The sequence below is a fragment of the Perca fluviatilis genome, chromosome 24, assembly GCF_010015445.1.
Source record: "Perca fluviatilis chromosome 24, GENO_Pfluv_1.0, whole genome shotgun sequence".
Taxonomy (NCBI): Eukaryota; Metazoa; Chordata; class Actinopteri; order Perciformes; family Percidae; genus Perca; species Perca fluviatilis.
In genome coordinates this window covers 6,976,215-7,552,930 of record NC_053135.1, presented here as the reverse complement: position 1 = coordinate 7,552,930, position 576,716 = coordinate 6,976,215, and the positions used below count along the sequence as shown (strand labels likewise).

At 39.7% G+C, this 576,716-nt stretch overlaps 1 protein-coding gene and 2 long non-coding RNA genes across 3 annotated transcripts; 2 read left to right on the top strand and 1 right to left on the bottom strand.

Moving 5' to 3' along the window:
- Window positions 1–110,348: 110,348 nt before the first annotated feature.
- slitrk6 (SLIT and NTRK-like family, member 6) lies at window positions 110,349–127,196 on the top strand. Its single transcript, XM_039793654.1, has 2 exons — window positions 110,349–110,935; window positions 123,189–127,196. Exon 2 carries the CDS (start codon window positions 123,204–123,206, stop codon window positions 125,739–125,741), a length of 2,538 nt encoding a protein of 845 aa, XP_039649588.1. The 5' UTR covers window positions 110,349–110,935; window positions 123,189–123,203; the 3' UTR covers window positions 125,742–127,196.
- Window positions 127,197–262,204: 135,008 nt separating this feature from the next.
- On the top strand, window positions 262,205–546,867 carry LOC120554339. The gene is made up of 3 exons (XR_005638372.1): window positions 262,205–263,007; window positions 500,133–500,231; window positions 546,806–546,867. It is a non-coding gene; the product is annotated as an uncharacterized LOC120554339 (long non-coding RNA).
- LOC120554337 lies at window positions 434,877–436,027 on the bottom strand. The gene is made up of 3 exons (XR_005638371.1): window positions 435,704–436,027; window positions 435,418–435,611; window positions 434,877–435,286 (listed from the first exon to the last, which is right to left on the bottom strand). It is a non-coding gene; the product is annotated as an uncharacterized LOC120554337 (long non-coding RNA).
- Window positions 546,868–576,716: the final 29,849 nt, after the last annotated feature.

Sequence of the window (576,716 nt, the reverse complement as noted above, 5' to 3'; positions counted from 1 at the left end):
ACAGTAGCTATTGGCTGGAAAAAAAAAATTATGAATATTTTAGAAACAGTTGAATAAGTAAGCAGAAAAGATGAATACTTTAGCAAATACAGCTAACTGTGAAGGTTAGTAGATAATGACGTGAAATGCTCCTTTTGAAAACACCATATTCATTTCCAGTTTGGAAAATGTGTTTAATTGCTCAAGTTATCAATTCCAAAACACTCCCTATCAGCTGTCGGCAGAGACACCTTGCATTTACCCGAAGAAATCCTCGTTTCAGCTCTGATTTCTAGAGAGGCTTTAAGCTGCCAGAGATTTGAAAAGCTCACAGGTGTAATTGTGCTGTGTTCAAGGCTTGCTCCTCACTCGAGCGAAGGAGACAAAGCGAGTGGCTCCTGGCACGCACACACCTTCCCACTCAGAGTGCCCTCCAAGGCTTTTCCGGTTAGCACATTCAGGCCTCACCATTCCCTACCTGTATTGGCCCCTGTGTGCGAGTGAGAACAATAGCTGTCTGGGAATAGTGCCCCCCATCCACCCCATCACATAATTTCCTGGGCTCCATGCTGACGGCAACAATGTCCATGTCATCTTTGCATGGCTGCAGGTAGCAGTGGTAATGGCTGGGCTGGAGCAACTGGTCTCTCACTGGTTGATAGGATACATTATCCACACCTGCCTTTTGCAATGATCGGATTAACATCAGGCATGAATGGAGGTTTTGGAAACCAGTTGTGGTTATTCTTGGCTTGAAAATGTTGCTATTCCTCTGGATTGTTTAAAGGTTAGTGGCTAAGGATGTAAACACAGCAACTACTTCCAGATCAACTGCATAGATAATGAGTGTGCTTATCGCCCTTTAAAGAACTGTGGCTCTAAAGCTTTCATACAAAGTCCATCCGTGGAATAATGTGAAATATACTTCTTTTGCTTTGCACCACTTGGGATTTGGAGTTTATTTTGGATTAAATTAAAAAATTAATCAGTACCATGCAAATGAACTGGGCAAGGTTTCCCTCATAAGTAATGCAACGTTGTTTCTACTGCTTCAGCACAACACTTTTAAAAAATCTGCAAAGACCCTGTAAAATCAGTAGTTAATAAATCAAAATGTAAGGAGGTGTCAAGCAAATGCACTCTGCAGGATTTAGAAATAAGTGCCTCTCTGTTGCTTTTGTATTTTAGAGTAAAACTAGAATAACATGTGTCTATGTCCTACATTACTCTCAGTTATTGGAGGAGCTAGACAATGTAGTAAGGGACTGTAATAGTGTTGTTTGTAATACAACCATAGTCTTAATATATAATGATGTGCAGCATTGTTGGAATTTATTATATAGTTTATTTGAAGTCCTGCAGACAGGTCTATATTGTTCCTTCTGACCACAAATGTTTTAATCTGACTTGGAAAGATGTATGAAGCAGTGGAAATTGACATATGACTGAATAGAAAAAGTGTTCACCGTTATTTTCCAATCTGAAAGCTCTAAAGGCAGTTCCTATTATTAAATAGCATTAGTATGTCAGAGCAATGTCATTGTAACTGTGCGAAAAACTGGCTTGTGCCCCCATGGGATATTATGACAACCCACACTATATCAATTAGGTTGGCTTGACAACAATAAAGTTGTCTTGCATAAAATGTGATTAGATGATGATTTCAGGAGATGAACTATTCACTGATTAAGTGAATTTGTGCTTTGTATCATCACTTTTTAGTGCAAACACATTCTGTTGTTGAAAACACACTTTTGACAAACTTTCTAAAACTGTTTCCATGACAACTCTACAATGATGACAATGTATCTCAAAGAACTAGCTGAGGTGGATATTAGAGTATAGTTAGGGGCAAGGTGGACCCTTAAACATAAAGCGGACCTGAAAGCTCTCTGGGCTAGATTTACTAACACTAGCGCAGTTTGCGCTGCGTCCGTTTATGCGAGTTCGGTAATAGCGCACGCTATGCTTCCACAGTTTGCGTAGTATTTATCAACCCTGACACCCATCAGGCAATCAGCGTCTTTCTCCGCCCACTATACCGTAAATTGCGCTGTAGCAAAGCGGTACTTGTGCTATGATATGGCTGAGTGCAGACTGCGATATTCCCACTGCTGATGCTAGGACTGTTTGAAATGATCCTGATGCCAATATTTGTAATGTAGCGAGGAGTTTAACAACTGGTGGAATGGGATGTGAACGCTGAGAGGGAGATTCAATTTCATCTTTGATTTCTTCCAGTAACTCTAATATTGCATGTCTGCTTGATCTGTAACGCTAAATTATGTTGTGTTCACTGACAAAGTGTGATTCTTCTGTTAAAAATATTTTCAGCCCTCGCTATGTCTTCGCCTTGCTCCAAATTACTGTTGCCATTTCACCAGCGGCATAAAGGTCTACGAGGAAACTCGGATTGCGGCTGGTTTAAAGAGGCGGAGAATTTCCCCCGCAGAATAGAGGCACGCTTTACTGACAGTCTTTGTAAATACCACGGAATATATAATTAGGTGCACTTTGCGCTTATCCTCCCACCTTTTTGGGTGGAACTCCCACTTTCCCCACGACCCTCCCACGAACGCATATTGAAAGCGCAACTTGTCTCTTCTCGCTCATGTGGCAGACAATCTGCGATTTTACCCAAGTGCGCCCTGTTTGTAAATAGCACGCATCGGTTACGTCCGTCTTTGCGACCAATTAGCGCCTGGAAACAGGCGCAAACGGCTTGATAAATCTAGCCCTCTGTTTTGTATCATCTCTGTTCAGGTTTTACATCAAGGTGAAATTACACAATCTGTGTCCCAGGGCTCTTCTTTTCTGAACCTCTTTTGTGCTTTTTATGGCAAACTTTCTCAGCAAATTTTTGTACCCTTAAGGTTAGCCATGAGCAAAGTGGCTTTGCTTGATGTGAAGTATTCTGCCTCCTGGAAATATACCAGAGTGTTGGCAAAGGGTAATTTTAGATGCTTGGGATATGTAAAAGGGAAGAATATAATACGATAAGGGCCCCAAATGTCGGCTGAAATGTTACAAGAAGGTTTTCTATCAGCTACATGTGGTTTCTTTGCAACCATTTATACTTTTATGGTTTATTTGAACTTCAGCGGCATAACTCTACAAATTAGACACACACCAAATTATCCCTGAGCAAAACTCTGCACTCTTTCATATTTTGTCATTATCTTAATAGACTCTGGTGCAATCAAAATGGTTAAATTAAAATGCAATCTCGTCCTCCATCTTGGAGTTTCCTTTGAATTTGATTTCTGAACATTTACTATCCCATCTTATCTTTCCACCATCCCCGTGCTTGACTTCAAGAACGTGTCAGAAATACATCAACACCGCTGTTAAAAAAAAACACTTTACTTGAAGGTATCTACATAAGGGTGACATGACCGTGTCATGACAGTCAAAACACATGAACCCTAACTCTAACCCTAACTTGTCATGACAAAAACCAAATGAGACTTACTAAAAGAAGCGTTATGTCATAAACGTTTATGACTTGTTTATAATGTTTATGACACGTTCATGAAAGTATCATGTCACTATTATGAAGATACCTTCAAGTAAAGTGTAACCAAATGTTTAATCTTGGGGGTTATTTGACAAATGTTTCTTTTTTTCATCTACAGTATGGTGAAGTTATGGTGATGCGTGGTCAGTCACCGAGATAAGTAGATTTTTGCTGCCTTTTCACTCCCTGTAAAGATATCTGGAACATCTGTTTGAACACACGTCCCCATTAGTACCACAACTACATCTCATAGATAAGTTATACTGTGTGTGTGTGTGTGTGTGTGTGTGTGTGAGAGAACGTTCAGGCTGTGATAAAATACAAACCCCAATTCCAATGAAGTTGCGACGTTGTGTAAAACGTAAATAAAACCAGAATACAATGATTTGCAAATTATTTTCATCCCATATTCAATTGAATACACTACAAAGACAATATATTTAATGTTCAAACTGATTTCAACTGACTTCATTGTTTTTTGGAAAATATTCATTCATTTTAAATTTGATGCCTGCAACACATTCCAAAAAAGCTGGGACAGGGGCAACAAAAGACTGGAAAAGTTGAGGAATGCTCAAAAAACACCTGTTTGGAACATTCCACAGGTGAACAGGTTCATTGGAAACAGGTGAGTGTCATGATTGGTTATAAGGAGCATCCCCAAAAGGCTCAGTTCACAAGAAAGGATGTGGCGAGGTTCACCACTTTGTGAACAACTGCGTGAGCAAATAGTCCAACAGTTTAAGAAAAACGTTTCTCAACGTACAATTGCAAGGAATTCATCTGAGATGGACTGACGCAAAGTGTGTGTGCTGTGGTCTGACGAGTCCACATTTAAAATAGTTTTTGGAAATCATGGATGTCATGTCCTCTGGACAAAAGAGTAAAAGGACTATCCAGATTGTTATCAGCACAAAGTTCAAAAGCCAGCATCTGTGATGGTATGGGGGAGGGTTAGTGCCCATGGGCAACATATGCTGCCATCCAAGCAATGTATTTTCAGGGATGTTCCTGCTTATTAAGCAAGACAATGCCAAGCCACATTCTGCATGTGTTACAATAGCGTGGCTTCATAGTAAAAGAGTGTGGGTACTAGACTGGCCTGCCTGCAGTCCAGACTTGTCTCCCATTGATGTGTGGCCAGTATGAAGCGCAAAATTTGACAACAGAGACCCCAGACTGTAAAGCAACCGAAGCCGTACATCTAGCAAGAATGGGAAAGAATTCCACCTACAAAGCTTTAACAATTAGTATCCTCAGTTCCCAACCTCTTATTGAGTGTTGTCAAAAGGAAAGGTGATGTAACACACTGGTAAACATGCCCTTGTCCCAGCGTTTTTGGAATATGTTGCAGGCATCAAATTCAAAATGAGTGAATATTTGCAAAAACGTTTATCAGTTTCAACATTAAATATCTCGTCTTTGTAGTATATTCAATTGGATATAGGTTGAAAAGGATTTGCAAATCACTGTATTCTGATTTTATTTACGTTTTACACGTAACGTCCCAACTTCATTGGAATTGGGGTTTGTAATATCAAGAAAAACAGGCTGCCCAAAAACTTCCACTGAAGTTTATGTTAACAGTAATAAAAGACTCAAATACACTCAGCAAGCACAGCATTACCATGATGCCTGAGCCCCAGAATTGGGGCTGTCATTGGACCAAAACATGGGAATAATAGCTGACATTTAAGAGGTGATGTTGTTTCTAAAGACGGAACTTATTCTGGGTCGCTGATCAAATCAAATACTCCTACTGCAAGTGTTTTATTGCTGTTATTATTCCAGCCAGTGGTTTTGCTGAGCATGCTGTTTTGGCTTAAGATTCAGTCTTTTGGCCTTCATGGCTGAAATATCTTGCACATGCTGGTAGTTCCCTCACCATCGCTGCATGAATTGTCCAAGTTACAGTGGGTGGACAGGTTTGCCTCAGAAGAGTGAGTCGTTAAAGACAGAAACCGCAGCACCTTGCAAAGTAATTTCTGAGTGACTGGTAGTGATCAATAGCTGTATCAACCATGCTATTATTTTGTGCAAAAGAGTGCTGCAGGAATGTTGCACATCCGATTTGCTTATCTCGATCTCAATGAGATGTTGATTGGTTCTTGGTAAGATGTCTCAAATAAGGTCTGCGATTAACACATTTAAGAGATTTTCACGTTTTGTGCCAGGACATGAAATGCATCACTAAAAGACCCCACTCGTGAATTTGTATCATGAAACATTTTGTTGCTAAGTGGCTAAATGAGACTACAGAGGATGTCAGGGACATTAAACATCATCACATCAAACAAGCAAAATCATCTACATCAAGCTGGTGACATTGTAGTCATGCAACTGATGTGTAGATGTTTGTATAGCCTATAACGTTTTTACTTCTGGCGATGCATTTAGACTTAAACATTTATAAAAGTGGTGTTAATTTGAGAAGATTATCTTGCTGAACAAAACGTGTAAGTATCAAACTTTTGTTTGCCACAGAGCTTAATATCTGCAAAAATCCAAGCTTTAAGAGTATTGATTTTCAATCTGCAGTTTTGTGACAATTTATGAACTACCTCATATGTATGTAATACGTGATAATGGCTTGACAAGTGCTTTGACATCCCAAACGCTCTTTCAGATGAGAAATGTAGCCTGAACAGGAGACCACTGACCCTGGATATTTAGCAATTCATTATAAGCCGGTCATGTGATTGTGCATTCAACATGTAAAGTCAGGGGATATCACATGAGCACTTCATATTTACCATGTGTCTCTTGGGTTCAGGTGCAGATCTACAGAGACACACCAACAATGGTGTTAGCCACTTGCATAGGCTAAGGCTTAGGCTCCGCGTAGTGCCTACATACAACTTTAAATCAGCCTTTAGTCTTGTAATCTCTATGAGGCTACATCCTGTCTTTTGAATGAGGTGAAGGTGCAGGCCAAATGTATACCAAAACAGACCGGGACACATGCAAGGGCAGTGCAAAAAGTTCTGTTTATCCTACATTGGGTGTCATTTTCACACATGGTCATGGTTTTGGCATACATGTGGACAGACTGCAAGGATCTTAGTGCACATGGGCAGATGACAAATTGCCATCACACAAACTCTCACAGCCATGTAGATGCAGTATCACTTCTGCTTTAGCCTACTAAATAAACAAATGTATAGAGTGTTCTAGACCTACTCTATCTGTAAAGTGTCTCGAGATAACTCTTGTTATGATTTGATACTATAAATAAAATTGAATTGAATTGAATACTAGGCTTCAGAGGGCTACTGTTTCGTAGGCCAAACCTTCCAAGATGTTAGGTCTGTGAGGTCCCTGAATTGGGGTACAGCTTGCAAGTTATTCTTTTGGGAACCATTTAGTAGGTCATTTTCAACATGGCTGCAGAAGACAGCTTATTCTCTCTGAGAAGACTGACAGTGGCATGATTAGAAGACATGTAGAAACAATTACTAATGAATGCACAGGCTGATAATGCAAGTGTATGCTGATTATTTGGTTCGGAAGCTGTGCCTGTGTGGTTTGCAAATTGGAGGGATTTTGTGCATGCATTATGAACATTGACTGCTTGTGCACAGTTCAGATTGCAGATGAAATGAGATTTGTTGTGTTTATGTATCTGTATCTGTGTGTGTGTGTGTGTGTGTGTGTGTGTGTGTGTGTGTGTGTGTGTGTGTGTGTGTGTGTGTGTGTGTGTGTGTAAGAGAGAGTGTGAACCATGAGTAATTCCCTGAATAAAATTACCCCGGGAATTCCTGGGTAAAATTTATCTCACAAATTACACATGGCAGTAATGCATTTCCAGGACTTGCGTCTAACAGCTTTTTTTTTTTCTTTTGTAAATGTTGAAATTATGGATCAAAATGAGTTGAATCTGTGATGTAGTGCCCTATTACGGTTTAGCAAAATATCATCTTGGTAAGTCCAGGCTGAGTCAAAACATTATTGGCTTCATATTATCATTTATCCTTTTATTTATCCCCGGAAGGTTAAATTACCAAAATATCTAATATGTTCAATTGAAAACAATGTCAGTTTAATGTCAGTTTTGTTTCCCTGTTGTCACCTTCGGTGTGGTTTTTTGGACCAGCATGTGGGCAAGTCCTGTATACAAAAAGTAGCGGTGCTCTTCAAGCTATTAACTGTGCTTGAGATGTGAAATCAGTGTGACCCTGTTCGTTTCACTCCAAACAGCTATCACATCTCACTAAAACCTACAATTTATTATCCGTTAAATCCTACAGAAAGAGAGAGACGGTAACACACATCCTAATAACAACGTTAACTGAAGTATTGCCTTCTAACCTTTGGTCATTTAACATGTTTAACTTATTTTAGTGAGTTTGTCAGATTGCCTTTGTCCCTAGGCTAATCAAACTTCAAACTTTTGACATACATTTTTTGTCTATTAATACAGTATTAATTGGTAGGCTGGTATATTGTCACATAAAGTAAAAAATATATTCAAATATGATTTCTAGAAGTTATGGAGATATAAAGCCTTTGTCTAGTATATACAACTGTCTTATGGTATTAAAGTTTAACCTGCATGTTGAATGGAATTCAAAAATATTATACTATGTAAAATATGAAGGAATTCATTTATTAAACAGCAACACTGTTGGATGTGTGATATGACACAATTAGTAATTTAAGAAGTGTTTATACTGCAGTATCATAGTCGCTTCCCGAATCTCAAAAGTTCCATACAGTGTACAGTATGTTTGTGCGTGTGGGTATACTGTATGTGTGTGTTCATGTATGCATGCCTGAGTGTGTTCCTCACAAAAGTGGTCATGAAAGCAGGCAAACAAACTGAATGTGTCAATCAAGTAAATGCCTTTTCAACTCCGATCCCTCTCCCCCGCTGAGCAATTCAAACAGGTCACAATGGAATGTACATGGCTGCATTATATAGGCAGCAAATGCTGTTTAAATGTAACCGGAGGTGCTTTGAAAGCATTCTGTGCCATGAAAATGTTTCTTAAATGGAGCTATTGTGACTGGAAAACCCATTGTTGACACTCGTCACCTCTTTCAGAGAAGCAGATAGGAGAATTAATGAATTAATTCCTTTACATAAAGATGCAAGATAAAGGCAAGGCCACTCTTTATATAACACTTCACAAATAAGATATACTGCATGAGCGTTAAAACCCTCTCTAAAAAGGGCAGAAATAATTGTAAAGATCAAAAAGATTTAACCAAGATTTAGAGGTTGACCGGCCAAGTAATTCCAATGGCTGCAGAAGAAAGTGAACTTCTGTCTGAGCAATACAGATTTTTCAACTTGATTAACATAATTCAATACATTCATAAGATGGAGTATACTGTACATGTTCCAGTTTTTAATTAAGAAAAGATGCAGTACATATATTTTATAGTGTAAAAATAATGTAAAAATGAATTCAATTGTAAATAACTAAATGTAGGGGAGGAAAGAAGAAAAAAATGTCTAAATCATATAATTTTATGGATATAGGATTTGGCTCATAAATGAATCAAGTAATTGATGTAAATTGTATGAGTACTGCAGAGAGATGGGGATTGTTAAATAATGAGTAATATAGCCTAGCCTCAATCTTTGCTAGTATATCTTTTTCAACCTTTTTTGAAAGGTTCTTCTGTAAATCAAACTAAAAAGAAGTAGCATGAAAACAATCTACAAACACAATAGTTTGCCCTTCACAATCACAAAAGGAATGCAAGTTATGCACGATTAAACTTTTAAAAAGGACAGTTGATTGTGTATTTGCTTGCAAAACAACTGCTCAATCAATCTCGCATCGTTTGCAGCAATTTTCATTGGAGTAATACAATTTTAAGACTAGATTGAAGCTTTTGTTTTATTAGGGATATTTGTTTTGCTAGTATAAGATAAGAAAGAAACAACAAACAATGCAGGTTATGAGCCCATAGTGTCCCATATTGGAATTGGAAATTGATTTATTTGAAACAGGGACAGTGCACAAATAAACATTAAACTTGTTAAACAAGAGAATATGGCCAGGTTATAGCAACAATTGTTAATTTCCACCTGTAGTCCCTGAGCAGGTATGACAAATTTAAAACAAAACAAAACAATTTACAATTTTAAATAGAAATATCACAAAACTATATATAAATGACATGATGTGCATAGTAATTAAGAACAAACAGTTTAGTCCATCAGCCCACTCACTCTCGCTTTCTCTCCCCTCCCAGCACACACACTGAAAGAGTTCAGCAGCAGCTTAGGCACATTAGAGTACATGCAACAAATATGAGGTATTCACCTTACTCCACTAAAGGTGGTAATGTTTTCCCAGTCTATCAAACCTTGCATGCATCCATTGCCAGTGGATGCATTCTTATGCGAGCAACACACACACACACACGCACACACCGATGGGTAGGTCAGGCATAAGCTAAGCAAGCAATAGGATGAAGTTACGGTTCTTACACAGCCCTTGGCCCTGTGCCTGGTCAAAGCGATTGTCCCTGAAATTGTGCATTTGTGAACACTTGTGTGTGTCTATATAAGAGAGATAGTTTGTGAGAGGGAGTCAGAGAAAAGAGGGAGCGTTTCACCCGCATTGTATATCAAGTAAATTAATTATTTTTTCCATGGAGGAGAGGAAAAGGAAATGCTGAAATTAATCTGAGGAGCCAGGTGTCTTTGTACCCTGTGCACTTTGCTGATGATGTATTCTACTGTCTGAAAGAGGATGAGATGAGTAAGTGAGAGTCTCAATCCTAACGTTAGCCACACAAAATGATTTGCAGTGAGGAGCCTTGTTTGGATAGGTAGACGATCAAATCACTTCACTTACCTCAGATAACTATGTTCGAATTAAAAAGGACTGTATTTGTTTGTGATAGTATAGCAGCAAAATTCCTTTTTTGCAGCATCACTTTAATATTGAATTCAAAGTGCAGGATGTATTGGGGAAATAATATTTTGCCAATGGAACACTTTTCATTTTTTTAAAACATAAAAAATGCAAGAATTTCAGTGGATAGCTGATGATACTGTGGTGGCAAATTTTATTTTAACCGTTTGTTTAATGATGTTAACCATTAGTTTAAAGATTGTTTGCAAGCCTCCACAGAATCCTGTTCCTTCCTGTGGACTTCTAAAGTCTCAGAGGGGAAACAGCTGCAGCCCTCAACTATGGCATAGTAAAAGATATGTGGGTTTAACCAGCCTGAAGCTTCCTCACGTTGTTATCTATGTTCTTAGATAATGAGTGAGGAAGGCCGAAGACTGCTGACGACTAAGCTAAAACTAAGGTTTCTTCCTGGCTCCCAGGAAAGAGGTGTTTTGGCTAAAAGGTAGAACAATAGCAAGGGGGGTTGTAAACTAACTTAGAATTGTTTATGGTATGTGACTGAGTGACAGCACAATGGATGAAGGAGGGAGGATGATTCTGCGATGTTCCTTTTCATTCCTATATAATGTGATGATATTGTGACTAGAAGTCAGAAATGCTCATTCAGTCGTGCTGCGTGTACTTGTGAATCTGTATTTCTCTATTTTGCAAAATATAATAAATGCTCAAAGACCAGACTTTGGTTTAATTCTCAAAACAGTCTTTATTCGTTTTCATTTTGATCATTGATATTTACTAAACTCTGCTGCTTAGAGAAAAACTTCCACCACAATACTTAATCATAATACTAATTATTCAATATTATGTGTACGTGCCAGCAAATAAATTTAAAGCCAGAACTCCACCCCCAAGCTTGACATGTCCAGCAGTCAACTTTAAAAAGTACTGTAGTAACAGTATTTCAAATGTGCCTGCATCACTGTGCTGACTGAGTTTTCTGAATGGTGATTTTTCCTTATTTAAGTATTTAGACTTTTTTCATATTCAGTATTTAGTATATCATAAGCGATCTTAAGAATCTTAAAAAACTTGGAATACTTGAATGTATCTTCCTGTAGTTGCCCATAGATTTATAACTTTTTAAAACAAACTCTCATTTATCATTCCTCTTTTCTGAATTCCACTATTAACTGACAGCACAAAAACAGCCAGGTCTGGCGAACTAACTGGCAGGGGGTTTGGTCCGGAGGCATTTTTCTGCTCGTTGTCTTCCAGAATACTTATTTATGGCTACCTGGAGTTTCAGCCGGAGCGTAAAGTGATTGGTGTGAATACAAAACAAGTTATGCTTTATAAATCTTCTGTAATCAAATGTGCATTATTTCATACTAACAATCTGCTTAATAAAAAAAAGGACAGGTTAAAATGTGTTAGCTATCCAGTCTTTGAGCTCCTGCTGCTTTGTCAATTCCCTCAATTAGCTCTTTGGTATGTCTACCAGCCTTTTTGGCTTCATCCTGATTCGTAGATGTCTTTGTGTGATTAAGTCTATTTAGGGCTTTGCCAGAAACCCAATGTCCACACTTGGGGACTTATGGACTTTGAGACACATTCCCTGTAAGTCCGCGAGGGCTTAGGGCTGTACCACTGTCAAATTGTCAAGTGCAACTGACTGTATTAATTACCCAAACACAAGCACAGCGTTACCTAGGGAAGCCCAGAAGCTTAAAAAATAAATAAATGAAAAGGTGAACAAGGAGGACTTGCACATGGCTGTTCAGCTTGGCATATTAAAACACTATAACAAGGATTTAAATTGGTCATACAAATGACATGCAATCAGAGGAATGCAAGCATCCGTAGGCCATATTACAAACCTTGCTTATTCATCAATCATTTCTTTTGATTTTGCTTAAGGATGATTTTTTGCCAAAAACAAGTAAATTGATAATTTAACAATTATCTCTTGTCCAATCTGTGAGGCAAGTGACTAGAAGATGTTCAAATTGGGCCCTAAAGTGCCTTGGCCGTGAATGAAAAAACTTAAAATAAAAAGTCCAAACCCACAATTTTACAGAACATGTTTGGGCATTTTCAAGGTAATGTGAAATATCACCGTAAAGTGCTGTACCATTCATATTTTAATAACACTTGAGCCATTGCAGCCTCTCACTCTCAAGCACTTGCCATGCCTGAGGAGGAACATTGGGATTGGGCCTTAAGGAGTTGACACACCAACCCAATTATTGGCCGTTATTCAGTCTGGCGAGGTTGGTGACCTGAGTCTGTTTGGTGTGTTCCGTGCCATCGTCAGTCGGAGGATCCGTCGGCATTCATTTGGGCCGATTTGACTTGTTGAATCGGCTGATGGGCAGTCGGACTCAATGACCAATTACCGGAAATGACGAGCAGGATGAGCCTCTCAAAATCTTTGTCGATCTGAAATGCAGACAGATTCAGCAACTGCATGTCCTATTTCTTGCTTAAAATGTTTTCAGAAACACGTTTCGGTGAACTATTTTCGTAAAATACGAGATCGTATTCCTAACAAGCCGCCATTATGGTCAGTTTTGAAATTCGGGAGAAGCCAGACCCATGTGACGCGTTCTTCCCATCAGCTGCCGGTTTTCATTTTTTGGGCGACAATACAGATTAGCGCCGCCTGCTGTTATGGAGACGTATTACGTCTCACGCATGCGCAGAACGTACACTCAAGTCGACATCGCTTCGTTGTGTTCCGAGGCCCTTTTTTGACCAACTCGGGGAGACTGATCAGTCCGACTGCCTTTTCTGCCTTTTTTTTTATTCTACCTGCTCTGTATACATCCACGCTACAGTGATCCTTTTTATTCTACCTGCTCAGTGTACCTCCACACTACACATCATGTCCCCCTTTATCGTTGATGATCCTCACTTTTAGCATGTCCGTTAGATCTTAGTCTTGTTTTTATGTGTGGCAGACTTGCTAGGTTTTTGTTATCCCCAACCGTAGCAAGCATATGATTATGCTAGGTCCATCAATTTGAGTCCCAGCTTTGACATGTCCACTCAAAAGATTACCCTGAGCCACAATGCAGCCCGAAATAACTCGTTTTATGTACATGCCAGGAGGAAGTACTGTTAACTGTGCTATCTAAATTAATTTCCTGGGGACATTTAAATACTTGACAGGTAAAATCCCACACAGCTCAATTACAGCTATATTCTATGTACTTTAATCTAGTTTTATTTACCCTAAAGACACACATTGCTCAGGCTGCGGTGTAGCAAATACATGGAAATAATCATGACAGATATGGTTCCTGTTTCCATGGTGGTGTCACACTGAATACCAAATACTTTGTTTTGAACAATTTGGTCTCTCCCTCATCATGCATCTGATATTATCTGTCTAACTCATCCAAATGGCCAAAGTCTTTATTGAATGAATTACTTTTTAATTTAATTCTGAGACACCAATAATAATCTAGAATATGTGCTTGCAATCAGAGCAATTAACTCTTGTATTAAACTGCATGTGTATTTTATGAAGTAGGTGCAGCAGTATTTGCGCACATACGTGTATTACTACCCCGTACCACAAGCACAATACATTATAATGTTCTGCAATAATGACCAGCCCTCGTCTCAAGCGGATGATTTTTAATCTTGGAGCTCTATTTTCGCTCCACTAGGTCCATTTGAATGGTAAATTAGAACAGGAAAGTAGTAGTACTTCTCTATTGTACTCCTTGAAAAGTGATCATTTTATATGCGTCACAGGCCTGAGTACTATAATTTGAGGGGAAATGCAAGGGTGTGCTTTTTTACTATTTTGAAAAGAATAGCCCCATTTTTAAACGCCTGCCCCATTCCCATTGAATTAAGTACCTAACCTCGCAATTTTGATTCTTGACATTTAGAAGCTGTCCAATTTTTTTAGCAACATTATATATTTCGAGTAACGTCGGTTATATCTGAGACTCCTCGTGTGGCTATACCAGTGTTGCATATGTTGCTTTAATCCCAACCTCTTTGTAGATCAATAAATCCAATTTACAACATTGAAATGATTTCAACCTTAACATGTAGTATGCAATTAGGCATTGCTGTGATATAAGGTGGTCTCTTAAATACGCTTGATTTAGGGGCCGTCCACACGGAAACTTTTTTTGTGCAAACGCACGTTTTGCATCGTTTGGGCCGACCGTCCAGACGAATCCTGCAAACGCACTGCCTGAAAACGAACTTTTTTGAAACCAGGTCTCAGGGTGAAAAAATCCGAAAACTGCTCTCGTTTTGCCTCGTATGGATGGTAAATACGGATCCGTATCGATGATGTCATCGCCACACTCCTCTTTTACACCCTCTCCCACGGCCGCTGACGCACACAACTGCGGTGAAGCTAAGCGAGCATGTCCCATCTCCATGGTCAAACCAGGTCACTTCATCTAAATACTGAGTCTCTGCTCCCTGACCCTTCCCTCTGGATTCTACATAAGATATATTGCTGACGTTGTGTAGCCAACGTTAAACATCGCTAAAGTAGCTGACCGCTCCAGCAGCGAAGTAACGTTAACGTTAGCTGCTATGGCTATCTGTTTATAAAGTGGAAGTAGATAACTTATCAACTAGCTAGCTAATCTGTCTGCTTATCAACTCCTTGAACGGATTATAGTAACTTTTACCACGGCTTATTGTAGAAAGGCTACTGCAAGAAAAACGTATAGATTATTAAAAAGACATCATTCATGGATCATTGATGTTTGTTTGACTGCTGATGTTAGAGCTAGCGAACGTTAGCGCGCTAACGTTAGCTCGCTGCTAGCGCGCTGCAATCATGCAAAATAAAAAGCAATCCAACAGCACATTATACAACGTAAACAAAGACACATTTTCTTGCGCCGGCCTTTATAAAATGAGCAGTGGTGAAAGTTATTATAGTCCACGGATGTATTAAGAGAAAATGATAATCTAGCTAGCCATGTTATGATGGGAAGTGGAAGTGACTATGCTCTTCTTCTCCGTTTTTTGGTGAATTTCTGTAGCAGAAACAGCGCCGCATATAGGCCTGGCATATGAAGTAGCATATTGAGTCATTTACAAGTGGATTCGTTTGGACGCAACTATTCTTGAAACAAATCCAGGGAAGACGGGTAAAAAAAAGATCATTTTGGTACGTGTGGACGGGGCCTTAGAGCCGACTGTCCCTTTAAAGGTCTGTAGCTCATTTGCATTGACCTGTTCCTCTGTGAGGGCGCTCAGTGGGGAGTCGGCAGGAAGCAGAGATGAGCCAAAGGAGGCAGTCAATTTGAACTGCTGCATGAAATTAGTCAGGTGTTGGCACTGCATGGGGCATATCAATAGCAGCCCCCCTCCCCCTGTCCCTCCAACCCAACCTTCCTCACTCCAGTAACGTGAAGGAAACAAATGCGTCTCACTAAAGACTCATTCCACCCAGATGATGTTTGTTGAATGCCTAATGACTGTGTCTGTGAGCGCATGCGCAATTGTGTGTGTCTGTGTCAAATTCAACCTGTCTAAATTTAGTTTGCTCCTTACAAAACCTTCTATGTGCTGCGCTAAACACAGTGCAGGCTCTTTTCCACATCCTCCCAGGCACATTTCAACCCATTATCTACACTCTTCAAAAAAATCATTTAAATAGCAATATTGGCACCTTCATCAATTCTATATTTTCTCTCTGTATGTGAAGCCATTAATATCATGATCCTTTTTTGAAGTGGAAATCTTTTATTCACACGTTTAAAAACACGTGTATGACCATGACCCCTTAATGCATGTCCGCAAAGAATCTGTGCTGACCTTTAATTAGTCAGCGTTTGTCAGATTTATATATAGTAACATTGAAGTATGTTTTCACTTCTGTTGCCCTGATCTTATTTGCTCTCTGAGTAATAGTTAATCCAGTTGAATGGATTTTCTAAGATGTTTGATCAATTGTGTTCTTAGAAGATGAGAGAATCACATCACACTTATTTTAGAGCCTTTTTAAAATTTCCACAAACTTGATTATTGTTATCAGTAAAAACAAGGAGGCCAGTATATAGACATATTTAAAGAGATGTTTGCGTGTTTGCGACTAAAGCACTTAACAAGTGTTAAGTGTTTTCTGGGAATGGCCCTCCTCTTGGTTCCTCTCTAAGTACCAGTTGTTCCAGTTGAATGCAAGTTGTCTTGTAGAAGGTGGTGTTCTGAACGGCACTATTATCTAAGATGTTTGATGGATTTTCTCATGAGATGAGAAAACCACATCACACTCATTTAAGAGCCTTTTTTAAATGTCCATGAACACGCATATTGTTCTCAGGAAAAGGTTGCCAGTATGAACATATTTGTGACTAAACCTCTTACCATAGAACATCAAGCGTTTTCTGGGAGTGCATTAGCACATCCATCAGACCTGGGAAAGTGTCCTCTCTGAGCCCAACCTTGAATTGAAAAGCCAGCATTAGCATTTACGTTTACCTGACCAAGGACTATCAATTGGCTTTTATCTATCAGGAATGAAGGTAGACAAAGTCTGACTTACCATTTCCTTTAAATCCAAGCTATAATATTTTTCAACTTTAACCAAGTAGTTTTTGTGCATACAACCAAATATGAAACATTGCTGTGTCTGTCATTTTAAACTGACAAACTACTTAATGCATTTGGTTGGGCATCAGATTAGTATACAGTCATCAAAATGGAGTCATATTTTCTTTAATTTGCAACACTGTTGTGTACAATATGCAGGCTGTGGTACACCGCTTCACTTAATATATAAAGAGAACAAACAGGGTGTTTTAAAAGGATGAAAATATTGAGTGAAATAGATTCTAGAAAGACAGAAAATAGGAGATGGGAGGATTATTGACAACAGCTGGCAGACAACAATGCATCTCCTGAAAGTCTTCGTCTCAAGGTTAATGGATGATGGCAAAAGATGTAGGGGATCTGTGCAGCAGCCTTTCTCCATTTTTATCTCCACCATAAGAAAACCCATTTTCTTCACACTTCTGCATTTGTTGGTTCACGCAACAGCGAGCACATTCTTCAGTTCACCTATAGGCACCTAAAATGCCATTTAAAATTTTACATTTATCCAATGGCTTTATTGGAAACTTTGATGAGAATATATTCAGGAAACCCTACTGAGCTACCTTATCAGTCATGGAAACCATCACAAACCATAACAAACCATTTCAACTCAAAAGGCAGACAATACACACCATCACAAAGTTTTACAATCCAACCCATAATGGCAACATGATGAAACATCACATCAGATTTATAAAAACACACACTAATTTTATATATATATATATATATATATATATATATATATATATATATACACGACTGAAAAGTAATAAAAAACAAAGACAATGGACATTGGTCATTGACCTTTTATAAAGAAGCCTCTGTAGAGTGTATTTAGTATTACACTGCTACTGTAAAACATAAATGATATGAAACAACAGTGTCAAAAATTAATCGAGAGTCCACGACTTATGACGCTTTCCAGGGTGTGTCCGCATATGCAAAGATTTTTGATGTGTGTGAAAACCATAGCGCATACAGCATTTTTTTAAAACCCATTGCATTTGAATCAGCAGGGTTGTCAAAAGTTGCTTTCTGTAATAATCATTCTGTCATAATTTGAGTGAATGATGGAGAGCAGCCTTGAGAACTCATCTAAAAATATAGCAGTCTGTTTGGGGGGGGGGGTAACTGCTTGCACACTGGGTTTTCATCTCAATAAAACAGCAGGGTATTTCAAGGATGGAAATTCACCAAATGGGTAAGAGGATATGCTGGTAATTCCTCTCTGATTTTGACAATCTCTACTTATAATAATATATAGCACTTTTTAAAAAGATTTAAAGGGGTTAACAGCGTAGTAATGTAGGTAGGCCCAGGGCCAATTAGAGCTTTAAAATAACCAATAAAATGTGTAAATCAATTCGAAAGGCAATCTATAACCACTGTAGGAATGACTGTGTCCTATACTTACTGTAGATGTTCCTGAGCTGACGAAAGTAAACCTCCACTACTGATTTAAAGTATAATTCTGGTGTTATTCTATGTTTTTAATTGTCACTATATCCCAGGAAAAGAACAAAACCAGCCATAGCAACCACAGCTATCGTTGGTTTTGTGGGAAATATATATTTTTTCAACAAGATTGAAATCATTCTTATTAGAGATTCCAACTGAACTGTTTACATGGATGCTAAATAAACTGATCCGATAAGATGTGCCTTTACATGCCCCTAAAGCATTTACATAACACCAAAGTGGTTCCGTCCACTGTGAAGTGCCTAATCTGCTGGAAATATAACATGAATGGAAAGTTTTGTTTCAAAGATGTTTTAAGCAGCAATGTCACCAGAGAGAAACGTTTGGATTAAGCGTTTACATTGTTATTAGGTGCTAATGTTTTCCTATTGAACAAATTATCAAAAGTTTACACCGCCCCTTTCAACCTGTTGGAAAATTCCTTCTGTTCGGGCCTGATTGGGACAATCTTTATTATCATTATTACTGGAATAGTAAGCTCCATGTAAGCGCAGCTAGTGTGTGTATGTCTCTCAGTACTTTATACCTTCCCCAGCCTTCCTTTTTTTAACTTTCAGTAAGTACACCATGTATTCAAAACAATTGAAGAAGTTGATAATTTGATTTCATGTCACAAAAGCGGTGCATAAATAGAAAATGAAATTGGACTAAGCACTGAACATTGAGTGGCTGATCTGGTGTATCCAATACCTACAAAGCCAGCGCTATGTTGAGTTTTGCAGTGTCATGCTCAAGCTGTATAATTCTAAAGAGAATGAATATGAATCACATTTAAATCTTTCGCTACGTGGGTTGGGTAACAAAGAACTGAACAAGTGAACAAGCAGAAACCAGCTTGAATTTGCAGGGTGCAGTTGGAACAGCTAGTGAGATACACAGTGGCTCCCAGCCTAGTAAAGGAGGGGGAGGCTGTTCGGGGGAAGTAGTGAGACAGAGGCAGAGACCCTGAGGGAATCAATAATCACAGTGGACAGTGGCAGACTGTGCAGTGAGCCTGTTCTTGTCAGTTATTCTGGCATGGCTGTTGGACAGTAGGAGTGATGTGCAGCTTAAAAGAAATAAGTTATCTATCTCACCCTCCTTCTTTCTCGTTCTTTAATTAGGAACAACCTTGGTCAATAAATAAATGGCTCATTGACCTTTGCTGTCATCAAGGTGCTTTTAAGTATGAAGTCAGTGTTTGCCTCACTGCTTTGTGTGTTGTGTCATACTGTAGTAAGATGGACCCTTTCATGGCAGGGGATGTGTAATGGTGAGTGATTGAGCCACTACTGGCATTATATTAGGCCAAGTGGAGCTGTATTATGTCACTGCAGTTAAGGGCTTACTGGGTTCACCATAGAATTAATCTGAAGTCTCCACAGTTTTCCATTTTCTTCTCCATCTATGGTCCCATGTTAAATGTTTAAGTTGCTTTTTTGTTTACCCAGACTTGTTAATTTATGTGATAGAAATGGTTTTGATGCATTGGTTGTGCTACGATAGACTTAAAGCTGACATTTTTTAAATGTTTTGTTTATTTTCTAAGGCTTTGAGGAACACACACGTGTGGTTGCCATGTGCATTGGATCTGTGTGTTTTCAGAGTTCTAACGGTGGAATATAGTTTACTTAAGCTGCTCTCTTGTGGATGTGGTGTTCTTGCTGAAATTGTCTATGTGAAAGGCAGTTATTTTATGTGAACTTAGTTTAGAGTAGTGGAGGCATTTCTTGCTAAATAATTACACACAACTCAACTGATTCAGAAGACCCTTCCTAATTGCAGTGCTAATTGCATTATAAGTTATATACTTCTATTTCTTTTTCTCAGACATACAAGTTAAATGTTTTTTTAATCCTTTTTTTACCACCCTGAAGGATAAAGTGTATTACCTTTTCAAAATTCTCCTATGTTTTGACAAAATATATATATATATATATATATATATACACACACACACACACACACACACACACTCACCTTTAAGATTATTAGGAACACCTGTAAGATTTCTTTTAATGCAATTATCTTATCAACCAATCACATGGCAGCTTCTTCAATGCATTCAGGGGTGTGGTCCAGGTCTAGACAATCTCCTGAACTCCAGACTGAATGTCAGAATGGGAAAGAAAGTTGATCTAAGCAACTTTGAGCGCGGCATGGTTGTTAGTGCCAGACGGGCTGGTTTTAGTATTTCCCAATCTGCTCAGTTACTGGGATTTTCACGCACAACCATTTCTAGGGTTTACAAAGAATGGTCTGAAAAGGGAAAAACATTCAGTATGCTGCAGTCCTCTGGGCGAAAATGCCTTGTTGATGCTAGAGGTCAGAGGAGAATGGGCCGACTGATTCCAGCTGATAGAAGATCAACTTTGACTCAAATAACCACTCGTTACAACCGAGGTATGCAGCAAAGCATTTGTGAAACCACAACACACACAACCTTGAGGCAGATGGGCTACACCAGCAGAAGACCCCACCGGGTACCACTCATCTCCACTAAAAATGGGAAAATGAGGCTACAATTTGCACAAGCTCACCAAAATTGGACAGTTGAAGACTGTAAAAATGTTGCCTGGTCTGATGAGTCTCGATTTCTGTTGAGACATTCAGATGGTAGAGTCAGAATTTGGCGTAAACAGAATGAGAACATGGATCCGCCATGCCTTGTTGCCATTGTGCAGGCTGCTGGTGGTGGTGTAATGGTGTGGGGGATGTTTTCTTGGCACACTTTAGGCCCCTTACTACCAATTGGGCATTGTTTAAATGCCACAACCTACCTGAGCATAGTTTCTGACCATGTCCATCCCTTTATGACCACCATGTACCCATCCTCTGATGGCTACTTCCAGCAGGATAATGCACCATGTCACAAAGCTCGAATTATTTCAAATTGGTTTCTTGAACAGGACAATGAGTTCACTGTACTAAAATGGCCCCCACAGTCACCAGATCTCAACCCAATAGAACATCTTTGGGATGTGGTGGAATGGGAGCTTCGTGCCCTGGATGTGCATCCCACAAATCTCCATCAACTGCAAGATGCTATCCTCTCAATATGGGCCAACATTTCTAAAGAATGCTTCCAGCACCTTGTTGAATCAATGCCACGGAGAATTAAGGCAGTTCTGGAGGCGAAAGGGGGTCAGGGTTAGGTCTTAGTAGGGTGTTCCTATTAATCCTTTAGGTGTGTGTGTGTGTGTGTGTGTGTGTATATGTATATGTGTATATATATATATATATATATATATATATATATATATATATATATATATATATATATATATATATATATATATATATATATATCTCTATCCTCTCAGGTATACATCGATGTCTTAACCAAATTCAATGACAATACATACAATAGTTGAGATATTTCAGTCTGGTTCAAAGTGGTGGACCAACAGAATGTGATTGGCTTCCCTTGAGCCACACTGCTTGCATTACTAAAAACTATACAACATAGTTAGCATAGCAAAGATAAACATCAATTCTTGCATCATGAAAAGTCCTTTACTGTCTTATCTCTAATATATTTTCATATCATGTCGGTTTCAGAATATCTTTTGATACAATATCTTGTTGTATACCTCACCTAGAGCTTAAGTCATGTAAATTTTGTTTTTCAAATCATTTTTACCCAGAACAAGCATTTTTCTTCCAAGTTCCCCCCAAAACATGGTGGTAACAAGCAACAAAGTTTAATGCAATAAAACCCTGGTCATGTTACAAGAAGTATTCAATGCACCACGTGTGATAGTCTTGACCTGTGCTGGACTAATGAGGTCTTGACTCCTCTCATTGGCTCCCTACCAGTCTTGTCTGCAGGCCTCAGAAGGCTTAGAGTCTACTGTTGTCCTCTTTGTCCCCAACTCTCCTCCACTGTGCTTGTAATTACCTCTCCACCCTGATCCCTTAATACCTCCAAGTGGGCAAAGACCCCTCCAGGGTGTGTGTGAGTGTGTGTTCATGTGCCTGCCCATTACCGTGTGAGTTGAGCTGTGTGTTTGTGCGTGTATACGTATACATTTGTGTCTATGTGTTGGAATCCTCCAGGGCTTTTTGTGCGCTAGATAAATAATGATGTATTACAGATTGATTACCCAGGAGTGAAAGCTCTGGCATTAAACGTATTATGAAAGAGTGCAACCTGTGAGCTGTGTGTGTGTGTGTGTGTGTGTGTGTGTGTGTGTGTGTGTGTGCGCGTGTGTATGTATGCGTGCGTGCGTGTGTTTGTGTGCACACAGGAGAATGCCCCTTAGCTCTTGCTTTGCTCATAATTAAGGGAGTAATATTTCTGGGTCATAAACATAAGGATTGGCAGCATGGGTTTTTAAACTATATTGATTGGATGTAGTTTGTGTGCTCAGGGCTAGGCAGCAGTTTTACAGAGCGTCAGTATTTTACCTGTATACTTCACATAGACACATTGAGTAGTTGGTCGAATTGATTTAGCTTTTACAGCCCTTGCACAGTAATAACTTTGGTTGTCCTGCGTTTTGCAAAATGAGAAATGTGTTGTTTTTATGTTTAGACAGATTGGTGAATTGCACAATGGAGCTCTCAAGAGTCTTTTGAAAGAAACACGCTGATGAGTTTGAGTAAAAGAGGCGATTCATGAGAAATGCCCTCCCTGACTGCATGCTCCTATGGCTGCCACAGTTCTGTACTGACTGGCGTATGCTGATTGCTAGCTGTTGCACCAATCTGGGCCTTTATTCTTGGTGCAGAGATCAATGACTTTCTTTTCCAACTTTTCACAACTAATGCCGCGTTCACTCTATGGGATGGATGCTAGAAATGGGAAAGATGCCCATATTAAAAACTTGCAAGTGTTGTTGTCAGCAAGACTGTTGTGTGATTACAGAGTTGGTCATGTGAGGATTAAAAAACTCAGCATTGACAATGTAAGACCATATCAATGAAATTTGGGTCTGTCTTTCGTTAATGAATTGTAATAGGCAGCATGTGAATATCTCACATTCAGAGTTTGAAATACTGATTACTTTTCTGCCATGGAAAACCAATGCAAAATAAAATTGTTGGCATAGAGTTTTTTCCCTCAAGTGAGACATACGCAGGTTTTGTTTTAAAGTGAGGGGTAAGACGGACCACGAGACTGACTGGTATGCAGTGATGTGAGCACTGTATTGGACTGTCCCATTGAGGAATATCTGAGCCTAAAAGTGAAGTTCTTCTTCTTCAATCTATGTTCGTCACCTGTGGTCATGAGTTCCCAAATTAAGTTTCCTTCACAGGGTGTCCAGGGTCACCTTTAATATCTGGTTAGGATCTCTGTAAACTGGAAGGAAGTCAAAGAAGTACAACCATTACTCTTTCATGTTGAAAGAAGGCAAATCAGGTGATTTGGGTATCTGATTAGGATGTCTCCCAGACACCTCCCTATGGGGGGTATTATTTGAACTTTCAACTAGCAGAAGACCCCTGAGCCAACCCAGAACACTGGATGGATTACATGTCCTATCTGGGCTGCGAAAACCTTAGGATCCCCCAGGACGAGCTGGAGGACGGGGCTGGGGAGGAGGACTTTGCCTCGCCTGCTGCCAGTGCTGATAAAGATGGATGGACGGATAAAACCAGTCTCTCTTTTAGCTGCCTCTGAACTTTGTCCAGGAGGCTGTTTTGGATCTGATGGTCTCTTGTAAGATTAAACTGTGTTTTTTTTTATTAGACAGTTCCAAGCAATCACTTTAATGTGCACTATTAAGCAGTCAGTTGTTTGGTATTTTATTTCTCACTCGTTTGAATGAATGACTGTTTTTGTGCTGCAATAGTTGTGCAGTATGGGTGTCCCATCCCCTGTGGTACATTATGCTGTCAACATTTTTGTAAAATGCATTATATAACGTCTGGCAAGAGCTGTTTTTTTAATTCATTATATTTAAGTAGTTTTCCTTTGAGTAAGTGCAACTGCCTAAGAAGTTTTCTCTACATGCAACATATTTCCAGGACTTCTACTGGGCAAAGAGATTTATCACAGTTCAGTGTTGTGCTTCTCCCATTTAGCCCTCTCCTGCTCCCCAATTTTTTATTATATTTCATCAGTCTTAACACATCCATTCATTACTCCTAATTATTTATTTACTTTAAGAAGAAAAGACACAACAGGAATTTAAAGTTAGGTCTTATAAATGTTTAATGATATTTAGATCTGTCTATTGAGAAATGCATGTGGCTAATGATTTCACTATGCTATTTTAAACTTTGTATGTTCATTCCTCCAATTGGCTCCATCTGCTGTCAGTCATGGGGGCACTATTGGAACATGTGGGAAACAGTGTTTGCACCATAGGGAGCGAATGCTGTAAAATGGCCTCGTCTTTCTCGCGGCGTAATATGATCACGCAGAGCAATCATCAGGCTGCATGGCTTCCTGGAAAGGCAGTTCACATATTACAGATTCACCATCACTGTGGGTTAAAGAGATCCTTAGACTATCTAAAAATAAACACATCTTGCTGGCTCATTTAAAACCTCTGTTGTGAAGAACTTCTGGATTTGTGCTTATCACTCCAGGATACATACCTCTTATCCAACTGTATCTTGGATACAAGTGGTTTTCACATATGGCAGCTTTATAAACATCTGTTTTTAAGACTTAGACAGTGAGAGAAGTGTTGCATAAAGTCAGATTATTTTGCCTCTGCAATATGTGCTATTTAGTAACTATGACATTAATGTTTTTCTGTCCCTGGGTGCACTTTGGCACATAACACCTTGCGAACAATTTGTTCATGCTTTGCATATGTTTAATTTTTTGTTCCGTTACTCTTGCCAAATCAAACAATTGGCAGTTTGTGTGGCCACAGCACCTGTAAATTAAGCCTTGTGGCCTCAGTGAAACTCTTGCTTCCTCATGTTGCTTTGAAAAGTGACATTAAAGAAGTTTATATGAAAACCTCTTTTAATCAAACCCATGCTGCTGACTGGCATTCAAATTATGACTCTCCTGTGCATTTGGAATAGTGGTTTACCTACTTCAAAGTTACAAATCCCCTCATGTGTCATTTCCTTAGTTTTGTCCACTTCTTGCACACCAAGCACTTGGTGTGTGGGTGTGTGTTTGTGGGCGTGTGAATGTGTTACATTTATGCCCCTTGTGCTCAATAAGGCAAAAAGTCAATTTTCTTCAATAAATGCTGTTATTCACTGAAGCCAACTATTTCCTTGTTTTATAGGACAGTGGGCAGTCCAGCCTCCCTCAAGCGTGTTTTTTTTTTTCTTCATATAAACAGTACAAATGACACTTGAAACGTTGATGGAGAAATATAAAACTGAGGCAAGAGGCAATATCTTCCATGAACAGAATGATGCACAGGGTTGTATTGTAGATACCTCAGGGCCCACGCTGATAAAAGACCAAAGACCCATGGGAACCTTACAAACTCCCTGGGACTTCATGATCACCACCACTATGATGTTGTCTGTGATTATATTTTAACTTAGTGCAATGATTGATAGCTCTAATGAAAACAGAATATATTTTAAGACTGTTAAGGATGTTCTTATCTGTAATACCCCACTTATAGGTTCTCTAAAATGTATACACTCAGATTGACCCTATTACAACAGATTTACTTATATTGCATTTTCCTAAAACTTTTACAAAGTTCTTAACAGTAAAACCGAGTAAACAGTGAACATGCAGTTCTAAAGCTGAGCAGTGTTGGTCATCTTACTTTAAAAAAGTAATTATTTACAGTTACAAATTACTTCTCCCAAAAAGTAATTGAGTTAGTAACTCAGTTACCACATTGTAAAAGTAATTAGTTACTCAGCAAAGTAACTGTGATGTTATTTTTTTATGTTCTATAATGCTATTACGTTCTATAACATTTTTAACATCAAAGATGTTTATATTAACTGATTCAAGAATAAAAACACTATATACAGTATTTTAGAACATTTGGTATTTATTTGAACTCAATAGACTGCAGCCTATATGATATGCATAGAAATAAAATTCAAGTGCAAAATTAAGATACAAATGTAAACTTGGGTAAAAAGAAATGAAGGAAAATCTGGCCATTAAGTGGTGGAAATCTCTGTAACTGTATATTAGGCCTACTGCACAATAAACAGAACACTATCCAACTCTTTTAACAGAGTGGCTCTGTCTCCTTCCTGGAGCTCACGCTAGCTGTATTTGGGCTTGGGTTTGGGTTAGCAGCAGCAACAAGTGTCGTGTTAGCATGTGTTGATGTGAGGTGCTTCATAAGATTTGAGTTGCTTGAGGCAGACGTGGATAAAGTCTTTTTTTCCTGTGCATAGCGTGCATGTTACATAAACATTCTTGCCTTTAATTTCAATGAGCGAGAAGTAGTGCCGGTACTTCCAGTTTGAGAACGCTACCTTTGAATTTACTTGGCTCGTCGCCATTGTCGCTGTCTTGTGTTTAGTGGTAGTCAGAGCGTGCAGTGAGACAGCGTGAGCAGGGCATCCGCCCACCCAGTCAATCATCATCGCATTTGCAACGGTGTCATCACCCCCACCCCCCCTGCTCTCTCCAGGCAGCTGGTGTGTAACGATAACGGCGTTGCAACGATGGGAAAAGTAATTAATTAGATTACTCTGTTACTGAAAAAATAACGCCGTTAGTAACGCCGTTATACTTAAACGCCGTTATACTTAAACGCCGTTACTCCCAACACTGAAGCTGAGGGGCATGGACTGAACAGTTCCAAACCCCTCGAATAACAAAGTGAGTCATTGGAACGCCTACCCAACGATCTCAGGGCATTTTCTCAGAAGTTGTAGCTGACCTTAAAGATTGTGATAAATCAAGATTGATTCTGCGCAGGCCTAAAACAAACAACAAACAAATTTAATCTGGCCCATACCCAAATGAATCCGACTCTATTTAACCCAAAGCTATGTTTTAGCATTATCTAGCTTCATCTTTATCTATTAGCAGTTGTTAGCTCACCAGGCTAAAGCATTGACTAAACCCTAGTATCGCATTGCCAGACCTTCCTCCACAGTGCTGCGGAAGAGGGTCTGGGTAGTCTACACAGCATTCCAGGATGGGAGAAAAACATGCTCTGGTTTATTGGCATTTCTTTAAACTAATAATCGTCTTTGGCAGCGCTAAGCGCTGGATGGAGCCAAGGTGCCTCTGCAAAATAGCCTCAGGAAGGAACTTGTTTTGGTGGAATGTGTACGTTCAAAAGTTGTTTTGGTCGTGAAACAAACAACTCCGATTGGACAGATAGTCTAGCTAGCTGTCTGGATTTACCCTAGCCTGACAGGTCATACTCAGATTCTAGTCAGAATGTGAGTCTGAAACCACTCCATTGGGCTGTGATTATGGGGCGTGTTCCAACCGAACCAGGAAAAAAAATGCTTCTGCATTCATTGGATATACCTACAACCAATCAGAGCAACGGAACTCAACTCAACTGTCAACAGAACCTTATATACTGTCTATGAACAGAACTCAACACTGTGTATCGTCTCCATAGCAACCACTCTTTGCACAATGCATTCATTCTACTTCCGACTTTTAGACTTTTTTGAAGCTGGATATATCATTTGTTGCGTGTAAATATAAATGTGGATAACGTTAGTGATAGTGACATGCTTGCTACAGTTGCATTTCTAGAGATGAATCGGCGAAAACACGTTTTATTTCTCTGATTCACGGCTTTGTTCTAGCACCGCTGGGCTCTCTTTCTCTAGTGTCTCTCTATCTCTCTCCACCATATAACGCTACCGTGCTTTGTTCTAACGCCACTGGGCCTCCCTCTCTCCAGTCTCTCTCTATCTCGCTCCACCATATAACGCTACCGTGCTTTCGGGCAGTTGTTGAGGCTCCTCCGCTGAGGATTTTAAAATGAATGCGCTGTCTATCTTCTGTAACAGACGCGATGGTGGAATCTACACATCTCAATTCTCCAGCGGCAGCCACCTGTTGTAAACAAATTCAACCCAAGCGTTCTTTTGGTGACGTAGTTGATATCTGAGGGACAAACTGTCCCTCAGATAGTATCCCCTCTCGTTTGATTAGAGAAGTCTTTGATACCGTTGGACCGTGTATTTTGTTATTGATAAATACTTGTCTTGTCTCGGGTCAGGTTCCGTCCGCCTTTAAACATGCTTTTGTGCAACCGCTGCTAAAAAAGGAAAATCTTAATCCCGCTGTTCTTTCTAATTTCAGGCCCATTTCAAAACTGTCTCTTCCTATCTAAAGTCTTGGAGAAAGTAGTTTCGTACGCGCTGCAAACTTTTTTAATTAGTAATAATATTTATGAAAAGTTTCAGTCCGGCTTTAGATCCCGTCATAGCACTGAAACTGCGTATTGTAAGAGTTTTTAATGATTTGATTTTAACTGTCGATTCAGGAGCCTCTGCTGTCTTAGTGCTTTTAGACCTTACTGCGGCCTTTGACACTGTGGACCACTCAATTCTCCTGGCACGTTTGGAGAGTTGTGTGGGAATCAAAGGTACTGCACTAAGGTGGTTTGAATCTTATCTAACTGACAGGAGCTTCTCTGTCCAACTCGGGGGTTTTTTATCTGAAAAGGCTCCATTTACCTGCGGTGTGCCCCAAGGTTCCGTCTTAGGCCCCATTTTATTTTCTTTGTATATGCGCCCCTGGCCTCCATTTTTGAAAGGCCGCGAGGTCTCCTTTCACTGTTATGCAGACGACATTCATATTTATATGCCCCTGAACGTAAAAAATCTCCAGCCCCTGTTTGATTGTATGAAAGACATTAAAACATGGATGAATTTAAACTTTCTAAATTTAAATGGAGAAAACAGACAGAGCTCATAGTATTTGGAAACCCTAAACCTCTTGATTTAAATTATCTTGGCCTTGGTTGAAACAGTCGTTCAACTGTGAGGAGTCTTGGTGTTGTTTTAGATAGTGCATTTAAGCTTGATAAACAAATATCCGCCACTGTCAGATCATGTTTTTCCAGTTGAGAACTATAGCCAAGGTAAAGGCATATCTCCATCCTAAAGATCTGGAAAGGGTGATAAATGCCCTTATAACCTCTCGCCTTGACTACTGTAACTCGTTGTACGTGGGCTTAGATAAGTCATCGCTTCAGCGTTTGCAGTTAGTCCAAAATGCGGCTGCACGTCTCTTGACAGGAAAGAGGAAGAGGGACCATATCACACCTGTGTTGCGTCACCTCCACTGGCTCCCTGTTCATTATAGGATCGATTTTAAAATTTTACTACTGACTTTTAAATGCTTAAATGGCCTGGCTCCATTATATTTAACAGAGCTTCTGCACGCTCCTATCCCGGCTAGAGTGCTAAGATCCGCGTATCCTCCTCCTCTTAGATGTACCGAGAAGCAGACTAAAAACCAGAGGTGATCGAGCCTTCAGTGTAGCTGCCCCTAACTTGTGGAATAACTTGCCAGTCCATATCAGAACCTGCCAAACTCTGGAATGCTTTAAATCATTGTTAAAAACTCATTACTTTTCTTTGGCTTTTCCTTCGAGTTAGGTTTGTTATTTCCTGGTAATTTTAAGTTTATTTTAATTTCACTATACCTCGTATACTGTATATTACACATGTTTTATTGTTGTATAAAATGTATGAGCAGTAATTTGTTGTTGTTGTTTTAACCTGTGAAGCACCTTGGTCAACCATGGTTGTTTTTAAGCGTGCTATATATAAATAAATTGATTGATTGATTGATTGATTGATTCTGTTACTGTTGATCATCTGTCCGACAATCTGATTGGTCCGAACAGATCCTGTTCAGGCAATAATTGCTCCTCAACGGAACAAGTCCAGACCGAACTTCCCGACATCAAATGTTGTGGGCGGGGCCAGGGGCGGATCTAGAAAAATATTTCTGGGGTGGCGAGAGGGGGGCAGGAATTTTTGAGGGGTGGCAACATATGTCAGACGTATATTTACTTAATTTAATCAGTTATCACAGTTTGAGAAATAGTATGTACACACTACAAAAGGGCACAGGCTGCCATTTACAAACTCATACAGACAAACTTAATCTCATGCAATCAATGTCCTGCATTTGGGGTTTCATTTGAAACAGTTCATATTAGGAATAAGTGACCATACAATGTGATCTCACTTAATAGGAGATATAGAAGTATGATAGAAGTAAGGGGCTTTATCACAGGAAAGGCATTAAGTTAAGACACAGGTGATGAGAGGCAGATGTGTCAGTGTGAGAGGGGAAGCAAACTGTTTTGGACTGTGTCAGAGAGGAAGCGTTGCAGGCAGCATTTGTACAAGATTAGGAACTGTCATTGATTAGTTCTAACCATCAGACTGTGTTAACACACACTAACATTTTAGCCTGGGAGAGTATTTTTAGGTTAATTTGTTTATTTTTTGTTTTATTTATTTATATATATTTTTTATTTTTTATATTTAATCTGAGCAATAGATCTAAAATACATTCTATACAAAATATAAAAACTCATCTCCCCATCTCATCAAACTTTCACACTGACAACTTTCCCTAATTATTCATATTTAAGCTTTGTCATTTGTTGTTCTTATTCATATCTAACTTAGTATACTATGCATCAACAATTTCCATACCGTGTGGACCAGCTTGACTGGAGATGGTTGGTGATGGCCCAGGCACTCTGCTTTCCCTTTCACTGTCTGAGCCCTGCACGTTATCTTGTCTCTCGCTTTCTCCCTCCTCCTCTTGGTGATGCTCTCCCTCCATATCTTCACCGCTGTGGTCTTCTCCCACCTCCTCCTGTCCCTGGTCGCCTTGGCCTTGTATTCTGTCTGTCGCGTTTCTGTTGCCCTTTTCTCTCTCCTTCCACCTCTTTTCTCTCTCCTTCCACCTCTTCTCTCTCTCCTTCCACCACATCTTCTCTATCTACCTTGCTCACTTGTTCATTTTCTATTTCTCTCGCCTTTCTCTTTGGAGACAAAAACTGAATATGCTACCTTTCCTCTTCATTTCTGTAAGAATTAAAGTAACAATGTTTTCCTTGACAGACGTTGAATCAATATTAGCTTTTGTAGCCTACTTTACACAGAACAAACGTCAGACCCTAAGTAACATTGTATAGTTGGCGAAATAACGTTCTTCAACCTGATTTTTATCATCTCAAAATCAGCATTGCAACTATGCTAGCACTGTGCTTTCGTTATAATTGCATTTCTTGATAGATAGTTAATCCGTTTTGACCTCTTTCCTCCTGTGTCTCCATTCATTGCGACTCCTGGCTCCCTCGCTTAGCGCCACTCAGTTTTCCAAACAAAACAGGCTCTCTCCGCTCTAGCGTCATCTTATGCTGCATTCACTGTAGTCGGACATTGGAGACGCACGCTCGTAAATTGTCAAATTGGCCATAACTTTTACCGTAATTCGTTGCTGCCAACTGGGGTGGCATCAGGGGTGGCAAGGCTTTCTTTTAGGGTGGCAGTTGCCACCCTATGCCACCCCGGTAGATCCGCCCTGGGCGGGGCTAAGTTCGGCTGGCATCCAGGCTAGATTTACCCTGCAGTGATCTGAGGAGCAGTTTACCATAGTCCTCATTAATAGAAAGATAGAGACTAGCTATACCCTGACTCCAGTCCAGAGCTTTAGGCAACAAAATTCTACTCAACTGTCCATTATGTAGTGCAGTTGATTGACTAAAGTGAGACTTGCTATGTTTTCTCAATTTAGATTTTTTTGTTATTTGTTATTCTTTTAATATGGCATATATCACATTCCAGTGGGAACTGGTCACTGTCTTAAACTGACCCACATGCGCAAAAGAACAAAAACAAAGACGTCACATCCAGCACGGTGTCCTACAGAAATATACATGGAGGCCACTGAAGTGAGCGTTTCTGGATTCCTTTATAAGTTGATGTGCAGAGAAAGACAGCGAATTTGTGAGCAGATGATAACGAGGAAGAGAATGCGGAGAAAGAGAGCCAAATCTTTAATTCATGGTGTTTGTGGAGGTGTGTGTGGATGCGGAGTCAGAGCCAGGAGTGGTGGGATTGGGACGTGAATGGCTTCACTGAAACAGATTACATCCAAAATTTCAGGATGTCAAGGGATACTTTGAACTATCAGTCAGCGTCTCTCCACAAGACTCTCGTGGCAAGACACTCAGTTCAAGCGACCCATCTCCTTGAGAAAGCACGTAGGAGTTGGGTTGTATTGGCTGGTTGAGTGAGTGACAGAAAAGCCACATACATTCTGATGACTGTTCAGACTGAGGTCGCATTGCAAAAAATTCAGATGTGTATCTGATTTAGGACTACATATGAAAGTGGCCCAAACATGTGCTGTTTACACTGTTATGAAAAAAAAAGGTATTTGCAAAACAATTAGATTTGGGAAACGTTTGCCTGCAGTGTGAATGTAGCCTTACTGTTTGGGTGCCAATGAATTGCAAAAACAGTGAGGCTGGCTGGCTGCTCCGCCAGACCAGAGTAAAGAGGGGTGACAGATCATCGTGCCTGACACTGTGCTCGCTTGCTAGCACTGTACCTTCTGACTGTGTGCGGTGACCACTGAGAGCTCCTGTTAGGCTCCTTCAGTGATGGTTGAACTTTATGTTATTTTTAGCCTGCCACACTTGCTGCATGTCATCTAAATAAGAGAGCTGTCTAGAATGTTCAGGCAAAGGGAAGCAAGCACTAATGTTAGTTACTAAGTAAGACAAACAATGAATAACACATGAAGACTAAGTAATGGAATGGAATTATTAATTTACACATTTAATGCGTACAACACTAGTGTGCTCTAACAGCACAATCAATAGCCTTATTTTGTCTGTATTTAATTGTAAATTAAGTAAATTAATGAATTTAATCAAGCGTTTTCTTTATGTCAATTAAGGTGCTCTAAGACAGCAAGCAGAGTGCTCTGCTGCTCCCATGGCATTCAATCCAGCTACGATCATCTCATCACCTTAATTAATAGCTTAAAATTGGGGAAATAGTAATATGACATGATTAAGAATGTTACGCTAACTGATGTCATACGAATAATTGATCGACCCACACCAGATAATTAAACTTTGAACCTTGATGTTTCTTCATCTCGCGGAACTAAGACACCTGTACAATAACTTTCTCCATTGTTGTTCCAGTGTTGTTGCCATGGTGAGCCATGGTAGAATCTTAGAGGGTAGTGGCCAATAACCATGCACATTCGCGTTGACACTGCAAACAATGGAGGCAGCAGCAACAACTCGCTGTCTGAAAATACTTTTTATAGCTGATATTGTGGAATGTTTGCTAGACTGGCTGTTTCCCAACATTGGTTGAACCATTTCTTCTCCCTACCCTTACTTTGGCACTCAGTCGCAAGCTCATTCCGTCTTACTGTTGGAAAGTAGGTACATTTACTCAAAAACGGTACCTTTTGAGGTACGGTTACTTAACCTAAGTAATTGTCTGCATGTTCTACTAATTTATACTACTCTACTACTACATTTCAGAGGGATATATTATTATTTTTACTCCACAAAAATGTTCTGATAGCTATAGCTACTGTTCAGATTAATATTTAAAATGAAAATGTATATCCTAAACTTATGAAATACAATGCATTGCTGAAGATCAAACCAGTGCCTCCTAAGCTTTTTGGCTCGTGAGCCCTGTACACAGAACCAGTGTGTGGTTGGGGCTCATTGTCACGTGTCAGATGTCTATGAGTTGTTAGCAGTTCCACCAAAGAGACATTTCCTCTCTACACTTCTCATATGGTTTTATTTGGGCACAGTACTTTTTACAGTATTGTTTTACATTGTTGTATTAAAAGAATCTGAGTAATTATTCCACCATGCATATTTAAACAGAACCATCTGTTTTTCAGACACACATCTTTAAATACGGCTCACAAATATATAGTTTCATTTGTAAAACCAGGGCTAAAATATATCCAGAAAGCCTTGTTTTCTGTGACTCTTATTGTTTTTCTGTACCAGTGTGTCCCATCCCAGCTGTATAAGCTAACATTTAGATTATTGTGTTCTATATGTGTATGAGAATGTGTCAGTATGTATTTTGTATTGTTCTGGTGTGTTTGTAACGACTTAACCTGCTGGTAATTGGCTTCCATGTGTGTTCAATTAAGCCCTAGATGATTGATGAGGTGCACCTGTAGAGTAACCATATATAGAGTGACTCATGCACTAATCTGAATCTCTTTTCTTTTTTTGGGGTTCTCTTTGTGCAAATCCTCCCTTCATACACTATACTTGTTTTAGAAGAAAACAACACTTTTGAAGTTTTATTTGTTTTTTGTGCAACAATGGAGGTGAATGACAATGAGAACATTGTAGAATATTGCCAGCCATATTCTTTTAAGCTCAAGTTTATCCAAACCTCCCCTTAATTGGTAAATGTTTCACTAAGGAGGGCACTACCCCTGTTTGCAGACTACAGACAAAAGGATTTACGTCAGTGACTAAAATGTCAAGTCAGTGCCGTATGATTTGAGTGCAGAAACCATGACACCGAGGGAAGAATCAAGTTTATTATTTAGGCAGAAAACAAATTCCCCATGTCAGTCTGTTTCCACATTCAGATTGAGAGGCTTAGATCCTGCCAACTCTATATTTGTGCCATCTGAACAGGAACATATCACTGTTGGCTTTTTATCATAATGATTGCAAACAACAGATCGTTTAGAACTCTCCTCCCTTAGATATACTTATTTTTTAATTTTTTTTACCCCTGAATACATGTTTACAGCTCACTGGATAATTTAACTTTCATTGTTAATTTGGAACTCGGTTCAGACTGGCTTGGCTGCAATGTTTTGTATTAGTCATTAGTCAGTTATGCTAATGTCTCCCCCCCCCCCCTTTGGCGCTCATTTTTGCTTAGACTATCAGCCAAAAAAGACCATTTAATTTAATTAATTGGAGGAAAAAGAATATTGCAGTGCACTGTAGAGCAAGAGTTAGAATAGTGAGAGTTTTGACCAACAGCCTCACTCTGATGCCTCTCTGATGATAGACTAAAAAAGCAAGCTGGAATTCACATTTGAAATTGTTGCTGCTTTCCGTGGCGAAAAATACACACATTCCCGCAGATGTCACTCTCTCACACATACACACACTGTCGCATGACTCAATCCCCAGGGACACATCCACTGCCTTGAAGTCTGCTGCACCACCAATCTCAATTTTCCAAGGTTTCGAGAACAGAACGACTGCACGCTGCTGTTATCTAAATATCACTGCCACTGTGTGTGTGTGTGTGTGTGTGTGTGTGTGTTTAGGTGTGTGCGTCTCAGTCACATAAATCCTGCCTCAAAGTGGTGCTGACGAATGAATGATTATTTTCCCTGCATTTATTTTTGATTGGTTCTTCTTATTAACATCACTGACGACATCACAGATAAAGCAAACTAGCTGCAGCACTAGAGACAAGCACGTAGATCTATTTACACCACGTGCTCATATATATAACTGCAATGAGGCTCTCTGACAGCATATCCCATGATAGGATCAAAACACAAGAGATTCTTGTTACACAGGATGAGAGATGTGACAGAATGAAAGAAATCAAAAGGGGGAAGTGAAAAAAGACTAGAGACAGACAAAATAAGAGGGAGTGGAAGAAGAGAGATGAAACACAGAGAGGAGGAAAAGAGAGAGTGGGACAGAGGGAGGCTGATAGGGGGGAAAGAAGCAGTCTGACTAAGCAAGACGAGCCTGTTATGAAACCGCAATAGGCTGCATACCAACTGGCTTTTCAGATTGATTTATAAATGTGAGCTGACAGCTGAAGACGAGTGAAAACAAACTTTCTGGTTTCGCTGCCAACAGTCGTCAGAGGCTTGCAGGCATATTATTCACTGTCATATGATGCAAGTTGTAACAGTGATTCTGGCTCCCATAGGATTTGTCTAAACAAAATGTCATAAAAAAAGGGTTATTGGATGGCAGTCTTGATCTTTTTTTTTTAATACATTTTCTTTTCATTTTTATTCAGTAAAAGGCGTTTGGAAATCCTTTTAGGATATGATATAAAGGTCCTTCTTAGTGATGTGAATTTGTTTAAATTATGCTGGAAATACAGCAAACATGGCAGATTAGATTAGCTATAGGTTCCTGCAACTGTAACATAAAATGACAGCTTTTATAAATGAATTAAACTTTTACAAGTATGTAAATCTAAGCAATCCACTTATATTCATATATCCATTTATATTTATGAATATACAGTAGGCTCTATGGTTGTTATTCACATTTATGACGTGGCTTTAAAAAATGCACATAAAACTGAGGCCTGAACCCTTAATATCAAAGCTGAACAAAGGGAGGAATGGGTCCCACTCATTGCCTCTATAGTTTCTTGAAATCCTTTAGTGTGCTGCCAGCCAGGAGCAAAATGCCATTGAATTCACAAGTTATGGGTGATAACTCACACACTTATTGTTGTAAGGCAAAGCTCGAAATGTCTCTGTTTGTAACTGAACTGTCATGGATGGCTTAATAGAAAAAAAGATGTAAGAAAGACATTTGTGAATGCCAGCCTCAACTTATACCAGTATCTTTAAGACCCCAAAATAACTAAACAAGTCCTATATTTTACAACTGAATATATCTCCATTTTTTGGAAAATGTCACAGAAAACAAAAAAGACTGCATGCAGACAATACAAATGCCAGACTCAAAAACAGAAATTATCCATTTAAGTATTTGTAGTATTGATGACATAACCAATCAACAAAGACAAACTTGCGCTATGTAGACATTTCACCCACTTCAGGCAAGTCCTATTACTTAGTGTGCATGCTTTGCCAGAAAAATATCAACTGCCTTTACTAACCCCTGCAGCCTACACACACACTCACTCACTCTTTCTCCTACTCTCCCTCACGCTCTCCCCCCTTCTCTCTCTCTCCTCGGGAGACTGATGCAGTGGCTGATTGTGTGGGAAGTTCCTCTGTCATCGTTAGGGGGGGTTGGAGGTACTTGTCAGAGGCCACATTAGGAGTTTCCTATAAACTCCCCTTTGCCTCGCCAGTCACACAGAAACACAGTGAGGTGTCCTCTCATTGAAGGAATATGCAAATTAAGGTCCCAAATAACCCTATACCAGGAAGCTGAGATTAGTCATTTTCACAATGCATGTGACACATTTGCATGTCCTTTATAAGGACATTAAGCAATGTACTGTATACAATCAATCTCAGCGTGATGACACGACAAGCAGGGTTAAAGTTCAACGATAAAAACAGGTCAAATAAGATGTGCCACTGCTTTGAATCAAGCAGCATAACAGGCGACCAATCAGCAGCCTGGTACCAAGCCATTTCTTTTCTTGAAACTGAAAAGTGGCAAGTCATCAGGGGTGAAGTTTAACAGGCTAAATTAATCAGCGAGGATAAAAAATGTTGCTCTCTGAAAAATGGTAACAGTTTGTGCGGTGGGTGTGCCTTATTGATTTATCCACCGAAGGCCTCTTTTATTGGTATTTGACTTTTGCTGGCGACTAGTTTTAGACTGTGCACAGAGGGGTTTTACTATGATGTGAGCTTTTAATCCATTTTTTTTCCTAATACTGTAAAAGCAGGGAATGAGTAACTCTCTTTGAACAGCAACCACTAAGATGCCCTTGAGCAAGGCAACGTGCATTCAGCTGCACGAGAGGCCTGTAGCCGCATCGTGCTGCTGTAAGCAATGCATGCAAATCAGCGGGGCTGCTGAACCAGCAACAATATGACCAGACTGTGCAGAGCAGTGTTAAACTTCAGAGGATGCTGAGAAGAAAAGGCACAAAAACCCGCTGAAGAGATATTATATCAAGATCTGATCGTGAACTCCGTGCACTTGTCTGATCCTCAGATCAGAGCAGACCTCACACAGAGAAAACGAGAAAGCATCAGCACAAACATCACCTATCTATACAGCTCAGCCATTTTGAGCTGTCATCATTATGCAGAATGAAACCAGAGACACCTAAAAGTGTGCATGAAATGAAAAACCTTATTTACCCACTGAAAGGCATACATCACATGGCAACCGAAGATTAAAAAGCTCTTGACAACAGTATGACAACAGTAACCATATACTTTGATATTTGATCATGTGACACTGGGCTTTTTTATTTTTTATGGTGAAGAAATGAGATGCGTACACACGGTCACACACACCGCATATGCCCTGCTTCTATATTGAGATAAATCTTCCCTGCTTAACATATTGGAAAGAAATATACAGAAATATAAAGGGCTCTGGCAGACTCATCTTATTGAGCTTGTAGTAGCAGTCGACTGTGAAGGTCAAAACGAAAAAGGAAAACAGCTGTCGATGGCGTCGTGTCATCTTAAAGTTGTTTTTATCATTGTATGCAACAGGTGTACATGATATTAGCTCATCATAAACATGAGACCATGAGAAGCACATCAATCACAAGAATCGCAGGGGGAGGCAGTAGCTCAGACCATAGGGAGTTGTCCCAGTACGGACCAAAGTACAGAGTGTGGATTGGTAGCTGGAGAAATGCCAGTTCACCTCCTGGGCACTGCCAGGTGCTCTTGAGCAAGGCACCGTACCCCCCCCCCAACCGCTCAGGGCGCTGGTCCAGCACTGGCAGCCCACTCACTCTGACATCTCTCTATTCATGCACTTAAATAGGAATTGCAGAATCATTTCTGTTAACATATTCTCCCTTTTTTGGACTATAGCCTAAATTATTAGTTACAACAATCATCACCATGTCAGATTGGCAGATCTATATTTGGCAAATAAAGCGATTTTTATGCTGAGATTTATAAATCTTGCTGTTACTATTTCAGCAACCATTATTACTTCTTTTTTATTAGGTATTGATATTCATTACTGTTAAACTATATTGTATTTAGGAAGACGTCTGCACTTATTGTTTTTAGAGGTTTGGTGACTATATAAAGTTGAAATGGCAGATGAAGTTACAAGGCACTTATACTGAGAAGGGCTTTCTGACGGGAAAGAGTTTTTCAGGACAGGTCGGACCCTTTGGCTTTCCACAACGACCATCTGTATGAGCGATACAGATTTTGTGCAGATGGCATACGCTATCTGTGCAGACTGCTGGGTCCCAAGATTCAGCACCGCACATCTCGGAGCCATTCCCTCACCATCCCACAGATGGTGTGTAAAGGGCTACGTTTTTTTGCAGGTGGCATGTTTTTATATGCAGTTGGAGATGCAGAAAATCTGAGCAAAGCCACAATTTGCCGTACGATTAGAGACGTGTATTTAGCACTAAAAGGAATCATGAACATCTTCATTACCTTTCCCGGACACAAAAGAACATGCTACATTAAAGAGGAATTCTACAAAATTGCAGGTGGGCCTAACATGAATTGCAGATTACAGAACTCTGTTACTGTCACAAATAGGCCATTACTCATTATTTTGTGTTAGAGGTTTCCCTAATGTTATAGCTGCACTGGACTGCACTCATATTAGAATAAAACACCCCTCAGGTGCTCATGAAGGGGATTTTTTGGAATAGAAAATCCTTCCACAGTATCAATGTTCAGGTAAGGACTCATGGTTGTCTGTCAACAGCATCGGCCTAAAGTAATTCTGTGCATTAAATTACCTTAACACAACGTATTGTTTCAGATGATCTGTGATGCTGACTGCATTTTCAGCAATGTAGAGGTGAAGTGGCCTGGCTCGGTCCATGACTCCAGAGTCTTAGGACCTCTACAATTTCCCAGCGACTTTCACAAGGCAAGCCACAGGCATTTTATTGATAAGCACCTTGAACATCATGATAGTGTCAACAGTTTAACTATACTATTCATTTTCTAACTATTACATTTTGTGTTGTCAGGGGAATTCTCTGTTTTTTTTTGCTTGGAGTCAGCCGTTTCTTCTGACTCAGTTTGCAGACCCCCAGACACCAGCACAGCACTCTCATAATCTTGCCCATGCAAGATCAAGGACCCGAATTGAGATGGCATTTGGCCTTTTCAAGTCCCGTTTTCAGTGCCTTCGCTACCTAAGAGTCACCCCAGAGAGGGCCTGTGACATCGTTGTTGCCTGCACTGTCCTGCACAACATTGCCTGTCTGAGAAAGGAAAGGGCTCCCAGCGTAGCCTTGGACATGGACTGGGACAATGCAGCAATATTTCCAGACAGTGTCAACAGCACGCTGGTCAGAGACCAATACGTTGCCAATTATTTTTGATTCATGAATTGTGTTTGGAAGCACACGTTTGTTTTTGGTTTCTTAATTGTATAGAGTAGGACTATATAGCAAGGAAAAGCAACCACAATGTTTTTGGACCTTTTATTTTGTGGGAGATGTCTCACTTGTCTGCTGCGAGCTTGGGAGAAAAAAAAAAAAAGATTAATACATTGTGTTACTGTTATTTAAATGATCATTTACGCTCTCCAGTGTCTTTATTTCCAAATCCAGTTTCTGCAAGGATTTTCATTTGATTTGCATTTCAACATCCATGTCCTACAGTTTGTTTAATTTAATTTTGATCTCTGCCAAATCTATATGTTTCTTGAGGTGTGCGGTGTGTAGGGACCTGACCGTTTGGGAACTCTGTAAAACACATATCAGTTATGACTTGTCTGCTGTGAGACTGGTCAGAGACCAATAGTTTCTTAAATACAGCAGGAATTCTGCATGGTGTGAATTTGTTCTTCAGGCTAATACTTAATATGTTGGCAGGCTGGGTATCTGGCTGCACAGAGTCTGGGTCCTATTAAAAATATATTTGCTATGAGCAACACATCACTATTATCCATTATTTACTAAATAAGTATTTCCACAAGATTGACATGATACTGTAAGCCTTCTTGAGTACACTGAAATTGTTTCCTCATCATCATGTGCAGCAGATGTGCCTTCACCCTTTACCAGATTCAAGAGAATTGTATTGACAAAGGTTTGACAGGGGCCAGGCCTTGGGCCATTAAGAATTAATACTCACCAGATCTAGGTCATCATAAAGGGGCTCCAGAAGACTGATTGTGTTGCCAGACAACGCAAGACTATGTCAGACAGTCCACATGATATGATATAGGGTAGATGGTTTATCGTGTTTCATATTCAGGCTACTACAGTATAGGAATAATGTAGCCTACCTTGTATGAAGTGGGCGATTTCTGTGGGTAAGTCCCACCCTGTATCCCTTCAATAACAGCCCTCCCTTTATAGGTTTAGGTCAAGGGCTAACTCCTCTTCTGGGGTTAATTCTGGGGTAGCAGGGCCACGCCCCCGTGCCAGACCTATGTGCCTTTTTTCTTTTTCCTTTTTTTTACTGCAATTTTTTTACTAAAATCTGTAAAGATAATATTAAATATGAGCAGGCACCTTCTGAGTAATTTATACACCTCATTAGTAGTACATTGTTTCAATAACAATGTATCTAAAATATTTACCAGTCTGCAAAATGTTCTTGTACTTGATTTGGACTTGCTGCATTACTTTAAAGCTGCTCAAATCCATTGTGAATGTAAAAATACACTTTTAGCTTCTTTCCGTTCATGGTTTTGGTTTTAAGGTCTACAACTTTAATACGCCAATTTCCTGTTAACAGATTGTTGCGCTGCCCACAATAAGGCAACACCAACTCACTTAATGTAGATTCAAGTTTACATGTTGGAATCAAATACGTACCAACATAGAAAAGGTCTGACAGAATCGCCTGACGTTAAAGGGTGAGCAATTTCATTTATTTATGAATATAAAGTAAAATGATGAAATATGGAGATATAAGGTTTCTGCCCGACAGTGCTTCGTTGTAGCATTACAACACTGGTTTTATTGGTGTTTTGGTATTTTACAGTACAAAGGTTGTGTTAACGAGAAATTTATACTTTTCCGATATTGTACTTACACTCAAATTAATTTGTGTATGGTTATTTTGATATTATAGTCATTTGAGGCGTTATATGGAAAGTGTATTTTGTTTTACCTCTATGCGATATATCCCCTTTTCAGGGTTAGGGTGAGTGTGTGTATGGAAATTTCCTGTTTGCATGATGTGTGCACTGTACATTTATTACGACTATTTTTTGTGTGAAATGTTTGCACAGGTGCATTTTGTAATATATGTGTGTGTGTGCATGCAAACTCCTAATGTGGTTTCTGAGAGTATAGCTTTAGATAGATAAAGGTCCTCCGTATGGGGGAAGTGAGTGTTTTAAAGCCAAAGCTCGGCACGTCAAGGAGATTAATGCGCTACTATTGTCTCCGGCTCTCATCAGAACACTTTTATCTGCAGAAAATGACAGAGCTTGCACTTTTCATTATGTACGTTAGCTAGCGAGCTGCACTCCACGCCCCTCTCAGCCCCCCACTTTCCCTTTCAAAAAAGGATTGCTTTTGGGGATGAATGCAAGTGTGTGTGTGTGTGTGTGTGTGTGTGTGTGTGTGTGTGTGTGTGTGTGTGTGTGTGTGTGTGTGTGTGTGGGCGTGCGTGCGTGCGTGTGTGCGCGAGGATGGTGCGTTTGTGTGTCAGAGGCAAAGGATGAGGAGGGAGAATTTGAGAGAGCTTGTGTGTGTTTGGAGTACAGTTTGTGCATGACCCTGTGTGAGTGTGTTTCTGTGTGCATGCATGTGTGTGTAGCCAGGCCTCATTTGTATGCCCTACTTGTCATTCTTGACTTCTGAATAAAATTTGACACCATAATTGATGTTTTATGTCTTGCAAACACAGATATGGCGAATATGGATTACTCTGGAGACGGCATTGATTGTTTAAAGTGTCTCTGAAAAATGGGATGACAACTACAGATCCAGTGTGTGTGCATGTGTCTTTCTCCTTCCCTCCGAAGTCCCTCAAGCCGAGTGGCTATAAGTGTGTGTGTGTGTGTGTGTGTGTGTGTGTGTGTGTGTGTGTGTGTGTGTGTGTGTGTGTGTGTGTGTGTGTGTAAAATTACTGGAATATAACACTCCGGGCTGTGTTCACCCAATCAAAGGATGAAAGTGCTGAAAAAGCTTGTACACATCCAACTTCTACAATAGAGTAGGAGCTAGTAGCTTTTGCTCCTATTTGAAAGTATAATTAGGTTGTGACTATCAGTGCTTTTTTACTCCTAAGTCCATTATTCAAACTCTGAAATGTCTACTCCTTTGGTTTGTTTGGAGAGATGAAAACAGTCTAAAAGAACACCTTATGAACCAAATGTAATCAAGCATCTGATGGTAATATTTTTAGAATCCTGGTAGCCAGACTATTATGAAGCAACTGTGACTACAAAAGAAGGTAAATTACACCATTGTACTACATTCTCCCCTTACACATAACAATTACCTACAGTATGATTAAAGTGTTTTTATTGAGGGGGCAGTTTTAGCCCTAATTAGGTAGCGTACATTAAAGAGATGACTGCAAACTTTCACAAAACTTTTTTTTCTTCACAATTTGTTTTCATCGTCGTTGGCCAAACGTTATATAATAATCTTTAAGCATGTTGTAATATAAGTGGTCTAAGAAAAAACTACACTTCTGCTTCTCCCCTTGGCTCTGTTTTTAGGCTTTAGAAAATCAACCCCTGATGGGAGAATTTGGCCAATCACAGGTCATTTCAGAAAGAGAGAGCATTACTATTGGCCGTTCTGTGCATGCATATGTCATATGCGAGAGGAGAGAGCTGCAGGAATAGGTCTGACACTACTTTAAATCTTGCAGGTTTTTTTTCCTTTCTACCCACTGCAACTTTAACTTTACTTTAAAGTAATTTTAATTTGCTAAAACGTTTATTATAGGGGCAGCACATCAGAAAAAGTTCATATTAGTAATTTTTTAATGGTCTTGAAGGTTGGTTTGAGAAAAGCTCAAAATAACTTGTTGAATTTCCAATACGGTTCAACTATTACAACTTAACCATTAAAGCTTTTTCAAATGTTTTGCTTTTATTTTGTTGTTATACCACAGTAAATTATATATTTTGGGTTTTTCCAACTGTTGGATAAAATGGATGATTAACAAGTCCTCTTGGGCTCTGGGAAATTGACAGGCAATTTTATTTTAGATATTTCATCGGCTAAAAAATGAATATAACTGTTGGTTACAGCTCTATGAAAACAAACAAGACCAAGCTGATACCGACAAATATATTGGACAAATCATCTTGGCCATCTTTACCCCAAAACAACAAACCATCATTTTTATATTGCAATGTTAAAAAGTAAAAATGTTTAAGGTCCAAGCAAGCCTTGAGCCATTCCATGTTTGATTGTCAGGGGCCACCATGATGTTGAGCATCAAAGCATACTTCTTTTCATACCCTCAGCATAAATCTGAAAGTAGTAAATAAAGCAACAACAAAAAACTGTAATTCACATTCACTGTCAGACTTGTTAAAGCTAAAAGAAAGTCCAAAAATGCCTTTTTCTTTTGGGCTGCAGAGGCTTCTGTGACTGATACCAAGGCAATAAAGAAATATGTGTGCTTCGTTGTTAGTCGAAAATAAGATCAAGAAGCCACAGTGACGTGAACAAGCAAGCAGTCAGTCTTGACATCTATTTGATCAAAGGTTTGAGATTTAATAGAAGAAAACTTTGATGCTGCTACACCAATTACAACAGTGATCGTCGTGCTTCATTTTGGGCCAGAGCACTTTTGAAGGCATTTTTTAGAAGTGTGCAATTTTTCATTTAGTATGAAAACATAAAAAAACAGTTTTAAGTGTATAATCGGGTAGCCTCACCACATTGCTTATCTCAAGAGAGGATCTAGTGTGTCTGCTTTAGACCGAAGAAATCCTTTTCTATGCTGCCCTTCGAGCATTATACCTGCAGTGGAATGCATCACTTTGCCATAGAGACTGACATTTCGGTTAATGCTGTGCTGAGGCCAGGCCAGTAATAGATTCATTCAAGTAATTATTTAGAAATGGAGATGGAGAGGGAGGCATAGCATAGAAGTAGACAAGCAGGACTGGACTTAGGATCTGTTGATAAGTAGATGTTGCTCTAAAATCCTTAAGAAATGCAATAGACGGCTATCATGGCTGGAATGGGGGAATGAGCGAGACAGATCGGCATCATTATGAGGACAATTCACCATCCACGGTGTAGAAAAACTTGTGGCAGAGAGACTGCATATCACCTACATTAGGAGTCTCGACACTGACGCAAACAGCGCCATTACGGCCGTTTTGAATACCAGCAACCGTAACAGGTACCGAGCCCCAGACTAGATTAGATTTCATACTGACAGTGCATATATCTTCCTCCTGCCCCTTCGGAGTGACTTCAGAGAGCGTAGAAATTGAATTGGGCATAGAAGCGCACTAAACCGTGTTGTTATCGACAGTGGGAGGGTCTGGATGGGAGACACTTAATTTTTATTGAAGCGTACAGTTAACATGTACATTGTAATGTTTGCACTGATTGTATTGTGTTCAGTATCCACCATAATGTGGATTCAAACTAAATAAAAATGAAGAAAATCTGTATTTAGCCCTTTTCTTGTAGATGTAGATCAGATCATGAAGAACGCTAAAAAGTATGTGAAAGCACTTGTATCATGTCTTTTGTGGCTGTGTAGGAGCTTTGACAAGTCTAAGAATATAACCCTGATGATGTCATCAGAGTTATATCGGCTTGAGCGCAGAGACAGAAAGCCTGTGTTACAAAATAGGGCTGTGGAAATTGAATGAGGCGAGCGTTTACCAGGCTTGGGTGGTCTCATAAATGACTACTGAGTTGCATTATGGGAAATGCAGTATGCCCTGTTTTGGGATCTGAGGACTAAAAGTCAGGATGCTGTATCGATCCTATGCTTTATAGTCCCTGGAGTACCCCTTTCAATGCGTCTTAATTTTCAGTTAGCATTAAAATATGAACTAAAATGTAAAAAATGAAAGTCAGCTTCCATTAAAAAAAAAAATGTGCCAGGCTTATTGTTACTTTACTTGGATGTTTGGCCTTCACTGTGCATAATTATGCCTGAATGTTGCAGAGTTTGACACTAGAAGACTATTTGAAATTCACTTTTGAAATGAGTAAAATAAGGATAAAAATCACCTGTCCCCGCATGAACATTTGACACCCAGTCATTGTCTGAAAGAGGGACTATTTTTCAGCACAGAACAACTGCTGAGAGGTTTGCTGTTATTTTCTGACAGATGGTTTAATGGCAGACACTTGGATACTTGGCATCTCTGTGTGCATGCTGACACCTCGAGTCCCTTTAACTGTTAGACATACCTCAGTGTTTACTTCCAAACATATGTAGTTAACTTCCCAATCGTGTTGCTGAGCACTGGATGAGTGCAGTGGGAAGACGAATACAGCAGGCAGTGTGTACCACATAGGCAAATGAATCCGTCTTAGCTTATTACACAACTGAACTGGGACATGCAATGTCAGCCAGTCATTTAATTCAAATTTTCCATGGCCTGTCATGGGTTATATAATAATTAATCATCCGTGCCAATTAGTCTAAACAAACTGCTGAGTAGAAGCAATGAATAAATGCATTGCATTGTGTTGACTTTATATCTGAGTGCATCCTATTTACCAGCAAAGTGCGGCATTTTCAGTTTTCACTTTTATTTACACATGGCGAGGCTGTGATTGGATGCAGCCCACTGGCACAGCACTGTAATCCGAGCGTTGAGGTTGATCAGCCTCATGGACACTGCGAGGCTCCTCGTGCAGCATGGACTGGCTAATCAGGAGGACAGGGAGGGATCCCAGCGGGCCGGTTGGACCAGTCTGGATAGAACAGATTCATAAAGTGACCAGGTTGACTTGCTGTGTGAGACCACTGCAGGTGGTCCATATGGCAGACTGTCATTTTCTCTGTGTGTCCGGCTGGCGTACAAACAGCCACCTGGACACATACGCTGCTGCTGCCACGGCCTTCAGGATCAGACAGGTTTGTTCTGCAGTGTAGTACGGAAAGTGGAAAATTTAAATACACTGAGCTGATACGGCATGACGTTAAAAACAAAAAAAGGTGCCAAATGGACTGACGTTACTTCCTGCCAGCTGCCAGCTTATTTGCGCAATAATAATGCAGATGATGAAGCTGAGTCATCTAAGCCATCTAAGCCATCTAAAATAACCGATTTAATGTTAGACAGAGTTCCAAATTGGACTTTTTTCACATATTTCTTATAGTTGGGTCCAAGGCAGTGCACTCCAGCCCTGTCCTAACATCAATACACAGTAATTATCTTTTTAAAGACTGTCTTTAACAAGGTGTTGTATAATATTTACTTTGTTATATTTGATGTATGTCATTTTAGATAAGGGGTTAAATATTGATGCTGGCACATTCTTTTGTTTGCACTGCATCATTTTGGCAATTTGTCAACTTGGCAACCTTGCTGTAGCTTCACCAAGGTAACAGGCTTTTTGATCAGTGTAACTTTGCTGTTATCTTTTCTACAAGCTCAAATACGAATGCATTGAGTGCAGCTTGCAAAATGTAAGCTTTGTGTTTGATTCGGCCGTGCACAAGGTCATCTTTTTACACTGTAAACATAAGCCACACACCAAAAAAAGGTACACAAAGTCATCTGTAGCCACATTAATTGCCCCCTATGCTTTGATCGACCCAAACACTGGTTTTAATACATTTTGTCTAAAAAGAGAAGAAAAAAAAACAGTTGCATGCAGAGCAGTAATGTCAGTAATTGAAAATAGGGAAATTGATTGAATAGACAAGCTTTACAAGGGCATGTGTTTCACGGCTGCCCAGATATGCAGCTTCGGAAGAGCCATTGAACCCTGAAATGGGATTTCGCTACAGAACATTTCAGATACTTGTTCGACAATGTTCACATGCTGGATGCTAAATGCAGAAATGCATTCAAATTAAATGCAAATAAGGCACTTCAGCAATGTGCATAGCCACAACATAAATTCATATTTCTGACGCTGTTTTGTAGCAGAGAAAATCCCACCTTGTCCCTTTTAGATGGTCAAAACTGTGTATTCATTTCAATATAATGGCCGTTTAAAAACAATTCCTTGCCAATCGAAAACCGCATTTGCAGCACATTTCTTTCCTGCAGATGTACTGCACAGCACATGTGGCTCGCCTCGGCCTGATACTGAATAGTTGTATCAACTGGCTCAATCAAAGACAGTTTGCGTTGAACAAGTGTATCTAATCCCCAAAGCGAATTGGAACCACTTGAAGATACAAGGCCAGCTAGTCAAAGCACATTACGCTCCAGCCACCCCGGTGTATATTTCCATGGAGGAAAGATAGAGAACTGGCCAAATTAAGATTCAGCATGTTACCAACTGTCCCTTATTGAAGGAGGGAGCTCAGCCTGGGTCTCTGGGGAGGTAACTGGATCACAGCCTCACTAGTCTTTTCCGAGGTGCCATCGGATTCTTGGCAACCGCAGGGAACTCCATTTAAGGAAAACCATTCAGGGCAGTGCTTGTGAGATTGAGAGACTAAGGGAACAGAAAGGAACATTGGAGGACGAATCATACATGGTTAGATTGCAGAGAGTTTGAGGCCAGGGAGAAGAAAAGTTCCAGGAAAAAACTTTCATAACGATAGGCGGATAAAAGAATGTCCCCGGAAGGAGGAAAGGCCATGTTGTGGATCACACCTGAGCAAAAATGGCAGTTGAACACATTTTGAATATGTTTTTAGGCAGAAAAAAGCTTATGCAGGCAACATTCATTTTCACTCAGTGCCCTTTTTCTCAGTGGCGCAAAATATCCTTGTTAAGCACATCTTTGTTTTAGAAATGTTTTTGTCAAGGGCAATTATGAATGCTTACAGGGGCTGTGTATTGAAGATAAATAACACGCATAGGTCTTTCTCTCCCAGCTTATGAGAAGGTATGCCTGCTAGTTACAATATAAGATGCCAAGAAAGGTAAACAGAGCACTGCAGCTCTTTTGTAATGCATAATACAGTACATAATCTGATCTGCCTCATTTCTTTCAATGCTATTTCTATCATTTTTGATCAGAGCTGCTCAGTTTATAAAGATGAGCGCGCACAGAAGCAATTTGGCAAGAATGACACACTGGTACAGACAGTTCTGGATGAAAGGGATTTTTTTGAATATTCAAGCAAACATCTAAATGAAAGAAAGAAGGCTCAAGCAGGTTCGTTAATGATAAATCCTTTTTGATGTTTTTGATAAGAATAGGCAGGGAGCCCTGCCCGGGGCAGGACACAGCGGGCGTAACCGTGTTGCGATGAGGGGAGAAATAAGATGGAAAAATGTATGAGTCTTGGCTGCTTTTGTGTCTTGCTTTGGAATTATTCACAGACGATTAATGTAGTGTGATCAGATAGTATACTCCATTTTGGAACATGTTTCAGGGTAAACTAAATTAAACTCAGCATGTGATTGTGCTTTAAGCACCAAATAATTCTTTAGTTACTTTCAGAAAAAGTAGTGCCGGGGGCAAGGAGGGGCACATTTTTAGTCTGAAATTTTGAACACTCATATGTGATTGAATGTAAAGTATAGTACATGAAAACCAAACTTCTACATGACAAAATGACATGGATTTATGGCTTTGTGGAACAAAAACCAGTTTGTCACATTCACTGTAAAATCTTAGCTGGATTATTATAGTGAGTACTGGTGTCAGTGTAAAACCAGTTGCATAATGCAAACCAAAAGTATATCTGTCTTTGTGTGTGCATCACGTGGCGGCTGAGCTACACACCTGTGGCTTATTTTTGTCTGGGACTCGGGTCAAAAATCTCTGGATAATTAGACAGAAGTAATTAAGAATTGTTTGCACAGGCAGAGAGCAATTGTTTGCTCAGATGGAGAGCTCATGCCTCCCAAATTGTTACCTGCGTGGCGTCACACCACATGCTTAGAAATTCCATCACAAATTAAATCTCCGTTTTAGTTTGTGATATCTCATCCCTTCGACTCATCTCATCTCGTGTTCCCACTTAAGAAGTTGCCTCAGAGTGGCGATAAGAAGCAGAGGGAGAGGAACGCTACGATCCTGCTTCTGAAAGATTAATTCATGGGGGGGGGGGGTTGTCTTTCTGCTAACTTAGTAGCTAGGCATGTGATAATGTCTGTATAAGTGGCAAAAAAGAGAGATAGAAATGTGCCACAGGCAATTGACTTGTACATGTACTTGCTGGATGTGCTAAAATGGAACAAAAGCAAAAGACATCTGACAAATGGAAAAATGGAAAAGTGATGGCTGAATATGTCACATATATAATATCTTGAATGGAATCATTCGTGTTTTAAAGATAAGATCACACAGCAAAAGAGTAGGCAGTCCACAGACTTCTGTTTTAGCAGTTTGAAAATATGTGTTTAGGATACAAAATGTGGTTTATTCAAATCTGATGACCTCAGTGGTTGCAGCTCAGCAAAATCTTCATCATTTTTAACTGCCCGACCATACTCCATCCTTGATGATGGTACAGAATTGGTACAGAATTAATTGGTAAAACACTCAAAGTGCTACTAGAAAACAGATCATTTGAAAGAAGAAAAAGAAATGCTTTGTTTTTGATTACTTCTGATAGCGATAGAAAGTTTTTTTTAAAGGGGCACAACTGTACACAGCTGTGAAAACGGTTGCATAATGTTTTCTATGTATCTGGTAGGGCTTTGTCAAGTATACAAAAATGATGGGAATGTGGGAAGTGTAGGACCCAGTTTTTGGGGAGCTTGACTCACACAAGGGACTAAAAGTAGTAATATTTCGACCTCTGCTGCTTCGATTTTGGTCTTTGATTTATTACCTAATGGTAGATTTTAACAATTCAACGTTTGTGTAAAGAACAACCTCATTCTACAAAGTATAACTCTAACTTACTGTTTCTGCAGTGAATCCTCATCTCTCTATCTCTCTCTTTCTCTGCCCACCATCCAGATATTATTGAGCTTTGGGTAACTCCTGTTTCTATGGCAACATGAGTCAAGTCATCCTGTGGACGGTGGGGGGATGGCATAAGCGAACCAGCGGCTAAGTGTCTTGAGTGTGCAGGCAGTTCGAAGAGTTCACTTTTTGTCTTTCCAAAACTGTCAAGTCTCCACTTAACTTCCCCCTTCTTTATTTTCTAATTTCCTTTTAATAACCCTGACAAGATTAAGGGCCCTATTTTAACGATGTGAAACGCAAGTAGCTTTGTGGGCGGATCTCGGGCGCTGTTGCTATTATCCCGGCGGGATAAATGACTCTTGCGCCCGACGCAAATCTAAAATGGGTTTGTCTTAAGTAGCTAGGTGTGGTTTGGGCGTAACATGAAAATAACCAATCAGAGCGTCATCTCACATTCCCTTTAAGAGCAGGCGCGCTTGTTCCATGGCGGATTGCTATTATAACGGCGGATTTGCCTGGCGCACGCCAGTGGGAGCTGTCCGGGATGCGGCAAAGTAATAAATGCCCGTCTTGGCCGGGTGGCGATGTTGCTGCGGCCTCTCGGGCGCATCTCCACAGTCTTCAGAGGATTGCTGCAGCCATGGAGCGTGGGCCTCCAAACGCACCACCTGCACCTGTTGTGCCCCTTCCTCCTCCCCCAACTCCATCTCCGTCCACCCGCTCCATCAGTAGCACATGGAGTGTCCAATCCCGCCGTAGTTCAACATCACGTCTCCTTAAGTCCTCTAATATTTCCTCATTTATATCATCAACACATCCATGATTCATGGAAATGTGTAAATCACAACAAGCCACAAAGAATGCTGCGACTTTTTGAGGACTGTACTGTAAAGTGCCTCCTGACCTATCCAAACACCTGAAGCGCATTTTCAGTAATATTTTTCGTTTTCACGCTGCATTATGGCCAAGCATGCGTCCCTAAAATAGCATCTGAATAACGCGCCACTGACTTTAGACTAGCGCCACTGACTTTAGACCAGGTTTTTCCTGGTCAGTGGCGGAATTGTTTTCTGAAACTGCAAAATAGCACCAGGGAACGTTTGCGCCGGAACACGCCTCCTCTTTTCGCTGAAACGCCCCCAGGAGCGCAAATACATTCCCTAATTAACTGACGTGCGTCTGTGGAGGGAAAAGTCTGCTGTGCGTCGGGTGCAAAATAGGAATGCATCGGTGTACAAAGGCAATTACGCTGAGTGCAAGATAGGGCCCTAAGTGTCTCAATAACAATAATAACCTGCTTGGAGTAAAATGACAACTTGATTTTTTTTTTAGCACTGCATTGCAAGTGCGAGAATCCTCTTCTAAGATAATTATTCAATTAAAGAAAAAAAGACAATTTATCAATTAACAGCTGGTTCCCTGATGTTTTATGGCATACCAAATATGACCTAAAAACTTTTTTGTAATGCGCTGATTCGGCTCCAAAAAGTGGGGCAGGAGGAAGAAAGAAGCTATCCCCCAGTCAAACAAAAGCCACAAGGCATTTAAGGCTTAAAAAGTTAGTCGTTGGCTCTATCACATCTGTCTTGCAAACAATCTGGACAGTACAGTACACACAGTATTTTTCACCAAGTGCTGATGTTAGAGCACAAAAAGCTTGTGGCGGCGTGTGTTTTTGCTTTCTTCCTCTCCTCAAATAACATGACACACTTACACATGCCTCCATGAGCTCAACTGTCCCCAAGATTTTGGCAGCGCACACTGCTAGTTCCTTCTAAAGGGAATAATTCATAATCAAGTTTCATTCTCCTGAGTGGTGGAGTGGGATGGGGGTGCACACGTGATGTTTCATGGAAATAATCATGCATTCAGGTTCATATAAGAGCTGATGTCGAATTCCACATGGCGACGTACAACAATAATAATATTAATGCCATGAGAAGTCCAGTCAACTCTAATAAGCAACAACCATGACATTTGAAAACCAGTGACTCAGATCCACATCATGAAGTTACAGACAACTTAAAATGCACATATTTGCAAATGCTGTATCATATCAGATTCAGAACCTTTCATGACTACTTTGATCAGTGAGTGCCATGGCCTGAGTGCCAAAGATGTACCCAACATGTGCAGTACCTTTTTAAAGTAGCAGAGTAGTAATGCAAATTCAAAGTAAGAGGTGTTTTATGAAATCCTTGAAAACTGAATTTCTGGTGAAACAAGGTGTTTTTCCTCTGACAGTGCTGAATGCATTTGCCTGAGCGTGAAGAGCGACAAAAGCACTACAACAATGCTAATGCTGGTTGATAACACATCAGTGTGTAATGGTTGCCCAGTGACTTTTAAGAAACTTACTGGTAACAGTCTGATTATATATATTATATTGTAACATATTGGTTACATTTTTTGATTGATTTGCTTCAGTTGTACATCAGATATATCAAGTTATTGGCTAAAATGTAATAAATGAGGCTATACCTTCTCAGTCACTACCCAAACTGCTTAAAGTAAGGTAAACTTTGGCACAGTACTCAGTAGGGCAAAATGAGATTTTAAGATTTTTCTTCCCCTTTATTTAGAACAGCTGAAGAGAGACAGGAAATGGGAGAGAGAGAGAGGGGGGGGGATGACAAGCAGCAAAGGGCCTCTGGTTGGACTTGAACCCTGGCCGCTGACAAGGAGTGAGCATACACGGGGCGCATGCTCTACCAGGTGAGCTAGAGGCCGCCCCCTATCTATACTTTCTATTAACATGTAATCTGTATCTGGATAATGACATCCGATCCATGGTCCTTTGCCTTTACCCTTAGTCATAAGCAGCCCTGTCTTCTAAAAATGATGTTCCTATACAAATGAACTGCATTCTCAATTATGTTTTTCGTATATTTTGTCCCGGATTACATTTGTTTTTCACAAATACGCTTCCAATCTAAGGCAAGGCAAGGCAATTTTATTTGTATAGCACATTTCAGCAGCGGTGCAACTCAATGTGCTTTACATAAAACATTAAAACACAGTTAGAAATTAATAAAAATGAATACAACATTAAAACTAGTTAATACAAAATTAAAACAATTCATACAAAATTAAAACAGTTAATTAAAAATAGATTAAATACTGAAATAAAAGAATAAAATTCCCAATACAGTGCAGTGCAAAGAATTAAACATAGGCAGTATCAAAAAGAAAGGTCTTCAGCCGTGATTTAAAAGAGCTGAGCGTGGGTGCCGATCTACAGTTTACTGGAAGTTTGTTCCAGATACGTGCTGCACAGAATCTGAACGCTGCTTCCCCCTTTTTTGTTCTGATTCTGGGGATGGCAAGCAAACCTGTCCCTGATGATCTTAGAGTAGATCCAAAAGGTAATTTGGCCCTAAACCATTTAGCGACTTATAAACCAGCAGAAGAATTTTGAAATCTATTCTTTGGGGCATAGGAAGCCAGTGTAGAGACTTTAAAATTGGAGTGATCCGCTTTCCTTGTGTTAGTGTGTAAAAAAGTCTGCGTTTAACTATTTTAACATAAATAAACTTAGGTGACACTTAAAGGTACAATATGTAACATTTCTGCTTTAAAATGTCTAAAAATGAACATACCTATGTTATATATTTTTATGAGTTGTGTTCTTACACTATCCCAAATGTTTCCACCAAATGTCAAACCCAGAGAAATCGGTTATTTTATTTTCAGACACGGCACGTTTCCTTTAGTCGCCCGTCAGTGGCGTCATATAACCTTTCACCCTCCAGTTACTCTAACTTCCGTCAGAACACTGGCACCAAGATGATACGTTCAAGAGTAATTGTAAATCATACAATATCGCAGAAAAAAGATTGTAACGTATGTGTAATACTGCTTTTTTGCCATTCAGCATCATTTTGTGATTAATTACATCCCACTTTTCATCACAGTAATACAACAGAGATCTTATCTATTTTGAAAGTTCAATATCGATACCAGCGGACGTTACTACAATGTGCTAATGTTGATGCTAAAGCTGTGGGTAACATTATGAGGTTACAACATCGTTCAACACACTAATACAGTTATTTTTAGTATCCGCTTTACGACCACAGCTAACAGGACTGAGCTAACCCACAAATAACTTCACTAGTAACGAACGTAAACGTTAGCTGTAGATAGACGATTAATCTAATGCTAATTTAGCCAAAGTAGCACACCCGGTCTGTCTGCCTCACTCCCCAAGCGCAGAGAGATTCAGTCGGGATGACGGCGCATAACAGCCCGGGACATATAGCTAGCTAGCTAGTTACCGTTAGCCCCCAGTCAGCTATCAGCCAGCTACTTTCATTACAGCAACCCCCCCGGCCAGAACTTATCTCCAGTGCCTGGTGCTTACGACGCTAACGGCAGTTTAATTAAACGTCGGGAAACAGACTATATCAGACCCAGCACCGAGTCACAACAACGGCAACATCCATAGCGGTAGCTAGCTACATCTCCGTAGCGCTACCGGTGTATGTGCCGAAAATCTCCTCCCTGCCGAATTTCTCCCCCCTTCGCGTTTAGCTGTCTTTACGGTTAGCTAAATTAACCCGACAAAAGGTGGGTTAAGCACCAAAACGAAAAGTTAAGATTACTGAAAAGGGAAGGGTAGATAATTCCGGGCAGCTGAGAGATGTTCTGCTGCTGCACAACAGGCATTGAACGTCCTGGCTCGCGATCGCGGAGATTCCCCCGACAATCCCCACCCACACCCGTCTCTCAGCCTCGTTTAGTAGCTAGCTAGCGTTACAACAAACCCCGTCCGCCCCGGTGTTGAAACCATCCAAAAGGTGACATTGATATGTGAAATATTTTGTGTTTTAGCTGCTGGCTACTGTTAGCTTGCTGGCTCACTAGCTAACTGGTCAGCTACAAATAAAAATCTAATCAAGAAAAACATAATTATGTTGGGGAAACTGCAGCTATTTTATTACAATAACATGAATAAACGTAACGTGAATAAACTTGAACGGGTAAACTCGTCCGTGAACTGATGCATTCTAACCGGCAGCGAAGGTGTTTAACACTAAAAACTCCCATAATTCCACGCAACTTCCCAACGTCATCAAAAGTCCAGTTTTATCGTCCATTGTTTTGGTTGAGAGACCCCTAGCGGCAGAAAGTTACATATTGTACGTTTAATTTACGTAACATTTAACTCGCGTACGTGACTCAAGTTACGTAACAAACTTTTTTTTACAGTAATCAGGATCTTTTCTTGAAGCTAACCAAGTAGTTTTGTTTTATCTCTGTCACTGGTGCAAAGTGGTGTAACCCCGTAGAAAATAGGTTTCCCTTCAAACGTAACTGAGGATGCAGTTTAGTTGTATGGGAATGTAATTTCTTCGGAGACAGGGTTATATTTAGTGTTAAATGTTAAATGTGCAACTATTTAATTCCCTTAAATAAGTTCACTATTTGCCATACGGCTTCCCAAATAGACACTGTTATTCTGCAACAGTTCGGAAGCTGCTGAAGTGTTCCTTACAATATGCTCTGCCATTTTTTTAACCTACAAATGTAGAAGAAGTGGTCATTTGGGAGTTGCGTGCACATGTGTCCGTGTTACTCAGGATGCTCACTGCAGCGTCATGGAGGTAATTTTACTCTTGGCAGATCTTTAGATAATGACCAAATTGGAAGCAGTTCCAGCCTTGCGAGACAGTGGGAAAGATGACGTTAATGGTGGCGCTAATGAACATAGATGATGCATACGATAAAGACCTTTTCTTTGTGTTTCCTTGGAGCCTGAACTGCGGACAACAAAGGACAGAACATGATTGAGAAAAAGAAATAAATGTTCCTCATTTATTATAATATTAGACGTGGCCCTCACCTTTTGCCCTCAATGCTGTCTCCGTTAATGATTGTGACGAGTCATGAGTTATTAAATGCATTGTTTGATTCCTCTAACAAGTGGCATTCACATCATTGTGCGCTTCATGTAATTCATCTACTTTGATTACTGACAAAAATGGTGCATCATTAATGCCATTTGAAAAGGCAATGGCAATGTTTTTGTCTGAGATTCCAAACAGCAGGGGTGAGTCAGGCTTAAAATCTTAAAATGTTAATCCACTTTCCTGCCAATTGTAGCAGCAGCTAATTCCCTAAGTAGTTTAAAATCTACCAGCTGGCCGTGACCAATGCTTCACACCGCAAAATGCTTAGTCACCATAAAAGAGACCCCTATTATTTAACTAAGATTAATCACGTTGTTTCGTAACAAGCATAACTTTTGCACAAGTCTGTGAGGAAGTAGGGAGTAAAATTAAAGAAGAGGGGTTATTCTTGACATACTGTGATAGCAACTGCAATGCATTCAGCATTAATCCCTGCATCTATGTGTTTCTCCTTTTATCCTCTTTCCCCCTCATCTCCCTTTTTCCTCATTGATATTATCCCTATCACCCCAGATCATCCACTCTTTACTTCCCTATTCATTCATAACTGTCTTGCCAACTTCTCTTCTTTATCTCTACTTCCTCCACCGTTTCTCTCCCATTTTCTTTCTATTTCTCGTCACCTTCTTCTTCCCTTCTTTCTTCAAGTAATAATCTGCCTCTCATATTTCTGGTATCTTTCTTGTATGCTTCTGTGCTGCGTTTGCACTTTGCTTCCCAAATATTGCATGTCTAGAGCAGTGTGAGTGACCTTATTCTTTCTGCGTGCCATGTTATTGCCAATCAGGTCCAGTGGTGTCACTTATCTTTTAAAGAGTCATGATGTGACACAGACTCAAGTTACCAGCCCTGAACCTGTTTATGAACATGCTGTATTGAATGATAACTGGCTACACCTGAGTGAAGCAATTGTGAGACCTACATCCACAGGGAATCCATCACACTCTCTACTGTAGGTGACCTTATTCGACTATCGTCTATTTCTGCTGCCAGCAAGTACATCACTTCCTGTTAGTCAGAAGGTGTTTCCAAGAACAAGGCTGGTCTGAAAAGTATATATCATGCACTATATTTACTGTCCATTTTATTTGAGTCTGAATTTCTGAGTGTGTAAATCCATCCAGTATAATAGTGCCCTCAACAATCCCACAATGCAAAGCTGTGTATGTTTACAGATGCGAACAGCGGTAACAGCTTTCAGTGACGGTGCAAATCAATGATAATTAGTAAGTGTCTGGAATGTCAATTTACTGCTCACTATAGAGTAAACTTTGAGTGTCTATTTCATAGGGAGGAGTGAATAATACATTTAAATAATAAGAGTGATTTCAGACACAGCCCAAGATATTGGGTGTTAAAAGCAGGCTTTACTGATTAAAGCTGACTTTAATTTTTCTCTCTCTTTATCTCATGAATGCTGTATTTATTCAAACCAACTGTCTATATAGGCCGCATAACTGGTCACGTTTTACTCGTGCTATACACATGGAACTATGACCTGAAGCGTCATTTTAGGCCTCAACTTAGGCTTTAAGTCTATTTTCTTCCATTTTAAAGATATGTATTAGGCTCTAAGTACTGCCAAATTGTGGTTAAAAAAAAAAAAAAATTCTATAAGAAACAAGAAAACAATTGTAAAGTCAATGTTGACTTATTTTAACTTACTTATGTTACGTAACTTAACGCCACGTACGTAAGTAATGTAACAAACATACTTATTTGGACCCAAATATTCCTAAACCCAACCAAGTATTTTGTTGCCTAAAAAGGTTTTGCAATGCAGGGGCTTGCGCAGGCGCACCGATCACTCGTGCTGCTGGATAATCGTAAGTTACTGCACGAAAAATTGTGCATGATGTTTTCGTAAGATATCATATGAACCATTTTATGAGGACGCGTTTAGTCGTGTCATTTGGTTGTGTGCTAATATCAAAACTGCAGGTTCAAGTGCAAATTCATCCCCCTCTTCTTCCTCCTTTAAACCCGCATGCCCCCACCAACATTTTCACCCCCACTCCGCCACTCTTTCTTCAAATGTGCAATAAGCAGAGGCGCTGTACCATCTTCACTCAGAACATCCTGTGTTTGATGAGCTGCCGTTGTACCCAAAATAGTTGTTGTTCTTCTCCTCAGCATCCGATTGTCAGGGCTTTGAATCATATCTCAGCTCCTCCAAAAAACAGAAGGCGCAGCAGCATCTTAAAGCATTTCCTCCCCCCTAACTCAAACATCATGCAGGCCGCATTGTCCTACATAAAAAAGAGAGGGAAAAAAGACGACATGAAAACCCTCACGGCCCCCCAGAGGAAAGAACAACAAGCAGAGGACGACGGACGATGCAGCAGGCAGACCCCGTATACACATACACACTGATGCACGCAGGCACGTGCAGACACTTAAACGCAAGCACACACACACACACACACACACACACACACACACACACACACACACACACACACACACACACACACAGCATTCCCCCTACAGGAGAGATTCTTATTTTGTTACTGTTAAAGCCCTCAGTCGTCATGATTCACAATGCGTGAGAGCGGGGGTGGCTGACGGGCCTACAATGAACCAGAACCAGTTAACACACACGCCAGAAAGAGACAAATATAAACACACACATTTGAAACCCACTATCACACACGCTGACTCAATCTCGTTTAATTAGGATTTTGCTGACATAACTGCCTCTTAAAAGAAATGGCACACCAGAGGTACAGTATGTGTCCACTCTTCAGCTACTAGATGTTGAAATTAAACTATATATATACTGTATATATATATATATATATATATATATATATATATATATATATATATATATATATATATATATATATAATCACATAGCTAGGTCCCTTTGCCAGACAAGTGTTTAATCTAAACCATTCAAGTCAATTAACTAAATGAATACTTTAAGTTTCAAGAGACAGATAGTGTGAGAAATAGTTATTTAATTGAAGTGCACATTGTATGTGCAAATCACTCAAATTGCAACCTGATAATGTATTCCAACACATATTTAATATTCTGATAATAAGAATAAAAAAAGATTATTTTAAAAATCTCTTGCTGTTAAGCCCTTGAAAGCAACCTTTTATTTTTATTTTTTCCAGCTTTGTGGTCTTAATAAAAAGAAATGGTCATATTAGACCACTATCTTTGATAGCATAAATGTACTTTACGGCTGCATCAGGGTCAACCTGAACCATAATGGTAAATCAATATTTCGTACCCACTTGAGTCGTGCTCTCTCACGTTTGTCTACTCAATGCTTTTTGTCTTTGTTATACAAACAAGTGATCTTTTAAATTCCAAAGTCAAACACAACTTCATTCTTATCTGGGAACACTGATAATCTTTAAAAGCACACACACACACACACACACACGAGCAGACAACAATATGATTGATACCGCACATGCGGCAATGCTCGTCTCCCGTAATGGAGACTTCAAATGAATCCGGTTGTTGCTGTCCAATAAATTCACTTGCAAGGGGGAGCTGGAAGAGTTGTGGTGTTGTGACATTATAGCGAGGATGAAAGGGAAATAAACTCTTTGATTTAATCAACTCTGTTCCTAAATGAGTATTGAGAATACAGGATTGATAAATGGGTGAATAAATGGAACACTATTCTTTTAAGTACAGATAAGTAAATAAAACTCTAACGATGTAGGCAAGAGCAGCAATTACAAGTAGCAGTAAAGTGCCAGAGTTTCATGCAAGAAGAATGTAATCTCTGGCAGCTACAATTTTAAACTGACACTCAAACTTGTTAAACCAATTAGCACATCCAGTTATGTCTGAAGAAAATGACAAGCCTGGACGACAGAGCCAGGGACAGAGAAGCACTAATGACCATTACTGTTCAAACAGTCCACGCCTCTTGGGTCAGTGCTCTCTGGGTACACGGAACACTAAAACAGGCAATTATCTGTTTCTATGGACAAACTGAGCAGGAATCAATCAAGTATTTTCTGAAAGTTAGCGTGTTCGTAGAAGAAACTTGCAGGATGTGATTAGCTCAGATCTCAGGTGATTGATTGCACAGTCCGTGCTTGAAAGCGGGATCCTCATCGCAGTTACTTCACTGATGTTTGATGAACTTTAACTGACTCCTCCAGCTCTGTCACAGGTTTTGAATAGCGCACAGTAATAGCGTGTATAAAACTCCTCCTTTGCGGTGCCTATTGATCCTGCATTACCACTGCAGGCATTATTTTTTATTTCTTTGAATGTTGCACAAATCGTCTAGCAGTCTCATTTCTTTCCTTAACTGCCGTTTTCTGACAGAATGAATAAACTTAGGAGTCTAAGACACCTACTGACAATAAACCTCACACATGAGCCCCTTTTAACACTGTAACCCTGAACTTATCTAGACATTACACAAATCAGCTTGTATGTGAGAACACAAATGTCCAAATCAGTTTGCCTGGACTTTACCCTGCCAGCTCCTAAGTACAAAATATGCGTAATGTCCGATTTATCCCATGTGTGAATACAGCAGGTCATCATGCGGCTGGCGTGAATCCAGAAGAAAACAAGCATCTGAGGTTGAAGAAGAATGGTGTTTTAGGCGAAGACACTAAAGAAAAAGTCTAATTGGAGAGACAACGAGATTCGAGAACTTCTGTCAATCAGGGCCAACGGTGAAATCATCAGACAAATTCAAGGACCATCAAGAGACTGGGTTGTTTCTGATCAAATTATGATATGGCTACACGGCCCTGGTGCAATCCACATCATGTCCTGCCTGCTGCACTCTCTACCCAGGTGCCACCCCTCGTCTAAACCAAACAGAGTAGTTTTAGTAGGTGAAAATGCATCTGCACAAACAATCTCCTTTTGTGTGCTACATGTGTATAAGGGCAACTCCGGACAATGTTCGGACCTGATTCGTATGAGCAAGCGGCTAAAGTAACAGAGCACATTGGGGGACATTTCTGAAACCTTTTCCATTTCCATCCAAGAGTCCAAAACCGATTATCTGAGCCCTCACTGGCTTCCCACCTTCAAGGAAGTAGCCACAGCTTTGCACTCTGAGTCATTGATTCATTTTTTTAGCTTGTTTTAACTTCCTGGGCCCCAAAAAGAAGCAAAGAAAATACTGTAGTTGGTCACTGAATGTGAGTAGGCCAATGGCAGGTTATTTAGAACAGTGACCAACATTACAACGTCATTACACGTTACACATTATTAGTATTATTTTTAATTTATGAATTATTATCAGACATCTTTCTCTCTCAAACCCCCGCAATCCACAGAAAAAATAACAAGGACATGACTTCAATGTCCTCAATGGACGAAGCAGCACTGGGGCAAGGAAATTGAAATTTGCAGGCAGTTTTGAGATTACCAGTGTCTCCAGCACATGGGTAATGTAAACTCGAAAAATCTAAAGACCCACATGAACAAGTTGTTGATCAAAGCTCCGAGAACAAAAAGCCCCCAGCAGTACAAACAGTATCTTTAGTAAATGAGCTCCTTGAATAAGCTCTCACTTATTATGGTTTCTTTAAAAAATTATTTGGCTCTTCTTCCTTGCTCTGTAAAGTGTTATTTGGAGGAATTAGATACACATCTAATGCTTGGAAAAGCAAAGAGAGGAAACAACTGGACCTTAAGTGATGTTACAACTGGCATGTGCCTGACTATCAGTTTTTTGGAGGTGAAACAACCTTGTTTTAAAAATCATGTTCAGTACTTACTTTGATACCATTGTTAACTTGTCCACGGTGTTCACAATAAATCCTCCAAAAATAGTTATCCATTTAGCCAGATGGAGACAGTAGTTACGCATCATCAAGTAGTCTCCAGGAGCGTCCATTAAAGAGCTGTCCAATTAGGCTTTACACTGGGATTCATCCAATATTGCACATCAGTACCATGAGCTGCTACTTACCACACATTTCCATTGGGCATTTCAAAGACAATCTTCATCTGCCGCATATGTGGTCATCATTGAGGCTAAGGACCATTTATTACATTCAATGAAGACTTGTTAATCTACTGGAGAATCAATTTCACCTATTCAGTAATGACTCATGAGATCGTCAAGAAGGCTTGACTAATTTTCCACCGGATAATAGATTTTATCCGTTTTATCCTCTCATTTTGGTGGTGTTCAGAGGTGTTCTCTGACAGAATGAAGGAGGGAAGGATAGAAGGAAGGAAGGAATCAGGTTATTATTCAATCAATCAGTCTTGGTGAAATCCCTTTACACAAAGCACAAATGTTGCCACTTTCAACATGCATGCTGTTTGATATTCACCCCCCTGCTTCTAATTAAGGGATAATAAAAAAAACGGCTCAAATGAGATACAATAAATGACAGTGTCTGACAGCCATTAATTTCAGAAACATTCATTTTGTGTCACACTTAGCATATTTAATTTGAACATCCAGCAGAACAAACAAGATGCAACAAACATTAGCGCTAATGAAGGATAGACACAGAATGATGTTTATCACTTCGTCTACCTGCCTCTGCCAACCTTCATCCACCTCTTATCATTCAGCATGCCTCTTCTTACCTTTTTTCTTTGTTCCATCACTCAGACTTTCAAGTGTCCACATGATTAATAACTAGATTATATCCATTTACCACTTGCGAGCTACAGTACCAACATAATCCATGAAGGGTAATTCGGGCCTCAAAAAATAGAAAGAAACTCCCCCTTTTCAACAACCCCCTGTCTTTCTCACTGTGTTCTCATTAATTATACCAAAGAGGCCTGTCAGCTGGGATAGTACATTATCCATTTGTCACCGCATCATACTCAGACAGCGCCATATATTGGCTAAAAGAAAAAGGTCAAACAACAAAATTTTGTGTTTGTAACCTAAAGTGTGCCACTCAGCATTTTAATTAACAAGCCAGGCCCAATGAAAAATGAATGAGCTGGGAGTAGTGAAAAAAAAGGCTTTGTAAAGCCTTGAGGAGTGCAGTGCAGAGACATAATGATAATGTACAAAGTCCCTGAGTACAATAAAATGGCTAGCAATGGATACCAAGCCAGAGTGGATAAATGGCACAGCAAACATTCTGTAAAAAAGCTTGGTAAATGGTATACCTTATTACTGCCTGATTTTGCTGTGCTGTCATTTAACATTGTGACAATTTTTCCCTTCCAAACATTTAAAATCTCAATTAGTCACAATACAGGCTCGGAAGCAAGTAATGATAAGAATGTTATTCATGTACACACAATGCATTGTGATGCCAAATGCATGTGTGATGAAACGGACTGAAAGGTTTCAGCACCATGGACAGCGCAACATGCTGTAATGCAGAAGCCAATGTAAGCCTACAATGGGAAAACTTTCTTTACATTTACCTTTTTGAAATGAAATCTACCTCAAAATAAGATAATTTCTCTGTCACAGTGTGTCTCACTCCATAAAATGTTTTTCATTTTCTAAGGTTTTCTACATACGTCATAAAGACCACATAGACATTTTCCACAACATTTGTAAACGTGCGTGATTTAGGTTTGTACCAATTCCAAATGCTCCACAAAGCATGAAAGATGCTTTGTTTCGATCCAACTGTATTGTGAATTTTACCGAAAGTTCGAGGAAATTGGCAAAAGAAAACATAAATTAATGTGTAAATCCAACCACTCATATTGGATGCATTGAGATCAACAGTTGGTGGCACAAATTCTTCATTTTGGGGGCTTTTAAATCAATGTAGATGGAAAGAGTGCAAGAAGGGTTCAAGCATTAATTTAAGGTCTTCCGATCAGTCCACACATCTGATGGTTTCATCTGCTGCCACTCTCTTTCAATTGCACTTTGTTGCATTTTGCTTTTATTGATAAATCAACTTTTCCGCATCAGCCAGGAGTAAAAACATTTTTGTGATATTTTGAATTTCCATGATTCCCTCTCATGTGCAAATTGATTGAATGTGCATAAAAACAGGTGGATGGAAACACCTACTAATCCAGCAATGCAAAATGCCCTCGTTAAAGATCTTTCTAGCACGTTCACACATCTGTTCCAAAGTCAAATCTCACATTGATGTCTGACATTTGGAGATTCCCATCCCATATCACTGCTGATGGCCAAAAACTGCTGTAAGCCTTTGCACCACCAGAAATGAAGAAATTGCTCTATAATTACAATATTCACAGAAGCTCCAAACACCTGCTGAATATATAATATTTCATATAGAAGAAGAAGACTTTTACATGAATGTTTTCACGTGCACAGACTGGCATACAAGCATACACAGTGAGATGTTGGCAAGAGTACTACATGTACATGAACACAAGGAGAAAGAGCCTATATGTCACCCAGAGAGTCAGGGCATGGCCTTTTTATTATGCTTATATTCATAGCTATAAGCAATTCTATGTGGAGGCTTTATTATCAGAAAAAGACATTCTGACTGCTCCTTCACAACTTTGTTCTTCAATGAAGACAGCTCGTTGTGGAGTGGGTGGAAGTGTCCATGATGGTACATAACATGGCCTGCCCCAGTGACACGTGGCACTATATAATATAACATAGTCAATGTTTTACTATTGCCATGCATACTCTTATAGAGAAGAGTTATCCTTTATCCATTTATTTGTTTCTTTGCCCACTTATTCATGTATGGGTCAGGGCTGGAGCCTTTCCCAGCATGCATTTTGCTCTTGGCAGACAGCAGGGAAACACCATGAAGAGTCATGGTTTACACAGATTTTATACAGACAGGTATTCCCATGTCTCCAACATACCTGACATGTCTTTACAATATCAGAGAAAGCCTTACACGCAGAGGGAGAAGCTGCAAACTCCACCGACGAGACTGGAAAATTGAACACTAGCATTCTTGTTGTAAGGTTGACGTGCTATACTGTATATACTGAACCACCAGACCAAATCAGGTGTTTAATACCATTTATTTGAAATAATGAAGAGAAAGGTAGATGATGGCCAATATGTTGACAATCCCAATTTAGAATTTGGCAATAATTACTGGCAACAATTATGTCGTAAAGGAGATCAGAAAATACTCAAAAAAAGCCTGGAAAAGAGCAAAATGCAACATTAAAGTGAAATTAGACGGACAATAGAATATAATGAAAAGTCAGAGGACTTTGGTGCAAATCCTCTCAGATTTGGATCAAGCGACCACTGGTCCTTTGACCTTCTGGCATTGCATCGCAGCACTTTATGGCATTTACCAACAAAAAAAACCCTGGGTTGTGTGTGCGAGGGATAGTTTGTTGAAATATTCCTGAAGAAGGTTCTGAAGACGGACCTGCTACAGGGAAAAATAAATTAATAATAAATAAATAAAAAATAAATTTGATAGCTTTGCTCAGAATCCGAGATAAATGTTAATAATGGAGAAACAGGTTTTTGACTGATTACAACACCATATGCTTTCGCGGCGGGGCACCCAGACAGAAATGCACTTACAGCTGACAAATTATCTGATGAGTGTTTCACTTCAAATAAGGAGTGACAAGGATCAAGATTGCACTGGAGTTGCAACAACCGCTTAAGATTTACTGTCCATGTGCATGCTGTAAATCTGAAGGAAGGCTCTGATGTTTGATGGAAAGCAATGCCCCACAGTTGGAGACATTCACACCAAGTAGCTAGAGCAATCAGATTTGAGGAGATGGCAATAAATTATATGTTTAGAATAAGGAACATTTCCATGCAAAGTGTACCATAATTTTTAATTTTTTAATTTTTTTATAATTCACTTATCATTTATTTCTATTCATGCTATTAATCGTTCACAGCCACCTAATGGCTGTTACACAGTGGTAGGAGACATATTCAGTAGCGAAAACACACTAGAATCTGTTGCACGTTGAAGTCCTGCATTCAAAATCTTGCTTACGTTAATGTATAGTAAAGTAAAGTATTACCAGCATAAATGTACTCAAAGTATCAACAGTAAAAGTAGTTGCTGTGCAGTAATCTCCTGGATTACCCCTTGTTCTGCATGTTTTAGCTCTCTCCCTGCACCAACACGGCTGATTTCAATGACCAGCTCGTTATGAACTCCTCGAGCTGCTTGCTAACGCGTGCATCATTTAAATCAGTTGTGTTGGAGCAGGGAGAGCGTTAAGACATGCAGGACAATGGGTACTCCAGGAGGGGCTTGGGAAACTGACATTATTGCAGTAGATTGTTAATGATGCATCAATGCATGAGCCATATTATACAGTTTGGCAGTTTAGAGCAGTGGAAATAAGACACAAATCACAAGTCACAAAATTAATCCTAGGGATCATGAGATGATAAGTACAAATGTAAAACAAAGCTAAAGTAACCAGTTGTCAAAGAACTGTAGTCGAGTACAAAGTAAAATATTTCCCTCAGAAATGAAGTGCAGTAAAAGTACCATCAAATGTAAAATAAAGTATGTTTTTACCTCAAACACAACACAACAACTGTAAATGTAATTAGTTATTTTCCACCACTGCTGTTACAAGATGTAATATTTTCTCTACACTGCACACTAAACCCAGATGAGTAATTTGTGACCTCTCTGAAATCCTTGTGCATCACCTCCATGACAGTGTGTGCCCTTATTTCCCCTAACACCTGAGGTCACAGCCAAGCTAACAGAAGTGTGGGTAAAAGGTTAAAGGCAGCAGTGTATTATCTTTGATCAATGAGAACAAAAATTGAATGACAATCTTTTTTTTTTTTTATTATTCCAGTTTTAGCCTTAAACATGCACATGCGCACAGATTTTCTGAAAGTAGGGCATAGTGAAGACCATATTCTTCGTGTCCCTTTAACTGTTTTGTTAATAGAGGTGAGGAAGCTCTGCTTGATATAGATCACTGCTTGTGGGATCAGTGCAGGCATAGGGCTAACTGGATATACTGTGGCCTTGCCATGTAAGGCAAGTGCTGTGGGAATCCATAAAAAATGTATGCGCTTATAGAGTTCTGCTTTCCTGAACTTGCTTTTCCGTGGACTATATTTGGCTACGTTTGCTGTTAACCTTTAGTCAATGATATAATTTGGGTAAGTGGTGTGTCTTTTAATTGCTAGCCTTAATTTTAGAATAGCACTCAGTAATTGAAGCCATAAAATGTCCTCAGGTGGCTCTGGACAGCCAAAAAGGCACAGCATGCACACAGCAACTGGAGGGCAACAGTTTTAGGACTGGATCCAGTTAGCAGCCAGTTTAGTTGGTGTCATCCACAGCTATTATATTTAATAACACAAAAGAAATGTATCCATTGGGAGAAAATGGTCCAAAAAAGGGGAAAAAAGCCACAGTTCAAAATAAATAAATAACTATATGAATCCCTTTGACACAGATGTGAAGAAATGCCACCGATTATTTACTTGCTGGCACTAGAGCTAACAGCTCAATAAGTGTCACTTAGGATAAACATGTATAAATGCAGCAGCATAATGATGCATATTATTATTCATGCTATTTATGATGTCTTCACATGGTGAAAGAAACATTTCTAATGGGTTTTGAATGTGCAAACATGACCCCAACAGTGGGTAGATGGGACCCAAAGAGCCACAATTTAGAGTTGTACCAATAATTGATGGTAAAAGTGGTTTTCCAATTATAGTTTGTTTGTAAAAAGGAACTAATATTCTATATTTCTGTTTTCACAGTCTCCAACTTTAAAAATGCCATGCTTTCACAAATAAAAAGACACGAAAAACATGTTTAAAAAATATTGGTCTTGGTAATAGAACCTTAAGAGGAGCACTTCTGGTCAGCATTACACCATCTCTGTTTTGCCCCAGGCTCTCTGAGATAGAGACACATAATAATTCATCTAACTGTTGCATAATTAAAAATTCTCACCCCATATGTCAAATGCCAAATCCACTTGCAGCATTTTATTACATAAAGTATGGCCCTCAGTGCAGGGCCTACACTGGTCTACACATGGAAAGTCTTGGACTGCTTATGTTGTTTGTTTTTCATCAGTACAGAGACTATTCGCTAGCTGGGTCCAGTTTCTGACCAAATATAACTTTTAACTCGTGTGGCTTCAAGTGACCATCATGGCTGCTAATGTAATGAAAGCCATGTATCACGGTATTAACAAATCAACTGCAGTTTATTAAACATCTGATATGTGAATGTTTTATGTTGCTGATGCTGCAACATCAAAGACTCAAATGCTATTTCACAGCCTTGGCTTTGTAGCACTTACCCTACAAATGCTGATATATAGTCTTTTTCAAAATCAATAGTTGACAATCTGCATTCCTTAAAGGCAGATTGTGCCAGTTCAGTGATACACTTATTTAAAATTATAGGATTTAAAAGATACAGATTAAGAAAGAATGGGCACATTCAACCCAGTAGAGGCAGATATATCTGACTTTAAGTTCTTAGTATGGGTCCAGCTCCAAAAACACAGGATCCTACAATTCCCAGTCTTTAACTTTGGTCCACACTCAAATATTTTAAGAAATATTGAGTAGATTGCTATAAGATTTTGTACAGATATTCATAGTCCCCAGAGGATGAATCCTACTGAGCTTCTTGAACTTCTGTTTTTACCTTTAGCACCATTAAGTTGATTTTTGGTTTTTAAGGAAATGTCTTAACAACTATTGGATGGATTGGCCAATGTACAGACATTCATGGTTCCCAGAGGATGAATCCTAATGATTGTGGAGCTAGCAGCAGGTCAAAATGTGTCCAACACTTTGGTTTAAGACCAAATATCTGCAAATCTAATTGCATTTTATTATCAGCCTCTGCTGTACGTTGTGTTTAGAGCTAATAAGCAAATGTTATCAGATGGACTAACATGGCTTGCAATATACCTGTTCACATCAGCATGTTAGCATTGTCACTGTGAGCATGCTGATGTGACCATTTAGCTCAAAGCCACACTGTGCCTTAGTACAGCATCAAAGAGCTGCGAGCATGAATGTAGACTCTTAGTAGTCTTGTTTCAGGCTTTTCAGGTTTTTCTTCTGAGTCACATTAAACAACTGCTTTCACAGGCTGAGTCCTTATGACAAGTAATCTGAATGTGTAAAATCCACAGTGTGCCACTTTGATGCTGAAATGGGCACACTAATGTTGATAAGATACGTACAGCTAATGAAGAGCCTGTCTTCGATTTTTAACTAGCGCTCCGTGATTGCGACGCACAGTTTAATCAAGCCCTTGTGCACAAATATTGTTACCCAGTCTGTAAATAAGAAAGGCAAGCAAATTGAACAGCACATGTCTACAGATCACACACTAAATTAATAACCATATTGCAAAAGGTTTAGTATGTTGTAATATATTTGGCAGGACCAGTAATTATAAAACTAGGCCATATTGCAATGGGAGATAATTAACGTTAGCTCGTCCCTGGGAGGTTTTTGTGGAGTGGGGGGAGGCTTTGACACAGCCTATTCAATTATGTCCTTCCCTGTGGGTCCGGAAAGCCAGAATATAGAATATCTAAATTAGGCACATGACGAATCTCTCACTGAGTCAGATGGAGCAGGTCACAGATGACAAGATGGCCAGCAAGTTGTGGGAGCAAATTGTGTTTGCAGTTAGGTGTAGGTAGATACCTAGTCATTAGAAGGTTGTTGACTTTTTAAAGTTTCATAAGATGAGAAATTCACCAACCTACCTTTTAAGGCATTTGTGCTTGAATAAAATAGTGAATTTACCTCTTTTTTTCCTTTCTTTTACAGTTAATATACCTTTATTATCATTTAGACCTCCCTAAATAATTGCAAGGCTGGGAAGCATTTATATCGTTTCTAATATTATCAGCTTTTATTACTGAGGACAAGGAAATACATGAAAATAGGAAGAAAGGAGCACCAGCATGCACCAGATCAATTAATGAGATGCTGGAAAATCCTTCAAAATTACCTATTGATTTTTGCACCGCACATGTAGAGCTAATTGCATTGGAAATCCCTACAATGTCATGATTATAATTTTGCTTGATGAAATTTGGAATGGCCTCCCAAATGACGCTCATGACTTGATGGGATTTAATAAGGCTGCAATTATAGACAAGATGCTAGCTGTGGCACTTATACCTGAGATGTTGGCGCTATAAAAGTTATGGCTGCAATTGGTTTCTAAATGGATACACAAGGTGCAGTAAAGTGCAAAGAAAAAAAGATTGTTACATGTGAACAGAAAGTTCATCAGGGCGATGCTTTCAGTAGCTAGTTATCTATTTATTAAAGTCAGTAAACATGAATCATTGTTATTACAGGCCTGATGAAAAAGTCGATTTTGATTTCCCCCCGATGTATCAAGCAATATCAATGGAAATCTAGCAATCACAGTGTAGGCAAGATTAAAACATCATACAGTACAATCTTGCAAGGGATCAGCTACAGTACACAATGTGTGCTCCCTGTACTGTTTCTAGCACATCATAGATGAAGAAATAGGTCACTTTTATCAACACGGGAATTCAAGACATAACATTTGACCATCTATGCGTAGCCCTTTCAACACCTGCACATTGGATATGTAGCTAAAAATAACACCCGTGCAACCAGAGAAGGAGCTGGGTGGGAGAGAGCTTCTACATTCGACGATTACAGGCAAAGATGCTAATGTAAACAGTAAAGTAGGTTAATGTAAATTTGGTACAACAAGTACAACACTTCCCATCAGCACTCTCAATGTCTTAATGATGTTCTGCAATCATGAATGTTTGATTGGGGATACCAGTAAAATCCAATTTTTGTCACCAACCACACAGAAAATACCCACAGATATAATCATAACCTTGTAAGGCTTATTTTAAAATAAGGCAACGTTTCCTAGTTGCATTTGAGAACAAAGTAGGGCAACATATTTGCTAGATGTGTCCAAAAAGTGAATTGATTTAAGTTGATGATCAGTTTTATCAGAAACTGCTCTGGTTTATTGGCATTTCTTTAAACCAATCACAATCGACTTGGGCGGCGCTAAGCACTGGATGGAGCAACGGTGCCTCTGCAAAATAGCCTCAGGAAGGAAATTGTTTTGGTGGAACGTGTACGTTCTAAAGTTGTTTTAGTCGTGCAAGAGAAAACAAAGATTGGACAGATAGTCTAGCTAGCTGTCTGGATTTACCCTGCAGAGATCTGAGGAGCCGTTAACCATAGTCTTCAGAAATCCACCAGAGTTTAGAATGCCAACACAAAGAAAGCAGAAGGTGAGGGACAGCCGATCGAAAATGAGGGACATCTAGCGGAACCTCCGGCAGCACCGGAAAAATCCCATGAATGAAACGTCGTCGATTTAGACTACAGCACATGTGATTGGATGTTTCTTGCCAAGAATGCACCTTGGTAGTTGTGCATTTTAGTCGTAGTTAACTACTAACCTTTAAGTTTTGTTCCTGATTTCTTAGAACCGGATATTTTATTTTATATTTTTTCTTTTGTACTGATGATTTAACAATGAGAGTTTGTGCTCCAACTGTGAGTCACATAAAAAAATTTATGGGAGAAGATGAATGGGACTGAACGTGATATCCAGGGAACTGCTGGGGCAGAAGTGGGTTGGTGTGATGCCCAAAAATGGTGTCCAGTGTGTCTAACCACTTTTTAGTTGATAGTTTTCTTCACTACTTTTTCTCAAGTTTCTCTGCATCGTTTTGTGTGGTATCCCCATTTCTGCCAGAAGCCAAGAAATCTGGTACATTTTTAAACTTGCTCTGAATGGCATCATCTCCCAAAATAAGCAAATAGGGCCTGGACATCTTCAAGTTTTAGTTTTTTTTTCATTTTTCTTCTTCTTTTTCACAGCATTCTAAGGCTACGTTCAGACTGCAGGCAAAAGTGAATAATTTTTTTTGCTCATATCTGATTTCTTTCATAAAGTCTAGACAGCCCAAGTAAAATGGCATCTGAGATTTTCTAGGTCTGATTTGGGCCACTTTCATATGTGGTCCAAATCTGTTACAGGTCAGAAATGCGAAATGCGACCTGAATCTGGACAGTCAATTCGGAAATCATGTGACTCTGACGTCACTCTACCATTGTTACAATTCTGTGCCGAGAACAGCAAGCCCCCAGAACAGCACCAGGCTTTGATACAAACATGGTCATATCAGCCAACGGTGGAATTGCAACATATTTGCCATAGACTTTACATGGCGAAAGACACGTCTATATATCAGTGAATAAATGTTTTTGAGGTAGATAAACTTACCTGTCCGAACACTTAAATAGTGAGCCGCCCTGCACTGCAGGCTCATATGTCGGCTCTCCCGAGTTCTTGTAGCTGTTATTATGGATATATGGCTGTAATTCATAATTTGTATTATCTTATAATACATCCAAGGGCTGTATGCTGTAAAGCCTGTAACGTGGATGTAATGTTATTAACTTATCTGTTCCCAAACTGCTGGCTATAGGCTAGTAGCACTACATAACATTAACATCTCCTTGGTTCTCTTAATACATCCATGGGTTTAATTTGATAAGCATTTAAACAGGGTGCTGCGTGTGACGTATGGTATTACTCGTTTGCGCATGCGGGTCACTTTAAGGCAGTGCCCAGTATTGGGTCTGATGCGGGCTAGATCGTAAATAAAATCGGATCTGGAAAAAATTTTGAATTGAGCATTAAAGCCTGCAATCTGAACGTAGGCTAAGTGACAAAGTACTCAGCTTGCAACAGTACATATTTAAGAGCTCTTCACGTTATCCTTGAACATCCAACTCAATAAATAAAGAATAGGATTTTTTGATTAATTAATAAAAAGTCAAGTGTCCTTTTCATCTCAGCCAGTATTGGCTGGTTAAACAATAATTGTGCCAGATGTCACAGAGTGCTTAAACTCTGTATATACTATGCAAGTCTCTCACCATGAAACAACATTTTTGCAACAGTTTTCTGGGCTCACAATATCTGTTTGACACAATTGTATCCAACTAGAACTGTCCAAACAGTTCCAAACTAGAAATAATGTACAATGTTCCCTGGACATACTGCAGTGTCCCGGCTGATGTCGCTGCCACTTTTTCTATTGTTTCTGAATAACTCCGAGGTCCTCTCAGATCTGACAATGCAAATTATGAGTTTGTCTCCACCGGCTAATGATGTGGCAGCAGATGATCATTTATATAGAGACCTGTTCAAAGACGCAGAAAGCGACACATCTCGCAGATAGAGCTGAATGATATTCCCTATCATCTAATCTTGCTGTGCTAAATTTAAATGGTTTCAAACAACCATCCAAAAAGGCAGTGGAGAAGTCTGGCCATTAGACATATGGCTGCATACCTTTACTTTGTATTCACGGGAAGCAAACATAAAAAGCAGCCCAGAAGTGCTACTTCAGCGTTGAAGTTATTGCTATTGTATATTTCTGTGGAGCATGACTGTTTTATTTTGGGTATTCGTCTTCTTACTTAAAAAAACATTATTTATGCCATTCCCCATTTTAAGTTAATCTCCTAAAGGGTGAGCTTTATACCTATGGAAGACAACCATTATCCACATGTCAATTAAGCAGAAAAGCAAATGGTGTATTTAATCTGTTTGACATTGAGCACTTGTCTCAGGCTCTGGGTACAAGCAGCCATATGTTAAAGAAATAGCTAATTCTCTTTTTTTTTAAGCCTTATTCTAAACGTTTGTCTGAGCTCAGACAGTTAAGTATCTATATGTCTACCCTTAAAGTGATAATCAAAACTTAATGTGCATGCCTAAGGTGCAAGTCCACCTCTGGGTAAAGCAATTTTATCCTCCACTGACAATGAAGGATGTAGGATGAACTGTGTCGACACTGTGGCAGCATCCTGGGTGATTTTCCACAGATAATGGCACATTTTCTGGTTCAGATCTTGTTCAGAACATGATGATATAAGGCTTATTTCAGTGCAAAGCTCAGAGCGGCTTTGTGTGATTCAACAGATCTGGTCTTCTATTCATCACCAACAGGGCAGCTTGCAGTCTTTATCTCTTGACATCAACCAGACGGAGGATCAGTCCTCTGCTGAGGACCCGACTGAACTCCCCTATAATATCTCACTTCTTTTTTTAGTGTATATTTACCAGGGTCAGATGACCACTGGGAAAAAAAATGACGCTCATGCAATCAAGAAGTTACCCTCCTTCTCATGTCTGCTCTTCTTTGCATTGCAACTCATAAAACCCTTTGCTTGTCAGCAACAACTTACCAACCCTTCATGCCACTTCAAAAGCTACTACTATCTTTTGAAGTTGCCGTGTGGCGGCATTTCGAAACCGAGGAGTTAGTCGTAAACTGCCACATCTGCAGCACAAGGGTGTTTGATTGAGCTAATGTCATTGATTATGACAACATGAAGCATTTTGATTCTTGCTGCGCCATGGGCTTTTAAGGCCTCATGTGGCTCATTTTTTAGCCTCAATCAGAAAGTCGAAAAATGAAGGGAGATCTCAGAGAATATGGGAGCCGATTGGTTCATGAGGACTTGTGTGTAGAGCCAACTGACAATATAGTAGAAGAGAAATAGGGTGAGAATGAGCTGTATTGTAAACATCAAGAATCGCCTTGCATTTGGTGACCGGCAGGTGGTGGGGTGGTTAGAAAACAAAGGGGAAAAGTCTGTCAGAACATTAGAACGCTGCTTTTTAAATCCTGCTGTGCCCTGGTCTTCTAAACCCAATGCGGTATAAATCAGACGGATGGAAAATGAATGAATGAGGTGACAGAAAACACGTGGGCAGGCCTGCAAGCACCGCCATCTCTGAGCTTGTGTGTGTGTGTGTGTGTGTGTGTGTGTGTGTGTGTGTGTGTGTGTGTGTGTGTCTTCTTTGCAAGAGGAAGGGGGGCGAGTGACTGTGGCTGCCTCCCCTCCTGTGACAGCTCTCATGTGAGCCATATTCTGCTCTGCTTCAGGGCACGGTGACACAAACACACATGTCCTCACGCACGCAATGCATTGTATCTCTTTCTCGACTGTACAATAGCACAGATACGCACAAATACGGCGGAGTGACTAAGACATCTCAGGGCCCCGACAGGAGTCACAGAGACGGTGTGCCAAGTCATAGCCTCTACTCTGTTCCACCCCAGCAGTATGCCTTGAGAGGGCGTCGGTGACACACTGCTCACTATGGATAAGATAATGTAGCTATGTGATACTAGCAAAAGTACAAAATGTTCATGTCAGCACAGCTGAGGATCACAGTGACGCCTTTAATCAACATGTGATATGAAATGAACACAAATGCACCACATGCATATAAATGCATGCGTGCATACACATACAAACCACCAGCACAAACAGTACCAGTCAAAAGTTGGACGTACTTTGTTGTTCATTTGAATGGGAAAGTGTGTCCAAACTTTTGACTGGTATTGTATACACACAAAAAATGCATTTGCATATGCAGCCTCCTCATGTATTTACATTGTTCTTGGCAGCATGTCTAATCGGGTTGGAGAAAAGGAGCAAACACCTGCATGTTTAAGGAAACACTGATATTTTAACTAAAATGCTTGTTTGTCCATAAACACACAATTGGAGTCAATTTTAAATTTTAACTGTGTTTAGCCAAGCCTAGCCGGCTACACATTGGATGCGTGGCGTGAGCGTTTCTGTTGCGTGGTGACTGCGTGGCGTTTTCTATGTCTTTGCACACCAGAAACGTGTCTGACGTGGCGCTGCTGCTGCTAGCCTTGTCTGGACACATGTAAGTTTCTCATTGATAAACTGCACTCAAGCAGTAGTATACTTCATGTTAAACATAAATATATACTGATTTGATTACAGCAAAGACGTCGGCAGTATTGACGGCAAAATAGGCTACAGAATATTTCGTTCTGTATTGACAGGTGCAATATTAGAAAATCGATAATTATTTATTTTTTTAAATTACATTTAATATCTGCATTTATGTCAAAACCTAGAGACTTTGAAACATCAAAATGTCATTTATTAATATGTATTTGTGTTAAAATTACATTTAAACATCTTTTCCTATTCTATTTTGAATGGAAACACTTCTAACATGCTTGCGTTGGTTCTATTTCTAGCAGGCACGGTTTTCAGCGCGGCTTGAGCTGCGCCTGAGAGGTGCGTGTCACGCGGGCAGTGTGTAAGCTCTAAGCTGTTAACATGGGAGCCGAAATAAAAACGGACACGCCACGCAGCTGACACGCTCACGCCACACATCCATTGTGTAGCCGGCCTTAATGTGTGTGCCCTCGCCCAGGAGTAGTTTCTGAATGATGCTAATCAAGTTGGTATTGAAAGAAGAAAAAAAAGCTTAAAAGCTGGGGGTAAATTATTATTATTTTTTTTTTTGTAATGTGTATGTAAAGTAGAAATGTGAGAATATTGTAGTTTCAGGAGCAGTTTGTAGGAGTTAAAGACATTATGTGTATGATGTTAATGTAATTATAGCATCTTTAAAAAATATATTCTCATGATATATGAAATAATGAGACAATCCTGTGTTAACACGATGATTTTTTAAGCTGCCACTGGGGGCACCAAAGTCAGACTTTAATGAAAAGTTCACTTTTTGGAGATGCATGGTTCTCACAGGTCAGCAAGAATGTTTAAATTCTACTAGGTTTTAATCTCTGTTGATGTATGATTGTGTTTCTGTCTGTAATGTAGAGGCAGGGCATCTACTCATTCAGTGATAATGAAAACATTCATGAAATCATTATGTCCTGTAAGCAGTGAGTGACTGTTCATAATTTGGGGCTTGTATCCCTCTTAAAGATTATTCCAATGATTATACTTAAAAGCTCACCCATACTTTTAGGTAAACTTTTGTATTCCAAATCTTATTTTGAGGCCTTAGTTTCCCGAAAGTATTTAAAGTGCTCATATTACGCTCATTTTCAGGTTCATAATTGTATTTAGAGGTTGTACCAGAATAGGTTTATGTGGTTTAATTTTCAGAAAACACCATATTTTTGTTGTACTGCACATTGCTGCAGCTCCTCTTTTCACCCTGTGTGTTGAGCACTCTGTTTTAGCTACAGAGTGAGGCATCTGACTTCTGTACCATCTTTGTTGGGAGTCGCACATGCACAGTAAGTACTGCTAGCTTGTCAGTTGCAGAGTATGAGGGAATGCCACACTAGCAGCTAGGCGAGCATTATAACGTGTTACAAAGTGACGCATGTTCGTCACGGAAGTAAATGCTGGACTACAACAGAGCTGTTTGGAGCAGTTTGTGAACAGTGTTTTCTCTGGAAGATGGTAAGTCCCTTTGGGGTGGACTTTGGGCTTTTTCACTTTGTAAACCTATAACATACACAAAAAGATACATAACACAATAAAGGAAAGGGGAAAAGCCAAAAAGCATAATATGAGCACTTTAACGTAAGAGTTGAATCTGGACTACTTTTTACCACTGTTTGAAATGGTTAAACCCAGTCCTGAAAATCCTAACCAAATAACATAAAGCCAACAATAAGGAAATTGAAAGTCTGACCCTGCTAGATTTAAATGACCCGCACACCAAATGTCTCTGAGCAATACCTAATACTCTTATTTTCACCGTTCCTGTTGTCCTGGTTCAAGAGCTCAGCCATATTGTTGAATTGAGAAGAGGCTTATGGGAAGAAGCTACTTTTTCTATTATGTGACTATCACTGTAGTCAGAACAACAACAGCTCTGTACTAAAATGTTTGAAAAAAAGAGAGAGAGAGAAAATATGTTGACATGTTTCTAACGCCTTAAGGACAAGGAAAGCTTTATGGTGATAAATGTTGAATGTAAATAAAGCCGAGTTTGTTTACAGTGGAACCTCCACAGGGCACGTTTAACACTACTATCTCATGCTGCCAATTCATTTTAATGTTTTAATCTTCAGACATTTAATCAGCCTTAATTAATCTGTTCTGTTTTACAAGGTTTACATTTACCGCCATCACCCCGAGTCCCACACATGCAATTTGTGGAGATTTTATTTTCATAAGGTTTTCATCAACAAAGGTTAGAGTTTAATTCACCATGTGTCTGTTCTTGTTTCTGAGTGAAAACAAATAGAAGGATGAGATAATTAAAAGACAAAATGGTATTTTATCTGCAACTTACTTAAAGGGATACTTTTTTCCTTTTTCAATCTAGCTCTGTGTCATCTTTATGTGGGCAGTGTGTTTAGATACAGTAAACGGTGTGTGGCCTCCGTCTGTGGCGTCAGTGTGCGGAGCAGCCGAGGTCCACTGAAATGAGGTCTGCCGGTCTGATTCATTCACATCGTTCATCTGCACATAACCAACATTATCGTGAGCCAGGGTTTGCAAGAAAGTAGGAAGTCCGATGACAAAGTATAAATAGCGACAAATTCTGCAAAGTCATGTACCTGTGAAAGCAAAAGTCAAAGTTTACTTAATTTAACTTCTGTTAGGTACTTAACTAACACCATGTATGTAAGTTTAACCCATGCAATTTCCCTGTTTCTGGTCTTCATATCCCTGCCTCTGCTGAATAATTTTTAGCCCCGGTGGGGACAAAATGTATCCCTCCCTCAAAGTGATCAATATTAGTTCACCAATAGACCATATATTATAAACCTAAAATAGAAGTATTTTAAAATAAGTAAAGCACTGTAACGTGAACACATAGGACCATAGAACGATAAAATTGCTGGTTGTATTTAGCCGCTATAGAGCTCCGGGACGCCGGCTACCAGCGGCAGTTGTTTAGCCGCCAATAGGTGACTGCGAGCCGGCTACAGGCACCGCGAGATGACAGTCCTTTCAAGGGCCATGGAAGTTGAGTTTAGTCAGAAAAAGTGAGCGTAATGCGGGGATAGTTTAGGAAAAAGATTGTGGTTAAAATGCTCCCGAGGAACGTACAGGGTTTCCTGGGTGAAAGTTTTTGTTTTGTTTTTTGCTGCGAAGTGAACTCCACTGTGTTGTATGTTGACACCACGTTGTCCTATATCATTTTGAGATTATTTTCCATTAGATATTGAAGTTCATGAATGAAGTGTTTTGGCATGGCTGGCTGAGTGACACTTTCAACTAGGCTGGTATTGAAAGGGGGATTTAATTCTTGCATGTTTTGTTTTGTTGTGCATGATCAAAAACATCCCTCCCCACTGTGCTTGTTTTACAAATCGCACCCTATAAATGCCTCACTTAGAAAAAATAGCCTTGTGCACAGGAGCCCCATTGATAGTTAGGGAGGTTAGTCAAATTATATATTGTTTTTAAAGGAATCTAACAAGTCTGTCTCACATTATGAGGACATTTTGTACACCTCCTTTTGGAAGTCATATCACTCATTAATCAGCAGGGAATTTAAAGGTACAATGTGCCTGTGTTCTAAGATTGTTGCTTCGATCTGTGTGAGTATTGCTGCAAACATCTGGGACCATTGTCTGGGGGCTGTTTTGCCCTTTTAGAAACACTCATCAGGGTCATTTGACTGAATCTAACTGTTCTGTCCCATTCATCAGTGCAGCCTCTTTGTCAGAATTTGTATTCCATCTCATCAGCTTGTTTTTCAGCCTCCTCTTTTGTGCATATTCATCTAATGTGACTAAACTGACTAATATGCAGAGGCTCTTGTTCAAGGGCATTGGGTGTAAAGAATGGCAAAAGCATTCAGTTTCCCTCCTAAAGAGGTGGTGACCAGGGTTCTGCCTACCTGTTTTTATTTTATTTTATGTTTGTCATGGCAATTTATGATGTAGCCATCAACAGAAGCTTCATGTGTCTATAATATGCATCAGCATGTAGAATTCAGAGTTTCAAATGTTTAATTGTAAATATTACCATTGTTACTCAAATCCCTGAGACGAATGGGTGATATGGGTATGGGATATTTATATTCATCATATTAAAGAAAATGTTTATTATTGATGAAATATCCAGAGACAATTATCTAGTCAAGCCTGACAAATCAGAGAATGATGTAGAAGCCATATGAAATAAAGTGTTGCTATGAACACAGTATAAAAATAAGTAAACATTTATATTGTCACACTTTATATTGTCACAGTATTTATCATCATGAGGACAATTTTAGTCCAGTGGCTGGACAAACATTCAATGTCCTACAGTGACACACAGGCATGGAGGATGTCATAACCCTCAAGAAGAGAAGAGGAAGAGGGGTCTTTATCAAGCATCTGAAATAGCCTTGCACCTATAGAGATGTACACTCCTCCATGCAATCAATAGATGGAGAATCTGCAGTTTTGTACTTCTGATTGTGACAACAATGACAACAACAATACAATGTATTTCTTGACTTCACCCAGCACAATCAATTCTGCTTCTTTTTTTTCTTCTCCCTGATGCTTGCTGCGCCATTTTTTTTTTTTTTTTAGTAACCAAAATGTAACAGTCACACACATTTTCATTTACTCTCCCAGTATTATAATTTGCTTTGCCGGTCCCAGTAAGTTGAGTATGTTATTTTTTTTCTCCGTCAAGTTGCATTAAAATCTGCATTAACTGATTTGGATTTTTTTCTAAAATAGGATTTAAAACAGATGACATCCTCTCAGTTGCGCTACATTCGCTTTAACCAATATTTATATGCCTGAAATTAAAATTATTCATGAATGCTAAATAAAGAAAATGGGAGACCCTATGAAAATGTTTTTGATATAGATTTTGAGCAAAGGCAGGACCATAGGCCAGACAGTGACAACTTCTTCTCATTATAATCTAACACCCACCCTGAGTCATCAAGTTGAAAAGCAGGGACTTTGAAGGCTGGCAACCAGAGCATCACTTTAACATGAAGGGAGTTCTTATGTCTGAAAGGTTTTTTTTTTTTTTTCTACATCAACCTAACAGTGATTCCCACCATCAGCAGTTCTCACACACATTTTCCAAGTAGACATTGCTAAGTTCATTTTAAACCTGTGTGTTTACAGTACGGCAGGTTTTTTACACGCTGATTTCAATGACAATGGCGTGAGCGTTGTGGTACAATGTGTAGGAGGACTACAAGAGTGGTCTGGCAGAAAATGGGATACCAGCATAAACACCAGAGAGAGATCAGGCTATTGTTTCTCCCTCTAAATATACAGAATTCAGCTTCCTGTTGCTGAACACAGACATACAGAGAGAGAGAGAGAGAGAGAGAGAGAGAGAAAGAGAGAGAGAGAGAGAGAGAGAGAGAGAGAGAGAGAGAGAATGACATAACAGCCCTTGGAGAGGCAGATTTTCTCCTGCTTGTGTGACAAGCTTGCAATGCCCTCTTGCTGTCAGTCAGTAAACTGCATGTTAAAATGGAGGCTGCTTTTGACTGTATTTGATGTGATAAATTATGTTAATATTTCAGGGCAGTAAATTAGTGGTTATACTGTAACCTTTAATCATGAAAGGTACATGTCCTGTGTATTTGTGGGTGCTCTAGTTTTCCGCCCACAGTTCCAAAAACATGCATGTTAGCTTGATTGGAAACTCGTAAATCTGCCTACAACCCTTTTTGTGTCACTGAAATGTTAACTAACCAGGAAGTCTCTTGTTGCAAATGGGTGGGGGGGGTTTAATAAATATAAATATGAGAGTAAGGTTGTTTCAAAAATCAATTCCTATTTGCTACTTGTTGACTATATTTACAGTAATTTCTGCCATTTGATTAGAGTGTCGAAATTCTAAGTGTAAAAAGTATTCAAACATTTAGTGCTCATTGAGAATAAAAAAATATATATAATATATAAAAATATCGTGCCCATAGCATACAGCAACACTACTTTTTCCTCCCACAGTGCTTCACCTATTGATAGATGTGAAAATAACAGCCAGGTGACACTGTACCTGTCAGCAATGGTGCAAAATAATGATGATTCATAAGTGTCTGAAATCTCAGTTTACCACTCCCAATAGAGTATAGTATAAAGTGCTTCTCCATCTTTGTTGGCTTTGTTACTCATGCCTATACCTGTGATGCTTTGTGCTCACTGCATGCTAGGAAAAGGCCCAGTTCCACTGAAGCTTAATGAAACAACACAAGCGTATTTGATGACACTGCAGCAAATTCATAGCTCAGCTTAAATATTGATTTAAATGTGTCACTATGTCTATGTAAAAAAAACACATTATTTCAGCTTTTAATCATGCCAGCAGTTTGTACAAAAATTGGTGTATGTGGCCGAGTACTAAATAGCAAATGTTAGCATGCTAACACACTAAGCTAAGATGGAGAACATCGTGTTCTGAACATGGTAAACATTACACAAGCTAACATGACCTGATCTCACAGAAATACGTGAAATAACCACAACCTAACACTGCATTACGTGGTGGTGGCACTTTGATGTTTTAAAATGATACAAAGATATTCAAAGATACAAAAGAAATTAAGTTAATATAAAAGCCTTTTTGGTTTCCTCAAGGCCCATAAGAAGTGACTCATAATGTCACATGGTCTGTTCTGCGATCCCAAAAGAAGAGTTTGAGTCACATGCCATCCCTGCTGACCATGTATTCAGACGTGAGATGTAATGTGCAGCCTCTCCGGAGACTGTCAGCGCGGTGTTGTGATCCCACTGTGATGAATTTGCACTTTAGACGCATAGTTTACTATTCGACAATGAATGTGACCGATTATTATTTCCCAGCTGCTGAAAATATCAAAGATTGTCCAAGAATGGCACTGTGACAGACAGGTTCTGTGTTCCAACAGACCTACAAATGGAAAAATAACGAGCTGCGGTGGCTACTGTTAGACTTAGAAATGCATGGGACATGAAAAGGAGGATTCAGCGATGGATAACACTGTACTGTGTTACCAAAGATTTAAAAATAACTTCCTGCCTAAACATATGTTCTTTCAGGCCTGGGGATTTAATGACTCACCGAAGACGAGGAGCAACAGATAAGATTTTTTTCTTCCTCTCACCAAAGCATAGGATCATTTACTTCACATTGCAGCACAGTGCTGAGGATTTTTCAATTTCCATGTTCCTCCTGGGTTTCTTGAAACATATTGAGACTTCTTCTCTGAGTAATGGCTTTTTCTGACTGTCAAGGTAGCCTATAGATACAATTTACAACCTCTGCTATCTTCAAAAAGCACTATGGAATACACAAGTGTCAACAGCTGTATCAAAATGGCCACAGGGACGGTCTGATTCCGTTTTTTTAAAAGCTGGGAAATCCTGCTTATACTCAGCACCAAACAAAACAGTTTAAGATATCACATATAGTGTAGTAAAGCTTGCTTTTTCTTGCTCTTTTGGAGACTTCACGTACAAAACAGGCTAAAATATTGATTGTACGATTCAAACTGAGCCCTCCTCCCACCACCCTGAACTCTGATCCTGTGCAGTTGCTGGCTTCAATAATATTTTACTGTATAATTTCCTACATAAATGACCTGCGGTGCTGCAGGTGTCATTAGAAACATACTTTTGCGGTATGTATTTTATTGCCACTGTTAATTTTATGAGGGCAGTTAAGTTAAGTGGAGGTGTATGCTGCCAGCTATCATGCTGCTTGAATCAGCAGTTTATTAATACCCCCCCCCCACATCCCAAAAACAAGAAAGAAGGAAAAGTAGATGAGGTTTCCTGCACATCCTGAGGCCTGAAAATGCCACTTGTGCCTTGCGAGACTCCGTTTAAAGGGGCAATGAGGGCAATGATTTATACCTGCCCATAACACAAAATGACCATAACATATCACCGGAGGAGTTATTGATCAATGCCTGTGACCCCCAAAAAATACTTGAGAAGGTGTTTGGAATTTCTGGCTTTCAAAAGTTACTGTCCAGCACACCCCTGGGATTTAAAACTGCATAGCATTGGAGGGCACTGACATGACTTACCATTTCTCAAGCACATACACTTTTATTATTGTAAGTTTGTAAGATCTGTTCATCACCATATCTCATTTGAAAATGTTTTGCCTTTTTAGCAGTTTCATGTCTAACCACGATCAGAGAGTGGAAAGTGATAATAGAGAAGGAACAGAAGTTCTAAAAGTGGTGTGTGTCGGTCACCTTGACAGGACAGTGAAGTTGCAAAATACTTACTAGCTTTTGAATTCATGGTGTTACTCCGAAAACAGACAATGCAGCATTTTGTTCCGACCAAGGACATGTACAGAGGTGCAAAAACAGTCTGTACTGCCCCCGATGCTTTTTGTCTGAGTGGGTGGAAACAGACAGAATAGGAACTATCTTTATCAACTGGACAAGCTGAATTAAAGTGATGAATTCAAATGGTATTAAAAATGAAGTAAACAAAAACTGGACTTTGTATGCTCCCAATTCAACCCATCTCCATATTCTTTGGAAGACCTTGTTCATTTTTCCCACTCCTTGCAGTATTCAAGCAAACAATTGGAGAATTTCTTGCACATTTCACCAATCACTTCCCTTTTCTGGTATTAAAATTAAACAAACCTTGATCCTAACAAACCAATTTCCTGATGTTGAAAGATGTTGAAGTCTGGGAGTTTTGTTCCAATGGAGGATGTTGGCTTCTCAGGCCAACGGTTTGCTCTCAGGTTGTGCATTATCCCTAACAAGATACCCAAATTGTAATCTCAGCAACATTTGACACATTATTACCTAATAATAGTTTCATTTGTGGAACGTTTTGGTAGTAGCCTAGGAACACTCTCTGTGGACTAATTCAGGGTCCATTCCTACTGCCAGTTCATCACATCTACCTAAAAAAAAATTTTGTTACTATTTATTTCTTTTAGAAATATTTGATTAGTTATTACTTCTTTAGACAACCTATACTTTTTCTAAAAAGAATACTAAACTTTTTGCCAAATGACAAAAACAATGTCTGAAATGTCATGTATTTCTACAGACATGCTGCTGCAATTGGCCATTTGGTCAGTATCTAAAAATATTTAGTTAGTTTGACTTTTAGTTATTTTTTTGATTATCTAAAAAAAGATGCAGTGATAGGAATATAGCATAATGTTTTGTTTGCTGTTGGGGAGAGCATTTCATTAATGAGAGTAAAGGGCGGATGGTCTCTGTCTTTGTGTACACGTAAGTGTTCCTTCAAATACATTATTGACCATAGAATTAAATTTCATATGCAGAAACATAATCCCATATTTCTCTAGATTTAAGTGCCTCTCCACAGTGACAGACAGCAGTCCTGTTCGGAGCACTCTTACACTCCAAGAGTCACTTTAGATGAAGGTGACACACAACATTTAACCCCTTCCTCTTGATTTAAGGATTAAACACGCTCATCCCTCGCCAAAGCCACTTTTTCATGGAGTGACTTTGGCCGCCGTCTGCCCTGAGCACTTGAAAGCGCTGAGCATTAACCCACGCCCCTGGCACATGATCAATAAAGCCTGGGAGATGCGTGCACACACACTCACAAACAGGAGTCATGCCTTCCATCATTGAAACTATTAACACCATGCCAAGATCGATCAGTCACCCTTGCCTCTCCTCCTCCACATCCCCCCACCCATCAAAGGCTATGTTTGTGTGCACGTGTGTGCTCATACAGTATATGCACAGGGTATTTGTGTGCTCTGCAGAAGCACCATACCTACTGTTTTTTGAATCCCTTTTTTTGTCTTGCCTGACAGCTGACATCACTTCCTATAAGTAGGAAACATTCCCAGCTGGGCGACTGTGCCAAATAGTTGATGAAATGCATGATAAAAATGTGCAGGAACTGGAGTAAAAAATATCTCCATATCTGAATAGTTGACGTTTTGCAGAGAGGAGGAGGTTTTTTCTGCAGCACTCAGATGGCAGGAATTCAACTGCAGGTTCACAGTGTAGTGCTCAGCAACTATCTCCTCCACCTGGGGTGCCATTAATAATGGGAGGCAATTTGCCTCACTGAGACGTGGGAAATGTAGTCATCTGTAGCGCAGTGGTGTGACCAGCTAAATGCTGCTAATTGATATGGACAGCAGGAGCTTCTCAGTGTGTGGGATTAGAAGGTGGCTGGGTGGAGAGAGCCTGACGGGTTTTCAGGCTGTGACAAGCCCGTCGAATATGGACCAAAGAGGGGACAAAATTAATTTCATCTTCTACATTTCTTTCACTCTTCCACATATTTATTTCCCTGTCAGACATACTGCAAATGCATCCAGAGTCAAGAGACACATCTGTATTCAACCAGGCCTATCTATTTTTACCCTTGATCCAATGATTGATGTATCCTTTCAGCATGTACACCATTGCTATCCACAGGGATGAATAAACCACAAATGAGCAGCAATCTGCAGGGAGTACACACACACACACACACACACACACACACACACACACACACACGCACAAGCACTTACAGTGGAAGTGTATACAGATGTCCACATACACAGATGCAAACACATGCTGTGGTGCAAATGTATATAAAGGAATGCACACATACAGTATGAAGACAAAACAGCACACAGCGATGTACAATACACACTGGAACACACATAATGCTCTCAAGCTTTGACTGTGCCTTTTAGTCCTTCCCATCATTCACTCTGTTGCATCTGTCATGGATGCTCACTTGTTTGGCAGCAGTGTGTTTTTTTCTTCCCGGGCCCACTCTGCTCTCATCTCCCCGCCCTGTGACTCGGGACAAGACAGGCCCCGCGTCTATTTATCCAGCATGCTTTGCAGAAGGCAAGAGATACGAGACAGACAACCATGACCGGCGAGATGCATGTCTATTCAGGCAGCGCTTGACAAGCTAATAGGGCCAGTTTGTGAGTGATAGGGGGAAAATTTGCCGACATTATGACCAGAGGTGAGTTATAGAGTTGGTGTGCCCCCTCTGTTGTAGGGTGAAAGACACAAAAAGGAAAAAATAAATGCACAGTGGCAAAAGGTACAGGGTTATGTGCTGGATGCAGTGCGTATGGAGTGACATAAGGTCTCAATCTTTTTCAGTCTCAATGACAGACCTAATTGTGATCTCTTTTTACTCACGGACAGGCAATTTATAGGATATTCACCTTGGGGGACTATTTATATATGAACAAGAGCCAGAGAATAGGCTATTTACTCCAGGGGGCATTGCAGTCTGATTGACTTGTCTGGATGCTTTGAAGTGAGTGTTTTGGAGAGCCACCAGTGCCCTCTTGTGTCCAACATCCATCCCAGATCTGGCTTCAAAATTATATTTATTTGGGGTTTTACTCAAGAGAGGGGAGCAAATTAAGTGAACACTGAAGAGTGAGCTTTTGAGCGAATCCGTCAAGTCTTAGGTTGTAGGCTATTAGATGGTTGCAGTGAAATCCATCACAAGTGGTCCGTTGACCCGAGGGAGTCAGTTTGCAAATCTGTAGCCACTGAACCAGACTCAGCAGAGCACCCTTCAGAATTATAGTGTGTGTGTGTGTGTGTGTGTCATTATTGCACAGAGTAAGCTTTCACACAGGGAGGAGGTGGCTGTAGATCAAGCTGGGTTAAAAGACAAATTATGGAATGGGGGCTTCTGTTGACTCAGCAAGAAGCAAATTGCATGCTCATAAATCCACAGGCTCAAATCAGATAAATTGACTTCCGTCTCATGTCAATCTCCTTTTCTTCTCTTTCTAATTTCTCACTTTAACATTCTTCTTTTGTGTTTGCAATGCAGCTTCACTCCTTGTAGCAGTTTCCTGGAAACAACTGTCTATCTTGAAGAAAAAGCACATGTATGCAGATACCTGGAGTAGATCAAGCAAATACCATTAGATTTCACTGTTCTTTTAGAAGAAGTGCAATTATTTCAGCCCAGACTAAGGGCAGATTTAGTTTGCCAGTTTGAAGAAAAACAGCTTCTTGCAATGTAGACTCTATTTAAGTGAAGTTATTGTTACTTGAGTTCATTTGACTGTCCAATAAAGTGGTTGTGCTTGCATGTCAAGCTGCCGCCACGGGATGTAATCAAGAGTTTGCATCTCATCTGTCTCATCTGGCCTGGACTGCTACTTTGATATTATGCAAACAAGACCACTAAATCCAGCTTCATGCAAGTCTTGCAAAGGGAACCATAAAGTGCTCAGCGTCATATTTAGGTCATCCCTCTTGCTTGTAGTGTTTGATCGCATAGCTGAGCTGTCTAACTACACTGGCTGGCAGACATGGATGTTGCATTACAGTGGAAAGAGTCAATCACCCAGTCAAACTTTGGATGAAGCTAAATACAATCATTCCCCTACATAGCACATTGCAACGTACATAGGGCTGGGTATCGGTACTTGATACCTTTTTAAAAGGTATCGACTAAAGTAACCAAGTATTGAGTAGTATCAAAAGTTCTTCAGTCAAACAATAACTGCATTCGGTCCTTTTTGTACCCAGATCTAGAAGAAAAATAATTGTATGGTTTTGCTCGCAGCCAATCACGGCAAGCGATCTTTGATTTAATGTGACGTGTGATTGGCCCACTACCACAGCAGCTATACAGACTGTGGTGTGGTGAAGTTGATTGTGGTGTAATTGACAGAGTTGGCTGTTCACCGTGCTGAAATACTTCCATTCACATGATTTGGTAGTGAATGAAATACTGTATTGGTACTCGTACTGTATTTTAGCCCTAGGCCTACAAATGGACTGTATTTATATAGCACTTTTTTAGTCTTAACGACTACAAAGTGCTTTTACATAGTACAGGAACCATTCACACACATTCACACACATTCATACACTGTGGCACAGCATCAGGACCAATTCAGGGTTCAGTTTCTTGCCCAAGGACACTTCGCCAGGGATCGAACCAACATCCTTCCAATTGGTAGGCAACCACTCTACCACCTGAGCCACAGCCGCCACTATACCTTTCTTGGATCTCCATTCCAACCATTGATCGCAACCCCTTATTCATCGATCTTGGACCCTTAAATTCTCTACCACCACATTCACCACATTTCAATAAAATAATTTGCATACATACATGTCATGGCGTTTGTTAGTAAAATGTTTCAAAAAATCACACAGTGGCCCTGAATGTTTGTATTGCAATATTACAAAAGATGTAACAAATCAAAAAAATAATAACCAAACACACCTGCAGTAATTATTTACATATTGCACTATATACAGTATATATAGTAGGAGTTCATTGTGGCAAAATTCCAAGTAATAATTATGTATGACATGAAACTGCGAGAGCAAAAAATCATGAAAACAAGACTCATCCCTGCCAATTATAACGTATTTGTCTCCCATTCTCCGTAATAGTACCCTGAGTCAAACCACATCCGGCGTCGGTGTTGACAGTCCAAGACTTCATTGCAGCATAATTAGCTTTGAGGTGGCGACTGAAAGTAAACAGATAAACTAATACAAAGATACACAGCAGCTATGAAGAGCTCGTCTCTGACTGATCTGGTCCATGGCAGGGGAAAAGCTGGTGATTCCAATGCTCTCCTCAAACAGAAGTTTCCCATAATGTTTCGCTTGCAGGGTAATTAGGAAACAGGTTTTCGTGTCTGAAGTGCCCGTGTGTGTTTGCACTGAGAGCACATGTGTCTCTGTGTGGATAGCCTTGTCTCGTGCGCATGTTTGTGCATGTGTTAAGCTCCGTGCTCATCTGTCAGCTTGCATGTACCTGCATGTGTTTAAATGTGTCTGTGTGTGTGTGTGTGTTTTTTTTTTTTTTAGCAAATCACCTTCATTATAAATGTGTCTCATTACAGTAATGAGACGATTTCATTATCACTTAAACAACCTTGTCCCTGGTGCTAAACAAGGCCGGCTGTTACAAACCCAGTGGGCTTCTTGAGTTGATTCGCAGCAAGGGGCCAAGCAGGTGGGTGGGTTGGCAGGTGTTGCCAACTGAAATTCGAATGGAGACATCTAATTGAAGTGCATAAGCGTGTGCATGCTTGATTGTTGGTGAGACTTAATGACATGAATGTTTAGTAGACTGGAGATTTACTCTTGTAAACATTATACAATCGCGTGTCACTTATAGGCTTCACAATTATGTGGATCCAGAGTGTTATTTAGGAGAGCAACTAAGAAAGAGCAGGCAGCAAACCCCCCATTGCGTCATCAATGCCGCCTCATTTACTTCAATGAGACTACTGCATTTGCACAGCAGGGGCTGGGATGCAGAGGGTTCTGGAAAAAGAAAAAGTTGAACTTGGCCCAATTGTTACAACAACCCAAAATAACATCATCTGCCAACACATTGCGTTCGCAAAATAGATATGTCCAAGTACACGTTTCTGGTAGATTAGCCTGGTACCGTACCTCTGAATCACCCCATGCATCTCCCTTTTGTTTAGCGATTCAAATAGGTGTGGTGTTGCACTCATGCTGCGTTCATACCTCGCGCACTACCATTTGGGAAAAAAACTAAACATAACAACCCTCCCCCTCCCAAACAGGTCAAACATGGATAGGATATCAGGGTGAGAGAATGAAGTGAAAATCCCCTGCGATTGGACATATTTAATGCTATGTTTGGTCTGAAAGCCCACTTAGTAGTGGGTCAAGACCAGTAAATTCAGTCAAGCGTATTTCCCCAGCATATGTCTCTCTATTTGTGCAACGACAAGAGCAAAGCAGTAGGTCTTGTGTTGTGTGACTTTGACTCGGAGGTTTTCCTGCAATATCAAGAGGTCGATTTTATTTTAAAGCCTGGGATCTTTTTTACACAGACTGCATACATACAGTAGATACATGTGCGCCCTCACACCCACTTTTTCTTTCCTGAGCTTTACCTGGCTGCCACTGAGATCGCCTCTCATCCTTGGTAAGCACTCAATCTGTTTGGTGAGTGACCTTTAGTCGTTGGAGAGCTTATCTTGTGCTTTTAAAGCACCCTGCACCCCTGCACTAATCCTTGGAGCCAAACACTGCCGCCCTAATCCCCGCTCCCCGGACTCCTTGTTCACTATTTGCTTTCACTCTAATTGTCTTCAAGGCACTTCAAAGCTCATGCAGGTTCATTTCCCTGTGTCTGTTTTATTTTGAATGAGTGACTTTAGTGATCTGTGCGCGTATGCATGCATCATCACCTCATCTGTGTATACAGTATATGGGGCATTAAAAGCTTGGTCCCAGTAAACCAGTGTGTGTGTGTGTGTGTGTGTGTGTGTGTGTGTGTACACATGTCTTTATACATTTGAGAGGCACAGTCGGGTAGGGACCAGTGACCACGCAGCCATCATGGTGCATTTAGGAGGATTGCCACTGTGTAGGAAGGGATCAGGACCAGAGTCAGAACCAAAGCTGCACAGGCAGAAGCCCAGAATCAGTATTCGGCAGGTTAGCTGTGTGTGCTTGTGTGTGTGTTTGTGTGTGTATGTGTGTGCGCCAGCCCCAAGGGTAACAGTTCCTGGTCACAGTCTGTGGATGAAAGTAATTGCCAGTGGAGGGCAACCTGCAGCTGAGACCCAGAGATGGTGTGTGTGCCAGGGTGTGTATGTGCATGAAATTCAGGGCTGCTGCTTTTGTCCAGTGAGCCAATACTCCAAACACACTGTGCATTTTTGCTTAGACACATGCACGAATATGTAGTCTTTGAAGTGGACTATTAAGAGATGTTTTCGTTTGTACTTACTATACAGCCAGTAACGAATGTAGGTGCATGTGTTTAGTTAGTTTAAGTATTGATCTAGATTGATTCCCCCTCCAGAAATATATTATGCTGCTTCAACATTATGCTGCTTCAACAGTCCAAGCTGCAATATGTGGCTCACTTTAGCTGCAGGATGACAGTTAGAATCTCGCCTCCAAAAGTCTTCTGTTAGTAAAAGGTTTGCCATCACAATACAGTACTGACAAGGAGACAGCAGATAGGGTCAATCTGATAGAATGGGTGTGGGCGGCTGACAAACTGTAAGGCACTTTTCATGGATGACTTCCTTTCGTTCACAGATGACCTGAAAAGTAAACCCATCTGAAATCACTTTAGTCATTTTTTTAAAGGAGTCCCATAAACCTTTTGGAGATTGATGGCGTTTTGCTTATTACTTAAGGCTGTTTAAAGGATAATGTTCTGTAGTCCTCTTAAAGTTTGAACATATTTAAAAAAAAAAAAGTCAGCATTTCCCCACCAGGTAAGAAAACTTTGGGACCTTGGAAATTAAAAAAAAGTCAGGACATTGAACAAATGACAACAAGAAATGTTATTATCAGCGAATATATTAGCTTATATGGAAATTGTGGTGCATATGTCCTTATATGCGCTGGTGGTTTAGCTATGGTTGAAAGAAAACTATCTTAATATTTTCAAAACATCTTCAGACCTAAACGATGGAATAGGTTGATTTCCAATAAATCTGTACGTTCTAAGAAAAACCATGATAAGGCGGCACGATGGCTATTTTAAAAATGTGACCGGAACACGTGACCGCGATGGAAGTTACAGTTCTATTTAAGCTAACGGTCACACAATGTGAAACAGACCTAGTTAAGTTTAGGCAACAAAAACACTTAGGGTTAGTAAAACGTCAGGGATAAAATGTGTAACATAAAACTACTAAAATATGGACGTAGCGTGACGTCACAGATGAAAGTCTGTATAACTCAGTTAATTTTTAAAAACAAAATGGCAGTTGTTTCACGTGAGACATGAACTGCACGTTCCTGAGTGAAAGTCCTGTATTTATGTTTGACCCATCCATCGCGCCAACCTGCCTGCTTATGTGTAATTTGCCGCTCTTATGCTTCACCTCATTTCCTGGTTTGCTCTTGCGAGAATTACTACAGCCACGAGAGGTTGCCGCCTAACAACAAAGGTAAATATGAATCATCATAAGCTGCTAGCACAATTGACCTATGGGGTCGTTTTCTGGGTGAGGACGGGTTGAATTTTTCTGACCTCGAAATTCACTTCTGAAAGTTCTATCTTTATTTGTTACGATGTTGTCGTCATGCGTCACTGTGATTGGCTCAGCTCTTTCAGAGCAATGTGATCAGTGAGAGATTGTTTATTAATCACCACACCCTCTGATCTATGTTCACTTTTCCAGCCCGTTTGTACTTTACACTGCTGCACATACATGGACTAAAGTAGTAGGTGTTCTTGGAAATGCCGTGCCCAAGACCACTGCTTTTTTTGTTAATTAAAATAGGGCCCTTAGAGAGGCAATATGTGCAGGCTGGGTATACACTGTCTCTCATCCAAAATGTGCTGGGATAGCAACATTGAAACGGGACAGAAAAGAAAAAGCAATTAGCTGCTTCTTTTAATCCATAAAGCATTTATAGAAAGCCCACTGCAGTTATAAATTAAAAGTTAGAATAGGACATTACTATTCATATATATTTTTAGTTTCATTTGATTTTGTATTATTTTTCCCTGCAAATGATCAGCCAGTATAAATGGAACAGTAGATGCAAAAAACTGTAAAGCTGCATGTGCTGTGGGCTGCAGGATATGCATGATGTACAGTACACTAATGGATACATCACATTTCTTCCCACATAAAACACATCGCCACAACAAGTTTACAGAGATAGTTACTGAGATAGTTATTGAAGCACTAGTTTTTTACTGTACATTGTAACATCTGTCTATTCTGTGCAACAAATAGCCTAGCTATTAAAGAAAGCAGAGTCTGTGTGAAAACACCTATCCAGTACACACTTGAGATCTCAGGGTTCCCTTGTGAGCAAACATTTAAAAAATGTGCCAACTCAACTATACTCTGTATGGAAAAGGTAATATGAGCACATTCATTCATTCAGAATCTAAATATTTAATATTTTCATCCATACTATTGTTTGTAGCCTGTTTCATGAATATATTTAATGAGACACTGATGAAATACTGTTTTATTTTGTATGTGCCCAATTAATTGAATGTAATTTAAATTATGCTTGAAAAAAATATATGTACTGCAGCAACAAGATTAACAACAATGGGGTTATTTTTTTAGTCAGTGTCTAATGTTGTCATGACAAATCGCCAGCAGAGGGCCACCAACACTAACAATTAACACCACACATTCCCCTCAAGACTGCAGTGGTTTGTGGACAAAAACAGTGAAATTTACATTTCTTCCCTGTATTCTTTTATGAATTATCAAGACAAAAAAAAGATGCACTTGTTAATTTGTGCCAACATATTACATTGCCCCAGTTCACCCTCAGAGCTTTATATGTTTAAAATGAAAGCAGGTATGGATGTTCTGAGTATACATTTTATATTAGGCCCACACATTGGGAATGCACGTGCATGGAAAATATTTGTGTGTGTGTGTGTGTGTGTGTGTGTGTGTTATAGCGATTAATGCACACTGCAGCTCACTTCTGTCCACCGCTGAGACTACTAAACCAAACAGGCCACCAATTGCAAAATGACCCAAACAGTCCGCATGTGGCTCCAACAAAATGTAGGCTAGAATGGAGAACAGAAGAGTGTGGGGGCAGACGTGCAGAGTGACGGGGACCGCGAGCGAAATAAAACCAAACTCAGAGAGCAATAGACCGAGGGACCATGTGGCGGAGGGCTCGCACCCTGGGGCCCTTCCGATCTCTCTCAAGCCACTTCATCAACGAAACAAGCTGCCCTTTTTCACCAGAATTTACGTCAGCCACACTTAGGTCAGGATGGGTTAGTCATTTGATGCATTACCTGGAAGTGGCTCATAGATCACCAGTCAATAAAGGAAGGCACAAATGCAAAAGGTGGCTCCGAGACTGCCTATATTAACAGCTGTTGCTTTGTTGAAAACACAAAAGCAGTGTTAGGTTATAATTAAAAGTTGTCCCAGGTGAACACTAGGCAGGATATTGCCCAGGTAGTCATCTTTTGTGTCAGTTTGCGAAGGGGTGTGGTACATGATGAGGCATCTCACATGAGGATGACTGAAACGGTGTCAAATGAACATATTTGGAGAGCTGACAGGTGTCCACAGGACGTAAAAATCACAAGGGCGACGTTATCAGGAGCATTCATATAGCACTTATGACTCACACAGGTTGAAAGAGGCATGATGCTGAGGGGAAGGGCACTGAATGACAAATGGGATTGGATTGCTAATAAGATTTTGGCTCAATAATAGATCAATGGGGTTCAGGCAGCATGAGTAATGCACGTGCAAGATAAGTTGGCTTGACTTCCACTGAAGGATAGAGGGCTTCCATGTGCAGTGTATTTTATGGTAAGGGTTTACTTTAGTTGATGTGATTTAAAATGGTTGAACATATCTAATAGTCTGATGTCAGGGTATGTTAGGATTGATCAGAGGTTAGCATTAATGCAGTTCTTATTGCATAAAGGTTAAAGTGATGGACAGTCAACAAAAAATACATTATATTTGGATCCATTTCCTTTGCCGAGGCTGTATGTGGCTAACTATAATTCGTCCCCTGCTGCTGTAATTCAGAATATCTACTAACAATCACATCATGTTAAAAAACTTTATATATTCATAGGAACCTGCAGCCATGGTAAAGAACCAAAATATATACCTAAGAAATACATTTTGGTATAAGCGTTTTGCCAAAATTTTAATGTACTATTTGTATGTGTTTGAAAGTTGTGTTTATTATAGATATTTTTGGTCTTATACATTTTTAATTAGTTGTCTAATCTTGATTGCCTGGTTGGTTTTTGTATCACTGCATGTTCATGTCTTGATTTATTGTATTTTTAAGGTATCCTAAGTTTTTGGAACTTTGGATCAAACAAACAAGTTGAACTGTATTTGCCATGTGCCCTTGCATGACTCTGCGCAGGTGCGCTCAGTTAGTTCCTATTTATAAGGTGCTGGATGCAGATGCAGCAAACATTTGCCGATTTTGTCAATGAATGTTTGTGGGACAGCTTGGCTGTGTGTTTGAATGCTTGCAATGGACCAAAATGTGCAGAATCTCTTTGTTTGTGTTTTACTCTTTTATGTGGAGATTTTCTCAATATGTGTATGTGGAACTATTAAGGGAATTGGAAAAGAGAGCACTTCAGGGCAAAAAATGTCGGGGAGCGCTTGCAGCACACTTTTTGGTTTAAATGCTCTTTCCTGCACCTTAAAGTACCTATAGAAAATAATGCAGCACTTGTGTTTTTCTGTCCTTTCCTGTCAGATCTTTGTACTCGGCCAGGTAGCCATTGGCACCTGTTTTCTTACACTCTGTCATACACTTGAAGTGCGTTGCCATGAGGGGAATGGGATCAAATCAGACACCTGCCATGTTCCCTGTCCTGCCATGCTTTTGCATCTGGCTGCCATGCGTTCACCTTTGCCGTCTTGTCACAATAACAGTGTAAATATGGAATTGAAAAAAAGCACCACCCATATTCAGAAAACAAAGCCTTGCCAGAATGAATGAAAACACTGTCTGAAATTCCTTGCTGAGCATGCCTGGAATGTGAGAACATTTTAAAGAATGATTGGAATTACATCTATGAAACTTCTGTGATAAGTTTCCAACGGTGACATTTTGCATAAAAGTATGCAATTTATTTATTTATTTATTCGGGACAGTGCACATTAATAAACAATCTAACATTTCTGTACATACTGTAAATGAGCCAGGTTATAGCATAAATTCTAATTTTCACCTGTAGTCCCGAGGCAGGAAAACAACAACAACGTAAAAATAATGCAAAACAAAAGAATATGATAATATACAATATTAAACAAGAAACACATTAGCACGCATTCAGACAGATTACATTACATCAGTAAAATTAGTCAAAATGATGACATAACTGGGAACTTTTAAGAAATAGTTTAAAGTGCTTTTTAAATGTGCAGTAAGTTAGACATTCTCTAATGTTTGTTGGGATGCTGTTCCAGAAATGACCTCCTCTGATAGACAGAACAGTTTGTCCAAAGGTGGGGGATCTCTATATCTCCTCTAAATGAAGCTCTGGTACAATAACCTCTGTCAGACCTTAGTTTAATGTATGTAGAAAGCGAAGGTGGAGCAAGTCCATGAAAAACTTTATAAATTAAACAACAATTTTTAAAATTGAACATGTTGTATTTTCCCAAAATATTACACTGATGGAATGATAGAGAAGTATTTTTTATAGATTTTTTGAATAACATTTTTATGGGTTTTAAATTTGTATTTCCAGTGAGTGACCAGGTTGTGATGCAGTAATCTATATGTGAAAATATCATTGAATGTAGGAACATTTTAGCAGAAGTAATTGTCATTGATGATCTGATTTGTTTAAAGTTTTGTAAATTGAATTTGATTCTATTCGCTGTAAGTTTGATGTGTTTTTTAAATGAAAATGTTGGGTCCAGTTTGACGCCGAGGTACTTGAACTCTTCAACAATGTCAAGTTCCATTCCCCCCAGGAACACATTGGACCGCTCCAGTTTTATGTTTTTTTTTTGTGAAAATCATAGCAACAGTTTTCTTTTTGTTCAATAACAGGCAGGATTCAAGCAGCCAATGCTGAATATTCTCCAGTGCTGATGTAAGGGTGGATGATGCTTCCTGTGTGCTTTTAGCAGATGTAAAAATAACCGCATCATCAGCATACATTTGAAAGTGGACTGTTTGACAAACATTTGGCAAATCATTTATATACACAGAGAACAATACTGGTCCCAAAATAGAGCCTTGTGGGACCCCTGCTGAACATTCAAGGTAAGACGAGTTAGTGCCACCAACACTCACAGATTGTCTTCTGTTGGACAAGTAAGATTGAAACCAAACTAACGCATTTTCTGCAAAGTTGAAGTGAGTCAGTTTAGACGGAAGGGCTCGATGATCTATTGTATCCAACGCCTTCTTTAAATTCAAAAAGGGTGCATCAACACAGGTGGTTTTATCAAGCAAGGATTTCACTGTTTCTATGAAGACAGAGTTTGCCGTCTCTGTGGAGTGGTACTGGAGAAACCCAAATTGCATGGAAAGCAGAAGAGGATGGCCGTTGTTAAGGTGTTTATTCAGCAGCTTGGCGATCCACTTTTGAAATGTTTGTTTTTTCTCCTGATTTAAAAATTGGTGAGACTATAGCCACCTTCCATCCTGATGGAACAACTGCCATTTTAATTGATAAATTTATCAGATGTGTTCGGGCATACCAGCACGTCTTTGTGTATTTTAAAAAAATGTGTATCAAAGCCATACGCATCTTTGGCCTTTGAGGGTTTCATAGACTTAATAATGTTAGCCACTTCCAGATCAGTTATTTGCTCTAACCTGAAAACTGGCTGTCCAGGATTAATAGGCTTACTGAGGGACTAAACATTGTTATTTCATTGACAGAATTAATTAAGAAATTATTGAATTCAGTTGCTAATTCTTTTGGATTATTTATCAGCTCGTTGTTAACTTATTTCCAATCTATAATTGTCCATTTTATTTTGCTTTCCAATTAGTTTATTAATATTTTGCCATATTAGTTTGCCATTTCCATTTGCACTTGTAATAACATCCAAGAAAAAATTTGCCTTGGCTTTACGTAAGGTTTGAGTTGTTTTATTTCTCATGGAAGTAAATCTTTGCCTATCAATGGTAAAACCAGATTTTAAAAACACTTTGAGTAAGATGTCTCTTTCTTTCATAAGTATTTTGCAGTGATTATTCAGCCAGGGTAAATGATTTCCCCTTTTTATTTACCATTTCCTCTTTTTATAAAAGGTTCCATAACATCTATAATTTTAGTGTTAAGTATCTGAGAATTGGTTTCAATATCATTATCAGAAAAAATTCAGACCAATTTACTTCATTTAGAATAATATAGATTTTGATGTAGATGTTTTGGAATAAAATTGTAATGGTTATTAAATGTAGATGAATTAAATCGCTTTTTACTTAATTTTCAGGAAACAAATACAATATTATGATCAGAAAGCCCTGTAATGAGATTGTATGTTTTACCAATCCTTTCAGCATGGTTTGTAAATAACAAATCTATTAGAGTTTCTGAGCGGTTTGTTATTCTGGTTGGTGTTTTTATCATTTGTGTTAAATTAAAATAGTCAGTAATTTGTTTAAGAGTTGTTCGTTCCCTCTTTACATTCCAGTTAATATTAAAATTACCCATTAAAATTTCCTTGGTTTTATCACAGTGATTAAGAAGAAGTTTAAGTTGTTCATAAAAATCCTTTTTTTGCAGTGGGCTTTCTATATATACACACTATAACAAAAGACATTGTTCCAGAAAGTGATATGTCAACACCTACACATTCCAACACAATGTCACTTGGCCATTTAATCATTGTGCACTTTAGAGTGTTTTTAACATACATTATTACTCCCCCACCCCTCCCATTATATCTGTCCCTTCTAAATACATTATACCCAGGCTTATTTACAATAGCCTCAGGGGAAGAATGGGTTAACCACATCTCTGAAAGTCCTAGAAAGTCAATATTGGAACTGCACAGCAAATGTTTCAGTTGTTCATGTTTTGGTTTCATACTGCGTATATCTAGGTGTCTGCCAAATAGTCCCTTTACTTTTGACAATGGATCCCAAACTATCCTTGCCTGATTTAATGTGCGAAATATTTTGTTAGTTCTGTGCCGTTTGAAGACTGGATTCCTATGTCTTATTCGAAGAGTCTGTTGATTAACATTGCAAAAGTCAGAAATAGTTGTTTGTGTTAGCGGAGTCACACGCTCACCAGCTTCAAAACAGAAGGAATGTGATAAAAGTATGAAAAAAGTAGGTAAGTTGCTTATTCCTGTTATGCTTAAAGTAGTTAAGTTCCAATGGCCTGCAGCACTGCTTTGGTTTTGTTTTTTGAGTAGTCACTAAAAGAAACACATATTCTAACATCTGCACACAGCAAAGTATCTCATTACAAACCATACATCATTGCTAAACACAGGGAAAACAAACCTGTTTTAGCATGAGTTAGGTTTTTAGAACATAACCCTACATGCTGACATGAAATTGCCTTAAATGATACCAAACTGTTTAAAACCTTATTTTTCCATGTAGCTTAAAATTAAGGACTTTTTCTGTGAACCATTGAACTGTCAATATGCTGCATCACTTTAAATGGCACATATATCTGTATTTTGCATTCACCTTTAAATTATGGATTTTGTCAATAAACCTTGTCTTCAAAAAAACGTTCAAACAAAATACTTAGATGGTAGAAATCAATGTTTCCAAGTTGATGGTGTATTTTCTAGTTTTTTAAATATGAAAAATGGTGTTCCACAAGGGTCCATATTGGGTCCCATCTTATTTACATTTTATAATAACTTGTGTCGCAATGTCATTGATAGAAAATTTCATTTTCAGAGCCCTACGGGATCGTACACGACGTCACACGGCACCTCTGATTTAATATTTAGATTATTAACTTTTATCGATCTTCTTACCGTTTTTTTCCAGCTAGAACCTAAGAAGCTAGCCGTCATGGGGGTGTCTTTGTTGTCTTCGTAGCCTTTCCAGAAGGTTTTCTATCCAGCCTGGAACTTGTGCCTCTTTTCGGAGTTGTTCAGCAATAAATCCAAACGCTTACATCCAAGATTTATCCACTCGATGTCCGAAATTTATCAATTTTCCATCATTTCTGCCGCTAGCTCTGTGCTACTGGCTGCTACAGTCTAGTATAAATCTCCCATGATGCTTTGCAAGACTGTTTTGACGTTTTTCAACCAATGGGAAGGCAGGTCCATCACACAAGAGTATATAGTCGAAAAGAGAGTTCACTCCAGGAAATAGGAGCGAGAACAAAGAGTAAAGTGAAAAAGAGAGATAACTACGGTCTATGACATGTTCTACAGAGAAGAATGGCGTGACTGTTTAGATATTTGGGATACATTTGGGCCTTTTTTTGAAGAAATGTAAATAGTTTGTCATTTATATGAGTTATAATGTTCATTATGTTTATTTTTGCACTGGATGACTCCAAATATATAGGATAACTGTTTTAGACAACACAAATGCTTGCTGTGTGTGTGATATCAATACATTTGAACATTATTATTTTGATTATTGGCAAAAGCGTCTGGACTGTTTTTGAAAATTTTTATATATTTTGTCAACTATATAAGTTATAATGTTTATTTCTTCACAGTTTGACACCCAAGACATATGGGAACTGATTTAGACAGGAGATTGGCTTAGCTTTTATTGTTCTGTGTGTGATATCAATAAATATCTGTGAGATTAATTTTCCGTTTTATTTATTTATTTGTTTTTAAGGTCATACAACCTTTTTTTACTTTCAATTGACCTCACTACAGCTCAAATATTCTAATAGCCCAGTTTTTCCTGAAAAATATACTAGACTATAGACAACAGGGTTGATGTTTTACAAACTTTTTTAGAAAATAAAACCAGACGGAAAAGGAATTGTAAAAATGGCCTTAGGTTCCTGGACGTTAATGAGGACAACACTAGTTTGTATAGCTCTGCCTCATCTTTAGCATATGCGATTGAGAAACTGGAATCTGCTTTTAATGTTGTTCAGAAGAATCTTTGTAAATTGACTTGTGCTTCATGTAGACAAAACCAAAATGATGTGCTTCTCGTGGTAAAAAAAAAAAAGACAGCTGATGTAGCGAATGGTGTATATCAGAGTGTTACTTTAAAGAATAAGTTTGTTGAAAGAGTCTCAACTTATTCCTTACTGTTTTGTTTTTTTTTCCTAGAAGATGATTTGTCTTTTAAACACCATATCAAGTGTTCAGGGTAAAGTTTCTGCACACATCATTGCAGTTTGTATGAGAAAGTTGGTTTGTTTTCTTTATACAACCATAGAATGGAGCAGTGGTATATTTTTCTTCATATGGCTGTATTGCATAAACTGCCTCCTAATTAGTTTTCTCTACCTAACAGTATTGTTAGCTGCAACCTTCAGTCACACGAAAAAAGTATGTACGTCATTCCTCAAATCCAAGTTAAGTTTTTGCACCGTCATCTTGGTGTCACCTACAGAGTCACTTTAAACTAGATTATTTTATTACCATGGAAAATTTTTAAAACGGGATTAGGGACTTCATGACCACTAAATGCATGTCCTGTTACTAAACTCTGATGTAATTTGCTGTTTGTTTTAAGTCTTTTTTTTTTTTTTATGTTGAAATTTTTTACGCTGCTGTCTTGGCCAGGACTCCCTGTAAAAGAAATGTTGAATCTTAGGGCGTTTTCACACCTATTCTTTGTTTGCTTTGGTCCGAATCAGTTGATGAGTTTGTAAACTCGGAGCGAACCTCTTGGTTCGGTTTCGTTTCACACCTGGAAAAATCCAAGCAGACCAAAATGTGTCATTACAAATCACGCAAGAACTTTTACCCTTATAACTGGTTGGATGTGTCTGGTGCAAGAAAGTAAATACAGGAATAAGTGAGTTTTGGATAGTGCATATTTCTTGCATCTTTCTTTCTCATTTAAATAATCAGACATTGTCAGCGAGACTTCGCTCTGCTGTGCCGGTGTATGTCTCCAACTTTAGCAGCGGCCGGTTTGACCACGGAATTGCAAGTGACGGCAAGCTTGACCGCAGTCTGTTTCTGTGAGAGAAACACTGCAAGATGCTACAGTTTGTATGTTCTGCCGCAGATGCAAAGCACAACTGACTACAGGAGGCATTTAGCTCAGATTTGCAGAGTACACGTTGTTGGTGCGGTTTGAGGTCAGATCATGTTCTCACCACAAACAAACCACTCCAGAGTTCGACTGAAAGCGTACCGAGACCACCTCTGCAAGGAGGTCTGGTCCGCTTGTTTGATCCACTTTTGGTGCGCACTTGAGTGCGATTGATGAACCGGTGTTCTCACCGGCCCAAATGAACCGCACCAAGGGGGAAAACAAACTCTTGTGCAATTCAACCAAACTAAATGAGGCAGGTGTGAAAGCCCCCTCAATTGGAGTATTCCTGGTAAAACAAAATTAAAAAATTCAACGATCAAAATGCTACACTGCTTCATGCCACACATCTCTGTATTTTACATTTAGCTTTGAATAAAAACATCAAACTTCTTTATTGCACAACACCACAAGGACAGGTTTGACTGCCACAGCTTACCGATCAAATATCTTACAAGCCTGGACCTGAGTCAACGAGGGAAATTAGCATGCGTCTCTCATCTCACACGTTTGTCAAAAAGGCAGGGTTCGAAAACCAGTCAATGCTAAGTCATTGTGCAAACAAAAGCAGCACCACTTGATGACGTGATGAAAGGGGCTTTCATCACAAGATTTAAGAGTTACCATGTGCACATGTTTGCTTCCACTCTTTCAGACAGACTTATCTTATTACAGCACATACTAAATGCAATTGGCATTCAAAGACAGCCAAAGTGAGATGATGTCTTGTAATTTATCTTACTTCTCTCTTTATATCCTCATCCAACAAGTCCAAACACACGGGAAGAGAACCATGAAAGGATGTCTTTTTAATAGTGAACAAGATTTTAAAGGACAGGTAATAAGAGTGTAGAAAGTCATCCATGTGTCCCAGATGATTTGCCGCTCCATCGTCTGGTGCTTCATGCTAACAATAACTGAGTGATAAGAGACGAGTAGCATTATGAGAAGTATCAAGACTGACCTTATTTCAGAAAACGAACCATCCAACTCCACTGTGTTACAGCTAGGTTCTCTTTCCATGAACAATACACTATGATTTAATACTTGAAATGTAATTGCTGAGAAACTTTCTTGATTACTTGATTATCTAGGAGTTAGGGTAGTGTTATTTTTTTACACTAAAATCACACCAGAACAGCATTTGTGCTAATCAAAAGGTTACTTGGTCCTGACAACAAGAGCCCTTGGGAAGTTACAGGCCAATTATTCCAGCTAATGGAACAATCAAGCTAACTAAAAGGCACTTGGGCCAACCAGAGGAGCACTTGGGGTGCAACTGGTTTGACAGGACGGGCACTGTGGGGCACTAAATTGTCCCTCTGGGGAAAAATGAAACAATAATGTGTCCCATGTAATCGTGTCCCATGTAATACGTCCATGTAATCTTAAAAACTCAGGCGGCTTCCAAACTAATACCTTTTAATGCATATGTTTAAAAAGGCATATCTTTTGTTACTTTTACGCCCCGCGTCAAGGCATTTCCGAGCTGCTGCTGACCACACTTAGTTCTAAAACTCTGGGGTTGTGTTGTAGTCGGGACGGGCAGAAACATGGACCTTTGGATATGTCCAGGTCAGTCAGTCCTATAGGTTAGATGGGCTTACATACCTTTCGCTAACAGTTTCACATCGTCGTCGATCTAGGTAAATGAATCCCGGGTCTTTTTTTTCCCATCATTGTTCTTTCTCGAAATTTTTGTGTTTTATTTAAATTATACATTCATATATTCAATTTATACATCCATGATTTTCAAACGCAGAGTAACATTAGACAATCTGCTTCCTGTTTACACCGGCAAGCGCATGCCAAGTATATGCGGATGGTCATGTGATATGCGTTGTCAAACGCAGGCGCGTTGCCAGCAATAGGCCTGGGTGGCACTGGCCCACCCACATTACTCACTGGCCCATCCAGCCAAGTTTGATCAAAATACATTTTGATATGAAAAGTATTCAAATGTATGTAAGAAAATAAATAAATATGAACTTGATATATTAACTTGTGTTTGTCTAATTTGTCTTTACACAAGTTGTTGGAAGCTTTGGTTTCTATGGTTCCGACAGGCAGACTTTCTGGGTTGCTTTCAGCCAGTTAGCTAGCGGTCTTTTCAGCTGATGTAATGTTACTGCCACAACAATGGCTAAAAAAAGTTCTTCAATTCCTTAGTTAAAGGAGGAGCTTTTCTTCAAAGTGGTATAGACAGCTTTCTTGGCTGGAATACAGTGTGCATAAGGACGTGCTTCACTGTTAAATGACGGCCCACCTGCGAGAGAGGAGTTTGACTGTGTTGTTCTTTCTTAATTCAAAGAAAATAAAAACTCCGGCACAGGTAAGTAATCTATTTCATAAGAAATCATGAACGCTGATGACAGCTTCTAGCTAAAACACCTTTGTTTTTTTGCCAACATTAAATAAGAACATTACTTATCTGTGAGTGCCAGAGTTTTTGTTTAGTTTCATCCTTGTCGCTGCCGTGCAGCCGATACACTGTCTAAGATTTGGAGCTGTGTGGGCTACTTTCCGTTATATGTTTCTTAATTCAAACAAGGCTTGACTGGGTGTTTTCATTCTTTGTTTTTTTACTAATCATTGTGTAAAAAAAAAAAACCTTTTTTTTTTTTGGTGAAAAAAAAAAAAATATGTGGTTTTTTTTTTTTTTGTTTTTTTTTTTTTTGTTTGTTTTTTTTTACAACCTTCTTTTTTTTGTTTTTTTAGTTGCCACTTTGTGCAATAACATGGTTAACTAACAGTGTCGTGCGCTGTAGAGCCGTTGCTAGTTCTGCCGGTGCAAACATATTTTAGCCAGAATAGATTATAATAGACAGGTTTTGTCTATACTGTTGGGTACAGCCTTTAGAATGTTTTGTTAGATGAGCTTGTTGTATAGACAGTTTATCTTGCGGTTATTGTCTTTGTAATGCAGAATGTTGCAAAGTAAAATTGTTGCAGTTTTTTCCATTTGTCTATTTGTTCTTTTTTTCTACTTCTAATTCTCTATAAATATTTTATTCTGGGAAAAGATGGCTCACTCACTTTTGTACTGGCCCACACAAAATACAATGTCTGTCAACGCCATTTAAAAAAGGAAAAGGTAGTAGTGTGTATGTAATGTGAGTGTTAGACATTTTTTATGACCAGCTTAACATTTTAGCTCCTGCTTCAGTCTGACAAAGGATGGCAATTGTCCGAAATTAAATTTTAGGGTGTGTCTGTCATTACTGTAAATATAATTAAAGCATGCCTGGCGTACAATACATTGAGTCTTGTTTTTTTTACATTTAGGTTAGCAGCGTAACATACACAATGGGATTCTAAAGTTTGAGTTGGATGGCCTGTTTCTGGTGGGTCTCCTTTTCGACAGGAGAACCAGCGAGACTAAATTTACCCAGTCCAGGTCCTGGCAAGATACATATTTTTTTTATAGGAATCCCTGATGCAGAGCATGTGAGACATCTCAGACTGCAGCACACAAATTGTGCAGAGTAGGACTGTGGGTGGGCTAGCTCCTTGGGCCAAGACAAAAAAAAAACACACTCACAAACACAAGTGGATCTTCCATTATTTGGGAAGAGAATCTCATTGCGGCATACGCAAAAGTTGCCCTGTCTTTTGAATGTCAACACGCAGCAGTGTTTTACTCCTTTGGCTTGTTGCATACCTTTGTGACGATGAAAGATGGTGACATCAGAGGTACTAAAAGTATGAGTATATGAATTTCCAAATCTGTATGGCTTCAGGTCCAAACAGAGCCAAGAAAACATCAACAAGTTTGTGTCTCCTAATATACAGCAGAGAATATGACCTTGGCAGAAAATAGACAAACAGCTGTGGAATGCATTGATGATAATTGTTCAAATTGTTAAAGATCCGTTATGCAAAATAGTATGTAAAAAAAAAACCTCTGTTTAGCAAAGAAACTTTCCTCAGAAGACACTCAACTTTCAGAAAATACAAGTTGCCTCAGAAAACTGCAGCTCAAGAGCTCTTAAATTATGCAGAGCAGTTGCAACTAAGAAACTAACAAAACCAAATACTCAATATATAACAGAATTGGGATAGCCTTGTTGTAAATTGAACATTCTACAAATGAAACATTTTTAGTGTTCAACAACAACTTATCAACCCACGTCCAACATGAGAATAGCCTTGCTATTGCAGTTGGCTAATTTCGCCCCCTGCATATTTCCAGGTACTCTTTCAGCGCAAATACTTACATCTGCTGCTCAGACGTGTGGGAGGCATGTGATTGTGTTGATATGACAGCCGCCGTATCCTTTTGAATTCATAGAGGTAACAGAGAGGTATATAACATCACACTCATTACTGATGGAGTATTAAAGCGCAGACGTGGGATCACATTGTGACTGCAGCAAAGCTATTTTGCTGTTGAGTATATGATGATTATAATAAAAATAGGACAGATGTGTTTGAACGGTTGCCAACAGACGGTTCCTTAGAGTGTCACCCTACTTTTCTATTCGCTTTTGGTATTAATGATGGTGTTCAGTGTACAAAATGTTAAACCCAGATGCATGCATTGCAGCCTAGGGCACTTGGCTCAGTTTCTTAAAGCCTTCCAACTACAGCAGGGAAATCTAAGGGTTCCCATAGTAACAAACAAACATAAAAAAAGCCAGCTATCATAAATAGAATGAATTCGACGTCAGCATCAGCACTGGCAGCCTTAACTAGAGCTACTGTACAACTAATTGCTTTCAATAGTTTGCTGCTTTAGTTGCTGCTGTGCAAACGCTGCAAGATTATGTGAAAGGGAAACTCTCAAAAATCATGACACATCCCAAAAGTAGGCACAGTTGTCACAATAGAAATTCAGCACTGCGCTGAGAGACACTTACAGGATATTTGCTTGCAACAGCTGCAAACTACATACACAACATACAGCTTTAATAAATAGCATCAGGCTGCATCAACAGTCATAAAACTCAAATATTGTGAGCTACACCATTAGTATTAACTGTTGTGCCATTATTGCAATGTAAGATGTTTCTCTTATTTTGTCCACCCTTTGTCTGTTCAACAACGTTCTGCTATTGAGTTGCAGTGGGAAATGTGTAACACAAAGTGTGACATGGAATTTGAATTGTAAACATAGTTTTGAATGAGAGTTTTGAATAAAGTTATTCTTGTTTTTCCAGCGTCGATAGCCACGTTATCTCTTCTCCATCTTCCACTGAAATGTAACATTGTTTATTTCACCCGACAAGGCTTTGCATGAAGCTCAGTGTCTATTGATGTCCCATCTGCCCGTGTCACGGGTAATATTTAATTTGTTTAGCACAAAAAGTCCCTCATTCTGAGATCAAACAACAGATCAGTAAACAAAGCAATACATAATTGAGATGACGGCTACAATTACACCCAGTTTGGGCCTAGCCCCAGTCCACAAAGGCAGATACAAAGCAATACAGATATGCATGTTATCTCCATGTTTTATTTGTTAAGTGTGATAAAGCACCTGGACTGCTTAGGAACAGCACATAAAGAACGTACTGACAAAGGTGCCTAATGGCTTTGTGGCTTTCATTAACAGGAAATCCACCGTAGAAAGTAGTTAAAGAGCATTATTTTTCAACAAGGCGCCACTGAAAGAATAGCGTGTGTTTTCTCTGAAAGAGAGCGAGACACGAGGGGGTTATTTGAAGAGTGACATTGCAAAACCATTTCAAATACACAGCGCTTGCTTTTAAAACAGTATCACCGCCATTAGTAGCATGCACTGTCAAATATCGATTTTGTCTCTAAATGCTTGAAATCTGCACACAAAACAGAGGATACCAGGTCGGGTAAATGAATGAGCAAGTGATACATTAACCAAGTTTTTTTTTTTTTGTCTGCAATAACTCCTAAGGGCTCCATTACAAGGTCTCAAGTATTTTCAAGGTTGCAATTTTTCACTTTTCCTTCCTCAATCCTCCGACAAACCTCCTTTGAGGAGCTCTATCTGGGTTGGGTCACTGCCTGGTGAGGGCTTCACCACTCTGATGTTCCAGATGGGAGGTGAATTTACTCTAATCCTGTGACAAACCCACTTGGCTTTACGCGGAGACACAAAACACCACACCATGAGGGAGACGTTCCCAGCCCATCTGAAAGTGATCAACCATTAGGCTCCAGAGAACGACAGCTGGGGTTCAGATGCAGATGAATCAGTTGCAACCCTGTCTTTTGATACATCCAATGGTTTGCCTTTTTAAACTCATCAAAAAGATGCATGAGCTAAAATAATTCCACACTTAATATCAGTTCCAGCGCCACAGGGAGGTCAGAGGTCAGGCTTAACCACAGTACAACTTAGCGGGAACTGTTCGTACTTCAGTGTCTTGTTCAAGGACACAGCTTGAACCCTAGTTTACTGCATAATGGAAGGTGTGTGTGTGTGTGTGTGTGTGTGTGTGTGTGTGTGTGTGTGTGTGTGTGTGTGTGTGTGTGTGTGTGTGTGTGTCCGTGCTGCTCCCCCACAAAGACAGTGAGTCTTTTTAGCCACTGGAATTTCTACAAACAAACTGCCTTATTTCCTCTCTCGTAAGGAATGATTCTATTGTATTCCAATTTTCGTGAATGGATCAATTTAGGAGAGTGTTTCTTGGCTAATTAGATAATGAATCTGTGTTTCGATGCATCAGAGCATGCCTATTATATATAATTAATTTCATCTTTTAGGCATGGTGCTGCAGCCAGGCTATTTAAAGCCCATCAATGCAAGTTTTCTTTTTCCTTGGAAGCTAAAGTAAGAACCTCCAAGAGGAGGAGCTCTGTATGACTGCTACAGAGCTTCCCCACAAGTATGAAGCATGGCCAGATATAGACATGGAAATACCGGAAATTGGGTGGTGTTCCCTTCTAAATAATATGTTTTACTTTAGTTTGTAATTTATTGATTTTTACAAAATGGTTAAATATGGAGTTAAATCATATACGTGGGTGTGTATCGTCTATAATGGCTTATGCTTATTTGGGGAATAGTGTGAAATAGGCCACCATAAGGATATAAAAAAAACAATCAATACATTGTCCGTTTAGCTCTAGGCTTTTCTTGTGAAAGGCACCGCCAGAACTCCTTATATGTATTGTGCCTGGCTTGACGCATCTTCCCGTGTCTGTAGTCCACCTCTACAGCATGCAAATTACGGAGCAACTCCAATATAGAGCACATTGGTTAACTACACAGAGCGCGCGGCGCGGCGCGAGAGCTGGACACGGTGAGCGCTTTCATCATTTAGAGTGGACTGGAAAAGAAGAAAAGAGAAGTATTCTCAATCACAACGGCGTTAGGGCTTTCGTTGTTCGAACCTGCAACTTAATAAGAATTAAGTGTGGGGAGGCTGGCTGGCTGGCTGGCTGTGGGAGGAGGAGGGAGGAGGAGGGCGACGCTCAATCATCCCGGGACCGGAGTCAAACCTCACCGCGCGAGCTCCTCGCGCAAGGGAATAATTAGTAGCCCGTGTGTGACAGCCTTGTCAGACTCCAGAAAGACTGTGGAGCTGAGAGGACAAGTGGGGACTGACGGACCGTGTGAAGTTTCTTCGTGTGTCAGCTTGTTTTTGTTTTTTTTAAAGCACCGGGGAGAAAGTATTGTGGAGGTCTGCCACTCTCCAATGCGTCGGTTCCCTGTATTAGGCTGCTGATGGACTGAGTACGGTGACATTTGGAATAGCCTTCCCCTGTTTCAATCAGTTTTAGACGGTAAGCCACGAATCAGAGTCACTTGTGATATTGTCATGTGTATCTATCTTAAAAAAAACGTTTCACTGTAATGCGCTTTTACTTTTTGGTGTCCAGGTGGGCTTTATGGAAGGTGTTATTCTGCTGTATTATGAAATAGCCTAGGTATAGGAAAGGAATCCAGGTGTCCATTATGGGCAGGTTCCAACTAGCTACAGTATGTTACACAGCATTGTTTTACCAAACGTGCATTAGCTCTGAAATGTACAGTACTGTATGTGGATACGGGTCAACAGAAAACATAGTTGTTTATCACTAGCATGGTTTTACAAGGAGAGAAGGTGCTGTAAAAAAAAAAAGTGCCTGTGCTTGACAGGAAGGTAACCGTGAGTTTTCCTGAGGGGGGGCTCTATTACCTCCAGCACACCTGGCTATTTGCCACATGCAGTTACTGTATCCTACGGCGCTGTGCAGTGTGCAGGCTCATGGTAATCAAGACTGGTGCCGTGCCTATGAACTGCTTTTCATTACCTACCTACCGAAAATCCATGGAGCTTTAAGTGGCTCTATTTTTCTTCGCGGCAATATACCTCTGCTTAAATACACAATATAAGGCCCAATAGTTCGTTATTATTTTACGGTTCTTCTTTTCTTTTTTTTTTATTTAGCCATAGCTAGTAGTTGTGGCGTATGGATATTTATAATTACTGTCAGTGGTCACACAGGTTTGTTAATGGGGACTGCATCACGACTTCTAACGGACCTCAGCCAATCAGAGAGGAGGGTTTATTAGAAACATATTTTGTCTGTTAATCTCATTTAAACTCATTAGGCGTTATACAACACTGTTAACGTGACGCATACATCCCTGGCCATATTGTAGATCATGACTGATTAAAGACATCTTTACTGCACTCAAGCCTAATTTAATCAGTATTTTTATGTGATGGTGAGGTTATACGTGCAAATTAATGAAGGGAATAAGTGACTACTTAGCTTTAAATTGTAAATTGCATAATTGAGTTTCGGTCCCAACTTTGTGCTTGGATAAATCAATGGTGTATAATGTAATGGCTTAGTTATAAGCGCCCATGACATGAACTGCTTAAGCCTAATGTTGTTTTCCCCAATATTCTGTTGTTAACAAGAAGTCTTTGGATTTTTTTGACTCAATGAAGAATTTCTCCTGCTTTTTAAAGGACCAATGGCTCAATAATACCAATAATCTACAATTGATTAGACCCCAGTTGAACAAATGGCTTGCAATGGAGGGAAACGCAAATGTGTGTTTGAATCGGCGTTGTGGTACTGTGTCAAACAGCCAAAGGAAATTGGTCTGACCAGTGAGAGTATAGTCTGCAGTTTTAAGAGAATCAGCTGAGGGGCTAGAGCAGGGAAAGGGGGGCATTGTGAAACTTTATTAAAGTATACTACTTTCAGTCAGAGTGAGCCTGCAGATATATTGGAGAACCTCTGCCTCTCCATGACACGGAGAGAGTAGGCAGCGCTAGCCCACAGAATATTGAATCAGTCAAAAAAATAAAAAAATAAATAAAAAGGAGCTGGAACAAGGGGCAAGGGAGTTGAACTATCCCTTACCTCTTGAGTGGGCGGATGTCATAATTATCATTTCTCCAGGATTGCGGTGGAGGGGCCGCGGGCGCTGGCAGAATCACTGCAGATATGTGGGTGTAGTGGTGGTGTCGACCCTGTAGGGCAAGCCACATCACTTCCAATACAGAAGAGAAAGGGACAAGTCCCACCATAATTGGTGCCTGAGAACACTGCAGGGCGCTCCGGGTGAAGTTGATGGACGGTCGGAGCTCGTACATAAACAAGGCAGGGGAGACGTGCACGAGCACAACAACACACACACGCCAAAGCAATAGAGCGTAGGGGGCTCTAATCTGCTATCCCATGTCAGGCTGAAATTAAACAACCCCTGGCTGGACGCAACAAGTCTCACTGTCTCGCATTTGCCGTCTTAGTCTCCCTCTCAGTCTCTGTTCCAGCCCCCAAGCAAAAGCAGCCTGACTAAGTATTAGGATGCACGCAACTGTTGGTTGGTGGTCTCCAAGTGAATATATATATATATGGGGATATATATAGGAGAAAAAAAAATGGGCTGCTCAGCCACTTCATTGGTATTGTCTGCTTAGTGAGTTGCAGGAAGGTGTGGCTTGTTTAAATTGGAGTAAATTAGCAGGTAGGACTCATTCTAAGAAAAACACTCCCTGTAAAGGTTTCCTGTGTGATTGTCAGACAAGGTATTTAGTGTTATTTAAAACTAGCTCTTGCCTGTTTGTGCTTACTCACTCCTTGAGGGTGTTATCTCAAAACACCTGGAAGAAAATCTCTCACTAAAATCCCTGCTACACCTCCCTGTTAATAGACATACAGTATATAGGAGGTGGAAGCTTCAGGCCAGTGGATCTCTTATTGGAGTCTGTCAAATAGATACTGTATAGTCCTTGCAGGGCTCCAGATTAGATTTTTCCACTAGGAGCACTGGTGCTCCTTACTTCCATATGTGAGGGGCCTCAGGCTAAATGTAGGAACAGCACTTAAAAATCGTTTTTTAACACAACAGATACATGATTTTTTTTAAAGTGTTACTGATCAATGTTTTTACATTTTACAGAAATAGCAATGCACAACGCAACTTGGTCGAAATCTTGAAAAGAAAAAGACATTCATGACAGGTGCTGAGCCTGTCCATCTGCCGTCTGTCTGTCTGTCTATCTTGCTGAATGTGATATTGGAAAAGCTGCTGTTTTGGAAAGTAGCACCTCGAATTTGATGGGCTGTGGTAAGCGTTCTGATGAAATGCTCAGTGAGCAGATTATTTAGGACAATAAACAGCCTGTGTTTGAAATGCAACACTCCCTTTTGTTGCGTCAATGTCACGTGTGATATGCACACATTGCTTACGCCAGACGTGTGATTTGTGCTGTGTTGTCTGTAAATGCTTTTAATCTTCAGTTTGTGTTGTGATTCTAAGCATTTTAAGGTGCCTGGCAGTAATCCATCCTAAATACAAATAGGGAATTATAAGGGTGTTGAGACGTTTTTTATAAATTGAACTTTGAAGCTTTTGTTCGTCTCAACAGGTTTAAACGGGAGCTTTTAGAATGCCGTCCAGCTTCTCTAACTGACCGCTGTGGCATTCCTGCTTAATTGGTCGTGAAAGGTCTTGTTTAGGGAGACGATGCAGGTCAGCTCAAGTCTCTGCCTTTGTCAAGTCATCAGACACTCAATTAACTCAGCCACTGTACCTGATCCTCAAAAAGAAAACAGGGCAGAAAAACAAGTTACCTTGAATTCAATCTGTGTTCAAGCTGTTCCTATATACTGTACTCTAATCAGTTATTAAACCTACATGTAAAAAAAATATACCTTTATTTACCGGGGGGGGGGGTAAGCTCAGATTCCCGAGGTTTGTCCTGAAACTCGCCTTTTTAACATCAGACATCAAGCTTTACGGTGCATGGTTTTATTTGTTACTGGTCAAATGGCCATCATTCAGAGTTGTTTTTAATCTCATGCTCCACACCCTGTTATGTGAAAGTAAAGTAGAGTACCTAAGGTTGTATGCACTACTTTGAATACAGACTTGTGCAGACTTGACATTAATCAATTCTTCCATCTTCTAACCAGCTTATCCTGCTGAGGGCCATAGAGCGGAGCTATGTCCCAGTCCTCTGTGAAATATTTTCTAACCATCAACCCAAACACTCCGTCTCTGGCTGCTAAAGTCTGCTCTTTCTGATACTGACAGTTCCTGCCAGTCTTGTTATTTCCATTTGTCATACATAGGCTGGATTTTTACAGGTTGTGCATCAGTCTGCTCAGGGTGTCATATGAGTGGAGGTTTGTTCCACTGTCGCTGCATCATAAAGCAACTTAAAATGATCCATTTAAGGCACAAGACTGAATTATAGAAAGTCTAGTGATTAAACAGGAAGAGGGCAGAGCTGACAGAGAATCACAATAGGTAATATAAACAATTTCAAACAGTGATTTTCAATCAGAGGTAAAGCTTGCCGGTGCAGGTTTCCCAAAGAGTAATAGGCCATGCTCATCGTCTGTCCTGTTATGACATTTTTTAAATTGTAAATTTTTCTTCTACACATTTTCAGCGCTTATTTCTACGTCCCATATTTTCTGACCTAAAACAAAAATTGAAAACGGGTCAATGTGACCCGAAGTCAACACAAGGGTTAAATATATCAACTCTATTAAAATTCCAAAATGTGCAGCCACTTGCCAAAATGTGCAGAATCACTTATGACAGTAATATTATCGATGAACAAATAATTTTACATAAGCCCTGCACAATTTTTCAAATATTCAAAGTATTTTTTATAGTAGGCTTCTTGACTAAAATTCAGCTTGTACTAATGACTACATCCACTGGCAGATGTGATCATAACAACAGCTTACTGTATGACTTTATAGTAGTTTTTAGTAATTAGTTTATAGTAATTAGTAAAGTCAGCAGGGTTCTGTTGAAAAACTTTAAGCACACAGTGTTTTACAGTTCAAACCAGTTATACATCTGCCAGTTAAGGATGCCACAAACACAAGAAATACACATAGTAGATGCATGGCAATGTAATCTGTCATAGAACAGACTATACTTGAGTCTTAGAGTATGTGTGAGAGTGTAGGTGCATAAGCGTCAACAGTAGACATTTTCAGATAGCCATTGGCTAATTTCCAGTTTGTAGTAACTATTGTATATAGCACAGCATTTTTATTTATTGGTTAGTTAACTAAATAGAGGAAAAAGGTCTGTTCACAAAATGACATACACAACATAAGCCATAGTTTAATTAACCTCTTAGTCCTGTTTTCCAGACACTACAAGATGTTCAAGGTGGTGCCCTTCATGTTGTTTATCCTCTGTAAGCAGGTCTGTCTACCTATAATGTGTGGCGCCTTTGAGTCTGAAGTTTGCGTATCAGACAGCAGATCTACACCTATTTCTGGAGTGAATCATAAGACTGTCATTACCGTTACCCTGCAGCCTTTTTTACAGAAGATGATTACTTATTTTAAATGGGCAATTCAAACGGATGAGAACAGATAAAGACAAAAACACTTTGGACGATTATGTAGGACACCCTAACTTAAAGTTGAATATGAAATCCAATCGATATTCCTCAACAGCTAATTAACTCAACTTTACACAATTAATAATCACTACCAAAATGATCTGACGGTGAACAATCAAGAGCAAAAATGTACGAGAATGTATACAGTACAGGCCAAAAGTTTGGACACACCTTCTCATTCAATGCATTTCCTTTTTATTTTCATGACTATTTACATTATAGATTCTCACTGAAGGCATCAAAACTATTTTTATTAATAAGGGAAAAAATTCCACTAATTAACCCTGACAAAGCACACCTTTGAAGTGAAAACCATTTCAGGGGACTACCTTATGAAGCTCATTGAGAGAACACCAAGGGTTTGCAGAGTTATCAAAAAAAGCAAAGGGTGGCTACTTCGAGCAATCTAAAATATAAGACATGTTTTCAGTTATTTCACACTTTTTTGTTAAGTACATAATTCCATATGTGTTCATTCATAATTTTGATGCCTTCAGGGAGAATCTACAATGTAAATAGTCATGAAAATAAAGAAACACATTGAATGAGAAGGTGTGTCCAAACTTTTGGCCTGTACTGTATATATTTGTTTTCACATATTTGCTTTGCTTGTGATATGCCACATTTTCCAGATACAGCTGCCTCTGGATTGAGTATTCTGAATGAATTTATCTACAATATAGTCCTGCCGGGCAGTGGTTAGTCACTGCTAAATACAATGTGTCCCTTTATAAAGGGACAATAATGTAAACAGAAAATGTACATCTGTTTGCTGCAGATGTCTTTCCTTACAAAATGTACCTTGATGCCACGATACACTGGTGTAATCTTCCTGCTCATTTCTGGAGAACTAATTACTGCGCATTAGTTAAACAGACCATTTGAAATGCAAGCCTGCTAAATCACGCTTGCCAGGGGAGCAGAGCCACCCCCGTCCCCTTCCTGTGCGGTCTTTGCGCTTCTATTATTAGTTCTATCATGCATATGTTCGCTATCAGAAATGAAGGCCCACCAGCTGTGAACAACAACAGAAGAGGATTTTCAGTAAACAACGTATTGGTTAATTTCACATTGATATATGAGGTTTCTATGTCTAAAGCAGTTCAGTATATGGGGCCCGGCTGCTTATATCTTGCCATATGATCCGCTGCCAGCTGTTAGAACTGCTGCATGACATGCAAAAGCACACAGCTGATGTAGCTTTTCAACAGGCCACTGATGATGTTTCTAAAGATGCAATCCTTGTAGCAGCGATCAGAGCACAGGGCCTGATTCTCGCCTCACTGGTCGAGACCGAGGCTGTGTCTGCAGCAGCACTGCCAAGAGATTCTTTGTTTCTGCATGATAGAGCAGTTGGTGGAGGAACTTTGGGTTGCTACAGCTAATAGTCTAAAGATCCACAAGTTTGGTCCAGTTGGTCTGCTGGATGTTATAGTATTATAAAGTAATATAGTAAAATAGAGTTTCCTTGAGCTGCAAATGGTGCTCAATATGTATTGAAACTGTGTATATCTCCACAATACCCCCGTGGTAAGAGTAGGGATGGGTATCGTTTAAAAATAATGTCAATACCAATGCCAGTACTCTTATAGTGATACCGATACTCAACTTCATTCAATACCCATCATGTGTATGGAAGCATTTATTTGCGTAAAATGCTGCCGTGATAGTGGGCCAATCACAGTTGGTATTAAATCAAAGAACGCTTGCGGTGATTGGCTGTGAGCAAAACCATACAAACTGTCATTGTTTTATAGATCTGGGTAAAAAAAGGATCAAAAGAATCTATTGTTTGACCAGAGAGGTTTCGATACTACTTGGTACTGAGTTATTTCAGTAGATACCGTAAAGGTATTGACTACAAATAGGTTGCTTCCTACAAAAGTTGCACTAATGATTCTAATAATAATAATAGTCAGTCGAAGAACAGTTTTCACCTGCTTGGAATTCACCACCATAGGGTTTGATCCATGTTACGGAGTACAGATTACATTAACATTTTAGACATGTAGATGATGCACCGGTATATTATATACTATGTATGTGGTTCTGCCATGGAACATCAGACTTTAGTGAATTAAAATGGACTCCTTTAACCTCCCTGTTGTCAAGATCCATAAATCACTATAACTGCAGGTAGCCTGGCAATGAGGAGGACTGAGGTCATAAAATGTTTTGAACTAAGGTGGCTGTGAAAACCAAGAAAATTCCAGAGTATCCAGATATCCACTCAGTATGTTTTAAAACACACGTATAGAGTGACTTTTATCATTCTTGATGGAGTTGGGAGAATGGCTCTATCTGTTGGGTGCCACAAGGGATAACAAGCTTTTCATACTTCACATCAAGTTGCCTCACGCTACAGAAAAAGGAATTAGGCTCCTGCCTTATGGGCTATTTGTGGCTCCAGCATGCTTTACTTACTTTGACAGTGACGAGGACAGAACATGACTACAGCAGTGTTCATATTATCTAAAAATAATGCCCTAAACTATCAACTGGATAGGGTGCACGGTGCATATCTAGGTTCATGTTGTGTTGTCACATACTGTGTCTGTATTGTGTCAATTCACTGCCAACTATGAAACATGTATGGAAGATGAAAACAAGTGTTACTGCAACACTCTGACCGTTTGGTGCATGAAGCGTGCAAAATCAATAAAAAGCAAGGGCACATGTGCTTTGTGCTTTTCAGTAAAGATGACATGCTCAGTGCGACCCCTGGTTTTCCAAGTGTATTGTGAATACCATTGTCTTCCAGGAATTGTGTCCAAGTCGGAATCTGAGCATTCATATTGAAAACAAGATAGACTGGATAGGAAAAGATATTTCAAGATATGTTTGTCAGCTTCAACATAATTGTGATTTTTAGTGAGAATATTAATGTTGCTGTGAGTTGGGCTCATCAGCAAAACCTATGGCAATATATGTAGCTCCATTGCTTATTCACATTACATAGACGGATAGTGCCAGGTAATCTAATGTCTCAAGCCTAATTATGGCAGTTGGTGGTACACTGATAGAGCGCCAAGAAAGACAATAAAGTAGAAAAGAATATTTAAGTTAGTTATGTAGTATGGTACGGCATCATGGAGCCAGGGTGGGGAACCTAACTTTCTTCCCTTTATGTTGGCAGCTTTACTGAAGTGTTCATGAGCAAAATCGTTACTGGCAACAGCTCTGCTGTCTTGTAGCCAATCCTTCCTGTGAAGGAGTTAAAAGACGAAAGAAAGGTCTCTTTAGGGATTAGTACAGTCTAAAACATGAACTTGAACATCATTGTGAGTGATGTGCACGGCATTGTTCCGCCATTGCATGTGATATTCATGTGAGTCTGTTGGCTGTTGATATCATCGCCTTAGCAACAGGGGTATATTATGTGCAAGAGATCATCTGTTAATATAATTAAACCTGATCATCATGAAAAAACAGCAGTGTCTTAGAGCATTCTGTGGCAATATAAACATGTGTATTTGTGACTTATCTGTGTGAGGGCTGCTAGAAACCCACAGAAAAAGCCTTTTGCTGTGACATGATTATTATTATTATTATTATACCCATGAGGAGGCATTGGACGTATATGATATTATGGAGCACTTCACTGCACTGGAACAATACCATGAGGAGGCATTGGATGTATATGATATTATGGAGCACTTCACTGCACTGGAACAATACCATGAGGAGGCATTGGATGTATATGATATTATGGAGCAAATCACTGCACTGGAACAATATAGCTGGCCCAAATAAAGTGTACACATGCTATTTATGGTTCTGTAAGTGACCATAGCCTTATGGTGTACGTTACAGTGCCTGTAGGAAGCCTCAATGTGTGATAAATATTCCATCAACAGATTTTTCTTCCCCACACTGTACTATTTTTTTTTTTTTCTTCTTTCTAACTCATCTCATTTGATGTCGATGATTTGGTGATGAGTTGGTTTCACACATGCATGAGGGGAGATCTCATAGGGCTTCAGTATATCTCTAATTGAATTGTCAGAACAGCAAGAGATGCACATTTGAATTTCGAAAAAGAGAGCGGCACCGGAAGAGCGTTTCATCTCTCGTGCCCGTCACGCTGAGTTCCATGCAACATTGATTATCTGGAAAATGGATCAGTTAGAGAAGTCTGTTTGAAATACAGAAGAAAGGGTGCACAATGCTAATGCCTTTCCGTATCTGCCCTCTACAGTGTTATCATGCAGTATGCGATAGCATCTTTTAATAGTCTGTTTCATTTCACATTGTCTTACGAGCCATCAGGGTCACAGAGGTGAGTGCTTTGGCTACCATGACCACCACCACCAGACTTCTGAACAAGGAAATACAGATAAGTAATGTAAATGAAAATGGCCAAAGCTATTCTTGGGTGCCAGGTTTTAGAGCCATTTTCTGAATGTTATCCCTGTCTAAATAATACATATTTAATATGTTTGACAAATTAGATTTGTGTGTTTCATTATATTTCACCATGTTATTTTCCATTGATAAACATGGGTAATTCGGAGCTCATAGACAATATCTCCCCATTTTTTTGCCTATTGGTTTAAGATGATTTCTTTCGTGATGTCAAAGAGGCTTCACAAATCAGGGAGATTTCAATGCCTGCAAGTTTTGGGCAACTGTGACTTCACGTTTTTAACATATTTTCCTGCATTTTATGTCGTAATTTGTCTAATATTTCCAAAAATGTTATAAGCAATAATATAACATTATAGCAGGTCAGAGTTGCCTCATTTCAAGGTATTTATGTTGAGTATCTGTAAAATGAATATCACTAACAAACTAACTGTAAGATATATGAAGATGACGTGAAAGGTTTACTACTACTGCTGGAAATCGGTTATAGTTGACATTATTAGGTGAAATACCTTTCACACTACTGTTTTATGTGCACATTTCCTGGTTTTCTAAATGACTTACAATGAGGTACTTGTCATTTTGAAAGATTTTTTTAAAGGCGGGTCTCCCTGTTATGGTACTGCTGTGCAGGCCGACTCAGAGCACTGGATATCCCTGGAGGCGGGAACATGCAACTAATTATCCTGTTGTTGTATTCTTTCTGATGTTGTGGTGATTCCCTGTAGAAATTAGTAAATGGGATTATTATTTATTAATTTAGTTTGTGAACTTTTATTTAAGCTGGTAGGTACATTGTTAGCTATATTTATAAAAATTTTTTTATTTATTTTCATTTGGGAAGGGGTGTGTTTAAAGTGTAGATCTGCTGTGGCTGAAAAGTTTAAGGTGACCTTGGGGTATATGTCTGAATACATCAAATATGTTGGAGATTGTGTTTTCATCAATAGTTTTGACTTCACCCAACAGCAGAAAAATGTATTGAGGCACTTTGAAATGGGCTAAAAAAAAAAGGTCAAAGAGAAAGAACAAGCAAGAGTGAAGTTAGAATTTAAGAGACAAATTCAAATTCAGCTTTTGTCTTTTGAGCTGTGTGTGTCGGGCTGGAAAAACTTTCATCTGAACTAACTACAATAATCTGATAAATCTTTAACGTTTGAAGTCAGGCTGTAGCAAGTATTTCAATTAATATATAGTGAGGTACAGAGGATAGATTTACTTTCTGTATGCGTTTTGCTGGAATACCTTAATCCACTGGCTGCTTTAGGACACAGGCAATTGCAAACACCACCAGGAATGTGCCCTACATGTCATTCACTGTCTGTTACAGGTGGGGGAAGTACTTTTTTAAACTTATGTCAAAAAAAAGTTGAGCACCATATATAGAAGGGTCATGAGTCAGATGTTTCAGTTTCTGACACAACTGCTCTGCACAGGTTGTATTGGCTGAGCTAGGCTTGCCTAGTCTTGTTAGAATGAAGCTTCCCATATGCTAATCAGATTTGTTAACAATAACGGCTGTCCCTTTCTGCCATCTTTCCATGTTTTATCTCTTTAAATAATTCTGTTAGGGAATGGTGGATAGGTATCCTTTATTATGGGGAAATGCCTATACTTGTCCACCAGTCCCCTGAGAGTGATCTAGCCTTTGATCCATTGTGATCTTAGTCAAATTAATGTGATAGATTTAGATGTGGTGCTGAGGCCTCTCATCATTAAAATCACATTTCACCTTTTCCATCGCCTCTTAAAATAAATCCTGCTTACAATGAAGTTTGAATTCTCTTCACAAGAGCTCGCTTGCAATTGTTCACTGCATGGAGAACAGTTTGGAACTGTGGAATAACACTCAATCAGAATAACAGTATCAGCAATCAGATTGATGAATCAGTGAATAGGTGTGGTTTGTGAATAGTTCACCTTTAGTCTAGTCGAGTGAGAGTTAATTGGTTAAACAATAAAGGCACGACTATTCATTTTTCAGTTCTTTATTTGGAATGGCTTTTATAAAATGTTGGTTTGACATGGACTGCATTGCCTTCGTATGACTCACTTTGTTTAAATGAGTCTGCATATAAAGGGCAGAAAAATCAGTCAAATGAGAAAGTCATTTCTTTAAATGTACCATTATCCCGTTGTGAGTCACTGGAAAGAGATGCTGTCTTACTGTCAATGCTCACCCTGTGAAATGCATTTAGTCATTGGTAACGCAGTGTCCGGGTAGATACTGTGTCATCAGATGATATTAATATGGAATATTAGGATTCTCATTAGCTGCTTCACTTGGTTAACTTCCATTCCTCAAGTCCACCCAGGACACAACATTGTTCAGTCGTATAAAGGCCACATACAGATAACTTTATGAAGATACATGAAGATAAAACTGAGTGTTATTTTTACAAAATTAAAAGAGTGTAGAATAGTGGGCATGTAGACACTGTTTGCCATTTTTCTTGCATTTTTACGATATAAAGACAATTCTACATTACTCTTTCATCCCCGATAAGTGTGACTCCCCTCATGCATATGATGCACCCATACATGTAAATTTACGCTGTTACACTTTGACACATACAACAACCAAAGGACATGTATTGTAACACATTAAACTTCTATGACATTTGGATCACAGGGACTGAATATCATTTAACAGTGTCATACATTTTAATATAATCATTATACAGAATACATTTAATCTGTGTCAAACTGCGTGACTTGTAAAACAATGTACACTTAATGATTTTTTTCCTCTCCCCACCCCTTCTGCCCATGCTTCTATCCTGTCTTTACAGATATCTCAGACCGAAATGCTGCCCTGCATCATTTTCCTCGGCTTGTTTCTCACCGCGGCCCGATCCCAAGACATCCATCCCTCGCAGGCATCATCCTCTATAAGTGAGTCTTGTGACTCCCTGTGCTTCTGCGAGGAAAAAGATGGCATTCTTCATCTCAACTGTGAGCAGAGAAACATCAGCAAAATCTCCCAAATCAAAGTCCCGTCAGGTGTGCCCTTCCATCTGAACCTTTACAAAAATGACTTGGTTGAGCTCCGCGCCGAGGAAATGGAAGGGCTTAAGAATGCCCTTTCGCTGCACATTGGGGGTAATAGCATTCAAGAGCTGGAACCAGGGGTCTTTAGCACTCTCGGTTCACTGAAAAAGCTACACATAAATAGCAATTTCCTCATCACTCTGAAAGAGGACACTTTTCAAGGCCTGGTGAATTTGGAGTTTCTCCAAGCTGACACAAATTTCATTCGGGTCATCGAGCCCGGGGCCTTCAACAAACTGATCCGCCTCAAGGTCCTCATCCTCAATGATAATTCCATCGAGTTTTTACCCAACAACATTTTCCGGTTCGTGCCCCTCACCCACCTGGACTTACGTGGCAACAAGCTCCAGACGCTGCCTTATGTCGGGTTTTTGGAGCACATCGGACGGATAATGGAACTTCTCCTGGAAGACAATGACTGGGTCTGTGACTGTGATATTTTGCATCTAAAAATCTGGATGGAGAACATGAGGGCCCAGTCAGCAATCGGGGATGTGGTCTGCAGCACACCACATCACCTTAAGGGGACTATTCTGGCTAAAGTCAAACGGGATGTTCTCTGCCCGTCCCATGCAGATATTAACCTGGAGGAGCCGTCAAAGTCACTGGATATGGTTGTTACTCCCTCATCCAAAGTGTCTCAGAGTCCCAAGTTGATCGACGCCAAAGATGATGCAAAGGTACCGACACCGTCTCACATTCCCGGCAGTCCTTGTGTGGAGCACTGTTCTTGTCACAATCACCCTGTGGCTGGGTTTTTGATGCATTGTCAAGACAGAGGAATTCAAAAAGTATCAGATATCGGAATACTCCAGCAAAGCCCTACTAAACTGGTCATGACAGGAAACATGATTCAGAAACTCTTGAAGTATGATTTTGTTACATATGATAGTTTAGAATTGCTCAACTTGGCGAACAACAGAATTGATTACATTGATAATGAAACTTTCCTCAGCTTGGGCAGTTTGAAAAAACTGTATTTGAATGGCAACAGAATTGAAAAACTGTTCTCCACAATGTTTGTGGGTCTCCACAACCTTGAATACCTGTATCTGGAATACAACCTTATCAAAGAGATTGCTCCAGGCACATTTAATCCCCTGCCAAACCTGAAGCTGTTGTCATTAAATAACAACTTGCTCAGCTCTCTTCCAGCGCAGATATTTCGCAATGTGCCCCTCACCAAATTAAACCTGAGGAAAAATCTACTTATGCACCTGCCAGTGAGCAACGTGCTTGATCAACTCGACTCGCTGGAGCAGATTTATTTAGAGGACAACCCCTGGGACTGCAGCTGTGACTTGCTCAGCCTCAAACAATGGGTGGAGAAACTCAGAAAGGACACAGTGGTGGGCTCCATTTTGTGTCACACCCCAAAGAAAGTGATGCAGGCTGAACTCAGAAGCCTCCATCATGAGATGCTCTGTGCCGGGTTAGGGACCTACCACCCTATGTCCCCAGGCGGGGAGGAGAGCGTGACAGCCACTCTTGGGCCTGACAGCCCTGGCAAAGGTTTGTTTAGCTCACTCACGGACACTGTTCCACTCTCTGTGCTCATCTTAAGCCTTCTTATGTTTGTCCTCATGATTATATTCTGCTCAGCCGGATTGGTGGTGTTTGTGGTGCACCGGCGGCGCAGAAGGGCAAAGAAAAAAGCAGCAGAGGAGCAGCCCAGAGAAAACAGCAGCAGTAGTCCCATTCACTTACATTACAGCATGTACGGGCAGAAAACCACACACCACACTCTGACACAAAGAACAGGGTCCGCCGCTCTGTACGAAGAGAGATCCCATAGTCCTATTGTGCAGATCTGTCGCAACCCCACCTACTGCTCCCAGCACAAGGAGCATGACACAGATTTGGATTATGGCCTCGACGAACCCGGCCCCAAGCATCACGTCTGCCGGAGCATCATGGAGAAGGAGAACACTTCTCCACTCACAGGAAACCCCGGCTCAAAGTTCCGACCCATGACTGGAGAGTGCCCCGCAGAGTTCGTCACTCTCGGGAACCCCAACTCCCTGTACAGGAACATTCTGGAGAGGGAGAAGGAGCTGCAGCAGCTTGGAATAACGGAGTACCTAAGGAAAAACATGCCCCAGCTTCAGTCTGCTGTAGACATGCAGGTCCCGGGACACCAGGAGGAGCTAAAGCTAATGGAGACAATAATGTACTCAAGACCACGCAAGGTCATGCTTGAGCAAACTCAGAACGAGTACTTTGAACTTAAGGCTAACTTGCATACTGAGCCAGACTACTTGGAGGTTCTGGAGCATCAAACTGCATTTAACTGAGCTTATGCAGAAGAAAAATAAAACAATATATATTATGTTTTCAACCAAGTGCCTTGTCCTGTTGGCCCTCCTGTACTTTCCACAGTGTGAAATATATATCATGGGCACATCACTTTAGGTTTAATTGTAGCACAGAATGTAACGTAAATGGTTTAGTTTGTGTTACCTTTGACAGCCATGTTATGTAGCTGGTAAAAGGTGGAGTCATTTTGGACAAATGTAACTTCAAGAAGCTATCGCAGTGTGTTGAGCGGGCCTGGGCTAAAACCCTCTTTTGAAATCCACTCAATCAGCTTTTGATGATTGATTAAATTTCCATGGCATACTGACACAAAATAAATTGATCCCCATTGCTCACACACCCCCATCTGACCTCCTGATAGGATAAAGCAGATGTCTGGAAGGAAGTGAGTGAATTTCAATCACCACTTGACCCAGAGTTGCTGTTTAATCAGTCTATTCTGACTCTGGGTATGACCTGATTACACCCTGTGTCAACATAAGCCAGCTGGAACGCTGTAACCATAATGCTCATAGTGCCGTAGAGTCAGCAAAATGCCAACTGTACATTGGAAATCAGTGATAGGAGCATGCTTCCGCTGCTACTTTCCTGTCAGTTATTTTGATCGATCCAATACACTGCACAGTCGCGGTCATAGGTCCTTTTATTTATTTTTATACAAACTGGTGACATTCACAGAAAGGATGATTTTATTTTGTCTCAATCAGTAAATACAGCACCTAAAGTACATTATATTTACCACAACTGTAATCTTGTAAAAATGCATTGCACTAATCAAATGCCATAAGATGGTGCATGACAATCAACGGAGTCCTGCTGAAACTTTTCTTTTTTTTTTCTTCATTTCTGCCAGAAACAAATGAGCCACAAATGTTTATGATCCTTCAGTGCACGTTTGTGTGCACGGGTGTATTTGAGATTGTGTTTCATTGTCATTACTGTATGTCTGACAATCCTCAAACAGCATTTAGGAGGAACTTTGCTCTTTCCTTAATGCCGATTGGCTGATTTGGAAGCGTTTTGAACTCAATAGAGGCGGGGCATATTAACCTGTTAGCACATGAATGGTTACTGACGGGCAACATTACCCAAAAGCTCGAGTTTTCCATGCAGACAACCTGCCGACGGACTTCAGCCAACTTCTCTTTGTTTTCTCAGCTCATATTAAAAGCAATGGACTGCTGGCGACTGACATTTGCAATGTGGACTTTGTCAGCATTTACACTCCATTCATACTCTTGAAAACATTCAACTTTGAAACGGTTCATGTAAGCACACACTCTGTAGCTTTTCTACTTAACTAGATTTAATTATTTATTCTGTATATTTTGTACATACTTATGTTCCATTATATCTTTAGTTTTTGTGTGCCTTCGGTGCTGTACAGAATATAAACAGAAGTGTAACTGATGAAATAAAGAGTTGCAATATTACATACATTTGGAACTGAATTTGTGGTTAGCCAAAGTATCCCATTCAGACACCATCTATAATGCTCCATTTTATAGATACTGTACAATGATGTGGAACTACTCTGCAGTGCACAGTCTGTTGACTAATTGGCCACCCTGAGCGCCACCCAAAAGAATTACATTCTCTCTCTTAATGTGTTATCAGTCCTCCGTGGTGCATGCGCAATGTGCATGCATGTACTTGTGTAAACACCGTTTGGTTGTTTTCCTGCTGCGTGAATAATTTAGCCCCCCACGATGGCTCAAACATAGTCCTTAATCACACTACAATGGCTGCAGGGTTTTTCACCAGCCTTGCTTTTCTGCATGACTTTCATTTCCTCCTCATCTCTAGGGGAAACAGTGGACCCTCTCTAATTCCTCCATTTCCCATCATAATTGATGTATCTGAAGCCCCTTTGCAAGAACACACACGTAACCTTGCCTGTTTGAAACACTCACACAGACACGAGTGCATTACTCACATACAAATACAGATACCCCACCAACATGAATAAATAAATGTTTATACGTTAGTATGCAGACACGCATCATTTAAGGTATGCAAACTCACAAAGGCAAAAAGACTGGTAGAGACACACACACACACACACACACAGCAGGGAAGATAAAGAATCCTCTGTAGCTTGATCCTGTGAGACTCATAAGCAATATGCCCCTCTAAAGGTGAGACATTAGCAAAGTGCATAACTGTGTTCAGAGATTCTTTACTTTAGGGACTGACTTCAAATAAATGGAATCACATCTGAACTACAGCTCACCAAGGCGCCCATCTTGTAACAGAGCTACACTGTTGAATACAAGATAAATATACAACCTCAACTCAAACAAAAGGTAATCAAGTATATAACAATTGTCAGAAACATGGCTCAGCTCTGGCAAAGAAAAAAAGTAATTGGAACAGAAAAATGTACTTTTATAATAGGTCTTTTGTAATTCATATTCACTTTAGTGTCAGAATGACCCAGCCTGTTAAATACACCTCCTAAACCTATCGATTTGATTCCACCCTGAGAATTATGTGAATTTTAAATTAAAGAAACCAAAAATACCAGAATAATAATTGGGCTTTGCATAGCATTTCGCACACTGTCTTTGTCTGAAACGTTTTTGTGAACATGGCGCGGTTTTGCTGCATGAATTTGCACAATGATGATGAAAAATGGTGGTACATTAGAGCTAAGTACCTCTTATTTGGTATAAGCTGTGGAGACCTCACTCTAATGACAATGGATGTTCATGTTTAGAGGCAGCTGCTGCAAAGTAACACTGATGTTCTTACTGTTATCACGTGCAATGCATTTATGCGGAAGCGTGAGCAATGGTGCTAATTGTAGGCCTCATGAAAGGTAACCAATGGTGAAATATACATAAAATACCTTGTTTATACACACATGCACACAAAGCACACAAGTTACAGAGACTCAAACAAAACACCAGTAACCATCTGACTATTTACAATTCATTTTGAACCCTGCCTGAATATGTTTTGCACCAGGCAACAATAACGTCGTGTTAATCGAAATCTTATTACAAAAACTCAACGGTAAAGTCTTTTTACACATGAGCACTCAGTAACGGCACACAAATAATGCTTTTGGCACGCCAAATAACACAGCATATTATTGCAATAATAGCATGTGTTGCCTCCATTAATACAGACTTATTGGAGTGTCCAAATGTGTCTCAGTGTACTGCAGATGATCTGTTAGCGTTGTTAGCCATATTTATTTCAAAGAACAGTCTGAAAAATCCATATGATCTCACCCTGTTATTATTTTATAAAATGGTCCTGTTGAAAATCAGGTGCATCGTCCCCCAACCACAAAAAAAAAAAAACAACAGAACATCTCTTCTGTGCAACATTATCGATCCCTCTTATGCATCCAAGACTTTCACCAGGTTCTTTTGTAGTAAGCTGCAGTCAATTAAAGCCTCACATATTGCATTATTCAAGCTTCACCTCTTCCTTGCTTTAATTCCTCCTGACATTTAATGAAAAAAAAAGGAAAAGTGAGTGTTAGAAATACAGAACAATAACACTGTTGGATATGATTGCTGGAGGACAAAAAGGGTTCAGTATGTGCAAGAGGTGAAAAGATGAAGGTCCAAAGGTGAAATGAGATACTATTTCTCGGAGGTGGAAGAAGTGTGTGTTAAAGTGGTTTAACAGTATTTCATGTTTTATAAGACGATCATACATTTAGCATTCAAAATCATTAGTAATCAGTAATTAGTGTCTTTGACAGAAATGAATGAAAAAACCCAAAACCAAAAACGGGGGTTATGTAAATATGAAAGGGAGAACAAAAATGAAGGCAGTAGAGGCTGAGATATTCTGACTTTTAGTCTTTAATATGAGTCAAGCGCCAAAAACATAATTTTATCCAACCTGTATATAGCTGCATTCCATTTTACGTAATGTGATTGATTCCGTTGGCTCAACTCTTCGTAGATAAAAAACTATTAATATTATATAAATACAATGCGTGGAGGTGGGCGTGGTCTGCAAACAGCTGCAGTGGAGAGAAGTGTAGGCATAGCTCGTTAGAGCAGTGGCAGGTGAGTTAATTGTCTCAGCTGATTCTTGTTGGACTAATTACACTCTCCCTTTATATGCAGTAGCGAGCTGGACATTTGGATGACTGCCAAACGCCACAGAGACAGGGTGCTGGTGCTCTCTGTTTCTTTGTTAGAAATTTGTGAGCAACGGGGCGCATGGTTTGTAAGGGTTGTAAATTTATGTTTTAAGTGTGTGAGCTGTCAAAATAAAGACTGTTTCTTGTAAATTGTCTGTCTTGGCTGTGCTTTGTGCCGAGGGTAGCCTAACCCACAGTGGCTGCCAGACGTGCTACACAATGAAACAACATTGTTTTAATGTTAAAAAAGGCAATCATTTAGTTTCACAATTAAACTTTCACGTAAAAAAAACAAGCATGGTGAATTTCACAGAATGTCACACTGAAGAACTAAGGGACTTTTTTTTTTTTCACTTCTCAACCAGGGTTTCTTATCTTATCCTCGGCTTTCCATGAACTGCTGCTTGAACTCAGTAGAGCATTACAAGTTGACTTGAGGCTCATTAAAATGCTCTCCTTGACATCATTCAATCCACCTACGGTCACTTTAATTGATGGAGAATTTACAATGAAATGCACATCCATCCATCAATCCCTCCATCCCATTTTCTATACCCACATCTTACGCAGCAGGGTCATGACAAGGGCTTGAGCCTATCCCAGCATGCACTAGGGCAATGGAGAGCAGACGTGCATGAAATGCACATGTTTATGTAAAGCGATACGGACGGTTGAGCATGTCGGTGCAGGAACATTTGCATTAAATCTATTAAAATGTCAATTGATGTTGTTATGGCAAATGTGTTGGCATGCATTCATTAGACACCATTGGCACAGAATACCTACTTAAACTCCTCACTTTGACAAAAAATATGACTGTTGACTTAAAAAAAATCAAGAAATCAAGCACATAAGAAAATCAAACTGCATGTATTCAAGGCACTGTAGCGACAGTAATCCATATCAAGTGTCCATAAGCTGTGTAGCGTATTCAGGAGCCCCCGACCATGAATAAAAAGAATTATGAGGGGTGACTTTGTCTGTCCGTACACCCCCACTTCCAGACTGAACTGTAGTCTGTTGTAGACTGAGCTTTTACCCTGGGGGTGATATCATATGATGCTGGCTTGCCAAGCAGAGCAGCTTGCTATGAAGCCATGGACATTGAACCTCTATCCTGTTGTTCGCTTGGCACAGAGTTTGAACAGCAAGCTGGTGACCCAGTTTTGTATCACAACATCAGAAGTATTTAGTCATGGGATGTACTGTGTTAAATCTGTTTTTCTGAGAGCAGCCTCTCAGGTATAGGGGATAAGAGCTGCTGTATTATAGGAAAAATCCTCCCTCACATCAAACATTAAAACCGTCCTCTGACAATATATTTTTACATTTTCTTCTTTGTTTGTTGTAGATATTGTTGCATTGCAACTGTGTCACTTCTGATGCCACTGTTTTGCACTGACCAGAAGCAGAAACGCTGGTTCCTCCACCACCCGTGAGCCTCAATAGACCAGAATGCAATGCAGCCTAGAGAGACAGAGTCTTTGGTTTATTCTGGACATGAAAAAAAAGTCTTACAAAGTTCTCCAAATGCAATTGGTATTAATTTCAGTACATGCACATGTCACAGCTGGAAGTTCAGGGTTGTACTCTGGAAAATGTAAGAAGTCACTGGACTAGAAATAAACAAGGGTACAGTGAGAGAAAGTAAATTGGAGTAGTTCATCACCAAATAAGTCCTGGAATGTCCCAGACTGATGATATATAACACTAAAAGTATCTAAGGGAGGATTCCTCCCTTTAATGGAGTGTGTGCAGCATTTTTGTCACATACAGTATACAGTGAAATGGAGGATGACGGGGGTTATGGAGAAAAGAGATTGTGAGGGAAATCATAACCAATCGATGGATTAAATGATGGGTAACATTGGAACAAGTAAAGAAACACATAGTATTAAGTTGTTCTGTTCTCTTGAAAAGACAATTCTTCTTAAATCAACTGGAGAACAATACCTCTTTCATGAAGTACAGAACATTATTATTGGTTAAACCGTCCTTATTGATCATAAAGTGGAAGTACAATGAATTAGACAGAGTATTAAGTTCTGTGACAACTCTACAAAAACCTTCATCACCTCATGCCCAATGAGTGGCTGGATATACTGTAGTTCCAATTTTAATTTATATGAATGTTCAGAGGTGTGACACTGAACGGAAAATGCAAACATTTAAAGATGAAAAGGAATTGGACATGACCTTTCTGATGTCTAGACATTGAAATGAGGCCAGAAATTGAGTTTCTGGACACATATGAGTTAAATGTAGCTCAACATCCGGATAGTAATGTTGCACTTAGGGCATACCAGATGCCAGGATTTGTAACTTTGATCAAAACCAAGACTTCAAAGGAATGTTGGTGGATGATATTATAATATTTTGATTGTATTACATGTTTCATTTAGAAAACCATGTGTTTAAACTTGATTTAAAATACAATGTTTTTTTGAAATACAATGTTTTTCTCATAGCACTAAATTAACACCATGAAAGTTAAAGTGGCTGCTCCCTCCCTGTTCAATTACTCCCTTCCATAACTTTAATCTTATGCCCTGTTTAAAAAATGCAGGAAATGACTGTTTTCTTGTTTGGTAGAGGCATTTTTTTACGAATGTATTTCCTTTTTGACTGCTTTACAATAAAAGCCACCGTGTGTTTTGCTAAATGTTTTTCATTTGAACTAGTAGCAGAAGGAAACTTAAAGTGATGGTTCGGAGTAATTCACCCTAGGGTCCTTTGCACCATGACCTCGAGCCAAACACCCCCCCAGAAGCTTTTTTCACCTGTCGAACATTGGGAGAGTTAGCTAGAGTAGCGTTATCAGCTGAATAGCTTAGCACAGGGGCTAATGGACCCACGTTCGTATCTTGTAAGTTACCCCACTAATAATGCCCGAAATGATACCAAACGTCTACAAGTAGTACAAATAGGTTATGCTCTCATAAAACGATGGATTGGAAAGTTTGTAAGTACACCAGAAGTTTATGAACACTTGCCTGCTCTCTTCAGCTCTCTGTTGCTGCTGCTGCTACCTGCAGTTAGACGAGTGCTTAGGGCCGTCTACAAATTACTACACCGAAAAGAGTTACAACAAAAATATTTATTAATTCAATGATTAAATAAGGTAATGTCTCCAAACTTACCTCAATTATTACTTGTCTCCTGCTAGTTATACTACAGCACTTACTTAAAAAAAAAGTTTAATTAATAAATATTTTTGTTGCATCTCTTTTCGGTGTTGTAATTTGTAGACGGCCCCAAGCACTCGTCTTACAGCAGCAACAACAACAACAGCAGAGAGCAGAAGCCAGCAGGCAAGTGTTATTAACATAAACTTCTGGTGTACTTACAAACGTTCCAATCCATCGTTTTATGAGAGCATAACCTATTTGTACTACTTGTAGACGTTTGGTATCATTTCGGGCATTATTAGTGGGGTAATTTACGAGATACAAACGTGGGTCCGTTAGCCCCTGCGCTAAGCTATTCAGCTGATAACGCTACTCTAGCTAACTCTTCCAATGTAAGACCCAGGTGAAAAAAGCTTCTGGGGGGGTGTTTGGCTCGAGGTCATGGTGCAAAGGACCCTAGGGTGAATTACTCCGAACCATCACTTTAACAGTAACACTTAGGGGTGGAACGGTACATGTATTCGTATTGAAACGGTACGGGCGTCACGGTTCGGTGCATGAATTTACACGGAGAATACATGGTATAAAAATAAAAATTTGCGTGCAAATTAATTAATGTAATGCGGAACTACTGTTAGATACGCAGGTTCTTTAGGGACACCTAATCTGTAGCCCCGCCTTAGCTCTAAAGCTCCCGTTCTTCTTTTCCTAAACCCAACTTTCCCGTTCTTCTTTTCCTAAACCCAACTTTCCCGTTCTTCTTTTCCTAAACCCAACTGTCCCGTTCTTCTTCTGAACTGGCGTGCCGCCTATGTAGCCGAGCTCCGCCTATGTATGCAGTTTTAGTGAGTCAGAGATAGCAGCACTAAGGACGAGTATGGCGAGTGGTCAGTTCCAGTAGTACAGGCGAGAGAGCGGTGGATAAGACTGCTGTTGTAGATTAGTGTTACGTTTCCAGCGCCGCGGCACCGAACCGTAACGTTAGTTGGGACAACGCCTTGTTTCTTTAGGCTAACTATATTAGCTTTAGCCAGGCAGGGAGCAGCTTTCTGTGGTGAAAAATGGCCGGGATAGACCTCGTTATAACGTTGCATTAATCAGGTAATTTAGCTTGTCTTTGCAGAGAACACAGATGCTGTATTTTCAGATTTATAGCTGATTGTCTTATTTTGTTTACAAGTTCCAGATGGAGTCTGGAGATGATGTGGGGTACTTATTGTTTACTGTTTACATCTTACTTTACACACTTCCACTACCTCCTATAACAACGATTATGTACTGACTGTCCACTGGCCCACTGTTTATTACTTACACTGTTTACTGGCTATATTAGCCCATATGCACAACCCCTCCCTCCCTCCCTCCTTCCCCCAGCATGGATTGAGGTCTAACTTAATATTTGAACAATGGCTGTAACCCTATTACTTCAAACCTCTAACATTGACTGTTGATTTGTGTCTATCCTACTGTCTACTTTATTCCCTTATAATGCCAATATTTAATGCTGTCTTTTTTTTAAACTTCCTTGCACTACTATACTTTTTATATTACTATGTTTACATTATTCTCTTATATTGTCCATATTTAATGCTGGTCTCTAGACTTTATCCTTGCACTATTGGACCTATTTTCAGTACCACCATGACACACACTCTCATAGAGCACCTTACCATACATACTGAATCACAGGGTCAGTCCCTGCCCTGTCACTGCAAGTGTCTCATGCTTATACATCCCTTAGTACATTCATGTGGGATTTTTTTTAATTTTATTTAGTATTTTTTCTTTTATTGTCCATGTCATGTGGATTTGCTTTTTTATCATCCTGTTTGTGATGTTTGTGAATGTTGTGTGTGATGTCTGTAAGCCACTGGGACCTTGAATTTCCCCTTGGGGATCAATAAAGTATCTATCTATCTATCTATCTATCTATCTATCTATCTATCTATCTATCTATCTATCTATCTATCTATCTTCAGGCTGTTGCAGCTAGCTCAGGGGAGAGACTGTATGACACTAGGTGGTACAGACTGAGACATGCACAATAAAAAAAGAAATTGCCTTCTGCATTTTTGTTTTGCTTTCCCTCCATTGTACTCGTACTTGTACCGAACCGTGACGTCTGAACCGAGGTATGAACCGAACCGTGACTTCTGTGTACCGTTCCACTCCTAGTAACATTGGATTATACATAATGTATCATTTCCTCAAGAGCATGAAGGCCACTAACAATTAAATGTAGTATATAGTGAGTTCATTATTGAATAATGATACACTGAATGGCTATTGCAGGACTTTCCTACCCTACATAGTATACAAAATTGGGTTTTATTTTATGTTAAAGGAGTGTGACTTTAAATTGAACACTTTGCTAATTTGTTTTGTGTATGGGCATTGTTTTAGTTGTTTTTATTTGATTTAACAGTAGCCTGGCAATGAAAGCAAAAAAAAAACTTAATATGTTAAGACATTGCCAAATTCTGATTGTTGCATGAAAGAATTTATGTTGATGTTAATCTTACTTTTTTTTAAGTTTTTTTTAAGTTTTTTTTTTTTTTTTTTTTTCAGGGCCTTTTAAAAAAAACGTTCACAGCCCCTCAGAAAGTATCATTTCATTTTGCTTCTCTCCTTTTTACCTTCAGGCAATCTGTGAAAATATATGCCTGAATTCGTTCTGAGTCTGCTTCAATCAATTACACAGCAGCTCTTTACTTTTTAGCTTGAGTTTTTTATTCCCACATGAGAGCATCAGTGGCAGACGCTGAAAGTCTGTGTTAGCCACCTCGCCGTGCATAACTGCGGCAACTTCCGCGTACAGTGAGGTCACATGCGTACCATTTTAAAACAAGAATGACTACTTTCTTGCACATTAGGCAGAGCGTGAACTCCACACATGACCTTGTTCATATATAAAGGTATTGCCTATACAATATTGAAGAAAAAAATAAATGAATAAACTAACCAAGCTCAATGAACCTCATCCCAGATGTGCCCTCTCTATGGATTTGTTGAATTTCACAAGCGAAAAAAAAAAAGCCCATTCATGCAAATTTAATATGAATGCTGCATGTACGCACGACCATAAGAGGAATACTCTTTGTTCGGTCTTGGAAACACAGTGCAGATCATGGAGCGAGGTCGCCTGTGACGTGCCCATCTGCAATGAGAATGAAGAGGAAGAGAGCAACACCCTCCAAGACAGGTCACACTTGTTCTCCCTTCATCAAGAACAAATATCCTCATGATCACACTGCAGAAATATGAGATGGTAGCCCAAAGTGTTTCTAATAATATTACAAGCTAATGACCCATTTTGAAAAGTGCCCGGCCCGACCCACTTGGAACATTGAACAGGATCACTGATGGGCTTTCATGGCTCGAGAATACATGCGGCACAAGCCATTTGTTTCTTGCTCCACTGAATGATGGTGCAATTAAATGTTTCATAGTGTGCCAACATCAGTTCTACCACTGCAGTAGATCCCAGCTACGTTCTTCCTCAAAGAGGTGTCATAGAAAGCACAAAGAGATGAGATGTAAGCCTATTTCCCTCCCTTTTCTTGTTTCATTATATTTTCTTGTGTTTGCCTCATTTTTTTTTTATTTGTCTAACTCTGTTTCTTTACCTCCGCACTCCAGCAGTACAGCTAAGTCATATCCATTAGAGAAGTACACTTTAAACCTTTTGCTCTCAAAATGATCTCTGTATGCACTGCACAAATGCATACACACCTTTCTCTCTTTGCTTCCTTCTCTCAGTTGTGTATTATATAAGGCGTAGAGACCAAAAGTGGAGAGAAACCAAATGCAGATTCAATCAGTACACTTCTTTTCATCACAGTGTGTTGCAAGACACTTCACAAATGGCAATTTTTTTTTTGCTAAAATGCAAGGTATCTACAGGAAAACAGATTGAGATTCTTTTCCTTTGTTCCTTCGAGAAATCCATAGATCACAGGTAGGACACAGTAGGACACTCATCAAAAGTAGAATGTACAAATGTGTTGGGATGTTGCTGACTAAACCAGACGGGTGTAAATGCAGAACACAATGCATGAAAAGATGAATCTTTGTACTGCATTTGCCTTGTACTGTGTGTGACATGTATGATGAAACACGCCGCCTTGAGCTGTTTGTGCTTTATAAACCCAACTATCATAATATATTCATGCACATAATTAACTCCTAAAAAAACTCCTAAATGAAGTGAACCACTGATATATTCTTTATGACAAGATATATATGTGTACAGTTCTTATCCATCATACTCGTATGTCATGTTATTAGTAAGTGACTTTGCTTTTTTGACATAAAACAACCACATACAACAGTGTGTTGTTTAGCCTGTGGCAGAATATTTGAAAAGTGATGCATTGAAATGTTCTGCAGGCTGTGAGTATTCTATGTAGATATGGAGGTCGAACGATTATTGCAACTCTGATGTTAGCTTGGCTTAAAAATGTATTCTCAGTTTCTCAAACTGTATGTTACTCAAACAGTAGCAGATGTTGGTTGAAAAAGTTCTGAAGTCAAAAGTGTTTTTGGCAGATGCAGAGTTGGAAATATACACATCAAAAGCGCTCTTTTTTAATTTTTTTATTTCAACCTAAAAAAGACTACCAGAGATAATAACTCAAATTTATTACGAAAGGATAGACAGTTTGACAAACCAATAGTATGTAGCAGTACTGTACATGGCTAATTCTTCTGGTTGAAGAGCAGCCTGAGGCAAGGTATGTGGCTGCTTTGGACCACGGGGCCATTGAATGGATCCCAGATGAATGAATCTAAATGTCTGTCGGTTCCTCTGTTCATGTTTTGTTATGTGTGTATTTATTTAAAACTATTGACTCAGGGAAGGCTTAATATTTTACGACACCTTGCCACAGGGTTATTTATATTATTTATTGTGATAAAAAGGAATAAAAACCCAACTAATTTCGAATGAATTACAGAAATGCCGTAAATAAATGTGTTAAATCAACTGTAAAATGATCTAGAAAATCCCCCCAAAAAAACGTCAACGTGCTGGAATAAAGCTGTATCTGCTTTAAGCTGCTGTCTACTTTGCAATTGCCCTAAAAAATGGCTGCTTGGTAGAAGACTTGGTTATGTTTTCAGCAAAGGTCTTAGTGACATATTTTAGGTTTCCCGGCACAAATCAACAGACATGTCCCAAAAGTCCATCCACACCATGAAACATGCGACTCAAAGGTCACATCCCCCAACTGTCTGGAGTCCCCCACTCTCTCAGTCTTAGTGACACACTTCCACTCGGTGTTTGGGGCTTAAGACCATCCCCTGGTGATATCACTAAGTCCCCAAAGTCTCTTATGTGGATTTCTGAAGCCTCTTATTTAGAATTATAGCCAGTCCTTAATCTTGTGGGTTCAAGAGGAAAGGATTACTTTCAAAGAAAAGGAAAATATTGTGCTTTACAGCAAAAAAAGAGACTTTTGTAAAACGGAACATTTAAAAAAAAAAAACTGGTGACGGTATTTATTCCTTTAAGTATGAAACATCTTGAAATTGCAAACCTGTGAGGTTACGGTTTAAGTCATTTGCAATTCATGGTTTTTATCTCCATAGTGATGTGCTCCAAGATTTCTGCTAGAACGGATGATGTTAAAGACAAAACCCAGCCCAGCTTTCACACGCCATCTTTAAACTTGAACTCCAATTTTAAGAGTGCGAATCTAGCATGTATTTACAGTGGATTGCAGAACTTGCCGTTTTTCTTTTTTTTTTTTTACTTCAGCAAACTTTAAATTCATGCAAACATATCTGAGCACCCTTGGCTCTGGGCCTCGTGTGTTCCTGTTGTACTCTTGACGTTCGAAGTCAAAACAATTAAGTCAGTCTTCAGCCATAGGCCTGTGTTGTATAGAGGCTGCAAGAGTTGAGAGAGTAGGCACATTTTATCACATATACTCCTTCACACGGAACAGACACAGGCACTTTTTTTCTTTCCTTTTTCAAAGATCTGGGACATATTAAATATTTATCCGTACTGTGGTTTTAAAACCCACGTTACAGACGGTAAAAAAAAATTCCTTATTAGCAGTAGTTTTAAGCAGAACCCCCTTTTAATATGACTGCACAAGTCGTTCCATTTGGATAGTTTGTTTGACAAGAACACACTCTGCATTTCTTTCCTTTTTCAATCCTCCAACAGGGTTCAGGATGTAATCAAGGACCGTTTTAAACTGTTTTTATTACTGTAGCTACACCTGTAATAAATAATGTCTTTTTTCAGAGCACAGTATATACTGGTGACACAGGAAGGGGACACGCACACACAATCAAGAACAAGAGGGGGTCATTGGTTTGGTTTATGTTGTTGCTGCTCTGCTGAAACTGAGACCCACATGCATCCTGTAGATTTGCATACCACCCACACACACACACACACACACACACACACACACACACACACACACACACACACACACACACACACGAGTCCCAGCTTGCTTTGGAATGATTGCTACGAATTGACGCTAAATGGCCCAGTACACATGGCTGCATATGGTGGGAGCATGGATGCTTGTGTGTGTATGTGCGCCCACCCGCCCCCAGAGCCATTTCCATGCTTATTTAAGCCAGCATGTGCTTTCCGATACCACCCACCCTAAATCTCGCAAACCCAGGCTAATTTGTTCTTGATGAAATCCCACACTCCTACATGCCCACAAACACACACACACTTTGTGAATCAGCAGGTCTCATCGCAATGTGGTTGTGCGTGTGTGGTAAATGTTTTCAGTCCAACTTAACGAGCAGATCAATATTTGGTGTAAATGCCGATCTCCTGCCTCCACAAAGGATCTGCCGGACACATGTGAGTTCAGCACACGTTGCATGCGGACCCCTGGCCCTCCCCAACGTTGCACACAGACAAATGTGAGTCTAACCGACATGGTGAATCATGCCCAAATCCCCTTGGAGCATTTTTTATTTTTTTGTTGAAGCAGGATATATAATGCGTTCCAGGGGTGAACAGGACACTGACAGGCTTTTGACACTGCATTGTCATCCACCCTGGTGCTAGTGGGCTGCGGCTCATTTCCGCTGTGAGCTGGGTCACACACACACACACACACACACACACACACACACACACACACACACACACACACACACACACACACACACACACACACATATCCAAAGGTGCACAAGCATAAGGGGATTTGTGTAACTGGATACACACACTTTTTCCCAGCGGGAGCTCCAGCCTGCTGTCAGTTTGGTGAAAGGAGGCTGCAAGCCCCTGGAGTTTGGTCTCTTCTCTTCTTATCTTCTGCCGGATTCTCCCCAACTCTTTTCACCTCTCCCTGTCTCTGTCCTTTACATACATACACACACACACACACACACACACACACACACACACACACACACACACACACACACACACACACACACACACACACACACACTCCATCCTGCTCCTGCCGTCACCATTCCCCATCGCTTTTTCCACTCACAGAACCTCTTCCTCATTCCGTCTTGCCCTTACATACACAAAACAAAATGCAGCGACATGCCACTATCTTTCCCATGCTCATCGAGTTTCAAGCGTTATCACATGCAGTCTCTTTTGCTCCATCACCCTCTGGGCTATTTATAGCTGCCTTGCAGCACCTACACAAATGAGCCACACAGCCTCCTCCAACTTAACTGGAATCTGATTATGCGGCACCCTTAGAAAGTTAAACGAGGAGAGGAGAAAATCTCCTAAGATCGAATCACTTTGATACACTGGGCTGGTGTTGCAGAACAGGTCCCTAAATCCTCAAGGAGATAACACAGATGTGACTGCAGTGCTTCTGTGTTCTACAGGTCTCTCAAGTACCTCTTCTTTGGTCACAGCTTGTTTTTATGTGTGCATGAAGATGCTGGAATCACTCAGGCATTTAAACTATGTCCTCTTTGCTCTTTCCTGTCAATCACTGTTAGAGTGTGTAAACCCAGAGGGCACATTTCACTTAAACCCTTTTTCTTATTTTGCAGTTTTTATTACAGGCATCTGGCTGTTTTTTAACATGCGTCGCAGGGGTGCCAGCACCGGAGGACATAAATGAGAGAATGACCTTTTGTTGCCGTCTCACTTTTATTTAATGTTGTTCCAGCTCTTCAGCATAATGTATTTTTGGATGCGCTCACCGCGTTCGCCTCGGAAAAAATATGAAAGAGGCGTACACGGCATTGACTTGCATAGGCTGACTTCACTGGTGGATTTAAATGAATGAATTCAGTGACCTAGAATCGCAAACACCAACAGAGTGCAAAAACAAACACAGGGGGGAAAAACCTGGACAAGAAGATGCTATATGGAGCTCAGCGTAAATTCTGGCAGGAGGACTTCTAAACTTAATCACATTTCTCTCTCTTCTAAAAGTGAACAGCTGTTAGAGGCGTTCACGTTTATCTAACCAATCACAAGCGGCCTTGGATTTCACGAGCCAATCACAGCATGACATCCCTGTTTTAAACCTGTCTCTCTCTGCTGGTCAGTTGTCATTTCAGGCTAAGAGCACAACCCTCCTCCTCCCCTTGCTCCTCCGGTCTTCATCTTGCACGGCTCCTCGTTCCTCCTCCAACGGGACTGCCGTCGGCTCCTCGGTTCGGTATTTGGGTTCCTCACGCCACCATCAGTGTCTAGACTCCATCGGGGGATCAGCTTCTGGCTTTCTAACCCCCTAAATATATATATCATTTCATTATGATGGAGTCTAATCTCCAAAGACTGTACATGTCGAAGTCTCTCCTGATTGAAATATGTTTAAGACATGTTGGTTAAGAGCAGTGACAGCATATCATGATGGTGGACACATTTCTTTTCTAAGGAAGGTTGAAGTCAAAAGTCTCAGCTTTGTGGGCCTGGTTCATTTTTCACAGGTGTTGCTCTAATCAATGGCAGCTGCCATTTTGGAGCCAATCAAAGATACTTTTCCTAAACGGAGGCCTCATACTCAGTTGCCTGGCCAGTAGTAGAAATTGTATGGAAATAACCGGTCAATAAAGAACTTGATGATTTTGGTGGTCCTACAGTCTCATTTTAAAATACAAACCTACACAGTTGACTCATATAAACTGTTAAGGGGAATTCTACTAATCTCAACATACAGAGTGGAAGTAAATAGCATTAACGAAGTAAATTTGGCATAAAAGCTATTCAGTCTGTAGCCTTCTTTTCTCATCCTTGCTTTATTTTTGAGTATTATTTCACAAAAAAAAAAAAAAAAATCACAAATGTAAAGCTTACTCCAAACTGAATAACTGCATTACTAGGAAACCCAAAGCTATGTCTATGAATCTCAGCATAAAGAACTGGGGGATATGGTTAGCATACAGTAACAGCTATTCAGTTTGTATTAGTAGCCTAAGCTTTACTATAGTGAGATTTATTTCACAATTTTTTTTTACTGTTACAAAGTCAATATCTATGCTAGCATACACTTAGCAACAAGAATGTTATTCATTTAATATGGACTGGATTAAACTCTCACAACTAGAAAGTCCATGTTAAATCTAAAACTAAATGAAACAATTAGAGGTTTTAGACTGGCATGGCTTATCTCATTAAGATACCAACGAACTTGAAATGATTCTTCAGCTCGCGAGCAAAATGCTTCTTTAAGCAGTTTGATTGTGGGCAAAAGTGATGGATGATCTCAAAAGCGGCCAGCATTACATCCAAATGACCAAGATCCCCCCCCCCTCCCAAGGGCTGCTTTACAGTGCTGTTCAGAACATGCAAAAACAACAAGCAAGCTTAGTTTCTACTTTTCTTTATCATGTTACTCTCAAGGACTTTGCAGGAGGGTGACATAAATTTGAATTTTATTATACATAACACAAGCGACAGGTATGCAGCAGTCACTGTGACTTTCGGTCAGCCTTGAACTAAATCATGGATAAAATATGAAATACAGTGACATTCCTTTATGTGAAGGACTGCAAGGTAATGCATAGGATTACAGCAAAGGAGTGGGATCCCCACATGAGGCTTTTTTAAGGTGACGCTCCGGTTTGTCTTTCAAGGGCTACAAAACTTGGTACCGGCGCTTGGAAATGTCAAATGTCAATTAAAGATAAATGGAAGAAATACTGATGGTACCAGGTTTCCTCACTGTGCGCTCAGTACACAGTTAGGAACTCAGATGAGGAGAGCCGGATGCCAGCTGCAATGTAATATACAATTAAGAGCTTCACTGTTCACTGCCAAAAGATGAAATGAAAGATTTAATGTGATTGCAAAGTGTGTGAGCCGTGGTGTCCTGAGTGGGGACTGTGAGCCTCTGAGTCGGCAGTTATTCCACGACTCAGCCACTCTTTTTAGCTGTCACCTGTTCGAACAGAAGCGCCGTTTCATTTACAAATGCGTCATAAATGGATTCTTACAGGCGTACGCAGCAGCTTAGTCATAGGTGCCTCGGTTTATTGTGTTTGTTAATTTTGTGTGTAAATGGGCCCACTGGCTACGTTTTTTCTTTTTAACAATTTAAAAATAAGAACTGAATCAAAAATTAAGTATAATTTACTCAATCCCTCCAACCATCCATACAGGTGTTTGAATGTACTGGAGATCAGCATAGCAGGCATAATCTTGTGTTGCCATGAAAATAAGTTATATTAACTTTTTGTGTTTTTATTCTTGTAGTCATGCTTCAGTTTTTTACCTTATTTGTGACACATGCTATTTACAGATGGTTTTATTTTTTACATTTTATGTATATCATCTTGGCAAATCCAAGTCCCATGTTGGATCAAATCTGAATATTTGGACATTACAGACAGAATCCCAAAAAATATTTTCCATACCTTTGGCATAACAAGGCGCTTATATGGTTAACTTTTAGACAATGTTCAACAAGAAAAAATAACCAAAGACCTAATTGAAAGGAATACAGATGTAAAAGTATACTTTGATTGGAATTAGCATCATGTTAATAGGCTGTAAACTCAGTCAGAGCATGTCTGAATATGAGGCAGAGACATGAAACGGTACGTGTTAATAGAAGAAGATAAGCACATATTGTGGCACTGCAGCAGCCAAATTAAACTTGATTATTCTTGTCAGCTAGTTACTCTACTGTACTCTTTGCAGCAAGTTGCCAATACGGATTTCGATGATTAATTACAATAGGTATTACATACACACACAGCTCCAAGGTAGCTGGCTAAAATAAATCAATAGTAAGTGCATGTGCATGAACAGAAAAACAAAAAAGATTTACATATTTTATATTTCAAATTTGTTACCTGCAACAATCAACAACTGCTGCTGAAAATGCCAGCTCAGTGGTACCCGAACCATTCCAAAATGTCAACTTTTGAACTGCCATATTATGCAAGATTTAGTCATTTCCTTCACAACGTGAGCACACATCTTTAAGGTGGTTACTGTTGCAGTTTACAGTTTGTCCCAAAATTACTGTGCAATACAATCCACATTCAACTAGCATATTTATATAAAGAAACATTTAAAGATAAAATGAAACTTCAAAAGAGACCCTTAATAGGAAAATGTGGATGTGACAAAGTTGGTGCCATGTCTTGAGGGACTCCCTGACAGAGACTTCCATATAAACCTTTCTGTGGGTGTCGATTGGCAGTAAGCAGAGTGTAAACTAATGCAGCACTGATGTGAAGACACTCTGTTGCACAATGCAATACCGAGTAAACAAACTCGGACAAAACCAAATTAAGGCTTCATGTTTACTATGATGGATAGTGGCAATTTTTGTCAAGTTGTTTCAAGTACAGAATTGAGTGGCAGCAAATAGCTTCTTCTGAAGGGATGAAAACAGGCCTCGAAAACGGTGTGTGTGTGTTGGGGGAATCCGTTAAGCCGCCAATCTCAATGATTGATTTTTCTTTTGCTTAATTTTGTGCATTGCACCTTAGAGAGGCTCTGTCCCACATTCACAGGGTAAGGATTATGGTTCAGAAGAACTTAAAGCAAAACGAGGCCACACGTATTGATCATTACTTCCTGATGAAGTCCTTAATGAGTCAACTAAAGTGAGAAGAGAGTAAACTGAAGAGAAGGCGATTACCATTTAAATAACCATTACTAAATGAAGATGCTTGCTGTCCAAGACGTGCAACACCCCTACTGCCACAAGAGGGACATTAGTCTCATTCTCCAGATTGATCTTAAAGGCCTGTGAAGAACCCAGCACGGTTTCTTTAAGGACACCTGATCAGCTGACAGATGATCTGGCTCACAGCCAGAGTAGTCCCGCGTGACTCCTGGAGGGCTTCCTTGACTTGAACAAGATGTGCTGATATTGAGGCTCAACATGGACCTGGAGCCCAGGGGCACATTTGGGCAGAAAATGGATGAAATCTTCTCACTGACGCACGATTAGCATGACCGACTTTGTCATCATGGGCGGCTGTTTCAGGTCCTGAAGTTCGCCTTTTAATCTTTCTTTTATTTAATTTTTTAATGAATTCATAAGCATAGCTCAAACTGGTACATTCTATCAACAATAAAGTCAATACTACAAGGTAAAATGTTCTAATATTTCAATAATTAAGTTGAAATATTTTTTAAAGTCCACATTTTACAACACAATTTTGGAATAAAGTCATACTATTTCAGAAATAAAGTTGTGCATTTATTCGAAAAACTCAGAATATTTGGAGAGAAAAAAGGGGCAATATTTCAAGAATAAAGATTATCTTTCTAAATTCAGAATATTTCGAACAAAAAAGTCAAACTATTTCAGTAACAGAGGTTTAAATTTTACGAGCTAAAGGTTTCATCAAGAACCCTTTTCTCCTGCATCCCTAAGATCATATTAATGACATATCATAGTATCATATTATATCTATTTGGTTTTATCTCTTACAGGGGCGTACATAGGGGACCATTTCAAGAACTTTTGAACTTGAGTATTTACTTTTGATACTTGTTGCTGACTAGTGCAATATACAGTGCATGTATTACCATTTCAACACATATCTCTAAAATGAAATTGGTTTCCATAAGAGAGATTAACAAGCTTGCTAAACAGCAGAAATGTGAATCAAACATGAAAACACAAAATGAGATGGAAATGTAGCTCCAAGAGCCTGAAAGGTCAGCACTAGCTGAGGTAAACATGTAGTGTAGGGATTGATCAGCCCTCACAGATGACTGTGTTCAGTGATTTTCCATCTGGCATAATGGCTAGAGGCCACTTGCCTGCTGCCTTAACAGGTTCTGAGGTTCTGGTTCAGTGTTAAACAAAGATTAAAGTTGTGTTTATCTGGATTGTCATCATGTACATTTAGTATGCTATGTATTGAGTTGGATGATTACTTCATTTGTTTCCCTCTTTTCCTGTGAAACACAGTCTTGCTTTGTTAAAGTGTTCATACCAAACTGGCCAGAAGGCAAACCACAAACAGATATGGTGGTTAAAGGTGCTGTAGGTAGGACTGGGAAGAGTCCCTCCCCCCTTTCTGCTAAGCCCAAAACGGTCTCCTAAGCCCCTTCCCCCACAAGGGAGAATGAATGCGTGTGCATGAGCAGTGATTGACATGCAGTTAGACATCTCCCCTGGCCCTGATTGGTGCATCTGAATAGGGAGCGGTGGATTTTTGCATTTTTTTAATTGCCTGCTTCATGCAGTTCTTCTCGAACATAGGGTCAGTTTCAGCAAATATGACAGAAAGTTAAGTTTTATAAGCCTTGTGTAGTGCATCTTTAATTTGATTGCATAGGGCAGAACAACTGGACTTACTAGTCCTTTTAAAAAAGTTACATGTGATGTGTTTAAAAAAAAAAAACAGAGCTCATTTAACATATGTGCACTTTTGTCCTCATAGCGAGGCAATACTTGTGAGTTAACAGTTCATACTGAGCGACGTTGGAAGAATGTGATCAGCAAACTTGGCACGCACGTGCAAACAATTTGCATGCTAGCACGCCGAGGATGTGTCACTTCCCAACAGAGATTTTCAAACATGGCCATCATCAGGGGGGAGAAATAAAGTGTGAATTGTTTAGACTAAGACCACGCAACGTTAACACGTGATTCACACTATCTGCTGTATAGTGCATTAGAGTAATACCCCCTCTGGGGAAAGGGAAGGCATGCGCGTGAGCAGGGCTGCCATACAGAGTTCATGTGCCTTTTTTGTTTAGAAGAAACAGCTTGTATTAGACCCCACTGTTGCTAAATCCATTGTGCAACACAATGCACTAATGTAATTTCATTCCTATGATCTTGGATAGTTTATTTATTTTCATCATAAACACGAAATAGCCAAGAATCTTAATGCGGTCTTGAATGCATACGATTAAGGGATATGTTGGATACCATGCGGTGGAAATGTTACTGACGACCATTCAGTTTGTTGAGTGTTAGCTTGTCAGAAACTGATGTATTCCAATACAGCATTAACATACACAAATCTTGCATCCTCAGTGTGTAATTTCCTTCATCGACAGCTGCAAACATTTACCATATGGATAGGGGGGAAAAAAACTGGTTCTCTAGCTAAACCCAAACACTGATGATGCAATGTAAACTATGACAAACTTCATTTGGTGCTGGCCTTGCTAAATTTCTGAAAAAAGGAAGTCAAAAATATATGCTTTTTATGGGACACTTGAGGTAAGCTACCTTAGAGTTTCATTTCCTGTGCTTTATTTTCCTTTGGAGCACATATATAGAGCACTAGTGGAAAAAATAGCCCTCTATCAGTAGGCCTCTTTCATGTAAATCAAAATGATCAGGCTGAACTGCCATGAACTATCAGTGCATTGGAGCCGGACTGCTAATGACTAAAGATCTCTGGCTTTGAAAAAAAAAAAAAAAAAACTCCAGCAGTGGTGAAAGAACTCTAAAAGAGCTCATTACTATCCGACAATCCTCAACCCTTCTACTGTACATTCAGCTACCATTAAGTCTGCATTTTGGATATAATGACCTTGTGTTGTTACATGGCTGCCATGGGTTATATCAGTAATGGTCCTCAAGCCACCGTCTCTCACTATTGCTACAAAGTGACAGAAGTTAAGGACACATGTGCACACACACACACACACACACAAACAAAGTTTGTGACAGTATTTTTCCCGGGCATCCCCGAAGGACCCGAGAGCCATTGGCCAAGTCTCGACACCTTGTCACAATCCTTGGTCTGAGTGGTCAGAATTATGTATGTGTGTGTGTGTGTGTGCGTGTGGCATCTCCTCAGATGTGTTCACATAGCGAGCCATATCGATGTGACATGGCAAAGTGCAAAGCTGATTGCGGGTGTATCGCTAACAGGGTGTTTTGACGGCGTCGAGCGTGCCATAAAGAAGGTCATTTACATCAACTTGTGCTTGATGTAAATTGGGCCATTTTCAATTGGCTATTAGATAACTAGGTTACATCACCGTTTCCGTGGGATCTATTTCCTGCTCCACTGATCAAGTGCGAGGAGAGGGATGAAGAGGAGAGAGCACAAACTAAGAGCAAGATGTAAAAAGATGAAACTGATGTCTTTTTTTTTTTTTTTTTAACTTCAAACAAATTTTGCCAAGGATCTCTTTGTAGAACCACAAGCGATGTGATGGTGAGGTCTAATATTCTAACTTTCTAAAAATCAAATAAGGATGATATCCAATGTTACAGCTCTGGAACTATAAAATAGTAACCAACAGAAAAAAAAATGATGTCAGTAGCTTTCTGTATTTCCTTTGATGTGGCCACTTGATCATGCAAGCGAGCAGCAACCAACTGTATTGCAAAAATACATTTTGGGTGACACATCTGTTTTGCCTGCTTAATGTGCCTCAGATCAAAGAAAGTACATAATTTTGTTTTTCCACTCAAACTTGAACCGCTGCAGGTCCACTGTGTAGAATTCATTTTAGGACGTACAGTATTCACACTGTGCACCTATCGGCTGAACAGCGGGTTACAGAGGTGGGAGGGAGCATTTGTCTTCCTCCACTGTTTCTTCCAGTTTAGTCACGACTGCTCGGGAAGGCCAACTAAAGCTCCTTGTCCTTTTCTATAACTCTGACGCGGGGAACAAAAGGAGAGATACATTTAATATTTTAGGTTGGTGTCTTGCGTCCTTATTTCTTCCTTACTTATGCACTATATGGCTCTGGGTATTGGACAAGTTCCAGAAATCTGAATAGTTAATGAAGGTAAATAGAATAGCCTGTATGTTTTGTTCGGGGAATTGTTTTATTCCATGTTGACTTGAAAATTCAGGCAGAAATGTTGACAACTAATCAGCAAGATAAGCATTAAACCTCAAAACCAGTTTTTGACCACCTCATGTATAACAACTAGTTTAAAGTTTGGGCTCAGTAACTCTCCTTTTTTCCCCCTCCTTGAATCGCCCTCGACAAGAACTCTATTAAGAACAAGATACTGTGTGTTTTTCGTCCCTTACAATAAAACTGATATCATCTGAGCAGCTTAATATGTATGTACAAAGATAAGATGGAACGTAATTAATTTTTAAATCCTCTTTCTTGCTTCCGCATGTGTTCGTGTGAAGCTCTTTTATATGACTTTCCAGAGCAGGCCATTACTTTCCTCAGGGACAAGATGCCCTGCTACACCAGTGTCATAACAGCTGTTCCTGCAGGGAGCTCAAAAACCACATTGTTATTTCGGTGTGTGCACATATATGCATGAATGCAAAAAGAAACAGGAAAAAAGAAAAAGCAAAAAAGTTATTAGAAAATCTTTACAAGCTGCACATTTAACTGTTGATTCATTTGTATAATACATATTTTACAAATATGTCTTCTCTCAGAGACCTCTACAGTATTTCCAAAAGTTAGAGAAGTGTAATATAAATACTTTGTGACATGCATTTACAGAAAGAAAGATTAGTTTGGGAGCAATGAAAGGAAGGCACTGATGGGTCCTCCAGCTCACAAATCCTGGAAGTCTGGAAGCTGTCTCTGTGATGTCCAGCCTTTCATAGAGAGATGTTTTAAAACAGCACCCAACAGAAAAAAATCATCGACAAAAGAATGTAAGGAGAGTGACAGAGACAAAAAAAAAAAAAAACACAAAAAATGATATGGCCATTAAGTCAGAATTTGAACATTTTCTGCTAGAAAAGATGATAGAAAAGACGCACAGACAAAGGTCCCTTTCACATATTCCATTCATCTTCCTTCGCATCCTAAATAGGAGAAAGGAAGAAAAAGACAGGGGATAAAATTGCCCTTAGTGTCCCCACTAACCATTGTCACAAAAATATTCTCATGCCAGCCCAGTATCCCAAGGAATTGATCCATATACTGTATATGCCAATGGTCAATGCCAATGCAAGAAGTAGTCTGTCCTATGTGTAGAGAGACAGAAAGCGTCCGACTTTCACGCAGGGGACTGGATTTTGTGTACCGCACAGACATACAATTCACAATACCTTATTAACCAGCCACAGTCTTTGCTTAACCTTAAGGAAGTCTGTAACTTGCAAATGTTGAATTCATAAGCAATGCATGTCATCCTTTCTTAGTTCAACACTTTACTGCTACAGTCGTACTTGGTCTGGTGTGACCAGTAGCTAATTGGTGGCTGATGATAGCTATCTGTAGCTAGATTTTACTGACATTACTGAAGCCAGTTTGTGACTCCATGAGTCTTCTCTATTTGTGTTACTGTAACCCTACATTTTGTTACTTGTAGCGATCTTTTCAAAACATTAACTGTATTAACTTCCCAATGTGCGAATAGTGTAGAATGTGAGAATTTAAATACACTGTCATTAGACGTCACGGAATGAAATCCTGAGTTTTTTAGAATTGTCCAATATTGACATTCTATCATTATCTTTTGCATATGTCAGAAATTGTCAGGTTGGCCGTTATTCAATCTCGTAACCCATTGGCTATCAGTTCTGAAGACTATTTAACCGGCCAATATTTCAGGGGTTCCGGTGTAGCCAGCGAATAGCTTGTCCAACCACTGGGTGCGATTAGCAACTTGAGATGCAATAATGGGGTTGGAGTTGGGAGACAACATCTTTAAAAACAGATATCTGCATATGTATGCAGACCAATACAAAAAAATAAAAATGCTCATAAAAAGCTGATGGGTTCCCAGATTTCATTTCTGCCTATTTTGGTCTTCACACAGACTGTTCACCTGCATGCAACCAAAGCCTGCTCAAATGTGATTGGTCAATACTACTCAGACTACAAACAGACTACAAACGGAAACCAGAATGCTTCCGATACCAAAATCTTGTCCTATTGCCTTCAGATTCATTGCATTCATAGGTAGATATCTGTTTATAGAGACTAGCCTTTATCAGACACTTTTCAATGAGAAGTTAAATGCATCTTTTAAGCCCATTTCTTTGTACAATAAATGTTTCTAGCCCTAACTAGGGTTCAGGTTCCTGGTAGGGGTTTGACAAAAACATCCTTGTGCACATAAAATGCAAGGATGACCGGCCACACTAAATTACAGCACAAACACAACAGCACTATCCAGAAAGAAGGAAAGCCAAGGAATACTATATAACTCAATAAACTGTCCCTATAGTAGTTTTGCTTTCTGCCGGGCATATGGCACTGTTGAGGCAATTTGGTATTCTTGACTGCCTGGGGGGGTTAATTCATATCTAACTGCCTAAAAGACTGCCCCTGTATGGCTTTACTTCCTGTCAAGCATCTGGTATTGTCTGGCAGCTACCTAGTCTCTGCTCTCTAGTCTTGGGAGGCTTAACATGGCATTCTGCTTCCTAACAGACTGCTTGTATGTTTAGCAGCCTGTATCTAGCATCACTTTGGTCCTACAGCCTTTAAGGCACTTGTTTTAAAATGCAGCCCCCAAGGCAAGTTCTACTTTTTAGAAGTCTTCGCCAAAATGCTTTGGCAGAATATCTCAGTATTGAAGTTACTGATACCACAATCACTGTTCCTAAGAGGAAATCTCTTAATGTATCAAGTATTCACGAAGATCTATTTTAGAAGCATTGTGCAAAGATAGAGTATGAGTAACAGCAGTTTTGTTGGATGCCAATATGTTTATTTTAATACTAAGAGGTCTAAGGTTCATATAAAAGCAGATGGAGGCGGGTTGGATAATAAAATGCAAACTACCTAGAACACCAAACAGTTCCACTGCCTATAAGCTCCTTGATGGAAGATATGATTGAGAAAGCTCTGACATTCTCACACAATTTGGCTTTTACACACTCTAATAGAAATCACAGTGGTAATTAGACTGCCCTTGATTACAGCTTTAATTAGAATTACAGGTCACAGTCCAGCCAATTGTGCTCATTACTTATAATTGGCTAATTGCAGAAAGAGTTGAGGCAAAAGTGGTATGTAGACTAGAATGCGTCAGCTAGATTCTTGTCCAGCTGCAGATGAATTTTCAAATCAGATGAATTAATCGGTTGCAGTAGTGTTGCTACGATAACAAAAATTCAATAATAAATTTAACAAACATTTCAGATAGTTTCAAAGGTGTTCAGCCAGTGGAATTTCACTTCCCAAAGGCACGCATGGACTGGGAGACTTGAAAGAAGACGGACTGGACTAGAAAGAGCTGCAGTCTGGCTCCTCGAGGTGGACTCCAGGCATCAGTGCACATTTTCAAGAAGGTAAGAAACTGGAAACATTGCAACAGCATTAAACAGTCCACCAAGTCTTGAACCCAATCCCAGTCCACCTGAGCCGTTAGACAAAACTGATGCCAGGAGGAAAAGGGTGGAACTTTTTCATTTGCAGAACTGACAAAGATGAACATTGAACCGATGTGTCAAAACCAAAAGTTGCCATTACAGTTTGCTTGTTTCCTGTACTATTGTACAGCATTATAATATAACTTCTACTTATTAAAGTCAGAGTTTTTACCAAAGTTTAACATTTCAAAGAAACTTCTTCAAATATAGGTCAATTTTTAGGGAGATTCAGGCGATTGTTCAAAAGAATCCACCTCATTTGCTGAACTCCATCAGAGGGTAAACCTGAAGTAATTTAAATTGAGCCAGGTTACATGCTTTAAGCACTGCTTCCAATGGGATTATGTGGAGCTCTTCAGATGGATTTGTTTGAGTGTGTGTCTGTGTGAAAGAATATTGAGCTCTCAGCAGCCAGATGTCTGCAGAGCAATCCCTCTGCACAATTACCTCCGGACATCTGGGACCTATAAACACAGCGAGTGAGCTCCAGCTCCAGCTCTCTCTTTTTTTTTGTCCCTTATTGTCTCTTCATCATTGTCTTCTCTCTGAAGTCTATTTCTTCCTCTTGCTCCCTTTTGGTCTGTATTGCTTTCATGTCTTGTTTTTACTTTTCTCTTTCTCACCACCCCCCCTGCATGGGTACATTCATTCCTCTATTTCTTTCTCTCTTCTCTCTTGCCTGAACACATGCCTTTCACCGTCTTTCGCCCTGTTCTGCCACCCCTGCATCTGCACATACATGCATACATAATAGTATACAATTTCTCTATCTCACGCTCCCAGCTGGTGGCCATAATCATTTCTCTCCCGTTCCCTTGTCTTCTTCTTCTTCTTCTTCTTCTTTCACTTGTCGCTCCTTTTGACTCTTGTCAAAACATCACCTCCTCCCTGGGCACCAACAACAGCAGGGTCTATTTGCTATTCAAATAGTTTTTTTCATAAGATCGTCACCTGGTGTGTGCATGTGTTGTGTGTATTGTGCGCCGCATGAATTAACATGCAAATGATTGTGTACATGGTGAACAGTGTTGAGTAAGTTACTTATAATATACTTTACACTTTTATATAGTACTTTCTTACTTTACTTTACATTACTTCTGTTACTCTAACTTGCCTTCCAACAACTCCGAGTCTGCTAAACCTCCATGTCACATCTTTTGTATTTAACTTGTGTAACGGAGCACAAGCAGCCAGTCCATGCTTTGAGGGTATTGTCTGACCATCAACAGCTAGCGTAGCCTGTCCTCACTGTGAAGCTGCAGAGTTCACACACCCTCCCAAGCTAGAAGACAGAACACGTTAGACAACTTTAAAGTCAAGGCATAACAAAGGTTTTACTGAAGTCCTGAGTCCTCATTCTCCAGTACAACCCCATTCTCCCTGACACATTTTTCACTAGCCACCAAAAAAGGCTGCACAGTGTTTCATGTTTTCTATATATTTCATAAACTGTCAAAATGAAGTTATTTTTTATATCTCACAATGGTCTAAATGCTGTTTTCAAAGCCTTCTCCACAATGCCAATGTTGAATATAATTCTGGTGGGAAAACAAAATATTTCATGAATTCATTTTTTTTTTTTTTGGGGATGCATAGAAACAGTGAAATCCCCAGAAATGGGAAACGGATTGGCGAACTGAGGGCAAATACACGTCAGTGTGAATTGACGCTCTATATGTTGGAGCTTGAGCGAAACATTACACTTATCCTGGGGCTTTTTTTTAAATTGACTGTTATTCCATAAACATACAGAGACGAGAGGGAAAAGGGGAGAGTGTAGACCGGTATAAAGTCTGAATTAATGCTACTGGATGTACATTATGTTCTTGTTGTCCATGAATATTTTGGTTGTTTATTTAAAGTGAATGATAGGCTATTATTTCCTACATCAGTACTTGGCAAAGGCCACTTATGTTAGCCCCACTGACTAAACTTTTAGCTAAAGGACCTCATGTCTTCACCCCTCTTCTCACACGAATGCATCCATATTGTAGTAAGACAGCAAACAAGCTGACCCAGCAAGTGTCAAAGTAATAGTGTTATTGTAATTAGTAAACACATTTAAATTGTAATCCCTTACACTATCACTGCCCAAATCACAGGACTCATCGTATGACTAATGCAGACATAGGAGAAATGTAATTATGTCAGCCCACTGTTGCCCTTTTGAGAGTTAAGTATAATGGCCTTATTGCAAAAGTGTTTATTTGACAGACGTAATCTCCCTACTTGGGTTTTATTATTGGTCAATAGCACACAGTAATTGCCTTTTCCACGACTTTAAACATTCACTTGAGCAATAATAATAACAAGGGCAAAGGGACATTTTGTCCCAGATGGGAGGCAAATCACACTGACTGTGTCTTAACAAAATACAAATTTAGCCTCAGGAAATGGGTTTACCTGAAAAACTGGTACTCGCACTAACGAAATCATAATTTCGTTAGTGCGAGTATTATCTAGCAGTCATGCAACAAACGGTATAATAAGATGAAAACAAGCATGTGTGATAGTGCAGAATCCAAATGTGCTTTGTTTGTAAAGCCTCAAATGAAAGAGAGAGGCGAGCATGTCCTGTTTGTACCCCAGCTCAGACAAGGATAAATAATGTTTCAATAGCAGGAGGCTACAGCCTGTTGTGATGATTATTGGAGCCAGAGAAGTAAACGAGGGCCCACAAAAGTTTACCATGGCCCAGATAACGCAGGTAGGCTGTCACAGCAATCTAAATATGACCAGCGAGGAAAAATGTCTGTGTGAGGTAACTGTTTTTGTCCAGAGGATAAACACTGGTGCACAGGAGGCTGATTTAAAGGGAATGAAGGTGGTTGGTTGCATGTGGTTGGAACAACTATCCTTCCCCTCTGCAATGTAAGGGACAATAACATTCTTCTAGTTTCAGTATGAAGATAATATTCCTATTTTCTGTATTACAGGTGTGACGGCTCCTACGCCTCAAGACCTATTAAGTCCTTTTGGTTGCTGGGATCTGGGTACTGGCTAATAAGGACTGATGATTGGCACCTGGATGAACTGATTGCCCCCATGTCCATAAATAGGAGTGCCTGGGCAGTCGCTCTTCCTCGCTCCCTCCTCAAGGTTGCTTGGTTTGTTTGGACTTTGGGTTGAGTTACTTTTGCGTACTAACATTGCTGCACCTACACACATCCATTCATTACAAACATTACTGATAAACTGATAGCACGGTTACCTTTGTTTAGTTAAATACATTTGATTTAATTGAGCAAACATGTGTGTTCTCCACATTTTGTCATACCTTTGAGCCAGGTCATGATGTGGGTTTTCTGAAAAGTTACCTTTTAAATATGTAAATGAGGCATTATCTTGCTGTGAATTTAGGAGAAATGTACAGGCGCAAATAGACAAAGTGTGGTAAAATAAACACCTAAATGGGTATTTTGGAAATAATATTCTGAAAGAAGACATGTTATGGAAGCAAAATAACTCAAAATTGAAAAAATTATGATTTTCCATGTATTGTGTCCCCTTGACACTTAAATGCATGATTAAAATAGGGTTTGCATTTTTGAGTATGTACATGTAAAGAAATCACTTCCCCCCTCAAACTCTTCCCCCTTCCTATAGTCCACAATTTTGTAGTGATAACGCAGCTTTCCATATGTCCATTCTTACTCTGTGTTTATATTTATAGCTAACTCGCAGTAACCTATAATATTGAGGTGCAAAAGGGCATCCAAGGACCAGAAGATGACAAACAAAGTCATAATAACACGAGTGAGAGAACCATGAAAGGTTTGGCGAGAGTCAATGACTCTCTTTAGTTTTCAGTAAAACATAAAAGGCCACGTTCTTTCCGAAAGCGCAGGGCTGTTTTCCCCTCAACATTATTGACCCAGCTGGTCCCTGATGGCTTTCTGAATATGGGACGAGGCTTTTCATTTACTCTCTGACGCCGTCGAGAGTCCTTGAACTACTTGTCCCTGTCATCTGCAGTTTCAGGTGGGACTGTTGACCTTGTTAAACAAGTCGAGCAAGGCTCTTATGTACATTTAGATCCCCACTCTGGGCCCCCTTGTCACAAACAGGAAAACGAATCCAGTATTTCTGGCAGGGTTTTGTCAAGGGAAAAAAAACTTTAAATAATTTCCCATTTAACTGATGGAAAGAAAATTCAGCTTATTATGTATACTGGCTATACAAGGTTTTCCAAAGGAAAAAAGTGAACATTAATATTTCAGGAATTGATATGGCAACACCCCCCCGTTACTGTGGTAACAGCAGGTGTGGGTTATAATATACGTCAAACAGTAATTGAGTGGCTAATGACAGAAATACAGCAGAAAGTCAACTGGTGTAATTGTTTACAGTGCAGCCAAACAAACTCACATGGTTTTAATAAAGAAGTCAATCTCTGAACACAATGTAGTTTTCCATACAATAGCAGAGCAATGTAACCGCAATGAAAAATAAAGTGTGTTTCCTGTGCCTGCTTCAGAATAAAAGCAGCAGCAGGGAAATTATCAGTTTGCATTAGTGGCAGCTTAATTCAACTGTTCTCTGGTGTAAAGACAGTTAATGCTGTTATCAGTGAAATACAGTTACAATGGATTGCAGGCTGCATCATGTAATCCAGCGTAGGCAATCTAAACCTAGAGTGGCGGACCCTGCCACCACTAATAACAACTACTCTCTAAAGAGTAAATTACTGAATGTAAATTCTTTACATGGCTATTGCAGAGAAAATGCTGAATACATTGTGTCAAAAATGGTGTTTAATTTCATGAAAATGGAACTTTAATAAAAATGTGTTATTTGACATTTCAGACTTCAATGTTAAAGGTCCAGTGTGTAACGTGTTTAGATGTTCATTATCAAAATCTGTGTTGCCCGTTCACAAACTTTCCTTTTTCATGAATGTTTACCGCCAACATCAATTCCAAGTATTCCTTTTGGCTTGAAATTTTACATAATTCGCATGAACTGGGGTAGACGCTCCATATTCATTCGCCATCTTGAAATCCAAAATCCAAATTTCTGGAACAGGAGTCTTCTTCTTCGCCCAGAAAAAAAAAAATTATATTGAAAAGAGCAAGAGACCGGCTTTTTGAAGCGTGAAGGCTACCGTAGCTGTAATCCGTACTTTGAACTGCATGGCGCGAGAGAGTTGATTGCGATATATGATCTCAATGCTAGATGGGAGAAATTCCTACACATTGGACCTTTAAGCTTAATTAGTGACAGCTCATCTTTGAACAGATAAAAAAGTTCTATAAATAATGACTATATTGTAATGCAATGATGAATAACTCCGACATACAGTGTTGCTTTTACAAATGAAACATTTGGCACACGGCCTATAGCCACCACTTTTCTTATCAATATTTAAACAAGCGTTTCTTTTTGCTGAATCCACACCCGTTGACATTCTTTAAAGACAGTCGGTCACGGCGCACCTTGAAACAGTTAATTATTGACAAGCGGCCACAGTGATGGACTTCAGCTCACGTTTTGGCTCCTGACAAGCTGGTTGCTTTTAACTCAAAAGCACAGCTGATAGGAACACATATTTGAGGATGACCACAGGGACGTGGCCCAGGTATCTCATTGCTGAAACAGGAGAGTGAAGCTGTCAAGGTGTGACATCTGAGCTAGTGACCTTTGGCTTTGGCAATGCATTAGAGTGGGGGTGCAGAAAGGTAAACCGCCATTCAAACAGCTTTGAATTGTTGTTCAAAAGACAGGAAAATGTGTTACCAACCATTTAACTTTGAACAGAGATGTACCTCTTATATGACCTCCTACTGACTTGGAAAAAAAACTTGACTCCACTAGATTAATATGGAGCTCCATCTTGACCAAATATTGTTTTCTACCCATGTTTATAATGTGTGCTTCTTTTCTTCACATAATCCCGCAAGGCATTAAGACGACAATTGCTTGTGAAATACTTTCACGTAATCCTATGGCCCACTTTTGCTCTTTGCGGGGGGGGGACTCATTGAATTCCTTTATACGGCTTTATCACAGGCCTCTCTAAAGAATACATTTCCATTGTTTAATGTAAATGTGAACTCTTGTGAGCTTTTTTTTTTATAGAAAAAGATGATTCTTATACTGCCACTAAGCATAACAATGACTCGCCTGGTGGGTGAGCAAAGCACGAAGCAGACCTAACCCTGTTTATTTTAACAAATGTAAATGCGGGCGTATTTTTGATGCTGGGGATTTGGATGTGAAGTTCCTTTCCAGGGCTTCTGTATCCTTAATAAAAAAATTGCAGGTATTGTGCTAGACTTTGGCATTTGGATCTGATTACCACAAGGCATTATCGTTTGAACCATGGGGTTAGTCAGGTATTGGGCCTGTTTTTAAGTGACAGTGACTACGTTTAGACACAAAACATAGGTCCGCTTTCAAAATAACTCAAAGATGCTTTACTAGACCAGCACTAGACCAGAATATGGAGATGAGAAGCTTAAAGTTTCCTCCTTTCTCACTTATTTTCTTACTGTGTTTAACTCGAGTGATTTATTTGGATTGGCTCAGTGAGTTTAAACTCAGTCAATGAGTGTATTTCCTCCACAAGAGCAGACAGCTTGTCCAACCTAAACTATCTGCAAATAAAAAGGCAGAGAAAAAAAATTATCACAACCTCCGGGATGGACAGATAAAAAAACTGGCAAACCATGAACTTCCTGGTCATGTAAACCTCTTCCATTTGAAGCCATCTGTCATGTTATAGGAAGGAAACGAAACAGTTTAGTTATCGGTCAGTCTGTTTATGCGGTGATGCACAAAATAGCAGAGCTGGTACAGTAAAACACCCGTTCTCTGCTTGTTTTTGCATTTAAACCACACGTCTGGATTCAGATGCTAAGACCGCCACGTCTTTACAGTTTGTATGCTAATAGGTCATTGGAACCTAGAAATGACCTATATTAGAATCCATATTTCTTATATAATATGTTAACTTCATAATTTTGCACACAATAGGCTTGAATAATACACAAGAGTTATTAAAGTGACTCAGAGAGCAGAGATACAGCTGTGTATCTAGCAGCCATGTTAACACTACAGAGTACTACTGTGTAGAGCGTGCAGGAGTCAGGACACGATGCTAATAACACCGTGGTGACGTAGCCAGTTCGTCATAAACAACCGATTCTCTTGCCCTTCCTTGAATTTGTCTGACCATTTTTGCGTCAGCCCTTACTGACAGAAGTTCCTGAGTCTTGTTCTCTCTTCAGTTTGACATTTTTGTTGGCATGTTTGTGTGAATGACGCTTCTTCTACTCACTCGTTTCCTTCCAGGTTTCAAGTAAGCTGCATTGCGGAAACGCCATCGACACGAGGGCTTGTAAGCCTGTGCATTAAAATTGCGGTGGTTTGCAAGGTAAAGTCTGTTTAATGTCCAATCCAACTGATTTGGGACATTTTTGTGACCTACAGCTCTGCCGCGTAATGTCTAGATCATTTCAGCTTTATGACATTAAAATGTGGCATGAGAAAAAGGCTTTACACTTATCTTTCAATCATCCTTTTGATCCTGATCCCATTTTATAGTGTTTTTCAGAGAAGATCTAGTCCTAGTTCTTTAAACTTCACCCCCAAATAATCTGTGAAAAATCTGTGACACACTTCGGGACTCTTCGGCAACATAACTTCACGTTTAACATAATTGTAATCAGTGTGTTGGCAGTATGTTAAAGAGTATATAGTAGTTTGTGATAGTAGTTTTTTCTGACGTAAAAAGAAAATAGATAATAATATGTAATATTGTCTTGCTGTATAAAGTAATGTTCTAAATGGTGATGCTAATGACAGTTAAGGTGTGGTTTAGAGTAGCTACTGTATAGACCCAACATGAATAACTGATAAGTTATAGGCCTAGGGGTTAAGGAAGGGAGCTTGAGACTGGGAGGTCACTGGTTCAGTCCCCAGACTGGCAGGAAAAATTCTGGGTGGGGAAAGTGAAAGAGCAGTGCTTGTCCCTCCCTCATTACCACCACTGAGGTGCCCTTGAGCAATGCCCTTAACTCCAACCGCTCCAGTGGAGCTGCTCAGTGGCCAGCAGATCAGTGGTTGTACCAATCGACTTACCTGGATAAATAAAGGTTAAAAAAGTTTCCCAATGAATCTGCATAGGAAATGCAGTTTTGATACGATCAAAAACTTTTTTTCTGAAAACATAAAAAAGGTAAATGCCTACCTACCCATATACATGGGATATTAAATGTTGAAATGTTTCTGTCACAAATATATTAGAAAATAAACAGACTAGCTGAGTCATCTTTTACCCACCCATACATCTTTAAGAGATGTTTTCCAGGCGGCTGTGCCCCACAAGTAGCCACAGTGTCCCAGTGTGTTTCTTACATAACACATTATTCCAAAAGGGCATTTAAAATGTCACACAAACTGTGCAAGAACATAAAAACGGAATGCAAGACAATATTCTTTTAAGCAAACTACAGCACCTGAGTTGCATTTTCCCCATCGCCAAGACCTAAAACAGGTCAATGGACACCATGTGTCAGGTTGTAAAGTGCAATTCCCGGTGATACCACTGAACTTCCTTGATCTTAAACGGCTGCCAACCGGGGACCATCCATCATGTTCGAGGAGAAAAGTGAAAGCAGATAAGTCTCGCAAGAGTCTGACTGAAAACAGATCCGACTCGGCTCATACGGGCTCATAAAGAACACGGCCCCGCGCTGTAAACACTTCCCATTTTTAGAACGCTTCAGAGTCGACAGTAACCAGGCGGTGGCCTCTGCGCTGCAGAGCAGCACTGATTATAACAGCCATTAAACACAACTGTGAATATAAAAAGGAATCTCTCTTCTATTTAGCTCTAGCTCTGTGACGTTCACACTTTACACGACAGAGAACAGGGCGACACTCATGTTGAGATAATATACCATGGTGTCATCTTTGTGTAACACCTTTCCCTGATAAGAATATATGAGGCTGATCCCTCATGGGATGACACATGTATTTTTCTAAAAGCAAGTGGTGTTAACAGTGATAACTGTACGACACCTCAGTTCAAAAAACAATACATTTTTTGTTAAATGACACAGTATTGAAGATGTTTAAGTTTCTGACCTGAAATTCTGAGGACAGACTCCCTACAAATTAGTACATAGTTGAGCAAGACCATCTCTGTGTCCATCTTCATCTCTACATCGGAGGGGGCTCGGGGGCAAGCGTGGAAGAATTGAACATGGACTCTTGACTTCTCCGCTAGGCATTCTACTAGCCAGTGAGCTGGGTGGCCTCTTCCAGGGATGTCGGGAGTTGTGGCAAGTTGAAGGGGCTGATGGCATACCGTTTCACTGGAATTGTGCCTTGTCCTTATTGTGTATTCATTTAAAATTTCCTACAACTTTACTGTGGAATTGGTGTAATAAAGTCACAAACAACTGGCAACAACTGGCAACAACTTCTCTTGCAAAATGGTTGTTTTTTGCAAAAGCACAATTCACAAATGCTTTCATCCCCTTTCATTTCTTCATGACCCATTACACAATGTATTAGAAATGCTGTGATCAAATCTCCAGAATTCTTTTGATTACCAAATGAGCCAAATAAAGCTGAGTGACATCAGTAGCATTTTGGTATCGCCAGATTTAATACCCCGGTTTGGTATTTCCTGTGAAGACTATGCTCCCATTCATAACCCAATCACTTTGATAGCAGCCATTCCCTGAAGTCGCTATGACCTCACTTGAGAATTTCCCGAACTCACTCAAGATCAAAGAATGTGATGTTTGATCCTCTGATAATAGTGCAAAGATCAGACCCAGACTTTTTTTTAATCTCACTTGTTTCACCCTGCCTTCATTTTTCTGCTTTGCAAATTGCCATCTTGTATAAAAAAAAAGATGCAATTTCAAAAGTACAACAGAAATGCACAAAAAGTCAAAGGAGGGTGAGCACTTAGTGGAGTATTGATGCCATTTAGCATCGCCAGTCTCCCAGTTTGTGTGACCTAGATAGAGAATGACACGAGCAGACTGTGGTGACTGGAATCGCTTCCATTTGCTTCACACTGCAGTATTGCTGATACATTTCTGCTGAAAGACAGAATGACTCTGTCAAGTACAATATGCAAATTTCAGTATTTTTCACCAAAGCCATCTGACGTTTTGCATCAAACTTCAGGATGTGCTTCAGCGGCTGGGAAAAGTTCGGGGAGTTAAAAAGAAGTTGTTTTCTTGTTGCTGCACATTTTCTGCAGGATTCCCCCTTTTTTCTCTTGTTCGTCACCCCTGTACATCGCAGCTTTTGAGCGTCAGCTTTTGTGTGTTTGTCTGTTATTAGATGCTAAATCTTTAAATGAGAAACACCGTATGATTGCAGTGCAAAGGTGTTCCGACAAGGACAAATTCATCAAACTCCTCCGAGTGGCCCGGCCTCATCTCGCTGTTTACATATTCATGAGAAGCAACTGATATTTTGGTCTATGGGACCTTCATCAGCATGAAGACATATTGAGGTGATGACAAATTGGCACGGATCCACACACACACACACACACACACACACACACACACACACACACACACAGACTCCTGTCACTATGCCGGAGTCCACTAAAGGGGACGATCCAAGGGCATCTTTTGGTCCCAGACGCTTCCTAGTCTGACAATTCTGCATCACTCTGCACTTTCTTCATAATTCCCCTTACTATGGGTCTAAATGACCTGCGTGATCGCCATAAATATCAATGTCACGCGTGTCGGGCTGCCTCAATATGGTTTGATGCCGGCTTGGCCGTTAAAATGCTCTGCTGGGCTGGAGGAGGATGAGGGGGGAATGCACAAGCCGGGTATTGCTGGCTGAGGCATTTATGTCATCTTTAAAAGAAATGTATACATCACTTTGGGTTTATGTAGTAGGACTTGTAGGCTCCTAACACTGCTGGAGAGCGTCTTCACGATCTAAAGCATCTTTTTCACTGTCACTTGCAGGGAAAATAATGATTATTTTGACCTCATGCCCACTCATAACAAGAATTATGGTTTAGCTGTTACCTCAAACTTTCACAAACAAGCCAAAGTGAAAAATAATTTGACAGCTGTGTCATATGTCATTTGCAGATTTGTAGGGATTTGTCTGTTTGTAGGGATATTAACAAAACAGCACATAAATGGAATGCAGCAGGGTGTTGTTTTTAGATTTATAAAAAGTTGTATAATGTACACAGAATCCAAGAAGCGAGTCAAGACGGCTAAAATAAACAAAATAAATTAAATAAGACTTCAATGATGAATCGCAAAAAGGTTAATTGTCTTATAGGTGCAATACTGTATTTAATACCAACAGCTAACGTTTAAAATGGTTACTGCAGCTATGTTGACAGTTATTAAAACCCGCTCTGTAGCCGACTGACAGCCACCCTTTCTCGGCTTAAAATTACGGCAACAACCGCTAAAAACCCCGCAACCTTGCGATCCGACTTACAGCCACCATTTCTCAGCCGTCTCACAGTTTGTCGGCTACGGCTGCTGAATAGCTACACGGTTGTTTTGCCAAAGTTCAATTGCATGTTTCGATTATTTTATGTTGATTGTAAACAGCCGTGGCCCTCTTGCCCGGTCCTCCGGTAATGTTAGCAGTTGTGTTAGCATGGCACCGTTAGCCAGGACAAGTCTGGATCACTTTACCGGCTGTGTCTCAATTTCTTTGCAAGTAACTGACTCGAGTACTCTATATGCAAGTACACAAATGTTGAAATTACTGAAAATGCCCATCCCTAGTAGCCGTGGTAAATTAGTGTGCTTAATGCTTACAGGTTCAGGAGGAAATTAGCCAACTCTGCGTCCTTTTGGGCTCTAAGCTGTCTCTATCTTTCAAACACATCTCCAATATTTACCCGTGTTTTACAACGTCTCTGGAGTTTTTTTTTAGGATGGGTAGAAAGAATTGGTTAATCCAGTTCCTTCTACCATGGCTACCGCACGTTGTCATGTCTGGTAGTCTCACTTTGACCAGACCCTACTCCACGGCGCTGCAGAGGAGGGTCTGGCTAGTCCACACAGCATTCCGGGATGGGAGAAAAACATGCTGTGGTTTATTGGCATTTCTTTAAACCAATCACAATCGTCTTGGGCGGTGCTAAGCACCGGGAAAAGCTGCGGTGCCGCTGCAAAATAGCCTCGGGAAGGAACTTGTTTTGGTGGAACGTGTGTACGTTCAAAAGTTGTTTTAGTCGTGCAACAGAAAACTCAGATTGGACAGATAGTCTAGCTAGCTGTCTGGATTCACCCTGCAGAGATCTGAGGAGCAGTTAACCATAGTCCTCATTAATCGACCTGAGTTTAAAATTCTAACGCAAACAAAAAGAAGGTAACGGACATCCGGCTGAAAAGAGTGAAATCCGGCGGAATTTCCGACGACAATGGGTAAACCCGGAAGTTGAACGTCATGGATAAAGACTACATGTCTGGCAACTCTGGTGTCAAAATGGGAAGTTGACAAGAAAATAATAAAACATTTTTAAAAAGACGTACGTCCTGGAATAGAAATTTCATAGAAAAAAATACTGACTTTAGCATTCTACTTAGCATTATTCCTTAATAACTGGTGACATGTTGTGGTCATTTTTCGATTTAAAGCAGTAAAAATATTACATATCGAACCTTTTAAGGGTGCTAAACACCAACTCAAACTCAAGGCTTCTGATTTAATTCTAAGTGAAAGTTTATTTCTATGTGAATACTTTGAAACAAAAAAACCAACTCCTAGTGACAAAAGTGTTATGCTTCGAGGTTAGAGGGAAAAGGCAATTTCAGATTCTCAACCTTAACTTCAAAGTAAATATTTTGTGCCACATTCCACTTTAAATGTTTTGCCATTTAGGCCTAAAATTCCACTTTATCAATTAGTGTTGGATTAAATATTAAGATCCTTCAGTAAAAGTAGCAAAACTCCAATTTAAAAACTAATGGAGCATTGGATACTGGCAATGTGCTAGTGGCTTCATATGTGGAGCCGTTCAAATGTATTATGGTTAAAGTCAAGGCTGGTCTGAACAGGAATCTAATGGAATCTTCCACAAACCTTTTTAGAAGTGACCTTGTTTTACTATGTATTTTTTTTATTTGACCATACCGTATTTTTCTTTTCAAGTAAATTAATAAATCAGAGTACAATGGGTTCAGTTTTTTTAATATAGTTAAAGTCAAGCATGTTCTGAACAGGCATCCATTGGAATAAAAAAAAAATATATTCTATGAAATATACTTTTCTGTGTTTTATAATCTGTTTTAAAAATTGGATATGACTTTACCACTATTTTTCTAAAATAAAGCATGACTTCAAATTTTTTTTTTATTAGGTTAGAGTCAAGGTTGTTTTAGTCATTCATTGGCATTTTTAAAGAACCTTTTTCACTGAAGTAAAGACTGATTAGTCCCTGATGTGCTTCACCTGTCCGTCCTTACCTCGTTAGCATCCTCCTTTCTTTGGGTACCGGTATATTAGTTTTCAGTTGTTCCCTTGTTCAGTGTTTGATTATCTGCATTTGTTCCTGGCTATGTATTCTGAGTGTGTAGTTCCCTCCAGTTAGTTGTCTTTTGAGTTTGTTTGTTATCAAAGCTCACTTTTGGTTTAATCAACCTGCCTACTGGTCTCCTGCACTTGGGTCCTCCTTTTGAATTCGCCAACTGTGACAGATAATGAACATAACTGTTACTATAGCTGACAAATAAATGTAGTGGAGTCAAAAGGATTAATATTTCTCTCAGAAATGTGGTAAAGTGGAACATTTATATCAAAATTATACTTAAAATATAGGCCTTTATTCAGATATCGCATTCAACTAGAGACAGTACTTTATTATTTAACACTAATGGAAATATTTTAGGGTTAGCTGCTCCTTGAGGCAAAAAGACCCACTGAAAGTTGAGGGAAACTGAAACTCATTGCTGATTTAACACACTTGAAATATATCCATTTAATACAATTCTTGCTCTCCATCATTACTTCCATCCCTGTAGCATGCCAGTTTATCAAAACTACATGTATTTATATCATAATGATTGTGACATTATGTCACAGAGGGCTCCTGCTGTCGTTCTGTGTCAGTTTCTCTAATGTGACACAGACCACCACTGGTACTCAGCCAGGACAAGTGCCCTTCAAGTAAAATATCCCTCTCTGCCAAATTTCAACATGCAGCGCCATCAGGCTCAGCTGCTCCAGCTTCTGACCTCTTAAACTGGCTGCTCTCCACCACATATTACGTTTTTGTATAATGAGGACAGAAAGCTAAAGAAAAACTGACTCAACTTGTGAAGCTTAGATTGATCCTCAATTCGCATTAGCACAGTTTGAGCTCTCAAATGCCTCATCAGTGCTTTATTTCCTGTTTTTTTTTGTGTGTGTGAAGAGCATAGGAATCAATGGAACAGCCCCCAAATTATACCCATCTGACATTTGACGCAGACAAAGGCAAACGCGTACATGTTTGACGCAAATAAGTAATATATAAATAACTAAATAAGCAAAAGACAGAAATATCCACGGAATATAACTCTCTGGTGACTTCAATATCAGACTGAAATGATCCCTTCAGCTATTTTCAGTCTGCTCTTTCCTGTCTCTGAATATCAGCCAAGAAACTCACATGACACACCACTAGTTTAATTTACCTTTTAAAGAAAGGCCTGATTTTTATCTTTCAAGTCCTTGTTCAATGTGACCATTTTAAGCCAGGCCAGCTGAGGCAGTTACATGTGCAGTGCTGCTGTGCTATAAAAATAATTGCATGGACAATGTGCCTAAACTAAATTTGGACCGGTGCCTTTTGATTTTTTTTTTTTATAACCAAGCCCATTCGTATGTCCCTTTTCAGGACATCACATTTGCCACATGTGCCCTAATATTTGCTACAAATGGTCCCCTTTGTGCTAACCAGACAACAAGATGAAGCTGATATTCCTGATGTCCAGCTCAGAGCGGGTAAAAAATATGAAGTAGGACAGAAATGCCGACTGTGAGGTAAACTGCAACAGTCGAAAGCACAAAAAAGTAGCTCTACCAGTAGCTGTTCTGGGTCTTACTGTGTGCTGCAAGTTTCTTAACTAAAGCTTTCTGGCGCACCTTGATATTTTTTTTTTTCTCTCACCGCACTAGTAAGATAGAGCTATCAATAATTGATTAACCAGAACAAAATGTGTGTGCTCTTCAAGGGGTGGCTGGTGTCTGCACTTATTGTTTTATTAGGCAGCTGAAGACCAAAAAAAACTCAATCTCAGTTTCAAACTCCAATACTCCTTGCCACTTTATTTTGCTTTTAAAGTAAAAAAAAAAAAGAAAAGATAATTTGAATTGAACTGACAAGTCCAAGCACAGCAGTTCTTTTCAAAACACTGCACTGAATTCACAGAATAACCTTAAATCCTTCCGAGGAAACTTCTGAGAAACTGCACTTCCAGCATCAAGCCTGTCTCCCTAAAAAAGGAATGTTCCAATAGAACTAAACTGCATTCCCAATTACATTTCTCATGGATTAGGTTTGTTTTAGTCTATATCCACGATGTTCCACTTCCGGGATTGTTCTGCTGCTACCGTAAATTCTACTGGATCACACTCTTTTCGCCCGGATATCAGTCACCTTCTGCTTTCATTGTGTTGGAATTTTAAACTCCAGTGGATTTCTGAGGACTATGGTTAACTGCTCCTCAGATCTCTGCAGGGTAAATCCAGACAGCTAGCTAGACTATCTGTCCAATCTGAGTTTTCTGTTGCACGACTAAAACAACGTTTGAACATAAACACGTTCCACCAAAACAAGTTCCTTCCCGAGGCTATTTTGCAGAGGCACCGTGGCTCCGTCCGGCGCTTAGCGACGCCCAAGACGATTGCGATTGGTTTAAAGAAATGCCAATAAACCAGAGCACGTTTTTCTCCCAACCCGGAATGCTTTGTGGAGTAGCCAGACCCGCCTCCGTGGCGCTGTGGAGGAAGGTCTGGCAAAGCGTCTTCATACTAGCGATAGGCACATGTTGTGAAACCGTTTTAATCCTGTTGTGAATTGAAACAAAACTTCTTGGTTAGGTTTAGGAAAAGATCCTGGTTTGGGTTAAGTGCGTTACGTACGTGATCTAAATTAAGGACATTTAAGTAAGTTTAAAATAAGTCGACGTCAACGTATTTGTGATATGTCAAAAATAAATGTAATCCAGGAGAAAATGTGTTTCCCTTGAACCATAATTGAGAAAGCATTTTAGTTGTATTTGAACGTAAGGTAACACTTTATTTGGATAGTCAAGCTGTAGATGCTCTATATTGACATGGAGACTAATAGAAGCCCTAAAGGCATCCACTTGCAATACATGTTCATGGGAATCGTGTTGTAAAAGATGTGAGTGGTACCGGCTTCTCCTGAGGGGACCACACATGCATTTGACATGACTCATGTACGTAAAGTGGGCACTAAGTAGTGGAAGAACTGCACTTTATATGAGGCATGTAGGAAATGAGAAATGACACGTGCTGTAGCTTATCGCCACAGTGGATCGTATATCAAGAACCGAGGGACTACCGGGGAAAAAAGGTGCAAACACAGATTAGGACTGTAAAGGCATGAAGGTGTGCAAATAGGAGCAGGGAAAATAAGAGAAGTGGGGACAAACCCATCTGGCATCTCCTCTATTATTAGATGTGATTTTGCCTCTGAGGGGATTAAAAAAGAACGTCCCAGCTCATTACTGTAAAAGCGGGGCAGCAGGGGGTGCGCATGCAATGACAGCACAATCGCTGTCACATACTCCATCCTCTTTGATTAACTTAGCGCGGTGAGACGCTGCTCCTCTCTGCGGATTGCAGGCGACTTGTTGTGCTAAGGATTAAGTGAAGCATACTTGAAAAGATCTGAGATCACTGTGTATTGCTGGAAGCAGGTCCGGAGGGGGGGAGGCGGTTCAATATGAAGAGGGGAGAAAAGACATTGCTACATTATGAATGTATTCACAATAACAATTAGAATGTTAGATAACAAACGTTTATTTATGACGCAACCAGGCTACATAAAGATTATCATGACCCCCTTTTGCAGCAGCTCAGATAAAGAACCCACATTGGAATGTTTTCTTCAGAATTATTCCCTCTATAAAGTTTTGATCATAATCAAATAATTTTTTTTTTTAATCAAAAATAGGGGTCGTCCGAGTCAAATTGACACGTTCTAAATTAGAACGCAATCGCAGCAGCTCTGTCAATTAAAGCAGACTGTGAGGTTAGAGATAATAAAATGGGATTAGATGAAACTCGTTGTCCTCTGAGGGCTTTCTCATAGTTCAATTAACTCAGAAAATAACCTGAATAAAATATGAGCATATTGCAATATTCATTTTTTGACATGGAAATGGATACTGTGTGAATTATGCAACACCGAAAAAGGACCATCTAACGTGTTGATGCTTGTGTATGATTGCAATGTGAAAATGTGATCCGGAGAATTTAAAAAGGAGCATTTCATGGATGTAACCTGGCAGGAGGTTTTGGCTGCCATGTACACACCACCGCTCTCCCCTTTGTTTCTTCCTCTCTCTGGCAGAGAAGAGCTCCTTTTTAACCTTTTCTGTCTGGAACTAAAATGAGAAATTTTGTCCCTCACTCTGGGAACCAAGCTCATTAAAACATATTGGGCTTCAACTCATACTTCTAGTATCCAGGCCATGAATATGCATTATTCAAGCATAGGACACTATCTGTCTCATTGCACTCCCTTGCAACGTTCATTTTAAACCCGGGGGGCAAGGGAAATAAAATATTTTTATGACTCAAATATGTCATCCTCATTATCATGAAAACATAGTGATATTTACAAGCTTCTTTAATTGCTAATTTATTGAGATATCCTAAACTGGGGTTAAATGGAGTCACGGTTTGCCATTTTTTTGCTGCAAGGAGACTTTCTTTGTGGTACATGAAAGGAAATTGCTACTTTTGTAATTTACCCCCCCCCCCCGACAGTATTGGTTTTTGAGAGTTAAAACCAAAGTTAATGCATGCAGTGTCAATTACATAATCTTAAACTGCTGTCATTCTCTCCTATCATGCTAACAAGCACAGAAGGGAAATAAAGTCTGTTGCAACTGCCTTCAAGAAACTGCCAGATGGTTTAAGAGAAAATCACACTTTACTTCACTGTGACAATATGCATCAGCTGCACTGTTCTGTACATTTTGTCTTGCTCAGACAAATTACCATGCATGATTCACTCAGTCAGAGATTTGATTATATGTCATACGTCTGATAGCTTGATATTCCAGCTCCAGTATATCAAACTCTAGCACTATTGGTCAACACTTTTGGGAAGTTTGGAATTTGCTCTGCATTTAACAACATTACCTGCACAGGAAGGCCAACACAAAAAGTTCACCGTGCTGCTGCTCATTTATCACTCTGATGATAATCTATAACAGCCAGGTTGCCTGCTTGTGTGGACCACACTGAGCTGCAGCTTGGAGACTCCGGTTGCCATGCATATTTGGCAAACAATATAACATTGAAGTAAGCATTATCAAAAGAGAGAGAGTTTGGATTAGGTGAGATTTATGCAAATGCAGAATCATTTCTGATGACATTGCTTTTACTAACACAGTTCCAAATCATCATGTTTGCCTGCCAGCCGACTGCGAGCGCGGCACTGTGCCACAAATATTGACCGTTGGTTGTGCCTGTGGTTTGACTACTAAAATCTGTCGTCTGATTTGCCTACCAGCGTCTGGTGTTTGTCTGTTACGATGGCCAAGTGATGATATTAGGAAGCGTCCTGGAGTAGCTCATGTTGGGGAAAAGAATGATAGATGAGAGGCAAAGTGACATTAAATGCTAAATGGATTTAAAGGCCCAGTCATACATTGGTGTTAAGCATCCTGTCCACACTACTTTCCCAGTTGGAACAGGGACTAAATTAAAGGTACCCTCTGGAGTGTTTGACCACTAGCTCCTCTAAGACAATGTTTTGATAAGTGGGTCCTTACGTATCTGTTGCTGAACTAGCATGCACATGAGGACACCAGCCCAGTATCCTTAAAGGGGAAGTGATTTTCCACATCAAAGTCTGTTTACATGTGTTGGAGAGCACTACTGCATATATAAAAAAAAAAAAGTTTGTGGCTCCAGAGAGAGCTGCATGAAGTGTGGTTGGGTCTGAAGACTACAAGTCTGAAAACCTGGGCGTATTGCATTAGAAAGAAGTGAGCTTACCAGACCTGTGGAGCCCCCTCCTCAACTCTGCTTGATGCCAGAGGAGGCTACATTTGCTGCTACTTGCATAACAAAACTGAATCTCCAACCGAACGGTCGGCAGTTGAGTTGCATTTTAGGAAATGTAGATGCTGGGTTTTGAAAGTGCTGCAGCTATCGATTATTTTAGGAATCGAGTATTCTACCGATTATTTCATCGATTAATCGAGTATTCGTATAAGAAAAACTTTTGCTTTACAGTAAACAGCAATAGCAAATATACATACGAGGTTTCCTTTTTTTCGACAAAGCAACCTTTGTTATTGCCTAAATTGCATACAATAACAGGGATTGATGTTAATATTTTTAAGCACGTGCCGCATGGGCCACCAAGCCCCTCATTCTGTTGGCATTTTTGGTGGCCCAAATGTAAATCATTTTCACCCCCTCCCCCTTCTTTCCTCTGGCTCGTTGCACTGGATATGGAAAAGAGCTGTTCACTAAGCCCAGGTAAATGTCACTGTGCAAAGCTTACAGCAGGGCTATTCAACTACACTGTTCAGGGGGACACATTTTAAGAAGGCTAATACTGAGTGAGGAGAAAGAATAAAGAATGCAGACGGCATGGTCCGGTGACGTCATTCACGTGCATATTAAGTAGCCATGAGGTTAATGCTCAAGCGGGGGAGGGGCTGGTTTGTCTCTGTCAGCAGCTAAGTTTACATAAATTTGTCAAAATTTCAAGATTAGTAGCAAACTAATAAACTGTTAGAATACAAACCGGAAGCTTTCGGTTTTAGCTTGTTTGTAAAACATCACTATTTGCAGAGTAGCATGCTGTAGGCTAGTTGTGTTAAAACCGTTGTGCGGTGGACGAGAGCAGCAGTTAGTTAGCCTACCTTGCGTCTGGTTCGTTCCGTGGAATGGATGAGTGGACTGGATGTTTTCTACAGAGATGATGTAGCACCTTGTTGTCATTTTTAAAATGATCCCAAACTTTCTGTCGTTTTCTCTCGCCTGTCTCTTCTCTTAACCCCTCACTATTTTCGCTGTCTTCCTTCATTTTGTAATCTGCACCGTCAGTCTTGTGTCCAGCATCAGCCCGTTGTGCGCTAGTAATAATCATCCATGCAGAAACACAGGGAGACGTACAACGTTGGTTACATTGATTAAACGAAGCTTCGAAGCAAAAAAAATTGGATTTAGGAATTTTAGTAATCAAATTGTTAGAGTTACTCAAAGAATCGTTTCAGCCCTAGAAAAGGAGCAATGTGTTGAATGGAAAAGAGAATATCTTGGGTTAGGCTTGTTAAATCGTCTGACTTTTGTACAGAATTTGGCAGTTAACACCCAGTCACTTATCACAATTAATAACGACTACCATTTGCCCTAATGTGATGTTATTGCCTAACCCTAACTATAAACCAACCTGAAAGGGGCTTTACTCGATATACTGTGGGTTGGCATTGTTTCCCAACGGCTCTCCCAAACCATTCCCCAATATGTCTCCAAAAACCTACTTTTTTCCACATCCACTAAAATATGGCTATACCCGCTGTCAAAACAAAGAACAGAGAAGCTCTGATTCCAATGCACACAGAGGGAGGGCTATTTTTTCTGCTCAGGACACAATTTCTCCACTTTATCTTTACATAGCAAATATTTGTTTACTGCTATCTTCTGAATGTCAAGTACAGTCCCTTTTAACTATGAGGTTTTTTTTGGTGTCTAATCTTAACTATACGTTAAGCAAAGTGTATTTTTTATAACCACAATCTTTCTCCCATCTTCACCTTGATGTAGTCACCAAAGATGCAGATATTCATGAAGAAGTCATTTTAAAAAACATTGAATGTAATCTTGGGTTTTGCCCAAAATCAACACGTTAGTGGTTCTACAACAGCAAATGTGGCAATGTTCCATCAAAAGGCTAAGAAGAAGAAGCAAGCAAATATGGATGTAGACAATGAAGGTTCTAAAAAAGGAAATTGGCTGTGAAAGAAAGAAAATGCATTGTTGGACCTCTAGGATGTGAAAAGCATAACTGTTTGTGTGTTTGCCAGACAACTCCCCAGGGAACCTTAAATTAACCTCTTTATAAACTTCACTGACCCTTGGAGAGCAAACTCATGCTGTGCAGCCAAACATTGTTCAAGCTCACAGTACTTTATTCAGTCAAAAGTTTTTTTTCAACGTTACCAACTAGGTCAGGTTGAATTTGGGCATCCAGAATATTTCCATTAAAACATTGAGTCTGGGCTGATACATGTGTGTGAAATACGATTTATGTTTTCAATCTCAAAGTTAGAATGTTAATGGAGTACAGTAGTGACCTGTGAGATCCAATCCTACACATATTTATATAATATTTTTGCTGCGTGTCGTTCAAAAACAGCACAGCAATATAGTGCTTGGTACAATGTCAATCAACAGATTGGATTTATATTTAAGTTTGAGTAGGAGTTGCTCTTTAATTTTCTTTGTTTGTTTTTTGGATTTCCTGCTAACTACCCTCTTCTACTGCTGATACCAGAAATGCAAAACACATTTGTGCAAAAGGATGCCAGGAATGCCAAACAATGGTACACTGTGTGGCATCTGTAAGCAAACAAATGTAAAAGTCCACAGAGAAGGTAAAAGTAGACACTCATTTGTTTGATATGTATTTATAGTCTGAGGAAATGTAACGTTGGTGTCAAGTTATTGCAGTGATCCCTAAATATCTAACATTAATTCACCCCCTATCCCTACTGTAATCCTAAAGGACATGGTTCAGAGACTTTTCACAGTTCCCTGCTGTTTCTCCTCTGCCTCCTCCTCGCTACAGGTCATGTGGAATCCTGCCAGTGTTTGAGGACGCCAGCTTTTGTCAAAATTCTTGGATGTAAACAACTCAATAGGCTGACAAGAACCCAGCCCTCTACAATAACCGTGCTCTGTTCCCCCACGGCTCTATCTGCTTTCATGTTTGTATCTTATGAGTGCTCTTCGTGGAGAGTAAAAAAAAAAAAAGTGAATTTGCTTCCAGCGCTGGTCCCACAGTTCCCTTAAACTTCAAAGGGCTATAAGGGAAACTTTCCTACATCTTGATGCTGCCCTCACCTCTGTGCCACAATCAGGAAGGCTCCATCTATCTCCATCAGCTACTCACTGATACGGGCCCAGAATACTAAAGGATTACTATAGTAATAAGTCAAGTGAGGTTTTTCTTACTGATCTGCTCCCCCTGAGCTTAAACTGGAATCACCACAAAACCTGCAGCAGCAAACAACTAACATGTAATGTCATTCACTGCATGGTTGTTTTTAAATTAGATTCTGTGGTTTATGTGAGTGCCGTGGCTCCAGAGGGTTGGGTATTTTTTTCACACACAGGCCAGGCTGATTGGACGGACTAATCAAAAGATACAATTGGGGTGAATGATGAAACGCAAAATCATATTTGCATTTCCATTTAAGCCTTTCTCCTAGAGACACTGTCACCTCATTCAAGCTCCGCTGCCTCTCAGAAATATAGTTCATTTTAAAAGTGATGTATGATTAGCTCTGCCAGCCACAATCCTAATTGAAATAAGCTTTGGCTGTGCGGCAGGAGAACCGGGGCAGGGATGCACAGCTGTGCCTGTTTCAATAGGTCTGAATCAGTTGTTCGTCCCATTCTACTGTGCGGACTAACGATTCACTTGCAGTGGTTTGAATTTGCTGATAAGGTTGTGTGAGGGAAAGTTAACAGTGCCAATTAACATCGAGCACTCTTATGTTTGCTATGAAGGAACTACAGTTCTCTGTAGTTCAGCGGGTAGCAAAAAATGTAGGTGCAAACTAAGTTTGCTCCTCAATGCAAACAATTGCACTGCTGTTTGGTACCAGATCTGAAAGCAGCTCAAAACTAGAGGTGCACACTGTGACAGTAAGCAGTGCTGCAGTGTCACAAACAGTGTACCATCTACAGTGCGCTGGCTTTTCCAGTAATGGGAAAGTGTGTAAAAACCCCCAAAGTGTTTCCCTCTCACCTTTTGGAATGGCATCACAAGGCATCCATCCTTTTCTTTCTTCCAGTAACAAGAGATTTATCTCTCTCTCCCCCCCCTGTCAGCTCCACACAAGTGGAATCTTGTTTGGTTGCTTCAGGTCTGTTTTTGTAGAGTTCTGCACGCTGACTGATGTATAGCCTCAGCCAAAGAGCATATTATTGAACACAGTTTGCAATGCACAGAGACGAAATATTGGTTAATGGAAAAAAAAGAAAAAAAAAAAGAATGAAAGCATTATTGTAGCCAGTGCCCTCAGGAGTACACACTTGTTGCAGAGGTAATGATGACGATGCAATAGTGACACCCATTTAAATCTGATTTGCAAATTATTATTTCCGTTGTGTGTTGCTGCCAGCGGCTAATTATTATTCACAGCGGGGACAACAATGTGTCATCTTCTATTTGCTGGGGGATTAGGGTGATATGGCTTGAAATGCACATGTTTATCACAAGGAAAAGAGACGCCAAGGGCCCAAACATTACATTGGCACTTCATTTTGATAGCGCTTCATTTTGATAGCTTTAAAATAACGGAACCTGGAGGCATCATCACTGTACCTTCTGTATAATTGAAATGCTGTGCAGCAAGCCGGGTAATACTGGTATGTTGTAGCTCCACAATACTTGTTTTCTAAAGAGAATCTGAGTTACATTTCTCTGAGATCTATCACTGAGTGAAACTATGAGAAGCAAATATTTGTCCCTTTTGTTCTGTGTTCCTCGCACATGTCTTCATTTCATCTTTCTGCTACTGATTTTGCTGTACTAAAAACTTTGGGACTCAAGTTGAAACAAAGCAAATCACTGGGTTTCCTTTTTCATGTCATTTTTCATTATTTTGATTTTCTCACTTTCACTGTGGAGTATTGCAGAGAAAATCCTTCATGAAAACCATCATAGTTTTGCTGCAAAATGCCAATGTGATTCATTCCACGTTCCATGTGGAGCATCAAAGTCCAGCATAAATTTGATGCTGCAAACATCTTAAGAAATGACTGCATATATTTTAGTGACATGCAGAAAGCAAATCACAGGTTGCACCTAAATTTACAGCATCTTGCTCTCACCCAGAGAAATTCACAATAGTGCGCGGATACTGCAAATAAGATAGTCAACACATTTTGGTATCAATTATATCATATGCCGTTAGCTTAACTTCAGTATTCAGTGTTCTCTTTAAGACTACAAAGGATCCTCTGGTTTTGGCCTCTGCCGGGAGCTTCTTCCACCATTAGGTTGCAAGAACAGTCTTGACGCATGTTTCTAAGGACCTTTGTGAGCAGCTGGCTCCGGGCAAGCAACTAGAGAGATCTCGCTGCATCATGGGGTTTCGTTGTCGCCTCAAGGTATACAGGTGGCAGCCCATTGTTGGCTTTGAGTTAGCATCAGGGTTGTGAACCGGGGGGGGATCAAGAGCTGCGTGACACAAATATTTGGACGAGGACTGATGAATTCTCGAGGTTCACCTCCATAGCTAGCCACCAGGGCACTGCTGTAGCCGAATCCGCTGTTGTTTTGTCTCGTCCATGAACATTTTAAGGTTTCTCAATGTAGTCCTCTGTTCTTCTACCAAATGAAAGGATCAAGGGACATTCTATTTTATCCCTCAGTGACTGCAGGTATGGGGAATTGAAATTAGTCTTAGTTTTAAAGTTTGGAAACGCTAGCTACTTCAGGGGCGTCCTGAGAACAAGCCTCCCTGGAACTTTCTTCCTCACTGAACAATACATCCAGGATGTTTTTAGCAATGGGTATATTTTTAATTCTTGGGTTCCAGCGAAAGGTACACCATTCTACAAGCACTAGTTCCCTTCTTTTTTTTTATCTTGATCACAGCAGATTAGAGTTTACAGCTCTAGGAGAGCTGATCCTGGTCACAGCGTTGACCATGTTAAAATATATGATCATGGGGTATCATCATTGCAGTGTATTTTTAGTTTTGCTTCAGGCGTGGTAGGTGAGTTGAAGAAAAACAAGTTTGGAGACAAACAAAGTTGGCTCTACTCTTTCCTCCTTCCACAAGCTGAGCCAATAGCTCGCAGTTTGTTTACAACAAATGGAGTGAAGCCTCCATGCTCCAGATATTCAACTAGTCTGATGCCTGAGATACAAAATTGCTTTGAAAGCAAAGATCCGACCAACGGCACCATAAATATTGCTTCCAATTCTGACATATTATTATACTTATTAATTTTCACTTGGCATGAGCATGAGGTTTTTCACTAACAAATCATGGTTTTAAAAGTCAACGCTGAAGACTTTTGGATCAAACTGCTGTCCACTTGGGCTGTGTGTGAAATGTGTGTGTGGGTCGACACTTGTTTGAGAGCATTATCCTTTGTCGCTTCTAGATAATCAGGTTTTTTTGTTGGATGTTTGCCCATACAGATATTACAATCCAACAATAATCCAACTGTTTATTATACAAAGCCGTAAATCGGTTGCAACCCAGCAGCTCTTCCACAATGCATGAATCAACAAGTCCATGTATATCGAGCCACCAGACTCCCAGACAAATGTTCTTACATTTACAACTTTCTGCAGACAGTTTATAGACTAAGGAGTTAATGTATTTCTTGTTTTTTATGATAGTGATACATATTCATAAGATACACCTACAATATCACACTCTGTATGCATTAATGCAAATGACTGTTAAAGTTAAAATTACCAGCCTCCACTTAGTTTCTGTTCTTTTCAGTCTCTCCCACAGCATCTTTTTAAGTCATCCAATTTCCCCTACTTAACCACCTTCGCGAGTTATATTTTCAATCGCACGGATTAAACAGGACATTGGCAAAGGTTTGTGAATGTTCTCCAGTTTCGCAACTTTGACATTTTCTCAGTTTAAGAGGGGAAAAAAAACATCTTTCACAATCATCAATACTTTCTTATTTCGGATGTGAAGTGTTTGTTTCTCTTTGCAATAAATAATTGGTTTATTTTGGTAACATTTTTTTTTTATTATTCAAATGTACTCAATTATAGCTTCCATTCCATGTACCGTCTCAATAAATAGAGAAAAAGGGGAAAATAATAAGATGGACAGGCCTCTCATCTGTGAAAATCATACAACCCATTTTAATCCTTTTGTGAGAGTTTACTACATTCTATAATCCCTTTTTTCCTCTATATTTCTTCTTCAATTATTTTTTTTCATTTTTTATCTATTGGCAGAAGCAGCAGAATCATTACTCCATTACATCCCTATTGTCAGCAATGCAACCACAGTTCTCAGGACCTAATTCAGAACTCTATTCTCCTTCCACTACAACAGTATAACAGTGGGTGAGAGTCTGTGCTTTACGTCTAGATCCACACATACCTCTAATTACCAGTGCCTGTCCTTTCCACTGAGTCATTAGTACCATAATGCACTGTGACATCTATCTTTGGGCAAGAATGCTGTGCTCAGCTCACTGTGGTCAGTCGTGCCAACAGGAACGTAAGCACGAGTTCTTAATATGCAGGAGGAAATCTAAAATACACACATGGCTTCTTTTAGAGTTGGCTGAGTCACTCAACTGTATTCTTGTCTCAATCAAATGTGTGATTTATATTTCAATGGTTCATTTTGAGAGATGGTTGTCATTACCAGGAACCAATTGATCAGGATGGCTGTCAAACAGGAAGAGGAAGTTGATGGAACTAAAGAATTTGGAGTCTCTTACAATGGCCAAATGAAAGACTAACTGAGCAATGTTTTTTAATTGTCATGTCGACCAAGATGTAACGTCAAAAAATCTAAATGACTAAAAGAAAGCGCTTGACCGTGGTGGCAGTTTTAATTATGTGACCATTCTATTTAACGTACGCATAGTTAACATTGTGAAATGGAACTAGTTAAGTTTAGGCAACAAAATTTGTTGGGTTTGAGCCAAAAAAGTGATCGATATATATATAATTTAGAGATGGATTTAATTCGCCCGTGTAAACTAGTCCTAATTAAATACATCAAAACTTTTAAATCTGTTTTATTCATACTGAAATATAAATCTGAGAACAGCGCTTTAACATAAGTAAATCAATCCAAGGACTTTTGAGACATTATATCACAAGCAGGAATCAATGAAACCAACATCAAGCCAACCTGTGCTGCCGCTGGATATGCTGTATGCTTTATGGCACAAATGGACGTTGCACAAAACAGGAGGAAGAAGTCAATTATTTTTCTAAACAAATTATTTACAATGGCCATTTAAACAGAAAAAATGTTTAAAGACACAAAGGGAAGAACAATTATGTAAACGGCATCAAAATTAGAAAAGAAAAACGGACCAAGGTGTCAACATATGTTGTTGTCTAAAAGTTCTACAGTACACATAGCACATTAAGTTTCAGCAATAAACTGCACATCATAAGTAATGATTTAGCTTAATGATCCCGTTCACCCAGTATCTGGGGGCTACAACACACCATATAATTTTTTTCTGAACTACTGTAGCATTGTATTGCTATAAAGCTTATTTCATCGCCCATCTGCTGAGCTACCTTCCTGTACAGTACCTAACCTGACCCTGCTGGTGAATCAGTTTTCACAAAACCTATTGTTTGTTCTTTTAAAATGCCCACACGTCCCAGGACATAAATCCCTGGGCAATACGTTGGAAGTAAGGTCACAGTTTCAAACAGTATTGAGACACATACTCTCAATAGCCCTTGACGTTAACTGAGGGCCTTAATTTTCAACATATTAGAGTCTGAGCTTGTGTTAAACAATGGTCTGAAATCAACCGAGCAGAGTGGTGAATATATAGGAAAATGTGCTAAATTGAAATCTAGACTTTTATTTCAAAGTATGTCCTAGGCTTTGTACAGATTAACAAGAGGTAAATGAATCTTTGCGGTACATTAAACTCAGCCGGTCATCAGTTCGTAGCTTTCCAGACTATAGGACTGAAAAGTTTTTGGAAATAAATATGTCATTGGAATATGTTATTTCGCATTATATCAGGTCTAAAGCAAAATTAGTTCTGTTCCATGTAGGATTTAATGGCACTATAGCTGGGTCAGTATCCTCTCCTTCTTTCTCAGAACAGTCCTCAACTGTGTCTCCCTTCAGAGTGCGACATCACCCAAGGCCTTTTTTTATCTGCTGTTACACGTTCTAGTTTGAGATGATACTTTGCCCCATAACCACAGGGAATGTGATCCTAACTGAAATCTTAACAGGGAAACAGCATATTGTGTCACCTAATTTGATGAAACCTATTTTTATAACTGCGTAAAATAAGATAGTCAGTAAATTGTGACAAAAAAGTTAAATTGGACAATAATAACTAACTTATGGCCATAAACGCACATAGTACATTATGTTTTTTACTTTCCGTTTTTCAGGCAATAATTGAAAGCATTGTGGCATGCTTCAGAAAAGAATGTAGAATGAAAAACTGTGGGATGAAGAACTAATTTGCAGAAATTTATACGTATTCCTTGTTGTCAGCACGTTGCACTTCAACAGACAGTGAAGAGTTACAGCAGAAGTATTGTGGGAGCGAAAGGTAGTCGTTTTGGCTGTTAGCTCATCCAGAAAGTGATAGACTTCATATCAGATGATGAATAAGAGGAAGAAAAAAAAACACTCTGCCTTCTTTGATTATGGGCCTAATTGGCCTCCGTTTTCAAATCTGTTATAATAATGACACAGTGGAGACAGAACAACATCATATCAGTGAAAGGACAATGGGACACACTAATAAAAGACATGATGTTCATTTCCACCTGAAACATCACAGCCATAATCATAATGACAGCTATTATATCAACATGGGTGTCCTTTACTGTGATGCTGGATAAGATCAAGATGCATTTAGCAATACAGCTACCTGAAGTATATCATTAGAGGTGTTTTATCTATTGTTTTCATATGCATGTATTGCATTTTAAAACCCACTTTTAGTGAAGCTAACAACAGATGAATCTTCTATCCATCAGTTAACACGCTAAAATAAGATAGTAAACATTATTTCACATCATACAGTACCTGCTAGACATCAGCATGTTAATATTGTCATTGTTGCACCACAGAATACCACCCACTGGAAATGAACACACACCATTTTGTCTTTTACTGTAACATATTCTGGCCTATCAGTACAAAACTACAAATAAAGATCATTTTTCTATTACTTTTCCAAATTAAATACTGCTCCTTCTGTGGTTTGTCAGTTTCTGCCAGGCAGCTGTAATATGAGAACATAAGGCCAAAAAAGCAAAAGCAGAAGGTCCAAGGTTCACATCTTTTTAATATGAAATGTAAGTGTGTTATAGTTCTTCAGACGGCTCTAGTTGACATTTCCCTTTTTGTTCACAGGTTGAATAAACCCATGAATCGTCACTACCACTTTAACAATTCTTTTGTAAATGATAATGAAAACCTAATCACAGCGTCGTTCTGATCTAAAAACTTTCCAGTTTGAAATATTAGGTTGTAAAATTGAGATAAAAATCCTGTTTTCTCTTCTGCTAATGCATCTTTTAGCAGTGCTTTGACAATTCCCTGTGAGGGTTATTTGAATATCAATAAGCCAAGAGACTGTGTGTGATCAAAAAGCCTCCTGAGTCGAAAGTTTGCAGGCGAGCGAGGGATGACCCAGACAGATGGCAGCTCTCAATCCCTGGACAATGAAAACAAGACTCAAGGCAAAACTTGAGAGGGATGAAATTTGAGTGAGCTTAAGAAGGTTGTGTTTCTCCACGAGAGGGGGGGGTGGAAGAGTAGTGCTCTGTCTTCCACTGGAGGGAGATTGAGAAAGATTAAAGACTTGTATTTATGGGAAATGTTTTCTACTTTTAGATGTTTATTTTACAGCTGGGATCTGCGCTTTGTGAGACCTTGCAAGGTTAAATTACCACAGTAAAAGGGGATGCCACTCAAAAAAAATGTTTTTCCACTGACCTTCACAGAGCAAAAAGTAATATTTAATTCTGCAAGCTTGAGGACAGGGAACCAGCATTGCATTCTGTGATGGCATGCAACCAGATAGGTAAAAACTAAATCTGACTCATATAATGCTGGCCTGAACTAAAATGAACTCCATAAACATTCAGTATCAGTCCCAAATCAGAATCCTTGGCGCCCAGATGGCAAACAGAAACACACAAAGAATATGAAGAAAATAACAATTAAAAAAAGAAAATTAAACCCATAGACTGTATATTAATGGACAGTGCATGTGCGACGTCACCCATTGGTTTGTGGAGATCTGCTTTCTGTCGTTGACTTTGCCGTTACGGGCGCAGCCATCCTGGTTGCGGACGTGACGATTTTAGACGAGAGGGAGAAGTGAGGGAGGAGCTGCTTACACTCTACGTTACGTTCCACACTTTCACTGGCAATCACATCATAGCCACGCCCTAAAACACCCCCTGCTTTATCGCCGATTTTAAAATCAACGAGACCATAATTAAAAAAAAAATTAACATTCTGTATTGCAGAAGACTTAAATCTAGCAATTGAGACCATAAACTCATACCATACCACATTATGAAAATGTTTACTGAGGTAATAAATCAAGTGAGAAGCGGGTCACTTTCTCATAGACTTCTACAGAAACCGACCTCCTTTTGCAACCGCACGTGTCACCCCTGCTGGAATTCAGACAGAACGCAGCTTTAAGGCACTTCCGCATTTGCAGCACTTCGCCGAACCGGATGCATTGTCCATTAATATTGACAGTCTATGATTAAATCATATTTCATGAAGGTCATCAGAGTTTGGAAATAATGCTAATGCACATTTCCTCTTAATTCAGCAACAACAAAAATGTTCTCAACAATATACAAGGATCTAATGTAACTGTTCTTAGGGCCATGCAACTAGGATAAACCCACATGCTTGAAAGTTAAAGAAAATTACATTGAAGTACATAGATCTCCTCAATCCAGTTCCAGTGAATCGTGACCACAGATATTCTTCACAGGCTGATTAAGTCAGAGATGTTTGCTTAACAATCTGATGGCACCATCACAAGCTGATAAGAGTGCCACCAGTAAAATGTTGCTAAGTGACAGCATGCTTAAATTTACATAATCAGCTTCAACAGCAGCAATTAGAGTGTCAGGAATCTTCAATCAAAGGCAACAAAGTATTTTGGATGAAATGGTGAAAGGATTAATAAGGGCATCAAACAAGTGTTAAACACAATCTTTAACACGACAATGTAGCATGAACGTCTAGTTGACCCTTAAAAGTTCTACACTTCAATTAGATCTAACAATGTTGGTGAAAGATGTTATTTGCTCTATTATTGAGTCATCCATCATACCTGGGACAAGGGACACACATCGACAACTTTCAGAAAGACATAGTTTTATTGGAACTATTTAAGCCTGTGAAATGTACAGTCATGGACAGATTATTACAGATTGTTCCTCACCTGGGGAATTCAAACCATAAAAATATCATCTACATCTGGTTGGCTGCGTCCAAAAATTAAAAGTTTTAGACCTTGCTGTTGTAGTAGCCTTTATGTTGCAGTGCTGAATAGCTAAGTATCAGATTGTAGCCTAAACAAGCTACAAGATACTACTTCCTGTTCATCCTGTTCTTCCTTTGAGTCTGCACAATAAAAATTTAATACACAAAAAAAAACCATTGAGGTAGAAAATAGTATAGCTGGTGTTGGTGAGCTAAATAATTTAAAGTCCGGTTTGTATTCTGGGAGCCACATCATGACTGGTAATGGTGAACAAAAACGTAGTATTGCCCCCAGTCATTGAGCCGACTGGTGTGATAGGCTGGAGAAACTTTCCATGTACTGCATCTGCTGCAATAGTTTCCTCTTACATCTTCCCTCTCTTTAATCTGTAAAAAAAAGCCAGAACTGACAAAATGCTAAAGCAGACCGGATTGCTAACTCATTCAGGTCTGGAACACTAAACCTATTTCCTCTTTGGTGCTGCTTTGAGTGAAGGATGTTTGTTTGACATTACCTCCTTGCAATGATTCTTATTTAAATACATTTCCATACTGGAAGTTGTGGTTGAATATTTTTTAGGTTACCGTCCCAAGGCCACACTCCCATGGGCATGTCTGTTGTCTACTACTCAATCTAGTAGATCTGAGGTCCAGTTGTATCCATTTAACTTGGATTTAAAGCCACTTCAGCTTCGTGTAGACCAAGCAAACCATTTTGTGGCCATGGTTCAAACACATTTGGCACCTCCAACGGTCACGATGAACTTAAGATAGCAAACATGCGACAAGCAGCTGGCATTGATTTTATATTTTGTTGCAATGAAAATTGGCTGCTCAGAAATAAGCATATTACTGTAGAAGGGTGGTTTGATGCTGTTTCATTTGTTTCCCGGGTTATTTTTAGCTGTGGAATGATGCACTCTGTAGAAAGCCTTCAAATGTGTGTGTATGTGTACACTGCATTTTCCTAGAGTATTTGTTCTAATTATAACAGAGCGGTACGATGCTGAAAATGTTATCCCTCTCTCTTCTCTCAACTGCTGTGAGCCCTCCACAAAAGCAAACCACACGCACACACAAAATATGATTTCCCCACAAATAGGAAATGAGGAGAGAGATTTGATTACGGAGTGTATCCTTTGTTTACCTTTTTTGCATTTCCCTCAGTGAAAAAAAACAGAATCCTTCCTAGGCTGCATATTAAATTATTCTTATTTATTTGTTCAGCTGACTAATGACACTTGATTACAGCAGCAGCTGCAGGGGCACAAACGGTTAACATTGAGGGCCAATCACTGTCAATCAGATACATTTACTTCCCTAATAAATTATAAATTTTTTTGTATAGCTTCAGCAGGAATGTACAGATGGCTGACAAACAAAAGGGAAAGGAACAGCTTCATTGTTCCTTGGAATGGCTTCTAAAAGTCTCTGGAACTCTACTGGAGGGATTAAAACCATTCCTCCAGCAGCTATTCCCTCATTTAGTGTTGTGATGATGGTGAAGGAGAGGGCTGTCTAACATTTTGGTCCAACTTTCACCGTAGGGGCATCAATTGGGTTGAGATTTGGTGACTACAAGGCCATAGCACAGTGGTTCCCAACCATGTTGAGCCTTTCTAGCCAAGCAATGCTTAAGTGGACAGTGTAAAGCATTTGATTAGTTTAGGGATCTACAAAAAGTAAACGAGAACCGTTATTTCCAGCACGGTCCAAAGTTGGTAAAAGACAGGCACAAAACATGTGACATGAAACTGAATCTTAAAATCAAAACAACATCAGTGCTAACTTAACCAAAATAATATCTTCATGACACCTACATACAATCAATAACAGATCAATCAAGTGACATTTTATTAATAACCTGTCACCTAATTTCCTAAACAAGGTCATTTCTCTGGTATTTAAAAGCCAATAAAAGATTTAAGAAAAGCGAAATTATTTTGTGCAACTTGTTAATCAGCTTCTCAGGTTTGTCTTGCGACCCATTAGGGAGTCTCGATCCCCAGGTTGGGAAGCACTGCCATATCCATCCATGTCATTTTCATAGTCAAACCTTTTATTGAACTCTTGTGCTTCGTAAGGAACTCGCTGCATGTGTCATTTATTCAGGGTTTTGTCATTTTATAGTTGATTTAAAAACAAAACATAATTGCCAATGCAAAATAATTTGCCTATTAATGTAATTCTTGTATTATGGAATGACATTAAAACAGTGGCTGCCACAAAAGGTTGGGGGTCATTATCAAATGTGTACTATGTGCAGTATGCTTTGCATGAAACCTGCTCTAAAAGGATGACAAAAAGACAAAAAGCTTGAGTTTGCAAGTGGGTGCTTTAAAGTTATAAAGCGGTTATGTTAATATATGCCTAACCTTTCATAAGGACACAGTTGATGATGTTTATCACTGAGGTTTGTGTATACAAAGATCCTCAGTCATGAGGGTTGCAATGTGTTCATACTTGAAACCTATGAATATGCAAATATATAATCAGTTTGAAAGAACTAAAGTCAGGGCAAGGTCAGCTTGTAATACATGAATTCTTTATAACTCCATATGTAAACATCATCGTAATGGCTTCAATTAAAAAGATCCTAGTGGCATTAACAGTGTTACCTTAACTTACTGAATATAAAACTGTATGTAAATTGAGGGTCAATGAAAACACATTTATCTTGTAAACAAAATATAAAACTGAGCTGTTTTATATATATATATATATATATTTCATATACTAAAAAATCTTTTTAAACAAACTTCTTTCTACTGTATGTGGTGAGATTGCGCCAGTGGTTTCTCCATATTGTGAGTTGAAATTGTTAAAGTAACCCTATAGAACATGCCTGTGCATTTCATTTTGAGTATTATTGACTTAAGAGTAAAACATAAAAATTAGCAAGCCTTCTGCCGATTTTGTTCTGTTCAATACGACAGCATTCCAACATAAAAAATAACGATCCCATAATTTTTAACACACTTTTCTATTGTTAACGATTGACTGGCGTGCACATAAAATACAGTAATTACACATTGATCTCCTTCCTCACAAATCTCCTATTTCTTTTCTGCTTGGGCAAGTGAAGCGATGCGTTCACCTCTCCTTTCACCTGATGCACGGTTCACAATATATGCAGCGTCTTATCTTGGATGCTATACGTGTAGGGAATAGCGAAAGCTGTCACTTCTCTGGGATCACGAGATGGTTTAAGTGGAAAAGATGTGGGTGTGTGTACATTACAGGAGCCAAGAGCTGGAATTAATCTCCCCTGTCTCCTTGAAAGCATACAGACTTGTCACAGCCCTTAAACATAACACTAGTATTGATAAAAAAATCAAGTAGGGACACAAAAAGTTTCTTTGGAAGTAAGAAAACTGATTTTAGAATGGACAATCACACATTTTGGTGAGGATTTTATCAAGTTGTTAATAGGTCTTCTGGGCCCGAGGGTTGAGAGGAAATTTTTTTTTACAAGAAGAAATGCATCAGTGCATCAGCGGTGACCGATAGTTGCAAATTGTCTCCATCACAGCAAACTGGGACTAACTTAATTTGTGTAAATGTTGTCTGATAATTGCTCAGCGCTACTTTCTGCTATTTTACATTCCCAGGTTGTCTAGATTTAAGGGGAGAGCGGGCTTGTCTTTACCAGGTGTGGACTGTACTAATAAAGGGACGAGGATAGCATGACAACTGCCCTTCACTTTCATAACAGAGGGGCGCCTGCCAGGCACCTTTTGGCACTTAACGAATCGTGTTTACACAGACCAAAACAATTTATAGCTCCCGTCCATGACTGTTTGACAAGCTGCCTGAACACTTCAATACATTCTCCTTCACAGGAGTGGTACAGGGAAATGATGTCCACTCCTTTTCCCCTTCCCCATTCTAGATATATGTGCATGCAGAAAGAAAAACAAAAAAACAATGCATTGCAGGCTTGTTAGGACTTGTGAGGAGTCACGTGGTCGTGCAAGGCTTCTGCTGTAGCTGCCGGAGCATTTGAAATGGAATGCTGACCCACTTAGCTCTGTTGTTAAGCGCGATGGGTCTGTGGGAACGAGCACACAAAAAGCGTGCACACAGCATATGCACGCTCAGACACACCAATGTAAAGACCCACCTCAGCAAAGATAAAACAATCCTCCCGCTGATAAACAAGTTCTCGGTAAACAACAAGAATAACTTTAATGTATTCATGGATGAGGCTTTGTAAGGCTTTTGCTCGCTGAGAGCTCTGACTTCTTCCCACCATGACAATGCTGCCTCTAAGCCACTGACACCTGAGGCACAGGTTTCCTTGTTTACGTCCTCGCATGTTGCGTGTGTCCGTGCCTTGAGGTGGCTACGCTGCGTGCATTAGTATTGTGTGAGATTTGACTCATGCTGCCTCTGAGCCAATGACACCTTCTTGTTTGGCCATCGCTTTGATGTGCTGTCTGATTCTTCCAAATTATTCTTTCTTTATTCCCCCCCCCCCGGTCCGCTGCACAGCACGGTGACTGGATGCTCTGTATGGTCAGTGGCTTACATAAACAGCCAGCCACATTTAATCACCACCTGCTGACTCTTAACATTTTCATCTTTTAAACACAGGCGGCAACAAAGTCTCTATAGCCATTAGAAATGAATCGCTTCTGTTTGCTATTACTTTGAAACAAGTGTATCGCCTAATTGGTTATTGCTTAAGAAAATGCAATAAAATGAACTTGTATTGAAATCAGTGTAGGATGATCCCTTATAATAAATATTGGGAGGTTTTGTTTAATTTATTCATTTATAATATCTTATTTACTCAAGGAAAAACGCCAAACATAATACCACATTGAACTGCAGCTCTTAACAACGCTCAACAAAGAAGCAAGTTATTAAAAGTACTGGTTTTAACGGTGGAAACACACACACATGCATTCTCCTTTTTCTTCAGTAATGCCATGTGAACATGACCCAAAAGCTGAGGTCCCATAATACAAAGAAAACATGTGTTTGGGTTTAATTTCTTAGCGGTATGCTTCAGACACCATGCTGTTTATGTGAATGACAGATATTTCTGACATCTAATATGACATGGTAAATGCAGTAGTCAAAATGTTGAATGGACTTCTCTTCAAAGTAAAAGTTTCATATGGAAATACTTACACTATTTTACAAAGGATTATGTAACACAATATTGAATCCATTTGCTGAATATGTGTCTGTGTCAAGAATGCTTTTTACATTCTGTAAGAGTGCCCGTAACAGAACCAGAAGTCCAAGAAAACACTTAGAAAAGCTGCTCACAAGAAAATAAAAAAAAGATTTCTTTGACTTCAACTACTTTAAATAAGACCCTAAACATACAGTGCAAGTTATACAGCTACACTGCATTGAGCACTGCAGCCCACACCTTTTCAAATTAAAAGCCCTGAATAGGCACACTGAAACATAAAACTAGAGGGGGCCTCTCAACCCCCTGAATAAAAGAGAAGAAAAGATCATTTAAATTCACTCTTTTGACACACAAGCGACTATGAAACACATATATTCACTTAAGAAATTTCAATTTTCTTTAAAGAAGCGGAAAGTAACTGACGGTAGCAATCAATGCATGAAATGTACACTGAGTAGACCTAACCCCAGCACAGGTTACACCCTTTGACAGTGATGTTATTTACCAGACCAAGGCCCGCACCCTGAATGAATTGGAGCAGCACCAGGAAACATAAAGGGAGTCATTTATAAACACTTCTACACAGACAATATCTCATTTATATTCTTATGAAATAACAAGACTTATGTTTGTCTTGTTATTTCTAATTTCTCACTATGACAACTTTGTTTAGAAAAAATGCTGAGCAAATAATGTCTTAACTCACTATGTGAACTAATTCAGCATGTGATCATTAATCATCCAATGCATTTATAGCTACATATTAGAAAGTAGAACAGATATGTATATTTTTGTTGGCTATGTTGTTCTTCATTCAAAGAATAGATCCTCTACAGAAAATATGTTTGCATACTATAGTGCTTTAGTGTTTTCTTCCACCTACTGTAGGTAGTTGAACTGACCTCAGTTGTCTCGGGGTATCAAGACACAGAAACATGATGTTAAACATCCGAATGTCTGTAAGATATGCACATGCAAAATCCAAATTATTGTACCTTTTTAAGGTGGGTGTATACAGAAATGATATGAATTTCTGCTACTGCCAAATGTAGCATTCAGCACAGATCTTACGTTATACAACCTCACTAAAACAAAGCTGCAAATGCCTTCAAGGCTTGTCAAATCACTTTAATACTTTTCCAAATGAGCATTTTACACCCGCAGAAAGGTGATGTTTGATAAGATTAAAGAAACACTGGCAATTTGAAATTGCTGGTTTCGACGTTCCCATACACTGGCTGGCAACATATCAGAAAAAATATAAATCCATCATGCTGATGGATCGCTGATTGTCTAATGTGATTATCACTGTCATAATATTTTTCCTTTGAGCCAAGAAAAGTAGACGTGGGAATGTTCCCACCTGTTCTAAATCACTCAGGTGTCTAAAGTGTTTATATAAAGTTTATTTTTCTTCTTTCCATAGATAATTGACCATGAGATATTGTCTATAGGGGTGTAATTATGGCCAATAATCTGACACGATTAAGACGTTGACATCCTCTCTGCTTAACATTCAGCCCTGTATGGTTAAAATTCCAGCAAACATAACCAGAGCAGCTATACCGGTAAAATATGTATGTACAGGAGATTGCTAGTAATGCCTATCTTGTCAATTCCAATTTATTATTCATTCAGAAAACCTGTTGCTGAGCTCCACAAAACACCAACAACAGAGCTGCATTCCACACTAAAGTGAACTTCAAGCTTAATTACCACTAGTTTTCCCTATTAAATGCTGGCTGAAAATGTACAGTAAATATCCTTATTGTTGTCACAAGAGGCATGGAATTTGTTTTTGATTACGGACGCACCGTCTCTTTTGGCATCTGGTAGCTACAAAATACTCCTCTCCGTGCAAGCTACACACCTACTCTGCAGCTATGGTCGGCAGGACGCCATTCTCTGACTGGCTAATTAATGAACTGCTCACTCATCAAAGGCAACAGCTAGTGGGGAGAAGTAGTCCATATTTGGAGACTTTAATTTGCAACTGTTCCGAATGGTCTGGCAAGAGCCAGGAATTAAAATTAAGAAAAAAAAAAATCAAGGGGAGGCAACATTAGGAGTTTCTAGGTCTTGATTCATGGCAACCAACACAACTAATACCTTCAGTTGCTAATTCAAGATTCTGAATGTCATGTAGTTCATCCCTTTTTACAGTCCAAAGTCACATCAAAAAGATGTCATATGTATTATTATTGAAAGGAAGAAAAGACCATTCTTTGGGGGTATCAGAAATCTTTTATCCCTGTTATGTGTTATGTCTATGTCTGGCTTAAGATAAGTCTGGGGATATTATGCATTTGTCGTATTGTCAATAAATCCCATCAAAAATAAATAAATAAATAGACTGAGGTGTGTTCTGTGTAGCAAAATGTTGGTATATCATATTCCATTGCACCATAGAGTTCCAATGACACTGCAATTATAGTCAATTCCGCATGTGTATTAAACATCTTGAAATTATTGGATGACAGACTAATGTGGTGTTGTTTTGGTGTATTCGTGGGTTTAGTTGAAACTGCAGAACAATGCCACCAATGCCAGAACAGCAACCTCAATGGATTTATGCACATTTTAAATGAAATCGTTTATCAGCTCTATGCAAAGAACTTTTTTATCTCCATGTTCGTTTTCTTCACCAGTGACCCAACTGCTCATCTGCTGTGCTCTTTGGTAGTACACTTCATCACATAGTATTCCCTGAAACCAACATCATAATCATCTCTTATGGTATATAAGTAAGTATCAGTGGATGGATTACGTACAAGATACTCTAAACACACCTCAGTTTAAACCTCATGTAGATCAAAAACATCCTGTTTACCAAGAAGTCATGTCAGCACAAGTTACAGTAGGTAATCTTTCCGTGCCTGCAACAAATGTAATTTATATAACAGCCAGTGCAGGAATGAAATGGAGGAATGCCCTTAGGCTGGTGCATCAAGCAAGTGACACTATCAAAAACGGCATGAGGATCATGAGACAATAATCAAACCTCTGAGACTAATACAGTCCCCGAGCTATTACTTTGTCTCTCGGACACTGAACTCAAATTATGTTATGTTTACAGCAGAAATGTTGGTGCTCCATGATTAATCATGAGACCTGCCAAGCTACCACGGGAGCGTGGCTGAGCTCTTAAAACAGTGCTTTATTCTGCAAAATCGGCAGCTCTCAAAAGTCCCTGTTTGATCTGTACAGATTTCTGAATAAAGATTATTTAGTGTCACATTTTGTGTTTATTATCACAATTCTGGTCCCAACCACCGTTGAGTCATCAGACTTTTCTTTTTACACCTGGTATAGACTGATTTAAATAGACACAACTATGTTTAGACATGCCTCCAAATTACATATTAGCATTCTTTAGTCATGAGGCACACATAGCCGTGAGCCATGCCCTTTCATTTATCTGAGGAATATTAACCATTTAAGTTGTTCTGAAGTACAAATGTGGGAGCTTTTCCCTATGTTTTCCAAACAACTGGTGGTAAAGATGAGCCGGTCAGAATCAATTGTCTCTCTGAGAAAAGAATTTGACTTTTTTTGTGAGTATTTACTGTATATGTTTATCAAAATACTGTTGTTGCCAATCTGAGGCAGAATCAAGACGCATATTTTATCAGCAGAGGGATTTTGATGCCATGTGTTAATGTTCTCTCCACAAACAGATTTAGTGCAGTGTACGCCTTTTTTTTTTATTTTTTTTTTTTTATCCACATTGATATGTGGATCAATCACATATTTGTAACAACACAAGCAGCGTATATGTTGTCTGGCAGATAACAGAGAAAAAACTGAATCTGGCTTGACTTGATGATCTTATAGATGAGCACTCCTGCTCTGATCAAAGGGCAAATGCACACTTTTAAGCTCTTCGCAGTTTAAAAAAAAAAGAAAAAAAAGTCCTCTTCAAAGATCTGCTTATGCAACAGAAGGGATTTCACCTAAGGTCTTCCACGCGGGAAACCAAAGCTTTACCAGTCAGCAAAAGAGCAAATGAATCCTTCCTGGCTAAGGGAGATATTTGTGCTTATAGGGTTTCAGGCAGAGCCGCTTCACTAAGTTCTTCTTCCTTTTTCTGTCATATGGCTCTCCCCTCCTCTCTGGCTTCTGAAGCCCTGGGGGTCTGAGAGTGACCGTTACAGGTCAGAGGTCACCTGTTTTACACCTGCACACGCTAAGGCTTAGCTTAGTGGCTAAGCCCACCCAGTAGCAGGTGTTCCAAGTGACCAATTATGACCTCCAGCTAGGCAATCATGACCGAGAATGTATTTAATTAGCCCACCGGGACCACAAAGGGGGGTTATTATTTAGACAATATGCCACTTCTAACCTCAATCAGCAGGGTTCACAAAAAGAGAAGATGTTGCGGATTTGCATTGCTCATTGGCACAGTTTACCACATGAGGTACCATTTATATAGAAACCATATGTATGCTGTTTTTCATCGCCTGGATCCCAGCAAGGAGCAATGATGTGAAAATATATCTCAACATAGCCACAGGTAATGGAGCAAATAACAAGATTGGCTGTGTGTTTTTAAAAAAAAAAAAAAAATATCTGATCATGTATCAGCAACTCAGCCACAAATGTGTATTTTTTTTTTTTAATAACTGGGACTGCAGAAGTCAACCTCTGGCTTGGAAGGGGAATTCTAGGTGGCTTCATCTGTAACCGGAGAAGACACCGGGACGAGTGAAGTTTCTCAGGTGCACATAAAGCACAGGGGATGTTCATATACACAATATGGGATGTGTATCCACAGCAGAAGAATAACTCGCTGTCCTCAAGTGCCCTACAGAGATGCAAGATTAGATCAGTGTGTATCATACTCCATCATGCTCACAGTATATCAAATTGATGTCCTTTCTTCCTAATTGGTGCATCTCTCTTATCCATCTGTGGCTGCTGGTGCTCTTAAGGGACCTGGTTGTGTTCATTACAGACGTATGTTTAGGAGAGCAGTTTCTGAGGTAAAGTACGGTATGTTAAAGAGCCACATATGACTATTGGGGTTTGGAAATTGCAGAGTAATATGCAAGTTGGTGTTGCTTGCTGATCTCCTGGGAGTAAAATAAATGATAAGAATAAATTACATGAGAATGTATATGTTTTACAAGCCCCAATGGCAAGAATACTGTACTCAAAGGATTGCATGTAGCGCAGTGATAAATTGGTTCTTTGATCCCAGGAACTGATTCCTGGCCTGAGCGGTAGGCTAACCATCTGCAAATCGTAATCACACTCTTTTCTACAAGGAGGACATGTGAATCTTTATCAGCGACACACCGTTACCTCAGATACAAGCACCGATGCAGATGAATCACGTAGACAAAAACAGGAATGAGAAAGATTTGAGGAAATTAAACCAGCTGATGTGGGCTTGTATTTTATATATTTAGTCAGAAAGTTGCAGGGGAACGTACATGTGTGTAGTAAAGTTCATGGTAATACATCTGATAGTTGTGGCGACACTGAGGCACTAAAGGAAAAGACAGAGGGGTCACCAAAGTCAGTAGGACTCATTGACATATATATAATGGACCAACGGAGACCAGTGAAGGCTATTAGAAGCACTTTTCCGGTGATCACTTGCTTTACTGTGCAGCCTCCAACTGACAGAGACAACGTAAATGTGACGTGAGCAACCTGTCTGAAAGTTGTAAGTCTTCTAGTAGCTGTGCCAAGAGAAATCTCAATCATTCCCAATCTTGCCGAGACGGAGAGCGTAGGTATATGTAAGGAGATAACATGGGCACAGGCTAATTATTGCTAACTAAAATGCTAGTTAACATCAGTAATTAAACCTAAACAGCTAATGTAAGTCCAATCTGCCAGTGAGCTTCTCCTGTACTATATGGTAATTCCTCTACTATGCGAAAGTAAGTCGCTTGGTTATGACACAATCGTTTTTTACAAAAACGTCTGCTACGGAGCCATAACGTGAGGTACAAGGTAATGGAGCCTTTTATACATTGCCGTGTTTCTTTAGAAATGAACAATGGACAAATAGAGCCTTTAACCCTTGTGTTGTCCTTCGGGTCCCAGTGACCCAAAGGACAACACAAGGATTATGTACTTCCGTTTACTTTGTTGAGAATTGCTCTCTAAACAAGGGTTAATACAGCACCTTAGTTCTTGTTTGTACAGCATTTTGGTCAGCTTAAACTGTGTTTAAATGTGTTCTAGAAATAAACTTTACTTACTTAACAAGAAACAGGGTTTAGAGAGCAATTCTCAACAAGGTACAAGGGAGGTACATAATCCTTGTGTTGTCCTTCGGGTCACTGGGACCCGAAGGACCACACAAGGGTTAAATGCTTCAGATGTAAAGTTATTCGCTGTCAAAGTGACGTCAAAATGAATGGCAGTCAGTGGGATGCTAACGGCGGGTGATCACTTATTAGCATCAAAATGGCGCCATAGGAGCTACGCATTCCAGACGCTCGCTTACCCCCTTAGTAGGACTCATCCTCTGGGGGCTATGAATGTCTGTTCAAAATTCCATGGCAATCCATCCAATAGTTGAAGAGGTATGGACCAACCCCAAAAATGGGGTCATTTAGATGTAGTTTTTCTACAGTGTGGTCCCAAAGAGACTCGAAATGTTGACTACATGTTAACAAGTGACAGTCCTTGGAACGAACACACAGGATGCTAATATAGACAGTAATTATAGGGCATGAGGCAATAAAATTTCCGGAAATTCTGAAAAGCTTGTGAGTTGTTTGTTGATTTCTCCTCTGACCCCATTTGGTTACTAATATGGCAATGCTGTTGCTACTGGTCCTCCAGAGGGTTTTTTTCAGTATTTTATTTCTTTCAGGTTTAATATGTCCAGTATTGCGGCAATGGATTCACAGTGTTTTTTTTGGAAACATTTTGGCTTATTTGACACAAAACTGGCATCAACAACAGAAACACATATGAGTCTGCAACAATCAACAATGACAATCCACTTTTAATTACTTGTCATCAGCACAACTTGAGTGCCTTTTAAATGTAAATGGTAAATTTAAATGGTAATATCTCCCAACCGTGAATTTATAAACCCACATTCATTTTTTTTTTTATTTAAAAACACTAAATATGTCAACTTTGGCAAACTCACTGGGTGCTGATTGTGTTTGGTCCAGCAGGAGCTCATTCATGCAGTCAAGTAATTGTCGTTTAGTGTTGACTTACACAATGAAGGTACATTTTAGCTGGTAATTAGAACATCCAGTGTTAATTGTTATATGCACAGAAAGATTAAGTGAAAGCAACTTAGGAAGTCAGAGAAGAGGAAAAGTGTAATTTCTCAATTTCATGCACCCATTGTTTCTTTGTCAGACCAAAATCAGATACATAAATATTGCACAACTGCGTGGTGGACTTAAACAATGTGGAAAGACTCGAGAGACACACAAAAGCTGTGGGTATCCATTATTTCTTCCTGTCGTGTGACAGCTCATGCAAAACTGTTGGATCACCGTTTTAAACTGAGGTGATGCGTGAGGATACCTTGTCAGAGAGTCATTGGCATAATGGTTTGAATAAACTCTTACTTTTCTTATGAGCCGACTATAATTGGAACAAAAAGAAATGACATGGCAGCAAATCCATACATATTTCACAACCAGTGTTGTTGGAGCAAGAACAGGCAATATGTTCCTGTCAAAATAACAGCCGTCTCATCAGCTTGCATCACGAAATTGAGCTGCAGTAAAGACTGTCCTTAGTTGAGATATTGTTGTAAATGTGTTCTATTTAGGGACACTAGATACATATTTCCACCACATACGATTAAAAAAAGTGACAAATATGACAGTTAGGTCACCTTTTTCTTTCTCCATTTTTAGCCATTTTTCTCGGTTTAGAGAGGGTAATGATGGTCAGTAGGTATGTCGGCGGTAGGTCAAAGACTAAAAGTATTCGGTTGGACCGTCAAGAAATGTGCAAAAATGCATGGTCTAGAGGATCAAGTCTCCTGACTTTTCCATGACTTTGGTTTTCAGGTGAAACATTGCAACAACAATTATGGAATGCCATGAAATTTAAGTTGTCATCTAACACTATCATCAGGTACTGTTTTTTTTTGTTTTTTTTACATTTTAATTATTTGGTTTATGTCCAACTACCTGCAAATCTAATGACATTAGCTCCAGCTGCACTTTGTGTGGTACACATTATACCTGCAAAACATCAGCATCATAGCATTGCCATTGTGAGTATGTTAGCATGCTGACTTCAGAATTTTTCTCAAAGCAGCGCTGCGTATAAATACAGCTTCACAGAGCTGCTACTTAAGACTACTTTTAGAGTCTTGTACTCTAAATTTGCATTTTCACCATGCAGTCCAGTTCAGTTAATTTCGTTACACATTAGAGCAGTTATTTCCGTGTTTCCATTTGCAAAAGTTAGTTTTGGATTGTACCTGGTACTTTTTGTGGTAATACCTGGATCGATTCCATGCTAGTTAAAATAATACTTAAAGGTGGAGTTAAAACACTGCAAACCACTGATTGGTCAAAGAGGATTGTCACTAGCGCGACATGGGACACCCTGCACAAACACAAATAGCCAAGCTACCGTCAATAGCAACCGCAATCATTTTATTTACTCAACCCAGATTTTCAAAGATGGCAGCCCTTAAAACTAGACTACGCATACTACAGCATACACTATGCCATACAATTGAAGATTGCAGACATTCCGTTGTTACTTGTTGCTGATGAAAGGATTCAGCGAGTGTACAGTTGAAGATAATGTTATGCCAATCAGCTAAGGATCCTGCTTTTACACCGTGGAGGCAGTATCCTCAATGGAAACAAAAAGAGAAAGTACTGGCAACAAAAAAAGTTAGTCAAGTCGTGCAGAGCTGTACCATACAGTCGACACATGGCAGAAATACATATGTAAGACTCCTTCCGACTGCAGTACAAATAGGAACTGCTGACACTGCATTAGGCTATGTGGCATTCAAGATTTAAAAATAGACTGTTGTTGCCACTTGGGAGATCATTTGAAAAGATTGCATGTAGAAAGTCTATTGCAATAGAATTCAGACAAGACTGTCTTCACCATGGCTGCCAAAATGTTGAGTAGTTTTAACTTCCAAATTAATGAGTGCAGCTTTAAATGTATGTATAATACATAAAAAAAAAGTATTTAGAAAAAGACAGAGTTGGATAGGTTTGTTTTTCACTTAAACTAATAAAATTCATGACACCTGGTTGACAATACAAATAGTTTTTTTGGCCAGCAAACATTATGAGTTACGGACTTGGCCGGCTGAACAGCCAAGCTCAGGTTCACAAGCAGCAACAACAGGTTCAAACTGAATGTTGTTGGCAGCGATCAGAGTCCAAACAGAACAACTTTATTGTTCACATGCCACATGAGGGCACGGATTACAATCATTTCTATGTGGGAGTGCTGCATCATTTTGGGTAAGCATACGTCTTCCATCATCCCAGGTGGTAATCCGGAGTCATGGTGAGTCAATTTACAGACAAGCTGGTCGCAGTTTATCATGGATTACTAACCTGCTGTGGTACGTGACTGTGGGAGGTGTATTATGCTTACACGTGTCGGTTTTGCATATGCATTAACCTGGGCTAATTCCTTCTGGCTTTTATGTTCAGGGCCATATGGAGATGTTTATCCCCACTCACTATTGTGTATCATCCCGACTACGCTGAATGTCTAAAGCATAGATACGAGAAGGATTATTCATGGTAAATTATGATGACAGCTTAATTATTTGTGTGAATGTTAATTTTGATATACTGTTTTTATATCTTCCACAAGTGAACACAATAACATATTAAGTATTTTCAAAATTGACAGAGATGACATTTCAGAAACATTTATACAACATATTACATGGAGAAATTAACTGTCAGGTGAAAAGAAAAGAAAAAATAATTAAATGATTATTTGAAGAGAATTGTAATATATTAAATGTGTCACTGATTGAGGCATCAATTGAATGACCAGCAAGTGAAGTAATTAACTTGTTGAAATATTGTAATATTGTAATTCTAATCTGACATTTTTATGGATTTATCTCACTTCAATTACATTTGCTACCACTTATATAACCTCATGAATGTATTGGGTTTCTAATTGGTGAAACGTGCCAAGTGTCAATGGCGTTTTCCCAAAGTGGTTATCCGTTGAGAGGATGAGAACAGTCTGAATAATTGTCAGACACGTGGCACTTATTGTGCAAGAGACGTATCACGAATTTGTCCCGAATTGTTAGTCTTTCACATATCACAAATACTTTCAAAGAACTCCACATAGGAATGGGTCAAACAAATGCAGAACTTTCACCCAGGAGACTGCTGTTAAACCAATTGATTTGTTTACGTAACGTACTTATTAACTTACGTACATAACTTAATTTACGTAACAAAAACCTAAATATGTAGTTTTGTTGCCTAAACCTAACCAAGTAGCCTAGTTGTGTTTTTAAATTCAGCGACCGTGACCGGCATATCTAATTGAGAATGCAGTTTTGCTGTATGGGAACATAATTCTTTAGGAGACTGGATTGGGTTCATGTGTTTACATATAAAGGAATAATTCAAAATACACTGATGCATTAAAAAATGTTATTCCAAATGTGACAATCAAGGTTTGCATCTGATGCAGCGGCATTGGCGGTCATGATTGCTGTTAGTTACATTATTCACCAGATGAATTGACTTCAGATACTGTAGGTGACTTTCAGTGACATTTTTATGCACCATCCATCATCTTGCAAATCTGCTATCACAACTCCTAGCTGGAGTTAAGCAGATTAACGAGCATGTTGGGCCAAGTTTAGGGTTAAGGCATTTCTGTTTTTCTCCCTCAGCAACCCTCTTGGCCGAATCCACGAATCCACGTGTCAACAACAGACGGTAATTTCACAGGAATGTTAGCAGTCTGTCAAAGCACTTGTTGTGGTGAGTTTATGCATATGTTTTGGACACATGGAGAAGTTTTGCGTCATCATTTACTTACCCTTTTTATGTCCAGCATGCCTTCTGATTATGAAATTGTAAGATCATTGGACATAATCAGTTCTGTCCGGTTAAGAGACTTCATGCAGCCATTAAGATGATTTCTCGAGCAATAAAGGTATTTTACATCGCTGAAATTACCAAAATTACTGAGCTTTGGTGCAGGGTTAGGGGTCAAATTAAGCTGGATACTCTATAAAGACTCATCACACTGAGAGGATGGCATGTTGAATTGACTTCAATTTGAGAAAGAACTGCATTTCCTTATTTCATGCACCGTGGAATTTGAAAAGTAATTTCTTCAAAATCAGTTAGAAGGCATCTATAATCATGTCTTTATATTCAGTGGGTCTTAATAGTTTATGAAAGTTCCTTTTTTTGGAAATATGCCTGTCTGAATATGACTGCTGGGAAATAATAGTGTTTTGGATGGGAGCCTTCCTTCTGTGCTCTGCTGCCTGTTTCATTTTGGCTGTATTTCTTAAGGCTCCTAAAGCCTAGGCATAACCAAGCACTCATTTGAATCACTCGAACCTTCCCTCTTTTAATCCTTTTTTTTTCTCTTCTAATCAGAGGCAAGCTATTTTTTCCTCCACTTTTCCGCTCTTGGAAAAAAAAGAAGAAAAACTTAACATAATGGGAAGAATTGTTAATATGTCAGCAGTGGTTTTCCTTTTTTCGCTGGCAAGTGACGACGTGGCGGTGAAGAAAAAATAATTAGGCTTTTGTTGACAAGAGTCAAAGTGGTGGAATTTTACCGGTCGTGGATCAAACCGATCCATTCATTAATTTAATTGGCCCGCTATGAGATGCCGTGGGTGATTTCCTATGACGGCGTTAAACAGTGATAGTTGTGGCGCATGGGAAATTAGATATGGCCGTTCTTTGTGATGGGAGAAAAGAACCGGGGGGGGGGTTAATCAGCCTTAGAGATCTGTGGAGGTTTTCCCCCTTTTTGCCACCGTATAGAATGTTGCTGCTGAAATCTGTGGGAGTATGACTCTGAATGAACCCTGGCTATTATAGGGCATCGCTCTGCATTAGTGTGCAGGCTAGCAAACCATGCTAATGCGCTCTCACTGCTGCACTCTCTCCCTCTTTTACTCACTGCACACACACACAAACACATAAACACACACACACACACACACAAAAGCCCCCTGTGTTCGAGAGAGCACAGAGGGGGCTCACATCTCACTTTACCAGAGTGGGGGCATATCAGGAGGCAATTCCAGACTCAGAGTGCAGACAATAGCCACAACTGATCAAAGTGGAGGAGATGCATGACACTTGAATTGAATTCAAGTTCATGTGCCGTCTACATCATGTACGTGAAAGGAAGAATGAGGCAGAGGTAGTGTTACAGGGAAAATGACAGAAAGGAGGGAGAGGGAAAGGCATAAGGAAAGAGTGTTCAAGAAACGGCAGTGCCGAAATGTCCAATGGAGGAAGAATGGAAAAACAAGAGAGCAGGAGCTGGATAATCCGGAGTGACAGAGTAACAGTGAACGAGTGGAGCGGCGTACATAAAGGCATGCCTGTTGAGTGACACATATGCCATCCAAGTCAAAGAGGACTCCTGTCTATCCGGTTGTGTGACAGATAGCGTCTCCAGATAACTGATAAGCGCTCTCTGCAAGTGACCGACCATGACCTCTTTCAAATTCCTCCCTTGCATACTCTAGACAAGCAGTTTCTAATATTTATTGTAAACCTCAGTGGATCCATTACAACCTCCTATTACCCCCTTGCGATGTAACGTATCTTCTACTTTCTCCATATTGTTGTCTGCTCGCCCCAAGTCCTCTTACCGTACAAAGGGGATCAGATGTACAACAGGCGCCGCTCTGGGATCTAATGAAAAAGGAGATTCGGTGACTTTTTACATGCTGAGTGGCGATGAATAGATTTGAGGAGAGACTAAGCCTTGTTAAACATACGGCTTCTAGTCTGGAGCTGTGACTGGGAAAATAAACAGCTTTGGAATTTTTGGTTGAAATGTTTTTGAAGTGGTAAGCCCCAAGAATCTTGTCTGTTTCCTTTTGGCAATTGGTGTTCATTGCTGTGGTGTTTCTGCACCATAGCCTCCACTCCACATCGCTCTGTATTAAAGCAGCGTGTCCGGGGCGGAGATTTTGGTGGCTCCTTTTACTTTCTGTTCTGCCACAATGGCTCTTGCTGCTAATGCTAACTACAAACTTATTTGCTGTATTTCAATGCTTTAGTTCCTGTATTCACCAACTTATAATAATTTAAGTGATTGATAGACAGCAACAACGATGACAAACCATTTGAATTTTATGAGCTTCACTAATTTTCCTCTTTTTTTTTTTTTCCCCAGCATACTGGCGATAAAAACGCTTTAAAACAACAAACTCACGAATCTCTACATACTGTAGTTTCAACTCCACAGACGGCAACTTATAACTGCAACCTAGATCAATCAACTTCCTTACAGCCTGCCACAGAAGCTGCACACAGACGTTGTCTCCACCTGGGAGTGGATTCAATCAGACGAGAAGATTGTTTTTGGTTCGCATGCTCCGAGGCAAATGCCTCTTTGTCAGTGACCTCTAAAAGCAGGTGCAGCAAATCTTTAAAAAAAAACAAATCTGGTGATGCATCTGGGTAGGAACTGGTAAATCTGAGAGACAAATATGAGTTTTATGATACAAATTGTTGCCTGAGGATCAGAAAGGAAAGGAAAGAAAGGAAAGGAACATACACACAAAGCCGAGGGGCATGGAACTGAATAAAATGAACCAATGTGAATCCAAAAAAAAAAAAAAAACTCTTCTAAAAAACAAAGCCAACTATTGCTATGTTTCTCCTGAGGCTATGTGAAGCCAGTGTTGGCTGATGTCATGCTTGGTGCAGTATACAGATGTCCCCTTGCTTAAGACACACAAAACTAGATGCAAATCAGGAAGCAGCTGTGTCTCAGGCCAGTAACAAGACAATGAGTATTAGGAGAAGCAGAAGGAGATCATCCGGTCCTTTGACAGTCCATGTACTTATTCTGTTTATCTTTCTCCTGCAGTTTGTTTTGTGGACTGTTCGTGAGATAAGGTGAAATTAAGAAACGCTAAAGAAGTACTGAAAAAAAATCGCCTATTTCACAGATTTTGCCCCTCGGCTTTTCATGTATGAAATTTTGGATGAATAGGTAAACCTGCATCTGGAAAAGTAATTTCACTCTATTATGATTTGATTTCAAATTTAGGCTCCAAGGATGAAAACATCACCCCAAACGTGACCCAATATTGTTTTTTTTCTTCTTTCATGTAACATCCTGGATTCTAAAAGAAATATGACTCATGCTGCTGCTCATAATAAAACATCACAAACACATAATTCTTAGCTTTTTAGTTTTAGTAATGAGTTATGAGGCATTTTACTTGTTTGTTCCTCCATCCTATTGCTAAGCATTCATCACAAAACAGAAACCCAACATTTTAACCCTTAGGTCTTTCAGACTTCTACTGTAACTTTTCACATAAAAGCATATTCAGCATGGGTGGCCCCAGTTGGAAACAACTCCTGATCTGTGCATAATAATACAGGACCATCACACTGACTCGCCAACACTACCCGCTGTTCTTTCTCTTCCGATGAGAGGGAATGTCCCATTAAACCGCATGCTGAATCGAGGCAGTTGAATGCGGCATGGCTCCCCGACATCCATACATACATTGTAGATCAAACCGCTTTATAAACCGATTCCCCAGATGCTCTTTTCCTCCGTCTTCTACCCAAAGTTACTTTACGAGACTGCAGCGAAGAGCTGACAAATGGAACTTTGTTTCAGATATTGTTCGCTGAATGTATGCTGAGATAAGGAGCTGACCTTAAAGCGCCCATATTATGCTCATTTTCAGGTTCATAACTGTATTTTAAGGTTGTACCAGAATAGGTTTACATGGTTTAATTTTCAAAAAACACCATATTGTTGTTGTACTGCACAGCTCTCTCTCACTGCTGCAGATCCTCTTTTCACCTGGTTTCTGTTTTAGCTACAGAGTGAGACCTCTTTTCATCTTCTTCTTCTGTACTATCTTTGATTGCACTCGCACATGCGCAGTAGCTCAGATGTAGAGCATGTCAGCTAGCTAACTCTAGAGACAGTAAAAGAAAGCCTGTTTCTCCAACTTTGGTCAGTTACAAGGCAGGATTAGCTGGGAGACTTCTAAATGAGGGCACACATGTAAGTAGTTCTTTTGTAGATTATGGTGAACTTGTGTGTGTTGTAGTAGTGCTTTGCTATTGAGAACGACGTAGCATGCTAGCGTTAGCGTTAGCATACGAGCTAACGGTTGTGGTTAGCCAGCTCATTTCGGACTGTGACGTCACAGTCCGAGGCCGATTTTGAACAGCTTACTAGGAGACTGAAAGCAGGACACATTCAGAAACCGTATCTCACTCAAAACAGCATGGATTGATTTTTTTCAAAGTTTGTATGTGTGTGGAAGCACCAGAGACACAAAAGAACACCCCAAATGTTTAATGTTGCACAAAATGTCTCCAGTCATTTTTTGCAAAGTATAAATGTCAGCTAATGAAGTGACTTTATATTGAGTTTGTTTCTCAGCCATATTCAATCCAATATTGATTCAAATTGTGTTTCCGGCATTTTTTGGTGTTTTAAAAGTTTATTAAATACACATTTGCAGCTCATTGATTATTGATGTAACATACAATGTATGGCTGTTTGTTAAATGACTGTTTTACAGCATGCTGTCTCATCTTATATTGTTGCATCTGTATTTCCTGAATAGTGTATACTAGCAGAAGAGAAAGCTCCTTCACAAACTTATCACAAAAGTGAAACAAACAACACTACTTAACATTATTAACATATTGTATAATCCAAAGAAAAATTCCTCGTATGTGTCCTCATACCTGGCAAATAAAGCTGATTCTGATTCTGAACTTACCTTACTTAACTTACGTCTGTAACTTAAATTACATACCATACAAACCATGATCTTTTCAACATTAACCACATGTTTAAACCGGCGACCGTTTCACAACGTGCGTGCGTCGCTGGAAATTAGAATTAAGTTTCACTGCGTGGGAATGTAATTTCTTAGGAGACAGGGTTGCGTGAAGTCAATAAACAAAGGAAGCCATCATTACATATGAAATTAAATTCCCTCTTCACTGAAAAATGGGTAACACTTTACTTGAAGGTATCGACATAATCGTGACATGACACTGTCATAACTATGACATGACACTGTCATGAACGTGTCGTAAAGGTTATAAACAGTCATTAAGTGTCATTCGGTTTTTGTCATGGCAAGTTGACACTGTTTGGTTTGTCTTGATTATGACAACTTGACATTAATCAAAGTTACATTACCAGAAGTTGTCTTGGTCAGGACAAGCTGTCATTAAATTTGTTTGGGATGTCTTTTTAATGACAACTTGACATTAACCAGGATGACATTACCAAAGGATGTCTTTGTCATGACAACTTGACATAATGGCATCCTGTTTAATGTCAAGTTGTCTTAATAAGGACACTCCAAAGAAATTTAATGTCAAGTTTTCATAACAAATACATCTTCTGGTAAGGTCATCCTGGTTAATGTCAAGTTATCATTACAAAGACATCCCAAACAAATGTAATGTTAACTTGTCCTGACCAAGACAACTTCTTGTAATATCACTTTGATTAATGTCAAGTTGTCATAATCAAGACAACCCAAACAATGTCAACTTGCCATGACAAAAACCAAATGACACTTAATGACAGAAGTCATAAACGTTTATGACTTGTTTATAACGTTTATGACACGTTCGTGACAGTGTCATGTCATAGTTATGACAGTGTCATGTCACAATTATGTTGATACCTTCAAGTAAAGTGTTACTGCAAAATGTGTTGTACTTGTTGTTACTTCACTTTGAATGTGTGGTTTTTATTGCCCAGGATGATGAATGTGCAGAGTTTGACACTAGCAGGTTGTTTTTACATTCATCTGCTGAAGGAAATCTGAGTACAAGCAGAATTTGTGACATCACAACTTGTTTGGAAGCCAATCGATAAACCATGTCTGGAGGGGATCTTTCATGTATTTGCATTCATGAGTGAATTTCACACTATGGCACACTGCTAGATTGGCAGCATATCGGCGCCAGCAGCTTTGACAGAGCACAAACGTGATGCAGCCAATTCTGGTGGACATTGAGGATTATGGGGCCTCTGAGTGAAAGAAATGAATGAAAAAAAGCTGCTTCACATGGTTCCTCAATTGCTTTACCCCAAGGACCACACTTTCTAGACAAGAAAACAGTCAGTTGCCCATTTTGCCAATACAAAAAGTTCAAATAGTTGATAAAAAGGTTTCAAAGGGCTCCACCAAAATGCAATGTCACACATGCCCTTGCTCTAGCAAGACTGCATTTCTTCAGTTATACTGAGATGTGGGGTTCTGTAGTGATTTGGGTTTTTGAAATGGGAGCGCACAGTGTCATCTGTCTTCATTTGATGAATTGAAAGTACAGGTCTGGTTTGAAAAGTGCCACTATGTGTCCCCACCAGCAACTGCCGGATGTGGGCCATTTATCAATGATTCATGGTTCAAATTACAGCTTCAGGAAAATATCACAATTCAATAATAAAAAAAATACAAAAAATAAATGTTCATCTGTAAAAGAATTTTAAGGATAGCATTTCTCAGGGGAGCAGTGAAGCAGAAATATGCCTGAAGGGCATGTGTCACTTTCTGAGAGTACTGTATCACCTTGCCATGTTTCTGTCACACAAAAATTGAAGCCCAAGAGTACATTAACACATATTAGTTATGCACTTGTCTGCATGTTTGTTTAAGTGTGTTTGACGTGCGGAATAGTTTAGCAAAGCATTTCTAATTATCTGTTATAGGCACTCAGCAGAGACATGGCTGACTTTGGAGAATGATATTATCATATCTGGCATCAAGGGGCCGATTCGTCATTTCCCACAGATGAAACGGCAAATGCGAAGATTAAGAATTCAATCTGGAGACAGAGACACACACACACACACACACACACTCACAGGCTCATTGTGTGTCTTTTCCCAGGATCCCAGACCAAACTTGATGTTATGAGATGTACTCATGATTTATGAAAGTAACTACTCCATCAGCTGGAGTGCAGTCATGTTTTTGTAGCCGTACACACACATGCTTTTGGGTACTCCAAATGTGGTGACGAGGGGTAAAATAAAGCAGCACTCAATACGAGCCTGCCCATCTAGATGGGAGATTCAAATGTTGTATTAAGTCAGACCTTTTTAGTGTGAATAAGTTCCTTCGTCAGCCTCCTTTGCTAAATAAAAGATTGCTATCAATACTGGCGCCAGCTGCAAAAAGAGAAAGAAAAACATTTACGACCCAAATACACAAAATGGCCTCGAAGAGCACTTATGCCATGTTTATAAAAACATAAACAGATGAATAAAAAATAGAGGGGGAAAGAAAAACAAAGACAAGGGACTCTCCGGTGTCAGCCTTTCTTTGAAACTGATGAGCAAAGATGCACCCTCAGGTCGGCTAAGGAAGCTCAGAGGGAGAGTTGTGTGGAAAGAGCCCCTGAAGAAAAGCAAAACAGACAAATAAGAGCTAACTGTTTCTAATGGCATGAACTTGATCTGACAGGATAAGTTTCTCTATACCCATACGTCACGCTACTTTCAAACATGCATTTCTTTGGATACAGCCCTGTATTAGCTTTAAATTTGTGCCGCCCTATGAAAAATGCAGACTGTCCCTTTTGCAGACTCTCCCTTCAAGAAGTTATAGATATGTACAGCTCATGGTTTTCAGGTTTTAGTAGTTTTTTACAGAAGATCAGTTTAAACAGATTTTTATGCATATTTTATGTTCCTACCCACCAAAAGAGGTGTGTTTCCGGCTGCAACAAGACACAGATCAAGTGTCAAGCACAGCTCAGACACATTTTAGTAATTCATTTAGTAATTTAGTAATTTAGTAATACTAAAAATACTTTTTCCCATTTACAATGATTACAGCTGTAAAACAATGAATATGTCTTTAAGCATCAAAAACACACCCAAGTCATTCTCTCTTATCAAAATTTGAGCCACAGGTCCAAACTAATTTCATTCTTATTTTCAGGTTCATAGTTGTTAAAGGAGTTTTTACCCGAACACATGCTTTAATGTGGAAAAACAAAATGTCTTAAACAGTGTTTTAGCACCTGTCTCTCTAAGACCCCTGCTGACAAAGCCAGCTAGGCAGCCCACAAATGAACTTTCCAATTTCACAGTGTATGTGTTGGTAAGCACAGGATGGACACCCGAACCGTACCTGCCGGGCCGGGCTCAGACAGAAATATGCGGCCCGATCCGCACTCTAATCCAGATATGCAAACTGATGTGCACCAGCACTGAAAAAGTGAGTTTCCATGATATGTCCCCTTTAAAGAGCTGAATCAATCAGTTATTTTCATGCCATTCATGTGTGCAGGGAGCCAAGTCAGTCAGATAAGCCGGAAAAGGACTCCTCTTCAAAGGCCCAAAAATAAGTATTCCTGAGGGATTCTGAAAAACCTTTTTGGTGTATGCATTTTTATAGCATTCACTTCTCTTAATACACCCATGGAACAGAGAACTGAAGAGCCGGGCCAGAAGCCCAAAAAAAAAACAAACCATTCCCCCCCCCCAAAAACCACTTTTTTGGGGCCCCCCACAACACCCCCCCCGGGCCCCCCGCCCCCCGTTTGGGCTGAGTCAATGGCACTCATTTGTAGGATACAAATATGGCTCTTCAGTTAACTATTACTGTCTATTGTCTAACTTATTGTTAGCGACAGAGCTAGTAACATCACCCATGCTGTGGACACAGGAAGGAATCTCGCAGGACCACCTTCTGGGGCTTTGATGCCCAAATTTCATCAAATTCAACTCTTAACTGTAATGACCTTAAACAATTTTCAACATGGTGCCTTTATTGGAAATTATAGAAAAATCACACTGTGTGCCTTTAAGTTAAGGCAATGAACAAGGTTTGGGTACGGCTTTATAGAACTGGAAGAAGTCCAAGAGGTCCTAACTAGGAATACATGTGTGTTTGTACTGTATGTATGCTTGAGTAAATGTAAGTGTGCACCCAGAAGATAAATAGAGCAGACAGAGCTACAAAATAAATCAATAAAATGGAAAGAATCAGACGGTTGGTCATTTCCACCACCTATCTTTCTCTGCCTGCCTCCCTTCATCTCTTCTCCCCTTCATTCCTCGCCTGTGATTACCACTCCAAAGAAAACCCTCTTTCTTACTTCTGTCCACATCAAATCTAATTTGTTCCATGCATGGGGCTAAAGATGACTGTTTTGGATGATCCAGTTGGGTGGGTTTGTGTTTAAAATGAGGTGATTATATAAAATCTCTTTTGTCCACATAGTATTTGTACTCTTTTTACTCTTTGAAATTAAAGAAATCCACCTGAGAGATGAGCAGTGCCCACTATCCCCTTTGATTTGTGTGTTGTGCGTGCCCGTATGTGCGCACATGTGAGTGTGTGGGTGACCGTGCCGCCATATGCGTACGCATGTGTGGGCAAGCGTGTGTGTGTGTGTGTGTGTGTGTGCGCATCTGTTAGGATTTGTGTCTGTGTGCAGTATTGTTGTCTCAGTGGGTTGTGTTAGCGTGTGCTAATGTGTGCCTTTCTGTGTGGGGGTGGGATGATCTTTGTTGCAGACTGGCTTTCAAACAGAACTGGAAGGAATAAATCAACCACTTTTCAAAGGTGCCAAACAATTGAAGTGAAAAAGGCTTTTCCTCACATTTTCAGCAGGAAGTTTTAAAAGAGCACAATTGCCTTGAAATAATAAGACTCGTGTGTGGGAATATTCACCCATTGGATCGTCTCCTTCCATTTGGCACACTAATTAAAACTCTCTCTCAAAGCAAGTGTGCAACAACTTTACTGTCGGTACAGTATTTCTTCTACAGCACAAAGTGAAAGCAGCTCCCCAGGCCAGCAAACTTACTTTTAAAGGTGTATGCCCTTGAGCTCTGTAATGTCTCATTTCTCGCACGAAATGTACAAACTAACATGCAATATAATTTAGAACAGCGTAAGCCCTAGTTAGACAGGATTAGTTGTCCAAGGGAAGGTGCTGTAATGCAATTTATATGCATTATGGCTGTAAATCTGGGGAGCCATTCATTTAAGATAAAGGATTGCTTTTGATTTACCCCGCATTACTGCTTGTTCCTGATATGTAAAAAGAAATTATCTGCACTTCTACTTCTCCTATAAAAAAACAACATAAAGCAGTGCAATATAATGGAGATGAGCTGGTTTGCCATTAGCCAATGAGTTTGTTAAAAGAATTTGCTCTTTACTACCTCTACTTAAAGGATTTTACGCATGCATACTGAATTAGATTGTTCATGTTCTCACTAAAAATTAAAGTCACAGCACCTCCTTTAATAACAGTAATAGTGTTGGCCTTGAAGGGCTTCAGAGCATGACTCCAAAGTAAAGGTCAATAGAGGATTAATTGGAAAGGCCATCAAAGAAAGTCTGCAGTCATTAATCTCCCCGGTCGTTGCCATTCCCTCCCTGTCCTGCAGGAGTCCTATTCCTGCCTTTCTGCATCACTTTACTTCCACACCCACTGGCACTCCTGCTTGCAATCCCATAATCAACTCTTAGTATATACTACAGCTGACCGTTAGCTGTGGCTTTTTGACCCTTTTGTGCCATACCAGTAGTGTTGCAGCCTTCCTGTGTTATTCCTCTGCCTGCCTTGTTTTTTGACGCTTGTGTACTCTTTTGTTTTTTGACCTTTTGGACCTGTTTAAAAGTTGTTTTTTTAAGCTTTTGCGGGAGGTGCTTCAATAACATGAAGCTCACTGCAGTAGGGATGAAGCTCACTGCAGTAGGGATGTTGCAAAAAAGTGCACTTCTCCACATAAACGGAGTCCTTCCTAATTTCATATAGCACCAGGCCCTCTGTATACTGTGGTTAATCTAAGATAGGGCTGTTGTTAAATTGCATTGTGAGGTATGAAGAAATAAGAGGTCGCTTGTTTCCATTTCAACTCGTTCCACTTGTATTTGTGAATCAAGAGTGAATGATTTTATACTAGTTGAGTTCTGTGCTGTGAATCATGATGTAAAATTGCAAGTTATTGTTCACAGAGAGGGACCACATGTACAACTGCAGTGAAAACATTAAACAATATCTCAGCCCATTTCAAGAATTCACTTTCCTTAAGCATAAAAATGAGAGTTGAATGCATGAGAGGTATATTTTGCATTATTAAAGGGGTAATCCAGCAAGTTAGTACTACACTTTCATCATGTTGGGGGATTTTTTAAACTGTCAAATCGAAGCAGTAGATGCTAAACAGTATGACCCCAGCTTGTGGTGCAGGTTTTTGGTTAAAAAATGTGTTGTCTTCAAGCCCAAGCCAAAATAACCCTGATGACATCATCAAGTTTGTCAGCTGCTCCAGAGACACAAAATAGTACTTCTCATGATGAGTAAACTGAGTGACGCATAAAATCAGTGGCCCTTCAAAATGGTGTACATCTTAGGGGACAGCGATTGAAAAGTAATCATAATAAAATTAATAATATGGTTGATAACTCTGAATGCATGCAGAAACATCCACTCCCAGATATCAAATATCTTCAGCTATGTTAATTTTTTTTGCAGAAACAAAAATGAGGTAAAAACTGTCATCATAAAATAGACAGACTGTAATCTCTTAACAACCAAAAGCTGCCTTAGAACTATGATAGGGTTCCTTAAAACTAGATATGATTTACAGTACAGGGCTGAAGTGAAAGTGTTATATTGCTGTGGCAGTAGTTGATAGCTTATGTGGAGAAAATCCTCAGATTTTTAATATGGCACCATTTCTAAGCAAGGCTTTACATCATATTTCTCACCTGGAAACATACTTGAATATTCAGAATATTGAAAAGCTGCGACTCTTTTGATCCTTTAGTGATAAGAGGAGTTTTACCTACAATTTGGTTATTGTCTGAACTGTCTGTAACTAGAGTACCGATTATCTGATGCAATTTGCTGTAAACCGGCTATGTGGTTACACCTGGGTCCCTTATTTATTTATTTGTCAGTCTTTCTTTCCTTTGCTGTATAATGATTTCACAGTATTGTATTGGTTTGATTGTGTATCTGTCAGCAATGAAACATCATGGGCATTCAAAAAGCTGTCAAACAGGCGCGGCATATGAAGGAAACTTGCACGTCCAAAACCTGATATTACTGGAACTTTGATCAAAGCCTTTGTATGCTGCATTGGAGGCAAAGAGTGGGCAATGTAATGGAGTAATTACTCATTGCAGAATCCAAATAAACCTTCTCACAAAGCTTTTAGTGCCGCAGGTACTGTACCTCAACTACTTAAAGTATCACTAATGAAGCAGTTAATAGTCACATGAAAAAGCATGACTTTTGAATGTGTCAATATCAGACATGATTTAGTGGTGCACCAACAGTAAATGCAAGCTGTTTAATGAGAGCATTAAAGCAGTTTGGTATTATGACGTACAGTATAGTGCACTCGGGGCATACTGTAAGTGAATGAGTAGCTCTCTCCGTTCCCTCCAGACCGACCAATGATGTACCTTCGAGAATGACACTTAACTGCTAAATGCTCCAGTGGAGCTGCTCAGCGGCCAGAAGTGGGAGGCTGGAGCTGTGCTGAGCAGCTCCCAGCTGTGAATGTGTCCAACTGTATGAATGTGAAGCAAGGCGTTGACAGGGAAAGCATCCACGCTCAGCGAATCTGGATGAGCAGGGCTGGGAAACAAAAAAACATCTTACATCTAAAGTGAAGCTTGAGCTCGAGAATTTAGTAAATGAAACATTAAAATGATTAATCAAAAGAAAAACATAGATAAAAATCCAAGATTATAGGGCTTACCATTTTTTGAAATTTGAGAACCGCTATGACATGAAATTCTTTATCTGAAATTAATCCATTTAAGAGACTATTATAATTTGACTGAGCGCCACAGGCTATGAAAAATGATGGAAAAATGCTCAAAACGATGGATTAGTCCAATCTAAAACACTTAGACTATTGTCCCTGTGCAGATATTACAAACACAGCGTGGCACGGCTAAGTTATCCTTCTCTATGTGGTGCTTCATTAAGAATAATTGGCCAAATGACAAGTCACCATGTTGCACAGCCATTTCATCAACAGTAGTCACTGTAATTGGGAAGAGACTAGGCAGCGAGAAGAAGGTTACCCTCCCTAATAGGGAAGGAGGCTGACTTCAAGCCTCACTCCTGAATATAAATATATAATCTAAATGCCTTAGAATAAGCCAAAGCACTGAAATGCTTGTTTGAGTCGGACACAAAAGGCTAGGAGCCGGCGTGCAGGAGCCATGATGGAAGCTTGCCACTTCAAGAAATCAATAATGAGCCCAGCATGGTGCTAAAACTACATAAACAATGTCTGCATGACACTGGCAAGTTTCTATTCTGCTAATGTGGGGAAATAAAAGGAGAGGAGACTTGTCCTTGAAAACAAAAGAAGGAAAAAAAGGGTGTTTGAGGAATGAATGCACAGGAGATGCAATAATGAGATCAGCTGATCAGCTTTGCGGTTCGTGTGTGTGCTATGTCAAGACAGTAACTACGTTTACAAGCTGTCAATTTTCGGGTTATGGTCGGGTTAAGTTCAGTATTCGGGTTTCTGAAACATTCGGAATAACCCGTTTACATGCGTGAGCAGAGAGAGTTACTCCTCTATACATGGAATTTGTTATCAATTGGCAATATGCCGACCTAAACGGCGACGCACGGTTAGCGTCTGGACGTAGCCTACGGACAACCTTAAGACGCAGTAACTTTTCGGTCACCTTCTTATAAATCTCACTATCTCGGTACTTTCTGCCGCCAACAAAAGACATTATATTCATGGTTTTCACCACACTAATAAAGAAATTGGTTTCCTCCTCGCTCCAAAAGTGTGGTGCTGTGCTGCGTCTCGCCATGTTTACCTCTACTTCTTGTTTACTTCCGGTATACTGCACGCAGGTTTTCTGCATTGACATTTCTTACTATACTACTACTACTACTACTACTATATAACTATATTATTATAGTATATAATTATTATTATAACTATGTTTTCTGGCGCATACAAGAAGTTTCTCTACTCAAAAGACCAAGATTCCTTGCGAATAGAACTTGCGCAGAACACAAATCAATGTTCCTTTTGATGGGGATATGCCGATACGCGTTTACATGACCAAAATTTTGGGTTAGAAAAGGGGTAACCCAGGTAGCATATTCGGGTTTTTAAAAACCAGAATATGAGCATATTCAGGTTTTTGCCGGTGTTTACATGGCCGTGCGCGACCGGGTTATTGCTAATATTGCGGTTTTGAACGGGTTATTGGCTGCATTGTTGCAGCCATAATTGCTATGTTGTTTTTGAGTCAGTGGCGAAGGCTCGCTGTTTTATAGTGTCATTCAAATCATCAGACATGACTGTGGGTGGATGCAGAAATATGTGGACTTCGGTTCTAATTGGGTTTAGCTGCCACACCCATTATTAGTATGTATTATCTAGCACAGTGGCATGCAATCTGTAATAACAAAAATTCCCAGTGGAATGGGTCTGACAGAAGAGTTCAGTGACCTGGCCCTGCATGGGATACTGTCATTCCAGACATGAAGTGCTGCTCTTGTTAAGTGGAAACGTCGAGGAGCTACAGCAGTTCAGCCATGAAGCAATAGGCCACACAAGCTGAAGCATATGTAAATTGTTTGTCCACAGCTGCACTCACAACGGGGCTTCAAACCTCTTCAAGAAACAACATCAGCAAAAGAATTGTTCATCAAGAGCTTCAGAATATGGGTTTACAGCTCCACCGTAACCCTAGTCTATATCCTTTTGCGTTCCAATTCCAGGATTGCTCTGGTGCTGCAGGAAATTCCACCGGATTTATGTATTTTCTGTTTCCTTCCACATTTTTTTGTGTTGGAATTTTGAATTCCATGGATTAATGAGGACTATTGTTGGCTGCTCCTCAGATCTCTGCATTGTAAATTGAGACAGCTAGCTAGACTATCTGTCCAATCTGAGTTTTCTCTCGCACGACTATGTTGCAGCGGCTGTGTGCGGAGTCTAGCACCGCCCATGACTATTCTGATTGGTTTAAAGGACTGCCATTAAACCAGAGAACGTTTTCCTCCCATCCCCGAATGCTATGTGGAGTAGCCAGACCCTCCTTCAGCGCGCTTTGGAGGAGAGTCCTGCAAAGCGAGACTACCCTAACCCTAACCCTAACCCTGACACGCAACCACCATGACGCCATCAGGAGTGGTGTAGAGCTTACCGTCGTTGGTCTCTGTGGTAGAGGTCTTCACGTTTTGGACCTACCTAAACCCAATGTTCATACATTCATTTATTTTTTTTTAAACCAAAACCTGATCCAAAAGGGACAACGAAAAAATGAACAATTTAGAACTTTAGTGGCATCCATCAATTACCTGTGTACTTCCCGCTTGTTGTCAGGTAAGATCCAAATTTAAGCGTACCCTGGACCATACGTAGGCCAATACGAACAAAAAGCCAACAGTGATAATGAAAAAGGAGTTTGCTTTGTGAAAACATAAAAGAAAATGTTTTTATAATTATGTATTAATTTACTAAAAGTTTACACAAGGTGATTAGGTGGAAATCCAATTGACAAGAAAATTAGAACAATATGCCCACACACACACACACACACACACACACACACACACACACACACACACAGTTTATTGGGGCGTTTTCCCTATGCTAATTCCAAATTGCCTGGCACGTGCATCCAATTTAAAATCAAACAACCAGGTTGGGTAAGACTTGGCAGCAAATTTCATGAATCCTATGGAGATTTTTCTTATTTTCCTCTTATTGCTTTGTGCAAAAACAAATTTAAGAGAAAAACAATAAAACATTCATGCTTAAGGACAAATTATATTTTCGGTTGTGCTTCAAACATGGCAACAGTTTGGGAACTGTTCCAACATGACAATGTCCCCATGTACAAAGTGAGGTCCATAAAGAAGTTGTTTCCCCCAGTTTGTTGTTAAGAACTTCAACCCCAACCACACCCAACACTGCAGATCAAATTTCCCATTGAGGGACAATAAAGAACTCTGAACTCTGAACCTTTGGGATGAATTGGAACTCAAAACTCAAATCAACTGCCAGCCAGGCCTTACCATCTCAGTGCCCAACTTCACCAATACTAATGTGACTGGATGCTGCAAGGTTCCAAATCTTGAAGAAAAGTCTTCTTTAGTAGAGTAGAGGCTGTTATAGCAACATGTTGATACTCATGGTAATGGAATGAGTTCCATATGTTGTAGATGGATATACAGTCAGACTAAACGCATCGAACATGATCGCAAGAGATGACAAGGATTCAAAGAATCGGCATTCATTCATTCATACTGCTTTACTGCACCAGGACTATGTGGTGGAGAAGCACAGATGCAGATAAAAAGCAGCTGTTCTCCACTCAGCTGTCTTTCTCAAAATATCTCCGTTATCCATACCTCTCCATTTGAAAAACAAAACAAAAGAGGAAGAGCAATGTTATACCAAAAACAACTGAAGTCACTCCACATTGGCACAGACTCCAACCCTGGCAGCAGATTCTAGGTCAGCGTTAATTCAAACCTTAAGACCAAAAAATATGGCGGCTTGGACCTCAGCCTGCTAACCAGGCCAGACAAAATGACTTGAAACACCCTCCGATAGCTGTTTCCAAGCTTCAATATATCACTTCCATATGTATCAGAAAATTGGTAGCAGAGGGAGACAGAAAGATGAACTGAGAGGGGAAGTGAATGTAGCATCTAAAAATAACAACAAAAAAGATTCCCCTTCCAGGAGAAAGTTTATATTTAGATGCAAATGAGCTTTTTTTAAAGTTCCACCTTTTAGCCACACTAACCATGATTACTAGCTATTATTAAGCATAGTACGGTGGGAGTTAATTCAGCTCCGCTGTATTCATTGGCAACTTGGTATTTGAAGAATTTCCGTGTGGGTTGGAAACCTAGAGAATTCATAATGGTATAAATTGAGATTGTCTTCATGCAAAATGTATGCAGGGAGCTTAAGGTTATACAGCTAAATTACATTGCACTATGAGCTGTAAAAATTGAAAGACTATATGAGATGTATAGTATTGTAAAGTGTTTTGTGTTTGTGATGTGAGCAGGTTTGGATCGAGGAGACGTAATGCAGCTTTTTTGAGTTGTGGCTAAGCAATAACCTTTACGGTAACTTTGCTGATTACTTCCACGTGGCTCTGGTCTCATTCGGGCTGTGCAATGTGGCATGACTCCCAAAAAGTATAGTGACACTTTAATTTTACTCTTTCACTTTTGGAGCCATTCTGCTTATGTTGAAATATTAAAAAAGAAAGTAAACAAATGATCAACCACTGCAGATATATCTTTTATCTTTTATATCTTTTCTGCATCGCACCTGATCATCTGAGAGAAAGCAATTCCTTTTCCTTCTCGGGCAATATTTTAAAAAAAGAATTTCAACTCAGGCTGCCATATATATTTATATAATATATATTCTGCTTTAAAACATCCAAATATCATATTCCTTTGAAAGGAAGTGGAGGAGGAGTTGGGAGCGAAACAGTAGGAAGTTGTTTTATTGGATAATTTTCTACAAGGTAATGTGAGGTGACAAACTGCCATGCGGTGTGTTTCTTCAGTGCCTCAGGTATGGGAGTTGTCTTGGAGTTGAGTATCTTTGTGTCCACCGGCTGTAAAGCTTGTCAGATTATTATAGATGCTTCATTAGAATCCATTAGCTGCAGCACAAACAAGGTTACCCTTGCAGAGATCTACATTCAGTCAGATAAAACGAGGAACAGAAACAACCCTTGAGGACTGACTGGGGGAGCATGCAAGATGACAGATAAAATCAAGAGTCCAGTGAGTTGTGAGATGGGTGAGTTGTTTGCATGTTGTTGTGTACATGTCACCAGCGGATGAGTTTTGACGTGTGCATGAAAACCCCCCACAGGCGCTGGAAGTCATTCCGCGCCCACTTCTGTTTTCCAGGGAAAAATGATGACAGGTTGAATAGAAAAGGGTTGAATTTATTATTTTAGGGAAGTTAAACTTAAAGCTGCACTAATCCATATATATTCAGCTGCTAAAAAGCCAGATATTTCCCTCAAGAGTAGGTGGCGACCAAAAGAGAGCTAAAAGGAAATTGAATAGGACTAAGGTTGTGTTTTCACTGTACTCGACTCACTTTTTTTGCTAGTAGTGCTTTTCTCTTTTGATTTTCCACTCCAGCTAGTACCCCTCTCTGTAAAGGCAGGATTCTAAGCTGATTGCCCATAGTGATGCAGTGAGAAACTGCGTTACATCATCTTCAAAGCGACGTTTAAAATCCTTTCCATTTAACCTGCAACCAAACAAAGGAATGTATGCACTTTCTAAATTGTACGCATAATGTGTATGCAGTAGTTTTTGGGGCTGCCATTTTTTTAAAAAAAATTGTGGTCGCTATTGACAGTAGATTGGCTTTTAAAAAGTCTATGGATCTGTGCAGAATGTTCTGTGTCGCGCTAGTGACGGTTCTTTCTGACCAATCAGTGGTCTGCATTGTTTTAACTCCACCTTCTAGTATCTGAGGTGGTAAAAAATAGTTACCAGGCACTTTGTAATATCCACAACTCATGCTAATGGAAAACCAAAAAGAGCGAGTGGAGCTGAGTTGAGCCGTACATGCAGTGGAAAAACGGCATAACATTCATTGGATGGCCAGAAATACAAAAAATGCATACTAATGCTCCTCCATGTTTGCTGTCAATGTTGTGTTTTCCAGCTTGTTCCACGGCTCCAAAGTGGTCCAAAAATCAATTAATAAAACTTTTTCTCAAGGCTAGTTTTCATCTAAAATGTTAATATTTTCTGAAAGATCAATTAGCAGAATATTATCTTCAAAAGAATCACTCTCATGAATCCCTTTACTGGCCTATTAAAACCAGCCTTGAGATAAAGGTTGTGGGAAGGACTGGTAACCACATGCAGCATCAACACAGGCCAAACCAGGAAGTTAGAATGCAGCTAATGATTGCCATGACCCTGGAAAGGATTAAGGGGGTAGAAAAACTCTAATGCACCGGATGTTTTACACGTGATCATGAAAACAGCAGTAAAGTAAGTAAAAGATGTAACAACTCCACGTCCAATGATTATCACAAAAGATAGCCACGCTAAATATGAACACTCGCTGGCATATATATATATGTTTAGATCTCTACTAATGCTTCAAAGCATAGCTCTGCGGGATGAGCAGGCTTTATCAGATTTTTTAGTAAGTTAGTCGCTGGCTGTCTGCCAGCGTGCCAGGGCAAGCTGTGGCATATCATGAGACATCAATCAGATGGCAAAATAAATATACACATCAGTCAAAAACATTACGCAATCTTAACTAAACTGATCATGACAGCTGATAAATGTTAAGCCTTTCTTGTTAGTGAATAACTGGTTTCAGTGTTGGTATTGCATCAGTGATATGGCGTCCTTAATCCGTTCTGTACTTGTCAACAAAACATTGCTACAACAAACAAAAACCAGTGTATTTGTGGCACATGGAAGGAAGCCATCTAACTTTTCAGTTTGGGTGCTCGTCCAGGTCTGAATTGCGAGGGCAGCACACTCCAGCCAAGATCCTCCAGGTCTTCCTGGGGTATCCAGAGGACAGCCTGGATAGGTAATCCCTTTCAGTAGGTTCTCGGTCCGCCACAAGGTGCACTCTTTTGTCACACCTCCCTGAAGCATCGCCACAGGGAGGCGTCCTGATCAAATGCTGCAATCGCCTTAACTGTTTCCTAATCATGAAAGAGAAGCCGCTCTACTTTGAGCTTCTCTTGTAACACAGCGACGCTTACATTTCCAAATTATCTGGAAGTGTACAGCAAAGTTGTTTTGGATTTGAAGCTGGAAGTATCTGTGTAAAATGTTAAAACAACAATGTGTTAGTCCATTTCTCAATACTTTGGCTTACCTACCCTGTATGTCGCACTCAGCCCAAACCCATTGATCCCAACTGAAGATTTACATAATTTAAACTGGCTTACAGATATATACTTTCATTTTCAAAAAAAGGCTCAGTAACCGCACCAGTACATTGACTTTGGGTTTCAGTCAAATAAACTACAATAGCCATGTTTGTTGAAGGAACTTGTCACTCATTGCAACAGTGTGACTCATTGATGCATTTTTAATAGCGTTTGGACAACAATGGAGCTCTATGGAAAGAGGAATTAGGCTTCAGCTACCAAGACAATGCTTGTTAGGTGGTTCAATTTATTGTTGGTTTTGGTCTTTTGAGTCACCAGCAACACAATAGAAAACATCCTTTCTAAGAAGTGATTGCACTTAGCTTTTTAATGAAGTGATGACACCTGGCACTAAGCTAAACAACCTGTTATGCATAGTTTATACAGCGCAGTTCTTTAACAGCAGACCAATTGTGTGATTGAAGGGAACATTTATCCAACCAGGTTTGGTGCCTATGCACATATTATGTAAATGTTACTGCATTTCTCCAACATACACTGCACCATAGACCTCATATTTAAACTTTTTTTGTGTTTTGAATTTTAAAGGAAATCCACATCTTAAATTAAACTTTAATTATCCCTGCGGGGAAACGGCCTTATTACTGCAGTGGGGAATAGACACAGATAAGAATAGATCAAATGCGGTGTATTCAAGTTAATGCCACAAATATTTCTAGCAAAGGAACATTATTAGCTAACGAATACAGGGCTGTAGATGTATACACTGTATTTTTGTTAGTAGATTGAATCATGATGTCATAAATTTTCTTTTTCTTTTTTTTTAATCGAGTTCCTGGGTGGAGGAAGTAGATGACAATAAATATACAGAACCAACTGGTGAACTGTCCCATAGTCAAGACATGCTAACAGCATGAAAGCCCGACAAACTCACCAAATTGCACCTGCATCCATGTTGAAAACGATACATGCATTTAATTCATCAAGGTGAACAAGTTTCTCTCCAGCGACAAGTGATTCAGCCTTAAAGCCCTGCTTGGTGACTGTAGAGAGTCCCAGATCATGCTGTGAATAATTTATGAAACAATGTCAGTGCTTCTTCATAATGACTTCAAATGGACATCAGCCAAGCGTTAAATGACAGGGATTAATCTACTTTAGAAATAATAGTCCTAATAGAATATTGAATCCTCTGGGACGCAGCCCAACTTGAGAGCCAACTGTGACACATTGCCTCTACCTTCAGTGGGCAGTGACCCCAAAACACACTATTAAAAGTTCAGAGTGTTCCGAAGTTCACTGCTTTTGTTCGGTCTGTGATGCGGCAGTATATTTCTCATGGGGCCTGGTTGTGTGACCCCATTGCATTTGGATTTCTTCCAACGGGGAAGACGGGTAGAGCCAAGGTAAAGTAGCACTTTCAGCAGGCAACACAATATTTAACATCATGAACGGAATGTAGCCATGAGTAGTTACATTTGCTGACTGGTTGCAGTCTCCGCAAAGCATCTCCGATGGTTGGCTTGCAACCTCACCATGACGACAAACTGCTTGGAAGTCACAGAACCCGTCCCAAAAAAAACGTTCCAGCACTTAACTCCTCGTAAAACCAGATCTTGGCATTTTGGCACCACAGTTTTTGTATGAAATAAAAAAACACAAGATACACTGCAGATCTTTTTGTTTACCTTTCAAGAGAGCCAGGATAGCTGTCGCCCTCTGTTTTCAGACTTTGTGCTAAGCTAAGCTAACCATCTCCTAGCTTCAGCGTTAGTGGAATCGATCTTACCTAAATCTCTACAGGAAAGCAAATAATCTTATTTCCCAAACTGTAATTATTCTTTTAAGGTTCATTACTGCTACATATTCATATGTGATTATGTTGTGTTTAACTGGCATCAATTAAGCAATGTTATGTTTTTATGTGATGGATTTATGGAAAAACCTGAACAAATGGCCTATCAATATGGACCCAGTTAATGGCTTCCGCCCTTCAAGTGGATGCTCGTCACTGCAGAGCCACAACAGAAAGTTGTAGGAAATGCTTAAATAATGTATGTGGTATTATGGGAAGGTTAGGTAGGAAGTAGGAAGTAAATTATTGTTAGTAACAGTTATGTCCTCATCAGTGCGTACTTTACAAACATACAATACACGCATTGCATATGCTAAAAAGAGAGGCTTAACTCACTACATCCTGATATATTAAAATTGAATGGATGTTTTTAGAACAAATGTCCCCCAGTTAGACAATTTCAAGACAAACTGTGGACAGCAGAAGCACTCCAACAGCCAACATGTAACATATGCTACAGTAAATTATCTATGATCTAGGTCTCATTAATATTACAACCACAACACAGTGAAAATAAGATATAATCATGAATACATAAACTGCACTCCAGGTTTGCCTCTTCACCAAGCATTCAGATATCAATACACCCCCATCTGCATGCAAATGTAAATATGATAGCCTATACTGGAGTTGATCCAATAGAATAATTAAATAGCATGAGCCTCACGTGTGATTGAAATTATTTGGTGAGCCTAGGGTAGAATTTCATCACGAGCTGCAGCTCATTCATCCAAATTCTTGCTCAATGATGCAAATAGTCTATCATTTAAACTCATTTATCCTAGCTTTAGGCCCCATCCCCACACACACTCTTGTAAAAAAAAATAGGTTAAAAAAATCTGTTGAAAACCATTCATTCATTACTAAAATAGACTTGTTGCTTTTAGCAATACGAAATTGGTGACATTTCATTTTACAGTCTTCCAAGCACATTCTCCTTTTAGGTCTCGCTCATTCATCCTTTATTCCCCTGATTCATTCAGAAATTATCCAAATGATGAGCGAGTGCAATGCTAGGTTCAGATGGGTATTCAACAGGGCAGCTGCCAGGCTAACACAAACTCATGAAATATGAGATTCTGTTTCATAAGTGATATACATCCTGTCTTTTTTTCATCCTTCCTTCCTCTTTGGTAGCTTGTGCCTCAGACATATGTTAATTGGAGCTTTGATCTGTGAGTAACTCTGGGTATAATATTTGATCCTCATGATATTTATGCAGCTGCTATTTATAATGTCCAATAATTGATCTAGGGTTGTGCTGTGATAGCCAGTCCCCTTTTGGTTCCTGTTCCAAGAATGCACACAACACGTCCTCATACACAAACAGCACTCTAGTCTGATTGCCAATGACTCCCAAAATGACATACAGTACATATATAACCGTTTTTATACAACTAACGTGAAACAGCCGCAGGGTGATCCTTTTTAAACACATGATGGCAGTTTTAATCCCAGGACCATTCTATTTAATGTAACGGTCCCAGTTTTAAACACATAGTTAACGTTGTAAATCGGAACTAGTCAAGTTTTGGGAACACAAAACCTACTTAAGTTTCAACAACAAAAATGATTGGTAGGGAAAAGATCACGGATTGTCTTAAAATGAGTCACAGACGTAACTACGCCAATAACGTATAACAGACTAACAGATTTAGGTCCTTAACAAAGATGGTTAATATAAAAAAGTGACCACTGACTTTTGGTTTCACACACGACACAAACACCGCTCTCCTGGGTGAAAGTCCTGTATTTGTTTGCTTTCTCATGTGGAATTTGGCGCTTTTACATTTCATCATCTTACTTCCTCTTTTGCTTGCCATATACAACAAACGTTATAAGCTGGCCCTTTTAGCTCCGTTTTTGGACCTCCTGTATTTGAATCAAGTCACTCATGAAAAAAAAAAGGTGTCAAATAAGCTTGCTTTTCAATGTGTCAGATGCAATTAGGCAAAGTGTCATACCTTTTCTCATTTTCAGGTTGGAGCTGCAGGTTAAGAACATTAATTAAGATGCCTCAATCTTCTCAGTCAACAAAAGGTGATTACAGATTATTACGCAGAGTTATAGTTATTTATAGCATTGGTTGCTTGAAAATGTTTAAACCCTAATTAGATTCACTAAGAGATTAGAACGGATTTGATCGAATGTTATTGAGCCCTGATGTTCAATTGATCACATTAAACCTAGTACAGGCCTAAAGCTGTCTTCTTCTACTACTTTTTTCCCATGACGTATGCTCACTAGCAGAAGGAGTGTTCTATATGTGGATATAGTTAATACCATTTGTTCCTACTGGGGCATTTCCCAGAAATGTTGAGTGTCACACACTGGAGGCAATCCTTGCATACTTGAGCAAACAACAGCAACAACGGGACAACACCTACCTGTACAACAGAGGCAGCATGTTAGAGGATGAATCAGCATTACACTATTACACCTTACCTGATGTGATATGATGTCACGCACACGCAGGCACACGGATGGTGACTAAGAAAGTGTAGTATCTACACCTGTTATGCTTGGTACACTGAATATAAAACAGAAAAGAGATTCAATGAGGCAGACATGCTGCCTCCACAAAGATAAGGTGATAAAAGGCCAGGTGAATAATGTTTTTTTTTTTTTTTTTATCATGACCATTCAGGAGAAAACTTTCCGTAACAACATAATCAGATTAGTATTAGATTTCAGGATGTGTCTTTGCCAAAATAAAACAAAGGAAATGAGAATTCCTCGCTCGCATCGTGGTGAGTTCCTAGCTGGAGAGATAACTAAGATAGTGAGCAAGAGATATCCCTTGCTGAGTTTTTTTGTCATGTTGTTTTGATTCTTTTTCTTAGCTTTCAGTCGCGGTGATTTATCTGTTGTCTGTTTTTTCTTTACCTTTCGACTTTTTTTGTGAGGCACAAGAATAGTTCCATTGCATCCAATGGAAAGTATTTCAAGTACCACCGTCCTCTCTGGTGGTACAATCCTTCTATGCATTTTGATTGTGTGTTTCTTGACCTCCAGTTCCTCTGCAGAACTCTTTAAGAAAACGTTCTTGTCTGTATCAGCACATCAAGCAGTCCTGTGGGGCTTGTCAGACACCCGTCACAAACTGTGACTATGAATGACATCCTAGTGACTCCGGCGTAGCTGTGGCGCAGGCACTCAAACACACATCGAAGCCCATTCTTTCGTTGTGGTTCACAAACACACACGACTTTTAACTTGACTAAACTTCAGAGCTGATGCACGTCGGCCTTCGTGACGTGTGATTTGATCGCTATGGAGAGCTGCCAGCAGTGTTTGCGCTACAGAGTTGCAGTTCTCACACTCGACACACTTCCACTTAAACAAATGCAAACGCACACACAGCACCTTCCCGTCCTTTCATGTTCTCGTTTTAGTTTTCTGAGAGCTTGTATGTGAGGGGGAGTCACTCGGACAGTGTGTCTGATCTCAGTACGCTAGTGCCTAGTGATTACAGAGATACAAGGGCATGCAAGAGCCGAGAAGGCGACACCAGGGGCGAGAGATAACACCCAACACTGATTTGTGGCAATATCATCAGCGATGGAGGCCGACAAGGGTGTTAGGTTCCAATGAGGGAGGTCAGGGTTATCATGGACCTGAGTGGAAAAAGCTCATGTTCGGTTGGTTTGACATGCTGGATGCTGATGTAGATCAGAAAAAGGAGGAAAGTTTTATCGTGTTTTACAAGCATGGAGTGGTCAAGCAATCAAACCGTGGTACTGAACAGAAGGTGGAAGGTACACGATAGCCTTGTTTCAGTGCTTCTCTAGATCACAACCCCTCGCCGACTTGACGAAGGTAATGTAGTCAAACAAGCCTCATTGTTGTTGGGAGATTTTGCAGCTGTAGCTCTTCCCTAATCGTTTCTTTTGAAAAGGGTAATTGCAAGTTGTTTGTGTCAGGGAACAGATATCACGGCGATAGTTTTCTAATCAGATTTTTCTTTTCTTTTTTGTACGGCAATCATAGTCAACCCTGGATAATACCCCAGATCTGATTACAGCTATGTTCTCAGAGGTAACAATAACTTTCATGATTACTTTGTGAGTTCAAAAGAGATACCAAAGTTTCCCAGTGGGTCTCTTCTTTTTTTTTTTTCTTTTTTTAGGCACATCAACCACATTGTTGACTGAAGGGCAGCCAGCCTTCTCCTGACGTGTGGAGACAAGCCAAGTGCATGATTACTGTCCTCTTGACAAACGATAAACTGCAGCGATGGGAGGTTATTTAAATTGCAGCGAGGGTAGGGACTGCTGACAAGCAAGAGCGCAAAGGAGAAGACACAAATAAAGACAGACGTATTTAAGTGACTGAGCTCATTGTTTAGGTTGCCAGTCACCGGTGGATGATAATGTTATAACTCTTTTAATTTCAGCTTGGACATCAACACTTTCTGTATATACTATGTTTGCTGGAAAGGGTGGTCTGTGGAGAAAGTCAGGTTTTTGCAGCCACTATTTTTTTATATGATAGTAGCCTCTTTAAATTATTCTGATGGCATCTATTTACCCCGGTTCATGCCATTTCTCTACTGTCACTATCTAAAGGCATATCAACTATATAGAGGCATATAAAAAAAATAAAATGATGCTTCATTTTCATCTTCTGTTTGGCACCTCAGAGACTGCATTTGTAAAACATGGTTAATCCAATGTTTTTTTATGCTCCATATTTGAGATTGGTGTTGACAGTGGTGTTTACGCAGCATTACCCTCCCAAAACCCCAATAACTCTATTTGGATTTCTGTTATTTGAGTTTTATATTGGTGTAATACCACTGCTTTAGTGGTCATTTCTGTAATGTTTCACCATTATGGTTGGGTAAACTTATAACAATAACTTATTTCACCAGTAAATTGCTGGTAAATGACAAAAACAACCACTAGATGGAATAAGGGTATTTTACAATAACTTTGAATGCAGCACGAGGCTGGCGAGGCGAGTTTCAAGTGAATGCACCGTCTGTGTTGTTTGCTGCAGACTATCCTCTGTGTTGGAATCCTCTACAGTGAAATACAGTCACACCACGTTAGCTGTCAGCATTGTAACCGTTCTCTTAATACATCCATGGTTTAATCCAGCTGCTAGCTAACGGTAGGCTAACGTACCTGCTGCCAAGTGAATTATGCTAACTAGTGTCACATGCAGCGATGCTTCTGTCGCTTAACATCAGTTTTGGAGCATCAGAGGGCAGCTCTGGCATTTCAGTAACACTGAAATGAGGCACCAAAATCTGCGTAATTATTCGGTCCGGTACATACCGGTCATTAAGGCACCGGTGCCATATTAGGAGCGGGTGTCGGCACCCAACCCTATTCACCATCATCAAATGTGCAAGCCAAGTTTGTGGCGAAGGGTTTACTTTGGTAATTCTTTTACATTTTGGGTTTAATAAGCTTAGAAGAAAAAGAAATGTATTTATAAAGGGGAAAAATGGTAGATTTTACAATTCTTTTTCTTACTTTTACAGATTCAGCTGTGGGGACACCACACAAGTGGGAGGTGTATGTCAACACACACAAGGAATGATGCTGTGAAAAATGGGCGTTTGTTTGATATGAAAATGAAAAAAAGCCCTGGGTTAGCTGGGAAAGTAATAATAGGTTAATCTCAGGCTCACTTAGCAACCAAACCTTTTTTGCAAACATTACACGTAAGGAATTTGCAGAGCAACACTTTAGAAGTCTCTAGTTGCAAGGACATGGATACATGGATTAATTGGTGCGAACAAGAAGTGTCAACCAGACATATAGCATGCTCTGTTCTCTACATCCTAATCTGAATAAATGCCCATGCAGAAGGCAGTAACAGTGATGCTAATTCAAAATCAATGCAGCAATCAATGAGGATACGCACCTCAAACTGCCGTACCTGTGGTTCTGTTATATTAGAGTAAATAAGCTGTGAGAGAACTTTTCAAATGGAGAGGGGCTAAACTTCCTGATGCAGCATTTAGCCTCCACTGCAAGACAGAACACGGTTATCGCTGCAACTGAGGTGGGGAGAAGCTGCTGGGAAAAACCAAAGGATAGTTGCCACTCAAGGAATAAAAGATGTTACACAAGCCGGTGAGATTTAAATGAGAAGAGATGTACTGCCGCTGCCCCAGCTTTCAGATTATGCATGGAAAGCATTAACCTGGCTTTTAGCGTGCCACAATGGGCCCCTTAGCCTCAGTCAACCCACACACAGCTGAGTCCCGGCGACATCTACTGCTCTGCAGAGCACCCTCACACACTAAATGCTCACCAGCATACATTCATACACACACAAGCACACTCAACCAGACAACATAATGAATCAGAAACCGGTGATAAAACCTTTCTGAAAGCACTTTATTTAACTTTTATGACATGCATTTGCAATTTGACCCCACTGATACTACATGGTGTCAAGTAAAAAATTTTATTTCTGCAGGGCTAGGATTATTGTATTAATCTAAATCCTGGTTTAAAGCATGTCAGCCTTCTACGACACTGCACAACATACATCAGAGGAGAAAAAAAGAGAAGTCAGTTGTTAAAATTCTCTTCTTGCCTATTAATTTATTCCAGCATAAAGAGAGAGTTTGCCCCCCGGGGACTTGATTTGTTCTTACATCAAGCTTGGATGGACACAATCAGTGGCAAGACAGAAGCACAGCTGAACTTCTGGAACAGCACTGACTGTGCGGCCTACGACGAGAGAAGACAGAACAATGCACATGTGACAGATCAAAGTGGGGAACGGACCCTTTGCACTTGTCGTTTTCTATGGAGATTCAAGCTGCACAAAGGACGTTTTTTGATGTAAATTCACCCTTTTAATCAACCAATAGAGTCGTGACCCTGCATAAAGAATATACAAGCTGTCATCCAGAGACTGTCGCTCCATAGACAAATAGCTAAACTTAACTCCGGTGGGATATATTGCATTTACAACTCACTCGGTTGCATTCTGGGTACTATAGCCACACTAGCGGCATGTTCTCTGGGGATGGCAATATCTGCTCATCATTCGGTCCACTACCGAAATACACAGACTGAAATATATCAACATTTAGATCAATTGGCATGAAATTTAGTACAGATATTTTTATGCTTCCCAGACAACGTATCCTAATGACTTTCATGATCCCCTGACTTTTCCTGTAGTGCCACCAGGAGGCTGACGTGTGGTTTTGGGTGAAGTGTTGGTGTTGATGGTTTGTCACGAAATTTGTTCTTGGCTTCCATGCTCCCCTCAGGATGAACTGTAACACATATGGCGATCCTTTAACAGTCTTCAGGAGCCTTTATTAGATGACAATTTTAATTTGTCCAATACTTTGGTTCATGACAAAATACCTGCAGAACAAATGACATTACCATCAGCCTCAGCTGTGCTAATATTGCAAATATTAGCTAACATACCAAACTAAGATTGTTTACCTTGTAAACGTTATACCTGCTAAGCATTGTCATTGTAAGCATGTTGGCATGCTAATGTTAGCAGCCTTACAAAGCATGGATGTAGACTCTTAGTCTTGTTGACATTGTTCACATTGACCAGACACCCATCATCCATACTATGGGACCCTACCCAGCCAGATTGAACTGAATATATACTGGACCTGCCTGGCTCAGATCCCAGGTTGGGTCTAGGACCTGTATCTTGCAGTTCCATTTTGTTTTTGTTGGTACAAATTGGAATTCAATCTCTGACCATAACAGTATACCCACTGTGATGGCCGCAGCGTCGCGCCACAGCCATCTTAAAACGCGTTACCAGTGTTACGGAGTCCACACCCTGCAGGCTGCTGGGACAAAGGGGTGGCGTTTGGAATAACAGATGCTTTATAGGGTGGTGGCCCAAATTGGACTCTACCAATGTTTGTTATGTCAGGGGGTTAGTTTTATTTTTCCTTAAGATATTTGAGTTTTGATTTGTATTGTATTTAGTACATTTATTCAGTTAATGTTAATTATGAGTATATTTCTTTTGGAGTAAGTGTTTAGAAGTTTTCTTTTGCTATTTTGTAGTTTATATATTAGTAATTGTTAGTCTCCCCTGGGGTGTAAACCTGGTCTGACCAGCCAGTATATAAGTTCCCTTTGTTTCATGTATGGAAGGTCAGTTGTACTTTGCGTTTGCTATGTTTCGAGCTTAAGTTAGTTTTGTTTGTTTGACCTCTTTTTAAGGGCCCAAACTTTATATATATTTGTTGTAATGATTTGTGGGTAAAATAAAAAACCCTTTTTTTGAAATTTCCTTGTGACTCCTCCTGCTTGACTGCTTGGTCCCTGACATATGGTGGCAGTGGTGGGATCAACCAGTTGAGGAGTACAAGGTTTTTTTTTTTCATTTGGGTTTTTTCCTCCATTTTGTGAAGCATGCGAGGAGGGAGAGGGAGAAGAGGCGGTCAGACAGAGAATAAGAAGACTGAGTTAACTCATACAGCGAGAGGACCTCGGGTGGACGGTGAAGACACAATGGCGGAGGAAGTACTAAAAGGAGCATCAAGTACTGAGGATGAAGATGGCACAGAGCCAACGCTGAGTGACCTGGCAGGGATTATCCAGTCATTTGTGGGTCAACAGGAGGCCCGGGAAGAAAAAGGTGAGTGCATGCTGACCGCCAGGAGCACCAGTTCAAGGCACTACAGCATCAGTTTCGCCTTCTGCAGCAAGAGGTCGAGGATCGTTACATCTCCAATCCACGAGCCTGCTTCCACAGTACTGGATCCCGTTGAGGACTACAATTTGAATGAGAATCATCCAAAGCTCAAGCCTCACCCGCTGCAGAGTCGGTCCACCCCCGATGTCTTCAGCAGGTCAGTCTCGATCTTCTTATGAGCCTAGACTTGAAAAATTAACAGAAAATGATGACGTTGAACATTTCCTAATTACTTTTGAGAGGATTGCAGTAGCATGTCGGTGGCCAAAAGTGGACTGGGGTTTTCGCCTCCTTCCGCGCTGACTGGTAAGGCCAGAGGAGCCTATGTGCATATGGATGTAGATGACGGTTGATATATGATAAAGTGAAAACAGCGATTCTAAAAAAATATGATATTAACCCTGAGACCTACAGGCAGAGGTTTAGATCCCTCCATGTGGAACCGGAGGAGAGCCCCCAGGAGCTGTATGTGAGACTGAAAGAGCTGTATGTCAAATGGATACAACCGCAAGGTAAAACACTTCATGAAATTAGTGAAGTCCTGATCATGGAACAATACTTGAGAATGTTGTCCCCTGAGCTTCAGGTTTGGGTAAAGGAGCATGGGCCGGAAATCTGCTGCTGAGGCTGCCACTCTTGCGGATGTGTTTGTGGCTGCCGGAGAAAGGCCAGCCATGGAGTAGTATGGGTGGGAAGACTGGCAAGGACTGCTACAGGCCCATACCCCCTAGCACCCGCAGAGGTCGCGTCAAGGGCGGGTAAGCCTCCCATGAGGGAGAACCAATATGCACCACCCAGAGCTTCACTAACGAACACCAATTTGCTACTTTTGTGGACAAGAAGGTCATATTAAACCAATGTGCCCAAAGAATCCAGTCAAGTTGACCCAGATGTGTTTTGTTCCACGCCAGAGTGTTAACCCTGAACCCAAAGGTAACCATACCAGGAAAATGGTTGGTGTTAAAATCAATGGGGTGAACCTCAGAGCCCTGATTGATACTGGCAGTACTCAGACACTTGTACAGAGGAAGTATGTACCAGCTAATGCTATCTGTACCCTGGAGACAGTTCCTATTTGCTGTGTACATGGTGATGAAAAGCCTTACCCCACTGCCGATATTTATCTTGAGATTAAAGGACAGGCTTATCTGTTGACTGTGGGAGTTGCGGATCACTTACCTTTCCCTGTAGTTTTAGGCGAACACCGCCCATACTCTATGACTTGATAAAGCCAGTTCAAAGTTGTAATGTTGTCACTAGAGCACAAGCTAAGCAGGTGGATGCAGATTCCATAGCCCTCAGTGCCTTGCCCTTCTATGATGCAGAGTTAGAGTCATGTCCCGGAAAGGCTCATAAGACCCGCAGTCAGAGAGGGCAGGACAAATTCCGGGGTACAGCCATACAACCACTAACCGAGACTACGCCAAATATGCCCCTGGGGTTTCAAATACCTACTGATATAATGCAAATGCAGGAAAAGGATCCAACTTTGTCTATCCTTTTGCAGAGAGCACAAGAAAGGAAGCAGGGTAATTCTAATGACGGGGAAAAGAGTATGTCCTACAGAACGGCATTCTTTATCATCAGAATGGCCAGGTGATGCGGCTGGTCCCACAGGTGGCCCGAGAAATAGTACTTACCTTGGGCCACTCAATTCCCTGGGCTGGCCACTTAGGGAAACACAAGACCACAGCTCGTATAAAAGCGTTCCTTTTCTACTGGCCAGGTTTGCAATCTGACATTGCCCAGTTCTGTAGAAGCTGCTCTCAGTGTCAAAAGACATCAATGCAAAATCCCTCCAAAGCTCCACTGCAAACTCTCCCAGTTATAAGTATCCCCTTTGAACGCCTTGGGATGGACATTGTGGGTCCGGTGGAAAAAAGTAAAGCAGGGAACCGTTTTATGTTGGTAGTAACGGACTATGCAACCAAATATCCCGAAGTCTTCCCATTGAAATCAGTTAAAGCAAAACTGTGGCTTTTTTTTTTTTATCTTTAATTATTTGAAACAGGTTTAACCCAACTTCTCGGCATAAAGAGGGGGCGCACTACTCCCTATCACCCGCAAACAGATGGGCTGTCGGAGGCGGTTCAATCAGACCCTCAAGCAAATGCTCCGTAAGTTTGTGAATGAGACTGGATCGGACTGGGACCAATGGCTTCCCTACCTCCTCTTTGCATACAGGGAAGTACCACAGGCTTCCACAGGTTTTTTCCCTTTTGAGAACTACTGTATGGGCATGAGGTGAGGGGTCCCCTAGCCTTATTGAGGGACACCTGGGGAGGAGATCAGGGGAGAGAGGGGGACTATTAATGTAATCTCCTACGTTGTACAGATGAGAGAGAAACTGCAACGAATGGGAGAACTGGCCCAGATACACATGATGGAGGCCCAAAAGCACCAAAAGACTTGGTATGACAAGTCAGCTCGACAGAGAGGCTTTCAACCAGGCCAGAAGGTTTTGGTTATGCTGCCTACCAGTGACAGTAAGCTCCTTGCAAAATGGCAGGGGCCTTTTAAGGTGCAGAAGAAGTTGGGGCCCACTACCTATCAAGTCTCCACTCCAGGACATCAGCGTTCTAGCTGGGTGCTTCATGTGAACCTCCTCAAGGAGTGGGTCCCGAGAGCTGAGGTGTTCCTGATTCAGGCTGTAAAGGAAGAGGAGGAGGCGGATGACCAGTACCTGCCATTGCCAGTCTCAACAGAGCTGGATGTAAGCCATCCGTCTGTCAAGGATCAACAATCTCAGGTACGAGCTCTACTTCACCCAGAAATATTTCAAGAATATCCAGGGCGCACAAACCTGATTGAACATGACATTGTATTAAAACCAGATGCAACAGTGAGACGTATGAGTTACAGGATACCAGAGCGCCTCCTCGTGTCTTTGAAGAAGGAAGTTGATCTCATGCTTTCTTTGGGGATAATCCAGCAGTCTAGGAGTGAGTGGTGCAACCCTGTGGTGCTGGTTCCGAAGAAAGATGGGACAATTAGGTTTTGTATCGACTTCAGGTATCTAAACTCAATTTCAAAGTTTGACTCTTACCCCACCCCACGAATTGATGATCTCATTGACCGCCTTGGGAAAGCAGAGTTTCTAACCACCATTGACCTCTGTAAGGGTTACTGGCAAGTCCCCCTAACCCAGCAGTCTCAGGAACTGACTGCCTTCCGAACTCCCTGGGGGCTTTTTCAGTTTACTGTGTTGCCATTTGGGTTGCATGGGGCTCCGGCAACATTTCAAAGATTAATGGACCAGGTACTTTATGGATTGTCTGAGTTTGCTTGTGCATACCTTGATGATATTGTCATCTACAGTACGGCACTGGGAGAAACATGTGGAGCATCTCAAGGCAGTCTTGGACCACCTACATGCTGCCGGTTTGACCATCAACCCAGACAAATGTGTCCTGGCTAAGAAGGAAACAGAGTACCTGGGTTTCACCATTGGAGGTGGGTTAATTAAACCTCAGGTTCAAAAGGTCCATGCAATTGAGTCATGTCCTCTCCCACAGACCAGGAAGCAGCTAAGATCTTTCCTGGGGATGGCTGGCTTCTACCATCGGTTCATCCCCAACTTTTCAGCCAGGGCGGCTGTGCTAACAGACAGGACGGGCTCAAGATGTCCTAACCAGGTCCAGTGGACAGAGGAGGCAGTGGCAGCCTTCAAGGACATTCAAAAATCTCTGAGTAAGAGCCCTGTTTTACATAATCCAAACTTTGAGGAACAGTTTATGTTACAGACGGATGCCTCTGAGAGGGGGGTGGGAGCTGTGCTTCTCCAGGGACCCAAGGAGGAACGACATCCTGTGGCATATATCAGTCGGAAACTACTCCCCAGAGAGGTCCGTTATTCAACGGTGGAAAAGGAAGCCTTGGCAGTCAAATGGGCCCTTGACTCCTTCAAGTATTACTTGATGGGCGAGAGTTTGTCTTGGAGTCGGACCATAAGGCACTGCAGTGGCTGGAGAGGATGAAATATACCAATGGGCGGATCACCAGGTGGTACCTTGCTATGCAGCCGTCCCGTTTACAGTCCAGTACATCCCGGGCAAGTTGAACACCACTGCAGACTATCTCTCTGGCCATTCAGCGGCAGCTCTGAAGGAGGGGGTGTGTGATGGCGGCAGCCGTGGCCACACAGCCATCTTAAAAGCGCTTACCAGTGTTACGGAGTCCACACCCTGCAGGCTGCTGGGACAAAGGGGTGCGGCGTTTGGAATAACAGATGCTTTATAGGGGTGGTGGCCCAAATTGGACTCTACCAATGTTTGTTATGTAGGGGGTTAGTTTTATTTTTCCTTAAGATATTTGAGTTTTGATTTGTATTGTATTTAGTACATTTATTCAGTTAATGTTAATTATGAGTATATTTCTTTTGGAGTAAGTGTTTAGAAGTTTTCCTTTGCTATTTTGTAGTTTATATATTAGTAATTGTTAGTCTCCCCTGGGTGTTAAACCTGGTCTGACCAGCCAGTATATAAGTTCCCTTTGTTTCATGTATGGAAGGTCAGTTGTACTTGCGTTTGCTATGTTTCGAGCTTAAGTTAGTTTTGTTTGTTTGACCTCTTTTTAAGGGCCCAAACTTTATATATATTTGTTGTAATGATTTGTGGGTAAAATAAAAACCCTTTTTTTGAAATTTCCTTGTGACTCCTCCTGCTTGACTGCTTGGTCCCTGACACCCACCTTGCTTTTGCCTTCTTTCCAAAGAAAATATACAGTATTTGTGCCCCATTATCCTTGATCAAGAGAACATTTGCCTCATTCTTACTTTTCCATTACAAGTTATTTTATATTTTATTTGCTCCTCAGTCACCTGGCAACCCTTAATATATTCAATCTCTGTGACACTGACATGCAATACATTTTTCAAATAGACCTCGCACCCATTCAGTGACATATAAGCACATACTCTCCCAATTACATATCAGGCAATTATGCTCTAAGGCAAACCAGGAATGATACAGCAAGTGGCTAATTGACTACCAATTTAGAATATTCGATAAATGCATTTATTACACCCTTCTTCCCAATACCAATGACTCATTACCTGTGTCACACGTGTAACACAAGATTAACTCAGCTGTTTAGCTATAATTGCCTTATCGATTACCTCCCTTGTTAAAGCCCCCCTCTAGTGACTTCATTACCATATGCAGATGTATAATCTCGTCTGAGAACAGCTCATCTAAGGAGTAATTATCTGTAGTTGTAGCAATCCCAAGCAAAATGGGATTCGCATGTGCAGCAGGGGAATCAGTGCACAGCTGCGCCTCTTTCAATTAGGGTGAACCTGTTGTTACCCATACTTCAACCGCTGATTTCCTGCCAACGCTTTTCATGAAATTTCTACTGGCGGTGACGTCAGCGGAGAGGAACTTTAATGATTTATATGATAACATATTCATTGGGGGTCATTCAGGCGGGATATGTTGACTGAGTTATTTTTGGCATTTAATTCTAACTTTAAAGTGAGAATAAAAAACTTTTAAGAAAACGTTTATTTTTCTGTTGAAAAACTAGAAATGATAAGCAATAAAATGTGCCCTTCCACAATTTAATACACTCTGGGGTTTTGCCGAGACAACCTTTTTTTTGGTCTGGTATGACCAGTAGCTGAAGGTGGCTAATGTTACATAGTCTCACTTTAACTAACTTTGACTTTTAACTAACTCCCTAAACTATGAATTCTCAAGAAAACCATGTTGGGCTTTAATTACATTGTTTTGAAGGCACTAGAGAGACAGTAGCTACCTCCAATCTCCGAATGTATAATAAGTAATCTACAAATTCAGGGTTTGAAATAATCAATTCAATCAGAAAGTAGCTACGATCAAAGTTTTGGCCTCTCAAGACCCTGTTAAAAGATTGAGAAAACCCACTTTAACCTTGGCCTATCTGGGGAGCTGTCAGCATTCAAATAAAATGCTGCTATTGCTCTGCCACCAGACATATAGCCCACATGGAGCTGTAGTTTAATGCCTGTGCCTTAATGTGGGGAGCTGTCAGACAGCTGTCTTTCCTTTGCTATTTTATGTATAACATTCCTCAGCTCGTTCTTCAGCTCACAAACACATACGGTACCTACCCTGTGATGTTCTTAAACACTACAATGTGCATAATGTGGCTGATCAAATGCAGCGGGGGAAGGCTGATAATGAAATATGGCAGGGGAAAACTGCTTACAGGACAAGTATGACTTGCCTTAATGCCAGTTTCGAAGTGAAGCAATTCGACCAGAGTTGATTCTCATTTAGATGATAATTCATTTTTTACCATTAGCCTCTTTCCGACCAAGTAGTTACAGGAACGTAGTTAAAGGAACAGTCCACTTCTAAACAGTTCTACTAACTACTCTTCCCCAAAACCGGTTTGGCCATTTGCAATCGCACTGGCCAAGTGGCCATAGGAACTGACCTTCTGTTATTATAACACAGCCATCTAACCACCACTATGCGGAAAAGGGAAAAGAAGTAGGAGCTGAAAGAGTTCATGAACTGTGGTCAGAGGAACTTAAGGAACACGCCGACTTATTGGGAATTTAGCTTATTCACTGTAACCCCCAGAGTTAGACAAGTCGATACATACCCTTCTCATCTCCGTGCGTGCTGTAAAGCTGTCTGACGGCTCCAGCGGCATCAGCCCATCACAGAACAGGCAGGTGAATGGTTCCAGTAATCCTGCTGCTCTGAATAAGTGACCAAATTATGCCAACATGTTCCTATTTATATGTTGTGATTTGTAGAGTCACAGCGTGTACAAAAAACAACGTAACATGAGACACAGCCATCTTCTAACTGTAAACAAACTGGGAACTATATTCTCAGGCGGAAGAATATAGTACTTGGGCGGAGTGATATGCTCGCAGCAAGCCTGTCTGAGAATATAGTTCCCGGTTTGTTTACAGATAGAAGATGGCTGTGTCTCATGTTACGTTGTTTTTTGTACACGCCAGACTCTACAAATCACAACATGTAAACAGGAACATGTTGGCGTTATTTTGTCACTTTTGTCACAATTCGAGAGCAGTAGGCTAGTTGGAACCAGTTACCTGCAGGATCTGTGCTAGGCGAAGCTAATGCTGGAGCCGCGACAGCGCCGCTACGCACGCAGCAACGAGAAGGGTATGTATCGACTTGTCTTACTCTGGGGGTTACGGTGAATAAGCTAAATTCCCAATAAGTCGGCGTGTTCCTTTAATAATCCCCAAATTGGTCCAGTCGGAACACAAGAGGTGTTCTAGGAACGTTATGTTCTAGGATCTGGAAAAATCCCTCCGGTCAGAAAGCGGCTATTGATGATTAGTACTAGAGAGAAGGTGCTGCAGAGTCACAGTTGAATCCTGCAGAGTACATTTGGCCACTAATAAAGTACCAATCCACACTCAAAAAAAGTTCCCAATATACAATACACTCGCATATAGACAACAGGATATTAAGGCAATATGGTATCTCAAATTGGATGCATGAAAATGTTAGCTAAAGGTAAAATTCAGTCAAGCACAAGAACCTCAGTTTAAATTGGGGTCAAGCTAAAAATGATGATACCAGTGTTTTATTTTCAGTATTTGTTATACAGTCAGATACAACAAAGGTTTACCCAGCCTTCTGAAGGTCACAGGCTCCTATTGTTTTCCGAAATCCATTAAGAACAACCTCCAGAGATGTATAACCGCTGCACTGACAAACATAATCCATCATTTTAAATAACACATATATTTTTGCATTCATGTCTTTGCAATGTAGCTAATTAAAGTGATTCACCACAAAATCTGTTTTGGAGTAAATTCTTCTAGACTTGAAAGATGGCTGTAAAATTATACCGTTTTTTTTTTTTTTTTTTCACGGTACTTGACATGGATTCAAGGGTTAAGGTTAATGATATTCCACCCAAATCTATAAAGTAGGTAATCCAGGAAAAGGAAAAAAAAAAAAAAAAAAAAACATCACTTGATGTAGAAAATGTTTCAGGATGAGAAATGCATGTATATGCCAAGCACTTCCCCGCTTTCCAATGTGCTGTCTCCATGTCCTTCATAAACCTTTTATGCCAGAAAAATGTTTCTGTAACTTTTTCCTCGTGCATGAAGCATGTTAGAACATCATTTTAAGACATCATGTTCATTTCTCAAAATTTTTCAGGCAACCAGGCACCATCACAGATGTTTATTTCAGGGCAGGTTAAGCATTTCTCATTCATTTCCCATGTCCGCATCTTCCAGGTGGTTCAGGGATTCAAACAGCACCCTTTGAGCCATGAATTTGCCTCCTATTCTACCAGACTTCCTGCAACCACCAAGTGGGCTCCTTTGAAACATTTATACAGAATGTACATGAAATCCTCCTCCGCCTGTACCGTTGAAACAGAAAGATCTTCACCTATATAATGTCAGGGTTCTTTGCACTTTTCTATAATTTACATCCTCAAGGTGGTGCTCGCATATGGCGTTTTTAGGGTGAATTGAGTCACCTTGAAGCATTGCTGGGGGCTTGAAGCCTGCAGGGGCTCTTGTTAGGAGCTGCAGTGAGGAATCTGCATCAGCCATCTTCTCCGTCAAAAGCGACCTCTCTCCTGCTGACTTCCATCCTTCTTCCTCCTTATTCTGCACTGAGATGCCACTGCGTGCAAGCAGTGTGGAGCGGTAAAGTTTCCACTGCACCCTTTGTCTTCCTCCCAGAGATGAGCCGTCATTGACCATGGCCAGTTGTGAATCCCAACTGTTAGAAAAATCATTATAGAAAGTTTGTTTTTTTTGTCTAACAGCAAAAAGAGTCAGAATCAACATGACGAATATGTAAGAAGTAAATCTTAGCACAACAGAGCAAAGTGCAATAAATACATCAGCACTATTTGCACATAGCACTTTAATTCTTACAGGCACTTTTTAAGATACAGTATTGTCTGTTACAATCACATGTGTCCTTCCATGTCCTAAGATGTCTAATGTTGATCTTATGTAGATTTTATGTAGATAGATTTTTTAGAATGGCACATGTTTCTGTTGTGAAGCAAAAGATTTCCCCTCTGGGACAATAAAGTGTATTCCAGTCTATCTATGAAGAAGGTGAACTATTGTTTTAATTGTTCACATGTACTTAAAGAGTGACAACACACCAGGCTGGGAAGTTATTTTTAAGTACCTTGTCCGGTTTTCAAGGGTTTTCAAGGGTTACACCGCTGAGTGTTCCTTGTTGCACTTGTTACCACACCCAACGATGATGTCACGGTGTATTGACACATAGCTTATTTTCAATGAATAGAGTGAGTACCTGTACACTACACTAATGACTAAGCATTACAGCACCCGATATTTTTACATTTCCTTGGGAGATACTACAATATGTTAAGCCCTCTAGCAATCTGTCATCAGCAAAACTCAAGAGTTGTTGCTGTTAAAAAAAACAAATGATAGATCATGCAACTTTTCAGTGTTACTGTCCAGACCTCAATGTATGCTTACACTAGTCATCTTCCCGCTGTTTTAAAATGTGACAGCGTTTACTGCCGGGGCGGGGTCTTGTTTAAGTCAGTATATACCTTAAATTATTGATGTTTGAAGTGAAGCTTCTCCAAACTGTTGCACTGTAGTAAAACTCTACATTCTGCTAGTTAAGCATTAGTCTACACTCGCGGCATTTTATGGCCCCGGGACTGTGAGCTTAGTAATACCACTGAGATTCAACACCGAAATGTGCTCTTTTTAAAGGCTGAGGTCAGTACAATTTGTACGTGTGAAAAATAACTACTTCTTCAGCAAGAAATTGACAGATATTATATGAAATGTGACACCATAGAGTTAGTTGATCCCACATGATTTTGATACTTTTTTTATTTTTTATTTTGACAGTACTTTAAGTTTTTGTAGTTGTCCATTTGCATGGTAACTTAAAATCAAAGTAAAGTAAATGAGAAGATATGGTAATGACATGGATGTACTGTAAATTATGTTAGCCTGATCTCCATTGAATAACAGGAGAGTTTACTGGACATACCTTTTATTTTAAAGGAAAATATTACGTTCTGCCTTGGCTTGTTCTGCAAGGTCACACTAAACATGAATCCATCTGTTACATCTATGACATTACTTTCTCCACTTTTCTTTAAAACATCAACTTTGATGTGATTCTATTTGCACGTATTAAAAGAAATACTGCCCCTGCTGAGCTAGCTTTGACCTTTTGAGCCTTTAAAAAAAGCTGCAAACCGATTTCAACACATAAAGCGAGACCTCCGGGTATTCACTGTCTGATGATCTGATTTTAAAGGCTCCGTGCTCGGCTGCTCCGGTTCAGGGAGCTCTTAATGAAATAGTTTATACATAATGTTCCCAAACCTGTTAATTTAGACTGGAGTTTGGATAAATCTCCAAATCATACCATTGAAATGAGTAAAAATGTTAGTGGTACATGAAAGTTTCTCATAACATTGAAGTTAAGCTTTAATTGGCTTGATTTTTCTCATGCATTTGATCCACATCATGTAAGTTTTACATTAAAAGCCTTCCAAGTGAGGCATTCCCTATCTTTGTTTTAGCAATCCAACACCGGCCTCTGCTGCTGCTCATTCTAGTGAAACTAATAAGGACCGATGAGGACTCGCTCTACTTCACAATGGTCTGTACACCTCCTCAATAGAGCCGAGTCTCTTGCCCTCTCACTACACAGCGATGGATGCTTCATCTGCAGTGTGAGTAGCAAAAGTCTTGGGAGTCACGGTTAGGAGGAGCAGTTAGTTTGATATTAGGGCAGCTCGGGTTATTTCAGTTTGCTTTTGCGCAAGATTCCGAGCTCAGTCTCCACGATTCAAAGCTGGTCTTCTTTCCAACCGGCTAGTTAATTGCATCCACCTCACGTCCCATATGTGCCTCATTAGGAGGCTAGAGTGAAAACAATTTAGGCTTTGGAAACCACCAACATTACAGACGGTGAAGTGACAAAACAAGGCCACTGGCAGCCATATTGGAGGTCCTCTGTTGTTGGCAAGAACAGCTGTGAATGATGTTTTATTGTGATTTAGAATGGGTTTTGGCCAAATAGACTGCAGACAAAGCAGCATTTTAGTGAGAGTAATCAATCAGCACGATAGGACACTAAAGCAGCCTTTCTGTATCTCTGTTTTTCTACACTATTTTCACACAGCAATCACCCAATGCACCTCCATCTTGGCACCAGATGTGTTTTTTTTTTTTTTTCTGCAGATTTCTGACATTACTGCAAAGCTTCAGCTCTGCTCTGTTCCCTGGTTGGCTCTGATGTTATTCTCTCCACCGTTTCCCTCTGATGTGTGATGTTTTCCATTATGTCCTCGTCTGTGTTGCTCTCTGATACTGCATGCTCTAAGGTGTCTTGCTCAAAGCACTGCTTTGGTCTACTGTATGTTGTGCTAAAATCTGCTTCAATCTACACTCCATTCAATGGTCTGCATCACTAACTGTATTTTTTTCTTTCAGTTGTTGTGTTCTATAGGAGGAGGTAAATAAACAACCCCAATGATCTTCAGCACAACAACATTTTTGTGGTCAAAATGTGGCTTTCAACTCGTATCTGTTCAATGTGTGCGGCACCATAACCAAAAGCGGTGCAGACTAAATGCATTAGTGTAAGAGAAGTCATAATATATAATCTAAAGCAGAGATTTGTTTTCTGCCAGTGCTTTGCTCCCAGAATGACCCCATTCAGGATTGGACTCAAAGCCATATTTAACTTTGGTAAAAATGTTTTGTAGTTTGTTCGAGAATGGATTTAAGCGGCTTCTTAATCACAGTGTGCAAAGCTTCGGGAACACACAGTAAATAACAGCACCTTGCTGGGACATTTGGAAGTTTTTCTGTTAAATGTTACAATATGAATCATCCACTTAGCAGTCTTTCATTTCCTTTGTGTCTACTACCTGTCCAAGGAGTGTCTGTCCTTTTTCTTTTAATGTTGTCTGGGTACCTGGGTGGCTTTTCTCATATGGTGCTGAAGCATAAATATAGGTCCTAGTGTAAGTGATAAAATAGAGGACGTATTTCACTAACGTATAGATATGATTCATGAAAGCAGGCAAAGAGAATTTTTCTGGCTCACTCTTGGCCCACTTAGCCCCTTGAGGGCATTATAAGAACCACTGAATAATGATTGCCCTCACTCTATAACATAGTTTTACGGTTTTCCCAGATGCAAGTGCTTTCTCGCAAGATGACAGCTCTGTTGTCCACGGGGCCTGTATGGTCATTCACTAGTTTGATGAACATTAAAACCATATCAAACAAATGCCTCAGCTGTCTAAACTGCCAGGTCTGTTCTCAATTGAACACTCCAGGGAGGGGATTTGTCTGTTGTTGTCGGTATAACACCCTGCCTCTTGTTATACAATTACTTGCAGCCTCACATGGGAGCTGCTCATTATAACCAGATTCTTGTGCAATCAGAGCCACTGGGGACCGTGTGCCTTGCTTAATGGCACTTGGACAGAAGGCTGAATAGACGCTCATTAGCTCAAGTATTTCCAGTTGTCTCAGAGGACTCAAATCACCAATGTTCAGCTTACACAGCTATCTCTCTTTATGCAACTCTGGGTCAAGCTCCAAAAACACTAGATCCTACACTTCCTATAATGCAGCATCTCTTCATTAGACCCTTCTTTTCTTCACAGCTTTCAAACTCTATGCAGCCAGTGTGTAAAGCATGTTTTTTGTTAAAAAATGACAGTCGCCAAGCTAGAGTCAAGATAACCCTGATGACATCACCAGGGTGATGCAGGAGCTAGCATGACTAGCAAGCTAACGAGCAGATTATTTTACAGGTTAGAGTTCAATCAGATTGAACTTGAGGCACTATCAAATCACAACTGGAAATTAATATATCTCATCCTCTCGAAGGTGTCATGTGGACTTTTCGACCACTAGTAGCACTATGGATCAATCATTTCCTATCATTCCACTGATCGACAGCCGTTCATAATGCACCAAATATGGCAGCAATGCACCAACAAAATGGCTGCTAGCTGGCATAAACATAACCACAAAAAAAATCAACGGGGCACCTTTAATTTCTCATTGGAATGAATGGGCAGCAAATGTAGGTTTGACCTCACCTTCCAATTTTAGAAATAAATTTCCATATCCACAGAGGACATTACACAACTGAGTAGTACTCCCCATTATGAGTAAATTGAACTTTTTGTGTAAAATCAATGGAGTGTACCCCAAAATCCATCTCCTCCCTTTGCTTGTGCAGTATGAGGGTGTCACACTTCTGTAATCCATGTGACAAGTCACCTCCAAACTATATTTGGTGAAGCAAATTAGTAGTATACGTATTATGTGCAGTAGGGAATATAATTGCTACATGAAACCACTGGGCTATTCAGTATGTAAGAAACCACAACGCTGCCTACGCTAGAACCGCTAAAGGACGTTGGAAGTCTTGAACAAAGTGAAATCATGATCAATTAACAAAAAGGGTTTGATAGGTGAGAAGAGTGGCTTTGCCCTTTTCTCAGGCAGACAATGTAGATTAAAGGTGGGGTGAGGTGAGCTGTGGATTTGTTACTGCACCATGGGACTCTTAATCATAGCGTTCATAATAGGAACCTCATTTAGTTGCCCCAGGCTTCTCTGGGCTCTGTTGCCTTAGAACAATAATGCGTGAGCAAGGAGCCCCCTTTGAAGGTTGCATTTGGAGAAAAAGGTTGCCGCAATGCCACCACAGACTTTGATAAATTATTTTTCATCAGCACAGAGCACGCTCTGCACCTGTGCATGGGTCTAATGAAAGAGGAGAGGGCAGCGTTTGTTAGCCAAACTCTGCGCGCGTGTCCGTGCGTGTGTGTTCATGCGTCAAAGCCAGTTGGTGCGTGTTTCAGTATTGTGTAACCCAAGGGATTCTGTGTTTGTCCTTTCGGCTTCCTACAAATGAGGAGAAGTTATTGAGTCAGCATGGGAGACAAAAGCAAAACATGAAATATGAGCTGAGGAAATGAAACAACAAAGAAGAAGGCCTTTAATCATATAATTCCTTTATTTTTAACAAATCCAATTATCCACACATCTGAGTAGGAATCGGTGAGAAAACTCATCCTAATGTTGCTGCAATACAGCACTGAAGTACACAATATGTCAGAATATGTATAATACATTGTTTCCTTGCTCTGACTACAAAGGCAGCTACTTCAGTCCTGAAATGTAAGAGAAAGCCAACAAGGCAATCACTGTCTCTTGAAAGCTGTCAGCGCTTAAGGCATCTTCCCATCAACGGCACTCCTTCTGTGTTCTCTGCTGCAGGCGTTTATTTTCTCACTGTATTATTTTTTTATTCACATGGTCCCTCCTGAAAATGTTTGTGTGTCTGCGTATGTACCTCATTGAGGCATTAAATGACAAGCTGGCAGCATCAAAACAGACTTGATCGTGCGCTGGAGGGACAGCGCTGAGTGCTTCAGAATGTGCTGACGCTCAGCTCGCACCATAAAGGTGCTGCAATACAAAATGTCAAGGGATGTAGGGGGTAGTGTGTTCGCAGCCTCTGGGTGCAAGGATCACACATAAAGCTCCTACACAAGGTGCTTTGCTGTAACTGTACCAGCTGCTGTAGGAATGCTTAGTGTGGGATGTAGTCTTTTAATGGCTAATAGACAATTATGACAGTTGGATGTTTATTTTACATGTATTCATTGTATTTATCTATTTGTTTTGTTATTTTCATTATTATTCATATTCTTTAAACAGCTAAAGGTAATGATGATTGTATATATACTTAAAGCTGCATTAACCAATTTATTCGTCCGGGGGGGGAGTGGAACTCTACTACAAGCTACATAAAAGCACAACATGTGACACATTATCAAATTACAAAAGAGTCATGGCTAACAAGCTGGCAACTACTACTTATGCATCCAGAAGACACGCAGCAACATTGGCATGAATTTTGAGTCGTTTTTCCTACAACCTGATGAAGATGAGGCTAATATTCACTCCCCTTGCAGCTCTTTGGTTTGTCTCCACCAAGTCCATACCTGGCTCTTTGACTAACTTCATCAGTCTACAGTTTTTTATTTATTTTTTTTCAAGCTTTTTACTAAAACCACAAAAAAAAGAATACTGATTAGGGCCTCTTTAATTAAATTTTAATCACTCGTTCCATTCTTGTTGCACAGCCAAATGATGGCACTGAAATGTAACTGCTCTGGGCAGCTACAATATGTTATTATAAACGTCTAATATTATCGTGTAAGACATTCGTGAGATCTCATTCTTTGGTCCTGTATTCAAGACATCCCTGACAGGTTACTTTGTCTCATCAAAAATAGCACCGGGATAACATGGCTGCATGAATCCCTATGTGACGAATTGCTTATGTTTCCCATTGGACTGTCTCTGGCATGTAATGATAGTCAAAAAATAACTCTGGAAAGACTTTAAACATTGCGTATTTAATGCAATGGCCAAATTAGTCATCTGGTCCCCTAGCAACTGAGCACTCTTGGAGGCAGTGGTGTGCAGACGCTGGGAATCGAAGTTCACATCCGTTTCTGGGATGCTGATTCTTTTTGTCCACTCTTCTTACAAGTCCTATACATAACATATTCACTGGATATTTCTTTAAAATATGCATAGGGAGGGTGCTTAAAACAACCAAAGGGCTATTAATTATGCATAATGGCCCCCGTTGTTCCGTCCGGTGTCTCCCGAACAGTTGGCAGCCGTGTCTTGGTATAATAGGCTGTCATTTCTTTGGTTTTTTTTTCGGCCAACCGTAGAGGAAAAACAGAAGGAATGGATGACAGCTTGGGAGTGAAACTTTGAAGTGGCATACTTTTTCTTCTCCACATTTTGTTTTACAAATGTTGAACAAATGGGTAAAGAATGCCACTTTGAATCTGCTGTGGTGACAAAAAACATTCCTCTGTCAGCTGCACTACATCTCTACTGGACTACAGAGGGTTTGCTTTATATTTTTATCTCATTGTGGTCAAACTATCTGGTTTGGGTAAGCAAAAAAGATTGGCACAGCCATTTAAATAACACTTTCAGAGTATTCCAAGTCTATATATATGTATATATATATATATATATATATATATATATATATATATATATATATATATATATATATATATATATATATATACACACATATATATATATATATATATAAATATATATATATATATATATATATATATATATATATAAATATATATATATATATACACACACACACATATATATATATATATATTTATATATATACATATGTGTGTATATGTGTATATATAAATACACATACATATATATATATACACACATACATATATATATGATATATATATGTATATGTGTGTGTATGTATATATATGTGTATGTATATGTGTATATATGTATATGTGTGTGTGTGTGTGTATATGTGTGTGTGTGTGTGTATATATATATATATATATATATATATATATAAATAAATAAATAAATAAAATAGTACTACAAGGAACCCTTGCTAAATTCAATACACTCAAGTGTGTTGTGGTGGTCTTATGGTGGCTAATGTTAGTGGCTAATGTGCTGTGTTTTAACATGTCACAAACATTTCAACAGCTTTGTCACAACAGGAAGTTAAGAACCGTACCTCGCCAGGAGACATGTTTGTAGTTCCCCATTCAACTTAATGACGATGTCTTTAAAGCAAGTGACTCTAGAGAACCATGGGAAAGCAAGAGAAAATTGAAATGCCATTAAAATGCAATCACCACTACAGCAACTCACTCCTGCTTTAATCATTCCATTAACAATTCCAACAACATCCTATACTTTGTAATTATTTAAAGCTAACCAAGCTATAACTGGAACTTTTTCGAGCCTGTGCCTCAATAAGAAATTTGGTTTCTCACTCTGGCCCAAATGCTCATTAAAGTATATTACCACTATGCACTATTTAAGGGCCAGATCTATAGTTTCAGAAACCTTGCCCCAGAGGAAATCCTCTTTTTGAAACTGAGGAACCTCGCTCGTTCCTCACTGTCAACCTGTTCAGTGCAGACTGTGATAAAACGCTGCATGAGCCCACTGCCGTGTGTATGTGTATGTGTGTGTTTGTGAGGGTGAGAAAAAGTGTTGCAGTCTCACTGTACGGTATGTGGTGGGAGTGTCAGACAAACGCAGAGAGGGATGTGAAGGGAGGCATGAGAGAATAAAAGATGTGTGGGGGAAACAAAAGAGGAGAGTACAGCAGCGAGGAAGAATGGATGTTTAGATGAAAGGAAAGAGGGGTGAAAAAAGGGAAAGAAGCACTGACCAAAAAGAATGTGGATGGACAGATGAGAGGAAAGGGAAGCAGGTGTCAGAGGAAGGAAGAGCAAAAAAGTACATGAGGCCACTGCAAAGGGGGAGGGTGGGGGGGATTACCACTGGAAAGTCTTGTATTTATATGCACTTATCCTCCACATTACCAAGGAACACTTAGCGACAACTTGACCCCTGAGTCATGTTTATAGCAAAGTCTGTAAAACGGTGCCAGAGAAGGCCTGTACTTGGTCATGTTCATTTTGCCCTCCCTATTAAACGACTGGTGGGCCTTAAACTGCCGAATGCTTACTTTACCCTACATTTGGATTAGTGCTGTTTCGGCCAAGAGAAGCAACACTAATGTACACAGTGCTATAAGAGGCACCGGAATGGGGAGGGGGAAAAACAAGAGGAAGATAATTCTGCCATCCTCCTGTGTTGGCTTTTTGATGTTTGTCAGTAAACAGTAGCATCAAACATGATTTTCCCTTAAAAAAGAAATATAGAAATAAACCAAAGACAGAACCACGATCGCCTCATTGTCACGCTGAGATGTTCGTCTCAGAGTGAGTGATCTAATAAGCTATTATCCAACACTTCTTGTGCTATAAATAGTAATTTCTTGTCATGTCCAGGATTTGATTATAAGCCCCTTGAGATCAGCCCGTGGAAGGCTGGCAAAGAATCCGAATAAAGCACAGAGAGGCATTTTCAATAATACACCTTCAAACAGCAGTTCTTTTTGAGGATTTTCTTTGTCTTTATTTGTTTGTCTCTCTATTCCAGCCACCGCTGTTGCAGTTGACGAGCTGCCGTATTCATCATTTCTCATATTGTGTCATGTCTCTCGGAGGTGAGCGGCGTGGATAATCAAGCGAATCATGAGGCTGGAGGAGAGCAATTTTTGTGCATTGGGACTGGCGCTTCACTGTAGGTTTTTTTGTTCTCTGATTTTTTTCACCCTGTGGGCCATTTGTGGGCTGCACGCACGTTGCAGTGTGTCGGCGAAATTACACACGCTGAAGCATAACGTACGTGCAGAAATATGAAGTCACATTTCTCATCTGTCATCTCATGTTGTCAGCTTCCTCTTCTTTTGATACGTCAGTGCCCACTGGGAGTCTGAGTAATGAGTATGTGAAGTACTAAAGTGCATGTTTTCATCATGTTTATTTCAGTGTGGCAACCTTGAGCAGGAGCCAGTTGTCTTTCAGGTGGCGCCTCTCTTGTTTTGCATAAATATACTGTAAAAACCTAAACAGCCCCAAGGGTCAGTCATGACGTTGGAGAAATGGCCAGCTTTCGATAGCAACCAGGAGTAATGAGCTACCTGGAAGTGTCCTCGTGTGAGTTCCCTGCACTTAAATTCAGTCAAAGAACCTCCTGATGAACAAATTCAAGGTATTTATTAAATTACTGTTTGCTTATACCCTGCCTGAACCATGCCCCCAAGATGTCCGCCAGGCCAATTTCACATAGCAGCTAAACAGTGGAATTTAATACTGCGCACTAGAGACTTCCGCCGGCTGAGCAAGACCGTCCAGTTTAGCGCAGGGCGCTAAACTGGACGTGGCCAGCTCAGCCGGCGGAAGTCTCTAGTGCGCCGGCTCTATTGGGACCCATAGTGTGGACGCAGCACTGAAAAATCTGGGTAATTTTATGAGTTTAACTTTTTGGGCTTTATGCGCCACTGAGCAGCTGTCATAATGCCATGACAGGTAGGCTGAGATGTGGTGCTTGTGCTATGAGGTCAAAAGTGAACTGTGTGAAACACAGCCTCAGGTACACAAGGTTAACTTTCCGACTAGCTCGTTTGCCCATTCATTTATTTGTTTATCGGTGGAAAATCCGCTGCTTTACATCGCTCCCTTGTTTTTTCATTTTATGCAACACTATCCAAGGTGGATATCCATGCACAAAGGTCCAATTTTACCCACTTGCTCTCCAGACTTGGGTGGTGTGATTATCAGTTGACTTATTCCAAGTAATGACATAGAAAAAAAAAATAGATGGGAAATCTGAAGAGCAATACTCTTACCAGCACAGACAAAAGGGCATTAAGACACACACAGGTGGCTAATGCTCTGGGGCTCCTTTATTTCTCTGTTTTCTTAAGTGGCAGACATCACACAGTTGTTGAATGCTTTCTCCCTCAGGGCTGCTTGAGTGAAAACGTGTTTTCTCTCACCTTCTTTTCAGCCTAAAGAAGACCTAAACATGTTAAAGTGCTTAATTCCAATTAATCTGGAGTTTACAGAAATCATTTATTCCTCCACTGAATTAGCTTAGTGGTCTTAATCCTTTGACAATAAGTGCAGGCGTCAGAGTGCGCCCACATACACATCTATGCTTGCACAAGACCAGTGTTCGGGAATTAATTTACACAATTGACTTTTACAGTCGGAAACATTTATTTTACCTAAAATATCTCAATACTTCCTGCATCAGTTATTTTTACAATCTCCCCATAAACTGTAAAATTGTAATTTCCCATGCGGGATTAATAAAGTACATTAAAAATATAAAATAAATAACCTTAACCAAATTTAACAATGCTATAACCAAACTATTGCACAAGTTAATAAAGTTAGGGGACTTGCAAGAGACAGATTTTAAACAATAATAATGATGATAAAGAGTCTGAAATGGTAAAGCAGAGTCCAGGATATACTAACTTTTAGTTCTTACTATGGTTCAAAAACCCAAACCACTGGATCCTACACTTCCCATAATGCAACTCAATCGCATATTTCAAACACCGTGCCCCCAGTTTGTAAAGGCAGCCTTTCCATAATGAATTTGCAGTCTCCAAGCACAAGCAGAGATAACCTGATGACATTTTCAGACTTTAGCGAGCTCCTCCAAAGCAGCAGAAGACATTATACAGCTATTTTTACAGGCTTAGTAGGACTCCCAATGACAAGTAGACTGATATTGACTGCTTGAGATAATATTGGTGGAGTACTACTTGAACCATTGAGTTGTCCGATCAGAAAATGTTAACAATATTTTTTTTCATATGGGTCGTTTTGGAGGGAATTGACTATCAACACGTTGTCATTTATGCTATACATTTATCTTAATACTGATTTAAGATGTTAAAGAGTCGGCATTCACCCCAGAATACATGCAGCTGACTGAGCTTGTAAAATTCTGGATTGCATAAAAACAAAATGACAATTTTATGCAGGTAATGTGTCACCGATTACGGTACAGTTAGAAAATAACCTCTGCAGCCCCCTGCACACACGAACACAAAAGCACACCCCTTCAGTATACTTTTCTGCTTTCAAATGATAATTAACAATTTAATGTCACAGCATATAATTGCAGATGATGGGAATTAATCACATTATCTCAATTTCATAGAGGCTCACAAGTGCCCAAACAAAGATGAGCTTACTCATGCGACGCATCATGTCTATTTAAGTCCCATAAGACCTGGAAACTAACTAGTTCTTAATCCCCATCTATAACCAGAGCACTTATTCATCCGACCTCGTTTATCTAATCTTGTTTACTGTACAGCTGCGTTTGAATAACTGGGACTTTATGTTTCATTCTGTGGACAGTTTGACATTAGCAGGGACATTAAGGATGAATTGATGCTGTTGGGACAGCATTAATTTCCCCCGATCCTGCCTGCTCCACCCACCCAACCTGTCTGGATGTCGAAACCAATGATCAATCTTGGATTTGATTAAACATATTTAAAGATGAGAAGATCAGAGTGAGGGTGGAGCGCGTTAACCGCTACTGTATTTTGTTTTTAATCAATGAAGCATTCAAAATAGATTGGTGCATCATGATCTCTGTTTTCCATATTTTTATATCAACTAAAAAAGACTTGTTAATTTATTTACATCATCAGGAGGCAAAGTTTATTTTTTCTGGAAACTTGACTCGTCAGTGACCTTTTATAGGCAAAGCCAAACAAAACCTCTTGAAATAACAAATTAATCCTTACCAGCTTCTACTTCAAAGGCAAACAAGAAGCTGCTGTGCACATACAGTATAGTCTGCATGTGCATACACGTCCAAACCCCCACGCACTGGAGCGGCTGTACCAGCGATGCAGGAAGCCAACATTTCATTGACTATGATAAACAGGATTTGGTGTCATTTTGAAGTAAATCTCCTCAGAGTAGCACATTGTAAAGATAAGGTCATACGCGCCTCTCAGCTGGAGGATGTTGTCCGCAGTGAACACAAATATTCACCAGGATCCGAAAAAAAATACAAATAAAAAAACATGTTTCAATTTAGAAGTTGGGTGTGCTAATCTAGAATGTCCAGATGTCTCAGACTGTGTAATCATGTGATTTATTATGATTTGCTTGGTCAGGATATTTGAATAAATTGCTGCCCGGAAAATAACATAAGCTCAATTTTTATATTAGAGATAAAACATGGCTGCTGCACTCACATACACACCTCAGTTATTATCCAAAGCTATAATTAAGATGAGTTGCATATTATAGCTGATGTTGGAACATCCTGCTTGTGTTCAGCACACAGAGTCTGCCTGCACTGTGACATCCTCAGTGATTTTTTTTTTCTATATGCTTTTATGTGTTTTATCGAATAAATGAAATGGACCAAATCACATCTGAGTCATAAAACAAAGGCCTGAAGGCTTCCTGGTGGCTCAGCTGGCAACAAGACATGACATTATGATTTTTTTAAATCTGGCCAACAATTGCAACATTTGCATGAGCACTATGGTCAGTGCAAACGGGAAAGTAGAACAAAATGCTGCAGAACTGCAAACACTGTGCAGCAGCAACATAAAACAAGGCTTAAATAACTTGTTTTCTCCAACATTCTATTTCAACAGCACTACATTGCACTGGGAATAACAAGCGAATGTGATGGGGTTTTTTTTAGCCCGATACAACTACTTCTCAAGTCAAGCAGATAATGAATGGATAATCACGGCTTTGTAGGCACCAACAACAACAAAAAAATCCATTCAACTTTGCAACACTCCACTCATTATCCCAGCAATCAGAGAAAAGAACTATCATTTGTGAAAACATCTTACAGTAAGAACAGCAAATTATGTATTCCATTCAGCAGACACTGAATAGAAGATGTCTTTTCTTAATGATAGTGTAACAGTGTGGCGGCCCACATTTTCAGTTAAGGTCAGCATTTCATTAATTGATTGAGGCTTTACTTTTCATCAGGAGTTGTGGGGCAAAGTTACAAACAGCTACTAATTCAATTCTATTGAATAAAGGCATGCTGTTTAAATTACAAATCTTCTAAAAAAAAAAATCTGTGGTGGAAATAAAAATAAAATGCATATACAATTTTGAGTTACTTGCAGTTTACTTTAAATCCATGCTATTTTATACGTCTACTCTACTTCATTGCAGATAGACACAATGAACTTTTTTACTTCAATTATATAGATGACAGCTATACTTTGTAAATAGTTTGTATTAAAAAAACAAAATGAATGCATGCATTATTGAGAGCTTTCCGGGTGTTTAGAATTGCACTTATGAAGTTAAGGGACTCTAGTCTGGCTTTCACCAGAACAAGCTCAATCTTTTACGATTGAACATTAGTCTGGGGAGTCTGCTCTGTATTTTCTACTGCACAAGAGGCGTGATCAACGGGCATAGTTCAAATGACTCTGTACGCAATTGGACAGTCCTTCAACCAATCAGACAACGATCCGGTTGACGTAGCAGCGACAGCGGCATCAGCGGGTTGCTGCGCTTCGGTGGCCGCCATGTTGAATGTAAACAAAAAGTTCATCATGTTAAACCCACCAATAGCGCGCCAGGTGGATAAGTCAGTTTGTGATTGGTCCCCGCAAATTTGTAACGGAAGCAGGGTAGAATAATGTACAGGTTTCCAGCCTGAGCTGCAGGGCAAAATCAAATCGCCGGCAGATCGGGCTGGGTTCACCCGGTCTAAAGGGACTCACAAGAGACAGAAAAAAACGGTTTATTCTGACCTCTACTATATGAATAGGGCTTGAGTCCAGCTGAGATAACCTTGGTGCAAATAGTATACTCTATATACTGTACCTTTACTGTGTGGTTTAACCTCAAACATCGAGGCAGCCCGTACAGTTTAAGATCCACTTTAAAAGTCTTTTATTTGCTTTTAAATCCCTCATTGGTCTTATGCCCATTTTAGCTTGAGCATGCAAGACCTGCAAGACCTGCCTCACCAAGCCCTGTTGTATTTTGCCGTATGAAGTGTAATTACTATATTACTACATACATGCTGATTCAACACAGTACAGTATGTAGCCATCATGCCCCTGTTCATTTCTTGCATCAAAACATCTCAAAACTTAATTCTGCATGCATGGCTCCAAACAAGGAACCTGCTGTACTCGCAATGGTACAAGTTACAATCGTAAGGTTGTTTAGTGCAATGAGTTCAGTGTGGGTGTATTTTTCCATTTGACCAGGGACAACGGATGAAAACTAGCCTCCTTGTGTAACTCTATTTGTTCCTCGCTGTTGACCAATGGGTATTGCCCATGCAAAATAAACACTTAAAACATCTGGCATCCTTAAAGGATTTGCTGTATACAAAAAGCTGTCTTGTTGGGCGGAGGAACATGCAATACTAGCAACAATTACAACACTGTTTAGAGCAATTACAATATTATTTATAGGTCTCATTAAAGCTATTGGGAGTTCAATATAGGCAAGTCGGCAGTTCTTGCCAGCTACAGGGCTCAGGCGCAAAGATATACTGCAGTCTACTAAATGAAGCTTCTAACACCTGCCAGGCTGCACAGTGCAGGTGAGGAGACAGCGTTTCAGAACCGGGAGCAGCTTATTGAGCATCTTAGATGGGCCGTGTCCCTAATTCAATCAGCCGTGTGTTCAATGTGACCATCTGTGACGTGTGGTGCACATTCAACCGCCTTTGTGAGCTTCAATGTCGGGGCAAGAAGGGGGGCACGGGGTGGCCAATCCATTGGGCTAGAGTGCTGTCAATCTGACAATTGTGATTTCCGTTGGATCAGAGTACTGTCACTTAGCTGCCTGTTCTGTATGGAGTTCTATTCCTATCTTTATTCAAGAGCGCATTCTTTCAATTTGAGAGCATTTCTCACCGATATTACGTTCAGATTTTGTAATAATTTCCCTCAAAACCTTGCTCTCACAATCAAATAGCCACTGCTCGCGCTCAAACTTTCTGCTTGGACTCAGATATGTTGTTGCTTGGACAGATTTCCTGCTCTCAGCTTCGGCCCTTCTCCTCGCACTCGGCTGATTCTGCACGCTTGCAAATCTTCTCCTCTCGGATCTCTCCTGCGATCTCCGATTGTGTTACAACCCTATCTAAATTCCCCAACCAATAGAATGCCAGCTGTAGTGTTGACCAATGAAATCATCCCTGCCCCGTTGAGGGTGAGTTCGCGTTACGTTAGAACATCTCTCAACAACAGTTTCTTGTGTTCTTTTAAGTTATATTACGGTAGACTGAACCTATAGAAAATGTTTCTTCGAATACACAATTTGGTTAAAATTAAAACAATCGAAATAAATAATGAATGTGATTATGCTATGTTATGTTACATTGTGTTGTTCTATCCTATCCAATATTTCCTATATTTCTAAGCAGATTTTCTATGCTGTATTTTGATTAAAAAAATGCATGAATTGAATGTGGAGCGGGGAGGCATTCAGTTCATTATTATTCTAAGTTAAAGTGAAAAGCAAGTTACAGTAAGATGTCGATCCAGTGAATGGTTTCTGACCTGGTGCTCCCCTTTTGTCTTTAGTCAAACCCATCACAGAACAGGGATTAAGCCTAGTTTACAGCTTTCGTGACTGTCGTGTTGTTTACAGCTAAGGCTTTCAATGCACTCTTTCTTAATCTTTTCTCCTCCTCTGCTCTCTTGAAAATAGCATGCACAGCATTGTCAGCCTCTCACAATAAAAAGTGGCCCTACTTTTACTATTATGTTGAAAAAAAAAGGGCACAATCCTCTCTCGCCACGTCTCGTAACGCAAGAGATTCGGAGATGGGTGCAGTTTAATCTGGACTGTAATATGACATCAATGATGTTTATGACTTGTAAAAACTCCATCTGGGCTGAATGGGAAAAGCAGTGCTAGACCTGTGTATAAACCTTATTATGGAGCCATTTAAAGGGAATTTAGAAGGTGATCTTTGATAGAGTTCTTTTACAGCTTGATGGAGAAACAGTTTAAAGCCTTTTTTGGGGAAAAGTCCACATGTGTTGCATTAGCATGTAGATTGTGTTTATTTCACTGGATACATTAAAGTAACGGTTGCTGAAGACATTGCATAATAGAAGCCCAAAAAGAGAAGAGTCTTTAAGTCAGTAATGTCAATTACACGGCAACTTAAATTGACATTAGCTAACAATAGCCACCATAAACTGCTGGTCATACCAGAACAAGAAAGGTTGTATCGGCAAAATCGCTGAAGAAGTGGAGTTTTTTTATGATTATTTTTTTCTTCCTTTCATTTGTATTAAGTGTATCTCAAAAGTTAGGCTCATTGTAAGCCAAAACAACAAAATTCAGTCAGGATTCGATCCTTTATTAGTATAGAAGCTACTGGGAAAGTTTTGGAACGTGATTCGGGTGACAACTAGTACATGTACCTTCCTTTACCATATACAGGTAATCCCAAAGACCAGTGGGCTGAGAAATTTCTGCAAAAATACGATAAATATGCTTGCACTAACACACAAAGACACAAGCTTGCAAACATTTTGACTGATTTCAGTTGCCTTTGAATGTTTTACACATCGTTTAAACTCAATCAACTCTGAGGGAACCTCCATAGAAATTGTACAGCTACCCCCTCCATCCACTAAGGGTGACTAGTTCACCAGGTAGAGCATTTGCCCCAAGTACTGTATGCTGACTTGTCACTGTATGCAGTGACAAGGGTTTAAATTTGACCCACAGTCCTTTGCTGCAAGTCATCCCCACTGTCATTCTCGAGTTAATAAAGGCAATAAAAGCCCTAAAAAACAAATTATTTGAATTTCTAAAATGTAGTTGAATGTTAGCACATTTTTTCTTTTCCTCATATTTTATATCACACCATTGAAGCTCAGCTCTACTTGAGCAGCCTCTGCATTTGCGTTCACTAAAGCACAGCAGAACTCTTTCCCCATCTTGTGGCGCCTTCGTGTCATCACACCCTGACTCCCTGTAATAACGGCTGGCCTCAAAAAGTGCTCAGCTATTTCATGCATCATTAACGTGCATCAACTGCGGACAATAATGAGGATAATTGGATTTTAAATGAACACGGTTCATAATTTGTTCCAGAGATTGATGGGGATTTTTGATGTGTGTGTGTGCTCCCACCAGCCCAGGATTCATTTACACTCATGTCTCATCACTGTTTGCTCTTCTCTGTCCTCACATCAACCCAGTACCTGTGCATGTAAAGAGTCTTTTTTTTTCTTTTTAGCATGCAAGGTTAACATTTTCAAAATAGGACAGCGCTCAAATGCAGTGGTGCAGAGTGATAGTGAAAACAAGATTGCATCCTCAGGGCCTCAATGACTGGGCACTGTGAAGCTGTGGAAAGAAAGGTGGAACTACAATACAGGCCAAAAGTTTGGACACACCTTCTCATTCAATTGGTTTCTTTATTTTCATGACTATTGACATTGTAGATTCTCACTGAAGGCATCAAAACTATGAATGAACACATATGGAATTATGTACTTAACAAAAAAGTGTGAAATAACTGAAAACATGTCTTATATTTTAGATTCCTCAAAGTAGCCACCCTTTGCTTTTTTGATAACTCTGCAAACCCTTGGTGTTCTCTCAATGAGCTTCATGAGGTAGTCATCTGAAATGGTTTTCACTTCACAGGTGTGCTTTGTCAGGGTTAATTAGTGGAATTGTTTCCCTTATTAATAAAAAAGCAAAGTGTGGCTACTTTGAAGAATCTAAAATATAAGACATGTTTTCAGTTATTTCACACTTTTTTGTTAAGTACATAATTCCATATGTGTTCATTCATAGTTTTGATGCCTTCAGTCAGAATCTACAATGTAAATAGTCATGAAAATAAAAAGGAAACGCATTTGAATGAGAAGGTGTGTCCAAACTTTTGGCCTGAACTGTATTTCCTTAAACTGTGTGAACTTGTGAGTGTCCATACTTAAATTCAGAAGTACTGAAAAATCATAAATTATTGTTTATTGTTCATATGCGTTTTCTTAGAATGATGTGTGCCAGTTTAGCTCACCATGAGGTAACCTGAGCAGGTGGTAGGTTCCAGTCACTTGTCCATAGTAGTGGGCGAGTTGGCAGTAGCTTGCTGTGCGGCTATCGGTTAATCTGTTTTTTTCTTCTTCTATTCATTCAGTTTTTTGTTGATTTGTTGAACTTTATTTATTTTTAATTTTTCAACACAGGGTTGCACAATAAAATTTTGTAGCCCCTTCATGCTACACACACATAGCACATTTGTATATAAATATTACTTAGCTACAATACAGCTACAATATATACAGTATATATACACACAAATAGACATATATACATATAATGCACCTATAAGAAGACTTTGATTTAGTGGGAAGGATGTATGGTAATCTGAAAAATAAGGCATTACAGAAAGTTCCATATCATTTATTTGAGTGCGGAGGATGAGGTGGACTCTCCCTCTGTGTCATAAAATTTTTGCCAATAAACTGCTCTCAGTAACCTCCCCTTTTTAAAGTTTTCCAGAGTCAAACAACATCCACTGGCCGTTACATGGGTTGGAGCGTAAAGATCAGAAAAGGCACATATCTTGTGCAAATCCGATCTAATATATTGGGTCAAATTGTGTAATGCTCGGGTGAATATCTAAAATATAGATTAGATACACTGCAGTTCAAATCTTTGGAATCACCTGTTACATTTGTATGTTTGTATGTTTTTCGTCTTTCCTTCAATTACTTTTTTAACAGAGATTAAACAGAATAATTCAGACACCAAATGTATTGTTTACATTTTTAATGGTTTTGGCCCGAAAAGAAAAAAAATAAAATTATTTAAACGTCCTTGTAGTCAATTTCCTCACAGTCTTGCTTGACAACCGTTTATCCCGCCCCTCGGATTGAGCCCTGTCAATGGTGAGTTCCCAGACCCAACATCTTGATGTGGGTCTGGCTTGTCAGGCTAGAGAAAAACCCCATTATCCTTCAATTCTGAATATTTTTTCCATTCCAGAAAAGCATAAGTGACCCTCAATTATAATTGAAGGAAAACGGTGCAGATGGGCTCTAACACTTTTTCTTTGGGCCCTCTGCAATCTACTCAATGGATAAATTGAATAGGTTTCAACTGTGATTTGTATGCCAATTTCTTCTATTATTTTTTAACTGTTGCTTAGAGGGTCTGGTTGAACCATTGTACAGCATGTACAAAACAAACCGTTCATACACAATACCATATATTTATATGTATACATCATATAAAAAAAGTAAATACATAAATGGCTGCATATATTGTGCATTACTACTGAGTGACTTACCAAACTCTTCCCCTGCCTCCTCTGCAGTATGTTTAGTAGACCTGCAACATCACCCACTCACCTGTAGAGTTCGACAAAGGTAACAGAATCCTCATAAGACTTTTAATGTCACACAGTCTAAAGGACTTATTGGATGTTGCCATTTATCTACATTATGTGAAGGCTATTTGTACTATTGTTGGGATTTGAGGAAATAAATCAACACAAATGGAGGTAGAAAAATGCAGAATGTCCATCACAAGGCACTACTGTTTACCATGTACCATGTCTCCACGTGTCCTTTTCCTCTTTCGTTATAACAAGTTGACATCTTTTGACATCTTGTGGATTACAGGTTAATTGTTAAACACTTCAATCTGACCACTGTGTTCACATGAGAACACGGATCTGCTTTATTTAGTGTTTCTCCCATGTGCCTCCTGCATAGTTGCCACCCTTTACATAGAGAGCCATCCATCTGAATAATTATTGAAATTTGTCCCACTGTGTTGCATAGCTCCACTACTCATGTCACTCTGTAATCACTGCTGCAACCGGCCATGATTATAGTTGGAGACAATTACAGCGCCGCACTTTTCACTTTCAGCAACATTTCACTGATGCAAGCTGTTAGCAGTGCAGGCACTCGCAGCTGTCAGAACCTCAGCAGGAATCCGGCTGTACACACATTTCACGTTGTCAAAATTATTGCCAAAAAAACTGGAACATTACTTTTTTTTTTCCGGTGAGTGAAAAAGAGCCCAAAGAACCTCTTCTGAAAAAGATTTCCGGCTAAAAGGGTTTGTTGTTGCATCTCCTCACCTACCCGTCCTATCCAAGTCGACGGCAACCAAACGGTGCTTTTGGTTCTGACCTCGCTTAGTGACAGGTGCTGCAATGACTTCCTTAGAACTGCTATTGAAAGCGCTGCGTGGTATGCTGGAGTTCAAACCCACACACGTCCTTGATCCTTAATGAAACTAAAACGGAAGTGATGGTTTTTGGTGTCCACACTGGGACCCCTTCTGTCAATTTGGGTCCCTTGGCTCAATATGTCAAGCCAACCGTTAACAATTTAGGAATAAAAATTGACTCAGATATTAAGATGGACAAACAGATTGGGGCGGTGGTTAAAGCAGGCTTTTTCCAATTACGGCAGTTAGCCAAAATAAAGCCGATTCTTACTAGACAGCACTTTGAGACAGTAATGCACGCCTTTGTGACCACTCGGTTGGATTACTGCAACTCCCTGTATGTAGGCATCAGTGCTGCTTTAGTCGCTCGTCTTCAGATGGTACAAAACGCTGCGGCGCGTCTCTTAACGGGAACACATAAATATGAGCACATCACCCCCGTTTTAGCCTCACTCCACTGGCTCCCCGTGTATTTTAGGATCCAATTTAAAATTAATTTACTTGTATTTAAATCCTTAAATGGTCTTGCCCCATCATACCTGTCCGACTTGCTACACCCCTACATTCCGACCCGCTCACTCAGGTCAGCTGATCAACTGCGCCTGAATGTTCCTAAAACTAAGCGGAAACTTAGAGGGGACCGTGCTTTTGCCGTGGCGGCTCCAAAAATGTGGAATGAGCTACCTCTGCCTATAAGACAGGCTTCTTCACTGTCTACTTTTAAATCTCTTCTTAAAACCTATCTTTTTTCCTTGGCCTTCCCCAGCAGAGGCTGACATTTTTCTGTAATTATTTTGACTGTGATACTGTTTTATGTTTAAATGTAGATGTAAATGTTTTATATTATTTTAAATTTTATCTGTACAGCACTTTGTGCAACGTTGGCTGCTTTTAAAGTGCTTTATAAATAAATTTGATTGATTGATTGATTGATAAGGTTGGCAAATTGCACATGCTTTTTGTGTTTTAAAAAGTCTTCTGCATGTATCCTACTTTTACATTTCCTCTCAACGGAGAAGTTGATGCATATTCCACCCACACGTCACTTGAAGAATGATAAAAAAAAATAGAAGTGCTCTCTTTTTTGTGTACTGGCTAACCCTCCCCTTTACATTCATCTTTGATAAGAGCTCATGTCAATGTCACATGGCAGAGTTTTTGTGTTTGGTTATAGTTTTGTGCATGTTTTGGTTAGCTGTACTTTATCTATTCCTGATTTGTCATGTGTTTTGCATGTCCATTTGTTTGCTGTGTTTTAATTATTGATTCCATTTTTGGTTGCATGATTTGTTTTGTTTGTTTGGGCCTGGCGTGCTTTTATTTTGTAGTGTGGACTTGTGTTGTGTGCCTGACCTTCCTGTGCCTAATTAGTATTAATGTGAGTCACCTGTGGGGGGCCATTTTAAGAGAGAGAGGGACGCATGTTAGGAGGTAGAGAAAATAGACACAATGGGGAGAGGGTGAAGGAGGACAAAAATGTGAAAAATGTGAAAAAGGAAGAAAAGAACCACACACAAGAGGTGCAGCACTAACACAACCCATTGAATGGATGTACCCACTCAAGGAGAGTGTTATAGAGAAAGATGCCAGCCTAAGAAAGAGAACGAGCTGATACGGTTGATAAATGTGTCTCAGTATTTGCGGTCACGCGCAAAGTTGACTAAATCGGAGCAGGCGGAGGGAAGGAAGCTGATGTTTTCATTTTTATTTTTAATAAAAAAAACATTTTAGTTGAAGCTACGGTCATGCCACTTCGAAACTGTGAATGGACAGCTACGTCTATGGAAAAGCAACTCTCAATTTCTGACGGGTCTCCCAACCAAACACAAAGGCCTTGAACACCCACACAGGTGTTTTCAGTTAACTGACTGTGTGGGTGACTTCAGACTGACCTCTTCTTGAGTCTCCTCTTAGCTTTATTGCACCTGTTAGGGCTGGACAAATGGCAGCTTTATCATTGTTATTGGTAGAAAAGATTTGTGACCTAATAAATTCCCATCTAAGCTCCAGGCCCATCTTCAACCTGAACAGAGGCCTCATCAGAATAAGTGAAAGCTGTGTGGGTGTTCAGAGGCTTTTTTAAATGAACCCACCTGGGGGGTTTAATTAGTGAGGTATTGTTTGCTAACAGTGTTGCTAACGATATCAGCTAACGGTGCTTGTTGCAAGCTAGCAGCGATGGATTGAGGACATGAGGACTTTTGTCAACAAAGTGACCTCCACAGTGGGAAATTCATCTTACAGTGGGGAACTTCATCTCGCGTGAAAGAAAGGAGAGAGGACTTCAAAAAATGTGAGTCCGATAACGTCACACCTTATTTCTTTTTGTTTTTCTATTTTCTAGCTTTTTTATTTTTTTACTTTTTTTCTTCTTCCTGATGGCTAACTTTCTCTCTGCAGCTATCTGTGTGTATTTAACTGCTTGCTGTGTGGTTTGTTGATGCTACGGAAGCCCTGTGCTGTTTGCATGGACACTGAAGCTGCTGTCTAAACAAACTGTAGTCCGGAAGAAAGCCCGCCGAGGCTTTTAATCTGGTTGTTAAATCACCTCTGTTGTCTGCATGTGATCATGTGGTTGCTTGTGGCCTCTGCAGAATAGTTAGTTTTTAAGCTGTGCTGGATAATTATTAGCTTTAATAGCTAACCATACTATTTTGTGTGCCAAGCTTATAGATAAGAGTATAAGTCATGTATTTAATACATGCATTAATGAGGTACTTTATGTTGTGAACATGTGAATGTAAACCGTATCAGAGTCATAGGTGTAATTTATATAGCCTACCAATAATTAACGGTCCAGTGCACCCCCCCCCCCCAAAAAAAACCCTATTATAATTTCCTTTACATAAAGACATTTGCACCATAAATTGATGCAGAGAAGGCACACAATGTTGCAGAGAAAACTGCAGAAATGCAGGAAATGAATGCTTAAAATTTTTAATCTTGCTCAAAAGTGGAGATCTCACCCCCCCCACACCCCCATGTTGAAGTCAAAGTTACACCCAAAATACAGTATTTTGTATGCTAAAAAAAGCCCATGTGGAAGTCATGTATCTAGGATATGTCCATTGTCTTATCTTACTCTAAACCACTCCACTGCTAAAATGAGCACTTGAATTTAATTTGAAACAGCTGGCCCCTGTGGTTTTAAAAGGGTGAGAACTGCCGTGCTTTTTAAGTCCTGAAATTCCCATTCAATGCAACTTTCACACCAATTTTGCCATCAGTGGTCACATAATGCTGTCATCATGACATGTTCTACAGTTTTGAGCATTTGCAGGCAAAATGATGCACTGTAGAGGTTCTTCATTGACTATACAGAGGACTATCATCTCTTAAAGCTGAGTGTGATGTTAATGTATCCCTGTTTCTTTGCAACAGCGGTGATTGATTTCCCCTCTGGGATAAATACATTTTATAACAAACTGTAGTAATAAAGTTTGCACCAAGTTACTTTTTGACCCATCTTCTCATATGTATACTGTAAATCATCCGAAGTCTTAAGCACTCCAGAGTGAAATAAATATTGCTATGTGAAATAATTCCCATTATGACAGCACTGTTTCTAATTCGTAATCCACTATCACTGTAGAACAAGATCATAAAGTGTGCTTGTAGATGTCGCTGTGTGTGCATGTGGGCGTTGTAAAGGAGAGAGAGACAGATGTGGTGCATAATGCAACGTTCTCTTGAACTGTGCTCTCTTGCCCACTCCAGCATGTGGGAGGAATGGGAGGAAAGGAACAGATTGATAATGACTCGTAAGGGAATCGCGAGTGCTTCTGCACACCATGCAAGCAGATTTTCCTCAGCTGGAGGAGGTTGGTTTCAGTCAGTGAGACATTTAAAAGGGTTATGGGTATTAAGTGAGAGAATGGTGCTTACAATAAGGACTGGTCGTAAATAAATTTGAAATGGCTATGGGTGTCAAAACGGCTCAGAATTCACTTGGCTTAAGAGGCGACTTAAATCTAATTTCCGCTATCACGGCGCCTCTGTTGGTTTAAGTTTATCCTCTCTGCACTGTAAACAAACAGGATTTTCTTGGTATTCCTCTCACTGATCCACTGGATTTCATAACCTAAATAATTCAGCCATTTACAAACCAATAAATCTTTTATTTACCCTTTTTTAAATCTTTTATTGAAAGAAGTGAAATATGTGTATTTGGTGAAACGTCACTCTTTCCTCATGCAACTAATGCTACAAACTGGTCTTGCCTTATTTTCAGACATGAAAAATGTTACAGAAGGCACTGGAGTCCTGCATTTTGTATTAGTATTCAATTCATGCAACAAGGACAACCTGTAATTGAAGTATATTTTTCAATAGATTGTACCTTTTGCTGTCACTTTGTATTTATTGTGTTTTGGAAAAAATAAATGTGGACGCTGATGCCACCAACACAAATGTCCCACAACAAGTTTCGCTGTTTTCATAAACCAACATTTCAGGATTTAAAAATAACTCAAAATAAAAAAGCGTGCAGCTGATTCAAGGTGTTATTTTATGTCCGATATTGGTTGTTTTCCTGTCTGATTTGACAGCAGTAGCTCATTGAAAGTAGTCATGGAGTGGAAGAACCGAATACCTGGCTCGTGGTGTGGTGCAGGTGTGTGTGCAGGTGGCGGTGTGTGTGGTGGTGGCGGTGGTGGTGGTGAACATGGTATGATATGACCATTATTATTATTATTAGTTTGAATTGGTTACGCTGCATACGTGCGCATTATTGCATTACGGTGGTACATGCGCGTATTATTGCAAGTAAGTATATTAGCGTTAGTCACATTAGTGCTCCACATACGCCATGGGCGATACGCATTATCATTATTACGTGGCAGCAGCATATACGCACATTATTACCCCGCATTCACATTACGTGCGCAACACGCCATTATTCATTAGTAGCATTATACTGCACACATTATACGCGCATTACTGCGTTATTACGCGTATTATTGCAAATATTACGCGGCATTATTACGCATTATTACGCGCAGCATTACGCAGACCACTATTCATTAGCGGATATACGTACGCGATAGCCGACATTACGCGTTTACGTACGCGGTATACGTATACATTATTACGGCATTATACGTATGCATTACGCATTATATGCCGCAGCTACGCATTCATTATTATTATTACGTAACTACATATTACGCACATTAGTGATTATTACGTATTATTATAGCAGCACATACGCTTATTATTGCCGTATTAGCGACATTATTATTAGCACCGCATTATACGTCGCATTACGTAGCGTATTATAGTACGCGATATATTACGTAGCATTACGTATATACGCGCGTATTATTACGCATTATTACGCGTACGTGCATATACGCAAGTATTGCATTTACCATTATACGCGTACGCATTACGCGCGTACGCATTACGCTGCGTGCGCGGGCATTAATACGCATATTACGTGTGTGCGCGTGCGCATAAACACGCATTACTATGTGGGCGCGCAGCATTACAGCATTATTACGCTTAGTGCGTGTCATTATTACGTGCGTGCAGGCATTATTACGTGTGTGCGCATATTATTACGGCAGCACATACGGCATTATTATGCGGCGCTATTATTATACGCGAAACGTCAAATGCTGCATTTTGCGCATATATATTGCACATACGTATACCGCTCAACACTATACTATTACTATTAACGCGGCATACGTACGATTCATGCGCGCAATTATACGGCGTACTACATATTACACATACTACTATATTATTATTACGTGGCATATACTATTACTATTATTACGTAAGCAGCATTATAATTACGGCATATACATATTATTATTATTATTACATTATTATTACGCATGCAAGCTGCGACATACGTACGTCGTACGTGCATTATTAGTACATACGTAGCTGCGCATTACGCATGTACGTTTACGTATGCATCATTGGCTAGTACGCATGCATGGCATATTAGTAGCACGTGCGGCATTAACGTCGTGTGCACGTTGGTTCGCCTCGTGTGAATAAGATAGCATATTACATTAGTACGTACAAACGTACGTACGCGCATTACATTACGCACGTACGCGCCATGCGGTACAGTTACGCGCACATTATTATATTACTGCGTATGCGCACACCTCATACGCAGCGTTGCAGACATTACGAAAAAAAATATGCAGCAAAAATATGTGTAAGACATATATGTGCGTATATATTAATATACGTGTGCGTGTATGTATGTACGCTACGTTACTGTATGTGTATATATGTACATATGTCGTGTATATATGTATGTGTGTTATTTACATGTATTAGTATGTATGTGACATTACATATATATATATATATATATATATATATATATATATATATATGTATATATATGTATATGTGTGTGTGTGAGAGAGATAGATAGACAGACAGACAGACAGACAGACAGACATTAAAATGATATAAAAAATCATAGTCTGGTACACGGAGCCCAGATGCTTCAGTGTGATTGAATTGAATAGTTAAGTAATTGTCTTCTCATGCAGCTTCCCTGTTTAATATATGTAATGTATTTAATTTAATCCTGCCAGCATCTCCAGTATCTGTAAACGAAAACAGTTTAGTGGAAATTGTAATAGTGCATGGTTCTATCATGCCTGTTCAAAATGTATTTATTTTTTTATTTTTTATCTCTATGTGCTCTCCTTTCTGTCTGCATTGCTATACTTTTTAAATACTGTTGTATTTGTTACTGGGACCGAGGCTTAGTAGCGTAAAGTAGACCATTAGGCCTACATAGTCTATGTCCATGACGTTACACTTTCGGGATTGCTCTCGTTCTGCCAGAAATTCCCCTGGATATCACTCTTTTCGGATGTCCTGTTACCTTACGCTTTCTTTGTGTTGTAATTTTAAACTCTGGCCGATTTGAGGACTATGGTTAACTGCTCCTCAGATCTCTGCAGGGTAAATCCAGACAGCTAGCTAGACTATCTGTCCAATCGGAGTTTTCTGTTGCATGACTAAAACAACTGTTGAACATGCGTGTTCCACCAAAACAAGTTCCTTCTTGAGGCTATTTTTGCAGAGGCACCGTGGCTCGTCGGCGCTTAGTAACGCCCAAGACTATTGTGATTGTAAATGCCAATAAACCAGAGCACGTTTTTCTCCCATCCCGGACCGCTGTATGGACTAGCCAGACTCCACCGCAGCGCTTTAGAGGAAGGTCTGGCAATGTGGGACTAAGGACTTCATAACATAACGCACAAAATGTGCAGTTGCTTTTTTGCTACAGCAAGCACACTTCAGCAACTGCACATACTATAATTACCCCAACCAATCTGAAGTCCAATCTGAACCGGGAGAGGGCGTTTTTACCCAAAAAACATCTTCTATGTCGCTAACATATTATTGATATAATTCTCTATATACAGTGACCATGAATGTGTTAACACCCTATAAAAAAACTTTTGTGGTGGAATGCCCAATTTAAAGATTGACTAAGAGAACAAATTACATGTTTGTTTGTACTTTTTTGTTTGGAAGTCCTTGTCTTAGAAATACATTTAGCATTTATTTAGAAGACAATATAATGCTGACACACTATAACAGGTTGCATCAAATTAGCATAAATTTACAGTTTAGAGAAGGGGGTAAAAGTATCTATAAAAGTATCATATTTCTTGTGTTTTGGAACTAAAATCAACTTGGAATGGGCAGGAAGATGGACATAAAGGTAAGTTTTTGGAAAGATAGACCTCTAAAGAAGTTCTTCAGAGAATGATGGATTTAAAGGCCCAGTGTGTAATGTGTTTAGTTGTTATCAAAATCTGTGTTGCCCGTTCACAAACTTGTCCTTTTTTCATGAATATTTACCTCCACCATCAATTCCAACTATTCCTTTTGGCTTGAAATTTTACATTTGCATGAACTGGGGTAGACGCTCCATATTCATGCGCCATCTTGAAATACTTTGGCCGGTAAGGGACATACAGGATATTCTGCTCCGCCTTTCAAGTTTTCGTTGTCACATGATAAACTCACAGGTGCTGCTAATGCTGCTAATGGGTATCGTAGCTTCCTGGCAAGTTTGAAGAAGGAAACGTGGAGGACCACACGTATTCAAAATCCAAATTTCAGGAACAGGAGTCTTCTTCTTCACCCAGAAAAAAGATATTGAAAAGAGCAAGAGACCGGCTTTTTGAAGCGTGAAGGCTACCGTAGGTGTGATACGCATTTTGAACTGCGTGGTGCGAGAGAGTTGATTGCGATACATGATCTCAACGCTAGATGGGAGAAATTCCTCAGACCTTTTTAAGAAGCAGACTCCTTGGAGAGAGAGAGAGAGATGTGGGTGGGGAAAGCGCTGTCTTTGGGAGACAGACCAACGTTTTCTGCTATAAGAGATAGTAAAGCGAAGGAGAGAGGCCATTGTTGCAATAGAAGGGACGCAAAGTATGTTGTGAAGCTGGTGAGTGGATGTGGCCGTCTGCACAGAGTTAGCAGAAGGAGTCCTCCTGCTAACCCCTGTATAAATTGACACTGTCCTTTGTGTGGGAGTGAAGCATTGTGGGAGTGTCGACGACTTGGGACTCCAATCACGTTCTCGGAGCCACTACAGAACACACACACACACACACACACGCACACGCACACACACACACAGCTTAGTCTGGACTTGTGTTGGATGTTGGATTGGCACTGCCATTGTGTGGCACTGAAATGATCTGGGACTGCAGACTTGGAACGCAGCTCACACATGCAAAGTGCACACAAATCCGGAGCAGCAGAGATGATGGCATGTGTGTATACAGCTGCCAGAAAGCAAATGGACAGCATTAGAATAGAAGAATTAAGAGGCAGCGGCTGAGGCATTAGGATCCATTACAGTAGACTCCCAGAACATGTCGTCCAAGACCTTATACCCTTGGCCTCTGTTAGTTCTCTTATTTTGTTTTTGCATAGGCGGATACAGTAGTTTATGGTTTATCATAATTACATTACATGTGATGTTTCTTTATGTTGGGAAGCTATGTGGCGGGTTTGCTGTACTGTCAGAGCATCACTGAGCTAGAACATTACTGAAAGGATTAAAGGAAAACTAAGCATAACCCTTCAGTCTAGGAAATGGTATTAAGGTATTAATATATGCCATGCATTTCTGGGCCTGTGGATTATTTTATTGTTACGAATAACTTGTCCCCAAAAAGATAAAATATGTCCAGACATTACCAGCCCAGCGGTGGAGTCAATGTACTGCGGAGTTTACAATCTGTGACTGAAGAAATGGGGAAAAATAAAATAAACTGTTCTTTAAAGTACAAACTACAAAGACCAAAATGCAATGGATCCAGAAGACGTTATGGGGGATATCAAGGATTTGCTGCTCCTTTTTATTTTTATGTTTTTAAAGGTGCTAGTCAAATTGGCTTTTCCATTATTTACTAAAGGACTACAGCAAGGATTTGTGCCGCTGAACAGACTGGTCTCACTGAATTCCGTAAAATGGGCACGGACTGGTAACAGTTAATTCTGTGGTGGTGGTACGGAATGTGTGAAAATTCAGTGTGGCCACCACGGAAAACAATGGCAATGTAAAGTCAATGAGAAGATGACGTAGCACGGTAGTGAGCAGTATGTAAGGCCGGAATTCCGCATCAGGAGATTGGTTGGGGTGGTGGATGGGTAAAACACAGGACTTTCACCCAGGACACTGGAGTTCATGTCCCGTGTGTGGCGCTTGTCAGTTGTGTTTTTTTTTTTTTTATAAGGATGTCCCGCGTGTGTCACATAACCGTAAGCCCATCCACGACCTTTTCCTGAACCCAACCGCTCCGTTCTTCTTGCGTGTCACGTAAGCCCGTGTTTCTTTTTCGGCAATCCGTGTTCATTTCACGGAATTCTTCCGTGAGCCCATCACGGAATTTGACGATCCGTTGGCGATCCGTGTTCATTTAACGGAATTCTTCCGTGGCATTTTAACGGATTTTGTTGCAATCCCGTGAAACTGCCACGGATTTAGAGTTAATGGCCCGTGTTCATTTTACGGAATTCTGTGAGATCAGGTTGCGCTGAAAGGCTTGGCACAGCTCAAAAGTATGCTTTTCGTCTCATGCAATATGTGTTTTTAAGGCCTTTATGTTCAGAGGAACAAAATATGGGAGGACAGATTCTTCATACAAATACCGCTGCACCGGAGTTATCACTGGTGACTGACGAATTTGTCGTCATTCATGCTGTATTGCACAAGAGTTTCTTAAACCGTTGAGTTAAGTTCACAATGTCTTGTACCAGCTTCCTTCCTTTCCTCGTATCCTTTTCATCCTTGCCCTTCAGTCAGCGCTGAGATAATCCCCATCACTTGATACATGGCCGAGCTCATGACCATTCTCATATCTAGGCAATTTGAGTATGTGGACCCAGAGATGCTTCATCCTACGTAGGATCTTGGCCTGTTTTTCTCTCAAAAAGACATGTTTTGATGGAAGCCCCTATCTCTAATAAACGTATTTAGCCAACAGAAGTTCACCTCCGTTTCTCTCTCTCTCTCTCTCTCTTCGGGGACTGAAAAAAGGCCTTATGGGAAATGTATGAAATCACAACCTGCAATTACAAGTAGATGAGGCAGGTTGAAGGAAAATGGGCGCAGCACAAACTGTATTACAGCGCCTCATCATGAAACCCCTCCAGGGGCCCACTGATGATGGATTCTGTGTATTACAGTGTGGGAGCGCAGGGGTTGACTTTTCCTTTTAAGGGTCAGTGTGTTGGAATGCTTTCTTATTCAATCAAATGTACTGTGTTTTGGACAATATTGCATGCTGGAGCTGCCGTTATTATGCTGGGTAACTTCTATAATTTCACATTCATCTTGATTCCTTGGTATAATTTCTGAAACAAGGGATGTTGGTAGCCTCTGTGTAGCGTAACTGATGGGTTTGTGGCTCTCTAAATCATAAGTGTTTATTTTGAAGAGCATCAGTAAGCATTGTGGTTTGCATCCGCTTTCAATTGGCCGTTACAGTAGGTAAGGGATAAATATTAGTCATTGATCTACACTGTAGGCTAATTTAATCTTATCAGGCTTAAACATCATAAAATGTGAGCATCAGAATTCTTGCTGTTTGCGTTGCTAGGCAACATCTAGTTGAATAGGAAGGGGTCCACCAGGAGTCTGTTCAAAAGTGTTCTACCAAAAAAATCACTACGTCCTCTACTATCTTGTGAAATGTAACAGTGTTACAGAGCCAGCTAATTGATCAGTCAGTAGTTGAACTAATTGCATCCCATGAACTGTTATTTACATTAAGTATTTAAATTATTACATTAATGGAAAAACTGCTTGAATCAGATCATTAAGAAATACCAGAACTAGAACCTATTTATGTATTAAATATTTTGATCTATTACATTTATAGCTAATACAATTCTATGTTTAGCATGGCAGATGGTAGCTATAGGCTATATTGGTGGCAATAATAAATTAAGAATTCAAGTGGGCTTTGTTTCAAAATTGGCAAAATTACAAATATTTGGCCTTTTTAAGTTATTCTTTTAAGCAATCAAAATAAAGGATTCAGAATGAGGGCTCAATAATTCGTAGAGGAGCAGTCGCAATTAACATTTTTGAATAAAATGGATTAAGAGTGTATTGACCCTCAACCCAGCTGCACACGCAGTGCAGACGTTGTCAGAAACTCTACTGCATTATAAAACATGAATCTGCACCTTGTAATTTTTTATTTTACGTGTGTGTGTATATAATGACATTGTCTTTTGAAAATGTTGCTGTAAAGGTATGTAACTCAGACAATGCTGTATTGTATGAGAACATCTTGCTCTAGAATCACACCTAAGAGCATCTGAATTTGAACATTTCAGCTCAAAGTTAATTCTACTACGAAAGGCTAAGAAAACACTCCAGTGACAGAAAAACATCTGCGTTAACAATTGACAGCTTTAGACCACATAATGTGTCTGTGGCTCTGTGCCAACTACAGATCTCAGACTCAACATGAGACTGGTGTTGCTAGAACAAGCATGCTTAATCCTGTTTTATACCACTTTTTGGTCAACAAATCTGATCTCACAAGAGAGTAGAATACATTTCAAAGAAACATCAAAGAAAGTAAGGTATATAAAGGTGAGCCAGAAGAAATTCAAAAATTGAAGAAAAAATACTTTTAAATTCTCAAAGAATCTTACACATTGCAACCAGTTCAACATGGACCTTTTTTGAAAGGAAAAAAAAAAGAAACGTAATTGTTTTTGATGGAAGTGATTTCACTGCACACTTGCTGGCCGTCTGTTTACTCTCAGCTTTATACATCCAAAACCAGTTCCCACTTAACTATTTTTATGGCTAAAGCAAATTGTGTCATGGTCGCTGTTATAACCCAGAAAGCACCTCAACCAAAAAAATAAGTATTGTTAAATTAATCAAACTTATTATAGTGGTCACACACATGAATCATTTAATACGCAGGCAAAGCTGACATCAATAAAATCTAACGGCCTTAATGAGTGAGGGGGAAAAAAAATTAGATATGAGCAGATGTTCAAAACGAAAACCTCATCAACAATGGTTATGTAAAAATGTCATTTTAGGGGTAAGACACTGGGTGGTGCTGTTGAACTGATGAAAGAGTGGTGGAAGTGAGTGAGATTTAGCCGAGCGTACGTGTGAAATGCAGAGGGAGATGGAGGAGAGATAAAGTAAGAGGGGTTGGGAGAAGGCTGAGAGAGAGATACAGAGGTAAAGTGAAGGAGCTAAAGAAGTAAAGAGAGCTGGGTGGAGGGGGATGGAGAAGGCAGATGCAGAAAGACTTTTTCTTTAGTTTGAGAAAGTGTTAGTGAGAGAGGGGTTAAAGATAGGAAAAAGGCGCAGAGAGTGGAGGGCAAATGTGAAATAAACATCAGTCTTCCTGCTGTGTTAATTACATCCATTATTACCCCGCTAGTTTCTGGGTCAGATGAATTTTTATACACAACAAGAACCCTTTTAGAGAAGAGATTATAGAAAATTACAACAAATATCATAGCCCCCATTCAGGAGGGCCAGGCCTTGTTTATGGGTTATTGTGAAAAGCAATATACCGCTCTGCGAAAAACGTGTTTACCACTTGAGTTCTCCCCAAGGGCCACGCCACGGAGGGAGACACACAGCGAGCATTACATTTGTTTTGGTTTCCTAGCTCTCCACCCTTTGACTATTTGTCTCCTATTCCCCCTCTCTTTCTCTAATGCTACATACAGCGTCCTTGGAGGCAAATTAAATTCTACTCTGTGCACTATGAAGGCGCCATGGATTGCATTTACTTACACCATAGGAGAATGATATCCCTACTTTCAAGCAGTTGATTGTTAAGCCTGTCACTGTGCGTAGGCACATCTGCAAGTTACGCAGTGCAAGTACCGGAGCGTGTGCATGTGTGTGTCTACGTGCAAATCCCCCCAGCGCGGCAGAGTCAATCTGTGTGTTCTGCCTTTTCAATGAGCGGATATCTGAACGCTAACAGCTTGTCAGCCGCACGTACGGTTTTGCAGACAGAACAGACCACCGAGAGATGTTCTGCCAGGTGACAACAACCTCTGGGAGAATGATGTAACGTGGAAAGGAGGAGGGGTGGGGGGGACAGATGGGGAGCCCACACGTGCAGACAAACGCAAACACACAGAAACTCACAACTAGACGCAGCCTGATAGAAGTCGCAGCACAGTGGGGGCAGATTGTGTAACCGATCAGCTTGCTGTCAAATTGGTGAGACTTGCTTCGAGGCTGTTTCTTAAAGCCAGACAGGAATGATGCAGCAAATCTGTAATGACTGCAACACACACTCACAAGCATGAATCATTTATTTCTGGCCGCATAAATCAAGCAGCGCGGCGAGATAAACAGTACGGACGCTTTTGTGAGATCTGTCAGTTACATGGCGCTACAAATAAAAACACAAAATCACGGATCACCGAGGCAGCCATGAGTCTGCCAGCAATCGCTGACACAAGCCCGTTCTGTTAACAGAGCGGCTCTCCGCTGTGATACGCTCATCATCTGAAGGCTGCTCATCCGGCCTCCACGGAAGAATATTAAAATATGCAGTTGGCACCTGGAAAATGTTCTGCGTAGGATGGAAATGGAAATTAATTGAAGCAGTAGAAGGTCCTTTTTTAACCTTAAAACTCCAAGTGTTGTAATTTCAGGCATCTCTTGGTTTAAATAGGAATATGTATACAAAATACACCTCACTGAAACAAATCCAAAACGCCATTCAACCTGCTACTTTCTTTACTCATTATCACTCATTCACTCCATCCCTTAACAGTCATACATCTACTGTAACTCGAGGAACCGGTGTGTCTTCCAAATGATTTTTATTTTTTTTAAATGGCGATCTGTGTGCAGCTGGCGGGGCTTCGTGTCTTCACGGCTCTCAGTCAAGCATGTCTTCGCAGTGATCTACCGGGGTCGTGCCAAAAGTCGTCATCCGCCAAAAAAGTGATTGCTGTCTACCCTACATGCAAGTGATGACATTAATCGTACACAAAAACATATGGTAGATCAACGGCCAGGCTCTTGGGCTCTCCGATACGTTGTTTTGTTGCCGGCAGTTGGGCACATTTTTCAGTCTGCGCCGTAGCAGCATTCCCAGAAGGCTGAGCCAGGCTTCCTGTTCCCCCGCCCGAGCCACATCGCCTAATACTACCTCGATGTGTGACTGCTCAACTGATTGAGCCACGCTGCAACAGGTGTTCCTCGATTTATAGATAGATTGGCCCTTTTACTTATGCCATATGGTGAATGCACTTGTTCCCACACAGTACAAGTTCTGCTTTTAAATCTTTACTTGAGAGTAAAAAACAGAGGCATTATCAGCACAGTGCACTTCAGGGTGGGAATTTCAACTCTGAGTTGATAGTTTAAACCATAATAATGCATCATATTGTAATTGTGATATTTTGTGAGTAGAATCTGAATCTGTGTCAGGTAAATGTAGTAGTACAATGTTTTCCTAATTAAGTAGAAGTACACAGTAAGTCAGTAGTATACAGTTGAGTTGCATATTAAGTGCTTTGGCGTCCTGTAAGTTAGTTCAGGGTACAATATTTCTGGAGAAAGCTCCAAGCAACAAAACAGGAGGCCAAGCAATCAGCCTGTTCCAAAAACATGTTTTTGCACTAGTAATGTAAGTGTAGGATGCATAATACTTGGCACATTGTAAACGTATAATTAAATGTGAAACTATGGTCATACGTATATTATATATAAAGTGTGAAGGCTTTGGCAGCTAATGGCCTGCTGTTATGTAAATTATATTTTAACTTTTGGAATATTACTTAATAAAAGGGAAAGTAGAGGTGTGAACTGTCAGAATGCTGAATCGTTATTAGCAGTTTTAATTTTGGGGATACATCTAAAGAATCAGTGTTTTCATTGAAAACCTCTATAAAAAAGTAGGTTTATAATAATTGTATTCTATGGCGATATTCAGTTTAAAAAAACAACAACATACAGGCCACATGCCAAGTAAAGTATTTCTATAGCTAACTTCCCAGAGTAAAGCCATCTTAAAATAAAGATCTGGATCTGAAAACTGCATTGCTCATCAGGTTGAACTAATTTTTCAACAAAATATCAACTCAAAATGTGCTCGAGAACCATTACATGTGAACAACGTGCTGCGCGGCTTTCTAGTTAGCAGTCAAACGGTTACTGTACAACACAGCGTGCAATGTGTCAGGATGTTTTCTGTCACGCAGAGGCAGAAGTGTGTCCTCTTTAGCCTCCTCAGCCTCCTCCTCCTCCATCTAGAGAGGCATTAAGGGTCCAGCTGAAGGCCGCCGATGTAGAACTCCAACATGGAGACTTGTTCCACCTCTGTGCTAATCATTGTGCTGTTGAGTATTTGCAGCTTTCCACAAAGTCCACAATGGGCTCTTTGGTCCTGCTGATGAGAACAAAGTTGTTATCGTACTTTAGATCCACTCCACAAGGCACTTACCTTAACTTAGCCTACAGTAAATGTTAAACAGTGGCGACGTTGTTTGGAAAACGCTGCACTTCTTAGGTTAGGTCAAGACTGGTTAATTAAAACACGGCATATATTATATCACACCAGGATGTCAGTTTACATACATTTGAAGTTTTAAGTTCTGCATTATGTACATAAACTCCCCTAAATCACAACATTCCATCAATCAAACTCAATAAAAAAAATGTAAAAAAAATTAATGGAAGCCGTTCCTTTGTATACACTGGTCATGTTAATATTTGTGGTTTTAGCCTCTTTTAGTTAAACCTATTGGAAAAGATATAGTTACTGAAAAGTACAGTATGAAACCGTGGTTGCATAATTCAACATGTTTGTGTGTGAAAGCAGTGATGCAAACGGATTTGAAAAAGTCAACACCACCATACTAAAGTTTGCCCATTTTCTGTGTACTGCCGTACATGCAGGTAAATGGCGCCGATAAATCTCCACCGACTGACTCGCTTCCCAAGAGTTGAAAATCGGCAACTTTCCCTCCTTTAGTGTTTAGCTTAGTGCAGTGCCATTGCAACTGGCTTGGCTGCATCATCCTCCCCAGCTTCACCTTCTCGTCAAACATCGTCACATCCGGTTTAAAAAAAACAAAAAAACAAGACGGCGACGGACATAATGCCAAATTCGAGGCTTCAAAACCCATTCTGATACAATATTTTCCATTACCTGAACCTGCTTAACGGCCGATACCAACTACCGATCTGATAGCAGTGCGTTTATAGAAATTTTCTTTTATTATTTTCTTAACAATTGTACACTACTGTGTCCCTGTATGGATGTGATATGATTGCCATCATTGTTGAACTTTCTTTTTTTTTTTTTACTAGTTTGACAGTACGGGGGGGGAAGGTAACCTACTACTTAGAGCAGATTACTTTCTGGACTAAATAGTCTAGCATACTCGTTGATACGAGCACTTTAGGCGGTATCGGAGGCTTTTCCACTACTTGTTTTGGAACAACTCTATTCAAAACGGCAGTACACCAGTGGGTGATGTTACTGATGCTATGTACACTATTTTTACAGTCTAAGATCAAAACGCCCAATTAAATTCACAGCAAATAATGTTTGGCTGAGGGTGGGTGATTTGATGGTTGCCTAGCAAGAATAAGACACAACTGGCCATAAACAAAAAAGGCAGTGCAACCTGCATAATTACAGGTTTTTATATGATGTAATCGACTCTCGGGGCCTTTTTATTGACAGTTTTGAACCTGAATAGCATCATATCTGTCCTTGCAAAGCTTCGTTCTTATTTGCCTTGAGTTTGCTAACACTGAACCACTCATGTGGGTTGGATGAATCCGTTTGAGGCCAAGCACTTGTTTTCGGTCAGCTGCTTCTCGATCTGCTTGTTCCATGGCGTGCTGCACACTAAGTTGCCAGTAGCCTGGTGTGTATAGGGACCCCCTGCACACTTTTCATTTGCGCTGATGCATCACGGCTGCTTGACTGGGCCACAGGGCAGGATAGGGACTGACCGGGGCTTAGCTGGCTCAACATTGACTGTACACAAAAAGTAGCATATTTTACCATTCATTCAATATTGCCCCAGCATTTTATTCTTGGCAGGATGAAAAAGCCTTTGCAACACAGTCTTGCATTCAAATTCAGGATAATGACATCCTTTTAGATAAGCTGGCACCTCACTGACTTGATGGTTTCGGGGGAAACTCTTCATTTGAAAATGGGATAAATCATAATAGAGTAATTAAATGAATAATGTAATGTGCCAAGGAAATAACATGTTCTTGCAGTCTTAAGGTACAAGTACCCTGTCGCTTTCAAAAATGATGTTCATATACAACTAATTTGAAACAGCAAATTGATATTTTTGACATGTAATGCTGCCCAGATTTACATTTTCTATCAACATAATAAGCAACATACTGTATTTGTGAACACATCCGCTCCCAGCAACTCAACCACCATCTTTCGCTAACCTTAATTAAGTGTTTTTATTAGCCTAACATCCTGTTCAAACATGGACACTGACACAAAGTAGCAGGCTCTGTTGCCCTTCACCAGCCTGAAGCTTTTGGGCATGTTTATCTTTTAGCACATAGTTTACATACTCCGCCTCGTCATTTCCTCTAAATTACATGTTAGTTTATTTTCTGACCAACAAATTTAATCGGCAAGTGTTTTAATAAATTGTAGTTTAAGCCAGGTTTTTTTTTTCGAGCAAATATGCCAAACACTTGCTGGTTCCGGCTTCTCCAATGTGAGGGTTTGCTACTGGGCCAGACACTATTTAACAACAGGAAACCCAAATTAGAGGATAAATACACTCCATACACTGGAAGAGAACCATTTAGCTTTTCCTAGCGTTCAACGCTAGGGGAACATTACGGTAACGTTGAACGGTAGGGGAACTTTACGGGAACATTCTATAAAGGGTGCAATGTTACGGGAACATTCTCTAAAGGGTGCAACGTTACGGGAATGTTCAATGGTAAGGGAACGTTACGGTAACGTTCAACGGTAGAGATTTCATCCGATAAACTTCAAATTCGTTTTGTGCCATCTTAAGACGTTAAAGATGAAAAGTTATAAAAGATTTCACAGAATCAACAAGGGTCCAGGCCCGAGGACATATACAGGCCAATATTGACTTTTGGTCATAGTGACCCCCTTCTGGCACCAGGAAATCAGCCTTATATGACAAACATCATCCAATTTAAATGAAACTTAGAATGTGTGGTCTAAATGTGATACTGAGCCGCCCCCTATACTTTAACCACGCCCACTTACTCAGGCCACGCCCCCTTTCATGACCTAACCGTTTAAAGTGATGGTTCGGAGTAATTCACCCTAGGGTCCTTTGCACCATGACCTCGAGCCAAACACCCCCCCAGAAGCTTTTTTCACCTGGGTCTAACATTGGGAGAGGTAGCTAGAGTAGCGTTATCAGCTGAATAGCTTAGCGCAGGGGCTAATGGACCCACGTTTGTATCTCGTAAGTTACACTAATAATGCCCGAAATGATACCAAACGTCTACAAGTAGTACAAATAGGTTATGCTCTCATAAAACGATGGATTGGAAAGTTTGTAAGTACACCAGAAGTTTATGTAAATAACACTTGCCTGCTGGCTTCTGCTCTCTGCTGTTGTTGTTGCTGCTGTAAGACGAGTGCTTAGGGCCGTCTACAAATTACAACACTGAAAAGAGATGCAACAAAAACATTTTTTTAAAGTAAGTGCTGTAGTATAACTAGCAGGAGACAAGTTATAATTGAGGTAAGTTTGGAGACATTACCTTATTTAATCATTAAATTAATAAATATTTTTGTTGTATCTCTTTTCGGTGTAGTAATTTGTAGACGGCCCTAAGCACTCGTCTAACTGCAGGTAGCAGCAGCAGCAACAGAGAGCAGAAGAGAGCAGGCAAGTGTTCATAAACTAATGTTGTACTTACAAACTTTCCAATCCATCGTTTTATGAGAGCATAACCTATTTGTACTACTTGTAGACGTTTGGTATCATTTCGGGCATTATTAGTGGGCAGTGTTGGGGAGTAACGGAATACATGTAACGGCGTTACGTATTCAGAATACAAATTATGAGTAACTGTATTCCGTTACAGTTACAATTTAAATCGTTGGTATTTAGAATACAGTTACATTGTTAAAATTAATGGATTACATGACGATACTTCTCTTTTTCACGAGTTTATTCACTCTGACTAAATTAAGGCAACTCTATGCATTTTCCAGAAGCCCCGATATGAAATCGAAAAAAAGGCTATTTGGGGATCAGTCACAATGGAGTCGGAACCGGCACGACAGAGCCAGGGCAGGAATAAGTTTCTATCTTGGAAATTCAAACAGCATTTCACATTAAAGAACGAACAGGGAGAATGAAATATAACTGTGCAGTGCAACCTCTGCTTGCCAGCAACCAACCTCCTTTCAGCGTCCAAATTACTCCACCTCCAACCTGAAGAAGCATCTTAAAGTAAGCTTTTATTAATTAGCCAAGGGTAGTCGTCTGCTGTAGTTTTACTGGTCACCTTGCTATTTCATTCTCCTACGTGCTGATTTACTAGCTCCAGAGCCGTTTAAAGACTAGCCCCGTTTGACATGCTAGCTAACGTTAGCTAAAATTAGCTCGTGGTAGCAAGACTGCGGTTAGATTTTTGTAGTATGCAGTTCGGGACTACCAATACAATAATCTATCTGCTTGTTCAGGTACACATTCAGCTAGTTGGAATAAAAAGAACACACCATTATAGGCCTGTTTAGTAAGCTGGATGTGATAGCTGCATTCCTACACTTATAAAACGCAATTCAATGTGGAAGTAATCCTGAAGTAATCCAAGTATTCAGAATACGTTACTCAGATTGAGTAACGTAACGGAATATGTTACAAATTACATTTGTGGGCATGTATTCTGTATTCTGTAACGAAATACGTTTTGAAAGTATCCTTCCCAACACTGTTAGTGGGGTAACTTACAAGATACAAACGTGGGTCCATTAGCCCCTGCGCTAAGCTATTCAGCTGATAACGCTACTCTATGCTAACTCTCCCAATGTTAGACCCAGGTGAAAAAAGCTTCTGGGGGGGTGTTTGGCTCGAGGTCATGGTGCAAAGGACCCTAGGGTGAATTACTCCGAACCATCACTTTAAGGTAGTCTTATGTGAGGTATCATTGAACTCAGCAAAGACTAATGCTGGGATATGAACAGTTCATAGGCAAGTTACTTCTCCCAACTAGCCAGTGATTTAGGCCATTATGAAAAATCCCCAGCAGTAGACAAATTTGTGTGAAACAGCAATGCCATTTTCCTCGTTTAAAAAAAGTACTCTCATAATGCACTACAATGCTTTATTGGTGCGGTTCGGGTTCAAAGACATGATGACTAAAAAGGCCCCTTTTAAGTCAAGCACCATGATATGTAATTATTCAAATAACTCCCTCTCTTAAGTAAGAGAATATAAAACAATCCTGAGTCCTTCCTTTCATGTAGCATGGGAAGATTGGAGCTCGCCCATTTCCCCTCATTGTTAGGAGTCTGGGTGGCTCCATCAGTACACATATTAAGAGCCTCACTGTAATGGGATATAATTCATACGTTCTACACCTAAAAGTTCTATTGAAATGGCCTCGCTGCATTTAGTTGATTGCAGCAAATTGATGGACTGATCTGAGAAGATGGCTCGGAGGATGCAGACTGTTATCAGACAATAGAAGATGAAGAGGATGACTAATGAATGGCATTTGCTGTAGCCACCATTCAGGTTACATAGAGGCGTGTCCAATACATCAACTGATAGCTGTGGGAGTGACCAGTGTGATTTATAAGAAATTCATGTTAAACAAGAATGTTTCAATTTTTCATGTTAGAGCATTTTACATCTGCACCCAAGTTGGTTTGGTACTTTAACAGTAAAATATATGTACGATCTTGTGATTAGAGCTGTAACTATTCTAAACGTTGTCTCTTTCTGTCAAATTTGAAAAATGTATTTTTCTTTTTTTAAACAAATTAAAGTTTTGAATGAATTCCAGGATACATCTTTTGGTTATATCACGGTTATGTGACCCAGATAATATATAATAACACAAATACACAGCCTATGAAGTAAACTACGCCTCTTTATTATCATAAAACATTCTTTCTAAATGTATCCCCTCTCATTTTTCTTATGAACGTGTATAGTGTCAAGTGCCACCAACGAGCATAGCGTTAGCTTAACAGGCCGACCAATCATTACTCATAATTACAATTTGGCATATCTAAACAAAATCAACAATTACCATCAACAGTCATTACTTTTAGAACCTTTAGCTAATGCTAGCATTTAGCCGTTAAACAAGAAACCGCGATTATGTAAAAAATATTGACAATTAGACAATTATGTAATAATTGTTCCAGACCCTTCATTTTCACATTATTTAAATGTGCTAATCAACTTTCTATTAAGATGTTGCTTCTTGACCTTCTGGTTAACCGCATTCCACAAACTGTATTGAAGCTTTATAGTGTCAGCAAATGAAGCCTTAAATTGTGCTCTGAAACGAACAGCGTTGTGTGCAAAAGATTCATATTTAGAGTAAATAACAGCATGACGATAACCGTATAAGCTACCCACTGAGCAAAAATGAGTGGATTTAAATGGTAAACATCATTTAATGCAGACTGTGTAATGCAGACATCCCTGATTAAAGTTGCATGATTACAACATTCCAGGACATGTAATGACTATTGCCAGACTAAACTAAAAAAAGAAAAAAAAAATCTTTTGTTTGAATGATTAATTTCCCCAGTGAGCATCCTGAAGTTTGGGACTATCAATAGCAAACGGCAATGCCAGAGAGCATTAGCTTATTACTTTGGCAGAAAGAAGTAGCTGCTTCATGTCAATTAAGAAGGAATGAATGAGTTGGTGGAAAAACTGCAGTTTGATGCTTCAGCGTTGTGGAACACTTGTATTTAGCATTAAAAACAGACGGCTGCTTGAAGGCAAACTTCAGAATGTGGCCATTTTGGTTATTCAGGGTAAGAAAATAGGTACAACAAATGGAGCATATCGCATAAATTGAAGAGTCTGTCTTACTAAATGTTCTGAGCTACAAAGAATGTATTGTAGGTTAAGGATTTTTTGCCTTTGATGCAAAAAGCTCCATCGTTACACTGAGGAAAATATCAAGGGTGGGCTGAGACACACACACACACACACACACACACACACACACACACACACAATAGCATGTTCTATTGCTGTTGTGCTCTGTTGAGTAACTAGGCAAATCTTTTGAATCAAGCATACAGAGGTCTCACGCATTGGCCCCGAGCAAAATATTCTCCGCTGAATGCCATCTGTGAGTGTCTCCGACTCTTTCTTTTCTTCTCTTCGTATGACTTAGTGTCTGCGTGTTTAGTTTCAGGGTCCAACACTCAGCAGGCTGCCTCCTTTGTAGAGTTAATGAACATTTCTGCATGTTGCAGGCATATAGGCTAAGGTCTATAAGGGCTGTTAATGGCTGCTCCTGAACTAGCAGGAACAAGCATTATTTATTGCAGTAAGACCAATATTTACACTGCCCACAGCTACTTGTGTGATTATCCGCACAGTTGAATATGTTTCTGATGTGTGTTCTGAACCATGCTTGCTGGGGTCATTTACTCCTTTAGCCTTTGATTGTTTGTTAAAATGTTGCTGCACCGCTGAGCAGGTTGCTTTATCACATTAGGGTCAGCCACAGCGGTGGCCTATTGTTCAAATATGTGCTTTGTTTGTCAAGTCACTTGTTGCATCATTGTGGATACATCTTTTGTGTGAAATGGGTTGGAGGTCTTGTACTTGATATCTAGATGGATTGTGTTTGCAACAGATGCTATCTTTTAATGTGCAATTATATTACTAATGCAAAGAGCCAGCCTTATCTGACCGTGAATTTCCAGGAGTACATTTCATAGCACTTTTTATTCATGCTTAGTTTTTACCTTCTGTCTCTTTTTTTTTTTTTTTTACTTCCTTAGTTTTGTATTTTTTTGTGGGACTGTACGTGAGCCTGTTTGATATAGCTACATGAATCCCTCACCCAGCTGAGCCTCAGCTCTGCCTTATTTTAAGACTATCGCTCACCTGTCACCATGCTTTGTTGTTTGCTTTTTCCCTAATCAGGATGACACTAGTGGCAGATGCAGAGTGGTTTCCAGAGAGTAAGCAAAGTTGTTCAGGATAACCCTGAAAGCCTTTTTGGCCTCAATTGAGCATGTGGGTTTGTTGTTTGTGCGACTGTCTGTGCCCCAAGAAAACAGCACTCAATAAAACAAACTAGCTAAAGTGGCACAGATGCAAAAGGGCTGGGAAATACTGTAGTGTAACATTCTAAATGCCTTTCTCAATGTAATTTCTTATGGCTACTGCAACTCAATATCCCTAATAGTTTCAGTCTCTAATACTGTATCTTTAGTCCTTAAAATATGTATTTGAAGACCCTAAAAACTGAAAGCTATTTATCTATAACATTAAATCTTCATAACAGCATACAGTAAACCACAGTAAAAGGTTAAATGAACCATCTGTAGGAATTCTTTATTACGGGTTTAATAGTCAAAACGAGGGCTGTGAATCTTCACTGGAGTCCGGATTTGATTATGAATCGATTCGATATCGCGATGGGTCACTTTCTCAATATTATATATTGCTATGCATGGTTTTCATCAACAAAATCAAGCAGTCAGATATATATGAAACCCCCTTTATATTGTATCTGCTCTTAAAAAAGACACTTACTGGATGTAGTGGAGTCTGAACACAGCAGACAACAGACAAAAGGCAAAAAAACAAACAAGTAACATCAGTCGACAATAATAGATTATGGTCTGTCGCTGCATCGATGCAGAATCGTCCAGGTCTGCATCGCAATGCATCGACACAGTGATTAATTAGTAAAATGCCCCTAGTCTAAACCTTAGCCAATCCTCTTCATCAGGACTGTGTGAGTGTGCTGTGACCAGATTTTTTGGTGGTAACGGTCCTCATATTTTGATTAAAATGTTGCAAAATCCTTATTGGCGCATGCAAGTATACGTGGCAGCATCTCTTTCCAATGGAGTCCCAACTTCGGATCAGTGAGAAAATTGAAATCCCATTGCTTATAGTGAGAAGCTGATTGAGAAAATGTGTTTCTAGGTGCATGCAAATAAATTAATGGCTGCAAGTGGTTGAAAAAAGGCTGATATTATGTAGCCAGAGCTACACTATGACAGGAATGATCTCCTTAATTTTCTCCACCACAAAACTATTACATCAACCAGTTGTATTAGTCAGAGTGCTTTCGTTCCAATTCTTCAAATTGCTTTTATCATATCGCTGCCCTGCAGCACTTCAACCTAAAATATTGTCAACTTTTCAGAGACAAACGCTTCAATAAAAAGCTTCGTGCTAGGCTTTACAGTGTTAACACTTGTTATTCTAATGCAAACTCCTGTCAGTTGAGCGGAATTGAATGCAGAAGATATACAAAAAGACATAGCTGTGTGTAACCTCAAATTAGACCTTTTTAGAAATATGTTATGAAATGGTCAGGTTTGGCTGGAGTGGAGGGCAGATAGGACAAAAAGATCTCGAGAGAAAAGGGGGAAAGGTTTTGCAGATGGATATTTAAATGAACAGACAACAAAACGGCATTTTTAGAACACTCGAAGTTCATGGTCAGATATCAAAATTCACCTTTGAACGACACTTGGAACTATTTCCCCAGATGGTTTCACATCTGCTAACTCAAAGGAAACTGTAAGACAATATACAATCCCCCATAACAAACAGTCTGCTGTGTCTCGGAGTGTCCAGGCTGTTGATTGCAGCCAGTGCAGCCTTTGTTTCTGCCCTTGTGATGACAGATAAAGCACTCTGATGCGCCCTTAGAGGGACACACACACACACACACACACACACACACACACACACACACACACACTGCTCAGGTGCTGCTGGAAATTTGGCCGGATATCGGTTACCTTCCCCTTTCTTTGTGTTGGAATTATTTATTTTTTTGTGTTGCGGCACCGGGGCTCCATCCAGCGCTTGGTGGCGCTCATGATGATTGTGATTGGTTTAAAGAAATACCAATAAACCTGACCATGTTTTTCTCCCATCAATACAAAGGACGTTTGTGAAGTGCTTGTCATAAGGCAGCAGCGAAAAAACATAAAAAAAGGCCTAATAAATAAGTAGCTGTAGGAACAGAATGTAAAAATGATTGGTTTATGTCAAGTCAAATTTATTTCTATAGCACATTTAAAACGTGAGCTGACCAAAGTGCTTTACAACCATATAAATAACAGATCAACAGCATACAACAAAATCATTAATGGTGTATGCATGCAAATCACACATACCCAGGCAGAGATCAAGATAAAGATTCATGAATTAAAACAAATTATATAAAGCCTCCTAAGTCTGTTGGTAGCGGTGATTTAAGTAGCTTCAAAGGCCAGGGAAAGAGGTTGGCCTTTAAACGACTCCGTCGAAGGGGCAGGTCTGATGTGGTGGGGCAGTTTGTTTTACAGACTGGGAACCCCAAATGAGAAGGGCCCTTAGCTTTCGCCGGGCCCGAAGGACGACCAGAAGTGACTGGACTGACTCAGAGGGTCAGGCTCAGAGGTGACTCAGAGGACCTGAGTGACCTAAATGGGATATAGCGAATCAAAAGGTTGGAAATGTAAGAGGGAGCCAATCCGTGAAGTGTTTTTATAGAACAATAGTAAAGTCTTGAAATGAACTCTAAAACTGACAGGGAGCCAGTCATGTCACAGCAGATTTGTTTTCTCCTTCCTTTTTTTTATTTATTTTTTTTGACATCTCAACAACTTGCCTGCTATCCTGCACCTGTCCACTACTTGTCGCTATCGAGTCCCCAGCTCTACTTATTAAATGCCCCAGTCACCTGTCGGCACAGTGGCTCCTCGTTCACAATCAAGTTTGGCTTGTTTTCTTTAGCATACTTGAACCTTTCCTGCCACTTCTTCACAATAAATGCCACTCCCATGTTTTTCCCAATAAGTGTTTTTATTGGGAAGCCGCAGCAGGAGGATGTTCCATTCCAATTACTGAATGAAAATACATTGGCAAGCTGTCGCAGAAAAATGCAGAACACAACTTGCATCATACATGGGTTCTGATTTCATGAAACTGTTCTGAGTGCATCTTGTGTTTAGGTACCATCTGGTTCAATTGTGACCGTTTCAGCTAAAGAAAGTGTTTAAAAAAAAAAAAAAAGAGAGAGAGAGAATTACAAGTAACTTATTGCACTTAATTAAGAGGGTGCAGGGATTAGTGGTTCACCCGCGATGAAAGTACTATGTATGCATCAATGGCTCCAGGCCAATTAATCATAGGTATCATAGTTTTTATTGATTTTTTTTTTTTTATGTATTTTAAATGGATGTACGGTATAGACAGTAATGACTTTGAGTATAGTCAACCAAAGAAAGTATTTTGATTATAGGGCTATTTCACAATTTAGGAAGCAAATGTTAACAAATTGCATCTTTTCAACATGGCGGTAGTGGTATGTTATATTCTTGACTTTATAAATGCTGCACAACAGATTTTTACTTTACAATATTGTAAGATACGATTCACCTAGAACATTTTTAATAAAAGTCTCATAATTTTCAAATTAAAGTTTGGATGTGCAGAATCATCGGATCAGTCATGCCTTATGTGTCGATGACCCAGAATTAGTTCACAAACCTCATGAGTGAAATCATGCATTTGAATAAACTCGATTTCCCCACTTAGCATGGATGATAGCATGTTCTGGATTATATTCACAACTGATTGTATCAAGCGAGTGCAGTTTGTACAAAGACGGGCCTTCAGCGGAGCAGCAGTCTGCCTATTGAGAGCTATGCTGCCACAGCGCCATGACTCCATTAACAAATGCAATCTCAGTGATCATAACTGATCATCTTTGGAATTAATTAAAAATCCTTTTTTGCTGTACGTTTGTGTAATTGAGCTAGTGTGGGCCTTGGTTTCGACTGACAAAGCTAATCCCCCTTTTTAGAAGGAGATTGAAATTCTGCAAATCAACAAGATACTCTACCCTTCTATTTATAATTATTTCATTATGCACAGCCATGGGTGTTAACTAGGAAGAATTGATTGTAGCAGCTGGCGATATGGTCGACCTGATGAGGCTAATGTTGACTTCACTCTGGCGGGAAATTGTCAGGCTCCTGTTACGGACTGTTTTCCAGCGACTCCAAACTACCCAGGTGATGGTTTAATTAGCTTCCCGATTGCATTTTTCAGGCAAATATCCACACGCCAGTACTGTCTTAAAATAATCATCACCATTAGGATCGCCATCACACTGTGGCTGAATTCACTCTTCTCTTATCTCTCCGCCTTACTTTCATTCCACATTTTTGCTGTTACAGAGATAATGGCAGCTCTTTACCGCAACATGACATTTATCTTTAAAAAAAAACAATGGCAACAAAAATAACAATCCTGAAACCGGAAGGTTGCCGCCCACCGGGGTCTTGCCACCATCCCTCTGATTCCTCTCCCACAACCTCGGCTCCAGTTTGCATTTATTACCCCGCAACAGTGCTTGATCATCTTGCCTCGCTATTTTTTCTTTTAGCCCCGCAGAGCTGACACGCCGACACTAACGAGCAGCGTGCCTTCGGATCTCCTCAACCCCGTCGTCTGCGGTGCCGTAGATGCACCTGGCTTTTGATGCGCGGCGCAGGAACAAGTTGTTTCGTCTTTTTGGTTCAGCGGGCAGGCTGTTCGTTAGTTTGCCCCAGGGAAAAGCTGCCTACTGGAGGTAGGGGAGAAGAGGAGCGTGCGGGTGGTGGTTTGAGATATTCCATAATACTTACAAAATAAGTTTAAACCTTTTTATAATATATCAAGAGTTACATTAAGCCAAAAAATAAGAGCTATACAGTGAAGATGTTTTAAATGTAATGAGGAAGATGGTGGACTAGCCTGTAATTAGCCTGTACCCTTTTACTCAATATCTTTCCTTCCAGAGGGCTTGAAGGCGTTATGCTCGGACAACCTTATTGTCAAAGTGTTAAACAAAAAAATTGATCCCAATAATCACAATTCACAAGGAAACTAGATACATAGATATATTACAGCAAACCTATTGGCCAGATTTGACACATTGTGAAAAGGTTATTTTGCTCCACCGGTGTTTTACTTTGCTGTGAAAGACCGCCCTTTGATGAAATATGTTGTTATTACACCTCTGAACCAATTCACAACCCAAAACCAGATTACAGTTGGATAGATATGTCGATTGCATTGAGTGATGTTCCCTCTGTGTCTGTATTGCAGGATATCTAACCTTATTCTACTCACCTGAAAGGACATACAATGTAGCAGGCATTTTAATTTATTCAAATATGATTCACCACAGGCCTCGCTCTTTCAGATAGATGAAACTGCTTAGGAGTTTAGACATTGAGGCCTCTGTGACCTCCACACACTGTGTGTGTGTGTGTGTGTGTGTGTGTGTGTGTGTGTGTGTGTGTGTGTGTGTGTGTGTGTGTGTGTGTGTGTGTGTGTGTGTGTGTGTGTGTGTGTGTGTGTGTGTGTGATTGTACAGTATTATGTTTTCTATGGCTAGATCAATGATGAAACTTGTGCTCTTGTAAACAATGTTGTGCTTTAGTAAACCATTTATTCATAAACTAAATCACCAGATTTTAACACAAATATCTTACTATCTAGCATCAACACCGTTACATGCACATCACAAAGTGCTCCTTCATTTCATTATTCTAATACAAGTATGAGACTGTAGTATGTTTACCAAATATTGCAGCTAAAAACGTCTGGTTTGTCATTGGAGTAAGAGCCTGAAAAATAGTGCCACCTTTTCTCTGTTGATTCAAGATTTGCTTTTGAGTTTGACCAATTCTGAATCAAGTGGTGAAACCAATAATCAGAATCCAATCAACTAATGCTTCCCACCCCTAAAAAACCTAACATGCTGTAAATAATTGTGATAGTGTTTGTACATCCATACATGCGTACATCCATACATGCATACATAATGTGTTAACTTACCTACTCTAATTCCTTGAGGTCAGAGGTTAAGCAGAAATGAGCAGCAGTATACTGAAACGATGAGGGTTTCCACACATCTAAGCTGTGTACAATTGAATGTAAGAAAGAAAAACGTACGTAAAGATGCCAACTGTCTTATAATTTAGTACTATGTAATCAAACGATGAACACAGCTATATATGGCAGGTCAATTATCACTGCTAACTGAAGCTGAACATGATTCTGTAATGATCTAATTGATGTGTCTGTGACGGGGTGAGAACTCCTGCACTTCTTATTGAACTACTGTACAATAAACCCAGTTTTGGAACAAAGAAAATTACTTTAAACTGGTTTTGCTGCTGCCATATTGCTGCTGCTGAAAATAGACACTGCTTTCTTGATTTGAAAGTTGTCACAGCCATTAAAGTTAGCATGGTCCCTGACCCATATCCCTGAGAAATGTCAAATACCCACACAGTAAAATAAAAAGAGCAAGAGTTTAAAACTGTCTACATGCATTACCTTACCGGCCTCCTGTCGTCGTTTTTTCTCCGCACAAAGAAGGCCAAAGTGTGTGTTTCCCGCTGCACCAAATGAGCTGCAGTTTTTATTTTCTCATCATATTAGCCCTTTCATTAATCACCCTGTGTCATGCCTATGCATGTGTTTGCGCATGTGCGCATGCGAGACTGTGTCATCCTTGAACACGGCAGCTCTCTAGATCATTAATCGACTCGAGGCGAGACAGCCAGGGGCTTCCAAAATGTCAGGGGGAGAGGCGAGAGTTTGCTGCACTCTGCGCTCCTGCGTGCTCCTACACCAGGGAGCTGATCACAGCACATTACTCCCATTGGTCCCAGATGGTGGGGAAGAGCGGTAGGATAGCAGAAAAAGAGAGGCTGCCGTGTGTATGTGTTGGCCAACTTAATCACAAAAAAACCAAGCATATTTTCACAACATTATGCCAGGCTAAAATTAAACTTTAAAACGCTTTGTAAACTGTCTTGAACTGATGTCAGAAAGATAATAAGCTCCGAGTTCACACTGAGACACACAGTAGCTCTGAGCTTTTTATTTAGGTGCCACACAGGTTCCAAGCATCTATTTAACATTGCAGTGCTTACTGTGATAAGGTGACAGGAGGAATGGAGTGGAAGGAACATTAAGATAAGAATAGTGGAGAGAATTGGTGGGGTACAAAAAAAGCAAGTGGATTTTACAGACAACCTCTCAGTTTAAAAGTGGTGAGCACTATTTTGAGAATAATTTTTTTTTCCCAAGCATTGTTTTGGAAATCAAACTTGAAGGCCATTTTAAATGCTAAGATTCAATTCTAAAATCCGAAGCACTACTTATGTGAAAGTGGCTCCACGTTTTTCTTTTTTTTTTTTTTTTTAAAGGAGGAGAGGGGGTGCAGAGGCTGAGTTAAGTGAAAAAGGTATGGATGAGGACTGGGGAGAGGATAGAGCAGAGGTTGCAGACCAGAGCAGAAGTTAGGAAGGAGCTTTCCACTGATGAGAAAAGGTGTCAAAGATTATGAAGATTTTAGCAAATGTAGCACTTGTCATTTCTTAAAGCGAAATTCCCATGTCATACAATTTTGCTTTTATTTCTGTTGTTGTGGCTGTCATTTTTGTCGTTGATAACTTTGCAGTCTCATTAAGGTAACTGCTGCAAGGTGACGGTGCACAAAGAAGTTTCAAAACTAGTCAAAGCATCTCCCAGAGTCGACTGCAGAAACACACTGGGGAGTGAATTATCTATTAAACAGCCAAAAATGTACGCTGTCACCGATGATTAGGAGCATGGAAACGTCTGAACATTCTAAATGTCAGAGAAAATAATTCTGACCACTTCCAGGAGCCTGACAGAAGAGTGTGTGAGTATACGACTTGAGAGACGAGCTAAACAAATGTGACATTTAGTTCATGCTTTAGTTCACGGAAATATTCCAAGTTTATTTTTACATTTTATAGTCACTGTTTTCTAATATTGTATTTCTTTCCCCATTGTAATATGTTGCCCAAAACTACAAAATCCTAAGACTTATGTTGTAGTTTATACTTAATTACCTAAATTATTCCAAATCTGAGGCTAGTTTTCATCAGTACTATGACAGGAGAACTCAAGCCAAATGCATTGAATATATTTGTCAAGCTATATTTAAATAAATCCACATCTGGAGAGCTTTTGGGACCAATGTTGCCTTTAAGCTGTGCATCTGTCAAAGACATTTTGGTGATATATGTCTAGTTATTCTGTCTATATATATAATACACTGTCATTCATCAGTATTTGTTGCCCCAATAACCTTTTGTCAGTGTTAATAAATTGAAAAAGCTAATGATTTTAAATGCCAAGTTGCCCCTTAAAGGTGCCCTGCCACGCATATTTCATGACTTTGTGGTAATGTCTGAAGTTCTACCATGGACTCTGTAACATTTTTTTGTGGAAAAAATGCCTTGGTTACCTTGTTTCAAGCCATTCTAGCGCGGTATAGAAAACCTACAGGAAGACTCAGCTCGATTTCTGCCAGTTAAGCTAAGCTGTTTGAATCTGATTGGCTAACAGCTAGCCAATGAGAGCCTTGCTGTCAGAATCCTTTACCCAGCCCAACTGGGCGAGCTCATGAATAGTAATGAGCTCAGGCAACATGATGTCAGACTGACCAGCTTTTGTAATTGGCCTGATTTTTCTGCTTATTTCTGTTCAGTGGCTAGAGCTGACAAAGGAGGTAGCAGTTCATTTTCACATTCACAACATAACACAAACACATATGGACCTAACATATTTCAAAATATGCAAGTTAAAACGGTTTTGTATGGCAGGGCACCTTTTTATTTAGGGTTTAACAAAGTGATAACCAGGGAAAGCCACAGATACGAGGGGGAAGAGCAGTGTTTAAGGGATGGGAAGGCATTAGAAAGCAGAGAAGTATGAGTTTTTTGCAGCGTGTCACTGTTAGGAGTACCAGAGTGGATACATAGGGGGAAAGCTGCGCCGGCTGACAGCTGGCCTGAGGTCTAGCATAAATAAGGCTTAGTTAAGCCAAGCAATGTACAGCTTGCCTCATGTGAAATAACCCAGAGGGGTTTAACAAGTCTGAAAATTTCTGTGTTTCTGTGTCTGTATATGTCTGTGTGCAGGTTTGTGTATGAGAGAGAGAGGAGAGGGGGTGAGTGGGCTTTGGATACACAATGCATAAACAACATTTCTGTATGTCTGTTTCTGTATATGTTTGTGTGCAGGTTTGTGAGAGAGAGAGAGAGAGAGAGAGAGGGAGAGGGTGAGTGAGCTTTGGATACACAATGCATAAACAAATTAAGACAGGGCATTCACGCTTAGATGTTGGGTCCCTCCCTCCAGGAAATTGGTCGCTCCTCATGCACACTATACAGAACACACACACACACACACACACACACACACACACACACACACACACACACACACACACACACACACACACACACACACACACACACACACACACAAGGATTATGTCATCCCATAAAAGAAGACAAGCAAACTCAGCACTATGCTTTTTGTTTTACCTCATTCATCATCCATGAACACACTCGCCGCCTCATCTTTGTGCCTGTCCTTTGCACCAGAGTCGGCCATTATCTTGGTGTGCCCTTGTTTGAGTGTGAAACATTTTCATCAGTTATGACTCATTGCTTTGAGAGTATACCAGCTGCCCAATGCCCAAGTGTATGATGATGGCATAAAGCGTGCGGAGGCACTCGGTGGCTGGCTGGAAAGCCTCAGCAACGAACTAATTAAGCTTCCAACGGAGAAAAGGCAACAGGTGTGAACTGCAGATGGGGTAATTGTCATCATTTAGACCTCTCTTTTTGTCAATAATAGATGCAGCCTTCTATGCTTCCACGTCCGTTGGGTATAAACTGTGAGGTGAGTGAGTGATGCCCGTCTGAGTTTCCCTCGAGGCTCGAGGCTCCCCACTTCTCCGTTGCAGTTGCTCAACTGGCCGACAGTAGATTTCTGTAGTTGCCCTTGGCAGCCTCCGTGTGTGTGTGTGTGTGTGTGTGTGTGTGTAACTGTGTGAATCTGCGGCATTACGGACACAAGCTTAACCCTTCCCCTGGAGTAATGAAAGATCAGAATGATATGTTTATGCTCATCTGGGAAGCCATTATCTGATTAGGTTCAAATGCCAACTCATTATTATCATTATAGTTATCATTATATCCTGCTGGAAACACCACTGAGTGATTCATTTATTTTATTTGAACGGACTCCTTTTTAGTGTTTCGCAATCATTAAGTCACTTATAAGTACTAAATCTGCAAACTGGCTTTTGTTTGTCACAATTCATTTTCATAATGAAATTTCATGCGGTGGAACAGTGGTACAAGTTTCCCACCTAATGCTGAGTCAGGCTGAGTAGAGCAGTGTTAATCAGTTATAGAACGAAAGGTTGCTTTTTCTTGAATGGTTTAAATCGGTAGGATTTTTCAGTTTCACCCACAGGTGCTCAAATAAATTTTCATTTGTAGCACCAGTATCACTATGACGGTGATTTTTGTCAATTAAGTACCACTCTAGAATGCCATGCTGACAGCATATGCTAATTAAGTAACTAAATGTGCATTTGGCTGCTTGAATAATACAAAAAGGGGTAGAAAGACAAATGGGTATTCTGACTGTGATGAGAACTTGATTTGATAAGAGCCGATTTTCAAAAGAGCCCATCTTTTCAACATTTGTTCCCGCTGAGATGTTTTTATCTCTTATCAAACATTTCCCTTCCTTTGCAAGAACTCCACCCTATCTGAACTTGTTGAAATTAAATTCAGTATTGGTTAAGGAGTACATGTTACCGCAGATAAGATTAACTGCAGATAAGATTTTTGCTGTCTTTGTTGTCTGTGGTCAGCAGCAACCACCTTTCATACTGCGCTGTTGACGCAGAACTTTATCTTTGCTGCCGCAGTACCTAATCAATCTTCCTTCACCCTGTCACTTTGAAGATACTTTTTCAATGGACAAAGAACACTGCTACTTGTGTGATTGGCTGTGTCATAGCACACTTATAAGGATAAAAAGTAAAGCAACAGGCTACATGAAGTTAAAAGCTTTACACTGTCTTTTCCATTACTGGAGTCCATCAAGGTGTGAAAGTTATTAGCCTCTGAGCTGATATCCTATGACAACGTACAACTCCAGCATTTGACACGTTCCTTTTCAGGCTTAACTCCTCTTATATGCCCTTCAAATCCTCTGTGTCAACGAGGCAGGTATTCATAGGCAATTCAGCCAGATCAAAAGTGCACCAAATCAGCCTCCACTTACACGGCACATTTTAAAGGGACGAGGGAAACTGGTAGGGAAATGTCTACGATTGCAAATGGCACGCTCCAACTTCTCCACACATTTAGAATGTATGTATATATTTCACGCTTTCGTGCTGGCATTGTCTTCTGTTCCGCATGTTGGAAGCAGAGCCTAAACACGGCCATACTGGAATATGACTTGATATGTGGTACCAGGTTGATGTGAGGCCCTTTTTTAATCCATTTTGTATTGTAACACGGATAGTCTATAGATGTGTCATCCAGCAGACTTGAGTGCATTCTTTCTTTTCAAGGGTGCGGGCCACAAAAGCATTAATACAAGAAACTCAATACATAGTCAGGCAGGTAGACTAACGGACATCTCACACCAATAAACATGAACATGAGTTGCAGTGTTATACAGCCTATTATCCAGAGATGAGGAGATAATCCTGACATTACCTATATTTAATGTTTAAATGTGGAAGCCATTGAAAGCCATTTTTTATTTTAATTTTTTTAAATGTTGATGAAAACTCTCCCGAGGATCCCATTTGAAATGAAAAAAATAAGTAAAAACTTGCCTCCGACAGTGACTCATAAGCTAAAGTGTATCTTACCCATCTCTCTGTTGGAAGCTCCTCAGCGCTAATGATTTATGGGCGACACGTCCAGGCCTAATTGGATCTTTGAAATACCTATCCCCTTTTTCTGAAGGGCTTTAATGACCGGGTGCTGCGATGCTACTTTGATGTGGTGCTCCAGCTCGACCCGCGCTTTCTCTCCGCTAACGCTGGAAACGTCCGCCATGTTCACAAATAAACAAAGAAACGCACCCCACCTGCTCTTACATTAGCCTATAGAGATGCTCTGGCACACACCGACATCCACACGCAGACAAATATCTCCCTGGAGAGACGTTGCCAGGCAACAGAAAGCAGCCCCCATGTCCTTCCTCCCTCCTTTTCTTTTTCTTATATCCTTCTTTTTTTATTATCATTCTTTTCAAAGGTGAAAGAGAAAGGCGACAGAGATCAAGTAAAAGCAATATTTCCTTCTGGTGCTGAATAATTGTTGTTTTGCAGACTGCATGTCCATGTGAGCTCATGAAAATATGTATTGCATCTATTATTATGGTTTTGATGTTATTTATACTGTCACGATCCAAACTGCCAAGCTGCCTATAACTACATATTTTCAAACGTGTCATACAGAGATATCATGTCTTTTGATGTCGCAAAGTTGGATACACCCATTTTACATTTTTTATTTTTTGGTTTATCAGCACAGCCAGCGTGCAATCACATCACAACTGAGGATCCATGTCATAACCTCACACCTTCAGCCGGAAATGCCATGTTTGTCATTGTGGTCTGGCACAGCTCAATGGACACTTCGCTCACAGACATGAACCTAAACCCTTCTTACACATAAATAGACGGACGCACCACTCACCGGGCTGTCATCAACTTCAAATAGGATTTTTTTTTGGCAGCTGTTTGAAAAAAAAAAAAAAATCCAATTTCCCCCTGAGCTACCCACCCAAAAAAAAAAAAGGTTTTTGAATACATTTGAGGGGGAACATTGGTGCACAATGTTCTCTAAGAGCTTTTTTTTATTTTTTATTATTTATAAATATTTTTGTTTATATAGAAAATGCTAGTTGATCTGGCAAACCTGTTAGGATGAGGCCCTCCATTTACACACCCAGGAGTTACAGAGCAACTTTACCATTTATTTTATTTCTAAGTCCAACATTTACTCTCCTTTTTAGCTCTGTTTTGGTCCCACCTGAGTGGTTGGTCCTCGGCAACTAAATGCTCCTCTATTTTCGCCAGCAAGCTGTTAACTTTGTCAGGTATTGTGTGCAGTTGGTTTTTAGATGATTCTTTCTGAATTCTCGTGGCTGCCTGCTGCAGCTGGAATTACAGTCATTTGATCCATTGTTACTTAAAAAACAAATATTGATTAGTGCTGCTTTAAGTTTTGAAGGGACTTTAAATCTGGTGGTGAAAGATGTTGTCTGGTTTTGCAATGATTTCCAACCTGGAGAACCTCATAGATCCTATCAAACAGTCTCACTATAATTTAGGCTCATAAGAACTGTGCATTTTTACATAAAACAGTCACCTTGTGCAGCAAATGGCCAATGAGCAGTGTCATTTAACCAAAGAGGTAGCATTCTAGTTTGCTGCATATTTGACTTGTAACCCGTAATTATCAAGCCATATTAAAATGTACTTTACTGATGGCGCTGCCTTCTTAGTCACCTTCAAATTTCCATTCCTAAATGAATCCTATAATTAAAACATGGAAATAGTCAGGTGATTGTTCTCCCATTTTCAGACATAAATGCAACCCTCCGGCGTCCTTGAGTCCTTGCCAAGACTAATGATAAGCCTTGTTGTCTCTCCATTTGTTTTCCCCATGTCCTCTGCCGCGTCGTGACACAGTTGGAGAGAGATTACAGTTGTAGTGGGTGCCGCCTGTCACTGTACAAATGCCTGTCATTAATTTCACAGGCAGACGGCAATTTCAGAGAAGTGGATGAGTTCTGATAATGACGCAAGCGCTGTTGTGCTGTCAAGCGGGGCAGAGAAAAATCAGGTCAAAGTGTTTTGTTCTCCTCATTCTAACTTTTGTATGTGCTTGTTTTGGATTTGCATTAGAAATAAAAAATAAGTTCTGTCTTAATTTGGTCTTTTGTCAGACCTGAAATACTGTAGGCCTAGGTCTTTTGGGGTGTAAAAGGTGGCGAAAATGAAGTGACAGAGCTGAGAATGAGGAGACGAATGAGTGAGAAAGTGTTAGATAGTATCAATTGCTGTTTTTATCATTTTAACAATGCCACGGTCCTCTCATGTACTCGTATGGTGTTCATAGGAGCTGTCAGCTGAAATCCAGTGCCACTTGTAGATTTTTCTCCCACTCGGAGAGCTGCTCACATTCATCCCCAGTCATGTTTTCATCCAATGGGCTGTCTCCTCCACCCCCTCTCCTCTCTAATAACTCAGTGTGTTATGATTGCATTAGAGCCATGATAAATGTAAAATCGGAGCTCACTGCTGAGTGCATCATCCCAAATTATTCTGCAGACAACGCTCGCTGCAGATGTGACCGGGAGGAACATGCCGTTTCTCTAACCGTCCTGGCCACAGCGCTGATTTAAAAAAAATATATATTTATACTAAAAGGGAGGGCACCCAGCCTGTAAATCCACAAGGCATCTTCTTGCTGTCGCCAGCTGATGAGATTTGTGCCTAAATAGCCCAGCAGAAAATTTTAGTAAAGTCCAGCCTTCTCGACACATTTGCTGTACATACTGTAAATGGCATAAAGAAGTGGCCTTGGCCTTAAAAGTGAAGCCAATGAGGAAGTGCCTTAAACCTGCGTTCTTTCTGATGGCCACAGGGGGCGACTCCACTGGTTGCAAAAAGAAGTCAGATTCTATAAAAGTATCTTCCTCAAAATACTTCTCACTTGATTTATTATTATAAGTAAACATTTTCTTAAGTTGATGGTCTCAATCATTAGTTTCAAGTCTTCTTCAATACCTCATGATGTTGATTTAGTAAATAATGGTTTAAGTTAGAGTAAATAGATGGTAAAGCAGGTAATGCTTTAGAGCGTGGCTACCTTGTGATTGACAGGTCTCTACCACAGCGGTGTCCGGCGGTGTTCTTGGGTTTTCAGTCAGATCCACCCGCTCGACCAAATATGGACTAATATATTCAATAATTATATCCCTTCTGGCTCCAAAAAAACAACATAGTGATGGCCAAAATACCACACTCGAGGCTTCAGAAACGGTAGTCCGCAACCCAATGAGTGACATCGCAGTGGTTACGTCCACTTCTTTCACATCTTCTACATTTATTTTAGGAGTTATCTGTACGTTACAGTTCTGTCAGTTCTCTTCTACCTTTTATCACAGACTTTTTACGTGGCCACATAAGTCTGTGTGCTCAATTGTGAAATACACTACTGCTTTGGCTTGTATTGACTTCTTTTTCCAAGTCTCCATACCTTCTATACATGGTTTGGCCAAATATAATACTTTTTAATATGATTTCTTTTTTAAAAAGCTCTCTAGTTAGATACTCGAGTGTGTGAGTATGTATTTTTGTTAGAGATGGAAAATAACTGTGCTGTACATTTAATAAATTACATGTAAAAATAAGTTAAATCAGCGCACCTCGTATTAAGTGTTTCTTATCTTTAAAAACAGGTGTTGCAAAGGGAGAGGGGGCTGTCTTATGATATGGAGTTATGCTGTCTTATGATCAGGGGGATATATATATATATATATATATATATATATATATATATATATATATATATATATATATATATATATATATATACTAGTCTGCTGGTAATCAGGGAGAACACTGAGTGAGTCAGAATTTACTTGGCAGTTGTTGGTGTTTGCCCTATTTTTTAATCTTTGCCTTTCTTTCAGAACACAAATTCCGGGCATGGTGCCTGTTTCTCTGTTACAGCACATCAAAGATAAATAATCCATTACACCTTTGCAGCTTTTACTGATACAACTGAGAAACTTGTCTCACAAATTTTCGCAACACACCCAAAAAGTCTGATTGTTTGCTTCACTTTGCCGTGCATTTTAATTGGCTATAAGTGTGGCGAACAACTGCGACCGCAACAGTCCAAGTTGTAGCGCTTCAGCGGTCTGTCTGTGTTGCGGCAAGGCAGCTTTCCTCCAGTGCTCTGCAAATCTACAGCAGGCCTGACAAATCCTTATTAGGGGCTTCTACTGTACATCACTATTTTGTGTGTGTGTGTGTGTGTGTGATTTTGCACTACTGGCCAGGGAAGCCTATTTGACCAATTAAACCAGGATGTATTTGCTCTGTGTTTGTGTGTGCATGTGTCTGCCGTGTGGGTGTGAAAAATATTTAGAATCCTCTTGACACCCAATTAGAGAGCAACCCGACATGACCTCCAACTTCAAGAAACACTAAAAAGCTCACTTGAAACAACAACTTGGAACTGCTTGACAAAATGGCCCCACTAATGAGCATCTGTAAACACAACTTTATTCTTGCTGATTGGTATTTTAAAGAGAGGAAAAACAGGGTGTGTGCAGACTGTATGCATTTAATTATCGTGCATAATGAATGCACAGAGACTGGACATTGTACCAGTGGTCATTTTACATTTTGACTACATACTGCCTGCCCAGGACACATTGTTTGAACAATGCACCACAGATTATCCTCAATCTGTTCAAACTGATTTTGCCCATTTGTTTTGTCCTGAAAGAAGCCAGTATTTACTGCATTTACACATCTTAGGAAGCAGGTTTATGAAGTTAGTTTTTGCTGGCTTATTGTAGCAGAAGTTGGACCCGGACCCGTGGAAAACATTCCTGAACCCAACAAAAGTTAATTTTCAAAAAAGAACAACCTGCTCCGAAGGGGACCCAAGAAGGGACAATCTGATCCGAATAGACTCGAGGATAATTAGACCTGATTCAAAATACCTGAAGACCTCTACATCACAACCCATTCTCCCACAGTGCATTGTGGTGCAATCCTTTTCTAAAATAGCAGGAATAGATGCTAAAGCTGCCTTTTTTCTTTGGCCCAGATCATCATTTGCCACTGTCCATACAGACCAAACCAGTCAGGCGGTGACCTTAAATCAAACTGACACTCATCTATCGATGCAGGTCATCTATATGCAGGTGATATTTAGGTCATAACTACAAGGGTCCGTTGGGTAACGTATACCAAAAGAGCCTCTTTGTATGTGAAGGTATGGAAGAAGTCTGAAGATTCATGAGGATGCTAGTACAGTAATAGAATAGTATACAGTGGCACACACACACACACACTCACACGGTATTTTCATTACTATAACAGATCACAAAGTCTTCCATGTCATGTTCAGTTGATCGGCTTATTCTCTGGCTGATCAAAGGCATATCTCCTTTAAAAGAAAGTAAAAAGGTAGATTTTTTTTCCTTATGTGATGAATCAGAAGAGGTAGGCCTCTGTCTTCAGCTGCCACGTTGGTCCTATACGCTGAGCAATGAAAAGCTCTGTCAGTCTTTCTAAGTTGTCTTAAATTTGCTTCCGCTCTTTCAAATCAACTTTCAAATCAACTTTCAATCATTTGTCAAGCAACTCAATTGGAGTAGTGGCCACTTTGATTACATTTTAAAGCTGATATTTTAGATGACATGTCACTTCTTTCAAACTTTTATTCTGTTACTAGCTAAGAGATTTTATGCCAGCACCTCTAGAAAATATTTTTTTTCGATGTGAAGTAGGAGTCTGCAACTTACTGATGTGACAAAACTGAAAATGCGTCAAACTCCCCAGAACCTTGACCCTGTCCACTCCAGTCCAGTCTGGCTGCTCATCTCCCCATTGTTCGTGTTAATGAAAACAAATAAAACTAGTGATCAAAGCAGCCGCAGTAGTTCCCATGGCCACAGTCTTCAGATCACAGAAGAGGAGCAGGTCTGCTGGAAGGAGGGCGGAATGTGGTCGGGGGCGGAGGATGAAACGGAATATGAAACAGTCAAATGGAGATCAACTCTGCTGATCCAGCTTTTTGATCTCTGTCTGGGCTGCTCCTTGAAATATGACTCCACACAGGGCGGCATGAGGGCACTGAATATGTCTGTCAGCTCTCATACACACTCCGTGTATACAAACAGATACGCAGCCACAGGCGTACTTGCAGTATGCAGATCCTTTCTTTTTCACATCCATTTCCGCTCCTACATGCACACTATCATTCACCTCCAGATCAAATCGCAGTTTCAGCCCCGGTTTCTGTGTTTGCAATGTAGATTCTTTGTATGTTTGCCACAAGAAAAAGTGATTTATATGTACAATATGCAACTTTTCACCTTGAGGCAGTGTATTGCTTGCATATCTGCATCCATAAAGTCATCACAGAAGCTGACAGCGGATGCATCTGCAATTGAAATAGCAATACCACTGTTTGCGTTTTCTTTTACAATTTTTTTTTTTTTTTTTTTTTTAGCAATTCTGAATCACATTTAGCTCTGCTGTTTATTTCACAGTGACACAAACTGCAAGTGTATTATATTCAATTTGTATTTATTGCTATTTTAATGTGAAAGACTTGACAGCAAAGTATAGTAATGTGCATACTGACTTTATATTCTTCCATAGGCATGAAATTCAAGAGACTAAAAGGCCATGCCACTGTAATTAATCTTTTGTTAAATAAGTTGTAATGGAATGTATGTAAGGAGCACCCGCAGGCCTCTGCACAAACACACAAGACAAAGCTGCATGAATTCATACCCACACTGTAAATACACAACTTAAGCGTAACTGTACGCACACTCACACACATTGTATATGCGCACCCACATACTGTACACCCTCACACTTACTGTGCATAATTATTAGAGTGCTTAAAGTTGCTGACTGACCACCGTTTCAATCAACCTGTGTGTCCGAGCAGCTCCGATCGGCCCAATCCATCAAAGCTCCCCGAGCGTCACACCTTCACAAAGGCAGCCGTTGTAGCCTGGGCTCCAAGTCGATAACACCAGAGAGGATTACAAAAGAGATTATAATTAGTTGGAAGTGTTTTTTTTTTGTTTGTGTTTTGTTAGGACGGCTGATCCCAGATCACAGGCCAGCGTCTCTTTGATGGCCACATTCATAGAGATGTTAGAAAGAAAAAAAATAATTGCAAAGTACGGCTGCTTTAAAATGCTTCACAGTGGAGTTCCTTGAAAGAAAAATCAAATCACATAATTAAATAAATTATAGCAGTAATAATAATTTAGATTTTTTTTTTTTTTTTTTCCCAAGTGAGGAGGATCATAAAAATTGAATCAATGAATTGAGCCATGAAAGGGTTTACCATTGACATGTAAATTAAGACGCATTTTGACTCAACATCATTATACTGTTTCTTTAGGCCACAGATTGCAAATGTATGTCTTAACCAACTTGACTTTCAAAGTGAGCTGGAGAAACTTTTGAACGAAATTTGTGAGAACTCTAAGTAGCATGTCAAAAGAAGCACAGAGGGGGGAAATAACAGTGTATGCTATTAGGAGAGGGCTCGTGGGGGGGGGGCAAAGGCTTAAGTCTGGCAGATAGAGAACTAATTTTATTTCAGAATGTGTATCATCAAACTGAAACTCATCATCCTATGATCTCAAAGGCAAACTCAATATTCATATATCAGCACATGTAATAAGGGCAGGCCCTGCAGGACTGTTGTTGGTGGAAACATCAATAAATCAGGCATGCTGAACACAAGAAGCACAGGTTGGCTTATTGACGGCACTTAAAATAATAGATGTTTATTTGTGTTGCTGCAACAGACACCCGGTGTTAATAAATGTCTGCATTCATCTGGCAATAACAGTCACAACAGGCTGTGATCATCAATATGGATTGGGGTGCATGTCATGTGTGAGGGCGTCGGCAATAAAGCTTCAGATGGAAATTATGCATTAAACCCATGCGGGGTGACGCTTTGTTGAGATTCAACAGTTTTGATCTCATTATGGAACAAAACTCTCTGACATTTTAATATTTTGTAGTCTGTCCATGACAGAAAAAAACTGGTAGACGTTTTCTTTGCCAGAACACTCCTCTATATTTCTTGCATTAAAGGTGCAGTAGGTAAGACTTATAAAACTAACTTCCTGTCATATTTGCTGAAAGTGACCCTATGTTCGAGTAGAACTACATGAAGCAGGTCATTACATTTTCTGGCACCACCTACAGCCTGTAGTCCGATTTGCAAAAATCCACCGCTCCCTGTTCAGATGCTCCAATCAGGTCCAGGGGGGTGTCTAACTGCGTGTCAATCACTGCTCATGCACGCGCATTCATTCTCCCTTGTGGGGAGAGGGGCTTAGGAGACCGTTTTGGGCTTTAGCGGAAAGGGGGGAGGGACTGAGAAGTTGTCGATGTTCCAATTTTTTGGCTAACTCCTGGATCTTTGCAATCCTACCTACGGCACCTTTTAACAATACCGATTTGTTGTTCCACCTCTCACTGTATTACAGTGTTGGAAGTACCAAACAAATGATGCGTGCATTAAATTTGGTTACCCAAACTAATGAAAGTTGGATGGCAATTTTGAATGGTAAGGTTTTAAAGGATGCCCAGGTGTTTTAATTGATGTGATGGGGGGGGTTAGACTAACAGATTGCTAGATATTGCAACCAGATGACGAGCTATGATCATGTTCTCTTCACTGTGAAATTATTTTGATGTGGTGTGAAATGAGAAGCCTGTGGGAGGCTCATTCTAGAAAAATGAATAAATCAAAGTTTATTTTCAAAAAGTACATGGGGAAGATAAATGAAGGCTTGATCATGAAATTATCTTTATAGCTTTGGGAGGTAATGTTGCCCCGGAACAGGTTGGGGTTAAGTATGCTCAACAGGTATGGCCACATAAGTCATTCACCCAGGACCGATGATTCAGGGGAAACCTCATTAACCTGCAGGTTATCCTGCAGCCTAATAAATTAGGGGCCATGCCAATTTCAGTCGGCACCAGGAGAGGGACCTCAGACCTCCTGATCCGCAGTCAAATGTTCTGCCTCTGAGCTACTCTAAATGCATCAGGCTGGAGACATAAAACCCATGAGCCAATTTAAAAATGCATTGCATCATACACACTTAGGACAATACAGTGTGTGTGTGTGTGTGTGTTGTGTGTGTGTGTGTGTGTGAGATGCAGTGCATTTTCGAAATGATCTACTTACAGAGACAATTTGATTGTGATTGGAAAAAAATAGTGCTTCCCAATAAACACAATGAAGGTATGTGTCGTTAATCGTTGATATCCCTTCATATATCCACCTTACCACAGTCTAAGCTTGACTCTAAAGTCATCTTATATCTTTTAATGATATCCTTAATATTCCTCTACATAAAAACAATGTAGTAATATATAACAATGTTATATATATACTGGAGATGGCTGATCTTAAGGATCTGTACCGGGTCCGATCTAGGCATATGTGTATTTTTTTAATTTTTTTATCCACATCAGCTTGCTGTTTTTGCATCACTGCTCTCCTTTATGATAGCCGGGCTCTATACAGTGCGAGCCCTTCGCTGCATATGGGAGTGATATTTAAAATGTGAATGTAAATAAAAAGGATGTGTGTAGACCAGTGCGAGTTACTTTGACTTCTGACACCCGGATTGGAAAAATCTAACAAAACTGTTATCAAACCGTTTTATCTGTGCTTTTTTTGCCAAATGCTAATAGTTGACTTTCACATTAAGTTTTATGTGCATTGGATTTTTAACTTCCAGTCATAAACTTGGATATTTTCCAACTCATCTTTTATACTGCTGATTAATAGAGATAAATAACTCTGTCAATCTCTATTGGCTGTGAGTTCTGTCTCCACACAATTAGTTCAAAGTTTTTCTGGTTGACTGAGTTTGCCAATAACTTTTGAGTCAGTAGGATAATTGCCTTCAGTTATCTAAGCCTCAATCTCGGAACCCATTGGCTATCGGTCTGATGGCGATTTAGCCTCTGGGGGCAATGGCCAATAATTCTGGGGTTCCGGTGTAGCCAGCGGATATCTGGGCCAAAACCTCCCGTTCTGTGTGCCGGTCATTGTTTACAGTCTGCTTAGCAACTTAAGATGTGAGAATGGAGTTGGAACTTAGAGACAACATCTCTTTAAATGGATATCCGACTAAATAAAAAAGTTAGTTAAAAGTTAAATGATAGTCCGACAATAGCTGATGAGTTCCGAGATTGCATTTCGGCCAATGCGTTCCGTCTCTTTTGCTCTCCTCGCGGACTGTGTACCTGCATGCAACCAAAGCCTGCTCAAACGCGATTGACCAATAGGCCTACTATTCGGACTGCAAATGGACTACAGTACAAGCAAAAACTAGAATGCTTCCGGTACCAAAATCTGTTCCCATTGCCTACAGATACTGCATTTGTATGCAAATATTGGTTTAAAGATATTAACCATCTTAAGTACTCTTTTATACTCTATCGATAAAGTTTAAACCCTGCAGTGGCTATCAGTATCCGTAACCCCCACCTCACCACAACCTGTCATTCGTTGCTTTATATTTACTAAAGTATGCCTAAGAATGCACAATTCAACTTCTGAACTACATTTAGTAATTTGACAGGGACATAACAAAGCCTCACTGTAGGATTCACGTAGGGTACAGATTTGATCATTGGCAAATTATCAAATATGTTTTATCAATATTAATAAAGTTATGAATATGGTTATTAATAACTTTATCAAATCGACAAACAATCAAAACGGGGCACCACCCTGCTTGTCAGGGACCAATAATCAAACTGTGGAACAGTCTCATTTCTGTAAAAATCCTTTAAAAGGAATTAAAGGAAGGGGTGATTTCGTAGCGACCCGTTCGACCAGCAATTATCACAACAAATACACAAATAATCACCAGCAACTGCTAATTAAGTATAATCGAATTTATTAACGTCACAATTATCAGTAGCCAATCAATAATCCTTCAATAATAAAACGTATATACATTTTACAATATCACAACCAAACAAAGCAAAAACAAAAGCAGCGTGTCTTGTGGACACGTGTGTGTGTGTGTGTGTGTGTGTGTGTGTGTGTGTGTGTGTGTGTGTGTGTGTGTGTGTGTGTGTGTGTGTGTGTGTGTGTGTGTGTGTGTGTGTGTGTGTGTGAGAGTGTGAGAGAGAGAGTGTGAGAGAGAGAGTGTGAGAGAGAGAGTGTGAGTGAAAGGGGAGGGGCGGTGTCGAAATGTAGTTCTAATACAAAAATAACTCCAAAAATGGCTACTCCTGTGAGCTGCACAAAACCATTTAGCCTCAAGAGGGCGGTAGTGGTGCTGAGTGCACGGAGAGGGCTGAAGAAGCCGAGGTGGGGGTTGCTAGGCAACGCGCACGTTTATACCATATGCTAAATCACCTATTAGCTCTATACAAACCCCACGTGGTTAAGTTAGCAGCGTTAGCTCGGGAGCTACGTGGCTAGCTTATATGTCCGTGTGTGGGTTAGTAAAAAGAACAGAATAAAGGAGGATAAGAAAAGAAACACTCTGATCTTAGTTATCGATAACGGCCAGCTCAGTGGCTAACAGCTGATTTCCGCGATTGTCTCGCAGAAAGTAACTAAAACTCCGTCCAAGGAGTGGTTTAGCAGGTAGCGCTTACGGTTTTAACCCAGCTACTTAACACAACAAAATCAAACGGTATAATGATCAGTTATACATTCACAGAAACAGATTAGTAACCAGATATGGCCAATACATGATTACAATCAGATCACATTAATGGCACAAGCGGTAGCGAACCCTTTGCTCATTAATAACAAACCAAAACGCACTAGTTCTAACATCTGCCCAGAACTGTGTAAAGCCTTACTGTGCGTTGTTTGTCAGTTAAATCTCTCGCCAGAGTTTAACGATCCGTTTCGCCCAGAGCAGGAGACGATACTTGATCCACGTCGAAACAGAACGCCGTCCTTTTCTTGAATCCAGGCTGATTAAACCCGCTGCAGATAGAGGGAATACCCGGCCAGTATTTCCTCGGATCCCCTTTGTATATCAGACCGATATAAAATTGTCCCAGCTCAACTCGACCAGCGAGGTGATGCTGGCTAGCTAGTCCGGACTAGTGCTTCCTGTCAGCAACCGGGGGTTACCGTGAAAGACGAAGAAACACACAGTGCCGACAGCTTTTATCCTACCTCCGCCTCCTAGTGGCGGGGTGGTGCATTCAAAGACCCGACAGCCAATGGGAAAGCGCAACCTTCTCACAGGTGTGAAGCAGTTCTTTGTCTCACCACCAGTCTGCCGTGCCCTCCACGTGTTGAATGTAGAATCTCCATCTTAGGGACTCTGCTTCCAAGTAGCAGCCTGTAGGAGTTTGGTGAAACTGGCTTTGGGATTCACATGTAGGCCAAGATCCCTTTGTCTCTGCAGTCAACTCAATCTGAGCCAAATCACTGTTTAACCAGCTTCTTGGTCCCCAACATCACAATGCGATTATTTGGTAAATGGCTGTTTTGCGTGAAGGTCATGGAGCAGAGGGAGAGGGGAGCATGCTGGCAGAACGCTGACAGATTGGATGAGCCCTCTGAGCCTGCCCTCCCGCTGTGTGTGTGTGTGTGTGTGTGTGTGTGTGTGTGTGTGTGTGTGTGTGTGTGTGTGTGTGTGTGTGTGTGTGTGTGTGTGTGTGTGTGTGTGTGTGTGTGTGTGTGTGTGTGTCCTGCTTCACAAAATGTTAGCATCAGTAGTTTGGCCTTCGCCAGGGAGAGGATGTGTCCAATCTTGTCCCCAGACACCTTTGCAGGGGGTCGGGAAGTTGCACTCTGAATACCTAAGGACGAGCTATTAATGCTTTGTTTAAAGTTTGCATACAGATTTGGCACTTTTCCGCCTGTTGTCACACTGAATTCTAAAGCTGCTTGCAAACATTTACTTTATACACTCATGCTCTTTTCTTCTGTCTATCACCGTGTTTAGTTGCTGTCCCAGCACAAATATCATTTTCAAAGGTGTTTGTTTTAACCCGCACGGGTCATCAGCTGAGTGGGGCTTGCAACAGGGCAAAATGAGTGTCATGACAAAAATATATACACTGTGTAACCACAACTATAAAATGCATACAAACCTTACACATTCGACATCTGCTTAAGTATCACTCAAACCAGTATTTTGAAGTGCTATTTAATCAAAGTCGTGTGTGTGTGTGTGTGTGTGTGTGTGTGTGTGTGTGTGTATAAACATAAGCAGCACTTGACGTATATATTCATCAGGAAAAACGTGCATTCACTTTCAAGGCCACCTCAAGTGTCTGTTGAAACAAAGGAAGCTCACTTCAAATAGAGGCAATACTTCACAACCAATCTCCGGGCTGGGGGAGTGCCCTTGCACGTGGAGGCACAGAGGTGGAAAATCACAGCACTGAAATATATCACTTCTGTATCTGTCAGCAAAGCATCTTTTACAAAGAGAAACCTATTGGCTTAAAGAATCCTGATGATTATATTAACCTAGCTGCTACCTAGATGGTTGATGGCACCAGAGCAGCTTTAACATGTAAACATATGTACAACTGGAGCTAAGTTGGCAGCATGAGTTGGTTGACTGTAGGAGCATTGTTGGTGGTTTGATCCCCGGCTCTTCTGGTCAACTTGTTGAAAGGGTCCTTGAGCAAGACATTAAACCCCAAATTGCTCCATTTGTATGTGTATGATAAAAGAAATACAGGTGGCTTTGTACAAAAGTTAGTATTGTCAATATCATTAGTGTCAATTTTGTTTTTCATGTACCATACATGTAGCCATTTTGCTACTTTTTCTAGTTTTTTTTTTTTCTCCCGCTTGGCTTCTCGGAATTGCAGTCTGAACAAGACCACGACAATGCAGTGTCGGACTCGTGTTGTCACTTTGAGATGGTGCTGTCTAGTTCATGATGCTACTCTTGCTATTAAACAAGCGCTGGTGAATATACAAATACAATACTGTAGTTCACAAAATTGAAAAAGAGCTTGAAGCGGCATAAACAAGCAATGAGGATCATCCCCAGTGCAACAAACTGTGCTGTGTGGGTTATTTGCTTCATAGATACAGGAACAAAATAAGTTTTGTGCTAGTAAGTGCTAGTTACAAAACATGGAGAAAGGAATGCAAATAGTGTGTTATACAAATCTTTTGCTTTTTTTCTAATTGCAAGCCAATATGTATTAGGTTAGGTTATTAGGTTGCAGTATGTTAAATATTATTGTTTTCCAATTAGGACAACTGAAAACCATACACTGGTCAGAACAAGCTGTCTCAGCTATGTTTTGGAACTTCCTTTGTTGTAATTATTTCATGGGCAATTTCATCGGCAACAAAACACTTAACATTTTTTAAACTGAAAGCGTGTCTTGTCATTTTCTTTAGCTTGATCAGTTATTACAATAGACGGTAACATTACAATACAAAATCTGCAGTATGGAGCGAATATTGTTTAATGCACATGTGCATCTTCGGCTGGGTGTGTTTCATCCATCCCATCCAGGGAAAAGAAGAACTACTTTCCCTTTAGCTATATCTGAAAGTAGATCAAGTTACTTCTACTAAGCCTAACATGTAGGCTACAGCAAAAAATAAACCTATAACCATTTTGGAGATCCATGCATTTATGTGAGAAATACATTTTTAAGATATTTCAATGGTTATGTTTCTTCTCTGGATTCAGTGCAGTTTGCCTACTCTTTCTCTAAGCCTTATGAATGCAATTGCATACTTCGCTTTCCTTTTTTTGAGTGTGATAACTTTAAGGTTTACATGTGTCATACTGTTGTACAGTATAAGGCCTCATCTGTGCCTAATTGACAACATATGTTACCTCAGCAATCTCTCATCTCCAACAAATGACTCCACTTTGTTCTTGTATCTCTGTGGGTCAGCTACTTTTATTTATTTATTTTTTATTTTTTTTCTGCACCACTTACACACCTCAGGATTAGCGTTGCAACCATGCTGACCCCACCGAGATCAGGCTGGAAATTCAATGGCACAGTGGGGGGGGAGTGTGTATTTATTTGTCTCTGGGCCTGTCGGAGTGCAATATGCGCTCATATTATTTCCAGGTTGCAGTTCCTGTGTCCTGGTTGTGTCTTTTGAGTGTGTATATGTTGGGGTTGTGCGACTCATACGTGCAGGAGAAAGGGAATGTGACTGTTGCTGTAGTGATTAATGGGGGAAACTTTTCAGTGCTGATTCCATTCGGATAATAGTAGCCAGGCGAAAAAAAAGCAATCTTACTTGTCGCTCTGTTCTGCACAATTGATCCAAAAGGAAAAAAAAACGGTGAAACATAGAAAGCTCTCAATTTCTGAGCCAGTGTTTTGATTCTATTACAACACACACGCACACTTACACACACATTTTCCAAAAGCACAACAGATCCTTGTGAGCTTATAGAGAATAAACCAACCTTGCGCTGACTCAAACTAGCAGCAGCTACTTTTATATTCCAGGCTGATTGATCTGGGCATTCAGCATCTGGCATTTCCACATTTTTTCCCTTTCTAATTAGCTGTCGACGCTGACATAATTAGTTACCACAGATGGACCGTGGATGTCTGGCTGACACTATCTCACTCACACAGCCTCACGGTGCATTCACAACTTTTGCATTGTGACACCGCTCAAAGGTGTTTTAAATCTGAACGGCCTTCATTTTCTCTGGATCATGTCTCTGCACGGTGAACAACAGCTGCATTAATAAAACTCACAGCCGTTGTTAAAACCCACTTCATGTATTCATCCAAATACCAATGGTAAACTTTTTCTTTTTTTCTGTCTGTAGAACAGTGTAGTATCAGATGAGTATATTCCGTCCCATGTTTTATTTTCTAAGGTGCATTTTTGATTTGCTTTATTTATATTCACACCAACTGATTATTTGATACCAGCCAAGACAGAGTTGAATTGTTCTCGCCGGCCCAAATTAAATGAAAACACCTCCTTTCATACATTAGTGTAAGGACTTAATGTGAAGCGGAATTTGCACTTCAGGACGTGACGATGAAGACAATCGCCAGCTTACAACATGCACCAACAGGTGTGCTGCAGCTCAGACTTGGATTGATTGAACAAAAGTGAAGTTCTTTTATATTTCCCTCCAGACATACAGTTTGGGAGGAAGTTTATCATTTGAACAGATGTGGACAAGATGAAGACATATGTCTGTTATGTATCTTTCTCCTTTAAGACACAATAACAATAGCAAATGGACAAATCTGTAGCAGGAATCCATCGACCATTTAGAAAATTAGGAGCCCACAACTGCTGTGTTCCTAATATTGGTGGACTGCCACTGAAATGCACTCAACTGTGGAAATGAAAGATGCACTTTTTATGCTGCATTTTGGAGTTAAATACAGTGTTTGTTGTTTGCTAAAGGAGAGTGTGATCTCATCCGCAACAATTCATACTCTAATGTTGTGCAGCTATGTGCTTTTTGGTTATCTACAGTAGGCAAAACCTACATTATTTGCCAAAGGAAGTCACCTACAGTACTTTGTATTTCTCACAACTTTTAAATTCTGTTTGCAATACTTTCAGGCAAGACATGTGAAGTTCAGCAGCAAAATACCATACAAACTATCTCACAATGGATCTGCTAAATATCTGCCCAAAATGTGCAATGTGTGGCAATAAACTATCAAATTGGAGTGCTGTCCTAGTAGCTTTATTTATGATTATTCCCTTTCTTAGGATTCAGCACCCAGCCTTCAAAGCTTTATTTAAGATTATTCACTTTTAGGATCCAGCACCCAGCCTTCAAAGCTTTCTAAGTATCCGCATGAGTTGAGCACGTCCAGTCCTATTTTGTTTTCTGCTAAATATCTAGCATTCTCTTAACACCATTTAGCCGTCACTGTAAATTGGAATTGTTTAGTTTTTCTTATACTTTAATCTCTTAAATCTTCATTGTGTAGCAGATTAAACTTTATCCTGCAGCAGGTATGCTATTTGCTGAGAATATTTGTATTTCTGCCTGGAAATGAATGCAAATGATGGGTAATCACAGCCTAAATCAAGTCTCGCACATATGTTGACAAAAAAAAATAATGGTGAATGACTCTTTTATATTAACAGTATTTTGTATGTTGGGCTCGACAGGATGCACGTGTAGCCAGTTTAATGCGCGTTACATTTGATAGGGATGTATAATGTAGTAACTACTCAAATTGTAAGGTTGGATATGCATTAGGGGAAAGCATGTTGTTACAAAAAGAAGAAAAAAAAAGCACACATACTTAACTAACACTACATGGGTAAACAAGCTGAAACAGAGGAGAAAATCAATATTCATTTTGACAGTGTTGGTTTTATAAAACCAGACAAAAACGGAAGCAGTAGAATATAATTAGACAGAAAAAGAAGGTAGTTTTTAAGTTGGAAATGTCTCTGAATTCAGGGTATTATCTTCTCCGTGATGAAACATGAGGAGTCGAACGTACCAGGTAGCAAATCTGCAGAACAGGGGATTAGAACTCCGACAGTTCTGAATGTAAGTTAAAAGTGTAATACTAAAAGTAAAATCCAATTCTTGAAGTCATTGAATTAGAAGTGAGAATGCATGACCACTTTAACCATAAACCCAATGTAAAACCTTTTCCCAACCATAACATGTTTGGGTCTGTCCCAAAAAAATTGAAATACACAAATGACATGGGAATGTTCATGCCAATGGGTCCTCTTTTTGGCCTCTAAAAATTTCCTACAGCTATTATAATTTTAACTTATCTGGAACAGCAGACCCATTATTAAGACATTGCAATATTAATTAACTTATCAAAATGTATTGCTGTGACCAAGCCCGAAACACTGAGGCCAGTGGGAGAGTGGCTCACATTATTATGCCTTTCACTTGAATTCTGATGACTTAAATAACATAAATAAGTCAAATTGGGATTAGCACAGCGATTAAGCATTAAAGTAAAGGTGAGCACTGGAGGCTGCAGAATCTTCTTCTACTAATATTAACCCATAACTAACTGTATCAATCCTGAAGGACATAGAACAAGAAAAAGTTTGTGAGCAATTACCTCAAGGCTTCTCTAACAGCTGTAGGTTGAATGGTAGCACTAAAGAGCATGGTAATGTACTAAAGATGAGTCCCCCCACAATTTCTCTTCACTTCTGGTTTCATCAAATAACAGCATTTTTTACACACGCCCTCCAATTTAATAAGAAAAGAGGTGAAAATGTTACCGATAAAGCAGGCAGCAATATAATATTAAGCAAGCACAGTATGATTTGTTATATTTAGAATCTGTTATGTCATGTCGTTTAGAAGCAAAACTACACATGCGAGAGACCATGCTGCGTCCCTACAAAGACAAAGGTTATATGAGCGAAATAAAAAGGCTTACAGGGCACAGCAGAAATTCCTTTGCTTATGAAACCCTTAAATAATTTTAGTGACCAAAATGATTTGCAGAAGATTGTCATACATTTCTTAAGAGGTTTACCTCTGTGACATAACCCTCTGTTAATAAACAAATGACTAAAACTGACATGCATTGGCAGGAAGTGCGAAGTCTGTCTGGACTGTCAGATAGAGAGGACAAGATGTCATTCAAGCAAGCCAGACAGGCAAAAGAGTATTGTATTCTGGATTACTTTTGAGCATTTACAGATCCATTCGAACATATAACTATTGAAGGATATTAAATGGGACATTGAACTTAGTACCCACATAGCACATGCTGTACAAGCCTCGTTCAAATCTGAGACTCCCACATTTAAAAACACCCGTGGGCTGTTTTTCAACCACTGTGTGAGCGGAGCAATGTCAAGTGTGCTCAAGAGCCACAGCTGGTATAAGAGACAAATGCTTTCTGTTTCCAAGAGCCCATAAAAGAGACACTGACAGGACTAAAGTTGTACTTGTTTCCTCAGAGTTGTATTCATTGTTGTATTATATTCATATTCCTCCAGTCCCAGCATGAGGAAGTCTCCTGTATCCAAAAACAGGAAGCCTTGTCTAATTGGTGCTCATTGTAACCTTGAAAGAAGCAACATGGTCCAGTTTAAAAATAGGCTCAGTCGCCTTGGTTAAACTGATTTTACCTTTCTGGACAGTAGGTCACTGCAGTTCACTCTCCTCATCAACACTGCAATGAGAGTAATTTCTATAACATTTTAAACTATTTAACTGTAAGGTTTGCCATTTGAAATTGAAATGCAAAGACCTAAACACTGAGATAGGCATGTAAAGGCTGAACGGGATATCGCAACATTCAGCAGGTGCTAGTTTAAACATTGACTTTAGCTCCGCAAACTTTTTTTTCTTATTTATTTGTCTCTTCCATTAGTTGTTTGCCTCCAGTTGGGCTGTGGATGGCAGCCATGTGCAGTTATCCCAACCCTCTCCATAAGGTGATTTGACTGATAAGCACTCCTTCAACCAGGAGAAGCAATCAATAAAATCAACTGGTGTAATGTCGTGCTGGATTGAAAAACACACACACTGCCTGCATTCTGCTGCACATGGCTGCAGTGGATTCTCTGGAGTTTGCATCAATATATCAATTCTGAAAAACAGCTTCCATCAGAAAACAACCCCTGGTTCTATTGAAAGCATGACTGCAAACCTAATGTTGTGCCTGGGTTCAGCTATAGCACTAAGCAACGGGTGAAGGCTGATCAATACTGCCTCAACGTCTCACCTAACATCTCCAGCTGTATAGCTTGTCAGGGTATAATGTAGCAAGGATGATGTATGTTGTTGTTTCAAAGCTTAAAGGTCCAATGACATGCTGCTTTTTGGATGCTTTTATATATGCCTTAGTGGTCCCCTTATACTGTATCTGAAGTCTCTTTCCCGAAATTCAGCCTTGGTGCAGAATTACAGCCACTAGAGCCAGTCCCACAATGAGCTTTTGTTAGGATGGGCCATTTCTGTGTCTGTAGCTTTAAATGCTATTTGTTTATTTAAAAGGATCCCCATTAGCTGACGCCGAGACGACAGCTAGTCTTCCTGGGGTCCAAACAATACATACAAAACGAGTGAGTAATTACAATCACAATTACTCACAAAAATATCATATATAAATACACATAAAAGAACAAGAAAAAGTAACAATACAAAAAGTACTGATTAAAGTAATAGTAAAATAATGCAAAACAACATAGCACATGATACAACCTCGCTGAACCAATCCAGACGATATTATGATGTTGAAAACAAATACAGTCTTAGTGTTTTTTTAAAACCAGTTTTTCCCTTGATTTCACAAACCCCAACTGGAAGATTGTTCCAAAACACAATTGACCTATAAAACACGGTCCTCTTCATAGAGTCAGATTTAGGTAGGGGTAAAGAAATCTGTCGACTATTCGCCCCTCTTGTGTAATGTGAATGCATATCTGAATAGTAAATTATATTGTCAAAGAAATTTTGGAATCCGAGTGTTAATAATTCTATGAAAATATCCTAACATATTAGCAGATAGTCTATGCTTGACCACCAGCCAAGCAAGACGTTCATGCATCTCTGCAACACTAGTTCTCGAAGAACAACCAAGAACCAGTCTTGCAGCCTTATTTTGAGCCACTTGTAATTTTTTTTAAATGACTGCATGATGCAGCAGACCATACAACAAAACAGTAATCCAAATGACACAAAACCAATGTACAAACATGACTAAACAACCGTGAATTAAAAAATTGTTTACGCATTACTGCAACAGCTCTGCCCATTTTAGCAACAACTTTGTTGATGTGATCAGACCATGACAATGTAGAATCGAGCCAAAGTCCAAGAAGCTTCACCTTTTTTACTTGCTGTACATTTTGACCATTTACTTGTATATTAATTTTAGGATTGTCAGATAATCTATACTTAGAACCAAATATTATACTCATAGTTTTTGAAATATTTAGAACAAGTTTATTTGTTTTGATCCAGTTATACAATTTGCTAATCTCACAAGACAGAACCGGATTAAGCTCTGAACATGTAGGGGCTGCATAATACAGAGTAGAATCATCAGCAAATTGAGGAGGAGAGAGGGGGGGGGGCAAGGTGGAGGGTGGGGGGGTGGCCTTGACCAACTGCCACTTTGCTTGTTTGAAAGCCATGATGTCTCTCTCTCATGGGTGGGCCAAATTCTCTGGGTGGGCAAAGCAGAGAAAGGGGAGGTAACCTTGCTCCTTATGACCTCATAAGGAGAAGATTCCAGATCGGCCCATCTGAGCTTTCATTTTCTCAAAGGCAGAGCAGGATACCCAGGGCTCGGTTTACACCTATCGCCATTTCTAGACACTGGGGGACTGTCAGAGACCAAGCAGTTAGGCATGAGGAGTCACAAGGAAATTTCAAAAAAGGTTTTTCTTATTTTACCCACAAAATCATTACAACAAATAAAGATAAAGTTTGGGCCCTTGAAAGAGGTCAAACAAACAAACTGAACTTAAGCTCCGAACATAACAAACTCAAAAATAAAACTGACCTCCCATTAGGGCTAGGCGTATCAATCTAAATATCGATAGTATCGATACCAAGATGAGTATTGGTATCGGATCGATACTGTCGTGATGAGATCGATACTTTTGTGGCAGTTTCTCTCAGAGTTCATGCGAGCACAGCGTCTCTCCAATTATGTGCGCAGTGTGCAAACGGCGCACCTCTCTCTCTCTCTCTCTCTCTCTCTCTCTCTCTCTCTCTCTCTCTCTCTCTCTCTCTCTCTCTCTCTGCCCCCTCCCCATCCCTGCTCTGCCAGAGGCGGAGAGCGGAGAGTCAGAACAGTTATATTCATATTTATACATTGTGGCTTTTGTTTACTTATTTTGCACAACTGACATTATTTTTCACAGATATCTGTGTGTAATGGTTTTTGGTTGTGTTGTTGACTTTGTTATATTTATATTTTGTCACTGTATATTTTATTATTTTTATACCATTACATTGTTTTATATTGTTCTAGTTAGTAAATAAAAACATTTATATTTGCCTGTGTTTTATCATAATCATAATCAACTAACTAAAGGCAAAATCACAAAATTATTCAATGATCATGAGTTACAAGTAAAAAGTATCGGAATCGGTATCAGTATCGGCGATACTAGCCCTGTATTTACTTGGTATCGGATCGATACCAAAATTCCCAGTATCGCCCACCCCTACCTTCCATACAAGAAACAAAGGGGACTTATATACTGGCTGATCAGACCAGGTTTGACACCCAGGGGGAGACTAACAATAACACTAATACGTAAACTACAAATAACAACAACAAAAAAAAACTAAACACTTACTCCAAAAGAAATGTAATCTTAATTAACATTAACCGAATAAATGTACTAAATACAATACAAATCAAAACTCAAATATCTTGAGGAAAAATAAAGCTTAATCCCCCCCCCCTGACATAACAAGTAGTGGTAGAGTCCAATTTGGCCACCACTCCTATAAAGCTACTGTTGTTCCAGACGCCACCCCTTTGTCCCAGCAGCCTGCATGCCTCACTCCAGGGTGTGGAATCTGCAACACTGGTAAGCTCAAAAAGAAAGGTTATATTAGAAAACCAATCCAAAACTAAAGTATATATGTAAATCAAATACAGTGTCCTGTACATTATTTAAAACTAAATAAATGTTTACAACAAAATGTATAATGTGTCTGAAAAGATATAGAAACCAATCTTAAGGAAAACAGCATGAACTAAGATAAATGTTAATGTATGAGGTTACCGCCTTTTAAGATGGCTGTGTGGCCACGGCTGTGGCCATCACAGGGACCATAGGCGGGCTGGGGGAACTCATATTAGTGTTAAAAAAAACTCCATAAAGTGAAATTTTCATGCCATGGGACCTTTTTAAGAATGCTTGATTGGCATCAGAGCCGCACTGTAAAATGTGCCCATCTTTTCTTTGAGACTGCTGCTGGTCTAAAGCTGCCCTATGAAGTTGCTGATACTGAGGAACGAAATTAGGCATTAGCATGAACTCCTCAGATACCTTAGTCCCCTCAGCTTACTTTAATTATTATATCAATAATTATTAGGGTTACAATGTCTCCGCCATCATCCACTCCAATTACCTGCTGCCATGACTACCGCTCAACTTTCCTTCTCTTTTCTTATCTCAAGTTCTGTGATTAACCTCATTGCCAGTCATCCTAATATCCTGTCTTCTTCAGCACCTGTCAGTCCTCACCTGCCCACTAGCCGTGACTGTAGAGTTTCTCACATCACGTGACCCTATCACCTGTGCTCCCAGCTGCGCCTCATTACTGCAATTGAACTTGGGAGTATATAGAGCAGCAGCTCGCCAGCGTTCACCTTTTGCCAGATTGTCTGTCAGTAGAACTAGTAGCATTAGCATTTTTGGGTGGGAATCACCAAAAGTCCCACGATGCAATATTATCCCCATAGTCATGTCACCATACGGTAGTATTGCGATTTTAAATATATTGGGATGTGCTGCGAAATATCGTCTGTGGCAATGCTGTAACAATTCACATTTAGCTTCTGACTACCTCTACCCCACAGATTTGTTGGACTTTTCAAAAATTTTTGTTGATCGCTGTTGAGTGGGTTCAAAATCTAGTTTTAAAATCTTTAATCAGACATTAAACTTGCTTGCGCAACGAAAAGGCCCTTCAGCTATTTCAATTTAGTTTAGTCCTTAGCTCTTAGGGAACGGCTTGCCTTCCAGGGGCCTCATGAAATGTTTAAACTCAACATTCAACAAAGATGCAACTATTAAAACGGCTAAAAAAATGACAGCCCTATGCACCTCTTTTCCTCACTCACTGCGAGCCGTGGTGGATTAGTCTCAAAGCCCGAGTCACCCAATTTGCTTGGCACTAATTGTGTGTGCAGGGCTCTTTCTGAGGACTATTTTTGTGCCACAATTTTATTTGCATAAATCTCTGAGATTGAATGAAGTATGAGGTAACGTTTTGTGATCTTAGCACAAAAAAAGTTCAATATAATTCATAATTATAACATTGTGCAATTGTTGCAATGAAAAGTTTATTATCTTTCAACTATGGCCTTCATTGTACAACAAATGAAAAGATCCCCTAAGTGTATTACAAGTATATTGTGACACGTTGCGGACAAAGTAATGTGCATAGCTCTGTAGGATTTGAAAGAAGTATTTGCAGGGTCCAGGAGCAAACTTTGGCATAAAACACAATGGCACCTCCTCAAAGAAACAAGACGCAGAGTTGAGGAATTAAGGGGGAGGAGTATTTGTAGAAAGGCAAAGACTGTGGATACTAAAGTGGATCTAGTCTAAATGTACGCAGTGTGTGCACAAAATGCAACAGAAACAAGTCGATATTGAAATGTCTTGAGACGTTGCTGATAAGAAGCCAAATCGACAGAATTATTCAAAGAAAGGGAATAAAAGCTAATTGAAGGAGTAACACAAATCAAACACCACCACTGGTTGTAACTTGGTGATTAGACTTAATTTCCTTCTGATTTTGTTTGATGCAATCTGACTGTCATTTCTGAAAACTAATTTGAAATTGAAAGTTGCGTAACAATTAAAAGTTGGTCCTGACCCAGAGCTTTGGAAGGAACACTATCTTCTGCCTCTTTCTCAATCAGCCCGTTTCCCTTAAAGCCTTTCCAGGCTATGTTGCTATTCATAGCATGCGTGTGTCTCAGAAACTATGGTCTCTGATCAATTAAACATGCCCCTCAAGATAACTACATTAATTACTCTGCTGTTTGCACGAGCCGTGTTGCATTGCAGTGCACTTGAGACTTCAGACTGAATGGAAGACCAGATGGGAAGCGTTTTTTCAGTTGGGCTAAGATTCTTGGATCATTATGTATTCTTCTAGTGTTGTTTAGAGATCAGTTAAGCTTTGCTAATATTTTAAATACTTTTCAAATACTTTATTTTTAAATATGTATGTAAAGTATTTTTTTATTTTACCTCTGCAGTCACACCTGTGCCCCGTTCACCTGTTCACGTTATTCTACTCCGTCCCTGTACCTATTATCTGTAATTATAGACTTGAACCCAAATAAAACCTGACATTTTATAAAGTTGGCTGTAAAACTTTAAAATAGAATAAAGTTTTTTGAATGACATATCTGTTCAGATGAGATCTGGAGTGCAACAGGACAAATATAACATAATAATGTTACAAAACAGCGTGTTAAGGCAAACTACATACCAACAAACACAGTATAACAAACACAATTGGAGAACAAGAATTGACTTTGGATAGCCTAAGAGTAATATGATTTAACAGGAGTTAGGGTGAGACATGCCGTGCGCACAGTGAATACAAATAACATTTGGACTTAAGGTAATCAGGTATCTGCTGAACCATAAAATGTATGACAAACCAATCAGATTTAATTGACCAAGCACATCATAAACTACACTTCATTGTTTGATTAGTTAATTATTTCTAAATTATCGGCTAATGTTGTAGTCATGGTTTTCAATAAATAGTGTGACTAGTTTATTACTGAACCCAGTACATACATTCTGCGCTACCCAGCACCACAAGTATATTCTGAACCAAGTTTGGAAAACCAATGCTTGTTTCCTCCATAAGATTGTGTCCTGAAAGTGAAAGTTAAAGAGGAGAGTTAAAGGAGAGACTTTGATACCATGTAAACGAGGAAAATCCAAACGAGTGGTCTCTCTGAACTGTATATACACTCAGCTTTGGGAAAACTGCCTCGGCCAAAACTGCTGAGTAATGCACCAGTTGTAGGTCCCTGCAGACACACACACACACACACACACACACACACACACACACACACACACACACACACACACACACACACACACACACGCATTTGAGTCAGCACTGCCCCGCAGTCTGCATCAAAAAGCCCCTCAAGTGATAAGCTTCGGCGAGAAGAACTAGGATTCCAATGCTAATCTCCTAAACATGATTTGTCATACCGCTTTGCACAACATGCCTCAGGATTAAAGACATTCTATTAAAGAGAAGGGGCTTAACGTATGGAAGGGCAAGAAAAGCCAGCTGTACTTGGTTGGGTTTAGCTTTCTGAGCTATAGACCAATAGTCCCTCTTTTCAGTGCATTTGCTCTCCAGTATGTGCTGTGGGATGATCCCTCCCTGTGTCACAACAGTCTTCGGTGTAATATTTTATGAAAAGTGGTTTTAATTCTTAGAAAATAAAACATCTCTGTAAAAGTGGTAGCGAGTAGTGGTTAATAAAAATACTTTGAAGCTTAATTAGAGCATTTTTAGCAATTGTTCTCCCACTGTCTTGTTCGACTTTTTATTTTCTAAATTTGACAAACTAATTGCTCATCCTGACAGTATCTTTGCCCCAGTTTATATTCAGAAAAGATCAAGTGGTGCTTTGTGGTTATTATCTTCCCCTCACAGGTCAGCACAAGGTGATCCATTTTCATCTGATGCAACCAAATGTTAAATGGGCTGCAATCAATACCCTCCATTAGAAGAGCGTTTTTATTCTCCATTGAGCATAATTTGAATTAAAATATTTTTCAACAGATGGAAGATGTGCCTGGGCATGCCTATGTGCAGCATGTGGCACATGGGTGGTATTAAGCATGGTATATAGACTGTAATACTAACAGGCCTTGTTAATGCTAACATTTCTATCCTGTGCTGTATTACACGGGCTGGGGTTTTTCTAATAGCAGTTGTTAAAATACATTTAAACATATTATTCATAATCTACCAGCCAAGGTATCCCAACTGGAGACTTTGTGTGCTTTATACATTTTAATTTATATATCTAATGTCCTGTAATTACGAATCAAACAGCCTTGGTTTTAATAGTAATTTAACATGAAAAATTCCCCAAGTGCAGCTATGAAGATGAAATTGAATGTTTGCTGTGTTAATTTACATCGGAATAAAATAATGGAGACAAAAATACATAGTCCAAAGGCTGGCTATACAAGTGGGAAAATATAGCTGTCAATAATCTGTGGTTGGAAGACTTAATTGAGTTTCGCACAAAAATACCTAACAGCATAGCACAAGCTTAAATCTCATTTAATACAGAGTATGACAGTGTTGGTAGGAGTGGAAAAAGGGGGGCTCTATGGAGTATCCGATTACCTTTTATACCTGCAGGCAACGATATGTGACAGTATGCAATAAATGCACCAGTGCTCTACTACAGTATATAAACTGCTGCTGCTGTGTGTGTGTGTGTGTGTGTGTGTGTGTGTGTGTGTGTGTGTGTGTGTGTGTGTGTGTGTGTGTGTGTGTGTGTGTGTGTGTGTGTATATATGTATATGTGTGTATATATATATATATATATATATATATATTCTGAAGCAGAGTTTCAGATGAGGCAGTGATATTCTCTTGGCTGTTGAACCTCAATGTGTAGAGCCACAAAAGCACAGTTGGTCAGTGTGCAGGATAGTCAACTGCAAAGCTGAACAGCAAAAAATGAATCCTGGTCATAATAGACATACCATTTCCATTTCTGCAGCACCTATGAACAGCCAGAAGTACAGTATCAGGAAAGAAATGGTGAGACAGGGAGGAGGTGAATTCACTCAATTTACGGTCTCTCTAGACATTTACATATCTTAAGTGTTTATGAAAAAGATACAAATGAAATATTAAAACCCAAAACAAACTTGTTTCACTTGTTCCACATTTCATATCTCTACATACGATAGCCTAACTGTAAAACTTCCAAATTAATTCTGGCTGTATTTGTACAATGAATGCACACAGAGTCAATAGCATCGGCAGGACTTTCAACAGTTTAAATAGAAAAACGAGCACCTTCACAGAATTGTGCAAATAAACAACTTCTAACAGTCAACAAATAATAGCTTCCTGTAAAAAAAAAACCTCCATTGTTCGAAATGATTGACCACAGTAAAAGGTGTGTTGGTATGTAGTTTGCCTTAATTTCATACCAGAGACCAGAAAGTTGTCATGTTTGATTCTCTATTAACAGATATCTGCATATGAATGCAGAATCTGTATGCAATGGACAATATTTTATGAATGCATTCCGTTTGTAGTATGCATACTATTGACCAATCCCGTTTGAGCAGGCTTTGGTTGCAAAAGAGGCGGAAAGCATTGGCTGAAATGCAATCTTGGAAACCATCGGCTGTCGCCTGGCAACGATTAGTTTTTATTTATTTTTATCTGCATTCATTTGCAGATTTATGTTTATAGAGAGTAGCCAAAATGTATCCTGGACCGTAAACAATGAGGGGCGCACAGAAAAGGAAGTTTTGGCCCGGATATCTGCTGGCTACACGCTAATCCCAGAAATATTGGTTGTCGCCCCCCAGGGGCTAAATCACCGTCAGACAGATAACCTATGGTTTCAGAGATTACCATGTTTATGACTTGTGAGCCTTTATCAAGACAGCTGTATGATTACAGAGATGGTCGCGGGAGTATTAAAATACTGTGCATTTACAATAATACCCTTTAGATTAAATATGAGTTTAATGACATTAAACAACTGTCTTCGGCTGATATTTGCTTGATTCTCAGGCACTTGGCGGATATATCGAAGCTTTGAGAAAAGTCTGTTTCTATGGCGTGAATGCTATTTACACATTGAGATCTCATGATTACGATGGCTCCGATATGACATGAGCACAGCAATAGGTTTGGGCTCAGGGTGAAATGATGGCTTTCTGTTCCCGATGCCTCGCTGTAGGCCTACCCATAAAACCGAAGCTGGCCATGAGGGCAATGATCACAGTCTCTGAGATTGTACCGTCCAGAACCATCAAGAGAAAACTTTTGAGAGAGAATATCTGTCTGCAAGGACATGAGGGTATAAGGCATAAAACTATCACTGACAACGCAAAGTGGGAAACACTGAACCCTGAATCTATAACTCTTGCTGTGGTTGCAGAACTAAATATTCCAGAGGCCATTTACCGGGATAAAGGTATTCTCTCTAGTAATAGAGTTAAAGCTTCTCTATTGTATTTAATTGCTCTTAATTTCCAGTTATTTATTTATCAAGGTGGAACTGGCTTGAAATAGGACGGTGGCACAGGGTTGATTCATATTCATAGAGTGAGAGGGTGCAGTCACAATATTAAATGGCAGAGATCATCAAGTCAAATCCGTCGAAGAAAATGATCCATGCAGAAGCTACAGTAACCTACCTCAGTCATACTCAATGATCAGTTTGGACTCCGCTGTGAACATTATGCCCGACGGTGGTGCTCCTCTTGCTTCAAGTGATTAGTTGCCCTGTATGCCTTTTTTTCTAAACTGCCCTACTTCTGCTTTTCCTTCCACTAAGTCTACCCACGAGTCCTAGAAATGGAGCAAAGGTAGAGATAATAGTGATGGGTACTACAAAGCCTGAAATCAAGATGTAATTATACAAGTAAGCATGTCCACTATTGTAAAAAATGTTTAATGATTGAGCCCCAGGACTTTCAGGTGAGGAGACTGACAGGTTAATGCGGTGAGAGAGAGAACATTTGTAGGGTATTATGAGTCACCTTTTAACCAGCCTCTAAGTATTACCTGACTATTAATTAATATGGCCCTCAAAACCCTTTTAGTACATTTGATTGGCAGCAGCCCAGGCCCATTTCCTTTCCATGACTGCTGGAAAACAAATGGCGTGGAGGCTTTAGCTGTAATTGGCATCCACTCTGCCCACCAGAGAGAGGGAGCGCATAATTTCCATGACAAATTAGGCAGGTCGCCTCTTACCTATATGACAAGCAATTCAAGATACAGCGGCCTGATTATGAATTGCTTTTTGCTAAACATGCGTAATTGGAATTTTATGTTAACCTGTTTTATTTTAATTGGGATGTTGCCCCTGTCTAAAGAGCAAAGTAATTATTTTTGCTTCCGCCTATTTACGGTAGCTCATAGATTCCACTAAAAGCTGAAATTGCTTCAATTACCCTTATCAGACTTATTTTCATCCTTGTAGCTGAACGGAACTTAACTCCCATTTTTTGACATACGGTGTTTATTGCCTCAGAGGTACCAATGAAGTTTAGCTTTTCAGTAAATTATCAAACTTTGGATGGTTTCATTTGGAACCACGGAGACAAATGTCCCATTCAACTGAGATATGACCAGATTTCATTTTAGTAATATTATACAGAAATCCTTTGAAAACTAACCCAATAATGGCAACTAATGAACACAAAGTTTCATTGCCATTTGCGAGCGGTTGCTTTTGTAAAAGGCATGATGCGAAAGCCAATGTGCAGTTCGCCTTGCTTTTCACGGTGTGTAATCCTGAGCGGAGAACATGAAGGTTTTCTTTCCAACTAAACACTAAAGCTTCTAATTTCAATGAGAAGTTCACTTCAGTGACTATTCCTCAGCAGATATTGTGTGTGAGAAGTACAGGAACCTGCATAAACTTAGGCCATAATGACTCATGGTTGATAAGTGCTGCTCGAGATCAGGACTTAGTGCTCTTTTATATGCAGCCAGGTGGTTAATACACTTCATTAAGTCAAGTGGAAATCATTAACTGGGGAAATGGGACATATGAATCCTCAAACAAATGCAAAATATTAATACAAAATGACATGCTATAAAAGGCAATATCATGGCCTTCAAATGAATTGAGATTGTCATATTCAACAGTATGGTTTTGATATTTGAAAGTATGCATCTTGCTTGTTTGGATCTTTCTCACTTAGTGTGGTTTTATTTTTGGTCCAGCTTGGCAGCATATCAGAAGGTGCAGTGCAGAAATACTGTAAATGTCTAGCTTCCGTGTGTATTGTCTGTCAGTTTACACATCTCCAAAGCAAGAACTGGCTTCCTTGTAGTCCATGTCGAATGATTTCTGTAAACAGTTAGGCAACACTTGCACCTCAGTGGAAGGACCAGCAGCCCCAGGGCTGCTACTTCACCGGCTTGAAACCTGCACTTCATTGTGAACCTTTAGCAATACCTCCAGTTTCACAGGCATCCTTTTTGGCATGTTGTGGTTGGAGAGGTAAGAATCGAGTAGGAGCAAAGTGACATTAGAGCATACTGGGGCTGAGTGGTTGCTGTAGCAACAGACTGCAAAGCCTGTTGATGGACTTCCAGTTGCTGGAGGAGTTTCCCTTGTGGAAATGCAACTGTTTGTTAATTTTAATAGGTGTTGTTGCTGTAGCAGTTCAACACATACTGTATGGAATCATGCACATTTTCGACCATGTCCTCTCAATGTCCATAAATACAGATTTGTATTTCCAAAATCCAACATCCAAATGTCTGTTTTCCTGTTGTTTGCAACACTGAACACATCAGTTTCATTTAGTCAATAATGGAATAATGAATCCTAGTACAACTATTATCCAACCAAAATGACTCATTGTTGTATACTAAAGTAAAAGAATGGCTTTCTTGGTATATGAGGATTATTTCAGTGTTACTACTAGGCTATACAGTAAGGATTCTGATTTCCATATTATAATATTCAGCAAGGGCTGTGTGGAAAAGATATGAATTCAAAGGCTGCCTTGACAGAGACATGATAATGACAGATTTCTAGATTCAGAATGTAAATGTTGGTGAGAACATGTCAATCAACATGACAATGCTCGGCATGTAGTTAATCTGGAGATGACAATATATAAATAATAAAAGGCAACCAGATAAGGAGCACCACTGACGGAAAACGGCTAAATGGTCATTTCAGCTGTGCCGTGAAGAAGCTGAGCATGGCCAGTAGTGAAGTGACATTTGTGGAAGTATAATAGTAACCATTTTGCAGCAGATTGAGAAGTTTCTAACGTATCAACAATCTAGCAGACCCAAAGACATAGTGGTTAGCCAACGCATCATCAAATAGAGAGACACAACAACAGAGGTCTTCACCCACATGGCCATTCTGGCTGGGTCAGCTGCCTGGGTAGGAGAGCACAACGCTCTGGGGAGACACAAACGCTCTGTTGCATGAAAATATTCCTTTTTGTTTTTTTGTGTTGCATGGCAGTAAGGGAGTCTGGTGGTGCTTTATCTGGATTTAGATGTTAAAGCTGGGTCTGGGTAGGAGTTTGTCAGTCTTGACTACGTAGTCCATATTTTTTTTTGGGGGGGGGAAGACATTGCTTGGTTCACTAAAGACCACCGGCAGCACCATTTAGTTACACTAATTTAATTACTCTGATTTCTGAAATTATACATCTTACAGTTCAGACTTTCACCGCTGAGAGCTTGACAGCTCTGCATTAAAAAAAAATAACTATTTGCTTTTATGATATCAATTAGGGCTGGGTACCGAACTTCGACACTTTTTAGGCACCGACCGACTTGCCTCCAAAGTATCGACTATCGGAAAATACCTCGTCATTCAATTCCACATTTCCGTACCTAAGGAGTAAATCTCATCAGCGTCAGTCAGCCAATAAGCATGCAGCGTGCTTTTACCAATATCTAATAATGTTTTTGATAGTTGTCTAACATTACACATCGAGGAGGCATGCAGGGCTCACGTGTGTGTGTTGTTTTTTGAGAGACCTGACTACAGTGTGCGTCACAGACTAGTTGTAAAGGAGCGTAATGTAAACTGTTGTAATTTCTTTTTGTAAAAATGGATTTTATAAAATTGGTATCATTAAAAAGTATTGTTTCGGAACCGGTATCGGATTCCAGGTATCTGTACCGGTATCAAGTTTTTGAAACGATACACAGCCCTAATATCCATGCAATGAGGATGTGAGTGTGGATTTGTTGTGACAGAAAGGTCTCAACCGGAAAGACTCGTTATTAGAATAAACAAATTAAATAAAAATCAGCAGAAGTTTAGGGGTGCAGTTTACCTGCAAAATGTCCCTGAAAAGGGCACAGAATGGCTTTGTTTGTATTTCTCTTTGGCCCTTCGTCATTGTCATTATTTGTTCATTTTTTTAGTGGCTCTATGGGGCTGTGTGGTTAATGTTGTTTATGACAGCTACCATTAATGGAAAAAGACCAGCTAATATCTATGAGAGACTGTTAGAACCAGATTGGGTGTCGTCAATTCAGTATTTAAAAAACAAAAAGTGGTGGCGCTATAGATGATTATTTAACTCTCATTGTTATTCATTACTCCCAAGTACTGTTACTGATTAAGCACCTGAACTTCAGTGTTTTGTTCAAAGTGGAGATGAAGACAGACAGCCCTAACATTTCATTATGTACGTTTGTTTAAAATACTGCAGCACAAAAGTAAATATTGCATCAAACTTGACATCATAATGTTATTATGCAGTAGTGAGGTCTGAATATTATAAGCGACAATCATTAAAAGTACATGCAAACATCAAACATGGAATTCCTAGGAAGAGGTGCAGGAGGGGGGGAATCATAATTGCAGTATTCAGAGATTCACAATTCTCTCAGAAATCTCTCTGTGGGTGTTCAGTTCTGCTGCATACCGATCTCACCTCGGAATTACGTATCGCACATACACACACTTTGATTTGCAAAATAAAATGCCTGTAGGCCTCCGAAAACAATTAAATTTACTGTTTCCTGCTCTAAATGTAACAAAGTACTTTCTTTTTTCTAACCGGAACAAATACCTTTTCATCATCTTTAGGGTTTCCTTCACCAATTTTCCCTGCTGCGAAATAATCTGGGAGTGCAGTGCAATGTTATGTCCCACCATATGTGTTTGTTATTTTTTCTCTCATTAAATCTGGGTTGGGAGTATAGAAGCCTGCAGTATCTCATGTTTTATTTATGGCGAAGATGTGTCGGCTCTGCTCGTCTTCAGCTCAGGCTTTTTGATCTTCTTTCATTAGAGGATGTTCAATATTTATCAGTGCAGTTTCCCCATTATTCTGACCATGGATAGGTCCCACTCTTTTTACCACTTCAGAGTTCAGCAATTATCATGGCTTTCTTACAGCACACATTTGTTGAGGAAATGATACAGTTATCCCTCTGAAATGCTCTTTCTGTTGCAAAATAGGGTTTCAAATATCTTGGAAGCATTTGAGCAGATGCCTGTAGTATTATTTGAGAATCTGTTTCTTCTCTTCGGAGTCCAGTCAACATTGTAAACTCCACTTAAAGGACACTCTGTATTATACTGCGAGTTATAAACCACTAAGAGAATATCAAAAATGAGTCCCAATTTGGCCATATCTCTGAATTCCACCCCCCAAAATTTAATCACAATATTTTAACTTTTCTAACCAGAGTTCTGCCACAGAAGAATTTTGAAGTAATCCAATAATCATAGTTATCATTTAACACTCATACCACTTTTTACATCACTCGATATAATGGATCAGAACAACATCAGGGATACAATCAATCACTCAATTAATCAACAAAAACTTGGTTTGTTACATATGCTACAATCTTGAGGAGGAGGAGGAGGAGGAGGAGGAGAGGAGTAGTAGTAGTAGTAGTAGTAGTAATATAAAAATATATATATACCAACAAAACATGTAAAAAATGTGCATTATACTAAAATGTATGTCAATATATATTCAAAATAGAGGTATAAAATGTGTAAAAAATTATACAACAGTTTAAATGAAAATGTAAATAAAAATAGTGCTGAGAAATGGGATGTATTGTGCAGTATAAATGAATGCAATACTTATGTATGTAAACCAGAGTATTGCATAGGTTAATTATTATTGCCGTATTGCACACAGTCAGTGTTGCACAGTTAAAGATATGAGATACAAGGCCAGCTTGTCTACTCTGACCTCAGAACAAGGCCCTGGTTGTGTTAGGTCTTTTGGTTTTGTGATGCTGCAAGGTCACCTCTCATTGGTACGAGCTGTTGCTAGTCAGACTGCCATGTTGGCAATCCGACCCAGCTCGCCAGCTTGACGGTATCGGACGGCCCGGCTGAGGTCAAGCCTTCCAGCGCAAGCTGAAAGGCTTGACCTCAGCCGGGGCCAAAGTAAAATATCCACCCCGTGGAGGAATGTGAATGGAGTGCTATTTACAGCATTTTATGTGACATGAAAGAGTGCTGTCTGTCAAAAAATCATTCCGTGGCTAAGTGGAAGTGTACCTTTTTATGAACTACAAAAGTTACAGGACTTAGTTTTAGAGTTTTAGTCTTATTTTGAGTGAGCTAAGAGTGAACAAGAAAGCAACAAGCTTCTTGTTGCTTCTGTTAATACTGTTGATAAAGTGAAGGGTGTTACAACATGGAGACTGCAGTGCATACACAGTGTCATGCACACAACACATCTTTTTGTTTACTCTAATTGCAAAAATGTTGCGGTTATGTAATTGTAGTGACACCGCGATTGCTAATAATAATAATAATAATAATAATAATAATAATAATAATGCATTTTATTTATATAGCGCTTTACATGGTACTCAAAGACACATTACAGTAACATCAGCACATTTAACACATTAAAATCAATGCTAAACTTCATTGTTGTTGCTCTAGATTCAATTCAAAGTATTAAAAAACAACATGGGGATTATGTCATGGCTGGAGATGCCACAAAAGACAAAAACCTGGAAATACGAGACTTGAAATGTGTACACCACCCCCTGTGCTTGAGGTGTGTACGTGCCCATGCTGGTACAGAACCAAACAAGGAAAGTGGTCAAAAGAAATACTTTTTTTATAATTAGTTGCTTAAAATTGTATTTCATTTTCTTAAAATATTAACAATAAAACATCCCTGTCTTTGTGTAAATCTATCCACCTGCCACACCAGCACGCACACATCCAATTGACTAAATGAACTGAAAATAGTTCACTCCCAGACAGACAAGAGGTCTGCAGCATTCACTGCTGAGCCGACCGCATGCAATTTCAACTTTCACTCTTACGTGATTTTAAATCATACCCTTTCGGAGAGAAAACGAGCACTCCAGAAGCTACTGTCAGATTCTAAAGGCTTACAATAACAACTTGACAAGGTACTGTAGCGTAGGTGGCTACAACAAAGGAATGGGAAGTATGCTTTTTTTAATTTATTTTTTTATTCTCCTCTTCATATGGGAATAACACAAGCAAAATTAAAAAAACATTTGAACAGCCTCTGACAGTTGCACTTGTGTGTGAATGTGAAAACAGACTTGTAGATCGGCCTTAAATTATAATCAATAGGATTCATGGTCAAATAATAGGAGGCCTCATTTCACTTTTACTGTCAGTGACATACTGTAGCAGGTACGTAGGAGACCAGCAGGCCAATCAAAGTGGCATTTCTGATTTAAAGAAAAAAAATGTCTTGCCAGAGGATGTAAATCTCTCTCTCTCTCTCTCTCTCTCTCTCACTCATTCCTGTACTTTGAAATGTTGAAAAGGAACGGTAGCGGTACAAAGGGAGGCTCGACAGAAAAATAGATCCAACTTTTAGCAGTAGGTCTCTGATGTCTTGAAAGGCTTCTCTTGGATGTTCTCACAGTAACTCCTTTCCTTTGTGGCTAAACAGATTTGTTGATTACCCCCGGAGACACGACTGCTCACCATGCCGGGGAAAATGTTCTTCTCTCATATAAAAAAACATGAGCTACACCAAAATGTCTATGCAGTAAAAACCCTTCCTTGTCTTTGGCCGGTCCCATCTTGCTTCTGTCGATCATAAAGAGGCATATTACACTGAGACTTGTTTCATAACCAGTTAAAAACGCCTTGTAGTAACTTTAAGTGCTATCAATTTGTGTTTTCTCCATGGCTTCATGGCCTTGGAAATAAAAGGATCTATAGAGGCAGACCGTGGTTTAATGATTTAAAAAAAAAAAAGTATTTTCTAATCTTCCCCAGTTAAAACTTGATAAGGCAGTGGATTTTATTTAGTTGGTAGGCTTGACATTGTATAGCTCTGTGATTGAGCTCCTGGTTCAGAGGAACAGCTTGTTATCATTTAGCAGCTCTCATCTAATCCACAATATAGTTTCAAATAGGATTTCATTGACTAAATCAGAACAGACAGGGCCCTTCTCCATCGTCATCCGCTAACACCCACACATTAAAAAAAAAATCTGTATTGTTTTCAATATCACCTCTCGTCCACTCAGCAAGCCAAAGAGGGGTCAGTTGGAATCTAATGAAACCTGAATTTCATATGACAAATTGAGTCTCGATACAAAAAATTCAATTTAAGCGTGAGAAGGCTATGATAGCTGAATGTCTACAGATGATTATGCCATTTCCCCGCTAACCCATGAGACCCAGCTGATGTGATTGGATTCGAAGGACCGTAGATATGCAGGCTGGTAGAAGCACTGCTATTCACTCATATATAACTTGAGAGTTTTTTTATTGGACTTTATTAGGTGCTTTCCAAATGATATTGTCTGTGCACGTGTGTTAGTGGGAGTGCATGCGGATGTATTATTATGCATTGTAAAATTGCCTGAAAATAAGTATATTTTAAGATTTATTGCACAATAATCCCTGTGATTAAATCAAGAGCCACTAAGATGAGGCACTAGACTTGCTGTAGAAGGACCCTAAAAACTCAAGTAATGCAAGACAAATGTGCAATTAATATGCAAGCATACATTTTTCTAACACAAATAGACAATTCCAATATGTTTTGGCAGAAAGAATAGAACCGACGTGATAGAGCAATAAAATCAGATATTTTTCAAAAATAAAACAGGCAGCCTCATTTTTTTTGTGTAAGCAAGTCTGCTGTCCTTTTTCAGGCTCCGGTTGATATTATAGCAGTAATAATATCTATGAATGTGTTTGTATTGGACTGTAGCTGTATATATTTCCTTTTATGAGCCAATATGCAGGAAGGAAAAATAAGAAAAGATGAAGAATCTAAAAAACATTTTTTTGTTTTTATGATCCAGATTGTATACTGCACACATGCAATATCTGTTTTATGCAATATTAATATAATAATAAATCTGTATTGAAAACTTAAGCTGTTAATTATTTTTTCCTTTAAATTGTCACCCCTCTGTATGTGGACACAGCTGTACTATCTGATGCTTTATTGCAGAAGTCACACATCAGGACTTGCTTTGTGTCTTGCTTTGGGACACTTTTTCAGTATAAATCCTTGCTGAAACAGGGGCTTGAGTCTGCTCCAGCATACATTAGGAGGAAGTCATCCTAGACACTCACATTTGTCCCTACAGTTTCCAGTCAATCTGACTTTGAAATTTAAAAAGAGTCCAGGGAGAGCAATCAAAACAGAAAGCCACCCACGAATGGTCCCTGGCTCCTGTGACTGCAAACCACTGAGCCACCACCTGCTGTAAAAGAGTCAAATAACTTCTAAATCATTTTAGCTTCAACACCTGAAGACTTCAACTAGCCTTTTATCTTTTTACTGACACAGCAGATAGGCAATCAAACAGTCACTTGGTACATTGTGTTTCTGAAGGGGTCTCCCCCCTGTACTTTCACTGCACATTTTAAAGCACTTTTAAAGAAAAGGTCAACTGCCCGACCTCCACCTCCACAATTAGTTTTGCCTGATGCAGCTCTCTCTCGTATTGATCCAGACTCTCTACTGCAGGCCGAGAGGGAGTGGATGAATGGCTTCGCCCCGCTTACTCGTACTGATCTCTGTAACTATGTTTGGCCCAGCGCTTTTCTACAATTACATCAGAATTTGCCAATATACATAACCCCTACATATCATTCTTTTCTCAGTGGGGAAAAAAAACATGTAATTTACAAACTATACAGACAACATCATACTAAGTGCCCGTGGGCTATTCTATTTTTTAACAACCTTTGTACGTTTTTCACACTTTTCTGGCTTCATCACTTCAAATCCTGCAAAGTACTAAACACTTTTGCATCCTCTCCCACGGTTGTTTTGCCAGTCTGTTTAATTGCATATTTTATTCAGCGATCGTCATGCAAGCGCAGCACATTATCTGTTGACTGGTGGATTCTTTTATTTTTTTTACTTCACCCTTTCACCCCAGCACCTATTAAGTACTAATGCTCTTGTTGTAATGTAGCCAAGCAAACACTGCATTAAGTTGGGAACATTTTTGTGGAATTTTCTTGGCTGCAGCAGCTTAAAGATAAACAGCATACTTGTGTGCATGCATTATTCTTAAGTGTTGGGTAAATGGATAGAATGGAACACTTTCAAAATTCTTGGTTGAATTGATAGATGGTGCCATTCAATCACGGCAACATTAAAAAAAAATTATCATTTTGAATGGCGACTTCCATAAAATTAGCACACATGGGCACTCTCATCCTCTATTTAGCCTCTTATACAGTCAAAACCAAGTGACAGAAAATTAACGCCCTACATTTAAAAAAATTTACCTTTTCAATCTTCATGGCAGCATCTCTCTGCCCTATACCAATGCCTTTCTGAAAATGTGTTTGGGAAAAAAAAAGACGCTCAGACAACACAAGCTTAGAATGATTAGGACTTGATATATCCATTTCTTTCACTGATGACTTGCATTAGTCAGCCTCAAGTCCGAGATGGCGTCAGAATAGTTTCCACATCCTCAGTCTGAGAACTAAATGAGTCACATTTTATAGATGAATGAAACATCAGTAGCAATTTGATTGAATGACATATTTAGACTTGGGCTTCTAATTAGGAAAGCACTGGGATGTTGACAAAAGCCCTCCAGTGCCATAGTCACCTACAGTATGATGAGAAGGCCTCTTCAAATGGCCTGAGAGGATTATGACTTCTCTTTATAGACTCACTGAGAGCAAATGGCAGTTAGAACATGATACAGTGATCAAGAGGGCACTCCAGATTTAGTGTGGATTTTGATGTTACATATTCTTCTTTTTGAAATGTTGCTCCATGAGAGATGCTCATGAACAGAATTTAGCCATCCTGTTTTTTTTTGTTTTTTTTGTCGCCGCTTGATGAAGTTTATATGGTCTTTGTCCTTCACATTTTTCTATTTCATCTATTGACAATTTGCTTCATAATAGTCCACTCAACAAGAGAGCAGGGGCCATAATCACAAAGTATCTAATCGTGCCGCTAGAAGTTCTCCTAAATGGTACTTAGGGTTCCAAGCTAAGAGTTTCCTCTTAAGGTCAATTAATGAAGCTGCTGTGAACAACTTCCCCCTAATGGAAGATGTTGACAGCAGGGACAAAGGGCTGAATCGACTTCTTTGCTATTGAAATCATGCTTCATGAATGCACTCCAAAAGCAAGACCCAAAACGTCATTAATAAAACGACCAAATAACCAACATTTAATGAGATTATTTTGTCATTTTACAGAGGTCCCGGTTAGCCAGAACTAGAATGTTTATACCTTGTCATGTCTAAAACAAAATAATACTGGAAAATTAAAAAAAAAAAAAATCTGTAATTATTTTCTATCGCCAAAAGGGTCGCCAAAATTTGTGTAGATTCTGTGGCATATTTTTGTTTTGGTTGGTGAAATTGTCTCCTTTTTTTAACTGCCATGAAGAATACTTAATGTTGGATTCTACATAGCTGCTTTTTGTCATAGGCGAGTAGAAAGTCTTTGTAGATATCAATCCGCAACCACTTTACAACTGTTTTGAAATTCAGTCATAGTGGGTTCTACGCCAAACTTTTCAGTGGAACTCTTTTTTTGGGGGGGGTTCCTCTTTATTATAGAGTGACAGTGGATAGACATGAAAGGGGGAGAGAGATGGGGGATGACACGCAGCAAAGGGCAGCAGATCAGATTTGAACCCGCACCGCTGCAAAGGCCTCATCCTACATGGGGTGAACGCTCTTACTGGGTGAGCTAGTGGAGCCTTTTCAAAAAACAATCTCAGCTGCAGGTCTGTAGTTTTTGTCACAATGACAACATATGGGGACACAAAGGAAGCTGAACTAAATTATAGTTTCTGAGTTCTGGCTTCCTCCCTGCTGCATTTCATGTAACGTTGGGCAATACTGTATATCAATATTATATCGACATCGATATATGAGGGTAGTTATCGTCTTAAATTTTGAATACTGTGATATGACACAAGTCTTGTCTCTTCCTGGTTTTAAAGGCTGCATTACATTACATTGCTTTGGACCCCAGGAAGACTAGCTGGTCGTCTAGGCGTCAGCTAAAGGGGATCCTTATAATAAATACAAAATACAAATACATTACAGTAAAGTGATTTTTCTACACTAAGATAGCAAATGAAAACTTGGATTATTCATGTGAGACATTCTGGTGCTTCTACAGGTCTGTGGTTCCACCAGCAAATAGCACAAACGGGAAACAATAGCAATAATAGCCAAATACTTGATTGGCATTCAGGGATATTCCTTTAATTTAGTCATGACAAGTGTGTTGTAAACAAGTGGGAGAAGTGCAGCAACCAAATTGGATGTGACATTTTTCATATATTTTTTTTTATTGTAGCATACATGCGTCTTTTCAGCTTGGCTGTCAGTTTGTGTTGCTGTCCGGTACGGGTGACATCCTAAAACAAATAGGAACAGTCAACCAGGCAATGAGATATGTTTGGAGCAGAGCCTCTGGTGTGAACACTGTATATGATGCTTTCTCCAGAGCGGCATTGATTTCCATGCGGTTTAATTTGGCTAACACTTGATGGCACCTGCTGGTCTGTAGTCAGTGCTCACCGGACATGATTAAGACTAAATGAGTGGGTGTGCAGTTAATTTGTTGGTACCATTGTGTCTAGAGGGGTTATCTGATTGGATATACTGTGCCTGGTCAGTGGGAAAAGGTCAAAATTTAAATAGTTTTATTTTTAGTTCTGCATGAAGTATACTCAAGCCCCAACTGTGCTGCAAGCATGCTGACCATGGTGCACTAACCTGTCAAAATGTATACTTTTATATTGAGAGATTAAAGCTATTTTGCTAATTGTATAATTGTGACCTTTTAGTGATGTCTCTTAGTCAAAGTAGCTTTTTCCCTTTTCCCAGCGAAACATAGATTTTTTTATATTGGATCTGCCTGTATTGACAGTTGATACATCACAGGGCTGCGCGTGCCGAGTTGAAACACTCCAGGCCAATTCTGGAGACAAGCCAAGGTTCCCCAGCTGTGTCGAGACCTCAACTAAGTGAAGGGAGAAACCCATCAAGGGTGAGAGAGGACCGTAAGGGAGTAAGGAGATCGGAGGTGAAGTGTAAAATTGCTATAATTACGCTTTGATATTAAATGAACATGCATAATTGAAATAAAGTTGGCACCACAATCTTCTACTTAGTAGCAGCTAAATTGCTCCTTTCTGTTACATAACCTGCTAGTTAATGCCTGTCCAGTATGGAATTAGAAGACAAACTATCATTACAAACCCATCTACCAATCACTTTCAGATCCACGCTTCACTAAGCTTTGAATTACAGCCTATCACTTAATTATTCCTCTGTGTATACTCAGGTGCGGCAAATAACTTGGCACAGGATCTGACTTACAGTGATGTTAGTTAGACACGACTGAACGACTCTAAACTTTATTAATGGATTGTAATTGACACAACCATTTGAGCGTGGTAAGTCCCACAGTGCTATCTAGTGATAAGCTCATACATATCCCCACATTAAACTGACACTCCACTCCGGGAAATTAACGGAATTAACGCAATACAGGACAATGAAAAATGCTAAAACATACTGTAGTATAACACAAGTCAGTGTTTCCCACACATACACTAACTTTTTTTTTAAACGCTATTTAAAACCTGTTCTGCTGCATTTCCTTTCCCTGCTCTCCTCCGTCTCTCTGTCACTTGTGTCTCACTCACATACAAACACACACACACACACACACACACACACAGCTCCTCCCACCATGCGGTGTTTGGTGTTTTTAGCCCCAAACGTCTCCTTCCAGGCAGCGTGGCAATGGTTATAGTTGGGGTTAAGGTGAGGGTTAGCTTCCTGTAAGGCGACTTTGGAGGCTTAACACACCATCGAGCCCACCGTGCAGACAGCGTCTGTCTCCATCAAGGAGAGAAGACGGCTGGCGAAATTCACAAGTTCACGAAAGGTCGGTATCTATCTCGTGAACACCTTTACACAATCGCACATTCACGTTCACCGACACGACTCTAAGCAAACAAGCGATTGTGCCTGCTTTAGAAAGTTAACTAGTCGCAAGTTTGCGGTAAAATGCAGTTGGGTTGTCAAGGTCAAAACACTAAATGTAGCAGCTGTGAATCAAGTAAACTAATTATAAATAATGTTATGTCATTTTTTACTCTTATACTGAATGTTTGCTGCTTCAATCCAGATAAGTGTTGAAAAGTATTTTCCGTGACTGAAAAAGGCACGCATTGAGGATGAGGACCAGCCTGAACTGGAGGTATCATTCTGAAACAGAGCTGAACAGTCCGACCAGTGGAATTAGTGATGTTATTAATTTGTTTACAATATTTTCAGGCTTCAACCAGTGAAAGACAGGGTCCGGGAGAGAAAGAGATAGATTTGTTAGGCATTAAAGTAGGAGAGGAGGACAGCATCCAACAGTGTGATCCTCCTTCAGTTTTTGATACTTGATTGTTATGACAACACCCGGTGATACGGGGCGACACCCCTCCCCCCCCGCCACAAATTGCTTTCTAATCTGTGGGAAACCCTGCAAATAGAGAGGAGTAATTAATTAGTCTCTTTAATGCCAGTTTCACAAACCTATCTAACTAAAGTTTGCTAACACCAGCTAACATTAGACACAATAAGCTGCCGGACCAACTAGGACCAAAAGTACTGAGGGTGTGTTTCATTTTGTAGGAATTCGTTTCTATATGCAATGTGTTATTTCTTTTACAATTAAACTTCCGGATACATATTGAAATACACGTATGCCCTTTTAAATCACTATTGTCCTAAAATATGCTTCTTTATTGTTGTGATGCTTTTAATGCACAAGCCAATGATGGACAGCATGGCCTAATATCAAAATATGAGATTTACATGCTTTTTGAATTGTGTATATTTTGTTGCGGTCAATAATAAACTTGTGGTTTATATTATGGTTATAGCTATGGATGGAAAGTAAAATGCTTACATAAACAGGTTTTGTTCAACTCTTTAAGAATCTAAGTGGATATAGCCTGAATTTATGTAGCCAGATAGTGTTTTTAAATTAGAAGCAATCTGGAGGGGATAATTTCACACAAAAAGGAAAATGCTTGCATGCTGTAAAAATTGTGCTTATGGCCATAAAACACTGCACAGTGTCTGTAATGCACAGTGTGCAGCTGGTCAGGCAGCTTCTATAAATGACTTGTGCACTCTGTACGGTCCTGTATAGTTGTACAGTGTGTGTATGTGTTATCATTTACAAGTGCGTAATGTAATGCTCGTGTTTCTGGAATTATGATGTAACCAAAGAGATGTTGTGTAACATGTCACATGGCAAAAAGTAGTGGACTCAGAGTAAACAAATAGTGATTGTTCATAAAGACAGATACCTCTACCCTGCAAAAGACATGAGATCAGTCCGAAGAGGAGACTCTGTCTCAGCTGTGGATGACCTGCTGTCCTGAACTAAAACAGGGATGTTAACCGCATTTGCTGCAGTGAATCTCACTTTGCACCAAGTACGGGCTCAGGCTGCCTGACGGTGTTTATTTTTTAAATCATATACATTTTTTAACATGCCAAGAGCCAAAAGAATACTTAACAAACTATAAGTCTGTTTTTGCTGACGCCATGGACTTTTCAATTAAGACATGAATTTAAAAAGCATAAAACATCTGCGATGTGTGCATTTTTTGTATATTACTGGTAATAATATATTATCAGAGATATGTTCCTCTAAATATTAATACTCGTGCACGGTGGATTAGCTATTAATTCATTGTATAGCTTTATGTTATATTAATGGACATTAACTTTGTGATTAGAATACTAGCAGATCAGTGACTTATTTATCAGAATGGAAGTTGCTTGCAAGGCATGGAATATATTGAAACTATGTACAGTGGACACACTGTATGAACCATGGTCGACATAAGCTTGACATCTGGGTTACTATGAGTGACGTGTGGGCTGATTGTTGTAAATGTGCACACATGTTCATGCATCAGTTGGCTGCCTTGGTCTGTTCTTAAAATATCCTCTGCTATGACAGGAAATCGTTTATGTTGAATCGGTTTCACATTTACCAACATAGTGTCCGTCTTCAGCAAGAACTGTGAACGTTTAAATCTATTTAAAGTCTTTATTTTAAACCTACGCATAGACACTTAAGTATTGAGGCCATTTTCAGACCAATGTTAGAGCTGTGGTAAAAATAAAAATGCAGGATAAAATGATCGCTGTTTTGATACCCTTCCATAGTTGTAAAGTCCTGTCTCCTAGTGTAAGTCGCTGAAAGTTCTTTGGAAGCTGATAAACCTCCTTTATCTACTACAAAAACTGGACTTCCCAGATGTTATTATATCAAACAAACAAAAACCCATTCTTTTTTAACACAGTGCAACATTTGGTCAACATTTTTCCTGTTTAAATAAAAAGCTTGACATTTTGGGAAATACACTATAAGAGTTAGATGGAATCATATCACTCATGTTTGTACATTACGTATAAATATATTGCAAACAGCTGGATAACTTAGCTTAGCATAAAGACTGGAAATGGGAGGTAATGGCTAGCCTATCCAAAGGTAACACAATCTGCCTACCAACACCTCTAAAGCTCACTAATAAAGATAGTAATTATCATTTGTCTAATTTGTACAACAAATGTCAATTCACCATTTTACGGAGGGCAATTTGCAGGCCTATTGGCCACCACAAGCTACTGGTCTGAAAAACATTTGAAAAAGGTTACAGTGTAACTTTTTAATAATTATAAGTATTTTGTTGTGTACCAAATATTTGACTGCATTCAGGCTTCTTTCCATTCACGCAGTCAGTGACACTGTGATGCTAAAGACTCAAAATAATAACCGTTTACATGATCTTGTTGAATTGATTGCTATTGAATTGATTGACAAGTATACATAACCAAATAAACTCCATAGTTCCCACGCTATAGATTGCATATATATATATATATATATATACACTATATTTATATAATGATTGTTCTAACATTCCTGCCTGAGGGAAAACAACTTCAATCACATTGCCTCTGTTGACAGATTGACAACCCACGCTGTCAATCATGCCTTTAGGTTACTCTGTTCACAGGGAAAACATGACAAATAAGCATTTGCCAGAGGTAGTCAGACACAACACTGGGTCAAAAGCTTCAGGGGATTTGATTAAAGTGGCTGTCAAGTTAAACACAAAAAGCCTCAGAAGATAGACTGTGACTTAATTAGAAATGCATTACCAGCAGGTCACTTCTATGCTGGATGGTGACAAAAATGTGTAGACCTTTGACAGCATTATTCTTGTTTTTGTTTGAGCTACAGTATTCATTACAATTGCTTGAAATCTGAATAACAAAAACATTGCTCTCTTCTGGCTTGTAAAGTGCACATACATGTTATTACCGTTTTTACTTTGGAAATGTGACATCTAGGGAGGCTGGTATTGGAACTGAAATACGTTTCAGCCTCTTCTTTTCCAGTGAGTCACTTTTAAACTGTAGCTAATATTAAACTATATTCATCATTGTGAATATTTAAGTTTAAGGGAAAGTTTGAGTGTAGTTCCATAGAGGACCAGACAGGACCTTTTATCATCACAAACTGGGGAAAGCCAAAGTGACAATTTGCCTACACCAGCTAGGGAATGAGTCCTTACCCCAAGTGAAGGAGTTCAAATACCTTGGGGTGTTTGCGAGTGAGTGGACAATAGAGCGGGAGATTGGTCGGAGAATCGGCGCAGCGGGGGCAGTATTACATTCACTTTATCGCATCGTTGTGACGAAAAGAGAGCTGAGCCAGAAGGCAAAGCTCTCGATCTACCAGTCAATTTTCGTTCCTACCCTCAACTATGGTCATGAAGGCTGGGTCATGACCGTAAGAACGAAATCCAGGGTACAAGCGGCCAAAATGGGTTTCCTCAGGAGAGTGGCTGGCGTCTCCCTTAGAGATAGGGTGAGAAGCTCAGTCATCCGAGAGGAGCTCGGAGTAGAGCCGCTGCTCCTTGACGTCGAAAGGAGCCAGTTGAGGTGGTTCTGGCATCTGGTAAGGATGCACCCTGGGCGCCTCCCTAGGGAGGTGTTCCAGGTGCATCCAGCTGGGAGGAGGCCTCGGGGAAGACCCAGGACTAGGTGGAGGGATTATATCTCCAACCTGGCCTGGGAACGCCTCGGGATCCCCCAGTCGGAGCAGGTTAATGTGGCTCGGCAAAGGGAAGTTTGGGGTCCCCTGCTGGATCTGCTCCCCCCGCGACCCGACCCCAGATAAGCGGACCAAGATGGATGGATGGATGGATGGATGGAAACATTAAACAGACGTACTTATTTTGCTGTTGCACCACCCACCTCCACTTTTGGGGAAATCTCAAATCGTTTTTTCATAAGAAAATATGCATGCCGTATGTTAGAAACATTGCTCTGCAGTGATTCAGAACAGCAGAGCGTTTTCAATCCTTTGTGGTGAATTAACAAAAAAAAAGTTAATTAGCAGGCATTCATAATGCAAGGCAATGACTCCAAAGTAATGTGCTAAATTACCAGGACTTTGCAATTTATTATTGTGACTGATTTTCACACTGGGAGAATAGAGATGGTAGAACGGAGGAGAATTTGGTATAAGATGGACAAGACAAGGCTTATATTTAGCAGCCACATGAAGACACGCACACCTTCAAGCTAACTTTCTACAAATTTCTTTTTAGCAAAAACATGTCACATCATGTCACTATTCTGCAAAAGCAGTGTTTCCATGTTATGTGATCTGAGGTAGTGTGTGTGAGAGTGTGTGTGTGTCTGTGTGTGTGTGTGTGTGGGTGTGTGAGTGTGTGTGTTTGTGTGCATGTGTGTGTTTGTGTGTGTGTGTGCACACAATTGATTCAACGTTCACTTTTGTTCGCTGTTATTAGCAGAGGCAGGCTGCAGCTTCAACCTGCTTGAGGCAATGCAAGCTATTTAAAGAAATCCGAGCCACACCAAGTCTCTAAATAAAGAAGGGGCAAATGAGGGCAGGGCTGGGAAGGGAAGGGGGAGGGGACACAGCGAACAAAAACAGAGGCTCGGAGGGAATGAAAATGAGAGGCGGGCAAGGAAAAAATTGTTAAATTACGGAAGTCAGGAAATAAAAGGGGAGAGAGATGCTCAGAGAAGATGGGAGTGGAGGAGTGTGGGAGCTGCAGAGTGCTGCTAAGCCAAGAAAGGTGTGGGGGTCACTGAGAAAGAGAGATGGAAATTTGGAAAGATGGGAGGCAAGGGAAACTACCAGAGTGAGCAAGCATGATATGAAGGAAGACAACACTTTTAATTTGAACTGAAGGGACAGGAGATGTGAAGGAGAAATGGATGGGGAGAGAGAAGGAAAAAGGAAGGGGCTACTTGAGCGATATTGAAGAAAAGAAGCCCCTAAATAATGAGTTTTTTCTTTCCTAGTTTGCATCAAAACTTGTGAAAAATCTTTCACAAAGATAATGTAAATAGCAGGCTTGTCTACTTTAAATCCCAGTAAACATATAATCAATGACTTTGAAACATTCACACATTTCACACATAAACATTGTTTTTTTTTTTATTCCGCTAATGGAAAGACAATTTTTCTAATCTAACCTTAAATTATTTGCTTAATCACATTACATGTCTATGATCGGAAAGGAGCTGGATGAAGACAACAAAAAAAAAAATCATACAACAAACTGAAATATATAGACGGTCAGTCAGTTAACAATTAATTTTACTGAGAAAAGACAGAGAGGGGAAAGACAGGAAAAGAAAATAATAGTAGAAAAGAAGAAAATAATTGATTGCATAGCAGTCTAATAGACACAATGTGCTAATAAAGGCATTTTGTTAAAAAAATGAAAATTTAGAGCATCCCCAACGTTTTTACAATTCTTCCACATGGGAGCATGAATGTCTGTACTAAATTTCACGGCAATCCATCCAATCTTGGTTGAAACATTTCATTCAAAATCACAAAAGTAATCCAAATGGTGATGGTGCTGTAGTAGATGAAAAAATCAGGGGATCACCAATCTCATTAGGATACATTGTCTGTGTACCATGAATGTCTGCACCAATTTATTTGCCAATAACCTCAATCATATGTGTTGTAGAGTTAGGTCGAATTCGGTTTTGCCAGTCCGGTGAAGGAGCTTTAACCCGTTTCATTTTATGCAAACCGGCTGAACGCTCCTTTGGCAAATTAAAAAGTAACCTAAATCAGCAACCTGTGTCGACGGCGTCACAACGCATAGTTCAAGTAGTGTTGGACAGTAGCGGCGCTACAGCGAGGTTACTAGTTTAACTACTTCTCAGTAATGTCACGGTTTACTAAATCACATAGCTTTTCAGTAGTTTTAGCGCTTTTATTGATCAATAGTGTGGTAGTGTCCACACAAGCTACATTTCCCCGAGCATTTGTGAAGCTCAAGCGCAGCGGCGCTTTCTGCTGTGTCCTGAAAGAAAACTAAAGATCAATCATGCCATCGCCATAACACGGACGCGTATGTGGTGTGAAGGGATGTATACAAAATAGCTTCAATATAGTAAACTGCTTTTAATATAACGGGATAGCGTTATCTTCGGTGTGCTGAAGCTTCATTTAATGTAGAGTAGGTGGTAGCTTTGGTCACTACACTTTCCAAGTAGTGGTTTGTTTTGCTTCTGAGCAACACGGTTTCATTTGCTATTGGCAAAGTGCTACTTGAAGACTGATGCAGCCTTTGTCAGCAACAAACAAGACCCCGAGCAAGAGAAGGAATGGAGTCTTTTTTTTTTTTTTTCCTGTCTGAGCTAAAGCTGCAATTAAGCCACGTCTGCTTGTTTTTAAAGGGGATTCAAATGATGGTGTGCCTCACTGCCCCCAGATATAATACGATTTAACTGGCTCCATTTTACCCGCATGATGAGAAATTGCTCCTAGTAGCAGTATTGTAGAGAAAGTATGCAAGAAAGTATTGAGTACTGCGGATTAATGTGAAAGAAGGAATTGTATTGAAACCTTTTGATTATGTTACTTTTTCAATTTCTTACATATGTAAAGGAGAGTTATCCTTGTGTTCTTATATATTACTAAGTCCCACATTATAACATTTACATACATTTTTTGTAGATAATTGAAAAATTACATTTTCACCCCTTTCAAACGGATTGGTCTGGCAGAGGAGAGCAAAAACACACACCTGCACCTACCTGCGAATACATTCAACGCTCATCTGAAGTCCACACACTGTACCTTGAAACTCTGCCTTAGTCTCTATAGGAGCTTTGTGAGCACAATCTATTACTACAGCACCAACTAATTAAGCAGTCATTAAGATAACAAGCCAATACACTGAGATTAATGAAAAAAGTGTTTTAACACTTCTGAGTGGCAAAGGGAAGCAACTTGAGGAAACGCCAATGCGCTATATATAACGTGAAGATAAGTTTTTAGATGTACACTTTGAGATGATCAGCAGGGCCTTATGACCCCGATAGGAAGGGGAAGTTTAAGTTGGATAACTTGGGACAACACATTGTATATTTTATTTAAATGGGACTTATTGTGCTTATTTTCAGGTTCATACTTCTATGTTGGGTTTCTACTAGAATATGTTTACATGGTTTACGGTTCAAAAACACTTTATTTTTCTCATACTGCCCATGGCTGCTGCACCTGTATTAAAGGTACAATATGTAACATTTCTGCTTTAAAATGTCTTAAAACGACCATACCTAGGTTATATATTTGTATGAGTTGTGTTCTTACACTATCCCAAATGTTTCCACCAAATGTCAAACCCAGAGAAATCTGTTATTTTATTTTCAGACACAGACATTTCCTTTAGTCGCCCGTCAGTGGCGTCCTATAACCTTTCACTGTGTAGTTACTCGAACTTCCGTCAGAACACTAGCATCAAGATGATACGTTCAGGAGTAATTGTAAATCATACAATGTCACAGAAAAAAAATACAATCATTTTGTGATTAATTACATCCCACTTTTTATCACAGTAATACAACAGAGACCTTATTTATTTATTTATATCCATACCAGCTTAACGTTACTACAATGTGCTGGTTGACATGTAGCTAGCTGGCTAACGTTGATGCTAATGCTTTGTGGGTAACATTATGAGGTTACAACATCGTTGAATACGCTATTTTTCAACAAGTTATTTTTAGTATGACTGTTTCGACCACAGTTAACAGGACTGGGCTAACCCACGAATAACTTCATTAGTAACGTTAACGTTAGCTGTATAGATAGACGATTAATCTAATGCTAATTTAGCCAGCTAGCACACCCCGGTCTGTCTGCCTCACTCCCCCGACGTAGAGAGACTCAGTCGGGATGACAGCTGACAACAGCCCCGAGACATATAGCTAGCTAGCTAGCTAGTTACCGTTAGCCCCCAGCCAGCTACTCCCTGTCAAATTTCTCCCCCCTTCGCGCCAACTACTCCCTGCCGAATTTCTCCCCCCTTCGCGTTTAGCTGTCTTTACGGTTAGCTAAATTAACCCGACAAAAGGTGGGTTAAGCACCAAAACGAAAAGTTAAGATTCCTGAAAAGTGAAGGGGAGATAATTCTGGGCAGCTGGGAGATGTTCTGCTGCTGCACAACAGGCATCGAATGTCCTCGCTGTCGCGGAGATTCCCCCGGCAATCCACACCCGTCTCTCAGCCTCGTTTAGTAGCTAGCTAGCGTTACAATAAACCCTGTCCGCCCCGTTGTTGAAACCATCCAAAAGGTGACATTGATATGTGAAATATTTTGTGTTTTAGCTGCTGGCTAATGTTAGCTAGCTGGCTCACTAGCTAACTGGTCAGCTACAAATACAAATCTAATCAAGAAAAATTTAATTATGTTGGGGAAACTGCAGCTATTTTATTAGAATAACATGAATAAACGTTACTAAACTCAACGTCAATAAACTTGAATGGGTAAACTCGTCCGTGAACTGATGCATTCTAACAGGCAGCGAAGGTGACGCTAAAAAGTCCCATAATTCCAAGCAACTCCCCAATGTCATCAAAAGTCCAGTTTTAACATCCATTGTTTTGGTTGAGAGACACCTAGCGGCAGAAAGTTACATATTGTACGTTTAACCCTGTGTCTGTGATGCTCTATTGTAGCGCCTGTCTCTTAAAGCCCCCCTCCCGAAAAAGCCCAGTCTGCTCTGATTGGTTATCGTTTGAGGGTTTTCCGCACCTGTGCTCTGTGTCTCTGTAATTACAGGTTTCCCTGACGTTAGCATGTAGCTACATGTAGCAATGTATGCAATGTACAAACTGCAGTAACTGTGCTTTGAGAAGATGACCATATAGAAATCTGACACAGGTTAATACGAGCTTGAGACAAGAGTAGAAAAAACTGTTGGAAGCAAAGTTTTCAGAATGGTCTGAAACCTAAGGTTGTTGCTCACAGGGATTCCTTTTACATGTTTACCTCATTATTTGTGGCTTTGGCCATGTTTAATATGGAAAGCTGTCATTATACATATGACAGAAAACATCTGTATGATCCATGACATGAATGATAAACAGCTTGACATCTATGATCTTTATTATAACAGTGGTATTTATTACAGACTGATTTAAATTAATGCACTCTAATTAACTTAATGTGTTGCATTAGATGACGCACTACAATTATGTCACATTCAATAGTAGTCCAGGGGAAGATAGGGAAAACTAAACAGAGGCAGTGTGCCTATAAAATAAGAAAAAATAAATAAACAGAGGCAAGGAGAGTATCCCAGTTAACTGAGCCAGGAAAAAATCTATATTCCAGAGAAGGGTGAAAGGATTAGTAAAGGGCCACCAACACATTCCTGGGAGAAAACCTTTAAATGATTAGGGAAATGAGAGCCAAGTTGCAACAACAACAAAAACGGACAAACGGAAGCCTTACCAAGCTGGAGCTTGGGCATGCAGACGGTGGCGATCCAATATGCTGGGTTTTGATCATTTTTTCCCTCTTTGGGACTACAAGGAACATGTGCAAAATGTGTAGGGTTGTGTCTTGGAAGAGAGAGGAGAAAAAAAAAAAAAAAAATGTGTGTGTATATATATATATATTTATTACACACACACACACACACACACACACACACACACACTAGTGCTGTCAGTTAAACACGTTAACGGAGTTAACGCAAACCAATTTTAACAGCGTAAATTTTTTTAGCGGGAGATTAACGTTCTTTTTTCACATGCTGTTGCAACAGCTAGTAACATTAGGAAACTACAACACCACACTGGATGTAGCTAGACCGCAAAACAAAACAGACATGCTGGACACACTTGCGACCGGGCAAAGAGTAGTAGGCTAACATTACGTTTAGAGTGGATGGCAAGCGTGAGATGCCGAAATGGATGCCAATAAGATTCTGAATGGTAAGTTTACTTTTAAAAAGTTGCCAAATGACAAGACAAAAATGATCTGTGAGTTCAGTCAGAAGTACCACTTGAAGATGGCCAAGCACAGAGCTGATGCGAATTCTCCGCCCCCTCGTCAAAGCCAGGCGACAAAAGCACAAGGCAAGCCAGTCCACTTTTCCATGTTGATAAGAGCATTAAAATGAGAAAAAATAATGGGACAAAAAGAAATCAAGGGACATTTAGAATAGATAAAAATGTGTGATTAATTGAGAGTTAACTATAACATTAATGCGATTAAATATTTTAATCGTTTGACAGCACTAATATATGTACTGTGTGTGTGTGTGTGTGTGTGTGTGTGTGTGTGTGTGTGTGTGTGTGTGTGTGTGTGTGTGTGTGTATATATGTATATGTGTGTATATATATATATATAATTTATTTATTTTTTTCTTCAAAAATGTGACTTAATCCACCGGATTTCCATTTTTGGCCGGATGTCCCTCACCTTCCGCTTTCTTTGTGTTGGCGTTCTATACTCCGGAACCAACAATTAAATTATGTTTATCTTTTTTTTGAGTAAAATTCCCATCACATATTTCCAGAGCTCACCTCCCTACTTGCACATTTTCAACCAAAACAAATTCCTTCCCGAGGCTATTTTGCAGAGGCACTGTTGCTGCCTCCGGCGCTTAGCGCTACCCAAGACGACTGTCATTGGTTTAAAGAAATACCAATAAACAAGAGCATGTTTTTCTCCTATACAGGAATGTTGTGTAGACCAGCCAGACATTTTCCTCCACAGTGCTGTGGAGATAGGTCCGGCTGACTACATGTGGCCCAATGTGTACAGCACTGTTGTCATTGATTGCTCTGCTGCTAATTGGAAAGCTCAAATGCTATTCTCAGTCATTTCACTGCACTTGAAGGCACACAAAGCCTTGTTATAGCATAATAATTAATAAATGTTGGAGGCATCATTAAGAGTCTAATTTTGTCCGCTGGTGATTCCACCGAGCAGGCTTTTGAATAATGAACATTTTCTGTGATTTAGATACATAATACTTTGATTATATTGTCCCCCATATTCAGCAATTATCATATCTAAAGTCAGTTAAACACATTTTAAGCACAGCTGAAGTTTGTGGATTCTCTGCAAATTGATGTTAAGCACTTAAGGGTTAGATATGAAGGACACACAAAACAAACTTCAACAAACCAACAATCCCCCCAAACAAGCTGCGGTAATAGGACAGGATATAAGGATTGGAGGGACAATCATGAAAGAGTTTTAAATTGTACTCATGGGGTCGACCAACTGAGAGTTAGGGAAGGATTATAGGAATCCATAGTATTTGTCCAAAATGTATGTCTTATGTGGAAGGTTACGACGACGCTATCAACCTCTGCTTTTGCTCATTCAGTATTTCTAAACCTAGATGTCCGTTTTATAGATGCGATTTACTAATGATTGTAATATAAAAACCATACCAGTGAGCTTTCACTGTCCTACATCATTTTCCCAAAACATATTTGTGTTCTCACAGTATATGTTCTCACAGTACTTAAAATATACCCTCCAGTCATTGGCTCGTATCCTGCTTCACCCCAGCTGCCGGTTGTCTAGCACCTGGCATTACCAGGTGTTTTGTACTAATATTTTGAAAATATATGGGTATGTTATTTACACCTGTCTTTTAAATGTCTCCTTATGCAAACATACAATCCATTTTTTTCTTTGCTCTGCCAACTGACATTAACAACACAACCTCCTCTGATATTCACACCCTTTGCATTTGATGCTGAATACTTCAGGTAAAGCCTTGAATGTGTATTTGTGTCCTCTGCTGAAATACAATTTTTCCATACTTCCATGCTCCAGCATGCTCCTCAGTAAGAAATGGATGCACATTGTTTTCCAGAGGTGACTGTGGTAATGCAATTATGTTCTGTCTATTAAAAAGTCTTAAAATACCTTTTATTGTCCATGCTTTTAATTAGTGCTGAGCGATATGGACCAAAAATCATATCTCTGTATTTTTCGGCTGAATGGCGATAAACTCTAGTACAGTACCAGTCAAAAGTTTGGACACACTTTCCCGAATGAGAAAGCATGTCAAATCTTTTGATTGGTACTGTATATCTATTTTAAACATATTGCAATATTCTGCGATATATTACAATGTATTACTTTTTCCAACTTCAAAGTTTCCCAAATTATTGTTGTGGAATTTTTCCGATGAAGCAGCAGGGTTAGTGATATTCATGATAAAATCAAAACGAATAACGACTGTTTGAGAATTAAACCAAAGTTTGGTCTTTGAGTATTTATTTACATTTGCAGCTGGAGAAACACAGTTTCAAAGGTACACGCAGCACAACTGAAAATGTCTTTCTAACCTAAAATCTAAACATCCACACATCATATAGTGATATAGTTGATCAACTTCCCCTCTACTCCTGTTCTTTTCATTAGCCTAAACAACAGTTTTATCTCAGGAGACAGAAACCTACGTAGTTCTCACTGTCGTAAACAGTCATCGGCCTTCTCCACTTCTATCTAAGCAAAAGACAACAATGTGAGAAGCTTCAGGCTAGTAAAACTAAATAACTCTACTAGGCTATAGTTGACGGCTGTAGCTGTTCCCCTCTCTGGTGCTTTAAAAGTCTACAGGAAGGAGCAGGATTTTGTGGAGGTTTAAAACAATCATTAAACAAATGGTTAACATCATAAAACAAAATGGTTAAAATAAAATTTGCCACCGCATTATGTCCCCAAAAGGAAACTTTTTCAATATCTGTTTTATCTAAACGGATACTCTGTTGGTTCATCTCACTTCAATTGTATTGCTCCTAAATGGGATTGTCATGCAGACAAACTGACCAACACATACTGTTTATAATAATAGATCAATACTTGGCCTCTTGTGTATCGATACAGTATTGTCACGGAAAATATTGCCATACTATGCCATATCGATTTTTTTCCCCCCACCCCTAATATTTGTATGGTTCCAAAATATAGTATGAATAATTTTCTTCTTTCTAGCTGAATAAATTGTCAATATATTTTCGGACTTTGTCTGCCATCATGTAAAAAAACTAGTAAAAAATACGGAACCGGGGAAGGGGAGCAATATTCCACGAATTCCTGAGATTAAAGTCGTAAATTTACGAGAAAGAAAATGTGGTTATTCTCTGAGATTAAAATGCTAAATCTATGAGAAAAAACTCAAATTAACGACTTTAATCTCTTATCTTTCCTACGTCTCGAAATGATTACCCCCTCCCCTGGCTCTGTATTTTAAAGAAATGTTTTACCTACAGTGGCCCTAATATGCCATCGTATAAAAGCATCCGGTGATGCAAACATATGAAAAATAAACAAAACCCATAGCCAAAAATAGTAAAAACTATGAAAAAGGAATCCTTTCAAACAAGCTGAAGTTGATTTAATGGGTTGTGACAAAGGCATGAATGATTTCTGTGTCCTGAAATGACATGGTGGATCTGATCTTATCGTTCTTCCTGAGATGAAAGAAGCCTGACTGAACCAGTTTAGTAATAACTTCTTACTGCTGGAATTACATGGATAGGTAGGGAGTCCCTGCTGAGCTGCCTCTGCGATGGGATTGGGACAGAGGAATCCAATTTCTGTCTTATCAATGTTCAACTGGAGCAAAATATCAACCATGTGAGAGTTGATGTCAAGGAGAAAAATGTGGATCATAGTCGTTTTTGTCAGTGTAGTTTGGTCAAAAGCACTCCCATAAAGTTTTTATTTTAGATGTGCATGTGTTTTGTTGTTTTTAGCCACAGTATTGAAAACCTGAAAATCTAACCATCACCAAGGGGCTAATTTCATTGTTTACTCCTCAAGGACAACCCTTACTTGAGTATTTTATCCGCTAAGTACCTCACAGTCTTTGTTTGATCTGTGTCGTATTGAATAAATTGCCTGTAATTGTATGCACATTGTCTCAGTAAAAGTCACACACGTGAACACCAACACACACGCTTAGCTAATCTCATGAGGGAAATTAGCAAAAGTGCACATGTTGAAACATAAGGCTGAGCGTTCCAAGGACAACGTTTAGCTGTGTTGTTTTACATCGCATGAAGCTTATTCAACTTTAACTGACTTTTACAGCAAACACAATGTTCCACGCAGTTTTTAATTATGTATCTGCAATTCAAATACATACAGTGCAATTGAATGAGGGCATTCCTCCATTACTAAATTAATATATCTGTCCTGCCCTTTTTAGCTTACTAATGTTCTTATGTTAACCAGGAAAAAGATCATGCTGATTGCATGCCAAAATAATTATTCCCCTGGGTTATTTTACAACTAATGTTAATATTAATATCACTACTTCGGCTAATACAACAACAGTTATATACCTTTCGCACATTTGAGTTTTTAACTTCTTTCTTGACACTGCAGTCATACTGTAGGCCTTGGGTTCACTACAGCCTTCACATCATTACATTATGTATTACTCTTGATAGGCCCATGTATGGTTAATGAATAGTGTATTAGCTGACAACAAGCCATATCTTTATTACAGTATGTGACCATCTGCAATTAAAATGGCGCCCCACAATTGAGGGGCAGAGGATCTACTAGTTTCCGAAGTCACGCTCAGAGCGCCACTGACTGTAATTACAGAACGGCTCTGCCATCGCTTAATTAGAGCTGTGCGTTGCGAGCGTGTCAGTGGTTAATACAGCACTTTGGCTGTCTGACATCGCTTTCAGCCACATGTTTACTCTGAAGTGAGCATTAAGAGTGCTTACAGATTCCCCACCATCTTAGGAGCCCTAGACTGCAATAACAGGGTGAGCGTCAATGCCAGTGATCATTACCATATGGACAAGTGCTAAATGTCATCCAATGGATAGCCTAGCCCTTTCTAGAGATTTTAGATGATAAATGAAAAGAATGTGGACTTTGCTGCATGTCGTTTGAGTACAAGCTGCAATATGTATGACTTTTTTTTTAGATTCCTTCCTTGTTTATTCCAGTTTAATCTAAAATATCAAAGGATCATCATTCTGCATTTGACCATTATGTAAAGATCCTAAATATGATTCATAATTAGTACAACTTGCAAAGTGGGACATTTTAATTCATAATCTTGCCAGCATGTTGCGCAATCTCATTTTGTGGCAAAACGAGATAAATGCACTTTAGAGAAAGTTGTTTTAGACCGTACATTGCATATAAATATGAATGCCTAAACAATTTACAGAGTGATATTTCCTCTCCACTTTGCATGTCAAGCAAATGTTTAACCATGCATTGCAAATACAAGCAAAGCTATTTTTGTACTAATGAAACATTGTTGTGAAACATTGTAAAGCCAAGCCGACTCAGCTTCCATTCAAATAAGGAAGAGTCAGGGCTGGGTGAAGAGCTGTGTGGTATCTATAATTCAGGTAGTCATCTCAGGCAGGCATGGAGAGTGGAATATTTTTTTTAACCCACTGCATCAGGGAAGAATATGTCTTGTTTGGGAATATAAGTACTTTTCTCTATAAAGATAAATGAAATATGAATATTCTAAATTGAGCTTTTTTTTTTAAGCAATTTTTAAAAGTTAGAAAATTAAATGATAATCCAGAACTGGATTAGTGATGGGATTTAAAAGCTGATTCTTTTTTTTTTTTTTTTACCAACTTTAATCACCTGGGGTCCGTTTCAGGAAGGAGGTTTAACAAACTCTGAGTTGATTTACCCTGAGATGGGAAACTCTGAGTTTTCGGTTCCAGAACAGCTGATTTGAGTTGGTTCAATCAACTCGGAGTAGGTTGACTCAGAGCTAAGCGTGTGCACCACCACAATAAAAAGGCAGCATGAATGGAGCCATGATACCACAATTCACCATGGTAACAACCACAAACAAACTGGTTGGCGGAAATACTCATGCGCACAAACATATATTTTGAACATGTATTTCGTTAAAAAAAAAAGCTACATAGCGGCTGCTACAAAAGGGAGAATTGGTGTGGGAGAAAATTGCTGCTCGAGTCAATGTGTAAGCATTGCCAGTGTATTAATTTCATATTTAATCACAGGTAACCTATATTAGTGGTGAAAACTGGAATGGCATTACACCTATAATTTAATTTAGATGCAATCCTGTGGGCGAAAAAGTAGCTAATCCCATTCTGAGCCTGCAGCACCATGATCATTAACAGAAATATCATTTATAATTCTTTTTAATGGCTCTCACTGGTTTGTGTCCAGGGAACACTACAAAAATGTTTAAAAAACATTTCAGAGCGAGGCACACTCTTCTGATGGCTCTGCATACAGTGGCATTACTTATTTGCTCCGCATCACCAATGTTATAAAACTGCCGTTTGCAAAAAACATAATGCGACACAGAATCTGCTGGGATGTAAAAGCATGTCTAAGATGGTGGATGTTAGTGATATGAGGATGGATAAGGTATCTACATATCTGATCGACCTCTCAAATTGGTTATCTGGAAATTAAAATACATCTATAGTCGGTACTCAATATCCTCTCCCGATGTAAACTCTCTGTGAAGTAATACAGCTTTTTCATCAACGGGATCGTCGACAAAAGGACATGCAATGTTTAATTTAAAAAAAAGTTTTATAATCTGCCGAACGTAAACCAATGTTTTTTTTATTCATGCAGATACCAAACTGCGCTAAAATGCGCCTGATACAGACTGAATGAATGATGAAATGAAAGCGTGCTGTGTCAGAGGGAGGAGACTGAGAGAAGAGAACCTGCTCCCGACCAGGTTAGGTTCACAGACTGTTACCATAGTAACTGACTCTGAGGTTAAGTTAGCTCTCTTTCTGAAACGGGCTGGAGTAACCCCTCTCTCTCAGGTTTGATTAACCTCTCTTTCTGAAACCGAAAACCCAGAGTTTCCCTCATCTCAGGGTTAACAAACTCAGTTTTCGCTAAACCTGCTTTCTGAAACTGACCCCTGATTTCTTACTACTTCACTGTAGAGTAAACACTTTAAACTACTGACAGTGAGCTTTGGTGTGAACTAATTTATTTCTAAAGGGCTCGAGAATAAAATGTTTTTCGACTAGGCTAAGAGAGTCAGCCCTCATAATTGGTATTCTGCGTTCACCTCATATTTGGCTGGGGCTAGGAGTCTGGAGGATAAACGGCTAGTATGACCTCCGAACAATCCACATGCACACTTGCATGATGTTCTTTTGTGTATAATTTTATGTTTTTTTTATCTCTAAGGTATGTTTGTCTTTTTTGTCTCCTCTCCTTTACCACCCATCCATATAATGTACAGTATAGGACGTCATACCAAAAGGAATAAAACTGCTTCACTGCGCCGCTGTGTTAATGTAAGTTTGGTGCTGCTGGAAACATGCACCTTTTACCAGCTTTATCCTAAATAGAAAACCTATCTTAAATAATCCTCAGAGTGAACTAAAGGATATGTAACCGGCAGTGCTCTTAACATACACAGTGTCTGGGGACCTTTTTGATACATGATAGTTTCCGTGATAAAATTATGTGATTCAGCCAGCGCCATTCATGCTCACTTTAGGTTATCTGACATTATTAGAGACTGTGGCTCGAGTGACCTTTTCATTACAGGTGAAAATTGTGAATGTTGGCGGGGATGCCATTAGTCAGCTGTGTGGGGGCACCAGAAAAACACAACACAAAGCCACATCTTTCACCCATAAAACCTTTCCAAAGTTGTTATCATTTTGTACACATCCAGACGTAAATGTCAAAGCCAGCTTTATATCATATATGATTGCTGACATAACCCTGCATCATACCACTTACTAAAGAGAGCCGATCCTTGGCCACTAGCTGGAATAGGTCATTACCTGTAAAATGCCACCTGCATCATGTCCTTTCGAGCGTCTTACCTTTCATATCTAAAGTCAGCCTAGGTTCAGTGTGATGACACCACCGGAGGCAACATTGAAATCGATAAGAATCTCATTTAGATAAACTGACAGGTAAGCCTTCCCTTCCAGCAGCCTTTGTAGTGCATATCGTCAATTACTGCATCTCAGTGCATCTTTACGTTCAATATCTGATGAGTGATGATGCACAAAGTAGCTTCTTGTGTGAGCCAAGTGGAGGCAGAGGAAATTGACGAAAGGGCTTTTCGCCACTGCAAACTACAATAGACTGTATTAGAAAGAGAAGAGCAGTATGTTTCCACACTATCTTGCTACTGTATTGATAGTTTTACTTAGGGCTGGGTACCGAATTCAATACTTTTTAGGCACAGACCGAATTGCCTCCTTAGAGTAGAGTATGGAAAATGCCTTGTCATTCAATACTAAATTTCAATACCTATGGAGTAAATCTCATCAGTGTCGGTGAGCCAATAAGCATGCAGCATGCTTCTATCAAGATCTAATAATGATGATTGGCTGTCTAACATTACACGTCGTAGAGCCAAGCAGGAAAAACTCGTATGTGACTCATATTTGATCTATGTGACGGCACTCATGTATTAGGAGCCTTTGTCGTAATGTTGTAATTTTTTATTTTTTTTTTAAATGGATTTTAGAAAATATTTGAATGATGCCCCAGACCTAGTTTTACTACTATATTCCCTAATAAATCATTTCACTGTGATGCTATATGGAGCACATTTAATGCAGACCTTTTAAACTACTTCTGCACTAAGTCTCAATTGGCAATCACATATTGTGCTCCAGTAATGTTGTCACTCTCAAATGCCATGAGTTATTTGGTTCTAATATATTGGATCTTTACTTTAAAAATGGCAGGACTGTCTTAAGCCTCATACTATATTTTCCCAGTCTAACAACACCCCTATAGTATTTCATTCATCATCATTTTTCATAAAGCTTGGATTGTAATTTGTTTTTGCTGTTGCAGTATAATATTCATCGAATATGGTTTAGTAGGGTTCTGTGGGCAACGAAGCTTTAACTCCTGCTGCTTACTATGATTTCCTCGAGGTGATTCATATTATACTATTCTATGGTAGGCCCATTTTCCCTTACAGTATGTATTATTTTATACAACCTACCTTGTGTATATATAAAGGGTCCCTGATGTGGTCGAGGTGCTTCTGTCAGCCTCGGCAGTAATGGTGAATAGTTTTTGGCTGTGTGATGGTCCCATGTGGTGGCTTGTGGCAGTAGTCTCACAGGTTAGAGAACTGGGCTTTAAAACCATTGGCATGGCATCCTGCAGTGTTCGCGTCTTGTTGGAATTGGACGTAAAAAATTTTGGAAGTAGGGTTGCAACCAACTAAGAGTTTTATTATTGATTAATCTGCGGGTTATTTTCTTGATTAATAAATGTTATATTAACTTGATTGGTCCAAAAAACATTAGAAACATCAAAAATCCCCATCAAATGTTTTATAGCTCAAGGACATAAAATATGCTTATGATATTTGTGTTTTGTGTCTAAAACTCGAAGATATTCAGAATGTAAGCAGCACATTCTCCCGTTTGAGAAGCTGGGACCTTTACATGTTTGACATTTTTGCTTGAAAAATGGCTAAAACTGTTAATGGATTATCGAAATACAGTGAAAACCTAGTATAGTGATCACATCTGGGTCAAATAAATCCCGATAAGTGGATGATTATAACCCATTTATTTTCTTTTTTTTCAAAATTCAGTACAGCGGTTTCAACTACTTTTCAAATTACTGTTCAAATTAAATTACTGTAATGTTTATAATTCAAATGCACTATAATGCAATGCTGTATATGAAATATAGCCTAGCTTACTGTAGGTCAAATTATAATTAGGCTATAGCCTAACAATATTGTTTACATTACAGTGCATTACTCCATCTTTTTAACAGGACTGTAAATATAAACTGTAGGCTATCAATAATGAACTGGAAGAAGAGCTTGAAAAAAACCATTTCATAAAATATTCTGATCTATAAAATTAAAATGTCATGTACTAGAAAACCCACTGTAAGTGGACTACTTGATTACTATAAGCAAATTATTTAAACATTTGTATAGGACTGGTTCTGTCCCAAGCTTTTACATCTATAAGCAGTTGATCACTAAAACAGTTATCACTGTGGTTAGTTACAGCATTGCCCAATATTGATGTTCTGTCTGTCCTGCTTGATTGCATAATCATAAACACTAAAAACATACACATTAAAACTGATTAGGTAGTTTTCATTTATTTTGTTTTGGATCATCCAAAAGTACCTTGGAACTGTAACGTGTTTGGTTCTTACTGCAGTACCATTATTTGTTTTTCTCTTTGACTTTTCTCGGTCTCCTAAATTGTTTGCCATTTCAATATCTTTGCTTTTATTTGATGTGTTTACCTGGGCGGACAGCTATGTGGATTTCATAGTTGAAATCAAATAAAGTGAAGTAGTCCATTTGCTTAGATCTCACAGGTAAACGACATTTTGTGTACAGAGAACAAACACAATTGCCATTTTTATTTTTTTGTCAAGTTGATTAATATTCCCCATTCCCTTTTCAAGCTGACTCGATCCACAGAATTTACTGCTGGAAAGAAATAAGACAATTAGAGACCTTTAGTCTCTGTAGAGGTCTTCTCTTTTTTCCCACTATAATCTCTAGTGACAGAACAATTTAGACTGAAACATTGAACACGACCAAGACCAAATTATAGCAACAGCTCCAGAAGCCGATAACCAATTTTCAACTTGTAACGCAGCAGCTTTGTTCTCAAACTCATCAAATGGTAATTAAGCTTTTCCCGCTGGGTTTTACGGTTTAGTTTGAGCAGACTAGACAACAGAGCACACAACCGCAAATCACTCTACAATGAAGAAAGTGCATTTTTATAAAAAAAGAATAGATAGTCAAAGAAGTTTTTATTTTGTTCATACCAACATCACTATTTGCCCCCCAACCCACACTGTGAAAGTCGAAAGTCCCCTTGGAAAAAGCTCACTCAGCTGAAACATTACTCCTCAGAAGTGATGAGATCCTGTGACAGACACTGTCAAAGAGTCACAAAGACCTTCAATCTTCAGATATCAGGCTCTGCCAGGGAGTGAGACTTGATAAATGAAAAGAAGTAGAACAAAAGTGAGAAAAGCACTTCAGCGAGTGGCTCCTGCTCTGAGTCCTTTTGACACGTCGACAGCAGATACTGAGACAGTAATGGGAGTTTGACATCGAGGCTGATGGGCACCCAGCCTAGCACGACTGAGGTGAAAGGCGCTCCCACGTGCCTAGCGTAGATGTGGCAGGCGGCAGCCACCGCTCCTGAGTGTGGAAATCCTCACTTCCAGCAAACTACTGACAGGAACCAGATGGGGCACAAAACACACAGGAGGCTTTGAGTGAGCCAAAATGATCTTGTTTAAGCATCTCAAATCTGAAATGTTTTTTTTCCACATTCGTTAGTCTCACAATGCCAGACCTATCTCCACAGTGCTGCGGAGGAAGTTCTGGCTAGTCCACACAACATTCTTGGATAGCAGAGAAAAAGGTTAGGGGTTGTTTGCATTTCTTGAAACTAATCGCAATTGTCTTGTGCGGCGCTAAGCTCCGGATGCAGTGTCTCGGGAAGGAACTTGTTTAGGTGGAACAAAGAAAACTCCACATACAATATTAAATTAACTGTTTACACAATACAGTGATCAATTTAAATTAGCTGCATATATGGTTAAACAAAATTGTCTCTTACCAGTTTATCGCCATGTGTGTTTTGTCCATACAAAATCCCCGCCAATAGCTCCCAAAACGTCCCAGTTAGAGATTAAATGCTGTAAACGTATTCTTTGTAAATCTTTACAGTCATTCCCCGAACGAACCAAGCAGGCCTGCCTTGTTGCATGACCCAAATTTTCTTTAAAGGTTCTATGAGATGCATGTTTTTTGGATGCTTTTATATATAGGCCTTAGTGGTCCCCTAATACTGTATCTGGGTTTTTTTTTTTTAAACCTTTTTGGTCCCCTAATACTGTATATAGAACTTAGTGTTCTAATAATACTATATCTGAAGTCTCTTTCCCGAAATTCAGCCTTGGTGCAGAATTACAGCCACTAGAGCCAGTCCCACAATGAGTTTTCCTTAGGATGAGCCATTTCTGTGTCTGTAGCTTTAAATGCTGTTGAGGAGGAGAGAGGGGGGGAGGCAAGGTGGAGGGTGGGGGTGTGGCCTTGATCAACTTCCACATTGCTTGTTTGCAAACCATGATGTCTCTCTCTTTCTCATGGGTGGGCCAAATTCTCTGTCATGCCATGGGACCTTTTAAAACCTCCCATTTCCAGCCTGTAACATTACTCCGAGGTTCCGGTTAATGATGCACGATCCGACTAGAGTTTAAAGTTAACTCAAAGAAAGCGGAAAGTTACGGACATCCGGCAGAACTTCAAGCAGCACCGGAACTATCCCGTAAATGAACCGTCGTTGATATAGACTACTTAACTTACTTAACTATGCGAAAAAGGGCCTTTGGCCTTGGCGGTGGTCTGTTAATCATTCAAAGATCTCCCCTGGAGCTCTAGGAAACTGAGATGAACATTCTTTACTTTGGAAGTAAGAAATCTTCTTGCTTTCAAGTCTACTTCCAGTCATTAGCACCTCACGACAGCCCTTAATGTGCGTCACTTTTCTATATTATATTCTTTACCCTTTACCATTGGCCAAGTGATTGAGAAAATCATCATTAGTTGCAGCCCAGTTATATTTTTTTGCTTTTTGAAGATAGGATCTTTCCCAGATATTAATGTGAACCAAACAGGTAAGCAAACAAAGTATCATTTTATACTCACTTTTGATTGGCTGAAGGTAAAACTTGACCCTTTTAACCTTTTCAAGTGACCACTTCTGGTGTGTTTGCTCTTTTATCCTCTTCTAGTGTGTGGCACTTCGTATCTGGCCTTGATCTGGAATGACTATCTCTTTCTTTGAAAAAAATAAGTCCAGTATTCATTGGAATTACATTTTACCAATAACTGAAAGCCATTGCTGATAAACATCGTATATCAATTATAAGCTCAAGACCACCAGACATTTAGGTTTGCAAAAAGAACGCTTGAATTTGTTTCCTGTTTGGAATACATACCTCTAGATTAGGGCTCAATGATATTGGGAAAATAGTCTAATTGCGATATCATTTTTTAGGTCTATATTGCAACGTTATGGTTCCTACTTCAGTTTCCAGACCGTGGTAAGGAAGTAAATGCTCACTTCGGGGCTAACCCCCTTGACTTTACCCAGCAGCTGGGAAGCTTGATGTGTTTACGACAACTTGACAACTTTATCACTCATATTGCTGATTTGTTTTCTGCTCTGATCGTGCCAATTTGGCCTGATCTTTTTTTTCTTCTCTCTGTCTGTCTGTCTGTCTGTCTGTCTCACTCTCACTCTCACTCTCACTCAACCATACTCACATATAACGTTACTCCTATACAGTGATGTGACTAACGCGTTACAAAAGTAACACAATTACAGTAAAGTATTTTGTTTTGCGGTAACGCAGTAATATAACACATTACTAATGAAATGTCGGTAACATTATACCCGTTACAATCTCAGTAACGCGAGTTACAACACATTTTAAACCGACATTTAGTGGTGTTTGTTTTTTTAAGAATTCACAAATACCGCGAAACATTTCGAAAAAAAAAAAAAGTCTGCGAGTTATTTCCTGTTGCTGGATTCGGTGGTTGAAATGACTGCAGAGACGGATACATTTGCGACATGGACATTATTTTCAGGAGTAAATTGCCCAACACTGCATGTTCCAACAAACATGTGGATGGACCAGGCCTTGGCCATTTTTACACAGTATTACTGCAAGCATCAAAGCTTGCGTGTGGCGTTTTTACAAGTTGTTTCTCATTTGCATGTATGTGACATGGAGCTCAGGGAAGCGTGTATGCACCTAAAGGCCACGGGGGCCACGTGTTTCCAAACCTCTGGTTAGACTGTAGCATTTTGCGACTTGAAAATAGCTTTCTATTACATTGCATTATCGATTTGAATTCAATTGAGTTCAGCCCTTGACGAGACTGAGAACTGGTCCTTTAATAACATCAAAGCAGTCAGATGATAACCCGAGACAATCTGTCTGATCCTCTTAGATCAGACGTTTGAGCAGCTCTATGATGAAAAGACTAGAAACTGGCAAAGGCTGCTTGTTGATGTGACACAGTTTTTAGTGTTTTGTAGGCTTTTGCTCAATACAGTAGACAGTGTCTTCCGTGCTGTTTGAAAACTTAACAAAGCATTTTATCTACATTTTAACAGGCTGAATGGCCAACTTTGCTTTCAACTTGCTACTTTTTCCCCCCTGGGCACATCATCTTTAACCAAATGTCAAAAACTTTAAACTATCTTTGGGATCATTTCTTTCATCTTGCTGCACTCTGCCGACTATGCTAAGGCACAATTAAGCAGACAAGAAATAATTTATATTCAGTGGTGACAAATGGTCAGTGAATCGTAAAACGATATAATTACCTTTCAAAAAATATGGCGGACCTCATTTAACTGACGTTAATTAGTCAAACTGTTTGAAACTGCACTTGAAATCCTTCCAACTGTGAATGGTCATACAAGTCCTAGTAATAATTAGGCTCTCTACTTTTGCAGATATTATCTTGAGGCCCAATATGTTGATAGGAGTATTATCTAGGGACTTGTTCCCAGTTTTGCAGTATGAGCTCAGATCCCTGTAAACAGTATATTTTATCATATGTTTGCTGCACCACTGAGCAGCCTGGTCAAGACCAATGTTCTTTTTACGGACTTACTGACTGGCTCTCCATTGTGATAAAGAACATGCTGAGGAGAGAAGAGAATCGCATAACTAACAAAACTATACCCAACGTTCAATTCTGAAAAAAATACAATAGGATATGACAAAGCCAAAAGAAAATGTCGAGCTCATTCATTAAAATATCTGCATTCTGCTAGAGCTATGTCAACAGAAAGATGATGATAATAAGAGCATTTTTGTGGTTTCTGTTATCCTCTCAATCTTTACATAAAATTATGTATTTTTTTCGCTCATTTTTGCTATTTTTGTAGTGAATAACTGGATTTTTTCTTGTCAGGCCTCTTAACATTATTTGCATTAAAAGGGAGGAAAAACTCTTCTTTGTTTGACCTCGACATAATCTATAATGTATATAATCCCATTTTTGCCATGATTTGTACTATTCCAAATCCCCTCAGGTTGATCCAGCTTTTCCAGCATCTGGAGCTGGTGACAATGACTCAGCACAAGACACTACATTTCAAAGTCTGTGCATAGTAATGTTGCCATCATTTTCTTGAATTCTTCCAGACACAGTCATGTTATGAACATTTCATATTTTGCAGGCTTGGTTACTATTTCCACTATACACATATACATAATTTTTTTTACAAGGCTTTACACCCCGACAGCAATAAATAAGGTATGGGCACTGAAAAACGAGTGAAAAAGATCTGTCATCTGTATCTGCTGTTATCCTGTAAAACTGCACACCAGTCACTGCCTTGCGGTCCACTTGGAAAGAACCAATGAAATTCCTCCTTGCCCCGCTGCGTGTACTCTACCCCTCCCGTGTACAAGCCTGAGCGCAATGCGCGTCGTCGCCACATTGCTGACAGTTGAAAAATTGTTTTAAACATTTAGTATGATACTATTAGGTGTTTGCTTACCGGTAAATGAGACATCACGTACAATTGTGGCCCTTTCTCCATGCTGCTTGTCTGTGTGTTTGTTTATTGTTGCCTTTTGCACCAAATGTCAGTATTTTACCATTTCCATATTTACCCTGATGAATGTTGAGCTTATAAGAGGGCTGCAAACCAGCTACATTTATTCAAACTCATACTCCACTTTGTTCATCGTTTTAGTATTCCTCTTATTACATCATATTTATTTATTACATAATGTTCATTTAGTATTATTTGCTGTGTATTTCCAGATATAACACATAAAAAATTGTGGAAAGTCAATTTTCACCATAGTCTGTTGCCTGCACCTTCTAACAATGTGACTGGAATATCAAGCTGCAGCACACCAGGTATAGCCCATACAGTGTCCCTTACACATATTGTCTACTTTGTGACCTCGCATCACTGCTTCCATATGTCTAACAATTTTGAGTCTCAAATCAAATTACATACAGTATTTGATAACTGTACTGTTTACTGTATGTGTAAAAGTAAAGGATGCTTATTTATAGTTATTTAACAACCTAGATGTTAAATATCAAAAGAGTCACCTCACTTTCACATTTTCACTGTTATTTGCCCCATTAGAATATGCCCCTCAGAAAGCCACAGAACAGAGTTTACGTATTTGTATTCTAAATGGCAGCAGAGCCGTTGAGATCTGAAAGATTGTTTAATACATGCACAGTAAATTCCTTTTTTCTCTTTTGGAGCAAACACCATTAGTGGTTTCACATTGTGCCTGGTGGTCCCATATGATAATCCGTCAAATACCTAGTATTTGATGCTGTTACGCTCTGACTATCAACAAGAGGCCGGTGTAATTGGCCATGCTGTATATCTCCTCTTTTTCACTACAGTATGCATCCAGGGTAAGGACCAAAAAAGCAAACCGAAGCTACTCAGGGATTTTCTTTTCCCCACATTTTCCTCTCGAAACATTAAGTTCCTCCCTGAGATTGTTAAAGAATTCTTGACTTATTATACAGCAGTTTTCATACTTCATAGTCCCCCAGTACTGATGGGACTAATTTCTGTGTCTGCTATGATTACCCCTCAGTTGGCATCCATTACGGGTGCATGGCTCTCTTCCTGAGCCAAGTCATCCTTTCCCTATACCCAGCACCCCATTACAGGGCCACTGAAATCCATTCTCTGCTCACAGTTAAATCACACGCTGCAGGTCTCCAAATGCTTTGCACTCACATGGAGGCAAACCACTATCCATCAGCTACACACGCAGCTGTGAATAGCTGATTTTTTTTCTTTCTATTTTCCATTTTTGCTTGCTCGGTACACAAATTATGTGTGTAAATATGGCAGAGGAAGTTAATGTATTGATGGTCCAGGAAGTTCAAATGAATGTGTCCCCTTAGTAACTACACTCTTAATATAGGGGTCATTAAACTGTTCAACCAGCCCCTTCTTATATGAACCAGGCTTGGATTCAGTCAAATTAAAGCACTGAGCTGTCACTAAAAAGCATTTGAATGAGTGAGTCAAATTTAGTAAAGAGACAAGAAGAGATGGCAAAGAAATTGGCTTGGGACTTGTGTGGAAGTGCACTTTTGCAAGGCAGCATACCCAAACGGTAACAATAATGTAAATGTGAGTCTGTAGAGGGAAGTGAAATATATATAAAAAAAAAAAAACTTAACTCCCTTTTTAATGTGCAGCAAAACACACTAGATGTGTGTGTGAGTATCACACCAGGGGAGTTGCCTCGCTTTTTAAACTCTGTCCCTGTTAGCTATGTATGAGCATTGTGGCAGTGAAATGGTCCAAATTTTTCTCCAATCAATGCCCCGTCACACACATGTCTCGCTGGAGCTGTCGTGCTGAGAAAAATGTTTCTTTTCTGCTTTACATAAATGTCGTGGCTTTTTAGCGAGTGCTGGCATGAGACCTTGAAGCAATTTAGACTATTTCAGATTACTTTGTTTGCTTCTCTCGCTTGCTTTTGTGTGTGTGTTTGTGTGCTTGCACTGCTTCAAGTAGACCAAACAACTTAAGATGGAAAGTAAATGTTTCACACAGTCGAAATCTGTCATCAATTGCCCTTTTTGTTGTGTTGTGATTGCATATTGGGTCTTTAAAGAGATTGCAAAAACAGAATAAATGATAAGGAGTGAGTAGGCTGCCCTCAGGGGAATTCCTGATTGCAGATAAGACATTTATTTTCTGACATATGTCCATGCGTGCTTGAACAACTACTTACTGCTTATAATGACAAAGTGCACTTAGAGAAGCAATCGCGGCGAAACCTTGATGTTTTCCCAATCAAAGAGAAGCATTCCTCTCTCTCCGCCTCTGAAATGGTGTCAAATGTGTCATTTAGCTCCGTGGTGTCCGGGGAACAGACTTGCAGGCCTCCGAGGGCACCGCTGAATCAATGAAGACGCTGGCTGCATCAAAGCAGAAATGTTCCAACTGCCGAGCGGGGACAACACGGCCAAGAATCAAAAGACAATATGCTCCACAGCACCTGCAATGAAATATTTGTGACAGCCCTGATTAAAGGAGACAAGGAGAGCCAGAGACAGCTGTGGACAGACACTAAAATCGACCACATACTGTATGCATGGTCTTCAACTGGCATTTCAGCTGCTCTCTGTCGTCCCAATTTATTGTGTGTGGGGATTGTTTAGTGGCCCGTGAAGGGGATTAAAGGACTGGAGAGAGGGAAAGAGGATGAGTAGGAAAGGGATCTATTCCTTGTTTGCATTTGTTTATTTATTCGCTCGAGTTTCTCTTTCGTCTCACCTACCTCTGGTCTCTGAACTGTAATATGATACAAGTCCTTGACTCAAAAGTGTGTGTGTGTGTGTGTGTGTGTGTGTGTGTGTGTGTGTGTGTGTGTGTGTGTGTGTGTGTGTGTGTGTGTGTGTGTGTGTGCGCGCATTTTGTGAGCATATATGCATGGCTGCAGGCTTGCATCCTTATATTATGCTTCTAAAAGTACCAAAAATGCCATTATTGACCTTTGCTTTTCATTTGATGCTACCCATGTGGAAAGGCTCTGCCATGTCTTTAGGTCATGCGTCAAGAGCTCAGCATTAGAGGGTGAACTGTCAAAAGGAATGTCATGCATCCTGTGGACTTATGTATTTGATGCTGGGTTTGATGTTTACTCTCTTTGTAGAGCCGCTGATGTTTGTACTCATTTTCAGGTGATGTAGCCCATCATGGACTGGAATACCAACAACATCAGATCATCATGAAGTTCACTTGTGTTGCTACATCTTTGGAATTGATTCAAAGAAAATAAAACGTTTGGCAGAGCAGTGGCAGAAAGTAACTAAGTAAATTTACATTTCCTCCAGGCAGTGATGGAGTGGACTCGAGGATTTATGAAATCGGACTTGAGCATTTATGAAAGAGAAGTTGGACAAATTTCTGACTACGTTTATGTGTAATAGGTCATAAAATGTGATATAACCTATTGATATATATTTAATCTAACTTATTCATGCAGGGGCAGGGCGTGCGGCGCGCCGCGTACCACATGTTTGAAAGATGCATAGGGACTGCGCACTTTTCTTTAGGGGCTTGGACTCCAAAATGTAACGTTTGTATCCAAACAAATTGTGCTTGAAGCTGCTGGCCATCCAATAACGACCTCATCCACATTGTCGAAATAATTTAGATATTGAGCCATTACATTGAAAATCTTTTAGATAACAGGAGCCTATGATTTACTGTAGCCATCCTAACAACACACTACCTCAACGCCTTTTTCAAGTCTTTTTATGTTTCTTGTAAGGTTAGCCTTATTTATTTCTTACTTTGATTTTGGTGTCTGCGTTTCAAAGCCATCTCCCGCGGAGATGTTCTTGGTGGAGCTGGTCGTTCAATAGTCGACTCGGAAGAAAGCGAACGTTTTGACAATAAACTACATCAACACAACAGTATGTGGAGTTCAACTGGACAGGCCCAATAACCTCTGAATAGTTATATTTGTTGTTAAATTGCATTATGTCAGCAGGAGCGTTTTAAAGGCAACCGCGAATACATTGTGCGTCTGCCCTATTTCTGATACCGTGGTGGAATACATTTTGCCATGGCGGGCCGCCACAATAAAATCAACATAGAGGAAGTGGACTAAACTACCAAACGGTGTTTTTTTTTTTTGTTGCCAGAACTCTATGGTTGCAAACGGGTGGTATTCTTTCATGCAGTACTGTTGCCTATTTGAACACAGTCCTAGTTGGCACATAGCTGCCAGTGTGTAGACCTGCTGCCTTATTACGTGGCAAAAACCTGGAAGGAATAAAATATACAAATCCTTCATACATCCAAAACACGCCTGCTTTGCACATCAGTGTCTAGTAACAATAAATCTTTGGTACAGTTCATTCAATGTATTCTTGGCGGAAGCACCTTCCCTTTCTGCAGGCAACACAAAAACCTGCAGCACAGGGCAGCTTAAAATAGGCACAAATGATAACAGCAATCATGCATTATCAGCTTAATAGAACTGTACATGTTTACATTGCTCCGGGCTTGTTTAGCTTTAGCATTTATTGGCTGGTCTTATGTCAACAAGTGAAATGCCATTGAGGGATTATTACACAATTAAGTTGTATTCAGCGTGACAAAGTTGACTAATATTTTCTAAGCAGTTAATTTCCTGTCTTCGCTGCTGCTGATAAGGCCTGAATGCAATGATTAAATTTCATCTAATAAAAGGCCACTGGACAGACAATGAGAGCTCTGCATTTCTGGTAAATTAAATGCATTCTGAATTGATCCAGGCATGGATTCATGACTGACCTCTGCAATCTCCAGTTACACACATGGAGTGCAAGATTCAATGATACCCAGTGTTGTATCCTGCAGGAAAGGCCAGTGTGCATTTGTATATTGCCGGCTGTAACACACGCCCTTCCCTGAGCAAATTAAAATTGCCAGCTCCCCGGAGAGCCTGTGCGTCCTTCTCAATTTCCTTAGAAAGTGAATCTCGAAAAAACCTTGATCACTCCTATTCTGAAAACGGCAATGGAGGAGCCACCTGCTTTCTCGGGGCCTGCCCAACATCAATCACATTCACTGAAGGTACAAAAGGACCTTTTTAAATCTTGTGAACTTTGCTGCAGCACACGCTGTTACCTTCTCCTCAGTGCCCAGTCACAATGAATTTGGGTTGCACCTTTGTAAACATATTTTCTGCTCTTACTTTGAACACTGGTTTCTTCCTCTTGTGTGGAGGGTTTTTAAAGTTTTTTTTCTTTAAAAACGTGGGAGAAAAAAATCTGACATACTAAAGGAGAAAGATAAAATATAATGATAATATATCCCTCTTTGGAAAAGAAAACTTAAAAGTATTATAGCTCAAGATTTTTACTGACTTATGCCTCCTCGTACTGTAACTCAGTACGCTTCTTTCATGAGTAACTAATTACAACTTAATATCCATTTACTTCAACATGGCATCAGTACACTGTGTGGGTGGGTGTGTGTGTTTGCTTCTAAGTCTCAAAACAGGATTCATGCATCAACATGAATCCTCTTGATTTCAATGGCTCCATTAGAGAAATGAGGCTATGGCTGACCAAGATGGCCCTCGTTAGGGAGGCAGAGAGAGAGAGAGCGAGAGACAGAGGAAGGAAGTGAGGGAGAGCGATTGGTTGTTGTGACATGGCAGAGGGCCAGGGTCTGTGACGGCTGACTAATGACTTTCACTGACGGTGTCAGCCTCAGATTTATGTTCCCCCACCTTTCCCTAAATCCACTCTCAGTATCTTAAAGCAAGAGTTATTCATGAACTATAGGGGCACGTACACAGGCAAAAAAGGCCAACGCACCCTCAGAGATTAAGAGCCGGGGCTGTTTGCCAAAGCGAATGCGCTCACACACAACCAGTGATGTAGCAGTAAATTAAATGCTCTACAAAGTACAAGCTCCAGACGGTGATCATCATAAGGCATCAATACCACAAATATAAACAAATGTCAGTTAGAGACGCAGGGAAGCATTATTTTATGCCCTTTAGCCACCTTTAAGGAATATAGCAAGTGTTGTAGAGATTGCCCTGTTGACATCGACCTTTTAGATGATGAAAACCTAGTATTATCCAGGGGCTAAGTTGGTTTGCTCTATACAAGAACTAACAGCATCAACTAAAGAAAGCAATAACAAGCTGGTACAGATTTGACATATGCCACCATTGTTGAATTTGACAGTAAAAACGTACTATAATGTACTATTTTACTACAGCCATGCTAGTGGACTGTGAGACTACTTATGCACAACAGTTTGTATAGGTTTTGGCATTTTCTACCAAATTATTATTATTATTAATCCCCCACATTGAAACCCAACATCAGTCGAAAGGATGGTAACCACGTTTGAGAGGTGAGTTTTCTAGCCGCTGACCACAAAAGGTTACTTCAGGGAATTAGTATTGTCCTCATTAAGTACAGGGACCACTAGACCGATAAAATTGAAGCAGCAGAGGCAGATATATCCTGACTTTTAGTCACTAGTATGAGTCAAGTTTAAACACACAGACTGCACTACATTTATCATAATGCAACCAATAATTTAATTAATAGTTTAATTTGAATCTCCCTGCCAGGTAAATGCCCACATCATTCAAACTCCATGCCCCTAGTTTGTAACACAGACTTTCTGTGATAAATCTCCCAGCCCCATCATCATGGTTATTTTCTCAGACTTTGGAAAGCTCATTCAGAGCCACAGAAGGCATGTTTTATAGGCTGAGTAATACTCATTGTGACGAATACACTGACCTCTAAATCTGCAGATGTTTTGTTTGTCCAGGGGTAAAACATCCCTGCTAACTTGGCTGCTTCACTGATCATAGGATTGTATATCCTTCTCGCAGCACTAGTGTCCCTTACTGGTTGGTTGAGATAATAAAAATTGCCATTGTCTTGCCTTCAGCTGAAATGTGGCTGGTAACTCCGTGTGTAGTACCATGTAGTGGTTTACACCCTCCCCAGACTGACAGATGGATTGCCTGGGTCAGGAATTGTGATAAATGTTTGGAATTGGTAAGTACAAGATTATTAGGAAAGCAATTCTTTACATTCTTAAATGTTTGTTAACTTCATGCTAGTATTCCTAGCCTACAGTGCATGCAGAAGCATATTAAAAAAAATGCATTATGATACGCACAGAAATATTCCTTTTTTGCGAGGTGAGATAATCGCCTAATTTGCATACAGTGGCAGAATACAGTGGCAGAGTCAAGCAGCTCATGCTGCCTGCTAGCAAGATACAGAGGTGCCTTTGAGCATAAATAGCGAGGGAGACAGAGAGAGAATTTCACACGTCACACATGGCGGATGCTTTTAATCCAAATAGCTTTAGTGTGCCGTGAGTGCAGAACAGTGCAGAGAGTGTGAATGAGACGGGGGGGGGATATAAAGAAGGGAAAGGGGTGTTGGCAATGTCATGATGAGTCAATTATGTGAACTCTGTGTGTGTGTGTGTGTGTGTGTGTGTGTGTGTGTGTGTCTGCGTGTCTGCGTGTCTGCGTGTAGCGGGTATCTGGTCCACAGAGCTTTTTCTTGCTGATGGCCACTGTTATCTGTGCAGGTTAAATGCCAAAACGGTAATCAAAGTAGAAATGGTCTCATCGCCAGCCTAATACAGACTGGCACCAAGAAGCAGGCAATCTAAATGTTTTCACTTGGTGATCATCAATCGCACAGAGGGTTGGTTTGGGCCACACACACACACATACACACACACACACTCTTACACATACAGAGTCATTCATACTAAGATTAACTGTGATATGCACACACAAACACACACATGGACAGATTTGTGAACATTTCCGCAGAGTGATTATCAAGCGCATAAGGACATTTGAGAGTAGGGAGCTGGCGAGCCCAGACGGTTAGCCAGTATTTGGCAAGCAAGGTAGGGGAACCATGATTACAGTCTGAGTGCTATTTTTCCATCGACCCCCAGATGGCTAATTGAGAAAGGCTTAATGCCACCCTCATTTGCAAGAAAAGGGAAAAATAACCCTCTAGGTATGAAACAAAAGAGATATGCGCTGTTTTTGATTTGTGTCTTGTATGATACTATATGGCAGTGTAATTGTTAGAGGGATTTAAAAGGGAACATTTGAGTATTTTGCATTCACGTCTCATCTTTTTCAACTGTTCTATTACTTGTAGCTATCTATGACAACCATTAATCCATTAGTGTAGTACTAATGTATCCATTTGTTTTCACACACTGACTCAAAATGTGGATTTTGTATTTTATTTTTTTTAAATCAAATCACAATTTTTTTTATTTATTTTCAAATTTGTTGAGCATCTCCACAATCTTTCCACATAGCTCCGAGCAACTGCAGAAGGACCCCTGTAGGGTGCATGTTCCCCAGTTTGGGAATCCCTGATCTGCAGTGCTTTGGGTCAAAGTTGGCAAATTAGATGTACCCAGTGGTTTGCTTCCTGTTCCTCTCCATGAAAGATTTTCAAACCACCTTAAGAGTTTTCTTAGATCATCCAAGGATTAATTGGTGAGAGCTCCAACACAGAAACAAATGAAAGGGCATAGCAAGTTTTTTTCATTTTTGTATTTTCCCAGAAGGTATAATAACAACTAAGATCACATAACTGCAGCTAACAAGGACTCACATAGAACATATTTACATTTGTAGAGGAATGACTAACAAGATATGGGGGGGACAAAAGGTTTCAGTCTTTCATATTTCTGAACGTATGAATAAAATATTGACCCTCAGACTCTGAGGAGTAGAATTTCTCCTTTGAGGGGAAAAAAGAACCACCTCATGACAACACTCGTGGAGTGAAAATATTGATACCATCTACATTTTCTTAGTAGTTAAGCTGTTGATTCAACACATTGAAAAGCTAATAATTCAGTTTGTTGGTGGGGAAATGAATGTGTCATATTAAAACTGTGGACCCCTCACACCTTTTGAATTAGTTTATTACACCTCAAGCACCAATTTCCATGGTGCCAATTAGGCGTGAATTGCAATAACCTGGTTTCTTTACAATTGTGTGGATTAACCATTTACATCCCAAACATTTGTCATAATATGTATTAGTCGAAACCTCTTTTTTGACAGATTGCTATTTCAAATCAAAACACCATTTTTGGACGATATGTGCATGTTGTTGAATGTTGTTACCTGAGCAACCTTGAGCAAGATGCGTTACCAGGCAAATGCTAAACCTAACATGGCTTTGAACACAACTGCTCTTATTCAAGGACCGTCTTAGTACTTACTGACCATGTTGACCTGGTAAAGAAAAGGCATGACTAAGACTTATGAGAGCTTTGCTTTTCCATGTAATACTGGATTGAACTTTTCTTTTGTATTCTTATGGTGAAGTACAACATGTCAAAACCACAGCAAAATTGTCAAAATTAGACCTGTAGTTTGGTTAAGTACCTATTTGACAGTGTGAAAAGAACACTACTGTACAGTACATGCTAAATCATATGGTGGAAATTATTCAACAATCTGCCAGTACGTTATTTTCCCCAATTTATTTTTATTTAACCTTTATTTAACCAGGTAGGCCGTTGAGAACAGGTTCTCATTTGCAACGACGACCTGGCCAAGAAAAGCATAAGCTTGCAAGACAACATACGGTTTCACATACAATAAAATACAAGAAAACAGAATACAATAGGCTACATAAAGTGCAGATTAGGAAGGCATTACAAAGCTGGCGCGAAGGGAGGTGTAAGTAAGTCGGAGGATATGCGAAAGTGATAAGGTAATAACACAATATACATGAATAGACAGTCACTATATAACACTGCTGAATGTAGTGAAGAGTCAAACAGTGCAAATTGTGGTCTAGTTTGTGATGTAGGTCAGTAATGACACAGGAAACATGAATAGACAGTCTATATAAAATGCTGAATGTAGTCAATATACAGTTAGTGCAAATAGTGGTCTAGGTGCTAATGTAGCTCAGGAATAACACATGAATTTCCTACAGACATTTTAACAGAATTGTGTCTGTTATTTTCTCAGCCAAGTCTTACTTGCAATGTGTCTTTGAGAAAGGTTCCAAATGTGTCTATTAACTCTGTTTAAAAATAGCCTATTCACATGTTCAATGAAACTAGTGCATAGAGCTGGCTGCAAGCACCTTGCCAGTAGATGTTATCATATGTTTAAATAAGAAGAACTGGCTATGATTTAATATCATTGGATGTGAAATCTTGAAGGATTTTAGAATATTCCTATGAGATCTGGGTGCTTAAATGTTTTGCTGTCCACCAGTATGGCTAGAAAACATGCACTTTCTTCCAAACTCAATCAACATACATATATTTTTATCAAAGTAGCCCAAATATAACATGCAAAAGTGACATTAATATAGGGCAAGTTTTCACTTTCCTTTTTTATACTTTCAAAAGCTGAATAAAAGGCTGCTCTTTAACTCTTCCTGAAAGTTAGTATTAAACAGCTGACTTCAGATGACTTGCATTGAACAGCTGTGGACTGACATCAGGCAAAGACATTACGTAACAGGGTATTAAATCATATACATTGTCTATCACCCAACAAAAAGATAAATTTAAGCAACATACATGCTGCCAATCAGTTCAGCTAATTAGAAGCAGCTACGGGTAGGAAAGCACATTCAGATGCTCATGTGGCCAGAAGGTGCGTGGGCTGGGCCTGCACAGCCATCATGTGCTTAATTTGAGAATTAGACATGGCAGCTTGACTTGGGTCAAGGGCATAACCAAAGTACCTTTGCTGCAGCAGCGCTGTTGTAACTCCAGGCCCAGACAAACACTTGGTTATAGACGCACATACTAGCATGCACTTGTGCAAGAACTCGTTTGTGTGCACGCTCAAATACAAGTTGCACACACGCAGTGAGTGCACGCTACGCTGTGAGCCTTTGTGTCTCAACTCGTACTGTGAGTTCTGTCACTTCGGTGTGTTGAAGTGTTGCTGTAGGAAGCATGAAAAGGGAATCACCAGTCGTCTTGCAGTAACTGTGAAAAAGCTGTACAAACAAACGCACACACACACACACTCACACTCAGCTGTAAGAGAGAGATGACACATTATTAAACCCTCGCGGTGGTGTACTGAGCCCCACCGTCATCTACAGCTTGTGTTACAGTTCCTACTCTGGATCACTGTACTGGGTAGTTGCGAGGCTTACAGATGGACAACTACTATATGTTTTAAATGTAAATTCAATGGATCGTATATGTGTAAATATATTCAAATATCCAGTCAGAGGTAAGGGATGCAAAGTCCCTTTTTGCTGTATTTATTTTACATTGAATGTTTTTTTTTTATATACATATCCTGGAGTAGAATATAATTTTCACATACATGACAAGGACTCATGTAAACCTTGTTGTTAAACATTATTTGACACTAAGTGTATGAACTATACATTTTTAAGCAGGGTCGTAGCCAGTACTTAACGAGTCTCCTTCCTTAATTTATGTATGTGTAGTGGTAATAAAAAAAACAATTAAACAAGTTAAAAACAATTAAATATATCGTAGTAGGAAATCAGTCCCAACAATCCAAAAATTCTCAGACTGGCACATTTTTGGTTCTACCTTTTAGGACTAGGAGTCAAAGCATTTGATCAACTTCCTAATCCAAGAAAAGTAATTTGGGAGGCGGCGTTTGGACAGAGACATTGAGTGAGGGAAGAGATGTTTGGGAATGTTTTAACCTGCTAAAAATTAGTTTTGACAAAAATGGAGTCATTTCAGACTGCCCTTGTTTAGGATGCAAATGAGAACACATGCTGTCCTTGCAGGAACCAAGGTCCTTGCAGCATTGTGCTTTCTGGCAGAAAATGCACCTTTGCTACACCATCAGTGGGTGAGTGAGTTGCATTGTGGGTAATATAGGCACCAAAAAAGAATACATGGAATAAAAAAGGCAGTATCTCTGGTTCTGCTGCACTCTGCTGATTCTGATGCTTTTTTGGTGTTATAGGAGTGCAATACTAAATCAGTTTTAACATCTTAGTATGCAAATGGAATATGGGTATATATGACATTAAAAATATGTAGGCATATTTGCATTTTTCATATATTTACCTAAATTATTTGCCTATTCACATGAAGCCTACACATAACAAGTTGTGCTGTTTACATCACACAATCTTAACCATTTTTACCATAGTTAATGTCAGTTGAATAGTCAAGTTGGGGAGTTATGTTTGGGTGTCCTCCTCTGTCCTTCCACACACAAACTAGTTCCAAAGTGTCCCCGGGTCCTGCGAGTCCCGACAGAGATTAATCTGTGTTTGTGCCCGTGTGTGTGCGTGCATGTCCGAGTGTGTCTGCTGAAGTTAGCGCTGTCTGTCTCTGGAAGAACCTCTGGACCCATGAGTAACCAAACTGACACGCACACAAAAACATATACTCATTTGCCCCTAACACACACACACACACACGCGCACGCACACACACACACACACACACACACACACACACACACACACACACACCATTCTTAAGGCATGAGTAACCAGGGTTGGAAGCATCAGGGGACGACCTTGCGTCTAAAACCGAATGCCCCTTTTCAGAAATGATTTGTCTCCAAAAGCCACACTCGTCCTCCCTTACTCCTCCATTCTTCTTCAGGGTCCTTTGAGGAGACTAAACTTTGACTTGGACTTCCATTCCATTACTCCTCTTGCAGTTTCCCCACTGAGACATGTTGCATAACACTTGGCTTTAGTCACCAAAGTGTCTTAAGTCAAAAATGTTTTGCAGCGTAGGTTGTTTTGTTTTCTTGGGATGTGGAAGATAATGAATTGATGATGGCGACTGGCGTTATCGGGCCTCGGCTCTGCAGCTGGGACTGATGTAACTTTTATTCATTTTCTATTCACCGCTTTATCAGTTGATGACAAAGACTGAGCTGAGTCACCGTTCACTCCTTTGCCAGAATTTGTATTTTAGCCAATGTTTACTGATGTCACACTCATTGAGATTAACTTGTGTTGTTTATTGTATTAGAGAGAACACATTTACGTACTTGGCTGACGTCTGTGTAGACACACACACACACACACACACTCTTGTGGCGAACCTCAAAATTGTGTGACCACATGTTTTTTCCATTGTTGACAATGGCACTTCACTTTTCTCTCGTTCTCTTGTCTTGGAATTCCTGCTCTTACTCTGCACTTGCAGTCTGATGGTTTACCAAGCTGGTGCCATTCCTCTCAGCTCCCAGCAGGCCAAATAAATCCTTTCTTTCGTGACATTCTCAAGCATTTGAACAGAATGTGGGTAGACATCCCTCAGCAGATATCATTGATCAAGGGGTGGAGAGACACTGATCTAAATATCGTTACTGCTGGTGGTGGGTCACAAACTCACCCATGTCTTTCCTCCAGCTCAGTTTAAGGCATCGGCAAAGCTGCCTTTTGGCTAATCTGTTGCTACTCTGTTGCACAACATGGGATTTTTACATTATGAGCCTTCCTAATACAGCTTTAATGCCATTCTAAAATGCATAAAACACTCACCGTAATTCACATTTTCAATCATATTGTCATCTTAGAAATCAAAAAAGGAATTGGATTGCAATATCCCTCTCATTTGTTGAAGTAAATAGTTGGGGAAATGTGTTACAGGTAATGTAGTGCATGGACTATTATCTTAAAGAATCCTACTAGGTTAAAAGCACAAACGCATGACAGTTGAGCATTACTAGGCACAACATTGCTATTGATTATTAGAAATCTCTTTTCATTAGTAGCTCAGCACAGAAAACTACCACAATATCCTCCTCCTCTCATCTCTTATAGGGTTGGGTACCGAAACCCGGTTCCGCTATGGAAACGGGTACCCAACCCTAATCTCTTAGTTGTCTTTTCATCTACTTTCACACATTAACTGCTTTAATGTAATTGCTTTAATGTTAAACTCATTAAGGTGTTGCATGTATTTGCTATCTTAAGATCTAACTTTAGAAAAGAAATAACTCGTAAAACATAAACTCCTGCATTTCCTATGACTGTGTGGGAGTTTTCCACCCAAAATAGATGTGTGGCAAGTTGGCACACAGGCAGTGAAGCTGACAAATTAAACATGAAGTAGCAGGTTCAACCCACCACGCTGGCCGCAGGGTGTGATCCAGCTGTGAGATGTCACACAGTGGCTGGCAAGTATTTCATCTGCGGTGCCCACCATCAAAGGTGTATCTGACAAACCCTGATGGCACTGAACTTTAATGGTGCTGCACTGTGGGTAAACTCGCTCTATCCATTGCAATAAAATGCATGATACCCATGTGTGTGCCATATGTGTACATTTGGAAACACAGCATTCATTTTGGCTGATTTTGAATTTGGTTTTGTCTTGATGAAAATATGTATAAAGCCTCTTTCCCACTGGATAAAAAAACCCACTAACATCCACTATCATCTGGCTTTAGTCTTTAGGGGGAAAAGGTTACAATGTGCAGTTATTTCCAGGGGCAAATGACTCTGCGGTAGTCTCAGGTAGTGATGGAAACATGACACCCTGGTGGACCCGCTAATTTTCTCGCTATTTTTAAGGTCCATATTTCCTCATCTACCAGGATTTTAAACAAACATCTGGTGTCTTTAGCATGCAAAGGGCTGAACAGAGTCAAGTGAGGATAGCAAGAATAATGCTTGAAATTATTGTTTGTTGTGTTTAATTTTTGTTGCCAGCTCCTGAAAAACGAGCGGCCTGGATTCTATTAAGCTAGATTAAATTGGCCGTAATAAAGTTTGCGTGACGTTTGTTTTAATATTGATTAAAGGGGGTTATGATGGATGGCCACTGCAGAAGTACTCACATTGGATTGATGCTACACTTTGGAATGTCTCATGACTCAAAAGCAAGAAGGCAATTCCTTACATTTTTGTGGTGGCACTAGACAATTTAGCTTGTGAAAACGCCAAGACGTGTATTCACAAGCATAATTGATTTGAAATTCAAGCTGAAAGGTATCTGAAAACAGTATTCATCATTTAAAGAAAGCACCGAGTGACATACGTGAAAGTATATTTATCCCCGCTGGTTTTACACCCAGTGTTAGAATAAAGATGCTTTATTCAGAGGAGCTCTCTGTGTTCTTGTCAAGCTTAATTTGTTCTCCTGCAATGGATCTGTGCATAGCAGAGCGACACGACAACCTCTGCCAGCCAGAGATAGACTCATAATGGAGATGTGAAATGAGGACACAAGAGTGAACAGGTGGGAGGAATCACCTGGCGTACTGTAATGTCGAACAGCAGTGTTTTCCCTTGTATTTAATCTGAATTTATTCAAGTAGTCCAAAACACACAAGACTGTTTTGGTAAAAATCCTATCATGAGTGTGACTTAATTCTTAAGGTTTGTGTTTGTGCAAACCTATAAAAGAAGAAATGCAAGCGGTTTTATATTCCTTGGAAATAGAAATTGAGTCTTTTGTCCGAATTCCATGATGACGTTATTTATCATCAGGTTATCAAAGGAGTTTTACTGCTTTATTACTTAATCCTATTTGATTATGAAAACAGGATGCTGAAATCTTAGATCAACTAATTAAATTATTAAATCATCTTAATGAAGCTGATTACAAAGACTAAGGACATGTCAGGGCTTTTAAGATTCAACAATTTGCCAAATGTAGTTTCCACTGAGATCATAGCTTTTCTAAATCCGGTTTTGGTTTGCGGTGCACACAAAGCCTCGAGGATATATGACAAGACTCAGCAAGATGAAGCGAAAAGTGGGAGTACCAAAGAAGGGTTAGGTAATGGGAGAAAAATAGGGTCTAAAATTGGTCAAAGGGTTAATAAAAACAGCCATATTTGTCGATTTGCAGACTATTTTCTCAAGCATGATGTCTCCTGCTCTAAAGGTCAGGTGAGAAAAAGATGAAAGTGCAACATGGAACATCTCCCCAACTCAGAACTAGACGGGGAAGTATTGATTTGAGGCATAAGGAGCTGAAAACGCAAGCCTTGGTCGTAACATAGTGAAGATTTCAAACGTCTAGACATTTAAATGAACAACCTTCTCAATTTAGTGCCATCTCATCATCCTCAAGACTTTAGATTTGAAAATGATTGACTTCTCTACTATTCACAGCCTAGAATTGTCTTTAGTCTTGTGTGGAAAGCTAGGGTGCAGTAGCTCGACCAGTTTAAGGCAGTGGAACGAGCTGTAGACACATTTTTATTTTTTCACTTATAAGCTGTTTTCAATGTTTTTTATGCTACACATGTTAGCAGGTGGTTGTCTATTTTCACTTCCAGCAGGATCAGAGCAACATTTACTTGTATTAGGCATTGTGTTTTTGGCTACCTGGTGAATGTCTTTTTACCTCTGTTTTTACCTCCACCACCTCCTGAGATAAATGCTGGCTCTTTAGCAGCTGAATACTCCTCTGTGTTTAGTAGTTGCTAACTTTGTCTGTTTTCTGTTGCTGGCCTTGCATAATGCTGCTTTGATATGGCTGGAAAAACAAAGGATGGTGAGAGCCACGAGACTGTATCAAAGCAGTAGAGGGCCCTAAAACTAAAACAATGAGATTAAATATGCTAAAATGTTCTGTAAAGCTAAGGGGGACTGCAGATTGGGAGGGGGGGGGGGTGTAATTGTGGATGTGTCACAAACAGTGACCCCTTTCACATTAGTCATTCCATCCATTGTTAATATAAAAATGTTAATTTGTGCAGCTTTAATGGCAAGGGGATCACACAAAGGGCAATCCAAAAATAATGTTGAAGCTAGGATACATGAGTTGTTTGCGGTCTCCCAGTGTAACCATTTTAGGTTGTTTTCACATGATGTCACTTAAGAAAAGATGAAGAGTGGCATGAATTCTGCCGTTTTATAATTGCATCCCTCATAGAGTTGAAAAAGCTCCAGTTTGGTAAAGCACACACTGCACGTGTAATTTTTGGTCCCATTAGAGCTCAATTAAAGGTGGCAGCCTGTGTGAAAGAGACATTTAGAAATAAATGACATGTCACAACTTCATTTAACATTACTCACTGTCCACTGTGCTGTCTAGACATCTGCTAATAGATCCACTATGAATAGTCAGCTCACTATTATACTCGACTCTTGTTTTTTTTTTCTACTTCCGACCCTTCAAATGCATGTCTGTGGCAAGGCAAATGTCACTAAATGCCAGGCCAGGCTTATCATTCCAAAAGCCAAATGTTAGTTCATCTGTTATGTCAATTTCCACCCAGCCTGACCAGTTGTTCTCTGGGTTGGCTCTCTTTAGCCTCAGTGACAGGAATATGAGATTGACCCATTGACCTGTGCTGGCTTTAGTATGTCAGACATGACCAATAGGAGGTGGAACAAAAAACATACTATATCCAATATATTTTCAATTTGGAGGATCCCATCCTCCAAAATGTAGCCCTCAACAATTTACTTCTTACTGTATATTAGTAGGACATTTTTTAAGAGGCACTCAAGGAAATGAGACGGCTTGTTATTGCTTTTAAAGTGCACCCTTCTGTGCATTACAGTGGTGATTCATCAAAAACATGGGTGACATATTTTGTACATCCTTTTACTACACAGCTATAAACGGTTTTGTCACAGTGTCTTTCAGCTTCAAACTTTTTGGATTTGAACTTCTTGACCGTTTTCACATGTGAACTTGTCCACTGAGTGATGGCATCTGGAGGACAATGAACCTTTGTTGGGTTAATTAAAGCTTTATGAAATGAAACAGATGAGGAATAAGAAAGGTCCCAAGAATCAGCCAGGCATGTTGTCGGAAAAGGAATATTGCTTCCACATAATTAGGTTTAATAATGTATTTAGAGGCGCGGCTTTATTAGAATTCAAATCCAAACAAAGCATCACAATCAAATGTTGAAACAAAGATAATTGCCAAGGAGTTATTGTTGAAAATAATTATGCAAATACAATATATAAAGAAAGCAGGACTATTGCAGATTATGGGTCTCATGCCCCTTGAAAAAAGTAGACTACTCTGAGAGCAGGCACATCTAGCTATATTGCATGCCCTGTTAGTTAGCTATGAATTGAAAATGAGCATCCTGCTCTGTGGAATTCAGCCTGACAAGTATGTGCAAACGGAGTGCATCTCTTCAAGTATACCCTGGGTGACAGTTTCCTCTCTTTCTACAGTCTCTCCTTCTTCCCTTCTCCCAGGGTGACACTCAACATCTGTAGCCACTGTGACAAAATCTGCAAGTAATCCATAACCATAAATCTGATGACATCTTATCTGGGTGGTGGTGGTGGGGGGGGTTTACATCCCCGGCAACACAGAAGCAATATCACTGTCCACTAGCCAAGCATCCCCAGCACCTCCAGAACCTTGAAATTAGAACAACCGAGCGGCAGTATCATCTGCAGACAACTTCTTTTTTTTATCCTCTCCAACACACATTCACAGGCACACATACTGTACTGGGTTGGATATTACAGTATGTACCATTTCATCTGCTAATACATCAAGCTAATTTGGCGTTTTATTAAAAATCGGATATGGCCTGGTCAGTGTCGTTTGTCACCAATATTATGAAGGTCATTTCCGTGACCACGGCTTGTGAATACATCACTGTCCACTGAAAGCAATTCCAGCATGACTCGGGCATGTGTTTCTCTGCTGCTTCAGAGGTAACTGTCTCTAATCCTGTAATGAAGCATTCCTCATCCTGCCTCCAAGTGAGACTGTAACTTTTGGAAGAAGAAAATTACACACGCTTCCTCTTACAGATGAAAAGTTGAATTTATAAGCAATAAAACACACCATTCCTCAATTCAATACAACACTGGTTTTGAGCCTCAATTGGTGTGGTATGACCCAGTAGATTATGATGGCTAATGTTAGCCAAAGTTAGTGCTCTACTTGTGGTACCATTAGCCTACATTTTAGCATTGTCCTAAAATTGTATCTTGTGGCCATAGTTGCAAGACATTTTTGGCTATGCTGTAATAGCACCATTAGTCTGCTTTGTCAAAGCACAAGCATCAGAGAAACTCTAAAGCATGTTGTTACCTTTTCCACTTTGTAAACAACAAAATAATCAAAGGAAAATGTTGATCTGTACAATTTCGTGGCGATGAAAATAGTAATAATAATATTTAGAAAAAAACAGAAAAGGAACACAATTCTAAAAGCTGTTGGCAGCTTTGATACAATACAAATACTAGTCTTAAAAATCGCATACTTTTTAAATGCACTTCAAAAGCGAGGCACATTGAACATATCAGGAATAATGGAAGCTTTAGTTTCATGCTGTTTTCTTTATTTTTGTTTCCACTCTAATGCACATTTTAATGCATCAGAGACCACATGCTTAGACTATTGAATCCTACATATAATCAGCCATATTTCTATCTAGATTACATCAGGCATTTTACTTTTTCAATGCTACACATTGCACTCTACTGTAAAATCCCTTAATCAAGTAAAATATCTGGCAAGTATGGAGAATTTGTTTCTCTATAAAACTCCCACTCTTATATTTCCTGTTGTCCAATAATGTGTTTTAAGTCTTCATGATAGCATCAGGTTCATGCTGTATCTCGCTCTAAGGCTATCTCTATGGTAAATAGCCTGTGATAACTGTCCTTATTAGGTTTGATGCTGCCAAGTTGTCACCATCTATGAAATAACACCACTATTAGTAGCTAATGGCGAGCTCTACAAAAGACAGATCTCGAGTCAAGACACTATTAATTCTCCAGGGGTCAAATACAATAAGTGCTTGTTTGTGTGTGTGTGGCTGTACAGTATGAGATTGTACAATGGTGCCATTTAATCACAATCGAGGTCACTGGAGAACTCTTTAGCAACTAGGAGTATTGTGCTGAAGACAGCAAATCAGTTCAAAAGAGTAGGTTTAGCATTGATGGATGGTTTAAAATGACAGTGTATTTAGAGCTTATTGTGGCTTATGTATGACTGCATAACCAAATATGTCATAGAAGCTGTTGGACTTAGGTTATTATTCATTGTCAAATGTAAGACAATGAACACACAGCTTCATAGTTAACCTATATCAAGCTGTAGCGTACTCCTGTTTAATTCCCATGGTATTGGGCTCAGCAAGTGACTGCTGATATGAGAGTTACTCAGAATGTATCAATAAATATTTTTCCTGGTGTACAAAAGTGATTTATAGTATAATTATTATAACCTGTGAAATGATCTTACATGTAGTGCTAATGGGAAGGTAGATGATTGTACTATAGCACAAATGCTGGTTTATTAAGAGACTGCTTACAAAATATCACTAACAATCTGCTGTGGAGGAGAGAGGCCCTAATTACTAGTTCTAGACCTCAGTCCCTTTAGAAATCCCTCCATCGTGACACACTGTCCGGTAAAAGAATTTAAAGACAGTTTGTTCGATCGCTTGTTAATGTGAAATCTCAGCAGGTTGGTGTTTTAGTCAAATATTTGACTGAGGCAAAGCTCCCCTAGTGGCAGGTTCAAATAAAAGCTTAACTACAAATAATAAATGATGCTGTCTAGCTTTCTGAAGCCTTCTCGGTTAACCAGTAAGCCAATCTTTGAAGTTCAAACTGCAACTGTTAAGCTTCATACTATAGGTAAAGTGGTGCATTGGCCTGCTGACTAGCTATTCATTAAGTAATACTATGCTTGTGATTTAATAAATTACCAATATCTAATGTTACTTTGAAAGCTTACTTAAAAGTAGTATTTGTTGTACAGATTTGGAGCTGGAACAATAGGTCGATTAATCAATTAGTGGATTGACAAAGCATTTCGCAAGTCCTGCATTTCTTTGTCTTGCATGACTATAAACCGAATATCTTTTGAGTTTTGGAGACAAAACAAGCAATTCAATATAATGAAGGAGATTGTGATGGGCATATATATATTTTTTTAAATTGTACAACATTTAGTAAGTGAAAAGGTTGACCCTTAAATGCATGGGTGTTTTTCCAAACATTCCTATATACCTTGGGTCTTTCTCAACCCAGCACTTATATTGGGATTAAGCTATATATTAAAACCATACTTCTTACATTACATTATTGACAATGACAAGCAACAGAAAAAATATAATTGCTCTTTTTGAAATATTTACAATCATTTAAAGATGTGAAGCTTAATCTTGGATTATCTGTATGTATTCATAGTAAGTAAGTAAGTAATCGGTACGAGTGACACTTCTTACATTACACATAGTCATTTGAGGTAATGTGCAGCTTTAACTGCACAGACTAACCCCGTGGTAAGGGTAAATGTCTCAAAAATAAAGCCCTTATTTTTACGCAATGAGAAGTGGAAAAGTGACCACTGAGTTAAATCGCCACCTCCTTAAGTCTCAACAAAACTGGAAAATGAATTGCTCTGCATGCATGACATATTTGTTTAACTAAATCTCTAATCTTCAAAGTATGTATGATTCCTCTGTTAGCAAAAGTATTGTTTTTTTTCCATTTGAAGATGAAGGAATTCTCCTTTATGTGTATATTCAGCTCCAGTTCTTAACATGGTGAGTGACCTGCTGTGCCTTCACAATACTGGCTTGTCTAATAGCAGCTGAATATGGCGATGCTCTGAATAATGTGGCTCCAAATGCCGTGCACAAGAAGTGCAAGCAGACTTTGAGATGAATCGCCCTTTTGTAGACTGGTTCAATGATCTCCCAAATGTTTTATTGAGCGAAATGTTGATATGTGAACCATAAATATGTATTGAACACATTGTTTGATGAATAGGTTAACAATGTTTAGACTCAGCTGAGGATTTTCACTCTGCATAGTGTGAGATTACTGGGGAGGCGAACTGAAGGGGAACAAATAAATTGGAAAAGCTGAATTTAAAGTGAATCTATTGCAATGCATCAATACAAAGTGATCTCGGGCAGTGTTTTCTTTTTCTTTTTTTATGAGGGGAAGTAAGGGTTTCGTTGGAAAAAAAAGGGAAGAGGTCAAAGAGGATGTTTGATTATGTTTGGCCTATATGCCGCAATTGGGTTGGCCTGAGATTGCCCAGCTGACTCAAATTGAATCAAACATCCACAAATAAAACATGGTTTTGGATCAAGTAAACCGAGACCAACAAATAGAATACTCCCACATAAACAAAGGGCGCTCCTCTAGTTTTGATCGGTTTGGCTATTTGAAATGTACATAGTCTTTGGAGATTAGACTCCATCGTATAAAATGTATATATTTTAAAGGGTTAGAAAAAACCCGGACATATCCCCGATTGAGTCTAGACACTGGTGGTGGTGGTGAAAGGGCCACAAATACCGCAACGAAGGAGTCAAAAGGGAGCGGTCAGCCGGAAGAAAACCGTGAGTGAAGATGCCTGGAGGTGGAAGGGGAGGAGGAGGGTCGCACTCTTGCCTGAAATGACAACTGACAGCCGCAGAGGAAAGAACAGATTTAAAACGTGGATGTCATGCTGTGACTGGCTTGTGAAATACGAGGCCAAATCTGAGTGGTTTAACTGAAAATCGACTCTCTTGAAAACAGCTGATCAGTTTAGGAGAAAAGCGATCGTTATTGAAGTCACCCTGAAAGAATTTACGCTGAGATACATTAGCGCTAAAACTGTGTATGCACAAAGACAGAGATATATATACTTTGTTCTGATTTGTAAAGTTGTGTATGTGCATTTAGACATGCACACAATTAACTGCATATCACTGCCTCTGTGCCTCATTTTTCTGAAAGAATAACACTTGCAAGGTCTTTCAACTGGAACTTCGACTTTCATGGAAAACATACATGCAGAATCTAAATATCATTATCAATACCAGTTTATATGTGGGACTGATGGTATTTTTATACTTTGGAAAACTCCCTCCAGAACCACAAATGACAGCTGTTTTTCACATTCTATGTGAACCGAACTTTGTTTGTAAAACTGTTTGAGTGTCCCTGTAGGACCACCGACTGAGAGAGCCAGGACAGCATAACAGGATCCTGGCGAAAAATTACTGTGAAGCACGGGCCTGCACGTGGCCCTTTCAGTGGCAACATCCATTGGAAACTAGCAGGTTTTTAAAGCCTGCCAATGGTGCTGACTTCACCCTATTTAGAGACAATCCCTATCCCTACCATCAGACTGACTTAAACATCAATAAATACATCAATATCTAAAATCGCAATACAAGCCAGCAGATACTGTGTGCTGCCTTGTAAAAAAAAAAAAACACAGTTAATAGTAGTGTAAGCTGCACAGAAACATTTCGCCATGACTGTGGTTTCCCCCCCAAACCACAATGAATCAGTGTTTGGATATGAGATGTCACACTTTAGGGTCAAAGGTGAATCTTTGACCAGACTAACCTTTGTGGACTGCATCATGGCAACATGGGGAGAGAGACATGAGGTGGGGGGGGTGATATGGAGGACTTCGCCTACATGGGGCGCACACTCTACAGGGTGAGCTAGAGGTCGCCCCTGTATTGCATATTTTGATTCATTGCAGAGAAAGTGTTTATTTTGAAGTGCCTCTTTGCAACAAGTATGACAAGATCAGACGATCCTCATGCTGAATCTCATAGCTGTTAAAAGCCTTAAAATTGATTAGTAGTCATTACCATTTAGAGAAAACCACAGCATTTGTTTAACTGCTTCATTGTGTGCATTGAGGACAAAGCAACAAAAGTACAAGCACTTATCAATGCTCCTTTTCACCATGCCGATTTTCACATCTCTTAGATTTGATCTTCATGCAGGTTCAGTCTCTGTCAGTGGTGCGGTTTTCTTCGTCCAGTCAGTTGTGGTTCCCTCACAGGAAATGCCTGTGTAAGAGTATCCAGCCAGGTAAAGGGTAGCCGGAGATTTCTTTATATAGGCCTGATTGTATTGTAATTTTATTTTAGAAGTCATCTGTTCTAGTTATGGCTGATACTGGGGCAGGGCCGTCATAGGGAAAAAGGAAATTAAATGAACAACTAAAAGCTACAATAGACATACACTACTGGCAGCTTTAAAAAAAAAAAAGAAAAAGAAAAGATTTTTACAATGGTTCCTATCTTTCCTTGTTAGAAAAGAATAGTAACCATAGAACTTTAAAACTTCAATAGTTTATTCAAAAGGCCAAAAATAGTTGAATGCATAACATTAAGAAATACAGTACTTTAACAGCATCTGTTTAAAAAGCAGCAAATCTGAAATTAAATTTATGAATTGGCTGTACAAGAAATCACTATTCTATTAAATGAAATGGTGATAAAGAGGAACAGAACATTTATTTATATGAACATGTCCTGGATTATTACACAGTATGCAGAGGGTACTGTGTCAGCCACATTAAATCAGGATCGAAATGTCACAGTATAAACTGCGGAGCACGAATGTTGCGTGGGCGTACTTTGGATTTTAATTAATTCTGGCATTTGTGTGGTTAAAGTGGGTGTCACCTTTTCCAAATGGTGGTTATACTGTGTGTCATTTTGAAGTGTAACTTTTCAAATGATATGTTCTTGGTCAACTTTCCAGTATGAAAGGATCAGTTCACTCATTTTCATTGTGGCCCTTTTCCTTCTTTTTTTTCACAATAGGAATTTTCAGCATGTAGATGTTTACTTCATTTGCTTGCATTTTGTCTATTTGCATGAGTTTTCTTACGCTGCAGTGCACTGAGCACTCAGGGTCGACGTAACAAAACGCCAACAGCAGAATAGAGAAGGACGTCTTCCAAGAATACAATCAATTATCATGACAGCTAAGGTGTTTAATACAACAGGCATAGCACAATGTTAACTGTAAAAAAAAATGGGTTACACTATTAAAATGTGTTTACTGTTATGTTGTGATGCTCTGGTAAGACCTTGAAACCTCAAGTCCTTCTGAAACAGTGAAGGATATGTTGTGTGGTGTTGTGGGAAAAAAGTCACAGACAATCCACTCAATGTAGAGTCTTCAGCAATATGCGTCATTGACATGGATTAAAAGTAAACTGCTCAGTGGGAGTCAGAGCCATTACTGTAATGATGAAAGGCAGGGTGAGTGCTGGCTTGTCAGCGAGGGAGAGTGTGCACTTTTTACCTCAGGACTTCATTAAAAGGAGATTCAGGGGGCTTAGCCTGGAAGACCACTGCTAGCAGGGGATTGAGGAAAAGGGCGTGGGGGTACAGGGGGTCTGCACTGCCTGTGTAGCTGCATGAAAATCTGTGTGGGAATGCATGTGTGCATGCACACTTTAGAACCCTGCTAGTATGGTTTTGTGTGTGTGTTGTGCATCTGCCCTTAAGCTTTGGTTTCAGAAATCTTTATCATGCAGTGGCCTTTCCCTTCCCCTTACCATGCTGGACAAAGATGAAAGACGTGATGTTTCTATGATGAGGGCTGGGGGTGCGCAAGATATTCCTTATCGGCTACTCCGCGTGGCCTTAGTATTAGCATTGATAACTGATGAGTTATGTCAATTCAGCAAAAGCTACGTTGTTGCAAGGTCACCAATAGACCCCTGGATGCAGATGCTAAGACAGGCAGTGTGACTTCACTACCTCATCTTTAAGCATATTTGACAAGCAAGCAAAATATAGATAGATAGATAGATAGATAGATAGATAGATAGATAGATATTCAATTTTATTTATAGTATCAAATCATAACAGAGTTATCTCGAGACACTTTACAGATAGAGTGGGTCTAGACCACACACTATAATTTAGAAAGCCCCAACAATTACAGTAATTCCCTCAAGAGCAAGCATTAGCAGTAGCTATTGCGACAGTGGCGAGGAAAAACTCCCTTTTTAGGAAGAAACCTCGGCAGACCCAGACTCTTGGTAGGCGGTGTCTGACGGGCCGGTTGGGGGTGTGATGAACAGTGGCAATAATAGTCACATTAAAGATAGTGGAACAGTGACTTTGAAGGTAGTCGTTGTAGTTCATGTTACAGCAGGACGTTGCGGGATGAAACGTGGCGCTGCAGAGCATGGGTGGATGCGGCGGACGCAGCGGCCGGGCGTTGCAGGGAATCGCAGAGCATGGCTCTGCGAAGAAGAAACATAAGGACTCCGGGGAGTAAACTCCCCAGAGCTAGGTTAGTAACAAGCAGTTCTGGGACAGGATGCATACAAAAGGAAACAAATGAAAACATTGATGAGAAGCTGTACTGGCCTGCCTCCCTCTACTCTCACTATATTATTGATTATATGATCAATAAATCTGATGACTACGAGAAGCGAGTACGGGGCCGGGTTTTAGGCGGACGCTGCAATTCCTCACTTCTTAACTATAAGCTTTATCAAAGAGGAGAGTTTTCAGTTTACTCTTAAATGAGGTGACGGTGTCTGCCCCCCTAACCCAGACTGGGAGCTGGTTCCACAGGAAAGGAGCCTGGTAGCTGAAGGCTCTGGCTCCCAGTCTACTTTTAGAGACTCTAGGAACCACAAGTAACTCTGCATTCTGGGAGCGCAGTGCTCTAGTGGGACAATAAGGTAGTAAGAGCTGTTCTAGATAAGATGGTGCTTGACCATTTAGGGCTTTGTAGGTCAGGAGAAGGACTTTAAAGTCAATCCTGAAATTTACAGGAAGCCAATGCAGAGTAGCTAAAACAGGAGAAATATGATCTCTTTTCTTAGTTCTCGTCAGAACACGTGCTGCAGCATTCTGGATCAGCTGGAGAGTCTTAAGGGACTTATTTGAGCAACCTGACAGTAGGGAATTACAATAGTCCAGCCTGGAAGTAACGAATGCATGGACTAGTTTTTCAGCATCGTTTTGAGACAGGATATTCCTAATTTTGGCAATGTTACGAAGATGAAAAAAGGCTGTTCTCGATGTTTGTTTTAGATGGGCGTTAAAGGATATATCCTGATCAAAAAAAACTCCTAGATTTCTGACAGTAGTGCCGGAGGCCAGGACAACACCATCCAGAGTAGCTATATCTTTAGATAATGAAGTTCGGAGGTGTTTAGGGCCCAGCACAATAACTTCAGTTTTGTTACAGTTTAACATCAGAAAATTATAGGTCATCCAGGATTTTATATCTTTAATACATGCTTGAAGTTTAGCTGACTGACTGGTTTCGTCTGGTTTGATTGATAAGTATAATTGGGTGTCGTCCGCATAGCAGTGATAGTTAATTGATTGTTTCCTAATGATATTACCAAGAGGAAGCATATATAAGGAGAATAAAATTGGTCCAAGCACTGAGCCTTGAGGAACGCCATGTTTAACTTTCGCGTACTTAGAGGATTTATCATTAACATTAACAAAATGAGATCGATCAGAGAAATAGGACTTAAACCAGCTTAGAGCGATTTCTTTAATTCCGACTAAGTGTTCCAATCTCTGTAACAGGATTGTATGGTCAATAGTGTCAAAAACAGTGTTGTTTAATTATTATCGATGATGCGTTGCTGTGTAGAGAGGAATCTGCCGACACTGTTTCTTGATTATAAAGGTTTATTTACAACAAGGAATTCAGCATCAATTTACAAGCTCTGAAGAGCCCGGAGAGCGACCAGTTTCCCAGATTCTCAAAAGTCACTCTGAGGTTCTGCTGTTAACACATGGTATATCTATTCTTCATAACTTAGGGTGGGTTCGATAACTGACCAATGGCTTCATGCCAACTGGCTCTATCTCAACATCCTGGGGGCCCATTGATAATGCATGCCAGATGTGTCCTGTGGCCAGTTCCTGTGGCCCTTTTCCTATAGAAGTATCCCCAAAAGTAGAGTAAAGTTCATCACTCCTAGCTACATATAGATAGTTCAGATATGGCCTAACTACAAATTATAGAATGATCAGATAAAATAGGATGACAATACACCTCAGCAGCACTAAGATCTAATAAAACAAGTATGGAGACAAGTCCTTTGTCTGCAGCAGTTAGAAGGTCGTTAGGAATTTTCACCAGTGCCGTCTCTGTGCTATGATTCTTTCTAAATCCTGATTGAAAGTCTTCAAATAAACTGTTGCTATGTAGAAAATCACATAACTGGTTAGCAGATAGATAGATAGATAGATAGATCATATTTTGCCACATGTTACTAAAATAACAGCAAAACATTCTTTTTTTTTAAGATAATTTTTTGGCCTTTAATCAACAGGACAGCTTGAAGACAGGAAATGGAAGAGAAGGGGGGGGGGATGACACTCAGCAAAGGGCTGCGGGAGGCAGAGGTCGCCCCAGCAATACATTCTTTTTACTAAAATGGGAGCATCAGCATCCTAGGAAACCTGTTTGTCAGTGAAAGATATGAGGAAGAAATGACGGCATGACAAGAATAGGGAAGTAAGTTTGATTATTAAGATTCCTGCCTCCCCTCAAACAAACTCAACTGCATTGAATCCAGTCAGAGGCAATTATTAATTTAGAGGCTACTGGCAGTCTCAAATTGGCAAAGTAACTGATGGTTGACAGTTCATCAAGTTGTTGTGGAGTTCTTACAGCTGCAGGTTCTACATTGGCGAGTACTCTGTGTACTGCTCTGTTTATTAGCATTACGCATTGACCCAGTGACATAGCACCAGCAACACCTGACACACAAACCATCGTTTGATATCAGGGCTATGCCTTTAAAAAAAGAGATCGGTTTTGTACGTATGAAACATTGATTCAACCAAATTAACTAAGTGGATATGCACCGGTTTACAGACAGCTCTTGTCTTTCCCCAGCTCTTATCTGGTGTCCTCAGATGTAATCTCGATGGAGAGCTGACAAGCTGGACGGCTAATTTGCTGACTGGGAAGCCTCAGTATGTCCTCATAGAAAACCCAATGTCACAGTCGTTCCATCAGCGGCCACCCCGCAGGGCAGTGTACTACCATCTTAATTCTGGTTTGGGAATACAAGGTTTGGCTAAATTGACTACATGTAAACAACTCAGTGCTTTAACTAGGGACTTGCTCTCCGGAAAAAAGAGGAAAAAACAAAAAAAAAAGTTGTTCAAATGTGCTATGCTCTGTCTGCCCCCTTTTATGCTTGACTTGGTCAGTACAGTGATGTATTCTGCTTTTACCAGTTATTTTGACATTGGCAGAATTTTGAACCTTCTTTATTTCGTTCTTAACAGAGTTTTTTTTTCTTCTCCTGGCTTGTCCAAACATCCTTGACATTCTGATTTTCAGAGATCAATGAAGCTGTAAAGGATAACTCAACCTAGACTGTCCAAGTACACTTTAACTAAATGTTGGGTTACCCCCAACTAAATTGGGGGTAACTTACGTTACCATCATTATACATCGCTGTAAAAATGTGTATTTCCTTCATAGGTTTCACTTATTTCACTCTCAAGCTGAAGTCGGACCAAACTGTCAAAATGCCATTCTGTTATCCTGGCAATTCTTTAACAGAATGGAGACAAAGTAGATGAGAGATGCATATTCATATTGAACTGTCACGTCTTAGGGACATTTGTAAATGTATTACTACAAACCTCACTGAGCACTACCGAACCATCCACCACTGAAACCACGCAGATGCTGGCTTTATTTAAAAGGGAATTCAAAAGAAAAAAGGCATTCAAAAAAGCCTGGTATAAAAGCTAATTACTAATGACTATTGAAATACAATCTTTTTAGAGTGAAACACCCCCTGTAGACTTTAAAGCTTGTAAAGCTTGATTTTATTCCGATGGATTCTGATCTGGTCTCACTACAGAAACTTTCTAAGTCTGAAATCTTATTTCAGTTTGGGATACCATTTAGGATTTTTGATAATACAGAAACATGTTTCCCAACTGCATTTAGGAAAAGAAATCATATCTTAGGATATGAAGATATTATTTTTAATGAATTTAGTTATTGCAGAACCGTCCTACATTTCACAAGTTAGGATGGCATAAACTCTGACCTAAATTCAAAATAACAAGGTCTGTATGACAATTGCAATGAAGGTGGGCAACAACATGAACACCAAAATATAATTATTGTAGGGCTACTCAAACCATATGACACTTTAAATTTCCAGGACCAAGTATTAATGCGTACAGATCGACAGCCGAGACGATTAATTTTGAATTGGCAGATAATTGAGAAGAAAAGCTCTTGTAAAGGTTGGGCTTTTCTCTCCTTCCTTGGAGCTAAAATGTAACACCCATCTTTTTTTGTCCATGATAGCAAGCAGCTAGGCAGTGACAAGTGTGAGCCATTGATATTATGGCTTGTCCATCTCGAGTAGCCTACCGGCACATTATCATCAAATATACAGGCATGTCTTGTTTCTCCCTGCGTATGGCAAGCCCTGTGTTCTTATTCATTTTTTTTTTTTTTATTTAGAAATGTTATATTGTGTGTCTATTACTGTGATCCTTTGTTGCTTTTTGATTGTGCAGCACTTTGGCTCAAGTCTGTTTTTTTTAAATGTGCTTTATAGATAAAGTTGGATTGGATGCTAACATGCTGATGTTTCACAAGTATAATGTTTTATCTCAGTTTAGAGTGTTAGCATGGCCATAAACTAAAATATTGGACACATTGAAATATTGACCTGACGATGATGCTAGTGGACATGTTTAGTGTTAGAGTAGTTTGTTGTTGGTGCGTAATCTAAGGCTGTACAGCATTAAAAAAAACATGAGTTTCTACAACCACTGATATGACTTGTTTGATTAAAATAGCATAAAAAGTGTTTACTACTGTAGCCTTATATCTGGAAAAGAAATCAATAATCTACTGCATCAAGATATTTGATATGTTTTTTTTAATCAATTATTTTCCCTATAATGACTATATTTATTACTGTTATCAATGATTCACCTGAATATTTTCTGTTTAAAAGCTGTTGTAAGCAGAAAATGCAGAATATTGATATTATGTACTTCTTTACAAATGAAATGAATGTCAGACTGACTGACTGACGTGTGATGTGCATTTTAGTAAACAATTCGTTTTTAGAAAAGTCTCATGCTATATTGTCTCTAGAAGCGTAAAATGAAAATTGCAATAAAAAGCGACTCAGCACCCATTTATTGTAAAGCAATCGAATCGGGAAAAAAGCATATCGTCCCAGCCCTACAAACACTACTATCATAGCATGTAGGCTGAGGTTGTTCCAAGATTGGCATCAGATATTATCTACTGGTTGGAGAGAACAGCAGGACAATACATTATTTCAAAAGGTTGTTAGCCAGTTGAACTCTGTGCAGATTATTTATAGTCCAAAGTATAGTGTTCTCTTCCTCATTTTTTGTTTAATACATGTCCATTTGGTGGTGGGAAATACACAATGTGAATGTCTTGATTTATGGAACCATCTAATCCTTTTTTTTATCTTTTCTCTTTTGTAAAACTCAAAAAATCTGCCATAAAAGGGTCTTTAAGGTTATCCCCTTCAATGTTTGTCGCACAGGAGAAAAAAATAATGCATTTAGGACACCTAAGCTGCAGCTTAATATTTGTTGTTATACTAACGCAGCAGGCCAAATTAGACTGATTAGCTCAGACAATCACATTTATTAGACATTCGGTATTACTCAAGCTGTGTCACACAATCTCATCTCTTCACAGCAATGCAATGTTTTTCATTTCAAGTATAGATGCTGAGTGTTGTCTCCTGTCTGCTCAGTGGTCCCACCCATCCATATTGTATTACCTGTGTGCATGAACATCTGCTCACAAACTAGATCAACTGCTAGTAGATGACTTCTCATATGTGAGCTCTGTGGGGTTTTTTTTTAAGATTAATTTTTGGGAATTTTAGGCCTTTATTTTATAGGACAGCTGAAGACATGAAATGAGAGAGAGAGAGAGGGTGAATGACATGCAGCAAAGGGCCGCATGTTGGAGTTGAAACCGCAGCCGCTGTGTTGAGGAGTAACCCTCTCTACCCAGGCGCCCCTTGTTTTTTATTGTTTAGCTGGAGGTACAAATGAATGTTTTTGAGAAACATTTTGCACATTGCTAATTATCTGCCTCACGCAAACCACTAACAGTGAAGGCTACAGACAGCAATCAGCAGTTTCAGCCCGGTCCTCTGCTCATCGCACACGGTGCTATACACTGCAATCTGTTCATCCAATTCAGTCTGAGATATGAAACTGTATGCCTCGGGGTGAGTCGGCTAATATTCCACAGACAAGATCACACGATCAAAGAGTTTGCCTGTGGAATTTGAGAAAATTCAGTCAGCTCAAAGGCACCAGGTCAGCTAACAGACACATGGTGGCTATACATACCATACTGCGAGTACTAGGTGTCCTTGATAATTAAAATTATTCATAGCTGGTGGGTGGACTTCATTATTGACATTGCGAGCAATGCAAATGACTGATTCTTGAGCATCAGTCATTTGCACCAGGGACAAATGTGGAATGTTAACACATATACGCTGATATCAGCAATAGAACAGAGGCTGCTTGACTAATTAATGCAAGAAATGTGTCTGTAAAGGTAAAAATAAAAATATAATGATAACTACTGCAAGTAATACATCAATGCCTCTTCTAGTTCTGCTTTCACAATTATTCAAATCTATTAAACTCCAATAAGCGGAATATTTGATCCTGAATACTGCATATTTTAAATTGTTCACATAAATACAGTAATGCATGAATCATCACAATTTTTCATTTATGCTAAATGTCCAAAACAACTGCAGTGCTCCTAGCAACACCAGAAGCACACAGACACATCAAAATACAAGATGTGTCTAGTAAGATCTCCAGGGACATCATCACCAATTTTAAAGATTGATTGATTGTTTATAAGATCACATACTTGGGGATAAACCAGAAGAATTGTGTAGTTGTTGCTTTTTACAGCAAAACACCTCCAGCCTTTTTAAAAAAAAAAAAAAACGTGCACAATGATGCAAGAACTCGTAGTTTTTCGATTTGACGTCCAGTTGTTTTTTGATTTCAAGTATAGTTTAGAAAGAGAAGCTTTCAGTTTTAAATAGATTACCGTCAAAATCATCGGACTGAACTGCAAACCTACCCTTTTGTAGTTTTATGAGTTAAACAAAGTGAGAGTTTAACATTTTCTGAAAAGCAACCTTTGTGCCACTTACGGGAGAATGGTTTCACACGGAGTAATGCCAGTTTCACAGCAATAATGACCTTTATTTTAAGTAGTCGTGTCAAACGATTAAAATATATAATTGCGATTAATCGCATTAATGTCATAGTTAACTCGCAATTAATCGCACATTTTTATCTCTTTTAAATGTCCCTTGATTTCTTTTTGTCCCATTATTTTTTTTTTTTCTCATTTTAATGCTCTTATCAACATGATACGATACTTTTAAAACGGTGCCTGAACCGAAAGATATATATATTTAAAAAAGGATCATCTTGTTCAATTGTATTTGTCTGTTCTGTATGTTCAACAATATAAAACAATAAAAAGTTGATAAAAAAAAAGGAGCACAAAACGGTGAAAACAACCACTGGTTAGGAAAAGGGTATTTTACAATTACAGTGAATGCACCACTAGGCTGTGTTAGGCCACTCATGACTGTGTTTTTCATACAACGGCAGCTACAGTCCGGTGTTGGAGTCCTCTCCAGTGAAATACAGACACACTTTACACCGTTTAGCTGTAAACATTTTAACCGTGTTTAATCCAGCTGCTAGCTAACGGTAGGCGTTACCTGCTGCTAAGTGTAGTGTTGACTGGCCTCCTGTGCGGCGATGGTCCGGTAGATAATGGTCGTTAAGGCACCGGTGCCGTAATAGCACCGGGTCTCAGACCCCATTCAAAACGGCGATTTTCGTCGAAAAGCGACTAGTTTGCAGGTATGTACTACTCTTTGGCCGGCTCGCAAACAAGTGTGTGCAGCGTGCATGTTGTTTTGTTTCCGGTCTAGCTAGATCCGGTGTGGTGTTGTAGTTTTTCTAACGTTACTAGTTGTTGCAACAGCATGTGAAAAAACTACAAAGTTTGCTGAGCCAAAAAGAACGTTAATCTTGCGATAAAAAAATTGACGCTGTTAAAATGGGTTTGCGTTAACGCCGTTAATAACTTAATAATAATTAACTGACGGCACTAATTTTAAGTTTAGCTATCATTAGCCACCATAAGCTGAATGAGAATGAGCCAGAAGGGAAGAAATATTGAAAATCTCTTTCTCGAGTTCTCTATTTATGGTGCAGCAGCTCCATGTGTCAGTTTCCTGAAAGGCAGTGATGTGTTATGGAATAGTCCTCTAGTCATGGGAACAACTTTGGAAGAAAAAAAAGAAGCTGCTGGTTCATCACAGAGGTGCACCCTGAAGCCCACAGCAGGGCCACTAATGGCCTGAAAGAAATTTCTGATCTGAATCTTTCTGTATCTCTATCGTTTCCAAAAATGCAGCCTCCAAATCACACCCGCATGTTGTTTTTTTTATCACAGGCTTTTTATTCCCTCTTGCACATCATCTTTTACACAAACCTCCGCCGCAGCTACATCGTGTGCTATGTCGTTCATCATCCTCCTCTGTTTCCTCAAGCTGAGTTTTAAACTTATCCGCCAGCCGAGCTGGTGCTGAGCAGCTCGTTTCTCAGCCGGAGAGATAACTATCTTTTGCATGCCTGGCACAGGCAGATCTAAAAACTCTCCTTGTGTCTCTCCCCGGGGCCAACGGAGCATTATTGATTAGAAAGTTTTCTTGATTAATTCAGGAAGAGCTGTAACAGGAGGAGCGCCGAGCTCGTTGCAGTTTGTTGTCCTCAAAGTTTCGTCCAAAATTCACTCACACACACACACACACACACGGAGAGAGCTCTGTCCAGAATGCTAAGCTCCATGACAACAAATTGTTATGTAGGATTTGGATTTGGATTCACCCGAGCTTACACAACTGCAGAGCTGGCTCAGACCAAAATACTGTGGTCCGTGTGATTTGCTTAGCTCCAAAAAAGGCCTTTGCAATTGCTTCTGGTTTGATTCTGTTTTTGTTTTTTTTATTATTGTTGCAAATAGATTTCTAATTTCTTATGAAAGCATAATGTCAGTGTTTTTGATAGCGTTGGGTTTTGATTGATTCCTTTAGAATGTCTTTTCTTTTAATTTAACCACTTTCATAGTTGGCAAAGGTTCAAGTATGTCAAGAAGGCATGAAGACCCAGTTCTTTAATACAAAATTAGGAACTGATTCTATAATGAGCAGCACAAATGTATGTATGTACATGAAGGAATAATTACATAAACATCATTCCTACCACAACAAAACATCTGATAGGCCTTAGTATATGTGATGTTCTAGCAGAACACAGACATACCTCTAACTTACTCTTGTGAATTATGTATGGTTGCACTTCTCTGGACATGGGCTTGGCTGAATATTTCATGCAACTTATTTGCCCCTCGTAATAGGTTTGATTTAAGTCTGACTCTAGCGTCCTCGAAGGGAGCCCTTGCCAATTTTACTGCTAACCTTTCTTTGCCCAAAGTGTAAAACTGGGCCACGGCAAGAATGAGAGTTCTAACTCTGTTTGCAGAGCCTGAAATCCGATGTGCAGCACTGCTTATGCAAAACGCTGTGGAATATTGTGTGGTGTGTTCTTTAAATATCCTTATTTTTTTGGCCTCAAGTATGTTGCTTCCACAAGAATTTTGTCAACAACATTTTCTGAGCTAAGAGCAAAGGTTTGGTGTCATATTAAGTTGGGGTGGATTATGTCATTGCCATTGTGAGCATGTTAGCATGCAGATGTTAGCATTCAGCTCAAAGCAGCGCTGTCTAAGGGTTACACAGCTGCTAGCATGGCTGTAGACTCTTGTGCCGCTTTTCCACCACATGGTACAACTCAACTCGTTCTTTTTTGGTTCTACATTTCGCAAAAATTGTGGATAGTACTTTTTCTGGTAACCCCTCGGTCGAGGTTCCAGGCGAGCTGAGTTAATACTAAAAGGTGGAGTCATTGGCGATTTTAGACCCTTTTTAGGGGGGCTCAACCCCTAAATTTCCTCTCAGCCCTCATATGAGCTCTCTGCTGTCAAGTGTGCAACAGTGTAACATTAGTATTATACTGTACTTCAGCTGATACATGTTTTAAATGTTTATATTGTACAAATGTTTAAAATATAAAACACATGGTTTAATTCCCTGAAAGAAGACTTATGTGTTTGATATTAATTTACATACAATCCAGTGTAGTAGTTTGTAGAACTTTTAGGTTTTAATAGCTATAATAAAGTTTTTTGTTTACGTGGCAAAGTGCTTGACTGTGTAGCGGTGGTGCAGTCTGTTTAAAAGGTGAGGTTGGGTTGGTTGAGTCCTGCAGCGGTGCGGGTTCAAATCCAACCTGCTGCTCTTTGCTGCGTGTCATCCCCCATCTCTCTCCCCATTTCCGGTCTATCCACTATCAATAAAGGGAAAAGCCCCAAAAAATCTTAAAAAAAAAAGGTGAGGTTGAGGATTGAGAAATATGAATAATAATCTTATTATCGTTCAAAAAAGGACAATGGTGTATAAAACCCTCTCTAATTTTATATATATATATATATATATATATATATATATATATATATATATATATACCCATAGTAACGCTACTGAGCATCATTATGACTTTTCCTTTCAGAGATGAGAGACAAGCTGATAATATTTTTCAACTATTTTCTGCTTTTTCGACTTTATCGCTGCACATGTACAGTACACACACACTCGCACACAGCATTTCACACAGCACCTTGGATGGAACTCTGAATGCTGAGGGGGAGGAAACGGCATTCATTCATCTTTCAAACTGTGGGGGCTAACATAATCCACCCGTGGGTACAGCTCCAGGAGCATTGTGTTCCAGTGCTCACAACTAGTGCCTCCAGTCACCGGAGAGAAATGAAGAGAATGGAAACTTCGTGTCACATGTAGAATGTAAAGTACAGAAATGTATGAAGACTCTGGGTAGAATGCTTTGTTGAAAGCACTTAGGCAACAAGGTCAGGATAATTCATGTTCAAATGTTCATTCATTGATGGGAATATCTGGAAGTTTCCTATTTGTACATTGCACTTTGAGCCATCACTTGTTCTAATGGTCTGCTTGTGCACATGATGTACAAAAATGAATCATACAAACATATGTTGTGTACCATGAACCTGAATGGCCCGCTTCAACAATTTTAGCTTTTATTTCCATCCATCAAGATTGACTTTTACACTCATATTGACACACATTTTCAACAACCTAATATGAAGTGTTCTCCTCTTGAAAGAACATTTAGCCATTCATTTTTTTTGTTGTCCAAAGAGCACACTTGCCTCTGCTCTTTCAGGAACGGTGACTCATCAGGTGGATTTTGTGTTTTTGTGCTTTCATTGTATTTATTCATTTATTCTTTCAAAGACCACCTAACTACATTTTTTCATTTATTTATTTACTTGATTTGTCTTCTAATGGACAGCAGATAGTAGCAATTATTTTAAAACGTCATCTGAAGTGTCTGTAGTCTGCCTCATATGACTGTATGTACAAGGGTTGAATGTGCATCGATAGATCCATGTTTATCTCACTTCTTCCTTTCAGTGCCCTTGCCTTTGTTATGTGTGGCTGCTATTACACATTGTATATAAGTGTTCAAGCTTATCTTGTACTGTTGTGTAGATATTTTTAAAAGGGGTGTAAATTATTGGCATAGATAGAAATTCCCTACACTATTCAAATTAATGCAAAACACATGAAAGTATACTGAATTAGCCATTAGCTGCTCATGTTTGCAGTGTACCCATGGACGTACACTGGATTGCTTTGATACAGAAGGGAAAAGTAAAAAATATAAAGATTATCAGGCTAGTTCTGGAGTATGTCGTCTTTTCAATGGAAGCAAATATGGATGTTTATTCACTGAGGTGGTATCCTCGGAAAGTGTATGTCCCACTGAATCTAAAAAATATGTGTATCATGTTTGTGTGTTTAGATTTGACTAAGTTTGGACGTGAGAACGAGTGGAGCAGTTAATATTGTTGTGATACAAACGTGCATTCTGTTTGAGAATCAGTTGAAATGCAAAAATGTGGACACTAAAAAGGGGAGGGGGAGAGAACTTGCTTTCCACTTTATCTAAAGCTTCATTACGATTTTTGTATTCGAAAACAAAAATAGAAGAACATGCTTAGTCTTTGCTCACAAATCCAAATACTACTTTTACACACAGTTAACACTGAGGCAGATGAGATGGAAAGTAATCCCTGGTAACCTATTTAAAATCCAGGCCAAAACAACAGCCTTTTACAGATAAAAGGCTGCTCTATCCCCTCACAAACATAACCCCAAAAGCTGAACTCATTCTCCATACAATTGATAGATTCAATTGAAACTGCTGCATCATTTCACGGTGAAGAAACTATTTATTTTCGCCCTGGGAGGTAGTCGTGATTGTGGACCAATATACTGTCTTAACTTAACAGACTAAGCTTATTATCAGCTCATGCTGGCTGAAATGTGTGTTTGTACATACATATATACGCGCGCGCACACACACACACACACACACACACACACACACACACACACACACACACACACACACACACACACACACACACACACACACACACACACACACACATGCTTTATCAGTGCAGCGCCGGTCCAGCCCACTTCTCTTTTATTAACACCCTAATTAACTTTTCATGAAGTCTATTTCCTCCTTGTTTAATTAACTGACCATCCCTCTGTTGGCCAACTCAAGCCAGACCTGAGGGGAATGAGATGGAGGAGCCAACCAAAACAAAACTTCAGAGTTCACCCTGGTTTCCAGTTGACGTGTCTGGCTCCTAACCTGACCTTAAATGGTTTTATAGCGAAGTGAGTTTGGTTTTTCATTCATAATTCAGCCCCTTGTTTCGTGCGGCTTCTCTCCAAGTAGTCAACTTTTTATAATTCATGGCACAGTTGTAGACGCGCACTTTGGTGGCAAGTTTGTGCTAACAGTATAATTCATACCTTCGCCTTGACGATCGTCGAGGGGAATGCGTGGATGCGTTTGCCTATCACAACTCTATCTTCCTCATCCATTCAATCATGCAGGCAATTCCTGTCACATCCACACCCGTAATGGACTTAAATCATACAAGTGGAGACCTATTAGATTAACCCATATGATCTATCATCGCCCTTCTCTGTCTTATCGAGATTGCAGGTACAATTTACCCCCGCAGCCGCCATTAGAGCCACAAGTGGCGACCCTGTATCTTTCTCCGGGATGAGAGAGACCTTCAGGAGCCAGCAGCGTGTGGAAATTAAAAAGCCCCCCCCAACCCCCCCTCCTTTTTCTTCTCTCTCTTTTGTTAGCTATGCCGGGGTTTTTAATCAGATATGGCCGGTGGGAAATACAGATCCCCTTCACGCCAATCCTCCCGCCTTGTCGTGATGGCAGGCGTTTCCATGGTAACACGGGGAGAGACATCAGTAAGCGGCAGGAGTCGCTGTAATTATGACTGATCTCGGGAAGATATATGGGAGGAGGAGAGGCGCTGCCCAAACTGGCTGCAATCTGGCTAACATCCCTGATGAAAGCGACACAGAGCGGGAGAGGGGAAAAAAAGAGAGAGCTAACGAGTGACATTAATGGCAGGATTGTGTGTCTTTTATTAGTTCTATTTGTGCTTGCATTCTGATGTGTTGAATAAGATCTTGTGTGGCTGTATATTCAACCTTCCTAGATTTCTGTTTAATAAGGCCATTTACTGCTGTGAAAGATGATGAAAGTTGTGTGAATAAATATAGTTTAAATCCTGGCATCCTGTCATGTCCCCAGAGTTAAGTTGAAAACGTTGACCTGCTTGTGGTATGTATGTATGTATGTATGTATGTATATATATATATATATACACACACACTCACCTAAAGGATTATTGGAGCACCTGTTAAATTTTTCGTTAATGCAATTATCTAATCAACCAATCACATGGCAGCTGCCTCAATGCATTTAGTGGAGTGGTCCAGGTCTAGACAATCTCCTGAACTCCAGACTGAATGTCAGAATGGGAAAGAAAGGTGATCTAAGCAACTTTGAGCGTGGCATGGTTGTTGGTGCCAGACGGGCTGGTCTGTGTATTTCCCAATCTGCTCAGTTACTGGGATTTTCACGCACAACCATTTCTAGGGTTTACAAAGAATGGTCTGAAAAAGGAAAAACATCCAGTGTGCGGCATTCCTGTGGGCGAAAATGCCTTGTTGATGCTAGAGGTCAGAGGAGAATGGGCCGAGTGATTCAAGCTGATAGAAGATCAACTTTGACTCAAATAACCACTCGTTACAACCGAGGTATGCAGCAAAGCATTTGTGAAGCCACAACACACACAACCTTGAGGCAGATGGGCTACACCAGCAGAAGACCCCACCGGGTACCACTCATCTCCACTAAAAATAGGAAAATGAGGCTACAATTTGCACAAGCTCACCAAAATTGGACAGTTGAAGACTGGAAAAATGTTGTCTGGTCTGATGAGTCTCGATTTCTGTTGAGACATTCAGATGGTAGAGTCAGAATTTAGCGTAAACAGAATGAGAACATGGATCCGTCATGCCTTGTTACTACTGTGCAGGCTGGTGGTGTAATGGTGTGGGGGATGTTTCCTTGGCACACTTTAGGCCCCTTAGTACCAATTGGGCAAATGCCACAGCCTACCTGAGCATTGTTTCTGCCCATGTCCATCCCTTAATGACCACCATGTACCCATCCTCTGATGGCTACTTCCAGCAGGATAATGCACCATGTCACAAAGCTCCAATCATTTCAAATTGGTTTCTTGAACATGAAATGAAATGAGTTCACTGTACTAAAATGGCCCCCACAGTCACCAGATCTCAACCCAGTAGAACATCTTTGGGATGTGGTGGAATGGGAACTTCGTGCCCTGGATGTGCATCCCACAAATCTCCATCAACTGCAAGATGCTATCCTCTCAATATGGGCCAACATTTCTAAATAATGCTTCCAGCACTTTGTTGAATCAATGCCACGAAGAATTAAGGCAGTTCTGAAGGCGAAAGGGGGTCAAACACGGTGTTAGTATGGTGTTCCTAATAATCCTTTAGGTGAGTTTTTTTATATATATAAATATATATAATTTTTGTGTCAAATGTCCTTGTTAGTTTTAATCATACCTAGTCAAGACAGAAAGAAACCCGTAACTATTTCAGCATGGTTTTAGTGGATGGAAACTGTTGACATTTTGTTTTTAGTCAGCATACTATAATTAACATTTCAGTTAATCTAGTCAAACCAAAAGAAATTATTTAGTCAAACTTATTTCACATAAGATGTTATGTTATCTGATTTAAAAAACAAACAAAAAAAAACAGGTTGAATGATTAAGAATGCAGCTTTGAAGTTACTCTGGGTCCTCCTGACTGTGCTCATGTGTGACGCGCAGGTCAGGTTTTTTTAATAGCCGCTCCCACACGACCCATTATTGGAGCCAACCTGCAAAAATATGCATTAAAGTGCTCATATAGGCTTTTCTTTTCTTTTTTCCCTTTCCTTTATTGTGTTATATATCTTTTTTTTGTGTGCATGTAATAGGTTTACAAAGTGAAAAAGCCCAAAGTCCAACCCAAAAGGGACACTGTTCACAAACTACTCCAAACAGCTCTATTGTAGTCCAGGCTTTACTTCCGTGACAAACGTGCATCACTTTGTTATAATGCTTGTCTAGCTGCTAGCGTGGCACGCCCTCATACTCTGCTTCTGACTAGTTTGTGGTGCTGACCTAGGTACTGCGCATGTGCGACTCCCAACAAAGATGGAATTGAAGTGAGATGCCTCACTCAGTAGCTAAAACAGAGAGCTCAACACACAGGGTGTAAAGAGGAGCTGCAGCAATGTGCAGTACGACAAAAGGTTTTTGAAAATGTAACCGTGTAAACCTATTCTGATAAAACCTCTAAATACAATTATGAACCTGAAAATGAGCATAATATGAGCACTTCAATCAACCACCCAAACCTGAATCGCCCCGCAAACCGCCAACTTTATGCATAATAGTATATTAGAGACTAGCGGCGCAGTGCCATGGTGCCAGCAGTGTAAACGGTGTGTCTGTGTTTGAGAGAGAGTTGACTATTGCACACAATGTTTCTGTAGGCCTAAGTTATTGATAACTTACACGGAAAGCGGCTTTGTCTGTCCAAACCAGTGATATTTTCTAGTACACTCCCTCAGTGTGCTCCTGCGTAGTCCTGCAGGACACAAAACTGCTGCACTGCTGTCAAATAGAGAGATTTTAGTTGTAATTTATTATCATACAGTATTTTAGTCTTTCTTCGTCAACAATATTGCATATTGATTAAGTCACAGTTAGTATTTAATGACGTCGGAGCCGTCTCGTCATGGAAAAAAAAAAAAAGTTGACGAACATTTAGTTTTCGTTAACGAAATTAAGACCGGCTTGCATGCCTAAAAAATAATGCTGACGAAAGTGTGAGAGGAACTGAGTCACTGAACAAAAGTGAGATTAAAAACAGGATGTGTCGATTTGTGTGTTTGTATCTATTTTCCACCGTGTGTTTGTGTCCTTGAGTTTCTACAGAGAGTGAACTCAGGTTGCCTCCTGAAACTCAGCACCAAGTGTTCTAAATAATCTTAATTGGACCCACAGCAACAAAGAGCCTTCTGGGCACAAAATATCAACTTGTGGCAACTAATGACTTCATGTATTACCCAATTGGCAGCACGGATGTGTTCACTCGCACTTAAGTGTTGAATATCATTGAGTAACTGCCTAATCAAAGACTATATGTATTTCTCATGCTGTTTTAAGGCATACATTCAACAGGAATTTTACACAGACAGAGACGAATGCAGTGGTGGGCCAACTCATTATTTGGACCCCCCGCTGACTGACATCACAGTGAAACATAGACCTCATTACCTTCTAAATCAGGATGGATCGGAGCCAAAGCCTCACCTCACCCCTGTGTGAAGGAGAAAATGCATTCTATGTAAAAGTACATTCTAGAACCTGCGGTGATGTTAAATAAATGCTGACATGGTTCTATGTGGCAGATGGCCATAAAAAATAAAAAAAATAAAAAAGTATATCATCAAAATTGATTTACAAAATTGGCAATCAAAATGGAGAGTGAGTTTTTGATCCCATGAGTCTTAGTTGTTATAAACTTTACTTAGAGGAGCAGATGGTTGAGCAGACTACAGTTGGGGTACTACTTTGAAAGTTTAATGTGTGTAGCTGTTCTCCTTTCTAATCTTTGTCCTGTCTAGTTCAGTGTACGATATGAAAGTCAAAACAATCAATGTGCTTTTTTATATTTAGAATTAAATCCCTCAGGCTCCTTTATTGCAGAATTGAATGCATAACCACAAGGCAATGCGCACCATATTTCTTGAGGACAAGAATGTTCATGGGCTACATGTAACATCAATAAATTATCCCATTAATTTAGCAAATACTATTACAGTAAATGAATGAGATCAATAAGGAGAAGTTGGCAGCCTCAATTAGTCTCTCCACTACATTTGACATTGTGTACCACAAGGTCGAGTTTCTACCAGAAATGCAACAGATAGCCGGAGGCTGATTTCAACAAAGCGGGAGCTGGAATATGCAGCATCATTGTTCAAGTTCTTTATTCATCATTATGCACAGCAAGTCATTGGAAATTAAAAAACCTAAAGTCTCAGGCTCCCTCCAACAATGCAAATTAAATACAGTTTGTATAAAAACTAGACATAGTTAAGAAGACACAAGTAAAAACAAAATAGGAATTGAAACATAAAGTGCAAGATAAAATAAGTGATACAATAGAAAATCAAGTAATGTAAATTACACAGGCATTGTAAATAAATTAACTGAATGTAAACCGTAACGTAGTAAATGTATATGCAGAAGTGTGTATATATATATATATATATATATAATCCTAATCCTTGTGGCTTTCATTTTACACCACTGGGTGTAGAGTTCCTCATTGGATGGCAGCTCCACCAGGGTGATGTGCTGGGCAGTTTTCACCACCCTCTGTAAAGCCTTTGGTTGAAGGCGGTGCACATGCCAAACCAGGAGGTGATGCAGCCAGTCAGGATACGGTCAATGGAACTCTAGAAGTTGCAGAGTATCCTGGAGTCATGTCGAAAATGTATCACCCTCAGCAAACTAGCACACTAGCAGCGTCATTAAAACATGTATATACTTGTCAATATCTCAAGTGTAGAAAAGCTTTGGGAGACTACCTGTGACATAATACCGTAGTGCCTCACTCACTCCTGTGTGTGTGTGTGTGTGTGTTGTGTTATTGATATCATGCTCTGACTGTCAGGCCAAGGGAGCCGATCTGACGTGATGAATCGTGAGCATCTCCACTCAATTTTATCCAGCCTATGGGCATCATTTTGAGTCAATATTACCTCTCTCTGTCTGTGGACCTTATTTAAGTTCTGGGAGCAAGAGAATCTCTTGACCCTTAGTCTCATCAATGATGATGTAGTAAAGGAGCATGCATGTCTGTGTCTCTGCTGTACACATGAATTATGTAGAATAACCAACCGCAGGCAGTGAAATTTAACAGGTCAACTTGTTTGTATTCAGTCCATAGAATTAGCTTTTTTCCTGTGGATTGATTTTCTTTTTTACAATAACAACATTTAATTGATCTAAACAGATCCATGCTACGGTATATTGTGTCTCTCAGTTTCCTTTTAACTGCTTATTCAGTATAATATTTGTTTTGGCTTTGTAAAAAGTAGCTAAACTGTAATTGGAGGGATTAAATATTTGACATTTACACATGGCAGATGTATAAGCTTTAAACTGTAGTTAAAGGCAAACGTTGTTACAGTGATATACAGTCGCTCGTTGGGGTTTCGACCTGCATAAATGTAACATGGATTTCACTTCAAAAGATGCCCTTGAGGGACCAGGACACACTCTCAGCTCCAACTGCCGGTCTTTCTGGGGCATGTGCCAATGCTTTTGGAGCGTATATTTCTGTGATAACATTTCCTACACAGCAGGATCATTTTTTGGAGGAAGTGTTTTGCTCCTGTGAACTTAACATACCCGACTTATGAGAACAGTGCGGGAGAGGTGCCCTGGTCTGTCTCCAGTGCTATCAGCGCGCTGAGCCAGCCGGAGCCGAGGGGGTATATCTCTGCACGTGTATGCACACGCACGCCTGGCTTACATGCTTCACAGTGCATTTGGGTGTGATGCTAAACCTGTGAGTGCACAGAACCGATACCAAGAGCTATGTGGTTACGTTGTATCTGTCTCTCATTGTAGCCTTTGCTGTGTCTGTCTGTCTGTCTGTCTGTATTTGGGTGTTTATGCAGCAGGAAGGAGGCTAGAATCTAGGCTAAAATGATGAGACACGAGCCAGGGGTGTGCAGTGTGAAAGAAGAGCATGCCTGCATAGTCACTGACTCGGGCATGAAGCAAGGCTTTGCTGCCTCTCTGCACTGAAAGCAGGTGCTCTGCCCACTGCTCCATATCAAAAAGACTTGGCCCAGCATTCAAGATATGTGTAATGAATAGGTAAGCAGAGCGCGAGAGGTCAGACTTTTTCAAATTAGCTTAAAAAGCTTCCAGTCTAGCAAAGAAATAGTTTTGAGCTTAGTTTATTTATTATTTTTATTATTATTATTATTATTATTATTATTATTATTATTATTATTATTATTATTATTATAAAGTGAATCTTAATTCATGCTCTGGCCTTTTAGGTTAGTATATATCCAAAATTTGCCAAAAGTAGTTCAGCTAGACAAATGATTACAGCCTGAACTCCTCTGCAGGCAGAAAACGATCTCATTGGTTAAGTTAAGCTTCAGTGGGTAAAGTTAAACAGCTAGCATTACTGGGCTTTTAACTGCACATAATTGCAGTCATGTTTTAAGTGATGCGTGCAGTAAACACAGGACAAATAACATGAAATATGGCTAAAAATTACAGCATTCGTATTAAGATAGTTGAATTATTGACTGTTGCTGTTCCACAATGCACTGCACAATGGAAATGGTGAGGTTAATGACATCTGGAACAAAGACGGTGCTCTGTTTGGCCTTGCCGGCGTACCTCTTGTTGTTATGTCGTTAAGTCTCTATTAGCTAGTGATTAAACAGCAGACGGTGGTGAAGATGCTGTGGTAAACGTCTGTTGTATCTTTTAACAGCTTTTTACGTGAGACAGTAAGGATTAAATTTAGATTTAGCCAAAGTGAAGTTAATAATTAGTTATTAGTCTGTATTGTTTACAGCTGTGTTTATTTGCTGCATTAGCCATCAATTTAAGTCCTCGTTTTTGTTTCCAGTTGGCACAAAACGCTGATAGAAGTCCCCCGTCAACATCTTCGAATTAGTGTATTGTATAAATTGTAGTATTTGCATTATCTAAGGTAGTCATGTGAAATACTAGTAAATAGTTAATATTTGTATATCTGGTATTATGGCTATGCAATCATTAATTTTAATTACGATTTAGGCTCCTAACAATCACAAAAACAATATAATCGAGAAAAACAATTGTTTTGCAATTGTTTCTTATTTTGTCCTGTGTTTTAAATTTAAAAAACAAAACAAGATTCAAACAGGAAAAATATTAAGGGAAATCTCACAGTTCAAGGTGTTTTGTTTAACTTACTATAAACGCAACATCTTTCCAAAAGTCAATGAGTAATCATGGTAAATAATTGGGAATTAATTAACCAAAATAATCACAATTATGATTTTTTTCCATAATCGAGCATATCTCGAGTTTGTACAATATGTTGCTAACAGACATTTCATATTTACTTCATAAAAAGAACCCTCAGGAACCATGCATTGACAACTCTGACAGCTCTATAAGATTTTCAAATAAGTTTGTTATATCGGTGTTGCAATACTGTTAAATGTCTTTTTTATTTCTTTTTTACGACCTAAATTATAGGCCCTGTTAAAATGCCAACGGCTTGGTGGATTTCGACAGAACACGCAGTGAAATCCCAGGTGTGACAACTGCCTGACAGATAGACATTTACTCACTCACACATACACAGTATGTGTGGCCTGGAGACTACAACTAGAGCTGAGGAAACAGGACAGCTTTTACTGTTTTTTTTGTGTTGTTTTTCTTGGAACTGTCCAAAACGTCTACCTGCTGCTCACCCTGCATTGACTGTCAGTATTTCACCTGTGATGAGAAAGCAGACGTCTATAGGAGTATATAAAGATGTTTACCTTGTGGTTTGACCCATCAATGACTTGATGGTGTGCACACACAGATCAACCTATCAATAGGATGGACAGGAAACAGCAGACCTTCCCAAGTAGGAAAAAATACTTTCTAACACTTATCACTGACCTGTCCACTGTTTGGAAGAGTCCAGACTCCACTAAAATGTTTAACTTGCTGCTCCCACCATGTGACTGATATGTCTGTCTTCCCTTGCTGGCAAAGCACTGAATAGCTGTTGAGTTTGTTGGCGGTAATGCCGACACCACATGTGTTTTGGTAGCAACTAAGAGGTTTCAGTTGCCATTTTATCTGCCTGATTAGTCTGCCATGTTGAGTACCGGCTGTTAAATAGGCTTTTTTCACTTTTCAAAAAAAGACATAAGTATAAAATACTCTAAAACTGGTTGAAGGTTTATTGAGTAGCTTCCAGTATAACACTGTAACTGTGTGTAACAAGAAGCACTTATGCTCCATGAGAGAAGGTTTCATTGAATTGCCAATCATCAAGGACAACAGCCAGTGGCATGGCATCTGCTTCCACAATGACAGACTGATGAAAAAGCAGAAACAAGATTAGTTAGTTAGATATTTTGAAAAAATTCTATTCACTTTCTTGCCAAGATTAAGATGAGAATATGGGTACCACTCTCAGAACTGTACACTGAATCAAGCATGCTAAGAGCTTATCATAAAGAGACTTGAAGCAGGGAGAAACAACGAGCCTGGTTCTTTTCCAAAGTTTTAAAAAGTCAGCGTAATGTAAAAGTAGCATCAAAACTCCATGCAAATATGTCTATCATATCTATGTTTATATCGTTTCTATGTCAATGTCGAAAAACCAGCAGCTAAACTGAGTTATGGCTATATTTACGTCATAATTACGTCATTTGAACGTGTCGCATTCTGATCCTTGCACTTTGTTTGTTTTGCACTAAGGTTCTTAATAAAATGTGAAAATACTCAGTATTTATAATATAATAATAAATAATTTATATCACACAGAAGTATATAAAATGGGTTTTACCATGTGGTTAGTTCATATGTACTTTTTATTTATTGAAATACCAAAAAAATGACACATTAGTGAGATATCAAAAGGACCTATATAAAAAAAAAAACATAAAATCTTCATTATTATCAGTTTCATAATTATAAAATGAACCTAAAAGAAAGTAAGAAAGCCAAATCATAAAAACAAATTCCAGCTGAAGACTAAAAAAGAGCATGAAATGATATCAAAAACATACTTTAAATAGCATAGCAAATACAAACATAGTTTCCATTTCATTTAATAAAAGGTTTTTACACCAGGGTTTAAAAATTTTAAAAAAATTCCAAATATTTCACGAGATCTTGTAAACTATGCCAAATCCTACCCAAGTCACCCTCATTATAATTTGTCCAGGGGTCCAATGACAGTTGGGCCTCAGCATTTGAATGAAATATTGCAGCTGAAATGCTAAAATGACAACTGAATTTGGTACTTTAAGTGCATGTTCCAGTTTATGGTTGGTAGAAACAAATTTATTTTACAGTGGTGTATCTGTTATGAGTATGGCAAGCTGATACAAATCTAACAGCAATCAGGAAACAATCTCGTCAAATGATTCTTCAACCTCCCTCTTCTGAAGAGTAAACCCTATTAAGTTAGACCACATATCTGTCGCTTTCTACAGCATATTTGGACGCCCTGGTGCTTTTTCCTTCTCCTGTTATCATCTAGCAGCCACGCTTCTAAATAATATTATGCTCAGCCTGTCAAAAATGGACTTAATGGAACCATTCATATTGAAATGTATTCTAGCGTTCACTTACTCTAACTAGGTCTTGAGGCTTTCCTGCATCTTGTGGATTTAGTTGGTTAGTGGAGCAGAGAGTGAGGAAATGAGGCTATTTGCATCAAGAACATCGCAAACTTTTCCTCCCTCAATGACAGGGCCGGGGTAAAAAAACTCCTCCGGCTAAATATAGCCACTTGGTCTTGTGTGTTCTCTTCGACCTACACAGCTCCTTCATCCCCTAACAAGCTTGAGAGAAACAAGCTGCATAATAAAATCATAACGCCATTAAATTTGGCGAAGTTGGAGCCATTACGCAGGGCCAAATTACTCTTATTAACCCACAACAGCAAGGATTAATCACGGTACAAGTAGAACTTTACTCATGTGCACGTGTCCACACACACAAGGTTACTGACGCACAGATAAGTGCACACACCGTGCAATAGTTGCAAAGTGCAGTGATTAGTCTTGTCACTTAGATGGAAAAGATCGTAATGATTTCAAAATTTTGACCTTGGCCGGAGGCTTGATTATACACATGGTTCTAATGTGCGTAGGGAAATGATGATTGATATCAATAATGAGTCCTGCCAATCATTGCTCATAATACCTTCAGGGTCCAGGTGGCAGAAATCTTATTAAGCCAACCAAGCTGGATGAGGAAAACATGCCGGTCTAAACACGCCATCACATAACTTTTACAGGCGTTGCAGCACAAACAGACATGTTTATTATGTATTCTTCAAGAAGTAAGAATTGGTTTTCTACTGGCTGTATTCCAAGCAAAATTGTTTCATTTCCCCTCCATTTGTAGTTAATTTCAGAGGCTATGACAATACACATTTTGCAATGTGACAGACATTGAAAGAAACCAGCACCATCTCTAGTCTCCATAGACAGGATGGAGGCTGAATTTTTCACTCCGTAATAATGTGTTGCATTAAATGCGGCAACATAATTGTTCCATTAATTTTTTTTCCCCCTATCTTCTCTGTTTGATGTTTCTGAAATAAAAGCAACCTATAAAAAAGAAAACTGACTCAAAATCGTAAAATTATTGCTCTGCAGCTCTTACCGGATCCATTCATAATCAGACAGCTAAATCAGTGATACATTGTATTGTCTTTCTGAAAACCCACAATTTTAAGACTTGTTTTTCCCCATATGTTTCCCTAAATCTCCTACACCAGCACATGCAGGCTGCTACAAAAATATACTGTGGGTGTTGTTGCTCACCCCTGTTCTTCTGCATCCCATGACATGCACCCCCACTACGCCTCTCCTTATTTCTCCGGAGCACTCAGGTGGAAAAGCATTTCATTTGCTAAACAAAGTGGAAGGCTGCCACAACACAGGGGCGTAATGGAGAGTGATGGGTGGCCCCCGTACCGGGAACCATGGTACAAAGCATAATTACTCCTCCTGTCAACATCGCAGCATCCATCACTTACTGCTGTCGCTCGCTAAAGGCTTTGTGCCAGTCCCAACAAGACAAAAAGTGTGTGTGTGTGTGAGGGGTTTGTGTGTCTGTTAAAGATTGTTTGCTCTTGATTGATTATTTGTGGGCATTTGTGTGCGTCTGTTTCATATTAAATGTGTGTTTGTTTGCGTGCAACTACCCGAGCGAAACCTCAGAGGCACTTATCTGGATGCCAGTGTTCAGAAAAGCTGTGCAACACATCAGCATGTGACTTTGTGAACTCACTAAGTAGTATTTTTTTTTTTTTTTTGGAACAAGCAGCAACATTTTTAAAATGCTGATTACTTTCCTCAAAGCGTGACTGTGAACCGTGCAACAACAACAACAAGGAGAATCCATTTTGCAGTTTGTACCGAGTGAAATGCCCCAGTCCTCAGAATAAATTTCACATGAAGATGTGTGTTTGTCATCTTAACCCACAGCATAAAAAAGCTCTCTTTTGTTAAAGCATACAGACACCATTGGAGGAACTCTTGTGGGCTTCATTTTCAGGATGGAATACCATATTGATGGATGAGAAAGTTTTTTGAAAGTGCCTGCCTTTTTTAAAACGGTTTCCAATGATGGCATTTCAGATGGTTCTGTGTAACCATCCAGCGCATTAGGTTACAGTCTATGTGGGATTGAGTCAAAATTAACTACAGAGTGTTTATAGAAATGAAGGAGCATGTCATCCAGAGCAGCTTTTAACTTTAACAATCGCGCTTAAAAATGGCAATTCATTGAATACTTAAAGCATTCAAGAATGTAAGGCAGGGGTCAGCAACCTTAAGCCAATTTGCCAATGGTAGCTCAACCAATGGCACATTAGCAATAAGTGTGCAAGAGATTTTTTGGAAATGTTGAAGTGTCCTCTCATCCCTTTGCCAAATGACATCGATCACAACAATTGGCAGGAGCACAGACAGTTATTTATGATAGTTTGTTTGAATTTTATTTCCCATCCACATTAGGCGAAGACCCGCCCTACTCTGTCTCTGATTGGCTGTACTCATGGCCTTTTTCACAGAATGCGACGCAAAGGAAAAAAACTAACACTGACTGAGCGGGCTCGGTAGATGATAGCTGGCCTAATGCTGATATGGCACACTGATTAACAAGAACATTTTAAAATGGCACTTCATGTTAAAAAGGTTGTCGACCCCTGTTGTAAGGGATTAAACTTCATTTTAAAGCATTGCCTGAGTCTTGATAAAATAATGAATATATGCAGAAACATGGTACCAGTATAGAAAATTATAGTATCAAGAAAAAGGCACGTTTTGCACCAGTTTCAAGCAGTAATACACAATTACCTGTTAAATAAAATGTATTTTACAGTCTACTGGATCTAAACTACATGACGCATCATCTTTTAACTGCATCATTTATATAAGTTAGCAATAATTAAAAATGCCCACTTTCTTAAAATATAAGGGATATCGGAGCAAAAGGAGGTTATTTAGAGTCCCAAACCCAAAATAGAAGAAAGACTGCTCATGTATATTTTATTTCTGTCCAGCGTTGAGGTGTCCCAGACAAAAACTACTTCTTTAATTAGATGCAATCCTGTCATTCCTTTTACTTATGTCACCCCTCTTTAGTGCTATCTAGTAAACTACATCTCTCACACACTCTGGGCTATTCTTTGCATATTCTATTTAAAAGAAAAGGATGACACTATTGCAAACATACTAATGAAATAAATTGTTGCTGGTCGTGTGTGCTCATCTTCTGCACTATCATTCTTTACACTAAACCAGCTACAGACAGCACACTGAGGAACAGCAACTAGCTTGCTTTGATGTTAGTGGCAGCAGCTGAAGGGTAAGAAACATTATTTGTGGGAGTGTGTGTATCATACCAAAATTCTCTGTGATCTTGTATCGGCAGCGGTAATGCATGCGTGGTGTCATTTGCTCGCAATATTTGGTTGCTTTTTCTCAGTCGTTTAGCATACTGTAGGCAGATGTGGCAGCATATTATATTATTATATTCTCTTCATTATGATATGCAGATGACATTTTATTGTTGTTTCCTTATTTCTATCACATTCACAGATTGACGGAAATCTGTTGAGGCCTGCACAGCTGGTGCACTGCAGTACATATCCTCTGTTTATTTCCAGTGACTGGAATTAGAATTTACTGAGAAGTTTTTTGTAGCATTTTTATTTCACCGTGTGGTTTTATGACCTGCCTTGCAACCCCTACAATCCTCAGGTCAAACAAACAGTAATAGTGTTAGAATACAGGTGCATGAGATCACATTATGAACAAGCAACATGGCTTGACTCAGCTGTTTTTGCACTCTTAGTGCAGTGAATCAACAAGTGTTACTTTGGCATGGCAAGGAAAAGCACATTTCACACCCCGACAAAGGCAGAGAGGCCCCTCCTTTCACATGATTATAAAAAGACATTACTAATGCAAATGTGAGGCGTGAATTGACCAATTGAGAAGCACTTTTCTTGTGTTTGCCAGCAGAGAGACAAAGCCATGGTTTATTATGTATCCAGCATTTAAAAATAACTTCAGGGAGAAGTACTTGTAAAAGTTCATATTTTATAAGCTTAAAAGCAACCTATCTCAGTAAGCATACAGTATATAATGTCCATAATGGTGTCAGTTTGGGGTTCGTACAGAATAAACAAGAGAAAAACAACATGTTCAGAGTCTGACTCCAGGCGTTTGTCAGAGCCAAGGTGGTTAGCTCCTGGCTTTATGACTGTCCTCCATCTCTCAAAGCAATTTAAAGCAGCCATGAGAACAGAGCAATTATCCTCTCCTTTCTCCTGGCTGTAGAAATGAAGGATTGACTCATCTAGACTGTCTCAAGGGGTCCATAGCTGTCCGGGCTGGAGACACCTTCTCGCCAATTGTCACCTTCCCCCTGGTATCATTAATTCTTGCTGAGCTGCCCGCAACTTGCTGCTGTTCTTTGCTGGGACACCCACAGAAGTGCAAATGGTCAGTAAAGGCCAATACCCAGTTTACCTCAAACGGGATGGTACTGACACTTAAATGGAATTTGGAATAGGGGTGTACATGAGAACAAAAGCATTGTTTGCATATGAAAAGATACCGACAGCATCCATATATTTGCAGTGATATTTGCAGACTATAGCTAAGATGATTTTATGATTTTATTGTGTTCAGACATCAGCAATTCATTTTCAATCACTTCCCACAAGATTTGGACAGTCCAGGATAAAGCTTCTTTGTTTATTTGTTCACCTCATGATACAGTACTGAAGCCTGGCACATTGCATGGCTTCGCAATAGATAGGAACTGATTGGGCTGAAGTTAACGACTGTCTGAAGTTATCTCAGCAGATATTTTTTCAAAATAAAATCTGTTTCATCTTTTTCATAGGCACTTCCAACCAAATACACTACTGGTCAAAAGTTTTTGAACACCCCAATTTTTCCAGGTTTTTGTTGAAATTCATGCAGTTCAATGTCTTATTGTACTCTGAAATGAACGAATAGAACAAATGAACAATTTAAGTTAAAAAAGAAATCATGGAATCAATTTATAAACCAAAATGTATTCTAAATTTTTGACTCATCAAAGTAGCCCCCTTTGGCAGATATGACAGGTCCGTGTACTTTTTCGTTCATTCGATTTTCATTTCATAATCAGACTTAAAAAACAAAAAACGAATGGTTATTTGATTTTCGTTTTAAAATACAACAATTGAAATCGAAATACAAGGCATTTTTTTCCTTTTCATGGTCAAAAGGGGATGGGAGAAATTAAAAATATGCTGTGATTTTCATTTTCTATTTCATATAACAAAAATAAAATCACTCGGAAATAGGAATGAAAAAAGGTTTGTTTTTTCATATTCAGAGACCGGATGTTGTCATTTCCAAGGCACCAGCGCCAGCATAGCCTACCAGTGTTGCTTTCAGCCCAGGCTAAAATTACTTTGGAAACCTGTGCTCTTGATAATGCTTGGGGGGGATTTTATTTCATAATGCCACATTTATTTATTCCCCTCTCTCCCTGCCTCCCTCTGACTCTCTGTCTCTACCCGCCGCAGACAACTTCGCCCCAAGAGAGTCGAACCAGTTGAGGAAACAGACTTTCAGTTCACGGCTGTAACGTTACCGTTACGCCACCGTTAACAATCCCAAACGTTCTGTTGCTGAGAGTCACCGGCGGTTCGGGATCAGATCATGGGGATCAGACCTCCGGTGCTGGGTCTATTCTAATATTAGCTGCTGTTGCAGCTAGCCAGCAGGTAGCCACCAGCCCTGTGACCTCGGTCCCCCGTGGTTGCGCCCCAGTGCTGACTGACTCTGGTCCGCCTGCAGAGCTGCGTTACCCGCTCTAGCTGAGCTGGGAATCTGCCGCGCGCGTGATTTATTCATATTTTATTTTATTTGCAGATAGTGATATGCTATGATGCACTGATGTCAGGCAGGCTTGCTGCTGCTTTTAGTCTGAGTCTGTGAGATAACCAAACTTCCTTTAAATATAACGTGCATATAAATAGATGGAATAAATAAAAGTCCCTCGAAATACATAGTAAAACATACAGGCTATCAAAGTATTATGACTAAAGCCTGTATTTCATGATCTATTTCATAGCCATATGTATATTTATGTAAAGGGGGCAAAAACGGAAGTTATAGGCTACAGATTCCCTCAGCTGCAGCCGGGACATTCTAAAACGCTTAACGTGAAAAAGCTTAACTTTAATGTACCTAAACAATGATCAATCAAATATCAGTCAGTTATCAGTCAGATAACGTCCATAACGACTTTGGGTTAGATTTTTTGATCACTGTTTATAAACAGTGATCAAAAATCGCTTAACGGAAAAAGCTTAATGGTAACCACGTTAAGCTTTTCCTTACAATTTCCCTTAATGAAGCAGAAACCCTTAATGTCAGCTAACGTCCATAATAATTGTACTTTGGGTTAGATTTTTTAGTTTTTCAGTGGTTATGAGGAGCAATATGAGAGAGACATTTGGTAATCCTTGATCATTGCTCATTGATCATAGAGCGGTAACGCCAGCTCTGCAGAGTCAGTCCGGGGAGCGAACGGTGGGACCGAGGTCACAGGGCTGGTGGCTACCTGCTAGCTAGCTGCGCAGCAGCTAATATTAGAATATTAGACCCAGCACCGGAGGTCTGATCCCTATGATCTGATCCCGAACCCCCGGTGACTCTCTGCCAGATCAGCAAGCTTAACGGCAGCAACAGAACGTTTGCTGGGATTGTTAACGGGTGTGAACGGTAACGCGTTACAGCCGTGAACCGAAGTTATTTGCTCGGCCGGTTTCGGGGAAAAAGAGGGGAGAACTCTCTGGGGGGGTGTTGTGTTGGGGGGGGGGAGAGAGAGGGGGGGGGAGAAAGGGTAATAAATACATGTGACATTATGAAATAAAATTCCCCCAAGGATTATCAAGAGTATAGCTAGCTAGGTTTCCAAAGTAATTTTGGCCTGGGCTGAACACTGGTAGTAGGCTGGCGCTGTTGCCTTGGAAATGACAACATCCGGTCTCTGAATATGAAAAACAAGCCTTTTTCGTTTCTGTTTTCGGTGATTTTATTTTTGTTATATAAAATAGAAAATGAAAATCACAGCATATTTTAAATTTCTCCCATCCCATTTCGACAATGAAAAAGAAAAAACGCATTGTATTTCAATTTCAAATGTCGTGTTTTAAAACGAAAATCAAATAACCATTCGTTTTTTTGTTTTTTAATACCTGTTTATGAAATGAAAATCGAATGAACGAAAAAGTACATGGACCATACAGCTGAACACACTCGTGGCATTCTTTCTACAATGGAAATCAAATATTCTTCAGAAAGTTCTTCCCAACTCTGTTGCAGAAGTTCCCATACATGTGTGGCACTTTGCTTTCACTTTTCTGTCCAGTTCATCCCACAATAAGACACTAACATTAAGACACTACTTGCCTTGCTGGTGTGAGGGGGTGGCTTACGGGAGGACTTGATGGGGAGAGGGCGGCCGAGCAGGATGGTAACTCGTCACTTGTAAACCGCGTTACTTAAAATTTCCTCCTCCTGCTCCTCAGTGCATTTCTTGCTGAATTTAAATGAAAACAAGCTGCTTTGCTTCACTTTGCATTTCATATTAGCTAATAGCTACAGTCTGTAGGTGAATGGCCAAAGTGGGGATGACCCCACTTATCAGCAGTTCAGGAGAGTGATGGCAGTGGGAAAGAAGCTGTTCTTGTGTCTGGTTGTTTTTGTGTGCAGGGATCTGTAGCGCCTGCCAGAGGGGAGGAGGCAGGAGGATGGCAGCAGTATAGAAGATGGCCAATAGCTCTTGTGGTAGGCCATGCTTCTGCAGTTGCCGTAGGAAGTACATCCTCTGCTGAGCCTTTTTAAGGATGTTGGACTCCCACTTCAGGTCCTGGGAAATGATGGAGCCCAGAAACTTGAATGAGTCCACCTTTGACACTAGGCTGTTGGATATTGTGAGGGGGGGGAGCACTGTGCACGTCTTGCTGCAGTTTGGTTACGTCGAATGTACAATATATTGTATTAATGTGCCTATATGTATGTTGTCTCTATTGTACAGTATGTGTCTATATGGCCAATTTATTCAGATTCTTATATAAATATATATTTATTTTACGGGAACATACTCTAAAGGTTGCAACGGTAGGGGAACGTTCCATAAACGTAACATTCCCCTACCGTTGCAATCTTTAGAGAACGTTCCCGTAAAAAATACATATATATTTATATAAGAATCAATTTTATTGGCCATATAGACACATACTGTACAATAAGACAACATACATATAGGCACATTAACACAATATATTGTACGTTCGACGTAACCAAACTGCAGCAGAAAAAATATGAACAGCAGTGAACGGCGAGAAGCAAATTATTTTTTGATCCCGTTTGAATTGAGCCATGGATTTGAATGTTCCCATACGTTGCACCCTTAAGAGAACGTTCCCGTAATGTTCCCCTACCATTGAACGTGTAATGGTTGGATTTGTACCAGGCACGGCGCCAGGATTCCAGTTTTGGATGGGCCAGACCAATTTTGGGTGGGCCTTAAATTAAAAACGTTATCAAATCCCTGTTTAACCTAATACAAATGACTGGCTAATATACTGTTATATTATATATATTATATGTGCTTACATAATAAAGATTGTAATAGCTTGATGCTATTTATATGTTGTTGCATTGTAAAAAGTTTTGGTGCAAAGGACGGACCTATCCGCGATCGCTCTCCTTGGTTCTGACCAAAAGAATAGTTATGCTTTGGAATCTCCATTACGCACCATACCTGGCTGTGCTATAGCGCATCTCTCCTAACCTAAGGCCTATAGACTGTAAAAGTGGTCAGGAATCTAATATTTCCCCAAAACATAGTTTAGTTCTGCTCGTATAACATGAGGCCGAATATTTCACAATTCTTTTCAATTGTTTTAAGTTTTCAACAATATACAGATCAACAACACTGCCTGACAGTTTCAATCAATACTCGGCAACAGAACATGTTCATTGACAACGTCATCTGTCATGTGAAACAAGACTCAAGTTATTTCCTTACTTTAGTGTGATGATTCATGTTAAAAACATGTTTAACAAAAATAAATAAATCGCATTAACAAGCACTAAAGTATTATTGGCCATAACAAGAGAAAACCATGAGGGAACAACAACTTGACAACAGTAACAAGCTGTTATAGAAATAGAACTGCGCCTGCAGCTCTGTAGCGGGTTATGAATTGATTATTTTAATCCATACATCTCATATAACGACATAATTCAATACAGGCAGAGTAGCCACATACCTTACTGTTATCCTCTGGTGGTCCTACACAGTTGAACTCCCTAAAGAAGAAGTGACCGGATACTTTAGCACTGGCTGAGTTGCGGGCTCATCCACGGAAGACCGATCCACAGGGCTATATCCATAGGGGCTATATCATCCACTCGCGAGGCAGAGGCAAAGGCACTAGCACCGGCGCTGGCCGCGCTAACCGCGTTAGCATCCTGCGGTGTCCGAGACAAAGATGTGCTAGGCATTGTGGATCTCAGCTCTCCTTCATCTCCTGGTTGCAGCGATTACTCTGAGAACGTTCGTGCACGTTTAAGGTAACTAAACAACGACTGTTGCAACCTTGTCCTTTACTGGAAATTATTTTCACACTCTCAGATCACTGGGAGCTAGCCTAGCATACCGACAAGCTACATCCGATCCGAAACTCACTGTCTGCTGAACTTGCGCAGAAACATAAAAATAGACATGACCAGTTTTTTTTAATTGTTTTTGAAAACTAAACATTTAGACAATTTTAGCACAAATTATGAGATTATTTGACGATTTTTAATAATTCTTCAACAAATTATAATATATTAATTAATTAATGTTTTTTGAGGAAATGTTTTGGGTGGGCCTGTTGAAAAGTGGGTGGGCCTAGGCCCGTCAGGCCCACCCATAACGCCGTGCCTGATTTGTACACTGAACTGAGCCACTTGTTAGAAGTGAAATGTGAAATGAAAGAATTTTCTTAGTTGTGAAAATCGTTCTATTGATATTCTCGCCGTGGCATCTTGCGGATTGTGGCTTGATTGTGTTAGCCAACATATCAAAGTCAACTTTCAAGTCCCCTAAAAAAAAATTGCCATCACCTTTCCAAAACCTCTATACTCGCAACTCAACACCTAGACCATCTGTCCAAACTCATAAAATAAGACCTATGACTAATAAACCCAGGGCATCGGTTTGGCAACTGTCTAAATCCTTGTAGTAATGTGTGTTTGAATGCCTGTAATTCATTTATTCAGCAGTTTTGCACATTATGAGATTTGCATGCAAATGAGCGCCTACGTTCATGAGACACGGAACACGACTGCCCTTAGCAGCAGCAATACTAAAGCAAGACATCTTTAAACAGCAACACTATTATCTTAAGTATTAAAATTCATGACATTGCACAGTGTAAATCCCATGCCCAATTGTTCCTTCCTTAAGATGGTGTTCGGCATGAAAATAAAGCCACATGGATCCCTGCAGGGGCTTAACAACTGGTTCAGCATTAACAGTACAGACCAAAGATAATGCCCTTGTAAGGCTAAGGAAGTCGTCACCCCATTCTTTAAACTGTGGATGACTCAAAACATATCAAGCCAAAGATTATCTGATTACTGGCACGCCTAACGTGTTCCAGCTGTGTGCCTGGTGGAGAACAGGGGACAGGCAGACAATCCTTAACCTCATTAGACACAGAGGATTCAACAGTGCCGTGGAAAATTGCTCAATCAGACCAAAAAGTGGCTTGCGTGGCCTTCTATTTTTACTTGCGAGCGTTATGGATTCAAGAACTGGCACTTTGTAATTTTGTGTTTGTTATCTGCGAATGGTGAGACAATTTCCGACCCAGATGTTCAATCAAACACGTCATTGTCCTAGAAATTGAGTGGCTCGTAACTGATGTCTGCAAAAATGCTCAATATGCTAAATGCTGCTCCTCAATCAGTGCCAATCCACAGAACTCAGCACAGCGAGCAATTGTGCAAAGTGGCGGAGGCAGCAACAGCGGCCTTGTTCTCTTTCCACTTCCTCCTCGACAAGTGTTACGTAGTCCCTCAGATCTTGTCCCAGCCAAACGGAGGAGTGCATCAATTGCTCTGCTGAATTTCCATCCGTCTTCGTGGATGATTTCCCCCGTGGTCTCTCTAGTCGAACAGGGGAGGGTGGGTGGGGTTTTGTCGACACCGTCTGTCTGCTCTGTCGCCTCATCTGAAAGGAGTCTTCCCAAAGTGTGATTGAGCGCTGAGTTAAGTGGTCGACGGCAGAGAGGTTTCTTGGCTCCTTTGCCTGATGAGGTGAGGTAGGGCACAGATGCCCATTTCTGCACAGGCAAGCAGATGCACTCCGCACCAGGGATGCTTTCCTTTCAATTAGTCCCTGCAATCAATGCAACCTGTGTTTGGTAATCTGCTGCACTGTCGTTCTGCCAGGGGAAAAACACTCTGAGAAAGAAACACAACAGAAAAGGCCAGGGGAGTGGGAGAGAAATAGCTGGGAGAATCACAAAGCATACATAACTACAGAAATAATAGTTTTGAGATGAATTGGAATGTTTTTTTTAATTGATTGATCTCTCCTGGCTCAGTGTAGCTTTTTTCCAAACTTATTCTGCTACCGTATGACCATATCAGGGATGTACTGGGACAAATATTCGGCCCAGGAATTTGGGGCCTTTTTATGAGAGCACTTGAAGAGCGCACGTATTTTTTGGAAGCAATTTTAATAGTAATAATAAATACTACATAATGTAATACAGAAAAGACAAACTAATACAGTCTTTGTGGTATAAAGAGTATTTGATGTTGCCAAAGATCTTCAACTTAGGATATTTTGACATTTTCATTTCTCTGATCATAACTTCAGAGGGAAATGACTGACCATGCAATCAGATTTAACAAAACGCGAAGCAGTCCAAGTTGGGAGGGGCCCTTCGGCCGCTAGGATCCCCGCTTTAAATTGACAGTATTACATTGGCCCAGTCTGAGGGCCGGGCCAGAGCTCCGTTTTGCGCTGTCTGCGGATGAGAAAGCCAGGCCAGCCTATCTCACTGCTGAGGGACATACTGTCACCTGTTATACGTCCATGAATGTAACTGACATTTAAAATTTAAATATCACTGCCGCTTCAGCCCAGAATGTCGACCAGCCGGTCGGGAAATCTCCCGAACCTCCTGAAGGCCAGTCTGCCCCTGGACCATGCTGCTTGCAGGACGTAGAATGAATTCACCTCAGTGTCCTTATAAGTAAGAAACAGCATTAAGAATGCAGCACATGTACATACAGTATGTGTAGACCTGCAGCTAGCAAGGTTAAGAAAATACAAGTACATTATAATCCATTTATAGTGATACTTCTTGGTTGATGCAGTAGTGAAGCATTTCTATCTGGATCCTCTTTGAGAATGAAAACAAGCTAAACCCCATAGAATTTGTTGTGAAAGAAGATTGATTGACCTTGCACACAAACGCCCATATACTTAACATAATATCTAGTTTGATTGCACAGTTACTTAAAGGGAAACTTCACCGATTAGCATTAAGCTTTGTATCAGTACAAACCTGCTAGTATTTTTGAATGACCGTGCTTCCCTCCCTCATGTCCCCCTCAGAGGGGAGATCTCTGTATTGTGGGTCTGGAAAAAAGCCTCAGATGACGCAAAATGACGATTTTTGCGTCATCTGAGGCTTTTTTGCCCAGAGGCAAAATACTACAGCCTGTATTAGGAGCCACTTCCGCATAGCCCAAAGGGGGTTGGACTGGCGGCTTTTTCCGGAGATTGCCGAGGAAAAAACGAGTGTCATCCATCTTGAATCCTCGCTTAGCTTCTCAGCAGGAGCAGAAACTGTTCATCCTGACGGAAATTTTAGAACAACAATTACGTGCATTCAAACTACCACACACGTGTACCACCGGGATACATTGGAACACATCGGAGAATATGCAGGACACTTTATTACAGACGCAATACTCCACACACTACATAAGCTTTGCCTGCACGGAGACCAGCGGTGATGCTCGATTCCTGTGGCCGGTAAAGAGACCTCATCAGCGGGGAGCGTTGAACGTGTGTGCCGGTGGAAAGCTAACGCTAGCCGGCCATCTGTTCACCAATCCTGCTTCCAAGTGTCCGCTCATTAAACAAACTGGACTACATCCAACTTCAACGAAACTCCCAACATGAGTTCAGAGACTGCTGTGCTGTGTTTTTGTTGTTGTGGAAATATTGCTGTGGACAATCCAGCCTGCTGCTCGGTCACCGGGTAAGACTACTAGTGGAGGTGGGCTGTGTTACCCCGGACTGCCTGTTGCAGAAATGGGGTGATTTGTATCCAACTAACTAACTGCTGGTGGAGTTTGTGACTGTAAAATGCCGACAATTCTAGCTACATCCCACGCAAATGTACATCTGTGTTTATACTCAATGTTTATACCACAGCCCACCAAGAGCTAATGCTAGTAGCTATGTGTTAGCCTTCTTTTATTACTTGGCTTGGTTGAATTCTAATGTAGAATGGTCTGTTGTGTAGGATATTAGTGAGAAGTATAGGATATAACCCCGACAGGGTGATCGGTCCTGATCACCCTGTCGGGGTTGTATTCGCTATAACAACCACCTCGCTCTACATTATCCCGCTTATTACATGGCTACTTACCAAATAAATCAATAATTTGACTAATAACTTGACAAAATATTGATTTAAATGGGAGTTTATTGATTTAAAATACGATTGTATTGCTTCCACTAGAGAAAATAGTCCCGTCGTCTCTACGGTTGGAATCCGCGTCCATAGCAACGTAAAAACTCTGTAGCTTTTTCATTGACATATAGCTTTTAATGCAATCCTTCGTCTATTACTCAACACCAGCTGCCGTATATTTTATGGGGTGTTGCCGTGGTGGACAAATGACCCAGATGCTGTTTTAATCACTGCAGGAATTGACACAACATTAGCTGAAGCGTTGTAGTGAGCTAGCGGGCTATCGGCTGCTCTAATTTACATTAAACTGAACATTTCTGTTGACGGTGAAGTGAGACACGGTGAATGGCTTCTTTGGGAATATTTATGTGGATGTTGATGTCCTCATTCATCTTGTTTCCTTTTGCGCGAGCCGCCGCTGCTGTTGACACACCTGTAAGTTAACGTTAAACAAGTTGCAATGTAAGATAACTAATTAGCGTTGTTGTCCCTACGGCTGTTACTGCGTAGCTAGCGATCATAGACGGTTTAGAAAGATACTAGCGATAGACGCTCATCAGATCTGCTGTCATTGCTTGAATTTGAGGACAGAAGTTGCTCCACGTTTCCCCACTTTTTGCCACAGCTGATAGGCTAAATTTTCCGGACTTCTTTCAGCGGATTGATTGATAGCTGTCCTCCAGAGTGAACAGAACTGCATCCATGGCAACGCTCTGCTTTTGCATGGCAACGGTGTGTTATCCTTAGCAGCGGTCTGTTATCAAGAAAATAACAGACCGCATTCTACATTAGAATTCAAGCAAGCCATGTAATAATTCTTGTTATACCATGGTCTGGGTGAATACTCGATTCTGATTGGCTGCAGGGTGTCCATTAAAAAGTGATATAGGACACCTACTAAAGGAGTTCGGTGAAACTGACTGTTTACTGTTCTAAATTAATGCGCTACATTAAATCAATAAGGAAATGTGGATTTATTATTTCCAACTCGTCCTCTGAACACCACAGGATGGCGCTAAAACACACAGGCTGCAAGAAGTAAGTTCTACTGGCCCTCTGGACTGACTTTGTTTCACAGCGAATAACGTTATCTCACATCCCGTTCACTGTTCAGGTCGCTGCTTTAGGCTGCGCCGCTGCAGCCGACAGTAACGTTACACATCGCGGATTTCGATTGTAAAACTAATTAAAATATGAACTAATGTTTTAAAAATGTGTTATTTGGCAAGTGACCATGGTATAAGCGGGTTAATGCCCTTCGAGGTGTCCATTGTCAGGTATTAATGGACTGCGCGTCGGACGGTTCACGCCTCGCCGTCGTCCATTAATACCTGACAATGGACACCTCGTCGGGCATTAACCCTTACTTAACAGACCGTTGCTAAGGATAACACACCGTTGCCATGCATAGCAGAGCGTTGCCATGGACACAGTTCTGTTCACTCTGGAGCTATCAATCAATCCGCTGAAAGAAGTCCGGATAATGTATCAGCTGTGGCCAAGAAAAAGCATGTTTTAAATGTGTAACACCACTTGAGCCACGGTGAAAAGTTTTTTTGTGTATATGGTTGAAATGACAATAAAACACACTTGTTGAGTTGATCGTCTCACTGTCTGTCTGTAAAGGGTAGGCGTGGCTTGGGAGTGGCCTCATACAGCAGCAAAGCAAGTGCACTCTGGGATTTGGTGTCTTTCATCCATATGAGCCAAAAACACATTTTCTGGCTTATCTCGGCCTAGAAGGCCACTTCTGGTGTACTTACAAACTTTCCAATCCATCGTTTTATGAGAGCATAACCTATTTGTACTACTTGTAGACGTTTGGTATCATTTCGGGCATTATTAATGGGGTAATTTACGAGATACAAACGTGGGTCCGTTAGCCCCTGCGCTAAGCTATTCAGCTGATAACGCTACTCTACGCTAACTCTCCCAATGTTCGACCCAGGTGAAAAAAGCTTCTGGGGGGGTGTTTGGCTCGAGGTCATGGTGCAAAGGACCCTAGGGTGAATTACTCCGAACCATCACTTTAATACACCCATGGGCTGACAAAGGTTCCGGTTTTTGGGAGGTTGACATCAACTTCCAGCTTTGTTGAGATTCGCCCGTTTTCAGCGGCAGTTTCAAAATATGAGATTTTCATAGTAAAGGGGTGTCAATGGGATTTTGAGCTTCTATGTATGTCCTATTTACCCACCGAACTGTCGTTATTCAACTATGACAGGGTCAAATCGGTTTTGCATTCTATCACCCCTTTAAAACATATAAGATATCACATACATTAATTAAAGCAAACCTGAGCTTGAAATGGAAGCAAATTTGATCTAACTAGATATAATTGGTATTGGAAGTAAAAATGAGTCCTGCAAATCCAAGTGCCAAACATATCTGATGTGTGAGGTTTAAAATTCCATACTCACTGCTGCAGATAGGGAGCAACTGCATGGGTACAAAAATGAAAATGATTCTAAAGGGTGTGATAAGAACCTGGTAATACCCAAAGGGACAAGCAAGTCTTAGCTCATGCTTCAGCACCCTCTCTGAAAGTATTTTAAATCACACCTTTGCAGGGCAGACATTGTACATGTTGGTCTTATTTAGGGGGTAAAGGAAGGTAACCAGTCACAGAGGATATTCTAGAAACTTGCTAATTTCACGGGACATGATGCAGACACGAATGCTTATATTTAAGAAAAGGATGCTTTGAGCGGTTTTTCAAATCTAGGAAGTCTACAATGAGTTATAGAGGTTGCACCAAGTTCATGCTGACTTAAAGAAACAGTTGGAGAAGGATGCATTGAGAATATGGTGTCAAAGCTCTTGCACAGTTCGTCTAGAAAACAAAAATACCACAGAGATCAGCATTTTGGTGAACACTTTGCAGTATTCCACCTCATCGATCATTCTGCAACACACTTCCAAAAGACTGAAATACTGATTATCATGAATCCTAAAGCACACACTGCACAGCATGTTTTTAAGTTAACTTTTAGCGCTGCAAGATGTCAGCTTGTGTAAGAGACGGAAAGTTGTTTCTTCATAATTTAGGGGAAATGATCGATGCAGAGGCGTGGGCTGTGTTGCAACCTTGAGCAGGCATTTGAATCTAAACTTGGCAAATGCTCCAAGTTTCGAAGGGGAACAAACATAAGAGCTCATTCTTCCCACAGATTACCATATCAATCTCATCATACACATGCTGGATCATCAGAATAATATACATCCATCACAGTCACTGACACCATCATCTCTCATGTCGGTAGAGACAGGATATGTCTTGGTACTAATTTCACACTTAGGGTCGCCCTCATTTCTTCACTTTCTATTAAGTCACACTGTGAAGTAGGAGTGAAATGATATGTTAAATTAAATGAAAAGTGTTTGCCGAAGCTATTTATCTAAAACAATAGAGATAACGTCACACTTGAGGTGTCAGCTCGCTCATTTATTATGTTGGTGTAGTCAGTTTTAATTGCTTCTTTCACATTAACAACAAACTCCCCGAACTCCTTCCCTCTCAACTTCACGTGTGTCATCCTCTTAGGTAGAATGTAGTTGTATTCTTTCTTTCATTATACTGTAGCAAAGTATTTCTCAATCTTATTGCAGCCAAGAACACAATAATGCAGTAATTGCTCCCTTTGGATTATTGCTAATTTAGAAGTAAAATGCACACTAGTGAGACCATATTATTATTTCACACTAATACACAGCACAATGCATACTGTTTAATGCATCAAAGTGAAGACATTTTTGTAATTTTTCCTTTTGGGGAATCTTTTAAGTGAACCAACCTCATTATGTGAAACTTAATGTTGAATAATTTGAGAAGCCTCTGCACATAATGCATACATTTAAAAGACACCAACTAACATACCATTCTAATGGATGGAGTCGATGCCATGTATGCAACATTAAATATTTCCACTCCTGGCTGCAACGTGTTGCTCCAATATACTTTCCTGCAACACAGTTTTCATTAAGATTAATGTAGTTTAGCATCGGCACACGGTAATGCATGATTCATTGTCATGGCTCAGCGCAGGAGGAACATGTCCCTAATTTGCATGACGGGTAGCCAGCTTGCTAGAGTGTGATGGGAAATCCATTTTGCTTACTCTCCAGGTATAGACCGACAAACAAATCTATTAAAGTGTGAGAGCATGCTTAAGGGCACTTAGGACCTTTGCCACGCTCACAAAGTTGCATTGTATGTCATTCATATGCTGGTATGATGCAACATCTGATAAATTGTAAATTAGTTGTCTTTGAATATTAGTGTTTGTCACACCATATCAAATTGCATGACCAATTCATTTGGGGAAAAAAGAAAGGAAATAGGAAGGCAGATACATGGACAAAGAAATTCTAAGGAGGACACCCTATCATGAAAAAAAAAAAGAAATGGCATAAAATTGCATTAGGTCCCCTATTGGCCCACACCTCCCACCCTCAGTGTATTTTATATGTAACCTTCCGATCAGGTGCAAACTATACAAAGGTCCCATTTACACTTGTTAATTCAAGTGTTTCCTATCTGGAATCGGATTAAATCCAGTTGAGATTTTAGACATTATCACCTACACCTATTTACACGTATATGCGTCTCCGTTGGCCTGGGTGACATGCACATAGGGTAGGCCTTAGGGTAGGCCTTAACTATTCATTGTTGCAGTCCAATTGAATACCCCCAACACTGTACATCTACATCTATTATATTAAAGACACTGATCAAAATGTGTTGGTAAAATGTAAAGGTCATCTTGACACATTGATGTGCCACTGTGTGACTGAAATGTAAATCAATGTGTCGCCTTAGTGCATGTTGAGTCATCTGCTCCTCAGTAAGCATTGTAAGGATGAAGGAAGGAAGAGGTTGATAAACCCTCAGCTAGAAAACCTTTGACTGAGAGGTTTTCTTCCATATTGGAATATACACAATCAAAAACAGACTCACCCGGATACACACAAGCACATCTATTATTTATATTGCTGTCATTGTCTCTTTGTTGTCATAATGCTAACAGCCATCCCAAATCCCAATGCTGAGAGCTGAACCTAACAACCCGCTGTCAAAATTTGCACTGCAGTACATTACAGATGCACGATCAAATCATGCTAGGATGGCTGCGTTTTGAAACACACGTTTCCCAGCCCACATTTTGCATGCTCCTCCAGGGCAACCGCTGTCACTGCCTCCCGTCTGCGTCCTCTTCCTTGAGGACAAGAAGAGGAACCGTGCTAAAATAGAAATGTTGAAGCCGTAAGATATTGGTATTGTTGCCGTTTATTGTTTTAGTGTTAGGAAAAATGTCCCTGTCTGTTGAGCACTTTTTTTTTACTCTTGTGGTAGGTATTATCTGTTGTGCATTTTTCTTTTTCACCATGGGATGGTGAGAAACAAACTTTCGATTCCTCTGGATGTCTAGTATATGAGAAGAAATTTAAAATACAGCTGACTTGACTTGTAAGCAATAGTAGGCAAATTTCCTGCAGATTATTCATTTATAACTATTAGTACCACCTTCAATGTTGCTGGCATTTATAGGATACATACAGGATACATAATAATAATATACTGGCCACTGGTTTCATAGACATATTTAGGCACACAGTATATCAATTCATTCATACCTCAGAAAGTTCTACGGCTTTTTTGTGGTTGGCAGTGAGGAAGGAGTCACTCAGTTTAAGGCATCTCACAGTAGCATGTTATTGAAATTACCTGCATTTTTCACTACTGCTTCGCAGGCGTTGCATATTGCCAACCTTTTATCAAGTTGCCATGTTTGTAATAAAGACCCAAAATGGGACTGTGCTTCTTTTTTATAGACGTTGAGTTTCATTTCATGTCTGTCTTAAGGGTGTGTGTGCTGCACTTACAAGAAAACAGGTGCATCATTTTGGTTTGCCCACATGATGCTCTGGACTCAGGTACATTTTTCCACCTACTTGAATCAAGAAAAGAAGTTTACTGACATGTTACATGAGTTCTTTAGTTTACGGTTGTGCTTGCTGCCATTAAAAGCTGCCATTACACTATGTTTAAAAAAGAGACCGATGAAGTAACACATAAAAACAAAGTACCCATCATGACATTTCTACTAACGCTGTTTTCCAGTGTGTTCCTGACATTGAACAATCCTACAATACTTAGTATGAGTATATTGCCTATTTTTAGCGGGTGTTTCTACATTTAAAAAATCTGCACATACGCAGTAATTTTGGTGGAAAAAGGATATATATTTGAAGGAATAAACAACAATCTAGATCTGTCAAATGCCACTGGTGCTAATACATTGAATTGATTAAACAAGTGCATAAATTAAGTAAATGGCTTGATTATTTACTTGTTCTATCTCCGTAACAAAATAACTCGATATTATGTTCAGGGACCATTGCATTTTTTTAGACAAATAGCTACTTTGGCTTGGTTTCGGTCATTAGCCTAAATTGTATCTCTCCTTATATAAATTGCGTCCTCTGGAATCAAAAGTAAGCCCTCTTTCCAAGGCCCGCAGTTCAAATGAAGGTCTCACACTTAGTGAGCCAAACTGCTTCTCATCTGGTACACTGTCCTGATAGGCAGCCGCTGTGTCTGGGAGTCCACCACTGTCCTCTGATATTCGGTCTAGGGAGGCAGCCAGACAGCAAATGAAAACGCATTACAGCACATCTTCATGTCTTATGGTCCACAATGACTAGAGTCATTGTGAAAGGAATATTTAGTTCAAAATGTACCAGCAGGTACAGCCATTCTTTCTTTCTTTCCAAGGGAGGGCTCAGGAATCACAGGAATGTATAAGTGCTTCAGCTTTCTCTTTTTGAAAACACACATTCATGCAGGATACAGGCAGAATAAATGAGATCATCAGTGGTTATCTGAGGTTAATCTGCCTCATTTTCAGAAAGGTCTTTGATGTGTGACTTGAAAACAAAGCATGCCTGATGAAGGGACAAGCCTGTGTTCTTGTATTTTCATCAAGTACCTCAGATCAGCACATTTTCTCATAAGTACTCAAGCACCTTCATATATTAATATAACTAAATACTGCCAGTAGATTGTTTTTTTTTTTTTTTTTTTTTTTCTATTTCTTCATAATCCATTCAGCGATACTGCCAAGACCTAAATCATTACCACTGCAAAAATATTCAGCCTTGCAGGATTACAACCTTATTGTGACCTGTTGAGAATATTGTATTCAAACCTAACTTTAAACTTTTTTTGTAATGTCAGCATCAGAAGTCGCTCCAGACTCAAACCAGGAGCAGGAGGGTGCAAACACTCTGCATTCAGCCAACGGGGCAACTGGCTGAAGCCAGAGACTTCAAGGGAGAGATAAGGCCAGCAGATAAGATGACTGGAGGCAATGTAAGGTGAAAGTGAGTGGGTGCTTTTTTTATAGAGACTCAGCACAAAATACAGGAGTAATAGATTTATTGAGAGAGAGAGAGGCTATTCATGTGATAAACTTGCCCAGACACTGCAAGAATACCAAACTATTGAGAAAGAAATATCAATGGGAACTTTGTGGTTAAGCTACTTTATTGACGTTCACTCTTCATTTGTGGACCTAGGTTGCCTTTATCTTTGTCCTGCATTGCAAGACCTATCTCCTTAGCACTGGATTAAGGTACACACCACACACCACAGGTACATTCTAGGATAGGAGGAAAAAAAACGCTCTGGCTCGTTCGCATTTCTTTAAACCAATAACAATCTTCTTGGGTGGCGCTAAGCTCCAGATGCAGTGATGGTGCCTCTGGAAAACACTCTCAGGAAAGAACTTGTTTTGGTGTAACATTTGGAAGCTTTGGAATGGCTAATTCCCTGCAAAGAAAACACCACAACAAATATTAAATTAACTGTACACAATACAGTAAAGTGAGCTATTTAAATAAGCAGAATACATGCTTAAAAGTAATTTGCTCTTACCGCCGTAACCATGTATCACAACTTACTTTGTCCACTGCAATCCCCACCAATCGGTCCCAAAATGTTGCCATTTGCAGCAATGAATGTGAATTGCAACAAATGTTTCTGGTGATCCGTTTACAATGGAGAACTGGCCAGCAACAATGTTTTCATCTGTCTTTATCTTGCCCTGCATAGTAAGGTTTTTCCATAACCGTTGGGCAAACATGCTAGCACGTCCCTGTTAGAAAGTAGTAGTAAATGAAAAAGTAAATTTTCTTTGTAAATCTTTACAATCATAAACACTTGCCATTTTAGTGTGTAGCTTGGTACCTCGCAGGTTGTTGTTTCCCTTAGTGAAGGGATTATGATAACGGTAACACACATAGCAGAAAGAGAGAGTCAAAGCCTGACATCCGGCGCTCTAACGCTCCTCTGCTATTAGCTCGCCAGCTACAGCAGTTTACTCGCTAGGCAGAGCAGTTTACTAACTAGCCATGTGAGTAGTCACTGCATCGCCAAAGTTCTAGCAATGCTTACTTTGCAAAGGTGCGCAATACAAAATAAAACGTGCATTAATAGGAGTCTCTCTGTCTATATTCAAATGTTTGTTTTCATTCACACACCCTACATTCGCGATGGTGAACTTTGGTTACACACAGGGCTGGACTGGCCATCTGGCATACCGGGCATTTTCCCGGTGGGCCGACGCACTTTTGGGCCGAATCGCCGATATAAATAGGCCTTTTTTATTTTTTTGGCCGGGCCGGCCCATAGAGAACTCACTCACTTGGTTAATTTTCTTTATTGGCACTGGCCTGACCCAATCAAATCCAGGAACCCCACGGGCTTTTTAAATTTACGAATCGCACTATGGCCACGCCTCCCGGCCCTGAGACACGAGCTTTAATAGTTATGCTGGAAGTTTAGCTTTCACGTTAAAAAGGACAAACGACCACCAAAGTGCAAGGGAGGTGCAGAGAAATTACAGGAGAAAAAGATTAAGAATCTACAGGCGGATTCCTCAAAATGTGCCACATTTTCGGACATGTTTGGGGCTGTAGTAGCTGCTTCAACATCAGCATTACCTGAAGCCGAGGAGGAGGAGAGTAACCGTGTCAGGGCCATGGGAGCGAGTGAGGACAAGATGGAAGAGAGAGTAGATGACGATGTGGTAAGGAGTGTGGGTGTGTGTGTGTGTGTGTGTGTGTGTGTGTGTGTGTGTGTGTGTGTGTGTGTGTGTGTGTGTGTGTGTGTGTGTGCGCGTGCCACGTCATAACGATAACAAGCCGTTTGGCTGTAACATTAAAGTTAGTGGCTGTCAGGTAACCTAACTGTTTAAGCTTACATTGAAAATGCTAGCGGTTAGCCTGTTGGGTAGCTGAAAAGTCCGTGTGATCTATAAAATCAGTGTTGATACAAGCATCAGTGGCTTAATTAGCTTCTCTTGTATTGGTGCTCTTTTCCAGGGCATATACTACTCTCAGCTTTATTGTAGCTTTTGGGAATGGTTATAGTTATTGTATTTAGCAGACACTTGTGTCCAAAGCGACAAAATATGAATCTTAAAATAGTTAAAATTAACAGTAAACTGTTTTTAAAGTTGCTAAGCCAATATTAAGCAAAATAGTAATAATAACAATAATGTCAATACAATATAAAATAGCAATAATAAAAATACCATAAATATACAAATCATAACTCTAAGAATGAATTATTTAAATGTAAGATCAACAGATAAGTATTGAGACCCCTCTTGAAGGATCCAAAACGATCACATGAACGCTGAACACTAGGCACTAGCATGCACGCATATTTTAAGAGGACTGTCTGCAGGGAACGTGTCTGACCAATCACGGTGGGTGTGGGCCGCCTGGGCCAAAAATGCCAGGGGCGATTTTTTGTCCCAGTCCAGCCCTGGTTACACATTACGTGCATCAACCTACATACCGTGTAGTCTGCATTCGACTGCGTGAACCAGACCATGACCCCCACACCGTGACTGTTCGATATTACTGTCATACACGACTCATGACAGCGCTACTGAGCAGGGTGTGATGACTTGCATGATGCTCCCTCCTCAGACCTCAAAACCCACTGGACATCTGTGGGAAGACTTGAAAAGGGAAAAGGTGAAAGATAGTATGTGGACCAGTTAAATATATTTGTTCCCACAAAGATAAAGATACCAATCTTTATCTTTGTGGGAACCCATATATTTAACTGGTCCACATGTATGTTTTCTTTTCTCAAGTATCTGAGATTAGCAGCAGGGCTGGCGAGGACCAATCTTTTCCCACACTCACACACACTCAATTGTCAGGCAGATTCCGGAGTCGGAGCATTTGGTGAGGGTGAAACACTATGCGCTCACTAGGTCCACACACACAGTGATGTAAAGAGAAATATTCTCATCACGCCTCTGCAGCTTGCTGCAGGTTCCCTGGTACAGAGGCATAATTAGACCATATTAGTGTCAGTCTCCTCGTGTGTGTGCGTGCGTGTGTTGGCGTGCATTATGAGTTTACTCAGGCGCTTTTCAACAGCTCCATCATGGTCAGTAATGGTCTTTGACTGCTACAACATTCCATGTTTTAAATTAAGCACAGAGAATTTATAGGCCAAAAAGTTAGGAATCTTTAGTTTCCCATCAATGTCTATTATGGATGACAAGGACACCTCTGAAAGGCAGACCTGGACATAACAATGCATCTGAATACATATTCATATATTTAAAACGGCTTTTAAAGACTTTGATTTATTTTGACAAACACTTGAGCACCTTAAACGTGCACTATAGCTTGAAAGAGAACATGAATCAAGCAGTTCACATGATGAGTGTTTAATAGCCACTCTCACCAGGTCGAGTCTTGCACTAAAGATGTTTAATAAATTGTTGTATCATCTTTGTTTTTGTACGAATTGACCCTACAAGAGGACTTTAGGACCAGGGAGCCGCAGTCAAGGCCAGTGGCAGCTCTTCGAGGTGTGGAGGATTATATTCCCTGACAGAAAATCCCAAACACTGCTGAATAATATTTGGATACTTGTGCTTATCACACATTAGCCAGTAGTTTTCACACTGTATTAAGTGCTGAAGTCCTGAGAACTACTTCCAAGGGTTCCTTTTCGATTCCTGCGTCAACGTCTTCTCCGGATCACTTCGGTCTGTGCCAACAATCCAAAAATATCAAAGCTGTTTTGAGGTTTAATAATTTATGTAACCGTAATAATGTTTCCCAACTGCAGATTTTGTCTTTATCAAAAGGAGGTGGAAGCATTCTTTCAGCAAAGAATTGTGGACATGCTCCCCCCCCCCCCCAATTCATATGCTCAGCGGTGATGAAATATTCTATTTGGATTTGAAATTCATATCTCATCCCCTAGCTGGGTCTCATCCTCCCCTTTTTGCCTGAAACCTGTGAATTCCACTGATACATTTTAAACCAAATATGCACTTCACACTAGTTTTAGTCATTGCAGGCCATGAGACATGAAGATGTGCTGTAATGTATTTTCATTTGGTGTCTGGTTGCCTCTCTTGACAGGATACCGGAGCAGAGTGGCCCAGACTGTTTATGAGGATGCAGACTCTAAGGACTGTTATTTAGGTTGAGGGCCATTTAAATGAAAAAAAGCAATGTCTTTCTGGCTTATTTGCATCGTGATCGAGCCAGTACTGTTTTATGGGATTCAGTGGCCATTTCTTGCAGTAAAGAGTAATAGAAAATAGATTAAAAAAAACAGCTTGCAGCTTTTAGTGTCTTGTTTTCTTAAAATGATCATAATGACAAATTATCTGTCTCTGTTCCCTTCCTGCCACCTGATCTTTACACCCACCTGCACACCTGCTCCTCATTTTCTCAAGACACGCCTATCCCTCATCAACCCCAGTGTGCACACAAACGGCCTTTTTTTTCCATTCTGTTGCCGTGTGCCACATCTATTGTGCCACCATAGCGTATCTGTTCTATTAAGCTTGTTCATGACCTCTGCCCTTTTTGGGACATAGCCTGTTCATCATATCGACCAAGCCAGAGTGAGTTTTAACCTCACCTGCTCTGCCTCTGCTTTTGGGTCCACACATTTGTCATAAATGTTAGATCAGTGTTAGCAGTGAAGTTTAGTGAAAAAATGCTGATTTGTTTAAATATTGTGTGGCGGGGATAACATTCTTTAAAGTCAAGTCAGCATTGATTTTTATAGATACAATTTTTTTAACACGGGGCAAGTCTTTAAATGCATCACATCAACATTTTGATTAGTTGCAAGACACAACCAACAAAATCAGACCCAGTAATGGCACTTTTGACTAAACCCCACACTGTGATCACGTAATCACACTTTGGTGTTAATTTTACAGTATGTATGATATTTGGACTGACATTTCTATCAATCTTCAATGATATGACTTATAATATGTAAGCTTGCGGAACAGATAATTGTGAAAGCAAGAAGGAGAGTAGGGATAGAAAGGTTACCCTTAAGGCACTTGCTAAGCACTTTGACAAAGCGGTGTCATCTGCAGACTCCGCCAACCTCCGAGGGTTTGAATCAGAGTGTGACGTCTGAAGTGTGTACTTAACTTTTTTTAGGTGAATTTTTTAAGGGGCTTTAACCTTTGGGAGGCTCTGTTCTCTGCAAATGGGACTTGAGATGACTTTGTAATGAGATCAAAGAGATAATGACAGTATTATGAATAAGTTATATGCCCTAACAAGCAGTCTGTCTGTGCATGTATTTATTATCCATGTGTGTTTGTAAGGCGACATCATTTCCAAGGTAGAGGTGAGGTAAGGCTATTTCCTAGAGGAGTTGTTGTGATGTTATTGTGACGTATGTCCACACATCTATAATAGGGGATGATTTTCTGTGGATGAAACCTCGACAACAGGCTGGTGAGACAGGTCTTCACTTGCAACATTTGTTCAAAACTCTTATGTTTGTGAGTAAATGTGTTGTTTGTTGGATCTGGCTGTGACTCGTAGCACGTACTGTGGTGTGAATCAGCTGGGATGAGACTCAGTACCTCTATGTCTCGCGTCATGGTACTTGGTCAAAAAACAGTTGATTGCGGCCTTTAGAGTGGAAAGGAGTTGCTGGCCCAAGTGACGGAGTGTGACAGGTGGATCAGAAAGCCTGTATGTTAGGGTGAAGAGGATTCTGAGCATGAAGGATTTTGGGAAGTAATATGGATACAAGCAACCAAAACGAGATTCCTTGACAGGGTGTCTGGTAGGGATGTGCTCATCCAAACTCTTTCTATCCCTAATACCAATTATATATGATCCGGTGCACCCTTAAGCCTTGTTGCACAAGACACCGCGCCTCCATAGATGGCGTGCAAGCCCAAAGGCATTTATGATGTGTTGTTCGCAATGAAGCAAAAAGGGGATGAGTGTTTCGGGAAAAATGCCATTGACCAAACAATTGTGATTAACTGTAAAGTCTTTATGAGATTGTAAATCTCATCAAATCAAATATTCATGGTCATACTGTATCGCCTTTATCCAATTCCTGTGAAAAAGGGTTCAAATATTTGGAGAACAAAAATGTATTCTAATGAAACGAAGGTTGAAAGGTTGAATATCATGCAAACAATTTGATTTGGCTGGAAAAAGATATTAGCTCAAATGTAGATTTCTAAGACCTACTGTTTTTAAAGCATTTAAAATGATTTGATCGTCTTTCTAAAATCCCGAGACATAGGCCTAATAATAGTAAAAAATAATTAATTATTCAACTTCTTAATTTAATTAAGCTATTTGCTTTCATCAGTATTTATGTCATAAAATCCCTGCGTGCACCTATAGTTACAAAGATTCAGATATGCACGACCAAGCGCCGCACCAACTTGCGGAGCCTTCAGACTTTACGCAAAATAGTGATGACATCACTTTTGGCTTTTCGCACTGTGGCACCACGTCGAGCATAACCTAGCTTTAGGGACAGAGTGAGGACCTTGGACTTCCTTGGTGTAAAACTGCTGCTTCTTCACATTAAAAGGAGCCAGTTTTGGACAATCGATGTGATTAGGATGCCTTCCAGTTGCCTTCCTGTGTAGGGAATTCAGGACACGTTCAACTGGGAATAGACCCAGGGCAGGCTCCAGAAGACACTGGAGGGATTATATATCCAATCAGTCTTTGTGACACCTTGGAATCCCCTAGGATCAGAGTTCAAGAAAGAAGCTAGTGAGAGGGGCTTCAGGACTACTATGGTTAGCCTTCTACCACTGCAACTCTCAACCCTTGTTAGTGGCATAAAATGGATGGATGACTGTTTTGAAGGCACTGACCAAATGCATTTTTAGTCACTAGAGGTAGGAGAAAGTGTACATTGAGTTCATCACTGTCCTACCCAGACAAGGGGATTCACTGACCCCAAAAAGGTATCTAATGTTGATGCGAGTGTAAATTCCCATATACCACAATGCAATGAAAAAATTAGAAACACTCTGCTGGAAACAGCTTCAAAGTCACAACTTCCTATTTATCACTTGCTGTGAAATATTTTCACTTCATTCTCTACAGGGAAACAAACAAAGATATCTTTTTTTCGGCAACCTTTTGTCTTTCAAACACAAATCAGTGCTCAAAAGGATAGTGGTTTGAGGGCCAACAAAAAAAAAAATTGTTTGTGAAATGTTTGAAAATAAAACACTAAACTAAACAGAGACCCTAAAGTTCTGGCCATTTTGTGATGAGTGGATGTACCATCTGGTTGATCCATGACAGTTTTAGAAATACTTCCACTTATGTGAACTTTGGCAACTAATCAAATGATAACAAAGAAGCAACATCAATTCAGAATTATGATTCATGATTACTAAATGTGCTTTTAATCTTGACAAAGAGTAAAGCTGCAATGAAAAATGTATTATCATGTACTGTATATTGAGAATAAAATCCCTAAAGTAATGCAGTTTTGTTCATAACATGACACTAGTTTTGCATATTGGCCCATGACATGTGATTTAAATATGAAGCAAACAGGACTTTGATTGCTTCCGCTTTAATACAACATTAAGTAGCCAGAATTGCTTTTCATAAAAACACTGTGTAGAAAGAGACTGAACAGTGCCTCATTCACACTCTGAGGTGGATTCAAGGTCCTCCATTTCCCTGCAAGGACTTAGTACATGAATGGCCTTGTGATGGTGTTAAAGCAAAAGATTGCAGCCACTGGCAAAACACGGAAAAGTCATTGTCTGATGTCACATGCCACTTCTTTTCTTTAGTTTTACAGGTTTTTATTTTTCTGCTCCAAACTAATCCACAAATCTTAATAGTTTAGACAGAACTGCTTACAAAGCCCTGACAGTGAACAAAGCTTCATTGCTGACAGAGAGAGAAACATTCATGCCTCTCACGAACATCACACATGTCAAACTTGCATTTTTATCCCCTCTTGTACAGCAGCGCTGGATAGATGAGGTATAGCGGCTTCTAAATATACATCTGGTCAAGATAGATCCCTTAAAGGAACAGCGGGGATGAGGCTATCCCTTGTAGTGTATAGTTACATTTGAACTAAAGCATGGACGAGATTCATTTTAACGGTCTATTGTTCTTGATATTGTATACGTTTTACACAATACTGATGAAAATCAGTTTTCCTACTTTTATTTTGGGCAGTAAAGTCTACATCTGCCCAAAAGCTGAACATTTGAACATGATTATGTCACGCTCAATTCAAGTTAAAATGTTGAAGGTTTCCAGCTGAGTAGCAGAAAATGTCCACATATTCCAGTAAAGTCACCGTGCATGCTGTCATTGTGCCCCTGTATTACGGTCTATGAAGCAGCTCCAGGATTTGCCTCTCGATGACATCATCACTACATTCTGTCATGGTTAATGCTTTCTAAATCCACATAACGCTGTGGCGTTTCTGTGTCCAGGCAAAACTTTATGACATGTACTAATTCGTTATTAGAAACTGCACATTTATCTACTGGTAACAATTCCCAAGCAGACATTCAAGTGTATTATCCTTTTCAAAAAGCTTGCCAGACACACGTCCGTTATTATACCCTCAGTGTAAAAATGTTTTTTTAATGATTGCCCCTGCTCTCTGTACTTTGAATGTGATTTTGACTTTGACTAGCATAGTATGTGAAGTGTCCTTTAGATTTCATAGAGTGCTGTGCTGTTAATCAAAAGCCTAAAAATGAGCTGTGGATTATTTTTAGGGGTATTTATGGTGCTTGAGTGATGACACTGAGAATTTCACAAAGACAAAAAAAGGTACTAAATCAGTGTGGAGCAGACAGTAGGCACATTTGGCATATGGTACTGTCACATTATATTATTTTCTTTTGCTCCTTTTCAATGAAATACAAATTCTGCAGATCCTGTAAGGCATAAAATGTGTAAAACAAGTTATCATCCTGAAGGGAACAATCACTGCTGGCTCAAAACTTAATAAGCCAATGAATGTGACCCTCTTCTGTGACAGTGAATTATATTGCACCTATATTATTAGAAGCTATTACATGACGTATCTTTGGAGAGTTCAAAAAGAAATGTCCTAAATGTTGGGCATCCAGTGGACCTAGTGATTTAACTGCTCAACCACATCAGAAAGTGAAAGTCATTCGTGCATCCTCGAGAAATAGGTGGTGCTGGAGGCTTGGTGACGTAAGGGTCATGTAGTGGGTACCGCTGGTTTTAGTTAGTTTTGATTGTGGTAAACTTTATACAAAGAGGAAAGCTCTATTGATGTTGCTTGTCATTCAGTAACTAACATAATAGCTCCTTTTTGTTTGCATTTGGCCAGCAGCTGTGGCGGTCGTGTGAGGGTGCTGAGAGGTGGCAGTGCCCTTGTGGCAGCAATCCCCTGTTGGGCCCTTGAAAATGCCGTCACATTTTCTTGCAGGAACCAAGGAAAGCCACTGCAGGTTGATCCAAAATAGATGTGACTGTCAGTTTAATGAAATCATTTTCTAAATGTCTTGTTTCATTGTCATATCTTCCCATGTTACAAGTTTCCTTATGTCAGTCTGTGTGGTCAAACACAAATGTGCACCTTTCCTGAAGTCTACTGCAGAAAATTGAAGTTGGTAGCACATTTTCCTATGTTTAACCTGTTCTTAGATGATGAACAACACCATTGGTAAAATTTGCAATTAGTTTCAGAGTTAATTTTAAGGGGACCTATGGAGTTTTCTTAGGAGTTGTGTATCCAGGTTTTCTAGTCTGTGGTCTTTTTCTTCACTGTCTTTGCAGGCGCATTGATATGCTTCTTGGAGTGCTACTTCCAACAACATTCAAGTCAGCTGACAAGTACCTACTTTTAAAAGCATTGCTATATGGCCCTACTAGTGGCCACAGGGTTTCAGCACAATATCTCTGATTAGATTGCATTGGTGTGATTATCGCTGAAAATTGTTTTACATTGTTTATGCTACTGCTGACACATTTCAATTAAGTACACAAGTCACACCATGACTAAATCCAACATGAATACCGCTTGGGGTACAGCATGGTTGTTTTTTTGCCCAGTTGGTAGCGCATATTTGCAGTAATTGCATCGTGGTTGTGACATATGGCAGCCATACGGTATTTTACCTGTATGCTCTCTATAGAAGTGAAATGTTGTGGATGTGCCGTAGGCCTAAAACCAAGGGCTTCTGGTAGATCAAGATATGGTCAAGTCATGCAGAGCTCAGTGATAACGTTTGTTGTTCCTTGGCCACATGTACACACACACACATTGTGAGATGAGAGTGTATTAATTGTCACCCGCTGGCTACTTCTGAGCACTGCAAACGCACACACACACACACACACACACACACACACACACACACACACACACACACACACACACATATACTGTTCCAAAGTCACCTGCTGCTTCTCCCCGCTTCTTTCCTCTATCTCTCTTTCACGCGGTCTTCTTCACCTTTGCACCTCTCTCCACCACAGCCTCCTAGCAACTCTCACACACAGACACATGATGCGCAACACACACCGCCTCCTTCTCATGTCTGGGCAAGGACACCGTCAAGCTGACTCACCCAGAATTGAGCTGTCATCTGTGTCACCTCAGGCTTTGTGTGTGTGCGTGTGTTCCCGTGTGTGAGTTTTGTGTTGTGCGTGAGCGTCACCTTGGGCAGGGAGTGTACTGTGGGAGGTTACTGACAACATGCACAAGCTGGGGTGTATGGGCAGAGGCACAGGACTTGATTTGATCATCATCTCAGAGACAGAGAGAACATGACTAATATGCTTGTGTATGTGTGAGAGAAAGTCCTGGTTTTCAGAGAGCATACTCTCCTCCTACACACTTGCAGCACACAAACACACTCATGTACTTGTGGGTTACATGCATAGAGATAGAGCATGGTAGCAAATAAAATGAATTACAAGAAAATCCCATGCCCACAGGGGGGCATTAATTAAGAAGGGTTTAAAGTTTGCTGAACCCCCTAAAATGCACTATACAATCACACCCGGTACCTTATTCTGCTTTTGTCTGGTCCCTAAAACACACACAAACACACACATACACAAAGGCTAAACCTTTCCTATGAGCATCTGGGCAACAGACAGGCCTATTAGCCCACAGGGCCTTGCAGTGCCAAAATAACAACTGCAGCATATGTCTGCGTAATAATTGCATTAATGTTGAACATGTCTCTCCGGGGGGTGACTGTGGTTGACGACTTGGGGGAAATTAAAGTGTGTTCTCGAAAGCATGAAATTAGAATTTAGTGAATGTTGGAATGGAAGAGGGTACAGCTAATGATCACTAACTACATAGTAATGGATGAAGAGTTAATTTCCAAAATGTTGGATGTCTGTGCTGGAAAACCGATCATTACCTGGAGCTCTGTGCTTAATATCACTATAATGCAGAGTGTGCAGCATCCAAATGTGACACCGTGTCAGTGTCAGCTCAGCAAATCCCATGTGCTTACGACTTACATTACTGACAACCATTTCCCAATTCATGCAAGTGGCACTGTAATTGTTAAATGTTTTTCCTACCTTCCAGGGGCCCATTGGTTTTAGTTAATTTTAATAAGCCATCAAAATCAACTCACAGAGCCTGGAAACTTGCTCAGCATAGCTAATGCATCATAATGTAACACACCGCTGCACTGGATTTTGTTCAAATTACTTAACTGTAGAGATTTAATAGTGTTAAAATGACCTGTGAATCCCACTGGTGTTGCATTCACGTGCTAAAATGAGAGTCTGATGACAAAACACGTGAGGTAGCATGCAGAGGGAAGACAAGTAAAAGCAGGCAAGCTACAAATAAAGATACAAATTGGTGTATTACATTTAATGCTGAATTCAGTTTCCCCTAACTGAACAAATCAAAAAAACTGCACGTTTTTGAAGGGAGTCTGGTGACTTTCTCCCTGGGTGACAAAGGACTATGCTGACATTACTGTTCACTGTATTTGTAAAAATGAAACATGTTTACCATCACAAACATCTGCTGCTGATCTTGGCAGGTAAGACACATGGATATAAGCACTGAATATTAGATCCTGAGAATGTTTCATTTTCAAAATGTATACAATCCTGCAAAATATTTTAAAAGATTAAATATAGCTTCATGCGTGAAAATGACGGTGTAAGAATAGTACCGTAGTTATTGTGTGGCCGGGTTGGCTCGGTGGGCAGAGCAGGCGCACGTGTGCTGGGGGGGCTTGTGCCTCGACGCAGAGGTCCAGGGTTAGGGTCCGACCTGTGGTGATTTCCTGCATGTCTTCCCTCTCTCTCTCTCCTCTTTCTCACCCAACTGTCCTATCGATTAAAGGCGGAAAAGCCCAAAAAATGTTAAGAAAAATCTAATAAAAAAGAATAGTAGTTATTGATAAATAACTGTATTAAATAAGAATAAAAAAGTCAAAGCAACACATTGTTGGCAACGTAAAAGTTTAATTTATCAATGACCATCAAAAATGATTATAATAAATTATTTTTAGAATGACAAGCACAATCAAATATGTTCTGCCATAATCAGATGAGCTTGTTTTGACTATAGAGAATCATTGCAGTGTGAGGAAATGCGCTCAGAGAGCATTTTAACATCCTGTCTTTATGATAAACCATTTAGCATGGTGAGGTAGATGGTAGTAGGTATGGCAGACAAGCCAAAAGATTCCATTTAGTGGCTACATCACCTTGTGAAGTTACAAATTGTTTTTGTGCCCCGCAGCTAAACATAATGAAGATTCAAGGCGTGCCAGGGAATGCAGTGATGTGTGTCCAAATACTCGCACAAGAAAGGGAACACATGCACTCCAGATACCAGGCATGCACGTACACACTCTTGTACATACACATGCTCACATACTTTGTCCACCAGCGACACACACACACACACACACACACACACACACACACACACACACACACACACACACACACACACACACACACACACACACACACACACAACTCTGCCTGGTGGACATTCATTAGGATGCAGAGTGGAGGGATAATGTGGTTTAAGCAATCAAGGAGCTGGCAGACCTGTTCCCCTGCTGAATTAAAGATAAACCCAAACACCTTGAGAGACCAGATTATAGGCCCATATGTGGATTTGGCCCAAAGTAGCCAATCTTGTGTGTGCGTACAGTGGCATGTTAGCACACGTGTAGTATTCGACAGCATGCATGTGGATTAATGGGGGAGGGATGTGAGTCTGCATGCATTGGGCACATGCAGGGATAATTTGCCATAAATGTGACACTTGATCATACAAACATGTATTTGTTTTCCCTTATAGGTGAACATTATCTAACATTTTGCACATTTAAACACTTAAAATAATGTACTAATAATGTAGCACTCTACCGCAGCCTTTTATCTACATCTACCAAATGCAGTGGATTACTTAGGAGAAGCATCCTCAGAAAAGCAGCCATGTTCTTCAGGTTGAAGATTGGAGGGACAACACTGCATGAAAAGTGGAAAAATCCAACTTTTCCTGGCTGGACCAGTCCAGGATTTTTCAATGAGAGAATTTTTTTTTTAACATTTAGTTTGAAAGACACAGTTAAAGGCTGATTTTAAAAACCGGCATAGTAAGTTTGCTTATTTTCATTCTATGCAGAGTTTGTTCCAGATATGTGGCACCATTTTGTAAAGGGCTGAATTAAAAAGAGTATGAAAACAGCACATATTCAAGAAATGGATAGTAAAAGTAGATGTGTGCTTAGTTTGATTTTTAGTGAAGCCTTCTTAAGGTGCTGAAACACTAAGTCGACGGCCGACAGTTGACAGAAAAGCCAGTCGAGATGATCAGTCGCGTCCCTAAGGTCCAAAAAACTGCCTTGGAACACACTGAGGCGACACATACTTGAGAAACGTAATACGTCTACATAGCAGCAGGCGGCGCTACTCTGTATTGTTGCCCAAGAAATGAAAACCTGCAGCTGATTGGACGAACGCGCCACGCGTTTGTTTTTTCCGGAAATTCTCGGCCTAGTGTGTCCACACCTTTAGTGGTTTGAATTTTCAGCTGTGCTGCTGTTTCTGCTGCATCACTTGTGTGCCCACTACTGTTTTTACTTGTATTTCTTGTAATCTATTGACGCATTGTCTTCTATTCTCTCACAAAATACACAAGCAAAACACACACACACACATCTTGTCTCTACGCAGGCGTTTAAGTGATTCTACAGCAGGACAGAAAAGGAAGCAGTAATGTTTTGAGCGACACATTTTATCATATTATTTGCTGTAATGTACTGTGATATTGGTCTTTTTAACTCAGAAAATGTTAATTTATGGTAAAGAGGAAGTAACAAACTGGTATACAGGTTACCTTGGAAACGAGCCCTTGTGCAGTGTCTAAGCTTCAAAAGAGATGTCAATCAAAATCATCAAACATCAAAACCCTCACGTTCAGTTTAATTACACTAACCTATCTGTATTTAAAGGGAGAATGGGCCATTGTGAGCAGTCAAAAAAGGCTTTTTTTTTTAATTGTATTCAGTTCAGTGCAATTTGCAGACTGAGAAATCATCAAGGTCTAGATAATATACTGCCACATGCTCACACACAGACACACATACATTCACATAGGCTGTGTCACACCGGGGATATTGTTAGAGCTTGTGTTTCTCAAAATAACATGAATCCATTTGCATTCAAAGAGGATACTTTTCAATCATTTTACTCCTTTCCAATTGTGAAATAAGTGTTTTGATCCTTTATTTATGTAGCCATATTATTAGCACAATGTACCTCTGAGGCACTCAGCTCCAAGCTTTGTTCCTACTAATGACAAAGATCTATAGTTTTATAGTTTTATAGTTTATTATATTTCCCTATAATAAACTGCTGAGTGCTGTAGTGTTCAGCAAATCTCACTCAAACAGTAGTAAATTGTGCATTTTTGGGGAACTATTTTCAACTGATTAATACACATGTGTTAGTTGCTAGTGGGTATTTACAGCACCAGTTCAGTATACGTGAGAAGTGACTTAAAAGATGCTGTTTTTGGACAAGTGAGCTCAATTGCACAGCAGAATAAGATATATCAGGCTTTGGCTACACAGAGAGTAATTGCTGGTAGCATCAATTCATTGCCGGTTCTAATCTTTTAATCTTTTTTATTGTATGTGTTGTCAGTAGGAAAAATGTGAATCATTGTTATCCATATTACTTAAGTACAGTACTCTCCTGGTAAGTGTTATTCTGTTGCATGAAATGATGAGGTAAATACAGGCAACCAATCTCAACAATGGTCTAATTTGTTTACTATAATTATTTAATGTCTAATGATAGCATGTCTAAAAGTACAAGTTGGTTTGATGTTAAAATGCCACACATCACTAGCTACACTTGCCACTGACCACCCAACAGTCAACTGAGTCAACTGCATGGTATTGCCCACCTGCCACATTGTGTGTGTGTGTGGGTGTGTGGTAAAGAATTAAAGGGTTATCAGTCTTTATTTCTCTAAACTGGGGCAGGCCGCATTATGTAAAGTGCTGAATTATATATCAGATTTGTCTGCATGTTGGTTTGGCCGAAGGGAGACACAAAAACACATTCTCTCTAACACACTCTTGTTATCACTCCTGAATATACACACACACACACACACACACACACACACACACACACACACACACACACACACAATCTCTTCTTCTTTGTATCTATTCCACACATAGATGAAAACTCATGTATAGTATATTGTCATATGTATAACCTCAAAGCACACACACACACACACACACACACACACACACACACACACACACACACACACACACACCTTCTACGTTATCTCACACAGGCACGCTCAGGCTGACAGATGGGAGCACCAGATGATGAGCGCCACCAGATTTGTGTCTCGCGGTGGGAGCCATCGCTGACACCATTTATGCTGAGAGAACACTCAGGCTTACATTAGCACCCTAAATGTCTGTGTGTATGTACATGCATGTTCGTTAGTTGATTTATGTGTGTGTGTGTGTGGTGTGTGTGTGTGTGTGTGTGTGTGTGTGTGTGTGTGTGTGTGTGTGTTAGCTTGTTGGGCATATACACACACACACAATGTATAGTTGACTATGTAAATGAACAAGTGGGCTTGACATTCTCTGCTTGCTCAAGCTGCTTTCATCTTTACAATGAAGAACAATGACCTATTAGCAAACCTCTCAAGCACATATTGGGCTCCCTAGGATAGCTTTGCTCCGGCTATTTGCTCGTTTTCTGTGTTTCTGCTTCACACACCCCACCCCCTCTTTTCTTTTCCTTTCTGTCTTTCTCGCTTTGCCTCTTCGCCCTCTTACTCCCTGTAGACCCTGAGTCTGAGCAGCCAGCCTTTGAGACAGGCTGAACTTAACCAAACTAATCTTTAGAAGAAGAAGAGGACGATCCGCCTTTCTCCTCTTCTCCTTCTCCTCTTGAGACACTGCTGGCATTTTCGCGATGAGAAAGTGTGTCATATTGAAGGGGGGGGGGAGAGTAGAGCATGAGAGTTGGCTCAACTCGTGCAAAATATTCTGCAGGGACCCAGCTCCCACATTGTAGCCTGGCTCTCAATGAGCTCTCACTGGCAAATTATGACGTCTCACCCTCTGATAACATCCCATTGTGCACCAATGGGGGTTTCGAGTCAACAGCCATAGCAACTGTTGCAAAGTGGCATGAGACCTTCCAAGTACTTGGACAAAGTTCTCTTGACCACTAATCGATTCTCCTCTTTTTTTTTTTTTTTTTTTTTTTTTTTTATTTCTGGGCCACTGCAGATTTTGCATTGCACTGCAGACATTGTTTGTAATACCAGATGCTGTATATCCTATATCAAGGCTATTTTAAAGTTCATTCCTTTTCTGTAATTGCAAAACTCATCAGACACTGACTAAAAATATCTGGATGACCCAATCTCTTTACCCTTTTTTACATGTGGTCATACCTTGAGAAATATGCTTTGCTTTACGGAGCTTTAGTGAGATTCAGCTCATTGTTTAGCTGTCCAGCCCACAACTTTACTGCTTTTGCATAGCCGCGTCTCATAGCAGACAGCTGTTTTAAGGGAATACGCTCTAAACCACTACCTGCTCAGCCCCAACGGCAGACAGACACAGTTAGGGAATAGCTGGGGAACATAGTGAAGCCTTCAGCTGCTAAATAAATAGATATTTCCTTTAGGAGTTAGCGGAGACCAAAAGAAAAACTGAAAGAGGGTGGGTATTGGACTTACATTTGCCAGGTCATCAGAAACATGACTCCAAATTCAAAGGGAAAAGTGTTTGTACCTGTTCCAAATGGTCACACTCGCTGATAAGCCTGCATGTTGTCATAGAGAAGGGTGGAAACATAGTGAATCGTACAAATGCCGATAACAATGCGCAATTGCTGACAGTTTCTCCTCGAAGGCATTCATGGTGATGCACTCAGCTTTTTACACGTTAAAGTGACGAAAGTAGTTGTCACACCTCCGCACACCTGGCCGGTCACAGCGCAAAGTGGGCGTGATTGTAGGATATGTTTGCACTATAGTAGGCTTGCAACATTTGACACATATGGACTGATAGGTGCACACGGAAGGATTTGTATCTGTCCTTGCTGTGTCATGATTACATTTGTATCTACTTTTTTTTTTTTATAAGTGTCTGAATTACTTGCTAAACACTCACACTTTACAATCCTATGTGAGTAGTGTCTTGTACTTTGGGGTGTAACAAAGTGCTGAGGTTAACAGTCTCTTGTGCTTGTATTGTTCACATTCTAAGGCTAATATCACCCGCTACAGCCCCATAAACTAAATCATAATGTTGGATTGTACACTGCCCTTCTCTGCAACTCTGAATAGTGAATAGAAGTTTGTTGGGCATGTCGAACAGTTTAGGGGAGCCTATGTCATTGTCTGTGCACAATTTCATTTGTGCAAACTGTCAGTCTACACCTCTCTCTCTCTCTTTCCTCGCCTTGCAAGCACACAAACTTGCTTGCTCCTGAAATGGCCCTCTGAAGGGCCTTACTGTAGCTGTGTGTCTCGGCAACAGTTGTGATTTATGCCCCGGTGGAAGCCATCTCTCTATGGGCTTTATCGGGCTGTGAATGTCAGTTCCAAGCTGTGCCAGCTCCAATCCATCACCGGAAAAACAATCTGACAACAGGCCAGAGTTCAACCACAGGTTCTCACTTGCCTGCTCGAAATCTCCTCCACCCTGCACAAAATAATGTTGAGTATAACTTTATATTAACTTTTTATGAAGATCAACTTGAAAGAAACATGATGAGAAGTGAGGTTTAATCCAACAGTACGCATCTAAGAAGCAATGAATTAATTAAACTAATTAATACCATTCCATCATAAACCTATGTAATTTGCACACTCTCAGGTGTTACATGAAGTGACACAGCACTGGAAACAGGGAATGATCTCATTTAATTGACAAAATGTTCACTTGACATAATACTTAAAAATCAAAATGCTGTATGAATGTGTACACTGTCAATACTAATAGACAATTATATTGCAATACATTGAAAAAAAAATCCAGTACACAAAAACAGAGAAGCTGAAATGATTAGAAATGGCCTTTTGCTGTATGTCCAGGTAATGCCATGCGTCCTCATCCGAAAAGGAATATTAATCTAAATAAGTCCCCTGCACCTGTCGACTCCTTCATCACGACTAATGGCCTGCTCAATGTAACTGTTATTAATGTTGTATCGGAAGATGAGACTCCACGAATCCAACAAAATCCCCAGGATTATTCACAAACCTTAACCTTGTATATAGCTTCCTGTTTGGAGTTCATTCTTGATGATGAGGTTTGAACTGTAGTTTGTCTGCTTGTTTTTCAGCTGTTAATCTGCTCCATCTAATTTAGCATAAAGGACAAGCCTGTTCTATTACTGATGCAATTAATGCTTTATCAACCAAATGTTAACTAGAACCTACAGTATTTGCTGTGTTTTCTCGCTGGCCCTAATATTACTGTGCAGTGATTAATTGCGAAACGGCGGTGCAGTCTACATTAATGCCATACATAATAAACCTTATAACTCTCTATGTTTCTCCTTCCTCCTTTTAGAGATCTAAAAGGAGGAAGGAAAAACATAGAGAGCGGCAGCCCCCCTTAATACCCTGTGAAAGAGAGATCCTTTTTTTGGGGAGTGGCTTTTGATCTTCAAATCTAGACTCATAATGAATGTTCATTTGTATCCAAAAATTCATATAACTTTTATATTGACATTTTTATTTTATTACTTGTTACGATTAAGTGCAGTGTATGTTGTAGGAACATGGCAGTGCAGGTTAGGCTCAGAGATTTGCCCCCAAAGAGACCTCTGCCCCCCAGCCTTGAATTGATGTTATTCCTGAAGTCTTACAAAAAGAAAGATTTCCTCTCATCTTCTGAGATTATTCTGTTTTAATTTATTCCGCAAAAAGAAACTCCCACAGGCCCAAAGTTTTATTCAGTGCCGGAAATACTGCATTGAGCCCTAGGGTCACTGCCTGTCCTAAGGCAACTCCTGAAACTTCTTCAAGGGGATTTTTTGTCCACACAGGACTGCCACCATAACATCCCATATCATCATATCTGAGTTAAACTGCTGAAATTAACAATATAGCAAAAGCAGAGCTGTTTTAGAATGTTGTATACATAAAAAGCAAATCTAAACACTACTTACTTTTCAAAGAAGTCACAGCAATTACACAGAATGCACTCAAGTGTTGAAAATGCAAGAGATGGAGGAGAGGAGAAAGAGATTATAGTTTACTCTAAAGACCTTCAAACTTTAGAACAACACCTAAGTAAAGATGCCACCACATATTAAATCTACCGTGAAATACCATGATTACTGCTTGGTGGCAGTAATTAATTGTAATAACACTTTATGTGGACTTCCACTCTTACTAATTAGCTACTGTATCTGGCTGGACTGAACTCTGCTCTGAACTGATTTACTTTCATCAGGGCTGACTGTGCTCAATAATCCCTGGCCAATCTCAAATTTGTTGTCTTCATGTTAGGTGAGACCACACTAACATTCTGGACCTATTCCAGTCAGGTTTCAGCATGCAGTACAGCAGTGAGTCAGCTCTCCTCCTCAAGATGAAAAATTATCTATTGGTGTCCTTAGACTCTAGGAATCATGCAATTTTAATTCTGTAAGACCTCTCAGCTGCCATTGACACGATCACCTGGACTGCTTCAAACATATGGTCAATATTCAGGGTCAGATTCTACAGTGGTTTGCCTCTTATCTACAAGACAGATAAGGTTTTCTTCTTCTTCTTGTGCTTCCTTTAGTTGTATACCACAGGGTTCGATTTTAGGCCGTAATTTACTTTAACAATATAAACTCTGTTTTTGAAAGCAGAACATTCCCTATTGTGGTCTTGTCACCTATTGTCTGCATACGTACCTGTGCCTCTTCTTATAGTTGGGCGATGCCTGCTGTTTTAACACTCATATGATTTGCTTTGAGGATATCACACAAGTGTTTTTTTTCCAGCTATTTATTTATTTTTTGGGGGGGTGGCTTCCCCCCCCCCCTTTATTTCAGAGTAACAGTGGATAGAGTTTATCAGTGTTTTAAGCCCCAAAACGTCTCCTTCCAGGCAGCGCTGCCACTAGAATTAGGCAATGGTTAGGGTTAGGTGTCTTGAAGTCAACGGTCGCAGTGCTGCCTGGAAGGAGACGCTGGGGGCTTAAAACACCATTGAGCGTGGATAGACAGGAAAGGTGGGAGAGAGATGGGGGATGACACGCAGCAAAGGGCCGCAGGTCGGATTTGAACGCGGGCCGCTGCAAAGGCCTCAGCCTACATTGTGCGCACGCTCTTACTGGGTGAGCTAGAGGCTGCCCCGTCTATTTATGTTTTGAAATACCTTCTTAATTAAAGGGACAAGTGCCTTACCTACAGATGCTGGTCATCACGCCCCCAGTTTGGAGAAGCAATGTACTGTTGTGGACGTATTAAAAGGCCTACCACCATCGGTTTAAGTGTACACTGTACAATATTTTTTACGCCTTTACCATGCTGTCAGGAAGCCCTTTCCGAAAGGGAACTGAAGCTGTTTTATCCATCTATGCTCTGTTCAAAAGCACCAGATTGCCTTGACAAAAACAGTAATTTTACCTCCCAGAACACGGGAGTTGTTGGTCTACCGCTGCCTCGATCGGTTAGTTTGTTTGCGTAATTGTGTGACTTTGGTGTTTTTAAAGAGTTAGTTTGGATTCACCAAAGTGAACTCCCCTTTAAAATCAATCTTTTTACTTTTTAATCGGCCTACATGTTATTATAACTGTGCTGGCTTATATTCTATTTATATTATTTTATATATTTGACCTCTATTCTTTTTTACCATATATTTGTATTAAAGTTAATATGTATTATACTTAATATAAAAATCAATTTATATTCTTTGTGGTTTTTTAAGTTTAGATTAGCTTCTTGCACATGTAGAAGGGAATATACAGATAGGGAATAGGTGTGAAGCCCATTGGCATTTTCCCCATTTAGTTCCACCTCTCTTTGTGTATTTATTCAAACTGCCCACCTCTATACCAGAGGCCCTCTCCTCTATCTTACAGTGCATTAAGGTTCTCCCTGAGGCTGAGAGTACAAATATGGTCTGTCAATAGAGCCCGCAGTGTCGATCATATCCAGTTTCTGTCTGTCTTTCCCCTCTGTCTATCTGTCTTACCCTCTCGCTCATACACAGAAAATCAATATGTTGTGCATCTCATCGCATCATTAGTCAAACAGATGTCGGTAAAAATGTTTTCCAAAAATTCCCCCACTAAAAGACAATCATGTGAATTACTGAAAAAGTGCCAGACGTGGAACTGTGTCAACTTGGCAGAGTTGTAAGACCAATACAAATGTTGACTGTCCATTCATTTGGATAACAAAGTAAATAAGACAATACAGCAATCAGTAGAATAACAGCTCACTGTTATAAAATATATATACTCTAACATATAATATTTGGAGTTCCATTCACAGGATCTTCCATTTGATATGACCGTTCAGTTTGATTTCTGTTGCTATAAATATAATCTGCATTTTTGCCTACTTGTGGATACTGGACAAATTCTTAACCCTTTCAGACCCAGTATCTATTGAAATGGAAATGACATATTTATTCATCTCAGCTAAAGGAAATTGATTGTTTGAAAGTTTGATGTTGACATAGTAACTAAGTAGAACTCTATTTAGGTTGCTATTGCTATTTAAGTTGCTGGATAAGTAAAGGTCTGGCCACACCAGTCTTAACTTTTTAAGATAATTTTTTTGGGCATTTGAAAGGGGAGAGAGAGGGGGAAGACATGCAGGAAAATTGTCATAGGTCGGACTCGAATCCCGGACCTTCTGCGTCAAGGAACAAACCTCTACATATGTGCGGCCCGCTCCACCAACTGAGCCAACCCGGCCACCTTAAAAACAGTTTTAATACATTAGGTATACGGTTTGAGAAAATAGTATGAAACAAATGTGAAAAAGAATATGTTCTTATGGTGTTGAGTAGCACATTCTACAAATAGATATGGCCTACCGGACTGAGAGTATACCTTTTTGCTTTCAAACCAAAAATGTTCAGCATGTGTCCTGAAATATCAACCCAAACCTGCAACACACAATCAGGCCCCACTAGCATTAGAGACACAAATTGTTCCAAATATCACCATTGCTATAAAGCTACAAGCCAGTGTTGTGATGCATTTTTTTAGCCCTTTTGTTGCCCTCAGTGCATCTGTGTAAACAGCTTATATCATGCATTTTCTAAATCCTGCATTAATTTTGGGAGGCACAAATAGACTCTCCAAGGGAAGGATTTGCTGATGGGTAAATATAATCTCAATCTAAATCTGAACTCTGAATCCCCCTGCATGTCATCATAGAGAACATAAAAAGTCAAGTTGATGACATTTGGCTTGAGACTAGTTGGAGTAACAATTTACAATTTCTTCTAATTTTTTTCATCATCAGTGTAATATCATTTTACAAATATTGCAGGTGGTGTTGTTGTAATGCTATGAATTATTAATTCATTAATAATAATGAATTAATGAATGTAGCATTTAGCATCACAATGTGGCATGCCTGTGGAAGTAAAAGTCAAAGCAATCATAAATAGCCTTACATTTTGCTTCCTATTTCTACACAGTCCCGACACCTTATACTCAAGTGGAGTCATTTGAGTGCGTGACTCCCTTGACCTCCTTCTTTTCAAGTGGATTGCCTCTTCACTGTGCATTTGTGTGTGAGAGACATGGCGTCACTGTGAGCGACACACACCTCGAGCCTTATCCATTCCCACCTCAACTGTCCAAACAGAGTCAGCTGGGGTAGGGAGACGCTTGCATTGAAACAAACTTCTCAAGGGCAGAATGACAGTGACTTTGCTTTCGTTGGCACCAGAGCCATGGATAGAAATACCGTAGTTTATCAGCTTTTTTTTATTCAACATTTCTGAAGCTCATCACCATCTTAGTTTAGCATTTTACATGCTAACATATACTAATTAGCATAAAACACAATTTACAACTAAGGCTGATGGGAATGTAGTTTTGCAGGTCATAAACCAAAGAATTGGACAAATTAAACCAGATGATGGTGCTAGATCTAAAGTTAAAGCTACATTGTGTAAGAATTTCTCCCATCTAGCGGTAAAATTGTATTTAACGACCAAATGAATATTACTCTCTAGCACCCCAATTCCGAGCACATTTTAACTCCTACTGTGGCCGTATTATAAAAAGAAGTGCGACTTCGTCCGTGAGAGTTCCTTCCAGTGTAATACATAGTTTGACGCTATTTTGGTACAATTTCATTGCTAACCTCAGCTATCAGGTTCCCAAACAATAACTAACTAACAATGTTAGTAAAGTATCAGTGCCATCATTATTCTGTATATTGTACGAGATTAATAGTGTAAAGCAATGTTTACAGTGTAGGAGAAAAGCAACGGAGGTTTGTGTTTTTAATATATTTCTCTGAGCAGTATGAACAATCATGTCAATGAAACCGAAATTAGCTCTTAGTATCTCCATCGTTTACAAGCAGCTGTTCTAGCTGTAGCTAGTCTGTGTTACAACTCCATGATGTGAGTTGTCTGCCAGGGAAATCACGACACATGATTACGTTTATGTTACAAGGTAGACAATCCTTTTTCATCATTGACGCAAGGAAAAGTATGCTAGATGTTCTAGCGTTATGCATAACCATGCTATAGTTAGTCAAGCAACTATAAAACTTTACACAGGCAGAATTACCTTTTGAGAAGAAAGCAGGCAACTTTGGCATCCCTTTTTAAAATCCTTGCTCCTTATGAGCTCTTTCCATCTTGGAAAAGCCACTCCAATATTAACTTTGGTCTTGTTGCTTTGCCTGTCGCGTTGTTGTTTTAATTCTCTTTTTAACTTCCTTGGCGACTCCATTATCTTCTCCCCCTCCCTGGCATTCGTCACGGTGCCACTGACTTTAAAAGCGCGAAAGACTGAGGTATGTTCCTCTTTAGCTAATGTATTTTAAAGATGGAGGCGCAACATGGCGGCCATCATTAAAGCGAGTCTCGTATGTATTCTGAATGATTCTGAATGGCAGATTCTACGCGTACGAGAATACTTTGATTAGTTGGTGGAAGTAATTACACATGAATGAGCACATATTTGTGAAAGAACAAAGGTTTTTTTTCTAAGAATCAACTCAAAAAAATTACACAATGGAGCTTTAAGGGATAAAATGATTACAATACATTGTGAGGGGAACATGAATGCAAATACCAAATTCCATCGCAATTCATCCAATAACTAATCTAGACATTTCACTCATTGTGGCACTAGAAGAAAAGTCCCCAGGATCACCAAAGTCATTAGGATTTATCCTCTAGGGACCATAAATGTATGTAAAAAATATATTTCCTCTTACAACATTCACTGTGAAGTAGGCAATATTGAAAGTGCATTTTTATCTAAAAGAATACTTCATACAATGAAACGGTAAGGAAAGAGTTGGGGGTTGCAATAAAGCTTGTCAAGCCACATAAAAGGCTCTCTCTAATTTCACTTCTTATTAGAGCCATGAGCAATCCACCATCTTTGCTTAGCTGTGTTCCATGATAAAGACAGTAATTTGATGAACGTACAAAGTACATCTATTAAGACTCACCGCTTTTATCAAAGGTAGAACTAGAAGGGCACTCGGAAGGCGCAAATCTCCGCCAAGGCCATGCCCCTGCACCGCAAAAAAACAAGATTTTTATTTTTTTAACCCCCAACTGTTTTTGGTGATGTTTGTGTTTTGGTAAAACAACGCCCATGCCAGTGCATCAGAAATAGTTCAGGTGGAAAGTGGTTCTGCAGCATGGGAGACACCAAGGGGTAAGCGAGCATCCAGAAAGCGTACCTCTTATGGGGAGATTCATAGGCTAACAAGCTATCACCTCCCGCTAGCATTCCATTGACTGCCATTCATTTTGGCGTCACGTTGACAGCAAATAACTTTACATCTGAAGCGTTTCAAGACTATTTGTCCATTGTTTATTTCTAAAGAATAATATAAAAGGCTCCATTACCTTGTATCTCACGTTATGGTCCCCTAGCAGCAACAGTTTTTGTAAAAATAGGCCAACAATTGTTTCATAACCACGAAACTTTCTGTCGCCCAGTAGAAAAATTACCGTATAGTCAGGAGAAGCTCGCAGGCAATCGGGGGGACGTGGAGGCATACAGTCAATGGAGAAGCCCATAGAGAGCCCATAAAAAGCATCGGAACAAAATATTTCAGCAACGTTTTGATGGATTGAAAATACTTTGGTATGTGGCAAGTGAATTCATATGAAGTAGCATTTACAGCTACCAGAACACTTACAAATCTACGTCGTCAAGCTCAGTTTGAGGCTGCGCAGCACGCTCAGCCATCACCAGAAAAGTGCTTCTAATTGACTTCACTGGTCTCCGTCGAAGTCTATGGCGTCGCTGTGTCCATTTATTTCACGGTCTATGGGAGACAGAGAAATTCAGAGTCAGAATCTTACAAAATGATAATAAATTCTGATGAAGTTCTGTAAGAAGTTGATGATGGAAACGCTGCTAAAACCAGGAAGACATCACAGTAACTGTAGAAAGCACTGTGTTGGGTGAAAGTGGTTTGTGAAGAGAATGTCACTCTCACCGGTCTGCACTTTACTTTTTATTACATTTCACAGGAATTGTACCCCGTACGATTTCATGTGGCAAATAAAATTGATTGACTTCCTTTCTGTCCATTTCATGTTAATAAGAAACATGGTGTCTGGAGAATAGAGGGGTGAATACCTGATAGAATTCAAATAATACTTTAACATGGTCTTTGATGGATTATGTGTTTGCTAAATTACAGGAGATGTTGGGACAGATTCAGAAAAGATGGTGAATCTAACTTTAGTACTTGACTTTACTTTAGAATTCTGTTAAGAGCTTAGACAGGACTGTGAGCGATTCATGGCCAGCTTCAATCTTCTTTTCAACTTAATTTGTTGACTACATCCCTGACTAAATCCCAGGACCTTCAGTTTTTTTGACCGCCCGATCCCTGTCAACATCCATGGCTCTGGCCCCAGCAAAAGTTTCAGAACCGTCTCTGTTAAAACCACCCGTCCCTGCACATGTTAATTATGAAAGCGAATAATTTGTGACCCATGTGTTTGACCCATGATTCAGATCCGCTCCAAAATATAATGGGCTCTTCTTTGGCCCATGCTGCATTTACCTTTCACCGAGTTTCATGAAATTTGGGGCAGTAGTTTTTCCGTATCCTGCTGAAAGACAAACCAAAAAAGACAACAAACAGAAAAACCGAGCTGAAAACATCACCTCCTTGGTAGATGTAATTATAGCCACAACACAGTGTGAGACAGAGAAAGTGCATCAATATGTGTGCAAAACTATTTTCTACTCTTTTCAGTGTTGAATAAGGAGAATGTTACAAAATATACAAAAGCTGCCATTTCTTTCTGGAAACCAGAGATCTGCTCTTTATCAACAGAGGACAAGAGCTGGATGACAAAGCATAGATCATACAAAGAGATTAGCATGTGACTGAGAGCGAACGCCAAAGTCCATCGTTCACCTTTAGAAAATGTGTTGTTGAAAATCTTGATTCTTGGTGTGTGTGTGTGTGTGTGTGTGTTTGTGTGCCACAGGCAGAGGAGGAATTTCTTAAACAAATAAGGTCAGCAGTCAAGGGCACTTAAAGACAAGCATACAGGCACTCATGAATAAACCTAAACACACAAACGCATACAGCCATAATTATTGCGATGTGCATGAATGTGACATGGTCTCATAAAAAAGTACTACATCAAGTGAGCTCTAAACAGAATTTTAACATACATTAAAAACAAAGGCTACCCTCCTTTATTAATAGCTCTGCATTGCTGACATTCTTTGCTTTTCAGTTCCATACATAACTCTTTCATTTCAGTCTGTAATGGTCACAAGAACAGGCTCACCATGGATTCTTTATATATATATATATATATATATATATATCTTTAAAAGAAGAAATATACAAGTTGTAATGGAAAGTTGATGCTGCCCCTTAAACTCTTTCCATTCAGAGCTGTGCACATTAGATACAATTCTGTGACAAAATTCAAAAGATATTCTTATAATTGCAGGCAAAAAAGCATCAGCCCACCCAGAGCCAAAGCTCGCTTTACCCTCGACCACCACTTAACATGCTGCACCAAACCAACTGCTGTCGTTTAACAGATGCCGAGCGTGACACAGTTGCCCACATGCTGGTTGATTTGTTTAAATTTGTTGCATCTAGAAGTAGATTTGAGGCTCTGCAGCGGTGTTTCTTTAAGAAAGAATGAATGGCTTGCTGGCTCCATTTGTTTTGGCATAGTGATTGAAACCCAGATTTTGTGGGTAACAAAAACATATTCATCCATTCTTTATGCACTTTGAGTTGATGGTGCAAGTTTAGTAAATTTTGGCAATTATATTTGCAAACTGGACATTGCTGTAAATTAGATTTTGCCTGTACACATGTCTAATACATCTGTGCACAATAAAGCCATCTTTGCGCAATAGATTATGCAATACTGCAATATCCCCCATCTGTCTGAAATATCTCAGTTGCAATAAAAGAAAGGGCTGACAGGAGCTGCTGAAGGGCCAGTTTAGCATGGCTTCTTTGTGTGTGTGGTTCTCTTCAAGACAGGGTCCAGTTTGGTGAAGAGACTCAAGGAAATGGCTCATTATCTCGGGCAATAAATTTAGCAAAACTGACCCATGTCACTTTGTAAAGTTTTCATTGTCTTCAAATTGCAGCAAGCTTTATGTATGAGGGGTGAGTACATTCATTTTAAAGTTAAAACTCACAACTTCATGGCAGATCTCAGATCTGAGCCGTCTGCACTTTGCTTAGGAAGTGCAGCATGCTTTGCTATGCAGAGAGACATTTCATATGTCTGCCCCCAGGGGCAGACAGTACAAGAGCACATACAGAGGAATCAAAAGAAGATACATGCAGGCTCTGAATGAGAAACGGCAGTCACCTTCAAACTGATACCTTTAGCTTTACAAACTCACCATATCTCTACGCACACAAAAAAGCAAGGTTACATCCTGGAACAGCATGGGCACCAGTATTTAAACTGTTTAACCAGATGTGGCTGGTTCTTCCTGCTGAGTTCCTACCAGCTCCAGCTGTGCTGCACTGAAGCTGAAGCTGTACCTTCCACTCAGGTGAAAATGTTATTTATACACAGGGATCAATTATATATTTGATTATTTTCTTGCTTTTATAATTCTAGAAAAGCTTTGTTTGCTATTCTACTTGTATTAGCAATTCAGGTGAATGGAGAAGTTTGTCTAAACTGCTTGTAAGGGTGGAAATCCATACTGTAAAGTAAAATATATAATACTGCCTTCGTATGCTCTTCTTTCATTTAGAAAAAGTCACAACTGCAACATGCCATACATTCAGATGAGTATGGTTATAAATAATGTCCCCAGTCTGTGACTTTAGATTATATTTATAAAAGAATTGTACAGGTCAATACTACTTTGCTTTACCGGGTGATTTATTCTATCAGATGATAATAAATGTTCACATTTTCGAGATTTTTGCCCACATGGCCATATAATAACACCTATTAAATAGAGCATAGCTTGCATTTAATATGAATGTAATATGTTGCTGCATATTAAGTAGTCTTGCTTCTTTCACAGCATTCCCCAGTGTGGTGTGATGTAATACATATTGCTTCTATATTCCCACCACAGCTCTTTGGCACGTTGTTCAGACTTTGTAAATAGGAAAGCTCCATTGCCTCAATGTGACAAGACAATATAAAGGATGCCCTGTGTGGTTTAAAAAAACCGTGATAATATATTCTTAATTTACACCATGTGCACTTTTCCTCCAGTGATGCTCTCTGGCAACTTATTTACTTGTCGCTGTTAGAGTTTTTATTGCCTGATTTGTAACTGAGTAATGGAATTACATAACTTCCTTATTTCCCAATAGGGTTACAATTTGGCCTTTTTAAACAATTTTAATGGAAATTACTCCGGACCTAAATCATTAGACGCCAATATCCTAATAATAGTTTGAATGTCATAACTGCCTCACCTAGGGCAGGGTATTGTTTAAAAAAGATATGATACCAGTACCAATACCAGTACCCTTAAAGTGATACTGATACCAATAGAGTACTTCTTTTGATAGATTTATCTTCCTATTTCATTCGATACCCATCATGTGAAAGGAATCGTGCGTGCGTGTGTGGACCCCCTTTGTCTCGGTGTTCCTGTTTATTTTTTATGCCTGGTCTTTTGGTTCCTCACTGGTTTTTGGTACGATTTTTGCCTGCTTTCTTCAGGAATCCCTTTTTATTTATTAAATCCTCAAGCTCACCACTGCCCTGTTTCCTCTGGATTTTTGGGTCCGCCATTCCCCTAAATCATAACACCCCCTCACTGCCTTCTCCCCTCCCTCTCTTGCTCCCACACCCCCCCTCACTCACCTGTGGTTTGCCCACTCCCCCCACCACTACAGCACATTTCATCCCCCCCCCCACAGACACTTCAAGCACAGACACTCCCCTGCTTTTCAATCACACCTGGCCAGGTGAGGAGACAGCTGCAGAGGCTTCACAAGTCTGCCGCCCCGGATGGCATAAGCCCCAGGGTCCTGGAGACCTGCGCCAGTCAGCTGTCTGCTGTTCTCCAGTATCTCTTCAACCTGAGCCTGAACCTGCAGAGCGTGCCGCTGCTGTGGAAGACGTCCTGCCTTGTCCCTGTCCCCAAGAAGTCGACTCCATCTGGCCTCAAGGACTACCGCCCAGTGGCTCTTACATCCCATGTGATGAAGGTGCTGGAGAGGCTGGTCTTGGCCTACCCGAAGCTGCAGGTGAGATCTTCTCTGGACCCAATACACTTTTCCTACCAGCCTCGTCTGGGAGTGGACGATGCTGTCATCTATCTTCTGCAGCGAGCTCATTTGCACCTGGATTGTGGTGGCGGTGGCACTGTGAGAATCACATTTTTTGATTTCTCCAGTGCATTCAACACAATCCAGCCACTACTACTAGGTGATAAGCTGCAGAGGATGGATGACAGTGCATCCACAGTCTCCTGGATCTGACTACCTGACAGGCAGACCACAGTTTGTCCGTCTGGACCGTGTTCCATCTGATGTGGTAGTGAGTGGTACGGGGGCTCCACAGGGGACTGTGCTGTCTCCTTTTCTGCACACCACAGACTTCCAGTATAATTCAGAGTCACGTCACCTACAGAAGTTTTCTGATGACTCAGTTGTTGGGTGTATAAGGGATGGACAGGAGGGAGAGTACAGAGAGCTGGTGGACAACTTTGTGGAGTGGACTGGTAAGAATCACCTGCTGCTGATAAGACCAGAGAGATGGTGATGAACTTCAGGAGGAACGGAACGGCGCCGCAGCCCCTTTGCATTCTGGGTGGAGATGTGGACATGGTTGAGGAGTACAAATACCTGGGTGTCAACATCGACAACAAGCTAAAATGGAAAATCAACAGCACTGCTGTTTACAAGAAGGGGATGAGCAGACTCTATTTCCTGATGAAGCTGAGATCCTTCAACGTGTGCAGCAGAATGTTGGAGGTGTTCTACCAGTCTGTTGTGGCCAGCGCTCTGTTCCTACTCCACCATCTGCTGGGGCAGCAGCATCGGAGTCAGCGACACAAACAGACTGAACAAACTGATCAGGAAGGCTGGCTCCGTTACTGGCTGCAAACAGGACACATTTGAAGCTGTGGTGAAGAGGAGGTCACTGACCAACATGGATAACCCCAACCACCCTCTCCACCCCACACTGGTCCAACAGAGGAGAACCTTCTCTAAAAGGCTCCGACAGCTTCGATGTCGCTCGGACCGCTACAAGAAATCATTCCTACCACAGGCAATAAAACTTTTTAACACTTCATCACTGAATGTTAGATAAGACTCATAGACATCACAACTGCACTAAGTGAAACTTATTTACATTTTTATCAATACTATGTTTCATACGCAAATGTCTCAACAGTGGCAATGTTATGTATTGTTTAGGGTCCTCGCCACCATGAGAAAAATTGGTATTGTAAATTGAACATGTAGCTTGACTTGAATCACCTTCATTTGACTGAAAGTATTGCCAAACAACACTTTTTCTGCTCAAAAGTTCAATTTTCACTTTCTGACAGCCTACTGCATTGAACAGTCCACCTACGTAAACGCCTTCCCGTAATCAACGGCGGCGTCATTACGTCGACTAGCGTAGCACACAAAGAGTATAGAAGTAACAGGAGGCAAAACTCAATAGAACATTATGTTGCGTTCAGTCCAAGATGGCGGAGCTGCAGCTCGGTCACGGCCGAACCCAAACTCTGGGTTCGGTGCATCCCTAATACTAGTTAAGTAGTTGTAAAAAAAATGTCCCAACTTTTATATATTTTAAATATTTGTTCTTGTATTCTATCCTATTTAGTATTTCATGTATATTGTATTCTATTATTTCATGTATATTCTGTATGTGTGCTGTGTGTGTATATTTTGCTGCTGTAACACTGTAATTTCCCATTTTTTGGATCAATAAAAATCTATATCTATCTATCTATCTATCTATCTAAAGCTTTTTTTCTAGATCTGTGTACATAAAGGAACAAATGCAGGTATCTTTTCACTGGAGAAGTTTCAATACTACTTATTTTTTATTATTGCCATGAAGTGGTGAGTTTTAACTTTAAAATGAATGTACTCACCCCTCATACATAAAGCTTGCTGCAATTCGAAGACAATGAAAACTTTACAAAGTGACTTGGGTCATTTTTGCTAAATTTATTGCCCGAGATAATGAGCCATTTCCTTGAGTCTCTTCACCAAACTGGACCCGGTCTTGAAGAGAACCACACACACAAAGAAGCCATGCAAAACTGGCCCTTCAGCAGCTCCTGTCAGCCCTTTCTTTTATTGCAACTGAGATATTTCAGACAGATGGGGGATATTGCAGTATTGCATAATCTGTTGCGCAAAGATTATTAATTATTTCAGTCAATACATTAATGGCTTATCTATCCCTAGCCCAACCCCCAGCCAGTGCTTCTTTGCAGTTTATCTGAATGCTTTAGTCAAGTTGTTGCATTATCAAGGCTTGTGTTTAATCAGTCCAGGACATTCAGTACTGTGGACTCATTGATAGTCTTTGGAGAGTAGTTTAGGAGTAGGGTCTATTTGAGCGACAGAAACTGTGGCCTAGGAATCCAGAAAAGTTACTGCTGTAGAAAATTATTTTGAAGTAAATGTGCTCAATGCTGGACTGGAAAGTCCCAGGTTTACTGCATGAGTTGCCTGACCAGTTAGCCAAAAGTACTACAGTAGTTAGCAGAGTGCCAGATAGGTTGGGGCTAACACTTAAAGAATATTTATCTCCGTTGTCAAGATGAGGTAACTCCCACCTGTTTCAGACTCCAAGCACTTTTAACCAAAAAGGTTGTTTAAAATTGAAGCCACTGTGTAGGAGTCCTTACCTCTTGCTTAATGGCCTGAGAATGGACATAATAAATCAACCGTGATGTAAACAGCCTCACCGGAGCAATCCAAGCTGTTCTTTCAATTGCTAGATGATTAGGTTGCGGTAAACTCAGCCTAATCTCCCCGCAGCTCTGGCTAACAGGGCGATAATACGACCTAATAGCAGCGAGGAAACTCGGGTGGAGGAGCTTCAAAGACAGCCGCCCCTGGAGAACTCTTCTGCCCATGTGTAAAGACTTACTTCTCATCAGTCAAACAAGACACAACTTGCTAAAGCACTAATCTGCCTGATAGCGGCTAGCCTATGAGGAAGTTCAGGCCGCACAGGGATCTTGAGAGAGCGTTAACCCAAGAACTGTAGCGCATAAGTAATGGTGTGAGATTAGACCTGAGCGATAAAGGTCCTTATCATATGACCTGGCTAGGAACTACGGCGGGAGAGTGCACCTCCCTCAGATGAACTCCTCTAATGATTCCCTCCTTACAGCCATAATTAAACCCGTTGCCCATTGTCTTGATTCATTAGCTCCACAACCCGGTTTGCCAACCTTGATCAATTACGTGACCACCTATCTCAGCCAAGCTCTTTAGTTAACACTCTCACGTAGCTTTGTCGTTGTGCAAGTGACAGCTTGGGAGCAAGGCTGTGTGTGTATGTGTGAGAGTGAGTGAGTGAGTGTGGGAGGCATAATCATTCCACACTGTGATTAGGGAAACTTAATGGACGTCTCAACAGCGACAACGCTAAGATGAGACAAGCATTTAGTACATGTCTAGACTGAGGCTGTTTGTGTGTGTGTGTGTGTGTGTGTGTGTGTGTGTGTGTGTGTGTGTGTGTGTGTGTGTGTGTGTGTGTGTGTGTGTGTGTGTGTGTGTGTGTGTTTTTTTACCAGTGAATTCAGCAAATGCAAAAGCACTCTCTAAACGGAATAAATGAATGCAACTCTGACAATAATTAATGCAATGTTTTTCTCTTTTTTCCATTTCAAAAGGGGAAATAGAGCGACAAGGGGTGGGTGAGATGTTGATGGTGAGAAAACGGTGTCGGTGGTAGATCACTATGTTGCATGGCAGATCAGATGTACACAAACACATGCAGACACACTGCTAGCCTTTTCTTCATCTTCGGCCTTTTTTTCTTTTACTTTTTTTTCATATAAATTTCTTAAATGAAGAAAATAAATAATGACAAAAAATAATTTGGTCACAAAGCAGACTTGTCCTACTTTTTATTCCAATAATAATGACACATTATGATTTCACGATTTTACTACTTTTGTGTAGTTCTTTGGTGTTCTTTCATGTCAGACCCTGTCATTCCCTCCCTGTCTCCCATTGTGTTCCAACCTCACCACCTGATAACACACACACACACACACACACACACACACACACACACACACACACACACACACACACACACACACACACACACACCCCAGTTATTTGCCAGATTGTCTATTGTTTTTTCCTGCTGTTGCATTCCAGCCAGTTTTGACTCCTGCCTGCTTTTTAAAGTTTTGCCTGTCTGCCGGTCCGCCGCCTCAGACTTTTTAACCTCTACTGACTGCCTGCCTGCATATTATCATCAACTTTGAACACCAAATAACCGACGCCTTTGTTGTTTTTCTTTTTTCTTGTTTGCTCCCTCACCTGAAGAGAGGAAAAATAGTGGCATATGAAAACCTTAGATATTTGAGACTTCCTTACATAAATACATGAAACAAATGTCATGACATTTGTTTCATGTATTTCACATGATCATGTTTCCATGATGTCTTCTAAAATGTCTTCCATCGTTTGTGGTTTAACTAGCAATCTTTTAATTACGTCATCTTGTTGCACCCTCTTCTTCTACAATGGCTTAATGCCACCCGGCTGGAAAATTAGTGCCATCAACTGTTTATTTCAATAAACCAACTCCTAATATGGTCAAATGTTGTGCTTGCCTTACCTAGCTATTGACAAATTATTAGTATATAAAGTTGATATTACAAAAACGAGTTTGCTTGAGCAACATCAGCATTCACTTTGAGTTGTAATTAAGGCCACCTAATGTCCAATATTCGCTGTTTTTTACAGTAGCTTAAATTTGATCTCCATCAACATTTTGGGGAAATATTTGGCCTTTTAGCTGCTAAATCCTCAACTATGTTAACCAGCTAGTTGCTAACTTTGTCTGGCGTGTACTGTGGGTTTATCAGCTCTTTTTCTCTGAAACTAGATTCCTGCTGAGGCTCAAGACAGGATTGATAAGAGCGTTGCAAAACAAAAATATGTTATCCATTGTTTATATGAACATATTGATTAGTGGAGCTTTAAGTTAAACCTAAACTAGAGCCGTGTGCAGTATAACCACAAGTAGTATACATGCAGTACAGTATGAATGTGTGTTGTTCTCTTGTCAGAGTCTGGACATGAACGTATTCCCCTTCACAGAGCAGTGCATCAGAATTCAGTGTGCTGCCACAGGTTAAACACTTGTATACCGAGGGGTATAACAAGGGAGTCACATTATGAACAAACATTCCATAGTGAAAGACAGCAGTTGGGGATTACCATAAAGAGGCAGACAGACATGACAAAAGGGGCAACAGAAACGCAGAAACAAAGAACAGAAAGAGATAACACACTCATGATAGCGAGAACAAGCAGCAGAGCAAACGCATCAAAAGGGAAACAAACATGCATGCTGCTATTAAGGTGAACAATTTGTATTTATAAAACTAATTTAATACTTAAAAAACATGTAAACATTGATTTTTCTTTTCCCAGAAGATTTCCCTGGTCCACAACTTCTCACCTTAGCTGTATCAACACTAGCAGAATCATTACCTAACCTACGCATTTGGCCTGAGACACTGGCTCCTGGCCAGATAGCGGCATGCATGCACACGGGGACAAACCAAGGGTATCTTGCTCGTCCAATTTTTGGGTAACATTGATTGGCAAAGCTCCCAACAACAGGCACATGATCGGAAATTCTTAAAAAAATATTCCTGGCAACAAGTTGTTCCTGTGGGATTAAAGCACTAAAGGTAACCCCTTGGGCAATATTGCAGCTGCTGTATAGAAAAGCTCCTTCCCCAGCTGGTGCTGAATGTAAGCATCCTCTGCTACGTGCAATACAATCCTGTATACTTCATTATACCAGAAACCTTTTTAGCTTAATTAAAGCTCGGCTCGGAGCACTAGCACTAACACTGAATATTTTTTTTTTATCATTTTATTGTTGTGTCATGCACACAAAAATGATGCCCAGCCCACATGGGCTTACAAGACACCCTTGCTTAGGGACCAGATACCAAAATAGCAATATAAATTAAACAAATAAACCTTCTTTTCTTTTTTGCCATGCTTTAGAAACAGAAGTCGCCAACTTATATATATGAAATCTAAACAACCACTCCATTTTGTCATCCGTACAACAGAACATTTCAGGATTTTTGAACAGACATTTCATGTAAGATGGGTGTTCTTAACTCATCATAATAAGGACAATACAAAAGAAAATGTGATTCATTCTCAACTTCTCCTAATTCACATAGTTCGCACAACCTTTTATCTTCTAGGATGTTTTTACATCTAACAATTCACCTTATAAGTGAATATAATGGATATAGGTGTAAAGGCCAGTGTTGGTGGACTTGGGTGAGAGTGCATGCGTGTTGGGATGCTGGCACCTCCAGGTACTGGCATCCAACTGGCAGTCCGACATGACCAGAGCTGGATAGTACAGGTGGGGGCTGAACGGTTTCTCCCTGGTTGGGATGGTTGGAATAGCTTCCTGATTTCTATTAGAGAGCCCATATTGCTTGGAGGATGACCAAAAATGGGTAGCTCACTAAGGAGGGAGCCAGCCCACAAAAATGAAATGCAATAGTTTTTTTCTCCACTTCAACTACCTGGGGAAAAAAAAGGAATAACAATCTGTCTAAGGTATATTATCATTTTTGTAAGAGGGAAGTTTGGCAGCATCTAGAAAAGAAAAAAAACAATGTCTAAATAAATTATTTTTTACATAACAAATGCAGTGTTTTTTTGAAGGACTTTCAGTTAAAATGTGTTAACTGTTTTGTCCCCAGATGATAGTGTTTACAATGCCTAATTATTTAATGCATTAGTTAATCAAAATTGTAATAAGTGATTGAAACATAATTTGTCAAATATCAATTGATGGACTGCAGTAATATAAAAGGACACCTGTTTAAATCAAGATTTATTTATTTTGATTAGGACAATGCACATTAATAAACATTTCTGTAAATGCACCAGTGTTGCCTGTCAGCTAATTTTCAACTGTAGTCCTTGTTACCTAGCATGCATGTCTTTTATGGTGGGAGGAAATCACAGCACCCGGAGGAAACCCATGCAACCAAGGCCACACAGAAAGGCCTGGAACGACCTGGATTCAAACCCAGAACCTTCTTGTTGTGAGGCAGAAGTGCTAACAGCTGAGCCACTGTGCTGCCTGAATCAAGGAAGCAGACCTTTAAAAAATACAAATATTATGCGAGTATAGCCAACTGAAGATGGCCAGTACGCCTCAGTATGCAATAATATATTGTTTGCTTGCTTTACCAGTTTTCCGTTGCAATATATTCACGCACACATCATAATGGAAATCCCTGCTGCCAGACAGCTGCCATGTTCAACACACTCAAGCCAAGCATAAGGAAAGACTCTGGCTTTCAGTCCATGCTGCAGCTTGGGGACAGCTCGATAAACACCCACAAACCCTTTTGTTGTAGCCCCCGAAACCCCAAGCAGATTTTCAAGCTTTACCGCAATCACAATTTCCACAGGGCCTCCGAGAAACATATTCGCCAAAATGATAGGAGTGTTAGCACTGCTGTCATTTTTTGATTATCAAATCTGATGAGACAGCTACTGATGTGGGAGCGAACAGTGGGGATTACTGTATTCTGCAGGATTGTAGTATAGGCAGGCATTTGCTGAGGTCTAATCTTAGCCATTTTGGAGATAGGAAGAACCAAACATGGTATTGATATCTGATATTTGTATATGTTGTTTATCAGGCAGTTTGGACTTTGACAGGAAAGCTCATGGGAAAAGAGAGAGGGATGACATCCGATAAAGCATCCCAGGCTTAATTTAAACTGCCGGGGATGCAGGTACCTTGTTTAGTCTGGCACTAAACAAGTAATCCCACCAACATATAGGTTTATTTTAGTAAGAAGATTGAAACATTCAACAGGTAGAGCAAACAAAATACTGATGGTAATTCTATCCAACTGAACTTGACACTAAAACATACTGGAAAGCTATAATACCCGGCTCTGATTGGCAGGCGATGACAGCTTCTCTGACTCATACTGTAGGATTCAAACCTGCAAGTGAAGGCAGAAAGAAAAAAAAACGTGTGAAAACACATGCTGCAAACCTGGCAAATCAAAGAGATTTACATGGTTGCTTTAGGGGGAAGTGTCAATCATAATCATGGCGTCTTGTGATGCTATTGCTAAAAATAATAGCGGATAGTTGAAATACTATCTTTTCTGACAACAATGCTAATGCCAGTATTTTCTCCTTTTTGAAATTTTCGTTCCGTGACGGAATTTCTGTTTGTGTTTTGGCCTGTGTGTTGTTATCAACTGTGCAGTTTGACAGCCAGGCCGGGTTGCGAGATATACCTGTAAAAACATAAACCCAGCGTGCTACAGCTGTAACGTTAGTACAGCCATAAAAGCAGCAAACAAACGAACAGGATCAACGAAGATATAATCTACCCGACCTAAGAAAAACCAGCATGTTTCTAACAGTTGTGTGACCAGAGACATGACATAAACCCTGATCCGAGTGAGCTAATTTCCTCCTGAACAGGTAAGCATTAGCTTCAGGTTAATTTATTACCGCTACAAGGGACGGACATTTTATGTCATTTCAATATTTGTATACTCACATTGAATTATATAGCTAGAGTACCCGAGTTGGTTACTCGCAATTGACAACACAGCCAGTAAAGTGATCGCAGCTGGTTCTGGCTAACTTCGCCATGCCAACCCTACTAACTGCTAACGTTAACTGAGGACCAGGCAAGCGGGCCACGGCTGTTTAGCCGAGAGAGGGGGGGCTGTAAATCGGAAAGAGAGGACCCTGAGTTTGCAGTGTGTTTAGCGGTTGTTGCTGCAATTCTAAGTCAATAAAGTGTTTTCGGTCCGGTGGAGAGGACGGCAAGGTAGTGTTATTTTTAGTGGTTCCTACTGTAATTCTAAGCCGATGAAGTGTGTCTGTCCGTCGGGTGCAGAGGACGGCGAGGTTCTTGTGTTTTTAGCAGTTCCTACCACAATTCAAAGCCAAAGAAGTGTGTCTGTCAGTTGGGTACAGAGCTCCGTGTGAGCACGGGCTTTTATGACTGTCAATATAGCCAGCATCTAACGTTAGCTACTCCTCTGTGCTGTGAAGTAGTGTCTGGCTATGTGAGACAAGCATCTAGCAGCATTGTTGTGGATGCTGCGGTCTCAGCGGGGCAACCTCTGTGAACTTTGAGTCTGGGGAGGAGGGGGCGGGGGAGATGACTCCCTCCAGTATTTTGAATTTGTACTGCAGTAACTATTTTAAACACTAGCTGTCAGTATTACATATTGCACCTTTAAGGCTTTTTATGCATCATGAGTTGTATTGATTTGTCTTTCCTTATTTATGTGGCCGCAGTGGAAATGAAGCCAATATAATAAATTAATAAGGTTTGTGTGTATTTGTGTGTGGTTTTTTTTATGTCTTTAAAGCAAGCGAATCTATGTTGGAGGCTGATATCCGTATTGCAGCTTAAAAGTGGTCATACTGGTATGTAGTAGTAGTAAAGTGCTTTGCCTATTTTTATATCCAGGGATTTTACAGCCCCATGAGGCTGTTTAATCAGAGTTAACTCTGTCTGGAACTGAATTACAGGGCAGCCATCTCTCTGAGCACACATACGCACACACACACACACACACACACACACACACACACACACACACACACACACGGACATGCACTCACTCTCTTTTGCGCTCTCACTCTGGACAGAGTGATAGAGGGTGGTGCAGAGAGTGATCAATATGTTTGTGCTATAAATAGCCGGCAGCGCAGTGTGGTGCTAAGGAGGAGGGATGCAGGGGTAATATATTTGATGAGGGGGGACCCAGTGGTGCTCAGCATGGAAATGTTGCTGTGCATTCACAAAGCTTTACCGGGGATGGCAGTATTACAGCTATTTGTTACCTGGCCAAGGCTTTGGAATGCATCTGAAATACAGCAACGCAGGACAGCATGAAATCAGGTGCCATCTGTATTGTGGAAGTATGGCAATCATTCTTTTGGCGGGCGAAAAGATTGTTTGGCTTATCATTAAGGCAACATTCCTTGAAATCTGCAACACAATGGATAGCAACGAGAAATATTACTGTATTGAAATGCAGCACAATATCATACACTGTAGCCAATATATGGGGTTATGGAAGGTTTTATGTTACATCAGCTAAACACTAACATCAGCATGCTAACAAAGACGATACTAATGCATGTTAGAATAATGTTCTAGGATTTAAGATTATTTTAATAATTTTCTATATTAATAATATTCGTTTAGTCTTTGAAATGTAAAGACTCACAAAGATAATCAATGATAATGATGATCAAAGATAATGTAACGTGTAAAAATTAGAGGATCACCAAAATCATTGGAATTCATCCACTATAGGGCTGGATATTGTTTTAAAAATTACAATACCAGTATCCATACCAATACCATTAAGGTGATACTGATACCAATAGAGTACTACATTTAACTATTTATTTTTTTCTAGTTAATTTGATACCCATCATGGCAGCTAAACTGCTAACTACTTCAAATACACCACACACGACACTTGCAGTGATTGGTTGCAATCAAAATCATCGTAATTTTGTTCTGGATGTGGGTAATAAAAGAATCTAATGCAGATATTGTTTGAAGTTTCGATACTACTTGGTACTGTGTTATTTCGATACCCAGCCCTAATACCCTGAGTAATGTTGGATTACCTAATTTATTGGCAATCCATCCAATAGTTATTAAGACATTTCAAAAACCATACACGTAAACCTACCATCATTAGTGCTAAAGGGAGGGTCAGGGGATCACCAATGTCATTAGGTTTCATCTTCTGGGGATCAAGGCTGTGTTACAAAATTCCAAGGCAATCCATCTGATAGTGAAAGAGAGATTTCAGTCTAAAAGTGGCAGACTGATTGACGAACTGACCGATATTATCAACCCTAGAGCCATGCTGCTGGCCAGGCTGGGGAAAAAAATGATCAATCTACTTAGTTGCTTTGTGTATCTCCAACAACAGTAGAAACGATACATAATCTGACGCCATGTGTCAATGTGTTTAAATACCCCGTTGCATAACTTGTACCTACTTTTCTCGCTCCGACCTCATTTGGCGATGGCAACAGTGTAAAATTACCGTGACCTCTTGGTATTTAGAAAATACCAGGGGACGAGGCTATGTTTGTTCCCCCTATAATTTTCTCTCATTTTCTAGGCATATCACCATGTCCATTACCATGAGTCAGCCTTTCAAAATAGCTATAATCAGACATATGGCATGAAAGGTGTCACGTTCTGCTCTCTGATCAATTATCAGAAGGGGAGAAAACGCTTTTTAAAAACACATTTTAATTCAAGGTGCATACAGAGCCTTGAACGCTGATTCTCAACACAAATACAAAAAGTCCAAAAAACATTTGAGTCAACTGCACTTACGTATTATGCAAATATGCTTCATCTGAACTGTAATCACAACAGACAAGGCCCCTCAGGGAGTGATGACAGATGTCAGCCTTTGATTATAAATGTCAGCTCGGAGAAGAGCACTGTCCCGGCTGCCCAGACACACTCAGGCCTTGATTTTTCATCCAGACACAGGCCAAAATTTATTTTCTAATTAGTAACGTCTAATCACTGTGTTAAGCCACGCTGTCACGTGTGATATTTCAAAAAATATTGTTGATTGATGATCCCTTTTAATGTAGGTTTTCAAGGAAATCGTCACACTGAGATGTCTTTAGAAAGAATTAGGGGGAAGCAGGAGGGCTTTTAATTAAAGGCAATTCAACTGATCACACTGACATGTTGCAGCTGATAGAAACCGTTTTGAAAGCTGGAAGGCATTATGAACACCTGAAGAGCAAATTGTAGTTGTCATATTTTTGATCTGTAAATTGCAAAGTTAGGTCTGCCTGCAACTTAAATCAATAAGTTTTTTGTGGAAAGCCAAATGAAATGATGATTCATTCCATGCTTTGCATTTGCTTTCACTTGAGCAGCCCAAGTAGCCTCAAGGTGCCTTTTTGGTGGTCTTTTGTGAATGTTGCTCTTCTGGTTAGCGTGAGTGCACCCAAAGTGATTCATTTAGAGCAAATATAAATCCTATAATATGCTTAGAAGAAGTTGACCTGATGCACTAAATGGTTTGTTGCGAAGAACCATCTGAGAAGCCATCATTGGCAACTGTTTGGAAAAGGGCAGGCACTTTCAAAAACACCTGGCAGTTGATTGGATGAACTATCAGTCTATCACATCTGCCATTGTTATTTTGAACAAACAGTCGCGGCCGTCGCACACACCTAACATCCATAGCTGCCAGTAGCACCTCACCGGATGCTAACTGGCGCTAGTTAGCTGATAGTTCAGACACAAACGCCTGACAAGATGGATTTTTTTTTTACGATTTTTTTGGGGCTTTTCCGCCTTTAATTTTGGCAGGACAGCTAGGTGAGAAAGGGCAGAGAGAGGGGGAAGACATGCAGGAAATCGCCATAGGTCGGATTCAAACTATATAAATGTGCGCCTGCTCTACCCACTGAACCAACCTGGCCACGACAAGATGAATTTTTATGTGATCCTGCGATTCTCATGTGATCTTGTGATACTGCAAGAATCCAGCTGCCATGCAAGGTACAAAAGAAGGGCCCCTTATGAATTTTTGCCCCTGCTCTTTTGAACTTTGAAATATTACTGCTACTTAAAGGAATATTTCACCGCTGGAAAGCTGAATATATCTTTAAATTGGGTCACTTATGTAGTAGAAATGTGAAAAAAAAATTGAAATTGGTGCCTTCTAGGCCGAGAAAAGCCAGAAAATGTGTTTTGGTCTTATATGGATGAAAAACACCAAATCCCAGAATGCACCTGCTTCGTTGCTTTGAGTCCACTCCCAAGCCACGCCTACCGCTTGACAGACAGACAGAGGCATTCAACTCAACTCAAGCGTGTTTTATTGTCATTTCAACCATATACACGAAACAACGTTTCATCGTGACTCAAGTGGTGTTACACGTTTAACATATATAAAAACGACATTATATACAAACGACATACAAAACAGGCTACATTTAGTACAAACACTTTATAGGCTCCGTAAAGTTCAGCTAACACATACTAGCATTAGCGCTTGGTGGGCTGTAAACACAGAGTATAAACACAGCCGTGAATTAGCTAGCATGGAATGTCGAATGGTCGGCATTTAACAGTCACAAGCTCCACTAGCAGTTAGCAGTAGCTAGTTGGAATTTATTTCTACACCAGTCCGTTTAACACAGCCCACCTCCACGGGCCGGCGAGAGCAGCCTGGTAGCTGGATAGTCCCGGTGCCGGTACACTGTTGTTCAGGCATGTTTCCACAAAAACAAAAACACAGCAGTCTCTGAACTCACGTTGGGACACACTTGCAAGCAGGATGGATGGGACAGGTGGACAGCTAGCGTTAGCTTTCCACCTAGCCGATGAGGATGTCCCCTAGCCGGCTAGCGGCATTGAGCGACACCGCTGGTCTCCATGCAGGCGAAGCTCACGTAGTGTGCCGAGTATTCCGTCTGTAATAACGTTTCCTGCATATTCTCCGATCTGTACCAATGTATCACGGTAGTACACACGTCCGGTAGCTTGAATGCAGATAATTGTTGTAAATGTTTTCTGCTGAAAACTGAGAGCCTGTTTAGCGAAGCTTAAAGATGGCTGACAGTCATTTTCATTCGGAATACCTCGGCCAGACTCGGCAGTCCAACCCCCTGTGGGCGTGTTGAAAACATGCGGAAGTAGATCCTACTACTGGCTGTAGTCCTTGCCTCTGGCCCGAAATCTCGGCGACGGCAAAAATCGTCATTTTACGTCATCGGAAGATTTTTTCCAGGCCCCAAATGCAGAGATCTCTCGTCTCAGGGGGACATGAGGGAGGGAAGCACGGTCATTCAGAAATACTATCGGGTTTCTACTGATACAAAGCTGAATGCTAAATCGGTGAAGTATCCCTTTAAACCTCACAAGTAGCCATCTAAATGTTTTGTGTGTGGTAGTGAGACAGCTCTAGAACGATCTCGGAAAACAATTAATTTAAAATGTTTCCAGCTTTGAGCAGCTCAAATATATAATTTTCTCCTTGGTCCACAGCACCCAAACTACATGTGTGAAAGTGACCTTAGAGAGCCTGAACATTTTTTGTTACTCTTTTTTTCTATATGAAAACAGGATCAGAGAAAAAAGTGAAAAACATGGGAAGGACAGCCAAAAAAACAATAGGAGTTAAAGTCTGTGAATGAAGCATGCAAATCCGGCCTGAGCCTGAGTCATATCCTATTCAGCAACTTAAAGCTCCCCCTCCTACCTGGTTACTGGCTTTTTCATAAAGGAAACAGCTGCAAGCAATAATTTACCACCAAGCCCGATGTAGATAAGTGCTGGGTGATCATGCTTATCCTTGTCCTTTGGAAATGGATGCTATATTCATACTAATACAGTACATTCACATAGCAAAAAGTGCATTAAAATGCATGGCAATTGATTTTAAGCAATGGGTAGGCATATAATATTAATTCACCATTCACACCTCTGCAATTGTAGTATTGTGTATCAACAGGTACATTGTTGCAGAGTATTTTAGCTTATATACTTCTTACACAAAACAATAAAATTGCCCTACAGGCCAGTTAGGATTATCTAAATGTCAATCACAATATAATAAACAGCTTCATATAAATATTTTACATTCTCTGGTGCAATAACTTATAGATCAATTCACTGGAAGCAACAGTGATACCATGAGTTGCAATAATGGCTCCTCATGATACTGTATGATTCAAATTGGCAAAATATATTATGTGAGGTTAGATATTTTTATATTGCATGTTTTATACATTTTTGCACCCAACAAAATGTTGATTATATTCAGATACTTAGATTGTTGAGAGTTTTAAATGTGTTGATAGTTAGATTTAAATAGTCTCCATGCAGCATGTATATTCATTGTTTGCACTATAAATGTGATGTACCGCACATATCTCATGTTTCCTGACAAATCATGTTAAATACAATATTACATTGTATGACTAAAAAAATACATGCACAGCTGTCTTGTGCTTTGAGTAGGTGTCTTACCTACTGTTTTGCCGTCTGCTACTGCATCCGCAGCTTATGTGTGGAGTATATTTTAAAGCTTGTTTCAGAGGTGGATTACATATCTGGGTTTTAATCCCCTGTCTTCGGCCAATGGCGTCGACTGTATTCAGGATTTCACAAGGGGAATCTAGGAATGTTTTATTGAGCAGTCACCGGCAGCTCTCTCCAGTCATGTAACACAATCACTTCAGACTGATGTTTTGTACATCTCTTGTTTTAAACAGCTTAAGTGGGCATCCCACTGGTTCATTTCTCCCTCAGGTTGTTTCACAGGAGAAAATGTTGCATTTATTTGGCTGAAACAGGGAACAAAGTGGGATTCACAGGCAATTTTATCACAGTTACATTGTCTTATAAAACAGGTTTGGTTTCAGTTTTAGGGTTGAGAATATGGTTTGCGAGCTTGTGGGGCTCATCCATTATATCCACTTGTGTATTCGTCAGTATGGAGACAACTGTCAGATGTAAATAAGATGCAGTCATTTTATTACCCAAAGGAGAGTCATATAATCCTCTGAAAATAGGAACACCACTATACTTACTTGCCCTACTTTTCACACCATACTGTATACATGGGCCTATATATGTTTTCGGACATACTGTATATATGCATAGATTTAATGCAAACATATTTTCAGTAAAGAAATGACTAAGTGCAAATGTTATGTATTGACTTGAATCCATGCAGAATGGGAAAATGGCCCTCTGCTGACAGATCAATGTGAACACTTTTCATGATTGTAACGATGTGAAATTTTGTCTTGAAGTAACACCAACATGCCAACATTTTTTACATATAGTGTTTGTGCGTGTGTTAGTTAAGGCTGTTCCTTTTTATTTGATATTCCAGCTACCATGTTAAAAAAAAATCATTATTTATTGATCTGTTTGAATTAAAAAAATAACCTGAATGTGTGCTTGAACAATGTCAACGTAGATGAGGACAAGACCATGTGGGTTTGACTTCATACAAGCAAAACACAATTACCACACAAGTAATTGCTCATCCAAGAAAAGAAACACAGTATAACACTGCCTGGAAGCCATGATGATTGCATTTTTATCAGTCGCCTTTATGACTTTTAAAAATTCAAATTCCACATACTGAACATATTCAGCAGTGCTACAGACAGAATATTGATAGACCATAGTCATTCAGTCTTAAGACCGAGTGCAGATAATGTTTTAGCGTGTATTCATTTGTCATGGTTGATGTTCCATTCTCTGCAGTACTGATAAGAAAGCTTGTCACTGGAAGGTGGATGATTTGAATATGCTTGGCAGTTAAGGAAATCTGTAATGAAAAAAATAAATTCATATAAAGTACTTTGTCCTCAAACTAAAAGACAAATGTCCTTGAGCATCACCACCCTCCTATTGTTCCAGCAGAGAAGGTTATTGGACAGCAGTCTAGGTCTGTGGCAGTAGTGAGCCACTCTTGTGATTCTCACTCCAGCGATGTTTCCCACTTGTTGTTGGCTTAAATAAGTATCAGATGAAGAAGAATGATTATATGGTACAAATGTAGAATTTGATTAGAAGCATTGATAGGAAAGGAACATACTTTATACCATTATAGATGCTGTGATTTTGCAGCCATTCTCCTGTAGCACACAGGTCACATTTTAAGTACTATATTTGAAAGAAGACATGGTATTTAACTCTGCCAATCAGAGGTTATATAACAGCAGCATGTAGCCAAGAGCTATGTCAATCAGAAATTTTAACACATGGTTTAATGCTGGCTCTGGGGTATTGTTGATCTTAAACTCTTATTTATTTCAGACACTGAAATGTAAAATGCTAAAGAGGATCAAGTGTATGCTTTAAAGTCAGATTTTACAATCAAGGTAAAAAGTGACTCATTTGTTCCCTTACAGTTACACTGTCTCACTTTTTGTGTGAGGAAATATAAACTCCAATGATACTGCAGCTATTGTTCATGTATTTTTTTTTTCTTCCATAAGAGGATGAAACCATTTCGGTACATGTGGCAAACAGCATCTACGTTTCAGGCTTCTGGGTGGGTGTTTCCCATTGACTGAGACTGGTGTTGCTAGGAGACACGTTGATACAATGGATTTGAATTGCATTTTTCTTTATTTTTTTTAACAAGCCCACAGTGTTGATTAGCAACCATTAGTTATCTTTGGGGAGGACACAAGGACAGCGGTTTGTATTCCAGTCGTAAAGTGGAAGCTAGGATAGCTATAGCTTCTGGAAATTGGATGCAAGTTAGCCTTCTAATGTTTTAATGATGCCACTTTTTGTTCACGTTACTTAAACATGTGCTGAGTCATTGCCAGCTCCTGCATACTCAGTGTGGTATTTGTCACGCAATATACAAAACAGGGATGATTACCTAGCATCTCGCTGCCATAGGTCCAGATGTAGTGACGGAAAATGACCAGACTGTGAAAACTCACAGCAACAGGTAGTCACTACAATAGTCAAACCTCGCTGGCTTGTTAAACCAAAATAACTTGCTAAAAATTTAACAAGGCAATGAACTGAGGAGAAAGCTTCTTAGAGGGAATGGCATTTCTAGTCAGTCATCTTTACTTATATTGTCTCTTATTGCAGATAGGTGTGTAGAATATATGCTGCATCAATCATACAAAAAGCACTTGAGGATGGATGGACGACAGCTTAAAAGCCTTAGGTAGCCCAATGTCTTGCTGTATACCACATCTCTTATTTTGAGCGCTAAGACCACAGAGCAGCAGCACTCTAAAAATAAAATACTCGGCAATTGCAGCTGCTACACTTAAGAAATGGTAGGCGTTACACACTAAAGATAAAGAAAGTGCTTGCAAGTTGGGCCGACTGTTAAAAAAGCAAACCCGCGAAGATCACCTATCATCAACTAAATTGGTTGAAATTAAAATAAAGTGTGTGGGCCCAGACTTGATACTTTTATATGATAAAATCTGAATTATTGAGAAAGGTTTCCGATTGACATCACATTTTTCAAATCACCATGGGTGCTGCTCTTCTTTCCCTTTCACAGTAAGCAGTGCTGACAACATCTGGTCCGTTGGCTGTTAATTTTTCACAATCCTTTTGGGAGGGTCACTGTGGCAGCAGGTTGAAAGAGCAGACCACACGTCCCCTTTCCCGGCTCCTCCTGGGGGAGATCCACCTGTCCTTGGGCCAGCTCAAAGAAATTGTAATCCCTGAAAAATCTTGGGTTGGCTCCGGGTTCTGCGCCCGCTGGGACATGTCAACCACAAACTCCTTGTGGGGCATAAAGGCATAACATGTCAGTTGGCTGCCCCTGATCCAAAGCTGCACTGACTCTCATCAAAAAACACTGTTGGTTTTCTAAGTAACTCATGCAGACTTTGTGCAGACCAGTGGGGTTAAGATATCGGGCCCTATTTTAATGGTTTAAGCGCACGGTGTGAAGCATGGTTCAAAAGGGTACTTAGTATCTTAATTAATCATTGGTGTGTTTTGGGCGCAACATGCAATAAACCAATAACAGTCATCTCCCATTCCCTTTAAAAGCCAGGCGCGTTTGTACCTTGGCGCATTGCTATTATGATCGCGGATTTGCTAAACATGAAGGTGAGATTTTCAGGAGAACAAACTGATCTACTCGTGCGTGAAGTAAAAACATGCAAGCAGATTATATAATACTAATTTACAGTGTAACATTTTTATATTTAATCTTTTGTATGTTTTTGTGCTGCTGCGCGTCCCTGTGTGTGTAACGCACTGTGTATGAGCCTAGGCGCATTTTAATAATGCGCTGTTAAAATAGCAATGAAATGCTGCATTATTGACTTTAAACCAGAGGCCTGTACTAGGAATCAAGATCAACATGCCCTGGATTTATTTCAGTTACCCGGCTTCACCTAACCCTAACAACCGCGGTCCCGCATAAGCTGTGTCAAGACGGTGTTTATCAACTAGTTCAATCAACCCAGGGTTTCCCAATCCAGCGACGCACGCGTTCACATAAAAGAGGTGGTGTTTGCACAGCACGACCAATCGCAAACATCTACTAGAGCTGCATATTTTAAGTAAGAGCAAACTATAATTCAACATATATATATATAAATACCACAGACACGGTTTTACTGGCAAAACGCAATACAGTCACCGCTTCCTAAAACAGGAAAGAAAGCTGGCAAAAAAATAGCTGACGCTGTAAATGCTTAAATCACGCTTATCAATTTCACTTCCCCATCAGTCAGGACCAAGATCTGACCATAATTACACTTGTGCTTTCCATAAACTGTCGTTGCTTTAGCCTATTATTTCAGTTGCAACCCTGGCAGTGGAAGCGATCGTGAGACCAAATAAAAATAAACATAATTCAAACCGATGTGCGCATTGGCGACACACGGCTCATCAGGGAATGTTAACGGGGTTGTCGGTCTCTAACTGTTTCTAACTTTTTGGAGCACACTTCTCTCTCTCTCTCTCTCTCTCTCTCTCTCCGCCGGATCTTCTAAGAACGGTGACGCCGTTATCAATAAAGTATTGATTGGTCAGTAGGCAGTGCTTTTACACTGGTTGATGGCTAATCTCCAACATAACCTGCTCCCGACCAGGTTAGGTGTTCAGCATAAGTTTCCACGGCGATTTAACCTGGTAACAAGTGATCCACCGTCGTGATACACAAAACCCTGGGTTGAACCTGAAGTTACCTTGTTAACGCCAAATCTTGCTTCGTAGTACAGACCTCTGTTTTTTGTTGGTCAATGGCGCCATCACTTTCCGCTGCCTCAAGATAGCATTATGCCAGGAATGCACCTGAACACACCTCCCTGAAAGACCAGCACGCCCATGGGCGCACAGATGGGCTCAGTTACATTTGCTATTTAAACGACATGGGTGCTGGACGGGAAATTGACAACTGCGTCAGTCTTAAACTAGCAAAGACACTTGCATCGGGCATTGCGCTGCGCCGGGTGCAAGATAGGGCCCATCATGTTAGTTTTCAGTAAGATGCTGTAGATTCACCCTATTTGCCTAAATGCTCATTATTGTTATATGGGAGTATGATTACTTGGATATATCCAGACACAAAATTGTATCAATTGCATTGAAATGGATGAATGAAGTTCAATGCCATCTCCCAAATAGCGGCAATAACGCTAATGATGGCTGAATCCCTTCACTAACTGCACCGACTTCCCGTCAGCCAATTAAAATGAAAGATTTAAGTCTGATGGCTTTCTTGCTATTCATTCTCCCTAACCTCAAGTGCTGGCATGTGTGGCTTTTAATGTGAAAGTTATATTTGTCATCTTTTAGCTACACTTGAGCAGTATTCAAGGCTGGTGATATAGTTTTCACTCCTTCATTGTATGTCTAATATTGTGTTTCTTCCCACCTATTTAAAAGCTGATAATGAAACACTAATTCCCTAATCCCTGCTCTCTGCTGGTGCGACTTCCTCTCTGAAATTACGGTGATAGACAACAAAGTGATGAACAAGAACAGCTGACAAACCAGTGAGTCTGGTTCATTCTAAATGCCAATACCTATATTTGCAAGAAGAACAACACAAATGGATAGTGGTGCAATATCGCAAACTGGGGACCTATGATCGGGTCATGCGTCATTTTAAGTGACACATTGCTCAATACAGGTATACCCTATCGGGAAATCAATACACCCATTGAAAAAATAAAACTTTGAGGTAAAAACAAGAATGTTTCCAAACAAATAGCTTGGTATACAGAAACACCTGAGGTTCTCGAAGGGAAAAATACTTATTTTTCAATTCTATTACCCTCTTTCTTTTTACTTCACTCCTTCTTTTCTGTCTATTTTCTTTGCAATATGCTTGATAGCTGTAGGGTGCTATGAGGCTAGGACTGTGAGTGTGTATTAATGGAAAAAGCACCTGCACCAAAAACCATTTATCAGATCACACTGTGGCTAGCTGACACAGGGAATGGAGTGTGTGCGCATTGTGCGTGGGTGGATGTGGTTATGCTTCTTTGTATGTGTGTTTCCGCTTAAATGTTGCAAGTGTGACACATTCATCACAGGGGACATAAATGAGCTGAACTCAAACTGTGGAGGGTCACAAGGGAAAAAGAATGGGTGTTAACTGTGGAAAGAAAACACAAGGAGATGGAGTAGGAGAAAAAGAAGTAAAGGTGGGAAAAGGTACTCCAAATGCTCAAATAGGAGCAAGTGATAATAATGTCTGCATGTACTTGCTTATACGTGTGTGAAAAATGTGTGAGAGCTTAATGGGACCAAGTCAGAGAGTCAGTGCAGAAATCCCTCTCGTAATGGCTTCAAGCAGCTGCCATCACTTTCTGCATCACTTCAATTGAGGGTCGCGGTATCCCAGGATGCAGTTGTACAGGCTCAGGTGTCTCAAAGTGTGAAGAGTGAAATCGCCCCACTACTGCTGGATTATTATAGGGGATTTTACATTTCACTCTCAGAAAATGTTGTGTTTTTGTGTTGCAGCAACAACAAATAGGCAAAAATACATTTTAAGTGTTTAACTATTATATTTCAGTATTAATGGAGCATAATTTCCAATGGGAATGTGTTACTGTATTTATGCCCCATTACTCATTAAAATCTCTCCAAATAGCATCCTTGAGCAAGAAATTACTTTTATATAAGACTCATAAGTCCAGTTTCTACGATCTCATATATTGCAAGAGCCCATATTTTAGGAAAACAAATTAAAACATTTTGCAGAAATTATAATGGTGGCATTACGTTTCCTTCAAAACATATTTGCTCTTGCAATGTTAATGTGTAAATTTGATACATTTCAAGTTAATCCAACTAAAACCTTTTTTTTTTTACTTGTCTTGAGATTAATTAATTTATTAAAGTTTCTAAAGAAATATGATCAGCATGTTAGCAGATGTCCCAGCATTCAGTGTTTGAGAATTAAACATGGACATGATGGTAACTTGCTATGTGTCTTTAATACATGTTGGTTCTTTCTTTTGATGAAGCAAAAGCGGCCAACAGGAGCAGCCACAGCTCTAAAACATTTGTGTCAAATGAAGAACTGACTCTCTTCTCTTGTGTTGTTACTTGGCCTCAGCCCTTGGTTTTGTATGCAGGCTACAGAGAGGCTGCTCAAATATTTTGAATTAAGTGTTTCAATAAACATCACAGATTTATTCTGACATGCACTTGCTATGAAAACCCAATGATGATGATGACGCACAATACCAAATGCTGGCCATTTCTACCGTTACCCTATCAACCATCTGAGCCATTACAGTCAGGATATAGCCATTACTGACTACACGCTCTATAATAGCACCAGTAATTCTGCCATACAGCCTTCTATCCTAGCTTTTCATCCCACAGTATTTCAGTAACCCGCTTTCTATAACAGACTAGACAGTGCTATCGCTCAATTCCACTCTACCCCAAAACAGACACATCTATGGTTTATTTTGCATTTGAGTTATACATAAGTCATACTTTCAAAGTCAGATATTACTTTTAATTCCAGTGCTGTAAACACATTGAGACAGGGTTTTTTTTTTTCTTCATTTGTTACAAAAATAAGTCATCTTACCACTTTCCATTAAATAGTTGTTTGATAATATCATCTCGCTGACTATCAAGACAAGCGGAATATCTACTGATCCTCCTTAAGTTAAGGGAAATTAAGTGTTTTCATTCCTATCCTACATCTTAGCCTTGCTGGAAATGCCGTCTCTCTCCAACAGTTTTGCTGTATAGCCTTATCTACTTTTTAGATGAAGTGTCAGATGATCCTTTTTGGAGCTGGAAAAATTAGTTACTCTGGCTGGCAGCAGTTCTAAACATCTGGACCATCGCAACTATAACCACTTCACTTCAGGGTGTAGGGTGTAGGCAAGTTTTAAAGAGAAGATAAAAAAAACAATCAAAAAAGAAGAAGAAAAAACCCTCACCTCATCACAGGAAGTGCAGCCTCAGCAGCCGCCTATATGCAAAGATGCTCTGATGATAATGCAGAGACCAAAGAACGCTCGGAGCGCAAACAGCTGGCCCATTCTCACCGAGGATCATGGAGAGTCTTCTGATCTTTCTAATATATTCTGTAATTACTGATATGTGTCGACAGCCTGTGTGTGTGTGTCTGCGTGTGTGTGTGTCTGTGTGTGTGTGTGTGTGCGCGTGTGTGTGTGTCTGCGTGTGTGTGTGTCTGTGTGTGTGTGTCTGCATGTGTGTGTGTGTGTTCGTGTGTGTGCCTGCGTGTGCGTGCGTGCGGTGAATGTGTCAGCAAATAAATTCCAAACTTATCCTTGCGTGCAACCTGATACATTTTGAAATTATCTATATGTAAAGAAAAAAGGATGCAAAATCAACAACATCCTTTACCATTTTTATGCATGGAAAACACATTTGACTTGGAATGGGAGGGAGCAACTAAAGTAGACCATTGGGATCTTGGATATGAGTGGACGAGGTTAAGAAAGCAGAAAGTCAGCAAGTGAGCACTTCCAGTAAAAGCAGCACGCCAATAATTTGTGAAAATTGCAGCTTATTTACATCCTTATTTAGTGCGCTTTCTCTTTGTGAATACATTTTACCTGAAAATGCAGCTCCTCCACTTGCATTACAGCGCTGTGCATCAACATTCTGCCCTCGGGCTCACTGTGAATAATTCGCTCCTCCCATCTAATCCGGCTGTGTAAAGTTCATCCACTGTTACAGTTTTCTAACAGTCAATAGCAGATGTTGAGGTTTCGAGGTTTAGGAATAGGTAATAACACCCTCTGGTTAATATTATCACCATGTCTCATTTCATCCCACATGTTTAGACACTTTTCCAGTCTATGACATCTGGGCTGATCGTGTGGGAAACACCATCTTAATGCACATCTGTGGTCATGCGGGTAATGACTTATCTCTCTAGGAACAAGGTCTGGGTGGTTAATTTGTTGACACAGGAGATGCTGGTTCGCGCACTGCACACCTTCTCACAGTTTGTGGTCCCGCAGACCCCACTGGTGTATGTGTGACTTTTTTTTTTTTATTATTTCAAATCAACTAGCCTTTTTAAACCCAATATATATTGAAGTCCTTCCTTCACCCCAAATGCTTACAAATTCCATAAAGGTGACAAAACATGGAAATGACCATAAAGCATATATTATATTACACCAAGTAGGAAAATATGTATTGTTATACTTTATATGGATTATTCATGGACAAATATATACATTTTCTATTTGTTAAGTAATCTACAATACAATTCAAAACTGCATTCCAAGGCAGAGTGTTTAGGAAAAGTCACCTAAGGATAAGGACAATGCATTTAGTTAGGAGTTTGGAATCCCAGTGGTTGTTGGCCTTTAGTACTAATCTGGTCTTCATTCAGTGTCCTCTATCAAAAGGCAGAAATGATTCCCATCATGTTCACAAACCTGAAAAGGGAAGGGAGCGTGTAGATAAAAATTACAGCTTCTTATCGATCACCAACCATCGACCACACAAAAAGCAAAGACAACAACGGAGCATAAAGAAAGTTCAAGCCCAGCCAAACAGAATACATTTAATTTAATCACTGTTATTATATTTACCCATATGTTGATCTTTAGAGGTAACTTGTTGGCAATTTGCTGCTGCTTTTTACTGCTAAAGTATGCTGTAATGGACTTGAGTATAAGTGTTCCATTTCCTTTTTGCTTTGTAATCATGTTTTATAGAGAAGCAATAGCTGGAGAATCATTTAATGGAATAGTTAGTTGATGATAAAGATAAGAAAATTAAATCGGTAGAAGAAAAAAGCTCACTTGTCTATTTTCTTACACTATATCATCTTAAATTACGGAGTGGAAACAACCATCGGGCCTGAATTTTTGTATTCCCTGTGTGCTGCTATCCACATAAATATTTTATCATTTTAACTTCCACTTATTTTGATGGATCACTTACACATATCCTGCAAAGATTGTAAGATTCTGCAACATGTCTGAAAACTTTGAAAACTGGCATAAAACAGTAATTTCTTTTCTCCAAATGCGTCACTTGGTGGTTTGCTGCTTGCCCTAGGGCCTGTTGTTTCAACTACAGACTGCACTTCCGCATATGGACACAAACAAGCGGATCGAGAGAGACAGACGCATATCTTTCTTTTCGTCAAATACAGACCGAACTCAGATGAAACTGTACAACTAGGCGGTGCTGATGAAATACAGTATTAACCAAGATGTTGTTTCTGCATTGCCTATTTCTCACCTAAAATGTTCTCAGAAACATATTTCATCTTATCGTTTAACTGTAATACAAGATTGTTTGTAGCCGGTCACCATTCTGTGTCAATGCAGACGAGCTTGCGTTATGTCACCCAACAGCGGGAGTGTTTATTGGTCTGGTGCGGCGCATTGCATTCTGGTAGTCGTATTTAGGTTTTCTACCTTTTGAGTGAAAGGAAATATCATAGCTTCTTTTCTCTGTTTTCTCTGGACATGTAGAACCAATTTCAAAATTGTATGAGCCATTCTACTGCATAGACAGCTGAGCCCAGTTTTATGAAATAACATTCTTTGACAGTAAGCTGAAGCACTGAGTTTGTTCTACTGTTAATATTCACTGCTGAAATATCCTGTTGCATTCATGCTGTGTCACATGACTAACAAACCTCAGCACTGAACAAGTAGCCCGAAACACAGTATGTTCATCATTTCTATATAATATATATATATTATTATTATTAGTATTATTATTATTATTATTATTATTATTATTATTATTATTTATTTTTACACTATATTGTCCCAAAAAATAACATAATGCACCATGTCAAATAGGCCGAACATGAACATCATCTGTAAATATTTGTCCCAACGTGTCCTGCCGGGCTCGGTTCGGGTATCCAAACTCTGGTAACTCTTCTCCAACCACGGTTCTCGCACCCATACGGCAACTGGGAAAATGTAGTGAAATAAGTCTTAGATGCTTGCTAAAAATGGACTCTGGAATCAAATGTATGCAAAATGTCATACATTTTGTAAACAGTACTCTGTAGAAAATAATATATGGTAGGGCTTGGCGATACGGCCTAAAAATAAAAATCCCAGATTTAAAAATAAATATCCGTTTTAAGTCAAAACAAGTTTTAACTTTATTTTGTTTTGACTCATGCACGCACACACACATGGGGCTATATATTCAACAACAACAAAACAGATGCTTGAGATAAAGCTGTTTTCACACATACAGGTAATTCACTTCTCGTTCCTCGCTAAAAGTTCAAATCATTTTAACGTACATTAACGTACATTAACATCCCATGGTCTCTTGAATGTAGCATACCTGTAGCAAGCTCCTTCGTAGTAACTAGCGGTAAAAACAAACGTCGAAGAGAAGCTCCGCGCTACAGAGGGGCGATTGGTAGTTGTTTAAGCCGCTACAGACCTCCGTCACAGCTCGGTCGTATCAGCGGCTTTTAGTAGATCTGTTGAGCCGCTACAGAGTTCCTCAACACCGGCTCTGGTGCTCCGCATGGTGCTCCCTATGGTACTCCTTCAGGTCAGCGGTAGCTGATGGTTCAGTTTTCCGAGAATAGGTGACTCTCAGCCGGGGACAGAGCACCGCGAGATGCCGGTCATTTCGGCAGATATTACGGTTAAGTAAGTAATGAAACAACTAGTTATTTTATATATATATATATATATATATATATATATATATATATAATAAGTAATGTTAGTCCCTGTCGCTACCATGTTGTTTGTGTATCTCTATGGCAAACACGCGGGGGGAGGGCTGAGCCCGTTCGGAGCTACGCGAGAGCCCAGAGGGGAGCGTTGGCAGATGTTAAAGGGAAAATCGATTTTCATTTAAACAAATCGACGTTAACTACACATTTGAGTTAATTGATTTATCGCCCAGCCCTAATATATGGTCAAAAAAAATTCTACAGTTGTCACTCTTGATGCCTTTTTGTTCATAAAGGCTAAGGTATCTACTGTAATTTGGAAAACCATGTCTCAAACAGAAAGAAATCAAAAGACAGGTTCAAATATTTGAGACTCCAGGGATGCACTGCGTTTCTCTTCTCTGATGTTTGAACAGCCCCACAGTAAAATATCCCTCGTAAAATAAGTCCCAGCTATGGCTCTCTTTGTTATCGTTCTTTGGTTTTTATGGGTCCAAGTGCAGTTTTGCCTTGGTCAGGTGATAACAAACCGGGCAGGGGAGAGATACATCTGTCTGGCGTTTGTCAATGTGGGTCTGGCTGTGAAACATTGAGTCAGCTAAAAGGTTTAAGCTCAGTCAGCACCCTGCAGTGCCTTTACAGTTTAATACAAAGAGCCGAGACAGGCTGACGGAGAGAGCTGCAGCTGCAACCTTATAAAACACACACACGGTCACACTTACACAAAGGCCTGTTAAAGAACCACTATGTTGCACTTTACATGTTATAATCCCTAAATTATTCACAGCCACTGTTTATAGTTCATGGCAGTATGGTATTAAAAGAACTTGTAGAGCCGAGAAGTTAGCTGTCGGTGGGTAATCCATCAAAGATTTATATTTTTTGACAAATTACATTTTTGTTGTTTACATATTTGCTTCCAGTTGCTTTTGGAAACTCCTTGTTGGTGTGTTCAAAGACTTCCCAAGATCTGAGACTTGAAATTCAGCTGTAGAGTGGCACAAATTTCCCTTTTATTATCTCAACCCTATTGTAGCTGCCACATGCTGATAATGTAATAATTCAAACAATTTGGATAGCTGCTGCTTTTTTGCAGTTTTTGTTCTTGCTGTTGCTTTCAGACAGAGAGACACAAATCAGGGAGTCCAAATGAAGCAAAAGAAATTACCGAAAACTTCACAAGGTAAAAACAAAGTTTCACATTGTGATGCTAGATATCCTGACTGTTATTCCCAAGTCAACGGTCACTTCCAACAACTTAATAGCCTCTTTTTGTTAAACCCTGGTAAAATGTGATGTCCTGGAGATCTCCTTTACATAAACCCTGAACACAGGCACACAAACACTATTGCAGAGGCTCATACCGAAAATATATATGCACACTTCTTAGTAAGAAATACAAACAAATTAAGAAACTTAAGAAGCTGCTCTTAAAAATGCATGATTTGAAAGCATCCTATTAGCAGGTTGATGTGCACTGTTGCCATTTTTAGCATGTGGTGGAATAATCATAATTTCACACAGACCAGTGGTATCGGTTTTTAGATTTCTTTTCTGATCTGTTAGAAATCCGGTGATAGGTTAAAGTAAGTCCTATAAATATTACTCCGAGTCGGCCCCCTTCTCAGCATGTGAACTCACAGTTTCACACACAAAGCGTTACCCCAGTTTCTCCCAACCATATGTCTGCATGAATTTGAAAGGAGCTTTCTGCCAGTGGCACAGTTTCAATAACAAGCCACAGGCCGTCCGTATGACGTATTCCCCCTCTCATCCTTTTGTATTCTGTTGAGTTATGTGCTTACTCATCCCTCGTATCTTCACTGGAGCTTGTGTTTTATGTTTCAACTGGAAATATGAGGAGGAATTCAAATGACTCAGCCAGCTAGTGCAGTTATTGGAGTCACAATGGCACAAGTTGAATCTCAGTTCATTTGGTTAATTTTATGCTTTTGCGACTCGTTTTGTCTCTCGCCGCTCTAATATGTGCTCACATTTGTGCAAACGGGGCATGGAAAAATCGCCTGCTCGAGGCACTGGTTTATCAGCTTTTCTGCTCTGTGAGTGTGATTGCTAATGGATTCTCCAGAGGTCTGGCAATGATCAAAGAGGCTTGGATGGAATTTGCACAAATAGTATTAATGAAGTGTTACAAACGACTTTGTACTTCCAGTCTTGGATCACCTCAAAGCTGCATACAGATACTCATGAGTGGGGAAGGTTGCCATAATGCATTGGTCAAGACATTGTGTTGCATGAAGATGTGACCAATTAAAGAAAAATGGGAAAGCCTCCTCACCAGCTTTGGTCCCATTACCTTGTACAACCATACTAAGGCAGACTGCATAGATGGTTAGTCATTATTCAATGGGCAGGCAGGAGATGGACTTGGAAAATGAAATATGGACTAGAGGTGCATGCATACGTGTGGTGGATGTTTGCATCTTAGTGGATTTTGGCTCTCTGAGTCTGTACTGCAGTGCTTTACGCTAAATGCTATGCTACAACAGTGTTGTATAAAAGTACTAGAAAGCAATACTTGAGTAAAAGTACAAGTATCATACTAGAAAAAGACTTTGGTAGAAGTGAAAGTTACCTTTTAGAATATTACTTAAGTAAAAGTCTTAAAGTATCTGATATATACTGTACTTGAGTATCAAAAGTAATTTTCTGATATTTAATGTACTTAAGTATTTGAAGTAAAAGTTTTTTTTTTTTTTTAAAGCAAGCGGTTAGAACTTTTATTGTGGCTTTCTTATAGTAAAGCATAAAGCATATTCAGGGTTCCCATATCTTCTTAATCTCACTCATCAAATCAAAATCACATTCTTTTCTAGGACTTTTCAGGCACAATTATCTTAAGTTCAAAGAACAAACAGCAGATTTTTAGAGCTGATATCAATGTACAGAAACATTTCTTATAACACGGGTGTATGACGTTATCTTCACCACTACCCTGTTCACCGAGTTCACCACTATCGTCGGGGTGGTCGCAAGGCTCAACAAAAAAAAAAATCCCCACGGGCCAGTAGATCAGAGTTTTGCTGGCCCCTTCTACATTTTTACTGGCCCTGAAAGAAATATCATAGGTGTGATTGGAAAAGGACAAAAAAGCAGGAAAATATACGCTGCACCTATGCTTTAGAAAATGGTTCTAACCCAGCTAGCCACTGCCACTGGATGTTGTGCCATTAGCCGCAAAGCTAGACCAGGGGTCATCAACTACATTTTGGGCCAGAATTTTTTTAAGCAGACACTCCAGGGGCCAGACTTTCAAATAAAGAAAATAAAATTATACCTAATAGGCATCATCTTGTTTGATATTTTCACTTTCTTACTAAATTAATGCTATATTTTTTACATTAGTAAGCAAACCCCTAAAAACATGGAAAATCCATAATGATAACTAGATAGGCTACTTAACTAGAAAATGATCTCAGATTAGTCCTGTATGCCTAATTTGAAATAAGACAATTCTGTTGCTAAATAATACAACCGGCAATATCGTCAAGAATGAAGAACGCGTCATTCGCGTGCATATTAAGTAGCCACATGTATTTGTTTTGGTCTTAAAATACATCCATAGGTTTACCGCTCCAGCGGAGAGGATGGCTCGTTTAGACAGCAGAGAGAGTTTGTCCAAAGTTCAAGATTGGTTGCAAATTAAGACAAACAGTTAGACTACAAACTGACATCTTTCATTTTAGCTCGTTTGTAAAGTCGCTATTTGCAGAGTAGAGCTGTGTTTGCACAGCGCGGTGGACGAGAGTGGACAGCGCAGTCTGAAATATCGGTTTCTACATGTTTCTGCCTGTAGAACAGGTACTTGGGTTATTGGTAAGTATTGACTCTTTAATCATGGAGGTTTTATTGTAGGCTACCTACTTACAGTAACGAGTGTAGCGTTAGTTCATCTGCGCCATCGGCGGTAAATAATCCTCTGTAACGTTTCCAGTCAGTAGCCTACATGTGCTGCGTGAAGTAACGCACACACCAGTGACTGTGGCTGCAACCAGCCCGACATACGTTTTTACTGGCCCCGTGCCATCGGGCCATTGCTTATGTCGAGCCTGGTCGTCTACGATAACGGGAGGTCCTCCAGTAGGTGCTCATGCTTCCATGGCGGTTTCAGTTGTTCGTCCTCCTCCTCCTTTAGCAACAAACAAGTGCTGAAATAGAGCACGTGGCGTGCGGAGCGTGCGTAATGCAATCTAGGAGCAGTGATTCGCCAAACCTCCCTTATTGCAGTCGCACACATTTCTTCTAATTTTATTTTTTATTAATGAGTAACGAAGATACTTAGTGGAAATATAATGGAGTAAAAGTATACATTTTATCTAGGAAATGTAGTGGAGTGAAAGTTGACATACATTTAAATAGCGAAGTAAAGTACAGATACGTGAAATTTCTACTTAAGTACAGTAACGAAGTATTTGTACTCCGTTACATTACAACACTGTGCTACAATGATAATTTGACCATGCTGATCTTTAGCATTTATAATGTTTACGATCTTCCCCATCTAAATTTAGCATGCTAGTTGTTTCTGTCATAAACCAACCAACAAAAATTTACTTGTTTGAAATTGCTTTCAACTTGCTTTGATGTCTCATAATTAGGGCTGTCAAAATTAACGCGTTAATTTTTGCGTTAATTTTTTAATATTTAACTCGTTAAAAAAACAGCAGCTGTGTTTGTTTACTTCATGTGGCGGCTGAGAAACGTAATACGTCTACATAACAGCAGGCGGCGCTACTCTGTATTGTTGCCCAAGTAATGAAAACCGGCAGCTGATTGGACGAACGCGTCACATGGGTTTGTTTTCTTCGGATATTGAGAGCCAGACTGTCATGGCGGCCGTTCAGAATACGATCTCATATTGTACTAAAATAGTTCACTGAAACGTGTTTCTGAAAACATTTTAAGCGAGAAATAGGCCATGCAGTTGCTGAATCTGTCTTCATTTCAGCTCAACAAAGGTCAGTTTAGAAGATTTTCGTCAGATTTTGAGAGACTAGTCACCTCATTCCGCTCGCCATTTCCGGGTGAGTCCCGACTGCCCTGCCGCCGACTGAACATGGGCTCGTTCGAGATGAACTGCGCCTCGCCTGTAAAGTAAACGAGAGCAGGCGACAGCAGCCGGGGGCGGTGACAAAAATCTGCTCTCAAGTCGGACAGTTTCTAGCCGTTTCCAGCAGCCTTCAGCAGGACTAAGCCAAATTGTTGCTGCTGTTGTTCTGAAAGATATTAAACATTCTGAACTTAGCAGAACCTTTCTTTGTTTTTTTTTTCTTCATATTTGCAATGTTAAGTGATTTAGCATTTAAATATCCATTATTACAAGCTTCAGTCCCAATTTAAAAAAGCGATTAATCGCGATTAATTACAGCAAATTGTGCAATTAATTAGTTAATTTTTTTTAATCGATTGACAGCCCTACTCATAATTCAAAAGGGCATTAGCGAAGACCTGACCTCATCCGGTGATTGGGACTTGAGATAGTGAGGACTCTTGAGATTGCATACAAAGATGAAAAGGTTTTTGGGAAATGGAGAATGTCCTCTCTACTTGATAGATCATCAACTAAGTAAATATAATATCTGTAAAACCATGCATCCTTCAGGGATATGAATAAGGATTTGTTTTATGAAAAGGACTTTCTTTCAACATTGCCCCTATCTGATCTTATGACTCACAGTTGCATATTATTGCATATATCATTCTTATAGCACTTAACTCTGTGTTCAAATGGAAAAGATGTAGCACAAGCTTGTGGTGGTTCATCTGAAGAGCGCATTTCAGTGTTTAATAATTGGCCTTTTAAAAGGTTACTAAATGCACGTCAGTCCCCACAGTTTTGTGTAAAAGCAGCTACAACAGGCCAAGGGCGCAAGTTTATTTTGGCTGTCAAGATGTTTAAGTAGGTCTCAGTGAAAGGTTAAAGCCAGCAGGTCAAGACATACAGGCTGATGGATGTCTTCTGCCCGCAAAGGAAGACGCCATACAAGCGATAGGAGACACATGGACAGAGACAATGAATCTGGAGGGTCACAGTCGTAAATCTTACCTTTTTAGGGACAAGGACTGGCAATAAGGAGCTTGTCAAAACTGGGACATGATGGAAGGTCAATGCTGCGTGCATATGGGGAATTTAAAATACATGGCGTGTGATGTAGCGACTGTGGAACATTGGACCAACTTGAATGTGAGATGAAAGTTTGTCAGCACTGTAATTAGACTCCAATTTCCATAAATAAAAGCCTACAAATCTTCAAGGGGAGGAATACTTCATCACACTAGCGTTGTTCAGCACATTTTGTCTGGAACAAATGGGGAGGGACAAAAACTCCATTGTTGCCTTTTTAGTTCCCAGCATCGGTGACCTGTGGGCAAAAGTCAAAGCCGAGATAATTCTGGTGACTGGCAGCAAGTCATGTTCTGAAATGGAGGATTTTATCGTCTTTATCGCCAACATTCAATAGCCTTTTGAGTGTTCAAGCCAATCGTAATACCAAGTGGCAGTTGGTCTGCCACTTGGTATTGCGGCCAACTGTGCTACCAACTGGAACCCTCCTCAGGCTGGCACTAGTGCCTTCCAAATAGGAAAACTGTGTGGGACAGTTAAAATCTGGGATGAAATTTGGTCAATAAATGAAAGTATAGTTATCTGCAGGATTACAGGAAACCCATGTTTCCTAATGCTCCATGTCATACTCAAATAGTTTGATTATGCAGACAACTACAGTGATGCTTTCTAAAGGGTCAAATGCATCAAATCCCCAAACTGGAAATGAACAAATAAAGAATGAGCTCCATATGAGGTACCAAACTGCCAATATACAAAATTGATGTTAGCTGAAAGCTAGCTAGCATTAAAGGCACCAACCATGCCTGTGTGTTCAGCTCAGCCTCTGACTGAACTCAGAACTTACCAGAAATAGCAGTTCTTCCTGTCATTCCTCTCCACTCTCTCTCTTCTCTCCCTAATCCCGACATTTTATTGACTTTGAATGCAATTAGGCCACCTCTAAAATTAGCTTTCACATTCAATCTGAACAAACATAAAGAAGAAACCCTGGCAGTGGATACGTTTTAATAGCCTGTGACCAGCTAATGAAGCTTAGCTTAAATTCAGCCAGGAAGACTATCTTATGTTACTCACTCATTCTCATTCACGTCACTCTCCCTCTCTTCCTGCTTTACATTACCAGCTGATTACGGGGCATTTACTCTTTTAGTTAAATCAACCAGGTTTATCCACACTCTCTATCGGCCAATCACATTCTTGCTGTCAATATGTAAATGTTTTCCTCACTGTTGCTGCCGGCTCTCATTTCAGCGTAAATTGTTGCGAACCTCCTCCTCCCCGTTCACCTCAATTTCATTAATTCCAGCTCCCAGGTCTGAGCTCAGTAGAGCTCGCTCCTCTTCTCATTCATCCAGATCTCAGCATCCTCTACATTCATCACCATCGCCACCAGTGTCTAGACGCCATCAGGGGGGTATCCTACATACTCACGGCTTCTCGACCCCCTTTTAAATATGATGACGTCACGATGGGAATGATATAATGTCACGATGGGGTCTAATCGCCACATACTATCATTGATGGTTATTGTGCACACGTCAAAAAATAATTGCTCACTTAAAATGAGGTCTCTCCTGATTGAAATGGAAGGTTCTAGGTGCTGCTTGCCTGTAGCCAATACTATATTGTTACAGAATTGAAAAATGTACAACATAAAAAGAACTATAAACAGCCTCATAGCAATATAGAACCCTCCATAGAAAACCTGCTGTGATGTTTTTTTTTTTTTTTTCCTCATTCAGTTGATATAATTCAGTCATGTTCAATGCATACATTCCTGTGGCTTTTACTGCAGGTCAAGGTTATTGTGAGAAAGCTGTCTCCAAAACGGTCCCATTCTGAAATATGTATGAATACAGTATTACCATGTGAAGTAGTCCCAAACAGAGTTGTACATTATTTTGTTTAAAATGATCAAAAACAGATTAGTGGTAATCGGCAGAATAAACCTTTTTACATCCTGTATTACAGGCATTGAACTATTGGACTTGTGACAAGCGCACAGCATAGGGCTTTACTTTTCGTGCTCCCTTTCCTTGTTGGTAATATCAGACCGAATTGAATGTTCTGCCTTGCCAGTTCACACTCACACACTACTAAATATAATTTGCATTCTCATTTCGCAGATGAAACTACAGCTCATGAAGAGAATAGACACAGACGGTGGAGGTTTTGAAGGTTGCCCTTGAATGGAAAGTCTTCATGCTGGCTTTGCTCCCCGTACTGTAAGTCCTCGTTATTACCTAACCAGTCTGGGTTATTGTATCCATCGCTTGCATACACAGAAATCCCACAAGTTATGATGACTACTTTTGAAATCCGGGTGCACAGGTAAATTACTTTAAACCACCCCGACGATGACACAAGAATGTTTTCCGGCTGTGATCGGCTTAGTGCAAGGACGATGTGTTTAAAAGGCAAAATAATATTTTTCCGGTCAAGAGAAAAGAAACATTTTTGACACTTGTCTTGTCAGACTCAATTAGGATGTCATGATCGCGTCTACACAGCAGCATTAAAGCATGGGTTGATGTTTGAAACCGACTCTTTCAGCAAAATACAAACAGCTTTGTCATTAAAAAAAAGCTTATGTTCCCTTCTAAGAAAAGCCACCACAAAGATTATAAAACCATCAGACATGCATCAGAAAACAAAGAAAAGGAAATGCATTAAACTCCTCATATGCAGTACATGTTGAATATGTTTCTACTATTAAAGCAGCAAAAGGGATAGTTTAATAAGAGGCAACGGTAAAAAAGAAAAAAATGCAAAACATAATAAACTGTAAAAAAGCAGTAAAACAACAGTAAACGGTAATGGCAAAATATAATCAAAATCAAAACAGATTTGAGGTTGAATACACAGTATTGCACAGATTGAATATTAATATTACACAGTTAATTAAACATTAAAATAGCACATGAGTGAGTTAATAAATTACATGAGGTAGTTTTTATCTGTCTGAGGATGTCCAAAATGGGCATTTTTCATATAATACCTTGATACTAACAGCTAAAAACCTTTTATTACATTATTTGCTAAAAATGATTTTTTCTTCCATATCTTGTTGTGATTGGATCGTGCTGTCTAGTGAAATGTACTAATCTATGTCTTATGTTTCTATCCTTTAAAAGTAAAGAACTCTGTTCGTGACTTATTAGAAGAATAGTTTCAACGTCATTGCAATCTTTCCTTTATTTTATTGTACATGGTAAAATATAATGGCTAAAATGGTCAAAGGTTATTCATTTTCTGGTTTCTCAACACATAGTTTTGACATTTTCTGTAATTCTTTCTGAGTAATCAGCCTGCCAATGATGCATATTGCAAAGAGACTGTGAGGAAGAGAGGGTGGGGAAAGGAAACAAACATAGAATTGAGAGAGGAAGGGATGGGGAGGAAAAAAAAGAAAGCAAAGAACAGCATGTGTTGTATCTCCCCAGCCGATATGTGGTGAGAGCTACTTGGAAGCCACTGCTAAGCTCCCTGAGAATGCCGCCATCACCCACTGGGGAAGCGGAGTAATTACAGAGAGCTTTTGTCCCCATTTGTCTACGGTAATAAGCCTTAAAACCCGGCAGCTCAGGCACTAGATGATAAAGATTCACTGAATTTGGTTAGAGCTAGTTATCTTTTGTCGTTTACATTACATGCTAGTGGGTTTAAACACACTTTTCCCCAGGTTTTGTCCCCTCGTGTTGACATATGGAGTGTAGTTCAAGCCTTTTTGCCTTCAGAGTGCAGAGGCAGAATCCTTGTACTGTGTGTATCGCAGTGACTCAGGAGCGTCCATCTGGCAGTGTCAGGAGTACACCTGGAAGTTATAAAGTAGCCAGGGTGTGGAACAGTTCCTGCTTTGTACGCAAACAAAAGCGTCTGTATCTGTGTATATATATATTTCTTTTCTTGTGTATTTGGCTGAGAAACATCTTTGGACTCTCAGTGAGGAAAATGTGCTTGTCCTCACTTCTGCAATCTTTTGAAATCAATTTGTATTCATTAGATCCCATATAGATGGGATATGTTTGACAATTTCTATTAAGTTCTGTTTGCCTGCCTAACCAGGTTAGATGTAATGACAATATCAAACACTGAAGTGAGACAAAGTAACATGCATGACGCATGATGCTGTGCCATCTTCTCTGTGGTTTGAGGGCAATCGGTCCAAAAACGTCACAGTTAGATAGTAAATGCCATAAACATATTCTTTGTAAATCTTTACAATCATTCCTCGAAAGAACCAAGCAGGCCAGCCTTGTTCCACAATCTGAATTTTCTTCAAAACTTTCCATTTTCAGAGAATAGCTTGCTAGCTCAAAGTTTGTTGATGTTTCCCCAAAACAACTAACTGTTAACTCGCTAGCAATCGTGCACTAGCCACAATTGCTTGAACAGATTTAAAGCAACACTAGAGAACTTTTCACTCTTCGGTCCCCCTACAGGTTGTCTCATTCGAACTACAGCTCGCTCTACCTGATCTGGCAAACTTGTATAATGTAATGTAATGGACAATTCCGCTTCCAACCTGTAGGGGGACCGCAGCGGGAAAATTTCTCTAGTGTTGCTTTAAGTCCTTCTCAATTAAATACAGTAAAGCACACATATTTGTAATGAAAACCTGTTTGACTGGAAATGTGTCATGGAGGGCCAATTTGTCTGTTTTTTAACTCACAACCACACATCACTGTCTCCTATAGATTCTGTTTATATAGTAGGCGTTCTAAATAGTTTTTCCCATTATTTATTAAAACATAATTAATCTGATATTCCTCTATGGATAAAGAGTTTGCTAAAATGATTTTGCCTTGAGTGTTGTGTTTACGACCGTGCATTTTCATCAGAAATACACTGAACACTGAACTTGAATTAATTAGAATTTTAAATATCATCGGTGGCATCCAGCTTTGTCATTTGAAGCTCTGCCACTTCAATCTGTGTAGTTGCTCGTGGCTGGAAAATAAAACCACTTTTTGTCCTTAGAGTTCCGATAACTTCAATTGACATGCAAAAGATTCCTTACTTTTCTTTGCTATGAGCTTGTGGTTCCTGCTTTTTCTTATCTATAGAAAAATATTCAACGTTATTATCTTTTTTTTTTTATCACACCGTAACTGAAGAATCTGGAGAAATGTTATATTAAGCAGGACCTTAGTTATGGTACAGTTCAGCTTCCCCACACAATAACCTGCATGCCATGGCTCATGTTTCACCTTAAGACTCACATTTCAGTGCTTTTGTGTGCTGTATAGTGGTGGAAGAAGTATTCAGATCCTTTACTTAAGTAAAAGTACTAATACCACACTGTAAAAATACTCTTTTACAAATAAAAGTCCTGCATTTACTTAATTAAAAGTATGGTCAGGAAAATATACTTTAATATTTAAAGTAAAAGTACTCGATGCAGAAAAATCCTTACATTTTAGAAAGTGGAAATTATCAAAACAAGTGTTTAATAATCTAATCATTTCAGCTGTACTTGTAGGCCTATATATTTTTGGGCAGTTTAATTCATAACAGAACATTGCATTTCATAAACTAGATGTGTTTTGTGTGCAAACAACTACATTTGTAAAAGTACAATATTTCTCTCTGAAATGTTGTGCACAGTACAAGTACCTCAAATGTTTACTTCAGTACAGTACTTGAGTAAATATACTTAATTACATTCCACCACTGGTGCTGTAAAAATAAATCAAATGCACATGGTAAAGTGTGTGTGTGTGTGTGTGTGTGTGTGTGTGTGTGTGTGTGTGTTAGAGAGGAGCTGTAGAGAAGGGTGTGTGATTTTGTAAAACCGACAGTATAATACAGTATATCCTGTTGCTGTTACACATTCTTAATTTTGTCATTATTCTGCGTTGGAACAATCTTTCAGGACGTAACAGATTCAAAGCTACAGCCAAAATGTTGCGAGTAAAATCAATATCAGAATATTTGCAAAAGGCCACCTATCTGAAACACTCAGATAAGGATCCTGCAGGGCATTCTAGAGGAAAGTGATATGTGTTTGCCCTGTGTGTTTTCCCGTGGGCGTTCACAGGTAAAAGCTGAGGCATTAACACGTGTCACTTGGCTGTAGCTGTGTTATACACAAGATCTTCATCCTTCAAACACCAAGAAAAGATGTGACCTGCTAATTGTCATAGTTGATTGTAGGCAATGCATTCTGAGAAGCTATTTCATAAAGCATTTATGTGCTTGGACAGCACATGAAGCCGTATCAACGTAGATCATCTAAAACTTGCCCTTAGGTCAAGTTCTCACATCATTGAGATTGTTCAGGTTTAGATGTTGAGACAAGGTGTAAGGGTCAGCAGGAGAAGTGTGAGATTTCACGGGGGCTGTGTGTTCAAATTATGTAACATGTTTAAGATTCATATTATGTGCTTTCTCCAGTGAACTCTGTACTTCCTGTGAGCCATGCCACACTCTCTGTGCACGGCTGCAGCAGATGTATAGAAATAATGATTAGTCATTGAGTGGATTGTGGGGGTAGCTTAATTAACTGTATTGTATTTAGTTCTGTAATTTAGCATGGGATGGAAAATGATAAATTGTTAATCATCCGTTAAAGATACAATTTAAAGAGCCAGTATGTACTGTATATTAAAGGTCCTATGACATGGTGCTCTTTGGATGCTTTTATATAGTGGTCCCCTAATACTGTATCTGAAGTCTCTTTCCCAAAATTCAGCCTTGGTGCAGAATTACAGCCACTAGAGCCAGTCCCAGAATGAGCTTTCCTTAGTATGTGCCATTTCTGTGTCTGTAGCTATTGAGGAGGAGAGAGTGGGGGGGCAAGGTGGATGGTGGGGGGGTGGCCTTGACCAACTGCCACTTTGCTCGTTTGTACACAGTAAGTTGTCTATGGCACCTAAAGAACATGGATGCTCTGAGAACAGGGTTGGAGATCATACTAGTACTATACCTGTGAGATCTCAGTGTGTTTAAGTTAAACTATATGCACTACAGAAAACTGTGGCAGGAAAGCTATTTGTAAAAAATAAAAGCTATACAATAATTAAGATCGCAAGAGCTAATGTGATAGTTGATAGCTGAACACACTTAAATGTTTCTCACCTACAAGTAATGGTAAGCAGTTTTTTCATCTGCACAAATGGATGTGCTTGACAAAAAGGGTTTTCAATGTGACTGCATAAGAAGGAAAAATTAGGAAATCGATGGAGATAGTGGCCCACCTTTCTAAATGTTCTTGTTGCATTAGGGCACTTAAGCTGCTGCAGGTATAAATGAATAGCACTGTGTTGTTGTTTTTGGTGTAGAGAAAATAAACTATTAAGAAACCACCCATGTGCAGAAGCTTAAAAGTATATATTTGGTTTATTAAAACATTGGTTTAGTGTTGGCCATCTTTTATATTAGTTATAAGAAAAAGGCAACGAAAAGGAGACAAAAAGGCAGTAACATTAATCATACTCATCAATGAAATTGCTGAGATCTGGGAACACAATGCTTCGGTGAAATCAGACGGGGCATGAAACACAAGCAGACAAGTTGTAAACAGTTAGTCAAATGATCTAAAGCACTTTATGTGGAGGTAAAATTGACACTAAATGCACTTATTGTTGGTAAGAATTCATTATCATACAGGGAAACTGTGTGATACAATGATGAAGTACAGTAGGTCAAAGTTGGTCTGTAAACGGTTGGGATACTCTCAATGGAACACTTTTATTTAGATAAATGCTGCAATGGACACATTTCAGTAGAAAATGACTATTGAATATGAGGCTTGTTGTCTTTTTATTATAGTGACATTTAGATGATTCTTTCTTACTGATCTGATATTTCTGCAGACATAGGGTCAATTTTGCAGGGATAACATATATACCTATATATTAAACACTTTAAGAGAAAATCCTCAACGCAATTTCTATTGAAGCGATCCTTGAATGCTTTTTGAAGTCTGATTAATTAGAAGTTATGTTTGGTGTGATCCAATCGCAAGACGGTCCCAAGTTTGTTTACATTTTTGCATTGATTACATGAGGATTACATCAAGTACTGCTTCGTCAAAACTAAATAGATTAACCAGCTATGTCATGTTTGCTTTTAAATATAGGCACATGTCCGTTAACAGTTTTCAATCAAGGTTGGCCGGCTTTGTTTTAAGGGAGGATGTAGACCCTGTAACTAAGACCCGAGTTGGGCCTTGGATCCTGTAAATCCTGTTGTATTGCAGTGGGTCTAGGGTTTGTGCTTGTGTGTTGATCACACAGGGCTAGATTTATCAAGCCGTTTGCGCCTGTTTCCAGGCGCTAATTGGTCACAAAGACGGACGTAACCAATGCGGGCTATTTACAAACAGGGCGCACTTGGGTAAAATCGCAGATTGTCTGCCACATGAGCGAGAAGAGACAAGTTGCGCTTTCAATATGCATTCGTGGGAGGGTCGTGGGGAAAGTGGGAGTTCCACCCAAAAAGGTGGGAGGATAAGCGCAAAGTGCACCTAATTATATATTCCGTGGTATTTACAAAGAAATTCTCCACCTCTTAAAAGCAGGTCTAAACCAGCCGCCATCGAGTTTCCTCGTAGACCTTTATGCCGCTGGTGAAATGGCAACAGTAATTTGAGCAAGACGAAGACATAGGCGAGGCTGAAAATATTTTTAACAGAAGAATCACACTTTGTCAGTGAACACAACATCATTTAGCGTTACAGATCAAGCAGCCATGCAATATTAGAGTTACTGGAAGAAATCAAAGATGAAATTGAATCTCCCACTCAGCGTTCACATCCCAGTCCAGCAGTTGTTAAACTCCTCGCTACATTACAAATATTGGCACTAGGATCATTTCAAACAGTCCTAGCATCAGCAGTGGGAATATCGGAGTCTGCACTCAGCCATATCATAGCACAAGTACCGCTTTGCTACAGCGCAATTTACGGTCTAGTGGGCGGAGAAAGACGCTGATTGCCTGATAGGTGTCAGGGTTGATAAATACGCAAAATGTGGAAGCATAGCGTGCGCTATTACCGAACTCGCATAAACAGACGCAGCGCAAACTGCGCTAGTGTTAGTAAATTAGGCCCATAGTGCGTTATGATTGCAGTTGAACATTTTGTTTTTAGCAGCGGCCAGGAGCTTTCAAACTTCCTCTGTCGGTCAGTCGGTTCACAAAAATGTACCCAACGTTTGGCTTAAACAGTTTTAACCCTGCTGAAATTTGGCATGGATGTCAAGTGTTTGTAAAGTTGTGTGAGTGTGAATGCATGAACGCATGGATGCAATTGCGAGTTTGTGCGTGTTTCAGCTGAGATGTAGAGTACAAACTGTGAAATCGCTACTCTTTTTGACCACAGCTGCTTGTGGGTTGTTTGGGCGTCATACTGCTTCCGGTGTCTGTTTGGGTCTGTTTGTATCAGACAACAACTGCATTTTATCCTGGGGTTCTTTCGGATTGCGTGTCTTTTTTTTGGGAACAATTATTCATGCATTTGGAGGTTTTCCATGGATCCAGAATTCACAGTAGCATTTTATGGGAAGAAAGCGCTGCTAGCATCTTTAAATGGGTCTCCCTCATCACTTCACACACTTCTGTGCTCATTTATATAATCATGCACTTTAAAAGTTTATTAATAGCAACACTTAGGTCCCTCACATGTATTTTTAAAAACAATTTTGTATTGCTTTCCTGATTAATTGCACCCCTGCTCAAAAGCAATTTCCCTCATATTGGGGAGAGTACCATTACTTTCCCCTCCAAATTGCATTTGTTTCAAACTATGAACCTATGCTGGCTGCGTTCAGGCAGCATTGGCAGAAGACCTCTGCAGTCGCTGCCAATCCTTTGCTTTTCCCCAAGCATGCAATGGGATTTAGTCATCACCAAGAGTGCCTTATTGTTAGCACTTAGTCTAAACACATTTTACCTGCTTATCTTATTACCCAGGTGTCAGCTGGAAAGCCTGTTGTTAATTGAGGGGAGTAACCTGCCAGTTGAGGTGTTCCTCATTCATTTTGTTAATTGCATTGTTCTCATTGGATGGGGGGAGTCCCTGTGAAGACAAGAACATGACAGGACTGTAATCAGAAGTCAATACAGAACATGTAGCTCTGATAAAAGAGAAGTGGGACGACAAATAAGACAAGTTGTCATATTAAGAGATTAATTAGAAAAAACAATTAGACTACAACTGTCATTTTGTCAGGTCCTCCTTGCCTTTCCTTGTAATGTTTTACCTTCATCGTCAAGTGTCTCATCAGGCAGTTAAACCAGTAAAAGTCAGTTTTGTTTAGTCAAAATTACTGATATGATACTTGTGAATTTTGGGGGTTAAGTCAAAGTCATTAGCTTGTGACAGATGGACCTTTTTGAAAGGTCCAGTTGAAAATGTTGAAGTGTTGTGAGATTTGTTTTTGCTAAGGGAAATCAGTAAGCTGTGATGCAGCAGAATAGTAAGCAATAACAGCAGAAATGTAATTTGTAGCAGTGTTTGCTACGTGAATTTTGCAGGAGTTTGGATTGCAAGCATTGTTTTTTACAGAAGGGGTATAGATAGCGAACCTCAGATTTTAGACCTTGTCCTTACAATGTGCAGCCAATGAAAGGAAGGAAAACATTCCATGCACCCAAACTTTGCCTGCTTTCAACCAGCCCTTTGTCACCGCAGTGTGTGCATACGAACAACGCCCAGAGCTCCCTTCCACCCTCCACCAGCAAAGTCCTTAGGTAAATCAAACACTGTTAGTCTGCGTATACTACTCACAATGCTGTGACACAAAGCCGTTTGAAAATCCCTTTAAATGTTTGGTTCTTCTCAGTGGGTCTTCTTTTTCTTTGAGGGAGGATTACTAGTATCTTCTTCGTGTTTAACCAAAATACTACTAATTAACAAGTCACTTGTCAGGCTTCTTATTTTGTCCTTCAAATTTCACGGCACTTTCGAGACTGTCCACCAAAGAAAAAATGGACCTAGCAGTCCAATTTAAATTGTCCATGCCCTCGAGTACAACACATAGGTGAGCATATGCATGTTTAGAAAGCCTTACTGTTGGGCCTCTGTTGGCTGCACTCATTGGTTCAGTTCCAGCAAAACTGAGTATTAAGCTATACTATATAGCCATTCTTCTACAGAATTTGAGGTTTATAAAGAAAAAGCACAGCTACTGACAGAAGAGGAACGTGTGCAGTCAAACCAGAAAATCAATTTAATGTATGGTAGATAAATTAACTTTGTGTGTGTAAGTTAAAAAGTTGTGGTATTGAACTAAAGTTCCCCTGTAATTCTTTGGAGAGCATGTGTGGAAAGTTTTCCAAGAATTGTACACAAAAGCATCTTGAAGTATCTGATTTAATTAGCAGGGAATTGTTCAAACTAAGCAGTGATCAGTTTTTTGAGCAACCTATTTTTTACTTTTGCATCCTACAAACTGCCCTTTTTGTCACAATTTTAACATTTTACCTGTTGGTTAAATATGATGGGCCTCTTTTTGGCCTCCACAGGTTGCACATAAACCAAAGTATCCTCAGGGATCCAAATGTCAGCTTCTATTCAGTTCATGTAGCAGACACTATGGGGCTACAAATGACAAGCTTCAGAGGGGAGAAGTCAACCAGGAGGCAGCGGGTCATCAAATGAAACTGCTAACAAGATGACAGAGATGCACTCACAAGAAGAGGACAAGGGGAGGAAGAGAGAGAGGGAAGAGAGGGAGGGGTGAGGAGGGAGATCGAACAGAGTGGCGAAGTGCACAAACAGAGAAAACACGATGCTTCCTTGCGCCACGGTGTGATGGACGGCGCCCACCGACAAATAAATCAGAGGCGGTGAAAAGGCAGGATGCTGAGAAGGGTATTCGGAGCGACGTTACACCGCTCTCTGGACTGCCGAGAGAAGAGAGACGTGTCAGGAATGTGGGAGCAGATGCTCGCACGAGAGAGAAAGAGAGAGAGCGAGATGAGCCTAGCCTAATTTAGCTCGCCTGATGAAAAATGGACAGGAAAGTGCTTACTTGGCTTGCCCTTCCCTCGACTCTACCGCTGCTCCTCCTCATTTCCTCCTCTTGTTCGCCCCAACCCTTTGCTGCCCCCCCCCCACACCCCCCTTATACCCTTCATGCCCTTTCTAATCCCTCTGTCTCTCCTTGATTCCCACACTTTGAACTCTGTTGTCTCCCCACCTTCCTCACACAAACACAGACATCCGTGCACTCTCTAGAACCAAACCAAAAGTTTCCCACGCATTTACTAATGTTTGTCACATCTTTTTTTAGAGTGAGCTGAGAGTGATCTAATATTGTGGAGAATTGAATGATATAAGCTTATTCAATTCAATTTTATTTATAGTATTAAATCATAACAAGAGTTATCTCAAGACACTTTACAGATAGAGTAGGTCTAGACCACACTATAATTTACAAAGCCCCAACAATTCTAATATGCGACAGTGGCGAGGAAAAACTCCCTATTAGGAAGAAACCTCGGACAGACCCAGGCTCTTGGTAGGCGGTGTCTGACGGTGCCGGTTGGGGATGTGATGAACAGTGGCAATAATAGTCACTTTAAAGATAATGGAATAGTGACTTCAAATGTACATTGTTAGCCAAGTTTTTTTTAAGGAGGGAAAACTGATTTTCTGGACTTTTATTTTGAGAAATATGTAATCCAGCTGAAAGCATTACTAATAATGGAATATCTTTTAGGAAAATATGCTTAGCAAGATAGAGAAATAGGTTTTTCATGCCACATGTCAAAGCAATAACATTTCACAAGTTGCAGCATTTTGGTCAAAAGGAGTAATTTCCCAAAAGTAACCATACAGATGATGGCGTATAAAATCAGAGAAGTATGTGGCATTGGTCTTTTGTCTGTACATACTGTAAATAGACATTAAGTTAACAATGCAGTGTGACAATATTTTTTACCTGTGTGAAAGTGAAAATAATGAATGTCCTCATATTAATAATTTGTTAGGAGTAACATATGTAATATGATAATAAATTGATAGCCCAAATTAGTCTTTTTTCACATCTTTATATTCCCAATCTGTGTGTGTGGTTATACTGTGTGGTGCATTCAGAATGCCTATCTGTTCCCTAATATCTATGTTGAATGACTTAAAATTGCATGCATATTATAAGCTATTACTTTTTTTATTCTGTGTGTAATAGGCTACTTATGATAGTCATGTCCCAAATTAAGTAGATATATCATAGTGTTTTCATAGAGCTGTTTGTGTTTTGTCAGCAATACTATGTGGTCTTTCAGCTCTGTGAAAAAAACTTGGTGATAGTTCAGTTTGAACTACTTTTGCATACAGTTCTAAAATCCTGTAGCCACAAGGAAACCTCTTTTTTTTAAATAGACAAGCTTACATGTTACAGCTTCGTGCTTATTTACTGTGGTTTATCCAATTTTAGTATATCCTTATTTATGAGAGCCCTGATCTATACAAATCCAAGTGCGTGCACGCTTATATTATTACACACTGGTCCTGAGGTACCAGTAGGGCCTGCAAAAACTTAAGTATTAATTGACACACACAAGCTCCAGTCTGTTTTTGTCGACTGTTCCAAACTTTTCCTAAAATTTTTCCAAAAATGTATACAGTAATATTCACTTCTATAACAGAACAGGGGGAAAAAAACAAACAGAAATGATAACATTCCACACAGGATCATTGCTAGAAATACCCATGATACACTGCTTTATTTGCAGTGTTTCAACCACAAGGTCTACGCCAGGCAAGCAAATTACGGCTTCAGCTGTGCTACTCAAGCCACCCAGGGGCTATGCATTAATTTTTTCACCCGCCACAGCAGACCACCATTGTGATAGTGTTGATTGCTTGACTTTGTGTGTGTGTGTGTGTGTGTGTGTGTATGTGTGTGTGTGTATACATGGGAATTGCAGTGCACACAGTAGGCAGCTTGCAATGATCTCACAGTGAGGCATTACTTTTGTGCCTGTGATGTATCAAACAACAATTCATTCTCGCTTTTTTCACACACACTCACAGATACTAAGAAAAGCACACACACACACACACACACACACACACACACACACACAAAGAGGATCTCACACAGCGCAAATGTCCCGATCGTCCATCTCAACTTGACACCCCAGAACAGTGATGTTTTCCTTTGGTGCCGATGGCATGGGGTATATTTCACTGACTGATGGCGTTCATTCTCTCCACCATACTCCTCCTCTGCTCTCACTTCATCAACCTCTCTCTCTTTTTATCCATCTCTGTCAAGCTTGATCTCTCTATCTCCTGCTGTCTTTGTTTCGTGCTTTTTTTAAAGCACTTATTGGAGACCTGTGATGTAATAAACAAGGTTATGGAATAGAAATGGAGGGGGAAAAAATGTCTGAAACTTGATTGCTAAATGTCAAGTATTGGTGTCTACATCTCTACATTCACCACTTTGCACTGACATTCAGCAGCGGAAAATGCATAGAAGAAGAAGCAGAGAAGGCAATTTCTCCATCCACGGTACCATCAATAGTCCATCACATTTCGAATAACAGAGAACACTCACTTCTTCTTGCTGTTACTTTGCTATCACTGTTTTCACCTGTACATATAAATCATAGCTGCAGCAATTTAGAATTTATTTGGGTGGCCCACTCAAATAGACTTGCCTTGTCCTGAAATTAAATTTTTGTTTGGGATTTCTTTTCTTCTTTTTCCCAAAGACTAACAGGGTGGTGTTAACTGTGGGAGACAGAACTGTAGCCAAGCATTTTTATCTGTATAAAGTACACAAATAATAAATAAATGTAAACCTGTGAGAGATACTGCAAAAAGTTCTGTTGGTTATAGGTATATACAGCATATCACAAAAGTGAGTACACTCCTCACATTTTAGTAAATATTTCATTATATCTTTTAATGGGACAACACTGAAGAAATTACACTTTGGTACAATGTAAAGTATTAAGTGTACAGCTTGTATAACAGTGTAAATGTGCTGTCCCCTCAAAATAACTCAACACACAGCAATTAATGTCTAAAACGCTGGCAACAAAAGTGAGTACACCCCTATGTTAAATTCCCATAGAGGCAAGCAGATTTTTATTTTTAAAGGCAGTTATTTAATGGATCCAGGTTACTATGTATCCTGATAAAGTTCCCTTGGCCTTTGGAATTAAAATAGCCCCACATCATCACATGACCTTCACCATACCTAGAGATTGGCATTGGGTACTTTCCATAAAATCATCTCTCAATGCAAATCAAACCAGCTATTAGGCTAACCGACAAAAAACCATGCCAATCTCTAGGTATGGTGAAGGGTATGTGATGATGTGGGGCTATTTCTCGTGGCCTCAAGATAGTATCTCGTGGCCTCAAGATAATATCTCGTGGCCTCAAGATAATATCTCGTGGCCTCAAGATAATATCTCGTGGCCTCAAGATACTATCTCGTGGCCTCAAGATACTATATCTACCACAAGATAGTTATAATTACAAAGACAAATGTGACAAAGACAACTTACTTTTGTTTTCTGGACATGAAGCCCGGTTTCCTCGATGAAAGCCTTGTGTTTGTTAGAGCCATCCACAACTGTAGACAAAATTTGGTGCTCTTATACTTTGTCACCTTACTTCCTGCTTTGCTCTGGTCTTTATTGTGGGAGGCCACTAGAGGGCAGTGCCACTATAAATGTAAATACGAGTCGTAATTTCTTCTTGAACAAACGACTTATGGGTGCGTTTTACAGGGGAGGAAAGTCTCTTAAATACTGGGGGTTAGGGTCATAGCATTTTGTTACCAAAGTCACTGTCCAGTATAGGACTAAAAATGAATCCTCTAAAATGTTTTAATAATTGTTTTCCAACATGACAGCCTAAATGCTGTTTAAATGTCTTCTAAACACTGTCAGGAATAAAATTACAGTGGTGAAATACTGAATCCTTTATTCATATATTGTGTTTCCCTGAAAGAAGCCATAAAATGAATTGTAACCTCAGAACAACTGCAGGAAAAAACTCAAAAATGCACTTAATATCCTAGAGAGATATCTAATAGCGTAATCCTCTTCATGCAGCTCCTTAAAGTAGATATCCAAGATAATTGGGTGGCACTAACCAACTCCAGAGTGGTCATGGTGTCTGCTGAGCTAATCTTTTATCCCACTGGTTCACCACCAAGGCCACAGGGTATAATTTTTTGCTAAGGGAAGTTTTGTCACAGGTTGTGGAAGCAACTTCATTTATTCATATTCTTATTTATTTATCAAAATAAACAAAAGTATAACATTGTATTATTAATCATACAGCATTAACATACAATGTAACTTCATTCATTACTATGAATGACCACTGTAGTTCATTTTTAATCAATCTCGGAACCCGTCATCTATTGGTCTGGCGACAATTTAGCCTCGGAGAGCAGTGGGCAATATTTGGGGGTTCCTGTGTAAGGCAAGGCAAAGCTTTATTTTTATAGCACATTTTCAGCAACAGGGCAATTTAAAGTGCTTTACATAAAACATTAAAGAGCAGTTAAAAACGATAAAAAAATAAATAAAAAACGATAAAAAAAAAAGAAAGTGTAGCCAGTGAATATCCGGGCCAAGACATCCTCTTCTGTGTGCTGGGTCCGATGAGCAACTTGAGACACAAAAATGGATGTGGAGATGAGAGACGACGTCTCTATAAACGGATACCTGCATATGAATGCAAATGAATTAAAAGAAAACCTAATAAAAAGCTAAATCTTTGTGAGACGATAGCCGATGGGTATCGAGATTGCATTTCCAGGCAATGCGTTTCAGCTCATTTGCTGTCCACAAGAACTGTTTACCTGCATGCAACCAAAGCCCGCTCAAATGTTATTGGTCAATGCTACTCGAACTACAAACGGAAACCAGAACGCTTTCGATACCAAAATCTAGTCCTGTTGTCTACAGATTCTGCATACATATGCAGATATCTGTTCATAGAGATTTATTTTTAATCAATCCTCCGTACACCGTGTTGCTGCTATAAATACTCACTAGAGCAGGAAGTATGTATGAATCCACCACTAAAAATAATCTAAGGAAATTAATTACCCTTTATGTATGGAACTATACATTGTTTTTAATATTTACATCTTCTGTGAGAATCAATGGGCTTGGGGCTCACTGCCAGAGAGAGGGATGGGAAGTCAGAAATTATTAAGAAATGGAGGATATACATTTGGTTTTGGTCTTTTTATTAGATTTATTGACTCAGACAAGTAAAGAATAACGCCAGCCTCATCCTTTGATATAAATATGATAGCAAAAATAATTCAGGGGATGTGGTGTTTATTATATTTCCACAAAGGTGTGTTTATACAGTAATATGCTGCTACCAGTGGGTCACTGCTTATAACAGCCAGGGTCAGCCAGGTTGAAATGGCCTGATAAGATTTATTTCTTTAGATCGGCTTGATATTTATTTTATTATTAAACTTCTAATGTTAGCTCTGTCTTGGGTCATGGACCTACAACTCCAGCACCACCGCCACACCATCAGGAGGGATGTGTGTTTATTAGGGTTTGACAAGCTTATTTGAGTTTTGACTTACTTAAGATGAAGTTTTATCGTAACCCAGCCCTCCTCCTTCTTTTTTGACATCCCATCTCCACCACAAAGGCTGGAACAGAGAAGCAGGCATAACATTGTTTCTAGAGGGGCCTTCTGGTTAGTTTGGGACCATTAGAGAAAGAACATGAAAAGAGCATGAATGAATGAATGATAACTAAAAGTAGTGGGTGTGGGTGTTTTTTCAAGGTATGAATACTGTTTATTATACAAGTGCGTATTTTCACTACAATTGGATACCCCTCCAAGTCGGCATAGTCTCTTATTTACTCTATGTACAAATGTACAGGCTGCAGCGTTCTTCTCCACTCAGCCACTTGACAAGGAGCCATTAAAATGTGTGGGCGCTGTATCTACATAGCAGGCAGCATGTCTCTTGAGTATTTAATAATGTGTATTCATTACTGTGCACTCCATTTTCCAGTACACCACTAAAAAGGTGTCTTTCTTTGAGATGAGTGAATAAACCTGCAAATAATGGCCAGAAAGACCAAGAGATATAGATGTTCTTTTTTTATATTATTTCTTAAACAAACATTAAATGAATGTTTGAGTAATAGCTACACTGAACGTGTTTATTTGTTATGTAAATAAATACAATGAGAAAATGCTCCTGACCGTAATACAATGTAAAAATAAATGTAAAGCCCCACTGTTGAACTTGATTTAAATATTTGGGGAAATCAAATCTGACAGTGACATAAAATCTAATCAGTGTGTGTGTGTGTGTGTGTGTGTGTGTGTGTGTGTGTGTGTGTGTGTGTGTGTGTTTATGTATATATATATATATATATATATATATATATATATATATATATATATATATATATATATATATATATATATATATATTCTTCTTTCTCTAATGATGACCAAATGTCCTCAAACAAAAAAGCAAGCAAGCTGTGTGCTGGTGAACAGCCAAACGGACACTGGAGCTTGGACTGATACACTAATCTTGTTATTGTTTCCAAATGCAAAATGGCTTTTCAAAAGGCATTTTATCTAGCAGAGCGTAATATCATTGCCTGAGTCAATATAATGTTGGATCACTGTAAATAAAATGTCTCTTGTGTCTCTGCCAGCTAGTTAGTTTGTCAGTTGAATACTGATAAGACTTGTCAGATTCATCCCCCATAATGCTCTTTTCTGGGTCTATTAAACAACTATTTCATAACAAAAAAATTGACCTTTGCATGATGTGCCCAAATTAATTTAATGTGAGGCAATTTGTTTATTTAAATATTAGAGAAATTATGGTTCCAAGTACATATTTTCATTAATGCATTATATAATTTTTACGAGCTTTTAGCAGAGTCACTACATGCATTAGCTATGCATGCCATATATTGTTATTTTCAGAATAAGTTGAAATGTACATGCAGATATTTCCTTACATCATAACCTTTAAATATATCAAAATATATTTTGATAGTGTAACACGAAAGAGTTAATATTAATGCATCTTGACACTTCCATTTATATTACTCGTCATACTTTTGTCTAACGTTGTACTTTTGAAAGTACATTTCCCACAATCATTTGGGGGATGCAAACATCATATTGTATATAATATATTGCTTTTTAAATATTATGTTGTGTGTCTTGTTTTTTGAGAAAAATAAGAGAAGACAGAAGTGAGCTGACTATGTTTGCTCATGTGAAAGAGCCCCAGACTGAAGCATTTTGCTGCTGAATGTCAGTCATAATATTGTCTGGACTCTGCCATTTTCCAAAAACCCTGACAACATCCAGAAGAGGATTAAATTACAAATTAAATTAGAGTACAAAAAGGTGTAATTCCCCTCACTCAGTAGATTTGCACTGGTCTTCAATGTTGCTGCCATTTTTTTCTTAGCAGGCCGCGCACACACTGTATACACACACCATAGGGAAAAGGGGCTGCCATCAAGCTGCGTCTACACATGCTGTGTGTGTGGAAAGGCAACAGAGCTGCTCAAGGATCTGAAGGTGATGAATGCGAGGCTGAGAAGTGAATAAGGGGGCTTTGGGATAATGGCTCAGAGTCAAGCAATATTTGACTGTTGCAGGAGTAATCCTTTCCTTCTATTCCCCCTGCCTGAAGGTGATAATGGCTTTGCACTGTTGCCGAGCTGTGCATGCGACTGGGATGAGACGCTGGCACTATGTCATGTCAAAAGGCCTTGCCAAAAAAGATGCCATTGCGTGGCATTAAGCAGTGTCTGTGTCAGAGTAGAGAGGCACTTGTTTATTCAAATTCTTTCTTTTTCAATCCTCAAACAAATCAGACTAGAAATCAAGCAGAGTTTACAGTATGTGTGCTCACTCTAATCTCAAGAGAGATACCTACTGTATCTAAAGTCAAGTTGCACCACATGTAAACCACCCTTGAAAAAACAGAAGCACTGGAATGGAAAATTCTTCATTTAATAACAGAAATGATTGATCGGAGTCAGGACATCGATTGTGGAAGTCAAATATTGATTTAGTTTTCTTCTAAAAAAAACATTGCCTAGTCTTTATCTGAAAGTGTATTTAATTGCTGTCATGTGTTTGAAATATTCATATCCAAAATAATGCCCTTTCAGAGCCTTTGCTGAACAAAATGAACAAAAACCTCAGAAGACTGGTAAAGACTGGCTATGAATAATCCAACAGAATACCAAAGCAGCAAAGTTTTTGGGATTACAGCACTTTTGATTTAATGGGGAAATGCTTCTATTATTGTTTTACAATAGTCAAATAATAATGACCAATATCGTGAGCACTGATGTTTCAGAAAACTGTAAGCTGAGATCTCGATATGAATGAATGTTTAGCGTATGTAGGGGAATGTTTTTAAACTACAATAAAACTGACGTGTTGTTATAGAGTCTAATATGTTGACTTCCCCAATTTGTGTCCAATGAGATTCTCGCATTAAGACAAGAATAGATTAGTGGAAAAGTTAATTTTGTGCCTCTCTGAATTCCTGTAAAAGTAAAACATCTCTAGCATGGGAGAACATATTAGAAAGGACAAGGATTTGAAAAGAAAATTTAAACTGATTGTTTTTTTTGTTTTTTTACTATTCAATGTGGTCTGTTGTATCCTAAGTAGCTGCTGCATCATATTACGCTGCTCTTCATTTTGCACTCTCCCTTGTAATAACTAGTCGCTCTTGCTCGCTCTGCTTTTAATAATCCGTTTTATTGAAGGCACCCTATGGAGTTTGTGACCACTAGTGGTGCTGTGGAGCGATGTCATGATGAGCTTGTTTGAATATCGGACTGTAATAGCATGCACATGAGCATGCAGGTAAAGGGTGAAACTTGCTTCTCCATGCTGCACATTTACGAACCTGACCATTGATCCTTTGGGAGATGTTTGCATGGCTGTTGTTATACACGCATGGATTTGAAGTATAATTTTCTCTCCTTTTCATACTACTCCCCTGACTTTGACAAAGCCCCCTACGGCATCGTCCACGACGTCACACACCTCTGATTAATATTTAGATTATTTAATGAAACTTTTATCGATCTTCTTACCGTTTTTTCCAGCTAGAAGCTAACAAGCTAGCCATCACGGGGGTATCTTTGTTGTCTTCGTATCCTTTACAGAAGGTTTTCTATCCAGCCTGGAACTTGTGCCTCTTTTCGGAGTTGTTCAGCAATAAATACAAACGCTTACATCCAAGATTTATCCACTCGATGTCCGTAATTTATCAATTTTCTGTCATTTCTGCCGCTAGCTCTGTGCTACCGGCTGCAACAGTCTAGTATAAATCTCCCATGATGCTTTGGAAGTTCAACCAATGGGAAGGCAGGTCCATCACACAAAGAGTATATAGTCGAAAAGAGAGTTCACTCCAGGAAATAGGAGCGAGAACAAAGAGTAAAGTGAAAAAGAAAAATAACTACGGTCTATGACCAGACAAGAATGGCGTCACTGTTTAGATATTTGGGATACATTTGGGCCTTTTTTTGAAGAAAGGTAAATAGTTTGTCATTTATATGAGTTATAATGTTCATTATGTTTATTTTTGCACTGGATGACTCCAAATATATAGGATAACTGTTTTAGACAACACAAATGCTTGTTGTGTGTGTGATATCAATACATTTGAACATTATTATTTTGATTATTGGCAAAAGCGTCTGGACTTTTTTTGAAAAATTGTATATATTTATATTTCAATATTTTGTCAACTATATAAGTTATAGTATTTATTTCTTCACAGTTTGACACCCAAGACATATGGGAAGTGATTTAGATAGGAGATTGGCTTAGCTTTTATTGTTCTGTGTGTGATATCAATAAATATCTGTGAGATTCATTTTCCGTTTTATTTATTTATTTGTTTTTAAGGTCATACAACCTTTTTTTACTTTCAATTGAACTCACTACAGCTCAAATATTCTAATAGCCCAGTTTTTCCTGAAAAAAATTATGTACATTGATTGACTATAGACAACAGGTTGATGTTTTACAACTTTTTTAGAAAATAAAACCAGACGGAAAAGGAATTGTAAAAATGGCCTTAGGTTCCTGGACGTTAAAAGTTATGGTCCATAAGCAAGTGGCAGCGAAAAAGAAGACTAGCCTGTCTAAAAATGTATACTAATTATAAAGGTTTTTTTAAAAACAAATGATATACAAATGAAAAGGGTTTTATTTAAATGCTTGCTAGGTCTCAAAGTTAGAGTATGTGTTTTCCAGAGACCCCACAGGGTACCTTAACTCCTATTAACTCACACTGCAGCGTGTGGCAGGTGAGCAGCCTGTCAGCAGTGCTTTAAAGCTTAAACGCTGTATGATCCTCAAATCGTCAGCATCTTCAGAACCTGAAGATGGAGGGATTTGGAGGAGGAATGGGGACAAGGGGGTAAGCAAGCATCCGGAAAGCACACCTCCTATAGGGAGACTCTTAGGCTAACAAGCTATCACCTGCCGTTAGCGTTCCATTGACTCCCATTCATTTTGGCGTCACTTTGACAGTGATTAACTTTACATCTGAAGTGTTTAAAGACTCTATTTGTCCATTGTTTAGTTCTAAAGAAACACGACAATGTATAAAAAGCTCCATTACCTTGTATCTCACATTATGGCCCCACAGCAGCAGTTTTTGTAAAAATAGGATAATGATTTTGTCATAACCACGCGACTTTCTGTCGCACAGTAGATAAATTACCGTATAGTCAGGAGAAGCTCGCAGGCAGTTTTGACTCACATTAGCTGTTTAAGTTTAATTACTAATTTTAACTAGCATTTTAGTTAGTAGCATGTGCCTATGTTATCTCCTTACATATACCTACGCTCTCTGTCTCTGCAAGATTCATAATGATTGAGATTTCTCTTGGCACAGCTACCAGAAGACTTACAACTTTCAGACAGGTTGCTCACGTCACATTTACGTCGTCACGCTCAGCCATCACCAGAAAAGTGCTTCTAATTCACTTCACTGGTCTCCGTCGAAGTCTAAGGTGCTGCTGTGTCCATTCTTTTACGGTCTATGGTGGGGGATACCGGGGGGATCACTAGTGTCACTGCAGCAGCCTGACTTCTGATTGGCCAAATTGTGTGTGTGTGTGTGTGTGTGTGTGTGTGTTTGTGCGTGCGTGCATGCATGCATGCATATGAATCACTGTTGTTAGAGGGGAGTGGACTCACTGCTTTCTGACTGCCTCGGATTCCATTAACCTTTCCTTCTTTCTTTTGAGTTGACCCTGCTGCTACCATACACAGCTATAATAGGAGCCAGTGGTCCGTCCACCTACAGACACACACACAAACACAAACACACACACCCACACACCAGAATCACAAGGAGTCCTGTCATCAATAACACTCTTAATGCTTGTGGGTGTGAGAGATGGTAAGGGTGCCTTGAATCATGATTTATCAGTCTCAACGGTGCGCGTGCTCGGAGGTATACACATGCACTCACAGTCAGATCCACACACAGACACACACACAGGCTCCTGCTGCTGCTCCTGATGATCATTAGTGAGGAGGACTAGCTCATCTAATGACGGCTATCCCTGCGCTCTCTCTCCCGCTGTACGCTCTTTCATTACCCAACATGAATACCCCACTTGTTTTCTCTGTCTCTTTCCCCTCTCTCTCGCTCTCTCTCTCTCGCTCTCTCTCTCTCCCTCCCTCCCTCCCTCCCTCCCTCCCTCCCTCCTTCTCTCTCTCACTGCTCTCTCTCTCGTCCTTTCATACTGATACACACATATGCATCACACAAACAGCCACACACACACACACACACACACACACACTCAGCCACACACACAAGGATGCTGCTCTTCTTCTGCACCTCTCCCACCATCTCCAACATGACTGCTTGTCTCTGCCTGTGGCCCCAATCCATGTGTTATTGATGGAATCCTTCCAGACACAAAGACACACACACACACACACACACACACACACACACACACACACACACACACACACCTCTCAACCATCCAATCACATACAGCGAGACCCCAGTGACTAATACTATCTGATCCTCATTGACCAATAAAGAGAGCCTGGAGACTGACGGCTTGCTCGGCAGCTCTGATTTATTGAGTGGGGTCTCTAGTCTCTCCCCTCACTTTAATTACTTTTCCTTTCTCTCTTGTTTCTGATTCTTTCCTCACTCTCTCTTTTTATCTATCTCCTATTCTACCTTTATTCTCTCTCTCTCTTTTTATCTTTGTGAAGTGGGGGGAAAAGAGGCTGTGGTCATTTACAACCCACTGATGTCTGAGAGGTTGGTTTCTATTAATAATTTAGCTGAGACATAGAGGAGGAGAAGGAGAGGGGGTATATGAGAGGAAAACAGTGAGGGATGGAAGGATACAGTAGGTTGGGAAATAAAGTGAGAGACAGATATAGATGGATGATAAAGTAATCTTGGGGGGATTGCAAGGGCCAATGTAATGGATACTGCAGATCTCAGAGAAGGTGAGGCAGGAGGAGGATTAAGTACTGAAAAACAAAATATTACTTCTGCAGCGCTTGTGTGTGTGTGCGCACATGTGTGCATACGCATCTGGGTGAGACACACTGATGAGAAAGGTCTGTTACAAAAGTTAAAAAATCCTAAGAGTTTTTCTCAGTGTGCACCCACATAGTGCTGTATATCACTGTGGCAGTTTACTATTTCATATCTACTTGTGTAGCTTGTTTGCATGGTTGAGCACTACAGTCTATCCCTGCCAAATGGCAGGGAATAACTCAATTGGCAAGGGCAGAGGTGCTCTTTTTACCAGGTGGCAGCCAATGTTAGGGTGAGAGGTTAAATAGCTCTTGCCACAGTAAAGTCTCCCTCACTGCATTTCACAATATAACAAGGGTCAACGGGTGAGCCACCATCACGGATTCACAGGTTGAAATGGCTTGGCACTGAATGTACTAAACTAATAATTTTGCTAAGTATAAATTAACCCCCTATTTAACTCTAGACGTTTTCTCATTACTGAAAACATGCCCAGTTTTTACATGTGTATCTCCTTAACAGAAACAACAACAACAACATTAGATGTACATGCAAACATTATCTACACTTTCTTCTAATATTGTGGTTACGAGAGTAATTATGTTTTTGGTTTTTGGAAGAATAAATTTTTTTTTGTATTGATTGAAACTTAATTCATAACATATGTGCATGAATTCATTAATTCATTCATGTTTTTTTCTGTTTACATTATAATGAACAAAGGCATGACAATTTAAGTCAATATTCAGTTGACAAAAACATACATGTTTACCAAAAAAATAATAGACTGAAGCATATAAAATGATAAAATCACAACAGACAAAATAATTCTTTGTTTACATTGCCCATCCTTGTAGGTCTTATCCCCTTTTAGTCTACTTCCCCTATTCCATGACCACTGTCTTTCCCTACCCTTAGGTAGCTTGTCAGAAGCTGAGCGTAGCTGGAAAAAAGATCACCTGTCTGACAATAAGGACATGGATATCAAATCCTATACCTCCCCCATGATGTTGTGCCCTTTCTTTTAATCATTTTATTCTTTATTTCAATTTTTAACATTTCCAGTGTTTCATTTAAAATGGTATGTAACATAGAAACTTAACTCAGACAGCATAGTCCTCTCCACAAAAATCTGTAACAGGGCTCCATACAGAAAAAAAAAGAACATTCATGTCTCCTTGGAGAACATTTGTGAGCCTAAAATCTACAGCATCTCCTGTCTCAAAGACATTAAAGGTTGGATGGGAAATTATTTCTTTCAGCTAAACAATTACAAAATTGAAGTAATTATCTTTGGTCCCTTCAAGTCCAGCAGTCATCTCAGCACAAAGCTAGGCAACCTCCCCCCGAATGTGAAGTCGCATGGAAAAAAAACCTTTGGTGTCATATTTGATTCTGAGCTTTTTCCTGACAAACTAATCACTTTTGTTGTTTGAAATAGTTACTATCAGTTAAAAGCCATTCAACTCAAGCCAATGTTGTCCTTCCATGATATGGAAAAAGTAATTCACACCTTCATTACATCCAGACAGGACTATTGCAATTCCTTATATTAAGGCCTTCCCCAGTCTTCATTAACTCACCTACAGATGGTCCGAAATTCAGCCGCAAGGATGTTGACTGGTTGACTGTGAGGTATTTTACCCCAATAAGCCTCTATAAAGCCTCTTTTCCTTGGCTCCCCCTTTACTTGAGAATCCAATTTAGGACCCTGCTGATCGCCTTCAAGGCTCTTAATGGCCAGGTTCAATCCTATATCACAGATCTTATTCTCCGGCACTAAGAGGTCTTTTAGATCTGACGACAAATCTCACCTGTATGTCCCACGATCCCAACTCAAACTAAAAGGTGACAGAGCCTTTGCAGTTGCTAAAGTTCCACAGTTGTGAAACCAGCTGCCGTTAGATATCTGACGTGCTCCCTCCTTCTCTTTCTTTTTAAATCCAGGCTAAATACACTTATTATTCATTGGCCTTTTTAGTCCACTAATCCCTCAATCTGTTACCATGTGTATTATTCTGTATTTGTGAATTGCTGCTTGTTGTTGGCATGTTCTCTTTGTGTTATCTTTCTACTTATTCCTAAATACAATATATTGCAGTGGCTCTCGCTCAGATTTGCTGTTTAGTTTTTTGATGTGTTATCAAAGAGTTTTGAAGATGTCACCCTTGAAAACATGCCTGTCAGAACACAGTCAGATCGTTGCAGAAGACAAAGTTGGAGTTGACAAGCGATCTTACATTTTGGCCTTTTTAAATAATCGCACGCTGAAAGCAACAGCTCTATCAGTTTGTACTTATTTAGGTGATAAAGGGTCACCAAAGAATAAATTACTAGAATATATTATCATATGAATCTCTTTCTTGATTACACAAGCAGAACTAATATCTCTACAGGGAGAGTGGCAGCAGAGAACAAGATTTCAAATACATAAAAAAATAAATAAAATACTACCTTGTGTTAAAAGAATACAATTTAAAAGGTAAATTTGGCACAAAGTAACTTCCCCACATCCCCTCATTTAAATCCCAGAGAAATTGCCCTGTGGTGCTGAGCAACTCTTCGATATATGTCACAACAGAGAGATGTTACGATGAACGTCCATTGTCGTCAATGCATTTTTAAGTTGCACTTTGAAGCTGCATGTCACCACATACAGTATATGTTCAGACATGTCCTGTGTCCTCAGTGCATATCTGAGAACACTGAAGCTGAATTTCTTTTGAACGCCAAAGCCACACTCCTGACGCAGCGAGTCACTTTTCTCTGTTCTCACCCATTTGTGTTTGAAAAGAGTTTCATGACAGGGTTACTCTCAAGTCTATGCCAACATCTAGTCTGTTTCAAGTTTCTCTTAGCTCTATTACAATTCTGGTGAGTCTATCACACAGTAATATGGACACAGTGAAACCAATTACTGTTTTTGTTTTCTTTCCTTTTCGGGGTCACAGTAAACACTGCAGACATTGTCTCTAGCTCACCACATCAGATTCTGCTTAAACTTCCAAGAGACCAAACAGCCCGGTCTCATGGAAGTTCGTGTAAATGTGACGTTATTTTAATCTATTGATACGTGTTCACGTAGACGTTTTTGTCGTTTTTTACGTGGTGGACAACACGAAAATGTGAACTAATGTATTTCAATGGGAAGCATATTTCGTGGCCACAGCACGAAATTGTAGGGAGCAATATAAAAAGCCGAAAATCCGCGTAGGGAGATTGGTCGGGGTGGTGGATGGGTCAAACAACACAGGACTTTCACCCGGGCGAGCGGGGATCGCGTCCCGTTTGCGGCGCTTTGTTTCCCGGGATGGCGTCCCCGCGGTGTGGCGTTTTGTCCTGCGTTTTACTGTGGCGCGCTCTCGGCGTTTAAGGCGTCTTCTCCGGCGTTTAAGGCCCTTTCTCCCGCCCTTTCCCCGCATTTAAGGGGCCCTTTCCCCGTAAGATTTTTCCTAAACCCAACCTCCGCCATCCCGTTATTGTGGGGTGTCCCAGCGGCGCTCTCGCCAAGGGCCGCTCGCGGTGCCTCCCGCTTATGGAGCGACTTTTCGTCGCCTTCCGGCGTCCTTTCCCCGAGAAAATAATGTGACATTTACACGTAAAAAATAACGTGACAGTTACACGTAAAAAACGAGAAAAACGTCTCCGTGACAGTTACACGTAAAAAACGAGAAAAACGTCCTCCGTGAACACGTATCAATAGATTAAGAATAACGTGGACATTTACACGAACTGCCGTGAGACCGGGTTGGACCAAAAGATTCAAAAGTGAGAAGAGTGTTCATGTCTGTCTGCATTTGTAAGCTTTTGACAGACTAGTTTTTTGAAGAATTGGTTACAAAATAAAGGCTACTTGAGCACACAGGCAGCATAATTATATGGGGTTTTCAATAAATGGGATTTAGCTTAAGAAACATTAAAATGAAGTTATTGTTCTCCATCAACCCTCTAATTAGATCTGCTATTCCTCACCTGTCCACTAGCTGACCCCATAGAGTGTTCCTGCCTCTGTTCATCACCTCCCCACCTGCACAGCCGCTCCTCATTAGCAATCAGTCCTCCACAGGTAGAGGACTGCTGGCTCTTGTTTTGCAATCTGTGTCGGATTGCTCTCCACCTAGTCTGAATCAAGGGAAGCACATTTCCAGGATACATGCCTGGCTGGATGTCACTCGCCTTCCGCTCTCTGTTGCGGTTCTCAAACTGTGTTTGCTTCGGGAAACGACAACAAACTTTGAGCTACGGTAGCAAGCGACACGCTGAAAATGGCATGTTTTGAAGAAAATTTGGATCTTTGAGGGAATGAATGTAAAGATTCACAAAGCATACGTTTACGAAATTTGCTCTCTAACTGGGACGTTTTGGGACTGATTGCCGGGGTTTTGCTCTGGACGAAGTACACACGGCGATACACTGGTAAGAGCAAATTACATTTAACCATGTATCCAGCTAATTTTAATAGCTCAGATTACTGTATTGTGTGAACAGTTAACTTCATTTAATATTTTATGTGGCGTTTTCTTTTGTGGGGTGCAAATATTCAACCAAAACAAGACTTCCCGGGGCTAAAGACAATTGTGATTGGTTTAAAGAAATGCAAACCTAAAGTGTGTTGTGTGTGTGTTTTTTCTATTTTTTTTTTTTCTCTCCTCCTTTCCCAGAATGCATTTGTGGTGTAGTCAGACCTTACTTCACAGTGCTGTGGAGATTGGTCTGGCAATGCGACTGCTGTCCACCAAATTCTGAAGCATTGCATTTCATTTAATTTTGGATGGTCAACTTTCAGGCTTTTGTTTAAGTGAAAATGATTGATGCATTATATGGATTTTAGAAAACATATTTGCTTGTTAATATAAACCAGTTTTGAGGCTTTAGTACTAGCTGAAGACTGTTGGCACCAAGGCAAGGCAGCTTTATTTGTATAGCACATTGCAGCAACAGGGAAAGTTGAAGTGCTTTACTTAAAACATTAAAGAGCAGTTAAAAACAATTAAATGAAAAACAGATAAAATGCAAGAATAAAAGTTACAGTGCAGTATAAGAAATGAACAATTATTTAAAGCAAGGTAGCATCAAAAAAGGTCTTCGGCCTTAATTTGCAAGAACGGAGAGTTGCGGCGGACCTGCAGTTTTCTGGGAGTTTGTTTCAGATATGTGGAGCATTAAAAACTGAACGCTGCTTCCCCCTGTTTAGTTCTGACTCTGGGGACAGAAAGCAGACCAGTCCCAGACGACCTGAGAGGTCTGGGTGGTTAATAGTGTAGCAGCAGATCAGAAATGTATTTACAAAACCCTATATACACAGGAATTTAATGTCAATGTATAAAACTTTACATGTAGCACAATATACATTTTTCATTGGATATATTTTAGTGTGATATTAATGCTGCAGTTACTGCTTTTATATCTAAATGTTTAAGTGTATAAGATAGCCAGAAGCATGAGTTGGAAATCCCAACTGAAAAAATATGTTTGGAACTATTTCAGGGAAGCAATTAGCAACATTAAATTTGCAGTACATTTCAGCCCCTCAGTCACTGACTATGCTCACTTATTATATGCTTCCTAAAGGCTGCAATAAAGTTTATAGCCTTGGTTCAGGTACATGAAGTCACTCAGGGTAATCAGCCTGATTACCATGAGATGAAGCTACACCACCATTAGACAAGAGAGAAGTTTATCTAATCGCCCTCTCATTATATCTGCGCTAGTTGTTGACCACTTATTCTAACTTGAATGGCAGGTCATGACTTTGCGTCAGCTCCAATGTGCAGCAAATTACGTATTCCTGAAAATTACACATTGTCTGTCCCAGCTACAGTTAAAATGCGTTTTTGGTCATATTTCAAGCAACACTAAATGCAACAAAGACGGAAAAAACCCTAGTTTAGATGTGTGTTCCGTCTTCACCAGTGGGGTTTAATCACAAAGAATATGGTTCATAAAGTCCCAAATGCTATTCTTTAACAAACATGGAATAGCTTTGCTCTCATCTTGTGGTAAGCTTGTCATTTTAGCAATGAATTAGCAGTAATGATGCATTACTGTGAGTGGTTAGCTTGGGTTAAACTTTAGTTTGGTGTTTCTGTTAACTAACACACACAGTTGCAAATTGCGCTGGCCTTTTGCATGTTCAAACTGCAGCCTTGGCTGTGGTGTGCTTGTTTCTTTGCTCACAAGTCTCTCAGCTAGAGTGCAAGTCTCAAGTCTTTGAACTAGAATCTGCATATTTTGCATTCAGCGCTACTTTTCTGGGCCTTTTTATGAAGTTTTTAAAGCCAAAGCTTATGATAAATGGCACAGTAGCAGCTGGTGCGGTCAACATGTTTGTTGGCCTCTCTCTCGTGTAACCATGCGCAGCAGATATGTTATGTATTGTAGGTTATAGGTTAAGCAGGGAGGGCAATAACATTCATCTGACGTTTCCTAAAAATAAAGATTGTTCCCGAAGCCTGTGTGTGTGTGACGGACTGACTGACTTTAGTTTGTATCTGCTTGTCAACGATGTGATATTTTGGTGGTATTGCTGAAAAAGGTTGGCGCTAACCATGTTATGAAGCAGGGGCTATAAATCCAGGATAACAGATAAAGCGAGGCTTGACCTAGTCTAATCAGTGGATCCTGGCTTGGTGCGTTTCACGAAGGCCAAGCCAGGCTGAGGAGGAGTGACTAGGTCGAGCCAGGCTGAAGTAATTCAGATAGATGCGCGTCCACAGCTTTCCTCAAAAGACTGCGAGGTCGATCACAGATTTACTGATGCCAAAATGGAGAATACGCATTGTACATACTTTATACAGAGTGAGCAGCAGCTTCTTGTGGCAGTATGATGATGTGAAACACACTTTTTATATTTGTATAAAAAGAATTAATCCATTAACTTCCACTGCTCGCTTTTAATGGAAAGTGTACAACTGTTTGTTTATGCAAATGACAGTGACTGATTGAATGGTTTCAGTTAAGAGCAGTAGTTCTTAAATGTATATTTTTAGACTATGTATTTTTAGACTATCTGCCACGCTTTTTTTTTAACTTAATTTTTTTTTTTTTTAGAGGGCGAGTTTCCTTCTCTACATATTATATGCCTTGCTCCTTCATATATGGACATAGAAAATAAAGACACTTAAGAAATTGGACTAAAATCTAGAAACTACAAAGATAATGAAGTGATAAATTCCATGCACACTGTAAACATGAATGGAACAGAATATATTCATCAGTTATTTCCCCCAGCAAAATATAAGGTCAAAAACCATTGGTGTGTCCTCTCCCTGTTGTTACATGAATGTACAGTAGCCTACATCACTAGATAGTTATTGGTCCAGTGAACTAAGTCTATATTTTGGGAGGATTGTACAATAAGGATATGTTCTTAAAATTGTACAATCCTCAAATTATTGTCCCAGTTTACTGTACAACACAAATTGTGTGCTAAGAATGCCAAATACAATGCACATGGAAGCAGAACAAACATGATCATTATTGTTAAAGAATTAAAAAAAAAATGTATCAACTGAAATAATTCAAGGTGCATTGGTTAACTATAGAAATGTACAGCATTGTATGTATTGCGCTTAGTAACAGACTTAATTTACAGCAATATAAACGTAACAATGACTGTCACATGAATAATTATAAAAAAAAAATAATGGTCACAACTTTAAATAATTAAATGAACAGCAATATGCACCTGTATTTTAATCCAGGCTGATAACAGTGTAAAACCACTGCTGGGTTATCAGAAAAAGCTCCAGGATTAAATAAATACTGGCTGTTAGCCTGGTCGGGAGCAGGCTAGCTGCACAGAATAAATCTCCATGGTGATTTATGTGCCTCCGCTTTCGTGAAACCGAGTCGAGGCTAAATTCATCCAGGATAACTGGGAAATCCCGGCTTAATCCCTTATCTTGGTTTTGTGAAACAGGCCCCTGGTCTGTGATTAGAAATCACATTAGTGCTAAATGTAAATTAAGGATGTAAACGGCTTAGCTCATTTTATCACTGTCTAATGGCTGGGCTTCATCAGGCTAAGCAGTAGGCTATGAGATATTTTTCATGTTTGGTTCTGATTGGCCTCAGATTAATCAGACCAATGTGTACATGCCCTAATGTGAATATTACCAATCTTTCAAAGAGTTTATTTTTTTTAAACTGCTAAGCAAATACTTACAATAATTTTTCCTAATTTCATAGACTTTAGAATTTGTTCTAGTTGTTCTAGTTTTAGCATAACCCAGTCCCTCCAGAAAAACCCGATTATGCGATCGCATAATTCAATGCATAATCAGCCAAAGTCCGCATATTTATGCGCGGGTGGCATTTTTTAAATACACCGCACTTTCGCCGCATAAATTGCCGATTTCCGCACAAAATATGCGGGGCTTGCATGATTTCATAATCCCCGCATTTTCATTGCAAAAAAGTCACATATATCTTAGCAGAAAGTTGAAAAATGTTGCGTTTACTTCACACGAGCAGCCATTTTCCTCTGTTGGCATGGGAACGTTATGAAGTGACGTAATTATACGATGTGAACTTCATCGAAAAGCAGGGTGTTGGCATAGACGGTATATGTGTTGGAGGTTGAATTTGACATGTACTTTTGAGTTGGTATCCAATAAGAAAGCTATCTTAATATCTGATATTATCTGAAATTATTTTAAGTGCTCCTGCTGTCTATATTAACGATTTTTGAAAGTGTCTCTTTTGTATCTTCTATTTCCCTCTGTTTAGACTATTATTTTGACTTTCATATTATACTATTTGTATATATTTTTGTATGTTGGGGGAATCACTTTTTTTTTCTTTTTCATCAAACTGCAGTTTTTGCAAGTTCCCGCAATTTCATTGCATAAAATTGCATAAATATCCTGCATATTCCATCGCATTTTTTAAGAAAACGTGACACATAATCAAGGATTTTTGCCCGCAGCAATCGCAAAAAGGACTGTCTGGAAGGACTGATAACTAGTTGCCTGGAAATGTTTTTTCATAAAGGAATAATGTATAGTACTTCTGTTATTTCCTCCCTTCACTGGGTGTTGTCCAACACAGATGCTCCAGCTGTGTCTGGATGTCTTCTTTTTTTTATTTTTTTTGCCAGTCTGACCTCATCCTGACACCAGTCAGCAGTCATTCTGCAGATTTCGGACCCCCAAACAGAGCTGGTCTTATGCCAATAGATTGACATTGAACAGGACATGAGTTAAGCGGCAGGGTGGGTCGCAGAGTGTCCGGTGTGTTTGTCATGCTCTGGCAGATGTGTGCGTCCTTAGGTCTGTTTATTTTGTAGACATGTCTGGGTTGCAGACCTTGTTATTCTGTCTATGATCCATATTTTCTGTCTATGAGTCAAACCTTAGAGTAATTACATGTTTAAATGTAGACCGAAATTAATGGAATAGGTAGGTTATTTACCCAATAAGGTGATGTGAAATTGTTTATATTTTCTTCTAAAACAGTAATTTAAATAATCCTGTTCCATAATTAGAAGTTAATTCAATCCATAGCAAACTATGTCCATGAAAAATAATGAAAGGTTTAATGCAAATGTGGTGCAGTGACTAATTAAATATTTCTTAGCATTTTGTAAGTCCTGTTAAGTAGTCTGCCCACAACTCTAACGTAAACCAAGGAATATTGCTAACGTCAGGTTGTCACCTAATTATTTGAGCTGAGTTCCATCACCTCCGACCTCCAACTTCATCTCATTCATCCAATCACTGTATGCATTAGGGGCATTTATTTTTCATTCATAAAGTAGCCCTTCCCTCATTCTCTCTAGTGCATGGAAATGCTGTAAATTTGGGGAAAAAAGGCCTAATATTACCATAATTCTGTGCCAAAATGTACCACAATAAATCATGTGCATCTTATATTCCTACTGGGGTGTGGCAATGTTTCTGATAGTTGAATTGCTTTGCACTTTTGCGATTGCTCTTGCTATGGCTAATTTTGCACCCTGCAATTTGCATCAGTGCCAGTGCAGGAAGTGTAATCTTTTTAAGTAGTGAGGCAGAAAGTAGAATATTGTGGAAGTTGATATGGTGGATGGGTTAAAGAATGTGTGACCACAATTTCACCCTAACCTCTCCCTGAAGTGCTTTTATAGCTTAACCCTAACTAAACCTTTACCATTTATCAGTTGCCATTACCACCATGTTTCCCAGATATTGTAGGAAGAAAGATTTGTAATAAATGGTTTGGATTATATTGAAACTTTATTTCTTAACAGACAATTCCACAGATTTGTTATAGCCATGGAAACGTATGAACACAAAATGGACATTGTCATGAGTTTGTTTACTTTCCTGGGAGGTGTGTGTGGGTGGGTGGGTGGGGGTGTGGCCGGCCGGCTGGCCCTTTGGCATTACATTTCTTTCAATTAAGCCCTTGCACAAGATTTCCTTTGGTGTGTTACGTGTCATGTATTGGCACATGCATAAGGCATAGAGACCATTTGCATTTTATTACACAAATATTGTATACATCTAGAATGTGTGTATACAATATTTGTGTAATAAAATGCAAATGGTACAGCATGTATTTCAGCTGTCTTTGGCAGCTATTAGTGATAAAAGAGGCGATGCAGTGCTCGTTTCGACAATGCCAACTTTGTCAGGAGGCTTTCATCCGAAATAGAACTGCCTTTTACTCCCTGTAATTAGAAGAGGTTGGATTTGATGAATACGCGCATCCATAAAACTGGGTTTGATTTGACAATAATGAAAACAGGTAGGTAAGATCAAAAAAGCATGGACAAGGTTCTTGACTCGAAACAAACCTCCTTTGATGTTCCCAGATATGTGAAATCAATTGCATTGGTAGTGAATAAAGTGTGTAACTCCTTTTGATTATTTCCAAATGTCAAAAGCCGCCATCATTGTTATGTAGCAAAATTAAAAGGATAAAAATGAGATGAAATGTAATATGACCTTCTGCTCGGTAAAGCTGACCCACTTTTGGGCTTGTGATTCTTGCGCTGCTGTAGCGCACCACAGCTCGTAATCTCTCAGATTAAAAACTCAATTGATTGTTTGTGTTAATTATGTGGCTGACCATGCAGAATAAACCATGCATTAGTTTCCCCAATTAGCACTATACTATCTTACGTTTGTCATTGTCGGTGGAGTATGGCATGGTTATTTTCCATAAGGGTTTTTGACTAGTTTAATGTACAAAAATGGACCAACACTGCATTTGAAATAGCTCACAGGATGACACACAAAATGCAAAACAAAGTTTCATTATGTTCTGAACAGTGGATTAAATGAATATCTGTAAGAGTTTGTATTAAAAGAAACTCAAGACAAAGCTACATGAGGCAGCGGATCATCAAAACAGAACCACATGAGAATTTTGTATTCACTTAAAAAATGTCTCGGTGACATAGCAGCTCAAAGCATTTCCATCGTCATAAGCTCTGGAACAAAGACAAAGCTGGAAGAGACGGAAAAGAGGACAAGGGACACATGTCTGAGAAAAAATGATGAGAATAGCGTTAGAGAATATGGAGATTGGTTAAAGAGAGAGAAACTGAAGCATGCCAAGAGCATTGTCTTCTGCCAACCTGAGGGGTTCACATTGAGGCTGAAACTCTCATTCAGTAAGAACTCATTTCACAGCCATCACTGCCAGCACCTGTGGCTCCCAAGGGAGGGGGTGACTGTGTGTGAGTGAGGCATAGAGAGAGAAACACTGAGCATAAATCTGTTAGGGATCTGACCTGAATTTACAGCATGCTTGCTGGTGAACATCCACTCTGCAGCTCTGTTTAGCCTTGATACCATGTTTAAAGCCCCAATCTGATGCGCTCGGTTGACTCACAGACACCTCATGATTGGCTTTGTTTGTGCATTGATTTATTGCCTTGAAGGTAGTCCTATGAATTATTTTCCAGATGTTAATTTAGTTTTGAATCGGCTTATCTTTTAAAGCCCAGGTAAGCATCTGCTTTCAGTCACCTACTTGCTGCTTGAAATGCATTAAAGCTGTACTTAGCGAATGTGAGTGGCTGTATAAAGTGCCCTAAAATATTTAATTTTCATCTACTCTATGAACTATACATGCATTTGTGCAACATAATCTCCTTAGAGCCAGATGTGATTCTGTCACTTTTGAAAATGCATTGGGATGTGTTGACATTGTGCTTGTTGGAGCCCAGACTCCTCGGAATACAGGAATGCATCATAGGAAGTGATATAGAGAGTGCCATGCCCTATATGTAGTGAAGAGCAAGAATGTGGAGGTGGGGGGTGTAGATTGGCAAGTAGCTCATTACAGCGAATAATGTTCACCTTTTATCAATTGCTACCATCTTTCCCACCTTTTGAAAGTTATTGTTGCCTAGCCCTAACCATATATTCACCGGATTTCGTTTGCTATAACAATATTTCCCTAACCCCATTACTGTGGTTGCCATGTGCAGATATCGTAGGAAGCCGCAATTGTCGAACTGTCCCAAAGTATGACTGATTTTGTTTGTTTCTGAATATTCTAATACCCTACAGGTAAGCCATGAAGAAATGTAGATGCAGTTATTCATGAGGTCTTGAGCCCACAACCTAAGGAATTATGTTAACATAGGACAATTATGTAGGTCCCAATTTACACCCAGTGCTAACAGGGTAAGTAGTGAGTAATTTTATGTAGAAGCTGAATAGAAGGGTGTGGCGGTGGAGATTGGTGGATGGGCTGGTTGCAACTTTTATATGAAAAACCTGAGTTTGCATCCCATCAGACGTGGAATCACAGCTCACTTTTGTTAACTGTAGCATGATATTTTCCCTACCATGGACAAGTGTAAAGGTCTTAAGCACAACTTTATCGTAGTTTATTTGCAATAACCATAACCTTTCCCTAACCTTAACCACCCCTTAGTTGCCATGCGCAGATTTAGATATTCAGCGCGGAACAAACAGACTGAAGAAAGCAACGCTGCCCAGGCAGTTAGATTGTACAACTCAGCACTAAATGCAGTGTGAGCATAAACATGTGCAATAAATTCTGCCTTTTATTCAGGTGTTTGACTGTGTGCACGATTTTCAATATAGATTTAAAATTGTGGAAATAAGTTGAAATTGAACATAAGATGTTGATTTCAAGGAGGAGGAGGGACTCTCTAGCAATCTCATTAATATTACACCATGGTATTTTTAATAAGACTGCCAACAGTAAAGTTTCAAGACAGCCTTAAGTTCTCCAAAAAGACAAATTCTGACTCTAAACCCACCCCCTTGCTGTGTGATGCCGAAGAGGAAGCCGACTTTTGAGCTGATTTGCAATGTACTGTAGCAAAGCAAGATCAGGCATGAAATTAGTACTGTATGTACTGTACAGTATTACGGTCATCCATTGAGTGAGAATGGATGACCGTAATACTGTGCAAAACATACTGTACATTAGTTCTGCCAATGAAATTATGGCCAGATATTCCCAACATTTCGACTGCGCTTTGAAAGTATTCTCACCTACAGGGATGTTTCTACAACAAATACACAATAGCTTTAATATTTAATGCATTCTGTATGCAGTAATGAATTACCATGTGTCTATTGATCTTTGTCCTGTATGACAAGTGCAGTGCCCAACAGGATGTGAAGCAAACAAAATCATGCATTATAGATGAGCAATCTCCTTGATGGCGTCACATTATTTATGAATCCCGTCCCATGCGGTGTATGTGATATTTAAAGCATTCGTATGATTAACCACATACTGCAGTCCCGTTTGAAAGCTTGTAAGCAGCAAACGTATTTGCTTAAGTAAGTCATTTGAAATGAATGGTGAACGATACCCCTGAGATTACATAACCTATTTCGAGCAATACACTGTACAGAATATAGGGTTGTGTATGGCATACTGTATATACAGTAAATGGCTAAATATATTGGAAAATGTATCTCAAGTATTATATTGTAGCTTCATTCCTCTGCTGTTGGAGCATTCATTTATGCTGAAATAAAATTATGCCTGATATTCATTGCTCAATGTATGTAGGGGAAACCCCCTAAGGTGTTAAGAGCAGACTGTTTACGCTCCTCGATGGGAAGAGCACTATGTTCACAGACCCCCAGTGGTGACTGTCAATGACCACCCCGACCCTTTACAACAGCATTCTGGAAATACCCAGCAGCAAGATTGTACATCTCCTACATGGCCAGCCCAGCGATCTTTGATCTTCATACCTCCTACAGTTCCATATCACCCTAAAGCTATACAGCTTACCAATACTTGTTAAACACTGCCGCACCATTTGAAGCTGCAGCCTGAAAAGAACGAGCCATGCAAATAGATCAGTCGATGCAAACATTCAACCTTTAAGGGACTGTTTGTTATTTATATAAAGGGCCACCAGAGGAGCTTTGGGACCTTTTAGTAAAAACAGAATTTCTATGACCCTCCAAAATAATTGTGAAAACAATCATGACCCTCCCCATCAATTTATAGATGCCTTCTGTACTGGTTAACACTTGGTAAATATGTGCAGATGCCACTTATTTTTTTTTAAAGCCATGACCTACATGATTTAACCTCTGCATTCTCATCTTATACATCACACTCCTCTGTTATGGTGTGGTGGCCATTTCAGTAGATTTACTCACTAACCTAGTTGTGGAAACGCAATAAGCATGGAAACTAAATGCACACTTGCATTACTGCATTACTTCAAATACTATGTAACTCATCTAGTAAACTAGTATTCGCATGAAATAAAACAATGAAACCTTGAAACCATTCACCAAAGCACTCTGGGTAACAAATTCAACACACAAACTGGTTGCTATGGACTCGTCACTAGGCTTCCTCAGTCATTGTATATTTTACATAGACTGTAACAGTCTATGATATTTAAGCGCATAGGTAAAGCTGCCGAAGCTGAACATTAGCTATATTCCAAAACATATGTTTATTTTTAAAGCAGATTTTAAATTACATTGTAACTTAACAATTCGTCCTTACGAAATCCAATCGCGGCACGGCTGTCTTGGAACACAATAGACAGACGGTGGCAGGATACCCCAACATTTAATTCAACTAAAATGTAACCGTGAACAATCAGCGTTCGACCTACAGTCTGTTGAGATGCCTCTCCAAACGCCGAAACGAAGCGCAATCACATAAAACCTTAAGAAAAAAGATCCGTACTTTGCCATAATCCAATGACACGAAAAAAAAGTAATCCACAGCGATCAGTAGATCCACAAAAAGGTAAATGATACGGTGTATCCAGTAAGTTCTACGCGTGTCCCATCAGCTCCAAACGAGGCATCTCCACTTCACTGTTGAAAACAAAGTGGAATGGCGCCCAGATAGCTCAGTTGGTAGAGCGGGTGGCCATATATAGAGGTTTACACCTCGATGCAGCCGTCACGGGTTCGACTCCGACACGTGGCCCTTTGCTGCATTTCATTCCCCCCTCTCTCTCCCTTTTCATGTCTTCAGCTGTCGTGTTAAATAAAGGCCTAAAATGCCCAAAAAAATAATCTTAAAATTTGTTTAAAAAAAGAAAACCAAGTGGAATAAAACGTATAATAATAATAAAAAGTACAAATCTACACAAAACGCGCAATCAATTAGTAAGCTGACATCAAATGTATATACATGGCATTTAGGAAACCTAAGACCTTTACGTCTTGCTGCTCCCATCGTCGGCCAGGTAGGCTAATATTTTTTTTTCTCCTAAAGCAGCATATGAAATCAGATGTATTACCTACCACCATTTAGTTGTTTTGTGTTATTTAAGGTATTTATAAAATATCTGGTCATGCCAGATGTAATTATTCCACTCATTTCTTTTTTTTTTTAAACAATACAATTACCTGTTTCAGCCACCAGGGGGGCAGTGCTCCCTCTGACTCCCAGCAAACTCATGGGTCAGACCCATCTGGTAGCAGGGGCCGAGACTGAGAGCTACATGGATAAATATGCACCAAACAGCAATTTTGCTGTTTCATGAATACAAAAGTTGTGTGAAAAATGTCTGCACTTTATACATACTTCAGTCAATGCGAAAACATGGTTTTCTAGAGCAAGCAGAGGATAATATAAGTATAATTTAAAGATGAATTGACCATTGCACATATACATTACAACATTGTTCAACCGTCCGCCTGTTGCTGTTGTACTGTAGCTTACCGGATGTACAGTGCTGTGATAAAACCTGACATCCGGCACGTCTCTCTCGCGCCAGATATCCCTCCCCTTTCCCTATCTAATTTGCAAGGGCATCGCTGCATCCGGCGCTTAGCGCTGTACAGGACGGTTGGCTGGTTTGTAATTCCTTAAACCAATCACAGAGGGGTTTTCCCCCTGTCCCAGAATAGATAAAGTACTGGTACAGATAATGGTGCACATGGTAAACCTTATACCTCCTAAACATGTTAGTATTCACTGTGAGCATGTTAGCATCCTGATTTTAGCATGAAGCCAGGAAGTGTTAGTGTTAAGATTAAGGGGCATTTGTGAATGTCTTTTTCTGAAAATACATCAATAAACAAGGCATTTTTTATTTATATATGTATGTGTGTGTGTGTGTATGTATGTATGTATGTATGTATATGTATGTATGTATATGTGTGTGTGTGTGTGTGTGTGTGTGTGTGTGTGTATGTATGTATGTGTGTGTGTGTGTGTGTGTATATATATATATATATATATATATATATATATATATAAAAGGTATAGAGTCAATTCTCTCTCTCTGAGTGTTTTTGACGCCTTTTTTTTCATTTTTTTGCTTTTTCCAACGTTTTTAAATTGTTAAATTTTTCTTCTTTACATTTTCAGCGCTTATTTCTAGGTCCCATATTTTCTTATATAAAACAAAAATTGAAAACGGGTCAATATGACCCTAAGTCAACACAAGTTTATTTATATATAACAAAACTACAAGAGAAAAAAAATATATATATATACACATTAACTTAAAACTACAAGAGAGAAAAAAATTATTTATAAAAAGATTATATATAATATAATTTTTTTTTTTCTCTCTATCTCACCCCTGAATATGTCAGTTTAATGTTGTACTTGTAGTTTTCTTGTGATATGCAGCTTGGTGTAGTAGGCCACAGGGTTGTGCTTACTTTTGTGGTTAGCTTTTTAAAGCCCTTACCAATGGGAATACAGTCCTTAGCATTACGCAAATGTAAAATTGATGTCCTATGAACTCGTGAAACTGAGAAGAATTTATCTCCTCCCAGAGTGCTATCAGCTGAGTATGACAAGCAGCGAAACTGAGAAAATGACGAAGCAGCACGACCTGTTTTCTGTGTTGAATCTTGGGAGAGAAAATCTTTTTTGCTCCGTGCCCACATAAACAACAGCTGTAGCCTTTTAATAAAGTAGCGGGTGGCCTTGGTTTTCTCTGAACGGAGTGTGTTCGCTCGTGCGTGAGCACTCAGCCATGGCAGGCGACTGATTGATGGCTGAGCAAGTCCAGGATGCTCCATGGCTGCTACAGATTGGCACAGCGGAAACCTGGCACTAGAAGTACTCCGAAACACACAAACTGTACAGAACATATTTACACATTTCATTTTTTTTTTCCTCAACACCAAACTGCGGCCAGAACATCCCAGAATGGGGGGGGGGTTGTCGCCCACATGCCCTTCACATCTTGTCGGTGCTTGAATATGCCAAGTGTCATTTTTAAGCGCCAGGATGTAGCTGTGAACATATGGGGACAGGGTTAGGATTTACAATTTTATTTTTTTTTTTTTTTTGTAGGACGGAAATACAGTTACTGCACACACATCTAGACATTTTATACTTAAGACTCAAATTTAACATGTATCGTTTTTTTTGATTATTAATAAAGTACAATGTGTATTTTGCAACAACATATCAAAAACTCTTGACATTTAGATATTTGAAATTTGTACAAGCAAACTCTCCATGTTAAATTTTTTTATCGTCATTGGCTTGTATAATATTGATGTTCAGCTATGTTGGTAGCACAACAGGGTAGTCGTTTGTCTACTTTAAGGCCCTGTGAAAATTATGAAAGATCCTAAACAAAACATGACAAATAATGCATGAATATATATATATTTAATAGCCGCACTTGTATGTGCAAACATGATCAAGAACATGTGAAGTGTTAAATAAATAACAGCCATACACCTCAAAATACCTGGTGTTTATAACCACTCCAATTTTACGGACTTAATTTACAAGTACTAGAATTTGAAAGCCTTGTGACAAAAACAAAGGTTGGTGTCCAAAAAGGTAGGAACGTATTAAAGAAAAATGAGCCATCTTGAATTTTAGGAGTTAATAAAGTAGGTGCTGCAGTGGTTGTGCTGGAGAACATGATATCCCTAAGGTGCTGTAGCTGAGAAAAAATATGCTGCTGCCTCCAGCAGATTCTCGGCTGGCCTGCACACCGCACAGAGTAAGGACACAGAATAATACACAAGAATACTCTGTGGACAAGGTGACCATGAAACTCAGCGGTCTTGTCTCATTTTGATTCCACGTAATTCTTACCAAGTGACAATACAGTAGAGTTTAATTAAATTCAATTTTATTTATAGTATCAAATCATAACAGTTATCTCGAGACACTTTACAGATAGAGTGGGTCTAGACCACACACTATAATTTAGAAAGCCCCAACAATTACAGTAATTCCCTCAAGAGCAAGCATTAGCAGTGGCTATTGCGACAGTGGCGAGGAAAAACTCCCTTTTTAGGAAGAAACCTCGGCAGACCCAGACTCTTGGTAGGCGGTGTCTGACGGGGCCGGTTGGGGGTGTGATGGCGATAATAGTCGCATTAAAGATAGTGGACCAGTGACTTTGAAGGTAGTCGTTGTAGTTCATGTCACAGCAGGACGTTGTGGGATGTAACGTGCTGCAGAGCATGGGTGGATGCGGGCGGACGCGAAAGACGCGGCCGGGCGTTGAAGGGAATTGCAGAGCATGGCTCTGCGAAGAAGAAATATACGACTCGGGGAGTAAACTCCCCAGAGCTAGGTTAGTAACAAGCAGTTCTGGGACAGGATGCATACAAAAGGAAACGAATGAAAACATTGATGAGAGGCTGTACTGGCCTGCCTCCCTCTAATCTCACTATATTATTGATTATATGATCAATAAATCTGATGACTACGAAGAGAAGCAGGTGGGCCGGGTTAGGCGGACGCTGCAACTCCTCACTTCTTAACTATAAGCTTTATCAAAGAGGAGAGTTTTCAGTTTATTCTTAAATGAGGTGATGGTGTCTGCCCCCCCTAACCCAGACTGGGAGCTGGTTCCACAGGAAAGGAGCCTGGTAGCTGAAGGCTCTTGCTCCCATTCTACTTTTGGAGACTCTAGGAACCACAAGTAACCCTGCATTCTGGGAGCGCAGTGCTCTAGTGGGACAATAAGGTACTAAGAGCTCTTCTAGATATGATGGTGCTTGACCATTTAGGGCTTTGTAGGTCAGGAGAAGGACTTTAAAGTCAATCCTGTATTTTACAGGAAGCCAATGCAGAATAGCTAAAACAGGAGAAATATGATCTCTTTTCTTAGTTCTCGGCCGAAACGCGCCTGCAGCATTCTGGATCAGCTGGAAAGTCTTAAGGGACTTATTTGAGCAACCTGACAGTAGGGAATTACAATAGTCCAGCCTGGGAGTAACGAATGCATGGACTAGTTTTTCAGCATCGTTTTGAGACAGGATATTCCTAATTTTGGCAATGTTACGAAGATGAAAAAAGGCTGTTCTCGATGATTGTTTTAGATGGGTGTTAAAGGATATATCCTGATCAAAAAAAACTCCTAGATTTCTGACAGTAGTGCCGGAGGCCAGGACAACACCATCCAGAGTAGCTATATCTTTAGATAATGAAGTTCGGAGGTGTTTAGGGCCCAGCACAATAACTTCAGTTTTGTTACAGTTTAACATCAGAAAATTATAGGTCATCCAGGATTTTATATCTTTAATTTTTAGTTTAACAGTTTAACTAGTTTAACAGCTAGTAACAAGCTAAAATGTAATAAAATAGATCTTCGTCAATTTAGTTGGCTTTCTAAAGAAGATGGCAGCAAATTAAAGGTAAAATTATGTAAAAGCCCCTTTGAAATTAAAATTGCATTACTTCTTGACATACATTTATTAATGCTGCACTGGGAGGCATGAATCAAACATCCAGTACAACAATAACAAAATGCGAGATGCTGTTCCTTCACACCCTCGCCAAGTACGGATGCTACCTCCATAAGTCTTTACAATTTAATTCCCCCCACATAGTCCTGCTTTCTACAAATCATGTTTTGTATAACAAATTTGCTTTTTGTATATAGTATGGATGAATTCTACTGACTTCAGTGATCGCCTGTCTTTCCCTCTTGCCACCAGCATGAGGTTGACATTTGTGATTTTAAGTGAAATGACTCAAATACTGAATTGCCATTAAATTTGTTATAATTATTCATTTTCAGCTAAAGAATAATAAACTGCTTTGGTGGTCATTTTAACTTTTCATTTAGGACAAATTCCATATTGTCCAATACTTTGGTTTATGACCAAAACATTCCCGTTAGCTTTAGTTGTACTTGGTGTTTACTGTCCCTACACAAACCGTTCCGGAAACCAGATATGTTTAGGTCCTATCCCCTGACCAAAGAGCTATCCTGCCCCTAACCATTCACAGCTGATACCTAATCTTTACCATCTTCGCACATGGGTAGAACAGATTGTTTACCGTATGGATCAGCAAGTGAAATTTACTGTAGTACTAATTAGCTAATATTAGGCATGCTAATTTTAGCAAATGGCTCAAGGCACCACAGTGCCTTCATACTGCCACATAGAGCCAGTGGCATGGCTGTAGTGTCTTAATCTTGACACCTTAATATAACGTAGAAGTAATTGGGAGGAGGTCAAAATGGACAGGCTCTGGTCATGAACTTTCCATAACTATAGCTATGAAAAGCAATGCACTGTACTTCGTATGAATTCCACATATTTATTACTGTACGTTTTTGTCCCAGAAGTACTACTTGAGGGGACCAGGGTTCTGAAAGTACTTATTTTAAACCAAACCACAAACTTTTTTTCTTTTTTTTTTTAGACTTAACCAGTCGTTTTGGTGCGTAACTGACCTGTCACGTTGCTGTTTCACAGTCACCTTTTGGTGCCTAAACTGTTACTGTAACATAACAGTGACCCGGCATGGTTATTAAATAGGTCGTCATATTTCGTAAGATAACATACAAAACAAACAAAAACAAAAGTCATCAAACAAAACCGTTGATGAGAATATGTTGAGATGGATAGTTGGGTGTACCAAACACAGGACACACACATGTCTTGTGTCCGACATATTATGACATGTTATGTTTGGGCTTTTCCTAACCCTAAAGTTTTAAGAAACACCATAAAAACATTACATGGTTTTGTTGTCAGTTGTGAATATAGTGCAAACTAATGAAATATGTTGACAGTGAACTTTTGCAGGTTTGTTCACATCCAGGTAGCATTAAGCTTTGTGTAAAATAGTTTTGCTTTTGCATATTAGTTGTGTATAAATGCAATATTTGTAAGATAGTGTGCTCTCCTGTGAAACTGCAGGGCAGAATATAACATGGTGCTCACCTGTGTATTATCCTATTTTATAACCAATTTTCTGCTAGTTGTGAGCTGATCTCAAAAGTGCCCACATTTATGTCAAATCACAAAATCATCAACCCGAGAGGAAGAAACAAAAACACATTTATGTAATAGACCGCAGGCTGTTAAACAGGTTTAATACTTTACCCGTTGCCTGCGGGTGAACACATTACATTTTTTATCTAATTTATGATTAACATAGCTTAAATAACAATGCACAACAAAGCGGAGGTGTTGTTTTCAGGACATGTTTTCATGCTGAGAACCAATCAAATCGCTGCCTCAGGCTCTCTCTTTTATTCAACATTTTCTGTCAGATTTCTCTGCAGCTGCATGAGCTTGAGACAGAGATGTGACCAAAACAAGATTACTCTCAGAATGCTGTTTCATGAGTGAGTGATTCAGTTGCATCACAATCTTCCCAGAAGCACATTATGGAGACATAATGGCTGAGCAGGCTAAAGTAATACCTGGATAAGAAAGCATTTATAGTACACAGTTATATGAATAAAATCGCAATTTAGATGGTTTTTAATTTAGGTTGCTATGACAGACTAAACTGTATTGTCTATTCATATGCGTTACTCTGACAACACTATCGGAACCTTAGCTCAGTTAACCTGCACAAAGAGAAGGTTTTTGGTTGTGTTAGCAAACTAAAGAGCCTGATAATCCAGCAAAGCAACCAATGTATTTTCCATTCACTCATGATTCAACGCCTTTAGCCAAAACGGAAACCCACAGGTCATTCAGTTCATCTCCAGTTCAGCTGATCTAAAATGCCACAGATGAAAATGAATGGCTCAGAGTGGTGCGTGCATGCCATGTGCAGGATTTAAAGGCAAAGAGGACATTTCAGTTTGATTCTCCTCCTCCATTGGCCCTGAGGAGGTGAGGAATTTTCCCGCCTACCGATGCTTCCCTTTACAGAGCTTATCTGTACTGTAAGTGGTCCGGTCACCTGAGTGAGAGACCCCTTTGTCAGTGCTTGAGTGAGCCATTTTGGGAAGCCTGGCCCTTTTGTGATGTCTCTGACCTTTTTTTTTATGTTTCACATAAAGGGTCAGCAGTGCATCCAGACATTATTAGTCCATGCCTATATACAGTATAGAAGTATGCAGACACCATGCCATGGGTGCAACCCATTTTTATACTTATTTTTTAGTTTAAAATCATGTACAGATGACTGCAGTAGCCTTTAAGGTTTAAAAGCCTTGTTTTTGACCAGACGAGGCAACTGAGGACAATCTGGTTGAAAATGAGGAATATTACTCACCCATAACCGTAGTGAAGGTGCCCGTGAGCTGGCACCTATAGCCCCTAATTGGTCCTCTGAAGCTGCTCTGGGTCCAGCACAAAGCAGCTGTAGATTTATTCTACTGTATGAATGCAAAAAAGGAAGAAAAAGAATTCGGTGATGCTCAGCAAAGCACTTAGCTCGATAAATAAAGGCAAGAAAAACACAGCGCAGATACCAAGTGGGGCTAGAGATCAGCTTGATTAAGTGTCAGCAGATGTTTGCTTGGCTTTATCAGACTTTGCCCAATCTGTCTAGTCCCCTCCTTCCCATCCCCTTGTTCCATTTCATCCATTTTAATTCCGGTTATCTCATTTGAACTAGTCTGCCTCATATTATAGATAGCGCACCTTTTGATAGGTATCCTAATGATTCCTCCGAGAACAATGGAGGGTCTTCTTCTGTCGACAGCTTCTCATTAGCAGTCCACAGCAGCAGGTCCCACACACTGCTGAATATTAACACACACACACACACGCATGATCATGCCTCTGCTGAATGATAGTGCCGAGTGTAATATGATTATGGGCTGTCTCTCTGTGACCTTCCCATTTGCAATTTATTGACTACAGTCAGTCTGAACTTGCTGTTTTTTAAAAACTCTTAACTATTCACCTGCTCTCCATTGGGAGTATTTGAAAATGTGTTAAGTAAGCAGCAATTTGCAAAAAAGCATCCAAATGTCCTCGGTCCGACTCAGCTTAGCACTTTCAACAACAAGACCTACAAGATAAGTATTTAAGTTTTCAGGATGAATTTCTGATACTTCTGAGATCATATTACACTTCTCAAGGACTTGTTCTTACCCTTGTTTGGCATTCTGGGGAGGCTGTTTAAGCTGAAAATCTGCTGAATTCTAGCCTTGGGGAGACCTCACCAGGCCTGCTCTGCTTCTCTCTGTGGTCCTCACGTCAAACTGGAGCCTTGACTCAAAAATAATTATCAAACAGATGCATGTCTTACAGAATAACGATGCATGATGTCCAGATGCATAAAGCATCACAAGTAAAAGAATACATCTCAAGAGGCCAGATTCTGGAAAAACCTTAAAGCTGCGGATATACTGCTCCTAATTTCAGCATAAGAACTTTGAGTTTTAAGAGTGTCAGCATAATTCATCAAGAGTTCCAGACTGAAGAGTTCAAAAGATGAGAAAGCTTACTGCCACAGCCCACATGGTGTTGCATGAGTGACAGTCAGTCCCGTTATTAATTGGCAATCCCATAAAATTTGGACATTCAACAAAACCTCTTGAATGTAATCTAAAAATTTTTAATGTAATTCTGATGCCTTTTGTCTTCATCTTCTGCTCTCTGATCACTGATTCTAAGCTGTTTTCATGCTGCTATTTTAAAAGAATGCAGTACCATTAAATGTGTTTTCTTTTTTAAATCTAGATGGTGCGGCACACAGCTGAGGAGAAATCTTGTTTGGAAGGAGACGCAGCACATCTACTAAGGCAAGAAAAAGATACGGTTATATTTTAAGCTGCATGCTATATTACTTTGAGATGTGCTGTGTGGCCTATTTGCATTGCACAACAGTTTACCTTGGAGACACTCCTAGTTCAAGTACAATGTACATCTTGTCAGTTTGTCAATTTGGGCACAAAAGCCTCAAGTGAAGCTATCGCACATTAGGCAACGGGACATTTGTTAAAAATGCTGCCAGCGTGGGTCTGCTTTTCAGTCTTAGATGTACTCAGTGCTGTAATGGCAGAGCTGGGACCGGTTTCAGAAAGCAGGTTTAGTGAAAACTCTGAGTTTGTTAACCCTGAGATGAGGGGAAACTCTGGGTTTTCTGTTTCAGAAAGGGAGGTAACTTAACCTTAGACTCAGTTACTATGGTAACTGATCCTGTGAACCTAACCTGGTCGCCAGCAGGTTTTCTTCAATAAACCTCGAGTTTCTCTCAGTCTCCTCCCTCTGACACAGCGCTCTTTCTTTCATTCATTCAGTCAGTCAGTATCAGGCGCATTTTAGCGCAGTTTATCGACATGAATACAAAAAATTGTTGGTTTATTAACCATGTTAAACAGACTATAAAACGTTTTTTTTCTTTCTAAAAACATGGCATTTCCTTTTGTCGACGATCCCGTTGATGAAGAAGCTGCTTTACTTCGCAGGATGTTATGTCGGGAGATGATATTGAAACCCCGACATTTTAATTTTCAGATAACTTCCTATTTGAGCGGTATCGTTTTTCTTCCCAGTCTGTTGCAGCCTAGGCTATATAACCAAACTGCAGTTTTCTTTACAACATTGGTGATGCGGAGCATAAGCCACTGTAACAAAGTGCCGTCAGAAGAGTGTGACTCGCTCTGAAACGTTTTTTTAAACGTTTGTGTACACAGTAAGAGCCATTAAAAAGGAGTTCCACAGTATTGCAGGTGAATGATGAAAGAAAACATCATGAATTATAATTCTGTTAATGATGGGGCTGCAGCCTCAGTGGGATTAGTAGGCGTAGTACTTTTTCGCCCGCAGTATTGCACTTAAATGAAATAGATTATAGATTCAATACCATTTCACCAGTAATATTAGGCTATACTTATGATTAAAAATGATACACTAGCCTATATTGGAATATACGCATTTACTCTAGCAGCAATTTTCTCCCACGCAAATTCTCTCTCTTTTGCAGCAGCTGCTGTTTTTTTTTTTAACTCGCTGTATGTGCGCATGAGTATTTCATGGTTGTTACCATGGTGAATCGTAGTATCATGGCTCCATTCATGCAGCCTTTTTATTGTGGTGATGCACGCGGTGAACCTACTCTGAGTTGATTGAACCAACTCATATCAGCTGTTCTGAAACCAAAAACTCAGTTTCCAATCTCAGAGTAAATCAACCCAGACATCAGGGTTAGACTTCTTCCTGAAACGGGCCCCTGGTCCGTGGGCAGAAAGACACATCTCCAGCCAAAGCACTGACATGATGCATAAAAAGCAAAGGGCACAGTTTTTCTTCATCAATGGTCTCTAAATTCTACTTCCTTGTACGTCCAGTTATTTTTCTCCAACTCTGTCAAATCGACTGATTCTTGCTCCATTGTTATCCGATTTGTGGAAAACTATCAGTTGCGCTTGTACCCTCGCTATCAATCATCCTCTACTGTACACACATGGAGATTGTCAACACATGGTGTTATAGACAAATGTCATTTGACAAGAATGTTTAGATAAGAACTGAGCACTGTATCCACACAAAGCCTGGGATTAGTGTAGGGAATGAATGCAGTACCAGAACTATAGCCTTACGAGGGATGTCGGTGATTATCAAGCATTGGTTAATCGGATTAATAAAATCATTTATTAAAGATATACAGTATTTACCAAAAATTTAGAAGAGTCTGTCTGTCTCAACTGTAATGGCCGTACACACAAATAATGTGTAACCAGTTTGTAGTTGATGATTACCCTTTCAAAATAAAGTTGTTGTCTGGTGACTGTCTGGTTAAGCTAGCAATCCAGAGGCTAGTATTAACAGTATTTGTGCCTGTTCATTCGTTATACTTGATTCGTTGTTTCCAGCAGCTGATATGCCTATTAGGTTAAATAAAACCAGTGAGACTTTTTTTTTTTTTTTTAAGATTATTTTTTGGGGCATTTTTAGGCCTTTATTTTCAAAGGACAGATTTTTTAAAGTGATGATTTGTCCCAGCATGTTTCTCATCTAATTTGTATCCTTCAATGTAGCCTGGAAGTTGTGCAGCATTATCTGCTTTATTAGATATTGTGAACTTGTGAACTTGAACAACAATAATTGAACGGAGCTGCTATAATTGTTATATTTGTCCTCATTGTCAGTAAACAGCTGAAAAATGGAAATATTTTTTACAATTGATCAGATACATTTTGGAGGCGTGAATATTTTCCAGCAAGCATTACAAACTGTAGAACCGTGTCAGTGCAGGCAGTAGACATAGCCGTGAATCCACTGATGGTAAGTTAGTTAAATCCACATCAACACAGAAAGCCACATTTACATTAGAATATCTTCTGTAATTTCCCCATGGTTAATTTCAAATTCATGAATATAAATCACTTGAGCAAGTAAAGCATGTAAACACTGCTTTCAAGATTAAGCAAAGGAATCCCATTGATCTATTCTTCTTGTATGACATGTACACAATACAGAACTGCCAGCCAGTCATACACTGCACAATGAAGTGTGTAAAAAATGCTTAAAAATGTGCTACTATTTGGTCAATACTTTCATCGCAGCTGTTTTTAAAATGTGTTATTGCATTTAAAGTATAATGACTGTTTAACTGTTACTTTAGCCTTCAAATGTGTATCTGAGAGCAGAGATACTACATATATTTGGAAGCTTAGGAGAGAAGTGATGAAATTGTGAGTGCAAACAATCACTGTGGTGATGAAAACAAGGAAAATAAGGCCCAGATGAAGATAATTATCCTCTCCGAGTGTACACTCAACTGCACCCAAATTTAGAGCTTTTGTGGGTTTGTGTTTGTCAAAGCCTGAAGTGATTGTAGTGATTTTTCCTTTTATTTTTGTGCACTTTTCCTAAGGGACTGATTAAAATGAATACATTTGGACTTATTTAAGGGGGTGGCAGGGGCCACTTCTTGCTGCAACATTCCAGAAATATCTGTATTAATTACCAAACATAGATTCCATACTATTCATTCCTTTTCCCATCCCATTCATCAACGTGAGATCACACCGTGACTGGCACATCATTTGAAATTAAATTTGGATTATTAAATAAATATGGTGGCAGTGAATCATTTGTTTAGCGTGTGACTCAGTGACCAACCAGTGAAACCAATAGGGAAATCAATACAGCAATCCACCTGAAATTTAAAATTAGCAATCGTGAATACTAATGAAAAAGCATAACATTACGGATCTTTAAGGCCTTCAGATCCTGCATTTAATTGTGGTAGAGGACAATGAAATGGGAACGTAGTTTTAATAGCGTAAGATGTTACTGTCAGGTTGATTTGATGAGATTGAAATAAATGGTGAGTCTTTCTTAGACTAAATTGGTTAATCTGTTCAGGCCTGTCTTTCTCTTGATAGCATCATCAGGTCCACATCAGTTTGACTGTTATTCACGCCAGAACATTGATAGTGATGGGACTCAATCACAGGAAACTTAATATATTGCACTTTCATTCACCCTCTTCACCCTTTTTTGTTATTCTCTTGTTTGTATGTTCTTTTATTTTTATTTTTTTACTTTTACATCATACCACTGTGATTTCCCAAAAAGGAGTGAGTAGGAGTGTGAAATAAGTGTGGGTGAGAGACTGTCATCCTTTGACATGATTGCAATCAAACGGAGTAGAAACAAAACAACAGGCTCTCAGTATGTTAAATACTATTGCTAGTGTCTCCTCTTGTATTGTTGATCACAGGTCAAACCAGGCTATTTATTTTGTTTTCATATTGCCAAAAATGAATCTGTTAGATGCACCATCATGCCATGAGTGGCGGATTTGGTTCTCTAGTATTTAGGAGGCAGCAGAGCAGTGTATGTGGAATTGATTCAAAATAAACTACAGTGTGCCCATGTTGATCATACATTACAACATAGTTGATCTTATTTAGTTTGATCTAATTTTATGTAGTTTTATTTTTTAATATTTATTTAGATGTTATATGTATATATTTAATTAATTTCATTTTTTTTTTCAGCCCAAGGATCAGTTCATAGTGGTGGTGTTTTTTTGTTTTTTGTTTTTTTTTCCTTCAATGGAATTGGTTGACAATAAGAATATTATAAAATATGACTTTACTAAAAGGTTCCATGAGTTTTGTTGGTCATAGAACAGTCTGGATTTTGGGACTCTCTCCAATATTCTCCCCTTATGTCTCCTCAATCTCAAACAATGTTTGCAGGCAGGCTAGATACATTAGATTCTGACTGGCAGCAGAGGACTTTGATAATTGTGGCTTATAGCACTATACTATTTCTCAGGAACCAACATGCCCATGCTCTCCCAGCTGTTATTGCCTTCTTGCGGCTATTTTTTGTGTATGTGATATAAAGGTTAGCGTTCACAGCACAAGTTCCTATAAAATTTCCATGAAAGGCCTCTCTGCAGCCAGTTCCATGGAATTGAATTGATGTTTTGCATTAATTACTAATTAAATTCTTTTACCGTAAGTGTGTTCAACATTGAAAAATCAGACAGCATTATTTATTCATTTATCCATTTCCGTTTGGTCAGAAAGCTTTGATTTCCAACCAGTGTCAGCTATGCCATGTGAGCCAAGTCTCTGCCACGAACAAATACACAGTAAAAATAGCACTTATCTTTTTGCAATACAATGTTTCTTCATCCATATATCAAGACAGCTTTACTGACTGATTGGATGAGTCATTATTCATAAAGAAAAAGAAGTTTCCATCTCCCGGTCTCTTTTGTGTCTCCCAATGCTGTCTGTCTCTTGTACTTTATCCTTCATATCACATCTATCAGCCCTTTGCTATCATGCTTATAAAAGGAACTCTTCCACCCAGATAGAGTGAGTAATTACCATTCAAATCATAGATTATTCTACATACAGTACTGTTTATTTTTTGTTCACCTTCTACAGGTTTCCATATGGAGATGGAAAATATGAGTTGTCTCTTTGATGGTAAAGGAAATGTATATATTAATTTCAAAGCTGAGCAATTGTGCTGCCTACACCTCCTGTCACCTGCACTCAAATTTATTTATTTTGCTTCGTGACGGAGCTGAGAATTGCTCGGCCCTGGGTGTTAACCGAAAACCAATATGTGATAAAAATAAAATGTGTAATACATATCAATACAGAATGTAAAATGTATACTGTATATGGACTTTGACAGTATTGTTAAATTGAGATATTTCAATGAAAGGATGTGCTTTTCCAGAGTGAAAGAACTCAATGTTCAGGTGTCAACACTGTGCGCACACTTTTCATCAACTCCCCTCATCGAATCTAGTTAACCAGAAGGACATTTGCCTTTTCAACAAAAAGATTTCTCCCATGGCACTGTAAAATGTCGACTTGTCAGTGGACTCTTTGTGAGTGACAGCACAAAGGAATACCAGACTGTATCTATATTCACCCTGGTCCACATACATAAAGGGAACGGTGTGCTGCATTGATGCTGTTTGCTTCAACATTTGGCACCTAATCACACATTCAGTGTTTCCAGCAATCTCTTAAGATACTGAGAGACCTTTTAAATGCACCTCATGGGGGGGAGGTTTTGACATCAGTCCATCAAAGTTTATTCACCTGCTTTATTAGACAGGGTCATGTCAAAACAAACTTTGATATCTCACTCTATTGCAACAGACATGAGAGCCTGGCAGCTGTGTTCAGCTTTTGTTCAGTCAATTCCAGCGATGATATAAAAAAAAAATGCATAGTGTGAGCTTGTGGTTATCTATATTATTAGCATGTTTACATCTATCGAGGCATCCATGTTGCTGCATGCAGACATTTACACATCTATGTCTGTATTTTGTTTCCAAAGTGGAGCTGAGGTGAGCAACAGCTTGCTGCAGTGCTGTCACCAAGCCAGCATTAGTGTGCATTATTTATCCGCCTGCAGACTGATTCAGTGAAAGGCATAACCATAGCAACCAGAGCCATGCATGCACACGTTGTGAGGAGAAACATCGGTTTTAATGGCACGGCGGCAGCTGGGATTGACCTAATCTCAGAATTCATGTTTCGGAAAATCTCCCGCATTTTGGTTCTGAAAAGGAGTGAGAAATTAGGTTTTTGAAGCTCCGTAAGAGCAGTGTTTTCTCTTGCAGAGGTCATCCTTGCTGCCCCCTCACTCAATCCAAACAAAGAGCAAAGAGAGAATTTGTCAAAGGTTGGTGATGTCACAGCAGTCAATGTTTGCTGGCAGATCCATAAACACAAGGTTGCAACTGCATTCCACAACCCAGAACCTTTTTTTCCCGGTACTGAATACTAATTGCAAAAAAAAAAAAAAACTTAGGAAGGTTGGACTATCGACTATAGTTACTGACACTCAGCGGTGTTTTCACTCAGCTCTTGGCTCAGAATAGTACTGGCTGTGAAAGAGTAGCATCGGCAAGTGCTGTAGTAATAAGGTGATCCCTAAAACAATGAGATAGCCACTTATATGCTGCTGAAGACTGGAACCACAGTGATGGTGTCAGGGTTTTGATTTGAGTCCAGGTGATGGGATCATTCTGGTTTTCTGGTAAAATGGGAAGTGGGGCACAGACTGCCAGTACCAGCCAGCTAGCGTTAGAGGATAAAGTACCTCCTTTAGTTTTGCTTCTGGGGACAGTTCTGGAAAGATCTCACTCTTATCCACAATTGTACAGTAGCTTTACCCTTGTGCTTCTTGGTGTATCTCTATAAACTGGAAGAGTCCTGTTGGTGTGCTGTGAACACACCATGTAAGGCCTGGATGAATACTGACCAGTTTCCACTCTGGAACGGTGGACTGATTGATCATACTTCAGGGAAATGACATGTTGCAGGTTTATGCCCGGATTTGCAGTGAAAAGCGAACTAACTTCTTGGAAGATATTGTAGCTAGAAGATAAGTCTGCTCTGGCATCCTTTAAGGAGGCCTTTTCCACCATGTTCACCTCCCATACCAGGATACTTCACCTTTGAGGTGGTGACATCTATGTTTTTTCCTTTATATATGATCTGCCAGCTTTTTGGTAAAGGGTAGTCTATATCCAGTGATGCCACTTACTCTAATCTGACCACTTTTTTCAGTAACTAGTAATCTAACGCGTTATTTCCAAACCAGTAATCAGATTAAAGTCACTGTGCGATACTATTTTTGTCATTTTCCTTAGTAAAAAAATAGATTTTTGCTTTCTTCTTGAGTCTCTGAGTGAAGTCACGCATGCGACAAGTCACGTTTTCAGCATGAGGACAGGTCACGTTTTCAGCATGTGGACAGTTCACGTGTACCACGCAGCGACACAAACGTAAACAACAATGGAGGGAGGAGAGAGAGATGCGCGTTTTCTAGCTGGAAATACAGTCACTATATTGAGTGTGTCAGCTAAAGACGGCAATATTAAGGTTCGTGGTACACTCTGTGGCGACAAAGTGTTATCCAGCTACAAAAACACTACATCAAATTTGAAGAAATATTTGGAGTCGCAGCACTTGCAGAGCAAGTCCCAGCAGAGCAAGTCCCAGCAGGTGGTGCGAAGCAGAGAGCAGGAGGCCCCCCACCACCCAAACAACAAAAGCTGGACTTCGGTGCAAAACCAGTAAGTGGGGGAGAGTTGAAGAAGTTAGTCGGGCAGTAGGCCTATGTTGTAGCGGAAATGCTGCCCTTAAACACGGTTGACTCTCTCTCTTTTGTGCCATAATAAACCAGATCCCTACTACTGGCAATGCCGAGCTGCCGCACAGTAAACCGGTTGTCATTTTTATGTTGAGGCTGTGGGGGGGTTGTCAGCAGTTGCTGAATGTAATTAATAAAGTAACTTGTAATCTAACTTTTGTTACTTTTTAAAATCCAGTAATCTGTAAAGTAAGTATTTTACTCTTTCAAAGTAACTGTGGCAACACTGTCTATATCGATGATTCCTCTACGGGATTGTTTCCGGTGCCGCTGGAATTTGCCGATGTCCCTCATTTTCAGCCTGATGTCCCTCACCTTCCGCTTTCTTTGTGTTGGCATTATAAACTACGTTCGATTCAGGAAACATCCTCCAAGCTAGAACCGATAATAAAATTATATTTTTTTGGGGGGGGAAATACACCTCACACACTCTACAGCCATTTTAATTCCAGAGCTCGCTTGCCTTCGTGCACATGTTCCTACCAGAGGATATTTTGCAGAGGCATCATTGCTGTGTCCGTCGCTTAGCGCCGCCCAAGCAGATTGTAATTGGTTTAAAGAAAGGCCAATAAACCAGAGCACTTTTTCTCCTTTTTTAAAAGTGTGGATACCACCAATTTTGTGGCCCATGCAGTATATGTGGTCACACCGCTGCGTAAAAATCATAAACACAGGGACATGAATAGACTCATAACTGTCATACTGAGTCATTTACTAGTTAATCAGTTAAACACCAGATAGCTGGACATCTTACTGTTATTATAGTAATGGGCACTGGTCTGACTGTTTTGGCATTTGTCGTATAATGTTGTAGTAATAATAATAATAATAATAATAATAATAATAATAATAATATGACAAATGTAGTCCAGGATAAGACTTAAAAAAGGGACACTAGTGTGCATGTAAATGCAATGATTGAGATACTAGCCACTGCTAGTGCTTGCTCTTGAGGGAATTACTGTAATTGTTGGGGTTTTGGAATTTATAGAGTGTGGTCTAGACCTACTCTATCTGTAAAGTGTCTCGAGATAACTCTGTTATGATTTGATACTATAAATAAAATTGAATAGATACGGTGTACTTGATGACACAAGAGTGTGTGTGTGTGTGTGTGTGTGTGTGTGTGTGTGTGTGTGTGTGTGTGTGTGTGTGTGTGTGTGTGTGTGTGTGTGTGTGTGTGTGTGTGTGTGTGTGTGTGTGTGTGTGCGTGCACGTATGTTGGAAAGCGAGCTACAGTCCCGTAAGTTCCATGTCACCAGTTTAATGTTTAAGGAAAAAAACATTTACTCTACTATATTGCTCTGCTCCAACTTATTAGCTGTCTGTATCATAATGGCCTTTTTTTTACTTTAAAAAAAAATTGAGATGTCATTTTCTCAAGGAGCTATGCAAACACTTGCAAGAAGAACTGTCAGATTATGCCAATCAGAGCTGCAAACGAATATTACTCTTGTGCATTTTAAAGGCGGTGGACCAAATTATGTTTAGGCGGACAAAATAACAGCTTAGACATGTCGTGTCTGACAGACAGACACAAAACAGTGAGGGCATCTAAGGTAACTGTGACTGACAGCTTGGTTTTTGTCTGTGGTAGCCCCACCATACACACTTAGCAACTTCTCACAAGGGACCATTCTTATAAATTCCTTGCCTCACACTGCTGTCACAATTTCTATTTATATATTCTATGGACCCATACAGGTACATTTTTAGTACATGTTGTCTGTGTAAAGACAGTCCATAACTTAACAAAAGTTCAATGCTTTTGAAACGATTTGACAATATTGTCACTAATCTGTGTTTTAAAACAGTTTAAATGAGCACTAATAGCAGCACCAGTATAAAAAGAATTAAATATAAATGAAGTAAACAAACTGAGAGCGATGACAGCCACAGAGATCAGAGGTATAGAAACATTCAGAATGAAAGACAGTGAGTGTTCTACATTGGCAGTGTGGAGTCTTTGTACTTTGGCTAGGAAAACAACTTTGTACTCAGAGCAGCGTAGCATTTGAAAGCTCTTATTTTTGTTGAATAATGTTGATCGAGATGAAGAGTGGATCTTTAATTTGACCTTAAAAGTAATTTTCTTTCTCTTGGTTGCGATAAGAGAGTCAGTCAAATGTCTTTCCAAGCGAGACAGTCTGAGGTGTTTGGGGGCATTTCTAACTCTCACTGAGCTTTTTTATTGTGATTGTTGGTGGAATAAAAGGCTCCATGTAAATGCAGCTGGGGTTCCAAACACTCCACTCTCCCGAATGCCCTCCATTCAAGAGCTGGGGATGGGATAAAGAGAGGCTGGAGCTCCTGGCTACCGCCTGTGGCCTCTGCGTCTGTGTTGATAGCTAGTGGTTTCGCTCTCCACTCATGACAAGAATGGCGTAATCACTGTGATTTAGCCTGATTCTGTCCGGCAGAAGACGGACAGCAAAAAAACAAAGTCCTGTCAAAGATGTGGAAACATTAGACAGACAAATGCAGGCCCTCACAAACCATTTACCTAAGTCATACTTCATCCCTGGTATTTGCATGAAATTGATATCTGGCGTCTTGAGCTTTTATTTTTTACCTTAAGCACCTACAAATTTGTCTCAGGTCATATCCTATTTAATAAAACATGTATCCTATGCATTTTTGTACGCATTGTTTTTCCACATTTATCGATAGATCTTCCATAAACGGTCTTGTGTAAGAGATAAATCTTTCAACAGAGGACATTATTGTTTAATGTTTCCCTTTTCCATTTTTAATGCCTTTTTAAATGGATCTTACACAGAGAAATGTCCACCACAGGCAGTTTAGTGCTGTTTTAAAATTCTAATGAAATCAAGCTGCTTGTTTTTGTTGAAAAATATTGGTCCATGCTAAATATTATTGCTTCATTTATCATGCAGCACCTTTCTGGAGTAAATTTCCTCAAAGGGTTTTGCTCTGGTGTCTTGTTTGGATAGAGAAAGTGACCAGCTGGGTTACTGCCAGTTTAATGTTGCATGGATTCAGTAATGGATGCTTGGCTGAAATGGTCCTGGACTGAAAAACCTATTCTGACAAACAGACCTTGTTCCCGTCATCTGCTAGGACACAAAGGTCCACTTTCTGCAGTGAGTTTTTGGCCGGTCACTGGGCCTCATTCACCAACCGTTCTTATGAAGAAATGTGTTCTTAAACCCTGCTTACAAGCGTTTTACGAAGATTCTGGCATTCACTAATGTTTTCTTAACTTGGATTTGTTCTTAGCTAAGAACAAAATCTACGAACACTGAAAAGCACTCTTACGCACATTTGAGTGATGACAATTTGCTCCAAATGATTGCTTACTGTATTTAATTTAATTCTACAGTCGTTTACAATGATAGTATTGTACTGAAATGTATTTCTGATCATTTGTTGAAAAAAATATCATAGTATGCAAAAAAACACTAACACTGCAATTTACATCAGCAATTAAACTGATTAAATCCTGCGTTATTTGGTGATTGATTGCTATTTATAGGGCCAAAATGCAGTGGTAGAATGTAACAAAGTACAAATTCGTCCTATCTGTACTTAAGTAAATTTTTTACGTATCTGTACTTTACTTAAGTAGACTCAATAGTGCATAGCCTACTTTTGACTTTTACTTTGTTACATTTTGCAGCATTTATCTATACTTTCTACTCCACTACATTTCTACAATGTTCCGTTAAATTTTCTGATCAGTTTCCCCCCTGCCAAAACGTCTTCCTGACCGTCACACATTTGTCTCACCAGTAAAGTTTGGTTGCCGTAGATACTGTATATGGGGCACCGCTGATCCAAGCCGGCTCCGGTGCTCCAGAGCCCGGGCGCAACGCCGCTGACCCTGGGTAATACAGCCCCTGGTAAAAGTGAAAATGAAAACGTTTGTTTTTATTATTCCCGTTTTTAAATCAAAGTTGCTATATCTCTTTCTCTCCACAGCGTCGTTTACTCCTCCGCCAGGCTGCGTAAGACGCGTTCATATCTTATTTATTTGGCTGGACCTCTTCACATCTCCCCATTTGCGCTGCTTCACACACTTTATTTGCTTACTTGCATGGTTAAAGAAAATAAAATACATCCATGAATAAAACCAACCGCATTCCGATTCTAACACATTTCCGTTTCATGCTGGTTAGGATAGGAACTTTTTTTAAAAGCAAGGCCTTGTTTGTGGTAGTGGACATCTTCTACTTTTACTAAAGTAAATATGTCTCTGGTTATTTGTACTTTTATTTAAGTACTGAGATTCAGTACTTCCTCCACCGCGGCTCTGACAATCTCCGAAAACCAGTCTCCCAGGAGGTGCACAGGAAGTGTCATGTCCTTATATGGGAATTTGCGGGGCGTTTTCTTATGCTAATTAGGAACAACTGGCACGCGCTTTCAGTTACGAAGACGTGGGATTCATCAATCCTAAGAACACAGATGCGAACAATTGTGCTGTTTAAGAACACGTCATGAATCCGACGTAGACTTTTCTTAGGAACCTTAAGAACATATTTAAGAGAAAACTTAGGAAGATATTGGTGAATGAGGCCCACTGCCTTTTTGTAAATGTACGTCTCTTCTGGGGCATAGGGTAATGGTGTCCCCATCTCTAGGGCACCCACTTCATAAAACCTGAAGTCACGCAAGGCAACTTTCATCTTTTTCTGACATGTCCTATTGTTTCACTTCTTAGACATGTCTGCTGTTCCCTTTCTGTTTCTGTCACTTTCTGTTTATTTCTCTCCTTTGTCCCCCTTTCCTTATCCCGGTGTCATTGTGAAATGACTCAGCCACTCGAAGGACTAATCTTTTTTCAATGTTTTTGAGTGTGGCAATTTTACGATACTGCTTTGAATACGAACTCGCCATGTCAGTAAAAGCTGACAAGCATTCAGCAGTAGCTACGTTACATTGGGGAGACAGCTGTCTGCTGTACAGAATGTATTTCTGTGGATTATTTGCACTTTAAAGTCACTGTTAGACACTCTTACATATCCTCAGTGGCCTTCTAGGGGAATGGCTCTTCTCTTTCACCTTAACTCTGTGGGACTGTGAGAATTGTTGAAAGATGTGTTGCACATTTCACAATATTGCAATGTTAACAAAAGTCAAAAATGATGTGTGTATCAGCTTAGTAATTCGTATCTGCCCCAACATTTAATGGGTTCCTGCTTGGCCCATTCTTCACCATTCCACCAAGTTTCATGAAAATCGGGCCCGTACTTATTCCGTAATCCAAACAAACAAAACGAACCTAAAACATCGTTCTTGGTAGGGGGAATTATCTATTTATTCAAATTTGTGTAAAGGTGCCAGCAGGTCAGTGAAATTTCTCTACATCTACAAGGTGGATTGACAAAATGTTTTGGTGTGGACATTTATGCTCCCCAGAGGATGAATCCTAATACTTTTGGTGATCCACCACCATAAGGCTGACACTTGTTGTTCCGTGTTAAATGTTTGTTCGGATATGTTTGGATGGATTACCATTGGTGCAGACGTTCATGGTTTTCTTCTAGCATATTCATTAGGTCAATTGTGTCCAATACTTAATAAAGAAGACAAAACTATTAGTTATGTCAATACGCATTCAGCCTCAAGAGCTGCTAGCATGGCTTTAGGCTCTTAGTCTTCCTCTGCCTCTCCAAGCATTAGTAAGGCCATGCTTGTAAAACGTATCCAACGTGGCTGCAAAATTACCTGAAATGCACTGTAAGTTGCTCTTACTGTGGTTTTTAAACGTTCCATATAGTTCCCAGGCAATTAAACCTGCCCATAATATTGTCTTCATAGTCGTGTTCCCTGAATGTGAGAAAATGTCCCCCCTCTAGGTTGTAGACTTCCATTAAACTAAACAATGACTGGGAAATGAATCAATCTGTATATAATATTAATCGTTACTGTGTCATTGTCCTGACTATTAATTTCGACGTAATTACATTCCCCTCCAACTCTGCTCAGGAGTGAAGATGCACAATTAAAGACGACTGGTGACAGTGTGGAGCCGTGTCGCTCAATAAAAGGCTTCTTCCATTGGGTAATTAAAAATCATCTCATGTCCTAAATGAGTCTTTTTCTCTCTTTTCACTTCTTTATCCATAACCCTTGGAGGAAGCGGAGACATATTTGACTTTATTTGGACTAATTGACCAATTTCAGTCAGTTGTTTTCCCACCAGCTGTGAGTTTGGAGTTGTCCTTCCAAGTATTTTCCTCTGGGTGGAACGTTAGCTGCCGACTTGCCATTAATGCCAGAGATGACTATAGGAGATATGAGATAAAAGAAAGAAGGGGGAAAGCGCTTAGACGATTTGCCTGTAGCACAGTTCCATTTCCGTTTGACGTAAATCCACACACATCCACATAAAAGCTTTAAGAAGTTTTTACATGGCAGTCAGCCCTATTGTTGCTGTCGGGCCAAAACCTTGTATCCCCACATTTCGTTATTTTTATTTATTTTCATAAATCAATGCTATTGGTGACCCTTTACATCTGTCTGTGGGTTTTTACAAATATTTAAACAGTGACAAGGCAATTTCATCTGACTTTGTCAAAGGTAAATATTTCAATTATTTCATTTTCGCCCGATAGCAACGCTATATGACCTTTATGACATTACATGTCACTGGTCATGGAAAGTGTGCTACCTTCCCTGTGGCATGTGAGTGCTAAATGGTTTGAAATGGCACTGATTGGCAAGGCCATTAAAGGTTTCAAGGTTCACCGTTCCAGTTCGTCAAAACCAAGTGATTGACGATGGTTCATTTTTGAAGACAATAAGCCAAATTATGTAAATTGAATTTGTAGCATCATCCCCCCCCCCCAATTCACACACCAATTTGCATGATGATCTTTTCAATATTGACTTTTAATAATTGCTGTGTTACATCCACGACTGTGATTGCGTGACAGCACGACAAAGGCCACAAGGAGAAAATGCCAGCGCATTGTTGGTAAACACAGAAAAGCTTTTGAATTAATGCAACAAGGAGCGAGAAATCCTTGTCCAAATCTCCCCAGTTTTATTCAGAGTACATCTTCTCCCCACAGTTGGTCCCTTATCTCTCGCTCATTCGTTTTGACAATGGAAGTGAAACAAATAAAGCCCCCTCTGATGTCATGAAAGCAGGAGCGGCAATTTGTGAGGACAAGTCTCTTTCTCTGGCCCCCACTCTTTCACTCCCTTAGTTTCTCTTTATTATGTTGGAAGTGTGCACTGCATTGTTGTTCCAAAATGACACCAATGCCAGTGAGAAGCTGTGGAGCAGCAGCATGCCTTCTTAAGGAGTAACTACACCCTAATACAAGCAAGTTAAAGTGTAAATTTGCTCTGTGTTCTTATCAATTAAAGACTTTTTTTGTTGCCCTGTCAGTCATGTTTATTCGAGCCAGTAAAAATGTTTTTAGACCTTTTCTGTTCTAGGAATTTACCTGGAAAAATTAACAGAAGAAAATAAAGCGGAACGGCTAGAGCTAGGTTTAATGGGCTAAGAGAAGAGCAGATAAAACATACTGATTGTCCTGTTATTTGTAGGTGGTTTGGTGTAGATACAAGACAGCAGGCATGAAGACACAGTTTAAGAAAAGAGGATCTCGAAAACATGCATAATACAGAAACGGATAAAGTGGCCAGCTTGGTATGTTCAATTTTAGTTTGCACAGGCGTGTTGGGTACAGCTTTGATGGTTGGTACAGCGTGTGCCAGCACTGTCTATAAAACCTTTTTGTATTACCAGCTGAATGCAGTGGAATGACGTCACTTCTCTCAGATGTGCTTTAGTTGAAAGGCTGTGAAGCTATTGCCAGCAAATAAATTGCATGTCTGTGAGTGTCACAGTGTTGAGGACATTCTGCTGCCATCTCTTCATTCTCAAAATGTGTATTTTATTGTATATTCAATGTATTTGTGTAGTTTCCCCACCTCTTGACTCTGTGCTACATCACGGCTTGTATTGTGTCTTTGGCCATGTCAGACGTGGTTGTCCATAAATCTAATCAAGAATATTTGTAAAACTTTCCAATGGCAGGCAAAGAAGACATAACCATCATAAAACTGGAGGCCAAGAAACATTTGACGGACAATCACCAATAAACTATTAAAATAAAGAAAAGCTTTAAAAGCAAAATAAAATTCAGAAAAAAAGTGTAGATAAAGAAATGCAGACATAAATCCAGGGATAAATAAATGAATACTGGTTCCAACAATGTTTCTAACAGGGACTAACAGCAGCTGACAAGCTAATGGCTCCAGAGATGTTATACTTCAGATGACCTTATAGAAGTCTATGTATGTATGTATGTATGTATGTATGTATGTATGTATGTATGTATGTATGTATGTATGTATGTATGTATGTACGTATGTATGTATTATGTATGTATGTATGTATGTATGTATGTATGTATGTATGTATGTATGTATATGTATGTATGTATGTATGTACGTATGTATGTATGTATGTATGTATGTATGTATGTATGTATGTATGTATGTATGTATGTATGTATGTATGTATGTATGTATGTATGTATGTATGTATGTATGTATGTATGTATGTATGTATGTATGTACGTATGTATGTATGTATGTATGTATGATGTATGTATGATGTATATAGATGTATATGTATTAGAGTAATGTAGTATGTATTATGATGTATGTATGTATGATGTATGTAAAGAGAGAGAGATGAAATATGTATGTATGTATGTGACTAAGAAAGACATGCAAACGGATATGGCAGACGATTATAAAACTGAATAAATATGTCACTTATGTCATTTAAGTGAATATAGATTCAGACTCTGGTGGGCATAGTGTCCTGTTCTTCAGATTAGCCTGTCAAAACACACATCCAATTAAAAGATTCAGAAGGCCTGTGCCCCAGGTCTTGGCATCGCTCCAGTGTATGTCTTCATGGAATAGAGAGAGGGAGAGCATGTTTTATCTCTATTACCGCACATGTGGTTCTGTCCATGGTGCTGAATCACTGTAAATGATAGTACTACCAACCGTGTAATTTCAGTCTCCCTTTCTGTGTCTCTATGCACGTGTTTGTAGCTACACGTCTGTATTGTGTGTGGGTATGCTTGTTTCTGCACATTGATTCGTGTATGTGTGTTTGTGTGAATATATGCTAATTTCTGTGTGGATGTGTATATATCTATATTTATGCAATTAGCACACGCTTGTGTGTGTTAATTGCATAAACAGGGCATATTGTCAGTGGTGCACCACAGTGGAAGTGGCCATGGCTCTAGCTGTTTCCCTTAGCTCCCTCCCTGTCACTAGTAATTAGGTGTGTGGGTGTGGGTGGGGGGGTGTGTGTGTGTGTGGTAGCAGCAGGGTCAACTGTGTGTGTGTGCAAGGATGTGCCCGTATCATGTGCCTTCACCCTTCCTCTCTCTCTCTCTATTTTTTATTTTTAATCATGACAAAGCAAAAAAAAAAGCCCAAAGTAAACAAACAATGGCTATGGAAGCTTTGTTTGCTCTGAGAGGCACGAAGAGGAAATCGATGATGCGACATCATATCAGGGCATGCAATTAAAACTCTCAAACTAAATATAGATTTGGCTTATTCGTGACTCAAGGCATTTGGAAGAGATTAGCTTTGGTGTTTTCTTGTTGCAGACGTCGGTCTCTACACAAAATGTGATATTATACAGTATGATTCTGGTGTTGGCTAAGTGCCTGTGAGCAGCTATAGCTTGGATGTTTGTGGAAAGACTAGGATTATCAACTGGACCCAAACCATCGCTGATGTTTTAATTGTTTTGGGCCTGCAGCATCACATTTCCAGGGGGTTCTAAAATTCTGGCAATAGTCAGTCATAAAGTATTCCAGGTCTTTTGCATCTGCGTTGTTGCTGTCTTTGCACCGTCATTGTAGCTGGATTGTAACCAAGTGTAGAGGCATTTTTACCATGAAAAATCACCAGTAAGAGCTTCTAAAACACAAAACGGACATGTTCCAGCAGGAATCTGATCCGAAATTGGCAAGAAATTAACATCGGCAACCAAGATTACAGGTTTCCCTAACGTTGACTCTGGCAAATACTGCTAATTATATCTCTGTCACATAATGATAGCTCAGTATTTATGCATTAATATCCATGTTGGCTGAACATTGTAGGATTCATAGCCTTTATTATGCATTGTCCCCTTAGTTTTAGGACAATGAAGCAGGAGAATAGATCAGGACAGTATTGTAACGAAGTCATCTGTACTGAGTTTTACTTGCTGAAGACCAGACCAAGGTGCAAAAATGCTTTCAAAACATTGCAGGAAGCAAACATAGCTTAACAGACCTGACAGAGCCATATTCGAGCCAAATTGACTGTAACAGACTCACTAATTGACTAAGGTTAGGTAAAATTGTCCAGTTAGTTTCTGTCCAGCAAAAATGAGGGACAGTGTATAAAAAGGGTTATTCCTAGACTGTTCATCTAACGTTGGTGTAAACTTCCTCAAATTGAAGCTGAAAGCCTGCACTTTAACCTCACTGTCATTGTTTTATTTTGAAGCTAATGTGGCGGAGTACCGATTTAAAACACATCTCACCCATTTTCAGCCTCACCTTAATGTGCTAATGGCACCATTGTAACTGCTAGCTTTCAGTGTAAATGCATTGATAGCCCTTTTAATTCAGAATGTCAGTTTGAATTTGACAAACCCTCCTTTTTTGACATTGCGCCATTTTGAATACCCCTTTTTTTTTATAAAGCTTCTTTTTAAAGCTTCTTTTTTTGTTTTTTTACCCCCAGGCACGATCTATTGAGCATCTCTGAATGACTTTCTTTTATTTGGTAATGCTAATTGACACGCACCTCGCTAACGTTAGCTGATTTTGACATTTTTGAATGGTAGGTAGCGTGTCATCCATCTTCAGCAGGTAGTCGTCTGACCGTGGAGAGCGAGCTCAGGAACAGACGAACTTCAGTGCTTGAACTGTCAATCAGTTCCTTTTTGGGGAGATTCGACGACAGTTTTCTTAGCAATGTGACGAGTTTATAAGAAAGACAAATAGTATGATTTTTACGGGGGCCTGTTTGATAAAAAGTTATAACAAACAGTAGGGTTTCATTAGTACTTCAATCTCCACTTAGGTGGTTTATTTGTTTTTATTATAAGTTAGACCCATTATTTTCCTCTTAAGATCACATTACCGTAACAGTGTGCTTGCACAGGGATTTATTCTTTCAAAGTTATTTTTAATCCTTGACTGTCAGATGAAAAACTTGCCTGACACTATGTGCATGGCTGCCACACAAATGTTTCTTAGTATCAGTGCCAGAATTGCAAAAGAAATGAGCTGCATGCAAATGTGACAGTACCCTGGTGTGTTGTGGAATACGCCCGGAGAGCTTTATTCTTAGTTTTTTCCACCAACAACAATTTCTGCTGTGTTAGGGCCCCTTTCACATCTCAGACCTTTTCATTTGGCAATTCTTCCACTGCACAATACACTAATACAGAGCACTCACAGCTTGTTTACATTGTTTTGAATTGAACAAGGCAAGCAGTTTTTGTGGATGCGATCCTGGGACAAGCTCGGGGGAAAATGAGTCCAAACGCGTTATTATAAATGAGGTCCCTTGTCTGAGAGTGTGCATAAGGTTCTTTGGTGGGTCAGTGAAGCGCTCAGAGAGATGGGGATTTGCAAACACACTTTAGAAACTCCAATAGGTTTCAAGGCCACATTGTTAAATCTATTTTGTATGTGTGCGTTGGTCTGTATCTCGACCTTGAACCACTTGAACTGTCCAGTTGGCCCGAGTGTGTAGGGTTGGGAAAGACATGTAGCTATAGGACTTAATTGGTCCATAGAGGGCATTGCTAAGAATGGAGGGGGAGAGGGGGACAGACGTGTGCATTTGATGGCGCAAAAGTGTTGAGAAAGAAAGGGAGAAACAGACAAAATATGCCAATATAAGACGTAAAAGTCTGGAAAGTGGGTAAATAAAGTACAGAAGGTTTAAAAAAAGGATGAAGATGACAGACAGGTGGAGGAAGTGAGACAGAGCTTGTCAGAGAGCTGGTGAAAAGACTGAGATGGGTGTAGAATAGGGGTTGTGGAAGATTGAGAGATCGGGTTGAAATGAAAGCAGCTGTAAAGGGAACTGAGGGGGAAATGAAAATGGATTGAATGGGGACACGAGGGGAGAAACAAAAGAGAAAAGATGAGCGATGGTAATCGAGAGGATGCGTGCAAGGCTTCGAATGATGAGAACAGAGAAGAGGGAAGGAAAAGGCTTTCATGTCTCTTTTCGTGCCGCGATTGGAGAATGAATTATAGCTGCGGCAGAGAGCAGGAGAATATTAACCTGACACTCATCCTGAATTCAGATTTCTCTCCTCGCCATCATTCAGCCTCAAACTGCCATGCTTGTGCTGGCTTTCAAACAAACCCGAGCAGAGGGCATTGTTGAAACCCCGTCTTGTCTAGTTCATGTTAATCTCTATGTACGGGCCTTTTGCAGAAAAGTATGGGTTTTCAAAACCAGGCAGCTAAAAGGCCACAGTGGAAAATAGCTTTAAAACATATGGATGGAAGAGGTTTGTTAAATCAAAATAAATCAAATACTTACAAAAAGAGAGATGCCAGGCTGACAATGGCTGAACAAAAACAACCTGTAATCAACAGGTTTTTATTTTTTTTAATTTCACAACTGTTCGGTCACGTTATTTCTGTTCTCCAGTGTTTGGCAGTGTACTCTATTTCTCCGAGGTCATGCATAACAAGTGCTCATTCATTGATGAGGCTCATATGGTATACAGCGCACCCACCACCTTTTATATAATACATCTGGCAGTGGGATGTGTGACTGACTGTATGAAATCAAAACCATTCCAGCAATGAGTCACTTCCTATGTCCCCCTGATCTAGTCCCAGGCCCTGGGCTAGAGGCTTTGCTGAGACCTGCACTAGTTTCAATTAACTTTCATCAGGATGTCCTTGCCTTTGTTGTTTTCCATCAAGCAGGAGACAAAGAAAAGAAGGGCAGAGGACACACCCACCTAGGGCTTCCATCAGTTGGCAGCTCCACTTTCACATGCCTCTGTAAGACTCCAGGGCTGGGCCTTTCGGCCAAGAAAAATCTCAAGATTATGAGCCAGGTTTGCCAGATGTGGTTTTGGCAAACAGCATGAACATCATCCATCCTACAAAGATTTGCAAAATATACATATAACTAAATTACTGTTTATTTGTGTAAAGAGGGCTAATCCAGAAGCATTACAATCAGACTTAATTGTGATCGAGATTCACTTTTACTTTTTATTTTTCACTCAATCCATTGAAGAAATTTGACATGTACCCATAATACTGAGAATTAAATGATCTTAAGAGGCTAGCAACAACCAAGATGATCACAAATCTTCCACAGAAAAAGAAGGAAAAATGCTGCTATTCAATGTATTGAATTTCTTTTATCAAACCCTCCTGGAAATAAAGCGCTCCAAGTACAGGCCTTTACATTGTGTTTTCCAACACACAGCATTTAATTTGCATGCTCATACTGACTGACATTTTAATGCTGACTGAAGACCAGTAATGCTGTATATCACAAAGATGGATGGATAGATAGATAGATAGATAGATAGATAGATATACACACTAATATATATATATATATATATATAATATTTTAGTGTGTCTGAAGGGAAAAAATAATGAGACTGGGAAAAGGGAGGGAAGAAAAGACTTTGTGTTTAGAGCCGGCGTCCATACAGTACATACACATGAACATTCACATGAACACACACTCTGTACACCCAGCCAGTCAGTGAGCAAGCTAACAAAGCAGAGGAGAGCGTGGGTTGTCATCCCTATGTTTCTGTAGCTCCACAACCATAAATTAAACCCCTGGGAGATACCGGGAGAGGGAGGGATAAAGAGTGGGTGAGAGAAAAGGGGAAAAAAAAAAGGTTGAGAGAGGAAAAGCAACAGAGCGAGTAAGAGAGTCAGAAATGAAGACGGGAAGAGAAGGAGAAAGACGAAGCCTAGAGACCCAGTGGAGGCCCCAAAAGACTGAACAAGAGAAGGAGTGGGAGGCAGCAGCCCACCCTTCCCTCCGCTCCATCCTCCCTGCCAACTGTGCAGCGCTAAAGGCTTTCATCATCTCTGATTTTTGTGGGGTGATTTTCTGATTTGCGATGCATCGCATCAGAGAGTGTGGATATTGTGGAGAACACACAGACTGAGACAAATCATTTGTAAGGCTTGTGAGTTGCCCAATAGTTTGGGTGTAAAAAGCAGCTACAACACGTTTGGTAAAATGGAGAACACTGTTGAGAAAAAATCACTGCAAGATCACTTGTTCCCTCAAATTTCTTTTTATTTCCCTCCAACACATTTTTAAATAGAAAAGGTCGGCCATCAAGCCAAGTGTCATATCTTGCATGTAAGGGCACAATGTTAGCTGTCAGTTAAAGTGAAATAAATTGAGACGGTAATTGCTCACACATACACACATAGGACACACACAAAGTTCTTACCTTGCCCCCGTGCAAAAGGCCTCCCACACAGGGAGTGTTACGGTATTGTTAGAGAAGATGCAGTCATCCATCATCCAGCCATCAAGGGAGAGACAGTGACAGGTTATAGATTCTCTCTCTCTTTTTTTTTTTTTTTTTTTTTTTTATTTTTCCCTCTCCGGGGAGAGGACATGGGACAGAAGATATGCTCCATGGTAATCAGCACCCAGCCTGCTGTCCATCTCAGGGAATATTGCAGCGAGCACCACCGTGACTCAGCCCTGAAGAGCTGCATTCACACATTTTCTAGTCTCTTTTTCTGTCCCCTCTCAGTTGTTTTTAGACTTCTTTCCACTGTTGAAGCATCCACCACCTGAAATCAATATCACTTCATATACAGAATGCTGCAATTAGGTTGGGTTGGGTTCATGTACTGTAGGTTGCCAACTAGGAAAAAGATTAAAAAAATGACACAGCACCCCTTGCATACCTGTTATTGAAACTACATGTTTTTTTTCTTGTAATCTAAAATAATTTATTTTAGAGTTTTTTTTTTTTTTTATTGAATTAAGTCGGCAATGGACATATATTAAGAATTCTTATTGGAGTCAACCTAAAATGTATAGATTATGACTTTACGTGTATATTGTAGCATCCCTAAGTAAGAAGGCAAACATCCCAGCATGCACCAGGTGCAACAGACTAATGAACAGTGGTCTTTATGTGAATACCTGCATTGTTACTGGTGTTACTGTGTTTTACATTGTGTCCTATAATATAATCACCGTTTACACAAAACTTGTTTTGTCATACAATTAGTTGACTATGAACCCTATACTATTCCTATTGTTCTTAGACAGGGCACTGAACTTCAAATTGTTCTTCTTTAACCGGCCACAGCTTGCAAAGCATAGTACAATAACATGAACATGAAATACTGCACTTCACTGTGGTCACATTCAAAAGAAGAAATTGCCTATTTTGTTTCAAAGGGCACTCGGACAGCGCAGACCTCCACCAAGGCCATGTCCCATCTTGAGGCGTAAAAAAAATAATTTCTGTATCCACGTCATTTGGATCTGCTACGAAATGTAATTCATCACAATTGGGCCAGTAAAAACCTAATTTCCTTGGTGGAGGTAATAATAGGTTGCCCAACACTGGTATAGTGGTTTGCCTTATTCAAAATATTTAGTATTTAGTATAAAGTTGACTGAAACTAAACTAAACACCTAAAATGTTTCCAGTTTCTTGGTTTAGAAAATGATCATGCTTTTCTTGATTTATCCCTGTTTCCCTGTAAGTTTCTGTATTTCACTGTGGTGGCCTACCACTGTAAATCAATGACAAATGAAATGAAAAAAATGCACTATGATAAGATACGGTTGAAAGCTTTTTGCTGTGTTCTATGTGCTTTTACATCGTGCCTTAAGATGAGTTTTTCCTTATCTAGATATCCAGATACAGATTGCATTTTAATGCCAGGTGTAAATGGAGTAGAATAGAGGAATTGACTTTGCTAGGTCTGGGAGCAGATTTGTATTATCAGTTTTAAAGCAACATAGTACAGAAAATAAGTACAGCGGAAATGTCATATGTCTGACCACCGTGTTTTAAACATTACAATACGGTTGAAAATAACAAAAGAAATAAACCTGTTTTCTGATTTCACAGATTTTCGCAATTCAAATAAACTGCCATTTGTCTTTTGATGTGATTTTAGTGTTGGCGAGACATCACAATGATTATTTTTATTCCTATTCTGACTCATAGTGCATACCAGATACACCCTGTGCCTCATGTATGATATTGCTTCCCACTTCCTGCCACCACAGTGTTGGAATAAAAATATGCGGGCAACACTGGAATGATATACAGTATGAAGTGCTTTGAAAATGAACTCTAGATTGGTTTGTTTTAACCTTGCTTTCCCTCCCTATCAGTTGCCATCTGTACATTCTTCCCATTCCCTGTGCTCCATCAATGAATGCAATCATCTCCCCACCACCACCGCCACTCCAGGCCTTACTGTGCCTCATTCAGAACTGGCGACAGCTATTCCCACAGGCCTTCTCCTATTGCTCGTATTTGTTAAACACAATCACTGGCCGGCTCGGCTCACCAGACCACTAACCACAGCTCCGGCTTTTTGTCAGATCTTTATCAACAATGAAGAACAGACAAACAAGATAAAAGATGTCAACGTTTATTCTTAGGATCGTATGAATAAAGGGGAAATACTGCCTTTTTAAAAGTGTAGTGTGCGAAGAACAAATGTGTTTTAAAGGAGGAAAATTTATTTTTAAAGTAGCTGTGTCAAGATTCTGCATACTGTACCCTCCCCTTTTTAATCGCTGGTTCATACAAAATATAGCCCTGCCGTACATCACAACTACCTCCACCTCTCCTTCCAAACTGAGCTTTTTCAGCACCACTTTTGGCACTGAGTGCTAACCATATCACCTTGCAAATAACTCCAAAAGCAAAACTGACCGGAAGGTAGGATTGCAACATAAAACCTTAAAAGTTGGCTCTCCACAGCCTCGTTGTCTCCTTGCCACTGCTGGCTTCTGATGATATGAGTCACAAGTGGCATCTCATCCCATAGTAGAGTTGTTTTTACCACTACGTCTTGTAGCTATCCTTTTGGAGGGATTCCCAAACTAAGAATGACTCAAAACAAGGAGGAGTTTGAAAGGGAGAACTCTCACAAGGGCAGTATGTTTATCAAATTGTTCTACGCATGGAGATAGCAATCTAAGTCAGCGATAACATTTTTAAATTGCATATTTTAGGGTTACAAAACGAAGACAAAATTGATGGTTGAAGTATGCATGGCCCTTTTTGAGCTGAGCTTTGTGGCGTTGGGTCTTTCAAATGTGTAAACCCTCCATCAGTACATAATTTCATAAATAGTGCATTTATTGGACTGAAAGAAAAGGTTTTATTATATTTGAGTCTGTGACTTTTGCCTGTAAACAGCAATATCCCTACTCTGTGATCATGTTTCACAATAACAGCATTGGTTTCATACTGTCATGTTTTTTTCTCTCCCTCTCTTAAATCAAGTGGATTTATCCACAGCAGAGCCATATCCCAAAACCCACTAATTTTGACCTGCCACCTCTTTGCTAGCTGCAATTTCAGTGCACCAAACACTAAGCAAGATAAAACCTCATAATCTGCTTGTACACTGCTGCACTAGAGCTAAAAAAAAGTGTAGGCATGTGTGCGGGTGTGCATGTTTATGTGCGTGTTTGTTGTGCTCATAGATGAAGCGACAGCTCCAGTGTTCTTTGTAGGAGAGCAGGCTAGAAAGCCCAGGGCATCTGTTGACCCAGCTGGCATTTGCTGAGCGGTTGTAGTACGCCAGGTTAAGGACAACATTTATCCAGCATGCATTTGTATTTGGGTATGGGCATCTGTGAGTGCGAGAGAGAGAGAGAGAGGTTTTACATGTTTGTATTTTTGTGTGTAGGTGTGTGCACTGGGGGGTGAGGTCAAGGGTAACATTTCTACCATGTCTGTTGATTCTGGTGAGGAACATAAAGAATAGAAAATCCATAAAATGTTTACCAGATAAAAAGGTTAAAAAAAGCAGCTTGCAACCTGAAATACCACAAATACAACTGATTAATTGCCCGTAACTTAATCTTAAACAATTGTTCAGTTTCTCGTCACATGGTTTGCTGCAGCAAACCTTTATTCCCTTCTCTCCTATACATGAGCACAATACCACCGCTTTATAGCCAGAGGTGCTAAGCAACGACTCAACATTCTGTCTAAAACTAAATATCAGAGAGACAGTGAGAGAGGAAGAAGATGCTCTTGTTTAACAAAAAAAATTCCTTCAGGCTAAAAGAACTTTTCTTGGAAAGCAGTGGCAGCAACCAGAGAAAGCGAAGTCTTGTCACACTTTTCATGCACACATACGCATAAAGATACAAAAATATAGCTACCTATAACAAAGAGGAATGAAGACACGTGGGCAATTTGTCTGACACATATTGGAAGGAAAGCTTAGCAATGTCTACGGTTGATTTTTTGTGTTGTCTTTTTTTGGACTGTTGTTGATGATGATGACAGGGATGATGATGTGTTTGTTGTGAGCTGCCGCAAACTGTCAGGCTGAATAGAGTAGGTGTAAGGAAGTCAATTCTTCCCTCAACCCTGTCTTCAAGAGCCTATTGATTTGCCAGTCGTCAAAGAGTGACAAAGGAGAAAAAATCAAAATGTATCTGTTTAAATGGCGTGGCGTGAGTCAGAGGGAGGGCGAACGATGTAGCCAGAGAAAAAAAATTGAAATAAGGATGACTTTTCATGAGGAAAAATCCACCTTGAATAGAAGATTTCATTTACTATCCTGTTTCTAAACCTCTGTTTAGGTATCAAGGACGCTTTCATGTTACATTAGTCAAGGGATTGCTTCTTTCACTTTCCTTTCACTGCTGTCATCTATGGCTGAATTGCAAATTCTTTGCTGCGGATATCTAATTGAATCACTTGTTTTGGGTGCACAGTTGGACTTAAAAGCCTCAGTGTCTCCAATGGACCTTTTTCACAGCAGACATTTTGACTTCTCATAAAAAGCACAGCTGAAATTGATAACCTTAACGATGGCTCAGTTCCTTCAAGTGTCCCAGTAAGCTATTTCAATGAGTCAGCATGCACAATACCAGGGCCTCTCCTAAATGGAATGTAGCCATTAATGGTTTTGAATACAACTGTGCTTTTCCTACTATGACATGTCAACATGTCTGCCGTGAAAAAGGTCTATAGTTCGCACATATGGGTACTGGCCAACACATGTGACACAATTTAACATTAACATATAGTATAAAAGCCTGCTGTGTGTGTGCTTCACGGTAGTGAAGTTGTCAGCACTATATGAGTCTTAATTTTTCATGTTTTCACTCTGCTTTGGGTTGATATTTCTATAAAGTGGCGTTCAAAGTTACCTCCAAGTAGCTGAAGCACTGCCCCTGAGCATGTAAATCTGATGGAGAATAAAATGCAAAGCCCACAGGATCTTGTTTTGGAAATGATGCATTTAGGTGTCTGGTAAGATTAATCAGGCTCACTGTAATTGTCATGTCTGAAAGGTTATTCCAAAAGACTTCAGTTTACTCCTTTTGGAAAATAAATGACTTAAAGCAAAGGCAAAGTATCCTTGAAATGACACTGCTTTGTTACCAAAGAATCCAACATGTCTGTCAAGTGTAATTGCGCTACTTTGCAATTCATTAAATTTTAAATTAGTTCAGACAGGAAACGGGTATGTGCACGTTATTTGGTATAGTCTTGTTACTGTCAGGAGATTCGAACTTGCCAAGTTCACAGTTTATCTTGTAAGTGTCAAATAATGAGACCCCCATCCCTCCAACCAAACTGGCCAGAGTCACATTTGTTTAAGAGTAAAATGTGATCACATCACATTGTACATTGTAAAAAAGAAAGTGAATTCGAACTAAACCCCTTAACACCAAAGTTGCACAATACACAAACAAACTAACCGTTTGAGGCAACGGTAGATGAGCAACTCCTGTGTTCTGCGAGGTGAAATTACTGCAATTCTAAACCATAGCAGGGAGTGTCTTCAGTGCATCTCTATCATCAGGGTTTCGCATTGTTTTCATTTTGTTGACTCTTGACTCCTCTGAGACACACACTAATACAAAGACCCAAAACTGCCTCCAGCATGTAACTTTCCTCATATTAGAACAAAGAACATTTTCTGCTGAATTTGAACCTTAATGCAATGCATGCTGGGAAGTGTATGCTAATAAGCTAGCAGTTTTTCTAAATAACATAATTTGATAATTTAAATAAATGAGCAATTGGACATTTTGTAAACTCATTATTTAGACTGAACTCATGATTTCTAGTGATGACTGGACAATTTGAACTTAAAAATGACAAACCTATCTAATTACACTGAGTTAATAACCAAAAACTGTTTATTTATTATTACTGATGTTGTTTAACTATACGATTTTACAGGATCCTTCTATAAAGTCTGCTATAAAGGTTATAATAGGTTTCTAAGGCCTGACAACTTGTATTCTGTGACATAAATTACAAGTTTACATTTTTACAGTATATTTGCAATAATATGTAATACTATCCTCTCTGATTTAATGTTTTTGGGCTCCATAAAACTTACTTGACATTATTACCATGACCAAATATTATGGCAATTTCTTATGCATATGATTTTGAGTAGATGATATCTTATTTACTTACTTCTATGTTGGGTCTAAGGGATCCCAGCTGTTAAATACAATGGCTTTTTTACAATGCTGCTTACTTACTTTGATTGGTGTTGCTAGTACATTCTCCCTGGGAATACCCAGGGATATGTGTGATTTGAGTTGGTAAAACCTCTGTGGTATATTTGTTCACAAAGATAAGTAGCATCACCTTGTATAAAATACTATACATTTATTTGTCTGTGAATGACTTTTTGGCAAACAAAAGGAATGTATTTTTTCATTTATAGCCAATATAAAAATGTGCAAGCCCAGTTTGTTGCTAGGGAAAGGATAACCACTTCAATTATTTTTCTACTGCACATGTTTGGTTTTAATGTTTTGCTATTATATTTATACATGCAATACAGCAGCGGAGTCTGTGGGAAGGCAATGTCCACAAAACACAAGGGATGAATATGTTTTTCGGTGTTAAAATATATTTCTTTCTGCCAAACTGCCATCTTTTGAACTAACAATGTTATGGTAAGCATTTGTGTTTGTGTGATTATGCTTGAAAGCGCACAAAATAACATGGAGTAGAAACCAACTGCCATAGCCTTAAAAGGGCATCTAAGGTGCTTTGAATTTTACACAACAGTTTCTGCGTGTGCTCTCATGGTAGGGAATAGAAAAGGAGAAAATCAGACCGTTTCCTTGAGCGGCTTGCTTACCAGAGTTTGCATATTGTGCTTGTATACGTAAAACTTCTGTCAGTGAGAATTGAGAGTGCCTTGATAAAGCATCATGCTCAAACTCTCCAAACCACAAACTTTACCAAGAGCATCATTGTATACCATCAAGCACAACTTCTCCTAAAAGAGGGGAGTTTTGGATGTACAAATATACTAATGTATAACCGGTAGCTATTTACGATGTGTTTCGACATCTGGACTCTTATTGAGCGCTCAATACTCCAAACTGCCCTTGGCCCAGTTACAAGCTGTTCTCTGACCAGCCAGATAATTGTAAAAAGCATTAGGGGAAGATTCCTTGGGTTTAGACGAGGATAGCCTCAGGAAATTAAAAGTCTTATAGCCTTTGTGTCAAGCTGTGGAGTATGTTCGTGACCATACATCCACCCACTTATACGTGCAGGGGGAGCTGGGTTGTTTAATGAAGTTAGCCTCAAATGGAGAAGTTGGCAAGCCAGGCACAGCCCCTTTCCCCTGAACGAATCCACACACCACAACCTTACTTTATGACTGCAAACAAACTCCATTTTGTATTGGGGTTGTAGTTCCCATTTGAGTGGTGTAATCAGATCAGGTGGAGCCACATA

Coding starts and splice junctions, on each gene's coding strand:
- slitrk6 (XM_039793654.1), top strand. CDS start 123,204: ATGCTGCCCTGCATCATTTTCCTCGGCTTGTTTCTCACCGCGGCCCGA.